The sequence below is a fragment of the Giraffa tippelskirchi genome, chromosome X (assembly GCF_054371585.1).
Source record: "Giraffa tippelskirchi isolate mGirTip1 chromosome X, T2T-mGirTip1v1.2.pri, whole genome shotgun sequence".
NCBI lineage: Eukaryota > Metazoa > Chordata > Mammalia > Artiodactyla > Giraffidae > Giraffa > Giraffa tippelskirchi.
The window spans coordinates 49,817,880-50,367,143 of NC_137289.1; the positions used below are offsets into that span (position 1 = coordinate 49,817,880).

Consider the following 549,264-nt stretch of genomic DNA (forward strand, 5'->3'; position numbering starts at 1 on the left):
TTTTTCAGAGACATGTAAGGCAGGGAATTAAACAACTTTAGTGCAATTTTCCTTAACACTAACATGAATGCTTAATTGGAAATATTTGTATGTTGTTAATGGAAGTTGAATTGGTCTCCCAAATAAAGTAGACTTGAATGTTACTTTGGTAATTCTGATATATCGATTTTTTAAAGCACCAACAGGCCCAGAAAATACTTTATGTGAACTCCTTGGAAGAATTCTTCAGAACAGTTGTTATTTTAGACCCTAGAATTTACCACTTTACAGTCTTTTGGGGCTTTGGACCTGTTTCAAGCGGGCCCACTTATCCTTAGGTTCCACTCAAGTAAGGGTAGGTTTATAACTCCAGAAACTACCACTACCACCACCACCCCCAAGAGCTTAGTGTACAATCAATTAGAGTAACTGGTATGCATTTGAGCAAGTGTGCAAGGACACTTTAGGGCCCATTTGTCTCTGTGGGAATTGTATGCCTTAATCTGTGTATGTGTAACAGTTTTTAGTGGTTTAAGGAAGTGTCTTAGTGCATAGGTCTGTGGGCCTGTGGAGATGCGTGGGAATGTTATGGGTGGAGGTGCCTGAAAGTGGGAAAGACGACCGGCTGCCCAAGGTAGGGGGATGATTGACAGCAGGCAGCCCCGCCCCCTTCCCCTCCATTCCTTCCTCTCCTGGTGCATGGAACTATCCCTTGAGTGCGGCAAGTTGTAGCGGGCACCGCTGATCGTGTTTCCCTTTGGGGCACCTTTTATCTAGAAGCTGAGTTCAGTTTCTTCCGAAGTGAGCCACTCCGCCCCCCTACCCCATCCTCTTGAATAAGGAAGCAGCCGCCAAGCATCAGCGGAGCCCTGATGAGCCGGGGCCGCGGAACCGCTTAGCAGTCTCCCGGGACCCAGCTCTGGAGGAGCCGCGAGCATGCACCCTGGGTGAGCTGTTGCTATCCCAAGCTCCCCTCCTCTTTCTTACTTTGGGCTACTTTGCCGGACCTGCACTATGCTTGTACTTCTGTCACTGCAGAAAAAGCGGCGGTAGTCAGCAAAAAGGGGTCAGGGGTCTATGGACAGACACAGAATCCCGGAGAAAACCCATGTTATTCACCCTCCCTCCCGTTTCAGGTTGTGGCTGCTTCTGGTTACTTTGTGCCTGACCGAGGAACTGGCAGGAGCGGTGAGTCTTTTCTGTCGACCCCCTTCCCTCCTTCTCCTTTGACCCCCTCCACATCCCAACTCTTGTGTTTGTGTTAGGGGGCTGCACTGAAACGGAGTTCACATCACTCTCATTTCTTTTGGGAGTTACTGGGGTTCTTAGAGAGGAATAGCACAGTGTCAGGCTAATGCCTTTGGGACTCAGGCATCGTTCTGTCCCAAAACTTCGTAAGGGGTTGGGAAAATAAAAGTAGAAGACATAAAAGGCACACATTTCTGAGGGTCTTCCTGGACGACTTGATATGACTGACATCTGATGCCGTTCTCTATATCGATCTCCAAGGCGAGAGAAATGTGTTTTCCCCTGGTCTGCAGGAACATGAATTGGCACACAAGTTTGAAAGTGGGAGGAGTACACAAGAAATGGGACTTGGAAGTACCACGAATGCTATAGAAGTTAAACTTAAGTATTTTCTTCGGAGTCCTTTGACAGTACCAGGTGACAACATCTGGGCTCTTTAACCAGCTAAACTGCACTGATACTACTAGATGATGTTCAGTTTCTGCCTTATGTTTCCTTTTACTGGCTTACTCTGTCATCGGAAAGTTAAAAGTTAAAGTGGTTTGAAAAGAAAAAAAATTCTAAAACTTAACATTTCATAGGCTGTTTAGATATTATCCATCAAATCGGCAAGGGACTGCAGGCAAAGGAATTTCTGTAGACATTTGGTCAAGAAAAGTTTAATGGATCCCAGAAAGGAATAATTCCAATGAAATTACTAGGATAAGTTACAAAGGTGGAGAGACCTTAATAATCAGAGATGCTGCAGTTTTCCAAACTCAATAGCAACTTATGCCCACAGAAATAAACTGTTGAGTTCAAATATGAAGTTGTTCAACTATTGAGTACTATTTCACTGCTCCATTTTTTTTAAATTCTTAATAATAGCCAAAGTCATGCATGTACTCTAAATATATATGAGTGTATATATGACAGATAAATATATATTCCAAATCTTTACTTTCTGAGTTTTGACAAATTTAACTGATTGGCTCTATTTTTAATACTTTAAATATTTAAAAATACTATTTAGAAAGCCATACTTAAGTCAACCCAATAAAATCCTCTAATTCTTTTATGGGAAAAAAATGGATTACTTGTCCTGGTATATGTCTTTAAGAAAATTTCAGAATAAAGTGAAATGACTTCCCTTATGAAAAGAGGATGATGACAGAAATCTTGACTTTTAACATTTTGTGACCCTTTAACTCAGAACATCAGCTTTTATTGTAAGTGAATTCTATACTTTGTAAGCAGAAGTATTGATCTAGGTTTCTGCACTCTTTTTTTTCTGATTCCTCCAGTATACAAGTTTAGTTATGTGTTACCTTGGGGCTCAACACTACATTTATTGAAAATGCCAGGTTTTGATTAGTTAACAATTTGTCTGGGAATCTTGCCACTTATAAAAATATCATGCATGGGCAGGATACCCTCCAGCAAAACCTTTATTTCAGACTCTGGCTGATGGTATTCAATGTACTTTTGGGAAAAGCATTAACAAATCATTCTATATAGCTGGAGACTTCCCAAACATGGGATCCCATCACTTGAAATCTTTAAAAGTCACTAGAGGATGTTGCCTTCATTTCTCAGAAATATTAAAGCATGTCTCCAAACTCAAGCACTACTTTGGTGTGTGGATTTTAGGCTCTGTCCCATTGTTTTACAATGTCACCTGCTCTGTCGGTGTGACTGACCCTGGAAAGACTAAAATAAACCTTGAGATACACTGACAATACTTTATATTTTGCTTTAAGTTCATAATTGCTTCACTGACCTATTGTTTACTTCGGCATAATATCATTGACATTGTAAAGCTATTTTTTTTTTAATTTTTGGAAAAATGGCAAAGAGAAAGAGGAGAGTTAACAGGGTGAGTTCTCAGAAGGTGACTTTTCTGAGGGGAAGTTCTTTTTCTTTGTACTCTTTGTACTGGATTCTTATCCATATTGGCTGGATGAGAATAGTCAATTTTACTCTCAATTCCAGTTCATCCTCTGGGTTTGTAATGTTTTTCACTTTTCAGATGGTTTTAAATATTTGAATTCTCCGTACCTTTCTGACTTACATTAATGAAAAAGAACATACATAGATTGATAAGAACTATTTTATGCTTCAGTATGAGAAAGTCTCTTCACTGTGAGAGTTACATTGTCTATAATGGAGTATTGTTGAGCATTGGAGATAGGGCCATTTACATGCTTTTGAGTTCTTTCTTTGTCAGACTTTATTAAGCACTGTTTTCGAAGGGATGGAAAGCAAAATGTTAAAACCCAGGATTAAATAATGAATTTTCATTAAATTTCTTTTAAAACAGTGCTGATCTTTATTTATGTGAAATATTTTCACAATTTATCTGAGTGAGACAGAGCGTAGAAATTCAGAATATCCATAATCATTTTTGGTTATTAAGTTCCTAAGACACAACACACAAAGATTTACTTAAAAATTGTCTCTAACTCTGTAGGAGTTCACTTTCTCACGCAATGGTAATCATTATGTTCCTTAAAGGATAGGATTATTGTAGTTATTGTTTAATCTTAAGTCATGTCCGACTCTTTTGTGACCTCATGGGTTGTAGCCTGCCAGGTTCTTCTGTCCATGGGATTTTCCAGGCAAGAATACTGGACCAGGTTGCCATTTCCTTCTCCAAGGTATCTTACTGACTTAGGGATCAAACCCACATTTCCTGCATTGGCAGGCTGATTCTTTACCACTGAACCATCATGGAAGCCCTTTGGGATAGGATACTTGATAAATTATTGTCTGCATCTTATTAGAGAAGAAACTAAAAAACTCCGTGTCTCACCATAAGCTGATATGTTTAAGAGTTAAAATATATCCCAAATTAGTCAGGATCCTTAAGTTTTCTTCCCACTTTGCCCCAAATCTGCTTTCACAAAACACTCCAATACAACCAAGTATATTTAAAAGTCAAAGCACAGTGGGAGAATTATTTGAGTGGTGAAGGGGTAAAGGGGAGAAAACACCTCTGTCTATTATCAACTCTGCCTAGAGCACAGGTAAGGCACCTTTAGCCATGTTCAAATCACAGTCTGATTGAAATACAAACTTCTTAAAGTTGTAGTAACTTGCTCAAGTTGGTCCCTTACAAATTTGGTTTTCAGCCATAATCACAGTCATCAAAGTATGAATGGAGTGTTAAGGTTTTTCAGATGAAGAAAATCCCTTCCTAACTAGGGATCAAGAGGAGTATTTGCCTTGTTTGGGGCTGTCTCTCACATTTCTTTTGCTTTTTCTTTTATAAAACAGATTTATTGAGATGTAATTTAAATACTATAAATTCACTCATTTATGTATATCATTCAATGAATTTTAGTAAATTTGCCAAGTTTTACAACCATCACTATATCCAGTTTTAGAATATTTTCATCGCCCTCAATGCTGCTACTGCTGCTGCTATGTTGCTTCAGTCGTGTCCGACTCTGTGCGATCCCATAGACGTTAGCCCACCAGGCTCCCTCGTCCCTCAGATTTTCCAGGCAAGAACACTGAAGTGGGTTGCCATTTCCTTCTCCAATGCATGAAAGTGAAAAGTGAAAGTGAAGTCACTCAGTCGTGTCCGACTCTTCTCGACCCCATGGACTGCAGCCTACCAGGCTCCTCTGTCCATGGGATTTTCCAGGCAAGAGTACTGGAGTGGGTTGCCATTGCCTTCACATCACCCCCAATAAGATCCTTCATATCCGTTGAATTAATCCCTGCTCCTACCTGCAAGCCCAGGTAAGCATGGATCTCTTTTCTGTCTCTATAGATTTGTCTTTTCTGGACATTTCATATAAATAGTACCATATTATATATAATCTTTTGTGTTTGGCATTTTTCACTTAGCATTAATATTTTAAAAATTCATTAATGTTGTAGCATGTATCAGTATTTTACTCTTATTTTTTAGTATTGGTATTGGTATTTGGTATTGGTATTCCACTATGGGGGGCTTCCTAGGTGGTACCAGTGGTAAACATGCCTGCCAATGCAGGAGACATAAGAGATGCAAGTTTGACCCCTGGGTCAGGAAGATCCCCTGGAGGAAGACATGGCAACCTACTCCAGTATTCTTGCTTGGAGAATCCAGTGGACAGAGGAGCCTGGTGGGCTATAGTCCATGGGGTTGCAGAGACTCAGACACAGCTGAAGCAACCATCAAAGGACTACATATATAGGTAACAATAGATGGTGATGTAGTTACATTATGGACAGGTCAAAAGAAACATTTCCAATAGGCTACTGCTGCTGCTGCTAAGTCTCTTCAGTCGTGTCCGACTCTGTGTGACCCCATAGACGGCAGCCCTCCAGGCTCCCCCGTCCCTGGGATTCTCCAGGCAAGAACACTAGAGTGGGTTGCCATTTCCTTCTCCAATGCAGGAAAGTGAAAAGTGAAAGTGAAGTCGCTCAGTCATGTCCGACTCTTAGCGACCCCATGGACTGCAGCCTACCAGGCTCCTCCATCCATGGGATTTTCATAGATATTTAATGTGTAACTAAAGAGACCAGGCTTCCTTGATGGCTCAGCGGTAAATAATCTACCTGCCAATTCAGGAGACCCAGGTTTGATTCCTGGGTCAGAAAGATCCCCTGGAGAGGGAAATGGCAACCCACTACAGTATTCTTGCCTGGGAAATCCCATGGACAGAGGAGCCTGGCAGGCTACAGTCCATGAGATCACAAAGAGTTGAACACAATGTAGTGACTGAACAACAACTAAAGAAACAGATAGATATGTTACTCTATCTCAAATTTGTTTGATTATATGTTTTGATTATATTTCAGTATAATTGGTTTCTATTGTAATCCCATGTATTTTATTGACTATGTTTAAGAATATTATTCTGAGAGGGAGTCAGTAGATAGGCTTCACTTGACTGCCAGAGTAATTCATGGTATTGAAAAAGAACCCCTCTAGTTATGCAATTGGTTTTTACAATAAACAATTTGTGACTAACCCTGGGTCAGGAAGATCCCCTGGAGTAAGAAATTAAAACCCACTCCAGTATTTCTGCCTGGAAAATTCCATGCACAGAGGAGCCTAGTGGGCTACAGTTCATGGGATTGCAAAGACTGCATGACTGAGCACGAGCATGAAGGCATCTTCTGATGTGAGGGCATTTGTATTGACTACAAGTACCTTTTAGACTCTAGGCGTATTATAGTATTTCTAGTAAATATGCCCCTCTATTTTATAAGATCATAGTCAAGCAGGAGCAAAGTGTGCCCTTCCGCTAATTACTTCATTAATATAATATTGAAACAAATAGATTGACCTCAGTTATCAATACATATTGGGTTTTGCTTTCTTCGATTTATGCATAATTCCGTGATTTCACCACAATGCTTGGAGTATAGACTTGTCCTATCCTGTGTAAATAACAAGACATACACATATAGAAGAAGATATTAGGAAAACACCATGCTGTATTAAACTATGATGTCCTTTTAAGCTGACCAAATATCCCAGTGGGGCATATCATAGGGCTCTAACTTGTTTTAAAGTCTAGCTAAATATAAATACAGACAAATAAGCTTGCCCAAGAGACTACAGTGATGGGGAAATTAACAAAGAACAATATCCACTTTTTTTTTACTATCTATAATTTATCCCTCTCCTAGGAATTTTTTTTTTCTTCTACAAACAATATTGAAGTCTCTTCCATTATAAAAACAAATAAAAATTTTAAATCCATGGCTTTATTTTCCTCTGTAACTCTAACCCCCCCAATCACATTACTGCCAAATTCCTGGTCACTGTCTACTCTTCTTCAACAACCATTTACCCTTAAGCATATTACAGTCTGGAATGAGGCCATTCTACCAAAATTGCCCTCTTTTGAGTTGTTAATGGATATCTAACTGCCTAGCCCAAAGATTTCATTGTAGTCTCCATTCTATCTGGCTTGTTTAATGTAGTGCTTGGCATTTTCCAATCATTTTCAAACAACCTTTCTCCTTTTGTCTTCTGAGTCATGATGCTTCATTGTTTCTCATTACATTTCTCTGTTTTTTTGGTGAGGGGAGGGGGACACTGTGCCACTGGGTTGTGGGACCAGGGATTGAACTCTCGCCATTGACACTGAAAGTGCAAAGTCGTATCCACTGGACTACCAGGAAATTCCCTCTGATATTTTTATTTTATTCATTCAACATATATTTATTGAGCAGCCACTGTATTCCAACTAGTATTCCATGCTCTGGTGACACAGTGGTTAACAAGTCAGGCATGATCTTTGCCATCATGAAACTCATAATTTTCATCACTCCCTGCTCATAAAATGGTGGTTTTACTCAGTATTTTTATCCTTTCTTTCTTCTTGCTGCAACAGTTCTAACTATACCTTCTATACATTGATGGCTATCAAATTTGAATTTTCAGTCCAGATGTCTTTTTGTAGCTCCGAACTTTTATTTCCAATTACCTACTAAGTCCTTGTGAGCTTCCCTGGTGGCTCAATGGTAAAGAATTCCCCTGCCAATTCAGGAGACACAGGAGACATGGGTTTGATCCCTGGGTCAGGAAGATCCCCTGGAGAAGGAAATGGCAACCCACTCCAGTATTCTTCCCTGGGAAATCCCATGGACAGAGGAGCCTGGAGGGTTGCAGTCCATAGGATTGCAAAAGAGTCGGACATGACTGAGTGACTAAACAACAACTAAGCCCTTGTACCTATATCTCATTTAGTGGATATGTACAAAGCACTTAAAATGGTGCCTAGAGCTTAGTATAAGCACTCAACCAATGCCAGTTCTAACTGTGTTGTATTACCCCAAAACACGGTATATCCAAAAATGAAATTATTTTATAGTCCTTATCATGGCACTCCAACCTGCTATCTTTTTTGTATTTGTTCAGTGTCATCACGATCCACTCAGTTTCAAGTGAGAAACTGTCGAATCAGGCACCAGCCCTCATTATCTCCATCTCTATCAAGTTCCATTAATTTTACCAAAAACCTGCATCATCTAGTTTCCTATTCATATCCTAGTGCTCCAAATCTCATCATATATAAATAACCTCGTAACTAGTTTTTCTACCTCCTGACTCCATTCTAATCTCTACCCTGCCACCAGAGTTACTTTATTAACAACAAACCCAATTATGTTATTTCCGGATTTAAGTTTTGTTTGTTTCTGTTTTCTTCCAGGATTAATATGCATACTCCTTGACTTGCACATTAAAGGCCTTCATTCTCTGGCCCCAACTACTTTTCCAGCTTCATGTCTACGTGTTTTTTTCCTGCCATCTCTCCTTCTCAAACTCATAGTATACATTACACTTCATTGAGACTGAACTTGTCTCCATTTGCAAGCCACTTTTTGTTCTTTCACATTTTATTGCTTTTGCTTATGCCATTGCCTCCACATGGAATGGCTTTCTCCACAATTTACACATTCTCTTCCTAGTAAACTCCTGCTCAACCTTTAAAACCAAGATAAAATGTCATTTTCTCTGTAAAACAGTTCCAGACCTCTTCAGAAAGAATTTATTCTTCCTTGCCCTCTGCTTCCAAAGCTCTTCAGGCCCCTTTGGTGACATCTACCATGTGGTTGTCAAATTCCTGTGCTTATATGTCATGTTCCCCGAATGGCACTGAAGCATGTAAATTATCATATGTGAAAGGAATCACCAGTCCAGGTTTGATGCATGATACAGAGCGCTCAGGGCCAGTGCACCAGGATGACCCGGAGGGATGGGATGGGGAGGGAGGTGGGAGGGGGGTTCTGGAAGGGGAAAACATGTACACCCATGGTGGATTCATGGCAATGTATGGCAAAACAAATACAATATTGTAAAGTTAAAAAATAGATAAATAAACTAATTTAAAAAAAATTATAATGTCCAGGATACTGCCAAGAATATAGGAAATGAAGGACAGATGCCTTTCAAGTGAGTAAACAGATCTACTCCTAATGGCCTGTAACAACTACTGTGTCTTTGTCTATCTTAAAGAATTATGAATGTTGACTCTAATAACAATGCTCTGATGGAAAAATAAGAACTTTGTTCAGTGGGATAATGTTTAAGAGAAAGAACTCTGGAGTCAGACTTATGTTTGAATACTGCCTCTGCCCTCTGTGATTTAGGGCAACTCATTTTACCTCTCTGAGACTCAATTTTCTCATCAGTACAAAAGGGATAATAATACCTTCTGCCTTAGAAGGTTGAGTGATTAAAAGAGAGAATTTATGTGCAAGTTATACCATTCACAAGGTGCTAAATCCTCACTCTATCCCCCTACAAGTATTCTCTATTTCTTTCAATGCTGAGGAAAAATTTGTAAGTGTTTCCCAGTTTTGACAACTGATTCATGACAAGATGAGAAAAAGGGAGATGTCAGAGAAGAGTCTCACTTTGTAGATTTTCTGTCTAAAGATGATAATATTTCTCAATTGTCCCTCTCAGCTCTTTTTCTCCTCTTCTGTGTATGTACTAAGTTGCTTCATTCGTGTCCGACTCTGCGACCCTATGGACTATAGCCAAAGAGGGTTCTCTGTCCATGGGATTCTCCAGGCAACAATACTGGAGTGGGTTGCCATGCCCTCCTCCAGGAGATCTTCCCCACCCAGGGTTCGAACCTGCATCTCTTACATGTCTCCTGCATTGGCAGGCGGGTTCTTTACCACTGGTACCACCTGGGAAGTGGCTTTTCCCTCTTCTACCACTTTAATCATAACATGTAATTACTAGCACTTTCTCAATATTATTTTATTAGCAACTCAGGACTACTCTGAGAAATATTGGGTTAGCCAAAAAGTTCATTCGGGTTTTTCTATACCATCTTACAGAAAAACCCAAATGAACTTTTTGGCCAACCCAATATATAAGGCGAATACTCAGCTCAGAGAGATTAACTGATTTATCTAAGATCACAAATCCAGCAAATGGCAGATTTGGGGTTGAAACCCACTCTACTGGGCTGTCTATCTAACTCAGGCATTTTATCATCTCTTATCTAGACTCCAAAACAGACCTGACTGTCCTTCTGGTTTCAGTCTTCCCCTGCCTCCCACCCCCTCTCTCCTGATCTCCACCCTCTCTGCAAGCAAGGGGCCTGTTCTAAAACACAGATCTGATCATGCCACCCCAAGCTCCCCACACCCATCAGCATCTGGCCCTGCCTACTCATCTAACTCTGTCTCCTGTTATTGTCCTCATACTGATGTTTAGACCACATTATGCTGTTAATATTGGCTCAACATGCCATGCGTAGTCACCCCTACTCTTCCTTCTGCCTGAATCACCCTTTTTTTCTCATCCTCTTCCTTCCTCCTGTCTCTGCAGATAGACTTAGCATCCTTCCCTTAAGGCCCACTTTAGTGAATATTTTCCAGAAGTCCCCCCTTCTTTCTAGCCTTCTGTCTCCCACTCTGTTTTTCCCTCTTTCCTTCCTTCAACAAATATTTATTTAGTGCCTTCTATGTGTCAAACACTGTGGCCGTCCTGGTGTTTGAAGGACTATGGCAAGTATCAAGTCAGTGTGGCTGGAACACGGAGGGGGAAGCACAGGGAAGGAGTCAGAACACCATGTGAGATGAGGCTGAAGGAACAAGAAAGGACCAGACATGTCCTGCACTCTTACTGTCTCATGATTCCTTAGAGCATTTATCTAATGCCTGCACTAAAGGTGTGGGCTGCTTCCCTGGTGGCTCAGTGGTAAAGGATCTGCCTGCCAATGTAGGAGACATAGGTTTGATCACTGGATTAGGAAGATCCCCTGGAGAAGGAAATGGCTACCCAGTACAATTCTTGCCTGGGAAATCCCATGAACAGAGAGAAGAGCCTGGCAGGCTACAGTCAGTCCATGGGGTCTCAAAAGAGTCAGGCATGACTTAGCAACTAAACAACAAATACACGCATGCATATACACACAACTTGGCTATTGTGAAAAATGCTGCTGTTAACATAAGAGAACATGTGTCTCTTCAAAATAATTATTTTATTTCCTTTAGGCACAACTGAGCATGAGCACAGGATACACAAGGTGTATTTCTCTGGATGGAGTGTAGTAGATGTTGTAAGTTACTGCTGGTCACCTACTCTGTGTCTTTGTTCCTCCTTATGCTCAGAGGGGTCACTCCTGTGGCACATATCTATCCCTTCCAGATTTATAAAACTTAGGCGACTACTGTATAGTTCAGGGAACTCTAATCAGTGCTCTGTGGTGATCTAAATAGGAAGGAAATCCAAAAAAGATGGGATATGTGAATACGTTACAGGCTTCCCAGGTGGCACAGTGGTAAAGGACCTTCCTGCCACTGCCAGAGACATGGGTTTCATCCCTGGGTCGGGAAGATCCCCTGGAGGAGAAAATGGGAACCCACTCTGGTATTCTTGCCTGAAAATTCCATGAACAGAGGAGCATGGTGGGCTACAGTCCGTGGAGTCCCAAAGAGTCAGACACGACTGAGCGACATTACAACACCAATGTATATATGTTAGTTGCTTCACTTTACTGTACAGCAGAAACTAACACAACATTGTAAAGCAACCCTTTCCCTTCTCCAGGGGATCTTCCCAACACAGGGATTGAACCCAGGTCTCCCAGATTGCAGGCAAATTCTTTACCAGCTGAGCCACAAGGGAAGCCCTGTAAAGCAACTGGCTTACAATAAAAATTAATTTAAAAAGTAAAATAAATAAAATTTAGGGAGGCCATGAAGTATGTGTCTTCTCCAGCTTTTTGGGGATTCCATGTTTTATGTCTGGAGCTCTATTTCCTGGTAGTGTGGTTAAAAAAATACAGAGCTCCATGTGCATGTGTGCTAAGTCACTTTTGTTGTGTCCAACTCTGTGCAATCCTATGGGCAATAGGCAGCCAGGCTCCTCTGTCCATGGCGATTCTCCAGGCAAGAATACTGGAGTGGGTTGACTACACTCCAGTGTGGCCCTCCTCCAGGGGATCTTCCCGACCCAGGGATTGAACCTGCATCTCTTATGTGTCCTGCATTGGCAGTCAAGTTCTTTACTACTAGCGCCACCTGGGAAACCTCCATATTTGGAGCCAGATGTTCCTCGGTTCTGATACAGACACCATCATTAACTGTGGCCTGAGGACAAATCACTGACTGTATTATTAGCTGTAAAATGATTACTGTTGTTGTTATTCTGTTCCCATCACTCACTGTGACTGCCTGTGTACTAAAAATGAGTGGTGAGCCTATTTGGGGATGTTTTAGAGAAAATTGCTTAATTATGTGTTGAGTTTGTATTTCAAGCATCCTAGAGGGAGAAAAAGCATTAGGATTGTGATTTTTGTTCCAGTTGCTCCACAGCCACTTCTATCTCTGCTGCCCTACCTTTGTGACATCCTGTAGAGATCATGGTATCCACTAAAGATTGAGTCTGAAGATACCTCTTCAGGCATCTTTGAAGTCCCAGTTCCCCTTAGTCTAACAACAATAGGGCTAGTTCACCATTATCTTTCAATCTGGTTGCTCTTACTGAGGGGGAGTTGGTACTCTTCAGTGGAAATTTCCCTGGCCCTAAAATTCTAACTGTATTTACCTCAGAGAGAGCAGGCTTTCCCATAAATGTCTGGGACTTCTGGCCAACAGGCTGTCAGTCCTTTGGGAGACAGATTTTCTCTAGGGGACAGAAGCAAAGTTAAGTGGTATTTCTCCTCTGCTCTGTAAAGCTTTGTGACTGTTTTCCCTTACCCGAGGGAAGAGGGTTGGCAAAGAAAATCTAAAATGCCTAGAATCTCTAAATTCTGTTTGTGAGTGTAGCAAATCCCTTGAGGATGGGAATCAACTTGAGATTTATAAGATTTATGTGACCTTGCCTTGGCGATAAGATTAAATTGCATAAATACTTACCAGCTTGTATATACCTAGAGCATGCTCATAGATAAGTGTTGGTGTAGATGCTGATAATGATGACAAAGATTAGAGCTCTTTTCAAAATTTACAGATGTAGACCCTTTTCTCGCCAAACAAAATCTTTTATGACCCCTCCAACACAAAAGCCAGACCAAAGTGAGTGTTTTGCTAATAAGTCAAAGTTTTTAATATTTATTTATTTGTAAAGTCAGTAAGAAGGAAGAGAATGAAAAAAATATAAAATCTGAAATTGAGGACTATGGCAGTCTTAGTTTCCAGTTTATTCCTGCCTGGATAAAAGTCTAATGTACTGAAATAAGTAGTGGTTTTTTGCTTAATTGTTTGGCTTGTCAACTCAGGATGCTCTTCAGTTAAAAAGACAAGGCAGTAAAATCTATATTTCTAGGTATACATATACTACCCTCTCCTCTCACTTTCATTCTCTCTTTCTTACCTAAATACACATTGTTAACTTGGCAGCACACATCAGCACAATTAGTGGTGGTTTCTGATGTGTGAATGTTAGGTGTGGAATCCATTTGAATGGGGCATGCTGTGTTTTATTACAGTCTTAAAATAGTTTAACATATATTTTTAACTGAAATTAAAATCAGATGTGGAACTGTTGAAATACTACCACTATTTAAAAACACTGGATTATAGGATAATCCAGCATTAAACATCATAGATCAGAATGAAGTGTTCTAGAAGGTGAAAGAAGGAAGAGGTCAATAAGGACTGTAGTTTGAGAAACTTTCACAGAAGCAAAACTTGTGCTAGGCCTTGAAGGACTCAAAATAAATTATAAATGTGGAGATTTATTTATTTATTTAAAATATTCTAGATTTTTCCAGGACATCACTGAGATTTCAAGTTTTTGTCTCTAGGACTCTATAAATATACTTGTATTTATCAAGACAGATCATTTTATCTTTGATTTTTTCTTTTTGGTCACACTGTGCAATATATGGGATCTTAGTTCCTCAACCAGGGATTAAACCTGTACCCCATGCATTCAGAGTGTGAAGTCTTAACCACTAGGCCCCCAGCAAAGTCCCTATCTTTGATTTTTAAATGTAGTCCTACTAAATATCAAGAGAGGCGAGCTGATCAGAGCATGAACAAAAACATAGAGGAGGTATTAACATTCAGCATCCTTGAGGAAATTTGAAAAAAGGCACACTTTCCTCCAGGCAGTGAGAGCTCCTTGCTGTGACTCACTCCTTGGTGAGCAGCAAGCAGTATGGATTTCAACTCCCACGTGGCCCCTCAGTCAATTTCCTTTTGTAGTGAACCCTATGAGCAGTTATACACTGCAGCCCTAGCGAGAGTGAATATGACTGAATGGAAGAAGACATTCCTGGCTAAAGCACAAGAGTAGAAGGAAATGATTATGTAAAGTTGGAGCAGGGTTAGGTTATGGAGGTCTTAAAAGCAAAGCAGAGAGAATTTGGCTACAAAGCACTGTTATTGGTTGTTATTTGAGGGAAATACTGACATGATCAGTGGGTCTTTTGCCTACTCTTCTTATGTCAGACAAGTGCCCATGCATAAAACTCCCTACATCCTATACATCAAACATAAATACACATACACATACCAAGAGTATAACTGGGAGTCAGTTGATGGAGAAAATCAAGACCAGCAGACCAAGAGTCTGCTCTTTCTATTGGTCTCTTTTTTATTGTAAAAACTAACACTCTAGCTTTAACCCCAGACTTTGCCTTTACTTTCTTGCCTTCTATTTTATTGTTGTTCAGTCGCCAAGTCATGTCTGACTCTTTGCGACCCCATGGACTGCAGCACACCAGGCCTTCCTGTCCCTCACTATCTTCTCCTAAATCACCACTTTTTCCTTCCCCTGCTCAACTAGTTGTAGCATCACCCAGATGCCTATTCCATTAAAAGTGGAGTTGTACTTCTCCCTCTACCCACAAGTCTCTCCCTACTAGACTACCTGAAGAATTGGAGGCACAATGGTCAAGTTGTAAGAGATCTGTAAGCTTTCTCTGGCTTAATGTCCAGCACCTCTCTTGAGCCCTCAGCCTGTGCTTTCCAGTCTTGAAGCCCTGAGACTAGCTTGCGACTCCCACTTTCCCTAATGACTGTGATAATCAGAGGTGTTCAGAGAGATGGCTGCTTCTCCGTCAACTGAGTCCCAGTTTTACTCTCCCGGTCAGAGTATAAGTCAGCAAGGAAAAGAGGGCTCTGACATAAAACATTGTGCTTTAGATGCAAATTGATAGCACTTCCTTTGTCTGTTTTAAAGGATGTCCCTATGCATTTCTGTGTGTACATTTCTCTCTAAGTTTGGTTATGCCCTTCCATATAGCTGTGAGAATATATATTCATTTAACATTTTTTGTTAGTCATTTTTTTCTTTTTTGTGCTGTGTCTTTTACTATCTTTTTCAGTTTTTGAAACAAGTTCAAAATTACAGAAAGCTTCAAGTATGCTACAAAATTTTTTTCTTCAACCATTTGAGGACCAAGTTGCCCATCTGATACCACATCACTCCCAAATACTTTAATGTATATTTCCTACAAACAAAGATGTTCTGTTATATACTCATTTTTACCTCTTTAAAAAAATTATTATGAAATATTTAAGGCAACAGAAATGTGATACCGGGTTGGCCAAAAAGTCTGTTCAGGTTTGGGGAAGTCTGAACAGACTTCTTGGCCAATCCAATATATATATATATATTCAAATAATATAATAAACATATATAATAATGTAATAAACATAATGAATATATGACCATCACCCAGCTTAAGAAATAAAATACTACTAATGCAGTTGAAACCACCTGTGTATCACTTCCAGTCCCATCTCCGCGATCTTGAATTTGATATATATCATTCATTCCTAAGATGGAGTTTCTTTTTTTTTTTTTTAATAAATTCATTTATTTTAGTTGGGGGCTAATTACTTTACAATATTGTAATAGTTTTTGCCATACACTGACATGAATCAGCCATGGGTTTACATGTGCTCCCCTTCCTGGACCCCCCTCCCACCTCCCTCCCCATCCCATCCCTCTGGGTCATCCCATTGCCCCGGCCCTGAGCATTTGTCTCATGCATCGAACCTGGAATGGTGTTCTGTTTCACATATGATAATATACATGTTTCAATGCTATTCTCCCAGAACGTCCCACCCTCACCTTCTCCCTCAGAGTCCATAAGACTGTTCTATGCATCTGTGTCTCTTATTCTGTCTCGCACATAAGATGGAGTTTCTAAATGGGTTTCAGGTGGGTCTATAAGTGCCCGGAAATTGTGTGTAAAATTAGGTATGCATATGTATTTTTCTGGGGAAAAGATCCATAGCTTTGATGAGATTTACATGCATAAAAGTAAGTTATATGTGAAGTACCAGAGTTTATGAAAAAAATAGTCTACAATTAATGCATATCTTTTTCTGCCACCCATTTATTGTTCAGCTCTTGGTCTTCTGGCTTTTTCCCCAACAAATTCACTGAGGCTGATTTCTTAAAGGTCACTTGCTAATCACCAAATTCAATTGCTTCTTCTCAGTCCCTATCCTCATTGAATTACCAGTAGCATCTTACCTGATGCACTTCTCCTTCTAGACTCTTTCCCTCACCTTGGCTTCTGCACTCTCTTAACATTCTTCACTCTCTTCGTCCAAAAAGTATAATACTTACCTCATCTGATGATGAGGGTTAGCTGTAATGTTCATAAAGTACCTGATTGTTGTATGTGCTCAGTAAATTGTAGCTATTGGCAGAAGATGTTCAATCCCTTGGTTGGGAAGACCCCCTGGAGAAGGAAATGGCAACCCACTCCAGAGTTCTTCCCTGGGAAATCCCATGGACGGAGGAGCCTGGCAGTCTACAGTCCATGGGTCGCAAAAGAGTCAGACATGACTTAGCAACTAAAACGACAACAATTCTCATACCACTGTGGTGCATCCCCAGCCCCCCGTTTAAGGTGTTGTGAATGGACAGAAACAATTACTGCCTCAGCTTTCTATAATGCTGTTCATTAGCCTAGTAGTAGCTCTATACCTATAAGTAGTTCTGGTTAGGGCAGAATCAGTGATCCTAAGAGTCTCTAGGAAAAAATAATTTAGGTGAAGTCTAGGTAGCCTTAAATTACATAGGGATATAGTTTTAAAATTCATCCCCTAAAGTTTGTAACACTGTTCTCAGCCTGGTCTCCTTTAAGAACCTCAGGTGGTAAAAGGATAGTTCTCCTTTCTTTGTTTGTTCAGCTTTTTACCACTCTGCTACTAAATAGACTAAAAGTTGTAGGTGCCAACTGTATTACGAAGGGCACCTGCTGGCTTCAAACTGGACTAGGGCCAGTTATCCTGGACAGGCCATTGAAGAGCCTTATGACTTTCAGTCACTATTTACTTGGAACAGAATGAGAGGAAGGATTTATATCAAGTTACCAGTCCCCTGAGTCTGCTCTGTCCTGAACTGTCCTCTTTATTTTTCACATCCTCTGTTAGCTGCCAGTAACAGTGACATACTTTTGTTCATATGCATAACAGAACCTTATAATATCTGAGGGCACAAACCTCTGAGTAGGGCCAAGGCCCTTACTGAGGCCCATCAGTCAAGTTATTTTTGCCCTCTATTTAGTAGAGTGCTTGACCTCATAACTCCCATCTCTTCAGTCAGCATAGGATAAGTTATGTTGCTATAGCAAACAACTCCCAACATCTCAGTGGCTTAAAATAACAAAAGTTTATTTTTTGTTCATACTGTAAGTCCATCATGGGTCATCTGTGGGACATTGTGTGGTACTCAATCTAGGACCCAGAGGGAACAGCTACCATCTGGGACACTACTGATCATTGTGGCAGAGAGAAAGAAAGCAAGCTCTGGGGGTCTCACATTGGGCTACCAATTAAATCTTATTTTTGAGTATGACACATGTCACTTTTTTCATATACCATTGATCAACCTTGATCAGAGACCAGTTGGAAGCAAAGAAGGGCAATCCTACCATGTGCCCTGAAGGTGGAGAGCTAGAAATATTCAGTCACACTGTTATTTAATGTTCCCTGTAGAAGGACATCACTCGTGTCTCTAGCTCTGTCCCTTCCCTTGGGACATCTTGCTAAGTCACTTCCCTTCAGTTTCATTCATTCTGGTTTATTTGATTCTGCAAAAACCAAGCTACTACTTATCAGTTTGATAATTATTATGTGTAGCATAGAAAGCTGTATTGTTTAATGCAAGGATTTTTCCCCCTTGATTTGAATTCCTTCAGCCTCATTGGTATTCCTGCAGTTGTACACTGCTGTGATATACAGAGGTATTAACTTGGAATAGCTTTGTTTCAGTAAAATGCTATCTTTTGGACTCATCCTCACTGCCTGCTGTTTACAGTTGTAAGTAACAGAATCACTTAATTCTGTAATCCTCTAACCATAAAGATGGGATTAAATGACTGAGTCCAAACTAGAACTCAGGTTTTCTGACTCACAGTCTGTTTTCTTTTTATTACACCAGGCCCTATTATAAAGAAAGTTGTCTAACTGGCAACTCTGTAATTTACTACCAGAGATGACTGGTAACTTCAGGTTCTTGTCTTTAATCTTGAACAGAAGGAATTTTCCATTTCAGTGTCTCCTTTTGAGTCTTTTGATGAATTCCATGTCATAAAATCAGATTCCTGGGATTCTGATGCCAATAAGTTTGTGTTCTTTCTTGAAGCAAATAAACAACTGGCCCTGAATGAATCAAACACATGATCCTGACTATCTGTAAGTCCCAAACAAATGACTTGCACCTTATCTCAATCTAGAATAAGGCATTGCATGTATTGTGTTGTTGCAGATTTGTTTCTCACTAGTATTTAGAATGCAAGATGATGCTCAAGTCTTCAAATTACAAATGGTATCCATATCTCTTGGTGAAAGCATTACTGCACAAACTATGTCAACCTATTTAAATTTGGAGTTAGTTTTTGTGTGAACTACTGTGGGCTTTTCTCAGGTATAGTTTACTCTTAAGCTCTTCAATGGCACTTCTTGTGTTAACCAAATTTACTGTTGCTAGTGGTTTAATAAAAAAGCCCTAATCAATGAGACTGTCACTAAAAGTCATAAATAATAAAGGAGGCATCTCTAATACAAAGACAAGACCTAACACCCAGGCACAGAATTCCTGATAAGATATGAACAAATATGAGATAGATGGTCCAGAGTATCTGCAGGTAACATGAACCTTTGCCTAGGCTTAACAGAAGAATACATCATTTTATATACATTCAATAATATAAATTGTAGCTTAGGAAGAAGTAACCTTTTTAAAGAGTGTCACACAGTACTCATTAGAACAATATTCTGAATTGTTCCAATAATTTGCCCTCTGGCATCAAGTGATCTTGATTACTCTTTGAACACCAAAACCCAGCATTATTGTCATATAATAGAAGCACAAGGCTAGCTATCTGAGGACACTGGCTGTTAGTGCAAGGTCAAAGCCAATTTCCTTTATGTTCTATCAGTGGTGATATAATATCTCCCATAATATTTTTTCACAGAGTCCCTTGCCATAGTCATTTAGCTACTAGGTCATTTTTTTTTCTCATGGAAAATGTTATACATGAATAAAACAGAGAGAACAGGATCATATGCCCTCATGTTCATATCACCCAATTTCAATAACTGTTGTATCAATTTATGGCCAATTTGCTATGAGATCTTTATGAGGATAATCATAATCATTTGCATTTCATGCCTATTAACTGGTTTTTAATGCCTTTTCACTTTTTTATGGCATTTGCGCATGTGTGCTTAGTCATGTTCGACTCTTTGCGACCCCATGGACTCTCCTCCATCCTTGGAATTTTCCAGGCAAGAATACTGGAGCAGGTTGCCATGCCCTCTATCAGGGGATCTTTCCAACCCAGAGATTGAACCCACATCTCTTACATCTCCTGCATTGGCAGGTGGGTTCTTTACTGCTAGGGCCACCTGGGAAGCCCTTTTTATGGCAACTGTAAGTGTAAATATTAGACTTTTACATAAAGAAAGAGGATTTATTCGCATCACTAGAAATATAGTGTTCAAAATATTTATGTCAACTGCAGATGTTATCAACCAACTTCCTAAGAAATTCTTAAAGTCAAGGGAGCCAGAATCCTTCCATTAGGATCTAATACATTGTATCAAATCACTGAAAAGCTAGAAAAGCACCACTGCTTCTCATATTGTGGTCTATCAACATTTGAGAATCAGTAAATGTATTCCTCAGTTCAGTTCAGTCATTCAGTCGTGTCCAACTCTTTGTGACCCCATGGACTGCAGCACACCAAGCTTCCCAGTCCATCACCAGCTCCCGGAGCTTGCTCAAACTCATGTCCATCAAGTCAGTGATGCCATCCAACCATCTCATCCTCTGTCGTCCCATTCTCCTTCCGTCTTCAATCTTTCCCAGCATCAGGGTCTTTTCCAATGAATCAGTTCTTTGCATCAGGTAGCCAAGGTACTGGTTTCAGTTTCACCATCAGTCCTTCCAATCAATATTCAGGACTGATTTCCTTTAGGATGGACTGGTTGGATCTCCTTGCAGTCCAAGGGACTCTCAAGAGTCTTCTCCAACACCAAATGTGGCAACATATGGCAACACCAAATGTATTCCTAGGAATCTATAAATTCTTAAGTTTAAGAAACATTTTCCTGTATCAAACTGGTAATAATCCTTCTGAATATTCACTCTTATACTCATGTTGAATTCTTTTGCCAGTGCTTATCTTTTAAAATGGCAGTGCATATGATATTTGTCTTTGTCTGACTCACTCCACTTTAGTATGATAATCTCCAGATCCATCCATATTGCTCCAAATGGCACTATTTCATTCTTTTTATGGCTGAGTAATATTCCATTGTATATCATATTATATCACTTATATGGGGAATCTAAAATAAATGATACAAGTGAATTTAACTACAAAACAGAAACAGACTCACAGACTTAGAAAATGAATTTATGGTTAGCAGTAGGAAAGGATATGGGAGAAGAGATAGACTGGAAGTTTGGAATGGACGTGTACACACTGGTATATTTACAATAGATAATCAGCAAGGACCTACTGTATAGCATAGGGAACTCTGCTCAATATTCTGTAATAACCTAAATGGAAAGAGAATTTGAAAAAGAATAGAAAAAAATCTTTTAATAATTGTTTGAAAACTAAATAAAAAATAAATTCAAACTCCCAAAAACGGCAATGCATTATCAGAAGGCATTTTTATAAAATAAGATTTCACTTTCTTATGTTGGTGTTTCTCAGATAGATTCATGAATCCATTCTAGAGTTCTTTAGAGTTCTGAAGGATGTGAGATACCACTCTGAATTAAAAACACAAGAAAATCTGAGAGTTTAATCACATAAGTCACCATTGAAACAAATAGATAGGCCCTGAGAGTTACACTAGTTGTGCCCTCAGTGAATAATATGTGGACATCCTGATGGAGAAAAAACCTTTCTGAAGAATATTAGGATAAAAAGTTAGTAGTGGAAAATGACATTATAAATGTATATTGGAACTGGATTATTTAAGTTAAAACATAATACCTGACTGTAAGGTTAAGAAGTCTGCACTTTTATTGTTTTTGTCAGTATAAATTTACTTTATGTGAGGTTAGGAATGTTGTCTTCTGTAAATGTGGATTCTATAAATTTTGCAGGCTCAGTAGGAGAATATTTTAGAAGGAATTTTCTGCTCTCATATGCATTGTATTAGCCTATCTCCAAATCAAGGTAGGATTTTATACTGGATTTTATTATTATGTTAGGCAAAACAATATTCTCTCTACATTCATCTCCGTTAATAAGCATTGAAACTGACAGCAGTGAAGTTTTTAGTCCTTTTTGTTGTGTAGAACTGAACATTATTTTAATTTCATACCTATAGTACATGTAACAATCAGCTGCTAGGGGGAGGACTCTGCTGAAATACAGGTTACTTAATGGCTTTGGAGAATTCTTACAGGTTACTTAGCAGGCTTTGGGATGAAAATTTACTAGTGCTTTCATTTCTCACTCCAGAGCTCTGAAAGGCATGACCATAGCTTAAGCTCTTATATGTAAATTATTTCCTACTAGCACCAATAACACGATAACAATAGCAAAAGAGAATGATAATGCCATCTGCCAGTCTTGGTACTAAGGATCTTAATAACAATTTTATTTCATCCTCACAACAACCCAAGGATAGTAGGGTGAGAGGATCTTCCTTCCTTGTTTGCTCAAGGTACTGTTGATATCAGGTAGTGCATTTTGGTGTAAGGCCCTAGAGCTCATCTGTTTTATTCCTCTGGGTAGTTTCTCCATATTGCAGTGGATTGTGTCGACTGAAAAAAATGCACAACCTAAAAATTGAGAATTATGTGTTTTTTTTGGCAAAATTTCTGAGGACTAAAACCTGGAAAGCAGCCTCTCAGATAGCTTTGAGGAATTGCTCTAAAGAGGTAAGGGAGGAACCAGCATATATAGGAATTTTGCAACAAAAAGATTACTGTCAAAAGATTGCTGTTAATTAAAGAAAACCAGATACTTCAAGTTAATGAATTTAGCGCTTTTCTATCCATGGGAAGATGCAAGAGTCTGGGCTGAGTGAAATCATCCTTTTAATATGCACCTCAGCTATCTAGGGCGGGTATACTGTTCTTTCCCATCCTGAGTCCCCTCAGGGTGCACTCTTGGGGGTGGCTGCCTTGACTGATGGCATCCTTTGTTTGCTAATATGACAGGCCACATTTTTCATCCACAGTTGCTTCTGCTGTAACAGTCGTTTTCCCATCATAGTATGAGAACTTCATCAGTATCTAATATTTGCTCGCAGTTAACAAAATCTCTTTTATGTGTACTATCTCATTTGATTCTAGCAGGAACACTATGAAATAGGAAGGAAACATGTTGTACAATATTGCACTCATTGAGGATGAAAAATGGAGGCTCACATACTTCTTACTTGATCAAGGTATAATACTTCTTCACATCACCTTCTGCTACTGTAGTATTCTTGAACAGTTGAAAGTGTGTATGTATATATACACAACAGGCTTCCCTGGTGGCTCTTGAACAGTTGAAGGTGTGTGTGTGTGTGTGTGTGTGTGTATACACACAGGCTTCCCTGGTGGCTATGGTAAAGTGGTAAAGAATCCGCCTGCAATGCAGGAGGCACAGGAGATGTGGGTTCAATCCTAGGGTCGGGAAGATCCCCTGAAGGAGGGCATGGCAACCCACTCCAGTATTCTTACCTGGAGAATCCCATGGGCAGAGGAGCCTGGCAGGCTACAGTCCATAGGGTTGCAAAGAGTTGGACAGAACTGAAGCAACTTGGCATGCACACACATATACATATATTGCTTAAAAAGGAGACAGAAACTAATCCTCAGTTACTGTATATCTTTCACCTAACATGATATCAGGCACACAATAGGCACCTGATAAATGCCTGTTGACTTGGATTGTTAAGAGTTTACACTTAAATAGAGGAAGAGGTAGGAAAATAAAATGAATTTTAGATGAGACTTGCTTTTAGTATATGGCTGTTCATTAAGCTATATAATCTTCTAAACTTTCCTAAGAACTTCCTGCTACAGAAGGGCCTAAATGTTTTACTTGCCATTTATCACATACTGTATAAAATTAAACTCCTGTAGATCCATTCCCTTGGCCATTGATACTCTTAGACATTATCCTTAATTACATATATCTCTAGAAAGTGCAAGTCATTTACACATTAGTGTAAAATTTTTTTAAATATCTTTGCTGAGGGTTTGGCCAGGGTAAAGAGGTAAAGGGTTTGGCCTTTGAAAGAGGTAAAGGATCATTTTGGAGCATGGATCACTACTAGAGAGACTCTGTGCCTTAATTTCTATTATCTTCCCATTTTACAAATGAGATATCTGAGACTCAGAAAAGCAAATGGCAAAACTGGGATTTAAACTAAGGTCTGACTAAACTCAAGTCTCCCATTCTTAACCATTAACTTGCACTACCCAGTCAGTGGGAGTAAGGAATGGAAGGGAAGAAAAATGAAAAATAATGTGTAAATGGTTGCTAGGAAGATGCCCAAGCCAAACATTTACTTAAGTCACAATGAAGACTTCAAATCTGTGGGCTCATAGTTCTATGACAAGTATTTTGGCCTGGATTCCCCTGGATAGTCACCTTCCTTTCATTCAGCATTACTGGCTATTTTGCCTTTACTTGCATTTATTTGCTTACTCTCTTCAGTCTTCATTTATTTCTCAAGAGGTGCCTGAACAATATAGTCAGATATTCTTTATATAAATCTTATCTCCCATGTGCAGCTCAAAATGTGTTCCTTATAAATTCTTGTCATGCAAGACTACTAAGAATAATGAATAATATGTAATGAGAGTAGCTTTTTACAACTCCTAAATAGAAAGATTGATCATTCTTCCAGAGTGAACTTTAAGCAACCCATTCTCACAGGCTGGATTGATGAATAATAATGACGACATTACTTTTACACTTGTGTTTAAGGCTCTCGTATGTTATCTGAGTTGAGCTACTCAGCAGTTGTATGGCACTAGTGGCAAAGAACCTGCTTGCCAATGCAGGGACATAAGAGACTTGGGTTCGATACCTGGATCGGGAAAATCCCCTGGAGAAGGAAATGGCAATGCACTCCAGTATTCCTGCCGAGAGAATCCCCATGGACAGAGGAGCCTGGCGGGTTACAGTCCATAGGATCGCAGAGTTGGACACGACTGAGCGACTTCACTTTCACTTTTCACTTTCATGCACTGGAGAAGGAAATGGCAACCCACTCCAGTATTCTTGCCTGGAGAATCCCAGGGACAGAGGAGCCTGGTGGGCTGCCGTCTATGGGGTCGCACAGAGTTGGACACGACTGACGCAACTTAGCAGCAGCAGCAGCAGCAGCAGCAGCAGCAGCAGCAGCAGCAGCAGTTAATATGAGAGAGGTAGGAATTATTATATCCATTTTATATATGAAAGGGACTGAAGCTAACCGATTTTAAGTGGTCACCTGGCTCATAAGTAGAAAACTCATTCACACAGCTACAACCTGAATTCAGCAGTCTTCCAACAATCCCACGTTATTTGTTTTTCTGTCCATCCTGTGACTTGATATATCCCATCTTAAGAAGAGATCTGCTATTTTATTGCAAGTCTCTTCTGTGAACCAAATAAATGGTACAGACATTAAGTCCTAGAGTAGTCAGTTGGGGTGGTTGAGGGGAGAGCCCATTTGGGAAGAAGATAATCAGGAAAGTTTCCTTATAAATTTGAGTTGCAAGATGGTGAATCAATTTCCCTCCTTCTTTGATAAATATCATAGGTGGGAAAAAGGATATGTTTTCCTGATTCTAAATTGATGGGGGTATAGATATGTGTGGATAGACAGTGGTGAATGTGTGAGGAGGGGTGTTGTTTGTAGACCTTTCAAAAGTATGTTTACATGAAACAAAATAGTTAGAAGAAGAGAAATCCTACTCACCTGCCAAGGTCCATTCAAACTGTACTACTTCTGCAAAGCATGCTTTTGCCATTCTGGCCTCCATTAATCTCCCTTTTCTCTAAAATCCTCTAATAATTACAGTCTAGACTAGAGGTTACAAACTGGTGACCCATGGTCCAAATCTGGCTCAAAGATGTGTTTTGTTTTCATCATGCTGTATGCTAGAGGTAGGACTTTATTGGCTTTCTTAGAGAAGAGGGCAGAACTTTGAGCCCCCGGGCTTGCCACAACCCCTCAACAAGGCCCTCCAGATGCTCTGGTGTGATGAAATACAACTATACTGGGAGAGTCAGCTTTCAGCAGTTCGTAGCTAAGGATATGTGTGGTTCATTGAGCAAGATGGCCCTCTTCTTCCTCAGCACTGATGTAGAATACACTTAGGAATGGTCTCAGCTAATGCATCTCCCCAGTTGGAAAGAAAAGAAAAAGTGGCACTGAGCCTTCTGAGAGATTAGGTCAGTGCCCTATTATATTTCTTTCTGCCTCAGAGCATTTTCCACTGAAATTGATTAAAGTCTTGTAGTTAACAGGCAGATTGAATATAATCTTTTCCTCCACAACCTATTAGTCACTGACTACTGAGCATAACTCTGAGAGGTTTGATTAGAGAGTTCCATTAAAAATCGTCATACACTGCATTTTCCATGTCTCTATGAATTTCTCTTTGCTCAGTGCACTGGCCATAGATTTAACCCTCAACCCATGCATTTTGTAACACATGAGATAGGGAGGGAATGAAACCTTTAATTAGTGTCTCTTGAGGATGTAATGGTTGTGAACAGCTTTGCATAGTAAGAACCATTAGATATTATCCACATGGTCCCTGAAAACCAGTAGTAATAGATGTTTAACTCCTACCTTGCCTTCATTCTCTGTGAACCTCCATGAGTGTATGGATCTAGGCTGGGAAACTAGTTTTGAATAAACTGTCTAGAAGCCAGGCAAAACCAGTACATCCTGTTTCCAGCAAAGCAGTGGGAATTGCCTGAATGCTGCTAGAAGTATGGTGTGGTTATCTTTTCCCTTTGGGGTCCTGAATCAGCTCAAATGCGCTAGACTGACCCTAGCCCCCAGTGTTATGATTAACTTTGTAAGCTAGGCACTCCACTGACTCAGTTCTAGCCTATGAAAAAGTGAGTGTTAGTTGCTTTAGTCATGTCCAACTCTTTGCAACCCCATGGGCTGTAGCCCACTAGGCTCCTCTGTTCATGGGGTTTCTCCAGACAGAAATACTGGAGTGGGTAGCCATTCCCTTCTCCAGGAGATCTTCCCGACCCAGGGATCGAACCCAGGTCTCCTACAATGCAGGCAGATTCTTTTACTGTCTAAGCCACCAAGGAAGCATCGCATAGCCTATTTCTTTTCTTTTAAAATGTGTGAACGTTAACTCTATCATCTTTTTACACTCAAATTTTAACATTAGTACTTTCATTTGGAGATTCGCATCTTTACACAATTTTGTGTGGGACTATGGTGCCAATTCCCTAACATGATGATCCCAAATTGTCTTTTTACTTCATATTACTTTAACTGAGGTAGCAATCCTCCTGTATGCCATCAATACTACTGAACATTCAGGGTATATAACCTACTCTTACAAATTCCACAAGAAGGTATTCCCAACCTTCAGTTTCCCCAAACAACAGCAGATGTGTCAAATGATATACTGCTACTGCTACTGCTAAGTCGCTTCAGTCGTGTCCGACTCTGTGCGACCCTATAGACGGCAGCCCACCAGGCTCCGCCGTCCCTAGGATTCTCCAGGCAAGAATACTGGAGTGGGTTGCCATTTCCTTCTCCAGTGCATGAAAGGGAAAAGTTAAAGTGAAGTCGCTCAGTCGTGTCCGACTCTTAGCGACCCCATGGACTGTAGCCTACCAGGCTCCTCCGTCCATGGGATTTTCCAGGCAAGAGTACTGGAGTGGGGTGCCATTGCCTTCTCCCTGCCCAGCAAAGACTAAGAAGACCTTTCAAAAGAAAGTCACTTCCCTAGCTTTGATTATTTGGCACGCATATACCAAGTCAATTTCGCAGTACTCCAGGCGGTGCAAACTGATTGTGCCAGAATTCTGTTGAATTAGCTGAACATGAAATTCAATGTTTTGTTTCCTGGATCAGGGAAATGCCTTTGTTCAGCTAACAGGTGTGTACCCACTGGAATCATTATACGCTGGCTGTCAGAATCCCGGTACCTTTCCTATGTCAACTGGGCACCCTTACCATTCAGTGTAGTTGGGTGCCAAAAGGTCACAGGAGAGGCAAAGGCAGTTTAGTGTTTTTATCACATTAGTGGAGTGTCGACCAAAAAGAAAATTGCACAACCTGAAAGTTGAGAATTATGTTTCCTTGGCTTACTGCCTGAGGACTCAAGCTGGGGAGGCAGCCTCTTGGATAGCTCTGAGGAACTGCTCCAAAAAGGTAAGGGAGGAGCCAGAATATATAGGAGTTTTGGCTGGAAAGACTTGGTAGTTGGAACATCAAAAGATTATCACAGCTAATTAAAGAAAACCAGATATTTCAAGTTAATGGATTTAGTGCTTTTCTTTGTATGGGAAAATGCAAGAGTCTGGGTTCACTGAAATCATTCCTTTGATATGCACCTTAGCTATCTAGGGGCCAGTATCCTGTTCTTTCCCATCCTGAATGCCCTCAAGGTGCACCACTGGGGATGGTACAGTGGCTGAGGGCTTGGCAGCCCCTTTGTTTTCATCCTGAGTTCCCTCAGGCCCACTTTCAGGGCAAGTCATGACTGACAGTTTGATGGCCACAGCATCTTTTGTTTGATGGTATGGCAGCCACATTTTTCATTCACAGGGGCCAGGGATAGGATGGTGAGATCCCTCCACAGATCTCCTACACACATAAAATGGCCTCTCATGGCACATTATGATAATGATGCACCCTTATCCCTCACCTCTGCTTCCCCATCCTTTCTGAATTTATGACAGTGGATTAAGCAGGATGCTCCTTCATGCAGTAGGCTTAAGACATGTTTAGCAGCAAGAGACTACCTCTGTTCTCAAGCTTCTTGGGAGAGGGATATATTAACAGAAACTATAGCCAGTGTACTGTCCTGCACCTGATATTTCTGAGAGAATATAAATCTTTGTTTGTCCTCAGTTGTGCCAGATCGTCTAACTAATATAATTAGAGTGAGTAGTAATAAACCAGTATTTACATGCAATGCTTGTTTGGGGAAAGCTAGATAAGCCTACAAATATACTGACACCATTTATCACTCCTTATACAGGGCAGGCCTTTTGGATGGGTCCCAAAACACATTTCCTGCTTTTCTATTAAAACAAACATTAATGTTATTCCTGTGAGGTTTTTTTTTCCCTGATAAGGCTTATCTCATGCTCCTCTTCATTAAGACCTAGGTGTGCTCTTGTGAAAATGCCTACTTTAGCATGTGAAATGCAGCCCCCAGCACAACAGGCACCACTATGGCCTCCCTTGCATGCGTGCCTGTGTGCTGTCATGTCTGACCCTTTGCATCCCCACGGGCTGTAGTCTGCCAGACTCCTCTGTCTATAGAATTTCACAGACAAGAATATTGGAGTGATTGACATTTCCTTCTCCAGGAGATCTTCCTGACCCAGTGGTCAAACCCGAGTCTTCTGTCTCCTGCATTGGCACGCAGATTCTTTACCACCTAGCCACCTGGGAAACCCCTCACATTCGTGGTCTCCAAAAATCCCTCTTCTTCCCTCTGATCCCACCCCTGCCCTCAACATTGAGCATCACCTCCCTCCCAGTAGCAGTGGAGGGAAAAAATGCAACTAAAGAGATGCACTTGAAATGCCTGCAGGTTTTAAAATAAAGCTTAATGTTCTGAAGGATCAACGCTGGCATGCACAGGTGCCCTGTATTTACAGGTCTCAGGTACTTACAGTTCTAAGGCAATTGAAGTACATCTCTGTTCTGCCATTAGATTAGAATATCCTAGATAAATTATATTCATATAATTTTTTTTTAAATTCGTAGATAACCTAGTACTTTTATCTAACCTTTGTTTGTTTCAAAGGGATGGGAGTAGTGGAAACTCTTTGGGTACCAACTGGAGGGCTTCTGGCCCTACCACTGTGGCCTTCGGCATTTCACTTCAGTTCTTCCTGAATTTCTTCACTTGCAAAATGGTGATAACAGTATCTGCCCTGTACACCTCACAAGGTTGTAGCAAATTTCTCATGTAATAGTGAATGTTTACACAAGGCCCCACAGAACGTGAACATTATATTATCTCAGACACCTTCCTTCCCTATCACAGAGGTGCCAAAACTACTTACCACTTCCTATCAATTGGCAGCCAGAGGAAATTGCAACATGAACTTACTATCATTGTCAATCTTTTCTGTAGTTTTGTTATATTTTTAAGACATTGTCCACTTACCAAGTGAAAGGTACCTTCTCCAAAAGACTTGATGATCCTGTATGTAATTACGATTTACTGGCAAGATTTTTAAGAAAAGATATTTACTGTGCCTGGCTTAGCCCACCTCCGTGCTTATCTTTCTTGTGCATTAATCACTGTTTGAAGTGCAGTTTATTTACTTTTTAATCCACCTCTACTGTACCCAAATTCTTCATCTTTGCAGATGTTGATTGTTTTACCCTTTGACAGCTTTCTCTGCTTTTCTAGTATGAGTTGATGTCTAGACAGATAACAGTTATTCAAAGTTTGGGAAATATTGTCCTAGGTGGCCCAGTGTAGAGTTTGTTTAGGAGAAAACATTCTCTGTCTACGCTTAAAAAAATACACGCACAACTCATTTGTCTTTCATGCAAGATGGAAATTGAGTTATTCATGCAAATGTCACCAAGAAAATGGAAATATGCAGTAGTAAAGTAACATGAATTTTGGGACTTCTGTTAGGGATAGTGCAAAGTAAGTCTTATTGACCATGATATTGTGATAATCAGTCATTGAAGAGATATTTATTGCTGAATTATATTAATTATGTATGCATGCAGAACCTTCACAAAACATACTGATCAATTTCCAAACACCCTCAGAGCTGATGCTTGACAGCCACTGAGAAACTCTTTCCTTATTCTTAATTTCTCACCTTCCCCAAGGATCTTTCTCTTGGATGATAGGAGGAGGATCCTGGAGAAGACTTCAGGGGACAAGCCTGGAATGAACCGCTTGAGATACACAGAAGTGTTGATCATGCTCAGTTCAGGGGAAACATTGTTGGGGGCTGTCTCATTAGCTATTCAATGGAAAAATGAAGACCATCCTCTGCCTTTGACCATACAGTGCTGCTATTGAGCTTAAGGGTCATAGCTTTCAGCACGAGATTTGGTATCTAACCCCCTTCTTTGCCTGATGCTTTGCCATCCTTTCCTACTACTTTTTTTTTTAGTTTTTTGAATGTTGAGGTTTTTTTTTTAATTTGTTTATTTTAATTGGAGGCTAATTACTTTACAATATTGTAGTGGTTTTGGCCATACACTGACATGAATCAGCCATGGGTGTACATGTGTTCCCCATCCTGAACCCCCCTCCCACCTCCCTCCCCATCCCATAAAGAGAGCAGCAGAATGGAGTTTTTACAGAGCCAACTGGGGGCAGCAGGGTTTGTCATAGTTGTGAAAACACAGGAGGTAGTATTAAGTACACCTCAGTTCAATTCCAGCTCTTCTACTTCCTAGCAGTGGGAACTTGTTGAAGTAATTTAACCCCTTCACATTTACTCAAGCCCGAATTTTTGCACTGGTAAAATAGGAATAGTAGTACCCGTATATTAGTATTGTTTTGAGGAATAAATGAAATAGTAATAATAATAAATGTGCCAGGTAGCACAATGGTAAAGAATCCACCTGCCAGTGCAGGAGATGCAGGTTCAATCCCCCAGTTGGGAAGATCCCCTAGAGAAGGAAGTGGCAACCCACTCTAGAATTCTTGTCTGGAAAATTCCATGGACACAGAAGCCTGGCAGGCTACAGTCCATGGGGTCACCAAGAGTTGGACACGACTGAAGCTACTTAGCATGTGCACAGCATAGTAATCACTTGATTGCTGGTTGTTGTTCCCAATGTCATAGTTTTGTTATAATTATTATAATAATAAATAGCAACTTCCTGTCTTTCTGGCCATTATAATAGGTCTCTGGAAAGCTCTGTGGGCCGCAGCTCAGGAACAAGAGTTTGCTAAATTCTTCTCCTTACAAACTCAGACCAAGTTCCTTCTACCTAAGGTGATTATGCCTTCTGTGAATATAGACTGCTTAAAAAGATAGGTATTGCAACCACTTGGTTCCCAGTTATAGAGACCAAAGATTGTGAATATTTCAGTTAGGCTGTATCTCTTCTTAATTCCCAAAGGGCAGTCCTCAAATGCTCTAGAACAGTGGTTTTTAAAACTTGTTGAACAGCAACTTACCTCTTTTTCACCCACATGAAATCATACAAAGAGCCATAATATGGAAAACATACAAAATAAATAAAGGTTTTATTAGTTTGAAAATTTTGTATGTTCATGTATATAATATTCATATATATATGTTCAGTGCAAAAAATCAAACTAGGTGTTAAGGATGACGGTTGTAGTCTTTTGTCAATGTAATCCAATTTGTTTTGTGTTTTGTTTTCCACACGATTAAAAAAAGTAAAGTTCACATAGATATAGTAATCAAAAATAGTTGCAGAGTTTGTCTTAATAACTAATCTAGCACTTAAAAGATTATTAATAGAAAAAATTTGCATGGACTTGTATAAGCTGCTTAACTTTTCTGAACCTTGGTTTCCCAGTTTGTATAATAGTACCTAGCTCAAAAGTTTATGAGCAAACGTAAGATATTGTATGTAAAGATCTTTGCAGAATTTTGCAGACTTTTCAGAATGCCTGGAACATAGCAATCAATTAGTATATACTAACTAGCACTGTTGTGATCACCACCAGCAGCAGCATCTGCTTGAATTCCTTAAATCATATAGTGATAGAATTATTCAATATATTCCTTAGGTCCTTGTATCTTCTCTATTTGGTAGGAAACACCTTTTCCAATGTATCTTACAATATCATAAAATGCTTCATTTTAAATGTCCATCTCTGTCAAATACTCACTCTAGGTTCTATAGTAGAGTGGTCCCCAACGTTTTTGGCACCAAGGACTAGTTTCATGGAAGACAATTTTTCCACAGATAGGGGTGGGAGGGTAGGGATGATTCAAGCACATTGCATTTATTATGCACTTTATTTCCATCATTATTACATTGTACCATATAATGAAATAATTATACAACACACCATAATGCTTGATTAGATCATCAGGCTTTAGATTCTCATGAGAAGCATGCAACCTAGATCCCTTGCATGCACAGTTCACAGTAGGGTTCATGCTCCTATGAGAATCTAATGCTATTGCTGATCCTGACAGGAGGCAGCACTCAGGCTGAAATGTGAGTGATTGAGAGCGATTATAAATACAGATGAAGCTTCACTAGCTTGGCCGCTGCTCACCTCCTGCTGTGCGGCCTGGTTCCTAACATGCCATGATCTGGTACCAGTCTATGGCCCTGGGTTTGGGGACCCATGCTATAGTACACAATTTGGAAAGCACTGGTCTAGACATCTGATTAGGTTTCTGTAAAGTCTTGCCTGGCAGATTATGAGCTCTTCAAAAACAGAGGCTATAGATAGATAGATACTTTTTTGGCCACACTGCACAGTATGCAGGATCTTAGTTCCCTGACCAGGGATTGAACCTACACCACTTCCATTGGAAGTGCAGAGTCCCAACCACTGGATCACCAGGGAAGTCCCCAGAGGCTATATTTTATTTATCTGTGTATTCTTTATAGTGCCTAGGACAGCAAATGTTCAAAAACTATTTCTTGTATTATATTTAAATTCACTTCACTGGACTTGAAAGAACATCCCATCACCCCTAAACCCCTTCCCACATAAAATTAAATTTTCTTCTTGGTCTTCCACTCAATTTTATCCAACATTGGTATTCTTTTATTATCTCCTTAATTGAGGGTCCCAACTTTTACATAGGTAAGGAGATCCTCAGCTTCTCAGTTAGAACCTTCAGATTTTGAAGGACTTAATATCCACTAAAGAAGGAAAGCAAGTTACTCCTGTTCAACAGTCACTAAGAGGTCACTGGCCCTCCTTCTCAAACCACAGTTTGGGGCCCTTCCAAGAGCCTGCATTTTAGCATTGATCTCTCATAGGAGAGGCAAGAAAGATTTGATTTTAGGCTTGACAGTTTCTGGTTATAAAAATTACTTTTAGCAGCCATCTAAAAGCCATTAGCAGACATAGCATAGTCAAAGCCATTTGATTACATATAATTCACTGCTGAAATTGAGGTTTCTGGTACTAAAATCACAGATGCCATAAACCCTTGATTGTTGTTGTTGTTCAGTCGCTAAGTCATGTCCGAATTGTTGTGACCCCATGAACTGCAGCATGCCAGGCTTCTGTGTCCTTCACTGCCTCCCAGAGTTTGCTCAAACTCATGTACATTGGGAGAAGGCCATGGCACCCCACTCCAGTACTCTTGCCTGGAAAATCCCATGGACGGAGGAATCTGGTGGGCTGCAGTCCATGGGGTCGCGAAGAGTTGGACATGACTGAGCGACTTCACTTTCACTTTTCACTTTCATGCATTGGAGAATGAAATGGCAACCCACTCCAGTGTTCTTGCCTGGAGAATCCCAGGGACAGCAGAGCCTGGTGGGCTGCCGTCTATGGGGTCGCACAGAGTCGGACACGACTGAAGCGACTTAGCAGCAGCAGCAGCATGTCCATTGAGTCGGTAATGCCATCCAACTGTCTCATCCTCTGTCACCCCTTTCTCCTCCTACCCCCAGTCTTTCCAAGCATCAGGGTCTTTTTCCAGTGAGTCAGCTCTTCACATCAGGTGGCCAAAGTATTGGAGCTTCAGTATCAGTTGTTCCAATGAATATTCAGAGTTGACTTCCTTTAGGACTGACTGGTTTGATCTCCTTGCTGTCCAAGGGACTCGCAAGAGTCTTCTCCAGCACCACAATTTAAAGCATCAATTCCTGTGGTACATATACACAATGGAATATTACTCAGCCATTAAAAAAAATACATTTGAACCGGTTCTACTGAGATGGATGAAACTGGAGCCCATTATACAGAGTGAAGTAAGCCAGAAAGAAAAACAACAATACAGTATACTAATGCATATATATGGAATCTGAAAGATGGTAACGATAACCCTATATGCGGGACAGAATGAGAGACACAGATGCATGGAACAATTTTATGGACTCTGAGGGAGAAGGTGAGGGTGGGTCGTTCTGGGAGAATGGCATTGAGACATGTGTATTGTCATATGTGAAACAGAGCACCATTCCATGTTCGATGCATGTGACAAGGGCTCGGGGCCGGGGCAGTGGGATGATCCAGAGGGATGGGAGGGGGAGGGAGGTGGGTGGGGGGTTCGGGAAGGGGAACACATGTAAACCCATGGCTGATTCTTGTCAATGTATGGCAAAAACTATTACAATATTGTAAAGTAATTAGCCCCCAAGTAAAATAAATAAATTTATAAAAAAAAAAAAAAATAAAGCATCAATTCCCCCCAACTAAAATAAATAAATTTATTAAAAAAATTGAGAAATCAACTTTAAAATGCAAATAAATAAATAAATAAAATAATAAAAAATAAAGCATCAATTCTTCAGCGCTTAACATTCTTTATGGTCCAACTCTCACATCTGTACATGACTACTAGCTATATATTAATACCACCTGTAGTTAAAAATCCAGCAGGCAAATTTAGGCTGCCATTCCTTACAGAGATGACTCTTGCCTTCCTTTCTTCCACAATACCCTGTAACCACAATCATTACCACCACCACAATCAGTCCTTGCCCTCAAGGAGTTAAATATCTAGCAGGGGAAACAGACACACAAACAGATTTCCATCGCATCTATTGCATAGCATTCTACTTGGGCTTCCCTGGTGGCTCAGATGGTAAAGAATCTGCCTACAATGCAGGAAACCTGGGTTCGATCCCTGAGTTGGGAAGATCCCCTGGAGAAGGGAATGCTACCCACTCCAGTATTCTGGCCTGGAAAATTCCATGAACTCTATGGTCCATGGGGTCACAAAGAGTCAGACACGATAGAGCAAATTTCACTATTTGAAATATGCAATGAATATTATGAAAGCAAAGAGGAGGGAAGCACTTAATTAAGTCTCCATAGGACATCCTAAAAGATAGAAAGGAGTTTTCCAGGGAAAAAGGTGAAGATGGAAATAAAGACTAAAGCAGAAGTTGCTGCACTGAGCATAGAACCAAGGCAAAAGCCAGCCTGGTGTGTTTGGAAATCTCCAAACAGTTCAGTGTTAGAAAAGCACCATGTGCCAGGTAGAAATCAATGAAAAACAAACCCAGGATAGGCAAGTGCCAGATCAAGAAGGATCTTGCATAACATAGGAAGCCTGAAATGTATCATCTAAGTGATAATGAGCTGCTTGAAAATTCTAGCATAAAGGTGGATACTAGGTACCTAGTAGAATGATTGGGTGATATTTTTTCTGAGTTGTACAGTAAGTAAGAAGTGATAAGGGCAGGAACCAGGGCAAGAGTTGTAGAAGTGGAGTGGATTCACAAGAGATATTTAGGAGATAAAACTGATAGTATTTTTTATTTGGTGCACATGGGATGAGAAAAAGATGAATTACTCAGGAAACCTCACATCTTAGGTGTCTAGTGATGGCAATGATTGATTCAATACATGAAGAGGAAGAGATTTAGGAGGAATTAGACTTGACATCAGTTTTGGATGTTTTAAGTTTGAGATGCTCAATGTCCCTTGATCCGTGCAAGTGGAGATAACCATGAGACAGTTGGATGTACTAGTTCTTGGTAGAGGTTTGATGCTTGAGATATGCAGAGGACGAGATGGTTAGATAGCATCACCAACTCAATGGACATGAATCTGAGAAAACTCGAGGAGATAGTGAAGGACAGGGAACCTGGTGTGCTACAGTCCATGGGATTGCAAAGAGTCTGACACAACTTAATGACTGAACGAAAAACAATATGTACACATATATATGTAAATAACGGATATACTGATGGTAGTTCAACCTATGAGAATGGATGAGCTTACTCAAGGAAAACATATAGAATAAAAAGAACAGATCTGAGAATAGAACACTGGTACAACATTAATATTTAACAAATGTTTCCTGTCCATGCTAAATATAAGAGGGCCCTGATCTCAAGCACTTTACAACATGCTTAAAGATAATACTGGATTTCAAACTGTTCCTCAAAGTTCCAGGGTTCTGAGAAGCTCTATTGAGACTGCTGCAAGGAAGAGGCTGTGCAGCCACTTCACTCATGCTAGGATATGCTTCACTAGGTGCATGCTTAGCTAGAGCACCGTCATTTCTACTCTGTGTGGGGGTGAATGATTTGGGTAGGGGTGAGTGAGGACCTTAGTGTTAAAAAAAAGAGCATTTGGCAAACACTTCTCTAAAGGACTGATTTAAATATAATCAAAAACCAAAATATGTGGGATTAATTTAATGGCTTAAACTCTACTTTTGGTGAATACAAGGAATGAGATCAGTGTTGAAAAATTGGTAATGATATATGGCCAGTGTTCAGTTCTGTGTCATTCAATTCAACATCATTAAATCATCACATATTGCTAAGCATGAGCCAATACATGGTAAATTGGAATTTATATTTGTTAGGAAATGCCTGCCAGATGAGGTATTGGGCACTGAGACAAGGCTAAATAATGAGATGAGGCTAAATAAAAGATTCTTAAATAGTGTGCCCTTGAGTTTGGATATGATCAAATGAGCAATTAGAAGCCATTGTTCTTCAGTGGGCTTCTGCCATTCAACCTTTTCACTCATCACATATGACACATGAGGTGAATTGATAATCACCATTACTCAGTGATGAAATTTCTACAAACTAAAACTTTTGGTAGTTTCTTGGTCAATGTTTCTTCTGAAAGCCTGGGAAAAGGATAATCTACATATGAGGGTGATAGCTTCTGTCTCACCTCCATCCCATGCCAATAATTAAGCACTAAACTTATATCAGGTTTATGAGTTATCAGCAAAGGAAGTAAATTCCTGGAAGTCAAGCATATAAAGATGATTAATGTTATAGTTCTGATTGGAATGGATTAATAATGTTTATACATTTAAAAAGTTAAAAATGAAGTGGTTCTGCAAATCATTATTTTTCTTTATTAAAATAAGGTATAACTGGTCTATTAAAAATAAAATAACTGTGCTTAGTTATTGAATTATTACCCTGAAAGCTCCCAGATTCCTCTCCGTTGGTGGAAATCCTGTATTCTAGTCAATTAAATAGAACTTATTTATTAGAAATGAGCAATGTATTTATTGAAATAAGAAATGCAGTGACTGGTTAAAATAATACCTCAAGCCACAAGTGAAGAAAGAATTGATAAACTAGAAGAAAATCTAGAAGAATTACCTACAATAGAGACAGAAATACAAGGAGATAGAACATATTTTTAAAAATAGAGATGGATATAATATTGTAAATCAGCTATGTGCATGCTCAGTCATGTCCAACTCTTTGTGATCCTGTGGATTGTAGCTCATCAGAGTCTTCCATCCATGGAATTTTCCAGACAAAAAAACTGGTGTGAGTTGCCATTACCTACTCCAGGAGATCTTCCTGAGACTCAGGGATCAAACCTGAGACTCCTGTGTCTCCTACACCGGCAGGCAGACTCTTTACAATTTGAGCACCTGGGAAGCCCCACGTCAGTTATACCTCAATTAAAAAAAAAAAAAAGGCAAGACTCCTGTAAGCTAATATAACCTGTGAAAAAGTCATGAACAATGCTATGTAACATCTTTTTCTCCTTGAATAAAAAAAAATCACTAAAGACCAAGGAAAAAAAAATAGAGATGGAGTACAGAATGTGAACACTTGAGTTATATCTAATTAGTGCCTCGGAAGGAAAGGTAGGGCGAATTGAAGAGAAGCACTATCTGTAGATATAATCACTGAGAATGTTCCAGAATTGCTGAAATACATGAATCAGCATATTCAGGAAGCACAACATATACCAAACAGGATGAGGGAAAAAGAGACAGAGATAGAAAGATGGGATTAGAAAGAGAAGGAGAGTGAGAGAGAATCCTAACCTAGGCAAATGTAGTGAAACTTCTAGGACCCCATCAACAAAAAGATCTTAAAAGCAGAAAGATCACTTACAAAGGAACTGCAGTTAAACTGGTAGCAGGTCACTTACCACTCACAATGGAATGCAAAGTTTAATACTAATGCAAGAAGAAATTAACAAATCTGTCATCTTACAGGGAAATTTCAAAGCACCGCCCTCAATTATTGATATTATACTTAAAGCGGCTTCCCTTGTGGCTCAGCTGGTAAAGGATCCACCTGCAATGCAAGAGACCTGGCTTCAATCCCTGGGTTGGGAAGATCCCCCGGAGAAGGGAAAGGCTACCCACTCCAGTATTTTGGCCTGGAGAATTCCATAGACTGTATAGTCCATGGGGTCGCAGAGTCGGACATGACTGAGCGACTTTCACTTTCACTATACTTAAAGCAGATAAAAAATTAGAAAAGCTATAGAATATTTGAACAACCTAATTAACAACCTTGATATAATGAATGTATTAATATATAGAACACTGTACCCAACAATTAGAGAATATACATTCTTCTCAAACACACATGAAACATACATGATAGTTGACCACGTCTTGAGCCCTAAAGCAAATTACAACATAATTCAAAGAAGTCTATGTCTACAGAGCATGTCTTCTAACCACATTGAAATTAAGTTAATCAATAACAAAAAGAAAAATTTCTAATCCTCCTGCATTTAGACATTAAAATCACACATTAAAAAATAAATCATAAGTGCAAATTAAATGTTAAAACTGAATTATTAAAATTCCACATATCAAAACTGTGGGATATAGTAAAAGGTATATAGAGAAGAAAACATACAGTGTTCAATGCTTATAATAACAATGAAAGGCTGAAAATTGATTGTATAAGCCCTTAAAAGAAGTTATAAAAAATAGAATAAATCTAAAATGTTGAAGAAAATTAAAATATGAGCAGAAATTAATGATATAGAAAATAAAGATGCAGTGGAAAAGATCGTTAAAATCAAAAGTTGATTCTTTGAAAAGAATAATAAAACTGAAAACCTCTGACAGAAGAAGAAGGTCATAATCAAATAATCAGTATGAGTAACTTTTTGAAAAATAGGATAAAAATACAGATGTAATAGATATCAAAAATACAATAACGAGGCTTCTCTGGTGGCTCAGTGGTAAAGAATCTACCTGCCAATGCAGGAGACACAGGTTTGATGCCTGTTACGGGAAGATCCCACATGCCATAGAGCAACTAAGCCCGTGCACCACAACTACTGAGCCTATGCTCTAGAGCCCAGGAGCCGCAGCTACTGAGCCCACATGCCACAACTACTGAAGCCCATGTGCCCTATAGCCCATGCTCTGCAACAAGAGAAGCCACTGCAATGAGAAGCCCGTACACTGCAATGAAGAGTAGGCCCTCCTCACTGCAGCTGGAGAAAAGCCCATGCAGCAACAAAGACCCAGCACAGCAAAAATAAATAAATACAATTATTTTAAAAATATATAAGGATGTTATGCACAGTTCAGTTCAGTCGCTCAGTCGTGTCTGACTCTTTGCGACCCCATGAACCGCAGCACGCCAGGCCTCCCTGTCCATCACCAACTCCCGGAGTTCACCCAAACCCATGTCCATCAAGTCAGTGATGCCATCCAACCATCTCATCCTCTGTCATCCCCTTCTCCTCCTGCCCCCAATCCTTCCCAGCATTAGGGTCTTTTCCAATGAGTCAACTCTTCGCATGAGGTGGCCAAAGTATTGGAGTTTCAGCTTCAACATCAGTCCTTCCAAGGAACACCCAGGGCTGATTTCCTTTAGGATGGACTGATTGGATCTCCTTGCAGTCCAAGGGACTCTCAAGAGTCTTCTCCAACACCACAGTTCAAAAGCATCAACTTTATGGCAATAAATTTTGATAGTGGACAATTATCTAGAAGGATGATTATATTTTTTCTTTTTAATTTATTTTTTATTGAAGGATAATTGCTTAACAGAATTTTGTTGTTTTCTGTCAAACTGCAACATAAATCAGCCATAGGTATATATATATCCCCTCCCTTTTGAACCTCCCTCCCATCTCCCCTCCCCATCCCACCCCTCTAGGTTGATACAGAGCAGCTGTTTGAGTTTCTTGAGCCATACAGCAAATTCCCATTGGCAATTTATTTTACATATGGTAATGAAAGTTTCCATGTTACTCTTTCCATACATCTCACCCTCTCCTCCCCTCTCCCTATGTCCATAAGTCTATTCTCTATGTCTGTTTCTCCATTGCTGCCCTGTAAATAAATTCTTCAGTACCACTTTACTAGATTCCATATATGTGCATTAGAATATGATATTTATCTTTCTCTTTCTGACTCACTTCACTCTGTACAATAGGTTCTAGGTTCATCCACCTCGTCAGAACTGACTCAAATACATTCCTTTTTATGGATGAGTAATATTCCATTGTGTATATATACCACAACTTCTTTATCCATTCATCTGTCGATGGACATCTAGGTTGCTTCCATGTTCTAGCTATTGTAAATAGTGCTGCAATGAACAATGGGATACATGTGTCTTTTTCAATTTTGGTTTCCTCAGGGTATATGCCTAGGAGTGGGATTGCTGGGTCATATGTTGGTTTTATTCCTAGTTTTTTAAGGAATCTCCATGCCGTCTTCCATAGTGGCTCTATCAATTTACATTCCCACCAGCAGTGCAAGAGTGTTCCCTTTTCTCTACTCCCTCTCCAGCATTTATTGTTTGTAGACTTTTTGGTGATGGCCATTCTGACTGGTGTGAGGTGATATCTCATTGTGGTTTTGATTTGCATTTCTCTAATAATGAGCGATGTTGAGCATCTTTTCATGTGTTTGTTAGCCATCTATATGTCTTCTTTGGAGAAATGTCTGTTTAGGTCTTTTTCCCACTTTTTGATTGGGAAATTTGTTTTTCTGGCATTGAGTTGTATGAGCTGCTTGTATATTTTGGAAATGAATCCTTTGTCAGTTGTTTCATTTGCTATTATTTTCTCCCATTCTGAAAGTTGTCTTTGCACTTTGCTTGTAGTTTCCTTTGCTGTGCAAAAGCTTTTAAGTTTAATCAGGTCCCTCTTGTTTACTTTTGTTTTAATTTCCATTTCTCTGGGAGGTGGGTCATAGAGGATCTTGCTTTGATCTATGTCATCGAGTGTTCTGCCTATGTTTTCCTCTAAGAGTTTTATAGTTTCTGCTCTTACATTTAGGTCTTTAATCCATTTTGAATTTATCTTTGTGTATGGTGTTAGGAAGTGTTCTAATTTCATTCTTTTATATGTAGCTGTCCAGTTTTCCTCAGCACCATTTATTGAAGAGTCTGTCTTTGCCCCATTGTATATTCTTGCCTCCTTTGTCAAAAATAAGGTACCCATAAGTGGGTGGGTTTATTTCTGGGCTTTCTATCATGTTCCAATGGTCTATACTCCTGTTTTTGTCCCACTACCATACTGTCTTGATGACTATAGCTTTGTAGTATAATCTGAAGTCAGGAACGTTGATTCCTCCAGCTCCATTCTTCTTTCTCAAAACTGCTTTGGCTATTCGGGGTCTTTTGTGTTTCCATATGAATTATAAAATTTATTGTTCTAGTTCTATGAAAAATGCCATTGGTAATTTTATAGGGATCACACTGAATCTGTAGACTGCATTTGGTAGTATAGTCATTTTCATAATATTGATTCTTTCTACCCATGAACATGGAATATCTCCCCATCTGTTTATGTTGTCTTTGATTTCTTTCATCAGTATCTTATAATTTTCTGTGTACAGTTCTTTTGTCTCCTTAGGTTAGTTTATTCCTAGATATTTAATTATTTTTGTTGCAATGGTGAATGGGTTGATTCCTTAATTTCTCTTTCTGATTTTGCATTGTTAGTATGTAGAAATGCAAGTGATTTCTGTGTATTGAATTTGTATCCTGAAACTTTGCTAACTTCACTGTTTAGCTCTAGTAATTTTCTGATACTGTCTTTAGGGTTTTCTATGTACAGTATCATGTCATCTGCAAAGAGTGAGAGTTTTACTTATTTTCTGATCTGGATTCCTTTTATTTTTTTTTTCTTCTCTGATTGCTGTAGCTAGGACTTCCAGAACTATGCTGAATAATAGTGATGAAAGTGGACACCCTTGTCTTCTTCCTGATCTTAGGGGGAATGCTTTTGGTTTTTCACCATTGAGAATAATGTTTGCTGTAGGCTTATCATATATGGCCTTTACTATGTTGAGGTAGATTCCTTCTACGCCCATTTTTGAAGAGTTTTCATCATAAATGGGTGCTGAATTTTGTCAAAGGCTTTTTCTGCATCTGTTGAGATTATCATATGGTTTTTATCTTTCAATTTGTTAATATGGTGTATCACATTGATTGATTTGCGTATACTGAAGAATCCGTGCATTCCTGGAATAAACCCAACTTGATCATGGTGTATGAGCTTTTTGATGGTTTGCTGAATTCTGTTTGCTAAAATTTTGTTGAGGATTTTTGCATCTATGTTTATCAGTGATATTGGCCTGTAGTTTTCTTTTTTTGTGTTGTCTTTGTTTGGTTTTGGTATCAGGGTGATGGTGGCCTCATAGAATGAGCTTGGAAGTGTTCCTTCCTCTGCAATTTTTTGAAAGAGTTTTAGAAGGATAGGCATTAGCTTTTCTCTAAATGTTTGATAGAATTCTCCTGTGAAGCCATCTGGTCCTGGGCTTTTTTTGGGGGGGAGATTTTTGATCACAGCTTCAATTGGTTGTTCATAATTTCTATTTCTTCCTGGTTCAGTCTTGGAAGATTGAACTTTTCTAAGAATCTTTCAATTTCTTCCAGGTTATCCATTTTATTGCCATATAGTTGTTCATAATAATCTCTTATAATCCTTTGTATTTCTGCATTGTCTGTTGTAACCTTTCCTTTTTCATTTCTAATTTTGTTGATTTGATTTTTCTCTCTTTTTTTTCTTGATGAGTCTGGCTAAAGGTTTGTCCATTTTGTTTATCTTCTCAAAGGACCAGCTTTTAGTTTTATTAATCTTTACTATTGTTTCTTTCATTTATTTTTCATTTATTTCTGCTCAGATCTTTATGATTTCTTTCCTTCTACTAATTTTTTGTTGTTCTTCTTTTTCCAGTTGTTTAGGTGTAAAGTTAGGTTGTCTATTTGATGTTTTCCTTGTTTTCTGAGGCAAGATTGTATTGCTATAAACTTCCCTCTTAGGATTGCTTTTGATGCATCCCATAGGTTTTACCAACAAAGTTCCACCTAGTCAAAGCTATGGTTTTACCAGTAGTCATGTATGGATGTGAGAGTTGGACTATAAAGAAAGCTGAGCACTGAAGATTTGATGCTTTTGAACTGTAGTTTTGGAGAAGACTCTTAAGAGTCCTTTGGACTGCAAGGAGATCCAACCAGTCCATCCTAAAGGAAATCAGTCTTGAATATTCTTTGGAAGGACTGATGCTGAAGCTGAAACTCCAATACTTTGGCCACTTGATGCAAAGAACTGACTCACTGGAAAAGACCCTGATGTGGGAAAGATTGAAGGCAGGAGGAGAAGGGGATGACAAAGGATGAGATGGTTGGATGATATCACCAATGCTATGGACATGAGTTTAAGTAAGCTCCCGGAGTTAGTGATGGACAGGGAAGCCTGGCGTACTGCAGTCCATGGGGTCACAAAGAGGCGGACATGACTGAGTGACTGAACTGATACATTTTGAGTTGTGTTTTCATTGTCATTTGTTTCTATAAATTTTTTGATTTCCCTTTTGATTTCTTCAGTAACCTGTTGGTTATTTGGAAACATGCTGTCTAATCTCTATGTGTTTGTGTTTCTTACAGTTTTTTTCTTGTAATTGATATCTAGTCTCATAGCATTGTGGTCGGAGAAGATGCTTAATACAATTTCAATTTTCTTAAAGTTACTGAGGTTTAATTTGTGACCCAGGATGTGGTCTATCCTGAAAAATGTTTCATGTGCACTTAAGAAGAAGGTGTATTCTTCTTCATTTGGATGGAATGCCCTGAAGATATAAATGAGATCCATCTCATCTAATGTATCATTTAAGACTTCTGTTTCCTCATTAATTTTATATTTTGATGATCTGTCCATTGGCATGAGTGGGGTGTTAAAGTCTCCTACTATTATTGTGTTACTATCAATTGCTCCTTTTATGTATGTTAGTGTTTGTCTTATGTATTGAGGTGCTCCTATGTTGGATGCATAGATATTTGCAATTGTTATGTCTTCCTCTTGGATTTATCCCTTGATCATTACGTAGTGTCCTTCCTTATCTCTTGTAATCTTCTTTATTTTAAGGTCTGTTTTGTCTCATATGAGGATTGCTACTCCAGCTTTCTTTTGCTTCCCATTTGCATGGAATATATTTTTCCATCCTCTCACTTTCAGTCTACACATTTCTTGAGGTCTGAACTGGGTTTCTTGTAGACAGAATATATATGGGTCTTGTTTTTGTATCCATTTAGTCAGTATGTGTCTTTTGGTTGGAGCATTTAAGCAATTAACATTTAAAGTAATTATTGATGTATATGTTCCTATTGCCATTTTCTTAATTGTTTGGGGTTGATTTTGTAGATCTTTTTTCTTCTCTTGTATTTCTTGACTATATAAGTCCCTTTAACATTTGTAGTAAAGCTGGTTTGGTGGTACTGAATTCTCTTAACTTTTTCTTGTCTGGAAAGCTTTTTATTTCTCCATCAATTTTGAATGAGATCCTTGCTGGGTATAGTAATCTTGGTTGTAGATTTTTCCCTTTCAGTACTTTAAATATATCCTGCCATTCCCTTCTGGCCTGCAGAGTTTCTGCTGAAAGATCAGCTGTTAAGCATATTGGGTTTCCCTGGTATTTTACTTGTTGTTTCTCCCTTGCTGCTTTTAATATTCTTTCTTTGTGTTTCATCTTTGTTAGTTTAATTAGTATGTGTCTTGGTGTGTTTCTCCTTGGGTTTATCCTGTATGGGACTCTTTGTGCCTCTTGAAGTTGATTGACTATTTCCTTTTCCATGTTGGGGAAATTTTCAACTATAATCTCTTCAAAAATGTTCTCAGACCCTTTCTTTTTCTCTTCGTCTTCTGGGACCCCCTATCATTCGAATGTTGGTGCATTTGATATTGTCCCAGAGGTCTCTGAGACTATCCTCAGTTCTTTTCATTTTTTTTACTATATTGTGCTCTTCAGAAGTTATTTCCACCATTTTATCTTCCAGCTCACTGATTCATTCTTCTGCTTCAGATATTCTACTATTGATTCCTTCTAGAGTATTTTTAATTTCAGTAATTGTGTTGTTTGTCTCTGCATGTTTATTCTTTAATTCATCTAGGTCTTTGTTAATTGATTCTTGCATTTTCTCCATTTTGTTTTCAAGGTTTTTATCATCTTTACTATCATTATTCTGAATTCTTTTTCAGGTAGTTTGCCTATTTCCTCTTCATTTATTTGGACTTCTGTGTTTCTAGTTTGTTCCTTCATTTGTGTAGAATTTCTCTGCCTTTTCATTAATTTTTTTTAAAGTTATTGTGTTTGAGGTCTCCTTTTCCCAGGCTTCAAGGTTGAATTCTTTCTTCCTTTTGGTTTATGCCCTCCTAAGGTTGGTCCAGTGGTCTATGTAAGGTTTGTATAGGGTGAGATTTGTGCTGAGTTTTTGTTTGCTTGTTTGTTTTTGTTCTGATGGGCAAGGTTGAGTGAGGTGGCAATCCTGTTTGCTGATGACTGGGTTCGTATTTTTGTTTTGTTTGTTCTTTAGATGAGGTGTCCTGCACAAGGTGCTACTGGTGGTTGAGTGATGCTGGGTCTTGTATTCCAGTGTTTTCCTTTGTGTGAGTTCTTACTATTTGATACCCCCTAGGGTTAGTTCCCTGGTAGTCTAGGGTCTTGGAGTCAGTGCTCTCACTCCAGAGGCTCAGGGCTTGATCTCTGGTCAGGAACAAAGATTCCACAAGTGGTTTGTTATGGCATTAAATGAGATTAAAACAAATATCCAAAAACAAGAAACCAAAGATGAATGCCAGACAAATGGCAGTTACAAAATCAGGCAAATAGTAATTAAAGTAATGGAATATACACATATGCATATACACCCACGAGCAAAGTAAAAACAGTCCAACAAAAATAAAGTACAGTAAATCGACCTGGCGAACAAAGGAAATCAAAAATTATATTTACCAGTTAAGAACAAAACTAACTAAAGCACAAACTGGAAAACAAAACCAACAAAGGTACCAATTGGGTAATAAAGCAATGAAAACAAAACTAACATATATGTTGAGAGGAAAGGAAAGAAAGAAAAGAAAGAAAGAATAGATATGCAAAGTTAAATAGAGGTAGATGAATAAGATTTATATATATTAAAGATTAACTGCAAGGGGAAAAGAACAGTGGGAAAGGCAAACAAAGGAATAAATGTAGAAAAAATATAATAGGTTTAAAAAAATTAAAAGTTAATATTATAAAAAAGAGAAAAGAAAAAAATGGAAGAAAAAGAAAAAGGGAAAAAATGAAACTCCACAGAACTGCAAAATCCCAATGTAGATGCAGAGGTTTATAACAACAATAAAATGTGTGACTATTCAGTATACACATATACATATACACCCATAAGCAAAATCAAAACAGTCCAACAAAAGTAAAGTACAATAGATTGACCTGGCGAACAAAGGAAACCAAAAATTTTATCTACCAGAACAAAACCAACTAAAGCACAAACTGGAAAACAAAACTGAAGCAAGGTGCTAATTGGGGAATAAAGCATTGCAGATAAAACTAACAAATATGTTGAGAGGAAAGGAAAGAAAAAATAGATATGCAAAGTTACAGAGAAGTAGATAAAGAAGATTTATATATATTGCCATCTCCAGGGGAACTTTCCAACCCAGGAACTGAACCCAAGTCTCCTGTATTGCGGGCAGATGCTTTACCAACTGAGCTATACAATAAAGAAAGCTGAGTGCCGAAGAATTCATGCTTTTGAACTGTGGTGTTGGAGAAGACTCTTGAGAGTCCCTTGGACTGCAAAGAGATCCAAGCAGTCCATCCTAAAAGAAATCAGTACTGAATATTCATTGGAAGGAGTGATGTTGAAGCTGAAACTTCAATACTTTGGCCACCTGATGCAAAGAACTGATTCGTTGGAAAAGACCCTGATGCTGGGAAGGATAGAAGGTGGGAGGAGAAGGGGACAACAGAGGATGAGATGGTTGGATGGCATCACTGACGTGATGGACATGAGTTTGAGTAGGCTCCGGGAGTTGGTGATGGACAGGGAAGCCTGGCGTGCTGTAGTCCATGGGGTTTCAAAGAGTTGGACACAACTGAGCCACTGAACTGAACTGATATATATATTAAAGATTATCTGCAAGGGGAAAAGGACAGTAGGAAAAGCAAACAAAGGAGTAAATGTAGAAAAAATAATAGGTTTCAAAAATTAAAAATAGAGAAAAGAAAAAAAAAAAAAAGGAAAACTCCCCAGAACTGCAAAGCCCAACATAGAGGCAGAGGTTTATAACAACAATAAAAAATGTGACTGAGAAGAAAAAGCAAAAAACCTCAAAAGCTTAATTAGATTTCATAGTGCCAATAAAATCGACAACTACAATGGCGGGGGCGGGGGGGGAAGGATAAAAAGAAAAGAAAAAATCCAAAAGAATATGCAAAATAAGTCAAAACATAAGAATAATAAATGTTTTTCTTGAGTCACTGCTGTCAGAGTCCTTTCCCTCGCTGGGAGTCACAGTCCACCTCACCTCCTTAGGATGCCCTCTAACACTGTGCTGGTCTTTGGACCTGCTGTGGGGGGAGCTCAGATTCTAATCTGGCCCCACTCCTCCTTGTTCTTGCCTCCAATGTCCACAGCTATCAGAACTAGAGTGTTTTCCTTTGTGAGAGCTCTCAGTGACCTTTTTTATATTCCATAGACACAGAGTCTGCTAGTTGATCATGTGGATTTAATCTGCAGCTGGTACAGCTGGTGGGAAGGTTTTGGGTCTTCTTCCTTAGCCACACTGCCCCTGGGTTTCAATTGTGGTTTTATTTCCACCTCTGCATGTGGATCATCCACTGGGGTTGGCTCCTGCGGCTGCCCTGGAGGACTTGGGTTTGCCCCTGTGAGGGCCAGGTGTGGAGGTGGTGCAGCTTTTTGGGTCACCAGGGTTCTGGCAGTACCAGGTACTCAGGGGGGTTGGCGGCTAGGGCAGCAGGAAATATAGCGTTCTAGAAGGGTATGGTAACTAGTCTTGGCCAATACGCTCCAGTATTCTTACCTGGAGAACCCCCCTCCCTGACAGAGAAGCCTGGCAGGCCACAGTCTACAGGGTCGGAAAGAGTTGGACACTGCCAAAGTGACCTGTGAGCATAGGTGCAAGACTTTTTTTGCCTGTTGCAGCTCTGCCCCAGTGAGAGTTGAGCATGAAGGTGGCACAGCTGCTGCCCTTGTGGATACCCTGGTGGTGCCAAGTGTGCAGGGTCATGGACTGCTCCACTACAGGAGTTATGGCCCTATCAGAGTCTTTTTTTGAGCCTCTTGTAGTTGGTGGTGATCAGAAGGCCTCTTTGGCCAGTCTTTCTCTGTAGCTCCACCCATTCAGGCCCTTAGAGGGCTTCCTTGCCTGGGGTCTTTCTCTGTTGTTCAATGTGTCAGGCATATAGAGGGCCCCCCCTGGCTGGGGTCCTACTCTGTAGATTGGTGTGTCAAGCACTTAAAGGGGCACCCTGGGTGGGGTCCTCCTCTATAGTTCAGTGCATCAGATGTTTGATGGCCCAGCCTCTCTATTGTTCAGCTGCCAATGCTGGCATGTGCAGGGAGAGAGGCTATGGCCATGGCTCCACCCCCTACGTGTGACTCAGCAGTATCACCTTTCTTCCATGGCTGCCCTGCTTTCCTCCACAGGCATTTCCCACCACAGTCTCCACCCTCACATCCCCTTGATCCGTCTCTCCACAGTTAACAGCAGCCCTCCCCCGGGGATTGCTCCACCATCCCTAAACTCCAGCTCCCAGCCCCTACGCCTTCCAGGGGATCTGTGTCCCTGTCTGGGGTATGTATGGCTGGGGCAAGGACTGTCTGATTCTCATTCTATTTAGGCTGCCACAGATCAGGTGTTTTACTCTCAGCCTTAAATGTTTCTCTTCTGACTCAGATAATTGCCTGGATGTGGGGATCAGACCCCTGCTTCAGTTCCCCCACCTGCCAAGGGCAGGTCCAGTCCTACTAACACTCCCGTTTTTGCCCCTAGTTCCTTTGTCCTATCAAGTTTTGCATGGGTCTATTTATTCTTTTCCACTGGTCAGGGACTCCTGTCCGCTGTCAGCTGGTGTTCTGCATGTCTGAAGGTGTATTCCTGATGTATCCATGGAGACAGATGTACTCCACATCCACCTACTCCTCTGCCATCTTGTTCTTTCCTAGAAGGATAATTATTAAATAAGTTAATTCTGTAGTTAAAAGTTTACCAAAACTTCATAAAGCATATTATCACAATCTTAAATTCTTCCAGAGAGTAGAAAAACTGGGTGTATTCCCCCAACCCACAGGACTTATTTTTTGAAATAGAGATAACTTTTAAAAATAAAATGACAAAAAAATTAATTGATAGTTTCTTTTGAATATATAGACATTAAAAGCCTAAACAAAATATTAGAGAAATAAATCCATCAGGATATATAAAAGGAAAATCTATCATGACATGTTGGGTTAATTCCAGGAATGCAACTCTAGGACATATGCAGGCATACCTTGTTTTATTGTGCTTCACTTTGTTGCATTTTTTTACAAATTGATTGTGGCAATCCTGCATCATTCAAGTCTACAAGCACTATTTTTCCAACAGCATTTGCTCACTTCATGTTTCTGTGTAACATTGTGTAATTCTCACAGTATTTCAAATTTTTTCATGATTATTATATTTTATGGTAATATGTGATTAGTGATCTTTGATGTTACTACTGTAATTATTTTGGCATTGTAAAGCAATATAAGTTGTTTTGGTTTTTTTTTGGTGCTGTGCTGGGTTTTTGTTGCTGTGCATGGACTCTTTCGGAGAAGGCAATGGCACCCCACTCCAGTACTCTTGCCTGGAGAATCCCAGGGACGGGGGAGCCTTGTGGGCTGCCGTCTATGGGGTCGCACAGAGTCAGACACGACTAAAGCGACTTAGCAGCAGCAGCAGCATGGACTCTTTGTTGGGGCACACAGCCTTCTCTGGTTGTGGTTCATGGGCCTCTCTAGCTGTGATGCTAGGGCTCATTAGTTGTGGTGTGCAGGCTCTCTAGTTGTGGAGTGTGGGCTCAGGAGTTGCAGCCCACAGGCTTCTCTAGTTGTGGCAAGCAGGCTTGGTTACCGCACAGCATATGGGATGTTAGTTCCCTGACCAGGGATCAAACCCATGTTCTGTGCATTGGAAGCCAGATTCTTTTACCACTGGACCTGCAGTTAAGTATTTTTGAATTAAGGTATGTACAAACACAGGGAATATGGTCAATATTTCATAATAACTAACAATAAATGAAATATAACCTTTAAAACTAGCAAATTGCTATATTGTATACCTGAAACTTACATAAATTGTGCATCAATTGTACCTCAATAAAAAATACAATAAAGGAAAAAAATTAAGGAATGTACATTTTTTAAGACATAATGCTATTGCACACTTGGGGCTTCCCAGGTGGTGCTAGCGGTAAAGAACATGCCTGCCAATATGGGTCCAATCCCTGGGTCAGGAAGATCCCCTGGAGGCAGACATGGCAACCCACTTCAGTATTCTTGCCTGGAGAATCCCATGGATAGAAGATCCTGGTGGCCTACAGTCTATAGGGTCATACAGAGTCAGACATGACTGAATGCAAGTACCCACGCATTATTGCACGCTTAATAGACTTCAATAAAAAAATAGACTATAGTATAGTGCAAACATAACTTCTTTTTTTAGCCATGCCACAGAGCATGCAGGATCCTAGTTTCTTGATGAGGGATCAAAACCCCATACCTCCTGCAGTGGACATGCAGAGTCCCAACCATTGGCCCATCAGTAAAGTCCCCAAACATAATATTTATATGCACTGGGAAACCAAAAAATTTGTGTGATTCACTCTGTTGAGATATTCACTTTATTTTATTGTTCTGGAAACAAGCCTGCAAGGTAAATCTGTATAAATGTAATTTACCATATTAATAGATTCAAGGAAAAGAAAAACTTATGCTCCTCTCAGTAAGGAGCTTTTCACAGAATAGTACATCAATAACTCTCTGACAATTAATTTAATCTCCATAGGGTCTGAAACATTTTTAAATAAATAATCAATAAATTTTACGTCTCATATTTCAGTTTGGTTCAGTTCAGTTCAGTAGCTCAGTCATGTCAAAATATTTGCAACCCCATGGACTACAGCATGCCAGGCCTCCCTGTCCATCACCAACTCCCGGAGTTTACTCAGACTCATGTTCATTGAGTCAGTGATGCCATCAAGCCATCTCATCCTCTGTTGTCCCCTTCTCCTCCCGCCTTCAATCTTTCCCAGCATCAGGGTCTTTTCAAATGAGTCAGTTCTTGGCATCAAGTGTCCAAAGTATTGGAGTTTTGGCTTCAGCATCAGTCTTTCCAAAGAATATTCAGGACTGATTTCCTTTAGGATGGACTGGTTGGATCTTCTTGCAGTCCAAGGGACTCTCAAGAGTCTTCTCCAACACCACAGTTCAAAAACATCAATTCTTTGGCGCTCAGCTTTCTTCACAGCCCAACTCTCACATCCATACATGACTACTGAAAAAACCATAGCCTTGACTAGACAGTCCTTTGTTGGCAAAGTAATGTCTCTGCTTTTTAATATGCTGTCTAGGTTGGTCATAACTTTTCTTCCAAGGAGCAAGTGTCTTTTAATTTCATGGCTGCAGTCACCATCTGCAGTGATTTTGGAGCCCAGAAAAATAAGTCTGCCACTGTTTCCACTGTTTCCCCATCTATTTGCCCTGAAGTGATGGGACTGGATGCCATGACTTTATTTTTTTGAATGTTGAGTTTTAAGCCAGCTTTTCCCCTCTCCTCTTTCACATTCATCAAGAGGCTCTTGAGTTCCTCTTCACTTTCTGCCATAAGGGTGGTGTCATCTGCATATCTGAAGTTGTTGACTTTCTCCCTGCAATCTTGATTCCAGCTTGTGCTTCATCCAGCCCAGCATTTCACATGATGTACTCTGCATATAAGGTAATTAAGCAAGGTGACAGTATACAGTCTTGATGTACTCCTTTCCCAATTTGGAATTAGTCCATTGTTCCATGTCCAGTTCTAACTGTTGCTTCTTGACCTGCATACAGATTTCTCAGGAGGCAGGTAAGGTGGTTTGGTATTCCCATCTCTTGAAAAATATTCCGCAGTTTCTTGTGATCCACACAGTCAAAGGCTTTAGCATAGTCAATGAAGCTAATGTAGATGTTTTTCTGGAATTCTCTTGCTTTTTCTGTGATCCAGCGGATGTTGGCAATGTGATCTCTGGTTCCTCTGCCTTTTCTAAATCCAGCTTGAACATCTGGAAGGTCTTGGTTCACGTAATGTTGAAGCCTAGCTTGGAGAATTTTGATCATTACTTTGCTAGCATGTAAGATGAGTGCAATTGTGCAGAAGTTTGAACATTCTTTGTTATTGCCCTTCTTTGGGATTGGCATGAAAACTGACCTTTTCCAGTCCTGTGGCCACTGCTGAGTTTTTCAAATTTGCTGGCATATTGAGTGCAGCACTTTTACAACATCATCTTTTAGGATTTGAAATAGATCACCTGGAATTCCATCATTTCCACTAGCTTTATTCGTAGTGATGCTTCCTAAGGCCCATTTGACTTCACATTCCAGGATGTGTGGCTCTAAGTGAATGATCACACCATTGTGGTTACCTTGGTCATTAAAATCTTTCTTGCATAGTTCTTCTGTGTGTTCTTGTCACCTCTTCTTACTATCTTCTGCTTCTGTTAGGTCCATACCATTTCTGTCCTTTATTGTGCCCATCTTTGTATGAAATGTTCCCTTGGTATCTCTAATTTTCTTGAAGAGATCTCTAGTCTTTTCCATTCTATTGTTTTCCTCTATTTCTTCACCCTGTTCACTGAGAAAGACTTTCTTATTATCTCCTTGCTATTCTTTGGAACTCTGAATTCAGATGGATATATCTTTCCTTTTCTCCTTTGCCTTTCACTTCTCTTCTTTTCTCAGCTATTTGTATGGCCTCCTCAGACAACCATTTTGCCTTTTTGCATTTCTTTTTCATGGGAACGTTTTTGACCACTGCCTCCTGTCCAATGTCATGAATCTCTGTCCATAGTTCTTCAGGTTCTTTGTCTATCAGACCTAATCCCTTGAATCTATTTCTCACTTCCACTGTATAGTCATAAGGGATTTGATTTAGGTCATACCTGAATGGTCTAGTGGTTTTCCCTACTTTCTTTAGTTTAAGTCTGAATTTGACAATAAGGAGCTCATGATCTGAGCCACAGTCAGCTCCCGGTCTTGTTTTTGCTGATTGTATAGAGCTTCTCCATCTTTGACTGCAAATAATATAATCAATCTGATTTCGGTATTGACCATCTGGTGATGTCCATGTGTAGAGTCGTCTCTTGTGTTGTTGGAAGAGGGTGTTTGCTATGACCAGTGCGTTCTCTTGGCAAAACTCTGCTAGTCTTTGTCCTGCTTCATTTTGTACTCTAAGGCCAAATTTGTCTGTTACTCCAGTTATCTCTTGACTTCCTACTTTTGTATTCCAGTCCCCTATATTGAAAAGGACATCCTTTTTTTCTGATGTTACTTCTAGAAAGTCTTGTAGGTCTTCATAGAACTGTTCATCTTCAGTTTCTTCGGCATTAGTGGTTGGGGCATGGACTTGGATTACTATGATATTGAATGGTTTGCCTTGGAAACAATCAGAGATTGTTCTGTCATTTTTGAGATTGCATCCAAGTACTGCATTTCAGACTGTCTTGTTGACTATGAGGCCTACTCCATTTCTTCTAAGGGATTCTTGCCCACAGTAGTAGATAGAATGGTTATCTGAATTAAATTCACCCATTCAGGTCCATTTTAGTTCACTGATTCCTAAAATATCAATATTCACTCTTGCCATCTCCTGTTTGACCACTTCCAATTTACCTTGATTCATGAACCTAACATTCCAGGTTCCTATGCAATATTTTTCTTTACAGCATCAGATTTTACTTACATCACCAGTCAAATCCACTTCTGGGTATTGTTTGCACTTTGGCTCAGCATCTTCATTCTTTCTAAAGCTATTTCTCTACTCTTTTCTGTAGCATATTGGGCACCTACCAACCTGGGGAGTTCATCTGTCAGTGTCATATCTTTTTTCCCTTTTCATACTGTTCATGCCTTTTCATTCCATCCTGTTAATATGCAGATATTATGAATTTAATTTTATTTAGCATTAAGACTGATAATTTCCTTATTAAAAATTATATATACATATATCTTCATCATAGAAAGTAGAAAAATACAGAAAAGCACAAAGAAGAACATTATCCATAATTCTACAACCCCTAACATTTTTGTGCATATCCTTCCAATAGTTTTGTATGTGTGTGTATTTATGTAATTTACATGAATGTGATTATACTGTGCACTCTACTCTTTTGTAACCTCTTATTTGCATTTATCAATCATAAATATTTATCATGACACTTCCCTAACAACTCTATACATTATCATTTAGTGGCTGTATTGAATTTTACCAAATGACTATTGTAGTTCAGGGGACATGAGATAGCAATTTCACCCTGCTATAGTTGGAGCCCAGATAGAAGGCATATTCCTTCCATCATGCCTCTGAGATGCAGCTCTAGTCTTGAGCTAAGGGAAGAAAATAAGAGGGCTATGAAAATCTGGGAATGACTATCAACAGGCTGATAATTTAAGCAACTTATTCCAAGGTTTTGAAATGATTTAATGAGACAGTACCACCTGTATGTGATTTGTATGACTAAAGCCTTTATACCATGCTGTGCTCAGTTGCATCTGACTTTTTGTGACCGCATGGAAGCCCACCAGGCTCTTCTGTCTATGGGATTTGCTCAGCAAGAATTCTAGAGTGGATTGCCATGCCCTCCTCCAGGGGATCTTCCCACCCCAGGGATTGAACCCTGGGTCTCCTGTGTCTCCTGCATTGCAGGCAGATTCTTTACCACTGAGCTACTCGGGAAGCCCATTGTAATAAAGAAATCTTATAGTTTAAGACCCTCTGGAGTTGAGAGGAGAGGAAAAGAGAAGAGATAAGAGAAAGAGAGAAGGCAGAATCAAACTATAAACCTAGGGATTTTTGTTTCCTAGACATAGTAAGGGCTAAATATTAGCCCAGCAGTAATTGTGGTAGAGAACTCATTTCATGCAGAATTGTCATAGATACATTTTCCTAGCAAATACTAATCTTTACTAACCTTTACCTCACAATAAACAAGTTTAGTGTTGGTCTTCAGAAAAGAAAGATTTTATTGGCAGCCATGTAGTCTGGATAGAATGTCTTATAGAAATCATAAAGCATGCCTTGACTAGTAGTCATGATGACAAACATAGAATAGCTCTCAGGCATTGAAAGGAACACAGTAAACTCCCTAAAATTAGCCATCTCCATTTTCTTCTTCAATGTGAAACTGATTTTCCACAACTTACAATTCAGTGTGACCTCTATGTTAGACAATTAGAAAAACAGAATGGGCTGAGAAGTTGGAAGTTTCTCCATTATCTGTGTTTATATACTTGGATGGACTTTTCCATGGTTCTTTTTCATTATCAAACTTTCAAAATGGTTAATAATGAAAGATGTTAGAGTGAATCATTGGGCTATTCAATGGCTATTAAAATCTGCTGTGTTCCCTGGGTGTCTCTTCCAGCCCTAGCATTTTGTGTGTTGAAAAGAACATTGCCTGAAGGGGAAACACTTGGACAAATAGTACACTTGGAACCAATCCAACTAAAAACTTTGAGGCATGTTCCTGACCCAAATAGGAACATATCCTATTGTCTTTTTGCCCCAGTTTTGCTTGATTTGTAATATCTGAAGTGTTGCAGTTTTGAATAAATTGCAGTCTAATTTAAACCAACCTAGACTGTAAATGTACTTTGGCAGTTTATAAATTAGACAGGTCTAGTATTTACAAGACATAAAACAGAGAATCTTAGAGAATATTTAAAACCATCAACCAGGGCAGACTCTAACATAGTACATTGAACCTAGTAGGCATTTAGTAAATGCTTGTTAAATTGAACTGAATGGTTTCATAAAACAGTGTTCTCTCTTACTGTTTAGCTAAAACTATCTTCAGTGGCTTTCTATTAGTGAGGAATCCTAGTTCAAAATCTTCTTCCCATTCTGTACCCACCAGTAGTCACCAGCTGTATTTCATCCTACCTATTTTCATTTCTCCTTCACAATGGCCAAATAGATAAAAGGCCTCCCACGCTCTTGACTACCCATACTACAAGAGGAATGCTCTCGTTTCAACTTAACCAAACAGTTCACACCCTTCCATTTACAGTCTGTGTTCCACATCCTCAAATTATTCTGCCCTGACACTACCTCCAAAGTACTTGTTCCCACTTTTCTTTTTTGACTTCCCCTCTAGTTTGGCTTATCAAGTATACTTATCAGTTTCTTCATATTTCAAGTTTGTCTTTTTTTCATCAACTAGATGTTTAACTCCTAGAAATGTCTCAAATCTCTTTGTATACCCTTCCTTTATTTCTGGATTATTAACCTAAGGAATGGATCCCTTAAGAATCAGTGGATAGAACTGTATTTCAATGTAATAGATTTCTTTGTAATCCTACATGCTTATTTATTTAAAAAATTTTCTCATTGAAATAGAACATATATCCAGAAAAGTACACAAATCATAGGGTACAGCTCAATGAATTTTTACAACGTGAACAGAACTGTATAATTAGCACCCAAAATAGGGAGCAAACAGATTACATGCACTCCAGAAGGGCCCCTCAGGCCCCCTTCCAATCAGAACCTCCAAGGGTAACACTGTCAGGACTCGGACACCCTAGGTTAGTTTTACTTGTTCTTAAACTTTAAATGACAAACCTAGACAGTGTATTAAAAAGTAGACACATCACTTTTCTGACAAAAGTCTGTATAGTCAAAGCTATGGTTTTTCCAGTAGTCATGTATGGATATGAGGGTTGGATCATAAATAAGGCTGAGCACCAAACAATTGATTCTTTCAAATTACGGTGCTGGAGAAGATCTTGAGAGTTCCTCAGACCACAAGGAGATCAAACCAATCAATGTCAATCCTAAAGGAAATCAATCCTGAATATTCATTGGAAGGACTGATGCTGAAGCTGAAGTGCCAGTACTTTGGCCACCTGATGCAAAAAGCTGACTCATTGGGAAAGACCCTGATGCTGGGAAAGATTGAAGTCAAAAGGAGAAGGGAGTGGCAGAGGATGAGATGGTTGAATGACATCACCATCTCAGTGGACATGAATCTGAGCAAACTCTGGGAGATAGTGAAGGACAGGGTAGCCTGGTGGAGTACAGTCCATGGGGTTGCAAAGAGTCGGACATGACTTAACAACTGAAAAGCAACAACAAACTTTAAAACTGTACAAATTCACTGTTATGTGTTTTAGATTATGCATTTAAAGACTTTATTCTGTCTCCAAAGCCTTCACCAGACTGGTGAAATGTCCATGGCACCCCCTCCCTCACCCATATACACAAACACAAAAAGTGCAAACCCCCTGGACAACTCCTTCACTCTTTTCAGCTCTGGCATTTCTAAGAGTCTGATTCTTTACATAAAATGAGGAAAAATGTGCAAAACTAATAGCAAGAGTAAAATGATTCAGAATCTGATAATGCCTAAAATAGATGGGCAGTGCCAAAGGTTTGCAGAGATTGATTCATCATTAGTCAGTTCTTGCTGCAAGGGCAGGGTGGGGAGAGTACTTTTTGACTGAACAAAATGAGCTTTATTTAACTATTTTATCATATATTGCTCATGGCATTGTGTTCTGCTTTTTCGAAATAAGTTCCAGGGTAGTCACCTGCTTTGTGAACTGAACTCTCACATCATCTAACACAGGGTCCTGCATGTAAAAAGAGCTCAGTAAACATCTGATTCCTTATTTTGTGCTTCAGTTGGCCATCTTGAAACAAAATGTCAGCTAATTAAGTCTTTCAAAAAGGTACATCTTTTCTACTTGGCAGTTTTTAAACAAGCTTCAGTGCAATTTGTTTGCTTGGTGTCTGTTGTAGGGAGATATGTTTGCACTGAAGGTGAACAATGCTACACAGCCCTCCAAGTATAGACAGAGGCTGATCTACCCCTAATTATGTTTTTTCACCTAGCATTTTATTGTTCTGAATCTCTTCTGTTCATTTGATGTCATTTTTGAGAGCTTACTATGCACACAGCACTGCTTTCAAAGGCTGTGGCAGATGAAACAGAAATATAATACAGTGATCCCAATCATTCCATAATTTAATAACTAGTTTGAGAAACAAGATATAATAGTAAGAAAGCTAAAAAGATGCAAGGCTGACTATATTTAAGTAACCATTGTAAATGGTAAAGACAATACAAATGATTGAATGTAACTTCTCTTTGGAGACTTTCTTGGAGAAAGTCTCAAAAACAGATTGTCACCATTATGTTTGGTTCAGAATTTCTGTAGAGGAGAGGCTTAGGGGATGGCAATCTGATTAAAAAGGAGGGCTGAAGGACTTATCTGGAAGTTATATTTACATTAGAAAACACATAACTCCACTGTAGACTGTATGTCTATTTGTGTTAGATCTTAAAGAATTGATGGGGTCTGGCTTGGTGAAGAAGAGGAGGTCTTCTTGGTTGAAGATTAAGAATCTCTTCTGTGTCTAACTGCCTAAGGACATAAGGTGTAACACAAGGTACCTATTCTCAAGAAAGTTGCAACCTACATAGAGAGGAATGATTTACATGCATAGAAATAATAGAAATACAAATTTCATTACAAAGAGAAATATTTTTCAAATAAGTGTCCAGTTCAGGCAATGAGTGATCAGAAGAGAGAGTGCTCAGCGTTTGCCTTGGTGTTCAGGAAAAGCATCCTGAATCAGGTGGAACTTGAGTTAGACATTGAAAGTCAAAATTGAATAGGCACAAAAGAAGAGGAAAGAGGGAACCCATGTAGAATGACAATGATTTGTCTTCCCTGACTTCCTGGTCGCATGGAACTCTCTTCCTGTGACTTACCCATGAGTGGCATCATTTTATAAATCTTAAGTGAACAGTACTTTGAATTGTTTCTGAATTGTAAGCCTATTTCCCCAACCAGCCAGTTAAATGGTTACTTAGCATTGTGAGGTGGTGCTGTCCTGAAATAGTTAACAGAGCTTCTATAGGTATCTCACTGCCAGGAGTTCAGGCACTGGGCCACAGACTTTAGATAAGAGAATGTCTTTGTGCTGGAGTGCACTTAACTAGAGACAGCGCCTCTGTCCCGACACATTTGATGAATTCACTCAATTTGGGAAAACCCAAGCCAGTGCACAGACGTTAAGATGAGTAAAGAAAAAGCTCCATGCACCTTCTTCATTCCAAGGTTGTGAATTCATTCTTGTGAGGCCTTGAGAAGGGAGAGTGGAAAAAGGAGGAGGAGGAGTGGAGGTGGGGGATACAGAGTTTCTGACCTGAATTCCTCAACAGAGGAATGTGTGAACAGTGAGAGGCACAGGTACAGGCTAGTGCTCTCACATACCTGGGGAAAGCAATTTTTATCCAACCCCCATTCCTCCATAGACAGTTGACAGAATTAACATTAAATGGAGATTAATGTTGGAGAATTAACCTTACTATTAATATTTTCTGCTTTTCTTCAGAGTTTGGGGAATGAGAGAGGGACAGCATGGAAAAGGAGGAGAGACAATTAACATTTTAAAACACTTACAAAGATATCCAGAATGACAGCATGAATGGTTTAATGCTGGTGAAAACTGTCCTGGATCAACCATGTTTAAATGAGGAATACAAGGAATACGAACTGAGTTTGTTCTGATGCATCATAAAACTGCAAGATGACCAAGTGTTAGTCGCTCAGTTGTGCCCAACTCTTTGCGACCCCATGGACTGTAGCCCACCAGGCTCCTCTGCCATGAGATTTTCCAGGCAAGAATACTGGAGTGGGTTGCCATTTCCTTTTCCAGGGGATCTTCCCAATCCAGGGATCGAACCCGGGTCTCCTGCACTGCAGGCAGATTCTTTACCGACTGAGCAAATAACTAGGAGAAAAAATGTGTTCAGCCCCCTCTTATTATGGAATCTTTTGGAAAAGCTAGTTAAATGTATTTTGGACTGCCTTAGTGAGAGACTCTTTGAATAGAAGTTCATAAAATGCACAGCATATACTGGCACAAGGGGCTTCCCTGGTGGCTCAGACAGTAAAGAATCTGCCTGCAATGCAGGAGACCTGGGTTCAATCCCTGGTTTGGGAAGATCCCCTGGAGAAGGGAATGGCTCCCCATTCCAGTATTTTTGTCTGGAGAATTCCATGGACAAAGGTGCCTGGTGGACTACAGTCCATAGGGTCACAAAGACTGAGCAACTAACACACATACATACACACATACATACTGTCATAAGCATAGTGCATTTGTTCAAATTGTTATATAAACTCTAAGGGCAAATACCAAATATAATTCAGGGCATCTAAAAAGGTGAAGGGAATGTGGATCGTGCTTAATCAGATTAACAGGATAAACCAAAGTAAAGTCCATTCTGTTTTATCAGATTTAATGCACTCTAGATACAGAGTTAAGGAAAAATCTTAGATACCTATAGTTATAGTTTACACTCATGATTTTTCTTTCTATCATACTTTTCCTTTGAGATTGATGAATACTGTCAGGGGGCATTTGTTCCTTACCTAAAGAATCATCCTCTTATTGAGGGGGCACATTTCATAGTGCACACAGAATCTACTGTCATGGAGGATACTCTCCCTCAGTCCTCAAACTGATAAGTTCTTCCCATTTTAAATATTGAATCAGAATCTAATGTTCCAGACATAGCATGTGGAAAGCCATGCAGTAACACACATTTAGCCTTTGCTGAGGAGCTGTTTATAAACTTTGCAGGAAAGGGTATTCTTTTCCTTATTTTTAGTTTTATTTTTCTGTAATGCATGAAGAGACAAAGGCAAACTGTGGTAAATTGGCTGAGGTTGGGATGGGATGGTGACAATATTAATACAAAAACAACTCCACTCTTCCACTGCAGGGGGCATGAGTTCCATCCCTTGTAGGGTAACTAAGACCCTGTATGATGTGTGGCACGGCCAAGAAAAACATATATATATTTATATATGAATATATATTTTTATATATTATATATCAGAACAAATGTCACTAAAAAAGCTACATAAATATACCTTCCTAAAAAAAGTGATAAATGGCAGCATTGAACCCCAGAATCTCTATTCATATATGTATCATTTCAGTGTCAGTTCTTTATTGAGTAGTAATACACATTCGATAAAATACACAAATGAACCTTAGCTGTTCAGTTCAATGTATAAAACAACCTCCTAGATGAAGATATAGAACATTTCCAGAATTGCATCAGACTCCTTTCTATCTAACTTCTGTCACCATTGATTAGTTTTAACAGTTTTTGAACTTCATAAAAATGGAATCATACAGTGTATATATTCTTTTATGTCTAGCTTTTTTGTCTCATCAGATCTATGATATTCATTCATGTTGTTGCAAGCACCACTTACGATTAGTGAACAGTTCAGTAATTCTTCAAGTAGATAATGAATGCCTTTCATATTACCAGGCAATGTGCTAGGTGCTAGGAATCCATAGCCCAGTTATATGTGGTTCTTGCCTTCAGGGGACATTAGAAGGTAAGATGGACAGATTAAAAATAATAATATAGCCACACCCACTTTCTTGTGACTAATGTTTGTAAGGGTTATCTTTCTCATTATTTTGCTTTTAACCTGTCTGTGTCTTTATAGTTATTTGGTAACATTAAGTTCATTTAAAGTGTGCACTTCAATAATATTTAGTATATTCACAGATATGTACAAATCATCACTGCAATTTTAGAATATTTTCACCATTTCAAAAAGAAACCCTATACCCATAAACAGTCACCACCCCCCATAACCTCATCTGCCTAAATCTCAAGTAAACATTTATTTTCTCTAGAAATTTGCCAATTTTGGACATTTTATATAAATAGAATCATATAGTATGTGGTGTTTTGTGACTGGCTTCTTTCACTTAGGATAGTTTCAAGGTTTGTTAATTTGTAGCAGGTAGCTGCACTTCATTTTTTATGGTTGAATAATATTCCATTGTATGGATATACCACTTTGGTTATCCATTCATCAGTTTAAGGACATTTGGATTTTTTCCACTTTTTTACTATTAGGAATATTGTTGCTAAGAACATTCATGCACAAGTTTTTTGTGTAGATATGTTTTTATTTCTCTAGGGTATATACCTAGGAGTGGAATCAATGGATCAAATTATAACTCTATATAAACTTTTTAAGTAACTGCCAGACTGTTTTCCAAAGTGGCTTTACCATTTTACATTCCCACAATCAGTGTATGAAGGTTCTAACTTCTCACATCCTCGTCAGCTCTTGTTATTGTCTTTTTGATTATAGGCATCCTAGCAGGTGTGAGATAGTATCTCAATGTGGTTTTTATTTCTTTTCCTTAATAGCTAATAATGTTGAGCATCTTTTCATGTGCTTATTGGCCATTTGCATATTTTTGATGGAGAAGTGTCTATTCAGATCATTTGTCCATTTTTAATTGGTTGTCTTTTTATTACTGAATTGTTGTTGTTCAGTTGTTATGTCATGTTCAACTTCATGGACTGCAGCATGCCAAGCTTCCCTGTCCTTCACTATCCCCTGGAGTTTTCTTAAACTTGTGTCCATTGAGTCAGTGATGCAATTCAACCATGAGTTCTTTAAATATTCTAGATACAATTTTTTATTAGATATATGAATGTCTCTATTGTCCTTTCAATTTCTTGATAATGTCCTTTGAACACAAAAGTTTTTAATTTTGATAAAGTCTACTATTTTTTTCCCTGTGTTGCCCATTCTTTTGAAGTTATAAGAATCCATTGGGTTTCTCAGGTGGCAAGGTGGTAAAGAATCTGCCTGGCAAAACAGGAGACATGGGCTCAATCCCTGGGATGGGAAGATTCCCCTGGAGAAGAAAATGGCTACCCACTCCAGTATTCTTGCCTAGAGAATTCCATGGACAGAGAGCTTGGTGGGCTACAGTCCATGTGGTTGCAAAGAGTCAGACCCAACTTAGCAACTGAGCACCATAAGAATCCATTGCCAAATCCAAAGATTTATCCCTGTTTCCTTCTAAGAGTTTTGGACTTTTAGCTCTTACATTGAGAACTTTGATTCATTTTGAGTTAATTTTTGTATATGATGCAAGGTAAGGATCCAACTTCATTCTTTTGCATGTGGATATCTAGTTGTCCTAGCATTATTTGTTGAAAAGACTTCCTTTCCCTTGACCTATGTTGGCACCCTTGTAAAATATCAGTTGATCAAGAGGTGTAGGCTTATTTTGCAATAGTCTTGATTTTATTTTCTTGATATAAGTATCTATCTTTACACCAATATTACAGTGTCTTAATTACTGTTGTTTGTAGCAAGTTTTGAAATCAGGAAGTGTGAATCCTCCACCTTTGATCTTATTTTTCAAAACTGTTTTGGCTATTCTTGGATTCTTGAATTTTCTTTAGATTTTAGAAATAACTTGCAATTTTTACAAAGAGGTCAGCTGGGATTCTTTTTTTTTTTTTAAGTTTTTTATTTTGTATTGTGGTATGGCAGAAAGTGAAGAAGAACTAAAGAGCCTCTTATGAAAGTGAAAGAGGAGAGTGAAAAAGTTGGCTTAAAGCTCAACATTCAGAAAACTGAGATCATGGCATCTGGTCCCATCACTTCATGGCAAATAGATGAGGAAACAGTGGCTGACTTTATTTTTGGGGGTTCCAAAATCACTGCAGATGGTGATTACAGCCATGAAATTAAAAGACACTTACTCCCTGGAAGGAAAGTTATGACCAACCTAGACAGCATATTAAAAAGCAGAGACATTACTTTGTCAACAAAGGTCCGTCTAGTCAAGGCTATGGTTTTTCCAGTAGTCATGTATGGATGTGAGAGTTGGACTATTAAGAAAGTTGAGTGCCGAAGAATTGATGCTTTTGAACTGTGGTGTTGGAGAACTCTTGAGAGTCCCTTGGACTGCAAGAAGATCCAACCAGTCCATCCTAAAGGAGATCAGTCCTGGGTATGCATTGGAAGGACTGATGTTGAAGCTGAAACTCCAATACTTTGGCCACCTGATGTGAAGAGCTGACTCATTTGAAAAGACCCTGATTCTGGGAAAGATTGAAGGCAGGAGAAGGGGATGGCAGGGGATGAGATGGTTGGATGGCATCACCAACTCAATGGACATGAGTTTGGGTAAACTCCAGGAGTTGGTGATGGACAGGGAGGCCTGGCGCGCTGCGGTTTATGGGGTCACAAAGAGTCAGACACGACTGAGTGACTGAACTGAACTGAACTGAACTGATAGCCTATTAACAAATGATATCGTGATAGTTTCAGGTGAACAGCTAAGGGATTCAGTCGTACATATACATGTGTCCATTCTCCCCCAAATTCCCCACCCATCCGGGCTGCCACATAACATTGTCAGATGAGATTCTGTTGAGAATTGCATTGAATATGTTGACCTATTTAGGGAGTATTGCCACTTAAAATATTATCTTCTGATGAATGAATATGGATGTTTTCCCACTAATTTAGATTTTCTTTAACTTCTTTCCAAAATGTTTTATGTTTCAGAGTGTAAATTTTGTACTTCTTTTAGTAAATGCTTACACATGTTATTGTTTTTAATGCTATTGCAGATAGAATTGCTTTCTTAATTTTATTTTCAAATTGTTTGTTGCCAGTGTATAGAAATGTAATTGATTTTCATATATAGATCTTGTATCCTGCAACTTTGCTGAACTCTTTTCCTAGTTCCAATAGTTTCTCTTTTGCTAATTCTGATGGATTATTTAGGATTTTTTGTATAAAGGATTGTATCATCTGCAAATATAGTGTTTAATTTGTCTCTTTTTTACAATTTGGATGACTTCTATTTCTTTTTCATGCCTAACTGCTCTGGCTAGAATTTTCAGTACAGTGCTGAATAAAAGTGGTAAGAACAGACATATTTGTTTTATTCCTTTTCTTAGGGTGAAAGCTTTCAATCTTTCACCACTAAGTATGATTGTTAGCTGTGGATTTTTTGAAGAGGTCCTTTATCAGGTTTCGGAAATTACCTTTTATTCCTAGTTTGTTGAATTTTTTTTTATCATAAGGGGTGTTTGATTTTGTCAGTTTTTTTCTTTGCCTATAGACATGGACGTGTGAATTAGGGCACTATATTAATTTATTTTGCTTAGTTGGTCTTCCTTTTCCAACTCCTTCAAATGTAAAGTTAGGTTTTCATATATCTTTCTTCTTTCTTAATATTGGCATTTATAGGTATAATTTCTCTTAAACCAATGCTTAAGCTGCATCTCCTAAGTTTTGATATGCTTTGTCTTCATTTTTATTTATCTCAGAGTATTTTCTGATTTCACTTTGATTTCTTCTTTGACCCTTTGATTACTTAGTTTAATCTGCACATACTTGTGATTTTCCCCAGATATTTCCCATCTATTGATTTCTAATTTCATTCCATTGTGGTTGGAGAAATAGTTTGTATTATTTCTATTATTTTTAACTTATTCAAGTTTCTTTTACGGTCTGTCCTGGGAAATGTTTCATGTGCACTTGAAACTAAGATGTTCTTTGAACCTGGATCTCAGAGATCAATGTAAGGGTTAACAAAAGCAATTAATCAGACTAGAGTGATCATAATATTTCCATCTATCAATTGCTTATTATATGCCAGGCACTGTGGTGACTGCTTAATACACATTAAACTAAATCATTTAATCCTCACAACCACCTAATGGAGTAGATATGATAAAACCAAGACTCAGTAACTTTCCAAAGGTCACATACCAAGTAAGAAGCAGATCTAGAATTAAAACCCTGGCAGACATAGTGGAGGTGAAAGGGAAATTATATATTATTGTTGGAGTACATTTGAAGACCTCTGAGGAGAGGTAAGATGTGAGCAGACTTGTATTTTAGCAAAATAACTCTGGCTGCTGTATTGGAAATGGATTGGAGGGTACAAAAAATGAGGGCTGAGAAACCAATAGACGCTATTGTTACAACTTAGGTGAGAAATGATGACTGTCTAAATTAGACAGTAATTCTGGAGGTGGAAATTCAAATTCAAGAGAAAAAGAGAAATGTATATACTAGAATCAATATAACCTGATACATTAGTCATAAGGAGAGAGAAAAAGGGGGGAAATCAAGAATTGAAAAGTCCCTACCCTAACTTATGCGTCTATTGCTGTGTGAAACTGAGGGAGAAAGAATAAGTAATCATATCAGTTATTAATAACAATATCATCAATTGCAAATGACATATGTATGTTAGACTGTATACTAATGCTGTTGTCATTAATAACATTAGTGTTGTTGTTTTTAATGATACCCTTGTTACCAATAACCTTTTAAATGAATATGATAACGGTTTACATTTGCTAGTGCTACCTAAGTGCTCCTGACTCATTGGAAAAGACCCTGATGATGGGAAAGATTGAGGGCAGGAGGAGAAGGGGGCGACAGAGGATGAGATGGTTGGATGGCATCACCAAATCAATGAACATGAGTTTGAGCAAACTCTGGGAGATAGTGAAGGACAGGGAAGCCTGGCATGCTGCAGTCCATGGGGTCACAAGGAGTCAGACACGACTGAGAGACTAAACAACCCAAGTGCTCAGAACTGTTGTAATTATTTTCTTTACATACATTACATCAATTAACCCCCATAATAGCCTATGCATGTAGGCTCAGTTGCTCAGTCCTGTCAGAACTCTTTGCAACCCCAGAGATAGTAGCCCACCAGGCTCCTCTGTCCATGGGATTATCCCAGCAGGAATACTAGAGTGAGTTGCCATTTCATTCTCCAGGGCATCTTCCTGACCCAGGGATTGAAACCACATCTCTTGTGTCTCCTGCATTGGCAAGTGGATTCTTTACCACTGAGTCACCTGGGAAGTCCAATTGCCTATGAATTAGGTACTATTTTTCTCATTTTGCAGCTATGGAAGCTAGGGTACAAGGAGGTTAAGTAACTGTCCAAAGTCACACAACCTAGCCAGTAGTGCAGCCCTATCTACTCTGAAGGTGTAACTATCTTTTGCTTGTTCTGTACAACTTTTTAAAAATTAATTTGTTTTCAACATGTAAAGAGCAAGACAATTCATATTTTAAATAGATATAGATTTTTCAGCTTCATTTAAAATATATGCTAAAATCTAGCTACATTTGGCATGTTTTCCCCACATGGCAGTATTCAGCTGGACTTAATGAGTTTCTGCTTTAGACAGGCCATAGGCTCTCTTGGACCTCAATGCCTACCCAGTCTGCTTAACTCTTTTGTGTTATCTGAATGTACTTGTAGGGATATGAGTCCTAGTCCTTAAGGTGTGAGACATCCCTACAGTTCTCAGGGAATTTTGGAGGGAGACAAACATAGATATAACAGTAAATATTACAACTTATAACTTAATAATACACCTACAATTGAAGGCACATTTTAAAGATATAGGTAATAACTGGGCATTCTTACAGCAGATGACTTATTTTGAAGAGTGGGTAAAAATAGAATCATAGGTGGGGTTGATCTACTTTGTTGAAAATAATACTCCAATAATAGTGTTCACTATGTCCTAGGCATCGAGTAAATATTTTATGTGAGTGTATCTCTTTGAATCTTTTCAAGAACCCTATGAAGTAGATGACTATTATCCTCTTTTTATAGATGAAGAAACTGACACCCCTACTAGTTTTGTGATTTGCTTAAGGACCCACAGCTACTCAGTGACTCAAGAACACTGAGCTCTTGATTTCTGGCTCAGTATCCTTTATACACACCTTCAGAAAGAGCTGAAAATCTGAGCAGTTTCTCCATTCTCTAAGGAGAGTTTGTAAACCGAGTAGGTCAGGTGGCTTAGTGGTAAAGAATCCATCGCCCGCCAGTGCAGGAGACACAGGAGACGTGGATTCAATCCCTGGGTCGGGAAGATCCCCTGGAGAAGGAAATGGCACCCACTCTAGTATTCTTGCCTGGGAAATCCCATGGACAGAGGAGCCTGGCAGGCTACAGTCCATGGGGTCACAAAGAGGCAGACATGACTGAGTGACTAAACAACAAAAATAGTTCTTTATAGAGTAGTTTCAGAAAGAGCTGAAAATCTGGGCAGTTTCCCCATTCTTTGAGGACAGTTTGTAAACTGAGGAGGTAATGATGTTGCAAAGAATTTGTAAGTAGGATTCACAGTTGCCTCTAAAGGTCCTTCAGGGAGCTATTGAATAAAAGATGAGACAGATCAGTAGTGGTAAAAGAGATCCCAAAAGTTAATCAATATCACAGAGTATTCTGGATTGAAATTGATGTTATTGCCTGTGGAAAAACTCCTAAATTCAAAGTGTATCCAATCCCCTGTCTATTATGAAGCTCAGTAAATAACCTGTGGGTCAATAGAGACCTCACTGTTCACTCTGGCCAGGGCATGATCTATGTCTCCAGCCCTGAAGAAATCCAGTTTCTAGGAGCCCATTATACAGAGTGAAGTAAGCCAGAAAGAAAAACAACAATACAGTATACTAATGCATATATATGGAATCTGAAAGATGGTAACGATAACCCTATATGCGGGACAGAATGAGAGACACAGATGCATGGAACAATTTTATGGACTCTGAGGGAGAAGGTGAGGGTGGGCCGTTCTGGGAGAATGGCATTGAGACATGTGTATTGTCATATGTGAAACAGAGCACCATTCCATGTTCGATGCATGTGACAAGGGCTCGGGGCCGGGGCAGTGGGATGATCCAGAGGGATGGGAGGGGGAGGGAGGTGGGTGGGGGGTTCGGGAAGGGGAACACATGTAAACCCATGGCTGATTCTTGTCAATGTATGGCAAAAACTATTACAATATTGTAAAGTAATTAGCCCCCAAGTAAAATAAATAAATTTATAAAAAAAAAATAAATAAATAAATAAAATCAAAAAAAAAAAAAAAAAAAAAAGAAATCCAGTTTCTAAAAAGTGATTCAGTTAAAATTTTTTAATGGCAATTCAGCTATTTATGAACTACTTTATGGAGATAATCCCCTTAAGCTGTAGCTGCTGCTGCTGCTGCTAAGTTGCTTTAGTCGTGTCCAACTCTGTGAGACCCCATAGACAGCAGCCCACCAGGCTCTGCCGTCCCTGGGATTCTCCAGGCAAGAACACTGGAGTGGGTTGCTATTTACGTCTCCAATGCATGAAAGTGAAAAGTGAAAGTGAAGTCACTCAGTCGTGTCCGACTCTTCGCGACCCCATGGACTGCAGCCTACCAGGCTCCTCTGTCCATGGGATTTTCCAGGCAAGAGTACTGGAGTGGGTTGCCATTGCCTTCTCCTTAAGCTTTAGAGAGCAATTTATATAGGAAAGAATATTAACAACATTCTTGATTCACAGAAGGAAAAAAATAGCCTTCTTAAATTTAATCCATATTAATTAATTATATTAACATCTCCATTAGCTTGTGTTCTTAAAACAGTGGATTGACAGCATTACCTGGTTAACTGAGTGGTAAGCACAAACTTCCCTGCTGAAAAATCTCAATTATGCATAAACCCAGGAGATTCCATGCTGAGTTCCTAGTGTGCTGTGTTAGTTAGTGGGTGGGTTCTTGGGATCATTATCAATTACTGAGAGCAGAGAGATTTATAAGACAGAGAACCAGGTTCACCTCTTCTAAGGACCTCTGAAGACCTCTGGTTGTTGGCAACCAGGAGGTGAGCAGACACCAAGGGAAGCAGAGGTTAGAGCAAATAGTGCCAAATCCTTGGAGGATATTGTTTCTGTACCATCCAGCCTTGATAGCTTTTTAAAAATATTAATTTGTTTTAAATGTGATGTGGAGACAAACCTAGTGTTTTTTCTCCATATGTCCTGTAACACTACTCCTGTGTCTCCACCAGCTATGAAGTGCACAAGTATATATTAACAATAACATACTAAAGTTTGTGGATTTCTTAATATAAATAAAGCAGACTTGAGGTTATTTCTTGTATCAGTCATGATCTCAGCAAAAAGCTTATGGCACATTCAAAAGACTAATGCGATACAATTTAATAAAGTGGCTATTCACAAAAGTGTAAGTGTTCTCCCTGGGTATAAAACAGAGTAGAAAAAGGTGGACAGTCGATCTGGAGGAGCAAGCAGAATGTCTAGCACATCCCCTAACAATGTGTGCTCGATCGCTTCAGTCATGTCTGACTCTTTGTGACTCCATGGAATGGGCCCACCAGGCTCCTCTGCCCATGGAATTTTCCAGGCAAGTATACTGGAGCGGGTTCCCATTTCCTCCTCCACGGGATCTTCCTAACCGGGGATCAAACCTACATTGGCAGGCAGGTTCTTTACCACTAGCGCCACTCCCCTAACAATATGTTAGGCCACAAATTTCAAGGGCTTAACATAATCAAGGACCGAGGTTCCTTCCATAAGTAGCCTAAGGCAGAGGTCAGCAAAAATTTCTGTAAATAGCCACGTAGTAAATACTTCAGGCTTGTGGGCCATACAGTCTCTGTCACAACTACAACTATCATAGCACAAGAGCAACTGAGGATAATATTTAAATGAACAAGTATAGCTGTATTCCAAAAAAACAATTATTTACAAAAAATAGGTAGCTGGATTTGGCCATTGGACCATAGTTTGCCACCCCTGGTCTAAGGCATCGCAGTCTTTCTTAGAATCCTCTGCATCTGAGGGAAAATAAGAGAAGAGAAAGTATGTGGAGGATTGTGTGGGTGGCTTATTACTTCCAGCTTTGCTGTAAACTATTGTTTCCCAAAGGCTATTCCATGTATGTAACACATGTACTGGAGACTCTCTTAGGGGGAAAAATGAGGCCATATTCCCAATTTATATGAGGCCAGGTAATTGGGAAATATGTTTTGTAGATTCCCCCTATGCACTGAGATTTATAATGGATATTAGTATATCAAAGGCTCTGAAAAATCCTTTAGTATATAAAATTAAAAAATAAAGCTTTCGTAAATGCTGCTTTATAATGAAGTCACTGATACTCACTTGCATTCTGAGTGGGAGATGAAGGAAGCAGGGTTACAGGTAATGCTGGTGGTATTATTTTCAGTCCCAGAGGTGCCCATGGGAATTCCTCATGCATAAAAACTTTAAAAAAATTAATTGTAAAGTCAATAGATGCATATAGTTAAAAATAAAAGTAAAATTCCTTTTGATCTTTCTCTACCACCTATACCAATTACTTGCTTACTTCAATTTCTGTATATTATGTTTGTAGGCCTATTTCTACCCACTGCCTCATGCCTCTGGCATGCTGTCCATCAGGCCACCTTCACCTTCAGCTTTAATTTTGATTCCAAATACATTTTTCTTTTCTATCCCTCACTGTAGTATCTCCAATGCCTAAAATACTATTTGACACATAGTGCGTGCTCGATAGGTCTTCCAGGTGACACAATGGTAAAGGATCCGTCTACTAATGCAGGAGACACAGAAGACGTGGGTTCCATCCCTGGGTCAGGAAGATCCCCTGGAGCAGGAAATGGTTCCAGTATTTTTGCCTGGAGAATCCCATGGGCAGAGGAGCCTGGCAGGCTGTAGTCCATGGGGGTTGCAAAGAGTCAGACATGACTGAGCAACGGAGCACATACAGGAATGGGTGCTCAATAAATGCTGCATAAATGAAATCTTGTACTGTCTGGTAGAGTAGATTTCCTCTTAGTACCTACAGCTATCTATAGTAAGTCCCCCTACCTACTAATAAGTTTTGTTTTGAGAGCACATTCATAAGTCCAATTTGTTCATAAGTCCAACAAAGTTAGCCTAGGTATCCAACTAACACAATCAGCTGTATAGTACTATGCTGTTAATAGGTTTATAATACTTTTCACACCAGTGGCTCAGATGGTAAAAAATCTGCCTGCAATGGAGAAGACACAGGTTTCATCCCTGGGTCAGGAAGATCCTCTGGAGAAGGGAATGGCTACCCACTCCAGTATTCTTATCTGGAGAATTCCATGGGCAGAAGAGCCTGGCAGTCTGCAATCCATGGGGTTGCAAAGAGTCAGACATGGCTGAGCAACTAACACTTTCACTTTCAATACAGAAAAAACAAACACATAAAAGTAAACATTTTTAATCTTACAGTATAGTACCTTAAAAAGTACAGTGGTACAGTACAACAGCTGGCATACAGGGGCTGGCATTGAATGAACAGGGAAGAAGAGCTACTTACTGGAGGAGGGAGAGGAGGTGGGAGATGGTAGAGCTGAGAATCATGAGCAATGGGAGATTGAGGGCAAGCTGCAATTTCACTCACGCCTGATATTGATGTTCACATCTTGGAAAGTTTGCAAGTTGAAGGTTTGTATGTAGGGGACTTAGTGTATTCTCTCTCTATATATATATCCCTATGTATATCTCCATCCAATAGTCTATTCCAGTTTCAAGCACCCTCAAGTTAGAACAGGTCATTTAGGGTATCAAACACAGCCTCCCTTTTGATTTAGAGAAGTGATTCACAAACCTAGATGGTTATAAAAATCACCCAGGAAACTTTTAGGAGAATGTAGATTTCCAGCTTTCTAGAAATAGAATTTCTAAGGATGGGATCAGGGAATCTGGAACTTTGAAAAACTCAGTTCTTATACCTTCAGAATGGAGAAGGCAATGGAACCCCACTCCAGTACTCTTGCCTGGAAAATCCCATGGATGGAGGAGCCTGGTAGGCTGCAGTCCATGGGGTCGCTAAGAGTCGGACACGACTGAGTGACTTCACTTTCACTTTTCGCTTTCATGCATTGGAGAAGGAAATGGCAGCCCACTCCAGTGTTCTTGCCTGGAGAATCCCAGGGACAGCAGAGCCTGCTGGGCTGCCATCTATGGGGTCACACAGAGTCGGACACGACTGAGGTGACTTAGCAGTATACCTTCAGAAACATAAATATTTAATGAAAGGTTGTTGAGAACCAACCAGGAACAAAATAGACCTTTATTTCATGGAGCTTGTGTTCTAGTAGGGGAACCAGCAAGTAAAATAGTTAACAAATAAATATATAAGATGTCATTATATATTGAGCATTATAGGTGGCTCAGTGGTAAAGAATCCACCTGCCAATTCAGGAGCCACAGGAGACGCAGATTCAATCCTTGGGTTGGGAAGATCCCCTGGAGGAGGAAATGGCAACCCACTCCAGTATTCTTGCCTGGAATATTCCATGGACAGAGGAGCCTCCCAGTGGGCTACAGTCCATGGGGTCACAAAGAGTTGGGCTTGACTGAGCTACTGAGCACCCACATATGCACACAGGTATCATTAGGTCCTAGGGACAAAAAGAAATAAAACAGAGTAGTGGGGCACAGAATGTGAGGAATGCATCTAATAATTTAACTAGGCTGGTCAATGAAGGGGGCTGTTTTTTCTCTAATGCTATGATCTTAGTTTTCTGAATGTTGAGCTTTAAAAGCCAACTTTTTCACTCTCCTCTTTCACTTTCATCAAGAGGCTCTTTAGTTCCTCTTCACTTTCTTCCATAAGGGTGGTGTCACCTGCATATCTGAGGTTATTGATAGTTCTCTCGGCAATCTTGATTCCAGCTTGTGCTTCTTCCAGCCCAGCGTTTCTCATGATGTACTCTGCATATAAGTTAAATAAGCAGGGTGACAATATACAGTCTTGACATACTCCTTTTCCTATTTGGAACCAGTCTGTTGTTCCATGTCCAGTTCTAACTGTTGCTTCCTGACATGCATACAGGTTTCTCAAGAGGCAGGTCAGGTGGTCTGGTATTCCCATCTCTTTCAGAATTTTCCACAGTTTATTGTGATCCACACAGTCAAAGGCTTTGGCATAGTCAATAAAGCAGAAATAGATGTTTTTCTGGAACTCTCTTGCTTTTTCAATGATCCAGTGGATGTTGGCAATTTGATCTCTGGTTCCTCTGCCTTTTCTAAAACCAACTTGAACATCTGGAAGTTCACAGTTCACGTATTGATGAAGCCTGGCTTGGAGAATTTTGAGCATTACTTTAGTAGCATGTGAGATGAGTGCAATTGTGCAGTAGTTTGAGCATTCCTTGGTATCACCTTTCTTTGGAATTGGAATGAAAACTGACCTTTTCCAGTCTTGTGGCCACTGCTGAGGTTTCCAAATTTGCTGGCATATTGAGTGCAGCACTTTCACAGCATCATCTTTTAGGATTTGCAATAGCTCAAATGGAATTCCATCACCTCCACTAGCTTTGTTCATAGTGATGCTTTCTAAGGCCCACTTGACTTCACATTCCAGGATGTCTGGCTCTAGGTGAGTGATCACACCATCATGATTATCTGGGTCATGAAGATCTTTTTTGTATAGTTCTTCTGTGTATTCTTGCCACCTCTTCTTAATATCTTCTGCTTCTGTTAGGTCCATACCATTTGTGTCCTTTATCGAGCCTATCTTTGCATGAAATGTTCCCTTGGTATCTCTAATTTTCTTGAAGAGATCTCTAGTCTTTCCCATTCTGTTGTTTTCCTCTATTTCTTTGCATTGACCGCTGTGTGTGTGTATATATATACATATATATATATATATATATACCTGGAATATATACATATCTAGAATATATATACACATATCTGGAGTATACATGCATATCCAGGATATATATATATATATATATTTAGAATATACACATATATCCACAAAAATATATATATATATATATCCAGAATATATATACATATGCAGAATATATATGTGTATCAGAATATACATACATATCAGAATATATATACATACATATCCAAAACATATATACACATATCCAGAATATATATACATAGCAATTATATATATATATATATATATATATATATATATATATATATATATATATATCCCAGAGCATGGCTGCAATCCTACAGATAGGTTACTGGGCTAAGTAAACTAGGAAACTCAGGCAACATGAACAATCCAGGAAAGGATAGAGGAATCCAGTTTCTATTATTAACAAGCATATGAGGTGGTGGGAGAAGGCAATGGCACCCCACTCCAGTACTCTTGCCTGGAGAATCCCATGGATGGAGGAGCCTGGTAGGCTGCAGTCCATGGGGTCGCTAGGAGTTGTACACGACTGAGCGACTTCACTTTCAATTTTCACTTTCATGCATTGGAGAAGGAAATGGCAACCCACTCCAGTATTCTTGCCTGGAGAATCCCAGGGACGGGGGAGCCTGGTGGGCTGCTGTCTGTGGGTTCTCACAGAGTCAGACACGACTGAAGCGACTTAGCAGCAGCAGCAGCAGCAGCGGTGGCGGCATATGAGGTGGTGACCAGTTATCTTTTAGATTCTCATGGCACCCTAGCTCTGAAAAAGAAAAATTCTATGATATTTTTTTTTTTTTTTTTTTTTTATAAATTTATTTATTTTACTTGGGGGCTAATTACTTTACAATATTGTAATAGTTTTTGCCATACATTGACAAGAATCGAAAAATTCTATGATATTTTAAGATTTCACATCTGAAACCTAAGTTGAGCTATCTCCAAGGCCTAACTAGAGTACCTGGCACATAATAGATGCTTATTGAAGCTTGCTGGAGTGAACCTAATAGCAAAGTCATCAAATTGTAAGAACTGAGATACAAAATTAGGGCCATACTGGCAATGACAGTGATGCTGTAATGACTATAGACTAAGCAGTTGAGTTAGTGCTCTTTAAATGCTCCTTCTTTCTCAACTATTATTTAGATTAATCCTAGGGTTTGGAGCCTGGCTGAGGCTGCAGGTGATAAGTAAATGGCCACAAAAGGGAAAACTGCAAAGGCTGGAAACCAGGGAGAGGCCTGACTGGTATAGTAAGATACGTGAAGAAAAGATAGTGTTGGAATAAGTAATGGCAACTACTCTATACCAGAATACAAATAAGGGTGTTAAAAGCAAGAATTTTCCAAGAATCTCAGATAGCATGTTAAGTTTATCACTGATTCTGATGATAAAAATTCTCTTCCCCAGACAGCTGAGAAAAAAATCTTTGGGGATACTACTCTTTTCTTACATTTTCCAGTCAAATTAGTCCACATTCTTGTGATCAGCAATTTGTAGCCCTTAAAATGTTAAGGAAAAGCATACCAGGCATCACAGATTAGTAACGTTCCCCAACGAAGTAGATTGTTACACCTGCCCATACAGGTCAGCGTTTTTCATTACATGCCAAATTTGGGGGAAATTTTCCCCTAATTCCTGAGACAAGCACCGTCAAAATGATTGAAAATTCTACAGTCTAAATCATTCACGTCTAGAGATGCTCTTCTCTTTCAACCTAACTGAGTGAAGAAGGCAGTTCCCTGGAGATGGCAATTAGATTAAAAAGCCCAAGCCTTTCCCTTGATTACTTAAAATGATACTAAGTCCTTGAGCTAACTTAGATGGATGGTAATGGTTTCCAGGGGACAGACAACTTCGAAAAGACAACTTCATTGCACTTTCTTTCCAGTTTACTTACTTAACACATTGAAAATACTTTTGGAAATTTTATTAAAGAGGCGTGAGCCTTTTTAAAATGGATCAGAGAACTCTCTCCTGATTTCAAATAGCTGAATGAAATTCTGCCAAGTGCTGATAATAACAATCCTTCTGTGTCATGGTTGGTCAACCCTTACTCCCACCCTAGAGCAAGCATGAGGTTCTAATCAGTATAATGAATAAAGTAGTTATTAACATTTCGGAAAAAACACCCGAAATTGCTGCTCTTTTGTGAATTATACTGGTAGATTGTAGCTCTTTTTCTTTGGTCAGACTGTTCATCCAAGGACTTTGTGATTAAAAAGGCAGGAGGTTATTTACCAAAAGAATAAATGAGGGGGCTGTTTAGTAAAGAATTCACTCACCACTGGGAACCTTCTCTCTGTATTGAAAATAGTATTTGGTTTATACTCCTTGACAATTACTTTCCAGACTGAAATGTCAAGGACACCTGTATGTTAGGGACCATCCTATTAGTGATTTATGAACAGTACACAGATGTGTAGAATATCCTTGCTGGGTATATATTCGTCAGCTAAGGTTAGCACCGCCCCCCTGCCCCTCGCCCCTCAAGTCGCTTAACCTGGATGTCTCAGTTTTCCAGTTGTTCAAGTGGAATAATAATACTTTCCTACCTCAGAAAGGTCTTTTGAGAATGATGCAGTTAGTGAGCTGCTTCAAAAATGAACTGCCTTGTTTTCACAATTTCTTTGCTTCTAGTCTGGCTTACTCGCTACAGCAGTTAAATATATGTGGTAAACACGTTATGTTTGGTTTTCACGTAACCATACACTCTTGAAAACAAAATTTGCTTGAAATATTTTCCCACTTCTCTGCCTTTAGTCTGTGTGGGATCTGAGGTTAATTAGCATCCACAGGCTCTTATCTACACCTTTTTGAAGGACTAATTAGTGTATATTTTGTCAAATTCTAATGAGAAATGATAAGGAGTCTTTTTACCCGGTTTTCTTTTCTCTCAGGGAGAGATATATTATTTTAGCCAACATTTGTTTTTTCCAAGGAGACAATATTTGTTGATTTAACCGATGTTTACTAAGCACTTTTAAGGCCTATGGGGATATGGAAGGATACAAAAGAGCATTTTTAAAAAGAGCTAATGGATCTGAGAAGGTTAAGCTAGTTTTAAAAAAAAAAATTTGAAAGCCGCAAACATTATGCATATGTGAGAAGGGACTCTCCAGTAAATGAGCAGTGAATGGGCACAAGGTGACAGGTTTGACTGATGTAGAGGTCTTGCTTTGGATGGTAATGAGCAAGAGGAAATGTGTAGGATGGACTTCAGAGGGACATGTAATGGGCTTTATCATGGAAGGAGAGCTTAATCAAGGAAGAGGGTAGGGAAATGAGGAGAAGGAGACTGTAGGGAAAAGAGTTATGGACTGGGATTCAGTAAAACTGGGTTTAGTCCTGATGCTAACTTTATTCTGCATTCAGAATTTTAGGTCACCCCTCCACGTTGCAAGGTTTGGGACCACATGCGTATGCTCAGTCATTCAGTCTTGTCTGACTCTCTGTGACCCCATGGACTGTATGTAGCCCGCCAGGCTCCTCTATCCATGGGATTTCCCTGGCAAGAACACTAGAACAGGTTGCCATTTCCTTCTCCAGGGAATCTTCCCAACCGAGGGATCTAACCTGTGTCTCCAGCATTGGCAGTTGGATTCTTTACCGTTGCGCCATGTGGGAAGCCCTTGGGACCACATAAGGGACTTCCAAGCACAGCACTCTAGGATTTAAAAGCTTCCTCAGAGATGGGAGTTTAAAAATTTAAATCCAGTCAGGTTCTCAAGTTCTCAATAGGTCTCATGGCTGAAGAAAGAAAGATTACAGGGCAGAGGAATGTACATCATGAAGGCACCTCCGTTATAATGGCCAGGACCGGTGACTTCCCTGGTGGTCCTGTGGCTAAGACTCTGCACTCCTAATGCATGGGGTCCACGTGTGATCTCTGGTCTGGGAACCAAGTCCTACATGTGGAAACTAAAGGTCTTGCATGTTGAAACTAAGACCTAGCACAGCCAAATAAATATTTTTAAAAATAACTCAGGACCAGAAAAAGGCAAACCAGTCATGGAGAGAAAATACATGAGAGAAAATTCTGTATCAAATCAACTAAATTTAAGGGGAGGTGGTATTATGTAGTAGAAGGGACATAAGCTTTGCAATTGACTATACCTGGCCAGGGTTTGAATCCCAGTTTATCCACTTGGTTGTGGTTTCAGGCAAGTTTTATAACCTCTGAGCAAAACTTTCTAACTCAAACTGGAATCATAATACTATATTTTTAAATAGACTTGTTTTGAAAACCAATGAGTTAATCTGAGCAAAGCACATTGTACCCACCTGGCTTGCCATAAACACTCAATAAATGGTGGTCATTTATAGCTCCCAATTACTGAAGCCCTGATTTCTCTTGACTGTTTTGCTAGACAAGTTAGATTACACAAAGGGGCCTCTTTAGCTCCTCCTTAGAGACTGAGCTTTTATCATCTTTAAATTGAGGGCCTCCGTGTCAGCTTACACAACAGCCCCTACCCCAATAAGGCTTCCTCAGCTCCCCGGAAGACAGGTTTTGAAGCATCTCTGCTATTTTCAATTTGTCAGTATCTGGATCTGCCTGGTCCTCCTAGTCAATCTAAATGGAGAGAGTTGGACCGTATCCTTGTCCTTCAAATGCCTGTGGGTATAACTGATTTAATTTGCCAGTATAAAGAGTTTTCAGAGGATACTGAAGAAGCCATTTCCCATAGCCAGGCAGCCCTGACCACCCTTCTTCCTCTTGCTCACAGGGGCTTACTAGGGGCCTCTGCTCTGGTAAAGACTTTGGCTCTGTTACTCAGATATGTTAGGCAAAGATCTGTTTGGTGATTCATTTGATTAGATAGGTGTTCCACGCAAAAGGGGGCTTGTGCATTTATTGTAGTTACTGAGATTAAGGGAGCCAGGTACTGCTGTGGGAAGCTGCCTCATTGAAAAGAGAGGCCATTCTTTGATATTTGGAGAACCAGCCTTCCTCAATGAGAAAAATAACTATTAGTTTCCTTGATTTTGCAAATCACTTGAAAAGCGCATTAACCAACCCTTGTCTTGTATAATGCTTGTTTGAGGGTGGGGGTTTCAGTCTATGCAGAGGAAGCAAAGAGGAGATTACATTTTTTACTTGTTTCCCATGATCTCAGTGGCAGCTCAACTGATTCCCCACCCCTCCAACCCCAGCTTTTGTTCTTTTTCTTTTTTTCATCTTTTACACTTAGTTACACACTCTTCTTCCTCGCCTCCCATGCTGGTCTTTTTTCCAAATAGCACCTCTGTCATGGTCCACATTGATCTAACCCATAGCTCTCTATGCTACTCACCCATTTTATTTTTAATTTTTTTGACACATGAAACCTCTATCACTGTATATACCCCTTGCATGCAAGTTTTTCTTCTCAGTAACTAATATACTTAGTTATTTGCATGATTGGAAATTATATAATTTATATATAATCCTGAAGAGCATAGGTTTGTATTTGGGATCTGCATTGTGCTTAATATCAGAATAGGAGTATGTCTTTTCTTGAAACAGCCACGAAAATAAATTCAGAGGATATACTATGAGGAAGACCTAAACATATGAAAACCTGAGAAGCAGTTCACTTTCGGTGCTCTCTGTTTTGCGTGTCCCCCTACTCTGTAGTGACGCTGGACAGTATCAGCCCTCAAACTGATTCTAAAAGACAAGCTTAAGCTAAGCAGAGTAGCTCCCTTCCTCTCCCATCCTGTTCTTCTTCTTTTCCCTGTCTTTCATCTCATCATGTATGGAACATACTTGGCGCTGGGTCGGGCATAATATTAAATAGATGATAACTTAACCAACCCCTGTACTTCTCTGGTAGCTCAGATGGTAAAGAATCTGCCTGCAATGCAGGAGACCCAGGTTCGATCCCTGGGTTGGGAAGAGCCCCTGGAGGAGGAAATGGTAACCCACTCCAGTATTCTTGCCTGGAGAATCCCATGGACAGAGGAGCCTGGAGGGCTATAGTCCATGGGGTCGCAAAGGGTCAGACACGACTGAGCAACTAACACTTAACCAACCCCTGATAATCCTTATGCCCTTCCCCTACTTTACTTTGTAATACTAGTCACTATCTGCCAAACTATATATTTTAGTTAGTTTCTTTGTTGTATCCTTTCCATGCCCCCTAACCCCCAGGTCCTCCCCTTACAAATACAATGTAGGCTCCACAGAGGCAGGAGCTTGGGGTGTTCAATGCTGCACCACTTGCCTGGTACTTGGTAGTTGCTCAATACGTATGTGTTGAATAAAATAAGCAGCTTCTGTCTGTCTGTTCTTCTCTGGGCCATTGGATTATGTGGACACTCTACTGAAGATCCCAATGAACTCACTCCTCTCAAGTGAGGAACCACATTTGCTATCTCACTCTCATTATCAACCAGACCTATGGGAAGATGAAAAATCACCCACCTCCACACCAAGGAGACATCAGTGCCAATGACAGCTCAAAGCTAATAAGTCACCTAAAAGCGCCTTGCTCTCAAGTGCGGGTTTTTGTTATCTAGATGTCCAGAGCAATGGCTAAAATGAGACAGCATTTTTCTAGAGAAGATAGATCTTTTCCCAGAAGATGCCTGACTGGGGGCAGATTTGTGGGCTGGCTGAAACAATGGTCCAGAAATCTGAGAAAGCAATCAGCTAAGCAAGGTTAGGAGAGGGGGGAGAGAGCTGAACTCTTGCTTCAAATCTGAGTGATTCAGCTGCTCCTGAAGAAAAAGGGAGTGTTTTTCTTGCATAAAATCTCCAACCCCGCATCTGGCCTTATTGTCTGTCTTGCTGTGCTTTGGCTCACAGATGCTGCTTTGAAGAGAAAACTTTCTCCTTGAATGGCTTTACTTGTATACTTCTAATTTGCTAGAGCCAATTAGTGGTTGAAATTTCACAGGAAGTCAGAATATTTCAAGGTTGAAAGTTTGAGAGGGCATTTAGTGCAGCGATTCCCAAACTGTACTTCATGAATGGAAGTTAGGTACAATCACTTTCTTTGGCAATTAAAACATTGGTTATTGCCAAGTGTTGGCAAGAGTGTGGGAAAATGGTAGATCTCAGACCTTGCTGGTAGGAGTGAGAATTGATGCAGCCTTTTTGTGGGGAAATTTAGCAACACATGTCCAAAATTTAAATTCGTGTACTCACTGACCATCAATTCCACTTCTTGGAGACTATTCCACAAATATACCATATTTCATCAATTCTAAATTTGCACACTTATATATGTGCATTTTGTGTACATTTTAATATTTGTGCGATTGGGATGCACCTTTGACTCAATGGAATATGGTACTTCCCCCCATCACAAGAATCTACCATATGGATTTTTATTGCAGCGTCACTTATAAAAGCAAGATCAGGGAAAACCTGCATGCCCATAGGTAGAATACTGATTAGCTAACTTACATTCATCCCAAATAATATCACATATAGCTACTTTAAAAATGAGGTTGATCTATATGTGATGATTTGAAAAAAAAATTCTGAGGTACATAATTAAGGGGGAAAGTTAAGGTATATAATATTGTGTTTAGAAAACTTTTGTGAAAAAACATTTCAATTATATATATATATATATATATATATATGTATATATATATATATGTTTCCCAGGTGGTGCAGTGGTAAAGAATCCACCTGCCAATGCAGGAGACACAAGACACGGGTTCAATCCCTGGGCCAGGAAGATCCATCCCCTGGAGAGGGAAATGGCAACCTGCTTCAGTATTCTTGCCTGGAAAATTCGATGGAGAGAGGAGCCTGGCGGGTAGAGCCCCTGGAGTCACAGAGTCGGACATGACTGAGCACACACACACAAACACATACACATATATATACACATACATACATACATGCATATATATATTCTGACATATACGTACAAATGTATTTTTGGTAGGCTATGTAAACAGTTGTTATTAAAGAATTCTTTTAGGGTGAGGGTTGGGTACTGGAAGAGTTTTACTTGTCATTTTGTACCTTTTTTGTACAGTTTGCATTTTCCAAGTTTGTTCCCATATTGCTCGATTTTCTTAAAAACCAAAAGAGGTTTCTGAGAGATGAATTATGATTCTTTGCCCCTTTTTTATACTTTTCTGTATCAAAACACACAATAGATGTTATTTTTAAAAGGAAACCAATAAGACAATCCCTGTCTCAGTGGAGTTCTTAATGTGATAAAGCAGAGAACAAATGCTTTACTAGGTCCAATAATAGAGATCTGAACAAAGTGCTGAATGGGAGAAGATGAAGGGAATCTGATTCAGTGTCTCCAGATGTGTCAGGAAAGTGTCCCAGAAGAGGAGACATTTGAGCTGAGGGTTGGTAGAGCAGAGGATATGTGGTGGGAAGCATTTCAAGAAGAATAGACAGCTTGTGTAAAGGCACAGTGATCTGGATTACCAGTTGTAGGAGTGTTCGAAGGTTCCATGTGGTTGGAGACTGTGTCTGTGGATGAGGGAGCATGATGAGTAATGAGAACAGATGAGTGTATACTGTGTGCTGGACACTGGTCTAGATGTTTTGAGTTTTTCACCGTCAATCCTTAGAAGGGTATTAAAGAATAAATACTTTGCCAACAAAGGTCCATATAGTCAAGGTTATGGTCTTTCCAGTAGGCATTACGGATATGAGAGCTGGACCATAAAGAAGGCAGAGCACCAAAGAATTGATGCTTTTGAACTGTGGTGCTGGAGAAGACTCTTGAGAGTCCCTTGGAAAGCAAGGAGATCAAAGCAGTCAATCTTAAAGGGAATCAATTCTGAATACTCTTTGGAAGGACTGATGCTGAAGCTGAAGCTCCAATACTTTGGCCACCTGATGAGAAGAACTGACTCACTGCAAAAGACCCTGAAGCTGGGAAAGATTGAAGGCAGGAGGAGAAGGGGACGACAGAGGATGAGATGGTTGGATGGCATCACCAATTCACTGGACGTGAACTTGGGCAAAAACCAGGAGATGGTGAGGGACAGAGAAGCCTGGAGTGCTGCAGCCCATGGGGTCACAAAGAGTCGGATACGACTTGGTGACTAAACGATGACAAAAGAATAAATGGCCTTGAGGACTTCAAATGTGGTAAAGACAACCCAGGGTTTCAACATGAACCAAGCTGAGTTTCAATCCAAGCAGTTTAGTCTATCTGAGCCTTTCTTAAAGAGTTGTGAAGAGGTTTTTAAAAATACTTTTTTATTTATCTGGCTACTCTAGATCTTAATTGCGGCATGCGGGATGTTTTAGTTGCGGCATATGAACTCTTAGTTGCAGTGTGTGGGATCTAGTTCCCTGACCAGGGATCAAACCTAGGCCCCCTGCATTGGGAGCGCAGAGTCTTAGCCACTAGACAATCAGGGAAATCCCTTGATGAGGTTTTAATGAAGCTGTATATAATGCCCTTGACATATAGTCAGAACCTAGACAAATTAACTGGTATTAATATTCTCATTCTCATCATTCCTCCCTTCCCAAGCCTACCAGAGTACTATGTATACAGTAGGAACTCAGTGAATCTCAGCTATTGAATGATTTGTGAGAATTGGGCAAGGTGTATGGTAGGACATGATGTGACAGAGCCCTCGTCTCCTAATTTCCCATCCAGCCCTTTAATACCATATAAGTCAGAATTTTTGCCTTAGAGAACCTAGTATATGCTCTCTCTGAAAACGTGAAGAGGCAGAACTCCAGGCACCTAAAAAAATAGAAGGAGTTGTAAAATCTTTCTATGAAGCTGGTCACTCCCAAGGATTTTAGACTACATGGATGATATAATAAAAAATAAAGATGAAAAACTGGGCTTTCCTGGTGGCTCAGTGGTAAAGAACCCCCCTACCAATGCAGGAGACCCGAGTTCAATCCCTGGGTCAGGGAGATCCCCTGGAGAAGGAAATGGCAACCACACTCTAGTATTCTTGCCTTGGAAATCCCATGAACAGAGGAGCTTGGCAGGCTACAGGCCATAGGATTGCAAAAGTCAGACATGACTCAGCGACTAAACAACAACAAAGATGCAAAGCCACCAATGCAAATCAAATTTAAGGCAAAGTCTGTTAGCTTCAATAAACAAAGCAATATAGGACCAACACCAGGATTGAAGCAGACAGACCCTAAAACATGGCTGCGATGTCATGAGAATTGAAGTTGAAAAAGTCCCCACTTTGTCCTTTATTAGTGGTGTGGCCTTAAACAAGCCATTTCCCTATGGAGAAATAGCCCCTCTCTCTTCTCACCTATAGAATATGACAGTTGAGTTAGTTAAGGTCAGCAAACTGCAGCCAAATGTAGTCTGCCACCTATTTTTTGTAAGTAAAATTATGTTGGAACACAGCTATGCCTATTCATGTAGTATTGTCTATGGTCTGTTTTGCACTTACAATGGCACAGTTAAGTAGTTGTGACAGAGACCGTATGGCATACAAAGCTGAAGGCATTTACCATTTGACCATTTGTAAAAAGCAAAAAGTTAGCTGACTGCTGGTAGATGTGTAACATCTCTTCCACCTCTGACATTCTGTGATATCTGGACTGCTAAAGGCTTAATGCATGAGACCATTGGCAGTCACTAGGTTCATCTTGGAAAACTTTCATAAAATTTGGAAATTTTCCAGAGGCCTCATCTATAAATTTTTTACTAATGCAACAACACTTTTTAAAGCATCTTCTGTTTGCCATGGACTCTACTGGTTCTGGGGTGCAATAGGGAGCAAAATCAGACATGATCCTGGCACTCATGGAGTTTACAGTCTACTAGAAGAGACAATTTTTAACAGAACCTCATCACATCTTTCACTTTGGAAAGTAAAGCCAACTAATTATTTCATAGTAGTTTAATAACTGACTAGGTTTACATGTGGATTTATGAATATCTTCATTCATTCATTCATTCGCTTATTTATTAGTTTGCTCATTCATTCATTAATTCAGCACATATTTATAGAGTTCTTACTATGTGCCAGGTGCTGGACTGGGTTAGATACTGAAATGTACTAACGAAAAAGATGGACAAAGTTGCTGTCCTTATGGACCTTATATTCTGTTGTGGATTAAATATAATAAAAACAAATCACTAATATACAGTTTTCAACTGTAGTGAGTGCTCTAGGAACATGATCCTACAGCAGCATATAACAAAGGAGCATGCTCTAGACTGGAGAGGTCGAGAATGATTTCTAAGGAAGCATTTCAGCTAAAATTTGAAGGATGAGTAAGATTGATGATCTAGTTAGTGGAAACTGTTTCTTTCTGGGTTGTTGGTTTGGGTGCATTTAAATCAGTATTTTTAAAACTAAAGTTTGAATGAAACCCCTTCTGTTTTGTTTTGGTTTTGATCAATTGTATGGATCCTGACCAACATTTGTTTCCTAATACAATACAGTGGAAAGGGTAAGAGGAGTAGGATGAGTGAAACTTTCATATTGCATTACTGGAAATAATTGTTCTGTGAAACTACATAAAATGTGTTTCTTACTATGAGTCAGTCCAGAAAGTAGGAGTCACTGGTCAAAAGGATCTGCTTTGGCTCTTTAAAGTTGCAGTTTATCAGATAACAGCTCTGTTCTTTAGCTGCCTGCCTTTAAAGTCAGAGGGATGTGTTCTTCAGGTCTGTTTCTTTTCATGTTCTTTTTAGAGAAAGCATGACAGTGAGTAAAAGAGCATGAGCCATCATTTACTGAGTTCCTACTTTGGTGCCAGTCAGTGCTTTGTGTAAATTATACCATTTAATCCTCACAGCTATCCTACGAGATAGGCACAATTCATTATTGCCTTTTCAGATAATGATGCTTGAGGCTCAGAGAGGTTAAGAGACTAGCCCATGGCCACACAGCCAGTAAAATTGTCTTGCCTAAATAGCTAGGAACAAAATGAACAGAAATGAGTTTAATTTGGTACTGCCTGAACATTTAACTGATAAGTTAGAAATTAGTCAAATTTGAAATGCTGGTTAAGAACCTCCTGGGCTTCTTTTTTAAAAAAGTTTTTATTTTGTACGGGTGTATAGCCGATTAACAATATTGTGGTAGTTCCAGGTGAACAGTGAAGGGACTCAGTCATACATATATATGTATCCATTCTCTGCCAAACCCCCTCCCATCCAGGCTGCCATATAACGTTGAGCAGAGTTCCATGTGCTTTACAGTAGGTCCTTGCTGGTTATCCCAAATTCCCTAACTATCCCTTCCCCCCCACCCCCAACAACCATAAGTTCAAGAACCTCCTAGGTTTCTATCACCTGTTTGATGATACAAGTTCTGTAGACCTTTCAGTTGAGTCCATCTCTCTCTCTCTTCTTCCTAGAAAAAGTGCCTCTTAATTCCTGAGTTGCTTAGATGGAATTTGGACCCATTTAATTCCAACGTGGCAAAACTCATTTTTTACAACTGAAAAGAAAACATCAGAAAAGATGACACTGATGTCACAGCATCAGTCCCCTAGCCCTACAAGTCTCAAAACAAGTCACTAAAGAAGGGAAATTTGGGAACAATAGACTCCTGTAAGGTCACAATAAGCAACAACAGAGGGATCAAGTCTCCAGGCTGTGAGATACAAACAAAAGATGCATGGCAAGTGAAAGTACAAAAGAAGGCCTCTGGGAGGAGACTCTGATGCTATCATTAAGAGATTCCCACTGGTTCCATTTAATTTTCTCAGACAAAATAGATTAGCAGAGGCTTCCCCATATTCTTCCTCCAGTAATTTCATTCTTCTTTAACATACAATGAGAATGGAGGGGGCAGGGAGAAATCCTTCAGTTACTAAATAGAAGGAAATTAATAGCCTTTTGGGTCAGAGAATTATACTTCTAAAGGCAGATTTTCCTTAGCCAGATAATGAGCTGCAGTTAAAGAGAAGATTGAAATAATGTGAAGATAATTTCATAAGTGCCCCTTTTCAAGACCCTCTGTTTTAAAGTGGCAATCTACAACATGGTGTGATGAAAAATTACTTTGGAGTTTGGCTACTGCCTCTAATCCAAGTTTGGATAAACTTTGAAAAGTAACCACTTCTGTAAGCCTCAGTTTCCTTGGCCTGTAAAATAGCAATGAAAACAAAACCCCTGACCTAACTCCCCGTGTTGTTGTGAGGATCAGATGACCTTAATGTGTAAGAAATGTGTTTTATAAACCAAACATTTCTATAATTATATAAGGTGTGAAGATGATACACCAGATTCTTAAGAATTTACAATGGCAAGTCCAGAATCCTCAAAAGAGGCTTTAATGCAGCTAATAATGTGGTCCGACCTCAATCTCTCTAGCCTTCTCACTCATTCCTTACTTTCTTATAAGAATGCTCTGCTCTATTTACCTGGTTCCATTTACTTCTCTGCTAATTAAACTTGATCTTTCCTGCTTCTGTTACTTGGCTTATATTGTTCTTCCTGCCTTTTGCTCCTCCCGTTGCACCTAGCATAAGAAGTCCGTCCTTCAAGAAGGCTTTCTACATCTACACTGCTACTCCAAGTATGGTGCCCACACAGCAGGATCAGCATTGCTTAGAAGTCTATTAGAAATGCTAATTTAGGGGCACCTCCCAGACTCAGTTCAGTTCAGTTGCTCAGTCATGTCTGACTTTTTGAGACTCCATGGACTGCAGCACGCCAGGCTTCCCTGTCCGTCACCAACTTCCAGAGCTTGCTCAAACTCATGTCCATTGAGTCAGTGATGCCATCCAACCATCTCATCCTCTGTTGTCCCCTTCTCCTCCTGCCCTCAATCTTTCCCAGCATCAGGGTCTTTTCAAATGAGTCAGCTCTTCCCATCAGGTGGCCAAAGTATTGGAGTTTCAGCTTCAACATCAGTCCTTCCAATGAAGACCCAGGACTGATCTCCTTTAGGATGGACTGGCTGGATCTCCTTGCAGTCCAAGGGACTCTCAAGAGTCTTCTCCAACACCACAGTTCAAAAGCATTAATTCTTCGGTGCTCAGACTACTGAACCTCCCAGACTACTCAACTAGTTTATGATCAGGCCATTTAAGATGGCTCTTTTCTTGCTCTCTGTACATCCCCTGCTCCACCAGTGCCTGCTCTGCCCTACTCACATGACTGACCTTCCCTCTTAATCATAAAGTCTAATCAGTACACGCCTACCTACTTGCCTCAGGCCCCAGCTAGTGATTGTTCTAACCTTTAGCTCCACCAGGAGAGCTTATCAAAGGCACAGTGCCCCTCTGCTGGTTTCCCTGGTAACTTGACATCAATTCCATTATAGCCAGTAATCTCACACACACACCCCTTTGGTAGTGAAGACTACTGCCATGTCCTGTCCACTGTCAGTCCCACACAGTGAGGTGTTGCTCCAGGACCTTTCTTCAGATGTGTGAAAATTCCATCCATTAAACCACTGATGCCTGTGTCACTGACTCTGGGGCCTTTCTTCAGCCATGGAGCTGGGCAAGTACAGGGCTTGCAGGCCTGTGGAGTGCAGCCCAACAGTCAGCTTCCTCACTGCACATCACAGCTTGAGAAATGCTTTCCTACACAGATCCAGCCGTCACTCACTTCTCCCTTCTCTGAACTTCTAGAGCACTTGGAGTTGGTTGTCTGTTTTCCTTCCCAATTAAACTATTCTACTTTTAGGCTGTAAGCACTTGGAGCATAGCTATTTATTTAGTGATTTTGTATTTAAGAATATTTTTTTTTACCTGCTTTCAATTTCACAGAGGTCTCCTGTGTATAGGGCTTCCCTAGTGTCTCAGTGGTAAAGAATCTGCCTGCAATGCAGGAGATGCAAGAGATGTGGGTTCGATCCCAGGGTCGGGAAGATCTCCTGGAGGAGGAAATGGCAACCCACTCCAGTATTCTTGCCTGGAGAATCTCATGGACAGAGGAGCCTAGTGGGCTATAGTCCATAGATTGCAAAGAGTTGGACACAACTGAAGCGACTTAGCACACACACATGGACGCTCCTGTGTACAAGCCATTGTGGGTACAAAAATGAGTAAGATGTAGTACCTACCCTACCCTGAAGGAGCTCAAGGTCTAGTAAAGGGAGGAATTCCTCCCTTCCTCCCTTCTTTCCTTCCTTCTTTCCATCCCTCAACATTTTCCACATACTGCTGTGTTCCAGACACTGTGCTGGTTGTGGGAATATAGGATAGTCAAGACAAAGCCTCTGCGTTTGAGTCTAGTGGGATTACAGATGACTGTAAGCAAGTATCTTTTTTTTAAAATTTATTTTATTGAAATATAGTTGATTTACAATTTTGCATTCGTTTCAGGTGTACTTCACAGTGACTGAGTTACATATGAAAGTGAAAGTGAAGTCGCTCAGTCATGTCTGACTCTTTGCAACCCCATGGACTGTAGCCCACCAGGCTCCTCCGTCCATGGGATTTTTCAGGCAAGAATACTGGAGTGAGTTGCCATTTCCTTCTCCAGGGGATCTTCCTGACCCAGGGATTGAACCTGGGTCTCCTGCATTGCAGGCAGACTCTTTACCATCTGAGCCCCAAGGAAGCCCTGAGTTATATATATATATGTATATACATATATATATATATATACATATATATATATATATATATACACACACATTCTTTTTCATATTCTTTTCCATTATGATTTATCACAGGATATGAATACAGTTCCTCGTGCTATACAGTAGGGCCCTGTTGTTTATCCATTCTATATATAATAGTTTGCATCTGCTATTCCCAAACTCCCACTTCATCCTTCCCCCTCCCACCTGCTCCTTGGCACCCACAAGTCCATTCGCCACGTAAGCACTTATCTCTAATAAATGTCTCAATGCTCTAGTAGTATTGCCTTGAGAATAGATCTGAGTGATTGATTAACTGATTTGGGAACTGAGGAGGCAGGAAAGGCTTCAGGTAGAAAGTTGGGTAAAATTTGGAAGTTGACTTTGAACCCCCAGGTAGACTGAAGTTTCCCACACAAAGGGAACAGCATGAGCACACTTGCACACATGCATGCACGTGTGTGCACACACACACACACACAACACAATATATTTAGAGAAGAGCAAACAGTCAGGTGTGCCTATATCATGTGGGCTCATGTGTGCCTCCTGAGGTGGATGAGGGCAGAGGAGGCTGAATAGCTGGAAATAAGGCTCAAAATTAGGCTGGAAGTCACAATACTAAAGATCCTATATAACGTGTAACACTGAGAAACTTGTGGGGTTTTTTTCCTTTCATTTTACAATGGGGAGTTCTTAGTGATTTTCAGATATTATCACCTCATAGCAAGTGCTCAATAAAACTTCCTTGAATTGATTGTGGAAGGAGAGAGAGGAGTCTCTTCAAGAGTTAGGCAAAATGACCTTTTATTTGCTCTGGATTCTGCAGTCTTGATTAGGATTGTCAAGAGGCTCCCGTGGTGGGGGAGGAAAATGTGCCTGACTGAAGAGAGCTTCCGATCAGAACAGTCAAGTTAAAGCACAACTTAAAGGCTCAGAACAAATTGATCTGAATAAAATGTGGGTTATTATGTCATTGAAACCCATACAGAATAGCTGATGTGAAGAGCACTTGAAAGCCCTCTTTTTACATATTCTTTTCCATTATAGGTTATTACAAGATATTGAATATAGTTTCCTGTCCCTTACAGTAGGACCTTGTTGTTTACCTATTTTATATGTAGTCATTGGTATCTGTTAATCCCAAACTCCTAATTTATTTCTCCTCTCTTCCCTTTTCCCTTTGGTAATTACAAACAAATTTGTTTTCTATGTCTGTGAGTCTGTTTCTGTTTTGTAAATAAGTTCATTTGTATGATTTTTTTAGATTTCATATATAATCAATATCAAATGATATTTGTCTTTATCTGACTTACTTCACTTAGTATGATAACCTCTAGGTCCATCCATGTTGCTGCAAATGGCGTTATTTTGTTCTTTTGTGGCTGAGTACTATTCCATTGCTCTCAGTCACTGCAGTGATTCCAACATAGGCTGGATGTTTTTCAAAAGCAGGGAAGATGTTGTAGAGGACATTTCAGCGTTAGATCAGGAGGTCAGTCCTTTCGGCTCCCTTGGTGAACCCTGAGATGCTCTCAAATAAGCCTGATTCTCCAAGGAGTCATTGTAAAATCACTGGACTAAGTGACATTTACTGTCTAGTTTATTCCCATGTTCAAACATCAGTGTTTTAACATCTATACATTTTACCCATTTGTTGAAGTTCTACAGTCTTGTAATCTGCTTCTCTTTAAATTTTTTTTCTTAAACTTTTATGTAAGGAGCTCTGTGCTTCCTAGTAAATTGTGTTTCTCAGGTTTCCAAAGGGGGCTTCACCCAAATGACCTGTGGCCACTCCATGCAGGCAGGAAAATGAGTTATTAGAATTCTGTAATATGTATTCATTCCCTCTCTCTCTCTCCTCCCTCTCTTCCTCCCCCTCCCTCCCCTTCTCTCTCTCTCTCTCACACATACACACACACAACTAGTTTGATGAAATTGAAATCCAGAGATGCCAAATGACTTGTCCAAGATCACATGGCTACTTACGTTACATCAGGGAATGGAACCATAAAAACATATACTTTATTATTAATGGTGTGGCTTGAATTTCTGAAGAGGTAGTAAGCCCTTCTCTAATATCCTCCACCAAATATTTTATTTTATTAATTTATTGAAAAGTGTGTGTTAGTAAGGTAAATCTATGGTTTCACAATATAAAACAGTATCTCGTGGTATTTGTCACTGCGTTTATCTCAAATCAGTGAAGTTTTACTAGCCTCTGAACCTGCTGTGATCTTAACACACGAGACTTAAGATGACTATGGGCATGCCTGTTGCTCTTAGGAGCTCTCCTGTGGAAAGATTCTGGGGTGTTCTTTATGCATGCTCTCCAGGTTTTATGACTTGGAAGTTCCTCCTGCTTCCTTTAAAATCCCTTGGCTACAATCGAGTGCTGTCCCAGGAATGACTTAGTGCACTGGGCCTGGGAGAGAGGGCTTCCTTTCTTGGATGGCTGAGTAGCTCCTTTAATCTATTTACTGCAAGTGTTCATTGCTCTGGGGCTCTGGGATTCTTCAGGATGAAAGCCCTCTATAAATATTTGTTATTGTTATGATAACCAGTATGGCTTCCTGAGTGAGATAAATTTGTCTTCTGGCTTCTGCTTCTCATAGCTTCCTTCCCTATCCTTTTATTTCTCTCTCCAGATAATTTTTTGTATTAGAGAATCAATCTATTTGTGCAGTTAATTAAACTGAACGCAGTGTGATGGACATTAGCAACTTTTCAGGTTGTGACTGCTAAGGGATAAAGGCATTGAAGCTGAGAGTTCATACCATAAATATATTATTTTCATCAACCAGAGGGGAAAATATCCTCAAAAACAGAATTAAAAGTGACAGCAGAAAAATGATTAAATACTGCATGGAGAGGTCATGGGGACTGGTTTCCACAAAATTAAAAATAGTAAAGCAATGTTTGAAAATCCCGGAGACTCATCCTGATAACCCTGACTTTTCAGGTTCCTATAGGGTGAGAGTCAGATCATTGACCAGGAATACAAGACCTCCCTGATCTGGCCCCGGACTAGTTTTCCAGATTCATCCATTCCTTCTCTCTCCCATGAATCATTCTCATCCCTCCTCACTTATAAAGTCCTCCTCCTTCCTCAATCACAACCCACTGATCCTTCCAGAGTTCAGGTGACAACTCCAATTTGAAACAGCCCTGACTCTATTTACCCCCAAACATCGATCTTTCTGTTTCCTCTTCTGAAATCTTACACACCTGTCTGCATTCTCATTTGGCATGTCATCCTTTAGGGCAGTAAATTCAAATAGTCTTCTCATGTGAGTCATTCTTGTCTCCCATATATTAGTAGTTTGTAAGCTCCTGAGAGACAGGGCCTTACATGATGTATCATTGTGTTCCCAACAGCACCATGTGCAGAGGAGATAGTCAATGAATAAGTTGAGAACTTCATATTGAGGAGAGTTGTAGTTAAGCAGAGTAGAAAAATGAGACTCACAGTTGGCAGGAATGAAAGGATATTGGGACACAAGCAGTTGAAATGAAAACAGGATAGATCTCTAGAATTTGGGATTATTTAACAGTTGGGAAGGGGTACTTTATGGTAGCCACCACACAGACCAAAACATCTGGTTGCCTCCAGATATGATTGGCACAGCTGGTTAGGGTGCTCAGAAATACTTTGCTCTTGAAGTTTAGTGGCTTTTGTCCAGCTGTGTCGAGGATTCTAGCAGCTGCTCAGAATATAGCACTTCTGGATCACATCTGTTGATGACACAAGGAAGATATGAACATGGGGATTCTTTTATTTCCTTAACTCCAAACATGCAGGTAGTATTTCCCTGAAACTTGTACTTCCCAGAGGCAAATGATGACAGCCTCTGTCATTTAATTTTCCTGAACATGTGTGTGTTTGAAATAAATAATATGCATTGGCTCATTCATACCTACTCCCCACCATCTTGCATTTCATATTGATACACTGCTCCCACTTCAAGCTATGAACTTGTATTGAGTTCTGAAACAGAACGGGCACCTAGTAGGCACTTAATACCAGGTTTGGCTGATTTAATTAGAGATCTGCTAACTGGCTCAGATCGTAAAGAATCTGCCTGCAATGCAGGCAACCCAGTTTCAATCCCTGGGTCGAGAAGATCCCCTGAAGAAGGGAATGACAACCCACTCCAATATTCTTGTCTGGAGAATCCCATGGACAGAAGAGCCTGGGGGGCTACGGCCCATGGGGTCCCAAAGAGTCGGACACAACTGAGTGACTAAGCACAGCACAAATAGAGTCTAAAGGCTAAACCGTCTGTGTTTAATTTTAAGAAATAATTGAGGAGAGACATGATCATGAATCTCCTGGTACAAGATAAGACTGTTACATGGATAGTGTGGACAGTTTTCCTCCATGACCTGGAAAGGCAGGATAATAAGAAAAACACCTGCAACTGCAGCTTGCTTGAGTTAGACAAGAAGGCAATATTGGCAGAGTGGTTTAAAACAAGGACTTTGATGTCAGACAGATTTGGATTAGAATTCTGGATTTGGTCACTTACTAGCTGTGTGGCCTTGGATAATTCATTCCCTGGCTCTCAATTTTCTCATTTCTCAAACAAGGATGATGATATTGCGTACTGCATGGGGTTGGTTTGAGAATCAAATGAAATGATGCAGGACACCTGGGCATTTTGTGGGGAGGGAGCCATTAAGGAATGAGAAATTGATACAAAAAGGGGAGGAGTCACTAACTAGAAAGGACTTGGAGATAGTATCTTTCGAATGCTGTGGATAGATTTGCTTCCAGAATGGTTTAGGTTTCTGTTTTGTCTTGCTGCTGCTGCTGCTAAGTCGCTTCAGTCGTGTCCGACTCTGTGCGACCCCATAGATGGCAACCCACCAGGCTCCGCCGTCCCTGGGATTCTCCAGGCAAGAACACTGGAGTGGGTTGCCATTTCCTTCTCCAATGCATGAAAGTGAAAAGTGAAAGTGAAGTCGCTCAGTCGTGTCCGTGTCCTGGTAGTCGGAGCCTACCAGGCTCCTCCGTCCATGGGATTTTCCAGGCAAGAGTACTGGAGTGGGGTGCCGTTGCCTTCTCTGGTTTTGTCTTGAACCATGTTCAAAGTCTCTATCTCTAGTGTAGATCCAAGCTCTAGCATTCTGAAGTTCTCTTCAGAACTGAACTTCAGATCTGGACTCCTAACTTTCCATTTTAGCCACTTTATTCTACCCGTACTTTAACTTATGCTGTATTGTCAGCTCATCGAATTCAAAGGAAAGCATTGCTGAAGAAAGCCTTCTGTTCTGTTACATCTACAGCCTCCCAAGTCAAAGAGCGTGTCGATTGAGTTCTATGATAACCAAAAGGCTTCCCAGGTGGTGCAGTGGTAAAGAATCTGCCTGCCAGGGCAGGAGATGCGGTTTCGATCCCTGGGTCAGGAAGATCCCTGGAGAAAGAAATGACAACCCACTCCAATATTCTTTCCTGGAACATTCCATGGGCATAGGAGCACGACAGGCTACAGTTCATGGGGTCACAAACAGTCATATACAACTAAGTGACTGAGCAGGCACACAGGTATGCTAACCAATAGAATGAGAAGATGAGACAATCTTTTCAAAGTCGTTATCCATTGAGCTTAGGTATGCTCAGATGTCATAGGTGAAACAGAGTGAATTCTTACTGTTTTCTTACATACTTTTCAATATTCATGCTCCCATTCATCAAATGCCTATGCCGTGCCACATGCAGTCCCCAGCACTGGAAATACAAAAATGAATAATATGTTCTCCCAGCTCTTGAGTAACTAATAGTCTAGTAAGGAAGATAGATAAGAAAACTGATGGTTCCAAGAAAGAGTTCTAAGTGCTATACATAGGGGTATTGTAAGAATCTGGGGCACACGAAATTGTGTGGGAGATATCAGGCAAGACTTCTTGGGGAACCTGAGTGCTATTATGTATAGGAATAACCTGGAATCTGCTTCAATAATTTGCAACCTTTGGTATTTTAACAACTATTTGTAACAAATTATTTAGCCTACTACTGATTTTGGGTTTCCCTGGTGGCTCAGACAGTAAAGCATCTGTCTGCAATGCAGGAGACCCAGGTTCGATCCCTGGTTGGGAAGATCCCCTGGAGAAGAAGGAAATGGCAACCCACTCCGATTTTAACAGGTCGATGTGTTATGACAGAAGTCTATAACATACCTTCTTAACTGGAGACTTTCCCAGTTCCTAGCTAACCCTATTCTGGGCCATTGTATGCTTAACGGCCAGATTTACTCTTCTAAAAGTTCCCAAAGATGAGTTGGTGAATTGGAATTATCCAGGAGAAGGGGGAGATGGAGGAGCAAAGAGAGGAAGAAGGGGTGGCATTGCAAGGAGGAACTAATAGTGTATGCAAAAGGAAGGGGATGAAAGGGGAATTTTTAGAGAAAAAGGAGGTTGGTGGAAATAACAAGAGAAGGTGGGAGAAGCAGACAGAGAGGGCCTTGTATGCCATAGGAAGGGAGTTAGACTTCACCCTGTGAGGTAATGAGAAACTGCAAAAGCTAGTGTATGGAAGAGTGAGAGTCACTCCATATGCTGGCATTGATCTATCTCAGTGGTTGTCAGGGAGGGAAACTGAGGTGAGTGGTGCAAGTAGAATTTTCCCAAATCAAGTTGGAATGACATTTGAGGGCCAAAACCAGCACGGAGTGAAATCAGTCTATCAGGCCTTTATTGAGAAGTCACCCAGCTCCAGGCTACAGACTGTGAAATAGCCAGTAGAGGAGCCTTAGCCTATTTGGATCTTATATAATCTAGTTCCCAGGGTGTGCAATGATAAAAGTACCAGATGTCTTCCAGCTCCAACATTCCTTTTACTCTTGTCCCAGTCCTGTGTATTTTCAAGCTCTCTGCCTGTTATTGTAAGCATTCACTGAATGAATTATTGAGACTTGTCTGTTTGTATAGATGTACATTTAGAAGATAATACTAAAAAGCACGATACAACTGAAAAGGAATAAAGGACAGTCTAGTATGAGGTGATGTGGACAAAAGTATTTAGACTTCAAAACTCTTCTTTTAAGAGGGAGGGGATTTGGTATACTTATGGCTGATTCACATTGTTGTATGGCAGAAACCAACACAACATGGTAAAGCAATTTTCTTCCAATTAAAAATAAATTTAAAAGAAAACTTTTTTTTTTCCTAAAGGAATTGAAAAGACTTTTCTATACCTTGTTATTATATCATGAAGACAGTAAGTTCATGTTTGCAGGCATTTTTGAGTTTTTTCAGACAAAAAGTGCTACTTCTGCTCTTACTATTTTAATAGATAAGTATTGCAGATGAAAAATTCCAGGGAAATGAAGAATGACGGTTACACCTCTGAACTGACTGTCTGCACTGATGACATGTTGCCAGCTTCTTCACACTTATCTCATTTAATCAGGCTGTTTTTCTTGGAGAGCTCTTCAACCAGGTGATAGGAGCTTGGGTTTATGGTTGTTGTTTATGAAGAGGGTTAATATTCTTATACTCTGGCATTTCCTGCCCTTTTCCTGATACTTCTGAATGTTTTAGAAAAGTTTAAGTCTGGGTGCTGAGGCACAACTCCATAGATGAACACTGCATGTTTTAAATCTGATTCACTATAAAGTGAGTTATTTTGTGGTTCAAACATACCTATTTTTTAGGATCCCACTTACTTGGGCTAGCCCCATAACTTACTAGCTTGCTTTGTAAGACTTTTCAGCATGTGTTAATGCAAATTTCAACTCTTAAGGATAGATTCTTATATTGCTTGCGCATATTCCGCCCCCCCCACCGTCCCCCTGGCGTATGGTTTAGATACAGGCTATGGAGCAGGATTGCCTAGATTTCAATCCTAGTCATGTCATTTAATAGGTACTGACTTTTTAAAAGCTTTTATTTTATGGAAGTATAGTTGATTTGTTGTTGTTTAGTCACTAAGTCATGTTGGACTCTTTTGTGACCCTGTGGACTATAGCCTCCCAGGCTCCTCTGCCCATGGGATTTCCCTGTCAAGAATACTGGAGCAAGTTACCATTTCCTTCACCAGGGGATCTTCCCAACCCAGGGATCGAACCCGCATCTCCTACATTGGCAGGCAGATTCTGGTGGCTCAGTGGTAAAGAACATACCTGTCAATGCAGGAGACGCAAGTTCGATCCCTGGGTCAGGAAGATCCCCTGGTGAAGGAAATGGCAACTCGCTCCAGTATTCTTGCCTGGTAAATCCCATGGGCAGAAGAGCCTGGCAGGCTACAGTTTATAGGGTTGCAAAGAGTTGGACACAACTTAGCGACTGAGCATACACACATATAGTTGATTTACAATGTTGTGTTAATTTATGCTGTACAACAAAGTGATTGTTATCCATACATACATTCTTTTCACACTCTTTTCCATTATGGTTTATCACAGGATATTGAGTATAGTTCCCTGTGCTATATGCTATAGGACCTTATTGTTTATTCATTCTATATATGATAGTGTTAGGTAGTTAGAATAGGAAAAAGGAGTCCAGAATTGTGGTGGCTAAAAGACAAGGGAGGGAAAAGCCTGCAAAAATTGAACAAAGGAAGGTCCAAGGACCAGAGTGAGGACCTCAGGTAGAACAAACAGCACTACTGGCTAGCCCAGTTTACATAGGGAGGCCCAGGAGGAGGAAAAAAACATATAAAAAGAGGAGCCAAAGGGCCGGGGCTCTCTTCTCTTTGCGTCTTTTGGGTCGGCATGCTCTCACGCCTCAAGGATGTATTTTCCTTTTATTTTCTAAATAAAACTGAGCTGTAACACAGAGCTGTAACACTGATCTGTCCGAGAGCTATAATATGGTCTATCCGAGAGCTGGGACACGTTCTGTCTGAGGGCTTTAATGTCTGTCACTTCAAATTTTTGTTGTGACGAGACAGAACCAAGGAATTACACACTCCCCTGACAATAGTTTGCAAAATCTGCTAACCGCAAACTCCCAACCCAACCGTCCCCTATAATAGCTATTGACTTTAAGCTAGTCTTGCAACCTCTCTTTGTCTTCATTTCCATCTCTGAAAACTGGGGTTATTCATAGTAATCACCTCAGGGTGTTCTGGTGAGAATTAAATGATTTCAACAGGTAAAGCATTTAAACAGTGCCAGTCCCAGAGTTAATATTATTATTTGCCTCTGAAACTGTGTATTTGCTATTTCCTGTCTCTATAACTTTCTTTCCTACATGATATTCATGGCTGACTCATTACAGCATGCAGATGTTCATTCTAATGTCATCCCTGACGGATACCTCCCCTGTCCACCTACTCTATAGTAGGTCTCTCCCTGCCATGCTCTATTATATCACAATGTGATTCCCTTCACTGTCAATATTCACTCTCTGAAACCATCTGTTTTCCATGTTTACATATTATCTGAATATTCTCACTAGAACATAAGCTCCATGAGGCCAGGGTCCTTATCTGCCCTGTTCACCACTCTGTCTGTCTGGTAGTGCATAGCACATTCAGTTCAGTTCAGTTGCTCAGTCGTGTCCAACTCTTTGTGACCCCATGGACTTCAGCACGCCAGGCCTCCCTGTCCATCATCAACCCCCGGAATTTACTCAAACTCATGTCCATTGAGTCAGTGATGCCATCCAACCATCTCATCCTCTGACATCCCTTTCTCCTCCTGCCTTCAATCTTTCCCAGCATCAGGGGCTTTTCAAATGAGTCAGTTCTTTGTATCAGGTGGCATAGCACAAGGCAGAGTTCAATTAATATGTGTTGAATGAATAAACAAATACAGTTATTCTATTTTCAGGCAATCTTTTCTTTCAAAGAACCTTTATGTGCTTCAAGGTAAAAGGAACAGTAGCAAGATACACTTTGGATCCTAAAATACTGAAATGTTTTGCACATTTTCAATGGTTTAGGTGGGAATAGAAGAGAGAATCTCATTAGCACTGGCTTGGAAAATCAAAGCATATGATCTCTGCAATGCCAGTGTCTCCTACAGGGGTCTTTGCCAAATGAGTACCTGATAATGTTGGTCACTGCCTCCTGCTCCCCTCTCTGGACAGGTCTTGACGTCTCAATGGGTATGACCTTGCCATTTTTATAATAGTATCTGAGAGCATTTAGCACATGATTTGCACATAGCAGGTGCTCAATAATTATCCACTATATGAATGAACTTACTCTTTTTTTAGCATCAAAACTTTATATGTCAATGAGATGTGGAAAGAAAAGAGACCACTTGCATAGCAATTTCAAGAGTTAGGGCTTATACTTGTGGGTTTGAGAAGTGCATACACTAACAAGAGCCAAACTCTTAATAGAGATTTTCTAACTCAGGCCCTTGGAGACTTCTCAAAGAGACCATTGTTTGGTTATTTTAAGGTGGGCTCCCTCTCAAACTTTCAGGTTGCCATAGAGATGGCATGTTTTTCTTCCTGAATGATATTTGCTTGTAACCTCAGAAGCCTGGTCAGCAAATTAGCACAGGTGATTTAAGAGTGGAGAGGGGTGGCTATGGCAGCTTCGAGGTCTTGCTACCCTATAAAGGTCTAGTTTGTTAAATGAAGTGAGGAAAGAAAATCTAAAGATCATCCTTAAAAAAAACAAGGCTACTGTTGGAAAGTCTTTCTTTTCCTCTCTGATGAATAAGGATGTGTTAATATGAGGAAAGAAAGAAGGGTTCCAGGTTGCAAGATTCAAAAGTCAGGACTGGCTGATTCATGTTGATGTTTGGCAGAAACCAACACAATACTGTAAGGCAATTATCCTTCAATTAAAAATAAATAAATTTAAATATTTTAAAAATGTCAGAGCTGCAATGTGCTTGTAATAGTTGTTGTTACAGAATAACATTTGTGGGGGCGAAATGTGTGTTCAGAAGTTGTCAGTGTTCTACAATAAAGCACTTATATGGTAGAAGTGAACTGAGTAGCATGGAATTGTTTCATGGTGTTTGTTAGTTTCAGTTTATCTGGGTATATGCTTCTTGAGTGAAGAAACCCTATCTTAACATTCCTTTTGAATCCTGTATAGCACGCTGCCCTGTCTCATCTGAGAAAATGGGGTTTCTCTCATTTTCCCACTCTCTTGTATTAATGTTTCTAAACCACCTCTCTGATAGCATTGCTTTCTGTCCAAACCTTCCTTGCCAGTCAAACCCTTAAGCCTGACACTAAAATCCTTTCAAGATCTATCTTTTAGTTTGCTTTCCCACCCATTCGAAAATATACCCTAATCTCAGACATCCTGGAGTACTTATCTTGCATTTCCTGGTTATTCCCTGTGCTTTTTTGGTTCAATCTTTCCCACCAACCCTTCCCCCACCAAATGTTTGCTTATGCTGTTCCTTCCCTCTGGAATGCCTCTCCCTCACCCTAGAATCTCTAGCTAATGAAATTCTTCCTAGCCTTTAAAACCCATTGAAAGTCCACCTCAGTGGGAAGTGATCTCTTGGTGTTGCAAATTCCATTAGCCTTTTTTCCTAATCTTCTTTTCATCCTCCTAAGGCTCAACACAAAGCCTCCATACAGGTATTCAAATATTTGGAGACTCATAAATGAACTATAGGTTGATTCACATATATCCCAGGGCCATAGAGGCAGAAGTGGCCACCATCTAGCAAGGCTGGCCAGGGGGTATTCTATATACTAAAGCCTGTTTTCATTGTCTTCCTTAATAAAAAGAGAAGATGAATTGGGGGCTTGTTTGGGAAGTGATAATCAGGCAAACAGAAGGAGGCTTACTTGATTACAACTGAGAACGAATTTCTCAGGAGACTTGACTTGTCGCTGCCCTGAGGAGTACAACACAAGCCTTAGAGGGAAGGGCGTTGGGATCTAGAAACACTGAGGACTGTGGGCTTGTCTGGTCTTTCCTACTTCTTGCCACCGCTACACTGTGCAGCTCAACAAGCCTGTCAGAAAACTCATCACCTCTTCAATCAGTGGCCATCACTCTGATGCCAAGGAAACTATATAATGGGATTCCACAGGGAAGGTATAGATAACAGGAAAGCAAACCATACATATTCCCTTCAGTAAGACATTCTCACAAGGAACCCAAGTTCTAGCAAATCACATAAAATGAGAGACAAAAATTGCCTTGTTTAGAAGCAGTATGGCAGAATCTGATGCCAACAGCAGATATTAGTAAGCATATATTCCTTAGGGACCATGGCATGGTGGCCCAAAGTACTTCCCATAAGTTTGATGCTTATGCTTTAAACACAGACCTGCTTTGTAATCTCATCCATAATGTAACTGTGTTTGTATTTAAAATAATGGTTGTAGTTAAAGTCACCTCTCCAAAGATGTGTACCAAGTTTATGCTGCTGGGGCTTTGAGGGACTACCTGGCATACCACTGAACATTCCAGACTATTCTCAACCCAGATTGGAATAGTGAGGATTCAATGAGATAATATATAGAAAGTATGTAGCCCAATGCCAGACAGATAGTAAGTGCTCTACATATGGGACCTGTTCATAGTTAAATCCTCTAGGAATATGTTGTTTTGGCCATTAGGAGATTACCATCTTCCTCAAAGCTTTGTCATGAGGATTCTGTGAGGCATGGATACAAAGCAAATTGACTCCTTGCTTCCTGGCCAAGTAAAAGTTCACTGTTGAGGGTAGCATTTTACTATTCACATCTTCCAGAGTAAAATGTTGAATTGCATTCACATTAACACATTTTAGAATTTGTTTCTTATGGGTGAAGTATGTCCCTCCCTTTCTATCCAGAGATAGAGGAAAGAAGACAGGAGCGACAGCCGCAAAAGAAGCATGCATGCATGTATGCAGGCAGACATGCACATGTGCACACATGCTCACATGCAGTCCATGACAGCCTTATAAATACTCCTCCTAATGCCTGTGCTCACCTAAGTGCAAAGCAAGGACTACAGGCCAGAGGGTTCTGACCACGATTCCTATGTACCAAAAACAGTTCCACCTTGATCAAGGAAGAAGAGGTCTTGTAATATGATGGCAATTATCCAGGCAATTTGCAAAGTATATTTTACCTGCCATGTGCTCTCTGGCAGAAATGATCTCTGATTATAAGCCTTGTGCAGTAAATATATAGATATCTTGTCTCTCTTGCTTCTGTGTGTGTGTGTGTGTGTGCTCAGTCGCTCAGTAGTGTCTGACTCTTTGCAACCCTATGGACTGCATAGCTTACAGGATCTTAGTTCCCAGATCAGGGATCGAACCTGGGCTCTCAGCAGTGAAAGCACCAAGTGGTAAGCACTGGACCACTAGGGAATTCCTGAATACTGCTTATTTTTATGTTTAAACCTCAAATTTAAAAATTAAATTATACTTGTTACAAAATATTTTTAAATCAAAAAATGCAGGTAAATATAAAAAAGAAAAGACCATCCCTCTCCCCACCAAATAGCCACTGTTAACATTGTTTGTTTGTTTTTGGCCATGCTCCATGGCATATGGGATCTTAATTTTCCAACCATTGATGGAACCCAGGCTGCCTGCATTGGAAGGGCACAGTCATAGCCACTGGACTATCCCCTGCCACTGTTGACATCTCTAACAGTGGTTATTATATCTTTCCAGAACAAAGATTCATTTAATTTCACCTTTGTAACAAATAATAAACTGTCAATAGGGCACAATTCTTTGGGGGATGACAGTCATGAGAGTTGAAGCAAGGTCAAGGTGCTAGAATGTGCACCTGAGAACTTATGGGTGCCCTGAGGCTAACCTTGGCTGCAGCAAAATTCCTTGTGGAGGAAATGGAGAATTAAGTGTCAGAACAGAAGCCATTTCAGAGGGATTGACTGTCCCTGCTAAGGCTCTGTAATGTAAGCAAAACTTTCCCAGCTCATTGCTGGTGAAAACCTTGAGGTCTAGCTCTTGAAAAGGCGGGGTTTGTTTTGACAGTCAACTGTAGGTGCTCTTCACCTTCTCATGGCCCCCAGAGTAGAAACAAAGTCAATACTGAGTACCAGGGTCCTTTGGACATCACTTATTTTCAGAAACCACTCCTTCAAAAAAATCTATTATAGGTGCTTTTGGGGAGAGTGGGATGTGTGGCAGAAAGATATGAAGCTCTGCTGCTGCTAAGTCGTGTCCGACTCTGTGCGACCCCATAGACAGCAGCCTACCAGGCTCCACCGTCCCTGGGATTCTCCAGGCAAAAATATTGGAGTGGGTTGCCATTTCCTTCTCCAGTGCATGAAAGGGAAAAGTGAAAGTGAAGTCGCTCAGTCGTGTCCGACTCTTAGCGACCCCATGGACTGCAGCCTACCAGGCTCCTCCGTCCATGGGATTTTCTAGGCAAGAGTATTGGAGTGGGGTGCCATTGCCTTCTCCATATGAAGCTCAGTGTTCAGCAAAATTTAGTTGTTACTGTAGAACAATGAGTGATTTAAATCTTTCTTGAAGCTGTAGCACTTTAAAGACATTGTCACCACCCATAATGTGTCAGGGCAATATATTTATATGTAAAGATTTCTTGAGACATTTTAATTGTTTTTCATTCTTTCCACCTACACCTACAGCTCTGGTTCTCAGATTGTATATGCCTCAGAAACACTTTGAACATGGGAGAACTGAGGAGAAGGGGGTTTGCTCCCAAGTTTGGGGGCCTGAGAATTTGCATTTTCCACAAGTTTTTAGGTGATGCTGATGCTGCTGGTTTAAGGTCCAGATTCTGAGAACCACTGCCCTACTAGAAATGTATAGGAATGATCCTATCCCAAAATACTTAGGGAAAAAATGAAACTGCAAATTACCCAAAATACTATTCTTGATTTAGGAGATTTTAAATTTTTATTATATTTATTTTTCTGGCCTCGCCATGTGGCTCATGAGATCTTAGTTTCCCAACCAGGGATTGAACCTGGGCCCTGGCATTGAAAGCATGGAATCCTAACCACTGGACCACAAGGAAAGTCCCTAGGCAATGTTTTAGAAAAATTATTGGCATTAGCTACCACCACACTTCACCAGTTCATACATATTGCAGATTTTATTTTTCAGATCTATGACAGTATTTGTGTTTCAGAGTTCCTTTTTATCTACCCCTGTACCTTCTAATCAACAGAATTGCTCTGATATTTATGTTTCTGAAAAAATATAGTCTTCCAGCACCTTCAGGTGATATCTGGGTTATTTGTCTTTGGGAGAGGATTTCTGGCTCTGCCAATTATTAACTGTAGATCCTTGAGCAAGTTATCTAACATCTCTGAACTTCAGTATAGGTGGAGCGATGATAAAGAATCTGCCTGCCAATGCAGGAGATTCAGGAGATGTGAGTTTGATCCCTGGCTCAGGAAGATCCCCTGGGGTAGGAAACGGCAACCCACTCCAGTATTCTTGCCTGGAAAATTCCATGGACAGAGGAGCCTGGCAGGCTACAGTCCCTGGGGTCGCAAAGAGTCAGACATGACTGAGTGACTAAGCATGCATGCATGCATCCACGTCTGTAGAAAGGAAAAAACCCCAAACAGAAAAACACCTGGTTTGCCCAGGGAGTGTGAGCATTAGACAAGATAAAGCATGTATGAAAGGCCTAGCATGGGGCCAATAAATATTAGGCCTCCATCTCCCATTTATTATCTACATTATTACTTCAAGTGATGCTCTACCACTATTTCCAGTACTGATTGCTTTGTAATAGATTATAATATCTGATGGAGCCTGGGCACCATCTCACAGATATCTTAGCAATCCCTATAGTTCCAAGGCATTTTGTGTCAGGGCCAAGTGGGAACAGGTTTAATAATAATAGTTAGAATTTATTGGTGCCCACTATTAGGACAGCTGAGAATGATCTCATCTAATCCTAACAGCAGCCCTATAACGAAGGTATTATTATTATCATCATTATTTTTCAGATGGGGAAATGGAGACTCAGAGAGGTTAGGTAACTCGCCTGAGGTCACACAGATGCTAGTGAAGGCAGAGCCAAGATTTAAACTGAGGGTTGTCATTCAATAAAAAAGAAAATAGAGAAAAATAAACCCAGGGCTGTCTTCTCTCCACTGTGAACCTCTAGCCACTACCTCTTCAGCTTAGAATTACAAGCTGTCCCTGTTTAGAAGAGACCTTAGACATCATGGTCTGGTCCTCCCACAGTAGAGATGAAAGAATGGAGGTACAGGAAGGGGAGTGAGATGCTCCAGCTCACTAATGGCAGATCCAAGAGCTCAACTTGAGTTGAACTCAGCTTCTGCAGCTTTTACAGCAGTGTAGTTTTGCTTTCATACACATAAAAGTTTTCATTCCCAGTTCAATCACTGGACAAACAATGGTTCTGTTGAATTAGGAGGGGAGGTTAGATATTCCTATGTTTAACTACAACCAGCTCTCTATGGAAGGAGGGGAAAGCCCTATTTCATAGCATTTGCCAATTTCCACAATATAAATACTCCCACCAAAGCTGATTTCAAGTTCTCAATGTGATGTCACTAAATGCAGAGTTCAGAAGAGATACATACAATCCAGAATCTTGAGCTGGCTCTTGCATGCCACTGCCTCCCTCTTTGTAGAGGACGACAAACCAAACCCTGGGTATTGTTCCAAGGTAAGATTCCAATAGTCAAGAAAAAAAAGTGAATGTTTCGTATATGCCAGGATTCTAAAATTCAATAGAATTGGTATTCTGGCCAACTCTTCTTTTAGAGTTTAGGACTGGCTCTATTAGTGATATTGAGTCCCTGCCAAAGGGTGTCTTGTGATTTATTTATAGAATCTTTTTCCCCCAAAAGGATACAGGAATATATTGTGTCATGCTCTATCTTTAGACATGCAAATCCCTTTTCTCAAATGATATCTTAGAGGACAAATTAAGACACTCCTAAGTTGTTTGTTTGTTTTTATTTTTGGTAAAAAAAAATCTACGATAGCCAAAAACTCTTTGAAATTTTAGAAAATAGCCTAAGGAATACATGTTTATTTTTAGGAAATTTAGAAAATACAGCAAGCAAAAGAAAATATGTTAAAAACTCATCTCTTCTTCCAAGAGCCAGAGATAAACATGGCTAACATTTGAGTGTGCCTACTGCTAATATTTTTCTCTTATATGCAGATAGATTTTTTTTTAATGGCTGTGCTGCAAAAGAAATCCATTTCCAAAATGAAAAGATATCACAGATTATTATCCTCCAGGTACAGGTCCTGCCACTCTATTTGTATGCACGGAAATGGTATGTTAGCTATATTTATGCTGATGTTCTACACACATTTGAAGATAATATTACTAATGGGGATTGTTATCTGTGAGCACAGATGGGGCTCAAAAGACCAGGATGACAACATCAGCCCTTTCCAGTCCGTGGACCACTGTACACACAAAGACTGTTTTTGAGTCACAATTGCAGCTGTGCCGATAGTGTGGTTGATTGGGACTCTGCCTCTGAGACCTGAGGTCATCCTGGAGCTCAGAAAACAACCCCCTCCAGCACTCCCTTATTGCTTTAGCCAGCCAGGCCTGCCTGCTGTTTGTTTCCTGCTGCCTGCAGCTCGGGCCCCATTGTTTGAAGTGGGGCTTTAGAGCCGCTTTAATGGGTTTTCTTCTGCTGTCCCTGCTTGGGGTTGCCTCACTGCAACTCACCATACAACAATCTGATCTGGCATCCTGGGGCCATCCTTCACACATGTCCAGCCCAGTGGGGCGCTGTTAGAAATTGAATTTGTTCATTCCCTCTACTTCAGCCTTGATTTTCGGGACACAATACCCTAGAAAAATTTACCAGTCATTGTAACAATGCAAGATCACTGACTCTAGGAAACGAATGTTTCTTTCTGCAATAGATGCTCATTATTAAGTTTGGGACTGGGAGCCAGTCAGAGTTGCCAAAAGGTAAGGGAACGTAACCGACCTCTCTAGAATCTTGGCTTTCAGCTCTTCGTCTCAAATGTGGATTTTCTTGACAGATACTCTTCTACCATGTTTCCCGAGTTTGGTTCCCTACCCGAAGGCCACAGTTGAAAGATGGATAACTGCAAAATGTTTGGGAAAATGTAACTCGTGACGAGGAGTTGCTTAAAGTTGTAATAAATTGCATATATAGACATGGGTGATATTTGGTGGATTTATGCTGACATTTTTGTTCTAATGCATCATTATTGATGAGGGTAGACTGTTGGGCTCCCTTCAGAGAGAAGAAACCTTTTTAGCTAGGAGAACAATGTGACCGAAGAGAACCCAGGCCCCTGGACAATATATGAAACACCAAGTATTTTTTTAGTTTCAGAAGAGTGAACAGTAGTAGCTGGGTGACCTTAGGAAAATCACTTCATCTGTCTGTGCCTCAGTATCCTCCTCAGTAAAAGGCAATAACTAATAGATACCTCATAGGGATGTCACAAGGATTAAATTAGACAGAGCACATGAAGAGCTTTATTTTACACACAATGCCTGGCACAAAGTATCAGTAAATGCCCATTCAATGTTGACTGTTTTTTCTAAAGGGAAGCCAGTGTCCTCATAGCCCTAGTTGTAAGGTAGCAATCCCAAGGCAGGAAGCCAACTGACCTTCCAGTTAAACGTTAGTGTCATGGAAGGTGGGAGGTGGGGGGGCTTCCCCTTTCCCCTTATTATGTTGCTTTGAATTCTTGTAAATCACAACATTTAGACCTGTAGTTCTCAACCTCAGCTGCACATTGGAATGACCTGCAGACCTTTAAAAAATACAGATGTCTGGGCCCCGCATCCAGAAATACTGATTTCATTTGTCTGTGGCGGCACCTGGGCAATGGGAAATTTCACAGCTCCCCAAGCGGTTCTAATGTGTGTGGAGGTGAGAACCACTTGATTTTAGGCAGATGCTGCACATCTGTGATAAAGATGATGAATATCAGCATCAAGCCATGGAAAGGAGCAGAGCGCCACTACAGCCACTGCTGCCTTGATCATGTATTCCTCCCAAATCTTTTGACTCAGGGCAATAATCACCAATCCACAAAATTTGCATTGGCCCCACTTGTATTTACCTGATATCATCCCCCTTCTTCCTTTAATATGTCCAATGTGCATAAGGGAGGATCAAAAAAGCTCACACCTGGCTTTGTGTTTAAGTTGAGTAAAGGTAGTCTAAGAGTTAATCTCGTTAAAGCTGATCTCCTATGTTTAGGCTGTTAGCTATTGCTCAGCATCTATTAATTTAGGCTTCAACATGTATCTGCCTTGTCCACAGTTCCAGGTGGTGCTATAACTCATGCCCTTCTGTCGGTTCCAGAAAATGACTGCATGGGTTTTATTTAGATAAACTGTAATTATGCCGACTTGCAACTCTTTTGGTAATTTTGGCCCATTTGTGGATAAGTAGTAAAATCCACTCTTCCTTATTACATACTAAAAATCATCTGAAAACAGATTTGTTTGGTTAATGAAGTCTTATGGGATGGGAGAGACAAGGAAAGGAACATAGTGCTTGAGGTTTTCTTTCAGCATGGATTACAAACAAGTAGGACAACTTCTGTTTGCTTAGAGGGCTCACAGCCAGGCAACAAAAACTTACCTTGAGAGGGCAGCAGTTAGGAACATGTCTCCACCCTATGTGACTGTGCTGTATTCTAGCTTGGTGTAGACACTTAATCCAGGGTGGGGCCTATTAGTAATATAGGCACAATCATCCCCCCCTTACCCTCTATGGTTACTGTTCAGCTGGGTAACAAGCTCAGTTTGCAGTTAATGTCTATGTAAAATGGAAATATAAATCATCACTCAAATACTTGCTTTTATGCCTGGATTCTTTCTTATAAAAATCTCATTGCTCTTGATGGAGGAAAATGGATATGGTTTTTACACAGGGACGTGATTTATGAATTCCTTGTCTGAACCCCCCAAAAACCAGTTGCAAATAAATTTATCAGTTTGAAATCAGAAACAAATGATGGTTACTGAGTTTGGGATAGACATGTACACACTGCTATATTTTAAATGCTTAACCAACAAGGACCTATTGTATAGCACAGGGCACCCTGCTCAAAATTATGTAACAGCCTACATGGGAAAAGAATTTGAAAAATAATAGATATATGGATATGTATAACTGAATCACCTTGATGTACACCTGAAATTTTCAGAACATTGTTAATCAACTATACTAAAATATAAAATAAAAAGTTTAAATAGAAACAAATGATGGTTGATCATATAATATTGTATGAATTTAAAGCATTCTTTGAGAAAGAACATTCACTGGAAATGAATTATTGATAATACAGTTTTTAATGTGTGACTTAAATTGCTGTAGAAAAGTTTGAAGTTTCTTACTGAAATGTTAAAATAAAAACTGCCTTCTGGAAGGGACTTAGTGCTAAGCCTCAGCAAAATTTAAGTTTTATCTTACGCACAAATCTTTTATTTTCCAAAATCTTCCCCCAAACTCTGATATTCTGCCAAGTAGGATGAAGAAAGCAGAAGGGGAGGATAGTTGGGTTTGTTTTCTTTATAAAGCTGTTCCTCTTTCTTGTTTATTCGCTGTGGCTGGGAGAGAGGTCCTGGGCTGCTTTGTTCTTCAGCTGGGATCACTACTTTACCGAATGAAGGGTTTTGAAATCTTTAGTCTGCTCCCTCGAAGTGAAAAGCAGAGGCAACATTTGTTGTCTCTAAGTACATTCTAAGTAGAAACTAATGTTTTGGGTGTTTCAAGGGGCTGACTTCAGACACAGAGTTTTATCCTGCAACTTTTAATCCAGATCTGAGCCTTCCAGAAATAGTACTTTTTGAAATGGAGTTGTTTTTATTATTGGAGTTTAATTAAATGGATATAGTACATACCAGCTACAGTCGGTAAAGTTGGTCTTTATAGACAAAACATTTATGAAAAAGAAAGCAAAATCAAGTTATTATATTTTATTCCTGCCATTTGATTATAGACAGGTTGTCTAATCAATTTCACTATGGTGTTTGATCGGACCACTTTTGGTTAATGGCTAGATATGTTTAAATGACGGCAACTGAACTCTGGCCTGTCCTTGCCCTCCCCCCACCCCACCCCAGCATTTTTTGGCTTTTGGTCTTTGCAGCCCAAAATAACTAGTAAATTATGTTCATTTTCATCCTAATTTGGAATGGAAGGATAAAAACATAGTTTTACTGCAATCTTTTTGGTGCCTCAGTCACTTTTGGCATCCAGTCACTCTAAACTTTTATTGAGTGTCTGGATAATGAAGGCCCTGTATTCTACTTAAACTAAGAGTTAGTTCAACAGTGAAATCAAATCTCAAAGTCAAGGTCCCTCCCAATGCCGAAATCCTGTTTATTGCAAACCTATATACTGCTATGGCTGGGAATATTTATTGTTAGATAGTCCCTTTGTTAGGGTTTTGTTTTTCTTGAAAGACTTCAGTTCAGTTCAGTTGCTCAGTCGTGCCCGACTATTTGTGACCCCATGGACCGCAGCACGCCAGGACTCCTTGCCCATCACCAACTCCCAGAGCTTACTCAAACTCATGTCTTTTGAGTTGGTGATGCCATCCAAGCATGTCATCCTCTGTCATCCCCTTCCCCTCCCACCTTCAATCTTTCCCAGCATCAGGGTCTTATCAAATGAGTCAGTTCTTCACATCAGGTGGCCAAAGTATTGGAGTTTCAGCTTCAGCATCAGTCCTGCCAATGAATATTCAGGACTGATTTCCTTTAGGATGGACTGGTTGGATCTCCTTGCAGTCCAAGGGACTCTCAAGAGTCTTCTCCAACACCACAGTTCAAAAGCATCAATTCTTCTGTGCTCAGCTTTCTTTATAGACCTCCTCTCACAGCCATACATGACTACTGGAAAAACCATAGCCTTGACTAGACGGACCTTTGTTGGCAAAGTAATATCTCTGCTTTTTTAATATGCTATCTAGGTTGGTCATAACTTTTCTTCCAAGGAGCAAGTGTCTTTTAATTTCATGGCTGCAGTCACCATCTGCAGTGATTTTGGAGCCCCAAAAAATAAAGTCTGTCACTGTTTCCATTGTTTCCGCATCTATTTTCCATGAAGTGATGGGACCAGATGCCATGATCTTAGTTTTCTGAATGCTGAGTTTTAAGCCAACTTTTTCACTCTCCTCTTTCACTTTCATCAAGAGGCTCTTTAGTTCCTCTTCGCTTTCTGCCATAAGGGTGGTATCATCTGCATATCTGAGGTTATTTACATTTTTCCTGGCAATTTTGATTGCAACTTGTCCTTCATCCAGCCCAGGATTTCACATGATGAACTCTGCATATAAGTTAAATAAGCAGGGTGATGATACACAGCCTTGACATATTCCTTTCTCTATTTGGAACCAGTCTGTTGCTCCATGTCCAGTTCTAACTGTTCCTTCTTGACCCACATACAGATTTCTCAGGAGGCAGGTCAAGTGGTTGGTATTCCCATCTCTTTAATTTTCTGCAGTTGTGATCCACACAGTCAAAGGCTTTGGCATAGTCAATAAAGCAGAAGTAGATGTTTTTCTGGAACTCTCTTGCTTTTTTGATGATCCAACAGATGTTGGCAATTTGGTATCTGGTTCCTCTACCTTTTCTAAATCCATCTTGAACATTTGGAAGTTCACGGTGCACATAGTATTGAAGCCTATCTTGGAGAATTTTGAGCATTACTTTACTAGCGTGTGAGATGAGTGCAATTGTGTGGTAATTTGAACATTCTTAGGCATTGCTTTTCTTTGGGATTGGAATGAAAACTGACCTTTTCCAGTCCTGTGGCAACTGCTGAGGTTTCCAAATTTGCTGGCATATTGAGTGCAGCACTTTCACAGCATCATCTTTTAGGATTTTCAACAGCTCAACTGGAATTCCATCACCTCCACTAGCTTCGTTCGTAGTGATGCTTCCTAAAGCACACTTGACTTCGAATTCCAGGATATCTGGCTCTAGGTGAGTGATCACACCATCGTGGTTATCTGAGTCATGAAGATCTTTTTTTGCATAGTTCTGCGTATTCTTGCCACCTCTTCTTAATATCTTCTGCTTCTGTTGGGTCTATACCATATCTGTCCTTTATTGTGCCCATCTTTGCATGAAATGTTCCCTTGGTATCTCTATTTTTCTTGAAGAGATCTCTAGTCTTTCCCATTCTATTGTTTTCCTCTATTTCTTTTCATTGATCACTGAGAAAGGCTTTCTTAACTCTCCTTGCTATTCTTTGGAACTCTGCATTCAAATGGGTATATCTTTCTTTTCTCTTCTTTTCACAGCTATTTGTAAGACCTCCTCAGACAACCATTTTGCCTTTTTGCATTTCTTTTTCTTGGGATGGTCTTGATCACTGCCTCCTGTACAATGTCACGAACCTCCGTCCATAGTTCTTCAGGCACTCTATCAGATCTTATCCCTTGAATCTGTCACTTCCACTGTATAATCGTAAGGGATTTGATTTAGGTCATACCTGAATGTTCTAGTGGTTTTCCCTACTTTCTTCAATTTAAGTCTGAATTTGGCAATAAGGAGTTCATGATCTGAGCCACAGTCAGCTCCCAGTCTTGATTTTGCTGACTGTATAGAACTTCTCCATCTTTAGTTGCAAAGAATATAATCAATCTGATTTCAGTATTGATCATGGTGATGTCCGTGTGTAGAGTCATCTTTTGTGTTGTTGGAAGAGGGTGTTTGCTATAACCAGTGTGTTCTCTTGGCAAAACTCTACTAGCCTTTGCCCTGCTTCATTCTGTACTCCAAGGCCAAATTTGCCAGTTACTCCAGGTGTTTCTTGGCTTCCTACTTTTGAATTCCAGTCCCCTATAATGAAAAGGACATCTTTTTTAGGTGTTAGTTCTAGAAGATATTGTACGTCTTCGTAGAACCTTTCAACTTCAGTTTCTTCAGCATTACTGGTCGGGACATAGACTTGGATTACTGTGATATTGAATGGTTTGCCTTAGAAATGAACAGAGACCATTCTGTCATTTTTGAGATTGCATCCAAGTGCCTCATTTCAGACTCTTTTGTTGACTATGATGGCTACTCCATTTCTTCTAAGGGATTCTTGAGAGAGACTGTTATTTATGTAATAACTTTCATTGTATAATTAGACATCCTATCCAACCAAAAATGAACCTTAAGAACCTCAATCACTTTTTTTTGCTGCCCTAGATTGTTATGTATGTTACGTTGCTTCCCAGATCTTGCCATACTGCTGTCACCGTGGTTTATTAATATATGTTGTGAAGTCAGGGGCCGTATGTTACTGGCTTACACATAGCCGATGTTTGCTGAGTGTACCTTGTAGCTTATGCGTACATTGACAACCCCTCAACTTCTGTACATATATAGTATGTATCTTAATAAATCTTAATATATTCTACACATATTAATAAATCTTGGGGAATTGAGTTCATAGTGTGTGTTTGAATTGGAAAAGGGTAGGAATTAGAGTAGGAATTGGAGAATTTCCTTGCTTAGACTATAATTTGTAAATAAGCATGTGTGTTTATGATGTGTCAATGGGGCCATATATACTTTGCTAGAAAACCAGATTCTTGCTAAAGTATTCATATTCCTAAAATTGTAAAGTTTGTTACAATTTAAATAAAAATGTTCGATACCTTTAAAAAATTTATCCATAAATATTTCAGTGTGCATCTCTAAAGAAAGTGAAAGTGTTACTCACTCAGTCATGTCCGACTCTTTGTGACCTCATGGACTGTAGCCCACTGGGCTCCTCTGTCCATGGGATTCTCCAGGCAAGAATACTGGAGTGGGTTGTCATGCCCTGCTCCAAGGGATCTCCCCAGGGATCAAACCTGAGTCTCCTGCATTGTAGGTAGGTTCTTTATCATCTGAGCCACCAGGGAAGCCCCTACTCTCTAAAAGATAAGGAGTACTTTAATACAACCATAGTACAATTATCACAATTGCAAAAACAACCAGCCATACATTTTAAAAGTTAAATGTTCTTAACTATCACCCAAAGTTCCCAACTTCTACCTACTGAGCACATCTTGCTGCTCTCCTAGTCCACCTTTATTTTGCTTCTTCTACTCTGTTCTTTTCCTTCCTCAGAAAAGAGAGCCTCATGTGGTTTTTGATGGAGTAAGACCAATTCTTCTGAATCACCCATTGCGACATCCTGGGCTTGGATATTTTTCAGTTAGACTTCTTGGGGAGGGGGAATATGAGCTTTTTTATGTGTGAATACTGGGGCAGGCACATGAGTTGCTGTTCTTTAATCATTACAATAACCCTGCCAATGCAGATTTTATCAAAACTACCTGACAGTTGAGTTTTCTAAGTCCCTTTTGGACATTAGATATGAGTCTATATAGGTGACCTGGACAAGGCAGAAAGAATAATAAAGGAAGCCAATGACCATTTATTAATTACTTGCTATGAACCAGGCACTGTATGAGAGGCCTTTTTTTAATCTTTTGACCTTGCCACACAGCATGTGGGGTCTTTGTTCCCTGATCAGGGATCGAACCCACACCCCCTGCATTGGTGGCACAGAGTCTTAACCGCCTGACCACCAAGGAAGTCTCTGCTAGAGGATTTTTAAATTCTCAAATCTCTCTAGTGAGTAATCGTTCTAATCCCCAGTTTATAGGTAAAAAATAAAATTCAGCATTATTAAATATTTTGCTTATTTTTCAGACATTTAGTTAAAAAAATCTGAAGATTCTAAAGACATGAGATATGTGTGGAGTTAGTTGTCTAGAATGAGAAAGGAACTGAATGTTCTATGCCTGTCCTGCATGATTTAAAACATCTCACCAAAACTCTATAAGATATGTAGCATTTATCCTCAATTTAAAGATTAGGCTCAACAAAGTTACTTACCCAAGGCCCATAGGTAATCAAGTAACATAAAGGGAACTTGGATCCAGACAAACCCTAAAACTTGTGATTGTCCCCTTACCCTGTGCTATTTCTCTGATTACTGTTAAGTCTCAAGACACAGAGTTGTCTCTGTACCTTACTTATGGCAATGTGTTACTGTGTATTCTGATATATGTATACAGTTTGCTGTATTTTCAACTGAATGTAAACTCCATGAGGCCAGGGATCTGTCTTTTGGTATGTTTTTGGTGGGTTTTTTTGGTTTGTTTGTTTTGCTGTTCGATGTGGCATGCGGGATCTTAGTTCCCCAATCAGGGATCAACCCTGTGACCCCTGCAGTGGAAGAGCAGCAGGGATCTGTCTTTTTGGTTCACTGATCTGTTGCCAAGGCCTCAAACAATGCTTGATACACCGTAGATATTAAATAGGTAATTGGTGAGTGAATATGTATGATTTTTGCTCCACTGAGATAAACACTTCTTGAGGGTAAGTGAGTCTTGGTCATCTAAGACAAGGCCTAGCACAGTGCCATGCCCCTAATAAATGGCCAGTAATAATGCCTTTAAATTGGGCTTTATATTTACCAAATTATTATCATGTATGTTAACTTTAGTGTTAATATAAATTGAAGAACCAAGGCCAAGATTTCTAGGAGGCGTAAGGGGGTGGAGAGAGATGGTCCCCAGAAGAGTGATAGAAACCTATCATGTGCTCAGTCATTTCAGTAGTGTCCGACTCTGTGTGACCCTATGAACTGTAGCACCGCACCCCTCCAGGCTCCTCTGTCCATGGGGATTCTCCAGGCAAGAATACTAGAGTGGGTTGTCATGCCCTCCTCCACAGGATCTTCCTGACCTAGTGATTGAACCCACATCTCTTATGTCTCCTGCATTGGCAGGTGGGTTCTTTACCACTAGCACCGCCTGGGAAGCCCCAACTGCATGACTACATACATACAAAACTACCGCTTAGTACTTTTCTACTTGCATATCACTTGAAACAATTCTGTGAGTCACGTTCCATGAAGGCAAGAGCCATGTCTGTCTTATTTTCCACCTTATCTTCAATATATAATACAATGTCTAATATATATCAGGCACTCTAGAATATTTGAATAAATGGAGACAAAATCCCTTTTCTTACCCTTAAACCAACCCCAGACAACTCTCTAATTCCACCATTTAGAGGGCATAGAATCAAAATTTAGTTCATTAAGTACCCACTGGGTACTTACTTAGCCAAGCACTGTGCTGGGTCCTGTTGCACACCCAAAGAATTTCATGAAATATGCCTGCACTTGAAAAGCTTGTGTCTAAATATGGATGGAGAACACACCTATGCAGAAAGATTTCTACCTAAAATTATTCATAGACTGTGCAATTGTTATTCACGGTCATTAAAAAACAGTGTGTTTTGGGTTCAAAAGGGATGATAGATTAGAAGTATTTTCAGGGGAAGGTTACACGGCCCTTTGGATGGCACCTTACTTAGTTCCCCACATTTCTGAGTTTGACTCTAAGCTTTGCCCACTTAGGAGTTTAATTTGTCAGCCTAGGGGGACTGTATAATTTTCTTAGGAAAACCCATTCTAATCAAGTTCACAAGAAGTGGGCACCTAAACCAGAATACTAATTTATTAATTTAGCTTAAGAAAAAATAACTACTGAAAGTAACCAGATGGTCACATGAGTGAGTCTTCAGCCTGTAGGAAAACCCACATGGGAAGCCAAGAGAAAATAGGAAGGTTGGTTGGTGTGTATGGCACCACAACAAGGGGAGTTAGTTGTATAGTCCTAATATTTGCTGGCAGTCAACTCTAATGAGGTGATCTTTCCATCTTCAGGATGGGGATGTGCTGATCTCAATGAAAGGAAAATAGATTTCTTGAGCCAAAGTTTGTTCCTAGCCTTGGATGTTCTACATTTCTAAGGACTTCATTTGAAAAATCCCCTTTATTAATATTTCCTACTGACCTTCCTCCAAATGGACTCTCTTTTATTATGTTTTTATTGAAGTACACTTGATTTACAATGTTGTGTTAGTTTCAGGTGTACGGCAATGTGATTTAGTTATACATATGTATGTTATAAGGTCTTCTCCGGTGGCTCGGTGGGTAAAGAGTCTGCCTGCAATGTGGAGAGCCGTGTTTGATCCCTAAGTTGGGAAGATTCCCTGGAGAAGGAAATGGCAACCCACTCTGGTATTCTTGCCTGGAGAATTCCATGGACAGAGGTGCCTGGTGGGCTACAGTCCATGGGGTCACAAAGAGTTGGACAGGACTGAGTGATTAACATTTTCATATATGTTATATGTTAATATATGTATGTGTACATATGCATAATATATATGTATATATAAATATTAAACTCCTAATTTATCCCTCCCCACATTGTTTCCTTCGGTGACCATAAGTTTGTTTTCTATGTCTGTGAGTCTGTTTCTGCTTTGTAAATAAGTTCATTTGTGTCACAGTTTAGATTCCACATATAAGTGGTATCATATATTTGTCTTTCTCTGACTTATTCCACTTAGTGTGATAGCCTCTAGGTCCATCCATGTTGCTATAAATGGCATTATTTCATTCTTTTTATGGCTGAGTAATATTCCATTGTATATATGTACCACTTCTTCTTTATCCATTCATCTGTTGATGGACATTTAGGTTGCTTCTATATCTTGGCTATTGTAAATACTGCTGCAGTGAACACTGGGGTATATGTATCTTTTCAAATTAGTTTTCTCTAGATATATGCCCAGGAGTGGGATTGCCAGATCATATGGCAACTGAAATTTTAGTTTTTTTAAAGAATCTCCAAACTGTTCTCCATGGTGGTTGCCCCAATTTACACTCTCACCAACAGTATAGGATGGTTCCCTTATCTCCAAACTCTCTCCAGCATTTATTATTTGTAGACTTTTTGATGATGGCCATTCTGACTGGTGTGAGCTGATACTTCATTGCAAAAAAAAAATAAAATGGACTGTCCTTTAGATATAGTAGTAGCATTGATTGGGTTACTGTCTGGACTGACTCTCAGCCTGGAACCTCTACTGTCTCTTTTAAGATGACTTTATATCTCACTGGTCTTATCTAATGTGCTTTCATTTTATTCATCAAATTCCTTGAGTTTGTTGAGTGCATTCTGGGTCCTCTGTGCTGTATAATCTAGTACAGTTCTCAAATGGAAGAGCGAAATGCATTTGTGACCCAAGAGTCACTGTCATTTTGTCAGGTGGAAGAAAGATTATTCAGTGGTACAAGTGATTATTTTGTCATGGGCAGTTTTAAAAGACTTTCTGTAACAAGTGACATTAGAACTGAATATCAAATTAGAAGCTTTGAATGTGGGGTGGAGAATACAGTGATTTTCAAGTAGAGAGAACAGCTTGTACAAATGTCATTGCATACCTGGAAGGCACTGTTCTGTATCAGGGTGAATAAAACACAGCCCACTGGAAGTTTAGGTAAGTCCACCGGTAGAGGACTCAGGTACATCCCCTGTGCATGGCTCTCAACCTGCCTTCCAAACCCTGTGACATAGCAACTACTGACCATTCTCTCTGAATCACTACACACAGGCCAAACCTTGGCACTTGAAATGTCAAAATGTGTTCTAATACATGTGGTATAAGGAATATCACTTATATGTGGAATCTGAAATATGACACACATGAACTTATTTACAAAACAGACTCACAGACTTAGAGAATGAATTTATGGTTACTGGGGGTGACAGTGGCCTTAGGGATAGATTGGAGGTTTGGGATTAATGTGTGTGTGTACTCAGTTGCTCAGTCATGTCCAACTCTTTGCAACCCCATAGACTGTAGTCCACCAGGCTCCTCAGTCCATGGGATTTTCCAGGCAAGAATACTGGAGTGGGTTGTCATGGCCTCCTCCAGAGGATCTTCCCGACCCAGGGATTGAACCCATATCTTGTACCTCCTGCATTAGCAGGTGGGTTCTTTGCCATTGAGCCACCCAGGAAGCCCAGGATTGACATGTACACATTACTGTATTAAAAATGGATAATAAACAAGGACCTGGAATACCAGATCACCTTACCTGCCTCCTGAGAAATCTGTATGCAGGTCAAGAAACAACAATTAGAACCAGACATGGAAAAAGGGACTGGTTCAAAATTGTGAAAGGAATACATCAAGGCTGTTTGGTGTCACCCTGGTTATTTAACTTACATGCAGAGTACATCATGCGAAATGCTGGGCTGGATGAAGCACAAGCTGGAATCAGGATTGCATGGAGAAATATCAATGACCTCAGATATGCAGATGAAACCACCCTTATGGCAGAAAGTTAAGAACTAAAGAGCCTCTTGATGAAGGTGAAAGAGGACAGTGAAAAAGCTGGCTTAAAACTCAACATTCAAAAACTAAGATCATGGCATCTGGTTCCATCACTTCATGGCAAATAGATGGGGAAACAATGGAAACAATGACTGATTTGATTTTCTTGGGCTCCAAAATCACTGCAGATGGTAACTGCCACCATGAAATTAAAAGACGCTTGCTCCTTTGCAAAAAAGCTATGAGAAACCTAGAAAGCATATTAAAAAGCAGAGATATAACTTTACTGACAAAGGTCCGTCTAGTCAGAGCTATAGTTTTTCCAGTAGTCATGTATGGATGTGATAGTTGTACCATAAAGAAGGCTGAGCACTGAAGAATTGATGCTTTTGAACTGTGGTGTTGGAGAAGACTCTTGAAAGTCCCTTGGACTGCAAGGAGATCAAGCCAGTCAATCCTAAAGGAAATCAGTCCTGAATATTCATTGGAAGGACTGATACTGAAGCTCCAGTACTTTGGCCACCTGATGCGAAGAACTGACTCATTTGAAAAGACCCTGATGCTGGGAAAGATCGAAGGCTGGAGGAGAAGGGTACAATGGAGGATGAGATGGTTGGATGGCATCACCGACTCAGTGGACATGAGTTTAAGCAAGCCCTGGGAGTTGGTGACGGACAGGGAAGCCTGGTGTGCTGCAGTCAATGGGGTCGCAAAGAGTCAGACACAACTGAGTGACTGAACTGAACAAGAACCTTCTATATAGCACAGGGAACTCTGCTCAATATTATGAAACAACCTAAATGGGAAAAGAATTTGTAAAAGAATAGACATGTATTTGTATAACTGAATCACTTTGCTATACACCTGAAACTAACATAACATTGTTAATCAGCTAAGCATGCTCAGTTGCTAAGTCACATCCAACTCATTGCCACTCTGTGGACTGTAGCCCTCAAAGATCCTCTGCTCTGCCCATGGGATTTTCCAGGCAAGAATACTGGAGTGGGTTGCCATTTCTTTCTCCAGGGGATCTTCCCGACTCAGGAATTGAATCCATGTCTCCTGTGTCTCCTTCATTGACAGGTGAATTCTTTACCACTGAGCCACCTGGAAAATCTTAATCAACTATACTCCAATATAAAATAAAAAGTTTAAAATTTTATTTTTGCAAATCATCCCATGTATTGACTCTCAAGAAATGGAAAGGAAAACAAACCCCCAAAATGCATATGATCTTCAACACAAGCAAGTCCATCCCTATACATATACACTAGGTCTACACTATTCAGTATGGTAGCCATGAGCCATATGTGGCTGTTTCAATCTTAGTTAATTTAAGTATCAGTTCTTCAGTTGAACTAGTCACCTTTCAGGTGCTTAACAGTCACATGTGACTAGCAGCTGCTAAATTTAACAGCACAAACGTAGAGCATTTCCATCATTGCAGAACGTTCTTTTGAATTCCCCAGTTCTGCCTTGCAGAATGATATATTTGCATATACCCAGTATACCCTGAAAGTAAAAAGCATCTGATATCTATGAAATGAATGAATCTGAACATTTTTCATTACGAGGCTTTATATAGGAAGTGTTGAATGAGTTTCAGGAATAAGAGCTAAACAAGTTTATAAGGGGTGGGATTCGAGCAGAGTTTCTGGGTCCTGTGCATGAGTTCAACCTCCCTGGTGGCTTAGACAGTAAAGAATCTGCCTGCAATGCAGGAGACCCGGGTGCACGAGTTTGGAGGAGAATTGAGCAAGGTGTTTATCCAGGGCAGTGAAGTGTAACATAGCAAGAGAAGGAGTTGGAATCATTATTGTAGAGGAAATCAGATAGCTCAAAAATAGAGAAGCTGTAGCAAGAATAAGATCCAAGGCAAGACTGCAAGTGGGGAAAATGAGTCATGAGGTCAGAAGCCAAGAAGATTAAAAGGAGGCCAAGAAGTAGAGTGCAAGGCAGGTCAGAAAGAGCAATTCAGGACAGAGGCCATGAAAAATGTGAAGATCTCCGAGCACTCCTGCCTTTGAGATCAAAATCTTGTCATTTCCTGAGCAGATCACCCATCACCCACAGGAAGGGAGGCCTGTCTGCTTTTAGCAAAGCTCTGGTTAGGAGAGGGTTTTCTGGAAGAGTGTGGAGGAAGATTGGGATTGGGGTCCCCATCTGTGGGAACTTCCAAATCTGGACATTTGGAAGTGTGAGGGCGGGGCCCGATTAGGCTGCTGAGAACTGCATTCTGAGAGAGGAAATACACTGGAATCAGTAAGTGCCAGGGAAGGAGCAGGTGTGATAAAAGAAAAGCAGATCCCAAAGGAAGGGAAATGAAAAGGGGAAGGGTCAGATGCAGATGGAATACAACAAGAGGGGGCATTATACATGCCTTAATACTGGTTTTCAATTAATTGTAGGGTTCTTTCTATAAATTAAAAAATAAGCACAGGAATGCGGTATGGGATTCAGAAGCCATGGGTCTGATTTAGTCAGAAAGTACACTTCTAGCCCCAGGCTCTTTGAGCTGCTTTGAAGTCCACACCTGGTTTTCCAGAAAGCTTCTTCCCCGTCCCCACCCGAATCCATCAACTTTCCCCAAGTCGGAGGTACTCATGAAAAAATTCTGGTCCCCAACATTTTCAGCAGGGAGGGGACAAAGTGTGTGGACAAAGGGGGAAGTGGACTCCGAGTGGAAAGTAAGAAACAGCAATTTGAAAATGCATGAGTCGAGCAGGGTATCCCATGTCGCCCTCTGAAATCTTGTGAAGCTTAGCTTGACAATAAAAATCCTTTCTCTCCTGCCCACCCCTCATCCTTTCACATGCTATAGATAGTCCAAACTCAGTTCAGATTTCTGTTGTTATTTTGAAAACTCCATCAGATTAGGACCTACCTTCAGAACAGATCAAGGTATAACCTCTAGGACCAGATGAAACAAAGCTCTATTCATTCGCTTGATTACAATATTGCAAGCTCATTTCTAACTATGGCTTTTGAGGACCAAAACTGATGGCAGAAGAGCTAGAGACAGTTCACCCAAAGAGGAAAACCAACCTGGCTGACCTTGAGAGCAGCCAACTGTCTGCCAACAGTGGGTTTGCCATACCAGAAATCTTTCTCAATGGCTTTCTATACGCTCCAGCAATATTGTCAGAGGTTTGGATTCCTGAGAAAGACCAGTCTGAAAGAGCTGTGGTGTGTGCACTGCTAATTCTTTACAAAGATTACAATTCTTTAATTCCCAAGGCTATTTGTTTGTTCCGACTCTTCTTTTTCTTTCCAGCTCATGGAACTTCACTCTTTAGTCTCAAATCCCTGTGCCCAGGCATGAGCCAGTCTACTGAAACGTGGGCAACTGTCTTGGCATGCATGGGCAATCAGATATTTGAAGAAAATTGATGAATAACCATGTGTCCGAGAGACCCATAGGGCTTAGGGAATTAAAAGGCTTATTCTTGTGGTTAAACACTGGGAATGCCATCTCATTCCCGTGCACTGATTTCTCTATTATCAGCTGGTAAGCCACAAGCAGATCCCTTGTTCATCTGCCAGGATGCAAACTAGCCCTTCTTTCAAGCCTCACTTTTGTTCTCAGGCTTAGGAATGCTGCAGTTATTCCAAAAGGAATCTGGCTGGCACAGTTAATTGGACTTATTAGGTCATAATTACAGTATCACAGCATCAGCCTGCATTTTTCTGGATTTGATTACTGAGCCTTCCTAATGTATATCTTTGGGTCCTGGTTCCACATTTAGAACCCAGTGATTGAACTGGTGGAGAGCTAGACCGATTACTTCCCTGAGCCCAAAGACTATAAATAAACTGTGTCCTTAGGAAGGAAGGGGTTTTAGGAAAGCAATCGATAATTATAAATTCTAACAAGTTGAGTACTTGCTATGTGTCTGCCACTATGCTTGCATTATCTCAGACATTTTTTCACCTTGTTTTGAAATATAGTTTATTTACAATGTTGTGTTAGTTTCAGCTGTATAGCAAAGTTTTCAGTTCTATATATATAGAAAGAGAACTTTTTATTTACATTCTCTTCCATTATAGGTTATTACAGAATATTGAGTAAGTTCCCTGTGCTATACAATGGGTCCTTGTTGATTACCTATTTTATCTATGGTAGTGTGTATATTTTAATCCCCAAACTCCTAATTTATCCCTTATTTCCCCCTTTCCCCTTTGGTAAGATAAATTTGTTCTCTATGTCTGTGAGTCTTACTTCTATTTTGTAAATAAGTTCATTTGTATCATTTTTTTGCATGCTTAGTCTCTCAAGTCATGTCTGACTCTCTGCGAACCCATGGACTGTAGCCCAACAAGCTCCTCTGTCCATGGGATTCTCCATTCAAGAATACTAAACTGGGTAGCCGTTCCCTTCTCCAGTGGATCTTCCTGACCCAGGGATCGAACCCGGGTCTCCCGCATTGCAGGCAAATTCTTTCCCGTCTGAGCCACATCAATATGTTTATAACACACAGCATGGGGAGGTACTGTTATTAACATCCCACATTTACAGATGAGCAAACTGAGGCTCAGGGGGATATGGTAACTTACCCAAGATTACACAGCTAGTAAACACAGAATTGGGATTTACTCCCATGTCTGTTTTGATTCAGAACATATGCTTTTAACTAGTAGAGCACATTGTCTCTTCTTGAAAAGCGTCTGTCTGTTCCTTGATTCACTAGTGAGAGCTCATCTGATTTTAATTTGTTAGAAACTAAAATGCAGTAGAATAAACAGATGTTTCCTTCCTGATGAAATGATGGGTTATATTGTTCTATTTTATATGTTAGTGATGGGTTTGAGGCAGATTGTGAAATTTTGTAGGTCACTCATCGAAAGTATTTATTTGGCATCTATTATGTGCCAGCACATGTTGGGTAATTCAAAGATGTGTGAGAAACAGGTATTACCATCAAGAAGTGAGCTTATTACCAGAGACATAAGGCTAACCCACAAGAACCCCACTGAGAACATATACATATATGTGTGTGTAAAATATAATTATGCCCATTCAGGTGATAACTCTTAAGTGCTGTGGGAGACAGTGAGGTATTAATAGAAAGGACACTGGCCTAAGAGCCAAAAGGTGTTGTTTTAGAAACAGTCATATAATGTTAACTTTTACTATTAATTTTAAAATAAAGTGGGCTTACTTGGGTCATTCTGGATTTCTTGATTACAAAACAAGAATAACTGGGGAAGTCTTCATGGAAGGGCGGGTCACATTTGAATTGGTTGGGCTTGGGCAGAGGGTGGAGGCTCCAGGTCTTAGGAAGAATCAAGAAGGGACAGTAGGAGTTATGGCAGAGAGGGAGAAATGAACCCAGAATGTTGAGGAGCCAGCAGAGAAGAGACTTTCAGAGACAAAACTCACAATTAGACAAAGGGAAAACCAGGGACAAATGGTCTGGTTAATTGATTGATTTTTATTGTGGTAAAATGTGTATCTCATAAAATTTACCATTTTAAACATTTTACAGCCTACAGTTCAGTGACATGAGTACATTCACAATGTTGTGCAACTATCACTACTACCTCATATCAGAACTTTTTCACAGTACCAAGTGGGAACCCCATACCGATTAAGCAGTCACTCCCCATTCCCCTCTTTCCTCAGCCCCTAGCAAGAACTAATCTTCCTTTGTACCTATGGATTGGCCTAGTCTGAATATTTCAGGTAAAGGAAATCACATAATTTGTGGCCTTTTTTGTCTATTTGCTTCCACTTAGCATATTTTTAAGGTTCATTCATGTTATAGTATGTATCAGAATTTTGCTCCTTTTTAATGGCTGCATAATGTTCCATTGGGGCTTTCCTGGTAGCTCAGCTGGTAAAGAATCTGCCTGCCATGCAGGAGACCTGGGTTCAATTCCTGGGTCAAGAAGATCCACTGGAGACGGGATAGGCTACCCACTCCAGTATTCATGGGCTTCCCTGGTGGCTCAAATGGTAAAGAATTTGCTTGCAATGTGGGAGACCTGGGTTCAATCCCTGGGTTGGGAAGATCCCCTGGAGGAGGGCATGGCAACCCACTCCAGTATTCTTACCTGGAGAATCCCCACGGACAGAGGAGCCTGGCAGGCTACAGGCCATGGGGTTGCAAAGAGTTAGACATGACTGAGTGACAAAGCATAGCATGGCACAATCCTCCATTGTGTGGTGTGTGTATGTGTGTGTGTGTGTGTGTGTGTGTGTGTGTGTGTGTGTGTGTACACCACAGTTTGTTTATTCATTCATCAGTTGATAGACATTTGGGTTGTTTATACTTTTTGACTATTATGAATATAGCTCTTATGAAGGCTGGTATATAAATTTTTGTTTGAGCACTAATTTTCAATTCTTTGGGGTATAACTCATAGTGGAATTGTTGGGTCACATGGTAAACCTGTGTTTAATTTATTGAGGAAATGACATGCTTTTCATGGAAATCCAGCATAGTGGTTACAAACAAAGGTTCTGAAGTTCGAGTTGAATCCTAGCAGTGCTGCTTACTAGTTGTATGGTTTTCAGCAAGTGATATAACCTCTGAGCTTAAGTTTTCTTATCTACTAAAAGGGGTTGTTTGAGGGATTACTTGGCATTATACTTATAAAGCACTTAGCACAGTGCCTGGCACATAGTAAGCACTAAATACATGGCAACTACTAGGAATATCCTATATAAGTCTCATGCTGAATGTGATGTATAGTCAACATCACAGATAAGTAGAGGCACAGCCCTTTAATTGACTTTGCCACTTACCCTCATGCCCCCTTGTAGAACTCAGCAAGTGATATGAATTTCCAGAGAAATGAGGTACACTGATTTCTTAACCTTTCAATTTTTAATTATTTAAATTGTGTATATGTATAAAAATATGCACACACATACCTACATACACACATGTACATATTAATTTTTCTACTTGTTAAATTTCTTTAAAATGTCAAAAGCCTGTGTTTTTTTTATATAACACACACTTTCTAAGAAGAGACAGTGTACTAGTTAAGAGCATGTGTTCTGAATCAGATGTGGGGGTAAATTCTAATTCCGTGGTTTCTAGCTGTAATATTTTGGGCAAGTTACCTCACCCCTCTGAGCCTCAGTTTCTTCATCTGTAAACATGGGGATATCAGTAATAGTACCTACACTTTTTGGTTTGCTATGAATGTTAGATGAGATCACGCACGCATAATACTCGGTACATGGCAAGTTCTCACAACCCCCCCCCCAATATTTACTTATTATTTGGCTGAGCCAGGTGCTAGTTACAGCAGGTGGGATCTTCAATTTTCATTGCAGTGTGTGAACTCCTAGTTTTGGCATATGGAATCTAGTTCCCTGACCAGGGATCCAACCTGGGTCCACTGCATTGGAAGCATGGAGTCTTCCCAACCCAGGGACTACCAGGGAAGTCCCAACCTTCTGTCTCTTGCTACAGAGATACCCATGACCTTGCCTTTCCATGCTTTCTCACACCCACTAAGCCATCTACGTGGCCCATGGGAATTAAAGAGTCAAGGGACTTTAACATGATTTGAAAGAATATCAAATGATCATAAATATTCTTTCCAAATGAAATTAGACCATAACAAAAGCAGCTCAAGATTCTATAATCTCAAATGTATCTTCTGAGTTGCCTGCTTATGATTAGTCTCTCTGTTGGAAGCTGTATTTTTCTAAGAGGGATTAATGTTCCACCTACACAAAACAGAATCATATCATTTTTGTGCTGCAAGGAGAAGGGGCAATGATAGTAATTAACATCCATTGTATACTGTGCACTCAATTTGTCTTCTTCAATCTGTGTAACAACCCTGGTGTGAGATTATTCCATATTCCCACATTGCTGCTACAGAAATGAGCTCAGTAGTAGCTTACCCAGACTATTAATAGTGTCATAAACCAAGATTTGAACCCATATCTGTCTGAAGGCTTCAATTTACTGTACCACAGTTGTTTTAAAGACTGTCTGAGATCTCATCTTGCTGTTGGTGAAACAGAAACCAAGAGAGGTAAAGTGAGTTGCCCAAGGTCATGTAAGCCATTTAATGGTAAAGAAGGGGCTAGAAACCAGTTCCACGAATGCCAGCTCATGTTACTTTCATAAATCTAAATGAATGAATAATGTAGTGGCTCATCAGTTTTCCAAATTATTAAAAGATTGACCAGAATCTGAAACTAAGTTCTGTCTGTATCTTAATTACTTCCATTTTATGTTTCATGGACTTTATTGAAAAATTGTTTTGTCCAGTTAGGAATGAACCAGTGACCTGTGACCCCTGATATCTGTGTGCCCACTGTATTTGCTACTTGATTTTCATAAGTAGATATGCAAATGTGGGCAGCCCACAGGTGATTTCATTTCTATTTTATAAACATGTATTAACCCTATGGTGGTTAATTTTATATGTCAACTTGTCTGGGCAATGGTGCCCAGATGTTTGCTCAAACACCAGTCTAGATATTGCTATGAAGGTATTTTTTAGATATGACTAACATTTAAATCAATAGATTTTGAGTAAAGCAGATTACCTTACATGATGTGAGTGGGCCTTGTTCAATCAATTGAAGACCTTAGCAGGAAAAGACAGATCTCCTAAGGAGGAAGAAATTCTGCTGCCAGACTGCCTTTGGACTTGACACTAACATTAACTCTTCCCTGGGTCTTCACCCTGACAGCCTGCCCTGAAGATTTCAGACTTTCCAGCCCTCATTGTATGAGCCAGTTCCTTTAAACATGTACAGACATATGTATAGACGCACATACATGCATGAATACATACAATAAACACACACATCCTCTTAGTTCTCTTTTTCTGGAGAACCCTAACTAATACAACCACCTACTAATATACCAGGCACAGTGCTAGGCTCTGGGGATATAGAGAAGAGATCTCTGTACAAAGAGATTTGTACAATGTGGCAAAATACGACAAAGCATATTGACAAAGGTAGGACAAGGTAGGGAAATAAAGCCACAAGAAAAGTACTCAGTAAAACAACTATCCTCCAATTAAAAATAAATTTTAAAAAAGAAAAGAACCCAGGTGTATTTCCTGCTCCCCTTTACACCTACTAATAATGCTAGTGGCACCCAGCCTTTATCTGTAAATGGACAATGTACTTAATTCTGAAGGAGAAATGTTGCCACTAGGCAACAATAGATTCTGCTTCTCTCTTTAGGCTAGTGTTTAAATCTATTGATTGCATGTATTAATTCAATACACATTTATTGAATCTTGGATCTCTACATGGTGTGTAATGGCAAAGGAGTGATGATCTAAGAAGCCTCAGGGTTGCCAGAGCTTCTCTCTAATCTCATCCTAATCACTGGAACACAGGTTAGGGATGGAGAAGTTGCTTCATGTCACTGTGCAGTGAAAACCAGGCACATGGAAGCTCTTGGACAACACACTTGTCTCTCTGGCGACTTGCTTTGAGCCAATTTAGACAGTGCATCGATGGACTAGGACAGTAAACTGTCACCAGCCTCCCACCTCCTCATATTCAGGACTGCCTCTTCAGTGTTCAGGCTCTATCAGTGCCTAACTTGCATGTACCACCCATCAAAAAGGCTGACCTGGTCTTTTAGGGAAGATTTATGTCATTAAAGTTTGCTAAATTCCACTTATTCCCCAAATGCAAGCTCCTCTCTTACTCCCTGCACTGGAGTCACTTACAGGCTTAGGGGAGAAGAGACTAATAAATGCCCATAAAATACTTGGAGAGCCACGCACAAGGCAGTAGATGAATATTTTCAAGTTTGTCTTCTCCCCAGTATCTAAGCCAGTACCAGGCCCATAGAGCTTAATTGAATATGTCTCCTTGGCTAAAGTGTGAGTTCTCCAAATGCAGAGTCTTTATCCGATTCTGCTTTGTGTCCATATAAGTTTGGACCTGACTTCTTCGGCTCAGATCTTTTATTTTTTTGTGTGCTGTATTGTCCAGCATGTGGGATCCTAGTGCCCTGACCAGGAATTGAACCTGAGTCCCCTGCATTGGAAGGCAGATTCTTAACCACTGGACCACCAGGGGAGTCCCCTTTGATTGACTTTTGAATGTTAAACCAACCTATCATTCCTGAGATAAATAGTACTTGGTTATAATGTATCATCATTTAAAATTATTTATTTATTTATTTTTGGCTCTGCTGGGTCTTCGGTGCTGCATGGGCTTTTCTCTAGTTGCTGAGGGTGGGGGCTACTCTCTAGTTGCAGTGCATAGGCTTCTTATTGCAATGGCTTCTCTTGTTGCAGAGCACGAGCTCTAGGTTGTGCAAGCTTCAGTAGCTGCGGCATGTGGGATCAGTAGTTGTGGCTCCTGGGCTCTAGAGCACAGGCTGAATAGTTGTGGCACATGGGCTCAGCTGCTCTGGGGCGTGTGGAATCTTCCCAGATTAGGGATCGAACTTGTGTCTCCTATACTGGCAGGCAGATTCTTTACCACTGAGCCACCAGGGAAGCCCCATCATTTTTATATACTGTTGGGTTCAATTTCCTAAATTTTTGTTCAGAATTTTTGTGTCTATATTCCCAAAAGATATTAGCTTGTAATGGTAATACTTGACTCATAGAATGATTTAGGAGGTAATCCCTCATCTTCAATTTTCTGGCAGAGTTTTACGGGATTGGCATTATTTATTCCTTACATATTTGGTGAAAATCACCAGGGAGGCTTGTCTGGCCTAGGAATTTCCTTTGTGGGAAGGGTTTAACTACAAATTCTACTTTTAAAGTCAATATAGGACTATTCAAATGATCTATTTCTTCTTCAGTGAGTTTTGGTAGGTTATATATTGAAAAGGAATTACCAAAGATGTAGCTGAGGCTTTGCTGTAGATGGGCTTTCTGAAATGAGTTTTACATGTCATTTTGCCTGGAAACAAAAAGTAGATGAGTTTCGAAGTCACAAAAGAGAATCAGAGACAGAAATACTGTCACACTCCTTTGCTTGTGCCTTTTGGCTATGGCCAAAAAATTTGAACTGCAGTTCAACTTTGCTTATGACATGTTTTGATTTTATTTTTTTTTTAGCATGTTGCTTTTTAAAGTCTGTTCCCACCAACCAAGTTGACTACTCAACTAGTTTCTATTTTCTGCATATGAAAAGGGATTAGGGCTGTTTTTCCTAATTTTAGAAATGCAGGCATACGTGACAAGTTGATTTGTTTTGCTCACTCTGCAAGCAAAATTAAAATCAACTTCTGAAAGGATTTACAGCTTAAAATTGCAGCCATAAAATTAGGTAAAAGTAACATGCTGATCTTGGCAAATGAAGACAGAGATCCTAGTCTGCTATTTATTGGGTTCTGTACTTTGGGAAGGGGTTCCCTCTCATTTTCCTTCTAGTCATGTATGAATGTACGTGTGTGCTCAGTCGTGTCCGACTCTTTGCAACACCACAGACTATAGCCTGCCAGGCTTCTCTGTCCATGGGATTTCCCAGGCAAGAATACTGGAGTGCGTTGCCATTTCCTCATCCAGGTGATCTTCCTGACTCACGAATCAAACCCGTGTCTCCAGCATCTCATGTATTGGCAGGCAGATTCTTTAACACTTCATGAGGGATGGATTTTCTATGAACCATGATATTTCCCTGGTTTAGATCCTCTTCCCCAGGTCCTCTTTCCTCATTTAGGAACAAACAAAACATCTGTACTCTTATCTATATCAGTAGACCTTAGAGATTATCTGTATTATGAGCTAAATATATAACTAAAATTATCTTTATGGAAACAACTTGTATTTGTTGCCCATTCTATCTCTTTCTAATAATTGCTACTGCTGGTGAATTCCATATGGACTTGCTATCCATCTCAACTGAGCATTGGTTAAATTCTCTCTTCCAAGTACAAAAGACAAAAATGGCAGTGTCTTTGATCCTTTGGACTCAATAATAGACGAAACAGCCTGTCAGGATATTTTCAGCAAGCTGAATACTCTGTCCTAGAATCGCAATCCTTCCAGTTCCTGTAGATCTAATTCTTAGAGAACTTACCGACTTTTCCATCTTAACTTCAGCTACCAACTAGAAATCCTAAGGGATTTTTGTCAACTTGGAATCATTTCCCTAAAGACATCATATTATAAATAAGCCTTAAGGCTCTGGGCTATGCCACTGAAGTCCATGACACTGTACGCCTGAAGTCTAATAGCAAGAATAGGCTCACAGAAAGTGAGACACACAGCCCCAACAAGCTTTGAGCAGCTGAGGATTCTGACACTCAGCCTGACCACTCAAAACAATCTTATATATTTTTATTAGAAACTGTCACTGTAGCTTCTCTGAAGCAGTCAAAAGGAGAAGCTGTTAGAGTGGGCAATGACTACCATCATGAAACAGAAATAGTGCTATTGTTGGAAAAGTGAAAATGTCAGTCGCTCAGTTGTGTCCGACTCTTTGTGATCCCATGGACTGTGTGGCTTGCCAGGCTCATCTGTCCATGGAATTCTCCAGGCAAGAATTGGCGTGGGTACCCATTCCCTTCTGTAGGGGATCTTCCCAACCCAGGGGTTGAACCCGGGTCTCCCACATTGCAGGCAGATTCTTTACTGTCTGAGCCATCAAGGAAGCCCCATTGTTGGAAAAAAAAGCAAGGTAAAATTTCAGAAAAGAAGTGTGAATGAATGTATTGTATATGAATTATATCTCAATAAAATTGTCACAAAAAAGACAAAGAAAATATGTGACTAGAATTTCCACAGAAATGGATAGGATATGAACAGCATTCCATAAAAATGGAATTGCTGATGAATAGAGCTCTATTAGTAGAATATTGGAGGTGATAGGTTGGTCTACAATGGTGGTTGAGTCTGATTTAAAGAGACTATTAAATCTCATGCTGAATTTTGAAGTTTGAAGATAAGAGAGTCATAAAGGTTTTTGAAAGAAAACAGGACATAATCACATCTAAGTTTTAGAAAGGTATCTCCTTACCTTTTTCAATAATAGTTGTCACTTTTTCTTCATTCGATTATAGTTGGTCTTAGTCTTTAAATTCCTTGCGTGTAATGAAAATTTTCTAAATATTTGTCTTTCTTCCATAGTGCTCAACACAGTGCCTTAACATATAGTGTGTGTGTGTGCTTAGTTGCTAAGTCATGTCCAACTCTTTCGCAACCCCATGGACTGTAGCCCACCAGACTCTTCTGTCCGTGAAATTTTCCAGGCAAGAATACTGGAGTGGGTTGCCATTTCCTACTCCATTAGTACGTAGCAGTTGTGCATTAAAGATTGTCCTCAAATCAGTGAAGTGGACTTGATATGTGAAAGCCTTGTTCTTCTAGTCATATTCCTTTCTGATTGTGTCCCTATATTTAAATATGTCTTAGATTCATTCACTTCTCCCATCCAACCACTGTAACCCTTGTTCAGGCCACGATCTTTTCTCCAACAGTCTCTTAATTGGTCTTCCACCTCACTATTAGCCTCTTCTGTCCATCATCTACACTGCCACTAGAAATTTTTTTCTAAAATATCAATCTGATCATGTTACTCTCCAATTAAAATTATTCAATGACTTCCCGTTACTCTGACAATTAAACCAAACCTCCTTAACATGGCCCACAAGACTCTGCACGAGCAAGTCTTTGCCTGCCTAGACAGTGAAATTTTCTGTCACTCTCCCCTTTTCTTTCCTGTTCAGTCACTCTGGCTTCCTTCAGCTTCTCATGTGTGCCATGCTCTCTCTCACCACAGGGCATGTACATCGATTGTTTCCTCTGCCTAGAAGATTCTCTGCCTCACTCCTATCCCTTGACCTAGTTGATGGTTTCTATTCTTCAGACCTCAGTTTAACTGCACTTTCTTAAAGAAACCTTCTCTGATCCCATCAAGGAGGCCAAGTGTCCCTGTTCTACATTCTTATATCCTTCCATTGGTCTCCTTTGTATCATATAACACAATTAAAATTAAAATATTATTATTTACTCTTTCAACATCTGTCTCCTCTACAAGAACATGGAGCAGAGGAGCAAATTAATTTTATTTAACAGGATACTCACAGGGCATAATCCAGTCCCTGGCATAGAGGAGGCAGTCAATCAATATTTGCTGAATGAAGAAATAATGCTTATGTTTTAATGACTTAAACATTGTAAACTTTCAGAGAACCCTATTTTCCTCCATCACACTTTCAAAATGACTATTTTTCAAATATTTGTGTAAGTGTTTATCTATATCCCATATGAACTCTATAATGGTAGGGATTATACTTACTTTTAAATAAAATTATACTTTACAGACAATAAAATGTGCTGATTATAAATGTATATTTCATAAGTTTTGACAAATGTGTACATTTAAAAACATCTCTCCAAACAAGATACAGAATATGTCCATCATCTCAGGAAGTACCCATACCCCGAGTCAACCTCACCCTAACACACCTGCAGAAGTAAGCACTGATTTTTATCATCAGGAAACCATTCTGATTTCTATCATCATGTATTTGATTTGCCTATTCTAGAGCTTTGTATAAGTGGATTCATACTGAATATGGTCTTACTGTCTAGCTTCTTTCACTTAACATAGTATCTGTGAGATTCATCCATGCAGTTAACATGCATCAATATTTTGTTCCTTTTTTATTCCAGGATAGTATTCCATTGTACAATTGCACCATAGTTTGTTTATCCACTCACCTATTGATGGAAATTTGGGCCCCTCCAACTTTGGGGTTATGAGGAATAAAACTGCTATGAACCTTCATGAAAAAGTCATATTCAATTTTTTTTTTTTATCATGCTATCCCCAGTACCTAGCACAGTACCTGGTACACAGCAGGCACACAATAAATTTGTTGAGTAAATGAATTAATCTAATCCTTCCCATGTTAGTGATAACTATACCTTTCCTTCCTGTTTTGGAAACCAAATTAGAAAGCAAATAAGTAAGAGTGACTCAGTTGCAAAAAAGAAACTTGAATACCCTCTTAATGTTTTTAAAGTAAGTTGCAAAAACTATTACAATATTGTAAAGTAATTAGCCCCCAACTAAAATAAATAAATTTATTAAAAAAAAAAAAAAAGAGAAAAAAAAAAAAAAAGAAAAAAAAAAAAAAATAAAGTAAGTTGCAAAGTTTGTACTTTAAATGTTATTACTGACAATTACTATAGACACTCCACAACTGAACTTGTCACATAAGTGTATCATGATGCTACTTGTAGGATTTCCAAATAAAATACAAGATGCCAAGTTAAATTAAAATTTTATATAAACAACAAATAGATCTTTAGTATAAGTATGTCTCAAATATTGCATGGAACATCTTTATGCTAATTTGGGACATACTTACAAAAATATGCTAATTGGAACATACTTAATGGTTTTTCTGAAATTCAAATTGAACTCTGCATCCTGTATTTTTATTTGTTAAAACTTGCTACCCTAACTACATGTGAACTGTGTGACCTCTTATTCTCAGCCTTAAAGCTCAAAGATTCCTCACTTTCTCCCAGTGTCTTTCTCACTTCTTTTTCTCACATCTCCTCAGAAATTTTGGTATAAGAGCATTATGGACAACATTTAGTTTGTCTATTTGTGTGTCAAGCATTTGGTTGGTGAATGCTCTTTAAGGTCTATGTGGACCGTACATCCCCTCAGGCCCTGGTTCATTCTGGCTGACTAGGCCTTTTCCAAGTGAAACCCAAAATGCCTGTTCCTCTCCCCATCCCCTGACCCCATCAGTTGCATGTGTGTATGTGTGTGAACACAGTTTCACAAATGGATGGAAATACCTTCCTGAACTACTCAGCCATGTCTGGTGTCAGCTTCATCCTTAAAGTGTGGCTGACAAGTCTCACCTGGTAGGGAGCCAGCTCCTAGAGATCTTTTCTTCTCTTCCCAGAGCCATTCATTCATAAACTCATAGAAATGCACATTAAACATAGGACAAGACTAAGCTGACTCATTGGAAAAGACCCTGATGCTGGGAAAGATTGAGGGCAGGAGAAGGGGATGACAGAGGATGAGATGAGATGGTTGGATGTGGACATGAGTTTGAGCAAACCCTGGGAGATGGTGAAGGACAGGGAAGCCTGGCATGCTGCAGTCCATGGGGTCACAAAGAGTCGGACACGACTGAGCAACTGAACAACAAAAACACAACTAAGCTTGGTTTGGTTTAGTGTGTGTGTGTGTGTGTGTGTGTGTGTGTGTGTGTAAATTTCAATGAACAGGTTTTGTTTTAGAATTGCTCAAAGTAAAGCCAGACTTTAAAAATATATATATTTATTTTTAATTGATTGATGGTTGCTTTACAATATTGGTTTGATTTCTGCCATACATCAATATGAATTAGTCATAGGTATACATATGTCCCCTCCCTCTTGAACCCCCCTCCCACCTTCCACCCTTTCTCACCCCTCTAGGTTGTTACAGAGCTCCAGTTTGAGTTCCCTGAGTTATACAGCAGATTTCCATTAAGGCCAGACATTCTGTATTATTATCACCAAGTACAGAAACCTTGGATGAGGCAACTGGAGGCCAGGCTTAGTGGAAGAGCACAAAGATTTTGAGTCAAACCTGGGTTTGAATTTGTGCCACTCCCTAGCTGTATGACCTTGAGTGGGCAAACTAGTAAACCCCTATAAGCTTCAGTTTTCTCAGCTGTGAAATAATGGTGGTAATGGTGCCTTCCACTCAGTGTAGCTGGGACAGTCGTGTGAGATAGCAAATGTGAAGTACTTAGGCAGGCACAGCAGATACCCCATTGGTGGTACCTATTATTATTAATGTGGCCCCAGACTAGTTATGATCCAGCCTAAGAGGCTTCTCTGGGTTTCTGGACTCTGAGGCAACTGGCAGGGATTGAAGGTTATAAAAGGGCACCTCCGCATCTTGTATTATTTTTCTTTTTAAAAGTTTAGCTGTGCACCTGAAAGAGAGGCCCTGCTTTGAATCTTCACTTTGTCAATTAACTACCAAGTGATAACCAAATCCAAGACTCGGGTTTATTTTTTTTTTAATCTGGAAATTTTATATATAATTTTTCCTAGTTTCAAAAGTAGTTGTGAGAATTATATCTATAAGAAGGTTGTTTATAGAAAGTGTACACGCAATGCAAGTTATTGTAAAGTAAATGAACTCATCTTGATTAAAAAAAAGGAATAAAAAGTAATCTTACCAACATTCATCTTTCTTTTCCTGAATTGAATTCCCAGTTTCAAGCTAATTCTTGGAATTGGTAACAGTGGGTTCAGTGGAAGAGAGTGAGGGCTGGTTTCTTATCCCAAGTCTAATAACTAATTTCCTATGGTGAGGAAGTCACTAACAGCTGAGCTGTCATTTCCTCATCTTTAAAATGCAAATTAGTCACCACGTGTTCACCTATGATGTAGGCACCATACTAGGTGTTATAGTTATAAATAATACCAGGTAACATATTGCTATATTGAGCATACTATATGTGCCAAGCACTTTGCTAGGGGCACTATCTCTAACCTCCCAATACCCAGTGAAGTAAAACATTATTATCTATACTTTATAGTTGAGGAAATTGAAGCTTAGAAGGTTCTTTAATTCATTTGCTTTATGATGAGCAAACCAATATCATCTCAGAGGAACTTACTATCTAGGAGTATAGGTGAAGATATAAAGAAAGCATTGTCGTACTGTGTTTGTATGTGTGTTGCTACATATACCTATACATATAAAACACCTATTTCAGATTTGTGGTAGAAAATCAAATGAAATTTGGAGTGACAAGTGTTTTGAGGAAATCTGACATTAAAACAGAATAGTTTTATGTTGTATGAAAGCAGGATTGAGCAGCCATTTCAACAACCATTTACTGAGCTAATTCAGGAACCTGGTACCAGGTAGAGTATTAACAGGCCCTAGCCTCTTTTTTAAAAAATTTGTATTGATGCATGGTTGGGCTTCCCTGATAGCTCAGTTGGTAAAGAATCCACCTGCAATGCAGAAGACCCTGGTTCGATCCCTGAATCAGGAAGATCCCTTGGAGAAGGGATAGGCTACCTACTCCAGTATTTTTGGGTTTCCTTTGTGGCTCAGCTGGTAAAGAATCTGCCTGCAATGCGGGAGACCTGGGTTCGATCCTTGGGTTGGGAAGATCCCCTGGAGAAGGGAAAGGCTACCCACTCCAGTATTCTGGCCTGGAGAATTCCATGGACAGTCCATGGGGTTGCAAAGAGTCGGACACAACTGAGCGACTTTCACTTTCATTGTTGATTTACAATGTTATGCTAGGTTCTGCTAGCATATCAGAGTGAATCAGTTATACATATACATATATCCACTGTTTTTAAGATTCTTTTCCCATATAGGTCATTACAGAATATTGAGTAGAGTTCCCTGTGCTATACAGGTCCTTCTTAGTTATCTATTTTATATATAGTAGTGTATATGTGTCAATCCCAATCTCCCAATTTATCCCTCCCTGCCCTTACTCCCTGGTAATCATAGTTTGTTTTCTACATCTGTAACTCTGCTTCTATTGTGTAGATAAGTTCATTTGTACTGTTTTTTAAGATTCCATATATAAGCAATATCTATATTTGTCTTTCTGCATCTGACTTACTTCATTATGACAATCTTTAGCTTCATCCATGTTGCTGCAAATGGCATTATTGTGTTCTTTTTTATGGCTAATATTCCATTGCATATATGTACCATATCTTCTAGGCCTAGCACCCTCCCCTTTTTTTGGTCGCACTGCACAGCATGTAGGATCTTAGTTCTCTGACCAGGGATTGAACCTGGGTCCCCTGCATTGGAAGCACAAAGTTTTAGCCAGGGAAGTCCCCCTGGCCTCTTCACAGCACCACCTCTTCTTTCTTCTGAGATCTGGTCACAATCATAAAACCTATACATTTCTTCCCAAACCCATTAATGGATCAATCATCCATTAATTCTACTATCTGCATTTTTTTTTTTTTTTTTTTACTGCATCTTACCACCTGTGCTCACTTTCCTCCTTAGGAAGCCTCGATTCCATGGTCCATTATTTCAATGACTTCTTTCTATACACCTTTGAGTCTCTTGCTCCTCTTTTCCTTTATTATTCTCACGTAGCAGAATCCAACCACTGATTACATCCAAGGCTTCTGCTAATCTGCATCTGTGCCCATCTGACTTAACAAGGCTAAAGAAAACCTCACAGTATTGGTAACTGGTATTCCTTGAAGTCCATGATCACCCCCTCAAGGGGGGGCCTTAGAACTGCATCACAGTTCTACCACGTTTCCCTAATTCTCCTCTCTTAAATTGCTCTGATCCAGATCACCACCTTGCTGAAATTGCTCTGGTCCAGATCACATTACTAAATCCATTGGTATGTTCTTATCTCATCCTTACTTGACTTATCAACAATTTGGTACATTGTATCATCCTTTTCTCCTTGAAATACTTTCTTCACTCACCTGCCAGGACCTTTCCCTATGTTGGTTCTCTACCTATCACACTGGTTCCTCCTTATCAGACTCTGTCTCTGGTACCTCCTCATTTTCTCTTAACATTGAAGCGCCTCAGTGCTCAGTCTTCTCTCCCCTTTATCTATGTCCATTCCCTACATGACCTCATCTAGTCTTGTAGCTTTATATAATACCAGTGGTGGCAGAGATGGTGCTCACAAAATAATCCCTGTTTTCTTCTATTTTCCATGCTAGTAGGTTGTCCCAATGTGTTTAGTTTTTTGTTAAGGAAAATATGAGCATGGTCAGGGCAATTAAAAGCAAGATGATGGAGTTGCTTGACAAAAGTAGCTTGGATGTCCGAGTCACCTTTAAAAGAAAGCCACTAAGGAGAGCTGCCTGTACTTCATCGGGTTGTAACATGAGCAAGAAGTGAGCCTTAGTTGTGTTGAACTACTGAGATTTGGGGCTTGTTACCACAACATAGTCGGGTCTATACTAACTAAAGTACCACGTGCATATCTCCAAGCTACCCATCATCCTTGAACTCCAGCCATCTACTTGATTTCTCATTAGATGTCTAATAGACATCTCAACACCAGAATTTCTGATGCCCCCCAAAAGTTTTTTCTCCATCTGAATAAATGATAATTTCATGTTTCTCGTTGCTTAGTTCAAAAACCTTAGAGTCATTTTTTTTTAACTTCTTATTTTGTGTTGGGGTATAGCCGATGAACAATGATGTGATAGTTTCAGGTGAACAGTGAAGGGATTCAGCCATACATATGCATGTAGCCATTCCTTAGAGTCATTTTTGGCTCCTCTCTTTCAGGTATATCCCACATCCAATCCATCAGCCAATCCTAGCTATTCTGCCTTCAAAACATACCCAAAATCCTCCTACTTCTGCCAGTTGTTGCAACTACCCCTCTGATCCAAGCCACCATCATCTACCACAACAGCTTCCTAGGTGGCCTTCCTGTGTCCATCCTTGCCCCACCACAGTTCAGATGCAGCTAGAGTGTCACTCCTATGTTCAGAACCATTCAGTGTTTTTCCAAAGGCAAAAGTTCTTACAGTTGTCTATAAAAATCTTCCATTCTCTGGCCCCTGCTACAGCTCTGGCTTCATCATCTAAGCCATTCGCCTTACCCATTCCTTTCCAGCACTCTGGCCTCATTGCTGCCAACAGGGAAGCCCAAGAATTGGATTTCTAACAGATTTCCAGTGCTGCTGATGCTGGACCAGGAATTGTGCTTTAAGAAGCAAGGTTCTCTGCTCCGAAGTCACCTTTGGGCAAAGCCTTCCCTGACTTTCCTATATACAGTAACAACCTGATGCCAATACTTCCTATCCCTCTTACCCTGCTTTATTTTCTTCCTTAACACATATCATCTGACAAACATGGATATAATATTTATTTGTTTACTCTCTGTGTTCCCCTCTGGATGATAAACCACCGGGAGAGTAAGGATTTGGTTTCCCTTGTGGCTGTACGATGCAGCCTCTTTCTCCCACGTCTAGCACAGTGTCTAGCATATGAAAGAAATGAAAGTAAAGTGTTAGTTGCTTTAGTCGTGTCTGACTCTTTTGTGACCTCATGGACTGTGGCCCACCAGGCTCATCAGTTCATGGAATACTCCAGGCAAGAATACTGGAGTGGGTTGCCATGTCCAGGTGCTAAAGAAATACTTGTGAAGTGAATGGTCAAAAGATAATGCTGCACAGCCAACCTTCTGTGAACTAAGCTTCTGGAGGAATTGCTCACAAGGATAACTCACGTTTGAGTTATCCAACCATTCAATCACTCCAATTAAGCTGCTCTTAGATTCCATCCTGCTTCCTGTGTTACCTTTTGCGTGGTGGTCATCCCTGCCACCACTCATGCCAGAAAACACTGGTGATGCCTCGAAAAGCACATCGGCTTGTGGAAGGAACACTGTGATGTCATTCTTTATTTCAGGAACCCAAAGAGAGAGGGAGGAGCCCAAGTGGACCTGGTCTAACTTGTAATTCAGTTGTTCTGAGAGTAATCATTTCACAGCCCTTACTGAGTATCTGCTGGACAAGGACTATAGAGAAGAATAAAACAGAGTACTATGCCCAGTTTGATTGGCAGAACCAAGAAGATTGAGGCAAATATGGCAACACACCCTTAACAAAGAAGAGGAAGTAAGAACTTCTGCCTGAAATTGCCAAGAGGGAAGAATTTGAGGGTGCATTCAACAAAAAGATGGTGTTTGGGCTAGGCTTTAAGAACGAGTAGAAGTTCGGTCTGTCATGAGTGGGAAAAGGGATAGGGAAGTCATTTTAGACAAAGGAACAAACATCAGCAAAGGGATAGAGGTGTGAGGTAGTAATAACATTAAAAATATTTACACAGACATCATCAAATCCAAATAGATGTTCTAACCAAGCAGAGTAGACATCCATCATAGACAATCTGGTGTGGCCATATCGTTGCATACCCCTTAACTGTCAGCTCCAGAGAAAAACCAAAGTGTTACAGAAATGCTGAATAAAACCATAATTTAAAAAGACACATGACCCACCTCCCAGAATATTGGAAATAAAAGCAAAAATAAACAAATGGGACCAAAAACAAATGGGACAAAAAATAAACAAAATAGAAAGCCCAGAGATAAACCCACGCACCTATGGACACCTTATCTTCAACAAAGGAGGCAAGAATATACAATGGAGAAAAGACAACCTCTTTAACAAGTGGTGCTGGGAAAACTGGTCAACCACTTGTAAAAGAATGAAACTAGAACACTTCCTAACACCATACACAAAAATAAACTCAAAATGGATTAAAGATCTAAACGTAAGACCAGAAACTATAAAACTCCTAGAGGAAAACATAGGCAAAACACTCTCCAACATAAATCACAGCAGGATCCTCCATGACCCACCTCCCAGAATATCGAAAATAAAAGCAAAAATAAACAAATAGGACCTAATTAAAATTAAAAGCTTTTGCACAACAAAGGAAACTATAAGCAAGGTGAAAAGACAGCCTTCAGAATGGGAGAAAATAATAGCAAACGAAGCAACAGACAAACAATTAATCTCAAAAATATACAAGCAACTTCTGCTGCTGAATTCCAGAAAAATAAACGACCCAATCAAAAAATGGGCCAAAGAACTAAACAGACATTTCTCCAAAGAAGACATACAGATGGCTAACAAACACATGGAAAGATGCTCAACATCACTCATTATTAGAGAAATGCAAATCAAAACCACAATGAGGTACCATTTCACACCAGTCAGAATGGCTGCTATCCAAAAGTCTACAAGCAATAAATGCTGGAGAGGGTGTGGAGAAAAGGGAACCCTCTTACACTGTTGCTGGGAATGCAAACTAGTACAGCCACTATGGAGAACAGTGTGGAGATTCCTTAAAAAACTGGGAATAGAACTGCCATATGACCCAGCAATCCCACTGCTGGGCATACACACCGAGGAAACCAGAATTGAAAGAGACGCTTGTACCCCAATGTTCATCGCAGCACTGTTTACAATAGCCAGGACATGGAAGCAACCTAGATGTCCATCAGCAGACAAATGGATAAGGAAGCTGTGGTACATATACACAATGGCATATTACTCAACCATTAAAAAGAATACATTTGAATCAGTTCTATTGAGATGGATGAAACTGGAGCCCATTATACAGAGTGAAGTAAGCCAGAAAGAAAAACACCAATACAGTATACTAATGCATATATATGGAATTTGAAAGATGGTAATGATAACCCTATATGTGAGACAGAATAAGAGACACAGATGCATAGAACAGTCTTAAGGACTCAGAGGGAGAAGGTGAGGGTGGGACGTTCTGGGAGAATAGCATTGAAACATGTATATTGTCATGTGTGAGGCAGAGCACCATTCCATGTTCGATGCATGGGACAGATGCACGGGGCTGGGGCAGTGGAATGACCCGGAGGGATGGGATGGGGAAGGGGGTGTGAGGGGGGTTCAGGGTGGGGAGCACGTGTGGACCCATGGCTGATTCGTGTCGGTGTGTGGAAAAAACCACTACAATATTGTAAAGTAATTAGCCCCCAACTAAAATAAATAAATTTATTAAAAAAAATAAAAAGACACATGTACCTCAGTGTTTAATTGCAGCACTATTTACAATAGCTAGGACATGGAAGCAACCTAAATGTCCATTGACAGATGAATGGATAAAGAAGATGTGGTACATATATATGATAGAATATTGCACAACCATAAAAAGGAATGAAATTGGGTCATTTGTAGAGTTATGGATGGACCTAGAGTGTGTTATACAAAGTGAAGTAAGTGAGAATGTAGCTTCCCAGGTGGCTCTGTGGTAAAGAACCAAATTGCCAAGGAGGAGATATGGGTTTGATCCCTGGGTTGGGAAGATCCCCTGAAGAAGGAAATGGCAACCCACTCCAGTATTCTTGCCTGGGAAATCCCATGGACAGAGGAGCCTGGTGAACTACAGTGCGTGGAGTCACAAAAGAGTCAGACACAACTTAGCGACTAAACAACAACAGCAAAATAGGTTGACTTTTCCCTTATAAGCCTTACTGTTTGGTTGAGGAAACAAGACTCTCAGCCTAAGGAACATTGTAAGGACACTTGCCCAGTGAGTGGGACATGCTGAGTGCATGCTGTATCTTTTCCCTGAACTAGAGTAATCATGAAAGAAATGGAACTTGAAATTGGTCTTGAGAAGTATTGAATAGAGGGAAGAATATGGAATTAGGATCAGAAATGTTACGGTCTACTCTCTAGCAGTGTGACCTGGGCCAAAGTACTTTCCTCTAGTGTTCTCATCTGTACAGTGGGTGATTTGGATTAAACTAATAGTTCTTAATTGAAATATTCTACTCACAGGAGATATTTTGAGAGCAATTTAGGTCAAAATGATTGGGAAATGCTCTTAGGTAGGCACCAAGCATGATAGATGTTCCATACACTGCAAAGAATTGTCCTTCATCCTATGCTACATTTAGAAGACCTCTGGATATTCATGGAGGTGAAAACTCTGAACATAATCACACTTTACTTACTGAAATGGATGTTTATCTTTTTATTATTACTAATGAAAACTACCCAATAAACAAAGATTGAATTTTTTCTCCCCAGAACCTTACCATGAGCTAGTCACCATTTCAGACAATCACTGCACTAATAGCAACTCCAATTGTGGTACTTGAATCAGCAATACCACATTCCAGAATCATTCTGCTTCAGCAGACGGTAACATTCCTGATGATTCTGCATCTAGCTGTCGGCCTCTGATGACTTCATTATGTCTTCTAATAAAGCCATGTATGAACATTTAAATATGAAAATACATATTGTTTCATTATAAATGACTTTTTTGTTGGAGTGCAATTGCTTTACCATGTTGTGTTACTTTCTGCTCAACAAAGTGAATCAGCTATATGTATATGTATATCCCCTCCCTCTTGAGCCTTATAGATGATTTTTGTTTTTTCTTTGCAATATAATTATGGCATAATAGGTGCTTTTCAAATTATTGCTTACATCTTCATTATAACTTATTCCTATGATTTTCTTTCCATGAATTAAGAAAGAATAATAAATACTTATAATAAAAAATGGTATGCTACTATGGAGAACAGTATGGAGATTCCTTAAGAAACTAGGACTAAAACTACCATATGACACAGCAGTTCCACTACTGGGCATAAACCCTGAAGAAATCATAACTGAAAAAGACACATGTACCTCTGTGTTCATTGCAGCACTATTTACAATAGTGAAGACTTGGAAGCAACCTAGATGTGCATCAACAGATGAATGGATAAGGAAGTTGTGGTCCATATGCACAATGGAATATTACTTAGCTACAAAAAGTGACACATTTGAGTCAGTTCTAATGAGGTGGATGAACCTAGAGCCTATTATACAAAGTGAAGTAAGTCAGAAAGAGAAAGACAAATATATATTAATGCATGTATACAGAATCTAGAAAGATAGTACTGATAATCCTACTTGCAGGGCAGCACAGGAGACACAGGCATAAAGAACAGACTTTTGGACTATGTGGGAGAAGGAGAGGGTGTGATAATTTGAGAGAATAGCATTGAAACACATACATTACCATATGGGAAATAGATAGCCAGTGGGAATTTGCTGTATGACACGGGGAACCCAAAGCTAGAGCTCTATAACAACTTAGAGGGGTCGGATGGGGAGGGAGGCGGTTTCAAGAGGGACGAGACCTATGTATACCTATGGCCAATTCATGTTGGTGGATGGCAGAAACCGTCACAATGTTGTAAAATAATTATCCTCTAGTTAAAATTTTAATAATACATAAATAAATAATGATGTGCTAGTCTGATAGAGTTAAGAACCAGTGTATTCAGTGATCTCTCAGGGCCTTTCCAGTTCTAATTTTCTGTGGGTATAAGAAGTGGTTGGATTTTAAGAGAGGGCGAGAGCATTCCACGATGGGAATGACACCAGTGATGTAGCCTGGTTTAGCAGGGGTTAGCGTGTCTGCAGACAAGCCAGAATAGGGCAGAGACTTCCTCTGTGCTTGATCTTGCCATGTTCCCTGGAAACCACTCCTTTTATTCCCTCCACCCCTCAGTGTAACTGAAGACTCCTGAGGGAACTGCCAGGGCCAGCATTACAGGAAATCGCCTTGTGGCCAGTGGGGCTTCTCTGGTTACTTCCCTCAGTGACAGAAGACAGTGATGGCTTCCTGTCTGTTAGCTGGGTGTTTTTGCCTCCTTGTTCTGCCAAGTTCCTAAGAAACCTTAGCTTCTGCTCCTTACATTTTTGTTCAGCTCCTGTTATTGGGATTTTCCCCCACTGTCTTGTCCAGCTCCCTTGCCTCCAGCCTCCTTGCTCCATACTAGAGATCTGAAAACTTTGGATCCTAATAGACAAATGTTATGGGACACCTAAAGGGCAATGTTTGAAATTAGGCCATAGCTACAAACAGATAGCACTTCAACTTTGGCAATGCCTGTTGAGTCCACTCCCTTGAAAGTGATGAATGTATCATCTGGTTACATACTGGTTTTATTTTCTTCTTACTAATTATGTGTGTTCATTGAAGACTACTTGGTAAATACAGAACTATATGGAAAAGCCAATAGAAATGATCCATTATCCCAGGAAATATAGTACTCAACATTAGACAAAGGGAGCACAGCATCAGCGAGGATTCAGTTCAGTGCTGCTGTCTCCCTATTCACTATTCCATCCCAGCCTGCAGCTTATGCCTCCCACAGCACCTCTTGATCTCACCCTTATGAAAACTTGCCTGTCCTGTATACCATAAAGTGGAGGGCAAACTGGAAAGTGTACAATAGCACTTACCATGTCAAAGGCATAAGAGAGAGATAAAATATCTCATATCAGGAAGGTGTTTGGAATCTAAAATAGCAATATTTTGTCATAGCTCTGCCATCACTACCTTATTACTGGGGTGTTGTGGTGATAAAAGGTTGCGGGAATGTCTAAAGAGATAAGAGACCATCTGAGAAATTCATAGTGCTCCCTGGGAAGCAGGAAAAGGCTCACAGTACAAAGAGGCAAGAATGATTAAGTGTGAGGCTGGCTCATAAATATGCCTTTCTCTTTTGAAAAAAAAAATAGCCAACATTAAACAACAAAAAAAAGTTGGATGATACTAAATCCATCCCAGAGATAAAGTTCTTATTACAGATAATAGTTAGAATTTATGTTTTGCTTTTTCCCCAAGGTGGATAGGGTCAGAATGGCAGTTTCCTGATTTTTGGGTCTTTGCATTGAGACAGAAGACTTAGAGAACACTAAGACATAAGGATTAAGATCAAGGCATTGGAGTCAGTCAGACCTGTGTTCAAATTCCAGCTCCATGAGGTCATCAAACATTTGTCACATTGGGAATGCAATGTTGGACAGCACAGATAAGGTCCCTACTTACACCGAGCTTACATTCTAATGGGAGGAGACAGAATGTTTAATGTTGAAAGGTAGCATCGCTTGGGATTGAGTGGCAAGAAAAGGACTCTCTGAGAGCAGACAGTTGAACTGAGACTTGGGTGATAAAAAGTGGCCAGCCATCAAAAACATCTCTGGGAAGAGCATTCCAGGCAGAAGTGGCAGCTGGGGCAAAGGCCCTGAGGCAGGACAGGTGAATAGATTGAATACCAGTGTGACTGAAGCCGAGTGAGCCAGGGCGAGAGCAGAGGAGAAGAAGTCAGAGAGGGTCAGCACCTGGCAGGTCATGTAGTGGGCAGGGGCTTGTAGAAATTCAGCTAGTAACCATTATCATCATAAAGCAAAGAAGGAAAAAGAAAATTGGAGAGTTTGAGGGGATACTGTACAATATCACCTCAGGAACTTGGATCTGACTAACTGGGCCCAGGGGTGTCACTGTAAGGTTTGAATGCTGTGCTGAAAGTGGGGCCTGAAGAAAACAATTCTGAGGGCAGAGTGCAGGGTGGGCATTTTCATCTATCATTACATTGCTGGCAGTTGAATTTCTCTCAAGTTCTCTGCTACAGCCACTGCTTTCTCAATGAGTGCAAGGACAGATGTCCAGTGGGACACAGGGTATGTCTAGAGTCTATTTCCAGCCCCATATAGAGAAATGCTCTTGTATTTTATGACTGGAATGTCTACCGATGAGTGAGTATTTAAGTCACAGTTCCCCAACCAGCTATCAAACTGGCTCTTTAATGAGGTATGTTGTGGTTTGGTTGCTAACTCATGTCTGACTCTTTACAACCCCATGGACTGTAGCCCACCAGGCTCCTCTATCCATGGAATTTTCCAGGCAAGAATACTGGAGTGGGTGGATAACCATCTCCTTCTCCAAGGGATCTTCCCGACCCAGGAATTGAACCCACATCTCCTGCATTGGCAGAAGGATTCTTTACCACTCAGCCATCTGGGAAGCCTTAGTGAGGCTTAGACATGACCTAAAAGGGTGCTTGCTTAAGATGACTTTTTATTTCAGGTGACTCATGACACCATCAAGTGAGACGATTAAGCTGCTCTGATTTATTTGGTTAGTAGGAGTGTGGCCACGGATTATGCTCCCTGGGCAGCATTGCTTCTTGCTTCACATGGTGCACTAACTTTTTTTCTATTTTCTTTTTAATAGGGAGAGAAGAAGCCCTATGGGAAGCCATGTGGTGGCCAAGACTGCAGTGGGGGCTGTAAGTGCTCTCCTGAGAAAGGAACCAGAGTAAGTTGCTGCTTTCATTGTTGAAAGACAAATAGTCACAGGAGCCGATTTCTGAAGTGTGTATGTTTTCTTTAGAATTAAACTGCTTAGAATTTACTCTTGTGACCTCACAGAGCAAGCAAAGTGATGAGGACCAGCTGGAAGGAGCTTTGCGAACTAATGATAGAACTAGATCGGTCAGTCTCTGAGGGACTGGGAAGAGGTTTCTTTCATTGACTCAATGCCAAGGTTTCCTCAAAGTTTCATCTGGAGTGTTTCCAAAAGGCAATTAGGTTGTGCAGATTATGATATGTTTGTAGATACATGTAAATTTCCATAGCTCATTTATATCCACTTGGTACTTCCCTACCACTCTGGGGAACAAGTGGTCTGATTGTTATCTCCAGACTAGGGATGTGATTCATCCAAAATTAAGGGTATAGGGTAGCCATAAAGTCTAAAAATTGAGATGACTATACATAAAGAATGATTTATAGCTATTATGTTAAAGCATGGGACATGTTTCATAACATTATGTGATTTATTCAATACATTGTCCTTTAATAGCCATGCCCAGTTCAAATTGTTGTGCAGATTGCAATGAACACAGTGCCTTGACACAGCATTTCTATCAATCCTCTATGCATATGTGATGTATTGCCCTGGATGACTTGTATTTTTGATTTGCACTGAATAAACCTGCATCTTCAGTATAACTCAGCCAAAGGATTCAAGGGGCTTCAACCTATAAAAACAATAAAATCCAATCTATTAATATGTTTTCTGAATTTATGGCCACCCTGTAGAATTCAGATCTTCCGACTTCCAGCATTGTATCTGCACTCTCATCACACTTAAATAAGCCTAAGAGCTTACATTGTCAAAGAAAGGAAGCATTAATAGGTCAACCAAACCCTCAAAAACAGCTGAACAGAGAACAGAGTGACCGCTCCACCTCCTCTTTCATTATCTTCCATTTGCAGGAAAGTGAAATGTCAAATTCTGCCAGAATTTGAAGGAAAAGTATAAAAAGCCATCTCTAAATCAAAAGGGGCCAGACCTATTGTATATTAAAGGCACAGACTTAGGGAATCATAAAATATCAGAAAGGAAAGATATCTTCATGAGCTTCTCATCTTAACCACAGTTTGTACAGAGGAAATAGACTCTGAGAAGGAAGATGACTTCCCAGGGTCACACAGCAAATTGATGACAGATTCAGACTATTACCTGGGTCTTTTGATTTCTCGCCTATTTACTTTACCCACTGCTGTCTCCCAGGGAAGTCTTGTTCACTCTAGCCACTGAGGCTCATGTTCTTGCCTCTGATCTACAATCAAGGAACACTTTGGGAAAAAATAGTAATTCTACAACAAATATGTGAATACATTCTTAAACAACAGCAAGCAACACAGACAAAGCAAACACCTCCCTTGATGTTCTCGCAGTCCCACAATTGTCTTTCTGGTCTTTCCTGTGTGTGATCAAAGATATGTATGAATATGTATAAAAATATTGGGTTGGCCAAAAAGTTCATTCAAGTTTTCTTATACGATCTTATGGAAAAACTGGAATGAATTTTTTGGCTAACCCAATAGTTTCATTTTCTGTTTTTCTCCAAAATATAATGGTATGTGTATATTCTGTGCCTTTTTTGTTTGTTTGGTCAAATGATATGTCCTTAAGATCTTTTCCCTCTACCCTGCAGTTTAATCTAGCCATTACCCTTTTGGTGAACACTTATTGTTTCCAAATTTCTGCTATTTTAAAAAATGAAAGTGCTGCAGTGGGAATCCATGAACAGGCCTCCTTGTACTCATTTTTAGTCTAGATACAAAGGATCAGAATTACTAGATATAAGGGCAATGGGCATTTTAAATTTTCAAAGCTACAAGTACCGTACAGATTATCTATTCTAATTTATGTACACTCCTATCAGCATTGTTGTTCAAGAGTGCCCAAGTTTCTGCACCCTTGCCAGCACTTGACATTTTTGCTAATATGGGTGAAAATCATTCCAATTCCCAGGCTATATATAAGCTTAAGCATCTTTTCCCATGTTCATTGCATGTTTGTATCTCTTATGTGAATTTCCTGGACATATCCTCTCCCTATTTTCCTAAGGGGTGATTCTTATGGATTTATTTTACCCCTGCAAAGATACAGCAAATAAAAATGGCTCAAGTGGAAGCAGATGAGATTTGAAGTTTGACACAGAAGGGCATTTCCTGATGGATTGTGGGGGGTAGGAAGTTGCTCGGACCCTGAGAAACTGAGAAATAGTTCTGAACTGTTTGTGGGGTTGGGGAGAATTTAAAAGTAGAAATTTTTGTATATATTCTGAACAGAGGTCAGTCCTACACCAGGCGAACATGCTTATGATGACCTCATTGTTTCACCCCTGGCTGAGATTTTGATCTTTGAAGATGGAAGGCAGTGGATTTCCTCTCTGAGGAGCTCTCATCTGGATTCCAAACATCTGGGGCCCTAATCTGGCTTTTCCTTTGAAAACATGAGTGGTTGAAGGGGCATGGGATGGAGAAAAATAGAATATCATCGCATAGATTTTTTTTCCTCAATATTTAAAAAACTCGATATCCACACAGTCAGATATGTTCCTAAAAGTTTATTTGTGAAATCCTGAAGTTTCTTGGAATGTTTGTCGAGGTTAGTGAACCAAACCAAACTGTATTTCTTGAGTCAAGAGCGTGGATGTCCTATTTCCCAAGGAGACCAAGAGGCCAGCGCACGTGGGGCCGATCCAGAACACATGGGTGCTTGAAGCTGCCCGAGCAGCCAGGTCTTTTTACTAATCCTCCCTACCCTCCTGCGTTCTCAGGGCCAAGCAGGATTGTTTAAACTGGCCCCAGAACCATTGACCCTGCAGGGCAGCCCCTCAGTACCCCTTTTGTGCAGATGTCAGAAAGATTTGAGACTGTTTTCCTTAGCCGAGAAGAGGGCCCCATTTGGATTTCAAGCTGTTCCTCTCAAGCTCTGTGGGTTGGGAGTGGAACGGAACGTTGGATCACCCCTTAAATATGCCACAGCCCTTGGCAGGCCTGCCTCCTGCCTTGGGGAGACATTAAGCACATAGCTTGCTGGGCAGTGTGTATTTTTTTCTTAGCCAAAGGCCTCTTGAACTGACTAAGACATTATACAACACCTAGCACTCCTGTGGGACTAGGATCCAACTCTTTGGGGCTTAAGTCATCTCAAACTGATTTCTCGAAGGTATGCCCTACCTATAAAAAGTCCTTGCCCAACGTTGCTGCACCACTTTGTACTTTCCAAAACATCTTTTTCTCAGGGTCTGTATCATAATCTGTATGCAACAAATAAGCTGTTAAGTGACTTGTCCAAGGTCACTAGCCTGTCGGTGGCTAAATCAGCCTATTTTAGGAGAATGGCAACTTTTTTTTCTTTTTGGCTGTGCAGGATCTTAGTTCCCTGACCAAAAATCAAACCCATGCCCCCTGTGGTGGAAGCACAAAGTCTTAACCACTGGACCACCAAGGAGGTCCCGAAAATGGCAAAGTTAAAAATGACATGCCCAGTAATGTTACGTAAAGATGTTCTTCCCATCTCCCCTGGACATTTAAATTTGGATTTAATCTTTGACTTCCAGCTTTCTCTCTTGGGGGTAAGTGTTTTTATCTAGAAGAAACATTCTTTTTTTCCCATATTTTATTTTTTAAAAGCTTTTTATTTTGTATTAGGGTATAGCTGATTAACGGAGAAGGCAATGGCACCCCACTCTAGTACTCTTGCCTGGAAAATCCCATGGATGGAGGAGCCTGGTAGGCTACAGTCCATGGGGTCGCTAAGAGTCGGACACGACTGAGCGACTTCACTTTCACTTTTCCCTTTCATGCGCTGGAGAAGGAAATGGCAACCCACTCCAGTATTCTTGCCTGGAGAATCCCAGGGACGGCGGAGCCTGGTGAGCTGCCGTCTATGGGGTCGCACAGAGTCGGACACGACTGAAGCGACTTAGCAGCAGCAGCAGCAGCAGCATAGCTGATTAACAATGTAGTGATAGTTTCAGGTGGACTGCAAAGGGACTCAGCCATACATATACATGTATCCATTCTTCCCCGAACTCTCCTCCCATCCAGGCTGCCACAGAACATTGAGCAGAGTTTCCTGTGCTATACAGTAAGTCCTTGTTGGTTATCCATTTTAAATGTAGCAGTGTGAACATGTCCATCCCGAACTCCCTAACTACGCCTTCTCCCAAGCAACTGTAAGTTCATTCTGTAAGTCTGTGAGTCTCTTTCTGTTTTGTAAGTTCATTTGTATCATTTCTTTTTAGATTCCACATATAAGGGATGTCATATGATATGAAAGAAACATTCTTTTGACCTGTCCTCCTCCCTAGTATTTTTTTTTTTTCTGCCATTGGATTGATCAAATCATTGTAGGTTGACATTTCCATCCCTTGCCCTTTGTTCCCTCCTGGATTTGAAAGCTGTCCCTGCATTATACTCCATTAGTTTGTTTTCTGAGTTGGGAGCAGGCAGGACTGCTGGTTTTGTTCTGAGCCTACTATTCCTTACTAACATTTCAGAGTTTTCTATTTTAACAGTGTTCTGGTGTTTGCGTACAGCGTGGGGAGCTCCTACTTATCCGTGCCACCTAAGGGTGAATTATTGCAGAAAATCTCAAACTCTGGGAAATGTTTGGATGCCCCCAGATAAGGGCTGTTGGCCCCTCTTTTATGGCCGGGGAAGCTGTGTCCTAGCTAGAGAGCTGATGTGGCTAGCCTGAGTTTCACGTGAAACAGCCCAGGTTTCTTAATTCTTTATCTCTGGCTTGCATCATGCTGCTTCTTTAGCACAAAGTGTATTTCCCATGAATTCCAGAGCTCAGATGCATTCACCACCAGCCCTTAAATTTACTCTCCTCCTGCAAACAGCTGGCGTTCCCTGTGTCAGCTGGCTGGTGCCATGGCTACCGAGAGGCTGTTTCATTTTTTTTTTTTTTTCCTGAATCAGGGCATTGCTGTGCACATCTTTCCCTTCTCTCTGAGTGCCCTCCCCCACACCCATGCCCTGACTCAGTATTACAGCGTGGTCCTTAACCTCTGTGGGTCCAAAGTGACAGCAATTCATGCGCATGACCTCCTGGGGTGGCCAGACCTTGTTCCAGTTACCTGCACTCAGGCATCTTGCCTTTATCGCCCACTGACTCCTCATCCCTGTGCAGGCTGGCCTCACTGCTCACACTGGTCACCACTAACCCGCCTGTTGCCAAAAACAATGGACGTTTTTCATTCTTACCTTCTTTGACTTCTCTGCTGCATGAGACACCTCCTTCTTTCCTGAAACGCTCTGTGCCCTTGGATGTCATCATGCTTTATTCTCCTGGTTCTTCCCTATTCCGACTGGGACTCCCCAGGGTTCTATCCTTATCCTATTTCTCTTCTCACTGTAGCTCTTTCCCAGGAAAAGTGAAAGTGTTACTCACTCAGTCATATCTGATTCTTTGCGACCCCATGGACTGTAGCCCACCAGGCTCCTCTGTCCATGGGGATTCTCTAGGCAAGAATACTGGAATAGGTTGCCATTCCCTTCTCCAGGGATTTCAGCTACTACTCATACAATGATAGATATTCAGTCTCTAGCTCTAGCTCAGACCTTTCTCCATAGCTTCGGGTCAGCACTGTCAGTTTCTTGCTGGATAATTCTGCTTAGAGTTTCACTGGCGCCATAAACATGTATCACACAGAATTCAACCAGTAACCCCCACCAGACGTGTACCTTCCTAAGTCCTACCTATTTCTTCCCCATCTCAGTGCATGGCCCCACCAAGCACTCCATTGCTCAAGCTGGAAATCCCAGAATCATTCTTATCTTCTCTTTTCCCCACTATCACCTCCATTTCATCATCAAATCCCATCTATTTATCTTCCTAATCAAGCTCAAAAAATCCATCCACGTTTCTCCATACCTATTTCTTCAATCCAGAGCTGTATAGTTTCTTGCCTGAATTCCCATAATGGCCTCCAGACTGCTCTCCCATCCTCCAGTCCCACTGTTTCCCATCCATTTGCTACTCTGCTGTCATCATCTTTCCAAAACATAAATATGATCATGAAAATCTTGCTTAAGATCTCTCAATGGCTCCCCATAGATCTCACAATAAAATCTTAACACTAGCAGGCTTATCAAGTCCTCCATGGCAGGCCCTTGACTTCTCTCCAACATTCTCTTTCATCACAAGGAGCCTCCCTCTTCAGAAAAAGAAACAAGACAAAACCATATACAAAAATGGACTATTGACAGTTCACAGTACCTGCTATGTTATTTAATGTGCTCCAGGTTTTATATCTGCTACTCCCTTTACATGTCATTGCACTTTGGATGTGCTTCCACTAGCTCTATCTTTTTTTCTGCTGACTTGCTTCTATCTACCCATCCTTTGAAACTGAACACAGACTTCACCTCCTGAGAAGCTCTCCCTGATAGACGGTTATGTACTTTTCTCATCCTGAACTGCAGCAATCTAATGATTTTTCTGCTCTCCACTGTCTTATGAACTCCTTAAGGGCAAAGACTTGGTGTCCTTAGACTCTACAGGGGCAGTAGGCACTTACAAACTGTTTAACAAAGGTCTGACCAACCAACCAGCCAATTTGGTTGGGTATGGTTCCAGCCTTGCTCATCTGAATTAGCTCTTAAGTTGGTATGAAGAAGATGGGAGTCTCTTCTAGAGAGGAATCCATTTTGCTAAAAGAAGGCAGAGAGCCAGGGCAGTCATTTCCATAGCTCTTCTCAGTCCTGTTCACTGTAAGAATTGCAGCTCTTTCCCACACTCTGGTTCCCATAGCTTGCTTTGGGATTCTGCTCTACCTAACTCCTCTGGGTTTTTGACCTTGACCACTTCTTCTGCCTGATTGCTTCTTTCTCGGTGTCTAGCAATGCCAGAGACTTGGCAAAATGCTGTTGTTTAACTACCAGCAATTCATTGTTTTTCCAAGGTGAGGAACCTCTTCGTGAATAATTGTGAGTAAAAGATAATCACAAACTTTCTTTTTGACATTGCTTTCACCCTTCTCTCCACCAAGCCTTTTGCTTACAGCCTCGTAGCCTTATGCAGTGTTGATGGTCTTAAGTTGCCCTTGCTCTTCCTTGTGGGGGGAACGGGAAAGTGTCTGGGCAAGGAAGTAGCCACTGGGTGTTTAAAGGTAGGGGAGGGAGGTTAAAAAAAAACAACAAAGATCCCTGTGTATTTTAAATATAGTTTTTTAGGTCAAGGATAATTGATGATAATGTTAAAAGTCAGTGTCTCTGCCCTGAGTCAAGATGCAGTCGTAGCCCAGCAGATGTTTGTGGTTATCTTAATCCTCTCTTTGATCACACAGGGACAGTATGGGATTTCTGGAATATATTATCTGTACTAGTGAGGGAGGCTTCTGTTAGAGAGGAGCCAAGGAGCTGGAGGAGATAAATACACAGCTGTGGAGTCAAGGGCACTGCTATAGATACCTAAGACAGTGCCAGGCCTGAGCTCTGCCAACTGGATGACATTAGGCTGGTGCTTCCCCCTCTCAGGGTCCCAGTTTACCCATCAATAAAGTGAGGGGTTTGGGCAGGGTGATCTCAAAGAACCCACCCGCTCTGATGATCCAAGTCAGACCCTGTGTTGCTGTACCATGACAGTTTCTTGCCCCTAAAGTGTCTTATCGCACTTTCTAGTGTTGCAGTGAGATATGGAGGGCCATGTTTGACAGTGTTTTACCGTCTGGAGGGGTGTCTTGGCAGCTGCCTCAGATGGAAATCACTTGCCATGGCTTTTTACTTCCGACACTAGAAGTGCCTAACAGCTGAAATTGCTCCCCTGCAGGAATGCGCTGTGCTCTCCTCCTTGGCCATCTGGCTGGTGTGATATGAAGAGACTCATAGGGATGTCGCCTTGCCACACCCTCATCCCCCCCCCACCGCCAGATATCTTCCCTGCCTGGCCAGCCTGCAATTCTAGCTTTAGAGACCCACTCCTTATGTTAAGCATGGCTGTATCTTTGCATTGCTTGAATCTTTTGCATAGGCTTCTTTGATAAGAGGAGGTAAGCTTATCCTGAATACCTGGGGAGGAGCAGTGTGCACAAATCTTTAGGGACTTCTCAGTTTCCTTGTGCTGCCCTGTTCAGCCATATGTCAGAGACACTGGATATCAAGACATGGGTGAGGATCTCACTCGCCAATGTGTGACATGGTCTCTCCTCCTAGAGTCTGCCTTCCTCTTCCCTCCCCAGCCATATACAGGAAGTCCCCTACACACAAGCAAGTTCCATTCCAAGAGTGTGTTGTAAGTCCAATTTGTTCATAAGTCGAACAGAGTTAGCCTAGGTAGCCAAAGAATACAATTGGCATGTAGTGCTGTACTGTCATAGGTTAATTATACTTTTCACCCAAATAATACATAAAATACAGATAAACATAAAAATAAAGAAAAAATTTTTAATCCTACACTACAGTACCTTGAGAAGTACAGTAGTACAGTACAACAGCTGGCATACAGGGGCTGGCATCGAGTGAACAGGTAAGAAGAGTTACTGACTAGAGGAGGGAGAGGAGGTGGGAGATGGTAGAGCTGAAGGATAGCCAGCAATAGGAGACAGAGGGCAAGCTGCAATTTCACTTATGCCTGATGTTAATGTAACACACATTTGCATTTTTGAAAGTTCACAACATGAAGGTTCATATGTAATGGACCTACTGTAATCCTCTCTCCTCTTCTTGCTGTTTTCTGATCTCTAACTTCCTTCTTTCTCCTTCCTGGCTTCCCTCCCTCTGGCTCTTGCATCACTAGGTCTCCATCACTCATTCTCATTTTCCCCACCATGGCCTCCTCACCTCAGTTACTTCTCTCTGCTTTCAGTTGCCTGGGCTTGCTTCCTGTGTCACCAGTCCCAGTTTTTTCTTCTCTTGGAGCAGGCATGATAGAAGCAGGAGATGGGAAAGAGAGGCTGAGATGTACTTTACAGAGGTGTTGCACTTCTCCAGAGATTCTAAATCTCAAAACATGGATCAGTGGTCTCCAGAATTGGTGGGGGTGAGGGAAGGGGGAGGTTGGCACAGGCAAATCAGTCCACTGTAAAATCAGCATAAAAGAAAATATTATGACTTCTATTTCCATTTAAATTGAAAATGTCCAGAAAGAAATTAAGATTTAGATTTAAATGATTTAATTTATGTAAAGTGCTTAAAACAGTGTGTAGTACACCGAGAGCTGTCTAAGTATTAGCTATTATTATCACTACTATTCAGCCTTTCAAATATGTAATACACATATTGCCACTGGTACCCTCTGTTGCATATGCTTTGTAAGGTATTCTGAGGGAAGAATGGGAGCCCACAGGTGAAAGGGTTGACCCTGGGCCCCTTACGTTTTTTTCCTGAATGTATACCAGAGATATTGCTATCTCCTTGGGTCCAGTTAAACGGATTTCTGGATTATACTGTCTAACTACATTAACCCTCACAAAATGGGCAAGTGGCTTAAGAAGATTCCTGCAAATAAGCCATGTATTGAAGGTAATGCCAATAATGTAAGAACATGAAAATGGCAGCGCTCACATTTCTCTCACTCACTCCTCGAATGAATTTTTCCATCAGCCTCACTGTGAGGGAAAACCCACGACAACAAAATCATATGTGACAAGAAGTCAGCAAAAAAGCAATTCAGGGATAATCAAGAAGACTACATGAAATATGGGTTTATGCTCATTGTCAGTAATGAAAGATCTTGCCCTAAGTGCATATGGTGCCTTGAAATATTAGCCAATAATATAATGAAGCCATCACAATTAATAAGACATTTGACATGCCAAATGCCATTATCTCATTTTCTATTTATTGTGTGTGCTTCATAATATATATGTGTGTACATATATACATATATGCAGAATAGGACATGTATATAATTTATATAATTACTAATAATATAGTGTGTACACATATAAAGCATTCTATGTTTTTTTAACTGCAAAGCATGCAATCAGGAAGACAGCCATACAACCAACTTTAGAGCCTCACCTTAACAACTGTATAGAAAATAAAGAAATGGGGATGTCAGGAGTTGGGAGAAGTGAGACAGCAAAGAAATTTTAAGATCATAAAATCTCAAACCTGGGAGACTGGATCAAAGCCCCAAGTGGCATATCATAGTTTATAAAAGGCTTTCCCAGCATGCATATGAATGCTCTTTCCCTCTCTTTAAATATGAAGACTTTTGGAAGAAGCCATTTCAGAGAGGTGAAGAGATTTTCCCAAGGTCCCTTGCGAGTAGCATAGCAGAGATTTGAATCAATTATTCTATACTCCCTGCTTGGTGTTCTTTCTACCATGTCAAATGTCCTCTTAATTTCATGGCCGTAATCAGCTGAGCTCATCATGGTCAGATTGTTATGAATGGTAGAATACTTGTAGTGGAGAAAATCTGCCAAAGAGATGTAGACCTGATATCAACAAATCTATCATCCTGCCCCCACCTCGTGAGGAATAACCCCTGACCACATGTATAGCATCTGTTTATATCCTTGTCTGAGTTTTAAAATGTTTTCCTAGTATCTCAGTCTTTTAGAAGTTACATGAACTGAAATCCATGCAAAAGGAAAGCCTGGTTTTCATCTGTGATTACAAGTCTTCTGAGGCATTACATCAATTTTTACAGCTCTGATATAGGCCTGTCCATTTATGTAGGCCACTCACTGTATAGAAATTCTCTGCAATGGAGTTAGAAATGTGTATAGATGAAACAACCAACTATATGTCAAGGAAATAATATGGTGTCCGTTCTGAGAAAACTTGCATTAATGGAAGTCTTCCAAGAATGTTTAACAAAATTAATTGCATGGCATCTCTCCTAAGCTATAGAATTCGATGGGAAAAAATGTGCATTGCTTTGCAGAAATTTGCCTCGCTGCCATCTTTTCAAAAGAGCTTTTATTTTAACAAATAAAGCAGATGGCCAATTATTTCATGACCACCTTTACTTACAGAGGTAGAGGTCCTAGACTATGTTCTATGTTTTATTTTTCTTATTGTGTTGCATCAGGTTCAAGCCCATTAGGCAAACATTTAAGGAAACACTCTGGAGAATATAGACATATTACAAGCACCAGACTTAAGGAGACCACACACACACACACACACACACACACACACACACACACACACACACACCAGCTAGCAACAGCAACAGCCCTTAATTACACAGCACTGCACCATCTGATTGAAAGTCTGAATGGCAGAACACAAGTCCTCAGAAGGAGGTATTGGTATGGACTGGAATGAATTTAAGCAAACTCTTTTTTTAAATTATCATGACAAAAATGTTTCTTTAGGAAGACGAATGTGGTGGGGGCTGTGCAGAATGGCTTAGAGTGAGAGACATGATAGGCAGATAGAATGCTGTCTATTTTTAGAGCTTATGAGGCATTTCGCAAATCCCCTAGCACAATAGAATGGAAACTTTGCATTTTCTGCTGCTCAGATCCTTTCTTTAAATGATTCTCTGCAACATTGAATACACACACAGAGACACATACACATTCAAGGAGTGATTTGATGACAATGGCTTGTCTTCATTTTAGGTGAAGGTATCACTTTCACCTTTGGGGCTTCCCAGGTAGGGCACAGCAACCCACTCCAGTACTCTTGCCCAGAGAATCCCATGGACTGAGGAACCTGTGGGCTACAGTCCATGGGGTCGCAAAGAGTCAGACATGGTTGAAGCGACTTAGCACACGCACACACATGCATCACCTTTTTATCTTTTTAATTAACTGAAAGATGGTACTAGTTCCTTTCCACCACATTCATCTAACTCCTTGGAAACCAGTATCTCCATTGAGTAGTCCCTGCTATTCCCAGCTGAGAAAAACTCATCCCTAAACCAAGTGGAATCAGCAGCACTGAAATGACCCTATTTTGATTACAGAAACGACTGTATGATGCTTCTCTTCATCAGATGCTAAAAGCTCCAACAGTTACTATGATGCCCAGCAAGAAAGACCAGCTCGGTGGGTTCTGAAAGAGCTTCTGTTTCCTACTTGATACATTTCATTGTGGGAGTTATGAGTGAATGGTAGAGTTTGAGGAATCATGAAAGAAAGAAGTCATTGGTTCATAGAAGACAGATCTTAAAGCTTTGGTCAGCAGAGAAATCTACAGAATGCCTTAGAATGGTGTCCTTATCCTGAATTACCAGTGGGACATTAGCAGGTTCTGTGAACTTAGCACTTGATTTTGCTTATAGTCAAATGACAGCTTTTACAGTTTTTGGACGGATAAGTTTTACTCCTTAATTTTTGAAAAGCCAAAGGAAAAAATGCTCATTCCTTTAGACCCCAGGAAGATTAATGTATATGTTTGGTTATGAGCCATATCAAAGAAACCATGGTCTCTGTCCCTGTACATGTCTTTGCTAGTTCAAGTAATTGGAGCGACTTGGCATTCCACTGCTTTAGTTGGGTTCCTCTTGGATCTGACACCAGTCAGTGGTTGCAGCCCCCTTCATATGTTGCTGGGGGAATGCCAGTAAAGCTATGAGTAAACCAGGGAGCTGGGGAGAAACAGGCTGTGGGGCCCAGAATGGAATGAGGGGTAACCAGGGTTCAGGAGCCAGATTTCCCCAGAGAGAGACAAAAAGAAAGCAAACAAAAGGAAGAGACAGGTCTAAACAGGCACCCCAGACAGGGCCCCTGTGCTGTAAGAACAGAGCCTTAAACTTCACAAAGCTCAGGAAGGGAAGGGAGCCAGGGGTTAAACACAGCCTTTGCAATTCACTTGAAGAATGATTAACTGAACACACATAGAAAAGCCACACATGTTCATATAGAGCAACATTTATTATTCTTAAAACCCACTTAGACACTCCATGAATTTAGAAATCTACCTAAACCTGTAGATCCACATAGATATTAATATTGATCCTCAGAAACCCCGAGGGTACACACCCTTAGAAACACAGACTCAGAGAGGCTCAGCAGCACAAAAATACCGGGAGTCCCACCATGCCTAACAGTGGGCTGGTTTTTGAGGCATGCGACAGAGTTTAATGAACTCATAAAATCCAGTACTGGCACCTGGGCCCAAGCCTTCAGTAACTGGCATCAGCGTAAGAGAAATGAAACTCTCTTTGAATTTTACCTACCAAATCAAGTCCAAACCTAGCTCTAGCTCTAAGAGCAGGATGGAAGCCTGTCTCCATCTCATCCTGTGTGAGATGAGGAGCCAGGCTTGAAGGGCTCCCAGGTCCCTTGGAGGAAGCAGGGCGTGCACTGTGGCCCCCTCCTTCCCCCCAGGCTCATCTACAGCCTAATGACAAACAGCCTCCAGACCCACACTTTGACCAGCCCCCACGGGATCTCCCTCATGCCCAGCTATCCCAGGAGAACTTGATATCCTGGGGTTTGGCATCGGCTCTTCACACGGTCCCCAGAAGTTCCTGCTCCTCGGGGCTCTCCCAGCCCATCACCCACTCCCACACCCAGCCAGCCCCAGCGGCCTGGTGGCTGGGTCTCCAGGGGACATCTGGGGTCAGTTCACAAGGCTGCCTCCAAGGGGAGGAGGCTGGCCTGGCCTGGAAGAGACGGCGTCTCTAGCAGGAGACACAGAACTGCCTCCGCAGCCAGAAAGGGCGGCCTGGGACAGCCTTGAACCACTGACCTGCCACCCCACCGCATTCACGGCCCAAATCCAGTGGCCTCCAGCGTTTAGCAATGGGAGAAGCCAGTTGGGAAGAAGCAAACAGGAAAACAAACACAACCTGGGAACTTTGGACCAGCTTCCAAACTGAAAGTCCTCAAATATCCCTTGTCTTCCCCCTCACAAAAAAAAAGACCCTCTCATGAAAAAAATGGAGGACCCTTAGATTCCAGGATGGCAGAACCAAAAGCACCTCAGGAATCCTGTAGTCCAACCATTTAATATTACGTATGGGGGTCCAGAGTGAGGAAGAGACACAAATTCTAGGGAGTTTTCCTTGATTATGAAGGCCAGGTGTGTGTGTGTGTGTGTGTGTGTGTGTGTGTGTGTGTGTGAGAGAGAGAGAGAGAGAGAGAGAGAGAGAGAGAGAGAGAGAGAGAGAGAGAGAGACTATCTGAGCTGGAATCCTGAACCATGGAACTTGTGAGCAGGAATGCCTTCACTCCAGTGACCAGAAATTTTTCCCACTGCCCAGGGATCCACAGGTACTCAGGACAGGGTTGGGGAAATTTTCCATCTTGGTAGTACAAGAAATTACAGTGGTTGAGAGCACAGGTTTTAGAGCCAGATCTTTTAAAAGCCCATCTTTTAAGATCTGGCTCTATTATTTACTAGATATGTAAGCTTTACCTAGTGGTTCTCAACCAGGGGAAGTCTTACCAACCAAGGAACATTTGGCCAGGTATGGAAACATTTTGGGTTGCCATAATTGGTGGGGTGCTACTGGCATTGTTGATAGAGAACAGAGAAGCTGGTAAACATCCTATATTGCACAGGACAGCCCCCTACGACATGGAATTATCTGACCCAACATGTCAATAGTGTCAAAGTTAAGAAACCCTGTGTTAAGCAAGTAATCATCCTGAGCTTCAGTTTCTTTATCTGTGACCTGGAGTAATAGTAACTATACCATAGAGTTGTTATAATAATTAAATAGACTAAAATATATAAAAACAATTAGTGTAGTGCCTGGCGCAAAGTGTTCTACTAATTATTAGCTATTAGTTCCTCAAACGCTCCCTTAACTCCACTTTCTCTTATAGTTACCGGTGCGTATCTCTAGTCCCCTTACAGCATAACTCATTGAAATAGTTGTTTATACTCAAAATCTCCACTTTTCACATTCTCTCTCAAATCCACTCTAGTCAGGCTTCATTGCCTTTGCTCCTATCTTATAAAGGTCACCAATGACATCCACTTTGCTAATTCCAACAATCATCTCTCAGTCTTTGTCTTACTTGACCTGCCACCAGCATTTGAAATGGCTTTTCACTCTTTCTTTCTTGAAAAACTTTCTTTGCTTGGCTTCCAAGATAGCACTCCTTTGATTGTCCACCTACCTCGATGTAGAAAGCTTTGCTCCAAGAGGAGAGGGACTTGGTCTGATTTGTTTTGTTTTGTTGAATGAATGAATTAACGAATACTATTTATTGTAAGGATTAAATGAGATCATGTATATAAACCACTTAGCACACATCAAGCACTTAATAAATGGCCCCTGTTACCAGTACTACTGCAACTATTACCACTGATTTTTTTTGCTATTATTATCATTTTCCCCTCCTGGGCTATGAGCCTTGTGAGCATGGATTAACATTTAGCTTATCTTGATCTTCTCTTATATGGAGCTTTATTCAATAGAAGAGTATATATCCAAACTTGGATATATATATATCCAGAAAACAGTTTGCTATGGATGAGAGTAGCTGATGAAGGCATGAGCCTAGAGCAGGGCCTTAGAGGAGAAATACTTTTGGAAGAGCTTGATTGGGGGTGGGGTGGATGGCTAGAGTCTCATAGGCATCTGAAGGGAGTCACACTTAAGCCATGTCTACTCCCCTCTTCATAAATGATGGGATCATAAAAGGTAGGGAGTAGCAGTTCTCACCCATTAATCATCTCAATTCCTTCCCTCCCAGGTATGGGGGAGAAGCAGGACTGTAGCCAAATGTTAGCATGAACAGGGCTTATCTGTTGGGTTTGACAGAGTAAGCAAAATAAATTCACTTGACTCACAGTACTGGTTGAACTTCATTTTCAGTCTTCTTGAACTTTGAGCAACTTTGTACACTGATCAACTCCTATTAGCATCTGTACAAATTTGCAAGTGGCATTTATATTAGTCTGAGAATTTGGACGCTTAGGGATCACCGTTCGAAAAAGTACACAATCCAAATTGTATTAGAAAACTTGTGAATACTCAAAACATCTATTAGGTGTTACTGATCATTCTAATAACATAATTTGGCAGCATTTTGAGTGAAAATGAGATAATAACCAAATAGTCTATTTGAACCAAGATTCTTTTTTCCATTAAAAATAGAATGTCTAGTTTTTATAATATTCATGCTATTAACTACTGCCAATTGTGGCAGTAAATAATGGCTAGCTCTTCCTTCCTATCCTTTACCATCTACTCCAAACAAAATGCCCACAGATAGGACCCTAAGAGATACTATTAAATAAAACCCGTATGTTTTCAGTCCCTGACCATCCAAAACCTACACTCCTGCTCACTTGCATTATAGCTCATATGCAGTAACCAATGTGCTTTACAGATTGGTCAGCCTATCTGAAACTTTCCAGATGGGACCTGCCCAGGTGCAGAGAAAAATTGTAACCTGGTTTACATCAACTGACCAGAGATTTTTTTTAATCCACAAAACCCAAACCTTTGAATTCAAAAGGAATTATGTTAATACAACTTTATTTTCAAATCAGCATTTATTTTCTTTGAGTTTGAACTTGCCATCAACTCAAAGATCTTCTAAAAATTAACTGTTTCAAAATTTTCTAAACTTTTTGAACAGTCTTGTTTTTTAAGGGTTCCTACAGGCACTTAATAAATACACAAGTGACATAAAGGCCACCATGATTTTCCAACTGACTGGCTGTTGGCGACTTTCAGCAGTTCTACTATTATTTGTCAAAGATTCTCCAATATCCATCTGGGCCCACAAATAGCCAAGCTCCTGAAAGAAGTGTTGAATAGAGCCCACGGAGGGGATGGGAGGGGTTGTAATTCACTCTGGAAAGATGACCCAGCTGCCCTGAGTCCCCTGAGTCTCCTATAGATGCCAAATAAGCTCTTAGCCTAGTAATCCCATCTGTGATCTACATGTATCCAGAAACCACCGACTCATCTCCTCATCCTGACTAATATGCTCACAGAGACGTATTTTTCCTACTAAGATATAGGAACTACTATCAGAACTATCAGAGAAAATGATTGTCATCTTTTTAATCATTGTCATCACGAAAATAACACATAACAATGAGATAATAGTAGTTATTACCATTTAAAATGTGTTTACTCTGTGCCAGGCATTGTGCTAGGTGTTTTATATATGTCATCTCATTTAATATTTTCAATGAGTTATAAATATCATGGATGGTTCCCCAACCATCACCACTCTCTAATTCCATTTACATTTCATCATCCTGTCTCAGTTCATTTTCACAGTAGCCTTGGGGAGTAGGTATCTCTTTTAAACCCCATTTTACAGATAGGAAAACAAAGATTTAGAGAGGTTAAGTTTTTTGCCAAGTTCCCACAGCATGTGAGTGGTGGAGCTGAGAGTCAAAGGCTGATCTCTCTGGGCCACAAACCCATACCTCTTTCTATCCCCTTGCTGGTCCTTTATTTGTACCATAGTCCATTACAGGCTCCACTAACAGGGACACCAAAGGGAAAAATTGTAACTTTCTTGTTTCTCTCTTGCACTTCTTGCCCTCCTCTCCTTTATCTCTCAAGGAATTGATGGCTTTGGTATCCCTAGCAACCACCTTCCTCCCCCAACACTGCCTTCATATACATCCAAATATACAACACACAGTTCCCCTGTCAAAATCTCTTCTCAACTAGTGATCTGAATTTGCATTGAAGGTCTTAAAGACTTATAAAACTAACTTGTTTTACCCACTTACCCCCACCCTCCCCACGCCACACAACATGTGGGATCTTAGTTCCCCAACCAGGAATGGAACCCGTGCCTCCTGCTTTGGAAGCACAGAGTCTTAACCACTGGACCTCCAGAGAAGTCTCTGTTATGCCCTCTTAGGCCTACTTTTGTTTAACAGGATTTCCTAGGTGTCTCGGTGGTAAATAATCAGCCTGCCAAATCAAGAGACTCAAGAGACGTGGGTTCAATCCCTGAGTCAAGAAGATCCCCTGGAGGAGGAAATGGCAACATATTCCAGTATTCTTGCCTGGAAATCCTATAGACAGAAGATCTTGACAGGCTACAGTCCATGGGGTCACAATGAGTTGGACCTGACTGAATGATTGGGCACACAAACACAAGCCATCATTTAGGACAGCGATATAAACATAACTTTTGGCATCAAGCTTGGATTTTAAGTTCTGGTTTGGTTTCCCCATGCTAAATATGTTACTCTGGGCAGTTCAACCCTGTGAGCCCCAGTTTCCTCAGCTATAAAATGCAAATAATAATAGTACACTCAGGACTTCCCCAGTGGTTAAGACTCCGATCTTCCAATGCAGGGGGCATGGGTTTGATCCCTGGTCAGGGAGCTAAGATCCCACATGCTACGTGGCATGGACAAAAAAAATAATAGTAGTACACACATCACAAGACTGCTATGCAAACTGAATGATGTATACATGCCAAATGTACAATGCAATGCCTTGAAACAGAGTGCATGCATGCTAAGTCGCTTCAGGAGTATCTGACTCTTTGCAACCTTATGGGCTATAATCCGCCAGGCTCCTCTGTCCATGGGATTCTCCAGGCAAGAATACTAGAGTGAGTTGCCATGCCCTCCTCCAGGGGACCTTCCCTACCCAGGGATCGAGCCCGTGTCTCTTATGTCTCCAGCATAAGAGAACCTGGTAGCCAAGTTCTTTACCACTAGCGCCACCTGGGAAGCCCTTGAAATAGAGTACATACTCAGTAAATGGTGGTAGTTATTTTGGTGACTTCAGTGAATGGGTAGAATAGGGAATTATAGAGCACCCATCAAGATATATGGCCTGGATTCTCTTTAATCTCTCTTTTTTTAAAGCATTTATTATGCAAGGAAATGAATAATAGTTTGCCAGGCAGTATACCAATCAAGTTAAATAGTTCCTGCAAATTCTTGCCAGTTTAATCAACTAAAAGCATAAAGATCCCTTTTGGCATTAAATCTCTGCTTTCCTCACAGCAGTCATAGCATTTCCCTGTTTAAGAAACTACACTGATTCCCTATTGTCATAGAAAAGCAAAACTTGACTTAACTTGAAGATGTTGAGCATAGCCAGATATTGAGCATACAGCATCTGGTTGGGTCCAACATGCCTGAGACATCAAGTAGTCCTGGCAGACCCCATGTGGTGGGATAGAGGTCAAAGGCCCAAATATAGTTGAGAGTATAATCTATGGACTATTTTAGAATTAGTGGGTTAAGATGAGAATCTGGACTATAGATTTTAAGCCAGGTTAGCAGGTTAGGGTTTAGGTAACTTCCAACATACAATCCAAACAGGAGCAGGGGAGCAGTCAGCAGAGATCCAAACAGCAGGATGCCCTGACACAATCTAAGAATAAATGCCAGAGACCCGAGCTTGACTCATGATCATGGTAGCCACTGTTTATATACCATATAACAGGCACTGTGCTAAGGGTTTTACTGTGCATTCATTATCTCATTTAATTCTTACAACCATCTTATAAGGGTAAGTAGCATTATCTTCCCTGTTTTAAAAATTAAGGAAACCAAGGATCATAGCACTGAAAAGTGGTGAAGCCAGGAGTGAATCCTATACTGTCCAACATACATGCCCTCAATCACTGTGTTATATTAATGCCTCCCCAAATATCAGAGTACTGATGGTAACCACAGGCCACACACCTGGAGACTTTATTGTTGTTCAGTCACTAAATCATGTCCAATTCTTTGCAACCCCATGGACTGCAGCACACTAGCTTCCCTGTCCTTCACCATCTCCCAGAATTTGCTCAAATTCATGTTCAACATTTTAGGAATGTCATTGATGCCATCCAACTGTCTCATCCTCTGTTGTCCCCTTCTCCTCCTGCCCTAAATCCTTCCCAGCATCAGGGTCTTTTCCAATGAGTTGGCTCTTTGCATCAGGTGGATAAGTAGTGGAGATTCAGCTTCTGTATCAATCCTTCTGATGAATATTCAGGGTTGATTTCCTTTAGGATTGACGGGTTTGATCTCTTTGCAGTCCAAGGGACTCTCAAGAGTCTTCTCCAGCACCACAGTTTGAGAGTATCAATTCTTCGGCATTCAGCCTTATTTATGGTCCAACTCTCACATCCACACATGACTACTGGAAAAACTATAGCTTTGACTATACAGACCTTTGTTGGCAAAGTGATGTCTCTGTTTAATACACTGTCTAGCTTTGTCATAGCTTTCCTTTCACGGAGCAAACGTCTTTAATTTCAGGAGATGGCAAGAATAAATGTCGACATTTTAGAATCAGTGAACTAAAATGGACTGGAATGGGTGAATTTAATTCAGATGACCATTATTTCTACTACTGTGGGCAAGAATCCCTTAGAAGAAATGGAGTAGCCCTCATAGTCAACAAGAGTCTGAAATGCAGTACTTCGGTGCAGTCTCAAAAACGACAAAATGATCTCATTTCATTTTCAAAGCAAATCATTCAATATCACAGTAATCCAAGTCTATGTCCCAACCACTAATGCTGAAGAAGCTGAAGTTGAACAGTTCTATGAAGACCTACAAGACCTTCTAGAACTAACACCAAAAAAAAAAAAGATGTACTTTTCATTATAGGGGATTGAAATACAAAAGTAGGAAGTCAAGGGATACCTGGAGTAACAGGAAAAGTTTGGCCTTAGAGTACAAAATTAACCAGGGTAAAGGCTAACAGAGCTTGCCAAGATAAGACACTGATCATAACAAACACCCTCTTACAACAACACAAGAGATGACTCTACATATGAATATCACCAGATGGTCAACACTGAAATCAGATTAATTATATTCTTTGCAGCTGAAGATGGAGAAGCTCTATACAGTCAGCAAAATCAACATCTGGAGCTGACCATGGCTCTGATCATCAGCAAAATTCAGGATGAAATTGGAAAAAGTAGGGGAAACCACTAGGTCATTGAGGTATAACTTAAATCAAATCTCTTATGATTATACAGTGGAGATGGAGACTTAGGCACAAGGATTAAATGATCCCAACAAAAAAGCTGATTTTTCTGCTTAGCCAGAGAATTACTGAAGTGAGGGGTCATGTTTTTTCCTACTTTTTAATGGGAGTAGTATGTTGAGAGTCTGAGGTGGGGCTGAGAATATCAGGGAAGGGCTATGGCAGAGTCTGGGTTGAACCGGGGTGGGCTACTGAAATGATTTTTTCAGGCTTTTGCTTTACCTGCTGCTGTACACAAGTTCACTTTGTCTTACAGATGTGCCCTGGAAATTTTGTCTTGATTGCCTCATATATTTTAATTTTCAGTGGTCACAAATAGAATAATAGCTCTGATCACTCTACCTTTAAATTTCTTATCTGTTTCCCTTGATCTATGAAGAAAATACAACAAGCAGGAGAAAATGCTTGGATGGAGTCTGGGTGCTCAGAAATAGCTTCAGCAGGAAAGAGCTGAAGAGAGTGGTAAATGCCTCTATCGGAAGTATTTATTGGAGCCTCTATTGGAAATCACCTTGGTCTTCTTGGAAGTGGAGATAGGCTGTGAGCTACCTCTTATTGTTTTCTCCCCTCTAGTGGTCAGTGGAAGGAGGAAAGAATGGTGGTATAAGTGCTGCCCACTTTTTACTATAAATGCAATCCTGGAAATAACGTCCAAAGAAGATTGCTTCCTTAAAAACAGTGTTATCGATACCAGAGAGGAAGGAGAGGGTGGGATGAATTGAGAGACTAACCTTGAAACATATACATTACCATTTGTAAAACAGATAGCTAGTGGGAAGTTGCCGTATAGCACAGGGAGCTCAACCTGATGCTCTGTGACAACCTAGAGGGGTAAGATGAAGTGGAAGGTGGGGCAGAGGTTCAGGGAGGGGATATATGTATACTTATGGCTGATTTACATTATTGTATGGCAGAAACCAACATAACATTGTAAAGCAATTATCCTCCAATCAAAAATAAATTTTAAAAAAGAACAATGTTATGATTGGAGCTATATTTCAAACCAAGGACACAGTATCCAATAAATTTAAAATATGACCAACAATTTGTCATATTAGCACAGGTACACTTAAAATAAGACTATGATAATTCTAAATAATAAAATTAATTTGTGCACCTTATAATGGACACAGATACTGTCTACATAATTATTATAAAAGGGAGCCATGCTGCATACCGTACTATCTTTTTCATCTAATTATAAAATGCCAACTAAAATAAACAATACAATATGCATTGACTAGACATTTTATTAACAATTTTTTCACCTTCTTAGATGTTAACTTGAAAGTGCTTTCCAAAGTAATCTAAGTTCTCTCCACAGAGCCATTTATAAAATGAAGTTCCACAATCACCAGGATACTGTTCAAACAATTTCCAAATGTGTTTCTAAAATTAATACTGTGAATTACCCTTCCCAGTTAATCCTCTCTGTATTTTGGCAATGTGTATCAATAGCCTTAAAAATGTTCACAGCCTTTGACACAGTAATTCCACTCTTATAAAGCAAAGCAGTACAGAAAGATTTATGAATGAAGATATTCATTAGAGCCCTGTTTGTAACAGTAAAAAGTGGAAAAGCCTAAATTTCATACAATAGGGAAATGGTTAAATAAAGAAATATGGTATATCCCTTGCAGTGGAGTATTGTACAGTCATTGATATGATGTTTCTTTGAAGAAGGTTTAATGACTTGGAAAAATGCTTATGATATAACATTAAGTGGGAATTATGGGAAACGAGTATTTATACAATATGATCACAAGTTTGTAATGATAATAATTATAATATATATCCAACTGTGAAAAAAATACTGAAAGAACATATACAAAAAGTTAGCAGTGGTTATCATCAGGAAGTAGAATTGTGAGGGAAATTTTGGACAGGCAGAGAAACAAGAACCCACCAAAAAGACTGAGAAAGTATTCCTAAATATGATGCTAATGAGATCTGAAGGAATGAGGTGATGAATGAGTAGCAAAGCCCAGTAAGTTTTCTTGGGAAGAGGCCTGGGTCTATTCTGTGAATCAGAGGGCAGAGTCAAGTAGGATGACAAATCATCCTGGTTAATCCAAGAATAAGGGGTTTCCCAAGAGTGGGAGTTGAAGCATTAAACCAGGAAATTTCTGTGCACACTGGGATGCATTAGTCACCCCAGACTCAAGCCAGCTGAGACTGGGAGATGGGTAGTGTCATGACTAAAGTCACATAGGAAGCAGAGCACTGGGCTGGGAATTCAAAAGGCTTAATTCTACTTGCTATTCTGGTGCCTCTTAGCAAGGTACTTAATTTCAGTCTTAGTTAAGGCTATAAACACTTGCCTTTGTTTGTTTACTTGTTCCACAGACTAAATTCAATTATTCTCAAATACAAGGGATTGTCAGTAAAATAAACATGTAGTAGACACACAATACACCACTTTGAGGCACTGTTCTAAGATTAGGGGAGTCTTAATAATTCCCAACATATAGAAGTTTGAAGTCTGAGATTATATTTCTAAATAAATTAATACAATGTTTATCTTGTGAGAGTTGGACTATAAAGAGTGCTGAGCATCGAAGAATCGATGCTTTTGAACTGTGGTGTTGGAGAAGACTCTTGAGTGTCCCTTGGACTGCAAGGAGATCCAACCAGTCCATCCTAAAGGAGACCAGTCCTGGATGTTCACTGGAAGGACTGATGTTGAAGCTGAAACTCCAATATTTTTGCCACCTGATGTGAAGAGCTGACTCATTTCAAAAGACCCTGATGCTGCGAAAGATTGAGGGCAGGAGGAGAAGGGGATGACAGAGGATGAGAAAGTTGGATGGCATCATCGACTCGATGGACATGGGTTTGAGTGGACTCCAGGAATTGGGTGATGGATAGGGAGGCCTGGCATGCTGCAGTTCATGAGGTCACAAAGAGTCGGACATGACTGTGTGACTGAACTGAACTGAAACACTCATTAAACATTTGCTCTGATGATACTATGTGACTGATTATATGTCTCAATTTGAACAGACAGATATGGGAATCCCCTGAAAGCAACCCTATGAGATTCTACTATAGTCCTGCCATTTTATAGATGAGAAAATTGTGGGTCTTAGAGGTTAATTGCCTTGCCTAAGTGTATACAGTCAGTAAGTGACAGGACTCAAAGCACTGCACTCAGTACGCCAGCAAATTTGAAAAACTCAGCAGTGGCCACAGGACTGCAAAAGGTCAGTTTTCATTCCAATCCCAAAGAAAGGCAAGGCCAAAGAATGTTCACACTACTGTACAATTGCACTCATCTCACACACTAGCAAAGTAATGCTCAAAATTCTCCAAGCCAGGCTTCAACAGTACATGAACCATGAAATTCCAGATATTCAAGCTGGGTTTAGAAAAGGCAGAGGAACCAGAGATCAAGTTGCCAACATCCGTTGGATCATTGAAAAAGCAAGAGAGTTCCAGAAAAACATCTACTCCTGGTTTATTGACTATGCCAATGCCTTTGACTGTGTGGATCACAACAAACTGTGGAAAATTCTTCAAGAGATGGGAATACCAGACCACCTGACCTGCCTCTTGAGAAATCTGTATGCAGGTCAAGAAGCAACAGTTAGAACTGGACATGGAACAACAGACTGGTTTCAAATCAGGAAAGGAGCCTGTCAAGGCTGTATATTGTCACCCTGCTTATTTAACTTATATGCAGAGTACATCATGTGAAATGCCGGGCTGGATAAAGCACAAGCTGGAATCAGGATTGCTGGGAGAAATATCAATCAACTCAGATATGCAGATGACACCACCCTTATGGCAGAAAGTGAAGAAGAACTAAAGAGCCTTTTGATGAAAGTGAAAGAGGAGAGTGAAAAGTGGCTTAAAACTCAACATTCAAAAAACTAAGATCATGACATCTGGTCCCATCACTTCATGGCAAATAGATGGGGAAACAATAGAAACAGTGACAGACTTTATTTTTCTGGGCTCCACAATCACTGCAGATGGTGACTGCAGCCATGAAATTAAAAGATGCTTGCTCCTTGGAAGAAAAGTTATGAACAACCTAGACAGCATATTGAAAAGCAGAGACATTACTTTGCCAACAAAAGTCATCTAGTCAAAGCTATGGTTTTTCCAGTAGTCATGTATGGCTGTGAGAAATGTACTATAAAGAAAACTGAGTGCTAAAGAATTGATGCTTTTGAACTGTGGTGTTGGAGAAGACTCTTGAGTGTCCCTTGGACTGCAAGGAGATCCAACCAGTCCATCCTAAAGGAGGTCAGTCCTGAATATTCATTGGAAGGACTGATGCTGAAGCTGAAACTCCAGTACTTTGGTCACCTGATGCAAAGAACTGACTCATTGGAAAAGACCCTGATGCTGGGAAAGATTGAAGGCAGGAGGAGAAGGGGACCACAGAGGATGAGATGGCTGGATAGCATCACTGATTCAATGGACATGAGTTTGAGTGGTGATGGACAGGGAAGCCTGGCATGCTGCAGTTCATGGGGTTGCAAAGAGTCGGGCACGATTGAGCAACTGAACTGAACTGAACTGAAAGTGGTAGGACCATTTGTCCCCTAGTCCAGCACTCTTTGTTCTTCTCTGCAATGCAAGAGACCCTGGTTCAATTCCTGGGTCTGGAAGATCCGCTGGAGAAGGGATGAGCTACCCACTCCAGTATTCTTGGGCTTCCCTTGTGGCTCACCTGGTAAAGAATCCTCCTGCAACACGGGAGACCAGGGTTCGATCCTTGGATTGGGAGGATCCCCTGGAGAAGGAAAGGTTACCCAGTCCAGTATTCTGTCCTAGAGAATTCCATGGACTGTATAGTCCATGGGATCACAAAAAGTCGGACATGACTCAGCAACTTTCACTTTCTTTCCAGCACTCTTTGGGCTTCCCAGATGGCTCAATAGTAAAGAATCTGCCTGCCAATGCAGGAGACATTGCTGGTTCTATCCTTGGGTCGGGAAGATCCCCTAGTGTAGGAAATGGTAACCCACTCCAGTATTCTTGCCTGGGAAATCCCACGGACAGAGGAACCTGGCAGGCTACAGTCCATGGGGTTGTGAAGAGTCAGACACAGCTGAGTGACTGAGCACCAGCACTCTTTTCCACTTTCATTAAACTGCCACCCAGTGAAAATCTTTTTGGCCTATTTTGAGAACACTGACAACAGTTTTTTTTTTTTTTTTTTTCTTTTTACTGTAGACAACCTTCTTACCTACATCTTCAGTTTAGTCAAAGTACTCTTAGACCAAATAGAGGCCACCAAGGAAGATTCTATGGGATATTTGTTTGCAAGCCTCAGAGAACTTCAGGATTCTTTGGAAGGGCTGTAAACCAATTACAAGGTCTGCAGGAGACTTCTCACAGTGTAAGGATGAAAGTCAGTAGTGTTATGGTAAATGTTCAACCACTGGCTCTGAGAGAAAGGGTAGAGGGATCCTGATTTGTAGCATGTGCAGACATCACATCATAAATATTTCCACCAGGGTTGATTTCAAGCTACCGTTGTGATTGGCTTCTGTGAACCAGTGCTAGCCAGTATGAAGTAGTGCAGGCCAGTTCCAACACATTACTAGAAGCAGAATACTAACTTTGAATCAGTAGCATTCCTGATTTTATATAAACTCAGTGAGAATTCAAGTATGGGCACTATTCAAGGAGCTTGCTTTTAGTATGTGAAAAAGGGAGAAGGAAGGGAATACAAGGTAATGGGTTATGATACTCCAGCTAGTGGGATAATTTAAAGGATGGTCCAGGGGAACAGAGAAGCTTCTGGTTACTTCTTGCAGGTCCAGATCTGGCCACTCATGAAACCTCTCAGTAAAGCCAAGCACCTGTCTGAGCCACCAGGGAAAGGCTTATGAACTATTTGAGAGGTATTTGTAGATGTCTTGACTCTTCACCTCTGCAATACTTGAGTAAGAGTCTCCTAAAAACAAGGGCACTATCCTATGTAACTACAGTATAGTCATCACACTCAGGAAATACAACACTGATACAACAGACAGGTATAAAGTCTATAGGGCTTCCCAGGTGGCGCTAGGGGTAAAGAACCCACCTGCCAATGCAGGAGACATGAGTGATGTGGGTTCGATCCCTGGTTCAGGAAGATCCCCTGGAGGAGGGCATGGCAACTCACTCCATATTCTTGCCTGGGAAATCCCGTGGACAGAGGAGCCTGGAGGGCTACAGTCCATAGAGTTGCAAAAGGGTCAGACACGATTGAAACAACTTAGCACACACACATTCACAAAGTTTATTTTCACACTTCCCCTATTGTCTCAATAATATTCTTATAGTTTTTTTTTGGTGCAATAAAATATTACGAATTGCATTTAGTTTTCAGTATCTTGGGTTTCCTTTAATCTGGAATCCTACACTCCACTTTTTTCCTTTTGTCTTTTATGACATCAGCAATTTTTTTAAGAGTCCAGGCCAGATGTTTTGTGGAATGTCTCTCAGTTTGCTTCCTCTGATTATTTCTCGGGCTTCCCTGGTGGCTCAGATGGTAAGGAATCTGTCTACAATGCAGGAGACTGGGTTTGATCCCTGGGTTGGGAAGATCCCCTGGAGGAGGAAATGGCAACCCACTCCAGTATTCTTGCCTGGAGAATCCCCATGGACACAGGAGCTTGACAGGCTACAGTCCATGGGGTCACAAAGAGTCGGACATGACTGAGTGACTAATGAATACATTAAGCTTAATTTTTTTTTCCATAATGTTATATCCTTCTTAGTGCCTCAAAACAAAGGAACGTGTCATTTTGGCCATTATTGATAATGTTAAACTCAATCATTGGGCTAGGGTGGTATCAAACTGGTGATATCAGTCCAATTTCTCCATTGCACTGATATTAGTCAAGTTTTGAGTTTGTGTGAATATCCTGTTCAAGGAGAAGCTTCTTTATGCCACAAATATAAATTACCTTATTACTGAAGGTATAAATTACATAGTTCACTGCAGAACCATTGGTTGAAAAGGCATTTTCCCTAATTAAAAGGAAAAAATAGAAGATGAGATTTATTTTTTAAAAAATGGCACTAAACCTCTTAGCCAAATTTATGAGCTATTCACATGACGAGGGATCTTATCTAAATAAGGGGTTCCTTATCTAAATTGTGAACTGCTGGTGGAGGCTTATGTTCCAATTTATACATATATGTATTCCTAGAATGTAGTCTAGTGCCTAGGCAACCATAGGTGTTCAGGGAAAGTTTATGGAATAAATATCTCTCCACTGTACTGTCTCCATGAACAAGAAATTAATCACACTAAGCAAAAAAAAAAAAAAATGTACCTTATTTCTTCAACTGGCAGAAGCTGGAATTGATTTGGCTACTTAAGCACCACTCTCCTCATGGGAAATGACAGAGCTTTCAATTTCATCCAGGTATTTGACCTTACTCAGGCACTATTCAAGACTCTGGTTATTCTAAAAATCTTAGCTTCTCTATATTAAAGTCAAAAGCTACTCTAAATAAATCAAGGATCAGCCCTGTATTTGTTAGGATTAGACTTGGCTACAAATGACAGAAAACCCCAAATAACAGTGGGTTAAACAATACAGTCATTTATTTCTCTCTGATGTAAAAGTCCGTAGTTCTGGCCAAGATGGAGTAACAAGGACTGGATTTACTCTCCTGCCCGAAACAAGTGAAAAACCAGACAAAATGAAAACAATGGTCTTCAGACATGGGACATCAGGCAACAAAGAACAGTGATCTCTGAGAGACAGGAAACAAACAAGGTGAGCCCTATGATTCCCCCAGATTACTGCCTGGAGAGAGCTTCCAGGCAGCAGTACAGGGAGATGGAACCCAGGCAGGGCCAGGTAGATGAGGATATGGAGCTGGGAATTGGAAAAACTAGGGCAGCTAGAATTTGAAAGACAAGATACCAGAGAAGAGAAAACTGTATACAAAGAGAACTTTGGAGACTTGCAGAGTCCCCCCTGATTTGTCAACTGAATTCTGATCAACACATGTATATGAGGCTAGGGAAAGAACCACCTGAAGAAGAAACAATCCTCAGATACCATCACACAGGACTGTAAATAGTGCCTGTTCCTTCCAGCTAGAATGGAAAATCTCATAATTCAGAGTATCAGAGTTCTCAAAAGGGTCTTGCCTCAATAATGGTGCCAAGTTAGCCCTAGACTCAAGGCTGCTCTAGAACTGTCTAATGAAGTTTTTAAAAGAGCCTTGAAAGGATCAAACTGTTTCCAAGTAATTTAACTGTATTCCAGAACAAAGCCCAAGACTATTTATAGAAATACAAAATATCCAGCAAGATAAAAGTCACATCTGACATCCAATCAAAAACTTCTAGGTATCCAAAAGAAGGAAAATATAACCCATAATAAGGAGAGAAATAAATTAATCAAAACTGACTCAGAAATAACACAGATAATGGGACTGGTATACAAAGTCTTTTAAACAGTTATTATGACTACTTTCCATATGTTCAAGAAGCTACATGAATAATTGAACATGTTAAATAAAGACATGGGAGACATTTAAAAGACCAGAATGGAACTTCAAATTCAGTGTCTGAGATGATATAAAAGTCCATATAGGTAGTTGAGGACTTATATGGGATCTCCATGATCCTAAGGGATGCAGGTTCCTTCTGTGTTGATGTTCTCCCATTCTCAATATATTGTTTCCAATTTATAATCCAAAATGACTACTCTAGCTCCAGCCATCATATCTGCATTCCAACCAGTTGGTTTGCAGACTAGGGGGAAATAGTATGCCCCTCCATTTAAAGATGCTTAGAAATCACGTGACATCACTTTCCCTTACATCCAGTTAGTCAGAATTGAGTCGCAGAAAGTGAGACTCAAGTGAGTATTGAGACCCACTTGAGACTCTGCAAGTGAGATCAGGAATTATAGTTTTTATTCTGGGTAACTATGTGCCCAGTTAAAATGTCAGAGTTTTACCACTTAGTGAAGAATGGGAGGACCAAAATAGCGGGACAACTAGCCACCACTTTTCAAGTTCAGACTCCTATCAATGCAGGAGAAGTCCTGATCCAGTTTTAAGAACATTATGATTCTTGGCTTTAAAACAATCCAAATAAAACCACACCTCAAAAATTAAAAATCTGATTAATTTGGTTTGAGATTGTTTGACTTCCAGCCCCCATACCTCCATACAATTTTGAGCTTATCTCAAACAAACTGCCAGAGTTGTTACATTTCCCCAATCAGTGACACCAAGCTAGAGATGGAGTTTAACATTTTGTTTGACTTATGCCAGCATTTGTCCCGGCCAAGAAAGCAGGGTCATTCAATGTGTTTATGCCCTAGTCCTGAAACAGCTCACTTTCTTTCTTTCCTAATAAAATCACTAACACCTGTAGCTGAAATTAACTTTCACAAGGGCATCCATATTGCACGCCCTAGAACCCCAAGGCCTTCTTCCTGATGGAGAAAGTTTTAGCACACGATATATACAATCTATCTTCCACAAGAGATGGTAGGTGGACATGCAATTGATCTGTTTTTGTCAGGCAAGAAACTATTGCTGAAAAATGGCAGTTCTTTCAAGGTACCATACAAACCAAGTGTATATCTGGTTCACTGAGACTTCTCACAGAACATTTTGCACTAGCTAAGTGTGCTTTCTTGAGCAATACAGATTAAAAAATCTGCAAGAAGTCAGGCCTGGGTGCTATCCAGTTTGTAATGTTTAAAACCTTCTACTCAGACATTGCAGTGTAATATTTCCACTTTCTCCCCATGTAAGCTCTCTCCTCTTATAATCACACCACTGCTCTATTATTAGCATCATTATTATTTACACTAAACAGTAGTGATTTTTGAAGTATAACATGCATAAGGTTTGCATATAGCAAACTAACAGCCCAAAGAAATGCTTTGGTGGAAGGGGTTGAGATGAACTTACAGTGCTGATTTGGACTCCAGATTGTGACCCTCAGGGGAAGACTCTTTCCTTGTTACAGAACTAAATTTGGATCCACTCTCCTGTGTGCAGTAAAGCCCAATCTACTGTCACCAAATTGCGGTGACAGAAAGTACAGCATTTATTGCAGGGCACCAAGCAAGAAGAATGGGCAGCTCATGCTTAAAAGACCCAAATTCCCCGAGGGCTTTCAGGAAAGAATTGTAAAAGGCAGTGTGAGTGCGGGGGGCTGCAGGGTATGTGATCAGCTTGTGTACAATTCTCAGGTAGGTTGGCATCAAGGTGAAATTTTTTTGCATCATCAATCTTCTGGTTTCAACCAGTCTGGAGTCTATGTGCTTGCGGTCAGCAGTTTTCTACTGGTGGAGGTCTGCTTCCTGTAAAAACAACTTAGGAATGTGTGTCAGACCTTTATCTATATCTTTCAGGGAACTGAGAGTTCAGTGATTCTTCTATGTGGCGGATTTATAGTCTAAATTGTTACCAGTTTCCTGGCTCAACAAGTATTCTTTGTTTATACATCTTCATATTTCCTAATCATTAACTCTTGAGCCAGCCTTTTGAGACTCAAAGGAGGCCTGGGAGACTAAAGCAAAAGCCTTTTACTTCAAAGGACAGAGATACTGGGGCTTGTATATGTTTCAATATCCCCTTTTCTTTGATATTCCTGAATCTTGAGGGAAACAAGTTCGGGACAAGAAAGAGACTACAATTTTGGACAGAGACATTAATCATAAACTCGGTAGAGGAACTCAGCTTTAGGGAAACTCGGTTGAAATCTTCACTCCTGTTTCAACCTTCCCCAAATCTTTGAGAGAATGGGGCAACAACCACTTTGGCTACTCCTGGACTCTCTCACTGTGAACCTGTCCACAAGAGGTCACAATGGAGTATATTCAGTAAACACAGTCTTGCTGCACCCTATCTAATTTGGTTTCCCATTGGGCATCCACTAGACTCAGAGCATACCATTTGGGTCACCTGGGAAAGAGCTGATGGTTTCTGACTTAACAAAATGTTTTTTGCCAGGTACAATTTTGTTTTCAGTAAGACCTTCATATTTGGATAAAATGAAGGGTGGAGATGGAGAGTTAATGTAAAGGGGATAACTCATGAGACTGGGTGTGTGTTTTCACCCAATAAGAAATGGATACTGACAGGTTAAGTTGTCTTCCAGGTGAAGGTGAAAAGGAAACCTTTGTTAGGCTTGGAGGTGTATTTGAAGCTTGATGTTTTATGAGCTCCAAAAACTAGAACTTTGTTCCACTTATTCTAACTAAGCCTTCATTGACTGTACTATCAAAAGATTGGGGTGAATACTTGAACTGTCGATGACTATTAGCACTGTATAAATTGCAAACATTTGCTAGCTGAGTACCTATTTTTCTGACCCCTCTGTTTTATTGATTTGGAAAACATTCTTTAAACAGGTTAGCTCCAGATCTGTGAAGTGTTTTAGATCCAAATAGTGAATTGCCACAAATGAGGCAAATCAAAGAGGTTTTTTGTGGTCTTTGAAAAAATATCTTGTTGAGAGTTTCACCCAATAATATACAAAAGGACAATTCAGCTTTAGGTCTTTGTATGTTTCTTTTCAGTGGATTAAACCTAAAGCACAAGAGCTCTCTCTCCTCTACCATTCAGGTGGGGCAATAGAGTAGTATTAGCAAATCAATAAATATAACACTAAACCTATTGAATGTGTTATAATTCTGTCTGTATTTTGGGCTTCTTCATCTTGTTCACATTTCTCAAGTGTGGCCCTTCTTCAGATGTTGTCTTATATAACCAGAATATCTTTTCAAACAGTAAATTAGTACCCAACAATCTTCCTCCCCCAGCACCCTCTATTAAAGAGGCTCTACCTTCCTCCCAAGACCTCTTTTTTCTTGAGATCCCATATCTAATACATTCTTGTCACTTTTATGCCCTTGTCATGGCAGATTTTAAAGGATTTTAAAAGTGCTCCAGTTATAAAGCACTGTGTCCTGCCATTACCTGTAATCAAGGATGTCAGATCCCACAATTGTCAGTTACAGCTACTGAATAGAATAAGAATGAGAGACTCATACCCTCAAAAGAGAGCCTCATTTGAGGCTCACTTCCCCCCAAAACTTCAGAGAGCTACCCTATGGACAAAAGAGATTGTTCATCTTAAGGTAAAGACACTCCAGTGCAAACATTCTCTTTGAACCAACAGGCACATAGCAAGTGTTACTGAGCATCTATTCTGTGTACTAGACAGACATTTCTCCAAAGAAGACATACAGATGGCTAATAAACACATGAAAAGACGCTCAACATTGCTCATTATTAGAGAAATGCAAATCAAAACCACAATGAGATATCACCTCACACCGGTCAGAATGGCCCTCATCAAAAAGTCTACAAACAATAAATGCTGGAGAGGGTGTGGAGAAAAGGGAACCCTCTTGCATGGTTTGTGGGAATGTAAATTGATACAACCACTATGGAAGATGGCATGGAGATGCCTTAAAAAACTAGAAATAAAACCACCAGATGACCCAGCAATCCCACTCCTAGGCATATATCCTGAGGAAACCCAAGTTGAAAGAGACACATGTATCCCATTGTTCATTGCAGCACTATTTACAATAGCTAGAACATGGAAGCAACCTAGATGTCCATGGACAGATGAATGGATAAAGATGTTGTGGTACATATATACAATGGAATATTACTCAGTCATAAAAAGGAATGCATCTGAGTCAGTTATAATGAGGTGGATGAACCTAGAACCTATTATACAGAGTGAAGTGAGTCAGAAAGAGAAAGATAAATACCATATTCTAATACATATATACAGAATTTAGAAAAATGGTACTGAAGAATTTATTTACAGGGCAGCAATGGAGAAACAGACATAGAGAATAAACTTATGGACATGGGGAGAGGGGAGAAGAGGGTGAGATGTATGGAAAGAGTAATGTGGAAACTTACATTACCATATGTAAAATAGATAGCCAATGGGAATTTGCTTTATGGCTCAGGAAACTCAAACAGGGGTTCTGTATCAACCTAAAGGGGTGGGATGGGGAGGGAGATGGGAGGGAGTTTCAAGAGGGAAGGGATATATTATATATACCTATGGCTGATTCATGTTGAGGTTTGACAGAAAACAGCAAAATTCTGTAAAGCAATTATACTTCAATAAAAAATAAATATTTTTTAATGGTTAAAAAAAATTAAAGTGATATCTTTCAGTGATGTGGCTCCCAATTATTACATAGGCAAAGAAAATGAGGATTTGTGAACCAGAATCCAAGTCTATGCTGAGTTAAATTGGTTTCCTAGATGGATGCCAATTTCATATATTATTTATTGGAGTCAAGGCACATCCTTCTCTTCTCAGGGAATGTGGCAGGGATTGGCAATCCTAGTGTGCCCAACTGTGCCAGGACAGAGAACTAAATAGAGGGTGTGGTACTAGGTTTCTTTAAAGCACAGGTCTGGAAAATAGTATTCGTAGCTTTGCCTCTCATAATTGGACTGGCATAAATAGAGAAGAAAATTGTCAAAAAGGATGGTTGTTTTTCTTGGATGAAATCAATTCTCAAAAAAAAATCACAATGAAGGGATTTCCTCACTTGCAGTTAACATACTCATACATCACTGCAAAGAGACCTAAATGGGAAGAACCCTCTGTTTTGGAGACATAGCCTGGGAAGCATCATTGATAGCATTGCCTGTGGTTTCCTGGAGCATTTGCTTCCTGTTTAGTTTATGTGACTTTGGCTGGGGAATTTTCCAAGGCGAAGGTTACATTTTGGACTTGAACTTCAAAGCTCCACTCATTGGAACCCCCAGAGTTGATTTCCTTCTGAAGACATATGTGGTTTCCTTTGAGTTGCTGACTTTGATATTTCAATTCCAGTGTTCCCACTCTGCTAGTTCTCCTTGGATTGTGGATAAAAGCCCCTCTTCCCCTGCTTGCCTTATCTCTTCTGAGCAGTGGTCCTAACTTATTAATGGTTAAGCAATTTACCCTAGATTTCTTGGCTAGAAAGTAGCAAGAGCCAGGAGTAGAATATAGGCAATATGACCTTAGAATTTAGGAGCTTAACCCTTACAGTCTATTGCTCAGGGATTCCAAAATCAAGAGGAAGCACCTCATGCCTGGTAGAGTCAAGGGTGAGTTTGCAGAGCAAACAGCCATGGGCCTTGAGGGACAGATTTTGACAGAAACAAAATAGTGAAATTATATAAGTGTACCACACAGCTAGAAAAGCAGATGGTAAAATAAGGGCCAAGGTAGGGTAGTTTGGCTAAATTATGGGGCCATTTGATGGGGGTATTGGAAGATGATTCCTTAAGCAGAAGTGGGATTATGGTATGGGGAACCTGTTTTGACAGGACGAATTTATGTTTATTTCAGTAAACAACTGGGGGTTATTTCCTTATTCCTCTTTGCCTTCCTTGCTTCCAAAGTACTATCAGTTCAGTTCAGTTCAGTTCAGTCGCACAGTCGTGTCTGACTCTTTGCGACCGAATGGACTGCATCATGCCAGGCCTCCTTGTCCATCACCAACACCCAGAATTTACTTAAACTCATGTCCATTGAGTCGGTGATGCCATCAAACCATCTCATCTTCTGTCATCCCCTTCACCTTCTGCCTTCAATCTTTCCTAGCATCAGGGTCTTTTCAAATGAGTCGGTTGTTCGCATCAGGTGGCCAAAGGATTATTGGAGTTTCAGCTCCAGCATCAGTCCTTCCAATGAATATTCAGGACTGATTTCCCTTAGGATGGACTGGTTGGATCTCCTTGCAGTCCCAGGGACTCTCAAGAGTCTTCTCCAATACCACAGTTCAAAAGCATCAATTCTTCGGCACTCAGCTTCCTTGATACTCCAACTCTCACATCAATACATGACTACTGGAAAAACCATAGCTTTGACTAGATGGACCATTGTTGGCAAAGTAATGTCTCTGCTTTTTAATATGCTGTCTAGGTTGGTCATAACTTTTCTTCCAAGGAGAAAGCGTCTTAATTTCATAGCTGCAGTCACCATCTGCAGTGATTTTGGAGCCCCCCAAAATAAAGTCTGTCATTGTTTCCATTGCTTCCCCATCTATTTCCCATGAAGTGATGGGACCAGATGCCATGATCTTAGTTTTTTGAATGTTGAGTTTTAAGCCAACTTTTTCACTCTCCTCTTTCACTTTCATCAAAAGGCTCTTTAGTTCTTCTTCACTTTCTGCCATAAGGGTGGTGTCATCTGCATAACTGATGTTATTGATATTTCTCCCAGCAATCTTGATTCCAGCTTGTGCTTCATCCAGCCCACTGTTTATCATGATGTACTCTGCATAAAAGTTAAATAAGCAGGGTGACAACATACAGCTTTGACATGCTCCTTTCCCGATTTGGAACCAGTCTATTGTTCCATGTCTGGTTCTAACTGTGGCTTCCTAACCTGCATAAAGATTTCTCAGGAGGCAGGTCAGGTGGTCTGGTATTCCCATCTCTTGAAGAATTTTCCACAGTTTTTTGTGATCCACACAGTCAAAGTCTTTGGCACAGTTAATAAAGCAGAAGTAGATGTTTTTCTGGAACTCTCTTGCTTTTTCAATGATGCAAAGGATGTTGGCAATTTGATCTTTGGTTCCTCTGCCTTTCTTAAAATCCAGCTTGAACATCTGGAAGTTCATGGTTCATGTACTGTTGAAGCCTGGCTTGGAGAATTTTGAGCATTACTTTGCTACTGTATGAGATGAGTGCTGTTGTGTGGTAGGTTTAGCATTCTTTGGCATTTCCCTTCTTTGGGATTGGAATGAAAACTGACCTTTTCCAGTCCTGGGACCACTGCTGAGTTTTCCAAATTTGCTGGCATATTGAGTGCAGCACTTTCACAGCATCATCTTTTAGGATTTTCAACAGCTCAACTGGAATTCCATCACCTCCACTAGCTTTGTTCGTAGTGATGCTTCCTAAGGCCCACTTGACTTCACATTCCAGGATGACTGGCTCTACCTGAGTGATCACACCATCGTGGTTCTCTGAGTCATGAGTATCTTTTTTGTATAGTTCTTCTGTGTATTCTTGCCACCACTTCTTAATATCTTCTGCTTCTGTTAGGTCCATACCATTTCTGTCCTTTATTGTGCCCATCTTTGCATGAAATGTTCCCTTGGTATCTCCAATTTTCTTGAAGAGATCTCTAGTCTTTCCCATTCTATTGTTTTCCTCTCTTCTTTGCAGTGATCACTGAGGAAGGCTTTCTTATTTCTCCTTGCTGTTCTTTGGAGCCCTGCATTCAAATGGATATACCTTTCCTCTTGTCCCTTGCCTTTCATGTCTCTTCTTTTCACAGCTATTTGTAAGGCCTCCTCAGACAGCCATTTTGCCTTTTTGCATTTCTTTTTCTTGGGGATGGTCTTGATCACTGCCTTCTGTACAATGTCACGAACCTCTGTCCATAGTTCTTCAGGCACTCTGTCTATCAGGTCTAGTTCCTTAAATCTATTTCTCACTTCCACTGTATAGTCGTAAGGGATTTGATTAAGGTCATACCTGAATGGTCTAGTGGTTTTCCCTACTTTCTTCAACTTAAGTCTGAATTTGGCAATAAGGTGTTCATGATCTGAGCCACAGTCAGCTCCTGGTCTTGTTTTTGCTGACTGTATAGAGCTTCTCCATCTTTGGCTGCAAAGAATATAATCAATCTGATTTCAGTATTGACCATCGGGTGATGTCCACGTGTAGAGTCTTCTCTTGTGTTTTTGGAATAGAGTGTTTCTTTTTATCACCAGTGCATTGTCTTGGGAAAACTCTACTAGCCTTTGCCCTGCTTCATTCTGTACTCCAAGGCCAAATTTTCCTGTTACTCTAGGTGTTTCTCGACTTCCTACCTTTGCATGCTGCTGCTGCTGCTGCTGCTAAGTCGCTTCAGTCGTGTCCTACTCTGTGCGACCCCATAGACGGCAGCCCACCAGGCTCCGCCGTCCCTGGGATTCTCCAGACAAGAATACTGGAGTGGGTTGCCATTTCCTTCTCCAGTGCATGAAAGGAAAAAGTGAAAGTGAAGTTGCTCAGTCGTGTCCGACTCTTAGCAACCCCATGGACTGTAGCCTACCAGGCTCCTCCATCCATGGGATTTTCCAGGCAAGAGTACTGGAGTGGGGTGCCATTGCCTTATACCTTTGCATTCCAGTCCCCTAAAATGAAAAGGACATCTTTTTTGGGTGTTAGTTCTTGAAGATTTTGTAGGTCTTCATAGAATGGTTCAACTTCAACTTCTTCAGCACTAGTGGTCAGGGCATAGACTTGTGTTACTGTGATATTGCATGGTTTGCCTTGGAAACAAACAAAGATCATTCTGTCATTTTTGAGATTACATCCAAATATTGCATTTTGGACTCTTTAATTGACTATGATGGGTACTCCATTTCTTCTAAGGGATTCTTGCCCACAGTAGTAGATATAATGGTCATCTGAATTAAATTCACCCGTTCCAGTCCATTTTAGTTCACTGATTCCTAAAATGTCGATGTGCACTCTTGCCATCTCCTCTTTGACTACTTCCAACTTATCTTGATTCATGGACCTAACATTCCAGGTTCCTATGCAATACTGCTCTTCACAGCATCAAAGTTTACTTCCATCACGAGTCACATCCACAGCTGGATGTTGTTGCTTTGGCTCCGTCTCTTCCAGGCTCCTCTATCCATGGGATTCTCCAGGCAAGAATACTGGAGTGGGTTGCCATGCCCTCCTTCAGGGGATGTTCCTGACCTAAGGATTGAACCTGCGTCTCTTATGTCTCCTGCATTAACAGGCAGGTTCTTTACCACTAGCGCCACCTGGGAAGCCCCAAGAGAGACTCTTAGCCACAGTTAAACCATGCTCAGAGGCCTGGCTCATGGAAATTGTGACTTAATAAATTTGTTTTGTTTTAAACTGCTAAGTTTGTGGAAATTTGTTATGCAGCAATAAAAACTAAGATACACATAAAATTGAGATTTAAACATACTATATTCTTCTCTAACCTGTATTGTTTCATTTACTATAGCATATATGTTTGCATATATATATAGATAAATAGAAATAGATATATAGATATTCCATTAGAAAGCTTCCTAGATGGCACTAGTGGTAAAGAACCTGCCTGCCAATGCAGGAGATGCAAGAGACACGGATTCAATCCCTGGGTCAGGAATCGATGAACAGGGAATGATGGACCGGGAAGCTTGGCATGCTGCGGTCCATGGAGTCGCAAAGAGTTGGACACGACTGAGCGACTGAACTGAACCGAACAGTGTTATTAGGACAGTTTTCATGGGAAGATAGAAACTGGAGGCTGCTTATGCATACATGGAGTGGCAGGAATGTTGAGGAGGTCTCAAGGAGCATTCCAGCCAAAAGAAATGTTATGAGCAGTTTCAAAGGAGGGGATTAGGGTTACAGGTATGAGCCTGAAGTTGGTGGTTGATGCAATGAGTGAAGTTAGAGCAACAGGGTTGTCACACAGAGGTTTTGATGATGTAAGAAATTGGGAGTCATTCTTGTTCCATGAAAAAAAAGAGAATGAACTGATTTTTCAAAATGATAGCTGGGGAAGATGACCAGAGTGCAACATAAAGAAAAGTCAGAGAAAACCTAAAAGCCACGGATCTCATAGGCTGTTACAGTAAGCAAAGCATGGGGAATGGAGCCTTTTATAGGGCAGAGCAATGGAAGGGGAGTGTAGCAGGACAAATCCAGAGATGAAACTGAATAAAAGGCAAATTGGAAAGACGTGTTGGATGCAGGTTGCCAAGCTTTGGGCTTGGTAAGATGGTAATAAGGAATTTGGTCAAAGCGTATCTATTTTGGCATTGTGGTTAAAGGCAGGGTAAACTGATTAACTGGTTCAGCTGGTAAAGAATCTGCCTGCAATGTGGGGGACCTGGGTTTGATCCCTGAGTTGAGAAGATCCTCTGGAGAAGGGAAAGGCTATCCAGTCCAGTATTCTAGCCTGGATAATTCCATGGACTGTGTAGTCCATGGGGTCGCAAAGTCAGACACGCAAAGTGACTTTCACTTTCATTTTCAAACTGATTAATTAGATTTCAAGTATTCTCCTATATCCCTGAAGGTGGCTGGATACTAAGGGAATTCATCCACTGTAGGCTTTCCCTGGATCAGAGTGAATGGGTGACAGATCGATTTCACAAGGGAAATACGGTAGAAATGAAGTGGTTTGACATAATTCGCATTTTCACATGCTCTATAAAGGAGAAAGCTCCCTTTGGACAGTTGCATAAAGTGAGAACCACCAATCCCCGCTGCCAATAAAGAGAGCACACAATTTTTTTCCCCTTTACAGACCCCCAAGGTGGCACTTTCTAAGGCTGTGTCTGGTTGTAATTTATATTTTTGGCTCTGATTCAAGGCTTGGCCTGTGACATGTGAGCTAGTCACTTGTAGCTGGAGCAGCAGATGGTCGTTCCTCCTTCCCTTAAATGGCTCAGTCTGCCCTGAATCTTTAGGAGTGTAAATAATTTACTCTCTAGTCCACTGATCTCAGTTAATATTACTTCTCAAAATACCCCTGCCTGTGCTCTTATATTTACTTATACTTTTCTTGCCAAGGTCTTCTAAATATCCCTTCTGATATTTATTTTATGGGTAGAAATACTGGCCTGACCCAAACTCTGAAGTAAATTGTGAAGGATGGGAGCATCTTTAGTCAGCCCAGTGGGATTTTTAAGTACAACTGTCCCCCTCCCTTGGGGGAGTTTTTTTTTACCAGAAACAACCGTGTGAGATCCTGCTTTCCATCAAGGGTTTATTGGTTAATGAGGCCTGTGGCTGGTGTGGTTTTCCTGTGTTTAACTTTTGGAACTCTCAGAGACAGTTGCTTGGAATAGAGAGCTGACAGAATTACTGCCCAGCAAGCCTGCTGGCCACAGCCCACAATACTCCACCAACATCGATGAATTTTATGGCCATTTCAGTGAACAGAGCAAGTATTTGAAGAGGCACATTGGAGAGCTGTTGGCATCCTGTTCTGCTATCTGAAGAAGTCTGCAAGGCTTCTCATTAAGCCATCCTTTTTCTATCTCCTTTTACTCTAGGCTTTGTTGTTCTTCCTCAACTGCCTGACCAGGGACTCATGGGCAGCAACGACTTCAGGATGAGGTCGCTGGGGTGGAACCTTGGGACTTAGCTCTGCCTCGTTTACTTGTGGCAAAGGGCACTCTTTCAATTAACAACCGCAGTAACAGAGCATGACAAAATTCCACATTATCCTAGCATTCCGGCCTTCAAGCTACTACCACTCTTAAAATAGTCCCTTGCATTTGTGTAAACCTTGGAGATTTTGTACTCTCATGTATTATCACATTTGAGACTCATATCACCTCTACAAATTAACATATTAAATAACTGTCACTATGTAACAAACCATCCCAAAACCCAGTGGCTTAAAAGTTTTCACACCAGGCTGCAGGTTTCTTGGGCATAAGCCAGTCTTAGTTGGGCTCGGTCATGATTCTGTGGCAAGCCCAGGAGTTACCTGGTTTAGGCTAGGAGTGGCTGTGTTTCACGTGTTCCTCATCCTCCTCCTAGAACCACAGGCTAACCTGAGCTTGTTATTTTCGTGGTGAAGCAGAAATGCAAGAATGGGTAGAAACAGTAATGCCTCTTAAGGCCTGGCCTCATAATTGTCTTACTGTTATTTCCACATTGTCCAATTTGCCAAAGCAAGTTCCCATGATCAAACCCAGAGTCAATGGATGGGAGATGGCAGGGGCAAAGAATTAGGGGTCAATAATGCAATTTTTCTTGTTCTGGGTGTTAGTTCTAGAAGGTTTTGTAGGTCTTCATAGAACCGTTCAACTTCAGCTTCTTCGGCGTTACTGGTCGGGGCATAGACTTGGATTACCATGATATTGAATGGTTTGCCTTGGAAACGAACAGAGATCATTCTATCGTTTTTGAGATTGCATCCAAGTACTGCATTTTGGACTCTTTTGTTGACCATGATGGCTACTCCATTTCTTCTAAGGGATTCTTGCCCACAGTAGTAGATATAATGGTCATCTGAGTTAAATTCACCCATTCCAGTCCATCTTAGTTCGCTGATTCCTAGAATGTCGGCATTCACTCTTGCCATCTCCTGTTTGGCCACTTCCAATTTGCCTTGATTCATGGACCTAACATTCCAGGTTCCTGTGCAATATTGCTCTTTACAGCGTCGGACTTTGCGTCTATCACCAGTCACATCCACAGTTGGGTATCGTTTTTGCTTTGGCTCCATCCCATCATTCTTTCTGGAGTTATTTCTCCACTGATCTCCATTAGCATATTGGGCACCTACTGACCTGGGGAGTTCATCTTTCAGTGTCCTATCTTTTTGCCTTTTCATACTGTACATGGGGTTCTCAAGGCAAGAATACTGAAGTGGTTTGCCATGTCCTTCTCCAGTGGACCACATTCTGTCAGACCTTTCCACCATGACCCATCCGTCTTGGGTGGCCCCACATGGCATGGCTTAGTTTCATTGAGATAGACAAGGCTGTGGTCCGTGTGATCAGATTAGCCAGTTTTCTGTAATTTTAGTTTCAGTGTGTCTGCCCTCTGATGCCCTCTCGCAACACTTACCATCTTACTTGGGTTTCTCTTACCTTGGGCCTTGGGTAATTCCTCTCAACCTAGATAGCATATTTAAAAGCAGAGACATTATTTTGCCAACAAAAGTCTGTCTAGTCAAGGCTATGGTTTTTCCAGTGGTCATGTATGGATGTGAGAGTTGGATGGTGAAGAAAGCTGAGCACAAAAGAATTGATGCTTTTGAACTGTGGTGTTGGAGAAGACTCTTGAGAGTCCCTTGGACTGCAAGGAGATCCAATCAATCCATCCTAAAAGAGATCAATCTTGGGTGTTCATTGGAAGGTCTGATGTTGAAGCTGAAACTCCAATACTTTGGCCACCTCATGCGAAGGGTTGACTCATTGGAAAAGACCCTAATGCTGGGTAGGATTGGGGGCAGGAGGAGAAGGGGACGACAGAGGATGAGATGGTTGGATGGCATCACCGACTCGATGGACATGGGTTTGGGTAGACTCCAGGAGTTGGTGATGGACAGAGAGGCGTGGCGTGCTGCAATTCATGGGGTTCCAAAGAGTCAGACATGACTGAGCAACTGAACTGAACTGAACTGAATGCAATTTTTCACAGGTAACTAGGGCATGTATAACTGCTCTCATTTTATAGATGAGAAACCTGTGACCCAGAGAACTGAAATGATTTGCCCAAGGTCACATAGAAAATTCTACTCCTCTCTGTTTTTTTGGCAAGCTAAATTCCATGATCCCATAACGTATTTGGCTAGGTAAAGGTCCATGGTTCTTTTCTCATCAAGGAGGAATCCTTATGGTCTACTCCTTTTCTCTTCTCTCTTATGCCCCTGGAATTTGCCTCCTTCACAGTCATCACCATCTACTCTTCCATTTGGCCTGTTTGGGGGTGAAGGATGGATGAAGTTCCTCTATTGAAATACATAGACATGATTTCTCCCATCCCTGAAACAGACATACCAATCTCTCCACTTTTAATAAAAATACTAAAAATTAATAAAAAATATTAGATCTTTAAACTAAATATCCCATGTTAGTTGAACCAGAGTGACCTCAAAACTCAACATACCATGGTTCTTTGAAGAATGGGAGGATTATAATTGTCTGAAAACTGTCAACATGGTTTTTGCTGACTCTGAGCTTCACTTAGATATTAACGGGTTCAGGCTAGTGTTCTCCTAGCCCTTACCTGACTGCCTTTGTAGAGTTTTTGGTTGCCCTCAAATCATGACTCTGCCCCATCCTGCCCAATCTGGTCTGGGTAGAATTTTCATCTGAGCTGCTCAGAGCTAGCCTAAAGAGATGTGAGCTGGTATCTTTGATAGAGCCTGCAAGATTTTTTCAGGTGTGAGTCTCCATGGCAACCCTGTGTCTCTGGCTTCTGATACACTTGCACTGCTAACTATGTCTTCTGGCATACTAAAGGTAGAAGGTACCCTCTGACAAATTCTCCTCCTCGGGGTTTCTGGCCAACATGCACTGGCAATGTGTTTGCCTTATATGAACCTTCTAGACAGAGGTCTCCATGACTCCAGTCTCTGAAAGCCTCTTCCTTTTCCTTAGCATGGTTCTCTTTTTATCTTTTTTTTTTTTTAAATCTGCAGCTTAACTTCCACAGCTGGTTGATATGGCTGTCTGGCTATACCATTCAGTGAGGCTCCATCTAATCTCTTTTGATTCTAAGGGCTAACATGCCTTAGCCAGAGCAACGAGACAGAGTCCTGATCTCTTTTCCCATACTTCCATGGAAGACTGGAAGACAGATTACTTGCAGTAATTTCCGGAGGCAGAAGGAAAGTGAGTAGCTTCTATAGTGGTAGAACCAAGAGGGAATGATGGTTGTCCTTGAGCCTTCAGAGATGATAGCTAAACCCAGAGAAGTAAATAAGGACAAGTTTGTAAAAAAAAAAAAAAAAAAAAAGCTACTCATAAAGAAACTCAGTACATATCCCCTGTGGTCCCTGTTTATCTTGCTGGGTCAGTGCTAGGGAGATAAAGAAGCAAAGAAGTCTGGTTAGGAGCATTGCCATAGATACATATTTTTAATTAATTAATTTTTATTTATTGGCTCTGCTGGGTCTTCATTGTTGTGTGCAGGCTTTTCTCTAGTTGCAATGAATGGGGGCTACTCTCTAGTTGCAGTATACAGGCTTCTCATTGTTGTGGCTTCTTTTGTTGTGGAGCATGGGCTCCAGGGTGTGTGGGCTTCAGTAGTCCTGGCATAGGGGCTTGGTTGCTCCATAGCATGCGGGATCTTAGTTCCCAAACCAGGGATCAAACCCGTGTCTCCTGCCTTGTCTAATGGATACTTAACCACTGGACCACCAGGGAAGTCCTGCCATAGATATTTTGCCTCCCTCTTTGGTACGGTCCACCACTGGAATATGAAGAGAAAGCAAGAGGTAGCTGGTAGGGTGGCACCACATATTATGCTTCCTGACTGGCTTGTCTAATTGTTGACCACAGGGTATAATATTAGTAAGTGTGGGATCTTGAGCCAGACTGCTTGGGCTTGAATGTCTTCTGATGAGTGACATTTAGCGAGTTTCTTAATTCTTAGTTATCTCATCTATAAAATGGGCATAATGCAGCCTACTTCATATGGTTGTCATGAGGATTAAATAAAATAATGTTTCTAAAGCTCTTGGCACCATTATAAGCACTAAATAAATACTAACCATTGTTAACACTAGCTGATGCACATTTTGGGTGGGGGCATTTTCAAGAAGGAATTGAGTACAAGAGTATATTGAGACTGTGATATATCTCTTGAGTGTTTCTTTTTCTTTTCATTTTTTTTTTTGGCCATGCCACACAGCTTGTGGAATTTTAGTTTCCTGACCAGGGATTAAACTCATGCTTTCAGTACTGAAAGCACAGAGTCCTAACCACTGGACCACCAGGGAACCCCCAAGTGTTCCTTTTTTAGTAAACTCTTAAATATAGTAAAAGCTCCCATCACTAACATCTACTTAACTGATATGGTAGATTGAGTTGATGCTTTTCCTTTCTACGGAAATATATACTGACCAATGCTCAGAGCACAAAGAAAGATTATGGGCAGTAAGTCCTCCTTCAATTGACCCATACACTTCTGCTCCCATGTGTCAAGTTGATGCTTACCAAGTTGTTTTCATTATCAGCTGGCACTGTTCATGGAACATACTGCCCTATAGCCAGTGAATTAAATATCATTTCTGCCATATAAGGTCACAAATATATTTAGCTTGATCTGAAAAAAAAGAATTAGTTGTTTTGTTGCCAAACCTATTTTTGCCAGTTGTACTTGCTAATATAATTAGATAACTTAATGTAAATTTATGAACTATGAATACAAAAGGAAGGCCACTATTTCCACGTAAATGAAGTTCAATTCTTTGGAAAGACTTGATAAAGAAAAGTTACTTTTAAAAACTGCTCTATTGTTAGGGTAAAAAGAAACCATGAAGCTGGAAAGCAAATGGGATGTATTAGGGATGTAGTTTATGCAAGAGTCAGAAATTTCAGCCAGAGGAACCACGCTCAGAAAAAGGGCCTTGTTTACGTCACATTGCCAGATTGCTGAATGAATATGCATTTGTGTGTTTTAGGTTGAAATAAAGTTCTAAGGACCATAAGTATAATTTTGTATGATTCTTCACTCTAATCAATCAAGTCCTTGTTATGCAAGAGATTGTTATATATACAAGAGAGCTTCTACTGTATGGCCAATGTACTGTGTTAAGTAGGGCTTCCTGGGTAGCTCATTGGTGACGAATCCACCTGCCAATGCAGGAGATGAGATGTGATCCTTGGGTTGAGAAGATCCCCTGGAGAAGGAAATGTCAACCCACTCCAGTATTCTTGCCTAGAGAATCCCACGGACAGAGGAGCCTGGTGGGCTACATTCCATGGGGTTGCAAAAGAGTCAGACACGACTTAGCAACTAAACAACAATTGTGTTAACAATTTATATGCTCTCGGCTTGAAAGAAAGCCCAGTAGAGTCCATTTACCAGCTTTATTGGTGCAAGTTTGTAGTAGGCAGAATAATGCCTCCCCCTCCCAAAGATGTCCACATCCTAATCCCTGGAACATGTGAACATGCTATGTTATATGCCAGGGGGAAATGAAGGTTGCAGATGGTAGTAATGTTGCTCATCAGTTGCCCTTGAGATAGGAAGATTATCCTGGATTCCCTGGGATGTAATCACAAAGGTCCTTACAAGTGGAAGGAGGGAGACTGAAGGGAGAGTGTCAGAGTGATGTGAGGTAAGGAAGACTTGACCAAGTTGCTGGCTTTAAAGATAGAAGGAAGGGGCCACAAACAAAGGAATGCAGGCAGCATCTAGAATCTAGAAAGGCAAAGGAATGGATTTTACCCCAGAGCCTCCAGAAAGGAATGTCATTCTGCCAATACTGATTTTAGCCCAGTGAGACCTTTTCAGGCTTCTGACCCAGAATAATAAACTTGTGTTGATAAGCTACTAGGATTGTGGTAATTTCTTACAGCAGTAATAAGAAACCATTGTAGACATTGAGCCAAGTTGAAGACAAACAACAAATTGTATCCCCTAACCGTCACCACCACCACCACCACCACCCCTCCCTGTCCTGCAACTGTGCTTATAGGTAACCTAGTCCTTTCATAATTTCAAGTACCATAGACACAGAATTTATACTTAATATCTGTCTCTGGCCTTAGAAGCACTTTTTTTTTTTTTAACACTTCACAAATTTACATGTCATCCTTGCTTGGAGGCCATGCTAATCTTATCTGTATCATTCCAAATACAGTATATGTACTACTGTAGTGAGCACAGAAGCACTGTATTTACTAAGTTCCTACCATTTGCCAGGCAGTATGCTAAATTCTGGGCTTTCCTGTGGCTCAGCAGTAAAGAATCTGCCTACAATGCTGGAGATGAAGGAGACATGGGTTTGATCTATGGGTTGGGAAGATCCCCTGGAGGAGGGCATGACAACCTACCCCAGTATTCTTGCCTGGAGAATCTCATGGAGAGAAGAGCCTGGTGGGCTATAGTCCATGGGGTTGCAAAGAGTCAGACATGACTGAGCACACACGTATGCATGCTAAATGCTAAGGCCTCCTTTGTAAAAATTATTTTTTAATTTATTTGGCGATGCTGGGTCTTCATTGCAGCATGCAAGATCTTAGTTGCAGCATGTGGGATCTAGTTCCCTGACTAGGGATTGAACCCAGGTCCCCTGCATTGGGAACAAAGAGTCTTGGCCACCACATCACCAGGGAAGTCCCCACTAAGGCCTCTTTGATGGACAGTATAAATAAACGATCTGTCTTTGTGGAGCTCTCAGGCTATTTTCATTGTGTCTTCCCATTTCAAAACCTATACTTAACAGGAAGGTGGTTCTCAACATCTTCCTGTTTCTTGACTGAGGAATACCTAGTTTTCTGTTCATTTGTAAAACAGAGTGTTTGGGCCATTACAAACTCCACTCTTCCTCTAATCCTTTTTTTCAGATTGCTTTGGATTTGGAAGCCCAAGATCTCTTCTTTCACTCATTCACCCATCCTACAAAGTGACTTTCCAGTATTCTATTGTTACAGTCTTCTAACATAAAAATATCTGCAACAAAACAGTTATTTCCACCAAGGAAAGAGGATGACTCCTTCATGCTCCATCTTCCCACATGACCATGTTCATTGTAAGCTTTCCACTCCATTCAGGTGTTTTCCTCCATCCAAAATGGGGGACCTTATGAACCCCAAGTCTCTCCTATACATAAGGTCCAGCTCATGCCTACTTTCAACAATACCTTCCCCAGCCATAGCAGTTCACCTTTGCCTCTATAGTATGCAGTTCTGAGTCATGCCCTTGTGCCCCAAATTATTGGTCATTTTGTCCTCTATTACATGTAGCATCTGTGTTTTATTGCCTTCCTTATTGGACACCCCTTCAATGGTTTCCACTGTCCTAAGAATAAAGTCCAAACTCTTCATCATATGGAGAAGGCAATGGCACCCCACTCCAGTACTCTTGCCTAGAAAATCCCATGGACGGAGGAGCCTGGTAAGCTACAGTCCGTGGGATTGCTAAGAGTCGGACACGACTGAGCAACTTCACTCTCACTTTTCACTTTCACGCATTGGAGAAGGAAATGGCAACCCACTCCAGTGTTCTTGCCTGGAGAATCCCAGGGACAGGGGAGCCTGGTGGGCTGCCATCTATGGGGTCGCACAGAGTCGGACATGACTGAAGCGACTTAGCAGCAGCAGCAGCAGCTTCATCATATAGCACTGTGAGTCATCATGATCTGATGGCCCTGTCTTCCTCTTCACATTCCAGTGCCATTCTCCACCCTTCACCATCTGTCTTAGTCTTTTAAAGCTGCTAAGGGCTTTCCTGGTAGCTTACATGATAAAGGGCTTCCCTTGTGGCTCAGCTGGTAAAAGAATCTCCCTGCAATGCAGGAGACCTGGGTTCGATCCCTGGGTTGGGAAGATCCTCTGGAAAAGGGAAAGGCTACCCACTCCAGTATTATGGCCTGGAAAATTCCATCGACTGTACAGTCCATGGGGTCACAAAGTGTCAGAATGACTGAGAAACTGAACTGAACTGAATCCCACTCATGAGGGCTCTGTCTTCATGCCCAAATCATCTCCCAAAGGCCTCACCTCCAAATAACATCACACTGAGAAAGTAAGCTTCAACATATTAATTTGGCAAGTACACAAACACTCAGTTTATAGCACTATCCTCAGCAACCATTCTGATATTTTCAATTCCTGCTAGATAGTAGTTATAATGATTGTTGTTGTTGTTTAGTTGCTCAGTTGTGTCTGGCTGTTTGCAACCCCATGGACGGTAGCCTGTCAGACTCCTCTGTCCATGGGATTCTCCAAGCAAGAATACTGGAGTGAGTTGCCATTGCCTTCTCCAGGGGATTTTCCCAACCTGTGTCTCCTGCATTGCAGGTGGATTCTTTACCATCTGAGCCACCAGGGAAGCCCTACAGTACACACACACACACACACACACACACACACACACACACTAATTAAAAACAATGTTGGCATCTTTGTAGAGTCCAGTCAAAACATACCTTTGTTAAGTCTTAGGCCACTTATATATGAAGGAAGCAATGATGACAGAGAATGTGCCCTGTGTTTGGGGATTTCCCCTGAACCTGGAATCCTGAAATTCACTCCCATTTCCTTTCCTATCATTTAAATGGTGTTAGTTAATACCATTTAGAAATTTTGAAGTGTTGTTTGTCTCAAGTACTACATAATTTTCTCCATATGAATTAATTGGATATTTTGTGAGATAAACAAGCCAGATATAATTGGCCCTACAATGGATAGATCATGCTGTATGTGCTAAGTTGTTTCAGTGGTCTCCAACTCGGTGACACTATGGACTGTAGCCCACCAGGCTCCTCTGTCCATGGGATTCTCCAGGCAAGAATACTGGAGTGGGTTGCCATGTCCTTTTTCAGGGGATCTTCCCAACCCAGGGATCAAACTCAGATCTCATGCATTGCAGGCAGATTCCTTACCATCTGAGCTGCCAGAGAAGCCCTCATGTACCATAGCCTGGGACAGAAGTTCAGCATGCTGTGTATGAGTCCTGTGATAAGACAACCATCAAAGGGTAGAATGTTTATGAAAAGTGGATCGGGATGTACAAACAAGAACTCTAATTTGGATTTGAGATAAATACTGAGTGAACTCCCTTTATATTGGCCTTTCCTGTACACTTGATATTAGGAGGTAATACAAAGTCCCTCCATGAGCTCAATATGATAAATTCCTCTGCTGAAGGCTTTCTACTTACAGCAGAAGCTGAGGTTGAATGTGCTTCACTTGGTAGTAGAGGTAGCTAGATGAGGGATCTGTCTATTGCACCCACCTCTGGCTTCTACCTTCTCTTACTTCAGAAAAGTATCCTGGTAAACAGCAATCTGGACCCTTAAGTATGATACTAGAAGCAGAAGCTTGAAGGGTTCTCCATCGGTTATTTTATTTCTACCAGGCAGGAACTAAGGTAAAGATGGCAAACAGTAGTTTCATGCCCATTCCATGTGTTAGAGTAGCTGCCTAGAACAATATAGTGAATAGAATTATGTGGCCACTGTTGGGTTCTGCAGGAAAGAATGCCAGAATTGATTAGTGATGTCTGCCATGGACATGGAAGTTTGCCAGCAAATGATCTACTTTTTTGGCTTGGAGCTATTAGCTCCTTAACCTGATTGCACACAAATCGCAGGAAACTTTTTTAAAAATACTGGCACCTGGAGACCACCTCAGATTAATTAAATTAGATTTCTCTGGAGGTAAGATTCAGCTGTCCAAGCATCCAAGGTTGAGGACCACTGCTCTGTACCATCGCAGATATACAGAAGACCTAACTCAGTAGTTCTCAAGTGTACTTTCTCCAACAAGGACCTGCCAGGCTGGTTGCATAAGAATTGTCTGAGTAACTTGTTAAATTGGAGGTTCCTGGGACCAAATCCTCAGACTTTGAATTTGGAAGTATGGGGATAGGTCTCAAGAATTTGTATTTTTAAAAACTTCATGGGAGGAAGCTGATATGCAGCCAGGTTTGGAAACCACTGTCCTAAGCTCTTCTTTTATTTATTATTACTTATTTATTTTAATTGGAAGATAATTACTTTATAATATGGTGATGTTTTTACCACACGTCAATATGAATCGGGCATACATATACATGTGTCCCCCTCCATTCTGAACTCCCCTCCCACCTCCCCCCAACCTCATCCCTCCAAGTTGTCACAGAGCACTGGTTTTGGGTGCCCTGAGTCATACATCAAACTCCCACTGGCTATCTATTTTTACATATGGTAATGTATATGTTTCAATGCTATTCTCTCAAATCACCCCACCCTTTCCTTCTCCCACTGATTCCAAAAATCTATTCTTGATGTCTGTGTCTCCATTGCATGCTCTTCTTAATGCCTCGAATGAATGACAGCTCTGAGGAGAACCATGTACTCTGGGACAGTGGCTTTCAACCCTGACTGCACATCAGCATTTCCTGGGCAACTTCTTAAGAATAAGAACAGTTGTTTTTGTTGTTGTTTAGTCACTAAGTCATGTCCGACTCTGCGATCCTCTGGACTGTAGCCCACCAGACTCCTCTGTCCATAGGATTCTCCAGGCAAGAATACTGGAGTAGGTGGCCATGCCCTCTTCCAGGGGATCTCCACCACTCAGGGATCGAACCTGGGTCTCCTGCTTGGCAGGCAGATTCTTTACCACTGAGCCACCTTGGAAACCCTAGGAATACCAGTGCTTGAGTCTAACTCCAGATCAATTAAATCAGACTCTCTAGAGTAGAACCTGGATGGTTCTAATATGTAGCTAACACCCTAAGAATAGTGCTTTAAGAAGTAGGATGCAGGAACCTCATTTGGGAAGTTCATCGGGTAGATTTCATTTCTCTTTTGCTATGGATTTTGTCCCTGACTTAGTCTATTGCTTTGATTTGATGTTAGGTGGTAGAATCCCTTCTGTTTCTCAAACCTTGTTTACCCACTAGAATCTATCATTTATTATGGTTATGTTGGTCTTATGGGTCTTCCTGGACTAAGTAAACATTGGCTGCAGTGGCTTACTCATTTTTTTACACAAATAGCTACTGTGTGTATCTGGGTGTTTATAAAATGTAGATTCCAATATCTTCTACCTCCATAAAGAAAGGCTTATAAGGATCATTTTTTTTTAAATTTTTATTTAGATAATCAAATGAAAATTAGGGCAATTGATGCTTTTAAGAGATAGAGTCATCGTAAAGACAAAGTTGTATTTCAAGTGAGAGGCCTTCGAGGGCCCTCACTGTGAATTAGTAGGAGCAAAAAAATCAGCTTAACTTACCCATCCATGACTGGCTCTAGTAGGGGAGAAAAAAGTTTTCCTTGACCCTCTTAGCGTCCTTGGCTGGGTCTAAATTACACTGACAGAGACAGAGCAGCAGGGGAAAAGCATACAAATTAATTTAAGTTTTACATGATATGAGATTCTTCAGAGGGAACCGGAGACACCAAGGAGCAGTTACACTTATTTTAGGCTAGGTTTGATGAAGAGTGGGCAGTTGTATAGAAATATGATAGGTTAAGAAGTATGAGGTAAGTGTAATAAACTGGGGAACACTTAGCAAGGCCTGTTTGTTCAGAGTCTTCTTGGCGTCTTTTTGTCTTTGAAGACAAGGATGATCCTTTCATCTGGGAATGGGGAGATCATCTCTCACACGAGGGTTTTATGACCTGTTTCAGGGGAGAAGGGCGGGGGAAGGTCAGAGTGACCTTCCTACATCTGCTGTTGTCTCAGATTCCTTCAGCTTAAAATATTAATTATGCCGAGGTTCCATATTTGGGGGGGAGCATGCCCTGTACCCCATCACCCGGTTGGTCCTTTCTGAAGCAAATGGAAGCTCTCTGATTTCTTTTTTTAGAAGCTAGAAAACCACAGATAGAGCCAGCCTGGCAGGGATGATCATACCAGACTTGGTAAGCTTTTCAGAATACAGTAGGACTCCTCTTATTCCTCAAAATGCATTTTTGAAAAATTCCATCTATTGCCTCACTTAGGCTTGACTTTCCATCATTAGTGATTAATATACTTGGTTTAAACATGAGTCCTTCAAAGAGACGATTGGGCCCTTACCCCTTAAGAATAAGGGTATAGAGTCTTTCCAGGGGTGGGGGCATGGGGAATGAGACAGGCCTGGGACCTGGGACCCTTGGCTGTAGTGCTGCAATGCTTGCAACTGGACACACATTTCCTCCAGCAACAAAATACAAGGAAACTATGTTGTTGTTTGTGTGTTGTTTAGTCCCTAAGTTGTGTCTGACTCTTTGCAACCCCAGGAGCCCAGTGGGCTCCTCTGTCCATGGGATTTCTCAGGCAAGAATACTGGGATCTTCCCTACCCAAGGGTCAAACCCATGTCTCCTGCATCTGCATTGGCAGGAGGATTCTTTACCATTGAGCCACCAGGGAAGCCCACAAAGAAACTAAATGAGAGTAAAAATAACTGCATGTATGCACAGTTAGGGCAAATTCTGGACAAAACATAGAAAGAGACCAGAAAAACCCAACTGCCACTTTTGAGGAGCCTGGGGTCCTCAAGGACCCCAGCAAGGGGTCAAGAGCAAAAGCAGGTTACTGCGCATGCCCCCTGCACACAACACCAGCTAAGGAGTGAGCAAATCATCTAAGTCATCCTTCCAGCCTGACGCTTGAACATACACCTACCCTCATCCCATATAAGGAACAAGCTTTCCTCCCATCCTCAGGGAGCAAGCAAGCAAGAGAACCTGCTATTTCTTCAGAATCCCCTCCTGCTGCAGCAGGGGCCCAATAAAACCTTGCCTGATAAAAAAAAACCGACATGAGTCCTTTGAGAAACAGTGTACTGGGACTCAGCCATCTCTGTAGCCCCAGCACCTGGTTCAGGGTAGTTGAGTGAATGGCAGCCAATGAAAATGTACCATCGCAGAGCTACCATGGGAGGTTTTGGATCCAGCCTTGGACCCAGCCAAATGAGTCCCAGCAGTCAAATTTCTGGAGGACAGCCTAATAGTCCTTGTAAACAAGACCATTTCCTTTCGCCCCTGCCCATGGAAAACAGGACCCAATAAACCCCTTGCTGGTGCAGTATCCCCATCCATGTGCTCAGAGAATAGACCGTTGTATTTTCGCCAAGAGCTGGCTATCCAGTGAATAATTTCTTCCTATACATTTACACTCAGTGTGGAGTATCCTAGGACATGTTTATACTCAAGAAAGGTTAGTATTAACATTGTGTCAAGGGATTAATCTGTTTTAATTGCAAATGTCAAGAATAAACCCCCTTCTTTGGGGCCTAGATGTATGACTTTGGTTAAATATTTATAGATCACTTGGAATGTTTACTCTTCATTCTGTAGCTAGGTATTTACTTGCATAATTGCATACTCTTCCCCCACCTCCTACCCCATTCAGTGTTCTCCTGATGTTTTCTCTCTATAAAGAGCAATAGGGAGATAATGGGCATATCTGGCTACCGGAATAGAGCTACTGATATTGGGGGGTGCTGACCCCAAGTTAGTAGAGTAACCAGGAAAATACTCTAGGTATATTACCAGAATCATGGAATGAGGAGGGGCCTCAGAATCAGGAATCCTGGATTCTAGTCCCCAGTCTGCTATCAATTAGCTGTGTGATCTTCGCTGGGCCTCAGTTTGCCTCATCAAGAAAATAAAAGAGATGAATTTAAATTTTTAAAATTTCTTCCAGCTCTGAATCCTCATGGAAATGCTCTCGAAGCCATTTTGAAAGCCCTACCAACTTCAGGTGTGATACTCAGGCCCTCTGGAGCAGAGTCATTCTATAGAACTTTCTGCCATGATGGAAATGCGATGTCTAATAAGGTAGCCTCTTCAGTTCAGTTCAGTTCAGTTCAATCGCTCAGTCGTGTCCAACTCTATGCGACCCCATGGACTGCAGCACGCCAGACTTCCCTGTCCACCACCAACTTCCGGAGTTTACACAAACTCATGTCTATTGAGTCAGTGATACCATCCAATCATCTCATCCTCTGTCCTTGCCTCCTCCTGCCCTCAATTCTTTCCCAGCATCCAGGTCTTTTCAAATGAATCAGCTCTTCATATCAGGTGGCCAAAGTACTGGAGTTTCAGCTTCAGCATCAGTCCTTCCAGTGAACACCCAGGACTGATCTCCTTTAGGATGGACTGGTTGGACCTCCTTACAGTCAAAGGACTCTCAAACATCTTCTCCAACACCACAGTCCAACTCTCACATCCATACATGACTACTGGAAAACCATAGCCTTGACTAGATGGACCGTTGTTGGCAAAGTAATGTCTCTGCTTTTTAATATGCTGTCTAGGTTGGTCATAACTTTTCTTCCAAGAAGCAAGCATCTTTTAATTTCATAGCTGCAGTCACCATCTGAAGTGATTTTGGAGCCCCCCCAAAATAAAGTCAGCCACTGTTTCCCCTATTTGCCATGAAGTGATGGGACCAGATGCCATGATCTTAGTTTTCTGAATGTTGACTTTTAAGCCAACTTTTTCACTCTCCTCTTTCACTTTCATCAAGAGGCTCTTTAGTTCTTCTTCACTTTCTGCCATAAGGGTGGTGTCATCTGCATATCTGAGGTTATTGATATTTCTCCCGGCAATCTTAATTCCAGCTTGTGCTTCCTCCAGCACAGTATTTCTCATGATGTACTCTGCATATAAGTTAAATCAGCAGGGTGACAATATACAGCCTTGACATACTCCTTTTTCTGTTTGGAACCAGTCTGTTGTTCCATGTCCAGTTCTAACTGTTGCTTCCTGACCAGCATACAGATTTCTCAAGAGGCAGGTCAGGTGGTCTGGTATTCCCATCTCTTTCAGAATTTTCCACAGTTTGTTGTGATCCACACAGTCAAAGGCTTTGGCATAGTCAGTAAAGCAGAAATAGATGTTTTTCTGGAATTCTCTTGCTTTTTCGATGATCCAGCAGATGTTGGCAATTTGATCTCTGGTTCCTCTGCCTTTCTAAAACCAGCTTGAACATCTGGAAGTTCACAGTTCACATATTGCTGAAGCCTGACTTGGTGAATTTTGAGCATTACTTTGCTAGCATGTGAGATGAGTGCAGTTGTGTGGTAGTTTTAGCATTCTTTGGCATTGCCTTTCTTTGAGATTGGAATGAAAACTGACTTTTTCTAGTCCTGTGGGCACTGCTGAGTTTTGCAAATTTGCTGACATATTAAGTGCAGCACTTTCACAGCATCATCTTTGAGGATTTGAAATAGCTCAACTGGAATTCCATCACCTCCACTAACTTTGTTTGTAGTGATGCTTCCTAAGGCCCACTTGACTTCACATTCCAGGATGACTGGCTCTAGGTGAGTGATCACACCATTGTGGTTATCTGAGTCATGAATATCTTTTTTGTATAGTTCTTCTGTGTATTTTTGCCACCTCTTTTTAATATCTTCTGCTTCTGTTAGGTCCATACCATTTCTGTCCTTTATTGAGCCCATCTTTGCATGAAATGTTTCCTTGCTGTCTCTAATTTTCTTGAAGAGATCTCTAGTCTTTCCCAATCTGTTGTTTTCCTCTATTTCTTTGCGCTGATCGCTGAGGAAGGCTTTCTTATCTCTCCTTGCTATTCTTTGGAACTCTGCATTCAAATGGGTATATCTTTCCTTTTCTCCTTTGCTTTTTGCTTCTCTTCTTTTCACAGCTATTTGTAAGGCCTCCTCAGACAGCCAATTTGCCTTTTTGCATTTCTTTTTCATGGGGATGATCTTGCTCCCTGTCTCCTGTACAATGTCATGAACCTCCATACATAGTTCATCAGGCACTCTGTCTATCAGATCTAGTCCCTTAAATCTATTTCTCACTTCCACTGTATAGTTGTAAGGGATTTGATTTAGGTCATGCCTGAATGGTCTAGTGGTTTTCCCTACTTTCTTCAGTTTAAGTCTGAATTTTGCAATAAGGAGTTCATGATCTGAGCCACAGTCAGCTCCCGGTCTTGTTTTTGCTGACTGTATAGAGCTTCTCCATCTTTGGCTGCAAAGAATATAATGAATTTGATTTTGGTGTTGAGCATCTGGTGATGTGTAGAGTCTTCTCTTGTGTAAGAGAAACCCCAGCAAGACAGTAGGCATTGAGAGAGGGCATCAGAGGGCAGACTGACTGAAACCACAGTCACAGAAAACTAGCCAATCTGATCACATTGACCACAGCCTGGTCTTACTCAATGAATCTAACTCAATGAAAGGTAGCCTCTAGCTACATGTAACTATGGAGCATTTGAAATGTGTCTACTGTGGCTGAGGGACTGAGTTTTAAATCTTATTTTATGAATTGAAATGTAATAGCCACATGTGATTAGTAGCTACCAGATAGGGCAGCAGAATGCCAGATGATTAGTAGTGGTATTGGCTTGCTCCTTACAGAAGGCCATTATCTGCACTAATGATGGCTTCTAATTTTGAGAAGATTAAAGAAGTGGTTGGTAAACACTGCTCAGTCGGAATGCTCTTTCTTTGATGTAGAAGGTGGGATACAATCAAATATCCTTAGATGTGTTGAGGTTTTCAAAATGTACAACTCCTGAGTTCTTATTAGTTCCACTAAAAAGTGGCAAGCCATTGAACTAATTTCCTCTTTTTTTCTGTCTAAAATGTTAATATGCTTTTAGCTGCACTTTGTTAAGCTGGGGAAACAATATGAGTGGAGGGCATTCTGAGACATCACAGCAGACTGCCCAGAATCAACTTTCATCATTTCACATTAAACATTTTTTATACCAAAAAAGCACTTGCTTACTTAATTCACAAAGTGTTTCTTTGCCATTTAATAGTTTACTGATCTATATTTCATAGCCTTTACTACAGACAGTTAGTCATCTGTCTGAATTAAAAACAGTGGCAGCTCTGCATTGTACAACTCATCAAGTTGAAAACCAGCTATGGCTGTTCCTGGACTTGTCTTTCATGCTTCCAAATTTACAATATTTGTCTCTATACAGTAAATAATATCAAGTATTATTATTAGTTATTGCTAAAACTACTATTAGGAGTAGTAATAACTAAGTAATAATAAGTGTTAATAAGAAAGTCAAAATTTACTCTCATTGTTCTTATAGAGCGAATAGCATTCATGATAAGTCTTGGGGATATTTGAAAAAACACTAAACTTCAGTTCCATGAACTTGTTACGTCTAACAAAGACGATCCAATTGTCCAAGTGGTATTATCTGTGCTGGGGTTGGTAAATCCATGGCCTGAAAGCTATCATTTCCCACCTCTGTCTTTGTCTTTCTTTCCTGCTGAACTTGGATCTAGTCTCAGAATTCTTCTCAACAGTGTTCTAGGCAGCCAATATCAAACAATCAAGGTAATTAGCTGGCAACATTTAAGATGAAACTTATTTTCCCTCTCTAGTTTTTGCCATGTGGACATGATCAATTTGTAAGAAACAAAATACAGTAAAATACACACTTGAGAGCTGAAAGGATCCCTAAAGAGCATGCCATCTAATCCCTTGATTTTGTAGATGAGAAGACTGAGGCTGAAAGAGGTGAGGGGTGGTAAATAAGGTTAACAAAGTCAGGTGGTGGCAAAAATGGGACTAGGTCCCAGCCTCCTGACTCAGACAGAGTCAACAAGACGTGGCCTCCAGCCTACCATGTGGTAATTGTACTTTGGATGTTTACAGGATTATCATCATTTTTGAGTTTACTAGAAGTGATGTCTACTTCCCTGGACATGTGAGACTGGAGAGGCCTGCCTATTAAAGTGGGCCCATCCATTGGTTTGTGTGGTGGCCACATCTAGATTATTTGGTTTATTTTCCCATGAGTCAGACTTACATGTTTTCCAGACATCTGTGTCCAGTGTCACCTGTTTGCAAGAAAGAGATAGTAGCCCATTAATTGAAATGACCAACCCTAGCTTAGCAAAACCTGTGGGCCTGTTTAGTTCTGATTAACAAATACAATATTTATTTCTTTTTATTTTTTTAATTAGTTTATTTATCTATTTTTTAACTTTACAATATTGTATGAAACTGGAGCCTATTATACAGAGTGAAGTGAGCCAGAAAGAAGAATACCAATACAGTATACTAACACATATATATGGAATTTAGTAAATAGGTAAAGATAACTCTGTATGCGAGACAGCAAAAGAGACACAGGTAAATAGAACAGTATTATGGACTCTATGGGAGAGGGCAAGGGCGGGATGATATGGGAGAATGGCATTGAAGCATGTAAATTATCATATGTGAAATGAATCGCCAATCTTGATTTTTATCATGAGCAAATTCCTGGATATTTGCCTTTGTTAATGTGTTGCTCTCCACCTAATAGTTTGCTCCTCTTACTTATAGCCTGTGTCCTCAGTAGGTGTTGTTCCTATGCCAAAACTGTGTTCATTAAGGGTTTTTTTTTTTTGGCCTAATATATATTTTTTTAAATTCTTTTATTTATCTATTTTTTAACTTTACAATATTGTATTTGTTTTGCCATACATTCACATGAATCCACCATGGGTGTACATGTTTTCCCCTTCCAGAACCCCCCTTCTACCTCCCTCCCCATCCCACCCCTCTGGGTCATCCTGGTGCACCAGCCCCGAACACCCTGTATCATGCATTGAACCTAGACTGGCAAGTCGTTTCACATATGATAATTTACATGCTTCCATGCCATTCTCCCATATCATCCCACCCTCACCCTCTGCCATAGACTCCATAATACTGTTCTATTTATCTGTGTCTCTTTTGATGTCTCACACACAGGGTTATCTTTACCGATTGACTAAATACCATATATACGTGTTAGTATACTGTATTGGTGTTTTTCTTTCTGACTTACTTCACTCTGTATAATAGGCTCCAGTTTCATCCACCTCATTAGAACAGATTTGAATGTATTCTTTTTAATGGCTGAGTAATATTCCATTGTGTATATGTACCACAGCTTCCTTATCCATTCATCTGCTAATGGGCATCTAGGCTGCTTCCATGTCCTGGCTATTATAAACAGTGCTGCGATGAACATTAAGTTTTAATAACATTGATATCATTGTTAGGCTGTGTCGAAGAGTTGAACTCTCACATTTTAAATAGAAAGGAGTGAAACCTGCTATTCTAATCAGAGGCAGTAGCAGGAATCCAGGAGTCTTGGTTATTCATTCTTTATTATTTTTATTTCATTGAAGTGCAGTTAATGTACAATATTGTGTTAGTTTTGGGTATATAGCAAAGGGGTTCAGCTATATATTCATATACATATGTATATATGCACATATATGTATACATGTATATTCTATTCCAGATTCTTTTTCATTACAGGTTATTATAAGACACTGAATATAGTTCCCTGTGTTATACAGTAAATACTTATTGTTTATCTATTTTATATATAGTGGTGTATATCTGTTAATCCCATACTCCTAATTTATCCCTCCCCCTTTTCCCTTTAACTCTCCTGCTTCTGTTAGGTCCTTGCTGTTTCTGTCCTTTATTGTGCCCATCTTTGCATGAAATGTTCCCTTGGTATCTCTAATTTTCTTGAAGAGATCTCTAGTCTTTCTCATTCTATTGTTTTCCTCCATTTCTTCACATTATTCAATTAAGAAGGCTTTCTTATCTCTCTTTGCTCTTCTTTGGAACTCTGCATTCAGTTGGGTATATCTTTCCCTTTCTCCTTTGCTTTTTGCTTCTCTTCTTAATGACCCAGATAACCAAGGTCTTGATCACCCAGATAACTGCAATGGTGGCGTCACTCATCTAGAGCCAGACATCCTAGAGTGTGAAGTCAAGTGGCCTTTAGGAAGCGTTAGTAGGAACAAAGCTAGTGGAGGTGATGGAATTCCAGCTAAGCTACTTAAAACCCTAAAAATGATGCTGTTAAAGTGTTGCACTCAATATGCCTGCAAATTTGGAAAACTCAGCAGTGGCCACAGAAAAGGAAAAGGTCAGTTTTCATTCCAGTCCCAAAGAAGGGCAATGCCAAAGAATATTCATTCACACTACTGTACAACTGCACTCATTTCACATACTAGTAAGGTAATGCTCAAAATCCTTCAAGCTAGGCTTCAACAGTAAGTGAACCAAGAACTTCCACATGTACAATCTGGATTTAGAAAAGGCAATGGAACCAGAGATCAAATCACCAACATCTGTTGAATCATAGAAAAAGCAAGGGAATTCCAGAAAAACCTCTACTTCTGCTTCATTGGCTACACTAAAGCCTTTGACTGTGTGGGTCACAACAAACTGTGGAAAATTCTTCAAGAGATGGGAATACCAGACCACCTTACCTGCCTCCTGAAAAACCTGAATGCAGGTCAAGAAGCAACAGTTGGAACCAGACATGGAACAATGGACTAGTTCCTAATTGGGAAAGGAGTATGTCAATGCTGTATATTGTCACCCTGCTTGTTTAATTTATATGCAGAGTACACCATGCATAATGCTGGGCTGGACAAAACACAAGCTGGAATCAAGATTGCCAGGAAAAACATCAATAACCTCAGATATGCAGATGATACCACACTAATGGCAGAAAGTGAAGAGGAACTAAAGAGCCTCTTGATGAAGGTGAAAGAGGAGAGTGAAAAAGCTGGCTTAAAACTAAACATTCATAAAACTAAGATCATGACATCCAATCCCATCACTTCATGGCAAGTAGATGAGGAAAAAATGGAAACAGTGACAAACTTATTTTCTTGGTCTCCAGAATCACTGCAGATAGTGACTGCAACCATGAATTTAAAAGACACTTGCTCCTTGGAAGAAAAGCTATGAGAAAACTTGACAGCATATTAAAAAGCAGAGGCATCACTTTGTCGACAAATGTCTATCTTGTCAAAGCTATGGTTTTCCCAGTAGTCATGTACGGATCGGAGAAGGCAGTGGAAACCCATTCCAGTACTCTTGCCTGGAAAATCCCAGGGATGGTGGAGCCTGGTGGGCTGTCATCTACGGGGTCGCACAGAGTCAGACACGACTGAAGTGACGCAGCAGCAGCAGCAGCAGCATGTATGGATGGGAGAGTTGGACCATAAGGAAAGGCTGAGTGCCAAAGAATTGATGCATTTGAATTATGGTGCTGGAGAAGACTCTTAAGAGTCCCTTGGACAGCAAAGATATCAAACCAGTCAATCCTAAAGGAAATCAACCCTCAATATTCATTGAAAGGACTGATGCTGAAACCGAACCTCCAATACTTTGGCCACCTGATGTGAAGAGCTGACTTATTGGAAAAGACCCTGATGCTGGGAAAAATTGAGGGCAGGAAGAGAAGGGGGTGACAAAGGATGAGATGGTTGGATGGCATCAGTGACTCAATGGACATGGGTTTGAGCATACTCTGGGAGACAGTGAAGGACAGGGAATCCTGGTGTGCTGCAGTCCATGGGGTCACAGAGAGTTGGACAAAACATAGTGAATGAACAGCAGCAACAACCCTTTCCCCTCTGGAGTTACCCCTTCTTTAGATTGTCTTTATGATCTAAATGATTCTTTAAATTGGCAATGTTAAATGATTTGCAAAGTGAGAATCACATTTATTATTTAGTATAATGACTATAAATGAACAATAAGGAGAAGGGTATAATTGTGGTTAATGGCATTATCGTTTAACTGCCAGGTGCATCTGTTTCTAAACAAATATTCGGTGCCTCTGTGTAGAAGGTGTGTTTATATCCTAAAGTTTCTCCTGCTATTGAACATTCCCACTAAACCACGTTGTATCAGAGAGTTTACTCTCTTTCCTTTTTTTTTAACACTTTGTTGTGTCTTAAAGATCCCATTCTTGTTTTTGCAATTAGTTGCTTATTATCCTTTCAATTAGTTGTTTTTCAGTTAGTTGATTATAATCCTTATAATCCTCTCAGTCAAGTAAATTTCAGTGTGTCTGAAGCTTCTCAGCTCTTCTGAAGGCACAAGTAAGAGAGGCCTGATCCGCAGCTTCTACAGGAAGACACACTTCAACCAGTAACTTATAATTTTCTTTACAGGATTGGCTTGTGGTACTTCCCTGGTGGTCCAATGGTTAACACTTGGTGCTGCCAATGCAGGGGGCATGGGTTCAATCCCTGGTTGTGGAACTAAGATCCCACACACTATGTGGTACAGCCAAAAAAAAAAAAAAAAAAAGATTGGTTTGGCTTGGTTCCTGCCATACCCTGGGTCTAGGGGAAAACAGGCCAGACACTCAGGCTTTCTTGGCAGAGAAGAATGTCAGTGTCCTCTACAACAGTGCAAAGGTGGGAAAGGGAAAGTTGTAAAAATTTCGACCTTTTTCATTTATTTCAAGTCCTCTTTCAGTGAGACCCCATAGCTCACTCCTAATGAGCTCTATTCCAACCGTACCACAGACTATCTCTTCTGAGATGTTGACTCCTAAGATGTTACTTCTCCCAGGGATATTTAGCCTCAAAGAGGTCCCTCCCAAAGAGTATATGTAGTAGAAGTCTACACTCTTAAAAAATGAAAGTCTCACTGCCAACATTACCTCCTTCAGCTTTTGCCGGATCATTCTTCTTTCTCTTCTTACTGTCACCACCAGCCTCATTTTCACCTGGAATCAGATACCTTCCAATCAATAAAGAGGGAAGTTATCTCACATGCTTTAGACTTGTCTGGTGGCTCAGATGGTAAAGAGTCTGCCTGCAACATGGGAGACCCGGGTTTGATCCCTGGGTCAGGAAGATCCCCTGGAGAAGGGCGTGGCAACCCACTCCAGTGTTCGTGCCTAGAGAATCCCACAGACAGAGGAGCCTGGTGGGCTATAGTCCATGAGTTCACAAAGAGTCGGGCACAACTGAGCAAATAATACACCTCATCACACATCAGGATGCACCCATTCTACTCAGATCATTGACTCCTTGCACATTACTCAAGGCCTGGTATCAGAGCTTTTCCTGTGGAATTCACATAGAGAACAAAACCTGTGTAATGGTGAGCTTTCCAATTATAATTTATAAAACCCTGACATTCATCTCTATGTTACTGATGGAATTTGAATGAAGCAGGTCCCCTGTTGTAAAGGTCTGGGGTTAAGTTTATCACAATCTCTACTTCTACTTCCCTTTACCTCCTTAGAGTGTGAGTTACTCTCAGCCTCAAACCATTCAACCCTGAGATATCTGCAGAGTCCACATCTTTGCTCATATAGCAAATCATAGTTGGGGAAGAATCCTTTGTTAGCTTAGGACCTCTGTAAAGCCGACTCCAATATGACATTAGAAATTCTCCAGGTTGGGCTTCCCAGGTGGCATAGTGGTAACAAATCCACCTGCCAATGCAGGAGATGTAAGACACGTGCCTTCAATCCCTGGGATGGGAAGATCCCCTGGAGAAGGAAACAGCAACCCACTCAAGTATTTTTGCCTGGAAAATTCCATGGACAGAGGAGCCTGGTGGGTTACAGTCCATGGGTTTGCAAAGAGTCGGACACAACTGAACGACTGAGCACACACACATGCAAGAGGTTTATTGAGTTGGGTGCCCATGAGGAAAAAAGGAAAGGGACCCAAAGAAAGTAGGGGCTGTCAGATCACAGTGCAGGGCTGACCCTTGTGAAAGAGAGAGGGAAGGAAAGAGGATTGGCCCAGTAGAGTCTCAGACTACAGGACAGTTCTGAGAGTGTTTCATCCAAGTCAATAGGGAGTTTTCAAGCCAAAGCTGCCCATCGGAAAGGAGTCCTCTGTCTCATAGGAAGTGTGTGCTCAGTCAAAGAGTTGTGTCCAACTCTTTGTGACTCTATGAACTGTAATCCGCTGGGCTTCTCTGTCCATAAAAGCTTACAGGCAAGGATACTGGAGTGGGTTGCCATTTCCTCCTCCATTTCCCAACCCAAGGATCGAACCTGCGTCTCTTGTGTCTCCTTCATTGGCAGGCAGATTCTTTACCACTATGACACCTGGGAAGCCCATCTCACAGGAAGGGGCCCACCTTGGTATTCTTGCCATGCTCAGCCACTGTCTGGGAACTGTCTGATGGAAGCATGACCTCGGCTCAAATGCGGTGATGGATTCAGCGATCAGCAGCTACAGCCATCTGTCAATTATGCTCCCCAAAGCAAGAGACCTGAGTGGCACATTTTCATGGCTGCCACAAAAACCAATAATCACTGGGCTTGGTTCATTGGAAAATCTTCATCTCCAGCTGCTACTATGACCTAAACATTGTGAGTAAAGATTAGTTCACCCATGTCAGTGGCTCACAGGAGTTTGTTTGAATCAGTCATCTCTTGCCTCAAAAGCTGGTCAGTCCCCCTGCACCATCACTAAAACCTATTAATCTTTTTTGGGTTTTTTTTGTCATATGAGCAAAAAATCGAAAGCATCGGTTTCTTCCCGGGGTCCATTTCTGTCATTTCCAGTACTCAAGAGATAGCCATCCTCATTGTCCTTTGTGACCCCAAGCTGCTCTGCTTTCTTCCTCTTCTCCTCTGTTTCCATAATCCATCCATATTTGGACCCCTTCCCTTCTGCTATCACATATGTCCAGGCTTCTCTAATCTTGTATCAACCTTCACTCTACCTCAGTTTGCCATCGAAATTACTTTCCCATCATCCTACACTTGCTGCCATTGGTTCAGGCTAGTGCATTACAGTGTGGTACACACTCCAGTGTGAGTTTGCGTGTCAGAGTTACCTGCACAGCTTGTTAAAACACAATTATTGAACCTCCCTCCCAGAGGTTCTGATTCAGTAGGTCCGGGGTAGGGATCTGATCATTTGAGTTTCTAGCAAGTTCTCAAGTGATGTGGATGCTGCTGGTCCAGGAACCACACTTTGAGAAGTGCTGATGTAGACTGTGGCTTCTGGATCCAATCTGCCTGAGTTCAAATTCTGGCTCTCTTAAGTTGTGTAGCATTAGGCAAGTTCATAGTCCCTCAGTTTCCTCATTTGTAAAATAGAGATAATAATAATAATGCCTACCTCATAAGGTTGCTGTGGAGATTATGTGATTTCATATATATAATTCTTAGTACATTGGCACATGCCTGGCACATAATAAATGCTGTAAGTTGTTAGTTATCATTGTTTAAGTAAGTAAATAAGTAAGTGTTAGTTGCTCAGTCATGCCCGACTCTTTGTGACCTCATGGACTGCAGCCCACCAGGCTCCTCTGTCCATGAGATTTTTCCGGGGAAGGATACTAGAGTGGGTTGCCATTTCCTTCTCCAGGGGATCTTCCCAACCCAGGGATCAAACCCAGGTCTCCTGCACTGCAGGCGGATTCTTTACCGACTGAGCTGCAAGGGAAGCCCTATTATTGTTTAATTGGCCCCAAATGCTAGAACCAGTAAGACTAATCTAGCCCATCCCTCACTAAATCCAAGTTTGCATAATACCTTTATTCTTGCTGTATGTAGTGTTTATTATTTTACTAAATGCTGTTCTTTAGGTTGGTTCATGATTTTATCTGGCTAAATTTTTTTTTAAATGAAATTAAAAATGGAAAACTAATGTTTTCCAAATTTAGGATAGAATATATGCTTAACTATTAGAATAAAATAAACGTATCTATGTACCACCTTAAGCCACCAGCAGTTTGGAGATCCCTCTTTAAAAGAAGACTAATGTCACTCATAAGCCTTCTTTTTAAATACAGGAACTGATGGTAGAGCTGAGACCAAGTCTCCTAACTCCTTGGCTAGGACACTGTCTTTACTACCTCTTGGAAGAAATGCCCCACTACCCTCTCCTCCTGTCTTAGGATGACTTTATAGCAACTGTCTCTCTAATACTTTCTATCAAGGTTTTGTCATTTAACCTGATTTCATAGGTCTGTGACAGCATCTGTTGTTATATCATAGGAGTTTTGGCTGTGGTTGATTGTTGTCCTAAGAGCTTAGAGTTGGAAGAGAAGTCTAATGTGCTGGCTGCCAGATAATTAGGAGGAAGTGTGAAAAATGAACATGGGCAAGAAAAAGAGTCAGGGCTTTTTAACGGGGTGAGGTTGGCAGACCACCGACAAGAGAGAACTAAAAAACAGATTCAGGGAACATACAGAACTTGGATCTTAACAAAGTTAGACACTAGAGGAGAAAAGGGCAAGTAAGAGAAGAAGCTCCAAATGCTGTGCTGTTTGGTAGGCCATAGGCTGGCAAGGGAGAAGTATATTTATGGATGAGTCTCTTTATTGAACCATCAGTCTTGGGCCTTCCCTGGTGGTACAGTGATTAAGAATCTGCACTTCCACTGCAAGGAGCACAGGTTTGATCCCTGGTCAGGGAAGTAAGATCCCACATGCTGGGCAGTGTGGCCAAAAAAAAAAAAAAAACTGTATTGAACCATCAGTCCTTTCTCAAGTCCTTTCAATCCCCAAGGGCATCCTAGCCCTCACTTTGTGAAATGTTGTTTTACATTTTTGAGTGGAGCACTAACACAGACTTTTCTAGGTAACATAGACCCTCTCCTTGGGCCAATTCAAATAGCAGGCCATCAGAGCTGAACTTTGCATGCAGCTCTCTTGAGGAAGTAGGCCCCCACCATTCTGAGGCACCCTTCCTTTTTTCTTCTTCCCTGTGAAGCTCAAAGTGGCTTGAGCAATCAGCAGAACCAACAGTGGGGATTCTGTTTAAGTGCTCTCAAGAGGGATAGAGCCTTCTCAAGCCATCCAATTTTTGGAAAGCTTCCGTGGCAGATCTAGGGAAAGGTTTATACAAAACTTGGTCAGGGTTTGCTTTTTTCCTGAGGCACCATTTTCCATTGTTGTTTTTCCATCACTGGAGTTTAAAAGTTCAGGATTTGCCTGGATAAGGTAAAGTAAACGGAATCTCTAAGCATAACTTCCCGTCTCTCCACCAACTACCATCTTTCCACCTCAGTCCCATGATCCTGATATATTCTCATCTCTGACTCCTCTTCCAATCAACTCGGTTCTCCAAGACAAGCAATACTCATACAGGTAGCTATATGCAGAGTACCCACAGGTGTTACCACATCTATTTTTTTAATCAGACCTTCTTTTAGGAAATATTTGTATTTCTTTAACGTGTCAGAATAATTTGGGTTTTTTAAACTTTTTATTTTACATGGGAGCATGGCCGATTAGGGCTTCCCTGCTGGCTCAGATGGTAAAGAATCTGCCTGTGATGCAGGATACCCGGGTTCAATCCCTGGGTCAGGAAGATCCCCTGGAGAAGGGCATGGCAACCCACTCCAGTATTCTTGCCTGGGAAATCCCATGGACAGAGGAGCCTGGCAGGGGTCACAAAGGGTCAGACATGACTGAGCAACTAACACTTTCACTTTTTCTTTTCATAACCGATTAACAATGTTGTGATAGTTTCAGGTGAACAGCAAAGCGACATACATGTATCCATTCTCCCCCGAATTCCCCTCCCATCCAGGCTTCCACATAACATTGAGCAAGATGTAGAGAAGTGTGTGAGCTGTGTAAAATGGACATTCCAGCCTCAAATCAATGGGCATTTAACATGTACAGTTGATTGATCTCACCTTTTTTTCTTCCCTAGACAGGAATTAATTATTTCCCTTGCATGTTAGCAAACCAAAGTGTCACATTCTTTGGGACTCGGAGTGTGTTCATTTAAACCAAATGACAAAAGGCCCCTGATATCAACTACAACTGTCTAGGAGGATTTTTGTTGAATCCCTACTGCATCCATCTTAGGGTAGAAAATGATAGAGTAAAAATCATTTCCCTTAAATGAGGTATGCCCACTGAAGTGCTCAGTAAAATCTTAACAGGCCAGAATCTCTGCTATCTGGGATATTTGTGGTATTCCTCTTTTAGGAAGAATCACATATAAATTAAAATGACCTGAGAAGTCAGGGATATAACCCAGAAAAGAAAGGAGCCTCCAGGTAGTATCCTGGGACCCCTACTTGTTTAGTCTATGTCCTACACCTCCAAAAATTAGTCTCAAACAATGGAAAATGATCTACTGGAGAATAACTCAGAAGCCACTGAGTCCTCAAACAGCAAAGAAAGATTTTTCATCATCTCCAAGTCACTCTGTCGTATGAGACAGAAAGGTTGCCTCTGACAATCTAGAGAGATTTGCATCAATAAGGATTTTCCCCTTAGGCCTCAATGAACCTTACAATTCTGTAAATTTGCACAGTGCATACTCTAAGAGTCCTCATTACATAAAAGATTTACTGTAAGCTCTAATAAATGCACTAATAAATTGAGTTCTCTAGAAAATAGGGCTCACAAGAACCCACAAATCCTAGAATAAAATTTCCAAGGGCTTGTGAATCAGACAAGGACTTCTCCAGCTTAGGAAAGAAGTGGGGATTCTAGTTCTGTTCTAGCTTAACCTGGACTTCACAGAAATAAATGCATTCTCTCTCTTTTTTTTTAAATAATGTAATTTCTCTTTATTTTGAAAATTTTAAAGAAACACAGAAAACTATGAAATGTAAACCTACCATCCAGAAATAACAAGTGTTAATATTTTGTCATATATGTTTTGCATTTTTTGAAATAAATTTGAATCTGTAAGTATTTGTAGTAACAGTTACATTCTATACACATATATGGAATCTAATTTAATCCATAAGCATAAGCTAGACCCATGCAGTGCATTCCATATTTTTGCTTGGGCTTCCCTGATGGCTCAGCAGTAAAGAATCTACCTGCCAATGGAGGAGATGTGGGTTTGATCCCCTGGGTCGGGAACATCCCCTGGAGAAGGAAATGGCAACCCACTCCAGTATTCTTGCCTGGGAAATCCCATGGACACAGGAGCTTTACAGGCTAGAGTCCATGGGGTCACAAAAGAGTCAAACACAACTTAGTGACTAAACAACAACGACAACTGTTTTTACTTGGTTCCTGGGCTATGTAAAATCATTCAGTGGTCTCAGTACCTATGACATGATCCAGGACTCTCATTTCAACAAATATTTCATGGCCATGTGGCTAGGTTCTAGGGAAATGAATATGAATAAGACATAGACTCTGCCCTCAAGCACCTCATTACCTGGTGGCAGAAGAGACCAAGAGATTAACAATCACAATTCAGAAGAGTAAATGTTATTATAGAGGTATAAACATAATGCAAAGTGAGCACTTTTTGTTATTTAACAGATAGTAGATATAGCTATAAGGATGATTATTTCCTTTGCTTATGTGATCACTTTGTTACCATAGGTTAAGATCAGATTTATTTGAACTAGAAAAAAAAAGAAAAAACATACTTAGTTCATTCCTGTACACTATAAGGATTTATGTTGACCAGTATAAAAATTTTCAAAAATGTTTTTGCATGCCAATTCATGTTTGGACCTTTATTTTCTTCCCTGATGACTCAGATGGTAAAGAATCTGCCTAAGATGCAGGAGACCGGGTTTGATTCCTGGTTTGGGAAGATCCCCTGGAGAAGGGAATGGCAACCTACTCCAGTATTCTTGCCTGGAGAATTCCATGGACAGAGGAGCCTGGCGGGCTACCGTCCATGGGTTGCAAAGAGTGGGACACAACTGAGTGACTAACACTTATATACCTACATTACTTAGTATATAACACAACATTACTTTTGTATCTCTAACTCCCTTCTATGTCAGCTACATGAGGGCAGAGATTTTTGCCTGTTGTATCTGCAGAGCCTAGAACTGAGCCAGTAAATGTGTCATAAATATTGGTTGAAGAGATGAGTAAATTGAATATAGATAATTAAAAATGATAAGTGCAATGAAAGCAAATTAACATGTGTGGTTAGAGGCTATAATAAGGGGATCTGATGTAGATTAGGGCATTATGATGGGTCTTTCTGAACTAGAGACATTTGAACAGAGACATGAAGAGTTAGCCAACACAAGAGTGTCACCCTTCAGACAACAAATAACTCCTATTTGGCATCCAAACACACCTGGTCACCTGAAGATATTTGTGTTTTAAGTGACTCACATTTGTAGGCTACTCAGCTGACATGTTAAGGAATGGGTTTGAAGTAGCAGTCTGTGGGCAGGGGCACTGGTTGATTATCTCAGTCTCCCAGTTCTACCTAAGTCATTGGGTTGAAAACCAAGGCAATAAGAGTTCATAGCCAAGTTTCCCTCCTGCCTCAGTCCCCGTGTGGGATTCTGGATAGACTTAGCTCCATGAATTCAGCCTCTTGGAACGTCTCTGTGACCTCTTTGGAGCTGGCACCACTACTCAGGATGCTCTTCTTCCTTGGTTGCCTTGGCAAGACACAGGTCTGCCATCTGGAGTCAAAAAAACCTCCTACCAGCCACTGAACTGTTCGGCCTGGGCCCCGGACAATGAGAATCAGGCAATAGCCAATTCCTTGTCTGCAATTTGCTGATTATCACACCCCAGGGTGTGGGATTGTACAGCCAGGACCGCTTTGCTCTGCCTCTCATCAAGGCAGAATGAACACAGATCCTGACAGGTCAAATCTTCCCCCAGACCTCAGAGGTTGCTGTACAAAGGACCAGGCTTAATCTCTGGCCAAGTGTATAATTCATTTATCTGCCCGGTCATGAATTCTGGGCTCTCAGGGCAGGAAGCGTGGGGCATTGTGACTGGTTCTACAGGCCCAGGGAGTCACTTAAGCCCTGATTGTATTGTGGAGGGAGGGATTTTGGAGACAAAGGCCTCTGTCCTCCAGAGATTGAGCAGACTGGCAGGGGAGCCCATGCACACAAAGGAATGGCGCTGTAGGGAGAGGTTGACAGCCTTGTTATCAGTGCCCGTGAACTTCTCTAGATCACGTAAGTGATAACGAGGGGGCTGGAATTAATTATTTCATAGACTTTAGCCAAGAAGAATTGAGATAGGTAAAGAGTTCATCTCAGGATGTTTGCCCACTACACATCCGCCACTTTGTAGTGGAGGGCTATTTTTTTTCATTTGTCCACTTCTCAGGGAGTTGTTGGGGGTCATTTTGGCCTCCAGCTGTCAGAGCACCTTTACCACCACCCCCAAAGACTTGAAGTAAAAGGCAGTGCTCTATAGAGAGCAGATACTTTAAAGCTAATTGGAAATTGGTTGGAAATTTATAGTTTCCTGGCTTGGCCAGCTGGCGCTCTCTCTCAGATCCTCCGGACTTCCTGCTGAACAGAGATGGGAATGGGATGGCATTCTGTACTCCTGGAGTTTCATTCACACAGTTCCACAGCCTGGGGGTAGTTGACCCACTGCAGTAAACATAGCCTCGAATTTAGAGTTATTTGTATTTGAAGTATTGATACCTCAAGTGCCATGTTTTTCATGTCACCACAAGCTACATTGAACTGTGCAGTGGAGGGCATTTTAATCATAAACTGTATGTTATATACATACTGCAGGCTCCAGAAAGGGAGGAGGTGGAGTGTCATGGAAGGCAGAAAGCACTGCACGGGAAGGCAAAGAACAGGACGCTAGTGCCTACTGTGACCTTGTGCACGTCACCTCTGTGTGGTGAAAAATCCTGATGCCCCAATTTTTACTTTTTGCCCTATTCATTTTTGGGGTGTGAGGTGAACGACATGATGAAATACCAAGACTAGATCTCCCTAACCAATTCTGTTAGTACCTACACTGACAATCCCTCACCTCTCCATTGAAGGGTCTCTAAGTGCAGCCATTATCTGAGATGGGATCAGGCATTAAATACATTATCAGTCATTAATATTTTCCCCTCAAATGCATTTATCAAATTAGTCTCAAGAGAAAACTGGGACCCCCTGGTGATATGGACTGAAAGTATGAAGCTCTCTAGGGTGACTGGAGAGGATTTTGTTTGCTTGGGCTTTTTACCTTTTGATAGCTGGTTCCTAGATCATCATCAGGAAGCACTAAAGATGCCCTGCTTTGTATGAGTTCACTTATCTGCCAACCAATAGCTTTACAACTGGTAAAATCATCAGAGGACTCTATATCCCAGTGCATCTCAAGCAGTTTGTTACTCTTTTCAGCAAATCTGTATTAAGCACTAGTTCTAGCACTGTGCTAGGTCATGGAGGAGGGGTCCCGAACCTCCAGGCCATGGACCTGTACCTCCTGGCAGATCAGCGGTGGCATTAGATTAGAAATAAAGTGTACAATAAATGTAACATGCTTGAATCATCCTGAAACCATCCCCTGTCCCTGGGTCCATGGAACAGTTGTCTTCCATGAAACCGGTCCCTGGTGACAAAAAAGTTGGGGACACTGCAACAGTATGGAAAGCATTTCCATAGTCTTCCTTTAATGAGCTTGCTTTCTGAGTGTTTGAGATAAGTCAATAAAGTCTGCAATGTATACATTTAAGAACCATGTACTAAGTGACATAATTAGTGCTCCAGATAGAGTTTTGCAGTGATGTAGCAGATGGATTAGTCAGGAGAGGCTTCTTGATGGAGGTGAGACTTTTCCTGGGCCTTGAAGAAAGGTATATAATTTTAATATGAAGAGAAGAAGGGAGAGGGCCATCTGTGCAAAGAGAATTACATGAATCAAGGTCCAGAGGTGGGAATGAGCTTATCAATGCATGTGGAGGGGTTTCATGAAAGAGATAAGGAAAGTAAAAACAGCTTCAGACCAGAGAGCAAAGAGCAGAGGAATCTTGATTTGTTCCTTTACAGCAATATCTTCAAAACCTTTTTGATCATACATTCCTCTCAGAGAAATACCTTAGCATATCCCTAATATATACATATATATGTGTGTGTGTGTGTGTGTGTGTGTGTGTGTGTGTGTGTGTGTGTATGTGCATGCTAAGTCACTTCAGCAGTGTCTGGCTCTTTGCGACCCTATGGACTGTAGCCTACCAGGATTCTCTGTCATATGTATATTTATTTATAAAGTGTATACATACACTGATGCACTTTTGTTGTTTAGTCGCTAAGTCGTGTCCAACTCTGCAACCCCATGGACTGTAGCCCGCCAGGCTCCTCTGTCCATGGTGATTCTCAGGTAAGAATACTGCAGTAGGTTGTCATTTCCTTCTCCAGGGGATCTTCCCGACCCAGAGATCGAACACACATCTCCTGCATTAGCAGGAGAGCCACCACTGAGCCAGCTGGGAAGCCCCACACGAATGCACTAGCTCTTTATAAAGCATAAAGAAAATTATAAAGGATGATGTAATAGAATTTTAAAAGTTCTAATATGTCCTTTCCATACCCCAAAGAATCATCTTGAGTTCCCCCTGGGGTGCTGCCAGTGCCCCCACTCTGGATACCACTGCCTTAGAGCATCAGTTAAACATTTTGGGACCACAGAGCCTTTTAAGACTCTGATGGAAGCTACATATCTTCTTTCCTCAGAAATCCATGTACAGATGCTTAAGCTTTTTCTATGGTTAATTTCAAGAAGGGTGGGGCAGGTGATGGACACTCTGAAGTCCATTCTTAGACCCCAGTTAAAGAATCCCTTCCATGGGTGGAGAAAGGTACTGAAGACTTTTGAGTAGTATAACAACAGCTTGTAGACTTTAATCTTGTCATTGAATTTGTTCAGCATGCATAAGGTGAGGGCATCCCTGGTGGCTCAACAGTAAAGAATCCGCCCACAATGCAGGAGATATAAGAGACTCGAGTTTGGGTTGGGAAGATCCCCTGGAGGATGGCATGGCAACCCATTCCAGTATTCTGGCCTGGAGAATCCCATGGACAGAGGAGCCTGGCAGCCTACAATCAGTGGGGTCGCATAGAGTCAGACACAACTGAAATGACTTAGCATGCTCGCATGCACACTTAAGATGAATTAGCTGCAGCCAGGATGACATGGGGGGAAGGCAGATGATATTAACAGAAGCAGGGAGGCAATATAAAAGGCTATTTCAAAACCTTAGGCCTAGGGTACAAATATAATGACAATGGAAAAGAGAACAGACTCAAATGACATTTCAAAGGAAGCATGGGCAAGTCTCAGTGATCAATAGCCGATGAAGGGGAGGGAGGGGAATCAGTGGCGACTCTGAGGCCTCAAGTTAGGGGTAGTAGAGGAAGGGCAATGATTCTTGGGAACTGTAAACTGGCTCAGATGACAGCCCAGCATCCCAACAGAAATCAGCTGAGGACAGTGAGAAATGTGGGGATGAAGCTGGGCAACAATCAGACAGGAGACACAGACTGGGGAGTTGGAAGAATGGGAGTAAAGCAGCTATGAGAACAGACAGAATAACAATCCTAAACATTTTTATACCAGGCACTGTCCTAAGCTTCTGAGGTGGCACTATTGGTAAAAAAAAAATCCACCTGCCAATGCAAGAGACTCAGGACACCTGGGTTCGATCCCTGGGTCGGGAAGATCTCGTGAAGAAAGAAATGGCAATCCATTCAAGTATTCCTGCCTGGGAAATCCCATGGACAGAGGAGCCTGGCAATCTACAGTCCATGGGGTCATAAAGAGTCAGACACGACTGGGCACATGCACAAACAAAGCACTTTCTAAGCACTTTACACATGTTGACTCAGTTAATCTTTATGACAGCCTCCATGAGGCAAGGGTTATTACTATCTTCATTCCATTTTATAAGTAGGAAACTGAAATAAAGCAGCTTGCCCCAAAGTCACACAACTAGGAGGTATCAATAAGCATACAAACTCCAGCGGTCTCCAGAATCTCTCCCGCTGAGCACTAGTCTGTGAGTCCTCTCAAGAGTGAGGGTTAGGGAGTGAGTGATGGGAAAGTTCACAAGGGAGAAGAGAAGAGGAAAGGACTAACACATACAGAGTACCCCCATGGATCAGACATTGTGTCAGTGCTCTAATAACGATAAAAGCAGCAGCAACAGCAGCATAGCAAATACCACCAAGAGCTTTCAACATGCAAGGCACTGCACCAAACACTTTATGGGGCATAGTGAATATGTCACTTTAAAAATCACTCGGCACCCATATTTAAAATGGATAACCAACAAGGACCTACTGTATAGCACATGGAACTCTGCTCAATGTTATGTGGCAGCCTGGATGGGAGGAGAGTTTGGGGGGGAAATGGATACATGTATGGCTGAGTCGCTTTGCTCTTCACCTGAAACTATCAAAACATTGTTAATCAGCTATACCTCAATACAAAGTAAAAAGTTAAAAATTAATTAGGCAAAAGATAAAAAAAAAAAGTCACTCAGCAGCCAAATGCCATTTCTAGCTGGAAAGAATTCCCCATTGCATGAGTCTTGTTGTAGAGCAGGGCTTTATCCCTTACTGTTGAAGCCAAAAGAGACCAGATACTTTCTTTACCTGTTCTGGGTAGCTAGGAGATGGGCACAAGACTTATGCCAGGCGAATAGGCTGCTTTCCCTGAAACTTTCAGTCTGGAGCAACTGAAGCCAAGATGAAGAGACAGAATTCAACCACAATGGTAGTCCATGGCTGTGGCTATGGTACCTTGATCAGACTGTTCCTGCTACTGGGGTTCCAAAGTCTTGTCCACCCTTCCATCTATCCCAGAAGTCTCTATATCACAGATTGTCAAACTACAAATCTGGCCCATTACCTTTTTTTTTTTTTTCCAAATAAAGTTTTACTGGCACACAGCCGTGCACATGTATTTACTTGCTGCTTTGGCTGCTCTGGGGCTACAGTGGCAGGGTTGAAGAGCCGCAACACCATAAAGCCCATAAAGCCTAAAATATTTACTACTTGGCCCTTTACAGAAAATTTGCCATCTCCTACTTTGGAAATCCTTCCAGTAAATCACCTGCCCCCACCTTTTTTGTGTGTGTTTTTTTTTTTTTTTTTCGCTTAGTAAACACAAACTTGACTTCTACTGCTCGAAGCCAAGAACTTTAACTGTTTTAAATAGATTATCTCATCTAATCCTTGCAACAACCCAGACAAGTAGGTTCTATCATTAACCTCAATTCAAAGAGAAGTAAGACACTGGGAGGTTATCTGCCCGGGATCACACAGATAATAGGTGCTAGAAAGTGACACAGCTGAAATTCCAGCCCAGTTCTATCTGACTCAATCATACATGAAAGAAATGAAAACGGAGATGAAACAGTTAGCAGTCCCAGACCTCTTTTGAGATAGCAAACTAAGGTAAATTCTTTCCCCGTGTTGTTCAGAAGCACCAAAGTGATCAGCACCATGGAAACAGAGAGGAGCAACGAATAGTGATAGCAGCAGCTTGGGTTTGACATGTTTATCTCCCTCTTGGCTGATTCTATGCAGTCTATTAAAATGTTGGTTTGAGTCTCTGTTGAAAGATTACACTGACCTCTCAGTTCTAACATCTTCAGCCAGCCCTTTGCTTGCTGAGAAATGTAGAATACATTTGAGTTGCAGCCCAGAACTTTACTAGTCTGTGGACTTTGAATTCCCTCTTCAGGTCACTGGGACCAGTGCTGGGTCCAGGTGACAGAAGTCGAGGTACCCTTGGCTAAAATCTTTGCCTTTTGAGGACAGTGTGTTGGGCTGCACCCCACAGGCCTGTAAGCCTTATAGTTGTCCAGCCTCAAGACCAAAGAAAGAGCCTGGAGACAGCAACAGAAACGTCAATGGCTTGTTGGGTAAGGGACCTTGCATGTCCTCAGCAAAAGGGCCTGGAGTGACACGCCCACTATGGATGGCAAGCAAGACACAGCAACCATCTTCGCTCCTGGGGGAGAAGTCAGCTACCATTTATAGGGGGAGTTATGTCAGATTGGCTTCCCAGGTGGCGCAGTGGTAAAGAATCTGCTTGCCAATGCAAGAGACACAAGAGACATGGGTATGATCCCTGGGTCAGGAAGATCCCCTGGAGTAGGAAATAGCAACCCACTCCAGTATTCTTGCCTGGAAAATTCCATGGACAGAGGAGCCTGGAGGGCTACAGAGTCAGACACAACTGAGCATGCGTGCATGTATATCAGGTTGGCTCATCAGTTACCAGGGAAATCAGCAGCCGGGGCACAGCCCCAGGTTAACAATCATCACAAGGTTGTTATGTTTCCCCTTAATAAAATAGCAGGTGCCTTTTAAGCCTAAGAATTAGAACAGTCACTAGCTGGGCAGGGGGCAAGCATGTTCCTGTGAGTAGGGTGTGGGTGAAGCAGGAACTGGTCGAGCAGGAGATGTACAGAGAGCAAGAGAACAGCCATCTTGAGTGGTCTGACCATATGGGTGCAAGGCTTGCTCACTAATACCATCTACATATTGAAATATGTATCCAGTGCCCTCTTTTGAGATGGCTCATGTGCAGATGACCACAAAAGCTAATTTAACAGACAGCCCTCTGTCCTCTCTGTTTGACTAGGGCAGATAGTCACTTTCACCCTGAGCTCAGCAGTCTGGAGCGTTTTGCTTTGTTAAATGCAGAAGACAATGGCCACTAAGCCACAGCTTTTCGGGGTTGGGTGGGAGAAGGTTCTGGCATTTACAGCTTTTCATTCTCATCCACTGGGCCTGGAGTTCCTTCTGTTGGGCTCCTGTGAATGCTTACAATAACAGGATGTTCCCTTTGCTCAGTACACCATTTAATTAAGCTAATTAATGGCAAGGAAACATCTCACAGCAGTGAGCCTTCTGTTTAAAGAGTCTGGAGGTAGGGAAGAGCAAAATACAGACTGGCGTAGGTTTTTTGGACCGAGGCTTTTGGAGTGTTATTGGACTGACCTGTTCATGTATGCACACAGGCACACACACACACTTGCACACGTCTGGGCACACCCTGAAAATAATATTCTTTGAAGCTAGTTGGGAAAGTTTGTGAGTTTCCTTATCGTCTTGTCACATGTACCTGATGGAGTGATTTTACCCCCTGCAAGCTTCTCTCTCTGATCATTTAAAGAAGAAAACCCTACTTCCAAGTAGGTTGGGAGAAAATTTATGAGGGTCTTGTATTTTGCAGCATGTGATGGTCACCAGGAATGTCTTTTTCTTTAACTCTGCTAATGTGCCCAAAGGGACACCCAAAAAGATGTCTAAACAGAAAACAGATGTCTCTTTTGCTGTGGGTCAAAACCCAACTCCATGGCCATCTGAGCTGGCTCTTTTTTGGATGGGTGCTTGGAGTGAACAAGCAAAAGGGTGAACCCAGGGAAGCCATTAGGAACTTTCATTATTATTTCTTGATGATCTGCATGTTAGAAAGGAGTGGAGTTGAACCAGCCTGCAGTTTACTCATCCCAAGCACTTCAGCAAACACATTTATGTGAACTAATCACCATGGTCTGATCATAGTCACCTAGTACTGAATCCTTCTTCAAAGCACTTCCCCACTGAAGATTCTCATTAAACCCTCAGAACAATCCAGTGCAAGTTACATGTTTAGGGACTGCCCTATAGATCAGTTGGTCAACAGCTGTGCCATTCAGTAGATCCTGCAGGCACTTAGGTGTGTGTTTCCAGGTGCCCTGGGCCTGGCACTTGGGAACTGTGGCATTCTGGGAGGCTCAAAGAGAAGCAGAGCCCAAGCAACTGAACTCACCGTAGCATGCACTTTTTAATATTTATTTTTATGTATTTACTTATTGGCTGCACCGGGTCTTAGTTGTGCCATATGGGATCTAGTTCCCTGATCAAGGATCGAACCTGGGCCCCCTGCATTGGAAGGGAGGAGTCTTAGCCACTGGGCCATGAGGGAAGTCCCCAGTTGCATGTTTTTTTATGATCAGTGGCCAATGATGCACAGAGAGATGACCACCGAGAGATTTTGAGCCTCTCGACCCTTTAATTTTGCTGTAAAATTCTTTTGAATTAAATCTTTGCTGACCAAATTCAATGTTGATAACTCTGAGATGGTTGCTTAAAAGCAAACACTGCATAACACATTGCAGCAACGGAGCCTTGTTTGTGTAATCAGAGAAGAGAGTTTGATAGCTCATCTTTCATTTTCCCGTGAAGGAAGCAAAAAATGTTGATGAACACATCTGAAGAGCCCATTCTTCACAGGGCTTTACCTATGCCCACTCAGGCCAGGGGATCGTATGTCTTAGTTAAGTCCACAAACAGAAAATACAGATCATAACATTGTCTACAGCCTTTCTGAAGTTAACCAAAAGAGAAATGCAACAGCTGTCATTTCATTAAATGTTGCATAAGCTGCCCCAACTTTGGGGGAGGACTGTCAAGTCTTTGATGGATAGGACTAAGTTGTTTGAGCAGGAAGGACACTCCTGTCTATCCTGCAATGAAGCAGTGATGCAGGTTAATGTTTCTTCAAACACATGAGGTAGCTTTTGTGTTCACACTGGTACAAGGGTGATGCAACTTTGACGCTGCATTCACTTCAACTACTATGTAAAGCAGAGGCTCCCAGCTTTGGCTGCACATTAGAATCACATGGAGAGCTTTTTAAACTCCCAGTGCCCAAGCCACACCCTGCCTAGCATAGGCTATCATAACAAAATATACTGGGTGGTTTTGGCAACAAAAATTTATTTGATTACAGTTTTAGAGGCTGGAAGTCCAAGATCATGGTCAAATTTTGGCGAGAGCTCTCACCCTGGCTTGCAGATGGCCACCTTCTCAGTGTGTCTCACGTGGTGGAAAGAGAACGCTGGTGTCTCCTGATAAGGGCGCAGGTTCTTTCTGATCAGGGCTCCACCCTTATGGCCTCGTTTAACCTTAATCACCTCTTTAAGACTCGTTCTTCAATTTGGTCATGGTGGCGGGGGCAGTAAGCTTCATTATAAATTTTTGTTCAATCATCACTCAGTCATGTCCCACTCTTTGCAACCCCATGGGCTGCAACACGCCAGGATTCCCTGTCCTTCACTATCTCCCTGAGTTTGCTTAAACTCATGTCCATTGAGTCGATGATGTCATCCAACCATCTCATCTTCCATCGCCCCCTTCTGTTGCCCTCAATCTTTCCCAGCATCAGGGTCTTTTCCAATGAGTCAGCTCTTTCGCATCAGGTGGCCAAAGTATTGCAGCTTCAATTTCAGCATCAGTCCTTCCAAAGAATATTTTGCTGCTGCTGCTGCTGCTGAGTCGCTTCAGTCGTGTCTGACTCTGTGCAACCCCATAGACAGCAGCCCACCAGGCTCCCCCGTCCCTGGGATTCTCCAGGCAAGAACACTGGAGTGGGTTGCCATTTCCTTCTGCAATGCATGAAAGTGAAAAGTGAGAGTGAAGTCACTCAGTCATGTCCGACTCTTAGCAACCCCATGGACTGCAGCCTACCAGGCTCCTCCGTCCATGGGATTTTGCAGGCAAGAGTACTGGAGTGGGTTGCCATTGCCTTCTCCGAAAGAATATTTTAGGCGAATGCAATTCAGTCCACTGGAAACCCTAAACCAGTTAATTAGATCAGACTCTCTGGGAATGAGACCCAGACATCAGTAGTTGGTAAAGCTCTCCAGGTGATTCCAGGATGTAGCAAAGCTGAGAACTACTAATTTAGAGCCTCACTACTCAAACTGCAGCCCACAGATTAGCAACCTCAGTATCACCTGGGAGTTCGTTAGAAAACAAACGTCTCCGGTCTCATCCCTGACTTCCAGAACTGCTGCTGCTGCTGCTGCTGCTAGATCGCGTCAGTCGTGTCCGACTCTGTGCGACCCCATAGACGGCAGCCCACCAGGCTCCCCCATCCCTGGGATTCTCCAGGCAAGAACACTGGAGTGGGTTGCCATTTCCTTCTCCAATGTATGAAAGTGAAAAGGGAAAGTGAAGTCATTCAGTTGTTTCCAACTCTTAGCGACCCCATGGACTGTAGCCTACCAGGCTCCTCCATCCATCGGATTTTCCAGGCAAGAGTACTGGAGTGGGGTGCCATTGCCTTCTCCTGACCTCCAGAACTAGAACCTGAATTTTAACAGGATGCTCAGGTAATCCATATGCATGGTACATTTTGAGAAGCTCTGACTGTGGGTGTCTAATGCTTTTTTACTCTAGAGAATCTTCCTCCTTCCTTATGTAGTCAGATTATTGCAACAATAACTATGTGAGCCCTATATGAACTATAGGATCATCCCCGATACCATGTGCTTGACTGGGCAGTCTTCTGACGATTGCTCTGCCAGGGTTGTTTGCCAGGGGTCTGACCACTCAGGTGCCATGTGTGTTGTTGGGTAACTGCCAATAATGTGAGTGAAGTGACTGGTTTTTAGGTTCTCTTCTGAAAACAGAGGAGGGTGCGTGGTCCCCTTTTTCTTCCTGGTGATGTTTTTGCTTGTGAATCAGTTTCACAAAATTATCTTTTCTCAAAATCCTTTGCAGTCTTTATTTTCAGGCTGTGAATTTCATCCAAATGGCTTCCTTAGCTTATTATCACGCAAGTTTTTGTTTATTAAGAGGGCTTATCACTAACCCAATCTAAATGTTTCCTATACATACTGCTCATACTTAGCTATTTCCATGGTTTCTATATAAATCAACCACTTTGCCTGGTCTTGTTACAACCTATTTGTTAATTGCATGGTGATAAGTGTTCTTCTTTGGTGCCAGCTACTCTGGGCTACAGGTTTTCTTTGTTGTTGTAAAAACTGTGTTTTACTGGTTTCAGTGGGGGAAGATGAAAAAGTTCTAGAAATGGATGGTTGTGATGTTGGCACAGCAATATGAATGTACTTAATGCCACAGGACTGAACACAAAATTGGTTGAAATGTCATGCATTTTACCACAATTTAAAAAGATAATGCATTTTACTAAATGCAGTGATGCATCTTGGTTTGGATCCTAGAACAGAAAAAGGGCCTAGGATAAAAAGTGATGAAATCCATATTAAGTATGGAGATGCAAATGACTCATACCAATGTTAATTTTTTTGGTTTTGATAAATATACAATAGTTATGTAAGATCTGAATGTTAGGGGACATCAGGTGTTGGGGGTATGGAGTATATGAGAACTCTCTGCTACCCTGGCAACTTCTCTATAAATCTAAGATATTCCCCCCAAAAAAGGTTATTAAAAATGAAACGTTGATTCTAGTCTAACCCATCATTTTGGAAAGGATGTAGGAAAGACCAGTAGGACAGTATGACAGAAGACAAGAAGGGCTAGAACCCTTTTCTCCAGAGCTTTCAGGTGAAGCCCCTTAGAAATGATGGCACCCCTCACCATGATACTGCCCTCTGCAGATGACTTGGTCAGGAGGTGTTTTCCTTTAGGACTCTAAGCGGTAAAAAGTTAATCCATTACATCTAGGTATCTCACAGGGCTCTTCGTAGTACTGTTTACTGAGTATCAGTTCAACATAGTATTAATAGTTAAGAGGGCGGAAGCTTGAATTTGAATAGGGCTTCTCCACTTTCCAACTGTATGATTGTGGCCAGTTATTTAACCTCTCTTTGCCTCATCTTCCTTATATACAGAGTGTGGATGATAATAGGACCTCCTTCTTATGACTTTTCTGAGCATTAAATGAGACCATCCTTATGAAGTACTTAGCACAGGCCTGACATACAATGAATTCTGGGTGTTTTTATTTACGTGCAAATACTATATTGTGTTTTACATGCATTTATATTACATGTGGATTTCCTATCGTGTCTCATTTTTATTTTTTACAGCTTTTAAATTACATATACTACAACAAACTTTTAAATTACACATAACTTACAGTGTAGCCAAATCATAAGTATACAGCACAAAGAATTTTTACAGAGTTAACATACCCACGTTAACAATCAGATCAAGATATAAAACATCATCACCCCAGAAGTCTCCTATATATCCCTCCCAGTTATTACCCACACAACTGCTCATTTGTTTTTGTTTCTATTCAATTTCAGAGATCCTTCCCCCTCCATCTTTAATAATTTAATATAATTTGTGTGTGCTCAGTTGCTCAGTCCTCTCTGACTCTTGGCCCCCGTTGACTGTAGCCCACTAGTCTCCTCTGTCCATGGGATTTTGCAGACAAGAATACTGGAGTGGGTTGTCATTTCCTCCTCCAGGGGATCTTCCCCACCCAGGGGTCAAACCTGGGTCTCTTGCATCTCCTGCATTGGCAGGTGGATTCTTTACCACTGTGCCACCTGGAAGCCCATATGCAAAACATTAACATGGTTCAAAAGCCAAAATTGTACAATGGTTAGTAATTCTTTTTTCCTCCTTCCCTTTGTTTCCTCCAATATCTAATTTGAAGTAAGATGACTGTTTATTTTTAAATGAGAATCACATGGCATTTTTGTCAGAAAATTATGTGGATAGTAATTTCCAAAACATTATGAAGTACTTCACAGACCCCTCAATTCAGTTCAACCAATGTTAAGTGAGCACCTTCCATGGCAAAGCACAGTAGTGGAAAGAGAGATGAAGCATAGGCCCATCTTTAGATGCTCCAAACCCCGGTTAGGGAAACAGACCCTCATACATAGAATTCTATTAATAGTTCAACGCACACTCCAAATATACAATAGAGGTGCAAATTTCTGTATGGAAAATTACCATTCACAGTAACAACAACAAAAAAGAAAACCTGTAGCATCTTTTTGTTAGTAATTTACCTAATGAAAGTATATTGAACATTTTCAGATGAAAATTTTTTAGATTCCATTATTAGACATAATGATCTGAATAAATGGTGGTATATACCATGTTGGCAGATGGATGACTTATCATTGTAAAGATGTCAATTTTCCCTGAATCTGTCAATTCAATGCCATATCATGCTGGCCTCAAAATACCAGCAGGATATCTTAGGGAACTTGAAAAAACTTATTCTAAAGTGTATATAGAAGAATAAATGTCTATGAACATCTAAGTCAATTCTGAAAAAGAATAGATAAGAGACTTGCCCTTCTACACTTTGAGACATGGTTCAAAGACATTATCATCATCATCATAAACTATAGGACTGATACAGTAGAAGGCAAATAAAGCATAAGACTAGAACATAGAGCACAGAAACAGATGATAATAAGTTCAATGCAATTTCATGGCAAGGAAAGAATGGACTGTTTGGTATTGGAAGAGTGGCTCACCATGTGGCAAAACTTCCCAATTGGGTGTCATTCTGAGGGAAGCTACAAATGGATTATAGGGGTGTAGAGCTAAAGGGGCCAGGGCTCTAGCGGCCTCCACCTCTGGCTATGAGCAGCTCCATCTGTTTACAACATTATGTTGAGCACATACTATTATATTCTCTCTATGCCATGACATAGGAAAGATTGAGAAGCACTTTTTTATAGGCAGAAAAATCAAGTTGTATCACTACTGTATATCACTGACCAAGGTGACTTCCAGGTGGATTCAAAGCCTAAATGTGAAAAGTAAAACTATAAACATAGAATTTCTTTATAGTTTGAAATGATGTAAGACTTCATAAATAAGACCACAAAGTCCAAAACATAAGGTAAAAAAAGTCATAGCTTCTACTACATCAAACCCAAGACTATCAGTTCCAATGAAATGATACCATAGACAAAGTCAACAGACAGATGATAGACTTGAAGATATTTGCAGTGTCTAAAACTGGCAAAGCATTGATATCTAGAATGTCCAGGGGACTCTCTAAGTTAACAGGAAAAAGGTGGAAAACACAATAGATAAAATGCACAAAGTATATTCACAGAATGGACAGCTCACAGAAGGGAAAACTAGAGTGGCTAATAGGCATATAAAGAGATGATTGACCTCACTAATATTCAGAGAAATTCAAATTAAACTAACAGTGAGAGATCAAAATATACTCATCCAATTGACAGAAATTAAAAAGTCAGATAACACCAAGTGTTTGTGAGCATGAGGGGGAAAAGAGGAATTCCTGTGTATTGTTCGTGGGAGTGTAAACTGGAATGATTTTTTGAAGAGCAATGTGATGACGTCTTTTGATAGTAACTACATATATATTCCTACAACCCAGCAATCTCACCCCTGAGTATATATCCTGGGGAACCTCTCCATAGTTCTAAAATGAAACCCTTATAAAGATATTTATCATAGAATCATTTGTTTTTCACAAAATCAATTGTGTAAGAGATTGGAGGCAATTTATGTTTTCGAACTGTGGGGCTAGAGAAGACTCGTGAGAGTTCCTTGGACAGCAAGAAGATCAAACCAGTCAATCCTAAAGGAAATCAACCCTCAATATTCATTGGAAGGACTGATACCGAAGCTCCAATACTTTGGCCACCTGATGTGAAGAGCCGACTCATTGGAAAAGACCCTGATGCTGGGAAAGATTGAGGGCAGGAGGAGAAGGGGGCGACAGAGAATGAGATGATTGGATGGCATAACCAACTCAATGGACATGAGTTTGAGCAAACTCAGAGAGACAGTGAAGGACAGGGAAGCCTGGCGTGCTGCAGTCCATGGGGTTACTAAGAGCTGGACACGACTTAGTGACTGAACAACAACAACAAGGTTGTCCATCAGTGAGGGAATATACCTATAAAGCCAGGCAAAATTAACTATATATAGTCCAATATAAAACAAAAATTTTTTAAAGCAAGGCAAATGCATTCTATGTATACTAACAAGGTTTAGGAACAGTAAAGCAGTTGTGCAATTTCTATTATAGATCTTGAAAGCATTCTCATGAAAAAAATAAGAAATGAAAATCTATAACCCAATAATATTTGCATCAATTTAAATACCCACACACCAACAATACAAGATAGACATAGATCTTAATGTAGATATAGATATACACATAGGTGTAGGTATTGTCGTTCAGTTGTTAAATCATGACTGACTCTTTACAACTCCGTGCACTGTAGCCCACCAGGCTCCTCTGTCTGTAGGATTCTTCAGGTAAGAATACTGGAGTGGGTTGCCATTTCCTTGAAATAGATATCCTGGACAGACATCAAATACCTTAGAGAGGGTACTTGTGAAGGGACAAGAATGAGAATGGAGATTTGAAGGAAGGAAAATTGAAAAGTAAAAGGAAGGGCCTTATATGGGCTAATGATGTGATTTTTGCCATGAACTGAGGGGTATGATTAATTCAACTATCTATAGCTAAATTCTAAAACAAAACTTTTAAATTTTTTTTTTAAAGGAAGACATGACCTCAATCAAGAGAAACATGAGAAGTCTTTTTGGAAGAGGTCAGATTTGAGTTGAGCTTTGAAGGATGTATACAACCTTAGTAGAGAGTTCTGGAGGAGAAGGGTATTTTTGGCGAGGAAAACACATGGTTGGAAGCCTAGTGGAGAGAGGGCACAGCATGGATTTAAGCATCAGCTTAGAGTCTAGGGCAGGTAAGGGTGTTTAGTGGGAAAATAAGCCTGCAAAAACAGGTGGGAGCTGAAAGGTGAAGGGCTGTCAACGCCTGGTTAAGAAGTAAGGGCTTCATTGCGAAAGTAATGAGGAGTGATTTACAGCTTTGAGCAGAGAAGCAATAGCATCAGACTTAGGAAGATTACTATCCAGCGTGTTAGAGAGATTGCAGCAACATCTGACTGGACTCAGAACTCCAGAGGCTATTGCCATTATCCAGGGGAGAGCTAATGAGGGACTGAGACAAGCTTTGGTTATTGGTCCCTAAGGGGACCAATAATAGTGCTGTGGACATGACTTAGAAAATTGACAGGACCTGAGAAATAAATTAGAATAATGCCTCATCTTTATAGAGGAGGTGGTAGGAGCTGTAGGTGGTGGATGAAATCACCAAGGGACAGGCAAGAGCCTTTGGGAAGAATGGAAGGAGCCAATGAAGAAGATGGTGAGATGATAAAAGACTCACCAGAGTATAGAGCATTGAAAGCCAAGGAGAAGTTTTCAGAAGGTGAAAGTGTGTTTAGAAATGACAAGAGCTGCAGAGGAGGCCTATGGATTAGAATTTAGCAGGAATCGCTGGTTACTTTCCAGAGGGGACTTTCAAGACAGAAGACTTGGGGGACTTCCCTGGTAGGCCAGTGGCTAAAACTCCATGCTCCCAATATGGGGACCCCGGGTTCAATCCCTGGTCAGGAAACTAGATCCCACATGCTGCAACTAAGGGTTCAGAGGCCTCAACTAAAGATCCTGTGTGTGGCAGCTAATACCCGGCAGAGCCAAATAAATATATATATATATATATATATATATATATATATATATATATATTTTTTTTTTTTGTAAAAAAGAGAGAGTTGGCCAGCCCAGATGGCCCGGGGGTGAGGAAGTGGTAGGACAGGAAGTGGAGGTAATGAGTGATGTCTGTTAAGAAGTTTGTTCTGGAAGGGTGGTGGAGAGATGGAGTGGTGAGAGCAGCAGAGGAAGGATTTTTGTTTATTTTTTCAGCATCAGGCAGATCAGAGCACGTTTTGAAGAAACCAAAGGAAAGCAGCTAGAAGCTAGAAGGGAAAGAGAGGGTAGTCACAGGAGTAGTCTTTCAAAGAACAAGAGAATTCCTCTGAGCCTTGGAGGACTTCCCCGGTGACTCAGTGGTAAAGAACCCACCTGCCAATGCAGGAGACACAGGACACATGGGTTCAATCCCTGGATTGGGAAGATCTCCTGGAGGAGGAAATGGCAACCCACTCCAGTATTCTAGCCTAGAGAATCCCATGGACAGAGGAGCCTGGTGGGCTATGGTCCAATGGGGTCCGAGTCAGATATGACTGAGCACACACTCTGAGCCCTGGAGCAGCTTCCGCGGCCATCCTCTTTGAAAGCGCCCTGGCTGTACCTCCCACCTTTCCCCTAATCACACTTCATTTTGCGTTTGGGAGAGCTTCCCTCTCCCAGACAGACTTACTAGAGCTTTTTCGCGTCCCCCTTTGACACCTCCTCATTTTTTTTTTCCTTCTCCTGGGTTCCAGAGACTAGTTGAAACTAGACTAACAAAGAAACCTCTCTCTGTCAGTCAGCAAGTCAAGAGAAGTGATTAGCTGCTAGGTTCTTTGGCCAAAGGACCTGCAGCACTCAAAGCCTTGAAGGGGAAAGCACTTGAAGGTTTGTTTACCACTCAGCTTTAGGGGACAATTGTTGGTACTCTTGGCTACAGGCTTCACTGGGGACTTGATTGCTGCAGAATTCTCTGTTCACTTTCTCTGAAAGATTGCCAGTACCAGATCTAGAAGCTTTTAAAAGCCTCATAAAACCAGAGAACAAAAACAGTAGTGATGGATGGAGAGGTAAGGGGGGCCACAGTGCCTCTTGCCCAGATGACCTCCCCATGGCAGGCCCCTGGACAGGCCAGCTCCCTTTTTATATCTTTTTGCCTCCTCAGGTCCTAAGGTTTAGCTCCTTTTGATTTCTTATATAGCTGCCACTCCCTCCTGCCCTCATTTCCTACCTGGACTCCTCTCAAAGTCATCTCCTAATTTATCCCTAGCTGTGCTTTCTCTGGGAACCAGATCACTGTTTTTTAAGCTGTTTTAAGTGTATTCATTGCTCCTACCTCTAAGGGAATTGTTGGGCTGAGTGTTGTTGTTGTTCAGTTGCTAAGTTGTGTCTGACTCTTTGCGACCCCATGGACTGCAGCATGCCAGGCTTCCCTGTCCTTCACTATCTCCCAGAGTCTGCCCAAACTCATGTCCATTGAGTCCGTGATGTTGTCCAACCATCTCATCCTCTGCTGCCCGCTTCTCCTCCTGCCCTCAATTTTTCCAGCATCAAGGACTTTTCCCATGAGTTGGCTCTTTGCATCAGGTGGCCAAAGTATTGCAGGTTCAGCTTCAGCATCAGACCTTCCAATGAATAGTCAGGGTTGGCATAGTGAGATATAACAAAAACATAAATGACATTGTGGCAGTGGGAAGGTATAGAGAACCAAGAACTGGAACAAAATATGTCCTCAGGGAATTACGAACAGGGGAGTTACCTGGTTGCCCCCATACCCATGCCAGTAACTCTGCCCTGGGCGTGGGCACCATTATCTCTGCATCAGCCTAGTCCATCTCTGTTTGAGTTGGATGCTATGTGTTCCCAACACATGGCACCATGGCTGGCGCACAGTAGGCACTCCACAAATGTTTTCTCAATTGATGCGTTATGAGGCAACCAAGTAGGTTGAGTTCTCTGTCCTTTGTGCATCTACTTAATTGGTTAATAAGGGTGACACTGGGCAGCAAGAAGGATGAAGGGAAAGTCTAAAGGATTCAATAAGCTCCAGATCCAGGGTTTTGTGTGGAGTTACATTTTTTGTGGGAATTTTAGACCCAGAATTGACCAGTCTCTTAAAAAAGAAAGAGAGATAAAGTAGCAGAAAGAGCACCAGACTGGGACTAAGGTTTCTCAGGTGGCTCAGTGGTAAAGAATCATCTGCAATCCTGGAGATGCAGGTTCAATCCCTGGGTAGGGATCCCCTGGAGAAGGAAATGACTACCCACTCCAGTATTCTAGCCTGCAGAATCCCATGGACAGAGGAGCCTGGCGGGCTACAATCCATAGGGTCAAAAATAGTCAGGCACAACTGAAGCGGCTTGGCTCACAGACACACACTAGAGCTTCTATTTGTCACCTACGCCACACCATCCTCCACCTCCATCAGCCCATCTTTCTTGTTGCATACAGAGATTGATTTCATCTCAGCTTCCCATTGTCCATTACATAAAAGGAAAAGAGATCAGAAATGTGCAGCCCTCTACCTCTAGACCCCCTTTTGGCCTGTGCATGTCTGGGCTTGTTCACAAGAACTATTGCATACAGCTGGCAGGGGGAGCTGTAAGACATTGCATCTTCTTGAATTCAAATCCATGACTGACTGAGAGGTGCAGGGTAGGCTATGCCAGAGTACCAGCAAGTCCTACCATTTTAGCAGACTCCTGTGCCTGTGGGCATGTGTACTGGGGTTGGAACACCTTTTTATCTGCATGCGTGTAGAAATGAATGCTCCTCTGGTTCTAAATGAATGCAGGGGTGTGGGCTCACAGGAAAGCAGCATGGAGACTGTGTGGGTAAGCTGTTCCTCTCCCTCCCCTGCCCTCTCCTCCCCTTTCTGAGCTCCCTGAGTTCTTTGGCAAGGGGGTCTTAGCAGGAGATTCCTTTGATCCTATCCTCCATTTTCTCCTTCTGTTTAAGGAGCTGTCATTGGTTCCTCCCTGTTACCGTTTGCTCCCAAAACTTGATGACTTCTCACTATAGGCTTGGGGAAACCAACATTGATCCAGAAGCAGTCCGCTCATACCAGCTCAGTATTGGACCAAAGGTTGTACAGTATATCAATGATGGATAATTTACTATGTCAGAGAAAAATGCCACAAGTATCCCTTTTCTAATGGACTAGATACACTACAGAAAAATTGCTATAAAGTGAATTTCTGGCAAGGCCTGTTTCACTTTGATTTTTTAATTATAAAACCATGGCTATGTTTTGCTAGAAAAAAAAAAAGAAAAAGATTAGCTCCAGGTTGTAATTAAACCATGTCTTTTAAAACAAACCACATATTTTTCAACTACAATAATAGGATAATAGGGTAGGTTCACATCCTTTCTACACTATAATGACAGCCCTGTGCTGGACAGTCATTTTGCTCCTACCTTTCACAGCTTTACATTCTGCTCCTTGTTTCATTCTACTTTTTTCCTACTGAAATCTCCTCCTTGTGAGCTTTTATTTCTTTAAGAGCTTACTGCACTATGAGCCCAGCAAACAGGGATTTTTGAAAACTGGGAGTCTGGTTACTAGGGTTTTTTTCCCCCAAAACAAAGCTTAGTCAATGGAATGAACCCTCAGCCAATTTTCACATACATTGTGTCAACTGATGCTCAAAGCAATTCAAGAAATAGGTAGGGCAAATAATAGGCCCATTTTGCTGATGAGAAAACTAAGGCTGAGAGATGAATTGACTTTCTCAAGGTCATACAGTTAGAAAGTGAGAGCAGGGAATAAAACCTTAATCTTATGATTATGCTTTAAGTAGCTGAATTTTCTGTTTACTAGAAGGCTTTCTTAAGAGACTTGTGCCATCAAATCATACACAAGTTGCCCTTCAATTTCTAAGAAGGAAAACTAAATTATGCTTAATTAAGTATTTCAGATTTTTCCAACACAGGTACTAGTTTTAGGTTAAATTCATCCTAAGTAGATAGAGCTGTATCTATTTTCTCATGCGGTCTGAAAACTCAACACATACTTTATCATACGGTAGGGCTCTTTGTATAATCTGCATGTATATTTGAAGGGTTATGGGGGCTCATTCAACCATTTGTAATGGTTACAGAGGTGTTTGGTTGTTTTTTTTAATTTTTGTGGCCAACTGTTGGTCATATTTCCATTGGATTTGGGGGTTCTTGACCATCCCAATTATATTATTATCACAAAAGAAAAGCGTTCTCTGGTTTCTGATGTGGCTTTAGGAATATGTTATAGAGAAAGGGGAGACCTGAAACTTTTTCATCAACTTATTTGCCTCTCTCTAGCAGACATCTCTGCTTCATCCTATTTTAACAATTATTAGCATTCTACAAGGGCAAGGAAAAATACAACATGTTTAAAGCAAAATCACCAATTTCTGCTCACCACAATGATCAAATTAGTATACTCTGCCTGTATTTCCCTGTCCATGCCTAACTGAATAAGCTAGCATTAGGGACTCATAGCACATCAGAATTTGTCTACAAGAACCTAGAAAAATCTCCATTGTCGACAGACCAATCAACAAGGCCACTTCAATTGTGAAACAAGAGATAATCTTCCATCTTTTTAAGGTGTAAGGTGTGCTATTCCTTAAAGTGCATTTTATCACCTAATTTATTAATTCTGTTGAGTTTCTATTAAATAGTACCTGTTCCAGTGAAAAGACTGGGCAAATTGAGATAACTTGTCCCAGTACCAATGAAAAGAGAAATATTTTCTGCCCAGAGTAGCTCTTACTGCCCCTCTTCAAGTGGGTTTGTGTTTCTACTTTCAGAGCTTTATTCTATTCAGAGAGGCAATATAAGCTAGGTAGCAGCAGCAGAGGATTTGATATCACCAAAATTGGTTTCACTAGTTGCTTACTGGGTGCTCTCAAGCAAATTCCTTACCCTTTCTGAATTTCAGTTTCCTCATCTGTAAGAGGCAGCTAATATCTGCCTGTTAGAGCTATTAAGAGGATTAAAGGAGGCAGGTTAAATGAGAGGGCACTTAGTATGTGCCTGGTTAAAAGAAGATTTTTATCTTTTAGAAGAGAAATGTGAATAAACAGATAGAAGGGAGGGATGCAGAATATTGCCCAGCAAGAGTTAACTTTAGTGCTCTGGGAGGTGTCTTTCCAAAAATTTCAACATGCTGACAGCAGCCAATGAGATGGGTGTGTGTGTCTTTGCAAACAAAACATGTAGATGCATGTCTTCATGCCTGGGCTGGCTGCTTCAAACACCTCAGAGGTAGAAAGTAAATGTGTTTTCATCTGGGTGTTGAGGGTGAGACTCTGATACTGCTTCTCAGCTAGGCAGAACACTGAGAATTTGGGGAGTTCATTCTTTGGTAGACACCAAGCACCTTTTTTTTTTTTTTTTGGAAGATGGGAAGGGTCACTGCTCATGCTAGCAAAGTGTAGATGATGCTAATATTATCAAGCTGAACCAGGGCTTCCTGGGTCATCAAATGGATATCTGTATATGTCTTTATCTGCGATACTTTAGATCTATTCTTCACCTACTGGTGTTTTTTCTCCCTCATTTACTTCTGCAGACAACACTAGCCCATTAGTCCTGCTGTGCTGTATGCTGTGCTTATTGACTCAGTCGTGTCCAACTCTTGAGACCCCATGGACTGCAGCCCACCAGGCACCTCAGTCCATGGGGATTCTCCAGGCAAGAATGCTGGAGTGGGTTGCCATGCCCTCATCCAGGGGATCTTCCCAACCCAGGGATTGAACCCAGGTCTCCCGCATTGCAGGTGGATTCTTTACCATCTGAGCCACCAGGGAAGCCCAAGAATACTGGAGTGGGTAGCCTATCCCTTCTCTGGAGGAAATTCCCAACCCAGGATTTGAACCAGGGTCTCCTGCATTGCAGGTGGATTCTTTACCAGCTGAGCTACCAGGGAAGCCCCATTAGTGCTGTTACTCAAAGAGTGGACTTTGGGGCTCTCTGGGTGGCTATTTCTGTTTGTTGCAATAGAATGAGCATAGAGTTGATGGGGAGGCCCTGATATTCCCTCTGCTACTGCATAGCTGTGTGAACTTAGCAAGCCTCATTGACTAATTGCTTTTCCAGCTTGGTGCCTGCCACCTCTGTCACAGGTGTATTGTGATGCTCCAAAGGAATGGTGAAAGGAAGCATGTTCTGAAGGTTCTTAAGTAATCTGCTTTTGGGGGATATCATCGATGGTTTCCTTCTTACCACATATTTTGTGGCTAGGAAGGAGAGTCCATCTCCTTAGGCCAGAGTCTGTTAAGTTCTTGCACCCCCTCTGCCCTGGCCTCGTAGCTGACATGGGAATTCCAGTTGAAACATAAGGAAAAGTTGTAGAATTCAAGCCACATGGTCCCTAGGCTGGAGGTCAGGAATTTCTGCTACCCTTTTCCCAAAGGCCACCAGGGATTTTGGAGGTTGGCAGCAAAGTCTTTTAATCTCATTTTGCTCCTAATAAGACTTGGAAGTGGCCTTCTCAAAGATTCCCAAGTGAACATTTAATTCTTTATTTTCATTCATTCCACAGTTGTGCTTTTTCCACACAATTATGTTTTGAGGGTCTACTGTATACCAGACACTGAATCTCCCAGAGATACCAGGACAAAGATACCTCTCGGCCCTTCCAGTTTAGAGGCAGAAGTAAGTTCTGAACATCTCCTGAGACAGTCCCTAGGTATCTTAATCCTCACCTCTCCAAATGTGAATGCCTCATCTTCCATCCAAAACAGGCCACCTAGTCCATTCTGTGGAGGAAGGGTAATCATGGTAGGTTCCTTGGAAAAGCTAATGTCTCGATTGGAGCCTGAATGATAAATAGGAGCTAACCAGGAGAACAAAGATATGTACAAAGACCCTGAGGCAGAATTCCAGGAGAGAATAAAGTTAGATTAGAAGATGGCAGACCAATTGGGAGGCTGTAACAACACTCTAGGGGAGAGATGAGGAAGTCCTGAACTAAGACCATCAAAGCAGACAAAAATGAACAGATTTCACTTATATTTTAGAGATGGAATTGACAGTCCTTGCCAGTGAATTGGATGTAGAAGATAAGGGAGAGAGGTCATGGGGGGCCCTTGGGTTTCTAGCTTTATCAACTTTGTAGATGGGCTGCCATTTACAGAGTTAGTTCCATTAACTCAGGAGGAAGGAGCTGTTTTGGGGAATGAAGTTGGGAAAAGATGATGGGTTCAGCTTTAGTCATGTTGAATTTGAGTTGGAATATCCAGGTGGACAAGTCTGGTAAGTCATTGGCTATAAGGATCTGGCACATTGAGAAGAGAACTCTGGTCTGGAGGTTCAGGTTGGGGAGTCATTAGCTTGTGGATGAGGTCTACAAGGAGAATGAGCAGACATTGAAGACCTGAGTGCCCAAGAGAACCAGGTCATCAGTACTAAGAGGGGAAATATTCTCCCAGATATGGAGTGCCCATTCATTCCTGGAACACATTTCTGTCCCACAGAGAGTTTCTAAATAATGTCAGTGCATCTCCCACTTATACTTAAGAGAAAGAGTTTTAAGAACCCAATTATAACATCTCCTTTTGCCATAAACATGCCTTAAAGAAGAAAGGAAATGGACACGTTCATATGTTCACACTATCTACCACATGTGTTACATTCACTGACTCACATGCTCCCCATAACCCTACACTAGAGCTTGGAGCCCTTAGGGACTCAGAGTGGTTAAATCACTTGCCCAAGGTCACAGAGCTATTAAATGGCAGTAAGATCTGACTCCAGGTCTGTCTGACACCAGAGCCTGAACCATGATACCACCTAACAGCTCTGCACCCCTTCCAGCAGTATAGCCGGAGCCTTAAGAAAGCATGTGCATACCCCCTTTCCCTTCTGTGCTTCATAAATATAATTTGTATCCCCTAGCTTAACGCTTTGCTCTCCATTAAAATACAAAACCCCTGAGGAGAAGTAAAGCTCTAAGTTGTTGTCAGTCATTTATGCCTCCGTGGGAATGCGTTTCAGATTCTTCCTTAGGAACAAATTTTAATTTTATGGGAGAAGGACACTAGAACCTTGAGGGAGAGATGAAAAGGCAGAAATGGGCCTTGGAATGAAAAGTCACCCTCCTCTTAGTTTTACAGTTCCACCTGGCCAGAGGCATGTGCTTGTAATGTTCCAAGATGCTATTTCTGCACGTGTGTACCTCTTTATATGCAAACCCATTTGGGGGTCAGCTACCCCAGTTATCTAGGGCTGGGGCTTGGGTGTGGTCTGATCAAAGGTGAAATTAAACTACCCACTGACCCCAACCCACTGTGATCAGCAGGAGGAAGCCAGCCCCGAGCTGTAGTTCCTTGCCTTACGCACAAGTCCCAGGCCACTCTCTTGAGAATTTGCCCCTGATGTGCTTATTTAAAATCCGGAGCAGATGGAGGCAAGAGAGCTGGTTGGAAAGACTTGGAAGAGTCCCTTCTGCCATGTCTGGGTCTATCTGCCAAAATATATGACATGTATCAGGGCAAGGCATTGGTCCAAGCCCATTGAAATTCTGCTAGCAATCCAAACAGTGATGGTATTTCAGATTGGTTCTGTGAAATGATCAGTTAGGAAGAGAGAAATGAGGTGTGAGCATCTGGCTACTGCAGCCTAGTGATTGGGATAGTCCCAGGGGCGGGCTCGGGGTTAGGGGGGCAGCCTCAACGACCCCCCCCAGGACATCTGCCACTGGAAAACAGGAAGAGAGCCACACACTGGCAGCAGGTGGTCTAGTTTGAGTCCCATGCCGTTTCTCACTAGCTACGTGACCTAAACAACTCCTTCCCATTCTCTCAGCCTCCTTTTTCCCCCATGTATAAAATAGACCCTGGATGAAATGGTCTCTAAAGGGCCCTTCCTGCTTGAATATTCTGTGACTTCTCTGACACTGGTATGATTTCTTTTTCTCTGTGGTGGGAGAGGTCTACACATCCACCTGTTTATCTGAAGCCTCTATGTTCTCACACTGCCCTCTGCTGGCCATTGTGAAAAGTGCCACCGATAGCTTCTTTGGAGTAAGGCAAACCAACCAAAAAACCCATCATTGATTTAGTATTAAGCATCAGCAGTACACTGGGCATGGTGACAGAAAGCCTAAACACTGGAGACAAGGGAAAGATCATACATCTATACTCACAGAGTAAGCATAGCTACAGATGGCTGACAAAACGGCCCACGTAAGACATGTCTTCATTTTTCTTTTTCTTTGCCATCTTCCTCTGTTCATGGTGCTCTGTGCCACTGTATGAAAGAAAGGACCTCAGTGGATGGTAAGGCTCTTTGTCTCATATCCTTAGAACTTCAGGCTCCAGGGGCCCTGGCACCACCCTAAAGAGGCAGTTCTGGGCCAGCAGCGCCTCAGAGGTGTCAAGTCATCCCCCAGGCCCTGCTTCCATCTGAGAGTTTCTGAAACTCAGGACCAGCTCAGAAATACACCTTCCATACCATTTCAAATGCCCCTTTTGAAAAAAATTCAAACTCAAAGAATCCATGAGCCCTTTAAGAGCCCCACTTTAAGCTCTCTGGCTGGAACGGAGGAGTCAGCTATGTGACTGTGGTAGATTCAACACACACACTGCCAGCCAAGAGAAAGGGAGCGGGCCATGGAACCCAGCCTTTTCTGGATGGAATCAGATTTCCTGTTAAGTCCAGCCCGAGAATTGCCTCACTCTTATGTCTCTTTGCTTATTCTCGCTGAGCGTGCACTCACCAAGGCAAGGGACCAGGGCTGGCATGTGCTAGCCTATGTGTGCACAACCAGGCACCGCTTGGGCTCTAGTGCCATGAGCAAGATGGGAATTGGGCCATGCCACAGTCTGCTCTCTTGGTAGCAGCTCAACAGTTTATCAGGCTCTCACCTCCTATCCCTTGATGAGTGAAAGCTTTGGGCAGGGCTCAGATTTGGGTCAAGCATTCAGTACCCTGATTGCATGCATCTCCTTTGCTAGTAATAACATGGTCTCGGTAAGCCTGTCTTGCCCCTCACCCTCCCACCAACCAGTCCTTTCTTCCCCCAACAGCTGGTTCTTATCTGTCCTTGTTCCAGCCTCAGGCAGACTGCCCTGGCTTCATGCTCTCTCTCTCTCTCTCTCACACACACACACACACACGTTCTCCTAAACACTCATTGATGAGTTTCAACACTGAAACTGCCTTCCTCCCACCCACCCCCTCCCCAAACCTCTAAGGGTTCCCTATTTCCTGTCACATCAAGTCTTCCACTTCCCTGCCTTGCTTTCCAGGCCTACTTCAGTTGGGGCCCACTCAGCCTTTCCAGTGGGGCCAGTGACTGCCCCCACCCCCCCCACCCCATCATGGACAGAATGTAAGCATTCCACAAACCCTCCATGGTCAACCCTGCCTTTGTGTTCTTGCAGCACTTACGCTGCATTCCGGACTTGAACTGTTTGCTATAGTTTTGTGTACATTAGTCTTGAAAGCTAGGCCCACATTTTAGACTTTGTTAATCCTCAACAGAAACCCAGCACTATTTTTTAAAGTGTTCTATTACTTTTTAGTTGTATATGTGTAGTGAAAAATTTTAAGAGTAATAAGAGAACCACCATAAACAAAAGTTCAGCAGCAGGAGGTAAGAGTATAGAAAGTAAAAGTTCAACTCCCATCCCATCATTTCCAGAAATAAGCCCAAGTTAAGTGCTCTGCAGCCTGGCATCCTGGCATCCTCTGTAGGTTTGTGTTGGAAAGATTGCGTGGTAGGTGGTACACCCAGAGAATTACATCGCCTGGGGAAGAGCATCTTTTACTTCTTACCAAGAGTCCCAGGTCTTTGTCGGCCTGATAGACTTTGGAAATTTTAGTCCAAAGTCTGCACACAGCTGGCGGCCACTTGTGTGACCAGTACGTGACTCTAATCACTGCATAAAGCTTCTGTCCTCTTTCAGCCCTTTCAAAAGTAAACCTTTCAAAAGTAAAGAGCACATTTAATGGACTTTTCTCAGTTTTTCACAGGACTGTAGGAAATTGCAGACAGTAAGTAAAGGGGCTGAGGGGCGGAGATGGGAAGCATTTATGAAAATGGGCTTTCTACCTGATATGATGTTGTTTTCTCTCAGAGTTAATGCATATTACTAATGGTTTTCATTTTTATGCCAAGAAAATTCAGTCCCTGCTGGGATTTGTTCTAAATGGTAGCCTAGCCCACCACCTGTGTTGCACCCACTGGGGTTAATTCTGCATCTCAATCAGCTTGAAAATGTCAGCCTGCACTCTCAGACTCAATTGTTACAGACGCTTTATAAGTAGGGCATTCAAAATCCTCAGGCTGCTCCCTCTTGGTATCATAATTGATACTTAATGGATATTCTCAGCCTTCTTTGATTTTACACATTCAACACTGTACAGATGGCAGGGGTAGTAAAGGGAAGAAGAGAGACACAGAGGGGACAGATAAACAATGTGTGTGTTCGCTGTGGGTGTCTGTTTCCAGTTGCAGTCCTGGAGTTCTGGGAACGGCTGACAAAGGTGAGCTGGCAGGTTGGTCAGCCGGGGGTTTCTGGGTTCTCTTCGCTGGCCCCCCCAAGGCAGTGTTCTATGGGCACAGCCATATCTGAACTTCAGCTCAAGCATGTTGGCCATTTGGATGTGAGTTCGAAAACGTCCCAATGCTCTCCAGAGTTCTGTTCATTTGCTCTTTTGACAGTCTGATGGATGACCTGGCATTAACTAGGAAGAGGACAATATTATCCAGCCTGAATAACTAATCTCCTAAGAAGTACAAAGTTGAAGGATCTTGGTGCACATGAATCTTATTAAATGTGCTTATAAAATATGTTCTATCCAAATAAGCTTAGCAACCCCTAAAATAGCCTTTTCTGATCCGTGTCTGGAACTTTGGCATGCTTCATAGGCCTCTAAGCCAAAATTATTCAGTGAAGTGATGACAGTGTTCTTTGTGCATGGGAAAATGGGAAGTGGGGATGGTAACTCCTCTGTTGACTAATTGTACCCCTTCTGTCCATCTCAGGGGAGACCAGGACCAACTGGAATTCAAGGTCCAACAGGTCCTCAAGGACTTCCTGGCCTTAGTGGTTTATCAGGGTTGAAAGGAGAAAGGGGCTCCCCGGGCCCGCTGGGACCATATGGACCAAAAGGCGATAAGGTAAGAGCACCAAACCTGGAGTTTTCCTTTGACTCATGGGCTATGGGTGTGAAGGTGAAACGTTCTAAACCTCAGCTCTGTTTATTCATGAAAAGAAGACTAATTGCACATACTTTGGTGCCAGGCTACAAACTTTAATAATAGGCAAGCACGGTGATATGCTCCCATTTCTGGAGGGAATCCCATAGCCAGCAAGTCAGAAAGTCCAGGTATCAGCTATTTGCTAGACAAGTGGGATGACCGTGGTGGAAAAGTCCAGAGGGTTTTAGCTGGAGGTGGGTCAGAAGGCCAATCAACAGGGCAGCAGAGGAATCCAAACAAGGGGAATGGGACGCCAGGGGTCAGAATGCTTGGAAACCAGCTGGGCCACAAATATAGGGAAAGTGATGCAAGAAAGGAGATTGGTCATGTCATGGCAGCTGGCTGTCTGAGGTTAGCAGTTAATCACCTCCTATTTACTGCATTGCTGAGAGCAGGATTCCTACCCTAGGGTTCTGCAGATGGCCAAGCATGCAACACCTGGCACAGGACAGAAGAGATCAACAATATGTTTATAAGTCACATACACTCACAGCACAGTGAAAGAGGACATCACACACCGTGCAGGGCCACACAGTGCTTGCGCTCTGGTACAAAATAAACCAGAAGGGATGTGGGAGGCAAACTCTGCCATGTCAAGAGGATGAGTGTCCCTAGGTTCCTGAAGGACGATATGACTGGCTTGTTTGAATAATTCATTGGGCCAGCAGGGAACTGCAACCTACAACTCAGAACAAGCAGGAACTGTGCCTGGTATATTTGATAAGGAGAGTTTCTTGCCTGAGAGATCTCGTCAGGAGCAAAATGCCATTTGAGGCACTCCCAGTTTTCCCAGGGCTTCCCAGGTGGCACTAGTGGTGAAGAACCTCCCTGCCAATGTAGGAGACATAGAGACATGGGTTTGATCCCTGTGTCGGGAAGATCCCCTGGAGGAGGGAATGACAACGCACTCCAGTGTTCTTGCCTGGAGAATCCCATGGACAGAGGAACTTGGCAGGCGAGGGTTGCAAAGACTTAGGAAGCCTGCATGCAGCCTTCCCAGATGTCAAGGCACCATGTAATACTGAGCCTTATTTTTAGGTCTGACACCACATGGTCTAAGACAAGAACTTCCCGAGACCTTAGGTAAAGGCTAGTGAACACTTGGAAGTGTAGTAGAGAGCAAGGTGATGTGATGTGTGTGTGTGGGGGGAGGATACAAAACACTTCTTAACAACTTAGGTCATTAACTACATGAACAAACCTACCTCATCTAATGGAGATCAGTTGGACCATCTCTTACATTCCTACTCCTTTTTTTTTAGGGTCCCATGGGTGTTCCTGGCTTTCTTGGCATCAATGGAATTCCGGTGAGTGTGTTCATAGAAGCATTTTGAAATTTTATTTTATTGAAGTAGATTTGATTTACAAGATTGTGTTCACTTCTGCTACACAGCAGAGTGACTCGGTTATACATGTGTATATATTCTTTTTCATGTTCTTTTCCATGATGGCTTATCACAAAATATAGAATATAGTTCCCCTGGGCTATACCTTGTTGTTTATCCATTCCACAGAGGCAAGTTTAATACAACTTCTAGTTTCTGCCTCATAGCTCAAGTACTTCGGTCTTAACCACATCCTGTCTCAGGCGTGCATGCTCAGGGCTAAGTGTTGAGATGTGCGTGGTAAGGTTTGAAGAGCAGTGCTCACCCACACTTTCCTCGGGATTCTGTTATGAGGAGCGCTAAATCATATAGTTGGGGATGCAGAGATATGTGCAGGCATAAACAACCATCAATATCTTATACAAAAGGAGTTGGGTCTTCTAGGTTGAGGGCAGGTTTCACTGGGGATGAGGGACTGGTTCTGAAGTGTGAAGACAGTGCCACATGAGAACACATATATCCTCATTATCAGAAAATTGAGAAGGTACATGAAATTAAATAGAAAAATACTTACTGATACCTTAATACATTTAATTTCAATAATTTGTTCTCTTCAGCCTTATTCCCAAGTGAATTTCCCTTTAGATTTTTGGACTTCTAAGTACAAATTTTAAATGTTGCTTTCCCTTTGTAGTTATTACAAAATACCGGTTATATTCCCCAGGTTGTATGATATGTCCGCAAGCCTATCTGACACCCAATAGTTTGTACCTCCCACCCTCCCAACCCCTAAAAAATAGTGCCCCTCCCCACACACTAATAACCACTAGTTGTTCTCTATGTCTGAGAATCTACTGCTTTTTCTGTTATATTCACTAGTTTGTTGTATTTTTTAGATTCCACATATGATTGACATCATAGAGTATTTTGCTTTCTCTTTCTGACTTATTTCACTTAGCATAATGACCTCCAAGTCCATCCATGTTGCTGCAAATGGCAAAATTTCAGTCTTTTGTATAGCTGAGTAGTGTTCCTTTTATATATATAGATCTCTCTCACATCTTCTTTATCCATTTATCCAATACTCAGGTTGCTTCTATACCTTGAGAATTGTAAATAATGCTGCTATGAACATTGGGGTATGTATATCTGTTTGAATTGGTGGTTTTTTCATATATATACCCAGGAATGGAATTGCTGAATCATATGGTAGTTCTATTTTTATTTTTTTGAGAAACTTTCATACTTTTTTCACCAGTGACTGCATCACTTTACATTCCTACTAACAGTGCAGGAGGGTTCCCTTTTCTCCACATCCTTGCCAACATTTGTTATTTGTGTTCCTTTTGAGAATAGCCATTCTGATAGGTGTGAGGTCATACCTCAATGTGGTTTTTATTTGCATTTCTTGATGATTAGTGATGCTGAGCATATTTTCATGTGCCTGCTGGCCATCTTCATTTCTTCTTTAGAAAAGTATCTATTCAGTTCTTCTGCCCATCTTTTTTTTTGTATGCATTATATGTTTTTTAAATTAATTTATTTATTTTAGTTGGAGGCTAATTACTTTACAGTATTGTAGTGGTTTTTGCCATACATTGATATGAATCAGCCATGGGTTTACATGTGTTCCCTATACTGAACCCCGCTCCCACCTCCCTCCCCATCTCATCCCTCTGGGTCATCCCATTGCTTCCCATCTTTTAATTGGGTTGTTTGTTTCTTTCATATTGAGTTTTATGACCTATTTATATGTGTTGGATATTAACCCCCTATCAGTCATATTTTTTGCAAATATCTTCTCCCATTCAGTAGGTTGTCTTTTCATTTTGCTGATGGTTTTTACAAACTGGCTACTCCAAAGATCACTTGGAGACAACCTCTTCCCTTCATCCTGAGGACCTGGTTTTTCTGGAGATAAGTGGGGAGTCTGGAGCTTGGAGACATGTCCTTTTCCCATTCCATCCAGCCCAATCCTCCCCCTTTTTTATTGAGTTTCTCCATTTTTACTCAATATCCCTACTTATCCTGCCACTGGATATTGCATGGTAACATTTCTCCAGCTTTTAAAATACAGTATTTGGAACTTGGTACTATCACTTTTTAGTTATACTCTTCAGTGCTTCTCTATATATTTAATCTTTAACCTGGACTGTATTTGCCTCTAGTAGTGGTTTTCAACCTTAAGAACCAAATCTTGTGGGGAAGCTCAGCATGTAGCACACAAAAAAAATGAGGAGCTCCTCCATTTGAGGAAAGTCCTAGAGCCTGCTTTTATCTTTCTAACAGCCTCTAAGGGGTTCTTTTGAATCATATCAAAACAGTTTAGTTAAGTCTTGACTTAACAGCTTCTTGTGTTATACTACATAGTCATCTAATATCAGGTAAGGAAGTTCAAATTCCTTTGTGCCAATCTACAGGCATTTTTCTTGAGTACCTGCAATGTGGTAGCACTCTACTATGGGAATACAAAAAAAGGCATCTGACTCTGCCCTCGGAGATATTATCATCTGATTCATTTTTATCCCCAGATCTAGTGTACATTTGTGGCTTTGGCAAATAGAAGACTCACTTGCCCTGTATTTGTTACACATATCAACAAATCAGCCATCAGATTTTGGCCTTTTATTCAACTGCAGAGTCTGCAAAATCCCAGAAATAGGCCATTGGAGAAGTAAGAAGTAGATGGGGTTGGTTACCCTCTTATGACTTCCCCTGGTATTTTCTCATGGCTATGTTCTAAGACCACATCAACCAGCATCTCCACTCAGTGTATGTATCTTGAGGGAACCAATGGGTGATTGTTGTTATCGTTCAGTTGTTCCATCGTGTTTGACTCTAGGAGACTCCATGGACTGCTGCACGCCTGGCTTCCATGGTGTTGACCATCTCCTGGAGTTTGTTCAACTCATGTACACTGAGTTGGTGATTCCATCCAACCATCTCATCCTGTCATCCCCTTCTCCTGCCTTCTATCTTTCCCAGCAACAGGGTCTTTTCCAATAAGTCAGTTCTTTGCATCAGGTAGCCAAAATATTGGAGCTTCAGCTTCAGTGTCAGTCCTTCTAATGAATATTCAGGAAATATTGATTTCCTTTAGGATTGACTGGTTTGATCTCCTTGCTGTCCAAGAGACTCTTGAGAGTCTTCTCTGGCACTACAGTTTGAAAGGATGGAAACTAGCATTTATCCTCTGGATCCAGCCTCACCAGATATGAGTGGAGGATTTGAAACTCACAACAGTACTACACCCTTCCTCCTGCAATCTCTTTTTAATGGGGACTGGAAGGAAATGAATCCTGTGAAGCAGAGGCTGATTCCCATTCTCAGCTGGAACCCACCCCAGAGTCCAGCTGGACACTTCTGCGTCCAACCGTCCAACTTGTGGCCAAGAGAGCCTAAGGGTTTCTAGAAATTGATCACTTGTTTTGGGGTCCATTGTTGCTTGGGAGAATGAGTCCAGATTCCTCCAAATGAATCTGCTGATTCCAGTAGAAGTCCCCATCCCTTTGGCCCTCTTCTTGCCCCATCCCCTTGAACCCTTGACCTAAGGTTGTACATATATTTTTTGACTTTCAATCTCTTTAGCTTCAGGATTCAAGCCTCACATACTCCAAGAAATTTTATCCCCTGTTCCCTTCCCTCTCTTCCAGCTATTCATGTTGTATTAAGGAGCACCTTCTGTTGACAGCTTACTTCTCTTTTCCATCTCTAATCTCCCAAGAGTCCTTGGGGTCTGTACCACAAACTCTAGCTCCTTACTGCATATAGTGCATGGTCTTGTATGTTAGTCTTATCTACTTTTGCATTCCAGTCCCCTATAATGAAAAGGACATCTTTTGGGGGTGTTAGTTCTAGAAGGTCCTGTAGGTCTTCACAGAATCGTTCAAATTCAGCTTCTTCAGCATTATTGGTCAGAGCATAGACTTAGATTATTGTGATATTGAATGGTTTGCTTTGGAATGCAAAAGTAGGAAGTCAAGAAATACCTGAAGTAACAGGCAAATTTAACCTTGGAGTACAGAATGAGGCAGGGCAAAGGCTAACAGAGTTTTGCCAAGAGAATGCACTGGTCATAGCAAACACCCTCTTCCAACAACACAAGAGATGACTCTACACATGGACATCATCAGATGGTCAATACCAAAATCAGATTGATTATATTATTTGCAGTCAAAGATAGAGAAGCTCTATACAATCAGCAAAAACAAGACCGGGAGCTGACTGTGGCTCAGATCATGAACTCCTTATTGCCAAATTCAGACTTAAACTGAAGAAAGTAGGGAAAACCACTAGACCATTCAGGTATGACCTAAATCAAACCCCTTATGACTATACAGTGGAAGTGAGAAATAGATTTAAGGGACTAGATCTCATAGACAGAGTACCTGTTGAACTATGGACGGAGGTTTGTGACATTGTACAGGAGACAGGGATCAAGACCATCTTCAAGAAAAAGAAATGCAAAAAGGCAAAGTGGTTTTCTGAGGAGGCCTTACAAATAGCTGTGAAAAGAGGAGAAGTGAAAGGCAAAGGAGAAAAGGAAAGATAAACCCATTTGAATGCAGAGTTCCAAAGAGTAGCAAGGAGAGATAAGAAAGCCTTCCTCAATGATCACTGCAAAGAAAGAGAGGAAAACAATAGAATGGAAGAGACTAGAGATCTCTTCAAGAAAATTAGAGATACCAAGGGAACTTATCATGCAAAGATGGGCACAATAAAGGACAAAAATGGTATGGACCTAACAGAAACAGAAGATATTAAGAAGAGGTGGAAAGAATACACAGAAGTATACAAAAAAAGATCTTCACAACCCAGATGATCACGATGGTGTGGTCACTCACCTAGAGCCAGACATCCTGGAATGTGAAGTCAAGTGGGCCTTAGGAAGCATCACTATGAACAAAGCTAGTGGAGTTGATAGAATTCCAGTTGAGCTATTTCAAATCCTAAAATATGATGCTGTGAAAGTGCTGCACTCAATATGCCAGCAAATTTGGAAAATTCATCAGTGGCCACAGGACTGGAAAAGGTCAGTTTTCATTCTAATCCCAAAGAAGGACAATGCCAAAGAATGCTAAAACTACTGCACAATTGCATTCATCTCACACACTAGCAAAGTAATGTTCAAAATTCTCCAAGACAGGCTTCAACAGTATGTGAACTGTGAACTCCCAGATGCTCAAGATGGATTTAGAAAAGGCAGAAGAACCAGGGATCAAATTGCCAACATCTGTTGGATCATTGAAAAAGCAAGAGAGTTCCAGAAAAACATCTACTTCTGCTTTATTGACTACGCTAAAGCCTTTGACTATGTGAATCACAACAAACTGTGGAAAATTCTTCAAAAGATGGGTATATCAGACCTGTGTCCTTAGAAATCTGAATACAGGTCAAGAAGCAACAAGAAGAACTGGACATGGAACAACAGACTGCTTCCAAATAGGGGAAGGAGTACATCAAGCTGTATATTGTCACCCTGCTTATTTAACTTATATGCAGAGTACAGCATTTCTCATGATGTAACACAAGCTGGAATCAAGATTACTGGGAGAAATATCAATAACCTCAACTATGCAGATAACACCACCCTTATGGCAGAAAGTGAAGAAGAATTAAAGAGCCTCTTGATGAAAGTGGAAGAGGAGAGTGGAAAAGGTGGCTTAAAACTCAACATTCAGAAAACTAAGATCGTGGCATCTAGTCCCATCACTTCATGGCAAATAGATGGGGAAACAATGGAAACAGTGAGAGACTTTATTTTTGGGGCCTCCAAAATCACTGCGGATGGTGACTGAAGCCATGAAATTAAAAGACACTTGCTCCTTGGAAGAAAAGTTATGACCAACCTAGACAGCATATTAAAGTGAAACGAATCTCCAGTCCAGGTTCGATGCATGATACAGGGTGCTCAGGGCTGGTGCACCAGGATGACCCAGAGGGATGGGATGGGGAGGGAGGTGGGAGGGGGGTTCTGGAAGGGGAAAACATGTACACCCATGGTGGATTCATGTCAGTGTATGGCAAAACAAATACAATATTGTAAAGTTAAAAAATAGATAAATAAACTAATTTAAAAAATAAAAAGCAGAGACATTATTTTGGCAACAAAGGTCCATCTAGTCAAAGCTATGGTTTTTCCAGTAGTCATATATGGATTTGAGAATTGAACTATCAAGAAAACTGAGTGCCAAAGAATTGATGCTTTTGAACTGTGGTGTTGGAAAAGACTCTTGAGAGTCCTTTGGATTGCAAGGAGATCCAACCAGTCCCTCCTAAAGGAAATCAGTCCTGAATATTCATTGGAAAGACTGATGCTGAAGCTGAAACTCCAATACTTTGGCCATCTGATGTGAAAAACTGACTGATTTGAAAAGACCTTGATGCTGGGAAAGATTGAATGGAGGAGGAGAAGGGGATGACAGAGGATGAGATGGTTGGATAGCATCACCGACTCAATGGACATGAGTTTGAGTAAACTCCAGGAGTTGGTGATGGACAGGGAGGCCTGGTGTGCTGCAGTCCATGGGATCGCAAAGAGTCAGACATGACTGAGCAACTGAACTGAACTGAGTCTTATCTAGCTCTTTGAAAGCAGAGTTTTGTCTTCTGTTCCTCTCAGAGGCCTCAGAGACCCCAGGGCTAAATTTAGCACAGAATAGGAACTCTAGAAATCCAACCTCTAGTACCTCATTGCTCTAGTAGTAGCTACAAGAGGCTTCCCTAGTAGGTCAGTCAATAAAGAATCCACCTTCAATGCAGGACACCCAGGTTTCATTCCTGGGTTAGAAAGATCCCCTGGAGAAGAAAATGGCAACCCACTTCAGTATTCTTCCCTGGGAAAACCCATGGACAGAGGAGCCTGTTGGGCTACAGTCTATGGGGTCGCAAGAGGCAGGCACGACAGAGCGACTAAACCACCACAGTACCTATAAAAGCAGCAGTTCTCAGACTTACAGGGCTCCCTCAGACAGAGGAGAACACAGAGACCCTAGGATCAGTCGGACTAATTATTTTACCCAACTTTCAGCAGCACTTATTAAGCAATTTGGCTAAAACCAACACATCTTACTAAACTGGATCACTGCACAAATCTGCTTCCCCTCTTAATATTGGCTGATTGCTCACATCTGTGTCACTGGTTTTGGTCCCAGAACTCAATTTTTGCTGTCATGTAGACGATTTCCACGTGAATGAGCAAGATCATCCAAGTCTGTGCACGCAGGGGCACAGTCACCAGTTGAGAGTGAACAAACAAGCAGTCGTCAAGATATTCAACATTAAAATAACATAGACAAGGGCCGATAGGACTGTGGCTTTTAATGATATTACAGATATGAGTTGAGCTGTTGGCACCCCCAAAAAATGCAGGTTGATCCAATGTTTTCAGTTCAAATAAGTTGGAAGCAGAAGTTTTCAAGTAGTCCTTTGTGATTTATGTTGAGCTTTTCCCACGGAGTCAATCTCAAACATTTCCCCGCCTAGAGACTCATAAATGAACACACCAGATTTATATCTTCAAAGTGACCATGTACCATTCACCAAATGGAAACATTTCCTTTCCAATCTGGGTTCTATGGAACATCTGTTGTTGTTGTTCAGTCACTAAGTCATGTCCAACTCTTTGTGACCCCATGGACTGTAGCACACACACCAGGCTTCCCTGTCCTTCACTAGTACCAGAGTTTGCTCAAATGCATGTCCACTGAGTTGATGATGCCATCCAACCATCTCATCCTCTGTCACCCCCTTCTCCTCCTGCCCCCAATCTTTCCCAGCATCAGGGTCTTTTCCAATGAGTTGGCTCTTCACATTAGGTAGCCAAAGTATTGAAGCTTCAGCTTCAGCATCAGTCCTTCTGATGAACATTCAGGGTTTATTTCCTTTAGAATTGATTGATTTGATCTCCTTGCAGTCTAAGGGACTGTCAAGAATCTTCTCCAGTACCACAGTTTGAAAGCATCAATTCTTTGATACTCAGCCTTCTTTATGGTCCAACTCTCACATCTGTACATAACTATTAGAAAAACCATAGCTTTGACTAGATGGGCCTTTGTTGGCAAAGTGATGTCTCTCCTTTATAATATGCTGTCTAGGTTTGTTATAGCTTTTCTTCCAAAGAGCAAGCATCTTTTAATTTCACAGCTGCAGTCACCGTCTGCAGTGATTTGGGGGCCCAAGAAGATAAAATCTGTCACTGTTTCCATTTTTCCCGATCTATTTGCCATAAAGTGGGGAACATGAACTGGGGAACACTGCTTTTCTGTAATACAGCACATCCACCTATCCTGTGTGTTTAGTCCCTTGTGGTTTTATAGAACCATGGTTTTCTCTTTCAAAGAGCTATATTCTCTTGGAGAGCTGGCACACACATATGTGAAGTCATTCATTATCTCTACCCAGAAAGGGCATAACCAAGGTCCCAGGACTAAGTAAGATCCCTGCACTGAGCCAGCGTGTTGTCTTAACTCATCTCTGTTACTCAATTGGAGATAACCCCTAGCAAATTTGGCTGGGACATTTTGTAATGATGATTAGGACCCCAGGAATAAATAGACACTCCACCTGAAGGAACTGACTGAATAGACTTAAGTGAAGGGTATATTTAAAGCAGGCATCCCCAACCTCTGGGAGCTAATGTGTGATGATCCAAGGTGGAACTGATGTAATAATAGTAGAAATAAACTATACAATAAATGTAATGTGTTTCATCCCCTTTACTTCTGGTCCATGGCAAAATGTCTTCGTGAAACCAGTCCCTGGTGCCAAAAAGGTTGGGGACTGCTAATTTAAAGGATGCAAGCAGGATTAAAGGAAACAGCAGTGGATGCAGAAGTAACCAACACAAAGCTGTTACCACACCTAGTCCCAAATGGGGAAAGGAGGAATAGTAATGCTGGAACTCTGTAAGTCTGGGAGCCATGGAATAGCACTTGTCCAGTGAGAACTAATATTGTAGAGAAATGTGGCCATGGCCACAAATACTGACAGGGAGGAAGAATATAGGAGAAATAAACAGCCTGAGTTCTTCCTCATCCTGGTCTCCCATCTCCCGCTTGTGCCTCCCAGTGACCACATACAACTGGAAGACAGAGGGAAAGGGGGCCTAGGCATACCACGTGTAAAGGTCAGCCTCCCAAAGCACAGATATGGGGAAGGTAGAGTGTAGATCTTCAGGGCCAATAGGGATAGCCATCTCATTTGGTAAAATGTTGATGACTCTAGTGATGTGCTGTGCTGCGCTAAGTTGCTTCAGTCATGTCCGACTCTTGCAAACCCATGGACTGTAGCCCTCCAGACTCCTCTGTCTATGGGATTTTCCAGGCAAGAATACTGGAGTGGGTTGCCATTCCCTTCTCCAGGGGATCTTCCCGACCCAGAGGTCAACTCCACATCTCTTATGTCTCCTGCATTGGCAGGTGGGTTCTTTACCACTAGCGCCACTCTGATGACTCTAGTAAGCTGTCTCAATTTCCCCAGTTCAACTAAGACTCATCATCTGAGTCTGGAGGGCATAACTTGCAATAAACAGCAAGTTTATTGCAAAGGCAAATTTATTGATCACTCCTCTGGACTCTGCGTTCCGTGAGTCCAGCAGTCTACACTCACAATGGACCATCTATCTCCTACAAGTAGAATAATAATAATAAAAACAAAACAGAATTCTCCAGAGCATTCTCATAATAAGCACTTGTCAAAAGATTGTTTCCTCTAATAATTTGAAAAGTTGATTTTTGAACACATGACATGTTTTCTTCAAATCAGTAAATATATATTATATATATGTATGTATATTTAACCAAATACATATATATATATAACCAAATACATATCATATATGTATATGTATTTATATACATACAGGTATTTGGCTTTAATACATACATATAATATATATTTGGCTTAAAAAGTGTATGGGTAAATGGGAGACTACCTTTTGTTGATCTGCTTAGAGTTTTGGTCTTTTAGGTCATCTCTTTGTGCCATACCCAACACACACCTGCTTTTGATTTCCTACACATAGGTAAGAAATATACCAAGTACACTTCCTATACACCAAGGAAGCACAGAATTATTGAATTCAGACACCAACTCTATATGAATGATTACTGATTCCCCAGAAAAACAACTGCTTCAGTAGTGAGTATGGAGAAAAGGAAAAGATGTAGTTCCCTGGATGAAGAAATAGCATGACATGAGATAATGACAAAATAAAGTTCCAAGTGTGATTCTTGCTTGTATTGTTTGTTTTTGAGCAAGCAGTATTCAGGAGAGGTGGTCCTATGGAAACTCCTTCTGCTCTGTTAATCAAAATCCAGCATTATTTCCCATACAGAGCTTCTAATACAGAGAGCCAGGCCAGGCTGCCCAGGTTCCAGTCCATTGTGAAGAATCCCAAGGCCTGGCATATTCCCTGTTGGTAGCAATTCAGCTGCCAGGGAGCTAAGACCCATCTTAGTGCATCTTTCTCCTAAAGGAAGGTAAAGTCACAGCACTCTTTGTAGCCCATCTCTTCATGCTTGATCTCTTTGGTTTCAGCTTGTAAACCATCAATCCTTTGGGCAGGGGAAACACTGAGCTGTCATCAGCCACCTACACCTGAGTACAATGAACAGAGATGGGAGCAGAGGTGATGAGGCAAAGGGAGTGGACAAGGAGCCAGAATTTGGGAGCATCCTTGGCTTCTCTCACTGTGGAACTTGTTGGATTAGCTGAGAGTCCTGTGACTGACTCGATCGCTTCTTTTCTCTTTCAACAGGGCCACCCCGGACAGCCAGGACCCAGAGGCCCACCTGGCCTGGATGGCTGTAATGGAACTCAAGGAGCTGTTGGATTTCCAGGCCCTGATGGCTATCCTGGGCTTCCTGGACTACCTGTAAGCTGCCACATCTTTGTACATTATTCCAAATGGTTTTGCTTGCCTCCAAGTGTGCCCTCTCTTCTGCTTCTCTGGAGATCTTGTTAAATATCCATGGGGCAATCACTGAAGCCCCTTGTCCAATGCAGCACCACAATTTCAAAAGTATAAAGAAGAATACCAGCTTCAGGGGAGTGTACACATGCTACACTAGTTAGGTTGTTTTTTTGTTTTTTTTAATGATGCTTTTAGAGTTGGCAAGATTGTTAAAAAGACTGTAGTAAATTTTAGAGCAAAGTACATGTTTGGGCTATTTGACATTTTCCCACATTAGACAATATTGGGAAATGCAGTACTTGGAAGGCTTACATGGGATCATGGAAGCACTAACAGTGACTCAAAGGGCTTGGCAGGCTTGGTCTCTACCAGTCATTCTTAACCAGTGGTGATTCTGCATCCTTCCCGAGGACATTTGACATTTATTATTGACACTTTTGGACTTCCCTGGTGGCTCAGCTAGTAAAGAATCTGCCTGCAATGCAGGAGACCCCAGTTCGATTCCTGGGTTGGGAAGATCCACTGGAGAAGGGATAGGCTACCCACTCCAGTATTCTTGGGCTCCTCTGGTGGCTCAGCTGGTAAAGAATCCGCCTCCAATGCAGGAGACTCTGGTTCAATTCCTGGGTCAGAAAGATCTGCTGGAGAAGGGAATGGCTACCCACTCCATATTCTGGCCTGGAGAATTCCATGGCCTATACAGTCCATGGACTGTGTATTCCATGGACTATACTGTCCATGGGGTTGCAAAGTATTGGACATGACTGAGCAACTTTCACATCCCATAATGTAACTACATATACATATGTAATATTGACACTTTTGGGCTTCCCTGGTGACACAGCTGATAAAGAATCCACCTGCAATGTGGGAGACCTCGGTTCGAAGCCTAGGTTGAGAAGATCCCCTGGAGAAGGAAACATACTGGAACCCACTCCAGTATTCTATCCTGGAAAATTTCATGGAATGTATAGTCCTTGGGGTCGAAAGAGTCGGACACAACTGAGCGACTTTCACTTTCACTTTCATTGACCCTTTCGGTCCTCACAATTGGGAGCATGCTACTGGTACAGGACAGCCCCCACTATAACATCAAGTTATCATCTGTCCCAAAGTGTCAATAGTCAGAAATAATTGAGAAATCCTACTCTACACTGACAGTTTTCCCTTTGCCATCTTCTCCCCACATCATAACTCTTGGTTCTGGAATTGATAAGGCATTTATTGGATATTGGTGTCATCACTTTTGCTTCATTCCATTCATCCAGATAGAGCTCAAATATTTGGATCTAAAAGATCTCTAATAGATGCCATGCCCTTACAAGGCTGCTTTTGTGAGTGGCTGGAAAGAGAAAAATAATATATTTCAAACCCATTCTCAACCTCCTTTGAATTAATCTAAGTGAATAAGAGTACTGATGTGATATGTTTAAATAGAAATTGCACTATCTATTAGACCAGTATCATAGCTACATGAATGACTTGGCATTTTACTGGAAGAGCATTGCTTTCAGTGACCAAGTTGTGGATGTGAATGTACATGTAAGAAGGTGGGACAGACAAAGCACAAGCCCCAAATTGGCATAAGGGACCTTCACAACTAAGGACCAAACCAATATATAGCAGAGAGTCGGGGAGAAAGATGTATTACCAACATAGTATGAGCTATTTGAGTCACAAAGGCCTCCAAACACTGCCACGGTAATAGGGCAAGAGAAAAAATCACATCTGTGTTAAAACAATGGAAATCTGGAAAAGTAAGGAATCCCAGCCCCCAAGAGGGAGAAAAGAAATCTTGAAGTAATAAACAGCCCCTGACAGCCAAAGGACCAGGGTAAAACCCAATCCTGTCCCTATACCTTCCTTTAAGCCTAAATAGGAACTTGGTTGTGGATTTTTACTAAGCTGAACCTTACTAACCCTACTGAACACTGAACAGATAGCCTTTGAAGTTTCTTTGATGAAAGTAGTGGCCACAAGCATAAGGGGAAATAGGAAATGTTAGGAAAGAAACTGGTTTTTGCTTTTGGAACCACATGGTACTTTTATTATAGCTATGGACCTTGAACTCAGGAATCCATCATTCAATCAATGCTTCTGTCCCCAAAGCTTAAGCCTACCCCCAACACTAATCCCAACTTCCATTTAGGTATCAGGACATTGATTTTCCCCAGGAGGTCAACATCTAGCAGATATTAGCTGGTGTCTGCCACTGAGACACTAAAAACTCTGGCTAGAGTTTGATTAGGCAGGTTGATTAGACAGGTTGGACATACTTTGAACAGTTTTCCATATTGACAGTGAGACACACCTGCCACTTAGATGTCAAAGCTGAAGTTGTATGGTAAAAGCATAAGATGGAGATGGTTATGTAATTATCTCTTAGACCAGGGATCTGTAAACTGGCCCACATAACCTTTGTCCTGCGGCTTGTTTTTCCATTTTTTAAAAGATTGTGAAGAAAAACAATACAGGACAGAGCTCAGATATGACTCCCACAGCATATATTATTTACTAGCTGGCTCTCTACAGAAAAAGTCCACTAACCTCCATCCTAGACAAAGTTCCCATCAGTGACTTATACCTGTGACATATGGAGCAGGTGAGCTGTAGGCTTATAAGAGACATGTGTATTTTGTGTGGATGTTCTCTGAATAGATTCAAAATCTATGTTCTAATTCCTTAACAAACTTCTGACTTGGAGGCTGGGGAACAGGCATGGAGACACAGCACCTGTTCAGGGGCTGTACTTTGTATGCCTATCGGGGCTGTAGAATAAGCCACATGGTTTCAGGCTTTTGCTTTTCCATCTTCTATCTGATCAGATCATACTATTAACAATACCGTGTGTGTGTGCGTGTGTGTGTGCATGCGTGCACGTGCACATTTCTTAACAAATTTTTCTTCTTTTACTCAGGGGCTTCCTGGTCAGAAAGGCTCTAAAGGTGAACCTGTCCTTGCCCAAGGTAGTTTCAAAGGAATGAAGGTAAGAGCCTTTAAGGCAGACAGCTGAGTAGGCTATGAGCTGAGTTCCCCCAGGATGGAGCACCACATCCAATGAAAACATTTTTGGAACTAGCATCTACATCTCTATTTAAGGAACAGACCAAGCTGGATTTAAAAAGGATCTGGAACTTTTTGTGGTGGAAACATTGACAGAAATGTTTGTAAAACCATATTGTCAGAGAGATTTGCTTTGTCAGAGCAAGACCAAAACCAGGGGACAGATGAGCAAACAAACAGTGTGCATGGGTGTCATTTTCCTTGACAGGCCGAGATATTTCCTGAAGGTAGAGACCTTTGGTCTACTCCAGAATCCTTGATGTCTGCATACCTTGGTTTGAAGCCACGTGTGTCTCTACCCATCTTAGCATGGCCACCAGTCCAGGATCATAGCTCTGCCCTTTTCTCCATCTGCATACCAGCCTATCACCCTTGCTGGGCCCCTGGCTGTCTGCAAAAATTGTTCATCAACTCTGTAGCTGGCTGGAAACTTTTATCTCTTTCTAGAATTGACAAGAACCTTCTGTATTCTTGTGGCTGTATTCTTGGTGTAGGCTGCCTAGTATCCTGTGGGCCTTCAGTAAATTCTGGCGCCAGAGGATTGACCCTAATCCCTTGCAGAGTAGGATAGCAGCCCATCATTTCCCTGGGAGCAGACAGCCTGTTGTGTCCAACATGGGAGGGGAAGATATACCCAAGCTCACTTAGCTGGAGATGGTACCTTTCTGCCCTCTACCCATGCACAGATACTGGAAATCTTCCAGTATCTCCAGCTCTTTAGAAAGCAGTGATTGGTGTACATAACTGGGAAATGGAGAATGTACAGGGTTTGGGTTTTTGATGATAGTGGGAATGGCATGTTAGACTTGGAAAGGACTTTACTTTTTTTTATAAAGAAAAACTTTCTTTTCATCATAAGAAGCACATAGAGCATATACAGTACACACCAACAGAAGTTTAAAAAGTGCATTATGCATCTTTGACTGCCAATTCATAGTACAAAAGATACTGCATTTTAAATATATAATATTAAAAAAAACAAGAATAAAAAATATAATAAAAATCATTGATTTAATAATGCAGCACACTGGAACCTACCTGCACTTCTGAAAACCAAAGGGCAGCCCATCTTTGGAAGCTCCTGATTGGGAGAGGGATGACCCGTACCTGCATTTTGTTGCAAAGAGCTCAGGACACCAAAAGAGGAAAACAGGGTGGCCTAGGTGGTAATAAAAGCTCTACTGAACAGGAGAACAATTGTGTGATGGGGGAATAGGAGAGGGACTGGGCTGCGGTCCAGAGAGGAACTCATGATTCTTGAATTCATGTGGCTCATTTTACAGATAGAAAAACTGAGGTGTCCAGCTTGCTCACAGGCATAAGCCAGCTTCCCAAAGAGCTAAAACTCAGGCAGTGCTGTTCCCAGGTTGCAGAGAGCCAATATTTTACTGTAAGCCAAGTGGGGTAAGACTAGCAGGTGTCCACATATGGCCGTTGTTGTAGCAAACATTGATTAAGTGGTTTTGCCAAAAATCAAAGAGAACCTGGACCCAGTGGAACACAGTAATTTCCACAGGATGGTTATATTACAGATTCATATGGTGACTTAAGATGCTGAAAAGTAATTAAAACATAATCAGAGACTATATGCTCTGTTGATTCTCCCTTGAAATGTCTGATTTGCATTGTATACATATGGCCACAGATTCTCTGGGGATGAAGGCACACAGCAAGGTAATGGCAAGGCTTTCTTCCAAAAAGAGCAGGAAAATCACCAGCCCACAGAAGCAGTTTCTAATTGATAAGTTCCTAGCAAAGGTGGAAATTAATTAATTCAAGTAAAAAATGAAATCCTATTCAATCAAGGTTATAATATTTTTCTTCTAGAGTCCAGATTTTTCTTAGAAAAAAAAGGAAATGGTTGAATGTGTCTGATGCATGCATTATTTAAAACACAAGACCTTGACAGAGGAGGCTCAAGCTTCAGCCATGCATTTTTATGCCCGTGCATCTTAGGTCAGTTATGTGTAAAATACCACAAGCTTAATTTATTCATCTCTTCAATGTCCTGCCTTTGTTACTCAGGGGGAGCCTGGGCTGCCCGGACTGGATGGAATCACTGTAAGTTGTCACCTACGTGTTGAGCTCTCAGTGTTTCTGGTTAATAGTTACTGATAGCACCTTTTCATTCCTCTCCATGGTGTTTGAAGGTCTTCGTAAACCTTCAAGGAAAATCCAGAGGGTTGGAGTAAAACCGATCACTCTATTGACATTTTCAAAATAAGAATGTACTGAAGGGATAGACTATCCACCTCCAGTGACACAGCAGCAGGCTTTCAGACCTCTCGGCCAGGGACCTGCATCTCACCCAGGGATTTATCAGGAAAGAATCTTACCTTTCACTGCACAAGCATTTATTAAGTTTTCTGTGTGTTCAGAGGGCTACAGGTAAAACAAAAGAAGTGAAACACTCTTCTTTTAAAAGATATTCCATAGAGAAATTCCTTTTAAGGATTCAATAATAGTGAGTCCATGAAAGACCATGAGTTGCAGTAATAAGAGCTTTGTTTTACCTTGACTTTATACATTGTCACCACTTGCCTTTGAAGTAGCTTAAAAAAGGCCCCTTTTCTCTTCCTTTTTTCCTGTATCAGGCTTCCTTCCTTTCTTCTTCCATTCCAGAACAGATATTGAGCTCCTATCATCAGCAAAGGGCCATGAGTGGTCTCTGAGACAATGCAGACACGGTCTCTGCACACACACACACACAGAGCCACCTCCCACCCCCAGGATGTGAAAAACTAGTAGGAGTGTGGTGTAAAAATTCCACAATAGCATCAAAGAAAGGGATGCTGTCCACCTAAGGCTACATCACTAAGAGAAGGTAGCCTCTAAGAAATGTGAGTGATATTTAGGCTGGCTGGCAATGGGAGGAAGCTTTCTAAACAGGGAGAGTTTGTGAGAAAAGGTGGGCAATAAGCAAGATCTGTGCAGGCACACCTATAAATAGAGGTGAATGAGGACCAAGAGCATAGAGGTCTCCTAAAGTGGAACAGCATTGCCTTAGATCGTGGGTTATCTACATTTGTGGAAGAACATCCAGTATATTTGCTCCATAACTTCTCCTGGAGATGCATTTCCCTGCCCTCAAAGATACAGTGTTTGTCTGCATATCCAGACATGATAAATAAACTGCTTAGCTTTAGGGAGGGAGGGTTCATGGCTGGATAAGAGATCTGTGGTCAGTAAGGAGACCACAGATTATTAGTTATTGTCGGAGCAATGTTCTACTCTCATATATTCCTGGGGAACCTGTGAATCCCTACTCTCTCTCCCTCCTAAGTCTTGATTTCACTTAATCTCTCCATCCTTCACCTAAGCACAATCACCTTATCACTTATCATTAAACTTATCACTTATCATTAAAACTAGGGAGCATACCATCTTTCCCCATACCATCTTTCTCTTCAGATTTCATTCTCTCACTTTTAATATTGTCATCATACAGTTCAAAATATTTTCTAGTTTTACTTCTGATTTTTTTTTTGACCCATGGGGATTCATGGTGGTCAATTTCCAAATATTTGGTGACTTTCCAGATATCTTTATGTTATTGGTTTCTGGTCTGATTTTATTGCAATTAGAGGGAACCTTCTGGATAGTTCCATGCTTTTAAATTTGTTGAGGTTTATTTTATGGCCCCACTTATGGAACTATCTTGGTGAATGTTCCATATGTACTTGAAAAGAGTATGTATTGAGCTAGTTGAGGGTATAGCGATCTAAAAAAATATGCATTACGTCAAAGTAGTTAATAATGTGGTTTGGATCTTCTTTTTCCTCACTTTTTTGTTCAGTTGTTCTATTAATTACTGAAGGAGGGATGTTCAAATCTCCATCTAGAATCATGAACTTATCTATTTCTCCTTACAGTTCCATCAGTCTTTGCTTTGTATATTTTGAAGTTCGGCTATTAGGTGTATGCACATCTAAGATTTTTATGTCTTCTTGATGAATTGAACTATGTTACTGTTACAAAGCGCCCCCTCTTTATCCCTAGTAATATTCTTTGTCTCGAAGTCTACTTTATCTGATAGTGATATAGCTGTTTTTTTCATTTTTAAGTTTTTGGCTTTTTCATAACTTTAATATGAAAATTTTCAAATACAGAGCAAAGTTGAACCACGTTGTCAGTGAATAGCTGTACCATCAGTACTTTACCTGCTTTATCACACTTCCATCCATCAATCCATCTTAGTTTTGCTGCATTTCAAAGTTAACTGCAGACAATAATACTCCTACCCCTAAATACTACAGCATGGCTATCATTAGCTAGACTTCAAAATTTGTTTACAGCTTTTCCTTTCCTGTAAAATTTACATATAATGAAATACACAAATCTTAAACGTGCATTTGCTGCATTTTGACAAATGAACATTTCTGTGTAATTCAACCCCTCCTAAGGTGTAGACCATTCCCGTCACCTCAGAAAGTTCTCACCTGGGAACTTGCCTGGTGGTCCAGTCATTTAGACTCCACCTTGCAATGCAGGGGGTGTGGGTTTAATCTCTGGTCGAGGAGCTAAGATCCCATATACCCCATGGCCAAAACACCAAAACATAAAACAGAAGCAATATTGGAACAAATTCAATAAAGACTTTAAAAATGGTCCATGTCAAAAAAAAATCTTGAAAAAAAAGAGAAAGTTCTCTCCTGCTCCTTCCCAGTCAACCCACAGCAAAGGCAATCACTGTTCTGATTTTTTTCTATCATAGATTTCCTATTCTAGAACTTCATACAAAGGGAATAATATATATGTAGGCTTTGGGGTCTGGCTTCTTTCACTTAGAACAGAACTTTTGAGATTCATTCTCTTTGTTTCATATATCAATAATTTGTTACTTTCTATTGTTGAGTACTTATTCCACTATATAGATGTATTGGGTTTTTTAATCAGTTTTTCTATCACTGGACACCTGGGACATTTCCAATTTTTAAAGCAATTTTATTGAAGTATAGTTGATTTATAAGGTTGTATTAATTTCTGCTGTATAGCAAAGTGACTCAGATATATATATATATGTATATATATATGTATATATATATGTATACATATATATATACATATATATTCTTTTTCATATTTCTTTTCCATTATGGTTTGTCACAAGATGTTGAATATAGTTCCCAATGCTATACAGTAGGACCTTGTTGTTTACCCATCCTGTATATAACACTCTGCATCTCCTAATCCCAAACTCCAAGTCCATCCCTCCCTTACCCCCTCCTCCTTGGCAACCACAAGTTTTTTCTCTATATCTGTAAGTGTGTTTTTGTTTTGTAGATGTGTTGATTTTTGTTGTGTTTTAGATTCCACATATAAGTGATATCATATGGTATTTGTCTTCCTCTGTCTGACTTACTTCACTTAGTATGATAATCTCTAGGTCCATCCATGTTGCTGCAAACGGCATTATTTCATTTTTATGGCTGAGTAATATTCCATGATATTAATATACCAGAACTTCTTTATCCATTCATCTGACATTTCCACTTTTTAAGTATTATGACTAAAGCTGCTATGAACATTCTTGTGTGATTCTTATGGGTATATTTTTCCTGAGAAACTGTCTTACTTCTTTGACTTTGGTAAAAACTTTCCTCTCTAGGGCCCACAAGGAACACCCGGATCTCCAGGAGCTGTAGGACCCATAGGACCACCAGGATTGCAAGTAAGACTGGCCTAAATCTACCATGTAATCACAGCATTTGCATGAATGCTTTCCCCTGGATTAAAAGCCTATGTAAATGTAGGCCTTCCTAGTGGAGAAAGGCAGTTTCCATTCTTGGAGGTTTAAGTGAAGCATGCTCTTATAAGGAGCTATTTGTAACCTTTATTTATCATAATCTCTGACCATCTACTCTGGGCCTCCAAAGCCTCCTAGTTAGCTCAACCTAAAGTATAGCCCAAGGATGGCTAATACCCAGCACATCTATTGTGACCTTCCATTCCCCTCATCCACGATAGACATTGCTAATTAATCATACCACCAGTACCATCACCCACTCTGAGCACAGAAGCAACCTCAAAATCTTTCTCAACACTTCACCTTGGAGAGCTCTTCCCACCTACCTATTTGTCATAACTGGTTCTAGGAAGAACATAGCCAGTTATCTGTGTGGTACCCAGAAAGCCTCTCTCCAGTATGTGAAAATCCACCCCTGATTAGTGTGATTTACTTTCACCAAAAGTCATCATTTAAAATTGTCGGGCCTAATGGGGAGAATGACACATGAAGTCTTCATTACCTTAGCATGACTGTGGTTATCAGGTCAATTGGGGAAATTTCAAAGGAGATTTAAAAAAAAAAAAGGAACTCTGGGGAGAAGGAGCTAGAATCTGCTACACCAAAGCGGGGCCACACCACGCAGGTAGGGGACTTACCCTCAGTGACTCTCAACATGCCTAGGTTCTTTGGGGCTGAAACTAACAAGAGCTAACTCTTTCTTTCCTCTTTTAATCCAGGGTCCTCCTGGCCCCCCTGGTTTCCCTGGTCCTGATGTAAGTATACTTTGTCTTGGGGCATTTGACCTCGTACCACTACGTACGCTAATTTCCCCAGAGATATTTCTTGTCTGGTTAAACATACTTCTAGTTAAAAAAAAAGACTGCATTCCAATTTAAGTTCCTGGAGCTTATTTAGTAATTGATTTTGTTTTTCTTCCATGCATCCCTGTGCCCCAGGGGAATATGGGGTTAGGTTTCCAAGGAGAGAAAGGAGTCAAGGTAAATAGATTTTGGAACATACACTGCTTTCCATGTGCTTCAAGAAATGTCTCTAGTTGCACATGTGTGCCTGCTTGTGTTGGGGGCTTTGGATCTTTGTCTTGGAAAGTGAGCATTTCCCATCCCTCATGAGTCCTCTTGTGGGTCTCCTTGAGGGTTGCATGTGCACACATAGGCTCTTGTGGTCTTTTTCCTTCAAAATATTGTAGTCTTCCTGCTTCCTACTGTGAAGTGTACATGTCTGATGAACGTACTCTCTTGAAATATATTTTATCTTCCTTCCACATGGGTATTTCCCTACTGATTTGTATTATATTGTGTCATTTTCTCTTTCCTTTTCTCTGCTTCTCTTCTCTCCATCCTTCCTCCTTCTATTCCTTCTCCCCCTCCATCTCCCCCCTCTCTCCTTCTTAACCCTCTCTCATCATTCCCTTTTATTTTCCTTCCCTCATTCTCCCACTAATATTTCCCTCTATAGAAACTGTAAAGTCATTTAGGAGCCTCAAGGGAGACTGGGAGCTTGCCCTCCCCTTCCTTGGTGGCTGCCTCTTATAGACTGCACTGTCTTCAAGGAGCAAATCCAGTCTTCAGTGTTCCAACACAGACTTCACTGCCTCTGCTTGTGCTGTTGGCAAAGACTGGACCAATTAGAGTCTGATCATTGTTGCCAAGAGTTTGCCATTCACCTTGCTCAAACCCCTTTTTGGCTTTCTTCTAAACACCCTTTCATGCATGACCATGGAAACCGTGAACCTGCTGTTTCCTTTCATCCATCTTGCTTCCTCCCTCTCCAGTGCTGGTACAGAATGCATTTGGTCAGGCTTATAATTCCTTTCACCTCTTGGGACTGATAGTTTTAGTTCCTCATTGCTGCAAGGGTAAGGGTGAAGAGGCTAAAGTCATGGACAGTTTATTTGTGAATTATATCTGGAGGACAAACCTACCCTCTGGAGAAATGGTCTGTGTGGTGTCTGCTTTGCTTAATGTTTCGTTTGATCTTACAGGGAGATGTTGGCCTGCCTGGTCCTGCAGGACCTCCACCATCTACTGGAGAACTGGAATTCATGGGATTTCCCAAAGGGAAGAAAGGATCCAAGGTAGTGAACATTTAGGAACAAGTTAATAAGTCTGTCTCTATTAATACTAGAGTTCAACTCTAATAACCAGACTATACTAAGATAAAAGGTTCTGGATAATGGATTTTTGTTTGGAAGTGAAGATAAAACCTTCTTTGTTCTGTCCCTTGTGAAGGTTTTATAAAGTCTGTTTTCTGGTATATGGTTATGAGTGTGCCTGGGTTTCTGAATAATCATTCAGGTGCTATTCTCTGTGTTTCAGTTTTGTAGATTCAGTTATCAAGATGCTGAATAATTTAAAACAAACATTAAATAGTTGAGTTTTTTTTCCTCCTAACTACCAACCCTCTCAATACTGATGTTGTCCCCAAAGGGCTGTCACAGAACAATAGGGGATAATGGTTGCTCTTGAGTTATCCTTTTAAAGAAGATATTTGCCCTCAGAACTTGGCCCTGCAAACTGTCACCAAGTGGCAGTAGATGCCCTACTTCACCTGATCTGAACTACCAAGGCTGAACCCGTTTAAGTGAGATATTTTATAATCTGTATTTTGATATGCATGTAGACCTGGTTGTATTTGAATGGCTGTTTCCTGTTAATCTGTGCAGATATCTTTTAGTAACCTGCATTCCATTCCTTCCTGGGAATGCCTTTAGTTTTGTGATCAATCCTGTACCAGTGGTCAAGGGAGGTGTTTAGTCCCATTTCTTTGTGGAAGCAACAGCTCCAGGCATTCTCCAGGTTTATAGGAAGTAATCATTGTTTTGGGAACAGTTTGGGAGCATATGAAAAATTTCCTGCCTTCCTAACTATTCCCAAACCTTAAGGAGCCCCTTCAGGGTACTAATTGGTAAATTAGCATATCAAGGAAAGACAGATTAGAGTATTATGTAGCACTTTCCAAACTGTAATCATTACTCTTTTCCCAAAACCATTGATGTCTTTGCAGCCAGTAATTTGCTAGAGGAAATCGTACTTAACAGCTTCTTCCACTGGAAAGAAAACAGATGATCATCTTTTCTGCCTCCCAATTAACCTGGGCATTTGAGATTCTGTTTTGGATAGTTTTTTTTTTTTTCCCCCCCCGCCATGGACTTTGGTCCTTTCCACACTACAAAAGGCTTCCTAAATTTAGACATCCTGGTGTAGTTACTAGTTGTGGAGCCTGGGCAATCTGCATCAGCATCTGGCATCCCAAACATGATACCCTATGGTTCCCCACTGCCCAGCCCAAGTAACTCGGAGCCATCTCCTTTAAATGTTCACTGCTGCCTGCTGCTACTCACTGAGCTTTGGTTGATTTTCCAGGGTGAACCAGGGCCTCAGGGCTTCCCAGGAATAAGTGGTCCACCCGGTTTGCCGGTAAGTCTCCCTATTTGGTCAACATGTATTTGAGGATCTGATTGGACAACAGCTATACCAATAAAAAGCAAACAGAAATACTTTCCTCCTATGGTTACTGTAGAGAATTTAACTGTCTTCATTGTTAGAAGGCGTTTAAGGACACGTTCTTGTTTTTCAAATCCATGGGGACATTAGGTTCTTCATGTGACTATATAGCTTAGAGGATATCATCTCAAGCTCTAGAGTTGAAACAGACCTATAGGCTTGACTTCTGATTTCACCAGTTTCTAACTATGTGACCTTGGACAAGTTTCTTAACTTTTCTAAGCCTCAGTTTCCTAACCTACCAAAAAAGGGGGGGGCAATAATGGGGTGGTTATGAGGATTAAAGGAGATAATATGCATGAAAAGGACTTAATAAATGCCTGGCACTTATCAATTGTTCAGTAAATGGTAATGTTAGTGATCCTATTTTCACTTTCCTAAATGCACTTGTATCTTAGATTTTTTTTACCCAACAAATACTTTTTGAGGGTCCCTATATGCCAGGCCTTCTGCTGGACTCTGAAGCTGAAACAGTACATAACAATCAGATATGTACAAGTCCCCGACCTTGAGGAAAGTACATTCAAAGGGCAGAGGGGTAAGAGAGGGGAGAGAATTAACAAGTAAACAAATGAATGGAGAACAAGTTCCTATCGTGGTAAGATGATAAAAAGGGGTCAAAGTGATGCAGTGTGGATGGGGAATGAAACTGGTTACTTTGGACAGAGTGGTCAAGAAGGGCCTGTCTGAGGAGGTGCTTATTATAAGGGAGCAAGTCATGTGAAAGTTTGGGAAGAGTATCTCTGGCCAAGAGAACCACAGTGCCAAGACCCTGAGGAACAGCAAGAAGTAGGTGGGTAGAGAAGAGTGAGCAAGGCTAATAACCAGAAAAAGAGGCAGGAGCCAGATCATGGAGACTTTTGTAGGTCAAATGTGGCTTTTATGTTAAATATGATGGGAAGCCATTGGAAGGCTCTGACTTGTGTTTTTAAGAAGATCTCTCTTTGTGATAGTGGGAGATGGAGGGGGGGGTTAATGGAAGATGGGGGCAAGGAGTAGGGGGTCAGCAAACAGAGGCTACTGCGACAGTACAGGTGAGAAATGGTGGTGCCTTGGACTAGGGTGATAAAAATGGGAATGGAGAGAAGTACATGAATTCAAAACGTAAAAAGTTGAAATTTCTTGTTCTGGAACATTTCAAACATATACAAAGTGAAGAGAATGGCATAATGATCCCCCTGTGTCCCTATCACCTGGCTTCAATAATTAGCAACTCAAGGCCAATCTGAAGCCAGTAACAGACATAACACTTCACTGCAAACACCTCAGTATTTCTAAGAGATAAGGACTTTTTAAAGACATCATGATGATTTCATCATCATTAATTAATTATCAGTAATGACTTAACATTCATTATCAGAATTCATATTCATGATTTTCTCATAAATATATTTTTTAATAATTACCTTGTTTGGAATCAGAATTGAAACGAGGCCAACATACTACATTTGCTCGATATATCTATTAAACCACAAGATGAGTTCTTGAAGGAGCTGATGAAATTTCCATGGATTGAGTGTCAGGATTGGGAGGGAAATGGATAAATCAAAAATGACTAGGCCTGTCCAGGCTGGCTGGGAAAGTGAGAACAGAGGACTCCAGAGCTTCCCTTCAGTTCTTTGAAACACTTTGGGTCTCTCCTGGTGGCCAGAAAACCCAGCCAGTGGAGCCAGTGGCACAGGTGGCTTTCATGATGATGGCTACTACTCCATAGAGACACAGGGGCACAGAGAACCATCTGTTCGATGGCTTTGATTTTAATCAACTCAGAATCTGATGATTCAGAAAGGGAAAGAATCCTGATGTTGGAGACAGGATACCTAGACTTCAGCCCCAACCTCAGGTCTGGGACTTTAAGTCTCTGAACCTTTCTGTATATATGTCACATGGCAATGGTCATCTCTCCTGTTTTGAGACCAACTCATGATGTACATCAGGTTTCTTTGCAAAGTATAAAGCTGTGCTGTGCTGTCCAATATAATAACCACCAGCCACAAACACATACCAGTCCCTTGAAACATGGCTAGTCTGAAACGAGTTGTGCTGTAAGTATAAAACACACAACAGATTTCCAAACCTAGGTGTGACGAAAATAATAGAGAATATCTCATTTTTTAAACAAGTTTTACTTCAGTGTTGAAACAACAATATTTATGATGTGCTGTGCTATGCTGTGGTAAGTTGCTTCGGTCATGTCCAACTCTTTGCGACCCTGTGGACCGTAGCCCACCTGGCTCCTCTGTCTGTGGGATTCTCCAGGCAAGAATACTGGAGTGGGTTGCTGTGCCCTCCTCCAGGGGATATTCTCGATCCAGGGATGGAACCTGCATCTCTTACATCTCCTGCATTGGCAGGTGGTTTCTTTACCACTAGCGCCACCTGGGAAGCCCAATATTTATGACATATTTGATTAAATAAAACGTTGTTAAATTAATGTCACCTATTTGTTTTACTTTTTAATGAAACTACTAAATAATTGAAAATAACATAGTAGCTCATATTATCTTTTTATTGGACCATACAGATATAGAGAACTTTGCAAGTGGGGTGGGGGATCAAGTCTGTACCTTTCTTTGTGAGCATTTCACATAGATTCTAGTCACACATCATCTCTGTGATGTAAGCAAGATGGGCTGAGCTTATATCCCTGTACTGATGAGGAAACCATGGCCTGAAGAAGCAAAGAGTCTTGTTCAGAGTTATACAGCAAGTTATTAGCAGAACTGAGACTGAAATTCAGTTCTCTTGAATACTAGCCAGTTCCAGGCTTTTTCCTCATACCACACTGCCCCCTACAGTTCAGTTGGTTCTTGTCATGGTGGTGGTGGATTGTGTGATCTCTGCGGCTCTGCCGTTCACTGGCTCCCTCCTTCCCATCCCCTTCCCTGTTCTACCTCAGAGGAATTCCCCTTCTGCAATTTCACCCCATTCCCTTTTGCCCTGTAAAAGAAAGACAGACTGACAGCAATGAACAGTGATAAATTGCAATGCCTTTTCAAGCTCAGCATTTCCAGTGTTTCACAGTGTGATCTGGCAAATAGAAACCCTAGTTGACTGTAAAGACATCCAAGCTGGAAAAATACCTTTCTTTATATGGTACAGTGTATTTTCAGAGAGTGGGAATCAAGAAACCAGAGTTATCAGCCCACTTTGGCATGGATTCCACGTGCAACTCTGGTCAAATCCTGTAACTCCTTTGCTCCTAATATCTCTATCTGGTTAGTAGGGACATTCATAGGTATCTTCTTGCCTTCTGTCAGAAAAGTTGTAAGAAGAAAGGTGGTAACATGTTTCAGATACTCTGAACTTTTCAAAAGGAACACACTTCTGAAAGCCAGAACTCTAACAGTGTCTTTCAATTATCCACACTCACTGAGAAACAAGACAGCACTGAGGGTAGAAATCTCTAAAGAATCCGAAATGTTCCCTTCAACCATTTGTTTTCTTTCCATTCTAGCCCAGATCTTTGCAGGAGCTGACAAGTGGCCAACCTGACTGGTTTAGGCCTCCCCTTCTTTCCCTTGCCCCTTCTGCAGTGACCCAACATCTCTGCTTTTGTGGCTCAGCCCCAGCTTCACACATTTCACCACATTGTCCCAGCAGCACACTCACACGTAGGCCACAGGTGCTCCTGTGGAGACTCTCAGTCATTTACCTCTGTGCCCTCCAAGGTGCCAGCAAACACAGGGTAAGGCAACATGGCAGATGGGGGAGAGAGAGAAGAAAACAAAATGGTGAATCCTGAGATGATTTTTGGGTGGAGTTGAGGCAACTACTGGGCAGGTGGGAGTTCTCCTTCAGCCGAGCCCCAGGCTTTCCAGGCATTTCAGGTAGGTCTTTTGGAGGCGCAGCCCCAACTTGACAGACTTAAGCTAGGCCCCAGGCTCTGGTGCCCTGAGGGGGCAGTAGCAGCAGTGTGACAAGATCAGAGCTGAGGAAGACTGACTTGTCTAATCTCTCAAGTTTCATATCTCAACTCCCCCTGCAGTGCCAAGCTGAAATAATTCCTGTGGTTTAGCCTCCCAAAAATGACCCCCAAATATGATCACTCCCTGCCCTTCCCCTGTGGCCTCAGCCCCTCTTTTCAGACTTCAGCCTCCCTCTTGCCTTCCTGCCCTGGTTGTGCAGATGGGCCTCACCCTTCTCCATGGCCCTTATGGGGGCTGGGAGAGGAGCCTGGGCAGAGGGTGACCACCCTGGCAGCCTGCCTCTTGGGCCAGCAGGTCTCTGAGGACCCAGGGCCAAAGTGTCTTTCACTCCACAGTGGGGCCTGACACCCCCTGGTTGCAGCCTAGTGTTTGCAGCTCACCTTTTTCTCACACCACACTCCTCATCCTGCCGGCTGGGAGAGGAGCCTGGGCAGAGGGTGACCACCCTGGCAGCCTGCCTCTTGGGCCAGCAGGTCTCTGAGGACCCAGGGCCAAAGTGTCTTTCACTCCACAGTGGGGCCTGACACCCCCTGGTTGCAGCCTAGTGTTTGCAGCTCACCTTTTTCTCACACCACACTCCTCATCCTGCCGACCCCCCTCAACTCCTGGCCATGTGATTGAAGCTGAGTTTTTACAGAGCCACTAATATCCTTGAACCAAAAATACCAGGAGACCAAGGCCCTAGAGAGCAGACCTGTAAACAGCTAAGCTAGTTCTCTAATGAGGCATTCTTGGCCATGGCTGAGAAAGGGTGTGGGAGCAGTGGGTGCAAGTCAGGTCATGACAAGCACTGACTGGGACAGGGCCGGGGCCCAGGTCATCTTACTAGAACAGCTTGTTCAGCAGGGCCTTGTATGGGACCTCCATGTGCTGAGAGACAAGCTGAGTCTACAGCCCAATATCTTGCCAAGTCATCTATGTTTTATTGGCTTTAACCCCCCCAAACACAAATTGCTTTATAATTTTTTTTTCCTTTTTAAACACTGTGTGTATTTATTTTTGTTCACATTGTAGCTCATGTTCTCAGACCCTCTCTCTGAGAAAGCAAGAGTCCAGAGGCTCCTTCTGCTTTATGAAGAAGGACAAGGCCCCTTTGTCTTTACAACTGTGGACAAGATAGGTGGGGGCTGTGAGATGGTTCCTGGAAATTCTTCCTCTCACCCTTTTGAACACTTTTGTTCCCTGGGTCACTGTTCCATTTAATTCAACAAATATGTATTGGACCACCTTGTGTGTGTTCAGCCTACAGTAACATGCCTTGGAGGAGACAGAAGTGAATGTGATATAGACCTTTTGCTCATAGACTTTCATCCAGAACCCATTTTAGTGCTTGAAGAGTTTGGGGGCAGCTTGGGCTGCCAGGGGCTTCCCTGGTGGTGCAGAGGGTAAAGCATCTGCCTGCAATGTGGGACACCTGGGTTCTATCCCTGGGTCGGGAAGATCCCCTGGAGAAGGAAATGGCAACCCACTCCAGTACTCTTGCCTGGAAAATTCCAGGCTGCCATAGCTTCCTTCCATAGGCCAGGGAAGGCTCCATGAAGCATTTGACTTCAGACGCCGCTAGATACATGCCACCGGGGGGCAGCATGCCTTGGTGTCCAATTTGAGCTGCAGACCTAAGATTTCAAAGAAGTTTGCATTCAGTTTGACCCACAAGCCATTCAAATAGAAATTCTATTCAGCGTGAGGGCTGAGCTATTTGACTCCTAACTGTAGATGTAGAAAAGAGAAAAGATAAGTAGGAACCACAGCCTGCTTTGAATTGGATCCTTAACAGACATACACTCCTCACCTCAACAACCACAACAACAACAAGAAAAACAACTCACATTAGAAAAAAAAAGAACAAACTTGGGCCTAGAAAGCTAAGGGCTATCCAAGCAACTGTATCCATGGGAACGCTGTGAGTATGAAAGAAGAAGGAAAAAAAACTATTCTACAAATGGGTTTGGAGCAGTGCTTTTTACAACCAGCTGAGCCGGATCACATCAAGAGGACAACAGGACATGTGCCATAACATTTAGTGTCTTTCACAAGCTTCCTTGTGAGAAGATTTCACTGCCTTCTTTACTCTCTTAATAGGCCTAAATGCTATTTGCCAAAATTTATGCTCCAGAAAGTCCAATTTTAAACACTGACAGCAAAGTAACTCAATTACGTTTGTAATTGAAAGACTTTATCCACTTTAGCAATAAATTCTTCCATATCTCGGGAATATGATTGCCCTGGACCCAGAGGTGAGGAAGTGCTCTCATTCACTCTGCTTTTGGGATTTCTGCTTGTCCCTAGAAGATCCTCAAGTCATGTCCATGGCTGCATGCCCTCACCTCCTGTGAGCAGGGCAGGTGGGGTTGGTGACCATCATGCAGTCCCTCTGGGAGTGTTCCTAAGGCCTGCAAGGTTCTAGACCATGCCTAGATAGAAATGAGCTTCCCAGGTGGCTCAGTGGTAAGGAATCCACCTGTCAATGCAGGAGACGTGGGTTCAATCCCTGGGTCGGGAAGATCCCCTGGAGGAGGAAATGGCAACCCACTCCAGTATTCTTGCCTGGAGAATCCCCATGGACAGAGGAGCCTGGCGGGCTACAGTCCATGGGGTCACAAAGAGTCGGACATGACTGAGTGACTAACACTTTCACTTTGGACGGAGCCAGGAGACCTATGAGGAAATCAATGTAATAATTTGTGGTTTCTTTTTTCCTTTAGGGATTTGGAATTGCTGGAGAAAAAGGAGAAAAGGGAATTCCTGGTTTGCCGGGACCTAGGGTATGAATGTGGAATATTGCTTACCTGGATCTGTGAAGTCAGCTGGTCCATTTTCTTTCTTGTTTGCATCTTTCTATTGTATAACCTCATAGACTCCTAAGCTTCTCTTATTTCTCATTCTCAACCTTCAGTCAGGTCCCTTAGTCATCTTCCTCTTCTCTGCCCCACTCCCTTGACTTAGTGGTTCCTTTGAATAAGGAATGATGTACCTTCTACACCAGGGGCTCCTCAGCCCATTTACTCTCTTTTTGTCCTCATGTGTAATTATCTTCTGGGCTAAAGAATGATGTGAATGTTTTCTTACTTTCATTCCATCCTATCCTGGGAGGGGGCAATTTGCAAGAATGCAAGAGAGAGGCCCAAGTGCAATTTTTATAGAACAGAAACAAGCCTGGGAAGTTCTAGAACATAGTGAATTTGAAGTCAATAGTTTCCAATAATAATCTCACTTCAAGTGGAGAGCTAACTGTTAGCCTCTCTGATTCCTAGCTTCAGGCACTTGGGTCTTAGCTTGTAAACAACTGGCCAACCTTCACCTTAAAGAAGCAACATTTCAGAGAATTAATTCATTGTGTTTTTAGCTTGGTCATGAAGCTTGTTAAGAGTCTTGAGTATTCAGCAATGTTCATCCATTAGGCTGCCATTTCTTTCTCCACTCTCCTCTACTCCCTTGTCTTGAAAACATATAATCGCCAACAAAGAATGCATTTGGGGTGAGAGACAAGAGACCCTCCCACAATCTATTTAAAAATCTCATGACTTGGAACTAATGCAGACTAACTATAATACCACCCAGCCCTTCTACCAAATTCCACCTACTACTTAAAATGTTTCCATTTATTTAGCTCTTTAAAAATTCCCTGTGCTTCTATTCAGCCTGATGGATTAGTGCATAGAAAGAAGTCATTAAGCCAAGTCTAGGAACATTCTCTTACCTGATTTTAGGGGCTGCTAAATCCTGAACTCAGTTGGAGAGCTTTGTTATGTAAGTCTAGTGGCTTTGTCTACTGTGGGCTATTAATCTTTCTAAGGTACCTCTATTCTTTTTACAGGGTCCCATGGGTTTAGAAGGAGTCCAAGGCCCTCCAGGGAGTCAGGTATTTTGGCTAATATCATTAAAGTCTCAGTGTATAAAATCCTGACCAGAAGGCCCTCCTACTTTACTTAACATGACCATCCATCCAAAGGGAAACACTGCTTATAATGCAAATTGTCTGCCTCTCTTGGGTTGATAGAATCTCAGCCACTCACTTCTTTGGTTTTTACCCAAGAAGATGAGTGTGCAGTAAGTTCGGTGCCATAATGCAGTCATACTTCTTTAACATGATATCAGGGCCTAGCCAGGCCAGCCTGCTTATATTCATCTCTAGCCTTGTGGTCTTTGTACCCCCTAACATGCAAGTTGGCTACCTAGCACCATATTGCTTCCTGGAATATTTTATGGCTTCCAGAGTCAGGTACAATCTATGCATGTTCTGGAATGCCAGCCAAAATCCCTGTGCCATTTGTCCTGGCCTAATCCAAAAACCAACCTCTCTTATGCTCTTAGACACTCAATTTAGTTGTAACTATGTTTCTTTCACAGGGCAGGAAGGGATCTTCAGGTTTCCCCGGGCTTAATGGATTCCCAGGAATTAAGGTAACGCTGGTGGGAAGTGAAAATCCAGGATTGGGAAGATGGAAGGGTAAGGAATTAGTATAAATGCTATTTTGTCCATTTGGGCTGCTATAACAAAATATCACAGACTGGGTGACTTATAAACAAGAGAAATTTATTCCTCATAGTTCTGGAGGCTGGAAATCTGACATCAGAGTGCCAGTATGGTTGAGTTCTGGTGACGATCCTCTTCTGGCTTGCAAACTGCCTACTTGTAACAGTGTCCTCAAGGTGGAAGGGACAAGCTAGCTCCTAATGGTGGGAGTTCTGCCCTCATGACCTAGTCACCTCCCAAAGGCCTCACCACCTAATATCATCACCTTGGGCATTCGGTTTTCAACATGAATTTTCAGGGGACACAAACATTTAGATCATAGCAAATGCCTACGTAATGAGATGGGGTATTTTTTAGTGTTTTGATATTTTAGATGTCACCCTTTTTACCCCAAATGCATGCAAGCTACTTTGAACACACAAAGCTGATGACCATTCCTTAGACACGACTTGATCAGTGGTAGACTAAAAAGTGGCGGTCAGGGTGTGGGAGCAAATCCATCCCTACAAGGAGAAATATTCTATTCTTGATATCATTTAGAATCAGCAACTTTGGGGTTTTGTTATCATTCTTAAATTCTTTCAGACAATACACCCCCCCCCTTGTTGCCTGAACCTGGGGCAAGTGGCTCCTGCCACCCCACCCTGGATATGCCACTCTATCTGATTTTGGTACCTGAGTCCCTCTTTTGAGAAAAGAAGGACTCTTTTGACTTCCTCAGCTTGAAGTCATCCAATAACAAGGGCAGTGACAGTAGCAGAGTTTCAAGCCTGCCAAACATGGGAAAGAAAGTTAAAACTCTGTTCCCTCCTCAGCACCTCTTGAATATAGCCATATTGTCTCTGCCTGCAATATGTTTCCCAGGTCCAGAAGCAGATTGTCCTGGAGTCAGGTTGCAACATAAATCAGGACCCCTTGTCCTCGAGAGATTTGCAGTTGAGTGTCAGGCCTCTGGCCTGCCTTGTGTCACCTTCAGCTTAAATTTATTGGACTTTGAAATTAGCCTATGGACAATTTGGCCCTCAAAATAAGGGGTTACAGAAAGAGGAATCTTTCATTGTCTCGGGGAATGGTTTTGAGGGAACGTGATCTTAGGTGATGAGGTCACAGAAATATTTGTGTTTAATGTATTTAATCTTTGCAGGGTGAAAAAGGTGGCATTGGCTTGCCAGGCCCAGATATTTTCATCGATACAGATGGTGCTGTGATCTCAGGTGCAACTTTTCATTGAGTTGAGTGGGGAAAAACAGAAAGTTGAATTCTATATCCCCTGTAATTATTTAAAGGATACTGTGTCAGCCACTGGATTGCTGTTAAACCCAACACTCACAAGGGCCATTCATGGATCCTGAACTTGGGAAATAAATTGAACTCCAGTGTTTTAGGCAAACAAGCCAATCCCCCATTAATCCGTGTTTGTGTTAGGTCACCAATCTGGAATTTGCATTGGCCTGGGTCTCGATTAGCTAAAAATGGTTCTCCTAGTGATGCTTAGGAAAGGATTCATATCCTCTCAGCTAGGGTAACTTCAGCCTGATGCAATGGGACACACAGAGTCTCATGTATGTGATCCCATGCATGCTTGAGCTTGACAATTTCACAGGAAGTGAGAAAGTATCTTTGGCTAAGGGAACAAGTGGTCAACAATGCTCAGTAGTATGACACTTTGGAAGTTTGTCTTTATCTCTCCTTGTTGTCGTTACTATATGTGTCCAATTCTTCCTTTTGGCTTCTCCAGAGATCCAGATGCTCAACCAAAGGCTTCTGCTATAGTACCTGTCCACTCAGATCTCCTAACTAATCCCTCTCCTCACATCCTCTCAGGCCCATGCCCTGTCTGGTAAACTCATTAAAGCTGAGGTGTTGGTGGTTGACAGTGGCTTCCTGTGTTCCATGACCAAGAAACCTGTGTATAACTTGAAGGGTACACCTCAACACCTTAACCCAAATGGTAGACATTTGAGGCATGACAGAAGATTACTAGTGGTAGGAGAACTTTCCTAGTACTTATCAGATCTTACCATGGAAGGCAAGCCCTAACCAGTCCAATTCTGAACATTAGGAGAGCCTTAGCTCAAATAGGCCCATCATCACATGAGCACATTAGCATCTGGGAGACCTGTGAAGGGCAAGAAAGGCACTTCCAACCTGAGAACATCTCCTTGCAACTCTTTTGAGGCATTTTGTGACATTTGTGGGCCTCCTTTGGTTTGCTTACTGCTTTTTTTTTCCTTTGCAATGCCAGGTTATCCTGGAGACCCTGGTATGCCAGGCCTCCCAGGCCTTAAAGGAGATGAAGGCATACAGGGCCTACCTGGCCCTCCTGGCGCCCCTGGATTACCAGCTTTACCAGGTGAAACAAACCAACCCACCCCCTGCACAGATTAGTCCTCTATCCACTCTGGCACTCAGCATCCCCTGCTATACCTCTAGTCTGGGGACTTAGTTAACCAAAGTCAAAAGAAAGGTAGACCTAGTCAGTAAGCTCCCCACTATGAGTGCAAGGCCAAATGTACATAAGAAAAGGGCCTGGGTAAGCAGCATTCCTTTGGCCTCAATAATGTACCATAGATAGGCAGGCCATCAGTGAGGCCTAGGACCATCAATGAGGGGGCCGGGGTTAGACTGCTGAAGCCCTGTCGCTCTTCTGTGGATGTGTCATTGCAGCTGATGCTTGCCAGAAGGAGCTAACAAAAGCCTGGAGGAAAGTTTGTACCCAGACCTTCACTGTGTGCTTAACCCAGGCAGTAAATGGCCCCAGGATCCTGTGGATGATGCCCTTGAAACAGTCATTAGAGGCACACACCCATAGGTCACTCTATTAGCAGTAAAAAGAGAAAGGGCATACCAGAGTCTGGGAGGCACTGATGTCCCAAATATAAAGCCAGACATTCCTTGTAAAAACAGCAGTTCCTAAATTCCTCAGAGATGGGCCTCTGTAAGGATACCTATGCTTTTAAAACAGCCCCTTGAGGGACTTCCTGGCAGTCCAGTGGTTAAGACTCCATGCTTCCAATGCAGGGGGCACAGGTTTGATCCCTGGTTGGGGAACTAAGATCCCACATGCCATATGGCACAGCCAAAAAATTAAAATTAAAAAAAAAAACTAGCCCCTTGGAGGAGGTACAGCTGATCCCAGCACCAAGGTGGAAAAAAATCTAGAAATGGGGGGCTGGAGACCCAGTTTTCTCTCTCATGTTTGCCACTGAGAAGTTCTAGGCCATTGACCATGTTTCTGTACATCTTTGGGCCTCTGTTTCCCAGGAGGTTAGGCTAGATGATTCCTAGGGACCCTTTTAACTTAGCTGCAGGAGACAGGCAAATGCTTTCCCAAACTCTTCCTTGGAGTTAGTGTCTAACATATGGCACCAATTGGACTCCCCTGAAGAGGAGGCTGATGTGATTAACATTTTTGTGTGGGCTTATCCTTCCAGGTGGCCCCGGTGCTCTGGGGCCCCAGGGAGATTTAGGCCTGAAGGGGGAACAAGGAAACCCCGGCCGCACCACAACGGGGGCAGCTGGTCTCCCTGGCAGAGATGGTTTGCCAGGCCTGCCAGGCCTACCTGGCCCACCTGGTAAGTTGTTTCTCCCTTTGGTCTTGAGATTCACGTGTGATCCAGACTGTAGAACAGTCCTTATTTTTGAGGGAGGGAGCATTTCACAGGTTAGGGACCACAGCAGTCAGAGTGTTCATCAAGGCAGACAAGCGAGGTCCATCTCAATGACCAGACACTCCCTAATGCCTTCCGACTTCTGTAGTCATTTCATTTCACCCCTCACTGTTCTCAGCCCCTAAGCCTGTGGACTGGTAGCTCTCGAAGGAGCAGAATCTGCTCTTTTAAGCTTTCCCTGGTCCTCAGGGCTCCAGCGGGATGGGCTGAAAGCTCGAGAAATTAGAAACCAAGCCTGGATCTTCATGTCTCTGTGTGCTAAGTTGTGTCCAACTGTTTGCGACCCCATGGACTGGGGCCCACCAGGCTCCTCTGTCCATGGGATTTCCCAGGCAAGAATACTGGAGTGGGTTGTCATTTCCTCCTCCAGGGGATCTTCATAGATGGCTGCTGAAAGCTTCCACAGGGCTTATTCTTCTTAGATCACCTACCTGAGGATGAGACTCTAGATTCTAAGAAAAAAGGCTAGAAATACACCCTGCATGTTTCTTTGTAACCTACATCCCCTGACCGCTGCAGCTCGCCCCCATCTCCTCTTTTGTCCTAAGAGGACTTCCTGGGATAGACACAGGGATGAAGCTGCCTTGCTTATTTTCATGTCCCCGCTATCTAGTCCAGTGCCTGGAACATAGAGAATGTCCTGTAACTAGTAGAAGTAGAGTGAATTGAGCCAATAGAGTTGGGAAATTGCTACAGACTTGGGTCCCTGTCTTGAGTTTTTTGGGGGGAGGGTATCTCTGTTTTGATAATTGATGCTCCCAGATTCTTGGTGACTGAGCTGCTGTGCTAAGGCGCATGAGCCCAGGTTCTTGTAAGTTGCCAAGCTTTTATGTTCCTTCTTCCTGAAGGTGCAGCATCTGAGGCAGGAACCCTACAGAGCACAGAACCAGGATTGCCGGGACTCCGAGGAGAACGCGGTCCAAAAGGACACCCAGGCTTCAAAGGAATTAAAGGTGATCTTTGTCTGCTTAGGTTTCCTTGTTTCCCAAACTCCTTGGAGAAGGCCCCCTGGGAAGGAGCCAACCAACAGCCTTGGGAACCCAAACAGGAGCAACTTTGGATCTTGATGTGATTATAAGATTGTCGAAAGTGCTATGTTTGGAGCTCTAAGACTGAGATTGGCGATTGAGGTTGCATAGGACAAAGTGGCCCCCAGGCCATTCTTCCTGCCCCTCCACCTGTAGAAGCTATTCTGCATATCCTGTAACCCCTCTTGGTTTGCAAGGCCAAGGCAGCTTGGCCAAGGCAGGAAGTCACTTATCATTACCTTCAGCCTGCAGGAAAGGCCAAGACCTGAACCTCTGAAAAAGCCAGCTGGCTCCAAGAAAACAACTCCAATCCCCACTGATGCTGAAGGACTGACTCATTGCCCCAGCCTTCAGCTGTCCTGCGCACTCCATCTTCCTGCTGTCTTTCGGCCATTCCTCTGTTTCAACTCTAAGGGGCAGATGCTAAAGTGTAAATAAATCAGTTTATAATAGTTGCAGCCCAGGTCAAGGTGGAGGAAGAGGTGAAAGTGTCAACAGTTGCTGAAGAGAGGTTTGGAGATGACCTGGGGGATTCAGGTGCCAAGATCTCTTCTCAAAGGAATTTACAGCTCTCCTCAACTTCAGATAGGTTTTCACTCACTCCTCTCCGTTCTCATTGCCCTATCATAAAATGGCACTACCTAAGTATAGGAGCTCATTCAGACATTTTTGAAAGCTCCATCTCTACTTTTTAGACACAGGGAAGACTGCTGGGGGCAAAGGATATTAAATTGCAAGTCTTGACCTGGGGTGCCAATTTTGGTTTTTCCCTGACTTACTGCAGAGCTAGTGTGCTTCTTGATACCATTCTCATACTTAAAAACAGGGCCAATTCTAATGCCGCTCTTTCTATATTCCCATGGTGCCAGAAGGTTTTCTTTCTCTCTCTAAGTCTGGAATGATGATAGTGATTCTCAGCTGATTCACTAGACATGAGAATCACCATGGGGAGATGACTACAAATTAGATTCTTGGATCTGGCCACCTGAGAGTCTGATTGATTAGTCTTAGGGTGAGGCCCAGCAAGCTGTCTTGTAAACAAGCATCCCAGGTGACTCAAACTCAGGCAGGAGGTCCATGGATGACACTTGAAAAACGATTATTTGGAGAAGAGATGGTCCTTTCAGAGTTTCAGTGACTATCAAGTGATTATCAATTTTCTAAAAGTAGGAAGAGGCCCTTTGGGATCTTAGGGAAACTCAGAGTCACCTATGTTGGCCCAAAGTCTCTTTTCTTAGACCGTAAGCACAGAAGGTCTAGGTGGCTGGGCTACAGACCTAGTGACTCCGTGCTATCTATTCAAAGATGCTTTGCTGAACTCTCTATCATTAATTTCTTTGGCATTGTCTCTGTGTACAAAAGACATTTTGGTGAATAGAACTTTCAAGTAGCTTGGATTCCAGACTCTCAGCTGATTAGTATAGGTCAGTGGTTCTCAACTCTGACAGCACAGTAGACTGGGCTCTACCCTAGATGAATGAAATCCAAATCACTAACACAGATGTATTTTGATGGAGAGTGAAGCTAGTTCATTCGTGTCTGTTCTCTGCAGGCCTTCTGATTCCCTCCATGGAGTTGTTCAAGTCACAAATTACAACTGGTGGGTCTTCCTTCTTCTTTAAAGATGGCCCACTTAGTTTAATGTTGTCTTTTTTTATTTTTCCTCCAGGGGACCCAGGTTTTTGTGCTTGTGATGGTGGTGTCCCCAACATGGGGCCACCTGGGGAGCCAGGCCTGCCTGGGCCACCAGGACTCCTGGGCCTTCCAGGTCTTAAAGGAACCAAAGGTGATCCAGGCTCTGGGGGTGCACAGGGCCCATCAGGGGATCCAGTAAGTCTTACCAAACTTGGCCCTGAGGAAGCAAATGGGAGTTTGTCAAATGTCCCTCACTCCTCAACAAGCACTTTCTTAAAACATATAAAAGAAAGAAGGGGATAAAGCAAAGCTTCAGGGTTTTGATGTGTAATGTGAAGAAGTCTGCTTAGCTATCTTGAAAGTCCCTTTCTGCTTTAACCTACCTGTGTTCCCTCCCTTCCTCTCTCCCTTCCTTCCACAAAATAACTTACATTTGCCTCATACTGTGTCAGGCCTTGAAAATAAAATTTGAATTAAGGCAACGTTCCCATCCTCAAAGATTTCAAAACTTAGAAAGGGTAAGAAAATAAATGGGCAATGATAATCCAAGGTGGTGACACAATCCAGTGTCCATTTTTTATGCCAAAATGTACCCAAAGACGTGTTTTAGGTCAAATCTATGCCAGGTAATAAAATTCCATGAAGTCGGTATCTCCTGATCATTCCCTTCTCTTTTTGTCAGGGTGTATTTGGGCCTCGAGGTCCAACAGGCCCTAAAGGAAAGAAAGGGGACCCAACTCTCAGCACAGGATCAGGGATGCCAGGAGAGCAAGGTGATCCTGGCCCCCAGGGGCTCCCTGGTGAGACAGGAGCCCCAGGCAAGGATGGAATACCAGGTTTACCAGGGCTGCCAGGCCTTCTGGTAAGTTGATTCTTCTTGGGTGACTAGTGCTATAAATCCTCACACTTGACTTGGCGGTGGAAGGAGGCTGATGGCAGCTTCCTACCTCTGCCACTAATACTGTGCTTTTCCTTTCTGCAAAATGGGACTCTTTTTCTCAGAATGGGTCATTGGCTCACTTGATAAATGCTAGTGACAATTGACCATTATCACTTAAAATGCTTCAGTTTCTTAGGAGATTTCCCTTGCAGGCAATCCAGCTGCTTTCTGTGACCAACCCCTGCCCCGCCTCCAGGGTTGTTATCTCTGCCCCTCCTCACCTGGAACCTTTTGCATTATCAGATCACGCAGGGTTGACAAGCTTCATTCCCGTTACCTCAACTCAGACTTCCCTGGTGGCTCAGACGGTAAAGCGTCTGTCTACAATGCGGGAGACCCAGGTTCAATCCCTGGGTGGGGAAGATCTCCTGGAGAAGGAAATGGCAACCCACTCCAGTATTCTTGCCTGGAAAATCCCAGCTTGGTAGGCGACAGTCCATGGGGTCACAAAGAGTTGGACATGACCAAGCGACTTCACTCACTCACTCAACTCAGAGGAACTGATTGAAAAACTAGAGTGATAAGGAATTTTAACTGAAAAAAAAAAAATAAGCCTTGCTCCCACTGGTTATGTGTCTCTTTCCTACGGTCAGAGGGCTCTGTAGATGTGTCTTTAAGTCACACTTTCATCCTTTCCTATGTGTTGTCTAGGGTGATGGTGCACAGGGCTTCCCCGGTGAAAAGGGATTACCAGGACTTCCTGGTGAAAAAGGCCACACTGGTCCAACTGGCCCCCCAGGAATTGGGCTACCAGGGGCTCCTGGACCTCATGGACTTCCTGGAGATAAAGGAGTAGATGGTTTACCAGGGCAACCAGGCCCCCGTGGAGTTCCAGGTGAGTCAGTGAATCCAATGGCTTTGGGCTTGGAAAACTGACTCCTTGAGTATAGATATGACCTAGATGCATGAAATGTGTCATAAGAAGACTAATTGTAATCACTGCTTTCAATCCTCTAGAGAGTTTTCATGTGGAAAAGGGATCGTAGTTGCACTGTGGTACAGGTACACAGAACAATAGAGATTTCAGCTGTACTTAGTGAAAAACTTCCTAGTAGAACAGTCCAAAAGTCCAAAAGAGTTGCTTTGGGAGGTTATGAGCCCATCATCTCTGGAACATTTCAGACAGAAGCTGGATGACCATTTATTACAAGTGTCATGAAAGAAATAAGTGGAAATTGGACAATAAAGGTATCCTCTAAGTTGTATGGTAATATCAGCAGGGAAGAACCTTTCCTTAATTCATAAGATCTCAGATTGAGAAAAGACCCTAGTTCTATCTAGTCTGATTTCCATTTCATACTTTAAATCCCTCCTATTTACATCACTTCTTTTTCTACTTGAATTTCAGGAATTATAGAATGATAGTTCTGCTTATAGATTGTTAAAGTGCTATGCTAATAATTTCCCTTCTTGCACACAGCTAGAGCAGCTCTTCATCCCAACTTCTGTGTTTCCACAACTTCTATGTTCCCATTAGTGGTACCACACTTCTTATCGTCATCTGAAGTTGCAAAACTTAAAATTTGTCTCGTATCCTTCATTTGCAATGCCTCTTATAATCTTCCCTTCCTCTTCTCGGTATTAAGCTCTTGTTATCTCATGTCTAGCTTATCAAATACCTATATGCTTGTTGGGATGGATGGATGGATGAATGAATGACAATTTCCTAAGTAGTTTTATATCTCCTACTTCTGGACTTCCCCCACTCAAATCCACTAGGAACAATGCTACCAATTTTATATCTGTAAAGTGCCGATTCCCTCACGTTACTCCCCTAGGCCAAAGCCACAAATGGTTTCTACTGAACAGAGAAACACTCTACTGAAACTCCTTAGGCTGAAATTCAAAAGTCTCCAGACATGGACACAACCAACCTCTCTAACCTGGCCTTATTTCATACTCTTCATAATTAAAACCAAACACTAAAACAACAGTTTCTCTCACTGTCGCCACAAAAAGTATATTCATTTCCATCTCCAACATTTTGCCCATGTTGCCTTTTTTCTGGGATACTCTTCTTTTGTCTATGTACTCACATCCCATCCAACTTTCAGTGTTCAACATAAGCCCTAATTCTTCCACTAAGCTTTCTCTTGACTCTTACGGTATGTCATTGCCAGTTAGATTATATATTTCCTTCCATTAATATTTTTACTGTTTCTAACTCATTATAAGCCTCTGGATACTAAGGAAAGAGAATAATCATTTTTAGTGTTTCTCAATCTGCCTAGTATAGTGTAGTATTCCACAAGAGACTAATATACACACTCGCAGACAAAAGGGCCTTCCCCATAACCAAGAGGCTTTTTCTTAGATATATGTCTCCTCTTTCCACCTTGTCACCTTGAAGAATTACAAAAAAGAAGACCGATACCAGGTCTTGTAAAAATGTATTTGTTTTAAAATGTACTTTTGTGAATTGATATAATAGTACAAGTTAGAAACTGATGATTTAAGACTCTTAAAGCCAAGTCAGTATTTCAGTCCAAGTCAGTATTCCTCTTAAGGTTGTGAAGAATTTTTTTTCAACCTTTTATTTTGTATTAGGATATATCCAATTAACAAACAATGTTATGATAGTTTCAGGTGAACAGCGAAGGGACTCAGCCGTTCATATACATGTATCCATTCTCCCCTAAACTCCCCTCCCATCCAGGCCGCCGCATAATATTGAGCAGAGATCCCTGTGCTATACAGTAGGTCCTTGTTGGTTTTCCATTTTAAATATAACAGTGTGTACATGTCCATCCCAAACTCCCTATCCCTTCCCCTCATCTTTCCCTACAGCAAGATTGTGAGGAATTTTATCAAACAAAATATGCTTCCTTTAGGAAGTCCTGGTGTCAGCTACAATTTTGCTTCCACCTTTGTTCCCAGAGACATTACTCATGGTCATTTCACTGCCCCTCTGCCAACTGGATCTTCACTCTAGGTCAACCCATTTGGCAGGCAACTAGGTTTTAAACTGAGTTATATTAACATGGTACCTATAAACTTAGATACACTCAAATTTGGATATTATCAACATTCAAACTGCTTGAAAACAGGCTGAGTCAACAGAAGGAAGCCGACGGGACCATTTCTGTTCCAAACTTCACTATCTCTGGGCCTAGAAAGTTCTCAAGAATCTAGTGATCTAAATAAGCTATATAGCCTGGGAGATGCCTTATGCAGAAAATATTCTTGTTGCAGTACCAAGACATTCCAAAAAGTGACTTCAATTAAGAGCATTAGCCTTCTTTTTCTCTCTATGGCCACCAAATATAACTCCTCGAACCAAGCTTTCTTTCCACACAGATTTAAAAACACTTCACCTGTGGGCCCTAAACATTTACAATTGTGGCCATAACTGTTGCCATGAAAGATGAAGATGCTGTTCCTAAATGTACTCACTCCAGCCAATTGTGGCTCAGGCTAGGATACATTGCCAGGAAAGGGAATGTAGTCACTGAAGCTTTTCAACCTAATAGTGTGAATTATTACAAAACCTGGGCAAAGAGACAACTAGCTGTTTCCAGAGAGGCTCTGATCCAGATGCTCATAGTAATCAATCACCCAGGTTATCACTGCAGTGGCTACTGTGTCCTTGATCCTATGTGGATGCCAGTTTTCTCCACTCTATCCAGACAATTTGATCAGTGGGCTACAGACAAGACTTTCCTTGGGCCTCAAAGAACTTCCATCTCAGTTTAATTTTCTTCTTTACTTCATTGGTCTAGGTGACTGCTGCTGCAGGGAGGAGGTTGGGAAAAGAGACTTAGACATAGAGGGAGGTGAGACCTAGCTAGGTCTAGAGGTTCTCAAATGCCAATGGTGGCACATTCCCTTCCTTTTTGTTCACTTTATCTCAGATATTCACAATGGCTTGAGCACCACACTGGAGGCCTGAGTTGGGGAGGGGTGATCCTAAGGCTGGGGTACAAAGGCTCATGCTGACACTGCTTCAAAGGCTCCTTAGCACACCTCTTCTGGGAGGGTGGACAGAGGAAGTGGGCACGCAATCTCTGCAAGTGGCTGGTCACCTTCATCATGCATGTTGATGGCTTCGCTAATCTCTGCCTTGAGCATCTTCATTTACGAACTTAACTGAGGCCATGACTTGCCTTGGGAGTTACCTAAAAGGATCCACACATCTGATATTTATTCATTTGACCCAGAATCAACTGAGCTGTTAGGATCTTGATAACCAGAACTGCTTTTTGATTCTGAAGATGAGTTTTGGCATTAATGGGGAAATTCTGAATAATGATGTCATTTGTTGCACTTGTAAAATAGAACATGGGTAGAGCTGGTTTCTGCTTTGTTGGGGAGAAGGCTCTGAATTGATGTAAAGTAAGAGAGCCAGATGTATGACTTGAAGTCTTTACCTTCTTGCCATTTTGACCCTCTGCTTGCAATACACAAATGTGGTGTGTTGTACGGGACTGGTCTGAGGCAAAAGGGAAGTATGCCCTTGATTCCTTCTGGTATCTCATCTTCCATTTTTTTCACTATTTTTCCTTCCCTGGAACCCTTCCAGATGCCTGTCCTCAGCCCCATCCTCTAAAGGTTCTGTTTTCCTCTGGTAATCACAAGTGAAAAGAATCTATAAAACTGATATGATAAATTGAGGATAGGTGGCTTCATGTTTGGACCCGGCCCAGAGATATTTATCTTTTGCCCAGTTTGCTTTTTTAAGCCATAAAGCAATGGAACTACAATGTTTGATACATTAAAGTCAATGAGCTATTGAAATAGTTGGGGCAGGAGAGTTTTCTCCAGGGTCCCTCTCAGAATGCCACGTAGGGAGGCAGTTCTTCAGCCTAGTCCAAAGCTGAGAGCAGGACTGGTAGCCCTCTCCCCATGAAGCATCTCATCCATCATGAGATGCTTGCTTATAGAGCATCTTTCTGCAGTAGGGAAATAGCCCTCTGAAAGAGCTCCATCATTTCAGCACCTGGCAGGATGGAGATGGGTATGGAAGCTGTGGAGGAAGATCAGGCTTGTGGCTATCTTTCCACCTGTGAAAATGTAACTATAGGAGCTTGAAGTCTAGAAGGCAGAAAGCTGCTGCCAAGGCTACAAAGTATGTCACTAACCTAAATGAGGTAGAATCTAGGGGATGGCCTCGAGGGAGCTCTTCTGAATACTCCTCCTTAAGTAAGATACTAAAAAACTAGTATTCATGGAGCACATACCAGGGTGCCCAGCACTGTGCTAACTGCTATTAGCACTATTCCATATAATCCTCACAAGTACCATATAAGATAAGTAGCTCCAATTTTACACATGAGGCTCAGAGAGGTTGAGTATCTTGCTCATACAACTAGTTGGTAGCAGAACTATAATACAAGCTCAGCTCTGTCTGGCTTCAGAGCCCAACGTGTTAACCAATAAATTATACTGTTGAATGCCAAGTATTGATTTAGGACTTAGAACAGGTGGGCTAAAAAATGCCATCAAGCTTTTGTATGGAAAATGAAAGCAAGACTCGGGGAGGAATGCCAGCCAGTTGAATAAGCTGTCTGAATCATAGGTTGTATACATATCTTTAAGAGATGTAATTTGTGATTTATTTTAAGTACAGGCAAAAGCTATAGCAGTTTCTTAGAACTGTGGGCTCTGTGACTTAAAGTAGATCTCTGGGGATTGTTTTAATGAATAAGCAAGGCTAATTTTAATTAGCAATTGTTTATAAATGGCCTCTGAAGGAGCCAACTAACAATTCATTCACTGGTATTTTATTAAACCTCCCCTCTGTGATCTTAGACTTTTTATTTGCACTGTGAGTGAGTAAGGAAGAATTTGCTAGGGGAAGGGCTATGCACATCGATTTCAATGTCTTAAAAACTGAAATTGACGACCCCTTCTCCCAGTAGCAGAGTCGACAGTTTCAAATGAGGAGCTGAGCAAAGGGTCACCGTCTGTCATGACCAAGAAAGTGGACTTCAGTATTTGCTTGGTACAGACATATGGGTCCATCTGACCAAGGATAATAGATAGGTTTCAGTAGATCCTAAATGACGTGTGTCAAAAGAACCCAATGGTTTGGGGAAAGCCTCATTCCAAGAAAAGAGCAGTCATGTGAACTTGAGGGGTCTTGTTTTCAAACCCTCCAATCTAGTCATGTGGACATAATAATAACTAACCCTAAGCATGCATTCTAGGGAGGGGCTCCACCTGAGGGCAGGATGAATAGGCAACTGCTGTTTGCTGCTGTTCCTACACAACAGGAGACTTTGTTAGAATGTGATGTCCCGGCACTAGGACACTAGGGGCATTCTTATCCATGAGAAATTGCACTAGGAGTAACTCCCAAGAGCTTCTGAAGCCAAGATTTTTCTGCATGGGCTCCCAGCTTCTGGGTGGAAAGAATAACTTAGCTGTTGCATTCAATGGAATGGAAGTAAAGGAGCATGCTAGGGGGAAGTCATCCCTGACTCGATTGGTTCAGCTGCTTACATGTTACCATTTACAGGTATCACCTTGCCTTGTATTATTCCTGGACCTTATGGTCCATCAGGACTCCCAGGATCTCCCGGATTCCCAGGTATGGAATGAGGCCAGAAAAAGCCACTGAGCACACGTGTTAGGGCCATGTACCAAAGTAAGCCAAGGATAGCCCAGTAGCACTGGGGGATCCACGTTCCTCCTGAGAGGGCAGCCTTGAGAATTGAGGAAATAGAATGGCTGCTAGAGAGGGCTGTGTGGGGAGGGGAGAATAAGAGAAGCCTTCCAAGAGATTAGGTTTTTTTTCTTTTTTGACTGCACTGCATGGCTTGTGGGATCCTAGTTCCCCAACCAGGGAACAAACTTGCACCCTTGGCATGAAAGCACGGAGTCATAACCAATGGATTCCAGGAAATTCCTAGACTAGGATTCTTGAGTGGACATCACAAATCATAGCCACACCAACGTTCCTTTCCCCTTACCACTCACATTTGGGTTTTCAGGCCCTAAAGGGGCCCGTGGCCTCCCTGGGGCTCCAGGCCAACCTGGATTGCGTGGAAATAAAGGGAACCCCGGAAGTCCAGGATTGGTTCACCTGCCTGAACTGCCAGGTAAGAAAATGAGCTTCTCCCCCTGCCCCCCGCCTCTCCTGTTGTGTGAGTATGTGTTTGGATTGTGGTAGCCATCCACCCACTGTAGGAAGTTAGGTTTGTGTTCTGGTGGAAGTGGGATGGTTTTGATTTCATACTCAGACAAGACAGAGCTTAGAGCTATAGAAGGACAGCGTCTCAGAACAATAAGGGCCATTTGTGATGAGCTGAACCAACCCCTTCAGGTTCAGAGGAGGAAACTGTGGCGCATATGGAAAGTGACTTGCCTGAGATCACAAAGTCACTAGTGACAGGGCTAGGACTCTGCCAGGTGGTCTGACTGCATGTTCTGGCAGTTCCCTGGATCAACTCCTGAAAGGTCAGAGAAAGAGATTCAGATAAGGGAGAGGGAAGTTGTCATATTTCAGACCCTTGGCTGACACCCTGTTGTTCCAACCTGAGCTTCATTGTGCTACACTGCACCAGCAGTTCTCAAACTGTGTTCCCTCAGCCAGCAGCATCAGCATCACCTCGGAACTTCTTAGTAATGCAGTTCCTTGGCCCCTTGGCAGAGTTACTAATCAGAAGCTTTGTGGTGGGGTGGGGGTGTGGGCCCGGCAATCTGAGTTTTCCCAAGCACCCCTGCCCCAGCGGATTCTGATGCATGCTCAGTCTGAGAACCACCACTGCTCAGCAGCAGAGGGCTCATCTCAGACCACGTTTCCTCAGGTTTGTTGGTGTCTCAAGTTCCTCCACCATCCAGAAAGAAGGAGGCATGAGGGCGGGAGTTAGAACACTCCAGAAGAGACCAGGCCTTTGACAGGAAGTCCTGGCTCTAACCTGTGTTCTCCAGCCCCTGTAGGAGCCTCAGGAGTGGGTTGCTGAGCTCTGCACAAGGCCCGGCCTCATTGAGCTAGAACCTCCTCTGGGTCGCACAGTGCAGTCCCTGCCACTGGGCAAGTCTTCCCAGGACCAGAGACCTTTAAGGAAAGCCACACACATTACTAATGTGACAACTTTTGTAGTAGGAAATAAAATCTGTGTCAGAGTCCTCTAACCAAACCTATGACTTCTAAACCTCCATGGCCTTTTATTTTTGACTCTTCACATTTAGGGTTTCCTGGACCTCATGGGGAGAAGGGCTTGCCTGGGTTTCCTGGGCTCCCTGGAAAAGATGGCTTGCCTGGGAAAGTTGGCAGCCCCGGCTTACCGGGTCCCAAGGGAGCCCCTGGTGACATCCTTGGTGCTGAAAATGGTGCTCCGGGGGAGCAAGGCCTACAGGGACTGCCTGGGGACAGAGGATTTCCTGGAGACTCTGGCCTTCCAGGACTCAAGGGTAACTCTCTTTTCCCCACCTATTTGACAGTCTGCAGAAAGCCTTTCAGTACCTGGTGTACCTGCATGAATAACTGCATGAATCTGGGGTGATGGATGAACTAGGGGCTTGAAATGAAAAGTCATTGTGTTCTCTCCCTGCCTTTCTTAAATCACCTGAGTCCATTCTCCTGTCTCAGTAATTCCAGAAGTATATAGAATCCATAGTCAGATTTCTTGCAAAGCCCGTGATTAGCAGCAAGGCTGGAGCTGATGAGACAGTGGCATGTTGGAGGCATCCCGGGGCTGGGCTCTTCTGCTGGAAGGTGGTTTGATGAGCGGTCCCTGCTATCAGTCCAGGCTGTGATCATCTGCCTATTCCTTTCCTTAGGTTTGCTTGGGAAGTCGGGCTTGCTCGGCCCCAAAGGTGAGCGGGGCAGCCCTGGAATACCAGGCCGTGTGGGTCAGCCAGGCCCACCAGGCCCTAGTGGTCTATTTGGCATCAAGGGCAAACCCGGGCTCCGCGGACCCCCAGGCTTTCCAGGCATTTCAGGTAGGTCCTTCGGAGGAGCAGCCCCAACTTGACAGACTTAAGCTGGGCCCTGGGGCCCTGGCACCCTGAGGGGCAGTAACAGCAGTGTGACAGGGTCAGAGCAGAAAAGGAGACTGTTATCTTACCTGAGTTTCACATCTCAAGCCCCCCACGGTGCCAGGTTGAAGGAGTTTAGCCTCCAAAAAGTGACCCTCAAATATGAGCACTCCCCGCCCCTCTCCCATGGCCTCTGCCCACCCACCTACACCCCACCCCCGACCCTGGCAGCCTGCCTCTTGGGCTAGCAGGTCTCTGAGGACCCAGAGCCAAAGTGTCTTTCACTCCACAGTGGGGCATGACATCCCCTGGTTCCAGCCTAGTGTTTGCAGCTTGCCTTTTTCTCACACCACCCTTTTTACCCCTGACTCCTGGCCACGTGACTGAAGTTGAGTTTGTATACAACTATTAATATCTTTTTTAATCCTCTTTGTGGTTGTGTGTTTCTGGGGTCTTCACATAGGCTGTCCAGGTGAGAAAACAGCACACAAGCTCACAGACTAACAACCCCGCCAGCTTGGCCTCTCAGGGAATTATCTTACTATACGTTACAACCTGGTAAGGCCAGGGGTCCCTGAACTCATACTGTGGGGTTGGCCCCCATTGAATTTCCTTCCCTTGTTGTGGAATCCCCTTCACAGCCTCCCATTAGAATCCTGGGGCTCCCAGCTACATGATGCTTTTCAATCCATAGAAAGCCAAGCCAGCCATTCATTCAGGTCCTTGGGGGCCCAAATACCTCTGTCATCACTGATTTGATCCTTTGATTTTTTAATTTCCTTGCTTTGTACCTGAACATTCCACTTTGGCAGCAGCTCAAGGGGTTAATCCCATTGAGCAACTGAAAGCCTGGTGAAAGAAGTCTCAGAATACCTAGGAGACCAGATGGGCCTTGGGAATTTCTACAGTACTTGGCACTAGGGGGTCTTTCAACTCTAATGCCAAGGAACTGGCTGACTTAACTGCTTGCATGAGGGATTAAAAGGGCAGCCCTGATCCATGACTCCCTGGGGGGCTGAAACAATTGTTGGGCTTTAACCTCTACTTCACTGGTTGGCTCAGGAAACAGCCATTGTGGACTGATTCATGCTGGAAGTACCAGGAAACTAGAGTCCACTTGCCACCCTGGCTTCCTAGAGCTCCATTCAGAGGCTAAAGTATGAACCACATTCACAAAGGGAGAAGAGTTGTCATCAGAAGGGGTTTGCTCATTCGCCCTGCCAGCTACAGTGCCATGCTGGTAAAGGTAGCCACTGGTGGGGCACCCTGGGTGATAAGTGCTCATGCGTCAGCCAACTAAAAACAACTCTGCCTGTTAGTAGCCTGCACAGCCCATTGTTCAAAGGCCGTTTACAAACCCCAACAAGTCAACCAACCAGAAGCCAGGCAGTGGCCCAGATCTGGATAGTCTCACTTGACAGCCATTTGTATTCTCTCCTGTGCTGATTCAGGACATCCTGGAAAGAAAGGTCCAAGAGGCGAGATAGGTCTCCCTGCGTCAGCTGGAAAGAGAGGCCTGCCTGGGCTGAAAGGGCTTCCAGGAGTGCCAGGGCCAATCGGCTTCCTGGGGAACTCAGGCTTGCCAGGGGCCACTGGGTTGCCAGGCCTGCCAGGTCCGAAGGGTAAGTAAAATGATCAGGAAGGCACCAGTGGGTGCCCAACTTGCCTCCTCCCTCCTCTCTGCCTAGGAAAGGGGAATGGGGAGGGAGGTGAGCAGGGCTTCCCTGGTGGCTCAGATGGTAAAGAATCTGCCTGCCAATGCAGGAGGCCCCAGTTCGATCCCTGGGTCATGAAGAGCCCCTGGAGGAGGGCATGGCAACCCACTCCAGTATTCTTCCTGGAGAATCCTAGGGACAGAGGAGCCTGGTGGGCTACAGTCCATGGAATCGCAGAGTCAGACACTGAGCAACTAACACTTTCACAGTAGGAGAAGACAAGAGCTAAAGGAGGACCCCCACCCACAGCAAGTCACTTTCCCTGCCTGCTGGGTGGAACACTGGGCTGAATAGCTTGAACAGGAAAGCCCAGGACAGGAACAGCCATACCAGGTTTACTCATTTGCATGAACCCTGCGTACAGCCTGATGGCCCTCACTTCCTGTGATTATTCTACTAGACACCAGGAGTTGGGCAGGAAGGGAAGTAACTGGTCCAAGGTCACACAATTGGTTAGCAACAGCACCAGGCTAGAGCTCATCTCTGCCTCCTGGGCCTAAGTTTATTTATTTATTTTCTCTGTGCTACACATGAGCTCTAACCTGACAAACCCAGCTCTTCTTTCCTTCCTGGTACTTAGTTCCATGTCCCTGTTCAGGGAAGTAGCATAATATGTACTAAGAGCTTGGGGTTTGGAGTTAGAGAAACTTGGGTTTGAATCTCTCCTCTGCAACTTTCTAGCTGTGTGACTTTGGGTGAGTTAATTAACCTCTCTGAACTTCCATTTTCTTGTATGTGAAACAAGGATAATAATAGAATTTCTTGTTTCTCGACAGGTGAGAAGGGGTCTGTTGGACTGACAGGTTTTCCAGGGATTCCAGGTCTCCCTGGTATTCCTGGAGCAAGTGGATTAAAGGGAATTCCTGGGTCGACAGGAAGAGTGGGGCCATCTGGATGGGCTGGTAGCCCTGGTGAAAAAGGTGAGCTGGGGAATCCAGTTCTGGAATTGCCACCCATGCTTCCCAAGGTACATTTTATTTATCCACTTTGTCATTCAGGTGGCTTGTACCAACCTCGGGTTAGATAGTAAGATTTGATGTTTCTCAATGAAATCCTTTTAAACCCAGAGACCTCAATCACTCTGCATTACCACAAGCATGTTAGGGGCCTTGACACACATTCCCAGATGCTTAGTGGAGAAGGGTTTTGAGTAAGGTTTAAAGTTGTAGGATCTTGGGCTTGTCCAAGAAGAGGGCGTGCCCGTTAACGCAAAGTTGGGGAAACAGGGGCAGGAAAGAAGCTGGAAGAACCCAGAAAGGGCCCTGGAGTGTGGGAAGAGCTGATATGAAAGAGCTGATATGAGATGCTTACCCTGTGTCTAAGCCCCCCTCACGCAGCCTCATGACCTCCATCCCTGCAGGAGACAGAGGTGACCCAGGCCCCTTTGGGATACCCAGTCATCGACCTCCAACGCTGAAGCTCCGCTTCAAAGGAGACAAAGGTTCTCAGGGCTCACCTGGAGCTGTCGGATTTCCCGGACCCAGAGGTACTGGGGCAGGGAATGGGAAAGAGAAATACCCAAGACAGTTTTCATGACCAAACTCGACTTCTTTACTGAAAAAAGTCCCCACAGTAGAAGAACCCTCAGAGCAGCAGTGTGGGAGGCAGTGGTTGGGGCGGGGGGCACGGAGGCCGCCTTTCCTGGGCCTGAGGAGTATCTGGACTGTGAGACTGCCAGTTCGCACTGCCCCTGTGGAACCCTGTGGTTTTTGAACCACAGATGGCTGTACCCCTGGAGGGGCCAGGCAGATAGTGGGAGGTGGGCACTGAGCGGCTTTCCCACTGACGAAGCTGGGGTGGCCCTGGCTGGTGTCCTGTAAGGCCAAATGCACCTCCTCCTACCCCCACCCTGCCCCAAGCTAACTGTCCCCAAGCTTTCCCTTTGCCTGCCTGTGATGCAGGGCACCTGCCGCTTAGGGAACAGATTTTCTCTTGCTCAGAGTGTTTCCCCAAGACTTTTGCCTCTTTCCCAGGTGACAAAGGAGAGGCTGGCCGCCCCGGGCCACCAGGCTTGCCTGGAGCTCCTGGCTTCCCCAGCCTCATCAAGGGACTTAGTGGGAGACCAGGCCCCCCTGGCTCCACAGGACTATGGGGCCTACCCGGCCTGAAGGGGTCCCCTGGAATCACAGGTTTCCCAGGAATTCCAGGAGAAAGTGTAAGTGGGCCCAGATCTTTGTCTCCCCACCAAGGAACAGCCTTGATAGCAGGGGGATGGGCCCCTACTGCTCACCTTTCTGATCTCAGCCCACTTCCCATGCCCTCCCTGAGCTAACCCCAACAAGGGACCTCCTTGAGTTGGCCAGGTCTTCTCACTTGTTCCCGAACATCCCCTCTTCCGGGCCTTTGTTCACACTATCTCCCTCACATGGCAGAGCATCCTCCTTGCAATTGCTGACGACCCGCTGGTCCTTCAGGCCCCAGTCCAGGCACCCACCACTCCAGGAGTCCCTGACCTCCCACCCTGCTGGCACCCTACATCTCACACTGCTTCCACTGATCCTGGTTGGTTCTGCCTGGGTCTGATTTCCTCAATGAGATTGTTAGGACTTGAGAGCAAGCCTTGCTTGCTTTTTTGTCTGCATCCTACTGCCAGCATCCCATGTTGAGTTTGGCACACCAGAAGAATTTGGTACAGACTATGTAATGTTTTGATTTCAGAAAGGTCTTTGTTGCCTCTAGGCAACAACTGGCAAAGAATCAAAGTCAGTTTTATTTTTCTGGATTTTTAAAAAAGCTGGGTGGTAGGGTAGTTAGCAATGAGACAGACATAGGCTTGATTCTCCACTCCATCACTCATTAGCTCTGTAATTTTGGGCATATCACTCCACTTGTTGGAGCCTTGCTTTTCTCATCTGTTCAAAGTGGGAATAGTATTCAAACCTTCTTCAGCCCATAGTGAAGGTTAAGGGAGCAGGTATGTATAAAGCAGGTAGCATTGTATTTGGTACATGGCAGACTCTGAATAAATAGTAGCAATAATAGTACTGAAGGGACTAAATAAATTGGATCACAGGACACCTGTGTTCCCTGCAGGCACAATCCCAGTCCTTTAAAAGTGTCAGTCTAGCTGATGGAGAGAAAACACACACATACACACACACACCTGAAGCAACTGCAAAAGAAACAACTCTCAACCTGCTACTTACACACTAGGAAGGATGCAATCAAAGTGGGAGGGCATTCTGGGAGGGGTCCCAGCATAAGCAGGGGCTCTGAATGAGTAGATATGGTGATGCACAGAAGACACCAGGTGAATGGGGGTGTCGTGGTCACGGTCCAGGGAGCTAAGTGACCCAAATCAGACTGCCACCCAAGGTCCTGGGTAGCATGTGTCCTTACTGGGTACATCTCAAACCCAAACCATACCAGATGCCAGGGGAGGAACTGGGCCAACATGCCTGTTTCTCAGATTCAGTATGTTGGACATTAGCCAGTGAAGACAGTTTTTCTTGTGAAAATCATGGGAATATCAGACCAAATTCAGACTCCAGTACCTGCCTACATATAGCCTGCTACCTAGTGGCAGAAAGACTCCACATTCCTTCCAGAACCTGTGGTAGAGGCCTACCTCCACATGGCAAGGCCACACTTGTTCTTGTCCATCATGGCTTTGGCATGGGTGGTGATAGCCACCTGTATGTACAGAAAATCAAGTTCCTGGCCTGACTGTTAGGTTCTGTATTTTCTAAGAGATTTGCTAGAATAGCCACACCTTGATTTCCCGTGATACCACTTTCGTTAGGCACTGGGAAGTTATAAATGACAAGACCAGGGTTAATCTGCAGCTCAAACTCTTCCCCTATTACCATAAATATCCATTTCTCTCCTTGCATATCACTTTCCCCTCTGCAGGATGCCCCCCTCCTCTCCACCCCTGCCACAGAGTATGCAATGGACAGGTCTCAAGCAGTGGCTCAGGGAAGGGAGGGGGAAAAGATGGTGGGAGGTCCTGCGTGCTAAGCAGAAATACTGATTTCTGTATTGCTTTGAAGGGTTCACAGGGTCTCAGTGGAGCTCCTGGGTTCCCAGGAGCATCTGGTCTCCCAGGTTTAAAAGGTAAGGAACTTACTTCACTCTGTATAACTGGCTCTGGGTTCATCTACCTCACTACAACTGACTCAAATTCATTCCTTTGTATGGCTGAGTAATATTCCATTGTCTATATGTACCACATCTTCTTTATCCATTTATCTGTCAATGGATGTCTAGGTTGCTTCCACATCCTGACTATTGAAAATAGTGCTGCAATGAACATAGGGGCACATGTGTCTTTTTCAATTATGGTTTTCTCAGGGTATATGCCCAGTATATTAATGCATATATATGGAATCTAGGAAGATGGTATTGATTAACCTATTTGCAGGGTGGGGATAGAGACACAGACGTAGAGAATGGACTTGTGGAGACAGCAGGGGAAGGAGAGGGTGGGACGAATTGAGAGAGTAGCAATGAAACATATATATTACTATATGTAAAATAGGTAGCTAGTGGGAAGTTGCTGTATAACACATGGAGCTCAACCCGGTGCTCTGTGACAACCTAGAGGGGAGGGATAAGGAGGTGGGTGGGAGGGAGATTCAAGAAGGAGGGGATATATGTTATACTTACGATTGATTCACATTATTGTATGGCAGAAACCAACACAACATTGTAAAGCAAATTATCCTCCAATTAAAAATAAATTTTAAAAATTCTTTCATTAAAAAGAGATAAGGAATATTTCCCCTTTTACTATGTTTTTCCAGAGCAAGGTGGATTTCTAACAGGCCCAGGGCTCTCCTTGGGGGAGACTTTGTGTTTACAGGAAAATGAACCAATTTACACTTCTGCTTTGGCAAACCCCCTTTGCAATCTTTGTTAGTCAAAGATAGGCGACAAGCAGTGGTTTGACCCACCTGCCTTCCAGACTCAGCAGCAGAGGACACCCTCAGCTCTAAACAGTCTCCTCTTCTGGTGATATTTTAGGGCTCCTCCTATCATCTTCTCTGCCCATACTGAGCCTAGTGATGTGTTTCCCAGTGGAGATATGCTGCATATAGCAGCATTTCATACCAATAGCCTGGTAGTACCCCAGCCCTGCATTGCAGCATAAAAGCATAACATTTTACCCAATGGGTAATTGTGTCAAGGAGTTTCTCTGACCATGATTTTTCCTTCAAAAGATCTTTTTGCTATACCCCAATACAAAAACGTTTGTTTCTTTAAAAAAAATCCATTTGCTACAAATTGAGCTATACCTTCTCCTGACAACTTAAACAATATCTTGATATCCCCAGGAGATCAAGGCCAGACACTTGGAATTTCTGGTAGCCCAGGACCCAAGGGACAACCTGGGGAGTCTGGTTTCAAAGGTAAGGCTGTTGTACTTTTGTCTCCTATGTTTCACAGACTCCTCAAAACTGAGCATTGGAAGGAATTTTGGAGGCCAAACCTAAGTTCTGCAACTTCTGTCCAGTGCAGAAAAATTCCTACCTGACATATATCCACTCAGAGGCAGTCAACAGTTTCCCTAAGCAAACCAGCCTACTTTTTCTTCAAGACTCACAGAATTATGGGATAGTCTAACACCTTTAAGATAATGGTGTCCACCCCCTTATTTTATAGTTATCCAAATTACTTCTTGAACCTTTCCACCCATCACTCCTACTTCTGGGAACACTCATAACAAATTTACTTACTTTTTCAGTTGGGTGTGTGTGCATGCTAAGTCGCTTCAGTCATGTCTGACTCTGTGTGACTCCACCAGGCTTCTCTGTCAATGGGATTCTCCAGGCAAGAATACTAGAGTAGGTTGCCATGCCCTTTCAGTTGGGCGGCACCTTTCAAGTATGAAGACAGCTGCCACAATACCTTTCAGAGTTTCTTCAATGGATCCAGCTGCCATGGTGGCTCAAAATGGCTTCACCTTCCTGCCCCCACCCCTACCTCCTGTGGAGGAACATACTCCCTGAACTGTACCCTGATCACTCAGCATTTTTCTTGATTTTGTAGGCGTGAAAGGAAAAGATGGACCAGTTGGTGATGTGGGTTTCCCAGGAAACAAAGGTGAAGATGGGAAAGTTGGTATTTCTGGAGATATTGGCCTTCCTGGCTCCCTAGGTACCATGACACATGACAACTTTATTCTGAAAAAGTTCAGATCAGCGTCAAGTCAAGACTCCTTCTGAATTTCTGCCTTTTTTTTTTTCACTTTTAGGACTCCCCGGAGTTACAGGCATGAGAGGAAATCCAGGGCTTCCAGGTTCTCCAGGCCACCCAGGGGCAACTGGGCCCCCGGGGGCCCCTGGCCTAATAGGAACCAAAGGTATGTGTATTAGGGACTGGCAGTGGGGAAAAGGGTCCTTTCCTCAAAAAAGGATAGTAACTACTTTTTATTAGGAGACCCTAGCTGGGGTTAAGCCATATCCAGGGGAGTCACTGACTGAGCTGCATGAGAGATAATGGGAAGGGAGGAAGAAAGGAAGGCGGGCATGAGTGGAAACAGGAGGACATGGGGTCCATGGAGGGCAGAGTTAGGAAGGAAGGTCATTGCCCTGGCATAGGTAGCCTTTCCCTGACTGAGAGATCGGGCAGCAAGTCTCTGGGAACTGGCAACTCAAGGTCTTGGCATTGCCACTCTGAGTTCTTCTTGAAGTTACATAATCATCTACCACCCTGGATGAGGGCATGGCTACCCACTCCAGTATTGTTGCCTGGAGAATTCCATGGACAGAGGAGCCTGGCGGGCTACAGTCCATAGGGTCGCAAAGAGTCGGACACGACTAAAGTGACTTAGCACAGCACAGCACTGCTCTTAAAGCTATGTGTGCATGCGTGTTCAATCGCTCAGTCAAGTCCGACTCTTTGCAACCCCTTGGACTGTAGCCCGCCAGGCTCCTCTGTCCATGGGATTCTCCAGGCAAGAATACTGGAGTGGGTTGCCGTGCCCTCCTTCAGAGGATCTTCCCAAACCAAGGATTAAACCCTTGTCTCTAACATCTCCTGAATTGGCAGGCAGGATCTTTGCTACTAGCACCACCTGGGAGGCCCTCTTCAAGCTATACTGGTCTCTAATGAGAGGCAGAAACACTTAGGGTGGAAGGTGGAGACTAGGGGTGGTCCAGTCTCCCTTAGGGCATTAATTAATGCTTCAAAAATGCCCAGGGCCTTTGAAATGAGGACTTTGCAGTGCCCTTGGGGGCAGGACCTTTTGCTGACCCTTCATGATTCAGAGTCACTGGAACCATTTCTGATCTTCTCTCCCCTCAGGTTTCCCTGGACTTCCAGGTTTACATGGATTGAATGGGCTTCCAGGAACCAAGGGGACCCAAGGAACTCCAGGTAAGCAAGACCCTGGAAGGCAAGGAGGAGAACACCAACTCTTCCAGAAGCCTGATGAGGCTGATCTTGAGTTCTAGGCCACCATGTATCCCATATCCTTAGACTCCTAGATGTCCTTAGTGTGAGTGAGTGAAAGTCGCTCAGTCGTGTCTCTTTGCGACCCCATGGACTCATACAGTTCATGGAAGTCTCCAGGCCAGAATACTGGAGTGGGTAGCCTTTCCCTTATCCAGAGGATCTTCCCAACCCTGGGATCGAACCCAGGTCTCCTGCATTGCAAATGGAGTCTTTACCAGCTGAGCCACAAGGGAAGCCCAAAACAGTGGTTAGAGGTGGCTGGATTAGAGTTTTATATAAATTTGGTTAACACTGTTGAGCATTGTGCTAAATATTATACCTGAATTACCTTATTTACTGGAGTGGGTAGCCTTTCCCTTCTCCAGGGGATCTTCCCAACCCAGGTCCGCCACATTGCAGGCAGATTCTTACCAGCTGAGCCACAAGGGAAGCCCAAGAATACTGGAGTGGGTAGCCTATCCCTTCTCCAGGAGTCAAACCAGGGTCTCCTGCATTGCAGGCAGATTCTTTACCAACTGAACTATCAGGGAAGCCCTCTAGATGTCCTTGCCAGCCCCCAGTTGGGGATGCCTTGATGTGTGTGTGTGGGGGCGGGTAGGAAGGTGAATGGGGTTTGTCCTTCTGCCTGCATCAGCTCTCCTCCCTATCATTTCAGCCCTCAGCCTCTGGTGTCTGTGAGGCAGACTCCCTGCAAGTGAGCTGGGCACAAGGGCCTCACCCCCACTGAGTTGTGTCCCCGCATCTCTCTGCATCTCCTCTAGGACCTAGTATAACCGGTGTGCCTGGGCCAGCTGGCTTGCCTGGTCCCAAAGGGGGAAAAGGTTCTCCAGGAATTGGCATCGGAGCCCCAGGAAAGCCAGGTATAAGAGGACCCAAAGGTAGCCAAGGTAAGTGAGCCCAAGTCACACTTGGCTGGGCAGCCAGGGTTGGGGTTCCTTGGGGTCATGCGGCTCCCAGGGATGAGTTATGCATGTCTTTACATCTCTGGGGATCTCAGAACCCAACTACTGAAAAAAAGAGGGTAGGCTCCACCTCAGGCTTTCCCAGGAAGGGGTGTCAGAGAACAGTTCAATGAGTCCTCTCTAGCCTCCAGCTTCCCTTCAGCTCTCCCTTATTAACCACAGGGCCTCTCTTTCTCACTTTGTCAGAGTCTGGTTTTAATGGTCCCGAGGGACTGGGCTTGTCCACTTAGCAAGAGGTTTACTGGAAATCCCTTGGTGTCCAGGGCAGTTGGCAGTCACGGGGCCCTGAGAAGACAGTGTGGCTGCTGGGAGGAGCCCAAGAATAAGAGGATAAATATCTCCCTAGGACAGGCACACAGCAAACAGTTGATTAGGATTTACTGGGTTTACTAGAAATCAGATTTCACCTTAATCTCCGCCCGTGACTCATCACACAGTCTGAAGTCCCTTTCTGAGTCTCCCTTCCCCTACTTCTCGGGCTTCCCTGGTGGCTCAGACAGTAAAGAATCTGCCTCCAATGAAGGAGACCTGGGATCAAGCCCTGGGTCAGGAAGATCCCCTGGAGATGGGCATAGCTACCCACTCCAGTATTCCTACCTGGAGAATTCCATGGACAGAGGAGCCTGGTGGGCTACAGTCCATGGATCACAGAGAATCAGACACAACCGAGTGACTTTCACTTTCACTTTTTTTCACTTCCCCCACCTCTCAAATAATGAGAATGAATTCTGATTATTTAACTCTCCTTAGAAATGTTCTAGAGATGCAATACCTCCCACTCAATGTAGAACAAGACATGCATTTCATGTAGCATCATAGCTAAGAGCAGGGGCTCTGAAGTCAGACTACTGGATTCAAATCCCAGCTCTCCCTCTCACTAGCTACATGACCTTGAACAAGGAGGTTACTCACCCCTCCATCCCAAAGGAATCCATAGGTTTCCTTTTCTATAAAATGTGAATAAGAGAATCTACCCTATATATTTGGTGAAACATCAATGAGGAGTGAGGTAATACATATGGAAGCACCTAGCACAGTGCATGGCAGCTTCCCTGGTGGCTCAGGTGGTAAAGAATCTGCCTGCAATGCAGGAGTCCTGGGTTCGATCCCTGGGTTGGGAAGATCCTCTGGAGAAGGAAATGGCAACCCACTTCAGTACTCTTGCTTGGGAAATCCCATGACAGAGGAGCCTGGCAGGTTTCAGTCCATGGGGTCACAAAAGAGTCAGACATGACTGAGTGACTAAGCACCTTATACCTTAGCATGGCACATAGTAGTTGGTCAAGAAACATTGGCCATTCTACCATCACATGTTACCTGGGGAAATCATGTTTGCAAAATGTTCTGTTCCTCATAGTTCTGGGGCCTGATGTCCCACCACATCATTTTATGCATTTATGTGCATGTTTGTATAATGTGTGTAGGTTTTCCAGGAACTATATTCATGCATTAATTCATTTCCAGCTGCATTTTATGTTGGGACATCTGCTGTCTCTGTGATTACTCTTTCCTTTGTCTGGACCGACCTGTACTTTTCTGAAAGCCAACAGTTTCTCCAGAAGTGAGGGCTTAGGAAGGGAGGCTTTGTGGCTTCTTTGGCAGGAGATAGAGAAAGGTCTGGGTCCTGGGTGGAAGAACAGGCATGATGCCTTTTCTGTTTTTAAATCTTGAGTATGAATTCCTGGTCATTACATTATTCATTGCCTTTGGCTATCTGAGGTAATAAAATAACAAATACAAATGCAGTAAACAGCACATATCAAGATGGATACATTTCAGGCGCATAATGTTGAAGGGGGAGACAGGGGAAGTTGCAGAGGAATATGTTTAGTGTGATTCCAACCAATATGTTGTTTAGGGATGCAAATATGCACGGACAAATTGTGATGAAAAGGGAATGATGAACACAAACCTCAGGACTGGTTGCCTCTGGGAGGGAGGGAAGATGGTGAAACCTGTAAAGGGTGTGAAAAGAACAACCTAGAGGGGTGTGATGGGGTGGGAGGGAGGTTCAAGAGGGAAGGGACTTATGTATACCTATGCCTGATTCATGTTATGTACGGCAGATACCAACACAACATTATAAAGCAATTATCCTCCAATTAAAAATAAATAAACTTAAAACAAAATTCCAGGAAAGAAAAAGAAATTCAAAGATATTGCTATCTTCTTTTCCTTAAATTGGGTGGTTGGAACACAGATGTTCATTCTATCTAGATGATTTTTGACATATGATTTATAAATATTCTTTTCTTCTCAATATCTAATTAAAAGATTTTTTTAAAAACATATATATCAAATATCATATCCCCCAACAGGAAATGAATCTCTAATTTGATTATAGAAATCAACACATAATGAAGGTTTACCCCTTAGCAAATTTCCCAGGAGCAAACCCTGTCCCTACAATACATTTATCTAAATAACATTAAATTATGCCATTTATTTCCATATTTGCAGTATATACTGAGAGGCCACATTAGGATATTTTGGGTTTTTTTTTTAGGGCTGTGATGATGGAATAAGTTGGGAAAATATGCCATCTTGCATTTTTATCATGTGATCAGTGAAAGTATCTCATTCTTAAAGAAACACTTGAGCTTTTTTTTAACTATTTGAGGTCAGTAGTACCTTTATTTCAGGTTTAATAATATATTAGTAATTATAAAATCAAGAAACAGTTCGAAAAGAGGATTCGGCTGCAAAAATTGCCATGGAAACAAACTTTATAATCTGTGCCTAGCCCACACTTACTCTACTATATGTGGCGTCTTGTTTATTTGTTTTGCATAATTTCAGCCCATATATATGTATAGATATATGAAGATATATTTTCAGGACAAAAATATAGTATGTCTTTCTTTTCAGATTTTTACCTTTGTGACAATGAAAACTACTTCAAAGACTCATCAAGACATAATTAAAAGTAGTACCATGTGGTTCTATGACTAGTTTTGCTTTTTGTTTTTACTTTGTTTCTTTTCCAGACTTCTAATAATTGGAGACTTATTGAAATTTATTTTTTCCTCCTTTATATTTCGTCAGTATTCAATTAATCAATGAGCTGTTAATGATGCCCAATTAACCAATCTGCCATCTTCCCTTACAAGTTTTCATGGATTTTCTATTTCTTAGCAAAATACGAGAAATTCTACATTAATATTTTCAGCTTTTTGGTCAGAACAATCAAATGCAACATTAATATTTTGGTATTTTCTTGTCACAAACAAGAATCTCAACCAGCAAAACAGTTTATCAATCAATTTGAATTAATTCCTCTTCATCTAAATATCTTATAGAATATACCAAAGTAACAAATACACTTCTTCCATGTTACAAGAATAAAATAGACTTATGCATTTGTATATGTGGCTTTGATATGTTTTTCCAACAAGATTATCATCTATGTTTTTGATGTATGCATATTACATACATCTTCTGTAATCTGTTGAAATTTTTTTGGTTTTGAACCTAATAGAAATCATCCAACAAACAGAAATTTGAGCAAATATTATGTACATAGGGCAGTAAATGGCTATTTTCCTTGGCCAAACGGCAAAAGGATTTAGGCAATTAAGAAAGCAGTTAACTAATATGAATCACCTATAAAACTGGTTTCCAGCTTGCCTGGAAGACCCAGAAATTAGCCAGATAAGACACCAGGGGTCTCAGCGCCCTTCCCACCTCCATTCTGCTGAAGCAGGTGAGGTTCTCTTCTGACTGGTTAGGGGCTACACCCTACCTCCATCTATAACCTTCTCTGAGCAGCAGCAGACAAGACTGGCTAACTGAATGAAACATTACACAATAGGGACAGTAGGTTTAAAAACACCTCAGGAAACTTCAGTTCCAGGTGTTACAGTTATACCTTCTTTTCTTCCTGATTTGGCGGAAATCTGTTTAACATATTTCCATTACTAGTGAGGTTGGAGAGCTAGAACTTTCTGAGGCTCTATTCATCCCAATTCAATGCCAGTGGGGACTCTCTGAGCCCCTGTCAGCTGTTTGGGGTCGCTGGCTGCCAAGGGAGGAGCAAGGGACAAGAGCCCTCTGCTGGCCTCGGTTGCTCTGGCTGCTACCTAATGGCTTCCATTTTCTCTGTATGAACTTCCATTTTCTTTGAGAGAGCCTGGCCCTCTCTTAGGTACACAAAGCCCCTGCAGCCCCTTTTATTTATTCTTTGCAGGTTTTCCAGGTCTCCAGGGTGCCGCTGGTCTCCCTGGTGCACTGGGCCTCTCCTTGCCTTCAGTCATAGAAGGACAGCCTGGTGACCCTGGGCGACCAGGCCTAGATGGAGAACGAGGTAAAGCCAGGAAGCCCAAAGAAGGCTGGCCATCACCTTCTGTCCAGAGTTTGGGGAGAGCTTGTCTACAGTCCAGCCTCACATCCCTCCCCCTGCAGGGACACGGGGGACTGGAACAGGCTACATTTTGCTAAAAGGGTTTGGGAAGGTCTGAGCACTGGGGCCCCACAGAAGGCAAGGGAACATTATCTGCCTTGGGAATGGGCTTTGGCTTCCTATAAATGTCGAGGCCTTCCACAGTGGACACTTCCTCTGCCCTCTGCCCTCATCCCTCTTCCTATCTTATCCCTAGGCCGCCCAGGCCCCCCTGGGCCCCCAGGCCCCCCTGGGCCATCCTCAGATCAAGGCGACCCTGGAGACCCTGGCTTCCCTGGAATTCCTGGCCCTCAAGGGCCCAAAGGAGACCAAGGAATTCCAGGTTTCTCTGGCCTCCCTGGAGAGCTAGGATTGAAAGGTATGACTGCATGGCTGGCAACTGGGCCCTTTCCCACTCCACAGTTGGAGATGGCCCCTTCCTGCCACCCTGTGAACAGAGACCAGCTGATGATGCCCTTCCGGCCCTTGTCTCTGCTTAATCTCAAGCCCCCTTCCCCCACCAGCACCACCGTGCCAGGCCCTGACTTGCTTTCCTTTGGGCTTTGCCAGGCATGAGAGGTGAGCCAGGCTTCATGGGGACTCCAGGCAAGGTTGGACCACCTGGAGACCCAGGACTTCCTGGGATGAAGGGGAAGGCGGGGCCAAGAGGTGAGTTGAGAGCATGTGCCGGCTGCCCCTGAGCTTGAGGGAGGGGTTGGAGTAACATTCTTTCAGGAGTCATTTATCACTGTGACAGAAACAGAGGGAGTTTGTCCACCTTGGGGATACCTCTGCCACCATCAGCTCCCAGGACTGAAGGCCACTGCTGCTTTGCCACCATGGATCCTGCCACTGACCTCCTCTCTCTGCATCATTTCTGCATTAGTGTGTACTGGGTTGGCACTCAGTCACCACTCATCCATTTGCTGAATCCAGAAATGAAGCCTGTCTTTTACACCACTCCCCCCAATCACACACATCCAATCCCATTAGCAACTCCTGGGGGCTGTGTTTCCTGAATGGGCCTTGCATCCGCTCCCCTCTTATCACCTCCACTGATACCTCTCAGATCCAAGCCACCAACATTTCTCATGTGAATCACTGTGGTGACCTGCTGACTGGTCTCCGTGCTTTCGTTATGCACCTCCCCCAACAATCATTTCTCCAGACAGTAGTGGGAGAGGTCTTATAAAAACAGAAGTCATCCATTGGTATCTCATGGCATCCCTCATCACCAGCTTTTATCCTTTGCTGCTCACTGTGCTTTTCTCACACTGGCCTCTTTCTGTTATCCAAAAACATCACACCCTGGCTGGCCACAGGGCCTTTGCACATGCTAGTTCTACTTCCTGGAATACTCTCCCCTACCTCCAGCCCCTTCTAATGCTTTAATAATCTCAGCTTAAGGGTCACTGATTGTAAGAGGCCACTTATCACTAAAGCAGGTTCTCCACCCTGTAGCCCTCTCCGCTCCATCCCACAGTCTCCTCACTCTCCATTTCCTTTGTAGCACTTTTCACAATTTGCAGTAAGACTATGGTTTTTGTCAGGTTATGCATATTTCATCTTTATCAACAGACCATCATCTCATAAAGGTCTTACTCACTACTCTATCCCCTCATCTACCAGGGACTAGAACTCAGTAGGCACTCAAGCAAATGACTTACTTGGCTTCTATCAGAAAGCCAGCTGGTTGAGTTTGAGGTCCTAGGCTGTGATGCAAACTGAACCTCCAGGGGCCTTCCCTAGCCACCTCCTCTGCCTCTGCCTGACATTTCCATTTCTCCCACCCACCCACAGGCTTATCCGGCCCTCGAGGTGCTCCTGGACACACACCCATTGCAGAAGCCATCCAGGCTCCCCCTGGACTCATGGGTCTTCCAGGCATTGATGGCATCCCTGGCCTCATGGGAGACCCCGGGGTCCAAGGACCTGTGGGCCTACAAGGTAAGTAGGGTGCCAGGGAAAGGGAGCTTAGTGGGGAGCTGAGATGGCTTTGATTGGGAGGCTAAAGCAATTGGCTGGGAACCCCCAGCTTCAAGGGGGTAGCTTCATCAAGCATTTCCTTGGCTTCCTCACAAAGCTCCCAAGCTTCTTGCCAGGAAGGAGGGCCCCCAGGGCCAGCAATTGTACTTGGTTTCAGAGAACGTGTACAGAGCACAATAGCTAATCCAGACAGCTTGTTCTTCACTAATGTGCTGCTGCAGGAAGGAGGGGGTGTGGTGGGCAATAAAGAGAAAGAGAGAAAGCCCAGAGTTGGGGGACAGAAAATCTAGCTTCTAATTCCAGTTTTGCCCCAACTGGAGTAAGCTAGCAGTCTCTCTGGGCCTCAGTTCAGTTCAGTCGCTCAGTCGTGTCCGACTCTTTGCAACCCCATGAACCGCAGCATGCCAGGCCTTCCTGTCCATTACCAACTCCCGGAGTTCACCCAAACCCATGTCCATTGAGTCGGTGATGCCATCCAACCATCTCATCCTCTGTCATCTCCTTCTCCTCCTGCCCTCAATCTTTCCCAGCATCAAGGTCTTTTCAAATGAGTCAGCTCTTCGCATCAGGTGGCCAAAGTATTGGAGTTTCAGCTTCAACATCAGTCCTTCCAATGAACACCCAGGACTGATCTCCTTTAGGATGGACTGGTTGGATCTCCTTGCAGTCCAAGGGACTCTCAAGAGTCTTCTCCAACACCACTGTTCAAAAGCATCAATTCTTCGGTGCTCAGCTTTCTTTATAGTCCAACTCTCACATTCATTCATGACCACTGGAAAAACCATAGCCTTGACTAGACGGACCTTTGTTGGCAAAGTAATGTCTCTGCTTTTTAATATTCTGTCTAGGTTGGTGATAACTTTCATTCCAAGGAGTAAGTGTATTTTAATTTCATGGCTGCAATCACCATCTGCAGTGATTTTGGAGCCCAGAAAAATAAAGGACACTCTGGGCCTCAGTGTCCTCATTTCTGACTTGAGACCCCAGCAGTTGCCCTGCATCCTTCCCAGAGTTGCTGGGCGGATGAGAGGAAGTGAGGACAGGTGTGTGAAGGGGCTCAGAAAGGCTAAGTTCAGAGTGGGGTCCCAGGGCCGAGCTACCCAGACGTGAACTAAGGACTAGCCTAGGAGGCTCAGCCCTGTGCTCAGCCTGCACTCCCAGATGATGGCCAAATCTGCCCTCTTCTGGTGAGTCCTAGGCATGACACACAAGTCCCCTTTCTCCAGGGAAGACCTGGAGAAGTCCCTCTTCCTCCACATTGAGTACCCCGCTGTGAGCCTTCTCTCCTTGCAGGATCTAAAGGTTTACCTGGCATCCCTGGCAAAGATGGCGCCAATGGACTCCCTGGCCCACCTGGGGCTCTTGGTGATCCTGGTCTCCCTGGACTACAAGGCCCTCCAGGATTTGAAGGTCTGGCAATGTCAGCACTAGCAGGCAGAGGGCTTCTATAAGGGTTTGAGGCTTGGTAGTGAGTCAAAATCTCAAATCTTGGAATTAGGAAACCTGGCAGTAAAGCTTGACACTACTAGAAGGCTGGAAAACTGGGCTCTCATCCATTCACGCCCACTCCATTCTAAGCTGTGACGAATTAGAGCCCTACATTCCAGAAGGTGAAAAACTGTTCCAAATAGTACTCTGGATTCTCTTCCAGCTCTTAAGAGCTATGACTCCCCTACCCTGCACCAACCCCCTTCTACCCAGGGATTCTGACGTGGACAGAAGGGGGTTTGGTTCAAGGGAGAAGAAAATCTGAGGTAAGAGATGGCTGTTCTGCTACTTACCTCCTTTTATATCAGAAATGGCAAATCGACATTCCTGAGGCTCACAGGAAAAGTGCTGTGATTGTCAGCTATGCCTGACAGGAAAGGAGGGTGTGGTTTTGCCTTGCTAACCCCAGCTCTGCCTTCGCTGCCTTTGATTCAGTGGGTCCTCAGTTATCTCCTATGAAAGCCTACAAGGCCAGCCCAAGAAGTAGCTCCCTCTGCTCCTTCATCCCATCCCAGAGAACCCAAGGTTGGGTGACTGTGGAAGAGAAACCAGATCATGTGCTTTTCAAAATGAGGACTCTCTAGCCAGATACATCTGAGTTGGCATTCTAGTTCTACCACTTACTAGCTGTAGGTGGTGAACCTCAGTTTCATTATCCACAAATTGGAGTGATAAGGTTGTTGTAAGGATTGAGTGAGCTAATGCTTGTACATAATGGCCCCTGCTCAACACTTGCCACTAAATGAGTACCTGCTGTTATTATTGGCTGTACCTGGTTCACCCCTTTTCTGCTCTCTCCATCTCAGGAGCTCCAGGGAAGCCAGGCCCCTTCGGGAGGGCTGGAGTGCCTGGGCAAAGCCTGAGAGTGGGCTACACGTTGGTGAAGCACAGCCAGTCAGAACAGGTGCCCCTGTGCCCCAGTGGGATGAGCCAGCTCTGGGTGGGTTACAGCCTGCTGTTCGTGGAGGGGCAGGAGAAAGCCCACAACCAGGACCTGGGTAAGTACCAGCTCCCACAACCACCCCTGGCCATCTGTCCCCACAAGGACCACTCCTTGTTCCTCCCAACCATTGGTGGGCCCATGTTGGGTAGTGGGTTATAAGTACCAGGTCTAGAGTCATTCATGCAGATCTGGGTTCAAACCCTGGCTCTGCCACTTACTCTGGCCATGTTATTCAACCTATTTTACCTTCTGCCTCCTTCTCAATGGAACAAGGCTAATTCAAGTACCTGTCTCATAGGCTGGAGTGAGGATTACAGAAATCACCCATGTAAAATGTTTAGAACAATGTTTTACATATATTTGTTATTGTTGAGTTGCTAAGTCATGTCTGACTCTTTGCGACCCTATGGACTGCAGCACACCAGGCTCCTCTGTCCTACACTATCTCCTGGAGTTTGTGCAAATTTATGTCCATTGAGTCAGTGATGCCATCTAACCATCTCATCCTCTGTCGCCCCTTCTCTTTTTGCCTTCAGTCTTTCTCAGCATCAGGGTCTTTTCCATTGAGTCAGCACTTTGCATCAGATGGCCAAAGTATTGGAGCTTCAGCATCAATCCTTCCAATGAATATTTAGGGTTGATTTCCTTTAGGATTGACTGGTTTGCTTGCAGTCCAAAGGAGTCTCAAGAATCTTCTCCATTACAAAAAGCATTAACCATCCATTAAACATTAATGATTAGTGCTAAGGTGCTTAGTCGCTCAGTTGTGTCTGACTCTTTGCAACCCCATGGATTGTAGCCCATCAGGTTCTTCCATCCATGGGATTTCCAGACAAGAATACTGGAGTGGGTTGCCATTCCCTTCTCCAGGATCTTCCCGACCCAGGTATTGAACCCAGGTCTCTTGCATTGCAGGCAGATTCTTTACCATCTGAGGCACCAGGGAAGCAATTAGTAGTAGTAATAATAATAATATGATCTGTGAGTACCAATGATTACCCAAGAATTAACTGAATTGTCTTCAGGTGTGCTGACTCTGAAACATAGACTCACTCTGTTAAATGTTGGTTTTACAAAATGGGTTGATTTAGGGGGTCTTCATTCAGTTTCTAAAAAGATTCTTTTCATTATCCAATCTCTCTGGTGCATAGAAAGTAGGATTTGATCAGCAGACATCAGGGTGTGTACAGTAGTCCAGGACCAGAAGAAGAGGCAACCATGCTCTGGAACAAGCAGTTGGATATGAATCCAAACCACCATCTAGTCCAGTCATAGTGGCTCCGAGGACAATCCCAGCCCGGTCCCTCAGCCAGACCTTACCTGCCCCTGCCTATCTTCTCTCCTTCCAGGGTTTGCTGGCTCCTGCCTGCCCCGCTTCAGCACCATGCCATTCATCTACTGCAACATCAACGAAGTGTGCCACTATGCCCGACGGAACGATAAGTCCTACTGGCTCTCCACCACCGCCCCCATCCCTATGATGCCCGTCGGCCAGACACAGATCCCCCAGTACATCAGCCGCTGCTCTGTGTGTGAGGCGCCCTCGCAAGCCATTGCTGTGCACAGCCAGGACATCACCATCCCACAGTGCCCCTTGGGCTGGCGCAGCCTGTGGATTGGGTACTCCTTCCTCATGGTGAGGCCCCGCACTGCCCCTTCCCCCAGGGTAAAGGCCAAGGGTAGGGAGTGCTAGGAGGGAAATCTTGAAATCGAGTGCTGAGGCAGCTGGATGACGTGAGGGCCGGGACATTAGGCCAAATATGAGGCCCACTTGTACTCGACAGGTGACAAACACTAAATGTTCCCTCAAGGGTGTGGTACAGATTGCAAATAAGAGTTCCAATGAAGGTGACTTCAGAGTAAGAGCTGTTAATAGATCCACGAGGGGATGGGCCCATGGTCTAACCACCTGGTAGACTATTCCATGCTCTCTCCCTTCTCTGGAAAACACCACCATGGGCTTGGAGCAAAGGGTTCTGAGGAGAACTGTATTCTGAATCCCACTGAATTTTCCTTAATTCAGCCTTTCTCAGATTTCTTCGTCAGTAGAAATCTGCCAGGGGAACTAGCACACCTGGGACTCAGAGGGCATCAGCAGTCTGAGAGAAGCTGGCTAGGATGTAGCCACAGCCCAGGAGCTGTGGGCTAGGAGGGCACTCGGGAGCTCAGAGGGGGCACTCCTGGCCCTGAGGCAGTTACAAGGGTCCAAAACACAGTGCTTGGTTTATTTGCCTGACACGGGGGCTGAACCAAGGGACCAGAGCTCAGGGCTGGAGAAGCAGAGCCTGTTGCCTCCCGGGTGACCAGCTCACGGCCACTCTGTCTGTTTCAGCACACAGCCGCTGGTGCAGAAGGCGGGGGCCAGTCCCTGGTCTCTCCTGGATCCTGCCTAGAGGATTTCCGGGCTACTCCTTTCATCGAGTGCAGTGGTGCCCGGGGCACCTGCCACTACTTTGCCAACAAATATAGTTTCTGGCTGACAACAGTGGAAGAGAGGCAGCAGTTTAGGGAGGAGCCCATATCTGAGACACTGAAAGCCGGACAGCTCCACACCCGGGTCAGCCGCTGCCAGGTGTGTATGAAAAGCGTGTAGGGTGGCACCTGCCACTCTGCCCCTTGCCCTCCCCTCCTGCACACAACGGTCACCTCAGAAACCTGAATGGTCTGAAGAAGGAAGGCCTAAGCCCTTTTGCCCATCTGTCAAGTTGTACCTTGGAGTCTCATTTGGGCTGGACTACTGGACCCTGGTCACCCCCACCCTCAGGCCCCCTGGGTGAGCCCACCCTGCTGAGGTCTGCTGTCCCATTTCAGTCAACCTGGTGCTACAATTCGGTTTGGATGTTTGTGTGATTCTTCATGGCTACCTCAGAAAGACCACTGGGCCGCCACTTTCTTAGAATGCTCGCTTTCCTCACCGTCTTGATCAGGACGTTCTTCATGATAGCTAAGGAGTCATTTCTCAATGTCCAGAGGTCACCACACATTATTTGGCTTAAACTAGAACCCAGTGTTTCCACACAAAAAAAAATTTTCTCTGGCTCAACATTATGGATGGATGGTGCCTGCGCAGGCTAAACTCTCACTCTTCACAGAGACAGAATGAGGTGCTAGCCAATAGCCTGGGGTGAGCTTTGACTCTTTTGACAGTAAGTACGACTGGGCTGGAAGGCCAGCTGCCAAGAGGGGCTCATCAACTTCATATGGTCATAGACAAATCACTTCCTCCTTGTCAGCTCCCTCCCCAGCCACAGGCAGCAGACTTGGCCTGATTCAGAGTAGAGCAGAGGATGTACCAAATGGGGTCAGACCCATAAAGGGAAATGCAAACTGCTGCCCATTCTCCTGGGCTGGGGGTAGAGAGGAAGATGGGTAAGGAGGTGTGAATTTTGCTTTTGACTCCAGGAACAAAAAGGTAAATCCCTTGTCCCAATTTCTCAGAAGCCCTTGTTTATTCCAAATGCCATCCAGATGTGTGCAATGTGGCAAATCAACACTGCAGTGCTGGTTGCTTTGCATTTTGAGGCTGTGAGAGACTTGCCATTAAAATTTCCATCCAATTGCTCTTTCATAGGTAACCTGTTAAACCATTTTGATGTTTTTTTAAGCCTCATAAAAATCTAGCACACTGCTTTAACAGCAGACCCCAAAGCAAGCCTGGACAGATTATAAACTATATCGTATTCTGTTTAGGGGGATTATTTTAACCATTTCCTTTAATTATCAGTTTCCCAGAACACTTAGATATGTTGACATGAGGCAATTCCTTCCAGGTGATTCTGTTTCCTTAAATATTATATAATCTGTGCCAACACACACAAAGCATAATCAGTATAATCCAAACTATTGTTACCTTCACCTCTTGAGTAATAAGCATGGTGTCAGCTTTGTACATTGCAAATAAAAGGAATTCAATATGAACATTTGACTCTTTGACATTCTTTGATGAAAATTTTTCTAAAGCCCATGTCACTGAAATTCCTAAGTCCCCCTCAGAGCCTTGGGGGTTCTTGTTACTGCAAGTTGAGCTTTACAACATAACAGTGAGGCACAGGAAAATACAACGAAAGTCATAACAGTGAGGCACAGGAAAATACAACGAAAGTCAAGGGCTGAAAATGTCTTCCAACAGGCAACAAATCTACAAGTTGTTTCAAGATAAGCTTACTACTGAAAACAGTAGTAAGAAAAAAGCCCCATCACATGCTTGAGTTCAAGAAAGGGCTTTCCATACTTCTGGGTTCTCAGGATCATTTGCAGATTAATCAAAAGGAGAGAAATTTTAAAGTCATTAAAATGAAATCCAAGATATATGTGCATGTATTTGTAGATGCATAAAATATAGCCTCTGGAAGGATAAACAAGAAATTAATAACATTGGGAAGGTTCAAGGAACAGAACTGACTTGTGGGAGGGAAAGACATTTCACTGAATACCATTTTGCATCTTTCAAATTCTGAATTCACTGGAATATATTACCTACTGGGTAAAATAAGAATATAGAATCTAAGGAAATGAGTATTCAAATATTCCTAACTATACCAAAAAAACCCCACCTTAGTTTGGTTTATTTCCTTTATTTGCTAGTTTTCATGTTGCAGTTGCTGGCCTTCCTGGGGCCTGCTGGGCACTTTGTTGAACATGGAGGTGAAATGCATACAAGTTGAAAAAGACAAAGAGTGGAAAATGGGAAAATACCACTGGGATGTGAGGTACATCCACACAGGAGAATGGTTAGCAAAACCAATTTGATGAATATGTGCTTTAAAACTTCATATGTTGCCAGTCTTGAAATTAAGGGCTTCCCAGATGGCTCAGTGGTAAAGAATCTGCCTGCCAGTGCAGGAGATGTGGGTTTGATCTCTGAATTGCAAAGATCCCCTGGAGGAGGAAATGGCAACCCACTCCAATATTCTTGCCTGGGAAATCCCATGAACAGAGGATTTCAGTCCTCGGGCAGGCTACAGTCCATGAGGTCACAAAGAGTTGGACATGACTTAGCAACTGCACAATAACAACAGTCCCCAAATAGTATTTGATGCACAGATTAAATGTCATCACATGAATAATTATCTTTCCAATTATGACTGTAAAGCAAAAGGGAGTCAAATTCAACCACAATTTTTAATTTCCCAAACAAAAATCAATAATTTAACTCAGTGATCACCACCCATCAAACTACAGCCTGGGGCTAAATCCAGCCCTTCCCCTTTTTTTTTGTAAATAAAGTTCTATTGCATTACAGCCAGACTCATGTGCATGCACACTGTCTAGGGCTGTTTAGGTGCTTCACCAGCAGAGATGAGTAGCTGTGACAGATGCTTCATGGCCTTTAGAGCCTAAAACATTTCCTCTCTGGCCCTTGACAGAAAGTTTGCAGACCCCTGAATTAAGTGACAAATTATTTAAGGACAGGGTGACATGTGACAAAAGTATCGGTTAAGACAGGGACGATGACCCATCCAATAGTAAGGTTCTCTCAAATAGGAAGATCAATAAATATACATTTGATGTAATGTCTTTGACATACTTTTTGAGATCAATTATGATTATTTAAATACATATTCAAATACTTTAACAAGAACTTTTGTGTTCTTGTTACAATTGTTCTGATACAATGATTAACACTTTATTATTAGAGCAAGGGAACAGATTGCTTCTTAGTATTTAGCCCAAAGAGGTCAAACCTGAAGGGGTAAAGAAGCACAGGGTAACCATCTCTCATCTGCTGGTGCTGAAAGCAAGGTGGGAGTTGCTGGCTGTCCTCCACACATCCACCTCCTCATTCCAGCAGCTGAAGATTTGCTGTGGCCATGTAAGAAGCTGGGAAGCAAGAGACGGCTCCTAATCTTTCTGCTCATAGATTCCATGATTGTTTTAGTTCCTTCTGGGGAAGGGGTATATTGTTCATTCTCTCTCTCTTTTTTTTTTGTTTTTTTGCTGAGAAATGGTGCTTGGCTCAGTCATGATTTCTATCAAGTTTGTATGCTGTTGGCATATTAGGCACTTGCTGACTAAAAACGTTTTACATGATGAGTTCATGTTCTTCTGGTGCCAGATGGAAGACAGATCTCCAAGGTGAGTTCCCACTATCCTATATGCTCAGAATCTCGAAATCTTCCTCCAGGTCAAACTCCTCTAGTTGTTCAGTAGAGTCAATGAACTCTATCAGAATACAGAAATGAGGGGGAGAAAAGCTTGAAAACCTTTGGTTCAACAGGTCAATATGTTACTCAGTAGTTAAGACCATACATTTTTTAATTGCTTTGCTACACAAAAGCTAGTGTAGAGGAGACTTACAGGTGGGACCACTGCCAAGTGTTAGCAATTCTCCATAAAGAATCAAAATAGTTTTAGGGGCCCAAGATGTTAGAGTAGAAAGATCCTGAGCTCACCTCCTCTTACAAGCACAACAAAACCAAAACTATCTGCAGAACAACCACTGATGAAAACAACTGGAACCTACCAGAAGAGATCTTCTACAACTAAAGTCATAAAGAAGAATTCACAGCAATATGGGTAGAAGCAGCAGACTCATGATATGATCAAATCCCATACCCACAGGCGGGCAACCCACAAAATGGAGAATAATATCGTAGAAGTTCTCCCACAGGAGTAAGAGTTCTGAGCCCCATGTCAGGCTCCTCAGACTGAGGGTCTGGCATTTGAGGGAGGAGCCCCCCAGAGTATTTGACTTTGAAGGCCAGCAGGGGTTTATTGAAAGAGCCCCACAGGACTGGGGGAAATACAGACTCTACTCTTCAAGGGCCCACACAAAAATTTCATTTGTACTGGGACCCAGGGCAAAAGGAATAATTTGATAGGAGCCTAGACCAGCAAATTTGGAAAACTCATCAGTGGCCACAGGACTGGAAAAGGTCAGTTTTCATTCCAATCCCTAAGAAAGGCAATGCCAAAGAATTTTCAAACTACTGCACAATTGCACACCAGTAATGCCGAAGAAGCTGAAGTTGAATGATTCTATGAAGACCTACAAGACCTTTTAGAACTAACACCCAAAAAAGATGTCCTTTTCATTATAGGGGACTGGAATGCAAAAGTAGGAAGTCAAGAAACACCTGGTGTAACAGGCAAGTTTGGCCTTGGAGTACAGAATGAAGCAGGGCAAAGGCTAATAGAGTTTTGCCACAAGAACGCACTGGTAATAGCAAACACCCTATTCCAACAACACAAGAGAAGACTCTACACGTGGACATCACCAGATGGTCAACACCAAAATCAGATTGATTATATTCTTTGCAGCCAAAGATGGAGAAGCTCTATACAGTCAGCAAAAACAAGACCGGGAGCAGACTGTGGCTCGGATCATGAACTGCTTATTGCCAAATTCAGACTTAAATTGAAGAAAGTAGGGAAAACCACTAGACCATTCAGGTATGACTTAGATCAAATCCCTTATGAGTATACCGTGGAAGTGACAAATAGATTTAAGGGTCTAGACCTGATAGACAGAGTGCCTGATGAACTATGGACAGAGGTTCGTGACATTGTACAGGAGACAGGGATCAAGAAAATCCCCATGGAAAAGAAATGCAAAAAAGCAAAATGGCTGTCTGAGGAGGCCTTACAGATAGCTTGGAAGAGAAGAGAAGCGAATAGCAAAAGAGAAAAGGAAAGATATTCCCATCTGAATGCAGAGTTCCAAAGAATAGCAAGGAGAGATAAGAAAGCCTTCCTCAGCGATCAGTGCAAAGAAATAGAGGAAAACAACAGATTGGGAAAGACTAGAGATCTCTTCAAGAAAATTAGAGATACCAAAGGAACATTTCATGCAAAGATAGGCTCAATAAAGGACAGAAATGGTATGGACCTAACAAAAGCAGAAGATATTAAGAAGAGGTGGCAAGAATACACAGAAGAACTGTACAAAAAAGATCTTCACGACCCAGATAATCACGATGGTGTGATCACTCACCTAGAGCCAGACATCCTGGAATGTGAAGTCAAGTGGGCCTTAGAAAGCATCACTACGAACAAAGCTAGTGGAGGTGATGGAATTCCAGGTGAGCTATTTCAAATCCTCAAAGGTGATGCTGTGAAAGTGCTGCACTCAATATGCTAGCAAATCTGGAAAACTCAGCAGTGGCCACAGGACTGGAAGAGGTCAGTCTTCGTTCCAATTCCAAAGAAAGGCAATGCCAAAGAATGCTCAAACTACCGCACAATTGCACTCATCTCACATGCTAGTAAAGTAATGCTCAAAATTCTCCAAGCCAGGCTTCAGCAATATGTGAACCGTGAACTTCCAGATGTTCAAGCTGGTTTTAGAAAAGGCAGAGGAACCAGAGATCAAATTGCCAATAACCGCTGGATCATCGAGAAAGCAAGAGAGTTCCAGAAAAACATCTGTTTCTGCTTTATTGACGATGCCAAAGCCTTTGACTGTGTGGATCACAATAAACTGGAAAATTCTGAAAGAGACAGGAATACCAGACCATCTGACCTGTCTCTTGAGAAACCTGTATGCAGGTCAGGAAGCAACAGTTAGAACTGGACATGCAACAACAGACTGGTTCCAAATAGGAAAAGGAGTACGTCAAGGCTGTATATTGTCACCCTGCTTATTTAACTTATATGCAGAGTACATCATGAGAAACGCTGGGCTGGAAGAAACACAAGCTGGAATCAAGATTGCCAGGAGAAATATCAATAACCTCAGATACGCGGATGACACCACCCTTATGGCAGAAAGTGAAGAAGAACTAAAGAGCCTCTTGATGAAGGTGAAAGAGGAGAGTGAAAAAGTTGGCTTAAAGCTCAACGTTCAGAAAACTAAGATCATGGCATCTGGTCCCATCACTTCATGGGAAATATATGGGGAAACAGTGGAAACAGTGTCAGACTTTATTTTTTGGGGCTCCAAAATCACTGTTGATGGTGATTGCAGCCATGAAATTAAAAGACGCTTACTCCTTGGAAGGAAGGTTATGGCCAACCTAGATAGCATATTTAAAAGCAGAGACATTACTTTGCCAACAAAAGTCCGTCTAGTCAAGGCTATGGTTTTTCCAGTGGTCATGTATGGATGTGAGAGTTGGATGGTGAAGAAAGCTGAGCACCGAAGAATTGATGCTTTTGAACTGTGGTGTTGGAGAAGACTCTTGAGAGTCCCTTGGACTGCAAGGAGATCCAATCAATCCATCCTAAAAGAGATCAATCCTGGGTGTTCATTGGAAGGTCTGATGTTGAAGCTAAAACTCCAATACTTTGGACACCTCATGTGAAGGGTTGACTCATTGGAAAAGACCCTAATGCTGGGTAGGATTGGGGGCAGGAGGAGAAGGGGACGACAGAGGATGAGATGGTTGGATGGCATCACCGACTCGATGGGCATGGGTTTGGGTAGACTCCGGGAGTTGGTGATGGACAGAGAGGCCTGGCGTGCTGCAATTCATGGGGTCGCAAGGAGTTGGACACGACTGAGCAACTGAACTGAACTGCACAATTGCACTCATCTCACACGCTAGCAAAGTAATGCTCAAAATTCTCCAAGCCAGGCTTCAACCGTATTTGAGCCATGAACTTCCAGATGTTCAAGCTGGATTTAGAAAAGGCAGCAAATTGCCAACATCCGTTGGATCATCAAAAAAGTAAGAGAGTTCCAGAAAAACATCTACTTCTGATTTATTGATTATGCCAAAACCTTTGACTATCTGGATTACAACAAACTGTGGAAAATTCTTCAAGAGATGGGAATACCAGACCACCTGACCTGCCTCCTGAGACATCTGTATGCAAGCCAAGCAACAGTTAGGACTGGGCATGCCACAACAAACTGGTTCCAAATCGGGAAAGGAGTATGTCAAGGCTATATATTGTCACCCTGCTTATTTATATGCAGAGTACATCATGTGAAATGTCGGGCTGGATGAAGCACAAGCTGGAATCAAGATGGCAGGGAGAAATATCAATAATCTCAGATATGCAGATGACACCACCCTTACGGCAGAAAGCGAAGAACCAAAGAGCCTCTTGATGAAAGTAAAAGAGTGAAAAAGTTGGCTTAAAACTCAACATTCAAAAAACTAAGATCATGGCATCTAGTCCCATCACTTCATGACAAATAGATGGGGAAACAATGGAAACAGTGAGAGACTTTAATTTTGGAGGCTCCAACATCACTGCAGATGGTGACTGCAGCCATGAAATTAAAAGACACTTGTTCCTTGGAGGAAAAGCTATGACCAACCTAGACAGCATATTAAACAGCAGAAACATTACTTTGCCAACAAAGGCCCATCTAGTCAAAGCTATGGTTTTTCCAGTAGTCATGTATGGATGTGAGTTGGACCATGAAGAAAGCTGAGTGCTTAAGAATTGATGCTTTTGAACTGTGGTGTTGGAGAAGACTCTTGAGTGTCCCTTGGACTGCAAGGAGATCCAACCAGTTAATCCTAAAGGAAATTAGTCCCGAATATTCATTGGAAGCGGAGAAGGAAATGGCAACCCACTCCAGTACTCTTGCCTGGAAAATCCCATGGACGGAGGAACCTAGTAGACTGCAGTCCATGGGGTCGCTAAGAGTCAGACGCCACTGAGCGACTTCACTTTCACGCATTGGAGAAGGAAATGGCAACCCACTCCAGTGTTCTTGCCTGGAGAATCTCAGGGACTGGGGAGCCTGGTGGGCTGATGTCTATGGGGTTGCACAGAGTTGGACATGACTGAAGCAACTTAGCAGCAGCAGCAGCATTCATTGGAAGGACAGATGCTGAAGCTGAAACTCCAATACTTCGGCCACCTGATGCAAAGAACTGACTCATCGGAAAAGACCCTGCTGCTAGGAAAGATTGAAGGCAGAAGGAGAAGGGGACGACAGAGGATGAGATGGTTGGATGGCATCACTGACTCAATGGACACGAGTTTGAGCAAGCCCCAGGAGTTGGTGATGGACAGGGAAGCCTGGCGTGCTGCAGTCCATGGGGTCACAAAGAGTCAGACACGACTGAGTGACTGAACTGACTGAGTGACAGGCCAGACCTACCTGCTGGTCTTAGAGACTCTCCTGGAGAGGTGTGGGTAGGCTGGAGCTCACTATGGGGACATAGACACTGATGGCAGTCATATTTGGGAATATTCTACCACATGAACACTCCTGGTAGCTGACATGTTGGATCACTAGTGCCAAAACCTGGCCCCACCCAACAGCCTTTAGGTGCCAGTGCTGGGACACCTCAGGCCAAACAACTAACTGGGCAGGGCTTCCTTGGTGGCTCAGTGGTAAAGAATCCGCCTGTGATGCAGGAGATCCAGGTTCGATTCCTGGGTCGGGAAGATCCCCTGGAGAAGGGAATGGATACCCACTCTAGTACTCTTGCCTATAGAATTCCATGGACAGAGGAGCCTGGCGAGCTACAGTCCATGGGGTCCCAAAGAGTCAGAAATGAATGAAAGACTAACATTTCCACTTTTCGTAGCCCGATGCATCAACAGACAAGCTTCCTGAAGAAGTCAAAAGCCCATAGCCTCTAGACATGCCGTTAGATATGGCCCTGCCCATCTGAGGGCCAAGTCCCAGCTCCACCCACCAGTGGACAGGCCCTGGCCCCTCCCACCAGGCAGCCTGAACAAGACTCTAGACCTGCCTCATCCACCAGGGGGCAGACACTAGGAGCAAGAAAACTACATCCTGCAACACAGACCAGATCGGACCCTGGGATCACCTCAGGCCTGGCCCTGCCCACAGCAGGTCAATGAAACCTTTGGGACACCCCAGACCTCATACCCAACTGTATTAGGAACTTGCCCCCACTTATCAATGATCTGAAACATGCTCTGGGATCCCTGGGCCCAGCAGCCACACTACAGGAACTAGCTCTGCCTGCCAGTAATCCAGCACTAACCTCTGCCATTAGTTGGGCACAGCCCCAGAGTCTTCAGGACCCTGACTCCAGCCACCAGTGAGCCAGCACTAGCCCTTGGGCCCCCTTGGATTCTGCAACCAGCCACCTCATGACCAGGCCCCACTAAACAGCGACTAGCAGAATGTGCACAAGGCAGGGCCTGGAAACCAACTAGACTTGATGCCAACTAAGCTAGTAGATGGCCCATAGAGTCAGCCCACCACAACAGAAAGAACCACGCAGCCCTCATAGGGGGAACACCTAGAGCACATAGCTTGGGTGACGAGAGAGGAGTGTACTTCTGGGACACATAGGATGTTTCCTACAGAGGGCCACTTCTCCAAAGTTGAGAAATGTAACTAACCTACCACAGACATAAAAATACAAATGGCAACTTAGGCAAAATGAGGCAGCAGATGAATATATTCCAGACACAGGAACAAGATAAAACTCCAGAAGAACCAAGTGAAGAGGAGATAGGCAATCTACTCAAGAAAGAGTTCAGAGTAACGATTATAAAGATGATCAAAGAACTTGAGAAGAGAAGGGATGCAAAGAGTGAGAAATTGGTTTTTAACAAAGAGGACATATAAAGAACAACCAAACTGAGATGACAAATACAATAACAGAAATGAAAAATATACTAGAAGATGTATACCTATGGCTGATTCATGTTGAGGTTTGACAGAAAACAACAAAATTCTGTAAAGCAATTATCCTTCAATAAAAAATAAGTTAATTTAAAAACGAAATGCAAAACATATATACTAGAAGGAGCCAATAGTAGACTAAATGATACAGAAGAATGGACCAGTGTGCAGGAAGACAGAGCAGTGGAAATCACTACAGCTGAACAGAAAAAAAAAACAAACAGAAAAAGAATGAAAAGAAATGACAGTTTAAGAGATCTCTGGGACAGCATCAAATGCACCAATATTTGCATTATAGGGGTTCCAGAAGAAGAGAGAGATAAAAGACCTGAGAAAATATTTGAGTAGATAACAGCTAAAAACTTTCTATCCTGGGAAAGGAAACAGGCATCCAAGTCCAGGAAGTGCAGAGAGTCCCATACAAGATGAACACAAAGAGGAACACATCAAGACATGATGTAATGAAAATTATAAAAATTAAAGATAAAGAGAGAATACTAAAAGCAGCAAGAGAAAACAAATAACATACAAGGGAACTCCCATAAGGCTATTAGTAGCTGATTTTTCAGCAGAAATTCTGCAGACCAGAAGGGAGTGACACAATATATTTAAAGTGATGAAAGGGGAAAACCTACAACCAAGAATACTCTACCCAGCAAGATTCTCATTCAGATTTGATGGAGAAATCAAAAGCTTTACAGACAAAGGAAAGCTAAAAGTATTCAGCACCACCAAACCAGTTTTACAATAAATATTAAAGGAATTTCTCTGGGTGAAAAAAAGAAAGATCACAAATAGGAACAAGAAAATTACAAAATGAAAAAGCTCACTGGTAAAAAGCAAACATAGTAAAGGTAGAAAATCATTCAGACAAAACTAGTAAGGAGGTTAAAAGACAAAACTTGTAAAGTCACCTGTATCTACAATAAGCAGATAAAGGATTCAAAAAACAATTAGATGTAAAACATGATATCAAAAACAGTAATCATGAGGGGAGGAGAGTACAAATGCATGATATTTAAGATACATTTGAAATTAAGAGATCAGCAACTTAAAACAATCACATTTATTTATTTATTTATTTATTTATTTTAACAATCACATTTATATACAGACTTATACAAAAACCACAAACCAAAAATCTATAATAGATATACACGCAAAAAAGAAGGAATCCAAACATAACACTAAAGGTAGTTATCAAATCACAAGAGAACAAAAGAAGAAAAAGGGGGGAAAAGACCTATGAAAACAAATCCAAAACCCTTAACAAAATTGCAATAAGAAGACACATATCAACAATTACTTTAAATAAAAATGGACTAAATTTCTCCAACCAAAAGACAAACACTGGCTGAATGCATACAAAAACAAGACCTGTATATATGCTGCCTACAACATATTCACTTCAGATCCAGAGACATATACAGACTGAAAGTAGGGGACAGAAAAAGGTATTCCATGCAAATGGAAATCAGAAGAAAGCAAGAGTAGCAATACTCATATCAGGTAAAATAAACTTTAAAATAAAGACTGTGACAAGAGACAAAGAAGGACACTACAAGGGATGAATCAAGGGATTCAAGGGATGCATCCAAAAAGAAGATATAAAAATTGTAAATATATATGCATCCAACATAGGAGCACCTTAATATGTAAGGCAAATAATAACAGCTATAAAAGGAGAAATTGATAGTGACACAATAATAGTAGGAAACTTTAACACTCTAGTTACATCAATGGACAGATCATCAAGACAGAAAATCAATAAGGAAACACAGGTATTAAAATAACACGAGACCAAATGGACTTAATTGGTATTTATATAGCATTCCATCAAAAACCAGCAGAACATTCTTTTCAAGTGCATATGGAACATTCTCCTGGCCACAAAATGAGCCTTGGTAAATCTAAGAAAACTAAAATCATATGGAAGCATCTTTTCCAACCAGAACTCTATGAGATTAGAAATCAACTACCAGAAAAAACTTCAAAAAACCACAAACATGTTGAGGTTAAACAATATGATACCAAACAACCAATGGATCACTGAAGAAATCAAAGAGGAAATTTAAAAGTACCCAGGGACAAATGAAAATGAATACACGGTGATCCAAAACTTATGGGTTGCAGCAAAAGCACTTCTAAGAGGGAAATTTATGCAATATAAGTTGACCTCAGGAAATAAGAAGAATCTCAAACAACCTAAACTGACACCTAAAACAACTAGAGAAAGAAGAACAAACAGGACCCAAAGTTACGGAAGGAAATAAATCATTAAGATCAGAGCAGAAATGGAGACTAAAAAAAAAAAAAAATAGAAGTGATCAATGAAACCAAAAGCTGGTTCTTTGAACAGATAAAAAAAATGGATAAACCTTTAGCCAGACTCATCAAGAAAAAAAGGGAGAGAACCCAAATCAATAAAATCAGAAGTGAAAAAAGAGAAGTTACAATTGACACCACAGAAATACAAAAGATCATAAGAGACTGAGCAACTACACAGCAATAAAATAAACAGCCTAGAAGAAACGGACAAATTCTTAGAAAGGTACAATCTCCCAAGACTGAACCAGGAAGAAACAGAAACTATGAATAAACCAATTACCAGTACAGAAATTGAATCAGAAATTTAAAAATTCCCAACAAACAAAAGTCCAAGACTGGATGGTATCACAGGAGAATTCTACCAAACATTTAAAGAAGAGTTAACAGCTATCCTCAAACTATTCTAAAAAGTTGCAGAGGTAGAAACACTTCTGAACTCATTCTATGAGTCCACTAACACCCAGACACCAAACCAAACAAAGATATCACACACAAAAAAGAAAATTACAGGTCAATATCACTGATGAACATAGATGCAAAAATCCTCAACACAATACTAGCCAGCTGACTCCAACAATACATTGAAAGGATCACACACCACGACCAAGTGGGATTTATCCCAGGGATGCAAGGATTTTTCAATATCTGTAGATCAATGTGATACATCACATGAAGAAATTAAAGAATGAAAACCATATGATCATCTCAATAGATGCAGAAAAGCTTCTGATTAAATTCAATATCCATCTATGATAAAAACTCTCCAGAAAGTAGACATAGAAGGAACATACCTCAACATAATAAAGGTCATATATGACAAACACACAGCTAAACATCATATTCAATGGCAAGAAGCTGAAAGCATTCCCTCTAAGATCAGGAACAAGACAAGGATGCCCATTCTTGCCACTTTTATTCAATATAGTTTTGTAAATCCAGGCCACAGCAATCAGAGAAGAAAATGAAATAAAAGTAATCCAAATTGGAAAGAAAGAAGTAAAACTGTCACTGTTTGCAGATGACATGATACTATACATAGAAAATGCTAAAGATGCCACCAGAAAACTACTAGAGCTTATCAACAAATTTGGTAAAGTTGCAAGGTACAAGATTAACATACAAAAATCTGTTGCATTTCTGTACACTAACAATGAACTATCAGAAAAAGAAATTAAGAAAATAATCCCTCTTACTATCACATTAAAAAGAATAAAATACCTAGGAATAAATCTACATAAGGAGGCAAAACACCTGTACTCCCAAAACTATAAGATGCTGATGAAAGAAACTAAAGATGATACAAACAGATGAAAAGATATACCATGTTCTTGTATTGGAAGAATATTGTTAAAAACACCATACTACCCAACACAATCTACAGATTGAATGCAATCCCTAACAAATTACCAATGGCATTTTTCACAAAACTAGAACAAAAAACTTTCCAATTTGTGTGAAAACAGAAAACACCTCAAATAGACAAAACAATCTTGAGAAAGAAGAACAGAGCTGAAGGAATCATGCTCCCTGACTTCATACTATACTACAAAGCTACAGTCATCAAAACAGTCTGGTACTGGCACAAAAACAGAAGCATAGATCAATGGACAGGACAGAAAGCCCAGAAATAAACCCATGCACTTATGGTTAATTAATCTACAACAAGTGAAAGTTACTCAGTCATGTCTGACTCTTCGCGATCCCATGGACTATACAGTCCATGGAATTCTCCAGGCCAGAATACTGGAATGGGTAGCTGTTCCCTTCTCCAGGGGATATTCGCAACCCCGGGATCGAACCCAGGTCTTCTGCATTGCAGGTAGATTCTTTACTACCTGAGCCACCAGGGAAGCCTAAGAATACTGGAGTGGGTAGCCTATCCCTTTCCAGTGGACCTTCCCTGCCCAGGAATCGAATCAGGGTCTCCTGCATTGCAGGTGGATTCTTTACCAGCTGAGCTATCAGGGAAGCCCAATCTACAACAATGGAGGCAAGAATACACCATGGAGAAAAGACAGTTCCCTCAATAAGTGGTCCTGGGAAAATTGGACAGTTACATGAAAAAGAATGAAATCAGAATATTCTCTAATACCATATACAAAAAAATAAACTCAAAATGAATTAAACACCTCAATGTAGGACTGGATACTATAAAACTCCTAGAGGAAGACATAGGCAGAATACTCTGACATAAATTTCAGCAATATTTTTTTTGGATCTGTCTCCTAGAGTAATGGAAACAAAAGTAAAAATAAACAGATGGGACCTAATTAAACTTAAAAACATTTGCACAGCAAAGGAAATTATAAACAAAATGAAAAGATTACCTATGGACTGGGAGAAAATATTTGCAAATGATGTGACTGCAAGGGATTAACTTTCAAACACACAAACAGCTCATATAGCTCAGTATCAAAAAACAAACAGCCCAATCAAAAAATAAACAGAAGACTTAAATAGATATTTCTCCAAAGAAGCCATACAAATGGCCAACAGGCACATGAAAAGATGCTCAATATCACTTAGCATTAGAGAAATGCAAATTAAAACTACAATGAGGTATCACCTCACACCGCTCAGAATGGCCATCATCAAAAAGTCTACAAATAATAAATGCTGGAGAGGGTATGGAGAAAACGGATCCCTCTTATACTGTTGCTGGGAACGTAAATTGATGTGGCCACTATGGAGGACAGTGTGGAGGTTTCTTAAAAAACTAAAAATAGAGTTACCATATGATCCAGCAGTCACACTCCTGGGCATACATCCAGAAAAGATGAAAAATCTAATTCAAAAAGAGACATGCACCCCAATGGTCACAGCAGCACTATTTACAATAGTGAAGACATGGAAGCAACCTAAATGCCCATCTACAGGTGAATGGATAAATAAGATGGGGTGTGTATATATAATATATGTATAACACACATGCATGTGTATATAATGGAATATTACTCAGCCATAAAGAAGAATGAAATAATGCCATTTGCAGCAACATGGATGGACCTAAAGATTATCACACTAAATAAACTAAGTCAGAAAGAGAAAGGTAAATACCAAATGATATCACTTACATGTGGAATCTAAAAAATGATACAAATGACCGTATTTATAAAACAGAAATAGACTCACAGACATTGAAAACAAATTTATGGTTACCAGAAGGGAAAGGGGGGGGCTATAAATTAGAAGTTTGGGATTAACAAATATATACTACTATACATAAAATAAATAAATAAGAACCTACTGTATAGCACAAGGAACTATATTTAATATAATAACCAATAAAGGAAAAGAAACTGAAAAACTATATATATATATATGTATGTATGTATGTATGAAACTGACACAACATTGTAAATCAATTATACATCGATTTAAAAAATAAATGAGCTGGACTTGTCACACAGTCCTATTCATAGTGATGAAGATGAGGCTCTGTAAGATCTTTGAGGAACCTTTTGAGTTACCCATGTCCTCTGATTTGTTTTCTAAACCAGACCATGAAGAAAAAAGAAATTCTACTCATTTTGATTTTCCATGGAGCTCATTTTCTTTTAGTATTATTCTTTGAAATTGCTAAGTATCAGTTCATCAGAAGAAATACCATTCCTTGATCAGTCCAACTGAGTAGAAATTTTCATTCCACAGAAAGCATGACCCACAATTGCTTCTGTCTAATAAAACAACTGCTATCCAAGGGTCTGCTAGCCAGAGAGCTTCTGAACAACAGCTTACCTGCCCCTGTGGTTGTTACTTCCGGCTTGGCTGGAGGAACAAAGGGAGGCCAATGTGATGGATGTTTCTCAACTAATTCAAACATCCTTAAATTTTCCTTTAGAATTTCCTGAGGAGACATAGAATCAGTTGTAAACACTGCAGAGTCACTACATTTCTGTCCGATTGGCAATATATGACTCCAAACCCCAAGAGAGTGATCTGGTTATTGAAAGGTGAAAGCACAGGCTCAACAAATATACCCATCCTGTACCAGACCCATCTGAAGACCCAGCCCTCTTCAATTCTACATACTGTTGGCCAGGAAAGGAAGGATACTGGTGGGAGGATCTGATGGAAGGCCAGTACCCACTGCCCATGCTCCTTCATAAGGTTTAGGTCATTTGCCAGTTGCACGGGACCAACTCAATTTAGGGATGAGATGTTCCTGAAGTGTTGGCTCCAAAGAAATGTGAGTTAATTAAATTAAATCTTCCCCCAAAGAACATCAGTACATGTTGGCATGGTTTCAGTTTTAGTACAAGACATATGGCATATGTCCTAATTTAAAGACCTTGGTCTTGTCAAAAATTTTTCTTTCTAATGTTAAATGTGATATACAGTTTTGTTGCATTCTGAACTAATTTTAGAAAATAATGCTCCATGATGTCTCAGTCAATTATTAACTGGGATTTCAGATTCAGCTGGGGACTTTGGAATTAATTATTTGTTTACCTGTGAAGAAAAATCTTCCTTCCTTACACTTAGGAGAGGCTCTGGGATCCCATCTCTCCAACCCCTCTGTTTTGCAGTAAGAGAACATTATGTCTCCTGCCACCCCACCCAGGGCTCCTTAAACTGCTCCCTATGATCTCCTTTCATTGTTTCAATAACCATTGATCAGTGTCTCCCACATAACTGGCATGTGTTAGAAGCGAAGGATGAGGGAGGCAGATACAAAGATTAGGAGCCAGCAAAACAATAAATACCTTTTGACATAAAATGTCCAAGAAAAAAAATAGCTTGCTTTCATATTTACACAGATTTCTGCAAACTGTGTTTCCTTTTAAGTGGCAGTGTGTCTATATTTTATCAATATATAAATAAAACAGTTACTAGAAAGGTAAGCCCCTTAAACCATAATGGAATACACTAAACTGTAAATGGACCATGAAACAAATAGAAAAGTAGTTTGGTTTCTCCAACCACCTCAATGTTATAATCAAAGTATAGAAGAATTTAGGCTGCCCTATATGAAGGTGAAATTTTTAGGTTAAAATGATAATTAGTTGAAGATTTCATTGACTCATAACCTCAATGAGATGGAACATTCAGTAGCTAAAAATATTGCTCATCTGACAAAGTAAGCATATTTCAAACCAAAGTTTTCCTTTGGTTTCCCCAAAGTTCTGTATAATTCCCCATATCTTAGTTTCTTTCTCTTGCAATAAAGTCATATCAGGCTGAATTTGTTACTATGAAAAACCATCTTGGAAAGGAATTATGTTGAAAAACATTTGGTTTTTTAAGACTGAGAAAAACATATATCTTTACCTTCTGAACAAGGCTACACCAGCTATCAAAGTCTTTTTCTTCTTTGCAGAAAAACCCCTTGGGGAAAAGCAAAAGAAGACAACTTAGAACTGTTCATGACATATATACACTACCCATCTCATATCTCCAGTTCCCTATTGGCCATTTATATATGAATGTCCCTTCTCTAATTTGTTATTTATCCAAAATTATCTTGCCTCAAAAAAATGCCCTCCTATGTAGAGAACGGACATGTGGACACAGTGGGGGAGCAGGTGAGGGTGGGATGAATTTGGAGATTAGGATTGACGTGTACACACATATGTACACCACCATGTGTAAAACAGATAGCTAGTGGGAAGCAGCTGTATAGCACAGGGAGCTCAGCTCGGTGCTCTGTGATGACCTAAAGGGGTGGGATGTGGTGGAGGGCGGGAGGGAGGTTCAAGAAGGAGGGGATATATGTATCCATATAGCTGCTTCACATTGTTGTACAGCAGAAACTAATACAACATTGTAAAGCAATTATATTCCAATTTAAAAAAAAGAACTGGTCAGGGGTACCAAGGCAGGCCTTATGTATTGCAAGATGGAGCCGTTGGCCCAGAGTTGTGACACAGCATGTGGGCCACTTCCTTTGGATGTATCCTCCCAGCAATAAGGAGGAAGATTGAGTTTATCACTCTCCCAGATCAGTGCCTCAACAGGACACACACATGCTCATTCATATTTTCTCTCTCTCTGCTTTTCGCTCTTATTCTGTCCCTTTCCCTTTTACACTATCCCTTTTCCTCCGTCTCTCCCACTTCACACTATGAGATATACTAACATGAAGACCAGTCTCCAAAGCACAGGGTTAATTCCATTACATTCAGTGCCCAAATATACCTACCTAGAAAAAAACAATGTAGTAAAACCAGCAAACAAAAGCCAAATAGTACTTTTAACTAGAGGCATTAATTAATAAGGTGGTTTTGACCTTAAGGAAATTATCTGTTAGAATAAAGAGAACCATGGGGCTCTTTATCCATCCTCAGAACATCCTATAGTACTAAAAGAGTGGTCCAAAACAAGAGGAGGACTCTGTCAGCTCTCTATCACTGGCGCTCTTACAATCAAGTTTAACTGGAGGAGAGGATTCAGACAGGCCTCAGAACCACTGGCTAGTTCCCAGGCAGCTGCCCCTTCCATGTGTTGACAGTAGACATACTTCTGGGGGTGGGCGGGGGGGAACTCTGCAACTTCCTGGATTGTGTGCCCAGAGGAATGGACATTTTCCACCCAGGAGGTCTTGCCCCCTTATCCCTCCCTATGTCTCACCTTATTCCCTGTGCCTGGGTGGCAATATTTAGGGGGCAAGAAGGAAAAGGGAGAAAGATGGTAACAGTAATAATAACCAACATTTCTAGAATGCTTACAACATGCCGGGCACTGTGCTAAGTACCTTCCTTACACATAGCATACCTCACACAAGCCTACAAGGAAGGCGCTACTGTTTTGCCCATGGGAGGCATGAGAAGGCCAAAGCTCAGAAAAGTTAAGGAGGGACTCCCCCTCAGTCCATGGCTGTTAAGTGGCTTGGATCCTAACTCGAGCAACTTGACTTCAGGGCCCATTCCTTCCCCACTACACTACACGACACTACCTCTCATAGGCATGGGAAGCAAATATTCTCTTGCCATCCCATCTAGCAACCTGGATAGCTACCAGGGAACCAAACTGTGATAGGGCAGCGGTGTGTCTCTTGGCCCACTCAACTTTCAGATACCAACCAATGCTACGGAAGGATCCAAGTTCAGAATGTTCATCCGCTGCGGGGGTTGCAGACAATGGAAAGTCTGGTCGTCAACCGTTCCATTCTCTTCAGTGTCAACAAAGGTCTGGGTTGTGTGAGGGTCCAGGAAAATGAGCTCATTACCTGTTTTGAATGAGACCTGATTAGCCTTTGAAGAATCACCCGCCCTGGCCCCACTGCTGTCCTTGGAAGGGTCACTCTGGTTGTCCTAACCCCTCCCTTGGTGACAATGGGAATGAGATAACAGAAAGCCTGAAGGAAAGTGAACATGTTCGAAGGAAGCCACCCACCCCCAAAGCCAATCATTCCATGTGAAGATTTGCCCTAGCATTTACATCTCCTCAAAGTCCAAGTACAAAAATGGAAAGGGACAGGTTTGGGGACAAGGGAGGAATGAGCGACCACAGATGACATGGCAGACTCAGTGAGCAGCAGTAGCCAAGAGGTGGTAAGTTGGAATCACCAGGCCATGAGTCCAGGTGCCATTAGGGAAGCTTCCTGACTCTTTCAACACTGGAAAACATCTTGCTCTAGACCACAGGTTCTTAGACCTATGGTCAAAGAGCACATCTGGGCAAGAAAAAGGCCTTGGCTTCCCAAAGAAATGGGAATGCTGACTGTGCCACAGACGAGACACCAGGGAGGTGACTTCTGGTCTTAATTCACTAGCAAGTTAGTCAGTGTTAGAAAGTCAGTAATTCCTGTCAGAAAGCACTGCCTTGGTCACATGAGTATCAGCACAGATACACCTCACTGGGAAAACTCAGTTTGAGATGACCAGCTGTTACAAATGGGAGAAAAAACAGTGTTTCATCAAATGGAAAATGTCTAGCCCAATAATGATTTGGGGGGGATTTGGGATAATAAAATCTCTACTTTTATCTGATATTCAAAGGGTTGAGAGTACCACTAAAGATCATGAGCTGATGTACCTAAGGGGACACCCCAACCTCACTGTCCAGGCCTGAGAACCAACTGGGCCTCTGTGTTCTAGACTGGGTTGGGGAAGCAAAGAGAGATCTGCCTGAGGCAGGGGGATGGGGTAGGGAGGGACACCCCAAAGGTCTCTGGAATGGCATTCAGGATTGTGTCAGGTACATCTAAGTGCTTCTGTTGGCAAAGAGTGTTTCTGACGTCTGATGCCAAGTTTAATCTGTCTCTATCACAGACCTAAGACAAACCACTCCACTCTGTCTTAATTTTCTTGTTTTTAAACTGAGGTCACTGGGCCTGTTCCAGTTAGTTCACAGAGTATTATCAGAATGGGAAGATCTCACTTCTGTGAACTGCTTGAAATACAATACAAATGCAGGAAGTATCTTGCTCAGACTCTTTGCAACCCCACGGTATGTAGCCTGCCAGGCTCCTCCATCCATGGGATTTTCCAGGAAAGAATACTGGAATGGGTTGCCATTTCCTTCTCCAGGGGATCTTCCTGACCCAGGGATCGAACCCAGGTCTCCCACATTGTGGGCAGACTCTTTCTGTCTGAGCCAGCAGGGAATCCTCTTAAATGATCTGAGTGAATTGACTCTTCTGTAAAACAGCCTTATTAGGTGATTTTTTTGCATGGGTTCATGCTCATTTGGGCTTCCTTGGTGGCTCAGACGGTAAAGAATCCACCTGCAATGTGGGAGACCTGGGTTCAATCCCTGAGTTGGGAAGATCCCCTAGAGGAGGGCATGGCAACCCACTTCAGTATTCTTGCCTGGAGAATCCCCATGGACAGAGGAGCCTGTCAGGCTATACAGTCCATGGGGTCGCAAACATGGGGTCAGTCAGACATGACTGAATGACTAAGCACACCCACATGCTCATTCAAAAATTGCGCAGCCATGTGTCTGGCTTGGTTAGGACTTGGTCAATAGATGTGGATCACAGACTTACAGAAACAAAGTAACTTACTGACTAGCCCAAGTTTTTAGTTCAAACCAGTGGTCAATCTTTGACAGGAAAGGAAGCATTTCTTCCTCCAGAGGATCCTGTGTCTTCTGCATTGGCAGGAAGATTCTTTTAGTGCTGAGCCACCAGCGAAGCCTTTGGTTTAAGGTACTGGGAATAATAACAGTGTCCTCTCTGAGTCTGGCCCTTTTCCGTGTGTGTGTGTATATCTGTATGTGTATATATGTATGAGTGTGTAGTAGAGCTCTGTGGGCTGACCTATTTCTGACAGTGCTTAAAAGAGATACAATAGATTGAAAAAGTCCTAGAAAAGTCCTCCAGTGAGGCCCGAGAAGAAGGAGCAGGCAGGTCCACCATCTGAAGACACCCAGTTCATGTGACAGAGTTCCAGGTGGCGCCCTCTACCAAACTACAGGAGACAAACATCTCTAAGCCGAAAAAAATCGCCCAGCCAGGTTCTCACCCTGGCCACAGTCTTGTACACCAGCAGCATCTCCCAGCTTCCTACTGGGCAAGAGAGCACTAGGGAAGCAAGGGGGTGTGTTAGCACAGACAGTCAAATTGGGGTCAAATTCTGGCTTTGATACTTTTGAGCTCAGTGACCTTGAGGAAATGACCCCTCTAAGTTTTCCACTAGGTATAAATGGAAATAATGATCTCTACCCCTCAGGGTTAACCCTATCTATCTATTTATCTACAGCTGGATACATCTCTGTATTCTTGTTGCTTAGTCGCTAAGCTGTGTCCGACTCTTTTGCGACTCCATGGACTGTAGCCTGCCGGGCTCCTCTGTCCATGGGACTTCCCAGGCAAGAATACTGGAGGGGATTGCCATTTCATTCTCCAGGGCATCTTCGTGGATCAGGGATTGAACCTGTTATCTCCTGCATTGCAGGCAGACTCTTTACCACTGAGCCACCAGGGAACCCCCATCTCTATATAACTACTGATACTAAGAGTCGGACACGACTGAGCGACTGAACTGAACTGAACTGATATTTCAATATATTATATAAATATATATTTATATATCATAAACAATATAATGATGAGTATGTGTGCTCAGTCGTGCTCGACTCTTTGTGATCTCATGTACTGTAGCCCACCAGGCTCCTGTGTCCATGGAATTCTCCAGGCAAGAATACTGGAGTGGGTTGCCATTTTCTCCTCCAGGGGATCTTCCTGACCCAGGAGTCGAACCACATCTCCTGTATCTACTGCATTTCAGGCAGATTATTTACCTGCTGAGCCATTGGGGAAGCCATTATAATGATAAATTATATATATACACATACATGGAGAGAGAAAGGGGGATGGAGAGAGAGAGAGTACCCTCTGTAGAGTTCCTGGTTCAGAAAACGGAAACTCTCATCTGTCCCCTCCCTTCAGACGTTCTGTCAATCTGGTCCCCCACCCCAAACCTAATACAGTAATGAGGTGAGTCAGAAAAGAGGAGTTGAGCTGACTTTGGAGCCTCAAGTAAAGGTTAAACAAAAGATTTATGAAATTAATGGGCAAATGGACACTATGTAAACCTCTGTTTTGGGAACTGGGGATTCTCATACCTCTTTCATAAGCAGTCCAACTCCAACAAAGTCTCCCCAGCCCAGAGGCCCACAAGCGAAGGAGGACTATGGCAACTTGGCAAATTCTCTCTGGGTAACCTGGGATAAGGAGGCCAGGGTGCCCAGGAATTCACTGAGATCCCTCCACAATTATTCTCCAATCTGTTTTCAGTTTGTCTTCAAGCACAGACAACAGGAAATAGATTTTTGCAACAGTTTCTTTGACAGGAACCCAGAAGCTTAGAAACAGAGAACATCTAAATGTATAAAACTCCAAATACTGGGTTTTGAACTTAAGAAAGTAAAAGCCTCCACTTTTCAAATGTTCCATCAAGCTGTAGTTCTTAAGCTCGACCAGGAGGTGGCAGCATTCGAGAGGGAGCCCAGCAACTGCAGAGAAACCCCACCTTAAGAAGAGAAGAGTAAGCAGCTGAAAGAAGCATCGGGGTCAGGCTGGCTCTTTACTGAGTGCTTTACTGTGAGGTGACAACATGGTGAGCTGGGGGTCACCCTATTTTCCATAAAGGAAACCTGAGACTGAAAGAGTTGACTCTCTTTTCCTACTGTCACACACCAAGCCAGCGGGAGGCAGGCCACATACAGGAGCCAGGTCTGTCTGTTCCCACTCACCTCACCTCCCTGAATCTCTGAGGAAGAGATGGGTTGGGAGGGTGGCCGAGCTCATCTCACCGTGTCCTCTGCACATCCCTCACACCATTCATCCCCCATGCCTGCTCTGGCTCTCCTTTGTACCCTAAACTCGTTAAGTTCCTCAAAGCCCACTCCTGCCAGAGGTAGCAGTATTCCGCTTCCCTGGCCACATCGCTCCCTTACTCTGCGGCACTAACCAGGTATCAAGGCCTTTGGTACCCAAAGTGTGGCACCAGCAGCACCTGCCCTACGTAGTGAGAAATGCAGGCTCTCAGGCCCCACCCCAGACCTGCTGAACCTGCATGTTAACCTCAAGGTGATTCGTGTGCACATAAAAGTTTGAGAAGAGCCAGGCTACTCCTTTTGTATGCCAAGGGCCTTCAATGTCTCTGGTCACAGCTGGTGAGGAAGATGGTTTCCAGAGGTGTCCACTGAGGCAGGAATGTCGGGCTGCTCATCAGGATCCACATTGGGTTAGTTGTTTTAAGGCTGAGCCTCCATTATCAGAAAAGGGATACCTCTGTCTTCACCTCCTCTAATTCCCACCCAGTCAAGCCTCTGAACAATAAGCCAGCTGTGTGGTCCTGGGAAGTCAGAGGATGGCTCCTGGCCCGAATGCCCGAGCTCCAGTAAGAAGGGGACTGGCAAGGCCAGAGAAGTGAAGCCCTGCCGCCCTGGGTCCCAGAGGCAAAAAGAGGTGCTGAAGCAATGCTGTGACCTTGGGGTCATCCAGTGCAAACACAGCCATGGAACCATCATATCGAGAGGCAAAGAGACGGAGACACTGGTCTCTGTGAGGCACAGGTAGGTGTTACTCTCCAGACTAGAGGCAGAATGAGCTGCCTACAGGCCACAGCATCTCCAAGGCTAGGCCAGGGCCTCCTAACTGGAATTGCCTGGTCTTCCACGCAGACCTTGTTGTGCCCGCCCTCCCCTAGCCCACGGTGACTTACTTGTGATTACTCTTTTCTTACCTAAGAATCCTATGAAATAATAGGCGTTATTTGGTTTTCCTCCTAATGCCCCTAAAGACTGTGGCATCTTAAAACACTCCTGGAGGGAAAGAGAACGCAAGATTCTCAGCTCACTTGCGGACTGCTGCTCACGGATCTCCGTGCTCACGATGGTGGTGGGATGGGCGGGCTGCAGGCAGCTTGGGGAAAGGTGTGACTTACTTTGAAGGCGTCGACATAGACGGGGTTGATTTGGTTTATGCCTAGGCGGAGGGGCACAATGAGCAGCAAGGGTTTCCAGGCCGTGCAGCAGGCTGAGGGGCCCTTACTCTGGGTGGAAGCAGTCAGAGACTCCAGGGGCCTCTCAGCAGGTGTGTCAGCACTCAAGGACAGGGTGTGGCACATTTTTTCTAGAAACAGAAGACAGGGCTAGGTAAAGAAGAGGTACCCAGCCCTAAGAGATGGGCAAGACTAAGGGAGACCTGACATGACAGCCCCCACCTGGAAGGCCCTTCCTGCTGCCACCCAGGCCCTGCTGCCCTACTTGCTACAAGAAGCCCAGGGTACTCGTCCAGCCCTTACTTCTCTTCCTTCTGGCAGCTGAACACTCCTGTGTCTCCTCAGATATCATGGGCTCATTGGGAGAATCTCATTTGTCAACTAGGCTACAAGGGCCTTGGAAACAGGGACTGTATCTGTTGGTCTCTCTAGCCCCATATTGAGGAGTACAGTGAGGTGGGGGAGGCCAGAGAAAACCCATGGGTGGTTTAACTGATTATCTGCACTTGAGGTATCCTGCAGGGAAAGAATCTGGTACTTCACTGAGGGGCACCAAAGATCCTCTCATTTTTTCCCCTTTTAGAAAGCTGAAAGGGAAGAGAAAAAAGGGCACAAGGAATGATTAACCAGAGCCCTGTGCTCCCCTGTCTTGCTAGAGGGGCAGGCCAGAGAGAAAGTGTGTGTTTATTCTTTCTTTCTCTCTCTCTCACTTTCTTTCTCTCTCTCTTCCCCCTACATGTTCTGAATGGTAAGAAGAACCTCCATACCCAACCACCCTAGAAGGTAAACCAGCCAAGGACTCACTGATATCTTCGATGACCACGGTGTTATCCATTGAAACATAAACAGCCAAGGAATTCCATTCATCAAATAAAGCAAGTTTTCTGCAAAGCAACATACAATGAAGTCACAATTGGGGAAGATGGACATCTCAGCAGAAAATAGTACCACCTATGTATGTCTAGTGTTCCAGAAGTTACTGAATGCTGAGCCACAGATAAGTTGTTCTCTCTGTAGGATTCAGATCAGGTCTGGCTCCTTTGACCGAGCTCTGGAATATTGCATGTCCAGGGACTTTGAAAATGCCAGAGTCACGGTTTCTGAACCTCAGAAAGAAGGCCTTGCTTTATAAAATGGAACAGGCTGCCTTGCAAAATGATGTTACTCCTACTGGGCAAGAGAGGACCAGTACACCTGCTCCTAAGAGATTTTGTTTTCTTTTCTTAAATGTGAGACATTCTGACTTACTGCTTAAAAAAAAACTTTTACTTAAAAAAATATGTATATATATATGGGCTTCCCTATTGGCTCAGCAGGTAAAGAATCTGCCTGCAATGCAGGAGATGCAGGAGACCCAGTTTCAATCCCTGGGTTGAGAAGATCCCCTAGAGGAGGGCATGGCAACCCACTCCAGTATTCTTGCCTGGAAATGCCCATGGACAGAAGAGCCTGGCGGGCTACAGTCCATGGGGTTACAAAGAGTCAGACACAACTGAAGCGACTTAGCATGAATACACACACACGTGTGTGTGTGTGTGTGTGTGTGTGTGTATTTGTTTAGAAGCGTACATAATACAAAGAATAAGCCCCAGGGAAATCTAGAGAGAGAGAGAAACAGAGAGAGGAGATGATGTCTTCTGTCCCTCCCCAAGTGCAGTAAGAATGTTGTCCCAGGAGACTTGCTGGGCCTTGTTGGTCAAGAACTGAAGACATACGGCCATAGAGCGTGCTGAATTGCATGACTGCAGAGGCTTCCCTGGTGGATCAGCTGGTAAAGAATCCACCTGCAATGCAGGAGACCCCAGTTCGATTGCTGGGTTGGGAAGATCCCCTGGAGGAGTGCATGGCAACCCATTCCAGTCTTCTGGCCTGGAAAATTCCATGGACTGTATAGTTCATGGAGTGGCAAAGAGCTGGCCACAACTGAGTGACTTTCACTTTCACTTTCAGAGGAGATAAGAAAGAAAACCTGTTTAAAAGCGAGATTATCTGAGTAAAATATGTTGTATATTTCTCCCTTATTTTCTTCTCTTGCCAGTTTGAAGAAGACATTTTTAACCTGGCTACTGTGGGATTCTGGGGTAAAGCCCAGTCTCAACGACCAACAAAATGAAACAAAAACACATTCTCTCCCAAACTAAAGTAGCTCCCAATAAGAGGTTAGTTATCATTATATTTTCATTTCATTCATTTTATCTTTCCCCAAAATAATCATAACATAATCATTATCATCACATACTGCTGTTCCTGATAATAACATTCATGATGAGTAAGAACCCACCTAAATTCTTTTTAAAATGTATGTTTCCATTTACTTGTTGTTGGGAAGTTCAAATTTTAGAAGAAAGAAGCAAATTCTGAGGGATGTCATTTATAAACCAACCATATCAAACTAGGCTTTGGGATCAGCACAACCGTTCTAATTTTTTATACTTTCTACCCTGGCTTCTTGCAGTGGTTCCTGAAATACCACCAGATCCTCACTCACGTGACCAACAATGCCCCAAAGGGCACTACAGACTAAAGTAAGAAAGTGGTCTCAGAGAAGTTGCACTGTTAGCAAAGGGTGATTCCAAGATACAGGTTTCACTTGGGTCCCCAAGAAATCCAGACTACTCCCCTCACAAGCACATTTCCAAAACATTCTAGTTCACTGAAGGTTAGCTAATAACTGAAACAGTGCCCCATTTGTATTTTGCAAATCATCATGCTCCAGAGAGCCCAAGAATTAAAGTAGCTACCAAAGAAGGCTAGATGGTTTCAATTTTCTGATGCCTAAATCAGCACCAAATTCTGGCTGCCATTTGCATTCACTAATTCATCAGATATTTATTGAGCACTTACAGGTACCAGGCAGTTTCATGTGCTAATGTTATAGGAGTGAACAAGGAAAACACAATTTCTGCCCTCATGGAGTTTCCATTTGGTGATAGGCTGTCAGGAAGGAGAGTGACAACAGGTGAGTTGGCCTGTGGGTGTAAGTGCCAATGCCACTTACCCCATTCATTTCCAAAACATTGGTCCTGGCCTCTCCACATTGCCTCTTGCTGTGGGAGGTGAATTCTGGGACTTAATAGGACAATGGCAAAAGGACCATGCTGGGGTACCCTGAGTTTACTAAAATATGACAAACTGATTTCAAGACTCCCTCAGGGTTTGTGTCTTCCAACAGGTGGTGAGTTTCTTGAAGCAAGAACTATACCTAGTTTATTTGTATACACCCAATACTTAGCATAGTAGAGGTGCCCAATAAATGTTGAATGAATCAATGAAGATTTTTTAAAATATCATACAAGGTGGGAGTCTGTGCCTTCCCTAGGCTGGTTCAGGCTTCCCCCTCCTCCTTAGTACAAATCCTTTGGCTTCAAAGTGACCCTCAGGCTGATGGTTGAGTGTCTGAGCACCAATCTATCGAGGGGATATGGAATGAGTCCTGAGGGGCCTCTACCTGGACTGGTACTCATGACTACAACTCTGATAAACAAAGACAGTTGTCTACACACATTACACACTTCAAAGAAGTATCTGAGCAAAATGGTACAGATGTTTGGTGGCTCAGTGGGATGGCAAGAACTGCTTGGTTGATGGGATACTGAGTTGGTAGAGGCAGGCATAGGAGACAGTAGAATAAGGCTCATGCCCAACCTTTTTACTTACTTCAATACCTGTGCAACTGTATTTGGTCCAAACCATTCGCCAATTGATTTCCCTTCTCCTACGCCCATCTGTGCTGTTTTCATGTGGAAAAGATAAACATGTTAGCGAAAGGTCTTCCAACAAACTACAAACTCCTAATTTTTTGCATAAATAATTAAGTAGATAGATGACTTAGTGGAGCCACATATAAAGCAGGGGACAAGAAAAGCAAATACAGGGATTTTCTTGGTGCTCCAGGGGCCGAGACTCCGAGTTTCCAATGCAGGGGATGTGAGTTCAATCCCTAGTCGGGGAACTGAGGCAACTAAGTTCACATGCCACAACTAAAAGATTCCGTGTGCCAAAACTAAAGATCCCACATAAAATAAAATATTTTAAATTAAAAAAAAAAGAAAAGCAAGTACAGGCAAAGTAAGCTGAATTTCACAGTGTTTCTTTCCTCTTAATTGGACTATGCAACAGAGAGACAGTCTTTAAACTACTCATGTGACCTTACCCATTTGATGGATAGAGTAGCAACAGTCTTTTCTATCTAAGAAGCACTGTAGGATTCGTTGGTATTCTTTGGGTTGTTCTTTCTGTTTCTCCCAGTTCCAGTCTTTTTAGGGGAAAAAAAAAGAGTTAAAATCATGTTTATAACCATTTGTTATCTCTTCAGTCTTACTCTGACTACAAGGTTAGAAGGAAAACAAAGGCATTATGTCTAGAAAGTGGGAATGATTGGGTCAGAACATTCCCAGGTATCTTTAATATTGATGACCAAGACATCTGGAAACGGATTTCTTTCAGAAACTCAGTGGGTGTAAAGTAAAAGCAAGATAAGAAATTGACCAAGAAATTGACTTTGCCCATGAGCTGGAGTTGGATAAATATTACTTGAAAACAGTGTCACAAGGCCTTTCTGGTCAGCTACTCAGTGACCAGGACATCACTTCAAAACCCAGCAGTATATCCATGTCTCACTCAGACATTGTAGTGTCTCACGTCCACACAAACACTAATGGCTTTGGTTCGTATATTTCGGCAGCACTGACAAGAGTCTCACGGGGGATGAGGGACAGTGCTATCCTGACACACTAGTATTTCCAGGGGAATAAACACAATTTGCAACTAAGAAGGTTTTTTAAAGAAATGCACACTGTCATTTTTTACATAGCCTTTTTAAAAGGCCACACTGAGCTTTGGAAAAACAAATACCTTTGCTATCAGGTGTTGAAGGTTTCCTTATGACCAAAACTAAAATAATTACACTTGTAGAGATCTGATCTGTGCCTCAGGCACAGCCCCCTAATTCTACAGGGGCTGCTTATGACTTGCTGAGGACAACTCTGAAAAAACTCTCATCATCACCTCAGTGGACAGGACACACTGCTCCCATTTCCTCAGCTCTAGGAACTCTGTCTAATGGGACAGATTTCTGAGACTTAGTTGGCTTCCAAGACAGAAATTTCTCTCCTGAGGTTTTAGAAAGTGTTTGAATTCACAAGTGAAATCTACTGGAAGGCAAAGGCCATTATCTCCAGAGTCTTTAGTTTTCTTTGCTTTTGTATTTCTGAAACCAAATGTTTAAACTTTATATATCCAGCAGTCTTCAGAGGGTGAACAGCATCCAACTGTTTTTCACCAGCTATTGAACTGACTCTGGGGGAAATCCTGATTAGCTGGCTGCTATGTACCACTAAATATTTACTGATGACAGTTATAAGTCAACTAATAACCACACCTCAACTGCAAAATAACCAAAAAGGAAATGCTCCAAAATACTTTATAAAATCACATCTTCTCATTTGAATACCTTAGCTATGAGATCTATTTCCACATGCTTCCTGCTACTTGCTTTTACATTAAAACAATTGAGACTGCTGATTGCGGGGAAAACTCCCCAGTTTGCTCTCCATAAAATTCATTTCCAGAAGAATCATCTTGAAGAGTTTCATAAATGAGAAAGTAAAAACAGTAAGAATGGATCTGTTCCAAGAAGTATGTGTACAGTAGAGAAATCACTGGACAAGGAGACAGAAGACCTGCATTCTGCTCCCAAATCGATGACTCTTGCTGTTCAGCCTGGTGCAAGTCACCTTATTTCCTGAGCCTCAATTTCCTCATCTGTTAAACAGAAATTATGATACTACCCAGGGGATGCAGGCACGGGACATTCTAAACTCTGAAAAAAAGGCATGAAGCCCTAAAATCTCCCCAGACTCTTCTCCAGTCTTCTCTGGTAACCGCAGGAGGATGTGTGAAGTTTTACAGGCAGGGAAAGGGAGTCGGTTGTTGTACCTCTGAATCTCAAGGAGTAACAGCTGAAGATTTCAGCAGCCCAATCTCATCCAAGGCGGCCTTTCACTCCCTCATCCCCAAGGCAAACCAGATTTTCACCCAACTTCCTGAACTGGCATCTAACCAAGGTCAGCCAACAGGGAAGCATGCACATGTCTTAAGAAAGCAAGACTCAAGTGTTCCAACAATGATTACTGGAAGGTTCTAATTTTAAGATAGTGTGTACTTTTTATTATTTAAAAAAAATTTGCAAGCTTTATTGAAGTATGACTGACAAATAAAAATTGAATATATTTAGCTTAAACAGCATGATTTTTAAAAGGATATACAATGTGATAATTTAATAAACCTATACATTGTGAAATGATTATCATAATCTACTTAATTAATACATCTATCACTTCACATAGTTACTTTTCCTTTTTTTAAACTTTATTCTTATTTTTTAAATTAATTTTATTGGAGTATAGTTGCTTTACAATGTTGTGTTGGAAAGTTCTTAATAAAGCAGCCTCCTGAGAAAGCTAATTTAAGGATTCCTTCATTATCAAGTGGACCTCATCAGTGAACCCAAACCAAAATAGCACTGGCTCCCTCATTAGGCACTTCCTTTAGGTCACTAACATCTTTTGCCAGGCAAGTATTTTAAATGAGGTCAAAAGACAGACTCACCACCACACCCTTCTTCCTGCTCCTTTTGTTATCTGACCTGTTTAAGAACTCACGTGAACAATAGTGAAGATGGAAACTCTATGATACACTTGACTCGATGTTCAGTTCTGTCCCAGGAAGATAACTCTCTGGCTTAGTGAGTCACAAGGAAATGCCAGCTGTTTCCTTCTCATGAGAGGGTTTGTTGACTTGTCAGCCCCACCACTTGGGCTTACAGAGAGCACTTCAGGACCTGCAGCTCTGTTCCCTTTAGCACCAAGGCTAAACCATCAGCAGTAAATGCGACTGCAGAGGTCTCTGAGACAGAACAAATTTAGCTCACCCCTTCCCAAGTGTCTGCAGATAAGGGCTTGAGCCAGCATCATCTGTCCACAGCGTAGCATACATCCCCAGCCAGCATCTGATGAAGGGCCTGTTCCCCCTGTTGGCAAAATGGATGAGAATGAACATGAGTTCATTAAATTGCCCTTTCCTGAAACATTAGCATATTGGAGAATCATACAATATAGACAGGCACACATACTCAGAATAGAGAGGCAAGAGATAAAGCCAGATATCAAACAAGGTTTGTTACAGGGTGGAACTTGCAAAGATAATGCTGAGTTAACCAAAATGGATTCTATGGCCTAAGGCAAAACAAACAAATGAACAAAACCTGCCCTGTATGTTTTCTGCTTAGAGACATCCAGGTATGCATTCAATTTTGGTAGATGACTGACTACCATGTATGACTACTAACACTTAATCCATGCCATGTCATCATCTGCCTGACCAAATCTGGCTTTTCACAGCTCACTTCCAGAGGAGGGCAATCTTATCTGAGTTAAGGAATAAATGCTACCAAAGTTGATCATCAGTATGGTCAAGGAAATCTGGAAGGCTCTTAACCATTCTAAATATACATTATGAAGCTCTGAATGGTAAGAAGGAGAATGTAAAATCGAGGAAAGAGTCCTAAGTTAAGGCATCAGAAGACCAGTCTCTAGTTACCTAATCTAAGTCTCATCTGTAAACTGGAGATCATAGCATATACCTTGCCTACTTTCAGTGGACACTATAAGAATTAAATGAGAGAGTATCTATAAAAGTGTTCTACCACTCATTCAAGATGATGTAAATGTTTGGTATGATGAGTATGGTCATAATGTTGTTGTTTAGTCACTAAGTGGACTCTCTGCAACCCCATGGACTGGGGCCCACCAGGCTTCTCTGTCCACAGGATTATCCTGGCAAGAATACTGGAGTGAGCAGCCATTTCCCCCTCCAGGAGATCCTCCTGACCCAGGAATTGAACCCATGTCTCCTGCACTGGCAGGTGGATTCTTTACCACTGCCATCAGGGAAGCCCTAATATAAAATACTATTAATAAATTAGAAATACACTATAGTTTAAAAAGGCACAAAACCAGTTAATAAGACAACAGGTTTCATTTGAAGAACACTTGATGTAACAAAAATCCTATACACTTGGCCGGGGGGGGGGGCACTCAATATCATTTTTCAAAGTACTTTGAAGTGAGGCGACTTGGATGGCAGAGGAGACATTATGCTTTCATTGCTTCCTGTCCCAACACAGAAGTGGAAAAGTATGTTATAAGCATGGTCTCACAAGACTAACTGTAAACAACATCATCAACCATGTAAGACAAGTGGGCCAAGATGACTGCTCCTTTCCTTTTGTTGTGGGGACTGAAGGAGAGTTGCTACAGCAAGATGAGGAGAGTTGAGCCAACTTGTCAGCTGGAAGTGGAGTCTGTTGGCTCTTGCTAATGGTGGGATTATAGGCCAGATTAGTATGGAAATATGCAGTGAAGCCCACATAAAGAAGGGATCATCTCTTTCAAAACATTGTCAGAGTTGAATTGCAAATGTTTTCAAATCTTGCAAAGATCTCTTCATCCAGAAAAAGTTAACAGTTTAGAATTACTGAGTAGTAAAGATTGTTCTTTCGTGTATTTTGCTCAGGTACTTCCTATAGAGAGCAAAAAAAAAAAAAAAAAGTCTGTGTGAAGTTCATTTTTCACACTTATCAGAAAGATAGATTTCACTCCAGTTATTAGGTCCAGTTCCAAAACAAAATCAGTCAGACAGGTTTCCTCTAGGGGAATAGCTTTCACCAACTGAGTTTGGTGATCCTTTTCTATAGGACCACAAGACTAGAAAAAGGTAACCCTGTTTGCAAACATTTTACAAATTTTCTCTGGAGGGATCCTATTCACTTAGCTCATTAAACTGTCCTTTTTTCTAGACAGCAGCTGGTACTCTTAACTGCCTAGAATTAGTTCCAAGGATATCCACTATAATTCATTTCCCACTGGCAAAGTGTTTTCATATCATAGGAAGAAAAAAAAAGCAAGAGAATTATTTTCTTTCCTTCAAGGTACAGTCATCTTTAATAATCAAATAACTCCATAAAGCAGTGGATTGTATCAAGTTAAAAGTTTAACTGTTTTGTTGCTCTTAGACTTAAAACAATATCTCTAGTGCCCAAACACTTGGAGGTGGGCTCAAAAGTAAACTGGCATTACACATTAACACCATGGAACCATACATGCTGAGGCACATTGGCAACGAAACTTTTGTATGAAGCATAAGACTTAATCAACTACTCCCCCAAACTAAATTCTTCACCATAGTGAGTTGTTAATTCTGAGGTTTCCATGATATCACTGATAACCTCAGGAAAGCTATCTACAAGGAAGAAAGCACAGTATAACAAATGATATACCTACCAATTGGTGAAAATTTCCTCCTGTATGTAAACCATAGACGAGCACTTATATCAGACAACAGCTTAGATTTTTCTGTAATTAAATGTGAAATTAAAATTAAATCACCGTATCCCATCTAAAGATATCTGTCTTTGATTTGTGAGCCAAGGGCAAACTCAATTTCAAATAACCAGTCATTTCCTTTGTTATGAGGCTAAGGGAAATTCACAGGAAGCCTAATCTCATTTTAGCCAAATAATTTCAGTATTTCCTCCCACCTATATTTTGACCAGAGCTACTAGCTACAATGATGCTGAGTGGCTCCTGTCTCCTCACTGAGCTCCATAGCCCCAGCAGGTACTTAACACTGAGATCCCATGGCCAAAAGACAAGGACTAGGAAAAGCAAGGATCCTGGGTAACCTATTGACAAGGCAGTCAGCCCCTGCCTGATGGTTGGCTGGATCTCTCATCAGCATCCACGGTCTGTTACCTAAAACAAGGGATAGGTTGTTGGCACGTGTGTGTGCACATAAATCTTTAACTAAACTGATGTTCCTGCTAAGCAAATTAAGTGGGAATTTATCAATATTACCTAGTGCACTGGCATTTGTAATCTAAATGGAGATATAACAACACAAATGCTTTTGTAATTTTTTTCAAAGCATGCTTTCCTGTATATATTTTACAGCGTATATTTACTTCAGTGGCCACAAATATGGCTTCCACATGTCCATCTGTACTTAGATGTGCTTCTGTCTTTCTTAGTCTTCTTTTCTCTCCCCCTTCTCAACAACACATCCATATTTGTAATTCTGTACAGAATTTATAGTCATTGCACTTTAAAAGAAGAAAAGGAAATTCAGTGTCAACCAATAGTCTCTATTTTCTCTTCTGCCTTTCCTTTGAACAAATCAGAAAGCTCAGCTGTCCGGATTTTTCTTCCCCTTCATGTCACCAGTGCCTAGCACAGTATGGGAAGCAGATGTAAAATGGTCAACAGTAAGACTTCTGGAGTCATGCTCTACCTGGGTTTGAGCCCTGATTCTGCTACTTACCAACTGTGTGGCCTTGTTACTTAACTTCTCTGAGCTTCAGTTTCCTCATCTGTACAATGGGGAGAATAATTGCACCTACTTCACAGAGATAGGAGTATTCAACAAGATAATACTACTTGAAAGGCAGTAGCTTACATGGTACAGTACACAGTAAACCTGAGGTAAATGTTAGCTATTATTTTATCCCCTTGTCTCAAATGCTCCTGCCCCTCACTCCTTCCTCTGATATTCTCTATGTCTTCTGGCTTGCCTATATGCTAGAAAGGCTGGGGAAAGCTGTATACACATTTTTTTAAGATTTACTTATTTATTGGCTATGGTGGGTCTTCGATGCTCTGTGTAGGCTCTCTCTAGCTGTGGCAAGTGGGGGCCACTCCTCGTTGTCATGTGTGGGCTTCTCACTGCAATGGCTTCTCTTGTTGTGAAGCACAGGCTTTAAGCACATGAGCTCAGTAATTGTGGCATGTGAGCTCTAGAGCACAGGTGCATGGGCTTAGCTGCTCTGTGGCATGTGGGATCTTCCTGGACCAGGGGTGAAACCTGTGTCCCCTGCATTGGCAGGCAGATTCTTAACCACTGGACCACCAGGGAAGCCCTAGACTTTAATAAGAGTTTCACCTTGAAAGGGCTTTTCCAACTTAACATTTGAAACCGGGTATATTTGGCAACTTGGGGATCCCTGTTATCAGGGAATACACAACTAGAAGAGATCACCTGCAGTCCCTCTGTTAATTACTGGCAAAAGGAGTTAAGATCCAGAAAGTGACTTACCCGAGGTAGAAGAGTCTGAATACAAAAGGTCTCCTAATTGCTAGCACTAGGTACTTTCCACTATTCAGGATTCTCCAATCAAAAGGATGAAGCCAGACTCAAATGGAGTTAGAAGATGCTAACTTCTTCTCTTGCCTTTTATTTATTTATTTATTTATCTATTTTTGGCTGTGCTGGGTCTTTGTTGCTGCGTGGGCTTTTCTCTAGTTGCAGTGAGCAGGGGCTACTCTCTAGTTGCAGTGTACAGGCTCTTTTGTTGCAGAGCACAGGCTCCACAGCACACTGGCTTCAGTAGTTGTGGCATGTGGGCTCAGTAGTTGTGCTTCCAGGCTGTAGAGCACAGGCTCAATAGTTGGGGTGCGCAAGCTTAGTTGCTCTGCGGCATGTGGGATCTTCCCGGATCACGGATCGAACCCATATCTCCTACATTGGCAGGTGGATTCTCTACCACTGAGCCACCAGGGAAGCCCCCTCTCTTGCCTTTTGGTCAGCTTCTTCCTGTCCCTCCCTCCATGCCAGGGCCTCCAAAGAGGATCTCTTTTCAGACACAAAACTCAGAGCTGCCTCTTTCCAAGTTTAGGTGTTATCTATGTGCGAGGTTGTTAGCACTTTCAAGTTAAAAGGTCTTTCTCAATCTATAAGAATGTAATGGTAAGGAAGAGAAAGCCAAGCCTCCTTTCCATCGAGCTGCAGTGGCTAAAAGTTGTGTACAAAATCAGAATAAACTGAGATAGTACCACAGTCAGCAAAAGCTCTAAAACTATAAGACTTCTCAGTGTCTCAGACTGTTTCAGACAACCATGGGCTGTTTAGAAGTCCCTTGGGTGGCAGTGTTTTTCATCTAGACAGAAAAGGACATGAGAGGAATGAGAAGTATGTAGTCATCAAAGACTAGATACGGGTTAGTAATACCCGGAGCCGGTCCATGTTTTCTGAAACCCGAGGCTTATAGAATTGGGGGGTTCTCCTTTAAGAAAAAAAATATGACTTTTTCAAATTGTACAAATAGCTATGATCACGTGAACACACTGCTAGGGCCTCAGTAGGGTCCTTGCATGCAAGAAAGGGGCCAGAGGCTTAAACTCCTCTGGCTGTAAAGTAAATCTGCCTAGCAGTAGCATTAACTCCTTATCAACCCAAGAAGGAAAACAGGGTAGGACTTCAACCTCGGGCACCCACCTCTTTTGGGTTCTCACAGACAAATGCAACCAAACCTTACCGGTTTTAAGAAGATGCTGTTTTCCCAAGATCCATACCAGCTCATCTGTATCTGGAAACTCTTCTAGGTAGTCAGCAAAAATAGTAATCTGGTTTTCATACTTGGATAAAACTGAAAAGGAAAGAAACTTAAGCAAAATGTAATAGAGGGGACTTGCTTCTATGATTTATTAATTATTACCTTTGTCCTGAAGATAAAAATTAGATTTTTTTTTAGATTCACCACTGGAATCTAATGGAAGCAAACCCTCCTGCTTGAGAAACAAAGACACTTATGGGGCCTCAAAATCTTTTAAGAGAGGGATTTCCTTTTGACCACCTGTTTAGATCTTCCTTTTCTCATGGTCCCATTTGGCACCATCTCTGAATGATGTTTTGGTCACAATCACATCAAACCTTTTTTTCCAATGGGGCTTTCTTTGTAAATAGCCACTTTCTAGCTTGTCCTAGTGTGTGTGTAGTACAAGGTGACACAATAGTACCTGCATACCTGATCCCTTTCATGTCTAATCAGACCCCAGGGACTAATGTGAGGTTTCTAGCAGCCAGTGGCTTAGAAGGGGGCTATGACAAGCCTGAAACACTATATATACAACTCTGAAAATTAATATTTTAGCTGGAAGCCCAGATGTTTTATCAGTAATTTAGTGTTTTATTCACTTACAACTTCTCCAAAGAAGAATCTTGAAGCAACTGATAAATAGAACTTGTTCTTGGGATTCACAAATGACTATGGTTATCTCTCAACAGAAAGGAACTGAACAAAATACAATTAAATCGCATAAGTTCATAGGTCACACTCTCAGAACTTATGTCCAGGTAATGTAGGATGAGTTAAAATTCACTTTTGTACCACCTGCGGGGAAAGGATCTGCTAAAAGACTCAAGACTGACTTGTGAAGGAAGGGTCTTATCACAAAAGTTTCCTTTAAGTACTGAGTTAGCCAAAAAGCTCATTCAGATTTTTCCATATGATGTTACGGGAAAACCTGAACAAACTTTTTGGCCAAGCCAGTAATCTTCTGAAAGAATATCATAGGTGGTAAATAAGTTTCCAAGCCAGCCCTGAAAAATCTATCTTAACCTATAAGCAGAAAAATAAAATTGTTAGTATATTTCATAGTTTATGGTGCTGTTTCAATGACAAATCATATTTCAAGTTCAAAGCTGAGACAACCAAGCACACATCTTATCCTCTCAGCAACTGGAGGCTCCCAGACCCTACAGGGAGGGGAGCTCAGAGCCAGTAGGGGCCATTTTGTGCAGCTACTAGTAGCTGCAAGGGCTCTCCCAGACCAGCCCCTAAGAGCGCCAAGGGAATAGTTTCCTATAAAAAATATCATTGCAGGATGTGTTTAGCTCACTTGAAAGGACAAATTGCTTTCTTCTGGCTTTGTTTTCTAAGGCAGGAGCATGCTGTTTTCATAGAAATAAATGGTCTTTCACAGAAATAAATAAATGAGTCTTATCTGATCATGAAAACAGACTACTCGGTTGGTGGCTGATGTTATACTTTGTATAATTTGTATACATTGAAGTCATAATTTGTTTGAAGTTATAATTTTAGAAACACAGCTACCCAGGAATACTGCCCTTCTTGAAATATGTGACAGAAGTCCAATCTCTCAGGGATTTTGGTAGCCTTTCTCCTCAGGATGTTTTCATCATTAGGGTCACAGCCATGGCGGTATTTCCAATGTACAGAAGTTAGAAATGAGACAGCCATTTCATTCCCCAGTGAAAACTCATCACTGCCAAATCTGCCATGGAGCTTGTGTCACAGTCTTAGCCTTTCTGCCCCTGGCTGCAGCCCCTGGCCCATGCTCAGGAAATAGCAGGCTAAAAATGATCATCCAGGTCAGGCCATCCCCAGGAGGTGGTGGACAGAGGTGGCGTAAATCACACTGTGTACCTTCCCACTCTATTCTCCACCCCTCACAGGCAAGAGAAATCAGGTTAAAACAAACATCCAGTGAAGACTAGAAAAGGGGGGTAGAGGGGAGGAGTGAGTCAGAAAATGAGCAATTTGAGAGAAGTGTGGGAAAGGGGCAACCTCTCTGGCATTCCCCTGGTAGGGATGAGGAAGGTGGTATTGGATGAATGTACAGCATGTATGCATATAAGCCTTGGGTCTTTTTTTAGTACTGGCTGGAAAAAAAATTCTCTATCGCCAACCCTGTCTCAGTGAGTCATTGCCCAGTTATCTGGTCAAATTAGTACAGCCCCTTGCAGCCTGTGAGAACTGCACTGCTTCATTTGAGATGGCTCTGTCCAAAATGATGGCCAAAGAATTTTCCTCTTGCTCTTACACCCCTCACCCCCAGGCCAGGAAAAAAGGGCAATTACAGTCTTTATTCTTCCAGATTCTCCTCTTAGAAAATAGACTTCAAGAACGCAGTGTGTCAGCCCATAACCAGCCTGAGTTGAAAGCTACAAGGATGAAACAAAAGAAAGCCAGACCAGAAGATGAGATTAACAGAAGTACAGAGCGATAACATGAGGAGAGTGTATAAAAGGGAGTCTGGGGAGGAAAGAGGACTTGGTCTTCCACAAGAACTCAGAAAGATGAAGAAGCCAACTGGGTTCTGGTTGAGGTGCAGAAGTGAAATGGCATTTCCAAACAAATCACTTCTCACTAACAGCAATCCTTCTGAAAAAAATTTTCATAAACTACTTTTGTCTTACCTTAAAATTAACAAGACATCAGACTTATATGAGCTCCTTGCCCTTTCAACCTGTTTAAAGACATAGGAACTATACAGGCAGAGCTACAAATATTGCAGCTTGGTGGACCAATAATCAGCTTCTAGAAGGTCTGATGGGCAACAGGCTTTACTCTTTTCCATTCTACTTTAATAATCATTAAAAAGACTGAAGTCTCTGCTGGGTTAGCTTAGTAGTCAAATAATAACTGAAAAAAAGATTTCCATAAGCTCCTGGAACCAAAAAGTCTCCCAGGCTTGGCCAAGACGCTCTGTGTACATGCTAGGGCATGCCTTCAACACTCAGCCAGGCAGTTGATTAACTCTGCCTTAGTCTTCCCTTTCTGCTTATACAGGGCTTAAGGTCAGCCAGAGTGAGAGCTGAGGGCCTTCTCAGGTCTTTCCTGAGCATGCACATAGCCTTGGGACTGCACACATCCCTGAGCAGGCATGTGGTCCTCTAGGTTCCCAAGAATATGCCTGAACTTTTCAAAGTCCCAACAAATATATTACTCTTCAGCTTTACCTGTCAAACTTTTTGGTTATCTACTCCTCAAATAGCTGTGAAGTTAATTAATTTCCTCTAACAGTTTTCCGTAAAAGCCCCCCCAGTCCAGAGAGGGGGAGGCTATCTGCACCTCCAAGTCAAGACAAATAAAGTTTTACATGTGGGGTTTTCTGGGGAATCGCCAGACAGATCAAATAATGACAGCTCTCTAGAAATGAGGATTTATAGGAGTTTCAAACCTGTTCTGCATCCTCCAGGGGTTACCAGGTTGCTGGCTTTCCCTATGGTTGCAAGCTGTGAATTCTCAAGGCCACTGCAAAGCTGGAGAGCAAAGGATGGGCATAGCACAAGTGAAAATGCCACAAAGCTATTATGAGGCAGTCATTTTGCATGAATAAATGAATATTCCACAGATTGGTGCAAATCTTTGGTTAATTTCCAGAGTGCTGCAAAAATTGGTTCTGATCGTTTTTGCCAATTCTTTTCATTTATATTATGGGTAGAATTTTCAGAAATCTTCACTCTGCCATTTTTGCTGATGACTTACTTGAATAATTTGCTTTCCAGTGATTGACTATATTTGTAAGGGTTATTTTGTAAAACAGCAAGTAAATGAAAAAAATCACTTTAAATAACAGATTTTCTGATAGCACTTAACAAATCTCGTACATCAAGTCTCCTAGATTCTGTGGGGTTTGTTCCCCACAAACAATAAAAAGACTCTATAGGAAATCAAAAGGTCACAGCATCTCAGGGCCAGAAAAAGCCTGAGACACCAGAGTATCTTGCTTGTGAAAAAAAGTGAAAGTGTTAGTTGCTCAGGCATGTCCAACTCTTTGTGACTCCATGGACTGTAGCCCACCAGGCTCCTCTGTCCCTGAGATTCTCCAGCAAGAATACTGGAGTGGGTTGCTATTTCCTCCTCCAGGGGATCTTCCCTATCCAGGGATCGAACCTGGGTCTCCTGCATTGCAGGCAGGTTGTTTACCATCTGATCCACCAGGGAATCCCATACTATTTATAGTTATTGTAAAATATTGACTATGTTCCCTTTTCTGTACTATATGTACTTGTAGCTTATTACAAAGTACTTTGTGCCTCTTAACCCATTACCCTTATCTTCCCCTTCCCACATCTCTCTCCCCACTAGTAACCACTAGCTTTTTCTCTGTCAGTCTGTTTCCTTTTTGGTATATTCACTAGTTTAATACACACATTCAACATATTTTCAGGTCACACCTTCAAAATCATAAGAAAATGGTCACAGGAGACAGGTATGGTAAGGGCTGAATATACATTAATATACTCATTCCATAAACTTTTACAGAGTACCTACTATGTGCTAAGGGGGCTTCCCAGGTGGTGCTAGTGGTAAAGAACCCACTTGCCAATGCAAGAGACCTAAGAGATGTGGGTTCGATCCTTGGGTTGGGAAGATCCCCTGGAGGAAGGCATGGCAACCCACTCCAGTATTCTAGCCTGGAGAATCCCATGGACAGAGGAGCCTGGTGGGCACAGGGTTGCAAAGAGTCAGACACGACTGAAGCAACTTAGCACACACATACGCACTATATGTTAAGCACAATGGAAAAGACATCACTGAGATGTAGCCTCCATCATCCAAAGCATTTAATCTAGTAGAGAGGGTAGGTCTGCAAACAAACAACAATAAGTACTATAAGAAAGGAAAGTGAGAGAGAAGAGATCAAGATGGTGGAGTAAGAAGAAGTAGAGCCTACCCCCCACTACAAATGCATCAAAAATACATCTACAAGTGGAACAATTCTCACTGAAACTAACTGGAAACTGGCAGAAGCACTCCTGTACAACCAAGGTTGTAAGAACAATCCACACACAATCCAGTAGGAAGGGAAGAAAAGTAATCAGGTCAAGACCTGTGCCCCTGGGAGGGGAATCAGAAGAAAAGGGAGGTTGCATAGGTGGGGAGCGATCAGGTCAAGCCACAGACTGGGTGTCCCAGACCTGGGGTCCTATGTAGAGGAGACAAGCCACCTTGGCTGGCCAGAGGACTGGACTCCACTCATGAGGAGGGCATGCACTGGCTGTCTTCGAGGCAGAGCAGAGAAAGATCTGCCCTGAGCCTGCTGGGTTTCCAACAACCAGCTAGCCACGCACCCCAGCCCAAAGTACCGACCAACACTCCCAACCTGTCCATTCCGTGTCATGGCACAGCAATTGGATCTGGGGAAGCCATGACCAGGGAAAAGACTTGACCATGGGACACAGAGGTGACCAGGTCCCAGGGTAATGCCTGAGTGGGGAGGCAATGGCCATTGTTGACACCTACTCAAACAGCAACCCCCAGAAGTTGCCCAGATCTCAGATGGCAGCCACCCCACCACAGCTCGCCCCCTACCTTGATACACACAGAGTGATCACAAGGGCCCCGCCCGCTGTATGGAGCAGTTTCACAACAGGGCAGGAACAGCTGAGGCTGGGGACAGTGATCAGCTGTGAGAGACAAAGGAGAACTGCCCCTGAGGCAAGGCAGAGAGAGGTCTTCCCTAGCAGCTCTGGGTTTCCTGGGACCACTTTGCCATGCCCGCTAGCCTGAGATCAGTGAATACTCTGGTCCTGCTCAACACATGCCATAGCGCTGAACTAGATCTGGGGTGCCCACAACAGAGGAAAAGATTCAACCATAGGACACAGAGGTCTGAGTGGAACTTTCTTAGCTCTTACTGAAGCAGTGCCTCAGAACCCCCCAGATGTCTGACAGCGGCCACTGCACCACAGCTGACCTCCCAATAGATGTAGAGGGTTCACATAGGCACCATCTTTCCCATAGAGAGGTTCCATAACAGGATAGGGGTGGTGAAGGCTGTGAGGGACAAAGGAGATCTGCACCTGAAGCTATATCTGAGTGAAGCCGTGGACATCTATACAGCACATGGGGCCCCACTTGCTTTAGCATTCCCCTTCTCTGGGGCAAAGGTCCTACGGTGAGGAGAAGAGAAAAACATATACTTAAAGAGAACAGAGTCATCTCAGGCCCCACCCCTGAGAGGGTGGTAACAGCCACTGTGCAGAGAGGAAGTCTCATCTCACACTCACCATAAGCTCTAGCCACTCTGTCTCCAGCCACACCCATTACCAAGGGGATAGTGGCCAGGGCACTGAGGAAAGATGTGACTTGTGTTCACATCAAATCCAGCTCTCCCACCAAAGGCACTGACCACACACAGTCTGTATAGAGATGGTTCCACCAAAAATGACTTGTGTTCACATCAAATCTAGCTTTCACACCAAACACACTGGGCACACACAGTGTAGAGACAGTTCCACTGAAAAATACACTTTCAAGACTGCAATAGACAACTGTTTCACCTAAACTCATAGAGGCAAGAAAGTCAAGCAAAATGAAAAGGCAGAGCAACTACTCTCAATTGAAAGAGCAAGAGAAAATCCCTGAAAAATAAGGAAAGAGAAATAAAAGAGATTAAAAACAAACAGAAATAAAAAAATTTATGAGATAAAGAATTCAAAACATTGGTAATAAAAACATTAACTGAATTAGGGAAAACGATTGATGTAATCAGAGAATATTTCAGCAAGGAACTAGAAAATATAAAAAAAGACCCAGTCAGAAATGAATAATTCAATAGCTGAAATAAAAGACACACTAGAAGAAACGAATAGCAGACAAAGTACTACAGAGGAACATGTAAGTGATCTAGATGTCAGAAAAATGGAAACCACCCAATCAGAACAGCAGAAAGAAAAGCAAATTAAAAAAAAATTAAAGCAACTGAAGATATTCCTGGGACATTAAGCATCTAAACATTTGCATTATATGGGTTCCAGAAGGAGAGGAGAGAGAAAGGAGGATCAAAAATGTATTTGAAGAAATTATGCCTGAAAACTCCCAAACCTGAAGAAGGAAACAGATATACAGGTATAGCAATCACACAGGATCCCAAATAAGATAAACTCAAACAGACCCACACCAACACGTATCATAATTAAAATGGCAAAAGTGAATGATAAAGACAGGATTCTAAAGGCAGCAGGAGAAAAACAAGAGTCATTTCCAAGGCAACCCCCATAAGGCTGTCAGCTGATTTCTCTGCAGAAACCTTGCAGGCCAGAAAGGAGTGACATGATATATTTAAAGTGCTAAAAGGTAAAAACTTGCAACCTAGGACAATCTACTCAGCAAAATTATCATTTAGAAGGAGAAATAAAGAACTTCTCAGATAAACAAAAATTAAAAGAGTTCCTCAATACTAAACATACCATAAAAGAAAAGCTGAAGGGTCTTCTCTAAATGGAAAAGTAGTAAGAATCTATAGTAAAGGGGAAATCCCACTAGGAAAGGCAAATATGTAGTAAGGACTGGGGTCAAACACTTAAATAAGCCATATGTAAATTAAAAGACAAAAAATTGTATAAGCAATTATAACTACAATAAACAGTAAAGGGATAATATTGAAGATGTAGACTATGATATGACATCAAAACCACAAAATGACTAAAAAATGGTAAAAACTGATTTTAAATGACTTACAAATGAGCAGACCGGAATAGACTTTTTTCCAAAGAAGACATACAGATGGCTGACAGCTATATGAAAAGATACTCAACATCACTAATTATCAGAGAAATGCAAATCAAAGTAACAAGGAGATATGATCTCACACCTGTCAGAATGGCTATCATCAAAAAGCCTACAAATAACAAATGTTGGAAACAATGTGAAGAAAAGATAACCTGTGTACACTGCTGGTGGGAAGGTAAATTTGTGCAGCCACTATGGAGAACAGTATGGAGGTTCCTCAATAAATTAAAAACAGAACTACCACATGATCCAGCAATTCTCCTCCTGATAATATACTCAGAAAAAGTGAAAACACTAATTCAAAAAGATACATATACCCCAAAATTCATAGCAGCACTATGTACAATAGCCAAGATATGGAAGCAACCCAATAGCCCGTCAACAGCTGTATAGATAAAGAAGATGTGGTATATATATACAACGGAATACTACTTGGTCATAAAAAGGATGAAATACTGCCATTTGCAGCAACATGGATAGACCTAGAAAATATTATGTTGAGTGAAATAGGTGAGATCAATACAAATGCAGTATGATATCACTTATATGTGCAATATAAAAAATAATAATGCAAATATATATGTAAAACAGAAAAAGACTTACAGATAAAGAAAACAAATTAATGGTTACCAAAGGGGAGAAAGAAGAGGAGAAGGGCAAATTAGGGGTATGGGATTAAGAGATAAAAACTACTATGTATAAGATAGAAAAGCAACAAGTATATATTGCATATAGCAAAGGAAGTTATAGCTATCATCTTGTAGTAACTTTTAATAGAGTATAAGCTGTAAAAATATTGAATCACAGTGCTATATACCTGAAACTAATATTATAAATCGACTACATTTCAATTTAAAAAAGGAAAGTGATGTGGAAGGCAACAAATGATTAATTTGGGGATGAAAGGACCTTCAACAACCTTGAAAAGGTAGCATCAAAGCTGAGCCTCAGGACTTCCCTGGCAGTCCACTGGTTAAGACTCTGTGCTTCACAGCCAGTGGGAATTTGCTATATGATGCAGAGAGCTCAAGCCCAGTGCTCTATGACAACCTAGAGGGGTGGGATGGAGTGGGAGGCAGGAGGGAAGTTCAAGAGGGAGGAGACACATGTATACCTATGACTGATTCATGTTGATGTATGGCATAAATCAATACAATATTGTAAAGCAATTGTCCTCCAACTAAAAATGAATAAATTTAAAAAATAAAAATAAAAAAATATAAAAAAAGACTCCATGCTCCCACCGCAGGGAGCACAGGTTCGGTGCCTAGTCAGAGAACTAACATCCTACATGCCGAGCAGTGTGGCCAAAAAAAAAAAAAAGCTGAACCTTAGTGAAAAAAAGTTATAAGTGGGATAGGGGAATGGAAGAAACTCCTGGTTGGGGGAACACCAAAAGTATTTGGCAAGCATGTGGGATGGGCCCAGGGAAAGTGAGACAGAGAGTAAAAAATAACTTGCATTTTCTAAGTGTGGGTGTTGAAATGGTAGCAGAAAAACATAGTGGTGGGGGGTAGGGGGATAATAATCTTGATCCAGCCAGAACATGTTGGATTCATGGATTTGTTTGACAAAGGAATGAGAGGTTATAAAAAATGCAGAGGAAAATCAACCTGCACAGGGGTCATGTAGAGGTGCCTGGTAGATGGCATGTTGATTAGCAGAGCTGAGGAAGGCAGGAGGAGCCCAGAAGAATAAAACTCAGCCTAAAATGTACCTTCATCCCCTTCCTCTTGGGTCCATGCAGTGTCCTGGTCTTCCCAGCCTCTGCTCCTCTGTGCATAGGCCCTGCCCCCGTTTTCATTTCTCTTCCTCCCAGTGCCGTGCTTTTCTGACAACCAAGAATTTTGAAAATAAAGAACTAGATAGCAATTCTTAGCATTTCAAAGCGGATTTTCACATTCAAAACTGCAAGTTTCCTTGAATTTATTTAGCGAGTCACACCTTAGTGATGCTGGGTTGTCAAAGAATGCCAAAGACATGAATGATTTCTCTACAGACCAGTGTAAACTCTGACACCCTAAGAAAAGAATCTTGCCATTTTGAGACTTAGGCTAGAAAATCTTAGCCAAAGACTTATCATTCAGCTAAAGTTCATGACTTTTTGAGATTCTATTGAACTGACTAGTATTGGTGGTGGAGCAAGACAGGAATCTGCACCTGACAGATTTCAGGACAAGTTGGCAAAGAGATAACCAGTCCAGTTGTCAATGGAACCATTGCTAAGTGATAAGACCCTTTGGTTTTCAGCTAGGAAAAGCAATTGGGTCATAGAAACTTGGCCCCTCAGAATACATTTCTTAAAGATTTCAGTCAGTTCATCCTATTGTCAACAATGGTAGAATCAAATGCAATTAAAAAATGGACTCTTTCTGGTTTTCTTTCAAGTGACAAGTTTGAAAAGCTTATCGTCTTGTAAAGTATATTTTGTTTGTTTTTTACACTTAGGGACAAATTATTGCCTGCTATTTGCTACCTGAAATGCCTTTAGATACACCCATGAGGAAATGGGATTCCATGTACAAATGGGTCAGGAATGTACTTAACACAGAGACTACTGAATCTCTAGATGGCTGCCTCTTTCTGCTTTTGATAAGGTAACTCTGATCTTCTTGAACAGATGCATTTTTCAGAAGAATAAAAAGATGCCACTTTTATAATGGTTATCTTTGTTGATAAGGCATATAAAGAGGGTAGCACACTGGAGGGAGGGGGAGGGAAGGAGGAAAAGTATTTGGTCACTTTATAATTCAAGACTGGAGGCAAATTCCACAAACTGAGGTGAGAACCACCTTGATTCTTCATCAGTGGGTTTTGTTGTTCTTAAGAATCAACCTGTTTTTATGGAAAGCATGGTTGTATTCCCAAGGAAGCCCATTTCACATTAGTGCCAGTGTCACATCATGCAGTGGGTCCACAGCAAGCCCCCATTGTATGTATCTTTGATTTTGGACAGTATCCAAACCAAAAAGCAGCAATACTGAAATACAGGGCTCATGTTTCGTGTAGGAAGCAAGACAATATGACAATATTTAGTCAGAATAAGTGTGTCGAATGGTTTTTCTCTAACATTAAAAAGAAAAACACTGGGGGTGGCTTTTATTTTGTCATGGTGAAGAAAAGGTGGAGTCACTCCTCACCCCTCCTGAAAATAGCTCTAGCTTAAGAATCCTAAAATGTAAGTTCTAGTCCCGCTCTGCCACTATCTATGTGACCTTGGAAAACTTACTGCACTTCTTTGGGCCTCGGATTCTCCATCTATAAAATGACAAGCGTATGTTTTCAAACAGCACATCATAATTCATCAGTTGGTTGTGTGTATATAAATTGGATTGCAATATAAAATTTATTTCTCATTGTATTCTTGGATTAAAAAAATTGGAATATCACTGGTCTAGACCTATGCTATCCAATACAGTAACCACGTGCAGCTGTCTACATTTAAATTAATTCAAGTTAAATACAACTAAAAATTAAGTTAGTTGCATTAGCCACATTTCAAGCACTCAACAGCCACATGTACTAGTGGCTACCATACTGGACAGCACAGTTGTAGAATAGTTTTGTCATCACGGTTCTATTGCACAGTCCTATTCTAACAGTGTTTCTATGATTTTACTGGAGGTGACGGTAGGGTGGGTTGTTAGGAGGGGTACTCCAAGCTCTTAGAAAAGAAGATAGGTTCACTTGTCTCTTTCTTAAGAGATTCTGTGTGAATTTCTAAATAAATGAGCCAGGAATTGTTTATTAAGTTCCATACTTGGTTCTGTGAGAAATACAGAGGAAACCTCCTCATACACATTCACTAAATGTTAAATGAACAAGTGAAGGCATCATAAAGTCTTAATCTAGTTAAATACATGAACCTTAGGTAAAAGGAAAGAGCTAAAAATAAAAGGCAATGTACATAGGCAAGTGTTGATAATAACTAAGTACTGTCAAAATTCAGAAAAGGGGGAAGTCCATGAGCATTAGAGTCATCAGGGAGGATTTCAAGGGGGGTGTAGGATGTGAACTGGTCCCTAAATTACTGCTTGGATATGGATGAGCAGAGATGAGTGGGGAGAATATTCCAGATGAGGGGAACACCTCACGTGTGTGTCAGAGATGGGGACAGGTTCCAGAGAATACTGAGCGATGAGATTAAATAGGTGACTTGGGACTGGACTGTGGAGAGTGAAAAGCAAGCAGTTGCGTCCACGTCTCAGTAAAGCCATTAACAGTGTTCAGAGTGCTATCATATGATCCTGTGACAGCCCCTTGAGACAGCCATGGCAAGGGTCATTACTTTCATGACCTTCTGTTGAGTCTCAGATGATATGACTTGCCCAGGGTTATATAGTTAATGAACAGTATAACCAGGGTTCAAACTGAGTTAATCTTATTCTCCATTCAGTATTCTTCCCACTATACCTTGCTGTTATGATAAAAGCTGGATGTGAGGCACTAGAGAGAGGGAGACCAAGGAGAAAGTTGTAATAATCCAGGCATGAAGTGTTGAAGGCCTGGCCTAAGGTGGCAAGAAACCAGATATTCTGATTATATAACATCCTATAAAGCAGACTGACAATGCAATACCCACTGTTTATAGGGGAGACTAAGAGTAGACAGTCTGAGGTTCGAACAGTGTAGTTATTTTTAACTGCAAATGATCTAAACTGCCCCCAAAGGAATAAATATTAGCAATATAATTCATATACTGTGTCTGGATTTTTCCAGACAGCTGGAGGCAATGTTTTGGATACGGTTGCTAAGCAAACAACACTTTATGTGTCTATGCATTTTTATGAGCCATTTCTGACTTGATAGTGTTTCTCTCCCTTGTCAATTTTAATGTTCATTTCTCAGAACTAATCAGTCATATGATTTCTTACCTCATCTACATTTCCAGTGAGAAAGGACTAGTGCAGAAAGGTCAAGGAGCTACAGGCCTTGGAGTTTTTCACACTATTTAAGCTAACTAATTATTAGCTTAGCAATTAATTACCTAATAATGATTTACTAAGAAAACACTAAAGTACACCTTTGCTAGACTAATCTTAAAGGATTTCTCCACCCATGTCACTAAGCTGCTCAGAAACTTCCATGGACTTCTAACATTCTCCAATGGATAGGAATCAAATACAAATTTATCGACCTGGCATTTGAGACCCTCTCCAATACAGCCACGTCCTCCGTTTCCAATTGTTCCCCACTGCTCATTACTCCTTCATGAGATCTACTCTTTTCAGACAATATAAACCACACGATACACGGGAGACTCTTTGCTCATTCATGTCCTACTTGCACTTAATTCCTACCTCAAATACAGGTGGCTTCCCAGGTGACTCAGTGGTAAAGAATCCACCTACCAATGCAGGAAATTCAGGAGACACAGGTTCGATTCCTGGTTCAGGAAGATCCCCTGGAGAAGATCCCCATTCCAATATTCTTGCCTGGGAAATCCTATGGACAGAGCAGCCTGGCGGGCTGCAGTCCATGGGGTCACAAGGAGTTGGACATGACTTAGCAACTGAGCATGCATGCCTACCTCAAATACTACCTTCTCTATGAACATTTCTTCCTCAATCTTCCCACCAAAAGAAGCACTTGCTCCTTCCTCTAAGCCTCTATATATAGTCCTTTATTTATATCTCCTTTATGGCACTGGGCACTTTGTACTTTAGGTTATTGTTATTTGCAGGCATGTCATCTCTCTGCTATTGGAATGCACTCCCATCTCAGCCCATGTAGTGTTCATCTCTGTATCCCCTATAGCTCTGATCATAATGCCCTGCAGTAAGTTTTCCCCTAAGGGCCTTCAAATGTTTATTGAAAGAATGGGGACACTGACTAAAGTCCAAAAACTGGTTTATATGTCCATATAAACGTTGATTTAATAATCCTTTACTGAGTGCCCTTCATATGACCAGAACTGGGCTAGGCCCTGGGGACAGTGACATATTTTAAGCAACATCAAGTCTAATGGAAAGAGAAAGAAAAGGAGAGTTCATTTTGACACAGTATGGTCAGTGTCTGCACATGGGGCTAGGGCAGAACAGCCGAGGGTCGTGCAAGTCAGTCTAGGGTCCAGAGAAGGCTTTGGAGAGAAAGGTGATGGCAGGACTTAGCCTTAAAGGATGAAAGTTAAGCATATTGGGCAGAGGAAGGATGTTCCAGGTCGAAGAGAAACGTGTACCAAATCACTGACGGCTGAGAGACTGGAATAGTGATGCCACACGGAGACCATCAAAGGTTGAGGTTAATGGGGCACACAGGGCTGGAAGATACCAGCCTTAGAAACCTTGGTAAAAATTCTGGATTTAACCCAGGCTTCATGGAGCCCCTGAAGGGTTTCAAAGACATCCAAGAGGAAGTCTAGGTATTTCACTATTTGCAGAATACAAGCAGTGCAGCAAATAATTGCCTGTAATGTAGGGTTTGTTTTTTTTAAAACATTCATTATCAAATTAAATTTGGTTAAAAAACAATATTACAATATTGTAAAGTAATTAGCCCCCAACTAAAATAAATAAATTTATAAAAAAAAATGAAATAGAAAGGCTCAAAAACCTGAAGAAACAGAAAGGCTCAAAAACCTTTGTCAAGAAAGGGGTTAAGGTGAGTCTCTGTCTTACCACACGTTCAGTGGTACAGCACAACTGGAAAAACTCTGAATTCTTCCCAGAAACAGTACTCTTCATTTGGAGCACTTTTCCAGTTTTCTCCTCTGTTTACAGCCATCTCACTCGCTTCCCAGACCACAGGAATTTTCCCCACACCCTTTCAACATCACACTTCATTAGTAAATGCTGCTAGCAGACATATGATGTTTAAAAATTCTTTACCTTCAAGGTAATGTAAAATTATACTGCCAGACTGAAGTTTTTTGGATTACATAAAATTATATGTGTACCTTCACTTTCAAAACAAAAGCTGTACCCCAAGTTCATCCTAAGACAAATTTCTGTAAAGTGAACTTGATTTTTCAACGTTATTCTCTGATGATTTGAGCTGCATTACCCAAGAAAAGACAATCTGACCCCATCCAAAAAAGATACAACTTGTATTTAAATGGTTCTTTAGCCCTTATGTGCACTCTATGTACCAACACCAGACACCAGAAAAATAAATATCTATCTACCCACAAGCATGAAAGACTCAACCTATCAACCACAGCGAAAATACTTTCTAACATCTTGACGTGCTAAACAACACAGGTCCATTTTTAATCCCTAAAAGTGGCTCTTCACAGTGACTTTTCTTATTCTCAGCCATCAGTTCTTTCATTAATACTAAGTTAAATTATTCTAAGTTAAATTAATTCAAAGTTAAAATGTCCTTTTATTGCATCTACCCTAGCAATTACACTCTTATGTTTATAGCCAAGAAAAATGAGTACTCATGTTCCCTGGTAGCTCAGCTGGTAAAGAAGACTGCAATGCAGGAGACCCCAGCTTGATTCCTGGGTCAGGAAGATTCCCTGGAGAAGGGATAGATTACCCATTCCAGTGTTCTTGGGCTTCCACGGTGCTTCAGACGGTAAAGAATCCGCCTGCAACGTGGGAGACCTGGATTCGATCCCTGGGTTGGGAAGATCCCCTGGAGAAGGGAAAGGCTCCAGTATTCTTGCCTGGAGAATTCCATGGACAGAGGAGCTGGCAGGCTACAGTCCGTGGGGTTTCAAAGAGTTGGACATGACTGAGCAACTTTCACTTTCATGTCCACCAAGAGATATGGTCAAAAACATTCATAGCAGCTTTATTAATAATATCCAAAACCTAAAAACAACCCAAATGCCTTATGACACAGGTGCGATAGACTGAATGCTTGTGCCCACCCAAAAATTGTATGTTGAAGCCCTAATCCCCAATGTGATGGTACAAGAGGTGGAGTCTTCAGGAGGTAACTAGGTTATGTGGGTGGAGCCCTCATGAATGGTATTAGTGTCCTTTATAAAAAGAGACATCTAAGAGATGACCTCTCTCCATCATATGAGGACACAGTAAGATGGAGGCCGTCTGCAGACAAGGAAGAGGGACCTCATCAGACACCTAATCTGCTGGTGCCATGATCTAGAGCTTCCCAGCCTCCAGAACTGTTAGGAAAGAAAATGTCTGTTGCTTAATTCACCCAGTCTATGGAATTTTGTTATAGCAGCCTGAATTGACTAAGACAAGGAGAATGGATAAATTTTCGTAAATCACACATGGAAATGGTACACAGCAACAAAAAAGAGTTAACTAGTACTATACGCAAAACATGGATAGATCTGACATACACTATGTTAAACAAAAAGAAAGCAGACACAAAACAGTACATACAATACAATTCTATTTATATAAAGTTTGAAATCAGGAAAGGTTAATCTATGGTAATATCAGTCAGAGTAGTTGTTGCCCTTTGGAAAAGATGCTGACTAAAAGGAGGCAAGAGAGAACCTTCTAGGGGACCAGAAATATTCTGTCTTGATACGGGTGGTGGTTACTCATATGAAAATTTCATTGAGTTGTACACTTAAGATTTGGGTACTTTATTGTCTGTAAGGAATACTTCAATTCAAGAAAAAAGAAAAAGATAAATTCTTACAGTGGATATTTCTGGTACAGATTGGCAATGCAAATCAAAAGTATGCTAACAATAAAATATTATTTTGTTATCAGGAGATATAGTTATGAATTTATCCTTGCACACACACACAGATCAAATCCAACTGCAAGTAGTTGGGGGCTTCAGATATTATTTAGATTTAAGGCTAATTTGATTGGATTTTTCAATTTATAGCATTTCAAAATGCTATCTATTTTTACAGGCTCATTTTGATTTGAAGCTCACTTCATCTGAGAAATATTTTTAATTTGTTCCCTAAATCTTAATGAAATAAAACATAGTAGACTGAAGAGAACACTAACCTATGAAGTAGACGAGCTAGGTTCTACTTCTGCTCTTCAACTAGCCAAGTCACCTTGGGCCAATCTTCAACCTAAGATTGCCTATCCTTATCCATAAAATGGTGATAATATTTTCCTGTCTACAGAGCTGTAGTGAGGTTCAAATGACAGAATGGATGTGAAAGTCCTTTGTAAAATTTAAAGAAGTATTAATATCCCCAAAGCTGTGTTTAATTATAACTTGTGTAGCCAATAGAAAATATGCTTAAATTTCAAAGCTTGTATTTCAGTTTCACATATCTTTCACTTCACCAGAGTCAGGATTAGCAAGTACACTCAAATTCTAAGATCTTTGAAAAGTTGAAATAATTCTATTGAAAATAGATATGTTCAGGGAAGTAGAGTTAATAACTGTCTTCCTTGTTTTTTCCTAATTATGACTTCTAGATGTAGCTCTAGCAGTGTAATATACATTATACTCAGTTCTCGCTTCTAGAACTTCGAACTGTTTCTGCAACACACACACCATAGTTCCCCTCTCCATTATGAACGTCACAGTATCTGACCCTGAAGGCTGCTCCCATTTCTACCCTCTACTATCCACTGTGACCACTATAGAAAAATTCTAAAATGCTCTGAAGTTCTTGTTAGAGCCCTGACTACTCCTTGTCAGAGAGCCCCCAGTGGAAGTTCTTTTGGGTCACCTTTGAAAGTTTGTTTCTCTGATGAGAGGAAGTGATATAGGCCAGAGTAGCCTCAAAATTCCTCCTGTCACCAACTATTCTTTCCAGCATATCCAGCAAGAAACTCCTGACTGGAGAGCCATGCAGTGTGAGAGGAACTTGACAGAGGATAAATTATGGTGATTTGGCTTGAAGGCCTCCAATGGTTCCTATTCCTGGAGGTTTTGTTCTTAGCTAAGCTAAGAACAGCTAAGCTCCCCAAACTAGAAGAGCCTGCAGATAAACAAAACAGACTAGAGAAGGTAAATCCTGAGCCTCTCAAGACCCTTGAGAAACATTCCCTTTAGGCATTAAGCCCTAGTTAAGAAGTCTTTGCTGAGCCTACTAAGCTATGGGATGGGGATGAATTTTACAAAAGTATATCAACAGCAGCCAGAAAGGCTAGCTGACAAGGAAAGAGACAGAAAACCATGAAAAACTAATATGGATTCACACACACACACACACACACTAAATGGCCTATGACCAGTTATGCCATGTTGCAAGGGCAAACATTAAATTACATTTCAATAGGCCTTAGGATGGGCTTCCAGGTGGCTCAGTAGTAAAGCATCTGCCTGCCAACACAGGAAATGAGGGTTTGATCCCTGGGTCAGGAAGATCCTTTGGATGAGAAAATTACAACCCATTCCAGTACTCTTGACTGGAAAATCCCATGGACAGAGGAGCCTGGCAGGCTACAGTCCTCGGGATTGCAAACAGTCAGACACAACTGAGCACACACATGCATATAAGCCTTAGAATACCACTATATTATAATAACTGACACTACTCAACGACTGACAGTCATAATAATGATCCTTATCCAAAAGGATTAAATTATGTACATCAACACTGTATAAGAAGCCAGAGGAGTAGACTTTGTTTGGAGTTTTTTGGTTTGTTGTTTGTTGGAAAATTCCTTTCAGGGTGGTTAAAATGTTTTCTAAAACACACATGACGCTTAGAGAAATCACGAGCCATTTGAAAAACCTAGTTATTAAAAATGTCTTTTCTCCAGAAAGAGCCACGTAACAGAGCTTTTATTTTAATTGGTAAGACAAGATGAATGTTGGGTTGTACAGTAGAAGCAAGTGTTAGAGGAGATCTGAAAAAGGAGATGAATATGGGACAGCTTGGCTTTCCTAATAGCTTGGTTGGTAAAGAATCCACCTGTACTTCAGGAGACCCCAGTTTGATTACTGGGTCGGGGAGATCCACTGGAGAAGGGATAGGCTACCCACTCCAGTATTCTTGGGCTTCCCATGTGGCTCAGCTGGTAAAGAATCAGCCTACAATGCGGGAGGCCTGGGTTCGATCCCTGGGTTGGGAAGATCCCCGGGAGAAGGGAAAGGCTACCCACTCCAGTACTCTGACCTGGAGAATTCCATAAAGTCCATGGGGGTCACAAAGAGTCGGACATGACTGAGCGATTTGCACTTTCACAGGACAGCTTAGTCAGAGAAGGCTTCATGGAGGAGGCAGGGCTAGGGTTGGATTTAGTTTGAAGTCTCTCTGCATTCAAAGTCTGGTTCTGCCTTTTTTGATTTCTACCCTTAAGCAGACCTGCCAGTGCCTCAGGCTGAAAGTCACTAAAGGAGACTAGTCTTAAGAGAAATATAATGATAATGAATAAAGAGAAAGACAGGATGAAGACCCTAGTCCCACTCTTGTACCACAAAGGAGCTAGGTTAGGCATCAATGCCTGAATAAGTAACACCTCTTGTGTGGGCAGCAACTGTGCTAAACAGCAAAGAATCTGTAGGAATAATGAATGGTATCCCATCATCCATAGTTCTTTACTCCGGAAAAGCAAGGTTTAGCAAAGAATTTTTACTTGACAGTCAACTTTTACTAAGTATACAGAAGTACACCAGGCTCCCCTGGTGATCCAGTGGTTTGGAATCCATCTGCCAATGCAAGGGACATGGGTTCGAGCCCTGGTCTGGGAAGATTTCTCATGCTGTGGGGCAGCTGGGGCCATGTACCACAACTACTGAAGCCTGCGCTCCCTAGAGCCCGTGCTCTGTAACAGGAAAGGCCACCACAATGAGATGCCTGCACACTGCAACTGGAGAGTAGCTCCCACTCACCACAACTGGAGAAGGCCTGTGCACAGCAATGAAGCCCCAGCACAGCCAAAAATATGCTATGCACATACAATGAAATATTATTCACCGTTAAAAAGGAAGAGAATCCTGTCACATGCTATAACATGGATGAACCTTGAAAAAATGATGCTAGGTTAAATGTCAGTCACAGAGGGACAAATGCGGTATCATTCTATTTATATGAGATGTCTAAACTAGTCAAATTCATAGAAACAGAAAGTAGAATGGTGGTTACCAGGAACTAGGGAAAAGGTTACTTGTTTAATGAGTACAGAGCTTCGGATTTAAAAGATAAAAAAAAGTTCTAGAGATCTATTTTACAATAATGTGAATATATTTAACATTCCTGAACTGTACACTTAAAATCAGTTAAGATGAAAATCAGTTAAGATGGGGTTTTTTGTTATGTGCTTTTTACCACAGTAAAAAAAAAAAAAAAAAAAATTCCTAAAAAAGAAGTATACCAATGCAGGTAGGGGTCAGAGCAATTCTACCTATTCTTATCCAGATTTTTACTGGACAAAGGCTATAGCTAATATAGCATCCACGTTTTTAAGTAACCACTTATGTAATTTCTGGTTCTAAGAAAAAATAGAACAGATACATTTCTTTATTCTTCCCAATAAGTGCAGCTAAAAACATTGGACATTATATTATACATAATAATAATAACAATATTTTAATATATATAATAAGAAGCATATTAATATAATGATATAATAATATTAATATAGCTTGCACACACAGACACACACACATACACATATATATGAACTTTGAAAGGTAGAGAGAAGACAGTTTGGCTAGGGATCTCAAGACCCAAGCAATGACCTGACAATGAGTTTCCTAGGTTTTGTCTGTAAGTAATATATCTCTTAGACCTCGTGATGGAGAAGCCAGCAATGCAGAAATGCCAATGGATGCAGACAAAAATGTCCTCCCAAAAGTTTTAGCCAAAAGAATAGGAAAGTGGTAGCCTAGCAAGCGGGGAAGGCAATGGCAGCCCACTCCAGTACTCTTGCCTGGAAAATCCCATGGACGGAGGAGACTGGTAGGCTGCAGTCCATGGGGTCGCAAGGGGTCGGACACGACTGAGCGACTTCACTTTCACTTTTCACTTTCATGCATTGGAGAGGCAATGGCAACCCACTCCAGTGTTCTTGCCTAGAGAATCCCAGGAATGGTGGAGCCTGGTGGGCTGCTGTCTATGGGGTCGCACAGAGTCGGACACGACTGAAGTGACTTAGCAGCAGCAGCAGCAGCAGCAGCCTAGCAAGATAAGAGAAAGCACCAGAGAAAAAACTGGCCTCATCCCACAGGCATCAGCAAAGATCAAGTGGGGAGATAGGCTTCTATATTCATCTGGCTGTAAAGAGCCACCCACACCCTTCCCCCACTCCCTGAGGTGGTTTCAAAAAAGGCTAAATGGGGATCTGGGACATTCATCTCTTTCAGGCAGTAATGAAGCCCCTAGAGCATGATGGTAGAAGTGGCCTCAAGCAATAATAAGCCAAGGTGGTGTTAGCAGAGGTTGAGAGGGAAACATGAAATTTCACCCTTGCCCAGTAATAATGAGAGACCCCTAGTCCTACCTCAGTATCAGTGGATTATGAGTGGGAACACTTGACTCCCATCCACACCTGGCAGTAATGAGGCCATGCCTCCATTCCTGCACCTGAGCAATCTCAGAGCTGACCCACTAAAAGAAAAGATTGATAAAAGATACAGGGTCTAATGATACCCAAAATGTCCAGGATACAACAGAAAATCACTCATCATACAAAGAACCATGAATATCTTAAGTTGAGTAAGAGAACACAATCAATAGAAACCAATATGGAGATAACATATATACTGGAATTATCCAAGAAAGATTTTAAAGCAGCCATTATAAAAATGCTTCAACAAGAGGGAAGGAGAGGAGTACAATGTGCACCAGCACTTTGGCCTTTTAGGTGAGCTGCCCAAGGGACTGGTATCTGTCTCACCAGAACTGGGGTGGTGATAGAGAGGTGGCATACGTTGGATGCCTGGTGGTGTCACTGAGAAGAAAAGAGAGTGGAGCAGCCTGCTGCTACAGAGCCAGATAACATGCATCAGCACAGACAGGCACCAGTGGGAACAAGGATTTACAAGCTCCTGAAAGACAAACTGGCTAGTCTAACAGAGAAATTGCATGTATAGGACCAGAGAAGACATATTCCCCTATAAAAGGTTTCGGAAACCCCAGAATCTGTAGCCATGCTGATTGGTGAAGGTCTTTCACTGTACCAAGTTGGTCCATGAAAAATGGGAGAAGTGGCTATTTTCTCAAATACACAGACCCCAACCCAAAGTGAGATGACACACAAAGGAACAGGCAAACATGACCAAAAAAGAAGAGAACAAAATAAATCTCCAGAAACCAACCCTACAGAAACAGAGATACATAAATTGCCTAACAAAGAATTTAAAATAAACACCATGGGGGCTTCCCTGGTGGCTCAGTGGTAAAGATTCTGCCTGCCAGTGCAGGAGACATGGGTTCAATCCATGGTCTGGAAAGATCCTGCATGCTAGAGAGCAACTAAGCACATGCACCACAACTACTGAGCCTGTGCTCTAGAGCCTAGGAGCCACCACTACTGAGCCCACGTGCTGCAACTACTGAAGCCCACACACCTAGAGCCCATGCTCTACAACAAGAGAAACCACTGCAATGAGAAGCCTGTGCACTGCAACTAGAGAGTAGCTCCCACTCACCACAATTAGAGAAAAGCCCATACAGCAACGAAGACACAGCACAGCTAAAAATAAATAAATAAATTTCAAAAAATAGATAAAACAACCATCATGGATGAACTACAAGCTCAAGAAAATAGTGTATGAACAAAACAAGAATATCAACAAAGCGATAGAAAATATTTTTAAGAGCACCACACAGAAAATTACAGCAGAAAAATATAATAACTAAAAAACTCACTGGAAAGGTTCAACAGCAGATTTGAGTAAGCAGTGTAACCAGTGACTCACAGACAGGTCATTTGAAATTATCCAGTCAGTGGAACAAAAAGAAAAAAGAATAAAAAAGAGTGAAGAAAGTCTAAGAGACTTAAAGGATACAATCAAATTTTATAAATGCATTTTGGGAGTCCCAGAAGGAGAAGAGAGAGAAAGGGACAGGCAATTTACTTTAAGAAATAATGACTGAAAACTTTCCAAATTTAGGGAAGAAAATGAACATGCATATTCAGAGGTCCAATGGACTCCAATGAGAACCCAAAGAATCTGACATTAAGACATTTTGTAATAAAACTGTCAAAATTTAAAGACAAAGAGAATTATTAAATCAGCAAGAAAAAAGCTACTCCTCATGACAAGGGAACCACTATAAGACTCTGAATTTCTCATAAGAAACATAGAAGACGAGAAGGGAATGGGATGATACTTCAAAATGCTAAAAGAAAAAAATAATGCCAACCAAGAACATTATATCCAAGAAAATTATTCTTTGAAAATGAAGGAGAAATAGACATGCCCAGATAAGCAAAAGCTGAGGCAGTTCATTACTCCTAGATCTGACCTACAAGAAATCCTGAAGCGAGTCCTTCTAGTTGAAACAAAAAGAAACATGAACTCATATAAAAGTATAAAAATCATTAATAAAAGTAAATATATAGACAAATACAGTACAGTGAGAGGTTAAAAGACAAAAGTATAAAAAATGACTTCAACTATAAAAATAGGTTAGTGGATGCACAATATAAAAAGATGTTAATTCATGACACTGATAATATAAGGTGTGGTAGGAGAAAAAGTAAAAGTGTAAAGTATTTGTATGTAATTGAAGCTGTTGTAACCAGTTTAAAAAATGATTATAACTATGTTTTATATAGTTCAGTTCAGTTCAGTCACTCAGTTGTGTCCGACTCCTTGCGACCCCATGCACCGTAGCATGCCAGGCCTCCCTGTCCATCACCAACTGCCGGAGTTTACCCAAACTCATGTCCATCGAGTTGGTGATGCCATCCAACCATCTCATCCTCTGTCGTCCCCTTCTCCTCCTGCCCCCAATCCTTCCCAGCATCAGGGTCTTTTCCAGTGAGTCACTTCTTTGCATCAGGTGGCCAAAGTATTGGCATTTCAGCTTCAACATCAGTCCTTCCAATGAACACTCAGGACTGATCTCCTTTAGGATGGACTTATTGGATCTCCTTGCAGTCCAAGGGACTCTCAAGAGTCTTCTCCAACACCACAGTTCAAAAGCATAAATTCTTCGGCACTCAGCTTTCTTCCAGAGAAGGCAGTGACAGCCCACTCCAGTACTCTTGCCTGGAAAATCCCATGGACGGAGGAGCCTGGTGGGCTGCAGTTCATGGGGTCGCTACAGGTCGGACACGACTGAGCGACTTCACTTTCACTTTTCACTTTCATGCATTGGAGAAGGCAATGGCAACCCACTACAGTGTTCTTGCCTGGAGAATCCCAGGGACGGGGGAGCCTGGTAGGCTGCCGTCTATGGGGTCACACAGAGTCGGACACGACTGAGGTGACTCAGCAGCAGCAGCAGCTTTCTTCACAGTCCAACTCTATAAGCTCCATAGTAACCACAAAGAAAATGCTTATAGAATATACACAAAAGAAAATGAGAAAGAAATCAAGCATGTTACTAAAAATATCAGTGAAGGAAGGGAAGAGAGCAATGCAGTTAAAAAGGGACCAAAAAAAGGTACAAGATACACAGAAAATAATAAAATGGCAATGGTAGTTCCTTCCATATCAATAATTAATTTACATGAAAATGAATTAAATTCCCCAATCAGAAGACATAGAGTGGTTGATGGATAAATAAAATCCAACTACAAGTTGCCTGCAACAGACTCACTTTAGATTTAAGAACACACATAAGCTTCATTTGAAACGATGGAAAAAGATATTCCATGCAAAATGCAACCAAAAGAGAGGGGGTGTGGCTATACTTATATTACACAAAAACAACTTTAGGTTTTAAAAAAAAGACTCAAGAAAGGCATTATAGAATGATAAAAAGTCAATTCACCAGTAAGTTATAAAAATTATAAATATAAATATGAGGACTCAAACATATGAACATACTGACAAAACTGAAGGGAGATATAGACAGCAACATAATTAATAGTAGATGGTTTCAACATGTCACTCTCAATAATGGACAGAACATTCAACCATGAAATCAATAAGAAAACAAAAGACTTGAGCAATGCTATATGAACCTAACAGACATATATAGAACATCCCACCAAATAGCAGCAAAATAAACATTCTTCTCAAGTGCACACAGAACATTCTCTAAGATAGATCACATTAGGTAACAAAATAAGTCAATAAATTTTTAAAGATTGAAGATCATACCAACTATATTTTCCAACCACAATGAAATGGAACTGGAAATTAATGGCAGGAGGAAAACTGGAAGATTCACAAATATGTGGAAGTTTAAAAACACAATCTTGAATAACCAATAAATCACAGAAGAAATCAAAAGGGAAATTGGAAAATACATTGAGACCAATGAAAATGAAAGCACAACATACTAAAACTTATGGAATGCAGCAATAGCAGTAATAAGATGGAAGTTTGTAGTGATAATTGCCTATACTAAGAAAAAAGAAAGTTTTCAAATGAACAATCTAACATTACATTTCAATAAACTAGAAAAAGGAACATATTAAGTCCAAAGTTAAAAGAAGGGAGTAATTAAGAACAGAAATAAACAAAACGGAGAATAGAAAGAAACTGATGATACTGTTGGGTTTTTTAAATAGATCACCAAAATTAACAAACCTTTAACTAAGTTAGTTTAAAAAACACTCAGATAAATAAAATAAAAAATAAAAGAGGAAAAAAAATTTAAGTGAAAAAAGACATATTGTCATGAATGCCATAGAAATTAAAAGGATTACAAGAAACTACTATGAATGATTATAAGCTCCAATACTTTGGCCACCTGATGCAAAGAGCCAACTCATTGGAAAAGACCCTGATGCTGGGAAAGGTTGAGGGCAAGAGAAGGGGACGGCAGAGGATGAGATGGTTAGATGGCATCACTGACTCAATGGACATAAGTTTGAGCAAACTCCAGGAGATAGTGAAGGACAGAGAAGCCTGATGTGCTGCAGTTCATGGGGTTGCAAAGAGTCAGACATGACTTACTAACTGAACAATAACAACAATGAACAGTTAAACACCAACAAACTGGATAGCCTAGCAGAAATGGATAAATTCCTAGAAATATACAACTTATCAAGACTGAATCATGAATAAACAGAAAAAGCTGAACAGAACTGTAACTAACAAGGAGATTGACTCAGTAATCAAAAACCTTCTAACAACTAAAAAGCCCAGGAGCAGATGGTGAATTCTATAAAACATTTAAAGAAAAATTAACTTCTTTTAAAGAATTTTAAATTCATATCTAAGTTAATTCTTAAAGAATTAGCTTTAATCCTTTTTAAAAAGTTTCAGAAGCCACTCTCAACCTCTTTCAAATAGCTGAAAAGGAGGGGGCCCTTCCCAGTTTACTTTGTGAGACCAGCACTATCCTGATGCAAAACCAGAAAAAAAGATATTACAAGAAAACTATAGACCAATATCCTTGATGAATATAGATGCAAAATTTAAAATAAAATGCTGGCAAACCAAATTCAACAGCACATAAAAATATCATACACCATGATCAAATGGACTATATCCCTGGAATGCAAGGATAACTCAACATATGCAAAGCAATCAATGTGATACACCACATTAACAGAATGAAGGGAGGAAGAAAATCACATGATCATCTCAATAAATGCAGAAAAAGCATTTGACAAAATTCAACACTTTTTCATGTTGAAAGTTGAGTTTTCTAAACTCAACAAACTAGGAATAAAAGGAAACTACCTCAACATGATAAAGGCCATAAATACAAAATCCACAGTTAACATCATACTCTATTGTGAAAGATTTCCTAATTCAGAAACAAGACAAAGATGCCACTCTCACAACTTCTATTCAACATAGTACTGGAAGTTCTAGCCAGAGCAATTAGGTAAGAAAAGAAACAAAAACTCAAATTAGAAAGGAAGACGTAAAATTAGCTCCGTTTGTATATATATATGACCTTATATGTAGAAAACTCTAAAGACTCCACAGAAATTGTTAGAACTAATAAATTAATTGAGCACATGTTTGAATTATTAAGTCTTTACAGGATACAAAATCAATATACAAAAATCAGTTATATTTCTATATGTTAACAATGAACCATGTGAGCAAGAAATTTAGAAACCATTTCCATTTAAATTCATCAAAAAGAATAAAATTCTTAGGAACGAACTTAACCAAACTGGCAAAATTCTTGTACACTGAAAATTGCAAAATATTGCTGGTAGGAATTTAAAGGTACAAATAAATAGAAAGATATCCCATATTGATTGATTAGAAGACAATATTGTCCAAATGTCCACATTATTCAAGTGAATCTACACATTCAATATAATCCCTATCAAAATCCCAATGGCATTTTTATAGAAATAGAAGAAACAATCCTAAAATTCATGTAGAACCACAAAGAACTCCAAATAGCCAAAATAATCTTGAGAAAGAAGAAAGCTAAAAACCTCATCCGTCCTAATTTCAAAACATATTACAAAGTTACAGTAATCAAAATGGAATGGCACTGGCATAAAGACAGACATATGGGCCAATGGAATAGAACAGAGCACCCAGAAATAAACCCACATATATATGGTGAAATGATATTTAACAAGGATGCCAAGAGTATACAAGGGGGAAAAAGACAGTCACTTCAACAAATAGTGTGGGGCAAACTGGATATCCACATGCAAAAGAACGAAATTGGACCCTTATCTTACACCACACACAAAAATCAACTCAAAATTAATATCTTCAACAGAAGACTCAAAACTATAAAACACCTAGAAGAAAACCTAGGGAAAAAACTTCAAGATATTGGTGTTGGCAATGACTTCTTGAATATGACACCAAAAGCACAGGCAACCAAAGCAAAAACAGACAGATAGGACTACATCAAACTAAAAAGCTTCTGCATAGACAAGGAAACAATCAACAGAATGAAAAGGCAACTGACAGTATAGGAGGAAATATCTGTAAAGCATATTTTTGATAAGGGGTTTATATTCAAAATATATAAGGAACTCCCACAACTCAAAAGCAAATAATAATAATAGCAACAACAACAACTTTGAAATGGGCAAAGAACCCTTCAAAGAAGACATCCAAATAGCCAACCGCTATACGGAAAAAAGTGCTCACCATCGCTAATCATCAGGGAAATGGAAATTAAGACCACAAGTAGACATCATCTCACTCCTGTTAGAATGGCTATTTTAAAAAAAACAAAAAGATAAGTGTCGCCAAGAATGTAGAGAAATGGAACCCTTCTACACTTCTGGTGGGAAAACAGAATGATAAAGCTATTATGGAAAATAGTATAAAGGCTTCTCAAGAAATTAATAATAGAACTACTATATAATCTAGCAATACCATTTCTGGATATTTATCCAAAAGAATTAAAATCAGGATTTGTAAGAGATATTTGCACTCCCATGTTCATTGTGGTATTATTCACAACAGCCAAGAAGTAGAAATAACCCAAATGTCCATCAATGATGAAAATGTGGTATATGTGGTATATACATACAACAGAATATTAGTCTGTCATATAAAAAGGAAATCCCGTCATATACTACAAGTTGAGGAACATTGTGCTAAGTGAAATAAGCCAGTCAGAGAAGATCAAATACTGCATCATTCCACTTAAAAGAGGTGTCTAAAGTAGTCAAACTCATAGAAACTGAAAGTAGAATGGTGGTTGCCAGGGACTACTGGGAGAACAAAATGGGGAGTTGCTATTCAATGGGCATAGAGTTTCAGTCATGCAAGGTGAAAACAACATTGTGCCTACTGTTAAAAATATTGCGTAATGTACACTTAACATTTTAAGAGGGTAGATTTCATATTACATATTTTTTACCACAATAAAAAATATGTGTGATATGCAGCTAAACCACTGATGAGTGGGAAATTTATAGCTCTAAATGCTTACCTCAGAAAAGAGGAGAAGTCAAATTTAAAAGTGTAATTTTCCACCTTAAAAAGAAAGAAAACTAGAAAAAGAGTAAAATAAACTGAATGCAAGGAAGAAAATAATCAATTTGAAAGCAAAAATCAATAAGACTGAAAACTGAAAATTAATAGAGAAAAATCAATGACATAAAGAGTTGGTTCTTTGAAAAGATCAACAAAATAGACAAATCTCTAGTGAGACCACCAAATTTAAAAAAGAGAGAACACACAAAGTATTAGTATCAAAACAAGACAGGGGATATCACTTGAAACTCTGCAAACACCAAAAAGATAAAGGAAATACTACAAACAAATCTACACAAATTTTACAATTTTTATAAACTGGACAATTCCTTGAAAAACACAAACACACACAAGCACCCAATATGAAATAGATCATTTGAACAGTCCTATAACTATTAAGGAAATTGAATCATACTTTTAAAACTCTAAAATAAGAAATCTCCTGGCCCAGTTGGTTACACTAGAGAATTCTGCCAACCGCTTAAAGGAAAATTAATACTATCATCACATAACCTCTTCCAGAAAATAAAAGGGGAGGAAATATTTCCCAATTCTCATTAGAAGGCCAATATTTCATTGATATCAAAATCAAAGGCAGTACCCCAAAATTAAATAAAAAGCCAATACCATTCATGAATAGAGACACAAAAATCCTTAACAAAATGTTAGCAAACAGAATTCAGCAATATATAGACAAGTTTATATACTATGACCAAGTGTGTTTGTTTTAGGCATGCAAGGTGAGTTCACTATTTGAAAATTAATCAGTGTAGTAAGAAAAAATCACATGACCATATCAATGAAAAAGCTGTTTGACAAAATTCAACATTTATTGATGATGAAATCCTCAGAAAACTAGGAATTAGGGAGGAACTGCCTCAATTTTAAAAAGTATATACCCCCCCAAAACTACAACTAACATCACAGTTAATGCTGAAAGACTGACTGCTTTCCCCCTAGGATTGAAAACAAAGCAAGGGTTCAGCTCTTACTACAGTTAACTGGAATTCTGAACCAGAACAATACAGGAAGAAAAAAATAAAAGGCATAACAAGTGGAGTGAAAGAAACACCATTCTCTCTGTCCCACCATCCCTATGACAAGATGGTCTATAAAAAAAAAAAAAGCCAAGAAACCAACAACAGAAAAAAATCTCCTAGAACTTAATCAGTATTCAGCAACATTGCAGGGTACAAGATCATCATACAAAAACCAACTGTATAACTATGTACTAGCAATAAACATATGGAAACCAAAATTTAAAATATGATACCATTAATGGTCACTCAAAAAAATGAAGCAAAATTCTAACAAAACACGTACAAGACTTGTATGCTGAGAACTACACAATGCTAACAAAAGAAAGGATGTGAATAAATGGAAAGATATGCCAGAGATCAAATCAGTCAATCCTAAAGGAAATCAGTCCTGAATATTCATTGGAAGGACTGATGCTGAAGCTAAAGCTCCAATACTTCGGCCACCTGATGCAAAGAACTGACTCTTTGGAAAAGACCCTGATGCTGGGAAAGATTGAAGGCAGGAGAAGGGGATGATAGAGGATGAGATGGTTGGATGGCATCACCAACTCAATGGATATGAGTTTGAGCAAGCTCCAGGAGTTGGTGATGGACAGGGAAGCCTGGCATGCTGCAGTCCATGGGGTCGCAAAGAGTCAGACACAACTGAGCGACTAAACTGAACTGCCCTGTTCATGAATCAGACGATTCAACATAGTAAAGATTTTAATTCTCCTCAGATTGATGTACAGGCCTTATACAACTCCTATCAATATTCTAGCAATTTTTTAGACACTGGCAAGTTTATCCCTGGTGGCTTGGCTGTAAAGAATCCACCTGCCAATGCAGGAGTTTGATCCCTGGGTTGGGAAGATCCCCTGGAGAAGGAAATGGCACCCCACTCCAGTGTTCTTGCCTGGAAAATTCCATGGACAGAGGAGCCTGGAAGGCTACAGTCTGAGGGGTCATAAGAGTTGGTCACAACTTAGCAATTAAACCACCACCATTCTGAAATGTACAGGTAAAGTCAAACAAACAATATTGCAAAAAATAATAAAGTAGGAGGTATCACTACAACCAATTTTAAAACATTGTAGAGCTATAGCAAAACTGTACGATATGGCAAAGAGACAGATACAAGGATCATTCAGTCAGAACAGAGAACCCCGAAACAGGTCTACACAAGTACAGCATACTCATTTTCTATTCCAGTTCAAAAACAGTTCAATGGAGCTGAAGCAATGGGATATCCATAGTTTAAAAAATTAACCTCATCCTAAACCTCACACTAAATACAAAAATTACCTCAAAATGGATCATGGACTGAATGTAAAATATAACTAAAAAACTTTGGGAGAACATCTTTGAGACCCAGGGCTTAAGAGTCAATTAGACATAAGAACAAAAGCACAATCCAAAGAATTAAAAAAAGAATGAATTGGACATCATCAAAATCAAAAGCTCTTGCTCTATGAAAAATCCTATTAATAAGATGAAAAGACAAGCCAAAGACTGGTAGAAAAATATTTGCAAACTACATATGTGACAAAGAACTTGGATCGAGAATATATAAAGAACTCTCAAAATTCTGCAGGTAAAAAACATAAAACCCCAAACAATGCAATTATAAAATGGGCAAAGGATTTGCAACAACATGGATGGAATTTGAGGGTATTATGCTAAATTAAATAAGTCAGATGGAGAAAGACAAACACTGCATGATTTCACTTATATGTGAAACATATAAACAAACAAAATAAATGAACAGGGACTTCCCTGGTGGTCCAGTGGTTAAGAATCTGGTCTTCCACTGCAGAGGGCATGGGTGTGATCCTTGGTCAGGGAACTAAGATCCCTCATGTCATGTGTTTCAGCAAAAAAAGAACAAATGAAACTATAAACAAACACACAGAAACAGAAAACAGAGTAGCGGTTACAAGAAGGGAAGGGGTGGAGGGAGGGCAAAATGGGTAAAGGGGGTCAACTGCATGGTCATAGAAGCGAGATTTTGGGGGGTGAGCATGCTACTGTATATGTAGAAATAAAATGTTGTACATGGGAAACATACAATGTTATGAACCAATGTTACCTCAATAATCTTTTTAATTTTAAAGAAAATGGGAAAAGGACACGAGGAGACATTTCACTGAAAAAGACACAGGGATGGAAAATAAACACATAAAAAGATAATGACCATCATTAGCTATTAGAGAAATGCAAATAAAACCACAATAAGATAATGCTGCAGTGAAAAGGAAAAAAAGAGGAATGAGTTTTTTCTTTTCCTTTCCTGAAAACAAAGAAGATAAAGGGAACAATGAGCGAGCCTAGTCATTCCTAGTTTTTACTTTAACTGTTCCTAATCTGTAGTCTGTAACAAATTTGTTTTTCTGCCTCTAACTCTGCATGAGCTATATTTTGCACCTATTATCCTTTGACTCTGTGCTAATTACATCATGTATCTGGTCATGATTTACAGCACTCTCTTCACAGACCACCCCTGGTAGTTTTTCTCTTTTTGCATTACAGAAAGAAGGCCGCAGGGCTACAGAACTGCCTGACTCAATTACTGGGCTATCTGACACCAGCCTATGACTCTTTTTGAAACGATGCAAGAGGAAGAATACAAGAGCCTTATACCTTTGTTCCTCATTGCTGACCCCTGACTGCAAGCCTTCATCTTATATAAGCCCCTAGACTCCTCATGGAAGGAGCATGGCACAGTTCTTAAGGCATGAGCCTGCTGTATCTCCCCTCTGCCAGGTGAGGATTAAAGTCGTCTTTCTATTTCCTCCAAACTCTCCATATTATTTTATTTGGCTTTGGTTGGCAGAGAAAACCAAGATTTTGACTGCAACAATATCACTATGCAAGAATGGATAAAATAAAAAAACAATGACAAAAATGGCAAGGATGCAAAGAAACCAGATCTCTCACATACTGATGGAAGTGTAAAATGTGATACAGCCACTCTGGAAAATTCTCTTTAAAAACTAAACATACACTTGCCACATGCGTGCATGCTATGTCACTTCGGTCATATCGGACTCTTTGCAACACTATGGACTGTAGCCCTCAAGGCTCCTCTGTCCATGGGGATTCTCCAGGCAAGATTACTGGAGTGGGTTGCCTTGCCCTTCTCTAGGGGATTTTCCCAACCCAGAGATCAAACCTGCATCTACTGCGGCTCCTGCACTGTAGGTAGATTCTTTACCACTGAGCCACTAAGTATGCCCACACTTACCATATGACCCAGAAACGACTTTCCTGGGCATATATCTCAGACAAATGAAACTTGTGCTCAGTTGCTCAGTGGTGTCTGACTCTTTGCAACTCCGTGGACTATAGCCTGCCAGGTTCCTCTGTCCATGGGATTATCCAGGCAAGAATTCTGGAAAGTTGTGCATGCTAAAGTCACTTCAGTTGTGTTGCACTCTTTGAGACCCTATGAACTGTAGCCTGCCAGGCTCCTCTGTCCAGGGAATTCTCCAGGCAAGAACACTGGAATGGGTTATTGTGTCCTCTTCCAGGGGATCTTCCCAACCCAGGGATCATACCAGAGTCTCCTGCATTACAGGTGAATTCTTTACCGCTGAAACTCCGGGGAAGCCCACTGGAAAGTTATGTCTACGCAAATTCTATACTCAGATGTTTATAATAGTTTTATCTGTAACAGCCCCAAATTGGAAATAACCAAAATGTCCCTAATTAGGTGAATGGTTAAACAAACTGTAGTATATCCATAGCATGAAATACTCCTCACCAACAAAAAAGAACAGACTATTGATACATGTGTCAACTTGGATATATCACAAGGTCATTGAACAAAGCAGAAAAAATTGGAAAAAATCACATTCTTTATGACTTCATTTACATAAAATTCTCAAAAGGACAAAATTATAGAGTAGGAAAACAAATTCATATTTGGCAGAGGTTATGGATGATGGGGGTGTTAGGTGTGCCTATGAAGGGGTAGCTTTCAAGTGAAGGAATATTTCTACATCTTGGTTGCAATCATGGTTGCACAAATCTACACAAGTGATAAAATAACATAGACCTGTACATACACAACATTCCAGTGTCAGTTTCCTAGTTTTTTTATATTGTAGTATAATTATGTAAAATGTAATGATTGGGCTAAACAGGATGAAGAATATGTGGAGCATTTCTGTACTGTTTTTGCAACTTCTTGGGAATCCTTCATTATGGATCATAAGTTAAAAAATAAACCACTTATAAAGCAAATAACTCAGAAAACAAGAGTGTGGAAGCTAAAACCAAGGAGCAAGTAAATAAAATGTTTTCTAATAATAGCCTATAACAACATGCAGTTTTATGAAGAGAGATTTTAAATGGGGAAGATTTGCATAGGCCAGTGACATACAATACCAAGATCATTTTATCTGTAGGATTAAAACATGTGCTAAAAAATATTAGAGCCACAGATTAAAATGTCTCATCTTAAACTAGCCAACTGGCTATTATGAATTGCTTGCAATTAGTCACATAAACAAATAATGAAAAAATTCTGCAAACAATGAAAAAATCATTTGCAAAGTGTCTTCAGGCTAGTTGTTCAAACTTCATCTAGTAAGCGGTGGGAATGAAGAACTTTCATAATGGATAAGCCAGAACCTATTCCTATGACTGTCATACAGTTACTTGATTTGTGTATGCCCTGTGTAGGATGTCCTCAAGTTTGTTTCACTACATAATATATTCATTTCCAGCTGTGCTAGGGAAAGAACGTTTGCACTGGGTGAAATGTTCAGTGATAATTAGAAAGGAGCAAATGGGGAAAACTGCCTCTCCCTCCTTGGACACAAAATGATAACCACTAGCCATATGAAGCTATTTAAATTTTTAACAATTAAAATCAAATTTAAAATGTAGTTCCCAGATACATTTCAAGTGTTCAGTGTGACTAATGGCTACCATATCAGAACAGCTTAGATATAGAACTTTTCCATCATCACAAAAACTTCTGTTGGACAGTGTTGCTCTAGAGCATGAAAAACATGTCATTTCCCCACAATCATAGGTAGTGTTACAGCCCAAAGAGCTCTGACAGGAATTAGTATTGCATTATCTGAGGTTTTCATTTACACATAATTTTATCTTCAGCAATACTGAGCAGTATGTTGCAGTGGTTAAGCGCTAGGGTTTTAGGGTAGAATAGCACTGGATTACCATTTTAGCTCCAACCTTTGCCAAGCTGTATGACTTCAAGCATGCTATTTTGCTTCTCTGTGCCTGTATTCTCCTTTTTTTTTTTTTTAAAGGTGGGGACTTGGGGATAATGGAAACTCCCTCAAAGGGTTGTTGTGCAAGACTAAATGAGAAAAGCGCAATACCTGACACATGTGATCTGTAAATGTTATTCCTGAAGTCCAGACGATGGATTTGGCTTGTTCTAGGACCTAGACTCTAGATGACCAGTAGAAAAGGGAACATTCAACTGTATAAGCAGCAAGGGAGTCCATTCCTAACAGGGCCCCCCTTTGACTCTTGATAAATAAACAGTAACCACACTGTTCCTCCATTCTTGGGGACAGTAACAAAAGAGAAGACATCTTCTCCCTTAGAAATCTATTTGTCTTGCAGCTTTCAAAAAGTGAAAGAATAGCTTACCCTTGTCCTTAAGGGATTCAGAATTGAAAGCTAACCACCCAGTCATATCAAACAATTTAAAAGCACAACATATCATCTATAAAAGGTAACCCAAACAACTCACTCAGTAGTAGGGGCACTTGGAGTTTGTCTCCAGCTGTTTCTGGCAATCAAATCTAATTTCTTGATGTATTATTATAGTAAAATGTTACTATACCCAATCCTTTATGAGTACCACACAACAGGCCTGCTGTACCTCTGAAATCAACTGGATATTTATTGAACACCTACTAAACACAGGACACTTTCACTATACACCAGCCATTAGCAAGCTACATCTGGCAAGTCAAATCAGGTCCACTTTGTATTTTCCTTATGGTAAGGAAGGTATGAATGACTTTTACAACTTTTTCACCTGTTGGAAGAACTGCCTTCACCCACTAATACCAAACACCAAATGGACATTAGCTTTTGCTCCAGACTTGATAATGTTTCTTAATTAATTCAACCTAAAATTACAAGGCAAAAGAGCACTTATATGTGAAACTTATACAGTAGGAAAGTCATTTCAACAGCTAACACTATTTGAATCATAAGTGATGCCAACATGCTTTATACACTTCCCACGCTGTTACAAATCAAAACAAAACCACAATGAGATACCACTTTGCACCCACTAGAATGGCTATAATAAAAAAAATAGACATTAACAAGTGTTGGTAAAGATTTGGAGGAGAATATACATTGCTAATGGGAGGGGAAAATCTACAGCCACTTTGGTAAATTCTGGCAGTTCCTCACAAATTTAAACATAGAATTCCATATGGCCCAGCAGTTCTACTCCTAGATAGGTACCAAGAGAAATGAAAGCATATATCTGCACAGAAACATGTACATGAATGTTTATAGCAGCATTATTCATAATAACCAAAAGGCAGACGCCAACCAACTGACGAATAGATAAGTGAAATATGGAAAGTCATACAACGGAATATTATTTAGCCATTAAAATGAAGTATTGATACATACTACAACTTGGAAAAACTTCAGAAACCTTATGCTAAGTGAAAGAAGCCAAACACAAAAGCTTTTTGTATGATTCATACACATTGTATGATTCTATTTATATGAAATCCCCCCAAATGAAAATCCATAGAGACAAAAAATTAATTAGTGGTTGCCCAGGCCTGTGAATGGATATGAGGTGTAAGTGAAAGAGGCGCGAGGTTTCTTTCTGGGGTAATGGAAATGTTTCAAATAATACTGTGGTGATGGTAACACACCTCTAAAATACTAATAACAATAAATTGTAGAGTTTTTAAAAGTGTACAGCACCAAAAGCACATCTCATAAAAGAAAAAAAAAAGGATAAATTAGATCTCATCAAAATTTTAATTTTTTGCACTTCAAAAGACATCATTAAGAAAATGAAAAGACAAGTAACAGAGTGGCACAAAATATCCACATATCATGTATCTACAGAGACTTGTATCCACAATGTACAAATAATTCTTACAATTCAACAATAAAAAGTCAGTAAAGACAATAATTCAATTTAAAAATGGAAAAGAGGTATGTATGTTTTAATAAGTAAATGAAAACATGCTCATCATCATTAGTGTTTAAGGAAGTACAAATTGTAACCACAAAGACATATCATTTCACATCTACTCAGAATGGCTATAACAAAAAAACAGACAATAACAAATGTAGGTGAGGAAGTGGAGAAACAGAAACCCTCATACATTGCTAGCAGAAATGCAAAACAGTGCTGCTGCTTTGGAAAATAGTTTTGTAGTTTCTTATAAAGTTAAAGATAAATTTGCCATATGATCCAGTCATTCCACCCTTATGTTCCTATCAAAGAAAATGAAAACATTTGTCCACACAGACTTGCACATCAGTGTCCTTAGTGGTATTATTCATAATAGCCAAAAACTGGAAACAACCTACATGTCTAGTAAGTAGACAGACAGAATGTTGTTATAGCCATATAATGGAATACTATTAGGCAATAAAAATTAATGAAGTACTGGTACATGCTACAATACGGAGGAACCTCAAAAATATGCTAAGTGAAAGAAGCCAGGCACAAAAGACCACTTCTTACTCGATTTAATTCATATGAAATGTCCAGAATATGCAAATTTATAGAGACAGAAAATAGATCAGTGGTTACCTGGAGTTGGGAGTGGGAATGAGGATTAATTGTAAATAAATGAGTATGAGGGATTTAGGGGGGAAGTGAAAATGTTCTAAAACATTATGATTATGGTTACATCATTCAGTAAAGTTACTAAAAATATTGAACTATACACTTGAAATGGGTGAACTTTATGATATGAAAAATATATCCTAATAAAGTTATTAAAAATAGGAAAGGAAGATCAGGGGAAAGTGGGTAAGGGGTACACAGGAATTCTGCATTATCTTTCCAACTTTTCCATAAACCTCAAACTATTCTGAAATTTAACTAAAAAATAACAAGAATATGTTTGTGCATTCATACCTATCTGCGTGAAAAGACATTTATAAAGATGAAATGTGTAAAATCTCATTATAGATGAGCATTAACATGAACATTTGAAACTATTTCAATAACAGAGTATACTATTAGCCCCAAATAAACAAAATGTTATCCCCCAAAAAGAATTCCATTATTCTCATGAGTTGTCCTGTATTACCTAAAATAAATGCTCAATTATTACTTTGAATTTTATCAATAAACATTTGCTGAAATTTGTTTTCTCCTTTGTCATATAAGTACCTACACATTATCCTCGATTTTGTTTTTTGGCCCACAGAGCCTAAAATATTTACTATCTGGTTCTTTACAGAACCCTGTTCTACACTATTACAGGATAAATATAATCAGTCTCCTTCTTGAGTGTATTGTTATCATTACCTAGTTTTGGCATAATTCCCTTAGTATATTAGTCGCTCAGTCCTGTCCAACTCTTTGTAACCCCATGTCCATGGAACTCTGGAGGCAAAAATACTGGAATGGGTAGCCACTCCCTTCTCCACGGGATCTTCCTGACCCAGGGATCTAGCCACGGTCTCCTGCATTGCAGGCAGATTCTTTACCATCTGAGCCACCAGGGAAGCCCATCCTTAGTATAGATCCTATAATTTTGCCTTTTGACTCACAAAGTCTAAAGATATTTACTATGTAGCTCTTCACAGAAAAGTTGCTAAGCCCTGTACTACACGGTAACAGGATAAATATAATCAGTCTCTTTCTTGAGTGTATTCTTATCATAACTTAGCTGTGGTATGATGCCAGTCTGGATATCCCCTATAAAGGATAAGCCGTGCATCTCTTCTGCTGTGGCACTAGTTAGGATTCCCATAAATAGAAACATTATTAGCTTAATAGTCTAGCAAAACTTTGATGTCACCTTTATTATCGTGATATTGAAGAGTCAACACTATAGACAGTGTCAAGATGACCCTCAAGTTGTTATGTCACCACGCCATGGACTCCCTGAGATCTCTTAGATATCAAGTGGCTCCTATGGCATCACACCCTGCCTTTGGCATCACCCTGGCACATCACCTTAGTGTCATATGCTATCACTGTTGTGGCATAATTCTGCCTTAATGCCACTCCACCGAAATGTCAGCATAATTAACCCCTACTTCCTTCCAATCCTTTAGCAGCGGCAGGAGCGATGGGGAGGGTGGACACAGGCACTGGTTCGAGCTCAGGAGGTAATGCTCAGCTGCTACCGTTTTCCCTTCCGCTTACCACTGCAGGTCAGGGCCCCCGGGACAAGACTTTCTGGTTTCCGCAACTCTCTTGCCATGACCCCGCACCCATTTCGCGTCACCGACTTAGTGCCCCAACAGCGACCACCCACCCCGGTTCTACACGAAGCCGCTCCCCATACCTGACTCCATTCTCCAGCTGTCATCCTGGGCCGATTCCACCGGCCGCTTGACTACGGCGGCCGCAAGGGACCCTGGGACTCGTAGTTCCGCGCCGCTAGAGGCAGAGTCGGGGAGAGTGGCGAAGGCGCCTCTCTGCCCGGAACTGCGCTCAGACTGCAACTCCCAGAGGCGCCCTGCGATGGGAAAAGCAAAGGAAGAAGAGCGGATGGTGATTGGTGGAGCTCTATGGGCTCTTTTGATTGGCACTCGGAGCCTGCGGAGTGAGGAGGTGGTGGATCTGGCTGCCCCGAGATCCTGGGAAAGCGAAATGGAGGGGTGTGTGTCTAACCTAATGGTCTGCAACCTGGCCTACAGCGGGAAACTGGAGGAGTTAAAGGAGAGGATCCTGGCGGATAAGTCCCTGGCCACTAGGACTGACCAGGTAAAGCAGCGCTGGACCCTCTCCTCAGGCGGCGGCGGCGGCGGAGACAACGTGGCTGCTCAGCCCTGCCCAGTCTAGGGGGAGGCCGGTTCCGAGAGGGCGGGATCCCCGCCCCCGCCTCCCCATCCTTACCCCTGGGTCACCTCAGGACTCGGGATAGAGCGGCCGGATCTAGCCCCGCTAACCGCCAATGTTCCCCCCCTCCTCCTTTGGCCCGGTACTTAGCACGCTGTATTTTGGATATTTCTAGAACGTTTAGCTCATTTCTCAGAAATGCTCAATCTTTGAGGCATCTGTGAGAAGGAAAGTTTTTGGATTTTTGAAATGGATTTCTTTGCTTTTATTAGTGATTTTATTCGAGGCAACATGTGTAACTGAACTCCTCTTCTGTGTCAGGCAGTTACTGGAAGGAACAGACGTGGATAAAATAATCACAAATCATATGTCCGATTCTAATTGTGGTATTCTTCGGGAGAGAAGTTGACGTGGTGCTTTCAGAACATATCATAGAAGGACCTGATTTAATCTGGCTTAGGAAAGCCGAATATTGTAACCGTAAAGACTTTGCAAAGGAGGGAAGATTGGCTGTATCTTGAAGGATGAGTGAGGTTTCCCTGGAAGATGAATGGGCAGTTTAGGCAGAAGCGAAACAAAAGCGAGTGGACCTTGGGAAATGTTTCTTTCTGCTCTCCTACTTAAAGAACCCTCACACTTTCACCCTGAGTTTCTAGAAAGATTCATGGTGCCCTCAGTAAGCCAACAAACATTTATAGATTGCTTTCTGTTTGACAGGCACCGTGCTAAGCACTAGCAAGACAGTGTCCCATAATTAAAATTCTCCATTTTGTGTCTTTGGGAAGAGAATTAGAAGTCCGGAGACTTCTCTGGAACTTTCCTTTGTTGCTCATCCTGAAAAATCCCTTTGCCTAGTTTGCCTTTAGTTTGGTCTGGTAATGTTTAATACTTTAGATTTAATTTAACAAAATTAAATTAAGATTTAATAATACTTCTAACCATTCTTCATCCAGTCAATGGCATAAAAAAGGGAGAGACTATTCAGGATCAAAAGACTTAAACAACTGTTGCAACTTGTGGACCTTGTATGGATCCTGATTGAAAACAAGCTAACTGCAAAAAGACATTTGGGGTACTGTTGGGGAAATCTGAATACAGACTGGGTATTTCATGTTATAAAGGAGTTAGAGTTAATTTTAATCAGTGTAATAGCTATGTAGTAAAGTATTTTTTTGGAGAAGGAAATGGCAACCCAGTATTCTTGCCTGGGAAATCCCACAGACAAAGGAGCCTGGCAGGCTACAGTCCATGGGGTCACAAAAGAGTTGGACAGGACTTACCGACTAAACAACAGCAAAGTGTTTTTTAGACACTCAAATATTTAGGGATGAAAAGTCATGATATTTAAGATTTGTTTTTTAAAATCTCTTTAAGGAAAAAAAAACAGATGAAGCAAATATTAGAAAACATTTGTACAATGTAGATGATTGGCCTATTTTTATATGATTTTGAAATTTTTGTAATAAAGCTTATAATACTGTTTTCTTTTACACAGAGCTAAGAAATACAGCAGTCACTGCAGGAAAAAATAAGAGCAAAAAATTCTTTTTGAGAAACATGACTAACTCCTTTCTAGCTTATTTTTTTTAAATAATGTTGCTTTCTAATTCTGTGTCTGGTATGTTTTTAAAATGGCTATATAGGGAATCTCAACTAGTTTTATGAACATTTCCTTTCCATAAGATTCATTTGTTCTTTCTAGAGCATCTACAAAATTCAGGCTTGTGTCCTAACTTCACCATTTACTATCTATGTGACCTTGGACAAGCTTGAGGAATCTTAGTTCCCTAATCTGTAAAATGGGGATAATATATACTATATAGGATCATGGGGATTACAGGAGATGATAGACGTAAAATTCTTAGCACAGTGCTTGACATAAAAATATGTACATAGGCAAAGCTCTGTTTCTACCAAAGCACTGGAGTAAGTTTTTGCTCTATTGCTTTCATGGGTCTATTCTACCCAGAATTACCTACATTCATCAATGTATTCTCCCCATGGTACTGAAACCTTAGGCTCTCTTACATAAGTAATATAGTTTAAGGTTACATACCTGAGGATCCAGTCCTCTCCATTTCTTGTTTCCAAACTGTATGTTTACTGGCTCAGGATTAATATGTTCTGCTTTCTTGTCTTAGTTCTTCTATTTCTTTTCAAGAATGTTGATCTTACTGCTTCTGTTTCCCGTGTAGGACAGCAGAACAGCGTTGCATTGGGCATGCTCAGCTGGACATACAGAAATTGTTGAATTCTTGCTGCAACTTGGAGTGCCAGTGAATGATAAAGATGATGTGAGTACTAGGCGGAGTTGATAAATTCCCTGTTATCTTTAGAGTCCAGACTGGTGTTTACTGAAGCCCGAGAATTAAAGTCACAAACAAATTTTAACCTTTATGACTAGGAAGTTACAGCATGGCACCAGTGACCAAATACACGACTGGTGGTTGCATTATTTTAGAATATTCATTTTGCCACTCATAGCCTGTAATTTAAGGTAAACATGCAGATCAAGTCTTATTGCAATGACCTCTAAGAGACTACAAACCCTTTTTTATTATGTTAAAAACTTTTTGATGAATAGTGCCTAGATATTAGAATTAGGGCCTAGAACCTTTTTTGTTATATAGAGATTTAGTGCAATGGTACTGATTATATTAAGGTAAGACTTCTTACAGGAGACCCCGGTTCAATTCCTGGGTTGGGAAGATCTGCTGGAGAAGGGATAGGCTACCTACTCCAGTATTCTTGGGCTTCCCTTGTGGCTCAGCTGATAAAGAATCTGCCTGCAATGTGTGGAGACCTGGATTCGATGCCTGGGTTGGGAAAATCCCCTGGAGAAGGGAATGGCTACCCACTCCAGTATTCTGGCCTGGAGAATTCCATAGACTGTATAGTCCATGGGGTCACAAAGAGTCGGACTCAGCTGAGTGACTTTCACTTTCACTTTCTGAAGAATAAGGGTGAAAACTTTTTGTAAGCAGGTTCCTTTTCGAGGATGCTTGAGGAAGTAATATTCATAATGGCAAAAAAGAAAAATAATGGAGGAACAGTTGAGTACAGTATGTATATCCACATAATAGTATGCAGCCAATAAAGTTATGATGCCAAAGAATGACAGAAAAATTCCTACAACATGATGATAAGTGGAAATTGTGGAAAATACAACTCAACAGAGCTTGATATCCTATGATCCCTATTTAAAAACACATTAGTGTTAGACTTAGGTAGTCTCCATGTTACAGAATTATGGATGCTTTTCTTTTGTATGTATCTGATTTCCAAATATCCTGCAGTGCTTAATGAAGGAAAGAGAATAAATATATTTTTTTAAAACCATTCATACACAGCTCTGTAAACCCTGTCTTAATGTTAGCATTAATCTCTGTGACTTTTCTGCCTGGTTTGTGTTCTGTCCACCTCTTTTACAGGCAGGTTGGTCTCCTCTTCATATTGCTGCTTCCGCTGGCCGAGATGAGATTGTCAAAGCCCTTCTGGGAAAAGGTGCTCAAGTGAATGCTGTCAATCAAAATGGCTGTACTCCCCTACATTATGCAGCTTCCAAAAACAGGCATGAGGTAGGGTTCCATTCCTAGGCTTCTTCTTTTGAGTTCTAAACCTCTACGCAAACACAAATATTAACAGATATCTGCATTGTTTTCTTTTCTCTCTTCCCAGATTGCTGTCATGTTACTGGAAGGCGGAGCTAATCCAGACGCTAAGGACCATTATGAGGCCACAGCAATGCACCGGGCAGCAGCCAAGGGTAACTTGAAGATGATTCATATTCTTCTGTACTACAAAGCTTCCACAAACATCCAAGACACTGAGGGTAACACTCCTCTGTAAGTGATGAGTAGCAGTCATTTGTATTCTACCTGACATTAGCCCTCTTGCACTAATTCTTACACATCATTTTTTTTAAATTCTGCTTATAAATATAATAAATGTTTATGGCCAAAAATAATTGAAAATACACAAAAGTATAAAGGTAAAAATTCAAAGTGCCTATCATCTTGCCACCCAGAAATAACCACTGATAACATTTTAATGTATTTCCTCCCTATCTTTTATATGTAAATATGCATACTTTACATACGCTTTTTTTTTTGTAAAATTGGAACCATATTGTGTATGTAGTTTCATATCTTGTGCTTTTCACCTCATACTGTAAGCATTTTGCAATGTTAATAAATATTTCTAAAATGATTTTGAATGCCTATACATAATGCTATTTTATGGATGTGCCAGAATTTAATAATTCCTCTATTACTGTATGTTTAAGCTTTTTTGAGTTTTCCACTATTATAAATAATGCTACATTGATCAAACTTTATATGAAAACCTTTGGCCATATTGCTGATTAGTATCTTAGTGTAGAACTAGAATTGCTGGGTCAACAGATATACATTTTAAAACGGTTGCTGTATATTCCCAGATTACTTCCAGAGGAGTTGTATTATTGCCTCCTCCCAACAGCAGTTTGAGAGTGCCTATTACCCCTTTCCAACACGAAAAATATCCTTTTCTTATAGGAAAAGTGGTGTTTCAGAGTTGTAACTTGCATTTTCTTACTATCAAGGAAGCTAAACATTTTTAGTGCCTATGACTATATTTTTCTCTAAATTATATCTTTCTATATCCCTTTCTCTGTTTTCTTTTGGAAAATTCATTTATTTTTACTGATTCGTTTGCATACCCTTGACATAGTACAAATATTAACCTTTTTCCATGCCAGTTGAAAATATTTTTCCCAGTTTGTCTTTAAATTTTGTTTATTTTTTTGAAATAACAGAAGTTTTCAATTTCTATATAGTCAGATCTATTAATCTTCCCTCATAGCTAGAAAGTACTTCCTCACCCTGAAGTTAGATAAATATTCACCTGTATTTTGGGGCTTCCTGGTGGCCTAGATGGTAAAGAATCTGCCTGCAATGCAGGAGACCCAGGTTCAATCCCTGGGTCAGGAAGATCCCCTAGAGAAGGCTACCCACTCCAGTATTCTTGCCTGGAGAATTCCATGGACAGAGGAGCCTGGCAGGCTACAGTCCATGGGATCACAGAGTCGGACATGACACAGCAACTAATATACTTTCACACACTGCAATCAAGAACTCGGGCATTTTCATTGCAGATCTAGTCTCTTTATATTTATTGGGCTTCCCTGGTGGCACAAACGGTAAAGAATCTGCCTACAATGCAGGAGACCCAGGTTTGATCCCTAAGTCAGGAAGATCCCCTGGAGAAGGAAATGACTACTCACTCCAGTATTCTTGCCTGGGAAATCCCATGGACAGAGGAGCATGGCTGGCTATAGTCCATGGAGCCACAAAGAGTCAGACACAACTGAGCAACTAACACTTATTATACTATGTACACTTAAGTCACCTGTATTGTATTGCTGTTTTACAAAAAAAAACATTGCATTGGTTTGGTTTAGTTACTGTTTCTCATTTAACTCAAATGCATCTGGAATTGATTATGTATGACCTGAAGCCATCCTCTACCTTGATAGTTTTTGTACAGTACTTGGCCACTTTTATTCCTTATTATATGGTGACTTTTTTGAACCAGAAATTCTATGAGTCTTCTTTTTAGTCCAGAGTAAGATTCAGTTTTCTTAAAAGTATTGTTTTCTTAACTCTTTGTTTTAAATTTTTTCTCTGTAGTACTGAGTGGCTTTATTTAGAAAAACATGCAGGTTCTAGCCCTTTTCTCCAAATAAGAAAGGGAGGGTGGCCTGGAGGAAATTTAGGAGTCACAGGCAGTGTTGGGTCCTGGGAAGAGCCAAAGATTAAGGAATAGTTAGATGCTATTTGCCCTATCCAAACTCGGCCACTTAACAGCTATATTAAATACTTGTATTAAATAACTTGGAGAAGTTACTTAACTTTCCTGGGTCTAATTTTCTTATCTGTAATATAAGGATAGTAATTCCTTCCTCCCTAAGGTTAAATAAAATAACGTGTTAAGTGTATAGTACTCTACCCAGTAAACTGTTAAGTGCCTCACAAGGTCCCCACCCCCACCCCCGCCCAACTCACTGCTCAGCCATGTCATCATCATATACGAAGACTTTAATGTCTGTCACAATTTCAACTGTAAAATGGTGATAATAATACCTTGCTAACCTACAAAGTGTCTATAACAATCAGATGATACAAAAATTTTTATAAACTACTTTTCCAATATTTAAACCACACAAGTTGCTATTAGCAGATTATGTATAGAGGCTTTTCTAAATTCTAACTCAGAATTATTGTATGTATTTGGTGTAACCTACTAATCTCCATAAAATGAGGGCATTGTTCCTTAAGCTGGCATTTAGATCAGTTTTGTTGTAGTAGGGTCAGAATTGTTATTTATGATCTGGGATTATAAGCTATATTCCACTGAATTTTAACTTATAAACACTCTTCTCCATGGAAATATATTTTCCTTTCAAGATTGAATAACTTTCCAACATCACACAACCATATGCAGTTTAGACTACCTGTCAGGAACTCCTAACCATTACATAGAATTGGAAATGATTAATCAATCTCTGTGGTCCTTGATTTCAGACACTTAGCCTGTGATGAAGAGAGAGTGGAAGAAGCAAAATTGCTGGTGTCCCACGGAGCAAGCATTTACATTGAGAATAAAGAAGAAAAAACACCCCTGCAAGTGGCCAAAGGTGGGCTGGGTTTAATACTCAAGAGAATGGTGGAAAGCTAAGTGGCTTGGATTTAGTCTTACTTTGTTTGTTTTGTGGCTGTCCCCTAATGTACTGGTAACTAATGTACTTGTGCACAAGACATCATCTACGAATGATGAAGTTTTTTCATCTCCCAAGTCTTATAAACATGTTTACTATTGTTCCTGCTGAGTTATTTGTTCTTAGCTTACAACTTGCTTTCCAGGCATTGAATAACTGTTGACATTGTTCTACTCTTTTATATTATTCTGTATTAAATTTTGGTTAACTCTGTGCAAATGATTCTGTGGCTGTTGTGAGTCTTAAGCACCCTATCACGCACCCTCTATCCCCCTTTGTGGCAGAACAACCCCAGTAGCACCGGCCAATTGTTTTGCCAAATGTTTCTAGGTAGATTCTAGAATGTTCCTCCATACAGTTGAAACACATCATAACTCATTTTTCAAGATCACTCAGAAGCCTATGCCACATATTTCTGTTTTTTCCAACAGTATGGTTTAACTTGTTTTCCTTATTGGAGAAATACTTATAGCTTGTGAGGACCAAGTTTTCAGTTCAGGGATGCTGTCCAAGTTTGGCATTCATGAACACTAAAATATTGAAATATAATCACTTGGGTACCAGTGTCTTTTTTAATGAGCTGTTTCCCTCCAAAGTAAAATGTGTTGTTTTTAAAAAGAAAATTTTAAAGTACCTATATTAAATCACACCATATTGAAAAGAATGTCGTTTGTTACTATGATGTGTAACAAAAATGAATTTTGATTTGTATTTCAGCAGCTAAAAAAATAAAATGCTGAATCTCCTGATTCTTCTTTCAAATCAGTTAGATACTCACTTAAGCCTTTAAAGGCTTTATAAAGATACTTTCTTAATTTTTGGTAGCTCTAAAGTCAGTAAAATTAGTGAAGGTTGAACTGTAGCTAAAATATGTAAAAACATCTTCTGAATTGCTAATTAAATTGGAGCAAAAGAAAATAAGTATAAACTTGATCTCAATTTAGGGAAACATTTTAAATGATTACTAGCCATAAAATCTAATGAATTCCAAGTGACTCTTCTAATTATTTTTTATTTGAATTTTATGCTGCAAATATTGCTTGAAATAAGTAATCCAAGTGAGTCCACAACCTTCAATTAATTTGGGGTCAGAAACTTAATGACTGGTATCTAAAATGAGTTTTGTAAACACAAATGTGTTGTTGATATGCAAACCCTTTTACATAAGTATTTTGAGTGCTGAGCTTTACAATTATTAATCAGGGAAGCATATTCTTATAGAACTAGACTTTGTTTATTGAATGTGACAGATAGAATTGATGTTGGGAAATAATTTCTTTCTAATGTTTTTTAGCGTTATCAGAGAGTAAAGTTGTATCTAATAGAGCCTGTTAGGACTGAAGGTATTCATAAGCGCTGAGTCTTTTTGTCTGAGGTAGTAGGTTTTATGAATGTAGGAGAAAACTCATCTTAATTCTTTAATAAACAATACAGATAGAACCAAGCCTCATGTAATTTGTAGGCCTTTGGCATTTTATTCCATTTTATTTTTTTGCCTGCATCATGTGACACGTGAGACCTTAGTTCCCTGATCAGGGATCGAACCTGCATCCCCTGCATTGGAACTGTGGAGTCTTAACCATTGGACCACCAGGAACTCCCTATTGGCATTTTAAATGAAGTGGCTTAACATTTCAATCACTAAAACTGAGGATATTGATGGCCTCAGATATTGATCAGATTGTTTCATGCTCCTTATAGGAAACCCAATAGAGATGAAGCTGATTCAAGTTCAGCAGGTTTTACAGTTATGTTCAAAATGAACTCGGGAAAGATGACAATTTTAATTGTAGAGCTTAACTGAGAATATAATATGGAAACAACAGGTAAACAAAAGAGTGGGAAAAATTACGTTCCTATTTCTTGGAGGGAGTCTGCAATATCAGTGTGGTTCTTTGAGATTCAAGATAATTGTGCATTTTACTTCATAATCTCTGACTTAACAATTTAGTTTGACCCTAGTGTTTTGATTTCCCAATATAACTATACCAACTACACTGAATTCATTACATGGCAATGTCTTCTGCTTTTTGTTTCCATATCCTTTTACACTATCAAGCCCCCAGATTCTTCTGTTAGCAAGTTTGATACAGTTTGGGAGCTCCTCACTTTGATATATATGACTATAACTTCACAGTTGTACTGACTGCCTTAAATTGAATGCAGAAATTTTTATGTGCATTTTTCTGGCAAGAGGGTTCTCTAGCTTTCATCAGATTCTCAAAGGGATGTATGACTTCTAAAAAGGTTAAGAATACCTGGTTGAGGGGAAGGAGGGGAAGAAGGGATAATTAGGGAGTTTGGGATGGACACTGCTTCCTCGATGGCTCAAAAGAATCCGCCTGCAGTGCAGCAGATGTGGGTTCAATCCCTGGGTTGGGAAGATCCCCTGGAGAAGGGCACGGTAACCCCACTCCAGTATTCTTGCCTGGAGAATCCCATGGGGAGAGGAGCCTAGCAGGCTGCAGTTCATGGAGTTGCGAAAAAGTCGGACATGGCTGAGTGACTGGAAATGCACACATATACACACTGCTATATTTTAAATGGATAACCAACAAGGACCTACTGTATAGGACAGGGAACTCCACCCAATGTTATGTGGCAGCCTGGATGGGAAGGGAGTTTGGGGGAGAATGGATACGTGTATATGTCTGGCTGAGTCCCTTTGCTGTCAATCTGAAACTATCACTACATTGTTCATTAGCTAAATTCCAATACAAAATAGAAAGTTTAATTAAAAGGAATCCCCAGTTGAGAGAAAAAAAATACTGAATCAATTATCAGCAGACACAGGTTCTCCAAAAGTAGAATACCACACTTTATAAATTTTTACATCCATTCTCCATTGTAGCCATTAAGAGGGCAGAAATCATCTCCATTTTACAGATGATCAAACACCAAGAGCTAGAACTACAACCAACACTAAATTTCTTGGATTCTGATCCTGAAAGAAAATGACTCATTTTCTTTCCGCCTCTACTCAAAAAACAGTGGGCCAAATGGAAGGTACTGTGACATTTTGACAATAATCCATTACTTGTAATACCCACCCACTGAAGCTGAAGCTCCAATACTTTGACCACCTGGTGCGAAGGGCCGACTCACTGGAAAAGACCCTGATGCTGGGAAAGACTGAGGGCAGGAGGAAAAGGGGGTGACAGAGGATGAGATGGTTGGGTGGCATCATCAACATAATGGACACAAATTTGAACAAACTCTGGAAGACAGTGGAGGACAGGGAAACCTGGCATGCTGCAGTCCGTGGGGTCACAAAGAGTCGGACACGACTTAGCAACTGAACATAAACACACACACACACCAAACCCTGTGCTTTTCTTTACATTGGTGGACGGGTGGGGTGATTTATTTTCTGGTTTCCCAGAACCTTCATTATCATCTCTGAATTATTTTTTGTTTTTAAACCAAAGCTTCAAAGATAAATGGGATTATTGACTCTTCAGATTGGTTTGAACCTTTTATGAGACCCCGTAACCTGTTTTACAGGCTTCCCTGGTAGCTCAGCTGGTGAAGAATCTGCCTGCTCTGCAGGAGGCCTGGGTTCAATCCCTAGGTCAGGAAGATCCCCTGGAGAAGGGATAGGCAACCCACTCCAGTATTCTTGGGCTTCCCTGGAGCCTCAGATGGTAAAGAATCCACCTGCAATGCGGGAGACCCCTTGGAGGAGGGCACAGCAACCCAGTCCAGTATTCTGGCCTGGAGAATCCCATGGACAGAGGAGCCTGGTGGGCTACCGTCCACGGGGTCACAAAGTCGGACATGACTGAGCAACTAAGCACAGCACAAGCACAAGCTGTTTTATAGCATGTAGACATTATAAAACCACCTTTTATTACTAAAACTTGGATTTGTTTCATTGCAGTTGAAGGGACATGACATTGGAAATCAGATTGGGTGGGGTTCTATAGGAATGACCCAGCTTTTTAAAAAAATATTTTTGTTTATTTATTTGGCTTCACCTGGTCCTAGTTGATGCATGCAGGATCTGCCATCTTTGTTGCAGCATGCAGGATCTTTGGCTGTGGCATGTGTGATCCAGTTCCCTGATCAGAGATAGAACCTGGGCCCCCAACATTGGGAGCATAGAGTCTTAGCCACTGGACCACCAGAGAAGTCCCAGAATGACCCAGGTTCTTAAACAGCATTCATCTCTTCCTATCTCTCCCACCAAGATTATAATTCTGCATGATCTCCTACTTCCACCCCATCATTGTCAGGAGTGGGCCATTATGTGCATTACTATCCTTAGGTGCACTGAGTTTGAAAAAGCTTGAGCCTATTAATCTCAAAGCTCCTTTCTAGCTCTTCTTACTGGAAGTTCAGGGTAAAAGCTACAAATGTTAACTTCCCAGCATACAATACTGGGGGGAACATTCGCTTGGTACTCCAAAGAACATAAGAGATCTCAAATATTAATACATAGCTTCTGGGTTGTTGGTCAAGAATTACTATGTTTTATTCGTTTTTTAAAAAAAATCATAGATCGCTATTACTTGGAGGCCCTCTGCCTGCCATACAAATTCCAGCCTTCTTGCCCTTCAGTCAGTGCACTACTGTTGATGACATGTAAGAACTTGTCACAGTTAGTAAAGCTGTATATTATTAATACATGAAGACAACTCCTAACTCTGATTCTGCTCAGCACTGTATCACCAGCCACAGTACCTGGTTCATAGTAGCTATTCAGTAAATATCCAATGGTATCTGAATAAACAGATGAATTTGGGGACAATAAGGACCTACAGCTACAAAGCTGTTCCATTGACTTTATCATATCCTACTTGCTAAATGCAGAAACAAAGAGGTGAGAAAAGTTACTGGAAATCTTTTTGGGCAGTGAGAAGTGAATGGTTAAGAAGTCAAGGCTGGTTGGGGATTTGGTTGGGATGACCCACCTAACTTTTAACTACCTGTAGCAAAATAAATCAGGTTGTACCCTATCTGAATGAGAATTATGCTGAAAGAATTTGGTTGAAGCTTAACCCATCTTCTAGAATATTTGGGTAATGACCTATCCACTACTTATCTTCTGATCCACTGATGAATAAGCAGGGGGAAAAAACTTTATTTCATTTCCTTATTGGGAATATCTTTAACATAGGAGCCCATTTTCCTACCCAAGTAAGATTTAGTGAACATAATTTTGCTATGAATCTGTAAAATGTCTCAGGATTCATCACAGACATAAATACATGGTATATTATGGATGTATTGATACTAATAGAAGATGAACAGCCTGGGATGAAACTTGCACTGACCCGGAGCGGCCTTACAAGTAGATGGAGTAGATAGATGGTAACCCACATGGTTTGATATGAGAGGGGCTGAGAAAGCTTCTTTTGCCAGGAATACTTCCCCTCTGGATTGTCCCAGTACTTGAAACTCCACCATTATTAATATCTTTGGACCAAAGAATTATTTTCAAGAGTCCTGTTAAAAGATAATTATTTCTAAGAGGGCTAGCTCCTTATCAGCTTGAATGACATCACTGGTTGATGAAAGATCATATTCACTGGACAGGAACAGGCCACAGAACAGCTACATTTGGAAAGGGTGGCAAGGAGAGAGATAGGTTGAGTAATAAATCCTGCCGGAGGGACGCAGACCTGAATGGGTCACAGAACCAGCAGGCACATGACAATTCCGGGTGTCTGGAAAATAAGATGCCAGAAGGCCAAGGGCACTGAAAACAGAGATCCAAAGATATCACTTCCGATTAACCTTACCTACTTCCCAACCTTGCCCAGCTAGGGTTTCTGCATGGGCAACATGTACTCTTATATCCTTAAAGCAGGACCATACCCTCCATTCCTGGCAAACTCACTATGTTGATTTCAAGTCAGCTCCCAGACTATCAAGATAATTTTGAGTCATACAGCAGAGTATCTATGCACCCCAGGATACATGATTTTATTAAATGTGCCTTCTGTGTTTTTATATAAATCACTAGTTTTTTTTTTTTTTTTACTTACTGATGTGATATCTTACATTGCATTTTTATTTATTTATTGCCAGCATTACTTAGCATTTGGGACCTCAGTTCCCTGACCAGGGATTGAACCCGCGTCCCCTGCATTGGAAGGGCAGAGTCTTAACCACTGGACCACCAGGGAAGTCCCAAATCACTAGTTCTTATTCTTAGATTCTGGGCATCTGCAATTTATCTAAAACTGGACATGACACTGTGTGTGTATAAGCATTTTTCTAAGGAGAGGGGTCCAGAGTTTTCAGCGTATTCTCAAAGTGATCCATAGCCTAGAAAAAGGTAAAAAACTACTAATCTAACTATCAACATTTTGATCAGAAGTAAAGTCGCTCAGTCGTGTCTGACTGTTTGAGACCCTATGGACTGTGGCCTGCCAGGCTCTTCTGTCCATGGAATTCTCCAGGCAAGAATACTGGAGTGGGTTGCCATGCCGTTCTCCAGGGGATCCTCCCATTTTGATCAGAGCAATACTAATAAGAACAGAACTCTAGGAAGTAGCTGAAATAGCTCAGTTGGGAGAGTATTAGACTGAAGAACAGAACTCTGTAAGACCACCAAGAGTCTCTGCCTTCCTGCTCAGCACCAATTCATCAAAAATTTGGGAGCAGTGTTGTTAACTATTATATACTATAAGTCTCTTGTAATTTGTCTCTATCATAAAAGTGGAAGGGAAGGTGAATTTCAGCTACTTTGGTATTCTGGTCATTAAAATTTTTACACTGCTGGTATTTGGTTTTTAAGCTCTAAATATTAGGTCATTCTAAAGACCTTCATCATTTTGCTTCCTGAACCCATCAGACACTATATGTCATAATATTATATTTAGTATGAACAGAATTACAGAATCTTCAAAAATCCCTGTGATTGGTTGAAAATTAACATATCAAAGAAAATACATAAGCAAAAACTTTTTATCTCTTCTCTCCATGACTCTGGACAAGTGTAATGTTAATTTCAATGTCTGTCTACCCTAAAACCTTCTGAGACTCTACCTCCATTAGTGTATAGGTATGATCTATATACAAAGAGTTTCTCAGTTTCCTCTACATGAAAACCTAGATGTCATAAGTTAAATATTCATTTCTTTATTTAAAAAGGCTTCACTTAGAAGGAAGTAAGACACACAAAAAAGTACACACCGTATGGTCCTTTTTTATATGAAGGTCAAGAGAAGACAAAGCTAATCTCTAATGATGAAAAACAAATCAATGGTTGCCTGGGTCCAGGATGATCGTGAGAGTGCACAAAGGGGCATAGAAAACATTTTGGGATGATGGAAATGCTCTGTTTAGATTACCATGGTGCTTTCATGAGTGTACTGCTGGCTCAGTGGCAAAGAACCTGCCTGCAATGCAGAAGCCACAGGAGTCACAGGTTTGATTCCTGGGCCGGGAAGATCCCCTGGAGGAGGAAATGGCAACCCACTCCAGTATTCTTGCCTGGGAAATCCCATGGACAGAGGAGCCTGGCTCTGTTCAGGGGGTGGCAAAGAATCAGACATGACTGAAGCAACTGAGCATGTATGCAGGCATTCGTGGGTGTACACATATGTCAAAACACATTGAAACACTTGAAATAGGTGCAGTTTATTATGCATAAGTTAAAAGTGATAAAATTATTCATAAAAGATTTATCTTAGGCTCATTAAAGTAAGATTTTTATTGAGTATTACTTAAAAGATTTAAAATCTGATTACACAAATGAAAAAGTCTACCTGTAAATTTATTCAAAGTGGGGTGTGGATAAATATAATCAATAGAAAAGCTTTTTAGCAGATGAAGAGGTGATATGAATGCATTTTAGTTAATAGCATTTACACAAGAATGATATCTCTTTGTTAATGTGAAATATCCCAACAGTAAAACAGTTAATGTGTTCAGATTATCTAAGATAGATCTTAAGTGTTCATTTAGTTTGGCCCTTCCAAAGTAGAGATAGCATCAGACAGTGCGACAACGTAATAGCTCATTCAAAGTTAAATTGTACATTACCTGTGATATCAACATTTTGTATTCATCGAAGGAAAGTTGTATTTGGAATTGTTTGCCTGTACATTATTTTGCATTTAAAAAGTTGATTTACTTTAAAATTTTGCTGTGCTCAGATATTGGATAGCAGAGTGGTTCCCTGGGAAATCTAATACGATAGATGAAGCATTAATTTTAAGACCTAGTTTTAAATGCTATGTACCAATTAACATGTACCCTTTCTTCTCTGGAATTTTAAGGAATTTTTTTCCCAATCTATGAGATAATGCTGGCGAATTCTTAATGATCAATGTGAAAATGAATAGGGAAGCTCTGATAACAGCAAATCCAAGAAATAATATTGAATCCAGTTAATGGCACCTTGTCATGTGTGCATGTGGAATGCCAAAGAGTAGTTAAAAATAGAGAAATAAGATTTCTGAAATAAGACACAGGTGTTGTGGCAAAACATCTTCAACTGAGTTCAAAATCACTTGTCATTAATTGTGTTTACAGGTTAGTAAAATTAAGTACTCTAGACTGGTAATACAGGAACCCTTGCATTTATTTAGTAGTTATCTTGATCTGTCTATTCTGGATTGATGGTAAGAGCTCCATGTTAGAAGAGGGTTGGCCAGAATGGAGGCAGGTAGTGGGAAATTACTTAGGTCAACTCAATTCCACATGCTACTGATGGGTTCCTTGGTGATGAACACTGTACTCAGGCCACTGGCCTATGGCTTAATCACCCCCTTCTCCTCATCACAAAGTGGCTCATTGACAGGCAAGGGCTTGGGCTCCTGCTGGGGCGCAGGCTCTGGCTCCAGGTGGATCTCGAGCTCAGATATGGGGACAAGCTCAGGCCCAGGGCGTGGCTCCACGGTAGGCTGCAAGGCAGGCTCAGGCTCAGGGTTAGGCTCATGATCTGGCCCCAGGGTGGTATCAGGCTCAGTCTCATGGGTGGAAGACGGAAAGGTGGCTTCGAGTTGGATGACATCTTCATGTGGCATTGTCTCACCCTCCGTTCTTTGGTTTATCTTTGTCATCGGTCTGTGGGAAGAAGGCCCAGGCAAGAACAAGTTAGGGTCTGATATCTCATGTGGAACCATAGGCTGTGTAGCCTCAGTGACCATAGGTCCCAAACCTCTGTGATTTCTGATAGTCTGACTCACTGTCAGACCATGGGTCTCCATTTAGGGTACAGAAAGGTTAGGTCTCAACAGTATAGTATACTGTCAAGAGAAATAAATCAGTGTTTAAGAGGCAGGAAAACTGATGTCAGGAGAAAAGTGTATAAAGATCTAACAGGATCATTGGGGGCCAAATCCACGGCTCCAGTGCCTCTCTAGCACCCACTCCATCTAGCACAATACTTAGCATTTGGTTGGTACCCAATACATAGTTGTGGGAGCACAGAAATGGAGGGAAGAACAAATGAACATGTGTGGTATACATTTGATGAGGAAGAATAGAGTGGCCAAGAACCTGGGCCGTCAGCAGTTTTGTGTCTATTGACCCCTTGTTCCATAAAAAATAATATTAAAAATTATATTTTATTTGCTGTTCATAGAAAGACAAGTAGATGAATATATTAAAACATTTTCTTAGCCCTAAAAGGACTGTTGTCACAGGTACAGGTAAATGAGTTGATATACATAAAATTGCTTAGAACAGAGTCTGGCACACAGTACCCAGTATGTGATAGCCATCACCATTCTTTCATGAAAGCATTGAGAGCGAGCAGAGAGATGGCCCTCTATCTTATGCTAAAAGGTGTGCTTAGGAAGAGTTGACTGAGAGAGATATCCCTGAGACATGTCTATTCAAGGAAAGACAGCAGAAGTAGGGTCTTACTCAAGTTCTGTGGTGGTTTTAGAATTCCTCTTCCTTTCCTTCCCCTTCGCCTTTACCTTACTCCTCACGAACCACACCACAGAGATGATAATGATGACACCTATCAGGGTCCCCACAAAGGCCCCAACAATGATTCCAATTCCTGGATCTGGAGGATACAAGCAGCTGGTTAGTAAAATGGAGCACAGTGTCTGTCCCCTCCCGTGCATCTGTGACCAGTGGGGAATATTCAGGGCATTCATATAGTGGGATAGTGCCTTGTATAGGCTGGGACCATGGAAAGCCTTAGAACTCTACATATATGAAGTATTATGTAAGCATTAGATATTAGGATGGTTGTCCATCATATCATTCTATAAATAAAGCACCAAAATCCCCACAGTCAGGAAGGGCTAACCAAGAATTCTAAGTAAGTGACTTGATTGGCAGGCACAGGATACTTAAGGATAAACTGTTAAAGTTATATGATCCACTTACATGGAGTAGTTAGGTCAATTTCACAGGAACTATTGCCAAGGATGTTAATAGCAGTACACTGGTAATAACCTTGTTCAAAACTGGTCAGGTTTCCAATAAACAAAATCCCGGTGGCTGGGTCTGTCAATATTAGGAAATAGTGTTTTGAAATCTTGTATGTGGGTACAGATCATGTGAATGGAGCAGACCATCCAATGCCCACCCACTTCCTCAGATTGGCCTCCCTTTCTGGAGACGGATCAACTAGACCCCTGAAGACTCCCATCTGGGACCATGCCTATTTTCTCCATACCCTCCACCTCCAAGCCAAAAATGGTCTTGACTTCTAGAAGTTGGGGAGAAGACCAGAGGACAATCATTTTGATGAAAGGCTGACATTCTTTGTACATTTCCCTCCCAGAAAAACAGAGGGCTGAGCTCTAAGGACGAGCAGCCAGTCATATATACATGCTGTCAACCAAGCCCACACACCAGGCCTTGCCAGGCTCAGCAAAGATATATACTTACTGAAGTTTTCTTTCACTGGGACGATGTTTCTTCCTTCAAGTTTATACCAGTAGTACACAGGGGAAGGTGTTCCAAGCACCGAAAGGCAAGTAAGAGATATAGGATGGCCAGTTTCTGGTATTCCTTGGATGCTGCAGAAGGGCTTAGAAGGTTTGACTGTAAGGGCGATGACAAAGAGTAAGAAATCACGCATGATGAATGGTAGTCTGTACCACTTCCTCACTCTCATTTTGGAGACTATGTACACTTTTTTTAATGTTAAAAAAAAAAACTTGTTTTGACAGTTTTCTAGTTGTACCACCAGATGGGAGTAGAGCACTTCAGGTGCAAAGACCTCTCTCGTCACTGGGCCATTAATAGTCTAGTAGCATCTCTTCCATCTGACTCTTCCCCAGATTCATAACCATGAATTTCCACATTGTGCCTTAAAATATACCATTATTAAAACAGTCAAATGTAAGCAAACATTAAACTAGGAACAGAGGTTATATTTTGGAAGCATGGTTTTAAAGGAAGAGAACATTAAACACTTTGAGATAGCCACTTTTTCCCCCCCAAAATTGTCTTATTAATGCCATATTTTTCTTTTCCTTTGTGAGTTATTTTTTGGCATTAATTCTCCTGGTGGTGACACACAATGGAAGGTTTGAATTTGCCCGTGTCCCTCACTGGGAGAGGAAACCCATTGCGAGGGAGGGGTGTGCCACAAGGCACTGAAATCTTGTTTCATCCTTCATGCCACAAGCATTTACTTGAGTGCCTCCTGTGTGCCCAGCACTGAACTAGGCACCAGAAATTCAAAAGTGCCTCTGACACAGTTTTGAAATGGGGTGAGGGGAGTGGTAAGAGATTAGGCTAGAGAGCAATGGAGACCAGAGCTTCAGAGGCTTTGTGTTTCACGTATTTTGTACTGAGAGCAGCAGGTCCACAGAAGGAATTTAAGTAGGTGTGGGGAAGCACAATGATCATTCTAACTGAACTGCTCTGACTCCGGGAGTGTATGAGGCAAAGGAGAGGAGGAAACAGAGTCCTCCTGTTTGTGGCAGGAGGAAGAGGGTGGGCTCAGTGATGACTCCCAGGTTTCTGATTTGGACAGCTGGGTGCACCATCTTGCCACCCCCTGAGATAAATCAAGGAGAGGAACAGGTGTTTGGGGAAGGAGTGAGGAGGAGAAAGGGGCAAAGATGAGGTCAGTTTGGGATAGGCTGAGTTTCTATGCTTACAGTTATGTTCCTGTGGCAAGCTGAAAATCTGATTCTTGCCACTCGTCTTACTGCTCACAGCTTGACATGCAGATAAGGATCTGAATCGATACTTTCCCATTCACCTGCCTTATATTAATTTGGATATAAGACACTCCAAAGGCATAGATTCTCTCCCTTAGGCTTAGGCTGTAAGTGCTCCGGAATGCCCAGCTCTCTGACTCTTACTTGGGAGGCAGCAGTTAAGAGCACAGATCTGAGTCCACACTGAACACTGGGTCTGCAGCTTTACACCAGATGTATTTAGGCAAGTAACCTAACATAGCCAAGCCTCAGTTAATTCATCTGTAAAATGTGCACAAGAAATTATCTGACCTCCAGCTAATCCAAATATATTGTGTTTATACAAATAAAATCATGTATATAGTATCTTACACGTGGAATTGCTATTGCCCACAGGCAGGAGTAAACACTGCTGCCACATTTCTGACCTTGCAACTGACAACCTTCCAGTCTCGGACACTAACCCACTATACATATGAGCAGAAAAACAGATACAGCTATAGCTGTTTGAAAACTTCACCATCCCGTCTTTTTTAAAGTTATAGTATACTTGATTTCCAATATTGTGTTATAGTTTTGGGTACACAACATAGTAATTCAGTACTTTTGCAGATTTTTATTTCATTATAGGTTATTACAACATAATGAGTATAAATTCCCTCTGTTATACAGTATATCCCTATTGCATATCTATTTTATATATAGTATTTTGAAGCTGTTAATCCAGTACCCCTAATCTGTCCCTCCCCCTTCACTCTTCCCTTTGATAGCCACTAGTTTGTTTTCTATGTCTGTGAGTCTGTTTTGCATATATATTCATTTGTACTATTTTTCAGATTCCATGTATAAGTGAGATACAGTATTTGTCTTTCTCTGTTGGACTTATTTCACTAAGCATAATATCCTCTAGGTCTGTCCACATTGCTGGAACCAGCAGTATTTCACTCTTTTATGGCTCAGTAATATTCCATTGTATATATGTACCATATCTTCTTAAACCAATTGCCTGTTGTACAATCCCTTCTTTTAAACAGGTATCTTTTAATTAAAAGGAGTATTTTTCTGTTTAGCTCTTTATTCTCTCTTTCCTGGTATTGATTCATCAGCTGGGGACAACTCTTTGGATTTGCCTACCCTAAATAAACTAGGCTATTTAACCAGAAATCCAACTATCACTAGATTTAGATACTGCCTTTTTAAAAACATGGTGAATTTTATAGCTTTTACAGTGGAACAGAATAATTTGAACAGAAAATTAAATGGGGGTGTTTCATCACAAAGCCAGACCCCAGGACTTGAACTAATTATGGACCAAAACCTGGAATGACTTGCATTCATTTCTTGAGCCCAGAATCAAACCCAGATATTTTTCTGAACACATTTTTCTCCTTTCATTTTTATTAACCAAACACTCAGTGAATCACTTTGAACCAAATCCCAAACCCATACACTTTCTAAAACTACTGATTCAGGATTGAATTGACATTTCATCCAGTTAGTCCCCGACAGAACTTGGATTTTTACTGGCAAAGCCACGGATCTACCATTTAGCTTTATTGCTTTCAACAGAATTGTGGTGGGAAGAAGAGGCTCACCTCAGAAAATAAATGAAAATGCTTCAGTGTGTTCTCAAACCTTCCTAAATTCATCATTTTCTTTTTACGTGCCAAATTGCAGAAGGAAGATGATGTTCATTCCAAATGCATACAAAATAATTATTCAAATTTCTGCTGGGTATTTTTCAGAGATTCATTTTCCAAGGCTGTCATACCTAATGGAAGTCTTTCAGATGAATGATCATGCAAACCACCTTGTCCTTTGCACATTGCTGCGTCCTTCACCTAAACCGCACCCTGCTACCTCAGCCCCTCTTCTGCCTGACATGCTCTTACATATCCTTCAACATTCACTGCAGAAGTCACTTTCTCCAGGAAGCCTTCTCCAGTCCCCCCTGTGATCTCCCAGCTCACCTCTCCTCCCTCCACTATAAGCTTATGTGATACATCTGCCTCCACCACTATATACTTAGAACTTTAGGAGGGCTCGGAGCCTATCTTTTACATCTTTCCATCTCCACTGCCTACCACAGTGACTGAACATCTGTTCAGTGTGTGCCAAATGAATATATTCATGAATGAGTGAGTGCATGGGGTTTGTGTCTACAACTGGGTTACGAAAGTTTCTGAAAGATGCATTGCTAAGAAGAGCAATATTTAAGGAAATGTCAATACCTCTCTCTTTTGGTCTCCCTTACATGCTTGCCGGGGCTTCCCAGGTGGTACTAGTGGTAAAGAACATGCCTGCTAATGCAGGAGATGTAAGAGTTGTGGGTTTGTTCCCTGGCTTGGGAAGATCCCCTGGAGGAGAGCAGCATAACCCACTCCAGTATTCTTGTCTGGAGAATCCCATGGAGAGGAGCCTGGTGAGCTACAGGCCATAGGGTCACAAAGAATCAGACATGACTGAAGTGACTTAGCATGCACACGCTTGCCCCCACCATGCCCCACCCCTCAGTCAGGGCAGACAGAACAGGCACTCATATGCAATAGAATTTGAGAACTGACAACAGCCTCTGCAATTTTTAGAGAAAATTATCTATCTCAAAATTTCCAGAAAGCATAAATTTGTAGAACATCTTTGCTCTTAGCCTAATTAATTAAAGTGGAATTTTGAGAATTCCCAAACAAATCCAGTCTTCCATCTCTTACCTTGCCTGGATACTGGAGGCTTAAGGAAAAGTCATGACTCTTGGGAAAGAAAAACTTAGAGGGGAAATGACCCTGAACTTCTTATGGAAGTTCATTAGGAATTCTCTGAACTTTAAGAATATTAACCACCCTGTCTACCTTTACCTCAGGGCTAATTCCAAACTCAGAAAAAAGAGGCTTGGCTTCTTTAGGTTGTTTCTGGTCAGAAGGACAACCCAGAGCCAGGGAGTAACAAAAACAGTAGAGGACTAATCCCTTAAATTCTTTGAACACTGAATCTCCAATATATCATTTGATTCTCATAATAATATGACGGGGCAGGAATTACAACCCCATCTCAAAATGGCCAGAGAGAGGTGAACAGACTAGCACTGAGGTCAGTGAGTAGCAAAGTAAGAGCTAAAACCCAAGCTGATGGGCTAGCATCTATTCCACATCATTTAGTTCCCATGTATATGGCTAGTCTTCCAACCTGGAACATCAACTCTCCCAGGAAAGGGTTTATGTATACGTGTCTTGTTGTCCCCTGTACCCCCAAAGCCTAGCACAGGATGCTGCAAAAATAAGAACATGATGGAGTTACCTTGCTCCTATAAATCCGATCTTGATTACCTTTTCCTCTTTTCCAGGTGGGTAGATGCAGTAGCAAGCCTCACAGTAAAGAGTTGGTTCTTTGTTGGCATCACTTGGGCAGCAAGCTCAGACAATACTGGACAGTCCTCCTCCGTGTGCACCTTGTTACCAATTGAGGCTTTTCCAAGCTACTCAATTATTGTCATTGGTTTGATCTAGTTCCTTTTTTTCCCGGGATGGATGTACATAGCTCAAGAGCAGCCATGGCTAGACCAGTTCCACTTGAGGTTACTTAGAAGTGGGAGAGCCCTTAGCTCAACTGGTTAATGGGTGAAGGTTGACAGCCCTTGCCTCCCTCCCGTCCATACATGTGAAGGCCTGCAGACAGGACTCGCTAAGCAATACAGACAGGGGCAAAACTCCCACTGTCCTCTCAGACAGAGATTAGAAGGAGCCCTAAAAATCACCAATATTGTGAACTTCCCCAAAGAGCACAAACCATGCCTCTATCATGGCTCCTGACCCGAAGCAGGCACTTAATAAACACTGCATAAATGAACCACTCCAAATTCATTTGAAGAGCGGATATGACTTGCTCCATGTCACATAATGAATATTTGTGTATAAACAAATGAATCAACTCTAGTCCTCTTTCCAAATAGCATTAATATTTTAGAAAAGGACCTTTCTGCCTTTATTTCAAAGAATAATTTAACAGTGGGAATTGTGGCTGGCTTAGGAGAGGTCACAAGTTGACAGCTGTCTCCCCCAAGTAGGACTGGCTTCAATTGGAGGTTCTCACTGAAAGAGTTGCTAGTGATCATTTAGTGAGACTGTGGGTTGTCCTGTCTGTTCTCACTGCATCCTTCAGAGATAGGGACCCAGGAGGTTTGGTCATCTATTGCTATCTGTCATGGTGGCAGCTCTGTTTGGTTTGACAACTGTTTCAACATGTTTTGTGAGTGATTTTTCAGTGTTACTCTATGAGTTGGATTGGTTGTGTGTCTCTTGTTTTCCTGGTAATAAAAGAAGTAGGGAGGATATTCACCCCTGGGACTTAATTGGCACCATAAGTCACTCAATGTCCTCATTCAATGTCCTAAATTGAGAACAAGAAGAGAAAAAGCAGAAAATAAAATGTCCATACCTAACACGCTGACGCTGATGGTGCCTTGATTTTTGCCGAAAAAGTCAGGGGGGTTGTTAACATCACAGACGTAGATGCCACTGTCTTCTGGCTGCATATGCGAGATGGTGATGGATGCGTTACCTGAAGTGTTGGACCCTACGATGCGATCTTTAAATTTTCCGATGGCTGTAGCTTGTCCACCTTCAGAATAGTAAATCTAGGACAGAAAATGACATAAATGAGAACTGGACAATGTCTGAGGCTAGGATAAACTACTTAGAAGTTGTCTCTATCCAATGTTTCCTTCTTTGATGATCACTAGAGTCCCCCCACCCCTCCCAGCCCTGGTAAGACCCCTGTGGCAAAGATTTCTCAGTGGGACACTGTAGGTGTCTCTCAAGGCTGTACACAGTTGTGGCCTCATTTGTGCTCAAAGCAGTTCTATGATATCATCAGAGTACAAAGGTATGCCTGTCTTGTAGACAGTAGGCAGCCAGAGCTGACAGGATTCAACTCCTAAGCTTAGGCTAGGAGACCAAGATACTCCCCTGATGAGTCTACCTGAAAGAAACTCATTGTTTAGGACACAAATGTCTGATGCAGAAACGAAACCATCATTTTATTCTACTTTATAAACTTTCTTTGCCTTGAGTTAATCCAGTGGGCTTATCTAGAATATCTGATTCCTCTAAAAGAATATTCATGCTCCTTTTGAACATGCATATTCTTTTGGATAAGCAAAACTGAGTTCATTCTGTTTGCTAGAAGAATAACATTTCAGAGCAGAGAAGCTCCTGAGAAACCACGTGGCCCCATCCCCGCACAGTGGTGGTATGAGGATGAAGCAAAGTCACTTAGTCAAGGGCCTAGGAAGTGCTTGGCCAACAGTAGCTACTACCTTTCTTCTCACATGGCAGGAGGAAGAACTGGAATTATTAATGCTTTCAGATAAAGGCAGGCACTCAAGTACAGAGACTAATGACCCACCCAAAGTCATAAAGATTTATATATTATTATTGTAATTAACTAGATTTAAGAAATATCTTGATTCTAGTCCCATCTGTATTATAGAACATGGATATTAAATCATAATGGTAACCATGGGAGCAGCAAAGCATGATGTAAAAAGCCCTGGTCTAGGAGTAAGAAGACCTGGGCTTTAGCCACACTGGGTCTCTGATTATGACATGGGAGAAGTAGCCTCTGGTCAAGTCTCCATGGCAACCTGCTTTGCAGTAAGAAAAAAAGTCATTTAATCTCTTCAACCTTTAGTTTCCATATCTGAACAAAGAACCAGAGCAGTGTTCTCTAAAGTATGATATGTATTCTCCTAGTATAAGCACATAAGTTGATTTTAGGTGGTAAATAATTGAAAACTTAAAAATCTAATGTGTATTAGAGACATATCTAACACATCAAATCTGTGAATTCATGGATGTTATTACTTACAGTGAAACTAAGGCAGATGTTTTTAAGACTTTTAAAAACCAAGTCAGGGAATTATTTGGCAGTCCAGTGGTTAGAACTCAGTACTTTTAACTGCTGAGTGGCCCAGGATCAATTCCTGGTCAGGGAACTAAGATCTTGCAAACTTCACAGTGTGGCCCCCCCCAAAATGTCAATATAGGAAACATTAAACAGTTACTAGTGCTGGTAATACACAAATATGACAAAAAATCATGAAGATGAGACATGAATAGACTAAAGCTTAGGAATTACTGGACTAGGTGATCCTGGAGGTCCCTTCATAATACACAGTCTATGTACACACTTTGTTAGTTTGATATAAATGTCTGTAATTCCAGTGATTGTTTTGCATTATTCAATAAGCTGGGATCGCCCTAGTCCACTGGCACTTAATATTTAATAAAATCTACTAGAAGAGACTTATGGTTCATTTAATTCACTCTTCTCACTTTATAGAAGAGATTGAAGCCTAGAGAGGTTTAAAAAAAGACACACAAAGTTAACAGCTGAGTCGGGTCTAGAACCCAGTTCTTCAATTTCCTTGTCCAGCATTCTTTACATTAACAGGCTAATGAGACAGGGAAGGCAATCAGCAAACCAAAAGATATTGTCTACATAAATTCAAATGTATTCTCTTTCAGGGAAAAAGCCAGTAAGTTTTTAAACTAAAGCAGAAAGGGAGAGTCTAATGGAAAATTCAAAGAAAAGAGTATCTTTAAGGAGAAAGCAACTTGTCTCTCTCCTGTGGTTCTCTAACATCAACTAGGTTTCTTTCGTGCCCTAAAAGAGCCATTTATAAATCAATTCGTCCATTCATACCTACTGAAATCATAAACTTTTGCCCCAGAGGGGTCTTGTTTGACTTACAAACTGGTAAGCCAGTGTAACCTAAGGTATTCAAGTGGGGCAGGAGGAAGTTCAACTTGTCAAAGGTCTATTTCCTTTAAGTGAGTTGACATACAAGATATCCGGCTTTCCATTTTACTGGTCAGCCTGGCCTTATTTACTTTCTAATTAACAATCTGTGGCCCTGTAGACTCTTACCTGGAATGCAGCCTGTGGTCTATCAAGGAAGCCCTTTGCAGCTTAGGTACCTGCCCCTTTCCCCTCCTCCCAGGAAGACTGGGGGGTTGGTCAGCCTGTTTTATATTGAGGCTTGATGACATCACAATGAGAAACATCAGTCCCGCCTACAGCCTGCAGTAAGTCCCAGAAGATCTAGGGGAAAGGACTTTATTTCTACAGAGAATAGGGGGCCAAGAGAGTGTGTTTTAGGTCAAGACTAGGACATGAAAAGAAGCCACACTGTAAAAGTTTCATGGTTGGCCATGTATCAATGAGTAAATAAGTCATGAGGCCCTAGACTTGTAACTTCCCTGAAAAAAAGGACCTTCACCAACCCTTCGATCCTAGCTCCTCATGCTGTAGCCTAATATATTCTGCCCTCCCACAAATAATACTGAAGCTGTCTGGAATGGAAGCAGAGGTAAAGAGGTGTAACAATGGACACCTAAAAGGGAAAGGCCCTGGCCTCAGGGTGCTGTGTGAGAAGGAAAGTCTCCAGGGCTAGCCAGTGGCCAGACACATAGGTGAAGGGGCTTTCTGTTAGGGGAAGTCCACACTGTCATATCATCCTTGTGAAGAAAGAAAATGAAATGCTTTCCTGAAACCACTTATCTAATTACCCAGGAAGGAACCACGACTTGGTTCCATTTTCCACAAAAGAATAATTCTTTTAAAAATCAAAGTTGAACGATGGCCAAAGCCTGGCTCATGATCCTGTGAGGCTTGTACACTTTTCAAGGAAAGTATATTGTCAACTTAGAGATCAAACAAATTGAGGTCCAGGAAAAGCCATGGCTGTTCAACAGGCCACATCCTTTGGGGGTGATGATGGGGGGTGGCAAATCTGCCCTAAGAAAACCCATCCATGCGTTCCCTTAAGTGGCACTTGTTCATTTTTTGTCCACTTGCCTTTTGTGGCTGTGTTCACGGGAGAATGCCCTACTTTCCCCCCAGGGTCCTCTCTGCCTGCCCCATGGTGATTGTTAGAGGTTGATTATGGAGACATAACAGCACATTAGTTATCAGACTCTCAAAGAGATAACTCAGCTCATGGTTGCCAAGGCAGAGGAGCTTTAAGGAACCAGCTGGATACTGGAAATATGGGAACTAGCTGGGAGGGGCTGGTCGGTAGTGGTAAGATCATGGAGGATAGTAGGGACTGTGGTGAACTGCAGAGCCAAAAACAAGGCTTTCAAACTGCGCAAATAAACAAAATACTGGGCTGGCCAACCAACATCCATCCACTGGCCAAATAGGGCCCAGAGGCTGCTAGTCTGCAACCTCTGATTCATCCTCTTCTACTACAGGAAAGGACACAGAGGCCCCATAAGAGGAAGTGATCATCCCAATGTCACACACTTGGTAGTCAGACCTAGAATCCAGACCTCCCAAGTCCCTTGAATCCATGAACATGGCACTCACACGCCTGCCTTGGACCAGGAAGATGACTTCCAGGCCACCCTACCCTCTTGGGGCCATTCCATCGCCTTCTCCAGCCCAAGCCTTCTCCTTCCAGTCGCTGCTTTTCATTGGCATGACGTTTCCCATGCCGAGTGGGTTCACCACATGATGCCTTCAATGGATGCCAGTTGCAATAACAGCCTTTCTCTTCCTCCTGTGCCAAGTTCCTATTCACATAAGGCTGTGCAGCTGGGAGCCAGATTTGTCCAAAAAGATTTTTCCCCTCAGCTTTGTGACACTGCTCTCTAACTAGAAGATGGAATATGAACAAGAAGGATTGAAAGAATTCAGTCTGTTTTCTGTTTGAGTCTGAGTCTGAGCTAATAAATGCCTTTAGCCTCCAGAGCTGCTTTTGTGGGTTCCTTTTGGAAATGTGCAAGTCCATAGCAAACGACCCATTCTTTCCCTTCCAGCTTTTTCCTTTCCTGCTCTGCTCATAAAGGCACTAGCCATGGGAGAAGAGGAATGTAGAGTAATGATGGTCTCAAGCCTAGAATTTTCTCTAGACTATTTAAGGAGGCTGGGATTGCTCCTGGAAGGAATATAACACCAAAAGGAAGGCTTGCCTGTTCCAAACCACTCCCTTCCCAGCCTTCCATGTGCCTGAGACACCCACCAATTGAACTGTTTCTGTAAGTCACAGAAGGTTTCTGCTTAAATGGTGTTTTGTGAGAGAGAACAAAGTAAACGGTCACCAGTCCTTAACACCTTAGCATTACATTAATTTATCAGATTTAGCAAGACTAAACATCTGAAGAAATGGGACACTGAAAAGAAAAAATTTGATTGGGAGGGGTCCTGGGAAGGGAAGAAGCTGGAGTATTTCTCAATGGGAGCCACCCTGGCATTTGGGGCAGACAATTCTTTCCTGTGTGGGTCTCACCTACATATCGCAAGACATTAAGCCCCTCTAGACACCATCCACTCTGCTCTTGTTGCCACTGGCTTACCATTCCCTCTTCACACGCTGACCCCAACAGTTTATGTCAGAACTATTGAAGGGGAATAGTTCATGGGGAAAAAGTTCTTACAGAAACTGGCTGTGACTCCTCCTTATGGAAGAATGTCCACTGAATGGAGAGCTTGTTCACTGAGGCCACAGTGGTGGTGTAGGTGCAGATGAGAGTGACATCAGAGCCAACAGTCACATTCACAAAACTGTCTGGGATGGTCACTTGCACTCCATTAACTTGACCTGAAAAGATAATCATCAAAAAACAATGGTACACCTTCACATTCTAGTGACATTTTTTCATTACAAAGCACTTTCAATGACATCTTATTTGAGGAATCCAAGGTGAGGAGGAGAATGTAGGATGAACCATGTTGAAAGTCAAGCAAGCAACTGGCATGGGGTAGGAGAATTTCTAACAAATTACAGTGTGAAGATCTTCAACTTCTATGTGGTGGTGAGTTAACAATACTGAACTAAGAATTTCTTCTGTGTGAGTATGGCCTGACCCGGAAGTTCTTAAAGTGTTGTCCAGGGACCCAAAAAGTCCATGACTATTGAGAACAACCAATTCAGTTGGCCCAGGGCTGAGGAAGTTCCTTGGATGTGGCACATTCAGGTTTAAAACCAGGTAAGTCTTGAGCAAGTGATGCTGGTTTTGCTAGGATTTTCAGTGCTTAAACCAGGAAAGTCCCAAGAAAACTAAATGAGTTGGTTATCCTAGCCCTAAGACCATTTTAGGGAGGCTACAAGATCCGCAGTGGTAAAGAATCCGCTTGCCAATGCAGGAGATGCAGGTTTGACCCCTGGGTTGGGAAGATCCCCTGAAGGAGGAAATGACAACCCACTACACTGTTTCTTCCTGGAAAATTCCATGGACAGAGAAGTCTGGCAGGCTACAGTCCATGGGGTCGCAAAGTCAGACACAAATGAGGAACTTAGCACAGACACAAGATCAAAATTATGTTCATAATATTTTTGTACTGTCTTTGTCTGGTTTTTGTATCAGGTTAATACTAGTCTCAAAAACAAGTTTGAAATGTTCCCTCCTCTTCTTCTATTCTTTGGCAAAAATTGTATAAAATTGTTAATTATGTTTTAAACATTTGGTAGAATTATACAGTGAAAGTATCTAAGCATGGAGATTTATTTTTCAGAAGGTATTTAAATTATGAATTCAATTTCCTTAATGATTATACAGATAGTCAGACAATACATCTTATATTGGGTGAGTTTTAGTACTTTGATGTTTTTGAGGAATTGATCCATTTCTTCTAAGTCATCAAATATGTGAATGAAGTTGTTCATAGTATTCCCTTATTGTATTTTTAATGACTGCAGGATATATAGTGATATCCCATATTTCATTTCTGATATTGACAATTTGTGTCTTATCTCTTTTTATTTTTACCAATCTTGTTAGAGGTTTATCAACTTTTTTCAAAAAAATAGACTTTATTTCATTTAATTTTCTCTATAGTTTTCCTATTTAAATTCCATTGATTTCAGCTCTTGATTGTTTCCTTCCTTCTGCTTGTTTTAGGTTTATTTTATTCTTTTTTTTTCTAGTTCCTTGATGTAAAATTTTCAATCATTCACTTGAGACTTTTCTTCATTTCAAATCTAAGCATTTAATGTTATAAACTTCTCTCTCAGCACTGCTTTAGCTGCATGTTACATTTGTCTGTGTGTTAGATTTCAATTTTCACTCAGTTCTGTATATATTTTAAAAATTTCCTTTGAGACTTTCTCATTGATCCACAGATTATTTAGAAGTGTGCTGTATAATTTTCAAGTATTTAGAGACTGTCCTGTTGTCTTTCTGTTCCTGGTTTGTAGTTTGTTTCCACTGCACTCAGAAAATAAACTGTTTAATTTCAAATTTTTTTAAGTTGCTAAGGTCTGTTATATGGCCATACCTATGGTCAATCTTGCTAAATGTTCTGTGGGTGCTTGGGTAAAAAAGTGCATTCTGCTCTTTTGGGGTAGAGTGTTGTATACAAAGAGTGTGTGTGCATGAGTGCCAAGTCACTTCAATTGTGTCTGACTCTTTGAGATCCTGTGGACTGTAGCCCACCAGGCTCCCCTGTCCATGGGATTCTCCAGGCAAGAAGAGTGGAGTGGGTTGCCATGCCATCCTCCAGGGGATCTTCCCTACCCAGGGATCAAACCCACATCTCTTATGTCTCCTGTTCTGGCAAGTGGGTTCTTTACCACAAGCACCGCCTGGGAAGCCCATCTATACAAAGAGATGTACTTTGAGAATAGCATTGAAACAATACATGTATATTACCATATGTAAGATAGATGACCAGTGCACATTCTATGCATGAAGCAGGGTACCCAAAGCTGGTGCTCTGGGACAATCTGGAGGGATGGGGTGGGCAGGGAGGAGGGAGGGGGATTCAGGATGGTGGGAACACATGTACACCCATGGCTGATTCATGTAGATGTATGGCAAAAGCCACCACAATATTGTAAAGTAATTAGCCTCCAATTAAAATTAATTAATTAATTTAAAAAATCACTATGAATACTCACCAAGACAGACCACATTCTGGGCCATAAAGCAAACCTTAACAATTTTAAAAGAACAGAAATCAAACACTGTCTGCTCTCAGACCACAATGAAAATGAAGTAGAAATCAATAACAGAAAAGATTACTTGAAAGTCCCAAAATACCAGGAGATTAAACAACATGCTTCTAAATAACATATGGGTCAAAGAAGAAATCACAGGAGAAGTTTTAAAATATTTTTAACTAGATGAAAATTAAAATACAACTTATCAAAATTTATGGTATTCCGCCAAAACAGTGCTTAGAGGAAGATTTACAACACTGAATGTGAAAGCTCTAAAATCAATCATCTGAGCTTGTTCCTTAGGAAACTAGAAAAAGAAGAGTAAACAATAAGGTCCTACTGTATAGCACTAGAGCTATACCAGTGATACTGGTTTATCACTCAGTATCCAGTGATAAACCATAATGGAAAAGAATATGAAAAAGAATATATATTCTAATTGAATAACTTTGCTGTACAGCAGAAATTAATGCATTGTAAATCAACTATATTTCCATAAAATCAAAAAAAATTAAGAGTATATTAAATTTAAAGTAAGCAGAAGAAAAGAAATAATGAAAATTAGAGTAGAAATCAATGAAACTGAAAACAGGAAATAAATAGACAAAACCAATGAAACCAAAACTGGTTATCTGAAAAGATAAAGAAAATTGATAAGGCTCTAGTTAGGCTAACTAAGAAAAAAATACAAAGGATATAATTACTAATAAAAAAGGGGCCATCACTGCAAATACCATGGACATTAAAAGGGTAATAAAAGAACACCAGGAACAAATCTATGCCCACAAATTTGATAACCTAGATGAAATGGACCAATTTTGAAAGACACAATCTGCCAAAACTCACACAAAAAGTAGACAATTGGAACAGGCCTATGTCTATTCTATATCTATGAAAGAAATTGAATTAATAATTAAAAACCTTTCAAAATAGAAAGCACCAGGTTCAGATGGGTTCACTGGTGAATTCTATCAAATATTTAAGGAAGAAACTATATCAACTGTCTACAATCTCCCTTAGAAAACAGAACAAAGGGAATGCTTCCTAACTCATCCTAAGATGCCAACATCACCCTAATACTAAAACCAGAAAAAGATATTACAAGAAAACTATAGACCAATATGTCTTATGAATACAGATGCAAAAATCCTCAACAAAATATTAGCAAATCAAGTCCAACAATGAGTAAAAAGGATTTCTATACCAAGACCAAGTGTGATTTATCCCAAGCATGCAAGTCCGGTTCAACACTTGAAAATCAATTCATTATCACAGCAATAGGCTAAAGAAAAAAAATCACATGATGATATCAATATATGCAGAGAAAGCATTTGACAAGGTCTAACATGTATTCATGATAAAGACTTCAATAAATTAAGAATAGAGAACTTCTTCAATTTGATGTAGAACAGCTACAAAATTCCCACAGCTAATATCATACATAATGGTGAAAAACTAGAAGCTTTCCTACTAAGATCAGGAACAAGGCAAGGATATCCCCTCTCATCACTCCTTTTCAGTCTTATACTGGAAGTCCTAGCTGATGCAATAAGACACAAAAAGGAAATAAAAGGTATATGGATTGTGAGAAATGACAGATGACATGCTGCCTATGCAGAAAATCCAAAAGAATCAGCAAAAAACTCCTGGAACTAGTAAGTGATTATAAGAAAGCTTCAACATACGAGGTTAATGTACAAAACTTTATTGCTTTCCTGTATACTAGCAATGAACAAGTAGAATTTGAAATTAAAAACACAACGGGATAAATCAGGAGCTTGGGATGAACATACACACACTACTGTACATAAGACAGGTAACCAACAAGGACCTTCTGTATAGCACAGGGAACTCTACTCAATATTCTGGGATAATCTATATGAGAAAATAATCTGAAAACAGAATGAATATATGTGTATTTGTAACTGAATCACTTTGCCATACACCTGAAACTAACACAACATTGTAAATCAACTGTGCTCCAATAAAATTAAAATAAAAGAACACACAACCATTTATATAAAATACACAAAATTTAAATGAAATACTTAAGTCTAACAAAATATGTACAAGATCTACATGAAGAAAACTAAAAAACTCTGATGGAAGAAATGAAAGAAGAATTAATAAATAGAGAGGTATTTCAGGTCTAAGGATAGGAAGACAATATTGTCAAAATGTCAGTTCTTCCCAACTTGATCTATAGACTCAGTGTAATCCCAATCAAAATTCCAGCAAGTTATCATGTGGACATCAACTAAGTTACTCCAAAGTTTATATGGTGAGACAAAAGACCCAGAATAATTAACACAAAATACTAAAGGAGAAGAACAAAGTTGGAGGACTGATATTACCAACTTAAAGACTTCAGCTACAGTAATCAAGACCATGTAGTACTGATGAAGGAATAGACAAATAGATCAATGGACTGGAATAGAGAGGCTAGAAACAGACTCACATAAATATAGTCAACTGATCTTTGATAAAGGAGCAAAAGAAATACAATGGAGGAAAGAAAATCTCAACAAATGGTGCTGGAACAATGGATGTCCATGGGCAAAATAATAATAATCTATACATAGATCTTACACATTTCACAAAATTATCTCAAAACAGATCACAGATCTAAATGTAAAAAGCAAAACTAAAAAACTCCTCAAACATAGACAGCATTGGAGAAAATCTAGATGACCTTGGGTTTGATGACGACTTTAGATACAACACCAAAGGCATGATCCATGAAAGAAAAAGTTGACAAACTGAACTTCATTAAACTGAAACTGCTCTGTGAAAGACACTGTCAAGAGAACTCTTAAAACTCAGTAATAAGCAGACAACTGGATTTTAAAAATGGACTAAGTACCATCAAGAGACATCTCACCAAAGGTAATATATAGATGACATATGAAAAGATGTTCCACATTGTATGTCATCAGGGAAATGCTAATTAAAACAACACTACAGGGGGTACGTCCCTGGCAGTCCAGTGGTTAAGACTCCAGGAGTGTAATGCATGGGGTGCAGGTTGGATCCTTGGTCAGGGAACTAAGATCCCACATGCCACATGGCACAGCCAAAAAAAAATTTTTTTTTAAATTTAAAAAATTCACAACACACAATGCTGATGAGGATGTGGAGCAACAGAAACTCTCATTTGTTGCTGGTGGAAAGGCAAAATGGTACAGCCACTTTGAGACAGTTTGGTGATTTCTTACAAAACTAAACATACTCTGACCATACTATCCAGCAATTGTGTTCCTAGATATTTAACCAAAGAAGTTGAAAACATATGTCCACACAAAAAATCTGCACAGAGATGTTTACAGAAGATTTATTTATAACTGCTATAACTTGGAAGCAACCAAGATATCCTTCAGTAGGTGAATGGATTAAAAAACTGTGGTACATCCAGACAATGCAATGTTACTCAGTGCTGAAAATCAATGAGTTATCAAGCCATGAAAAGACATGGAGAAATCTTAAATGCATATTCTTAAGCTAAAGAAGTCAATCTGAAAAGGCTACACACTGTGTGATTCCAACTTAAATGACATTCTGGAAAAGCCAAAACTATGGAGACAGTAAACAGATCAATGGTTGTAAGGTGCTGGTATAGAGGAAGGCATCAACAGGTAGAGCAAAAGGGATTTTTAGGACAGTGAAAATACTCTGTACAATAATATAATGGTGAATATATGTGATTATACATTAGTCAAAACCTATAGACATTTTGTCTATTATGTTAGGAAACTCCTATTTTAAATCTTTCATTTTAGCAGACAGTCCATTTTATTTATGTTTTGTACACAGGTCTCAGCCTACTTTGTGGGCTGCATTTATACTGCTAGTTTAATTTTCGGTCTTTGTGGTATTGTTTTGGTCTGTTTGGTTATCTGGAGTCAGCAGGGCTTCTGTACATTGCTGACCCTGTTGCCTGAGTGGGTGGAAGCATTTCCCCAGGTCAGGCTGCTGGGTGTCTCTCGGTGGGGGATAGGTACGGCAAGACACTCCTACTGGAACCCCCCAGCTGCTCTGGTGTCTCTGTTTGGGGGAGGAGAGACAAAGAGCCTTCTAGAACCAGGTACTTACTGTGACTTCATCCCTCTTTTCTGTTCCACCCTCCCACCTCAGTATCGCTAGGTGAAAGTAGGGACTCTCAGGCCCAGTGAGGAAGAAGATCACTTCTTTTGTCTACTGTTGTTGGCGGGACTCCTGATGATTCCCCCTTGCCAGTGTGTTTAGCTCATCTGATATCAGAGGGACTCCCAGTCATTCTGGGTTCCCTTCCTCCTTTGGGTAAAGAGACATAAGACACCCTGCCTCTTTGTTGTTTCCAGGGTCCCAAGGGACCTTGCACAGGTTGAGTGCAAGCCAGTTTGCTTTCTTTATTCTTTTTAAAAAATTTTTATTTATTCATTTATTTTTGGCTGCTGGGTCTTTGTTGCTGTGCAGGTTTTTCTATAGCTGGGGAGAAAGGGAGCTATTCTGTAGCTGCAGTGCGCAGGCTTCTTCATTGTGGTGGCTTCTCTTGTTGTGGGGCAAGGGCTCTAGAGCACAGGCTCAATAGTTGTGGCACACGGGCTTAGCTGCTCAGCGGCATGCGGGATCTTCCCAGGTCAGGGGTCAAACCCACATCTCCTGCATTGGCAGGCTGAGTCTTCATCACTAAGCCACCAGGGAAAGCCCTACTTTCTTAATATCTTTCTGAGTTCTCCTTTGGTCGTCTCTTGCATTATTTCCAGGGAGGGTTTATACTTATGCTTAGCAGGGAGAAGCAAGGAGAAACAGATCTGTGTCATTTTGTCCAAACCAGAAATCTCCTGCAAGATTTAAGATTGTAAAAAGGCCCTGAGACCATGATGTTTGAGAACTGTTGGCCTTACAAAAGGATCTGCTGCCCATACGATTTGGAGGAACACCAAAGAGCCTCCTACTCCAAAATTCAGCCTACCACTGTACTTGAAATCCTTAGTACTATACAAGCATTTTCCCAAGGGATGTTACAGGCGATGTTACTTTGGATAACACTATAAAGGCATAGTATCTTCCCTGGTGGATCAAATGGTAAAGCATCTGCCTACAATGCAGGAGACCTAGGTTTGATCCCTGGGTTGGGAAGATCCTCTGGAGAAGGAAATGGCAACCCACTCCAGTACTCTTGCCTGGAAAATCCCAAGGATGGAGGAGCATGGTAGGCTACAGTCCATGGGGTCACAAAGAGTTGGACACGACTGAGCGGCTTCACTTTCACTTTATAGAGGCATTAGCTCATTTGAATAACTGGTTATTATCCATTGCAAAGTCAAAGTACAGAATATAGAAGCTCTCCAGGGTGGAACATGACTGTCAGGCAGGTGTTAAAAAATGGTCAAGTTTAAAAGATGCTCTCTATGCTGCAGGGGGGCTAGAATGAGAACGCTACCTACCCTCAGGGTTGGGACAGGATGAACATACAAAGATGACAGGAAGATCAGAGGACAGAAAGACAAATTCCTGGCCCCCTTCCCAAAGATGACTTTAATTTTGTTTTTTCTTAGTGACAGTGGTCAGGCAAAAGGAACTCAGGGATTTAACAAACATTTTGAAAATTTTAAAGAAAAAGCAAACTATTGTACTGATTACTCCTAGTTTCCTGTACTCAATAGCCGTGTTCTCTGTCACAGCCAAGTCATCTGGTCCAGTTGCTTCTCTCCCAGAGTTGGCTGTTTACATCAGTGTTTTGATGAATTGAGAGAAGTATTTTAGGGTAGGCACTAATGCAGCATCTTCTAACTCCATGCAGTTTTCCCTCTCCCAATGTTCTCCTTCCTATGCATTCCTGGTTCCTATAACACCTCCCCCGAAAACAAAGTTGGAGTGCAGAAAGCAGCTACTCTTTTTGATGGAAAATTCACTGGAGATTGCTAAGTGACTCTCCTGCCCTCAAAAGCCCATTTCTTTTCTCCTGGAAGTTAGGCACATCCATCTCTGGCTATGCGCAAATAGTGACTTCCAAATGTCTTTAAAACATCCAAAATTAAAAGGATAGAATGAGGATTTGGTGGCCATTAAAGTTACCATAAACTTTTCTCTAAAAAAGAGATTTTGAAGGTATTATTTGGCCATCATTTTTGTCCTCTAGTTTACATCCCAAAATCTACTATAGGATTGAAGTGAAGTGAAGTGAAAGTCCCTCAGTCGTGTCCGACTCTTTGCGACCCCATATACTATACAGTCCACGAAATTCTCCAGGCCAGAATACTGGAGTGGGTAGCCTTTCCCTTCTCCAGGGGATCTTCCCAACCCAGGGATCGAACCCAGGTCTCCCACATTGCAGATCAATTTGCAAAACAAAATCATTTTTAGAGTCAACATCCTAATATTGGTAGACCCAGGAGAGATCACTAATTCAGAAAAATCCCTTGGTTAGTTTTTTCAGATACCAGATATACTTTGAATCTCTTCTTACGATAAATTAGGTCCATGGTAGATTCAATATGATTGTTTATCCAAGAAATGTCTTTGCGACCCCATGGACTATACAGTCCATGAAATTCTCCAGGCCAGAATACTGGAGTGGGTAGCCTTTCCCTTCTCCAGGGGATCTTCCCAACCCAGGGATCGAACCCAGGTCTCCCGCATTGCAGGTCGATTCCTTGCCACAAGGGAAGCCCATTATGGGATTGGGTAATGGTAATAATTTTTGATAGGTAAAGTAAAAAATACAAAACAAAACAAAACAAAAAAGCCTGTAAGGGCTGCTCTCAACAAAAGTGCCTGAAGGCAGAGTAAACACCATTCTCACACAAAGCAGGCCATGGAAAAAGTTGTGATGCCTATCAACTAATATCTGCTGAGCACCTATTTTATGCCATGAACAGCACTAACACTAGGGAAATAATAATGAACAAGACAGACACAATCTCTGCCTGCCATGTCAATGCACCACAAACCATTTATATAGCACAGACCAGAATGGAGGCAAATGAAAATCAAGGAGTTGGTAACAATCTGATTTAAATATTTTCAACATATTTTTAATAGAAGCCATATAAATATGGTGCTAGTGGTAAAGAACCCACCTGCCAATGCAGGAGACGTAAGAGTCATGGGTTCGATCCCTGGGTCTGGAAGATCCCCTGGAGGAGGGCACAGCAATGCACTCCAATACTCTTGCCTGGAGAATCCTGGCAGACAGAGAAGCCTGGCAGGCTACAGTCCATAGGGACGCACAGAGTCGGACACAACTGAAGCACTTTAGCACATATAAATATGTACATTGAGATGTATAAAAGCTCAACAATATCACCTCAAAATAAGTATAGTAACCTCCAAATCTACTGTGAGACAAAATATTTTTGAGGACACATGTTGTTCTATAAATAGGTAACAATTGGCAAGGCAATATTTCCAGACCAGTTTTATTGCCCTGATTCCCAATACTCAGCACCATAATCAATCCTTAAATTCTGAAGAAAAAAGACAGTTTTCAGAAACTGTCCATCTCTAATATAATGACAATGCACTTCAGAGCTAAGAGTTATATATTTCCAGATGAACTTTTTAAAAATGTCACATCATTCTATTAGTGAACATTACTTAAGCCCCTGAGATCACTGTCTAGTCCAGCACTGTCCAATAGAATTTTCCGTGATGAAAGTAGCCATTGAAAGTGAAAAAGTAAAAGTGTTAGTTGCTCAGTTGTTGTGTCCAACTCTTTGTGACCCCAGCAGTTAGGACTTCATGCTTTCACTGCTGAAGGCGTGAAAGTGTTAGTCTGCCAGTCTCCTTTGTCTATGGGATTTCCCAGGCATGAATACTGGAGTGGGTTACCATTTCCTTCTTCGGGGGATCTTTCCAACCCAGGGACCGAACCTAAGTCTCCTGAATTGCAAGCAAATTATTTACTGTCTGAGCCACCCCCTGGGGAAGCCCATTACCCACATGCAGTTATGGAGCACCTGAAATGTTGCTACTGCAACTGAAGAACTGAATTTCTTATTTTATTTAATTCGAATTAAGTTATATGTGAATAGCCACATGTGGATAGTGAAAAGTAAAATTTAGTCTTAAACTGAAAGTGATTCTGCGTGTGTCAGGGAAAAAAATGTTCCCTTCCTTTGGATTCATTTAGTCTAAATTGAGAAATTATTTAAAAATTGAAGAAGGAAAAAAAAACTATACATTTTCAAGACTCTGACTGTACAGAAAAATAAAGATTAGTACTTGATTTAAACAAAAGTGAGGACTGCAATTTCACTCACTGACCTGGCTGAATTAAAAAAAACACAACCCCACAAAGAACACATACGTGGCTGAAATATGTGTGACTGCTTTTAAAAATAAGTGCATACTATTAAAGAAAAATAATCCAAGGTGTATACACTTGAGTTAATCAACACTCTAAACAGATTTGAAATGCCTCATGTTTTGGTAATGATTGTTCATTCATCTATTTAATGCCTACAATGTGACAGGCTCTTTGCTTAGGGGGATTATTATTCTAACATACTAAACAGGCATATTTGACCTGATGCATTTGAAGTGATTTAATTTCAAGCAACTTCATGTAAAATTGCTTCATTTTTGAGTTAGGCAATAATCAAGTGATCACTAACTTTATGGATCTGACTAGAGTTCAGATATATTACTGCATTAAAATGCACAGCATGTACCTTGTGAAACTGGAAACAACATTAACATATCTTTCCAACAGGTGACTCTACTACAAGCATATAAAATGATATGCTTGAACTTTTTGAAGATGTTTTTGAATAAAATTATTTTCCTGAAGTGGAATATACCTGACTTCCTTAGAAGTCAGTAGAAAGGTTTTCATTAAAATAAAATCTGTCTTGCTTAGTTGTCCAAAAAATTCATTTTATATATGCATGTGAAAATCATTTCTGAATGTTTGGGGTTTGAGAAGGTAACTCACTCTTTTGTTTTTCTACCTTTATTCAGATATAATTTACATATAACATTGTATAAGTTTAAGCTGTACAAAGTGTTGATTTGACATATATTGCAAAATGATTACCACCAAAGCATTAACACTTTCATCACATCACATAATTACCATTTCTTTTTTGTGGTGACAATATTTAAGATCTACTCTCTAAATAACTTTCAAGTATACAGTATTGTTAATTATAGTTATCATGCTGTACATTAGATCCCTAGTACTTACTCATTTTCTAACTGGAAGTTTGTACCATTTGATCAACATCACCCCCATTATCTCACAACCACCATCCCTGGTAACCACCACTATACTCTCTGTTTCTATGAGTTCAGGTTGTTGTTTTTTCAGATTCTACATATGAGTGAGATCATACAGTGTTTGTCTTTATCTGACTTATTACACTTAGCATAATGTCCTTAAGGTCCATCCATGTCACAAATGGCAGGATTTCAGAAGGTAATTAATTTTCAGTAAACATTTCCTATGTGCCCACTATGTGCCAAGCACCATGCTTGACACCAAAAATGTGACATTCTTCCTGAGCAGGAAACAAGTTCAGATAGCACATCAAATTGCACTTTGATGGAAACACTACCAGCTACCTCACAGCCATTTCTGGATCAACTGATGGACACTACTAATACCAGGCATAGCTTACTGAATTTTTTCTTTCTCTGACTTCCATACATATGTAAGCACTGCAAACAACAATATATTGTACCATATTTCCATTCTATTTGCTAGACTGACACTACCATATTTTGTTGGGCCAGCTAGATTATATATGTACACTATACATTAACAAAATCAGTTGAACAGTAACTTAAAGGCTCTGAAGTATTTATTGGTCACTCTGGGCTTTGTTCAGAAAGTCACAATCAAGTAAGATCCTGAGATCATCTAAGTAAGTTTTTAGACAATAAAAAAAATTGCAGACAAGATATAAACTCAATTCTGTAATATACTATTTACTTGCAAGAGAAAAAAAATAAGAAATTCACCCGAATCTCTGATAAGATTTCTGGTGACTTTTATTTTCTTAGTTATATTGTTTTCATATTTCCAACTGTCTACAAAGACCATACATTACATTTATAATCAGTAAAAATTGTATCCACATTAGTTATAGTAGAAACCACTCTCGTAACTGTTCCAAAATGGGTATCTAATATAGGCCAGAGTTAGGCCTCAGAGAGGGAAGCAGGTGTTGACTACAGGTGTGATTTTAGAGGCTGCTGCAGAAGGCCCATGGTGACCCAATTAGCTAATGACTGAAATCTCTTTAAAAGGGACAAAGACTTGCACTGTCTAAAGTTAAGGTTTAAAATGAATATTCCTGGAGGAAAGGGAAAATAGGAACATATGTTCCCACCAGGATGGAAACTGAGAAAGGCAGCTTTTTCCAGCTCTAAGTCCTGGCTAGATCACTGGATAAATGCAGTATTGCCTTCTGGTAACTCCACAGAACATGTCTGCTTAAACATTTAGCAATGAACATTTAGAGAATCATTACTAAATATCATATAGTTTTGAAAAGTAACATTTCTGATTATAAAAATAGTGTAATACAGTATTCTTTGTAGAAACCATAGAAAATATGAAAAGGCTGGGGAATAAGATTAAAATCATCTATAATCCCATTAGCCATGAACAGTTTCTAAGAATTTATTCTAGGCATGTGGGTATATCCTGCTTTGCACTTAGTATTTTATCTTGAGCATTTTTTATGTTGTTAATATGCTTAGTAAACCTCATTCTAATAACTGCCTAATATTACTTAGGGCTTCCCTTGTGGCTCAGCTGGGAGCCACAATGTGGGAATCCGCCTGCAATGTGGGAGACCTGGGTTCGATTCCTGGGTTGGGAAGATCCCTTGGAGAAGGGAAAGGCTACCCACTCCAGTATTCTGGCCTAGAGAATTCCATGGACTGTATAGTCCATGGGGTCGCAAAGACATTTCTTGGATACACAATCATATTGAATCTACCATGGACCTAACTTATCATAAGAAGAGATTCAAACTATATCTGGTATCTGAAAAAATTAACCAAGGGATTTTTCTGAATTAGTGATCTCTCCTGGGTCTACCAATATTAGGATTTTGACTCTAAAAATGATTTTGTTTTGCTCAAACCCCTAAAAACACCCATATTGTGCGCAACGATAAATTACTCACATATTTTCCTAAATACCATCTTATGCTTTGAAAAGTACAACTCTTAGGAAATGTTAGATAGTTAAGCATGACAGGCGCTCCCAGCCAGGTTTAGCAAGTCGATCAAAGTGAGTTTGAAGGAAACAGTCAAGTAAAACAGAGGGAAGAAAAGTATCCTTGGCACAAACTTCAGCTTCTGAGTAAATTCATCTGTTCAACTTTCAAGCTAAAAAAAGAAAGATACTGCAATTTGGGGGGGGGGATTCTAATTCAGAAGCTACATAAAACTATTCTATTTACAGCCTGGATTCCCAAAATATCAGCATAGCACATATTTGCTAAGCAAGCTTTCTGAAAATTACTTTACTCAGCATACTAATATAGTTCCTTTTAAGCACAGGAGGGGAATATTCTATGTAAAAAAAAATTGCAATTTCAGTTTAAAAGGAAACTTCATTCCCAATGATCTTCGGTGGGCTGGAGATCTGCCCCCCTTACCTGCAAGGCAGTTGAGAATCAGAAACACCTTCCAAAATGTTAATCCCATTGTGCTGAGGTTCGCTGAGCGCAGTCAACGTCCAGTAGCTTGCCTGGGCTAGGCTGAGTCTCAAACTGGCTTCTTCAATCACACCGAGGTTTGCCAGGCTTATCTGCCGGCATCACCAAGCAAACAAGCTTCTTGGGGCTTACTTATTGGTTACAGACCTTTCTCAGAGCAGATGTGTGTTTCTTTGAAATGTTTTTCATGGGGCGTGTTTCCTTGATATATTTGCTACTGTGTTAATGATAAACCCACGCATTTAAATTCTTAAAGTTCTTTGTACACAGATTCCTAAGTTTTATTGTTTAAAATTAATCTTATTAAAAAGTTATACTTGAGGGGAAAAGATATAATTGGAAGAGAACCTATATAAATAAAAGTTGACAAGGTTAATTAATTTCAAATATTTTCATCAATGCCTTATGGCATTGATTCACTAACCTTTTACAAATTAAGTTAGCAAATTAATGTTCTAAGATTTTCTCAGGAGACAGGGTTCACAGGAAGGGCACAGGGGACATGAAGCAAGAAAGCATCCAGTTTCTATGTGAACAAACTCTGGACACATCACACTTTTTTGAAGCCCTAGTAGTGCAGTGAATTGCATGCTTTTGTCTTCCAAGTTAGAAACCCTGTAGCATTTATTCATTCACCTAATTTTGCAAACTGGTTGGGCTTCCCCGATGGCACAGCAGGTAAAGAATCTGCCTGCAGTGCAGGAGATGCAAGTTCGATCCCTGGGTCGGGAAGATCCACTGGAGGAGGAAATGGTAACCCACTCCAGTACTCTTACCTGGAAAATGGATAGAGGAGCCTTGAGGGCTACAGTCCATGGGGTTGCAGAGTCAGACACAACTGAGCACACACGAGCAATTTTCCAAAATGAGGTGAGTAAATAAATGAGCTAAGACTTCCACTGGATGAGTCTGAATTTTTGCAGAATTAGGATACTGAATAGGTGCCACAGGGTTAACTTAGAAAGGGGATTCACTAGAAGGGAAGGCAGCCTGAAGGAGTGAGAAGCCTTCAACAGAACATGAACGTTTAACGAAGTTGCTCTCATGCTTAACTAACCCTGAGATACATACGGGCCTCCTTTGGCTCTTCCCTTGCAATCTCTAAGTCCTGGTGTTTCCATCTCTACTATGGTTCTCAGATTTGTCCCTTCCATCCTGGTCCAGGTACTCAGGTCTCCACCCCTGGCCTACTGTGGCAGCTTCCTAAATGGGCCCCCTGACTCCTTTCTCCTTCAGTCTCTGTACCAGCCACATGTCAGTGTTCCAACCCTGATCAAGCATCTTCAATGACACCATAAGGGACTCTTTCATCAAGTCCAAAGTCCTTAATTTGGATTCCCAACATTCTAAGATCTTGCCCACGCCTCACCTGAATTTAAGTCATGTTAAATCATCCACTTGAAAAATGTTGTCAAAAGTTATTGCCTCAAAGAGTGTTCAATCACATGAAATATGTGCAAATTGCAGTGATACGTTTTATGAACTTTAAGTTACAGAAAGCACTTGACACCATCTCATCTCAGCCAAGCGAACTTCCCACCACTCCTCAGAAAGCCGTTTGCTCTCATCAGATATGATACCTTCTCGAAGCATTCCCTGTCCATGCTCGTGTCTGAAGCCAAACCTTGGCTTCCAGTGAACTCGATCCCTACTTAGAACTTTCTCCTCCTTCCTCTTGCTATCTAAGCATATTCTTAGCACAGATCAGTCATACTGTCCTATGTGAAAATTTAGAAGAGCCCAAAAACCACCTCTCTCTGGGCTCCCTCTTGGATAAATCTGTATTATACTTAGAGCCAATACCCTCAGTTGGTACTGGATTATTCTTCAGTAGTCTATGTATTAATGAGGTTTCCCCTAAATCGACTGGCTATGAGCCCCTCCAGGATGGAGATCAGGTCTTATACAGGCAGTTCCCAACTTAAGAAGGAGCGTGTCCCAAAATGTATTGGCTAGCCCATTGTTTGAATCCAAGAGTACACATTTCCTGCTAAAGCAATGCTTAAATGAAGGCTTGTTTCCAAACCCACACAGAGCATAGTCTAGCACTGGCTTGAATTCTGGGTGTTGGGCAATACAGGGTAGGGGAGAAGAAGAAAGAGCTGCAGGTGGCAGAGAAAAAACATTCCTTTCCTTTCCCAAGACACAGGTTGAAGCTTTTTTTTCCCAAATAACTATTACATGTCTTTGTCACCCACCTTCCCTTCTGCCCCCCACCCAGCCACCGCCCACATGATCTACTGGCCCTTTGGCTACCTAGGCTTCCCTAAGGGAGGGTCTTGTGCTGTGCTATGCTTAGTTGCTCAGTCATATCTGACTCTTTGCAACGCCATGGATTGTAGCCTGCCAGGCTCCTCTGTCCATGGGATTCTCCAGTCAAGAACACTGGAGTGGGTTGCCATTTTCTTCTCCAATTACATAGGACAGATAGTATAAATCATGACAGTCCCAGGAAAACCTGAACATCTGGCCTCCCACCCACAGGGGAGCACTAAGCATAAAGCAGGTGCTAAGAAGACCCTGTTAATTAATTCAGTATATACAAGATGGTTGACCCTGAGATGGGGAGAGGAGGGGTTGGCTTAAAGCTGTTGCTAAAACCCAGCAGCATCAGACAGAATCTCTCATACAAACACAAAACACTCTAGAGGATTTAAGTAAAATGCCTGCACTGCTGCTATGTGTGACCTAACTTGGACAGGTAGAGCTCTGTGAAAATAAACTCTAAGAGATAAAGTTTCCACTTCGGACTGAATTTGGTATCACTGACTATTGCTCAGAAGAAGCAAGTCATTAACTGGGACATGAAATATTATCAAATATCCTGCACAGTTTTACAGAGCTTCACAATTTTTAAAACTGTTTTTCCATTTTATCTTCACAAGTAACAGTAAAATAGATAGGGCAGGTATTATCTACATTCTCAATATAAGAAAATGGAGGCTCAGAAATGTGTCTTTCTCAAGGCCACATAACACGCATTTGATGCCGTCCCTCCCATCACGTTTCACAGTGGCCCAGTGTGAATATATAGTAACAAGTATGCTACTGCCTCCAGGGTTCTTCCTTGGGAACGTTCAGAAACTGGCAGTATCTGATTTTTCCCTCGTTTTTATACTTAAAAATTACAAAAGTAATACATTTTGCTTGTGAAGGGATATCAAAGAACAAAGAAGCATACAGAGACTAAAAAGAAAGCCCCATTCTCTCACCCACGTGTGTAATCGCATGCCATGTTCACAAGCAAGGGGAGTTTTGCATTTTTCTCAGCCTTTCTATGAATTTACATATAGGCATATGAGGTGGGTTTTTTAAAGGAAAGGTAATCATAATATAGATTGTTCTGTAAGCTGCTTTCCCCACCCCACCCCCGGAAGCATTTTTGTTCTCTGTTTATGTTACCATGCACAACTACATCTATAGAGCTACTTTATCTGTTTTAAAGCCATATGATATTTCATAGTATGAATGTACCACAACTTATTTTAACATTCTCCTAATGGGGAATTCTTAGGTCATTTCCAGTCTTTAAAACAAAGGTCTTATAAACAATGGTGAAATGAACTTCCTTTTGCTTGTATCTCTGCCCACTTATGTGATGATTTCTCTAGATTAGGTACCTAGAAATGAAATTGCTGGATGATCAAAGGGTATGAACATTTTAATTTTTGGCATATTATGAAAAATTGCTCACCAGAAATTCTTTACAAATCTACACCTCTGTCAAAAGAGTGTATGAGAGTGCCTGTTTCTCCATGGCCTTGTCAACAGTGAGATTTATCAGTCTTTCAATTTTATTAATATCACAGCTGAAAACTGGTATTGCATTGTTATTTAAATTTGTATTTCTCTAATTAGATTGAGCCTCTTTTCATAGATTTGTTGGCCTAACTGGTGTACTTTTTCTTGTAAATTGCTTGTTTTATGACCTTATACCATTTTCCCACTTGAGTTTTCTTTTCATATTGCAGAAGTACTCTTTACAGTTATAAATTTTAACCTGAGTTTGGTATATACATTATAAATATTTTCTTCCAGTCTATCACTTTTTTAAAAAAAATTGTCTTTTACTATAAAGACTTTTGCATTTTGCAGTAGTTAAATCTAGCAATTTTTTCTTTGTAGCTTCCGAGTTTCATGTCTTCTTTAAGAAATCTGTTTCCAATCTAAGATTATAGAAATATTATTATATATTATTATGTTAATAATAAAATATTATATTTTATTCTAATGCTTCTATAATTTTGTCCCATAATTCAGTTATGGGAATCCGCTCCTTCCTCTTCCTCAGGCCAACAGCCTTTGTGTTATCCTTGACTCCTCTCCTTCCCTCACATACATCTAATTCATCAGCAAATTCTTTTTGGGTCCATGTCCAAAACATTCCCAGGCTCCGACCACTTTCCCCACTTTAACTGTTACCATCTGAGTCTGAGTCACCAGCATCAATTACCTGGCTCACTGCAATTGCCCCTAAATGGTCTACCTGCTTTTGCCTCGTCCCCATTGTCTATTCCGGAGAAGGCAATGGCACCCCACTCCAGTACTCTTGCCTGGAAAATCCCATGGACGGAGGAGCCTGGTAGGCTACAGTCCATGGGGTCACTAAGAGTCGGACACGACTGAGCGACTTCACTTTCACTTTTCCCTTTTCCCTTTCATGCACTGGAGAAGGAACTGGCAACCCACTCCAGTATTCTTGCCTGGAGAATCCCAGGGACGACGGAGCCTGGTGGGCTGCCGTCTATGGGGTCGCACAGAGTCAGACACGACTGAAGCGACTTAGCAGCAGCAGCAGCAGCATTGTCTATTCTCACAGCAACTGGAGTGATTCTTTTCTACGCAAGTCAGATCACATCTCACTTTTGCTCAAGATCCTCCAGTAGTTTCCAATTTCTCTCAGAATAAAAGTCAAAGTCTTTAAAACAACAATAACTTTGTTGTTGTTCAGTTGCTAAGTCTTGTCCAACTCTTTGTGACCCCATGGATTACAGCACACCAGGCTTCCCTGTCCTTCACTATCTCCTAGAGTTTGCTCAAATTCATGTCTATTGAGTCGGTGATGCTGTCTTGCCATCTCATCCTCTGCCAACCTTATCTCCTACCATTCTTCCCTCTCTCATTCTGCTCCAGCCACCTGCTCTTTTTTTTTAAAGACATTAATTATTACTATTTAATTTTTTTGGCTAAGGTGGATATGGGATCTTAGTTCCCCAACCAGGGATCAAACCCATGCCCCCTACAGTAAGAGTGCAGAGGCCTAACCACTGGACCACCTGGGAAGCCCCTAACTGCTCTTCTTGTTGACCATCCAATCCAGCTAGGTATGCTCCCACTTTTTAGGGCATTTTCACTGGCAGTTGCCTCTGTCTCTGACACTCTAGCCCCAGATATCAACAAGGCAAACTCCTTCATCTTCAAGTCTTTGCTCAAATGTCAGTTTTCAACATCTCCCTTGTTCACACAATTTAAAACTGTAGCTTACCCTACTCCAGCCTTTCCAACCCCTACTAGCTTTTCCTTTTTTCACAGCATTCATTAATGTCCAACATACTATACAGCTTACTTACTGTTTACTTTTTCACCTAATCAGAAAGTAAGTTTCAAGAGGGCAGGGATTTCTGTCTATTCATTTTTTGTTAAATGAACAAACTTGTCACCTGGGTTCAATCCCTTGGTTGGGCAGATCCCCTGGAGAAGGGAAAGGCTACCCACGCCAGTATTCTGGCTTGGAGAATCCCATGGACTATATAGTCCATGGGGTTGCAAAGAATCGGGCACAAATGAGTGACTTTCACTCACTAACTCACTTGTGAAACTGGATTTAATCCATTTGGAATTTATCTTTGTGTATTGTGTGAGATAGGGTAAATTTTTTTTTCAATGCCCTCACGTCCTAAATAACAGCAAATCCTTACTCTTTAAGGGAGTTTTCTCTGAAACAGGCTAGATCATTTGAGGCTGCTAAGTCACGTCAGTCGTGTCCGACTCTGTGTGACCCCATAGACGGCAGCCCACCAGGCTCCTCCGTCCCTGGGATTCTCTGGGCAAGAACGCTGGAGTGGGTTGCCATTTCCTTCTCCAATGCATGTAAGTGAAAAGGGAAAGTGAAGTCGCTCAGTCGTCTCCGACTCTTAGTGACCCCATGGACTTCAGCCTACCAGGCTCCTCTGTCCTTGGGATTTTCCAGGCAAGAGTATTGGAGTGGGTTGCCAGTGCCTTTCTAATCAATTAAATAGGTGATCAAGTTCAGTAATGCTGTTCTGTGGTCACGAAATGAGGCATAATTATAAGGTGATGAGCCTGCTGTCTTTGTGTGGCTTGGGACCTGGCTCAGAAGTCAATCTCAGGTTTCCAAAAGATAGACCAAGGCCATTCTTAGGGCACCATTATGAGAGAGAGACAAACAGAGAGATTTGGGAGTAAAGCTTTTCATATATATTTTTGATGGTTGAAATGTCTGATTTTCGAGGGAAAAATCAGAATTTATTGGACTTCCTTATGCACATTTTATGGTTTTGTATGATTTTTTACAATGTTGAATTATGTACAGAAGGGCACAATCTAGTCAGTGCTTTGAGTCTAAAGATTCTCATTCATTCCTGTTGGAATGGTTCCGAAGAACCTGTTTCAAAAACTCCTTGTGCAATCACCGTGCCATTGAAGCTTCAGTGCTTTTTCCAACTGCCTGTCACGTGGCCCTGCTTATATGCCCCACTAGTGCTTCAAATTTTACCTCACACAAGTCACCCTCTGTTGCCAAACCTGTGCCACTCCCCAGTCACTGTTGCTGGTGCTCCCATGCATTGACTTCTACTTTTAGTCACTCTGTCTATGCTCCAGTACCAAATCCTACTGAGAACATCTTTGTAGTTCATCTTCTTTCCATCTCCTGTCATCCTTCAGCGCAGTCACTGTCATCTGTCATTTAGATGGCTGCAGTAGCCTCCGAGCTCATCTCCTAGACTCAAATCTTCTCAAATCCATCTTCTGTAACCCTGTCAGATAAGCTTTCTGAAAGTCCAATGTAATCGTGTCATTCTTATCATCAAAAATCTGCTGTGACACCCCATCACCTTTTTGCCAAGACATAAATGTTTTTGTCTGGCATCCTCAACCTACCTCTCCTGTCTATTTTCTGCTATTTGTAACACCAAAGAGTGTCAGAACTAGCCAAAGTCTTACAAGTAGTTTCCAAACAAAATTACTCTATTTCCTGAACCTGTACCTCACTTTCCCACCCCTGCACCCTTACAAAGCTACTCCCTCCTTTAGATCACCCACCCCATCAAGTTTAATTGTCAAATACCTACTTATACCCTGAGCCTAACCTTCCATATATTGTCTCCTGATTCCCATATGATGTGACCTCATCTTTACAGCACTAGTGAATACCATTTGCCCAGCACTTAGAGGATAGGGCAGCAATTCATGTACTGGTCCTCTGCATGCTTCTAAGAATGCAAGCTCTGAAGGAGGATAGGGACAGTGTTTAGGTGATTTCTCCCTCCCTCCTCCTCCCCCCACCCCCCACACACTGAGCTTGTTATGGGCCAGACATTATGCTAAGTTCTTTATATTCATTATATCACAATCTTCTTCAAAGTCTTATGATGTAGGCAGTTTTATGATGCTTATTTTATAGGGGAAGAAACAGAAGCACAGGGAAATGAAGCAATTTGCACAAACCTCATATATAGCAACACATAGCCTCAGGACTCATATTCTCATCCTCTCAACTGGCCTCGAATATTCCTGTTACTATATATAGCCTGCATCCTACTCTGCACACTTAAGTGGTCTTCTGCTCTCTTTAGAGGGCAATACCTACTGGCTCCTGCTCCCCCTCCCCATCCTTTACTGCGCACATCTACTGAGCAGCCATATTTATCTTGCTTTACCAGCTCTCTGTTGTGAAATGGCTGTCAGTCATCCTCCTCAGAAGGAAAACTGCTGGTGGTCAAAACCTCAGTTCCAATAACCACCTTATTGCTGAAAATGAGGCTCAGAGAGAATTTTTCCAAACATCACATAAATGCCAGAGTCAGGACCTCAGCCCAAGATACCTGGTTCTCGGACACATGCTATTAGCTTATGGTTTTGTTGTTGTTGTTTAGTTAATTAGTCTTAGTCACTAAGTCATGTCCAACTCTTTTGCGACCACATGGACTGTGGCCTGCCAAGTTCCTCTGTCCTTGGGATTTCCCAGGCAAGAATACTGGAGTGGGTCACCATTTCCTTCTCCAGGGGATCTTCCTGACCCAGGGATCGAACCCACGTCTCCTGCATTGCAGGCGGATTCTTTGCCACTGAGCCACCTTTAGAAGTACACTAACTTATGGTAGACTGTGATTTAAAGGAACTGACCTAGTAATGTTTGGTGAATTCACTTTTCCAAATTCTTGGTATATCAAAGTGAATATTTAAAAGGTGGAATTTATTGGGGTGTGCATGATCTGGTATATTTGTTAATAAACAAATCTAGAGTAATATCAGTATCATCAACAACAACAAACTTCCTCATTCCAAGTTAACACTGAGTTGCCTTGAAAATGATAAAAAAAGAAGTGGCACGTAATTTTGCAATTCTCCATACAAGGAGGCTGGGAGTTCCAAACTAGGGGTTCCAGAAAGAAAATCTGTCAAGTGAATTCTGTGATGGTGTTATTCAGTGAAAGAGTCCCTCTTCTCCCTCCCATCCCTGCGTTGTAAGGACTGGAATTTCCCACGGCAATCAACCTGGTGTGAACTCACACCCCCTAAATATGCTCTCTGGAAACCTTGTTGAGAGTCTTCCAGCAGCCTTCAGTAAAGCTGTGAATCAAAGGCACTATGGGAATATATTTAGGTAGAGCTATGGAGGTTGCTGTCCTGTTGATTTGGGGAATCTTTGTTTCCTGTCCTGGAAGGAAGAAGCATCCAAAAAGTTCTCCTTTGGTAAGCTGTGTTTTAACGAAAAGTATGAGTCAGCTTGTGTCAAGTAGCATGGGATTGCTTACCTAGTGATAGTAGGGAGGCTGGAAAGGGTTAGTACCAGGAACCCAGTGTTAACTGATAGTGTGACTCAACCCACTGTGTACATTCATGTGTTTGGGGAAGCCTACTCCTAGGCAGTTTGTGTTGACGCACTGTACAAACACATGTCATAGGCTCTGCTTCAAAAAATACATATGTGTAGGTGCAAGCACATGCAAATGTGCCCACATACAGGGACACATCTACATCTGTTCAACCCAAAGTGGTCCCAGACCCTCCCATTCCTTCCAACTGGGAGAGATCATGTTTGATTTAAATCCTGAAAAAATCACATTCTAATTGTATAATTGCACGGCCCTGCTTTGGTTTTTGTTTAGTTGGTTGGTGGGTTGGTTTAGTTGTTCAACTAGTCCTATTCAACACTTCCTAAAATTGCCATACCTGAGTGAAGTTAACCCTAAAAATCAGAGATTTTTTTGGAGCCAAGAGATTGAGGAGTTTCACAGCTTCATGAGATGATTAATGGCACTGTGACATAGTAATAAAAGCTGCCAAATGCTGAAGGCTTACTAGCTGATAGGCCCTGGGTTAAGCATTTCATACGCATTGTGTCTCACACTAATCTTGTGAAGGAGGTATTAGGTATGCTCCTCGTTTTCCAAGTGAGGGAAATGAAGTTAAGAGGGGTAAAATGAATTTTCATTGGTCACTGAATTTGTAAGCGGCAGAGCGAGGCCTTGGGCCCAAGTGTGACAGCTCCAACTCCCATCCCCTTGCCAATTAAGTGATGTGACCTCCTAGCTCTGAACAAGGGACAGTAGAATACACAGTTAACACAGCCCCTGCTTACATGGCTCACACTCTTGTTGGGAAGACAAGACAAATACATACTAAATACACACTTAGGGACTGATGCTAAGAAGTATACAATTGTGAAAGGCCACAATATGAAACACAGAGAACAAATAAACACAAGTACAGAAAGAGGTGTGTGGGCTATTGAAAGGGATGGCTGCAAACCCCCAAATCTTGTTTGCAGAATGAATTCCATGGGATCCACCTGGCAAGAAAGAGGGATTCCGGGAGGATGTGAGTAGGATTTTTGAAGGTAAAAATCTAGAATGAACAATGAAAACAGAGAGGTAGAATGACAATAAGGCAAAGAGGCCAGGTTGCTTTATGGACAGGCTGGGGAAAGAACGTTGGGAATATCTAAAAAAGAGTTGTTAAGATGGAGATCAGGCATGAAGGAGCTTACAAAGAAGACATTACAAAAGCAGGAGAAAACAGAAAAGGTGTCAAATTCTGTTGGATTTGGTTTAAAGCATATGAAAAGCCTGTTTTTGTGCTTACTTGTCTGCTTGGTTTTTGTCCTGCATGGTGTTTTGTTTTTGCTGTTTATATAAGGTTTGCTTGTTTGCTAGTTTTAGTGAGGCAGCCTAACAAAGTGACAAAGAGCATGGTCTACAGAGTCAGGCTGCTTGGCTTTAAGCCCACGCTTTGCCACTTACCAGCTGAGGAATTGTGGGTAAGTTACTTCAATTCTTTGTGCCTCACTTTCCTCACCCACAAAATGAGATAAAAGAAGACTGACCTCATGAGATTGTGATTACTGTAAGAATTATATATCTTATTATTTGCAAAGTGCTTAGAACAGTGCCTACATATAGGAAGTGCTATAGATGAGATTGTTGTATCAATACAAATGTAATTCTTTATCAACATTGAAATATGTGGGAAATTTCTAAAATCACTTTGTAAAGATCTTTCTCCTAAAACCACTGATAGATCAGGCCATGCTGGCAGACTGCAGTGTGGCACCAACTGCGGACATCTGAGGAATGGCTACTGCCTTTATGTGGGGCTTGTAAGCCTCCAGTGCTCACAGTCCCTACAACCCTCAACTGCTTATACCAGGCCCACCTCATATGATTTGCAACTTCCGGTTTAAAGTGACAGGAACACTGTGGCTCATAATACACCCCTATATTTACAGAGCTTATAAAGGATGAAATTTGGGCCAGGAGCCCAGGCCCAGCTAAGCTCACAGGATGCTTTAACCCTAGAGTCTAAAGGAAGTATCTGTCCTCCTCCCCAACCTGGTGTCCCTCCTTGGCCCTAGGTGTTGGGCCACTGGTAGGCACCAGCACCCCCACCTCCAAAGCCTCCTCCACTGACTCAAGTCTTCCTGGGCAGTTCAGCACTTCTGATGTGAAGGAAGATTTAGGGTTCTCATAATCCTTGACCGCAGCAGCAACTCTGGGGGAAGCACGAAACTGATATCAGCAAAGCAGGAGTAGGGAGGCTTCCTGTGAGTGACCAGATCTTGATAAGTTGTATTCTTCTCCTACACTCATCTAGGAGATTAAACTGTGCCTCCAGGTCTGAAAGCTCCATGACTCAGCAATAAATTACAGAATAGCTAGCCCGAAATCACACTACAAGTTCAGTCACATTTTCCTTCAGAGCCACAATCCATTACAGCACTCCCAGGGAGTCAGCTTCTAGTGGTCCCTGGCACTTCGTGTGCTGGAGCTGCTCAGGGCCACTCAGCAGAGACCTTGGCCTGAGCCTCCCCCACTGGTTTTTCTGACAGTCTGGAAGCCTGTGTGTCTCTCACTCAAAGGAGATGTTCTGTCTTTCTGCCTTTCAGGAGCTTGATTGAGTCTTGCTTGGGTAGGGTGGGTGTTCAGGCCTGCTGGATCCCAGGTGTTACCCCCAGAGATAGCCTCTCACCTTTACTTGTGAGGGATGATTAATGGCAGGAATGTCAGGGCATGCAGGAGAAGAGAAGCTGTGGGAGGCAATGTTTGGGAAAAGAGATCTTGGGGTTTCAGTCAAACTCTGCCACCACCACTGTTTTTGAATAAGCTGCACAGTTATGCTTACAACTGCATGAAGCTACATGAAGAGGCCCACAGGAGGCCCACTTCCAGGGTGAGAAATCAGGTGGCCTGTCATGCAGGAAGAGTTAAGACACAGACATGATGTGACAGCTCTAGACCATCGGGTCCAAATCCTTCATTTCATGGAGCATCCAACTTGCCCTGGGTCTCAAGTTTGAAGATTTCTTGGGAGAGGAAAGCTCCCTCTTCCTGGGAGAGGAAAAGGTGTAGAAGTGGGAAACTTGAGACTTGTACTAAGCATCCACATATCTGATGAATAACAGCTCCGGAGCCCTTTCCAACTGGGCGGAGGTGTGCAGCCTGGTTCCAGCCCCAACCAGCAGGAAATAACTGACCAATCTCCACCACTTCATGACCCTCCCAAGGCAAACAGCGCCTGGTCTCAGGTGGGACCTGCATCTTGAGAGCCTTGCAGTAAAGACTCTGGATAGTAAGGGAATTAAGGGAAGCATGTATCTGTAAGAAAAGCCATTTTTGACTCATATGTATCTCCCTGGCACTACTACCACACAACCCAGCAAGGCTGAAATTCCTTACCCCATTTTTCAGCTAAGGCTTTGTGGTCTATGGGTGGTTGAGGAGGGTGGTGATAATATGGTCTAGCCCTCCATTGCCTCTTTGATCTCCCACCCCTCTCCCCTTTGCTCACTCCTCGGTAGCCACCCTGGCCTCCTTGCTATTCCTTAAACATGCCAACCATGCTCCTGCTCCAGGGCCTTTGCACTTAAGTGTTCTCCTCCAGCTATCTGTATGGTTTGCTCTCACCCTTCCTGCAAATCTTTTCTCATGTCACCTTTCCAGAGATCCCTTCCCCAACTACCCTATCTAAAAGTGCACCTGTCACCTCCTAAGGCTTCACCAGCTTTTTATATTCTCCTTGTGGCATTTATTACCACCTCAAATTGTAGTATATATTTTGTTTAGTGTCTTCCCACACTAAAATATGAGCTATGTGAAGATAAGGACTTTGCCTGGCATGCTCATTCCTGAATCTCCATCACCTAGAATAGTCCCTGGCATATAATTGGTGCTCAATAAATATCTACTAGATAAATGGATGAGTGGATAGAAATGGGGCTTCATATTTTTCTTGGTGCATGGTTACATATAGCAAGTGACCTTGTAAACACACATTCATTCCATTTTTTCATTTATGAAATAAATACTCATTGCATGTCCTTATGTCCCAGGCACAGTATACTCAGACTAGTGGAAAAGAAATATGAACAGACAGGGAATGACAACACAGTGCAGTTAAGTAAGTACTAACCAGGGTTTTGGGAAGAACAGAGGAGGAGCTGGTGAAGGCTTGCTTCTTAAAGGCAGATAGCTCTTAAAGAGATGTTAGAAAAAGAAAGTTGAGGTGGGGATGTGGAGAAGGACATTTCAACTACATATGCATGAACACAGAGGATCATGTGGGGAACAACTTTACTGTGTTGGGCCACAGAGCAGCAAGGAAGGAGAGATATAGACAGAATCAAGGCTGGGATGAAGCAGAGGTGTTGGCTAAAGGGCTCTGCCTGCTGTACCAAGTACAGAGTTAAGCCTTCAAGTCAGAGGGGACAAACTTGTCAACCATGGAGAGAGTCAGCCACAGATGTATATAGTTTGACCTACAAACTTATTCTTTGAAATGAAGCAGCCTATACTTTAAAAATTAAAAAAAATTTCACATAAAAATCTAGAATTTTAGCTTTTTTTGAACTATCAGAGTATCACTCCCAACTAGCCCACATAGCTATGACTGTCAGCATCTGAGATGTTATCCCCATTAAACAGGGATTTTGTTCTCCAATCTGTCAGTCTCCACTCTGCCTGCTTCACCGATTAGGTTATAGCTGATTCTCCATCCCCTATGGCTAGGAAGTGGCAAGGCTTGGGATTTGAGTCTTTGTCCTCAAAATCCATACTCTTAGTCAGTATACGATTAGCACCTAGCACCAAGAAGGCTCTCCACAATACTTTATTTGAAGAATGAACGAATTCATACTATTATCTCTTACTGGAAAGTCTTTCCTACCATCTCAGCTTAAGCAGATCCTGCCCCATCTCTCAAGGCCCCAGCTCAGATACAGCCTCCTCCATGAAGTCCTCCCTGATTTCATGCTCCTTACCCAACAGAGGTGACCTGTCCTGTGGCTTTGGGGTGGAGTTTATGAAGGCAACAAACCTGGGGTGCAAAGATATCTTGTAGGGAGCATTGGGATGGTTCGAGCTGTGTAGTACAGGAAAGGAAAATCTGACGTTTGAACTTGAGAATCTGAGTACCTGAGTGGAGAGTGTGTAAATGGTGGAAGCTGAGAGACAACTGTAAAAGAAGTAAAATATGGAGTCTGTTGTGATCTCTCCATTTTCATTTCTAATTTTGTTGATCTGATTCTTCTCCCTTTGTTTCTTGATGAGTCTGGCTAATGGCTTATCAATTTTGTTTATCTTCTCGAAAAACCAGCTTTTAGTTTTGTTGATTTTTGCTATGGTCTCTTTTGTTTCTTTTGCATTTATTTCTGCCCTAATTTTTAAGATTTCTTTCCTTCTACTGACCCTGGGGTTTTTCATTTCTTCCTTCTCTAGTTGCTTTAGGTGTAGAGTTAGTTGATTTATTTGATTTTTTTCTTGTTTCTTGAGGTACGCCTGTATTGCTATGAACCTTCCCCTTAGTATTGCTTTTACAGTGTCCCATAGGTTTTGGGTTGTTGTGTTTTCATTTTCATTCGTTTCTATGCATAATTTTATTTCTTTTTTGATTTCTTCTGTGATTTGTTGGTTATTCAGAAGCGTGTTGTTTAGCCTCCATATGTTGGAACTTTTAATAGTTTTTTTCCTGTAATTGAGGTCTAATCTTACTGCATTGTGGTCAGAGAAGACAATCTCTTTAACAAGTGGTGCTGGGAAAACTGGTCAACCACTTGTAAAAGAATGAAACTAGAACACTTCCTAACACCGTACACAAAAATAAACTCAAAATGGATTAAAGATCTAAACGTAAGACCAGAAACAATAAAACTCCTAGAGGAAAACATAGGCAAAACACTCTCCGACATAAATCACAGCAGGATCCTCCATGACCCACCTCCCAGAATATTGGAAATAAAAGCAAAAATAAACAAATGGGACCTAATTAAAATTAAAAGCTTTTGCACAACAAAGGAAACTATAAACAAGGTGAAAAGACAGCCTTCAGAATGGGAGAAAATAATAGCAAATGAAGCAACAGACAAACAATTAATCTCAAAAATATACAAGCAACTTCTGCAGCTGAATTCCCGAAAAATAAACGACCCAATCAAAAAATGGGCCAAAGAACTAAACAGACATTTCTCCAAAGAAGACATACAGATGGCTAACAAACACATGAAAAGATGCTCAACATCACTCATTATTAGAGAAATGCAAATCAAAACCACAATGAGGTATCATTTCACACCAGTCAGAATGGCTGCTATCCAAAAGTCTACAAGCAATAAATGCTGGAGAGGGTGTGGAGAAAAGGGAACCCTCTTACACTGTTGGTGGGAATGCAAACTAGTACAGCCACTATGGAGAAGAGTGTGGAGATTCCTTGAAAAACTGGGAATAGAACTGCCATATGACCCAGCAATCCCACTGCTGGGCATATACACCGAGGAAACCAGAATTGAAAGAGACGCGTGTACCCCAATGTTCATCGCAGCACTGTTTACAATAGCCAGGACATGGAAGCAACCTAGATGTCCATCAGCAGATGAATGGATAAGGAAGCTGTGGTACATATACACAATGGAATATTACTCAGCCATTAAAAAAAATACATTTGAACCGGTTCTACTGAGATGGATGAAACTGGAGCCCATTATACAGAGTGAAGTAAGCCAGAAAGAAAAACAACAATACAGTATACTAATGCATATATATGGAATCTGAAAGATGGTAACGATAACCCTATATGCGAGACAGAATAAGAGACACAGATGCATGGAACAATTTTATGGACTCTGAGGGAGAAGGTGAGGGTGGGACGTTCTGGGAGAATGGCATTGAGACATGTGTATTGTCATATGTGAAACAGAGCACCATTCCATGTTCGATGCATGTGACAAGGGCTCAGGGCCGGGGCAATGGGATGATCCAGAAGGATGAGAGGGGGAGGGAGGTGGGTGGGGGGTTCGGGAAGGGGAACACATGTAAACCCATGGCTGATTCTTGTCAATGTATTTCAAAAACTATTACAATATTGTAAAGTAATTAGTCCCCAACTAAAATAAATAAATTTATAAAAAAAAATAAAAATAAAAATAAAGAGAACTCAAAAAAAAAAAAAAAAGAAGTAAAATATATCCCAGTTTTTTTCTTGCTTGAAATATCTCTTTTTATTTTTCTTATTTTTCTCCCTGTCCCCTGTACCTTAACTGGCATTCAAGAGTTAACAGACGACCCATAGGCTCAAAAAAGTCAGCTTTCCAAAGAACTGTTCTGTGAGCAGCCAAAATGAGATTGCCCAGAGAGTTGCCATAAACCAGAACAATCTCCAACCATTCCAACCACAAGGTGTACAGCACTAACAGTTAAAGAAAACTGCAACCTGGGACATGACAACAGTCCTATAACCCTCTCTTCTCCTCATCCTATAAGACTCCCAATCCTGGGACTTCCCTGGTGGCCCTGTGGTATAGAATCCACCTTACAATGCAAGGGACACAGGTTTGATCCCTGGTCAGAGAACTAAGATCCCACAAGCTGCGAAGCAACTAAGCCTGCATGCTGCAACTACTGAAGCTCACGCACTCTGAAGCCCATACACATAACTAGAGTCTGTGTGCCACATGGAAAGATCTCACATGATGCAACTAAGACCCGACACAGCCAAATAAATAAATAAACCCATCCTGCTTTGGCTCAGGGAGAGACCTAATGTCGAGATGCTCCCGGATGCGAATCACCTGAATAAAGTCTGTAACCTCAGATTGGGTCTGGATAACCCTCGGGCCTACTGAGATTAAGCTATGGATAGAGCATACTGGGGAACCTCTTGCTCCCTTCTTGGAGGCCCCTGTTGGGTCAAATGGTGAGTACCATTCCTGCTCGTGTGCTCCAGTTCTTTTTTGTTGCGCACAAGTTGCAGGCTTTGATTCTTTGAAAAGGTGAACCCATTGTCTGACTGCCTCTATTTTGATTCTAAGTCTGAGTGAGGTCTTTCTCTCTTCTTCTATGTTGATCTCTTTTATTATGGGCTGAATGGAGTGACTTTGAGGAAGACAATTTTGTTTCTTCTAAATTTAATTTTTATTTTATATTGGGGTATAGTTGATTTACAATGTTGTATTACTTTCAAGTGTACAGCACAGTGGTTCAATTATACATACACATATATGCATTCTTTTTCAGATCCTTTTCTCATATAGATTGTTATAGAAGATTGAGTAGAGTTTCCTGTGCTATACAGTAGGTCCTTGTTGATTGTCTGTTTTATATATAGTAGTGTGTGGGCTTCCCCAGTGGCTCAGCAGAAGAACTCGCCTGAAATGCAGGAGACGTAGGAGACTCGGGTTCAATCCCTGGGTTGGGAAGATCCCCTGGAGGAAGGCATGGCAGCCCATTCCAGTATTCTTGCCTGGAGAATCTCATGGACAGAGGAGCATGTTGGGCTACAGTCCATAGTGTTGCAAAGAGTCAGACACAATGGAAGCAACTCAGCACACACGCATGCACATAGTAGTGTGTATATGTCAATCCCAACCTCCTAATTTATCCTGGCCCTGCACTTTTCCTCTTTGGTAACCATGTTTGTTTTCGAAGTCTGTGAGTCTGTTTCTGTTTTGTAAATAAGTTCATTCAAATCATCTTTTAGATTCCACATATAAGTGATATGGATGTGAGAGTTGGACGGTGAAGAAAGCTGAGCACCAAAGAATTGATGCCTTTGAACTGTGGTGTTGGAGAAGACTCTTGAGAGTCCCTTGGACTGCAAGGAGATCCAACCAGTCCATCCTAAAGGAGATCAGTTCTGGGTGTTCATTGGAAGGACTGATGTTGAAGCTGAAACTCCAATACTTTGGCCACCTCATGCGAAGAGTTGACTCATTGGAAAAGACCCTAATGCTGGGAAGGATTGGGGGCAGGAGGAGAAGGGGACGACAGAGGATGAGATGGCTGGATGGCATCACCGACTCAATGGACATGGGTTTGGGTAGACTCCAGGAGTTGGTGATGGACAGGAAGGCCTGGCATGCTGCGATTCATGGGGTCGCAAAGAGTTGGACACGACTGAGCGACTGAACTGAACTGATAAGTGATATCATATGATATCTGTCTTTGACTTATTTCACTTAGTCTGATAATCTCTAGGTCCATCCATGTTGCTGCAAATGGCATTATTTCATTCTTTTTTTATGACTGAGTAATATTCTATTGTATATATGTACCAAATCTTCTTTATCCATTTCTCTGTTGATGGACATTTAGGTTGTTTCCACGTCCTAACTATTGTAAATATTCTTGCAATGAACATTGGGGAGCATGTATCTTTTTGAATTATGGTTTTCTCCAGATATATGGCCAGGAGTTGGATTGCAGATCATATGCTAACTCTATTTTTAGCTTTTTAAGGAACCTCCATACTGTTCTCGACAGCGGCTGCACCAATTTACATTCCCACCAACAGTGGAGGAAGGTTCCCTTTTCTCCACATCCTCTCCAGCATTTATTGTTTGTAGACTTTTAGATGATGGCCATTCTGACCTGTGTGAGATGATACCTCATTGTAGTTTTGATTTGCATTTCTCTAATAATTAGCGATGCTGAGCATCTTTTTGTGTGCTTTTTGGTCATCTATGTGTTGAGGAAGACAATTTTGAACTGCAGTGGTCAATTTGGGACTCTTGGGGCCCGTTGAAGTGTGTACCTTAGAATAAAAGGAAATAAGATGGCTAACAATGGACAGCTTTAACTGGTAATGAGAAGCTGAGAAAATAACCAGTTCAGAACAATTACAATTTATTGAGTTCTCTCTTAAGATAATCTCAGCCTTCTCTCTTCCCAAAGATCTTCTCCTTTCTAACTCTGTGCTGCCTCTTATAAACTAATTCCCTCCTGGCATTCCTCCTCTCCTGCTCTCTGTCTTTTGCTCTGCCCTCTTTCTCTCCTCTTTCCCTTTCTTAGCTTCCTCTCATCTTCAGACCCCTACCTTCAGAACTCTCCAGATATGCAAAAATCATAGAGATAGGAGAAAGTCTTTTCAAGGCAATCCCTGAAGGTTTTCCCTCTTCTGTTGACTAAGGAATAATCCAAACCTGTCAACAAGAGCATGATCAATCTGTCTCTTAATTGTAGGGACCAACAGAAACCCCTTCTAAAGAATATTCAGGGTTGGGTATTAATGCTAACACCCCTACAGCAATCTTCACATTCTTTGTTAAAGGCTTTAAGCCTGAAATATTGGAAGGATAAAACAGGCTGGCAGACTATACCCATTCATGAGTTCCACTTGGTGTCCAGCGCTTTTTGTTCATCATTTTGTGGAGAGCATAATAAACAAACAGAAAACCACACACCACAAATTTATGTAGTAATGAGTTGAACAGCTTGAAGGAAGTAAAAGGCCCTCCACAAATATAACATGGATAGGCTTGAATACCTGCAGATATTGCAGAGAAAATGACACTGGGCCTGTGACTGTCCCACTTTGGCCAACTAGGGTTGCCAGATTGAGCAAAATAAAATACAAGAATTTTTTTTTAATTTTCAGATAAACAACAAGTAATATCTTAGCATGAGTATGTCTCATGAAACATCTGGGACACACATACACTAAAAAACGACTTGATCCATATCCAACATTCAAATTTAATTCCTGTATTTTACCTGGCAACCCTACACAGATTGCTCAATAAGAAACAAAGCAATTCCTCCCCTACAAGAAAGACATCCTAGAGTATCCCTAATTATTGCCTTTGGATCAGCAAAGAGAAATAATTCTGTTTATTCATAAATGCTGTCCCTTGGACAGCAAGGAGATCAAATCAGTCAATCCTAAAGGAAATTAACCCTGAATATTCATTGGAAGGACTGATGCTGAAGCTCAGTATCAATACTTTGGCCACCTGATGTGAAGAACCAACTCATTAGAAAAGACCCTGATGCTGAGAAAGATTGAAGGCAGGAGGAGAAGGGGATGACAGAGGATAAGATGGTTAGATGGCATCACTGACTCAATGGGTGTGAGTTTGAGCAAGCTCTGGGAGATGGTGAGGGACAGGGAAACCTAGTGTGCTGCAGTCCACGGGGTTGGAAAGAGTCGGACACCACTGAGCAACTGAACAACAATTCATAAATGGTCATTCAATCTCATTTTTAGTAGACACTGGAGCCACACTCTCTACCATTAACTCCTTCTAGTTGCCTACCACCCTCCCTTAAGATAATAAAAAAATCTCCATGGTGGGATTTACCAATTGAACAAACTCTCTCTGTCTTGCTTAGCCCTTTGCCTATCTTAAACTCTAACTTTGCCTAACTAGCCCTGAGAAGCTTAACTTCTCAACATACCTTTCTCTTCAGTCCTTCCACCTCCTCTAACCAATTCAGATAGGACCTTTTGGCTCAATGGGAAACTACTATTAGGTGTACACTCAAAGGACTTTTTCTTGATCTCTTAAACTCTGATAGCACATCTTATGTTGGCTTTGCTTGAATACCTAAGTAGTATCTGAGGACTACTCTTGAGTCCTCCATTCACTTTTTCCCTAAAATTACCTCAGTTTTCTGATTTAATTTCTTCATTACCCAATATCCTTGGGACCCCCTTATCTACAGATACAGGAAAAATAAAGGCTATATAACCCTTACAAGTCAATAGTGACCTTACAATGTCTCTGCCTAAATGGGCCTAAAACTCAAAGCACAAGAAGGAGTATAACCCACTGTAACAGATTTCATAGTTAAAGGTTTAATCATTCCTTGTTCCAGTGTCTGCAACACTCTTATCCATCCACTAAAAACATCCTAATGGACATAAGTACCTCTTTGTACAAGATTTAAGGGTACAAACTATATAGTATCCCATGATGTATGGGTACAAACTGTGTAGTATCCCACATTTCTCTATGGTTCCCAATCCCACATTGTCTTGGTTTCTATACCTCCAAAGTCAACGTACTTCATAGTAGAAGATGTCTGTTCAGCCTTCCTTAGTGATGCCTTATATCCTTATTTCCAATACCTTTTCACTTTAACATAGAAAAACCAACAGTACACCTTGACTGTGATGCGACAAGGCCTCCCTGAAGCCCCTTCATATTCATCTTGTGTTCTAAATCATGATCTCCAAGCATTACAATTTCTCTGTTCCTCTACTTTGATCTAATACACAGGTGAGATGCTCTTATATTCACCTTATATCACCTCTTCTCAAGAGGGCTCTCTTTATCTCTTAGAAATGTTGGCTATAAAAGGACATACATTTTTTTAAGAATAAACTACAATTTTGTTACATTCAGATTCACTACCTAAGCCATGGTATATCCTAGGGAGGCAAATCCCTCTGACTAGATAGAAGTATAGCCATTCAAAGTTGCCCTCACCTTATTACCAAAAGGCTTAACTAAGCGGATTTAGAGGATATTGCAGTTCGTGGATTCCTGACTTTTCTGAATCAGTTGCCATCTTCTGTTACAGACTAAAAACGGCACCTCTGAACCTCTGCCTTCAGAGGGCACTACAGAGTCAGTTTTGGACCAACTCAAGGCTACTATCTACAACCCTACCATTCTGGGTCACCCTCAAATTTTACAAAGGCCTTTTTTTTTTCTGTTTAAACATAAAAGGGGCTTCCCTGATGGCTCAAATGGTAAAGAATCTGCCTGCAGTGCAGGAGACCCAGGTTCGATCCCTGGGTCAGGAAGATCCCCTGGAGGAGGAATGGCTACCCACTCCAGTATTCTTGCCTGGAGAATTCCATGGACAGAGGAGCCTGGCAGGCTACAGTCCATGGAATCACAAAAGAGTCGGAAACCACTGAGCAACTAACACTTTCACTTTTACATCCAAACGTTAAAGGGATGGTCATGTTCTTGGAGTTTCATCTCAGAAACATAACGGAAATCAGAAACTCATTTGGTATTACAATCTTTCTCCGTACCCAGTAGTTAAACATACCCCTCTTCTCTAAGAGCAATAACTGCAGCTGCATTTGATCTTGGGGGTCACCTTTCCACCTAATGGTACCTCATGCAGTTCAAATGCTTCGCCAAAAGCACTCAACATTTTTCTACTTTCAGACTCACTTCCCATGAACTGCTGCTTCTGTCCTCAGCTCATATTATCTTCTACAGAAGTAATACTCATTTTTAAAATTAAGATATAATTTATATACAATAAATCCCCTACATACAAACAAGTTCCCTTCTGAGAGCACGTTTGTAAGTCCAATTTGTTTGTAAGTCCAACAAAGTTAGCCTAGGTACTCAACTAACACAATTGGCTATATAGTACTGTACTGTAATAGGTTTCTAATACTTTTCACAGAAATAATACATAAAAAACAAACACAAAAAATAAAGAAAACATTTTTAATCCATTCATATATCTTTTTGTCACGATCTCAATCCAGCTATCTTACTCCCTCCTCCAGAGAAGTGAGAATCTCATGACTGTTTAAACTAAGAACTCCATCTGTCTCTTTCTTAGCTCCTTGAAACGTCTGCACAAAACACAAACTTAGGGCTTCCCTGGTGGCTCAGTGGCAGAGAATCTGCCTGCCAATGCAGGAGACACAGTTCCCCGATCCAGGAAGATCCCACATGCGGAGAAGCAACTAAGCCGGTGCACCACAACTATTGAACCTCTGCTCTACAGCCCAGAAGCTACAACTAATGACCCCATGTGCTGCAACTACTGAAGCTCATGTGCCCTAGAGCCTATGCTCCACAACAAGAGAGGCCACCATAATGAGGAGTCTGCACACCACAACTAGAAAGTAACCCCCAATCACTACAACTAGAGAAAAGCCTGTGCAGCAATGAAGACCCAGCACAGCCAAAAATAAATAAATAAATAAAATTAAAAAAAAATGAATCCTTTAAAACAAATCTAGACTTTTTTTGTAGACAAGTTACACCTTGAGACTGAACAAGTATCTACTCAAGTTAGTTATGCTATTACTACTTTACAAGAGCTTACTGAACTTAATTATTTTCCTGAAGTCCACTTACTATGACTAGCTGAACTTATACCCTATCAGTCAGCAAAGAATGAAAGGGCTAACATATATACCAGAGAAGGCAATGGCACCCCATTCCAGTACTCTTTTGCCTGGAAAATACCATGGACGGAGGAGCCTGGTAGGCTACAGTCCATGGGGTCACTAAGAGTCAGACATGACTGAGCGACTTCACTTTCACTTTTCCCTTTCATGCACTGGAGAAGGAAATGGCAACCCACTCCAGTATTCTTGCCTGGAGAATCCCAGGGACGGCGGAGCCTGGTGGGCTGCTGTCTATGGGGTCACACAGAGTCGGACACGACTGAAGCGACTTAGCAGCAGCTGCAGCAGCAACATATATACAGAAATGCCTTTGGTGTGGTTTATTATTTTGGTATACTAATGAAACAAGAGAACTTCCTAATAGCTGCTGGTACTTACAATAAGCAGTGTGATCACATTCAAGTTTTACTAGATATCATGCTCCTCTCCAAGAAAGTGACTATAACTAAAGTCCATGCTCACACTAAAGAACAAACCCCATGAGGTGGAAGAAAATGCCTTGGCTGACCAGTATGATAAACAGAGTGCCTCTCACCCAAGTTCAATTGACTCAACAAATCAAAGACTTGATCTGAATACTCCAGATTACTTCTTTGAAACCTTGAGAAAACTTCAATTAAAGCATCAGACTCTGAAAAAATAAAGGATATTGGGATAAATCTGGATGCTACCTTCATTAAACAGGCTATGGAGACACCAAGACTGTCCCTTGGTCTCTCCAGTCTCTCTGGAATAAAGTTGATGGAAAATTTGCAGGCTATGATCTGTCATGGTAAAATAACTCGGAAACTGCCCTGGGACTACATTGTTGAGAAAATTTTAATCAGATAATAGCTGTAGTCTCCAGTCAATGTTTCATTTGCCAGATTCATAACCTTCGAAAAACTCTTAAGGTAGGATCTGTACAGAAACCATAGCCTTGGGGACACGTTGAACATTTACAAATGAACTTTGTGTAACTCCCTACATCATAAAAATTTGAATATGTATTTACTATCATCTGCCTTCACTCTGGATAGCTAGGAGTTTTTCCTGGTCTTTGATTATTACAGATTAGAATGTTAATTGTGACCCCCAGAGCAACCACTAAGAAAATAACTTGAAAATGTATATTTTAAAAAATGACTAGAGAATTACAATGGTACACTATAAAACATCTATTGAACACAAAAGAATTTAGTAACGAAGGAACTGAGGAACAACAACAACAAAAAATGAAATGAGACATATAGAAAACATAGCAAAATGGCAGAAGGATGTTCTTCCTTACCAGTAATTACATCACATGTAAATCAATCAAAGGCTTCTCAGGTGCCTCAGTCGTAAAGAATCCGTCTGCCAATGCAGAAGACATGGGAGATGTGGGTTCAATCCCTGGGTTGGGAAGATTTCCTGGAGAAGGAAATGTCAACCCACTTCAGTATTCTTGCAGGGATAACCCCAAGGACAGAGGAGCCTGGAGGGATACAGTCCATGGGGTCGCAGAGACTCGACACGACTGAGGAACTAAGCATGCATGCATGCAAATGGGTTAAATTCTGAATTAAAAGTCAAAGAACAACAGAACGGAAAAAAAAATATAATTCAGGTATATGCTGTCTTTAAGAGATTAATTTATTCAGTTTAGTCGCTCAGTCGTGTCCATCAATTTGCAACCCCATGAATTGCAACTGAGACCTAGCACAGCCAAATAAATAAATATTTTTTAAAAAGAAAAATGTCCAAGAGGGAGGGGACATACATATACCTATGGCTGATTCATGTTGATGTTTGGTAGAAACCAACACAATTCTGTAAAGCAATCATCCTTCAGTTTAAAAAAATTCATTTTAAAAAATGCTCTGTAAAACTGGAAAAAAGGAAGGTGGCTGGCTATCTTTGCTGTGCCCCTCACTACCTCAGCCCTTTGTTCTCAATAAAATCTCCATTCTTAAAAAAGGAAAAGAAAAAAAAAAAAAAAACAGGAAAAGAACAGAAAAATGGCTCCTGCCATATTAGCAAACAAAGGATGCCCTCAACCACAGCAGCTGCCCCAACTGTGAGCCCTGAGGGGACTCAGGATGGGAAAGAAAGGATACTGGCCCTAGATAGCTAAGGTGCATATCAAAGGAATGATTTCAATGAGTCTAGACTCTTGCATCTTCCCACACAGGAAATTCCTGGAGTAGGAAATGTCCGTCCACTCCAGTATTCTTCCTTGCAAAATTCCATGGACAGAGGAGCCTGGCAGGTTGTAGTCCATGGGGTCGCACAGAGTCAGACACGACTAAGCATGCACACATAGACACAGGAAAAGCACTAAATTCATTAACTTGAGATGTCTGGGTTTTCTTTAAATAATGGTGATAACCTTTTGATGTTCCAACTATCTGGTCTTTGTTGCAAAACTACTATATATCCTAGTTCCTCCCATAGCTCTTCAGAACCATCCCTTAGAGCTACCTGAGAGTCTGCCTCCCAGGCTTAAGTTCTCAGAAAGTCCCTTGAATAAATTATAAATCTCAACTTTTAGGTTGTGCGGTATTTTTTTTCATCCAACAGAGCCTAGGTCCCACTGACTCCAAAGTCCACGCCCTTCTTCACCTTGCTCTTAGAGCCTGACACGTAGGAGATACCAATAAACATCATTTGAATAAGTAAATTTACACCAGGGCCTTTCTGAAAAATTCCTTCCCTCCATCTCTGATAAAATCCCTCCCAATCTCTCAAGGCCCAGCTGAAATGTAGCCTCTTCCATGTAGCCTCGGGTAATTTTGTGTCCCCTCTCAACCCAGCAGATGTGGTTGCTCCTGTGGCCATGGAGTGAGTAAGGGGGAGATAGAGAGAGGCATCCATGCTGGAGTGCAGAGGAGTGTTGGGTCCTTTGGGATGGGACAGAGCTGGACTAGCAGGAAAATTCTGAGTTTTGCAAATGGAGATTTTTGGCTCTTGAGTTTGTCTATTGGAGTTAAGGTTGAGACAGGAGATTTTTCCTGATTAAATCCATGATTTAGTAACCCATCCTGAATCCTACTGTTAGGTAGTTAGAATAGGAAAAAGGAGTCCAGAATGGCGGTGGCTAAAAGACAAAGAAGGGGAAAACCTGCAAATATAGAACAAAGAAAGGTCTGACTGGAGTGAGAACCTTAGGTAAAACGGCCCTCCTGGCTAGCCCAATTTACATAGGGCAGGCTCAGTTCAGTTCAGTTCAGATGCTCAGTCATGTCCGACTCGTTGCGACCCCATGAATTGCAGCACGCCAGGCCTCCCTGTCCATCACCAACTCCCGGAGTCTACCCAAACCCATGTCCATCGAGTCAGTGATGCCATCCAACCATCTCATCCTCTGTCGTCCCCTTCTCCTGCCCCCAATCCTACCCAGCATTAGGGTCTTTTCCAATGAGTCAACTCTTCGCATGAGGTGGCCAAAGTATTGGAGTTTCAGCTTCAACATCAGTCCTTCCAATGAACACCCAGGATTGATCTCCCCCAGGATGGATTGATTGGATCTCCTTGCAGTCCAAGGGACTCTCAAGAGTCTTCTCCAACACCACAGTTCAAAAGCATCAATTCTTCGGTGCTCAGCTTTCTTCACCATCCAACTCTCACATCCATACATGACTACTGGAAAAACCATAGCCTTGACTAGATGGACCTTTTTTGGCAATGCCTCTACTTTTAAATATGCTATCTAGGTTGGTCATAACCTTCCTTCCAAGGAGTAAGCGTCTTTTAATTTCATGGCTGCAGTCACCATCTGCAGTGATTTTGGAGCCCAAAAAATTAAAGTCTGACACTGCTTCCACTGTTTGCCCATCTATTTGCCATGAAGTGATGGGACCATATGCCATGATCTTTGTTTTCTGAATGTTGAGTTTTAAGCCAACTTTTTCACTCTCCTTTTCCACTTTCATCAAGAGGCTCTTTAGTTCTTCTTCGCTTTCTGCCATAAGGGTGGTGTCATCTGCATATGTGAGGATTTTGATATTTCTCCCGGCAATCTTGATTCCACCTTGTGTTTCTTCCAGCCCAGCGTTTCTCATGATGTACTCTGCATAGAAGTTAAATAAGCAGGGTGACAATATACAGCCTTGACGTACTCCTTTTCCTACTTGGAACCAGTCTGTTGTTGCATGTCCAGTTCTAACTGTTGCTTCCTGACCTGCATACAGGTTTCTCAAGAGACAGGTCAGGTGGTCTGGTATTCCCATCTCTTTAAGAATTTTCCACAGTTTATTGTGATCCACACAGTCAAAGGCTTTGGCATAGTCAATAAAGCAGAAATAGATGTTTTTTTCTGAAACTCTCTTGCTTTTTCGATGATCCAGCAGATATTGGCAATTTGATCTCTGGTTCCTCTGCCTTTTCTAAAACCAGCTTGAACATCTGGATTAATTTATAACTCAAACCAAAAACAGGTTGAAAATGAAAGGATGGAAAAATATGTTCCATGCAAACAAACCAGAAGAGAACTAGAGTGGCTATACCAATATCGAGAAAAATAGACTTTAAAATAAAAATTGGTATAAGCAAGAAAGAAGGACAATAAGTAATTTAAAAAAGGGTCAAACACTCAAGAATATAGAGCAATTATAAACATAAGTTCCCCAAAAAAATTAAGCCTCAAAATACATGAAGAAAAAATCGACAGAACTGAAGTGAGAAATACAGTTCCACAATAATAATGGGAGATTTCAATACTCCACTATCAATAATGCATTGAATAAATACAGAATAAATAGAGAGAAGACTATCAAGGAAATAGAAGACTTGAGTAATTCTATAAACCCACTAGATCTAATAGACATCTAGAGAATACTCCACCCAGCAACAGTAGAATATACATTCTTCTCAAATGCATATGGAACATTCTCCAAAGGAGACCATATATTAAGCCACGAAATGAGTTTCAGTAAATTTTAAAAGTGAAATCATATAAGATATGCTGTCTTGTCACAATGGAATGAAATTAGTAGTCAACAGAATGAAATTTGGTAAATTTATAAATAAGAGGAAACTAAACGCCACACTCCTAAATAGCCAATGAGTTAAAGAAGTCACATAGCATTTAGAAAATATTTCGAGATGAATGAAAATGAAAATGCAACATATCAAAATATATGGGATGCAGCAAAAGCAGTGCTCAGAGGGAAGCCTGTAGCAGTAAAATACCTACATTAAAAGAGAAGAAAGATCTCCAAGTTTTTTAAGGAATCTCCATACTGTTTTCCATAATGGCTGTATCAGTTTATACTCCCACCAACAGTGCAGGAGGGTTTCCTATTGCACTGGTTCCACATCCTTTCCAGCATTTATTGTTTGTAGATTTTCTGATAATGGCCATCCCAACTAGTGTGAGGTGATATCTCATTGTACTTTTGATTTGCATTTCAAGAGAAAAACATGTATATTAACACATATATATGGAATCCAGAAAAAATGGTACTAATGAACCTAGTAGAGAACGGACTTGTGGACACAGTGAGGGAAGGTGAGGGTAGGATGAATTGAGAAAGTAGCATTGACTATCATGTGTAGAACAGACAGTGGGAAGTTGCTATATAACACAGGGATGGAGAAGGAAATGGCAACACACTCCAGTATTCTTGCCTGGAAAAGTCCATAGACAGAAGAGCCTGGCGGGCTGCAGTCCATGGTGTTACACATGTATGAGGTGGGTGGAGGGAGATGGGTTGGTAGCAATAAACTGGTAGAACTAAAAAAATAAAATAAAATAAAACACAGGGAGTCCAGCCTGGTGCTCTGTGATGACCTAGAGGGGTGGAGTGGCGAGAGGGGAGGGAGGCTCAAGAGGGAGGGAATATATATATATACATATATATATGTATATATATGTAATTATGACTGATTCATGTTGTTGTACAGCAGAAACCAACACAACATTATAAAGCAATTTTCCACCAATTAAAAAATAAACTAAAAAAAATCTCAAAACACTATCCAAATGTCCACCTTAAGTAACTAGAAAAACAAGAAGAAACTAACCCTAAGGCAAGCAGAAGAAAAGGAATAACAAAGATTAGGGAATAAATAAATGAATTGGGGAAACGAAAATAATAAAGAAAATCAATTAATCATTCTTTGGGAGGGGGAAAAAAAAAACAGCAAAACTGAAAAAAACTTTATCTAGACTGACCAAGAAAAAAGTCTCAAATTACTAAGATCACAAATCAAACTGAGGACATTACTGCTGACCTTAGAGTAATTTTTTTAAAAAGGATTATAAAGAATACAACAAGCAAATGTATGCCAACAAATTAGATAATATAGATGGAACTAACTCCTAGAAACACACAAACTATCAAGAAGAAACTAGACTCAGAAGAAACTAGAAAGTCTGAATGAACAACAGGTAAAGTGGGTCAGTGTTCAAAATGAGTTTTCTTAGAACCTGTATCTGTCTCTGGCATCTACTAATTACAGGGCCAAACTAATGGCCAAATTTGTTTACACTGTCCCTGTACTCCAGAGCCCATACTTTGAGCCATCTCCTTATCTAACTCTCATATACCAAGCCAATATTTCCCCTGAACTAAGGCAACCTAGGCCAGATATCAGACAATTAGAGAGAGCCTCCCTACGACAGAGTTATTTAAGGACAGGAACATAAAGGCCACAACAGATGAGACGGTCAAGTCTGTGTGGCAGATGACAGGCTGCGAGCACCAGTTTGTCCCTGGGCCTCTGTGTGTCCAGCCTGAGATGCTGAGCCTGCTGGGCTGTGAGCCCCGTGAAGGCAGCTGTGTCATCACGGCCTGCACTGTGGTGATGGGTGGGGACAGTGGGGCCAGACTATGTGAGTCTGCCATCCCAGCTCCAGCCCCTGCCACCTGTAAGGCCTTGTGTCACAGGGTCTTGACCTCCTTGGCCAAAGCTGAAACCCCTTCTCATCAGGTTTGCTTTGGAAATTAGAAACTCTCAGATCTTAGGAAGCTGTTGCCTATCCCTCCTTACAGGGCAGTTTTCTTCTGGCCTACCAGAGTGAGCACTGGGATACACACACACGCACACTCACACTGACATTTAATAAGGACTGTGGAATGAGATCCAGAGAAGGCAATGGCAACCCACTCCAGTACTCTTGCCTGGAAAATCCCATGGATGGAGGAGCCTGGTAGGCTATAGTCCATGGGGTCACAAAGAGTCAGACACGACTGTGCGACTTCACTTTCACTTTCCCTACACCCCAAGGCCCACTAGAATTATTCAGACTAGCCAATCCTAAACTATTTACCCTGCTCTGCCTTGATTTCCTGGAAACCCCAATAAAGACTCTGGCCTACGCTTTCCATTTACTCCTTCTTGCCTATTAACTGACATTGGTGCTTCCCCATGTGGCCTTGCGTGGTATGGCATACTCCCTCCTCTTGGAAAATGTAAGGGATAAAAACCTTCTTTCAACAGCTTTCAATTAACTTCTCCATGTTGACATTTAGTCACTCTTCAAATTAAAATACCTTGGGTATAATCATTGACACAGCAGGGGAAAAAATGAAACAAACAAAAGAAAGTTCAAGACCAGATGATCTCACTGGTGAATTCTATAAAACAATTAGAGAATTAAAACCAATATTTCTCAAACCCTTCCAAAAAGTAGAAAAAGAGGGAACACATCCCAACTAATTCTATAAGGCCAACATTATCAAAGCCAGTCAAAGACATCACAAGAAAAAAAAAAAAACAACTGCAGACCAATATCCCTTATGAATCTAGATACAAAATACTAGAAAGTCAAATACATCAGCATGTTAAAGAATTATATGACATGATTAGGGATTCCCTGTGGCTCATTGGTAAAAAATCTGCCTGCCAATGCAGGAGACACAGGTTCGATCCCTGGGTTGGGAAGATCCCCTGGAAAAGGAAATTGCAACCCTCTCCAGTATTCTGTGGACAGAGGAGCCTGGCAGGCTACATACAGTCCATGGCATTGCAAAAGAGTCAGACACCACTTAGCGACTAAACAACAACAAATGACATGACTATGTGGGGTTTACTCTTAGAGCGCAAGATTAGTTCAACATATGAACGCCAATAAATATACCATATCAATAGACTAACTAGGGAAAACATATAATTATCTCAATAAACACAAGAAAGCATGTGACAAAAATCCAACACCCTTTCATGATTAAAAAACTCAAAATACTAGGAATAGAAGGGAACTTTTAAAGATGATAAAGGGTATCTATGACACACACACATAGGTAACATAATGGTGAAAAAAGGATGTTTTCTCCTAAGATCAGGAACAGGGCAAGGATGTCTGCTCTTGACACTTCTATTTAACATTGTATGGGAGCTTCTAGTCAGGGCAATTAAGAAAGAAAAATAAATGGCATCCATATAGTAAAGGAAGACTTGAAAGTACCACTGATCACTTGATCTTATATATAAAAAACCCTAAAGTACTCACAAATAAACTACTATAGCTAATACATGAGGTTCAGCAAAGTTACAGGATATAGATCAACATACAAAAAAATCAGTATTATTTCTACACACTAGCAGTAAAAAATCCAAAACAAGCACACTATTTAATTTACAATAGCATTGAAAAGAATGAAATAAGAAGAATATTAACCGAGAAAGTGCAAGACCTGTACACTCTAAACTGCAAAATTTATAGAAAAATATTTTAAAGAATAACTAAATAAATGGAAAGGTATCCTGTGTTCATGGATTGGAAGACAATACTATTAAGATGGCAATATTTGCCAAATTAATCTAGAGACCCAAAGCAGTCCTTATCAAAATTCCAACTGCTTTCTTTGGTGAAACTGACAAGCTGTTCCTAAAATTTATATGGAATTGCATGGCACCCAGAATAGCAAAAACTATTTTGAAAAAGGAGAGCTAAGCTGGGATCTAACACTTTCCAATTTCAAAACTTACTACAAACCTAGATTAATCAAAATAGTGGGGGTATTATCATAAGGACAGACATATAGATCAATGTAATAGAACTGACAGTCCGAAAAGAAATTTACACACCTATAGTCAATTGATTTTTGATAAGGGTGCTAAGGCCATTTAATGGAAAAAAAAGATAGTTTTTTTTTTCTCAAAAAACAGTGCAGGGACAAATGGATATCCACTTGCAAAATAATAATAATTTGGAACCTTACCTCACACAATATGGAAAAATATACTCAAAGTAAATGAAAGACACAAATGTAATAGCTAATAGTATAAAACTCTTAGAAGATGGGTAATAAATACTTGTACCTTATGTTAGTGGAGAAGGAAATGGCAACCCACTCCAGTATTCTTGCCTGGAGAATCCCATGGACAGAAGAGTCTGGAGGGTTCATGGGGTTGCAAAGAGTTGGACACGACTTAGTGACTACATCACCACCACCACTACCACCTTGTGTTAGGCAGTGGTTTCTTAAACATAATACCAAAAGGACAAGTAACTGATGAAAAAAAATAAATCGGATTTCATCAAAACTAAAACTTTTACACGTCAAAAGACAGTACCAAGAAAGTGAAAAGCAACCCATGGGATTAGAGAAGATATTTGCAAATGAATATAGCTGATAGTCTAGTATATAGAATACATTAGATGCTTAAAACTTTATAAACTCAGTAAAAAGACAAAGAACCCAATTTAAAAATGGGCAATGGATTTGAATAGACATTTCTCCAAAGAAAATATACAAATGGCACAAACACATGACAACATCATTAGTTATTTGGAAAGTGCAAATCAAAGTCACAGTGAGAGACACTAATTGGGATGGCTATAATTGAGGAAATGGAAAATAATACTGTGTCAGTGAGGATTTGGAGAAATTGGAACCCTCATACACTGTTGTTGTGAATATAAATGGTGCTGTCTCTGTGGGAATAAGCTTGGCAGTTCTTAAAAAAGTTAGACATAGAGTTTCCATGTGTGTATGCTAAGTTGCTTCAGTTGTATCTGACTCTTTGTGAACCTATGGACCATAGCCTGCCAGCCTCCCTGTCCATGGGATTCTCCAGGCAAGAATACTGGGGTGAGTTGACATGCCCTCATCCAGGGGATCTTGCATCTCTTACGTCTCCTGCATTGGAAGGTGGGTTCTTTACTACTATCACCACCGGGTAAGCCCAGAGTTATCATACAACCTTGCAATTCTACACCTAGGTATATACTTAGGTGTGAGAAGTGAAAACCTATGTTCAAACAAAAACCTATGCCCAAATGTTCACAGCAGCATTATTCATTATAGTCATTATTCAAAAACTAGATACAATCCAACTGCCCATCAACTGATGAATGGATACACAAACATGGTATATTTATACAATGGAATATTATGCAGCCGTTAAAAAGGAATGAAGTCTCTCGACCTTAGCACCATCTTCCGAGAAACCTCCATGCCATGACAAGTGAAGTGGGGGAAGAAGCAAATGTGCAGGCTGAAGCACAAAAGAAGAAATATGAGGTAGAGGTCCAAGTAAACCTGTACACCCATGGGAGCCACAGGAATAGAAACAAGGGAAGCCAGAGGTCAGGGACACTGGTGCAAATTGCTGGACTGCATGTCTACGTCTAGAACTTACTTCAAAGGATCTTGAACATCTATGGCCATTCTGATCACCTCGACTACCTTTGGGAGACCCAACTTGCTCATATTAAAATGGTCTCTTTTGTTCTTTTAGAGCTTCCCTTGTGGATCAGACAGTAAAGTATCTGCCTACAATGCAGGAGACCCAGGTTCAATTCCTGGGTCGGGAAGATCCCACGGAGAAGGAAATGGCTACTCACTCCAGTAGTCTTGCCTGGAGAATCCCATGGACAGAGGTGCCTGTTGAGCTACAGTCCACGGGGTCGCAAAGAGTCAGGCATGACTGAGTGACTAACACTTTCACTTTTGGTCCTTTGCCCTGGATCTCTGACATTCTGGACTAATTTTGTTCTCAGCTGTCACTGAGTGTAATATATGCACAACAAATAATCTCCTTTGCTGTCTTAGTTGAAGAAAAAAAGGAATGAAGTGCTGATACATACTACAACATAGACGACCCTTGAAAACATTATGGAAAGTGAAACAAGCCAAACACAAAACAGCATATATTGTCTGATTTCATTTATATGAAATATCCAGAGTAGGAAAGTCCACAGAGACAGGAAACAAATTAGCAATTAACAGGTGGAGAATGGGAAACAACCACTTAAAGGGTACAGAGCTTATCTTTGGGTTAATGAAAATGCTCTAGAATTAGTGGTGATGGTTGCACAACATTGTGAATATATGAAAAACCACCTAGTACAGCCACTATGGAGAACAGTGTGGAGATTCCTTAAAAAACTGGGAATAGAACTGCCACATGACCCAGCAATCCCACTGCTGGGCATATACACCGAGGAAACCAGAATTGAAAGAGACACGTGTACCCCAATGTTCATCGCAGCACTGTTTACAATAGCCAGGACACGGAAGCAACCAAGATGTCCATCAGCAGACGAGTGGATAAGGAAGCTGTGGTACATATACACAATGGAATATTACTCAGCCATTAAAAAAAATACATTTGAATCGGTTCTACTGAGATGGATGAAACTGGAGCCCATTATACTGAGTGAAGTAAGCCAGAAAGAAAAACAACAATACAGTATACTAATGCATATATATGGAATTTGAAAGATGGTAACGATAACCCTATATGCGAGACAGAATAAGAGACACAGATGCATGGAACAATTTTATGGACTCTGAGGGAGAAGGTGAGGGTGGGACGTTCTGGGAGAATAGCATTGAAACATGTATATTATCGTATGTGAAACAGAACACCATTCCATGTTCGATGCAGGAGACAAGGGCTCAGGGCCGGGGCAATGGGATGACCCAGAGGGATGGGATGGGGAGGGAGGTGGATGGGGGGTCCAGGAAGGGGAACACATGTAAACCCATGGCTGATTCATGTCAATGTATGGCAAAAACTATTACAATATTGTAAAGTAATTAGCCCCCAACTAAAATAAATAAATTTATTAAAAGAAAAAAAAAAAAAAAGAAAAACCACCAAACTGTACACTTTCACGTGGTTAAAATAGCAAAATTTACCTCAGAAAAACTTAATTCTTGAAAAGAGAAAAAAATGGGGCCTTACTTCTAGACAGCCTATGACAGCAAAAAAAAAAAAGTTTTCTTTTAAAAGGTTTGGGGGAAAGTCAAGAACAGCCTTTTCAATTACTGTATATACAGGGGACTTCAAACAAGGGACAGAAAGTCTTCCCTGGGTGTTTCTATTGACCAAATGCGGTATGCTGTCTTACTTTTTCTTTTTTTCCATTATTGTGGTCTGGTAGAATGGAGACCACCCATTGGTCACTAACCCCACTCCACCCCCACTTATCTTTTTTCAGGATTCCAGCAGGTTTCTGCTCTGTCAAAGCCTTTGTTTATTGTTGCCAGGACCCAGTAGCATCTCATCCAACTGGGAAGAGCGGTCACACCAGATCCCCAGAACTGTGTGGTTCCATGGTCTGAAGTTGAAATGGCCTAGCTGACACCCACACTGATCCCCCTTCCCCGGTCCTCAAGGCTCTTCACAGTCCATCTAGCATCTGGGCTGTCACCATTATTCTTGCCCCACCAAGCTCATTTCCCAAAGGTGCCACATCCTTGGTGACCTGGCCAGGGTGGACTGGGAGAGCATCAGCTGCAGGGATAGTCAGGACCCAGGAAAGGCAGTACAGCCTTTGGGTCACAGTGGGTGAGGTCATCACTCTCTCAGGGCCAGGACTGGACTAGTTCCAGTGGCAAGGGTTCCAGGTCACTGAACTAACAAAGCCACTGTACACCATCCCCTTCCAGCTCACAGCCCAGCCTGGCTAGGAGGTCTCCAGGGATGGATCTCCAATCTCACCTTGCTTTCTGCTGGAACTGACTACTTGAGCTAATGGGGTTTCAAAATCAAAGCTACCTAAACTTTCTGAATACTTACACCTACATTAGCCTAAGGGCCCTAAGGGGCCCTTTCCTTCTGGCAGACACTGATTGTCACTTGATGACTATATCACAGACAGACTAGTGGAGACTGGGCGTTACACCCCAATTTTCCACTCCACTGTGCTGTAAGCAGATACGATCCAGTACTTCAAAAGACTAATGTGACAGACTCAGGCTTTTTACCAAGAGGTTCAAACTGCCTTTCTGGGCCAGAACCATTTCTTTCTACCCCTGATTTTGTTCCCTGGTATTTATAAGGGTATAAAAAGAGTGACCATAGTTCACTGCTGGCCTCAGGAAGTTCTGGGACTTACCTCCCTGCGACGAAAGTCTTACCATAGTGAAAGTCTTGTCACAGTGTATAAAGACTTGTAGCACCGTTTTTTACAGCCTGGCTTGGGACCATGAAGTATAAGGCCACTAAACCTTCTTGCACTAATACTATGGGTTCCGGCAGAAACCCTCACAAACACATCCATTCAGCCCCTGGGGACCACACAACTACCCGCACAGGACCAGCAAAGGGGAGACAACATGGCTGCCACAGCCCCCTGCACACGTGCACAGAAGCATGGGGTTGTGGGAGGGGTGGACAAGGGACCTGGTGGAGCAGTGTCTGCAAACAGGGTCTGGGGGGCTTTTCTTAACCTGAGGCTGGAGATGAGGGAGTTGGAGTTTTGCGCCTGAGTTTGCAATACTTTTAGTTAAAGTTGCTGCAGATAAATTTAAAAATCACCAAAATGGGCCTCTGATGCATCAGGACAGAATTCCAGCTGCCTAGGAAGCATATTTGGGCAGCAGGAATTGTATGGAAAATGGATGAGAGTTAGACGGCTGCATTTGAGCAGTGAGGGCGCCCTGGGAGCTGCTTCTAGGACCCAAGGAGAAGAGAAGGCTGCTATAGGCAGTGAGGCCAACGTGGTGGATGAGGGCAAAACCAGGTATTTGGGACTGTGAATGAAAAATGTTGCCTACGACTTCCCCAGTGATCCAGTGGCTGAGACTCTGCACTCCCAATGCAGGGGGCCCAAGTTTGATCCCTGGTGGGGGAACTAAATCCCATATGCCACAGTTAAAGATCTGCATACCACAATCGAAGATCTCATGTGCTGCAACTGAGACCTAGCACAGCCAAATAAATAAATATTTAAAAAAAAAATGTCCAAGAGGGAGGGGACATACATATACTTATGGCTGATTCATGTTGATGTTTGGTAGAAACCAACACAATTCTGTAAAGCAATCATCCTGCAGTTTAAAAAAATTCATTTTAAAAAATGCTCTGTAAAACTGGAAAAAAGGAAGGTGGCTGGCTATCTTTGCTGTGCCCCTCACTACCTCAGCCCTTTGTTCTCAATAAAATCTCCATTCTTAAAAAAGGAAAAGAAAAAAAAAAAAAAAACAGGAAAAGAACAGAAAAATGGCTCCTGCCATATTAGCAAACAAAGGATGCCCTCAACCACAGCAGCTGCCCCAACTGTGAGCCCTGAGGGGACTCAGGATGGGAAAGAAAGGATACTGGCCCTAGATAGCTAAGGTGCATATCAAAGGAATGATTTCAATGAGTCTAGACTCTTGCATCTTCCCACACAGGAAATTCCTGGAGTAGGAAATGTCCATCCACTCCAGTATTCTTCCTTGCAAAATTCCATGGACAGAGGAGCCTGGCAGGTTGTAGTCCATGGGGTCGCACAGAGTCAGACACGATTGAGCATGCACACATAGACACAGGAAAAGCACTAAATTCATTAACTTGAGATGTCTGGGTTTTCTTTAAATAATGGTGATAACCTTTTGATGTTCCAACTATCTGATCTTTGTTGCAAAACTACTGTATATCCCAGTTCCTCCCATAGCTCTTCAGAACCTTCCCTTAGAGCTACCTGAGAGTCTGCCTCCCAGGCTTAAGTTCTCAGAAAGTCCCTTGAATAAATTATAAATCTCAACTTTAAGGTTGTGCAGTTTTGTTTTGTTTTTTTTTTCATTCAACAGAGCCTAGGTCCCACTGACTCCAAAGTCCGCACCCTTCTTCACCTCGCTCTTAGAGCCTGACACGTAGGAGATACCAATAAACATCATTTGAATAAGTAAATTTACACCATGGCCTTTCTGAAAAAATCCTTCCCTCCATCTCTGATAAAATCCCTCCCAGTCTCTCAAGGCCCAGCTGAAATGTAGCCTCTTCCATGTAGCCTCGGGTAATTTTGTGTCCCCTCTCAACCCAGCAGATGTGGTTGCTCCTGTGGCCATGGAGTGAGTAAGGGGGAGATAGAGAGAGGCATCCATGCTGGAGTGCAGAGGAGTGTTGGGTCCTTTGGGATGGGACAGAGCTGGACTAGCAGGAAAATTCTGAGTTTTGCAAATGGAGATTTTTGGTTCTTGAGTTTGCCTATTGGAGTTAAGGTTGCTACAGGAGATTTTACCTGATTAAATCCGTGACTTAATAACCCATCCTGAATCCTACTGTTAGGTAGTTAGAATAGGAAAAAGGAGTCCAGAATGGCGGTGGCTAAAAGACAAAGAAGGGAAAAACCCGCAAATATAGAACAAAGAAAGGTCTGACTGGAGTGAGAACCTTAGGTAAAACGGCCCTCCTGGCTAGCCCAATTTACATAGGGCAGGTTCAGTTCAGTTCAGTTCAGACGCTCAGTCATGTCTGACTCTTTGCGACCCCATGAATTGCAGCACGCCAGGCCTCCCTGTCCATCACCAACTCCCGGAGTCTACCCAAACCCATGTCCATCGAGTCAGTGATGCCATCCAACCATCTCATCCTCTGTCGTCCCCTTCTCCTCCTGCCCCCAATCCTACCCAGCATTAGGGTCTTTTCCAATGAGTCAACTCTTCGCATGACGTGGCCAAAGTATTGGGAGTTTCAGCTTCAACATCAGTCCTTCCAATGAACACCCAGGATTGATCTCCCCCAGGATGGATTGATTGGATCTCCTTGCAGTCCAAGGTACTATCCTGTGCTACCACTTGCCATGTGCCAATAACTATGTCAAGTGCTTCACAAGCATTGTCTAATCTAATCCTGAATAGAAAATTTTGAAGTAGGGATTATCATCCCCATTTTCCTGAGAAAGAAGCAGGCCCAGAGACACTAAGGAAGCCTGCACAAATGTACACTGTTAGTCAGTGGCAGAGGCAGGATTCAAACCCAGATTTGTCTGCCTTTTCAGTTCAAACCTTTCTTGCCAGCAAACCTAGGAAAGAGTGTGGTCCTGGGATCCAAGGAATGAAGGAATATAAAAAAAGAACAGAGGGATCCATAGTATCAAATCCAGCCCCACAATGTAGGAAGGTCAGAGAAGTACACAAAAGTGTAGCAGTTGAGCAACAAGGATGCCATATGTGACCTTGGTGACAATGATTTCAGTAGGTGCTGGGAAGTCAGACTGGATCTCAAACAACTGAGGAGAAATTTGGGAGGAAAAAAGTGGGAAATCAAATGGAGATTTCAGAACATTTAGATTTGAAAGAAATAAGAGAGATAAGGTAGTTACTATAGAGAGAGATTTTTTTTTTTAATTACAAAAGTTACATGTTTAATGTAGATTTAGAAGACACTGGTCAATCAATGGTATCCCACAAACCAGAAAAAAATAAGGAGTAACATTTTGACATTTATCTTTCTGGCCCATTATTGTCTTATATGTGCACACACACATTTTTAGAAAAATGTTATCAAACCATTCATAGTCTTTTGTAACTTGTTTTTTAGTTAAAATACATTGTAAGCATTTTGCCATGACAATAATTGTGCTGTGTAAGCATCATTCTATTATTTGCTTGCTATTCCCACAGACCATATTGAAACATCATTTCTCTCACTGTCAGCATCCTTCCCTTTCATTCCCTTTCCTTTTCTTCTAGTTTCTTCCATTCTTTACCCTCCCACTCCCTACCTACACCCCCAAACACAAGTTATCAAGCAGGGGAAATGTAATTAATTCAAATAGACTTAATTTTGAAAAAAAATCACAGAAAGACTTGTTTGAAATGAGAATTTGGGTTTTTTAAGCTGAATGATAGTTGGGCATATTTACACCTTGCAGTGTGTGTGTGAGAGAGAGAGAGATCAAACCCAGGTCTCCTTCACTGCAGGCAGATTCTGTACAAACTGAGCCACCAGGGAAGCCCCCAAAAGAGGAGCTGTGGTGGTTTAGTCACTAAGTTGTGTCCAACTCTTGTGACCCCATGGACTGTAGCCTGCCAGGCTCCTCTGTCCACGGGATTCTCCAGGCAAGGATACTGGAGTGGGTTGACATTTCCTTCTCCAGAGGATCTTCCTGACACAGGAATTGAACTCTCAGTTCAGTTCGGTTCAGTCACTCAGTCGTGTCCAACTCTTTGCAACCCTATGGACTGCAGCACGCCAGGCTTCCATCACCAACTCCCAAACCTTACTCAAATTCATGTCCATCGAGTCAGTGATGCCATCCAACCATCTCATCTTCTGTCGTCCCCTTCTCCTCCCACCTTCAATCTTTCCCAGCATCAGGATCTTTTCAACTAAGTCAGTTCTTTGCATCAGGTGGCCAAAGTATTGGAGTTTCCGCTTCAACATCAATCCTTCCAATGAATATTCAGGACTGATTTCCTTTAGGATGGACTGCTTGGAACTCCTTGCAGTCAAGGGACTCTCAAGAGTCTTCTCCAGCACCACAATTCAGAAGCATCAAGTCTTTGGCACTCAGCTTTCTTTATAGTCCAACTCTCCATCCATACATGACTACTGGAAAAACCATAGCTTTGACTACATGGATTTTGTTGGCAAAAGTAATGTCTCTGCTTCTTAATATGCTGTTTAGATTGGTCATAGCTTTCCTTCTAAAGAGCAATTGTCTTTTAGTTTCGTGGTTGCAGTCACCATCTGCAGTGATTTTGGAGCCCCCCAAAATAAAGTCTTTCACTGCTTCTGTTTCCATTGTTTCCCAGTTTTTTTGCCATGAAGTGATGGGACAGGATGCCACAATCTTAGTTTTCTGAATGTTGAGTTTTAAGCCAACTTTTTCATTTTCCTCTTTCACTTTCATCAAGAGGCTCTTTAGTTCTTCTTCACTTTGTGCCATAAGAGTGGTGTCATCTGCATATCGGAGGTTATTGATATTTCTCCCGGCAATCTTGATTGCAGCTTGTGCTTCATCCAGCCCGGTATTTTGCATGATGTACTCTACATAGAAGTTAAATAAGCAGGGTGACAATATATAGCCTTGATGTACTCCTTTCCCGATTTGGAAGCAGTCTGTTGTTCCATGTCCAGTTCTAACTATTGCTTCTTGACCTGCATACAGATTTCTCAGGAGGCAGGTAAGGTGGTCTGGTATTCCCATCTCTTGAAGAATTTTCCATAGTTTGCTGTGATCCACACAGTCAAAGGCTTTGGCATAGTCAGTAAAGCAGAGGTAGATGTTTTCCTGAAACTCTCGTGCTTTTTCTATGATCCAACAGATGTTGGCAATTTGATCTCTGGTTCCTCTGCCTTTTCTAAATCCAGCTTGAACATTTGGAAATTCACAGTTCACATACTGTTGAAGCCTGGCTTGGAGAATTTTGAGCATTACTTTGCTAGCATGTGAGATGAGTGCAATTGTGTGGTAGTTTGAACACTCTTTGGCATTGCCTTTCTTTGGGATTGGAATGAAAACTGGCCTTTTCCAGTCTTGGGGTCACTGCTGAGTTTTCCAGATTTGCTGGCATATTGAGTGCAGCACTCTCACAGTATCATCATTTAGCATTTGAAATAGTTCAACTGGAATTCCATCAAGTCCACTAGCTTTGTTTGTAGTGATGATTTCTAAGGCCCACTTGACTTCACATTGCAGGATGTCTGGCTCTAGGTGAGTGATCACACCATCGTGATCATCTGGGTCATGAAGATCTTTTTTGTGCAGTTCTTCTGTGTATTCTTGCCACTTCTTAATATCTTCTGCTTCTGTTAGGTCTATACCATTTCTGGCCTTTATCGAGCCCATCTTTGCATGAAATGTTCCCTTGGTATCTCTACTTTTCTTGAAGAGATCTCTAGTCTTTCCCATTCTATTGTTTTCCTCTATTTCTTTGCATTGATCACTGAGGAAGGCTTTCTTATCTCTCCTTGCTTTTCTTTCGAACTCTGCATTCAGATGGGTATATCTTTCCTTTTCTCCTTTGCCTTTCGCTTCTCTTCTTTTCTCAGCTATTTGTAAGGCTCCTCAGGCAACCATTTTGCCTTTTTGCATTTCTTTTTCTTGGGGATTCACTGCCTCTTGTACAATGTCACGAACCTCTGTCCATAGTTCTTCAGGTATTCTGTCTGTCAGATCTAAATCTTGAATCTGTTTGTCATTTCCATAAGGGATTTGATTTAGGTCATACTTGAATGGTCTAGTGGTTTTCCCTACCTTCTTCAATTTAACTCTGAATTTGGCAATGAGGAGTTCACGATCTGAGCCACAGTCAGCTCCCAGTCTTGTTTTTGCTGACTGTAGAGAGCTTCTCCATCTTTGGCTGCAAAGAATATAATCAATCTGATTTTGGTATTGACCATCTGGTGATGTCCATGTGTAGCGTCTTCTCTTGTGTTGTTGGAAGAGAGTGTTTGCTATGACCAGTGCGTTCTCTTGGCAAAACTCTGTTAGCCTTTGACCTGCTTCATTTGTACTCCAAGGCCAAATTTGCCTGTTATCCCAGGTATTTCTTGACTTCCTACTTTTGCATTCCAGTCCCCTATAATGAAAAGGACATCTTTTTTGGGTGTTAGTTTTAGAAGGTCTTGTAGGTCTTCATAGAACCATTCAACTTCAGCTTCTTCAGCATTATTGGTCAGGGCATAGACTTGGATTAGTGTAATATTGAATGGTTTCCCTTCAATATTATGAGCTATGAAGGAAGCCCCATGGAAGAGAAGCTAGCAGAGAGAAAAAGGTTGAAGATACAGTTGAGAGGCAGGAAGGGAGGATTGTCAAACAATGAATCAAAATCCCAAAGAAAGAAGGAGGTATACAGGGCTTAGATGCCCTGTGTGTGTGTGTGAGTCACGCAGTTGTGTACAACTCTTTGCCACCCCATGGACTGAAGTCCTCCAGGCTCTTTTGTCCATGGAATTCTCCAGGCAGGAACACTGGAGTGGGTTGTCATTTCCTTCTCCAGGGGATCCTCTCGACCCAGGGATGCCATGATTAATGTTAAATAAATGGCTTTAAGTCTGTGAGGGGTGTATCAGGTTGGGTACCAGGAAGTTGAGGTTATTTCTGGCTTCTGTAATTCTGGGAAAGTAGGAGTCCAGGTTATCCCCCCAGACAGGGGGAAGGGGGCTTAGGAAAACTGGTGAAGAACTGAACTGGCTTCTTGGGTGAATGGGAGAGAATGCTGATGAAGGCACACAAAGGATCCATGGCAGTGTGGAAAGCCCAGTTGAGACTGAAACCAATCCCCATCCATAAAAGGTAAACATCTTGGTTTAATCTAGGTTTGGGGTTCTGCTACTCTGCAAGTACAATGGATCAGCCAACGTCAAGCAGTTTGAAAATATTGGTAAGTTGTCTGGGATGGAAATAAAAAAGAGAGGGCTAATAGATTGCTTGGGAAATACTGGAGGAGTCAGAGGACTAGAGAGTTACATTACTTGGATGAATAACTCTAGTGACAATAAAGACTAGAGAAATAGAGTGTTTGGGTTACAAAAGTGGAACTCTAGCCACCAGAGGTGCCACAACTCTAGGCCACAAGGATTGAGCCTGAAGCTACCCCTTCTGGGACTGATGGCACTCCAGGCTATGCCAGAACAGAAATTATAACCTCTGGGTCCACCATGATGTTACCCCAAACAAGCAGAGACTACAGATGCTGGGATATAAAAACTCTGGCCATGAGGCCTGGTTTCTACTCTCCTCTAAGATCTACTGAGACTAAATCCACCAGGCTCTCACCCTGTTTGTCATCACTTCTCCAGCCACAATATCTTATTCCAAGTTTTTCAACTAGTCCTATGAAAATTTCTCAGTTGCTAAAGTCCATGGATCCCTCTACTTCCTCTCAACCTATCAGGACTCTATCTCCCATTACTTAGCTTAAATGCCATGGTTTATCATTTCAGAACTATTTTTGCCAGTTCTAAGCTCCCTTGCCTTGCACTTGTTTTGTAAAACCCCTACCCTGCTAAACCCAACTCTGCCTTCTCTGTACCTGCACATAAACACTGCTAGAGAAATTCACACAGGTATTCCAAACCTTCTCTGTCTTCTTAAACCCAAGTTCTCCTTCACATTCCTCCCTCTTCCTTTCATATCCACCTCCACTCTCAGCAGCTCTTCCAGTTTCCCAAATAAAATCCTCTGCTTCCATCTTCATCTTGTTCTCGTCTATTACATTGGCAAAAAGGCGTTACTTCTCTCCACTGAAAATTACTCTGTGTATACTTTTGATCCAATTGTCTATCTTTCAAGAGTCTTATACTATTAATGATACCTTATCTTTACTATTTATTTAAATATTTTCTCTCCATTGGATCCTTCCCAAAAAGTTTAAACATGTTGATGTATATTAAAAGCAAAATGAAACAAATGAACAAACCCTTCTTTAACCTCACGCTTCACTCAAGCTACCACCTTCCACTTCCAGCCAAACTTCTCATGGTCTTTCTTATTGTCATTGTTTCCTTGCCTCCTGTCTACACCTCCGTCCACTTCCATCTAATTTCCGGCCTTTTACTATAGCAAAACTGCTCCTGTAACAATAGCTTCAGTAATGGGCATTTTTTCATTTCTCACCTTGCTAGACTTCTTGGCAGCCTTTGACCAGTTAATCACTTCCAACTTCTTGAAATGCTCACCTCCTTGGCTTTTTAAAAAGGTAAGCTTTTTGACCATCATCTGCTCGCAGCACTGCCTCCTGCTCCTCCCACCCACACCCTGAGTCACTGCCTGCACAGTTTCAGCTGCCTGGCTACCCACGCTAGCCACCAATATTTGGTGTTTGTACAACATGGCAGACATCGACAACAAAGAACAGTCTGAACTTGATCAAGATTTAGATGATGTTGAAGAGTTAGAAGCAGAAGGAACAAAAATCAAAGCACGTCAGCTGACTGTTCAGATGATGGAAAATCATCAGATTCTTGCAACCCTTCAAGAAAGACTTGATGGTCTGGTGGAAACACCAACAAGATACATTGAAAGCTTGCTTAGGGTAGTAAAAAGATGAATGAATGTTCTCAAAAACTTTCAAGTTAGATGTAGACAGATAGAAGCCAAGTTCTATGAGGAAGCTCATGATCTTCAAAGAAAGTATGCTGTTATTTGTCAGCTTCTATTTGACAAGTGATTTGAGATCATTAATGCCATTTATGAACCTGGGCTCCAAAATCACTGCAGATGGTGATTGCAGCCATGAAATTAAAAGATGCTTACTCCTTGGAAGGAAAGTTATGACCAACATAGATAGCATATTAAAAGGCAGAGACATTACTTTGCCAACAAAGGTCTGTCTAGTCAAGGCTATGGTTTTTCCAGTGGTCATGTATGGATGTGAGAGTTGGACTATAAAGAAAGCTGAGTGCCAAAGAATTGATGCTTATGAACTGTGGTGTTGGAGAAGTCCCTTGGACTGCAAGGAGATCCAACCAGTCCATCCTAAAGGAGATCAGTCCTGGGTGTTCATTGGAAGGACGGATGTTGAAGCTGAAACTCCAAAACTTTGGCCACCTCATGCGAAGAGCTGACTCATTTGAAAAGACCCTAATGCTGGGAAAGATTGAGGGCAGGAGGAGAAGGGGACAACAGAGGATGAGATGGTTGGATGGCATCACCGACTCAATGGACATGAGTTTGAGTAAACTCTGGGGGCTGGTGATGGACAGCGAGACCTGGTGTGCTGCAGTCCATGAGATTGCAAAGAGTCGGACATGACTGGGCAACTGAACTGAACTCCTGCATCATAGGCGGATTCTTTATCGACTGAGCTAAGAGGGAAGCCTAAGGTGAAAGTCATTCAGTCATGTCCAACTCTTTGCAACCCCCTGGACTATACAGTCCATAGAATTCTCCAGGCCAGAATACTGAAGTGGGTAGCCTTTCCCTTCTCCAGGGGATCTTCCCAACCCATGGATCAAACTCAGGTGTCCCACATTGTGGGTGGATTCTGAGCCACAAGGGAAGCCCAAGAATACCGGAGTGGATTGCCATGCCTTCCTCCAGGGGATCTTCCCGACCCAGAAATTGAACCTGTGTCTCCTGCATCTCCTGCATTGCAGGCAGATTCTTTACCAACTGAGTTATGAGGGAAGCCCTCAGGATTTTTGGAATCCTAAAATCAGCACTGGCTTCAGCTTAAAGCCACCAGCTACATTAGCCCCTAATAGGAGTTAGCCTGTTCTTGAAGATTTGAAGCCAGGTATTGACTTCTCCTTTCTAGCTATGAAAATCCTAGATGGTGTCTTCTATCAATAGAAGGCTGTTTCATCTACAGTGAAAATCTATTGTCTGGTATAGCCAGTTTCATTAATTTTTGTAGCTAGGTTATCTGGATAACTTGCTGCAGGTTCTATATCAGGCCTTGTAGCAGCATCTTGCACTTTGATGTTATGGAAACAGCTTCTTTCCCTAAACTTTATGAACCAACCTCTGATAGCTTGAAACTCTTCTTCTGCAGCTTCCTCACCTCTCTCAGCCTTCACAGAGTTGAAGAGAGTTAGGGCCTTGCTGTAGATTAGACTTTGGCTTAAGGAAATATCGTGGCTGTTTTGATCTTCTATCTAGACCACAAAAACTTTCTCCACATCAGTAGTAGAGCTGTTTTACTTTCTTATCATTCATGTGTGCATTGGAGTAGCACTTTCGATTCTCTCCAAGAATATTTCCTTTGCATTCGCAACTTGGCTAACTGTTTGGTGCAAGAGGCTGAGCTTTCAGTCTTTCTCAGCTTTTGACATGCCTCCCTCACTATGCTTAACTGTTTCTAGCTTTTGATTTAAAGTGAAAGGCATGCAACTCTTCCTTTCACTTGTACACTTAGAGGACATTGTTGAGTTATTAATTGGCCTAATTTCAAAATTGTTGTGTCTCAGTGAATAGAGAAGCTCGAGGAGAGGAAGAGAGGAAGAGAGATGGGGAAATGGCTGGGCAGTGGAGCAGTCAGAACACATATAACGTTTATTGGTTAACTTTGACGTCTTACATGGGCACAGTTCATGGCACCTCAAAACAATTACAGTAGTAACATCAAAGATCACTGATCACAGATCACCATAACAAATATAATAATACTGGAAAAATATGAAATACTGTGAGAATTACCAAAATGTGACATAAAGACACAAAGTGAACAAATGTACAAAGACACAAAGTTAGCAAAATGACACCAACAGAAGACTCAACACAGGGTCTCCATAAAGTTTCCATTTGTAAAAAATGCAATATCTGAGAAGTGCAATAAAATGAAGTATGACTGTATGAGAACATGAGATATGATTGCAGTAAAGCTGCTCTCCCAAACTGCTGAGGTGGTGACAGAGCTGGCCTCTTGGGAAGTTTCTGTTGTCCTGATTATGAACTCTATAATATTTAGCTTTTGAACTTTTATTTTGCAGGAAAGTGACTTTCTCTAAACCTGCAATGTATATTAAACTTTGTATAAAAGTTAATATTTTGTGTAATAATTTTTTATTGTGGTAAATTACACATAGCATAAAGTGTAACATTTTATTTGAAAGTGTAAAATCTTGTGGTGCTGAGCACAATCATAATGAATGAATGGTTTTAAACAAAAAAACGCTGGTGGGGCATATTTGTGGTGGTGGCCAATGATAACTCTGGTGGTCTTCACTGTTCTCAAGGTTCCAAATGCAAAATATAGTGTCAAAGTGCTTCAGACCAGGTACTAGATCTTGAAGCATCTGGTGGCTTCAGTGTACGTTCTGAGGCGGGTGTAGATACCTTTGTGCTCAGTCGCTCAGTCATGTCCAACTCTTCAACCCCATGGACTGTGGCTCACCAGGCTCCTCTGTGCATGGGATTCTCCGGGAAAGAATGCTGGAGTGGGTTGCCATTTCCTACTCCAGGGGATTTTCCCAACCCAGGGATCGAACTCAAGTCTCTTACATCTCCTGTATTGGCAAGTGGGTTCTTTACCATTAGCACTACCTGGGAAACCCAGTATTATTATTATTATCTATTTTTTTCAGAAAAGGGGGCATGTCTCCTCCTGCCCACCATTCTGATGGGGATTAAGGAGTGGCTTGGTGAGAGAGAGTGCGATACATTCACACTAGGGAATGAACTTTTTTGGGTGGAGGTGGCTAACCATGCAGCTTACAGAATCTTAATTCCCCAGCCTGGGATTGAACCCACAGCCATGGCAGTGAAAGCACTGAGTCTTAACCACTGGACCTCCAGAGAAGTCCTGGGAACGGGACTTTTTCAAGGAAGATTTCCTGAAGCAAGAAAGAGACAAGTGAGCAAGAGAAACTGAAACAACCATAAACAAAACTGAGAAATGGGTGACATTTGTTTGTGGTGACCCCTTTCAAGCCCAAGTCATTACTTCTCTCTCTAATTTAGGTTTTTACTGATACACAGGCATCCATATTGTCTGCCAGTGCTCTAGAACCTTCCCCTCTCCTGTTCTCATCACCAAAACTCACTTGTTCTATATGTTCTAGACTCTTGGAAACCAATCAGGCACTAATTTACTAACCTGGGGCGAGATGTTAACAGGCTGCTAATAGTTTCTTGTTTTCTCCCTGCACAGTACTTTTGTGCAACTTAACTTACAAGAGAGGCTGGCTTGTAAAAACTACAGGTCTGGGTGGTAGGGAGGGGGCAGAAGCGGGAAAGTGTTTTGGCAGGGAAAACTTTCCCATCTTGCACAGGCTACTGCCTACTTAGCCCTTGGATGGAGTGAATCTTGAACAGAAGAAAAGGAAAATGAAGTCAAATAGGCAGGTCCTTCCCAATAAACAACTTTGATGCCCTCAAAGTGCTAGTGAAAGTGAAAGTGTTTGTGGCTCAGTGAGTCCAACTCTTTGCGACCCCATGGACTGTAGCCCACCAGGCTCCTCTGTCCATGGGATTTCCCAGGCAAGAATACTGGAGTCGGTCACCATTCCCTTCTCCAGGAGATCTTCCTGACCCAGGGGCTGAACCTGTATGTCTTGCTTTGCAGGTAGATTCTTCATTCTCTGCACCACCACAACCACAATATACACCTTGAAGTTGCAGCCATCTCTTTTCCAATTCACACTCATTATTACTCTCACTGACATTACCTTTTCTGACCCTCTCTATCTTTTTAGGCTTTCCCAACTCCTGCTTGGGCCTCCCAGGTAGCTCAGCTTGTAAAGAATGTGCCCGCAATGCGAGAGACCTGGGTTCAGTCCCTGGGTTGGGAAGATCCCCTGGAGGAGGGCATGGCAAGCCACTCCAGTATTCCTGCCTGGAGAATTCCCATGGACAGAGGAGCCTGGTGGGCTACAGTCCATGGGGTCACAAAGAGTCAGACATGACTGAGTGACTAAGAACAGCACAGCAGCAACCCCTGCTTGCCTCAGGTCCAGAGTCTGTTGCCACCTGCATTTGCCACCTACTTGTTCTTAGATAAAAGAACTGCTCACTGTTTATCTAGCGTGACGTTAGGTACTGATGGGTTGCCTTCCAGGCCAGCCTTAAATGAATGGGAGGGAAAGTGGTGTGCTAAGGCAGCAATGTGTTGGTAAAGTTTTAACTGATGGCTTAGATGGTCAAGAATCCACCTGCAATGCAGGAGACCCAGGTTTGATACCTGGGTTGGGAAAATCCCCTGGAGAAGAAATGGCTACCCACTCCAGTATTCTTGCCTGGAGAATTCCATGGACAGAGGTGCCTGGCAGGCTACAGTCCATGGGGTCCCACAGAATCAGACATGACTGAGCGACTAATGCTCTAAAGCTTTAACAATCAGCTCTCTGAGGGAGGAGGAGGAGAGGAGGGCAATCCCTAATTTGTAGCATTTGCCAATTTCTGTGTTGTATACACTACCCACTATGACCAATTTTAAGTTACTAAGGGGATGCAGAGCAGAACACCATTATTTAACATATCCACTATACAAATACAACAGATATGAATTATCTCAAGAGCACAGATGATGATGTGCTAAAAATAATTAGTAAGTCATGTTCTACAATATTTCTTATCTTTATTAAAATTTATTTACTTGCAGCTTTATATCACGTGGTTTTTAAATAATGGCTTTAACAACTGACTTGCAAAATTCCTGAAAATGTATCCATCAAATTTCACCAGTCAGTATGAGCCAATTCTGACACATTACTGAAAGAATCCTAAAAGTCACTCCTTTTCATTCATGCACATGTCTCTTTCCCACTCGTCTACCACAAAAGACTGGAAACAAACCATTTGCAAGGTACTCCTTTGATCTGAACTCTGCCTTTAGTGTACTAAGATGAGCAAGACCAGGAATAAGGACACAAGTTCTAATCCCAGTCTTAACATGAATTGGCTGTGACCTTGACCTCTTTGGATTCCAAGCTCCTTATCCATAGAATAAGGGGCTTAGACAATTGGTGTTCTTAAATGACTCTTTCAGACACATTTGTGTGTGTGTGTGTGTGTGTACAACTCTACTGAGGTGCAATTCACATACAATAAACTAGATATATTTTAAAGAGGATAATTTGATGAGGTTTGTCTGAAATAATCACCACAAATAAGATAAAGAGAACATCCATCACACCCAAATGTTCTCTTGTGCACCCTTATGTATCCCTGCCTCTCAACTGTCACTAGGTACCAATAATCTTTGGTCACTGTAGAATACTTTGAATTTTCTATAATTTTATAAAAATGGAATCATACAGTATATATGTATTATGCTCTTTATTTTCTTTTTTTCTGCTTACTTTGGATTAAATTTGACCTTCTTTTTCTAGTTTTTTATTACAGAACCTGAGGTTATTGATTTAAGAGCTTTTCTAAAATAATTGTTCAGTGCTATAAATTTCCTTCTAAGTACTGCATTAGCTATATCCCACAAATTTGTATGTTTTCATTTTCATTCTTTTTAAAACACTAACTTCCCTTGAGACTCACTCACTCTTGAGCCATGGATTATTTACAAGTGTGTAAATTTTTCCAAATATTTGGAAGATTTTCCATCTATCTTGCTTTTACTGATTTTTAATTTAACTCCATTGTGGTCAGAGAATATACTTTGTATGACTTAAATCCTTTAACTTAATATTGAGACTTGTTATATGGTCCAGATATGGTAAATATTCAATGTGCACTTATAATGTTTTCTATTGCTGTTGGGTTGAGTGTTGTACAGGTGTCAATGAAGTCAAATATATTGCTATTCAAATTTTCTATATTCTTATTTTCTTTTTGGTCTATCCATTATTGATAAAATTGTGGATTTGTCTCTCCTTGTTAAGTCAGTTTTTTTTCACATATTTTGAATTTGTTATTAAAATGCACACATATTTAGGGTTGTTATGTCCTTATGATCAATTAGCCACTTTATTATGAAATAGCCCTCTTTATCTCTCTTCCTATTCTTTTCTTTGCAATCTACATTCTCTGATAATAAGCCACTCTAGCTTTTTAAAAATTAGAGTTAACATAGTGTATCTTTCCCTAGCTTGTATGTTTAACCTATTTGTGTTTTTATATTTAAAGTGGACTATCCATAAGCAGCATATGGCTGAGTCTTTAAATTTTTTTTTTTTCCATTCTACCAGTCTCGGCCTTTAAGTTGGGTTGCTATAAGACCACTGACTTTAATATGACTCCTGATAGAGTTCTGTTCAAAACTGCCATCTTGCTACTTTTTATTTGTCCCAACTCTGCCTGTTATCCAATGTGTGGAAACTGTTGTTTCCCATAATTTGCCCACTTTTGGAGTTGTTCATGTGAGAGGGCAAATCCACTCATTGTTACTTCATCATTGCTGGAAGTCAAAATCCTCTATGTTCATACTGATTTGTTATTTATATTTGGGTATTTTTTAATATATATGGATATTAGTCTTATCTTTATACATGTGCCAAATATGTTCCTCCAGCTTATCAATATTCTTTTAACTTTCTTTATGGTGATTTTTTCATGAAGCAATTTTTAATTTTGATATTGTCAAATATTTATCTTCCTTTGGGGTTTTATGTCATGTTTATAAATGTCCTATATTTTCTTCTAAATCGTCATGGTTTAAAAGAAGAAAAACAACTTCTCAGTATGAATGAGTTTTATTTTTAACATCAAGTTTAGTAATTATAAAAGTAATACAGGCACAAGGCAAAAATCTAGTAAAACAGACTACTAAAGATGAAAATGAAAAGTTCCTTTCCTGTTCTCCCAATGCCCCTGTTTGCCAACTTCCTCTTGCGGGAAGTAACTTTTATTAGCAATTTCTCATATATATCCTTCCTTACACATTCTGGACACATACATACACATGCATATTTACCCTTTTGTATACAAACAGGATACACCCATGTGAATGCATGTGCACACACACAGAATTGTGCAAATTTTTCATTTAACATTATATTTTTGAGTTCTTAATGTGACTGAGTTTTATCAGATATTCACCAGACTGACAGAGGGACCAGGGCAGTCAAAGAACATGGTAGGGAAAGTGCATGGCAAAAGGCATATTCATCTCTGTAAAGCCAACACTTAGCAAAAAAAAAAGGGGGGGCACATAATAAATCCTCAATAAATGTATTAAACAACTAAAAGGAAAGAAGGACTTGACAAAACTGGAAACAAATTGCTATACTGACCATTCTCAGGCCAGATCGGATCTCCTAACTGAGAGTTACCACCTCCGAGGGCAGCAGGGAACAGTACCCAATAATAGATGAGGACATGGAGCAGCTGGACCTCTTGCCTGCAATAACTTTCCACTATGTCTCTTTCCCCACTATATTTACCGCATCCAGCACACACATTTAGTTCAAATGCACAGTTCACACTAACTACACAGCAAGAAAATCTGGGAGCTCAAAGACTACACATATCAGCTATATTACAGGTAATGCACTCATACAAACAGCTACCATTAATCAGTACCTACTGCGGGGTAGGCACCAGGCTGGAAACAACAGCCCTGCAAGGTTAATGTCAATCTACTCCCATTTTATAGATTAGAAAACTAAGGCTCCAAGAATCCCAGTGACTTATTCAGGGTCACACAGCTAGCAAGCAGCCTCCAGAGACAGCTCTACACCTTAATCAGGTAAGCCTACTTTTCTGTTGGTCTCACAGACTCTGTGCTATTTTCCTTGCCTGGCATTCCCTTTCTCCATTTGCCTCATCTGGTGTTTTGTGGAAGCCAGGCAGAGACAGAAACATGTGGTTGTGGATCCATCCTAGGATATGCAATACGTTGTAAGGGATGAGAAGTGTCAGTCATAAGAGTCCATGAAGAAGAACACACACATTGGGTAGGTCTTAAAAGTTCAGAAGGGGAATGGAACCTGGGTACTGGAGAACACCTTCAGAAGCCTAGGATATGAATATCATGGAAGCTCAAGAAACTCTAACACAAATATTCCCCTCTCCCTAAGTGATTTTGGTGAGCTGCTCACGAACATGGCCCTTTTGTCTGCAGTCTCACAGCTGCTTGCCAGTATATCTCCCCACATCTTAATCCTTTCATTCTCAAGGCCCACATTAAATCTTACCTCCATGAAGCCTTTCCCTATTAATCCACTCATTCCTCTTACTTTCTTTTGTGAATTACAGTTTTACTTAAAATCAGCACCGTAATATACAACATGTGTTTGTTTGTACACCCTCTTGTCCTTTAATCATTTCAGGTATTTTCTCTCTTTAAGTGGACTCCTTCAGGTTTTTTTTTCTATTGTTTCCCTGTCTGGTCTAAGTTTTGGGAAACCTAGTTGGAGGCTAGTCCCAACTCTCCACTAATGAGCTGTGTGACTTGGAGCTCGTCACACCTTCTCTGAGCCTTATTTTACCACCTGAGGTTTTTGTAAAAACAGTAAACACTGTAACACAATATATTAATGTAAGGAATTATTGCTGAAGACATTTCAACTAAGGTGCTTCCTTTCATCTTTTACATTCTATTTAGTGATGGTTCTATATAAGAAATAGCAATCACTGCTGCTTATTTCACACTAGCATCCTCAGCAAAGGTTTAGAACAAGAATACTGCACAACTGTTAGAGACAGTGCCAGAGAGAGAGGAGGTCTGTATACAGCTGATTCAGGGACTCTCCTTGGAAACTACCAGGTGATTCCAGACTTGCTTATTTTTAGAGCTTCTACTTTTCTGAATGTTTCTTTGTGTAAATGATCTGTGTCAGTGCTATGAAAAATGAAAAGAATCTTGTGTCAAGTCAAGCCAACAGATGCCTTCAGTATCTTTCCTAGATTTTTAAGGGTAAGATTCCCATTCACACTCTTGTGCCACATCACCACTCAGCTACTTCACCCACCCTGGTATCTACCTCCTTTTCTTAGATCTGAGAAGAGAAAATTCTTAACTTCCTCCTGAATTCTCACTTCTATCCCTCGCTTGCCTTTGCTGAAGGTCCTGTATCTGTAACCTCTCCCTCTCTATGAGCTCCTTTCTCTCAGCCTACAAATTGGCCTATCCTACAAAAAAACAAGGCAAAAACAAAAGAGAACAACTCCACCCTCCACCAGCAGCTACGACCCCACATTTCTTCTATTCACAAAGATCTTGAAAATGTAGTCTCCACTCCTTCTCTACTTCCTTATCTCCCATCTTCTCAAGTCACTTCGAGCTGATTTCCAACCCCATTACACCACTAAAATAGCCATTAACAAGGTCATCTATGGCCTCTTAATTGCTAAATCCAAAGGACACTTTTCAGTACTCATCATTTTGGAATGCTCTGCTGCATTTGATACTGCTGAGCAGTTCTTCCTTGAAACTCACTTTTACCATAGCTTCCAGGACACCTTTCTCTCTTGGTTTTCTCTATGGGTTTTCCTTTCCATGTGGTGGTTGCTTAGTCACTAAGTCATGCCCAATTCTTTCAACCCTATGGACTGTTTCCTTTCCATACTCACCTCTTAAAATTTGGTACTATCCAGGGCTAATTCCCCAGGGATGTTTCTCAGGGATGCTTCTCTTCTCAATCTCCCTAGAGGAATCTCATCCACTGCCATGGCTTCAGCTGTCACCTCCAGGGAACAATCCTACACCCAACTGCCTACCTACTAGAAAACTTCCCATGATGTCCTACAGGCAATTCAAACTCCACAGGTGTATCCCTGATTAAAACCTACTGACTACAAAAGAAGGCACAAACTCTTTCAAGTGTGTAGTGAGGTACAGATTTTAGTTTTTAATGGATGGAAGCTAATTTTTTCTAGCAAAGGCAAAGGAGTAGCTCTGCTAGTTATGCAATTGTAGGGTAAGTAAACATTTAATGCCATGGAAGTGTAACAAGACCTTTAGAATTTTTTGAATGACTTAGCAAAAGCTGTCTTACCTCCTGACGTGTACAACTCACTGCTGGAGGAGAGGTAGATCAATATGCTTAGGAAGCCTGGAGGTCTCCTGGGACTAATGAGACCACCTACTCTGAACCTCTTATTTCCAAATTTAGAATTAGGAACATGTGTCAGGGTGATTTGGGGGGCCTTTATCCAAGGCCCAGTGCCTGGGAAAGGCACCAAGACACCAAAAATAAAATATCTTGAAGAAAGAAGAGGGCTTAAGTGGGGCTCCTGCCTCAACTCATGGGCTTACATTTTTGTGGGCAAGGACTGGTTTCACACATATATACCTGTGGCTGATGCAAGGAGCTCTTCTAGACCCAGACCTTCTGACACATACGGTACTTTAGAAAACAATGATTGCACATTTGGGTAAGGACTAAAATATATGTAAGCTGGGAGTCCAGATATAATGGCACTGAAGGGCTGGGAGGGATCCACATCAGTCAGAGCATCACTGTCCAGTCACCAAGCTTCTGTGGGACTGGGAAGGATCAATCCTCAAGATGAGCCCCACGTGGCAGTAAGAAAGAGCACCAGCAGGGGATTGATTTTCCAACCAGCTTTGGAAGCAAAAGTGGCTCCATTTTCGGGACCAGTTTTGGAAAGGTGAGGGAAGGCCCTCAAATGTATTATACTCAGATATGTGAGAGAGAAGAGTGACAGCTGAATCTGTATCCAGAATCTTGTAAACACATCTTACTAATCACACACGGAATACAAAGCCTTGCTTACACCCTCAGTTTCATTTCCTGACACATTCCGCTTTGCACTTTATGTTCCCATAATAGCAAACTTCCTAGAGGTTTCCCACCTGTATTCCTACCAAGTACTATAAAATATGCTGTTTACTGTCTACCTTTGTTCATGCTAGCTCCTGAGTATGGACTTACCTTTCTCCATAGTTACCCCCAATTCCCTGGCTATAGTCCTGAGCCTCCTGAGCTGGGTGAGTTGTCCCCTGCCACGGTTCCCTTAAGATCTCGTAATTATAAACCTGTGCCTGGGATTACATGTTTATTGGCAGGTTGTCTCTGGGTGGGCTTAATGAATGATCAAGTTTTCGGACCCAAAAGAAAAGTTGAACCAGATTTATAGAAGTTTTTGAGCAAAGCTGGCACATATTTTAGGGTTTTCCTGACAAACTTAAAAATTGAGTGTGGAATGATAAAGTTGTGAAGATATTCTTACATAGTGGTTAAGAGAACTGGTCTTGGCAGCAAAGAGATTCTGCTTGAATCTTGGCTGTGCCACTTGCAGTGAAAATTTGGGAAATCACTTCTTTTCTTTGAGCCTTAGTTTCCTCATGTCTAAAATGAGAATGGCAAGAATACACTCACGGACTTCCATGGCAATTCAGTAGTTATTAATAAGACTTTGCCTTCCAATGCACGGGGTGTGAGTTTGATCCTTGGTTGGGGCGCTAAGATCCCATGTGCCTCATGACCCAAAAATCCAAAACGTAAAACAGAAGCAGTAGTGTTGAAGGAGGAAACAGAACAGGCTCTATCTTGAAAGCAGGACTCCATCTTGGGCCGGACTGTGGACTTTGAGCTATATGCCCAGTATCTATGGAAACAACACACCAACTGGAAAACCAGGCCCCCCGGAAAGGAAGAGCCCCAGGGTTCTTCCTTCACTAAAAGAACACCCTAATTATCTGTGTAACCGATTAGAATCATACATTCTATTATGCTTACTGGGGTTTGACCACAGGCCTATTGATAATTGTCCACTGTTAACTACCTAGCCTTAAGGCATATGAGTGGGTGAACTTTGATTGCATCTTTCTTTTTCCTTTGTTCAGACTAGTTTCAGGGAATTCGGGGAGGTGGGTTTGGGCATGTACACTTAGGGTATATAAGGTTTTCATAAAAATTGGTCTGGGGTCCTTGGCTAAGAGGAGACTCTGCCTTGGGCCTACTGGTGTAATAAACTACACTCCACTAAAAAAAAAAAAAAAAGATCTCATAATTACCCTATTGCATTCATCAGTTCATGTGTCTGTCTCTACCGCTAAGTCTGTGCTCCCAGAAGAGTACAAATCAAGTCTCATGTTAGTCATTCTTGTCTCCTAGCACCTGGCACATTTGCCTAGCACATAGTAGATATTCAGCAAATGCTTGCAGAATGAGTGAAGGTAAGCATGGTAACTCTGAGGCTACAACCTCTTTTTTCCCCCTCGATCTTCTGAATGTCTAGACACCTAGTCTATATTGAACACATCATTAACTGTCTCCTTGCCTTGCCCTCAGATGCTCAAAATTAATAACTGGCTTCCTATATGTATTTACAAAATGCAAAGCACTAAGCTAAAAAAGTTTACAGGGGAAAATACAATGAGAAATAAATTCAGACCTTGCACTCAAACAGTTCTTAGAAAGCAAATTTCTTCATTCAGCCTTTACAATTTCCAGACAGGACTCCCCTTTTAGGAGGCTCTCCTGGACTTATCCCCTATCTAGCCTACCATATTAAATGATCAACAGTTTCCTCTCACCTTATTTGGGTAAGTATATATTTCTTCTGATTTCAGTGTTGTCTGTCTATATACACTCTAATGTTTAAAATTTGAGGTCAGTGTGTGGTGTCTATTCTGTGAACGTGTGTCCTTTATTCTGTATTTTCAGCTATTACTGCACACTGCTATCAACTTATAATAGATTGACAAGTTATAAGGGTTTGAAGGTTGGCCTGAAAACACAGTGTAAGTAGATTGGTTATGACAAAGGGTGAGAGAGACAGGAAACAGTGCAACAATTTACAATAAAAAATAAATAATAGCATATACCATCTCAAAATAATTTATCCATGACATCATTTAGGACCTTTGCTGAAGCTTACATACTATAGAGTGCTACCACATTAAATTACTTTAAAGAAACATTAGGATTGATTGTTGAGTTTATTTCAAATTGCTGACAATACAGACTCCAGTCACCTTTTTCTGAGAAAGACACTAGGGAGGTCCCTAAACCCCTGCGGTTTATTATGTTGCAAATAATTCCCTCTTCCTAGTCAGTAATCACTACACTCTGGAGTCAAACAGACTTCACTTTGCTAGTAGAGAACTAGCTTCTGTTTCAGCCAGACTTGTAATCAGGCCTTTATGCTGTTTTCATTTATGTTTCAATCCATCAAATTGGCTTTGGAATGTGGAATTTTTGCACTCAGCCATTATTTTCCATTATGTGTTCCAGTTCTGAATGACAGAAATAAATGGCCATTTGGCCAATGGTTAGCTGCCAAAAGAGCATAGCTATATCCTAATTAAGAATTACTTTGTGTGTTATGCCAGCCTGTTGAGCTGGCAGATGGACACTGACCTGAAAGAGTGATGACCTCCAGTTTCTATAATTATAATTCTGTAATAGCTTCATCCCCGTGCATCTTAAAGGCTCTCAAAATGTAAACCACAAGCCCTCTATCAGGTATTGGAAGAAGGGAAAGGGTCTAATATTTATGGAGTACCTCCTATGTGCCAGAGTTGCACATTCATAATTAATGTCTTGCTTCATGCAATCTCCATGCTAAAACCAGGTAGTCAGGTACTACTCATGTTGGCCCCATTTTATAGATAAGGATGCTGAAGTTCAGGAAGGTAAAGTAAGCATGGTCACATAGCTAGTAGATGCCAGATCTAGTACATAAGCCAGACCTAGCAGAATGTGGAGTTGGTGCTCTTTTTCCTATATCCTGTTTCTTTTCTTAGCAATGACATCCAGGACTATCTGTTCTCTACCTCTCTCCTTGCCTGTGTCCAAGGAAGAGGCCTATTTCACTTACCTTGATATTTTGCCTAGGCATGGTCTGTCCTCAGTTCTTCTCTTTTCTCACTGCAATGTCTATGACCAAACCAGCATGCCTGTCCTGACCCCCTTCCTCCCACTTCCCCCACCACTGTAACTTACTAGAATGTTTGTAGTTTACATATGGGATGAAGCAGTGCATCACATAGCATTTGAACTCCAAAATCCTTAAGGTGATTTCCACTTAAGTCTAGCAATGCTAGGTTCTCATTTCTGCTGAGGACAGAGGTGAGGGCTCCACAGCATGCATCTGTGAAATGACATTCTGCTAGCCTATGGGGTATTGGGGATTCAAGAAAGAAATCGGTTTACCCAAAGCTCCATAATGACCTTCCATTTCATATACACAGCTAGAACAAGAGCCCAGTGGACAAAGAGTCTCTGTGAACTTACCACAATGTCTGTAGCTTGCAGGAGGGATGTTTCAGCCCTTCACAGAGCACCTGCATGCCCTCATGCCCTAAAGCACTGTCACTGAGTTCAAGGACTCTCAGGTGCTCATTGGTGTACAGTGCATTGCATAAATCCTGACAACACTCTCCAGTTAGGTGACAAGTCCACAGTCTGCCAGGAAGTAAGATAGATAAGGCTGGCATCATTTCATCAGGATTGGGTCACTTTAGATATTGGGTTTACCCACTAGAAAAATACATTAGAAAATCAGTTTGTCGTGTAAAAAAATCCCTTGGGCCAGGGCCAAGCAGAGATTGTGGAGAGAGGAAGATTTATTCCCCCTAAATTATCGAGTCGTCACATGTTGCCTGGAGAATCCCAGGGATGGCGGAGCCTGTGGGTTGCTGTCTATGGGGTCGCACAGAGTCGGACACGACTGAAGCGACTTAGCAGCAGCAGCAGCAGCAGTAGCAGCATATGTTTCCTTGGAGATTGTATCACCAGGCCAGAAAAAATCATTTAATTTGGGGACCTGCTCAAACATCAAGGAACTCTGCCTGTGGCTATTGCCCACGATACTTACACCAGACCCTTTAACTGACAGCCAGGCTGTTTTAATCCTTCACACAGCAATTTCAATCCCAAATCTTCAACTTTTTTTATTAATTAGAAGCAGCCTTGTCAGGGTCCGGGTAGGACTTAGAACTTGGGCAAGGGACTCACAACAAGCTGGAGAGAGGGAACATTGGGAAAGCCTGCAGGTATGGGGACACCAATGTTGTTGTTAACCATGGCAGCAGGAGTCCCACTGAACCTCAAATGCCAATGCCCATGAGAAGGACAAGGATGAGCAGACACTTACACAAGATTCTTGATTATACCACTCACATGCCACAGACCTTCACAGAGACGCTGTACTCCTGTGTCCCCCAGGGCACTGGCAAACACAAACAGCTCTTTTAAAGTCTGACTCACTTGCAAGAAAGAAGAGAGATCCACACAGGTTGCATCTGTCAGGTAACATGTGTTCAAGCTACCCAGAGACAAAGAAGAAAAATCAGCCACTGCTGTCATTGAACTTCCTGGGAATGTTCTCCCAGCCTCCTTATTTAGCTAAGTCCTAGCCATCCTTCAAGCTCTAGCTCCTGGCTCACCACCTACACAGTCTCCTCCTGAGGTCTCCAGCCCACAGTGACCTCCTCTCTTTCCCTGGGCTCATCTGACATTTCTGAATGATTCTATAGTGTTAGGCACTTGATTATACATTCAACTGTGTTGCTCTCTGTTTCATATCTATGTGTCTTTAAGGGCAGCCTTGTCACTTGCTATCCTCTTGATAACTCCATTCACATCTAGCCCAGTGTTGGACACATAGTAGTATTCTTTATAGAGTTAATATTTAATTAGCATTACTCCTGTAAACACACAGGATGGAAAGAGCATGGGATATGGATAAGATAGATTTTGGAGTCACATCTTGATTATACCACTTTTTAAAATTTTATTTATTTATTTTTGGCTGTGCTGGGTCTTTGTTGCTGCATGAGGGCTTTCTCTAGTTGCAGACAGTAGGGGGCTACTCTCTAGTTGCAGTGCATGGGCTTCTCATTGTAGTAACCTCTCTTGTTGTGGAGCATGGGCTCCAGAGCGCTCAGGTTTCAGTAGCTCTGGCATGCAGGCTTAGTTTCCCACAGTATGTGGGATCTTCCCGGACCAGGGATAGAACCTTTGTCCCTGCATTGCAAGGTGGATTCTTAACCACTGGACCAACCGAGGACGTCCCTGACTATACTACTTTTTAGTGGCGTGACGTTGGACAGACAAGTCACTTTCCCCCCAATCCTCAAAGTTTCCTCATCTGTACAATGGAGCTAAGAAAACCCACCCTATATAGTTATTTCAAGGAATGAATTATGTGAAATAACTTCTGGAAAGCACCAAGCATAGATCCTGCTGCAGAGCAGGCATTCAACAATTTCAGTAGTTGTAAGATGATGGCAGATAGTTCTAAAAACTTACTCTTGCTTCTCCATCTTACAGTTCGAATGTCTGAGAGCCTCACAGAGATACTTCACCCCTGTGTCCCCCAGGGGATTTTCACTCAGGTCCAGCTCAGTGAGGTTTGGATTGCAAATGAGAACAGAGGCAAGATATCTGCCAATAGTCTCTGAGCTTCCAGGAAGAAAACTAGCAGACAACCTGGAAAAAAATAAAGACACAGAACTGGCCACTCATTCTCTACCTGCAAAACATCATGAGAAAAGAAAATAAGGCCCACCCATATGAGAACCCCAACCTTGAATATGTCACAGCCCCCTTTTACCTATGATGGGGATTTGTACATTGTCGCCACAACACTGTATGCCCCAGTGAGAACTCAATGAATGTTGACTGCCACCAAAAAGAAAAGAATTGAAAGGAAATATCAAATGACCTAATCTCACTTTAATTCCCAGCATGAATTTTATCACTCTCATATCTTCTTTCAAATTACAGGGGAAAATGCTATAATCATCCTTAATACAATCAAAAGATCTTTCCTTTCCTCTTATATATATAAGTTCATTACTAATTAATAATTTGCCATTCTTAGAGAGACCTAGCCCATCACCATCATCCATATAATATTTCTTCTTGAGCACAAAAAGTGGTTTTTACTGACCTTTCTGTCTTCTCGATCTTTGTCTCTCCATATTAAGCAGTCCAATTCCTTCAACTGTTTCCCATCAACTTTCTCTGCCATCACTTTCAAGAATTTCTATGATATACAATACAACATCTGAGTCCTCAATTTTTCTCTTGAACCAGGCTCCAAACTCAATCTTGAAGAGGGCGCATAAAGACATCATGTATATATATTTTCCCAATTTAGAAATTTTAAATAGAGGTATTTTAAATAGAAAATTAATTTCAAAGTAGATTTAGAAAGCTTTAATGCTTAAGAGCTTTTACTATAGAAAACTCCAAATATACATTGTGATTGTTAATTTTATGTATTAAGTTGCCTATGTCAAGGTACCCAGATTTTTGGTCAAACATTATTCTAAAAGTTTCTGTGAAGGTACTTTTTCAATGAGATTAACATTTAAATCAGCACACTTTGAGTAAAGGAATTTACCCTCCATAATGTGGGTGAGGCTCATCCAATCAGCTGAAAGTTTAATAGAAAAAACTGACCTCCAAGGAAGAAAGAATTCTGCCAGCAGACTGCCTTTTGACTTGCAATACAGCACTAGCTCTCCTGTGTCTCCAGTCTGCTGGCCTACCCTGCAGATACTGAACCTGCCAGCTGCCATAATCTGAGAGAGCACCAATTCCTTAAAAGAAATCTCTCTATATGTTTATACACATTTTACCTCTCTGTTTCTCTGAAGAACCCTAATTATTCAGAGTTCTTCAGAAAAGAAGATATATATAGAGAGATATAAATATATATATGTATATGTATATGTATATATATATATATATATATATGGTAAATCTTTTATCGAAGTCATTACATGGACTTTGGGCTTCCCAGGTGGCACTAGTGGTAAAGAATGTGCTTGCCAATGCAGGAGATGTAAGACCTGGGTTTGATCCCTGGATTGAGAAGATCCCCTGGAGAAGGTCATGGCAACCCACTCTAGTATTCTTGCCTGGAGAATCCCACAAACAGAGGAGCTTGGTGGACTACAGTCCATAGGGTTGCAAAGAGTTGGACATGATGGAAGTGATTTACCACACATGTATGTGGACTGTGAGGTCAGACACATCTGGGTTTCTTATTGTGTCTCTGTCATATTATTTAGCCTTATAATATTGGGTTTCTATTTTCTCATCTGCTAAAATGGGGACAGTAATCTGAATCTTGCAAAGCTGCTGTACACATTAAAGGAAATCAAAGCACTCAGCACAATGCTTAGCACAAAGTAATTGCTCAGTAAGTGTGAGTTTTCATTATTGACATTAATGTTATTGCTACTTTCACTGTTCTTCCTCTCCATGACTCCTTGAAATGTGTTTTGATTGTACAACATCCAGCTTGAGCTGCATATTTACAAATTTTTTCTTGCAGTATGAAAACTAATAGTGACAACTTACTTGAGCTTCTGTACTTTGTAATTTGGATCTTTTAAGCTGTCACAGAGCAATTTCAAAGCTGAAGCTTCCAGTTTTGTTTCACTAAATTCCAGCTCAGTGAACCACTGATTGGTGCTGAGAACAGTTGCTAGTGCACCACAAGACGCAGGAGAGATAAGGCATCAGTACAACCTTTAGAGAACAGAAGAACGACCTCATTACTTTATTCATGCTCTCCCCCAAAACAAAAGAAACTGACCAAAAAAATTACATGAACACAAACAACAAATTCTCCTGCTCTCAGTTACCTCAATGTCTATAAGATACAGTTTGGCTGTTTTAATCCTTCACACAGAAGCTTCATTCCAGAATCTTCCAGAGTGTTTTTCACAAATCCCAAAATCTGTCAGATACTGGTTGGTTTCAAATACTAAGGCAAGGTCTCTGCCATAAGAGGCTGTGAGGTGGCGGAAAATCAGTCTGTGTGGAGAAAAAAACATTTCAGAGGAGACAATAGAACTCTCTATAAAGGTACTTGTTTGCCTCATTACTGATATAATCAATTATTTCAATTCATTCAGAAATTAATTTATTAGGTGCTAACCACTGTGCAAGATGTGAAAACACAGAAATAATTAAGACCCAGCCCAGATTCTGCCCTCAAGGAATCCCCAGTTAATGGGGAAAAATTTAGAAAATCATAGATTATAATACAGTGTGGAAAATACTGCAAGTGGTATGCACAAGGCACCATGCAGACACAGAAAAGTGGCACGATCCAGCCTAGCCTGTGGGAGGAGGTTGGAGGATCAAGAAATACTTATAAGAGGAGCAAATACTTTAGTTCTGCTTGAAAGGGTAATAAAAATGAACAGGAATTAGGTGGATGAGGAGAATGGGAGTGGGAAGAGCAGGAAGCGCTGAGGAACAACCTGTTCATGAAGCAGCCTGTGCAAAACCCAGGAGGCAAGAGAGGGGAGACTTCAGTTGAGAAACTGTCAATTACTTGCTATGGGCTACTTTATAACACTGGAAGATACATATCAAACTGTTAACAATGGCTATCTTCCATGTAGGAGGGAAAGGTTGGATTATAAGGAGACATTCACTTTCTAGCATTTAAATGATCAGAAATTATCAGAAAAAATTAGTTTAAGAAATTTGAAAAACATAATACATTTTGTTATAAATAATTTTTACAGTAGAGAAAAATATAAAGAATAAATTTTTTTGAGGAAGTACTGTATCCTTACCACCCAAAGATAACCACTGTTAAAACTTTGGTATGTAACTTTCCAGATTTCAAATGCATGCATACTTATATTATAAGATACTTGCTCCTCAGAAGAAAGGCTATGGCCAACCTAGACAGCATATTAAAAAGCAGAGACATTACTTTGCCAACAAAGGTCCATCTAGCCAAATCTGTGGTTTTTCCAGAAGTCATGTATGGATGTGAGAGGTGGACTATAAAGAAAACTGAGAACCCCAAGAACTGATGCTTTTCAATTATGGTGCTGGAGAAGACTCTTGAGCGAGTCCGTTGGAATGCAAGGAGATCCAACCAGTCCATCCTAAAGGCAATCAGTCCTGAATATTCATTGGAAGGATTGATGCTGAAGCTGAAGCTCCAATATTTTGCCCACCTGATGTGAAGAACTGACTCACTGGAAAAGACCCTGATGCTGGGAAAGACTGAAGGCAGAAGGAGAAGGGGACGACAGAGGATGAGATGGTGGATGGCATCACCTACTCAATGGATGTGACTTTGAGCAGACCCCGGGAGTTGGTGATGGACAGGGAAGCCTGGCGTATTGCAGTCCATGGGGCCACAAAGAGTAGGACACAACTGAGTGACTGAACTGAATACTTATATTAATAGCATTATATCTTCCCTGTAACAAATGGAATCACAGAAAGATTTAAACGAAATGAAAAAGTTTTCTCAACTTCCCCTCCAACTCCAACTCCCAGAGATACCCAGCATTAAGAGTGTGGTATATACGCTCCCACTCCTTTCTCCAAGATCATAGAAACATATGGATGTGCGTGGGCGTGCACGCATGTGCATGGGTGCGCGCGCGCGCGCACACACACACACACACACAGACACACAAAGGATTTGCACATTTTACAAAAATTAAGTGAGGTCGCTCTGTTGTGTCTGACTCTTTGCAACCCCACGTACTGTAGCCTACCAGGCTCCTCCGTCTATGGGATTTTCCAGGCAAGAGTACTGGAATGGGTTGCCATTTCCTTCTCCAGAGGATCTTCCCGACCCAGGGATCATACCTGGGTCTCCCGCATTGTAGGCAGATGCTTTACCATCTGAGCCACCAGGGAAGTACGTATTTACAAAAATGAGACCATAGAAAACATTACTACTTTACATGCATTTTGTCATTCAGTCCTCATCTTAGGCCCATAGATAAAAACTGAGACAGTCTCAGCACATCATATAATAAGTGGTAAAGTAGTACTCAACCTGAGAGCTGTCCGTTTATCTTGTAGGAAATACCATCAGAAGTTTAAAGAGACAGAGTCAGATCCTTCTTATGACAGGGTGGGGTAAGAGACAAACCTGGCGCACAACGGCTGCGGCAGGGCGGGGGGAGGGGGTGGGGCAACGGTGGTGGTGGCAGAGGTGGTAAGCGCTGGAGGTAAACAAATTCAAGACACGAGCATGTTTTGGGGGTGGATATGGCCAGGATTTATGACCATTTGCGGTGATGGGTGATGAGGCGGTAGTCTGGTTCCACCTCCTGCCTCCAGGGCTAGGCGAGGCCATTGAGAGATGGGGGCTGTTTCCTGTTCCAGAATATTCCCTCTCTAGGAGGGTCCAGCTCTTGAGTGGGACAAACCATTATGGTGGAGGAGGGGGGGGGGTTGAGAATTTTGGTGTTTGATTACAAGCGCTTCATGTTCTTGGTTCTGAGTCTTCTCTGACCACTCCTCTTTGTTCCCACCTTCGAAGACTTGCAACACTGTAGGAGGTTCCCTTATGTCCTGGGAGAGGGGAGAAAATCTTCTTCATGCACCCCTCCTACCCTCGCGGTTTCTCAAAGTTGGAACATTCCCAAGGTAAAAACCTCGAAGGGGAGGCCGGAGCTTTTCTTTCCTTGGCGCTCTCTGGGAGAGAGACGTACCTTTTGGGTGTGGTAGGTGGTTTTGTTTGGCCTGTACGCTTACCGGCCAGGAGGTGAGGCTTGGTGGGAGGTGTCCTGGGGCAGAACAAAGGGTCTTTAGTAGGGGGTGAGGTTGCGGGGGGAGGAAAGCGGAGAAGAGGAGATTCATGGGGTGGGGGAGGGGAGGAGGACTGATTGATTCATCCCCACAGAGCCAACCAAGCCCCAAAGGCCCTCAGTCGTCATGGCCTTGGAACCTGAGGACCTCAGTAGTGGGTTCCGGCATGCCAAAGTGATGGCTTTCATCAGCAAGAGGATGTCCAGGCATGCGAAAGGCCCTGAGTTCTACGTTGAGAATCTATCTCTGTCCTGGGAGCAGGTGGAGGACAAGCTCAGTGCCATCTTGGAGGACCGTCTGGTGACCAGCCGGGCGAAAGAGGCTTGTGCCTGGAGTAGCCTGGCCCTGGGCGTGCGCTTCGCCCACAGACAGAGCCAGTTACACAGGCACAGGGTGCAGTGGCTGCACGATTTCGGCGGGCTGCACAGGTCAGCCGTGCAGGAGTTGGCCTCAGACCTGAAGTTGCTTGCAGCACAGCACGAGGTGGAACGCAACGACGTAGCTTTCCGCCTGCAGCTGGCCCGGACCAACCTGGCGGAAGTGCATAAAGAGCTGGACCACCTCAAGTGCAAGCTCCTCAAGGCCGTAAGATTACCGTAACCTCCGCCCCGCCCCGCCCCGCCCCGCCCATTCAGTCCTGCTGCCCTGCCCCGCCCCCATGTCAGGGCAGGTCGCAACTCTGCTCACTTCTTTTCAGGAGCTGCGGGCTGCCCAGGTGCCAGTCGCAAAGGGGCCACGCCTGGCCACTGCCAGTGGGGCTGGAACAGAAGGAACAAGTGAAGAGGAGGAGGCGGCAGGGGCCACTGCTACTACTGCTGCGGCTTCTGAAGCCACAGGAGGAGGAAGACAGGAGGATGCCGAGGGCGCGGAAGGTGCCGAGGGCGCGGAAGGTGCCGAGGGCGCGGAAGGTGCCGAGGGCGCGGAAGGTGCCGAGGGCGCGGAAGGTGCCGAGGGCGCGGAGGCTGCCGAGGGGGCGGAGGCTGCCGAGGGGGCGGAGGCTGCCGAGGGGGCGGAAGACCTGAGTGTAGTAGACCTTATGCAGCTTCTTGGAGTTGTAGATCAGAAAAATTATACTTCTGGCAGGCGGAGTGAGGGATATTTCAGGTCACTGGAAACAGCCATGTATTCTTTCTCTGGGATGCTCAAGCCCAAGGCAACAATCTCACCTGAATCCCTTCCTGTCCAGCTCCCTGCCTCATTCACATACTCATTACGCTTATCCCCCTTTCCGGACGCACCAACACCATCCCCATCCCCATCTCCACCACTGTTAACAGCAGGAACTTCATCTCAGACATCTCCCCACTGGGGATCCTCTGATTTTAGCTTGTGGTCTGATGGAGGGATCCAGGGAATAGACCCTCAAGGAGACAGGAACGACTCTGATCCCCTTCAGCAGATAAGACTTCCACTATATTGCATGCCTGGGAGATGGGACTGCCCTTGGTGTAAATCTGTGAATTTTTCACTGAGGGGAAGTTGTTTCCACTGTGGAAAGTGTATCTGACTGCAGAGCCCTCAAGTGAATTAAGAAATGTGAAACAACAAAAATATATCCAGAGGGGGGAAAGGTGGGGGAGGGGGCTGGGTGGTGTGGAGTCAGGGAAAGAGTGGGAGAATGAGGTTAGGGGAGGAGGGTGGGAGTTGGGGAGGGTGTAGACTGTTAAGTCCCACCCCATCTCCCACCCTCGTTGACCCCCTTTGTGTTCCAGGGGCTTCCCTGGCAGTGCAGACAGGAAGGAATCTGCCTGCAATGCAAGGGACCCTGGATCAATCCCCTGGGTCAGGAATATCCTCTGGAGAAGGAAATGGCAATCCACTCCAGTATTCTTGCCTAGAGAATTCCCTGGACAGAGGAGTCTGGCAGGCTACAGCCCATAGAGTCGCAAAAAAGTTGCACACAACTGAGGGAGTATCCACACCCCAGAACTGCTGCAGCTTCTGTTGATATTTCTTTTCCCAACCCGAGTATCTGTTGGATCTGGGCAGCCAGTATATAACACTCCCACTCCCTATCCCCGCCCCCACACTAAGCTGTAGCTGATTGGACCAGGAATGGACATTTGACCTATCCTGAGGCAAACATTGGAGAAGGCAATGGCACCCCACTCCAGTACTCTTGCCTGGAAAATCCCATGAACAGAGGAGCCTGGCGGGCTGCAGTCCATGGGGTCACTTGAGTCGGACACAACTGAGCGACTCCACTTTCACTTTTCACTTTCATGCCCTGGAGAAGGAAATGGCAACCCAATCCAGTACTCTTGCCTGGAGAATCCCAGGGACGGGGGAGCCTGGTGGGCTGCCGTCTATGGGGTCGCACAGAGTCGGACACGACTGACGCGACTTAGCAGCAGCAGCAGAGGCAAACATTCTCACATGGGACATGTGACCCATCCTGAGCCAAATATTCCAAGAATCTGAACAGAGACAGATTTCATAGTCCAGGTGGTGTTGGGAAGTGAAGCAGTGGGTCACTGGGAGTCGGGGTCAAGGTCAGAGTCATGAACACCGAGGCCACAGCTGAAACCTGGCCCTGGCTGTGGGGGAACAGAACTGTGTGCTTTACAGAGGCCAGTGTCTTTTAGAGAATGACACTATGCGGGCCCAGGGGGGCAGAGAGGCATAGAGAAGCAGAGAAGAGTTGATCCTGTGACCTCAGAGATGGAGAGTGACAGCCTGACCACTTTTCCACTTGCTACAATTTTGCTGAGTGAAAATCCACAGCAATCCTCTTTTCTTTAAGCTAACTTGAGCAAGTTCTTGTTCTGGGCAACCACATTTTTGCCAAACCAGAAATTTATACCAGAAAAGTTGCAAACTGTAAACCATCAAAGATGTTGGAACTGACTGGTGAGGTGCATCAGGGAGTGATGGGTAGTAGGGATTCCTGCATCCCAAGGCTCCAGGAATGAACTGGACAAGAAGCTCATTCTTGTTCTGAGCAAGTTTAATGAGAAACAATTAAAGCAGGCCTGAAGTTAACCCTGAGCTTACAATAGGGCAGAGATTTACCACCCCTAAGGGAATCCCTCAGGGCTTTGTACAGAGGACGCCAGCACCAGCTGCAGACAAGGACTGCTATCATTGTTCAGCCTCACAAGAGGAGACTCCTCCCCAGTCCCCACCTCCCCACCTCCAACTGGGGACGGGCAGATCTGAACAGGGCACTTGTGCCACTTCCAAGGTGAGTCAGCAACTGATAGTGCCTGGAGGGTTTGATGGTCTAGACCACTGACCAAAGGGTGATGCCATCCTGAGATTTTCCCCCATCACCAGATTACAGTGGGAGGGGAGTCTGGCTACAAAGCTAGTAAATTCAGAAATGCATAATAGAACATACCCTGATGGGAAATCAATTTCCAGAGGGAGGGGTAGAAGGGGAGGGATGGTGTGCATCTCCCCATCTGATGCCTATAAGATGTGTTGAGGGGAGCTAAATGTATGTATGTTTTAGCCCACAGATGGAAGGATGGATCAGACTGAGACAGAAGCCCTGGACATCACCTGGGGACTGTGGAACTAGATACTGAAGCTGTCATAACCTGGGACACCTCTGCAGTAACTGGATGTGACTTTGGGCTATATCCTGTTAGAGCACATGTTAACAGTCATCAAGATTAGGGGCAAGATCTTTATCCTCCACTTGTCAGAAATTTCTTTGGGCTTGTTTATATCCTTGTTTATATCTTAGGCACTGTTTCCAAACATCAGAACTCTTTGACATTTGAAGTTAGATAATTCTTTGTTTCAAGATGCTGTCCAATATACTAGGATGTTTGGCACAATCCCTGGCCTCCACCCACTGGATGCCAGTAGCAGCCTCCCCCCACCAAAACAACTCGTGACAACCAAAAATACTTTATATGTTGCCACATGTCCACTGGAGGGCAAAACTGCACTGATTGGGAACCATGGAGGCAAGGGAATACTTAGGAGTAGTTTAAACGGGGAAGAGAGTTGCAAGGGGTGGGACACTAAGAGAGGAAAAGTGTTCATTGGGTCTGGCCACGGCTGATCTTTAAGCCAATCTGGGTGGGGGGTGGGGAGAAGCCCAATTGCAAGGACTGAGGAGTGAGCAGAAGTGAGGAAGTACAGTTACTGAGAGGGGGGCTCTTCTTCAAGGACCCTTGACTGTGAGGTAGATACTGCATACTGTACTGGAGGCATGTCCACTGTACTCTTGAGTGAAAAAAATATGTCATTGTTTTTTTGTGTGTGAAATAAAACTTTCAAGTTCTCTGTGTGTGTATGCTATGTATATTACAGATTTATGTGTGCCTTATGCTATAGATTTATATTTGAATATGCAAAAGAAAGATGTCTGGGAAGACATTTAGCAAACAAGCTATTAACTAGGGAGGGTGGTGGGATCAGGATTAGAGGATAGGAAACAAGTAGGTATATGGGGTTGGGTGGGGTATGGGGCAGTAGGGTGAAGAGCCTTTATATCTTTATATACTTTTGTGTTGTATGAAGTAAAATAAATGCTCACAAAAGTACAAAAAATAAAAACAAGTGAATTGACTGGCTTGGGTGGGTACAGAAAGGCCACCTCTTCCTCTGGGACAAGAGGGAAGGAAAGCAGACACTAATCTGTGTGGGGAGGAGGTGGGGAACCAAGGCGGCTCCTATTTGTGTGTTTATGATGTGGACAGACTAGACAATTCATGAAGGCACGGTAGCCAAGGTCTTTCATAATTCCAAGTCCAGGTAACTTCTACCCCTTCCTTTCTGGTCCCATACACAAACTCTTGTTGCACCTCCCTGCCCCCCTCACTTCCCACAAACACACATACCCCATGCTCAATTCCATCTCTATGCTACTGCCCACTGAGGAACTAACAATTACCAGAGAAAAGACAGGTTAACTCATTTTCCAAGTTGAGCCTTCTGCCCACTGTCATCCTTCTCAAGGTCTCCTACCCTTCACCTGACCCCACAACTAAAAGAGAGGCGCTATCCATATTAACCTGAGTATTGAAAACAGACTGGCCAATAGCATTTTTCTTGAGTCAGTCAGTAGAGATGTACTTTGCAGTATACAGAGTACATATTGTGCAAGTGGTTTACCTAAGCCTCTTTGAACTCCAGCCCTCAACTCTCCACATAGGTGTCAGTTTGGTAGAAAGAACTCAGGCTTCATAGCAATATACACAGGAGTGCTTTATAGCAATATATACAGAGTAAGCTCTGTCCCTTACCAACCTGGAGCTCTTTGAGGCCTCAGTGATGAAATATACGTAGAGAAGAGTGAGGACCAATTCAACTTTAAGTTTACAAGCTTTTCCAAAATAGTCATCAACACCAAAACAGCAGAGTACTCAATGATAATCTTAATGATTTATACGCTCACAACCTTTTATAATTATACAACACCTTCACAAAGAGACAGTGAAGACTAATAGGCACACACTTACAGTGGCTAGCACAGTGCCTGGCATGTAGGAAGTGCTCAAAAATGTTAGCTTTCCCTCAGTGTCTGCCTAGGCCAGTGTTCAATATGTGATACTCAATAAATCCTTATTGTGTTGACTGATACACAATATGAAAAGCAAAGATAATTCATGTTTTTTATTGACAATACTAGAAATGATCATGTGCCTGAATACTTGAAATAAACAAGAAGGCCGATCATTTCTGTAGGCCAAGACACTGGTGAAAAGACATTAATATACTCACTGATTAAGTGTCAACTTTGGTGGCATGAACGCTGAGGCTCAACCTTCCTCCTCAAATCCAAGTAGGTGCTGACACTTCAGATACACTGACAGGTGACTATGACTGCTTTTCACACAGAATGACATTGCCAGAATAGCCATTTTTGTATACATAGGTTGAAGCAATATAACTGACCCTAAATCATTAATTATCCTTTTGGCATATTCTTCTTCTTGATTCTCATACAAACAGTGAAACAAGTCCATCGGCTCAATCTGTAACCTATAAGATTTATCCTTTATTTCTTTCTCAGTCCACTTCAGTAACTCTTCTCAAAGTCCTGGAGATACTTTTCTCCCAAAAGCTGTTTGCACAGCCTTTTCCTTTCCTTTATATAAGAGGCCAAATAAGAACTGTATTGTTAATGATGAACCCTTTTCCATACTGTTGGAAGATTTCTTGCCATGTTTTCCCCACTTGATCAAAAAACATCCAGCTGCTGTCATTCTTCAGGGTGTAGAACACAGCAGTCAGGAACTCTTGGAAACTGAAGTGAAGGAAAGTGTACACACTGACAACTCCTTCAACTTTTTTCCAAAAGTGATTGAGAAAAGTGCAGTTGGTACCATATACTCCTATCCCATGTCTTCTGGAGTCACTGACTTCAAATAGGACCCGCTGGTTCTGTAGTCCTTCTGCACCCAAAGAGCAAAGGCCCCACAGGCAAATTTGTCCCTTCCACACCGAGATACCTGTAAGGGTGTTGAGACACCTGGAAAAGTAAAACAAGATACGTATCAGTCATGGTATGATGTGACCTCGTAAGAGTCCTGCCTCCATCTTCCTGTGACTGCAGGACTCTACAGATCATCCAGAAGATGATGGGAAGAGAAGACATAATGTCAAGGCTTTGATTTTCTCGCAGATCATAAAGGACTCTCGTTGCTGCATTAGCACCTGAAAACTGACTCAAGAAATACGCTTTTTTCAACATCTGTAAACCACAGGATCTCTGTTTGGATAGGTTGCTTTAACAGAGAGTGAAGCTTCTTCATGGTCATAGGCCAGGCAGTTATCAGGAGGGAGGATTCAGGGAACAGTTTTTTCCTCACGAAACTGTGTAAGAGAGTCTCTACTGGCTTCCTTTCCAGGGGATTGGTACTAAGATCCTTTTCCTGGTCACTGACAGAGTACTGAAGCTCAGGAAATCCATCAAGAATGAACAGAAGCTTCTCTGGATATACAAGAATAATGTCCATGATTGGTCCACCTGTATCTTGAAAAGTGTTATTGATCAGGTCAGCACCACTAAGGTTAGCAAAACAGCCATCTCTCTGCAGTTGACATAGATGAGATAGTCAAATCTGCCTGGAGTAACCACTCCTGCTGCCCAAACATGAACTCATGTACCACAGCTGTTTTCCCAGTCCCAGCACATCCCTGAAGCACTACAGTTTGGGATGAGATAGAACCCTCTTCATCAGGTTCAAACACATGTTCCGTCTCAATAAACTTATCTTACTGAGGAATTCCACACGGTGGCTTTTCTGATTCACAGTGTTTTTTTACAACAAGCAGTCGCATCTCTATATGCTTGCCACAATGATAACATCTATCCACTCCTATTTTTAGGTATTTTTCTTTTAGATGTTTTCTAAATACTTCCTCATAATCTAATAAGGTGACACCAAGAGTTAGTAATCACAGAATCCTAGACAACAATACAAATAACAACTATAACTAATACTACCGTCACCTCCATCTCCACTCAGATGTTTCAAAAGCTCCTCAAACTTCATGCATCCGAGCTCTTGATTTCTATTCCACTTCCCACTACCCCTTCCCCCGAAAAAAAAAAAAAAACCCTCCTCAGACATGTCATCTTGGTTAAATGGTGCCACCCATTTTCCCACAAAAATGTCAGGAGTCATTATTTCTTTTTCCCCCTTGAATCCTCCATATCCAATAAGCAAGACCCAGCATTCATATCTCCAAAACAAGCCTACAACCCATTTATTTATCACCGCATCCTCAAATACCACCCAAGTACAAGGCACAATATCAACTCTTTTCTAAACCAGTGAAACAGCCTCCTACTCATCTACTCTTACCATCAATAGCCCTTCTCTACACAAGCAGCCAACATGATCTAAAAATATCAATCACATCACGTCATTGCCCTGGCCCAAAACTTTTTAAGAGCTTTTCATTGCACTTGATATTAAATCCAAAATCCTTACCTTATACTACAACCTGGGCCCTATCTATCTTTGCTCCCTAGCCTTGTTTTATATCACTCTTGTTTCTCAGTTCCTATACTAAAGCCATACTGGCTTACTTTTAGTTTCTCACAAATGCCATGTTCTTTCCCACTTCAGGGCCTTTCCACCAGTTATTCTCTCTGCCTGGAAAATACTTTTTTCTACTGTTCCCATAGAGATCCCCTTCTCATCCTTCAGATCTTAAACATTACTTGCTAGGAGAGGACTTCTCTGACTACCCAATTTAAAGCAGATCCTCTCTACCATACCCTTTCCCAGGACTCTGTTTTCCCTTTGTAGCACTTATCACAATTACAATTGTTTTGTTTCCTTTTTTTTTTCATTATCTGTCCTTCCCACTAATCTACATGAAAACAGGGATCTCATCTGTCTTCTTCATCATAGTATCCTAAGTACCTAGCTGGTGCCTGGAACATGGTTGCTGCTAAGTCGCTTCAGTCGTGTCCGACTCTGTGCGACCCCATAGACGGCAGCCCACCAGGCTCCCCTGTCCCTGGGATTCTCTAGGCAAGAACACTGGAGTGGGTTGCCATTGCCTTCTCCAATGCATGAAAGTGAAAAGGGAAAGTGAAGTCGCTCAGTTGTGTCTGACTCTTAGCGACCCCATGGACTGCAGCCTACCAGGCTCCTCCGTTCATGGGATTTTCCAGGCAAGAGTACTGGAGTGGGGTGCCATTGCCTTCTCCGTGGACGTGGAACATGGTAGACACTAAATAAATATTTATTGAAAATGGCTATAAATGCTTGCTTTTGAATTACAAAACAAGCCATTTATTATGACTATTCTGTGTCAGATACTGCACTAGGCCCTTTACATATATTATAAATTTAATTATCATAATAATCCCATGAAGTAGATATTATCCACACTTTACAGTTAAGGAAACTGAAAACTTATAACCAGGGTTATACATCCATGGGTGTGCAATCTGTGCTTAGCCCTTGTGCTCAGAGGATCCACACTTTCTGTAATGCACTGCTGTTACTATCTTGAAATTTTTAATAATTTTTGAACAAGGAATCCTGCCTTTTCATTTTGCACCATACCCCACAAATATGTATCCAGTTTTGCTTATAGCACTGGGTAACTTGTCCAAGATTCATAAGCAAATAAATGGCAGAGACTTAAATTAAGACTCAGGTTTGTCTGAGGCCATGGTCTATGTGCTTAAATACTATACCACAAAGCTTTTAACTTTCTGCAACTAAAATAAATAACCCAAGGAGTCAGTTATCAAGCTCAAACTTCTATTAAGTGAATAGCCAAGCTAGCATTTTCTAAATAAGTTTTTCATGGAACATTTGCAAGATATTAATAGGAGAGCTATGAAAAGTTGTCCCGTGGTCAAATAAGGTAAGGCAAATGCACCTTCTATTCCATTTTTTAGTTTCTCAATGCATGTTAGCACATGAAAGGCTCTGAGCAAATCAATGGTTAAAAAAAGCAGGCTGTTTAACTTTTGTTTAATCCATATTTTCTAGACTTCAATGACCGATGTTGAAGCTGAAACTCCAACACTTTGGCCACCTGATGCGAAGAGCTGACTCATTTGAAAAGACCCTGATGCTGGGAAAGATTGAAGGCTGGAGGAGAAGGGGACGACAGAGGATGTGATGGTTGGATGGCATCACAGACTCAATGGACATGGGTTTGAGTGGACTCCAGGAGTTGGTGATGGACAGGGAGGCCTGGCGTGCTGCGGTTCATGGGGTCGCAAAGAGTCGGACACTACTGGGCAACTGAACTGAACTGACTGAAATAACTATGGAACCCTTTTTTAAAAGCAAAATTATTAACTTCTGGAGAATAGTGTTCTGTAAAATTCAAGTTGGGGAATGCTGATCTAAAGTGTTCTCAAACTTTTCCTATAAAATTTCATAAATAGATTAGGCTTTTAGGTCTCTGCTGCAATTATAAGCATACCTTGGAGATATTGTGGGTTTAGTTCCAGAACACTGCAGTAAAGTACATATTGCAATAAAGCAAGTCATACAAATTTTTTGGTTTCCCAGTGCATATAAAAGTTATACAAACTATACTGTAGTCTATTAGGTGTGCAATAGCATTATATCTGAAAAACAATGTACATACCTTAATTAAAAAATACCTTATTGCAAAAAAAATGCTAATCATCATCTGACAATACAAGGTTGCCACAAATCTTCCATTTGTAAAGAACCATAATATCTGTGAAGTACAATAAAGTGAAATGAAATAAAACAAAGTATGCCTTTATTCAACTCTGGCATCCCAGTATGAAAGCAGCCATAGACAATATGTAAAATGAATGAGCATGGCTGGTTCCAGTAAAACCTTACTTATAAAAATAGGCAGCTAGCTGGATTTGGCCCACTAGCTGTAATTTGTTGACTCTATCTAGATCATTCCAGAAGCAGACTGGTTTATTCTATCCATAAAGTCCTGTATGTCTGTTGCTTTGACCGTCATCAGAGGGCCTCCTAAGATCTGAATACTTATTCTAAAGGATATAAAAGTCTTATTTGTTATAAGTTTGGGACTTATTTGTTGGCAGTTTGGGACTTCATGAACATTATCAAAAAAAAAAAAAAACTATTGTTTGTTGCCCAGTGAATATGGGGGAAAATATGGGGAAGAAGTGAGGATGAGTGGGGTTCACAGGAGGCACTAGTCCCAAAACAGAAAAAAGTAAAACAGAATAGACATCTACCTGTAAGCTTCTACCATGAAAATGAAGCCAGAGAACTTGCTTGAAGCAGCTGTGGGGAAGAAGAGTTGGGGTTAACAGTATCCCAAATACACCTTCATACCAAAACATGAAATACACACAAATTTAGCCACACTGTTATAGCCATTCATGTTGTTCCCCAACTAGAAATACAACAAAGAAAGCCACCTCACGTCTATTCTAATTGATTAAAAAGGTATTTTATAGCTAATGTCCAACATAAAGTAAACCTAAGATCTTTCCACACAATTATGAATATACTTAGGGTGTAAACAATTCTATTTATATGATAAACAAGGAAATTTTTAGGCGTGAACTTAAAGAGGCATTCATTATTTGAAGCGACTGTTTCTGGTGTTTTGTTTTCCATTGAACATTAACTTATTGCTTCTGTTGAGCTCCTGTTGAGCTTCACTTGTTAACAAGAAAGAATAAGGCATTGCTGATATTAGTTTGACAGAAATATACAATAATCTACATTCAAATGCATACACACACACACATGCACACACATCCACATTCCTACAGGCTTTTAGTATTTGCACACCTTTGTAGGTAAGAGTGAGACATAGATGGGAGGTGTGACTAGGTGGGTGGGAGGAAGCAGAGTCTGGAGAGGCAGATATTAGAATGTCACAGAAGTGGGCAGCAAGTGAGTGGTCTGTTGAAGATAACCAGTTTTTATTCCCCATAACTAAACATTTCTTGGAGTTCAGGAATCTGCCACAAGGGGAAGGACTTCATCAATCTTCCCTCTTTACTCTTTTGTGTTGTCCGATGTGAAAATCGGTGGTTACAGTAAAAGGAGAGACTTAGGAGAGTCTTTTATGATTATAAATGCTTTGGGGACTATGGGAAACGGTATAAACAACAAAAAGTTTCTGGTTTTTTTCCCCTCATTTTGGGAAACACAAAAATTGCAGAGAGATTATAATGGGTAAATTCTGTATCCATGTAATACCTTAAATACACATACCTATACACATACAATACAATTTTAAAGATTCAGAAAAATTCCAAGGTCCATGAGAAGAAGTAGGGGGAAGAGAATGAAGATTATACCCTCTCTTACTTCATTCAGTTACTCACCTTTCTGTTCATACAATAAACTCCAGGTGCAAGCAGGTCCCATATCTTTTTGTTTCTTTAAATCTTGGCAAATCAAGAAAACTGTAACCCAAAACAGAAATGATGACTGTAAGGCCTGGTGGAAGCCCAGAGTACGAAAGTAACTCAAGAAAGACTACTCAAAGCATTACAGAGCTGTGGAAATGAGAAGGCCTAATAACCAAGTAGAGAGCTAGGGTGGCATTAGGAGATCACATGAAGACAGACCAAAATTAACAGTCTTCAATTTGAAGACAAAAAAAAACTAAACAAAAGACCGCGGGGGGCCCCCCGGCGCCGCCGGCCAGGCCCGGGGCTGGCAGGCGGGTGGGTGGAGGGGCTGGGGTCGGCGGCGGGAGCCTGCTGGCGTGCACGCCTTCCTTCTCTCCTCGGCTCTCGTGCGTCCTGGAAGCAGTGACCGCGGCGGCTGCACTCGCGGCCGTGCACGCCCAGCCGCCGCCAGCGGAACGGCCGGCCGACCTCTGCGGAGGGGGAGAAGCGCCTCGCGGCTGCCAGGTCCTCCCCCGGCCCTCCGAGGAAGCCGCGACTTCAGCAAGATTGGACCCGGGCGCCGAGTGGCACTGCACCCTCTAGCCTTCGTCCTGGGGAGCCTGGAGGGGAGAGGACGCAGGTCGTAGGGGGTTCCCCCCCACCCCTCCAACCAGGGGAGAGGAAGAGACGCTCTTGCGAGCTTCCACGTACCAGCTTATACTCCGGGGAGGAGGCCAAGAGCCAACGGCCGCCAGCACCCGACCATCCTCGCCCCCTCCCCCGCCCCGGGCCCGGAGTTTCCAGCCTGGGTCAGCGACACCAGGAAGAAGGCGCCAGAGCTCACCTCGCGACGAGACAGCCGCAGTAGGAGGAGATGGAGGCGAGGAGCCGGGCTGCACTCGTCCGCTGCCCGGGCGGTGGAGCCCCTGGCGGCCAGGCACTGCGCCGGCGGTGGACATTCGCGCTCGCTCCAGGCCCTTGGGTAGAACTTTCTCGCCCTCCCACCCCCCGCTTCCTCCCCCCACTGCCCTTCTCCTGCCCCAGCCGGCCGGCCCTCCAGGAGGAGCAGGCGCCACAGAGACAGCCCGGCCGTGGGAGGGTGCCTCCCTTCCCCAGGGCCGGCATCATGTCGGCGGCGCAGGTGTCCTCGTCTCGGAGACAGTCTTGCTACCTGTGCGACCTGCCCCGCATTCCCTGGGCCATGATCTGGGACTTCTCGGAACCCGTATGCCGCGGCTGCGTCAACTACGAGGGTGCCGATCGCATCGAGTTTGTGATTGAGACAGCGCGCCAGCTGAAACGGGCGCACGGCTGCTTCCAGGACGGCGGCTCCCCCGGGCCGCCGCCGCCCGTCGGGGTCAAGACGGTGGCCCTGTCGGCTAAGGAGGCGGCAGCGGCAGCAGCAGCGGCTGCGGCCGCCGCGCAGCAACAGCAGCAACAACAGCAGCAGCAGCAGCTCAACCACGTCGATGGTTCCAGCAAGCCTGCGGTGCTGGCGGCCCCGTCCGGCCTGGAGCGCTACGGCCTGAGCGCGGCCGCCGCGGCCGCGGTGGAACAGCGCAGCCGTTTCGAGTACCCGCTACCGCCTGTGAGCCTGGGGAGCAGCAGCCACGCCGCGCGGCTGCCCAACGGCCTGGGGGGCCCCAACGGCTTCCCCAAGCCCACCCCGGAGGAGGGACCCCCGGAGCTGAACCGCCAGAGCCCCAACTCTTCTTCGCCAGCGGCATCGGTGGCGTCTCGGCGTGGGACGCACGGCGGGCTAGTGACTGGGCTGCCCAACCCGGGGGGTGGCTGCCCCGCCGCCGCCTCACGCCCTGGGCAGCCGTGGACCCCCGACGCCTGCGCCCCCGGGGGCCCCCGGGGGGCCCGCTTGCCTCGGGGGTGCCCCCGGTGTTTCGACCGCCTAGTCCTCCGCGGCGTCCTCGACCTCGTCGTCGGTGGCCGAGGTGGGCGTGGGTGCTGGCGGCAAGAGGCCTGGCTCGGTGTCGAGCACCGACCAGGAGCGCGAGCTGAAGGAGAAGCAACGGAATGCCGAGGCCCTGGCGGAGCTGAGCGAGAGCTTGCGCAACCGCGCGGAGGAGTCGGCCAACAAGCCCAAAATGGTCCGCGACACGCTGCTCACACTGGCAGGCTGCACGCCCTATGAGGTGCGCTTCAAGAAGGACCACTCGCTGCTGGGCCGCCTCTTCGCCTTCGATGCCGACTCCAAGCCCGGCATGGACTACGAGTTGAAGCTGTTCATCGAGTACCTCACGGGCTCGGGAAACGTACTCCAGCGCCTCCGGGGTGGCCAAGCAGATGTACCAGGACTGTATGAAGGACTTCGGCCGGGGCCTCTCCTCCAGCTTCAAGTATTTGGAGTATGAGAAGAAGCACGGATCCGGGGACTGGCGCCTCCTTGGAGACCTGCTACCCGAGGCCGTGCGCTTTTTAAGGAGGGCGTGCCGGGCGCCGACATGCTGCACCAGCCTTACCTGGATGCCAGCTGCCCCATGCTGCCCACGGCCCTGGTGAGTCTAAGCCGCGCCCCCAGCGCACCCCCGGGGACCGGGACCCTGCCGCCCGCCACCCCTTCGGGCCGAGGCGCAGCTGCCAGCCTGCTCAAGAGGGAGGCATCTCCAGAGCCCCCGGACTCCGCCGAGGGCGCGCTGAAGCTGGGCGAGGAGCAGCAGAGGCAGCAGTGGATGGCGAACCAGAGCGAGGCTCTCAAGCTCACCGTGTCGGCCGTGGGCTTCGCGGCTCGGGGGCACGCGTCAGGGGGGCCGCCCCCGCCGCCCCCACCCCTGGGACCCCATTCCAACCGGACCACCCCGCCCGAGTCAGCCCCTCAGAACGGTCCGTCGCCCATGGCCGCCCTCTTGTCGGTGGCAGACACTCTGGGCACGGCCCACTCGCCCAAGGACGGCAGTTCGGTGCACTCCACCACGGCCTCCGCGCGGCGCAACAGCAGCAGCCCGGTGTCACCGGCCTCCGTACCCGGGCAGCGCCGCCTGATGTCGCGGAACGGGGACCTGAATTTACAGGTGGCGCCCCCGCCGCCTAGCACCCACCCGGGCATGGACCAAGTGCATCCCCAAAACATTACAGATTCCCCTATGGCCAACAGCGGGCCCCTGTGCTGTACCATTTGCCACGAACGTTTGGAGGACACGCATTTCGTCCAGTGCCCCTCCGTCCCCAGCCACAAATTCTGCTTCCCTTGCTCTATAGAGAGTATCAAGGCCCAGGGGGCTACCAGCGAGGTGTACTGCCCCAGCGGAGAGAAATGCCCCCTAGTTGGGTCGAATGTACCTTGGGCCTTCATGCAGGGCGAAATTGCGACGATCTTAGCTGGGGATGTTAAAGTGAAAAAGGAGAGAGACCCTTGAACCAGGAGATAATCACCCCTTTTGCCCCAGACCAGCTCCTCTCCTATCCAGAGGGCCCCTTCCCCAACCCCATTGACTGCCCCCCCACCCCGTCCCTTCACGCGCAAGATGTAGAATTGTGAATATAACAAACTGCAAAAAGTTAGTCTTATGTATAGACATTATTTTCGTCGTATGTTTCTATATTTTGAAACAAAGGTATATTAACTTCTTCATTTGAAGGATAAGCTGGTTTGTGTTAAGTATAATAATTGGTTGGGTCATTTGCATCGTATTCGTTAGCATTTATTGGTGGCAGAGTGTTTGCCTAGGTACAGAAGTAGCCCTTAGCAACGACTGCTGCTGGTGTGTATTTTTGTAAATGTTATGCACTCACCGAAAGGAAAAAAAAACACACAAAAGAAAATGACTTTTTTTTGCCAAGGCTAGTGTTGCTGCCTAAAAAAAATGAGGGTGAGGGTGGGACGTTCTGGGAGAATAGCATTGAAACATGTATATTATCATATGTGAAACAGAACACCATTCCATGTTCGATGCATGAGACAAAGGCTCAGGGCCGGGGCAATGGGATGACCCAGAGGGATGGGATGGGGAGGGAGGTGGGTGGGGGGTCCAGGAAGGGGAACACATGTAAACCCATGGCTGATTCATGTCAATGTATGGCAAAAACTATTACAATATTGTCAAGTAATTAGCCCCCAACTAAAATAAATAAATTTATAAAAAAAAAATGATGCTATAAAATGGTGAGAGCTTCTTTCTGAACACCCCCAAGTGTTGAAGTCTTCACTTTATTTTGTTCAGTTTTGTTCTGGTTTTTTTTTTTCTGTTTCCTTTGCAAAATGGTAAAGGGGGTGTTGGGGGGGTGTTTTTTGTTGCAAGTTGGTGAGAGAAAATGTTTTTTGGTTTGTTTCTACTGACCTGAATGTGTTGGATCTTCACGTGTTGTTTTGTTTCTGCTTTATTGATGCACGGATACTTTTGAACGGTAGAGCGAAATGCTAGACATGGAGAATCGGCTCTGTTTGTCCTTTATACATTTCTGTAGTTAATAGAGCACTGTAATGTGCCTTGGAGCTTAGTAACTTGTAATAAATTCAATTGATATTAAAAAAAAACTAAACAGAAGATAGACTGTTTACACACTTTTGAAGAGTACAAATATGAGGAATGTCAAATTGAGCTCTAAAATACATTACCAAGGGAAGGATAGGGTTTAGGAAATATACCTCTGATGTCTGTGGTCAAGATAAGAATGACTGTTTCCTTCTACAACACAGCCAACTTGGTACCATTGGTAAAGGGAGAATTCTAAGACCACAGATTAGAATACTGTGATATAAGAGAAACATTCTAGAGAGTTAGGAGATCCAAACCCACCCTAGTTCCATTTCTATAACTATCTATCTCTATGGACCTTACAATTTTTCTACTTTCTGAATCTGTTTTATTATTTTCAATATGGTGGTGAGAATGTTAGCCCAGGTTTCTTTCCAGGTTGAACATTGCAAGATCAGTCGTCTAAACGCCAGTTGCACATTAGAATTACCTTCACACCACCTTCCTGAAATTTTTTGTTGCAATGTTACTTACCCATTTCTAATTCACTTGATGATTTTCTCATGTATTAGGCTTATTGTTCATTTACAGTCTTTCCCCCCTTTAATTGAATTATTGGCCCCAATTCTCAGCCTTTGCCATGAATTTGGCAGGTCCACACAAAAGAAGTGAAACATTTTCTCACCTCTTATCTTTGAGCTCAGCTCTGAAACTTGCTTTGGGTAATAGCTTGTACACAGATGTGACTCAAGTAGGGGCTTAGAATATGCTTGCACAGCTGTACAGGCTCTCTCTTGTGATTCTGCCACTGGCGTGACACGAGCCATGAGAGAAACAAACCACTGGTCTAAGAATGAGAAATACATGCAGTACAGCCACCCCAGTTTACTCACAGTCCTGCAGCAAGAAAGACAGTCACCTCAGCCCAAATCAGAGATGCCCAACAGAACTCTGCCTAATCAGCTAAATTCCAGCTGACCTCCAGAACGGTAAGAATAAATGCTTAATAAATTCTTAACTTTTCATGCCACTGAGATTTTGTGGTTGTTGTTATATATTGTTGTGGCAATCGCTGACTGATACATCTTGTTAGAAAATAAATGCCTAGAAAGTGTTTGGCGTACAGAAGACATCCATTACATGTTTATTGAATAAAAGATTTTTTAAAATCTTTTTTTTAAAAAACAAGCACACAGGTAGTGTGCTTACCTGATCAATTAAATCAGAATCTTTGATGGTGAGGTTTGGCATCGATTTTTTTAAGTTCCCAAGGTGATTCTAACACATAGCCATGGAAGAGAGCCACTGTTCTAAGATTTAGTTATTTTTGATAGTGTATTGGTGAAACACACAGGCTTTGGAATCAAATAGATGTGTTCAGGCCCTGACTCTACCACCTACTATGTGACAACCATGGAATTAACATTTCTAAATCCCAGATTCCTCAACTATTAAACAGGGATAATGACAGTTTATAGCAACAGGTGATCACAACCTTTCTTAAAAGGCTATTATGAGGATTAAATGAAGTTTGTATATGAAGTATTCAGTACACGACATGGTACATAGTAAGAGCTCAATAATCCTAAACTATAGCTAATGATGGTATTGCTGTATCATTTGATAGAGAGTAAAAATGTCTGAATTCTGATAGACTTTACTTAGATTCCATTTTCACTGCTTTCTAGCAACATGACTTTGAGTAAAATTACTTAAACGCCTGAGACTACAGTAACCTATCTGTAAAATGGTGGTGGTTTAGTCACTAAGTTGTGTCTGAATCTTGTGACCCCATGGACTGTAGCCTGCCAGGCTCCTCTGTCCGTGGGATTTTCCAGGCAAGAATACTGGAGTGGGTTGCCATTACTTTCTCCCAAGGGATCTTCCCAACCCAGGGATCGAACCCAGGTCTCCTGTGCTGCAGGTGGTCTTCTGCATGTCAGGCAGATTCTTTACTGATTGAGCCACCAGGGAAGCCATCTGTAAAATATGGTGATAATAATAACTACTTCATTGTTTTGTTGTGAGAATTAAATAAAGCGACACAATACTCTTAGAACAGGACCAAGTGCAACATAAATAATAAATGTTAGAGAAAGATAAGTTGGCATTTATTATAACTGACATAAAGAAGTTACATTCTATTAAAATCTCCACATAACTACTTCTTATGAGACAGAATGTTCCCAGCACAGTGTTACATTCCCACATTCTGGATTCAGTTCCCAGTCACTGGGAACACCATGTCCTCTAAAAAGCATAAAAAAATTCTCTGGTTAAAATTACTCCAGTAAGCACCCCTGCCCTCAGATAATGGAGCTGGAGAGGTACATGGTCACTCACTTTCATTCTAGGCAATCTCTAAGATGCCCATGACTTCAATTATCCTTACGACTCCTAATTCGTTTATCCCAGTCCAGTTCTCTTCTCTCAGATCCATATTTATTCATTTTTAAAGGCCTAATCAAGCCACTTGGATGTTGACATCTCTCTTTTTCTTACCTCTTTTGGTAACTACTGCTTGGTTTGTCCAGCATTCTTTCACTGACCTTGGTTTTGAAAAGATATCCCATATCTCTTAATGGAATAATCAGATTCTCTGTGCCTGAATTTTAGAACCTGAGTGGGGATTATACAGATTGAGTTTCCGCTACCCAAATGCCCCAAGCTTCCTCAGTTCCTGACACCCCTGAGGCATCATTTTTGAGCACTTCATGCAGTTTGAAGCAACTCCAGTATCCTTCCAAAAATCCCTATTTTTGCTCAAGTTAAGTAATTCAGAATCAATTTCTGTTGCTTACAAATAAAGAACTCTGACATAGAAATTATACCAGAGACACAAACAACAAACGATCAGAGAGAGAAATTAAGAAAACAATCCTATTCACAGTCACATCAAAAAGAATAAAATGCCTGGGAATGAGTCTACCTAAGGACAGAAAAGACCTGTATTCAGAAAATTATATACACTAATGAAAGAAACTGAAAATGACACAAAGAGATGGAAAGATACACTGTGCTCACTGATTGGAAGAATTTATATTGTTAAAATGACCATATTATCCAAGGCAATCTACAGATTCAGTGCAATCTCTATCACCAATGGCATTTTCACAGAAAAAAATTCTAAAATTTGTATGGAAACACAAAAGATCCAAAATAACTGAAATAATCTTGAGAAAGGAGAACAAAACATAAAACAGCATTCTCCTTGATCTCAAACTATACTACAAAGCCACAGTAATCAAAATGATATAATACTGGCACAAAAACAGATATATACATCAATGGAAGAATAGAGGGTACCTAGAAATGAACCCACATTTATATGGGCAATTAATCTACAACAAAAGGAGCCAAGAATATACAACGGGTCACTGATAAATGGTGTTGGGATAACTGGACAACTAATGCAAAAGAATCAAACTGGACTATTTCCTCACACCATATTAAAAAACACCTCAAAATGGACTGAAGACTTAAATGTAAGACCTGAAACCATAAAATTTCTAGAAGAAAACATAGGCAGTATGTTGACATCAGTCTGCATCAATCTTAGCAATATTTTTGACATCAGTCTTAGCAACATTTTTTTGGATATGTCTAGCCATCACTTCATGGCAAATAGATAGGGAAACAGTGGAAACAGTGGCTGACTTTATATTCGGGGGCTCCAAAATCACTGCAGATGGTGATTGCAGCCATGAAATTAAAAGACGCTTACTCCTTGGAAGGAAAGTTATGACCAACTTAGACAGCATATTGAAAAGCAGAGACATTACTTTGTCAACAAAGGTCCATCTAGTCAAGGCTATGGTTTTTCCAGTACTCATGTATGGATGAGAGAGTTGGACTATAAAGAAAGCTGAGTGCCGAAGAATTGATACTTTTGAACTGTGGTGTTGGAGAAGACTCTTGAGAGTCCCTTGGACTGCAAGGAGATCCAACCAGTCCATCCTAAAGGAGATCAGTCCTGGGTGTTCATTGGAAGGACTCATGTTGAAGCTGAAACTCCAATACTTTGGCCACCTCATGCGAAGAGTTGATTCATTGGAAAAGACCCTAATGCTGGGAAGGATTGGGGGCAGGAGGAGGAGGGGACGACAGAGGATGAGATGGTTAGGTGGCATCACCGACTCAATGGACATGAGTTTGGGTAAACTTCGAGAGTTGGTGATGGACAGGGAGGCCTAGCGTGCTGCGGTTCATGGGGTCACAAAGAGTCGGACACAACTAAGCGACTGAACTGAACTGAACTGAGTTAGTCTTAGCAATATTTTTTTGGCTATGTCCTCAGTGATCAATGCAAAGAAATAGAGGAAAACAACAGAATGGGAAAGACTAGAGATCTCTTCAAGAAAATTAGAGATACCAAGGGAACATTTTATGCAAAGATGGGCTCGATAAAGGACAGAAATGGTATGGACCTAACAGAAGCAGAAGATATTAAGAAGAGGTGGCAAGAATACACAGAACTGTACAAAAAAGATCTTCATGACCCAGATAATCACGATGGTGTGATCACTCACCTAGAGCCAGACATCCTGGAATGTGAAGTCAAGTGGGCCTTAGAAAGCATCACTACGAACAAAGCTAGTGGAGGTGATGGAATTCCAGTTGAGCTATTTCAAATCCTGAAAGATGATGCTGTGAAAGTGCTGCACTCAATATGCCAGCAAATCTGGAAAACTCAGCAGTGGCCATAGGACTGGAAAAGGTCAGTTTTCATCCCAATCCCAAAGAAAGGCAATGCCAAAGAATGCTCAAACTACCACACAATTGCACTCATCTCACACACTAGTAAAGTAATGCTCAAAATTATCCAAGCCAGGCTTCAGCAATACGTGAACTGTGAATTTTCAGATGTTCAAGCTGGTTTTAGAAGAGGCAGAGGAACAAGAGATCAAATTGCCAACATCCGATGGATCATTGAAAAAGCAAGAGAGTTCCAGAAAAACATCTATTTCTGCTTTATTGACTATGCCAAAGCCTTTGACTGTGTGGATCACAATAAACTGTGGAAAATTCTGAAAGAGATGGGAATACCAGACCATCTGACCTGTCTCTTGAGAAACCTGTATGCAGGTCAGGAAGCAACAGTTAGAACTGGACATAGAACAACAGACTGGTTCCGAGTAGGAAAAGGAGTACGTCAAGGCTGTATATTGTCACCCTGCTTATTTAACTTATATGCAGAGTACATCATGAGAAACGCTGGGCTGGAAGAAACACAAGCTGGAATCAAGATTGCTGGGAGAAATATCAATAACCTCCGATATGCAGATGACACCACCCTTATGGCAGAAAGTGAAGAGGAACTAAAGAGCCTCTTGATGAAGGTGAAAGAGAAGAGTGAAAAAGTTGGCTTAAAACTCAACATTCAGAAAACTAAGATCATGGCATCTGGTCCCATCACTTCATGGGAAATAGATGGGGAAACAGTGAAAGATTTTATTTTGGGGGGCTCCAAAATCACTGCTGATGGTGATTGCAGCCATGAAATTAAAAGACGCTTACTCCTTGGAAGGAAGGTTATGACCAACCTAGATAGCATATTTAAAAGCAGAGACATTACTTTGCCAACAAAGGTCCGTCTAGTCAAGGCTATGGTTTTTCCAGTGGTCATGTATGGATGTGAGAGTTGGATGGTGAAGAGAGCTGAGCGCCAAAGAATTGATGCTTATGAACTGTGGTGTTGGAGAAGACTCTTGAGAGTCCCTTGGACTGCAAGGAGATCCAACCAGTCCATCCTAAAGGAGATCAATCCTGAGTGTTCATTGGAAGGTCTGATGTTGAAGCTGAAACTCCAATACTTTGGCCACCTCATGCGAAGAGTTGATTCATTGGAAAAGACCCTAATGCTGCGAAGGATTGGGGGCAGGAGGAGAAGGGGATGACAGAGGATGAGATGGTTGGATGGCATCACTGACTCGATGGACATGGGTTTGGGTAAACTCCCGGAGTTGGTGATGGACAGGGAGGCCTGGCGTGCTGCAGTCCATGGGGTTGCAAAGAGTCGGACACAACTGAGCTACTGAACTGAACTGAGTCAGACAAAAGAAATAATAGCAAGAATAAACAAATGGGACTGAAAAAAGTCCAAAAGTGAAGTCACTCAGTCGTGTCCAACTCTTTGTGACCCGATGGACTGTAGCCTACCATGCTCCTCTGTCCATGGGATTTTCCAGGCAAGAATACTGGAGTGTGTTGCCATTTCCTTCTCCAGGGGATCGTCCCAACCCAGGGATGGAACTCAGGCCTCCTGCATTGTAGGCAGACGCTTTTACCATTTGAGCCACCAGGGAAGTCTCAAATGGGACTGCTGCTACTGCTGCTAAGTCGCTTCAGTCACGTCCGACTCTGTGCGATCCCATAGACGGCAGCCCACCAGGCTCCACCGTCTGTGAGATTCTCCAGGCAAGAACACTGGAGTGGGTTGCTGTTTCCTTCTCCAATGCATGAAAGTGAAAAGTGAAAGTGAAGTCGCTCAGTCGTGTCTGACTCTTGGTGACCCCCTGGACTGCAGCCTACCAGGCTCCTCCGTCCATGGGATTTTCCAGGCAAGAGTACTGGAGTGGGTTGCCATTGCCTTCTCCCAAATGGGACTACATCAAACTAAAAAGTTTTTGCACAGCAAAGGATGCTATCAAGAAAAAGAAAAGGCCACTTGATGAATGGGAGAATTTATTTGCAAATGATATATCTTATAGGGGGTTAATATTCAAAATATACAAAGAACTCATAAAATTCAACATCAAAAAACAAAATCCCAATTAAAAAATGGGCAGAAGACCTGAATAAACATTTTTCCAAAGAAGACATATGGATGGCCAATAGGAACGTGAAAAGATGCTCAGCATTGCTAATCATAAGAGAAATGCAAATAAAAGCCACAATGAGATATCACCTCACACCTGTCAGAATCGCTATTATCAAAAAGACAGGAACAAGTGTTGGCAAGAATATGAAGAAAAGGGAAATGTATAGAAACATCAAATCACTCTGTTGTATACAAGGAATTAATATAGTGTTGTAGGTTAATTATATTTCAAAGACAAACAAACTCCTAGAAAAGAGATCAGATTTGTGACCCGATTTGTGGGGAGAGGGTATTAGATGAAGGCAGTCAAAATGTACAAACTCCCAGTTATAAATTAAGGACTAGGCATGTAATATACAGCATGGTGAAGAGAATTAATACTGCTGTATGAAAGTTGTTAAGAGTAAATCCTAAGAGTTCTCATTACCAACAAAATTTTTTTTTCTATTTCTTTTATGTTGTACTGATATGAGACAATGTATTCATTTCATGATGTATGTAAGTCAAATCACTATGATATGTCAATTATATCACAATAAAACTGGGAAAAACAAAATTGAAAAAAAAAAGAAATTATACCAGAGAGTGAGTTACAGTCAACAGTTCTATAGGGAACTATGGGAATGTTTTATAACTGGTTATTAGATTCAGTTAGAGTAAAAGGCTGTGAGATGGCCCAAATCCTATGATCAGTGGAATGGAATGGAAAGTAGTATCCATTGTACTAGGAGCTCCACAAGAATATATGGAATCTTTATTCCAAGTACCAAAAGGTGCCCTCTTCAAGAAGATAAATCAAAGTAAGATGTCTCCTTCAGGCAACTGAACTACAAAATGGTAAAATGGTGCTGCTTCCTTTGAGCTGGAGGAGCACCAAGCTAGGGAACAAAATTTAGACGCAGGGTATGGACTAATTTCAGTCCCCCACCACACCCTTGGCTGTCTGCCTTTTCAGTCAACAAACTAAAGCTTTTCATGGTGATTTGACATGTTATGCATGCTGCCAAAAATAGGGGAAAGAAATGCTACAACCTTAAATCTCATCTCCAGCCCTAAAATGAGTCTCTGGTTTTCTTTTATTGAGATAGAATTCATATATCATAAAATTCACCCTTTTAAAGTGTACAACTCAATGCTTTGCAGTATATTCACAAAGTTTTGCAACCAACACCACTATCCAATTCCAGAACATTTTCATGACCCCCAAAAGAAATGCTATACCCATTAAGCAGACACTTCCCATTCTCCCCTCTCCCTACCCCTGGCAATCACAATTCTATTTTATGTCTCTAAGGATTTGCCTATGATGGACATTTCATATAAATGGAATCATACAATACATGACCTTTTGTGTCTGACTTCTCTTACTTAGCATGTTTTCAAGGTTCATCCATGTTGCAACATGTATCAGTCCTTCATTCTTTTTTTTATGACTGAATAATAATCTATTTCACATCCACTGGAATGGCTGTACTTAAAAAAAATGAAAAATGGCAAGGATGTGGAAAAAATTAGAACCCTCTTACATTGCCAGTGGGAATATAAAATGGTGCAGCCACTATGGAAAAGTTCAGCAGTTCCCCAATAAGTTAAAGATAGCATTACCATATGACCCAGCAATTCTACTCCTGTGTGTACTAAGTTGCTTCAGTCATGTCTGACTCTTTGTGATCCTACGGACCATAGCCTGCCAGGCTTCTCTGTCCATGGAATTCTCCAGGCAAGAATACTGGAACGGGTTGTCATGCCCACCTCCAGGGGATCTTCCTGACCCAGGGATCAAACCCACATCTCTTATGTCTCCTGCACTGGCAGGCAGATTCCTTAGTACTAGCACCACCTGGGAATTAATACATAACCAAAACAATTGAAAACAGGTATTTAAACAAAAATTTCTACAAGAATATTCACAACACCACTATACATAATAGCAAAAAGATGGAAACAACACCAATGCCCGTCAACTGATGAGCTGAATAAACAAAATGTGATATATACTTACAATGGAATACTATCCAGTCATAAAAAGGAACAAAGTACTGATATGTGCTACAACATGGATGAGTTTTGAAAACATCTCGCTATGTGAAGGAAGTCAGACACAAAATGCCGCATATTTCATGACGCCATTTATAAGAAATGTACATAATAGGCAAATTCATAAAGACAAAGCAAATTAGTGGTTGCCAAGGGTTCAGGGAAAAGGGAAAGTGGTAAGGGTTAGGAATTTCTGTCTGAGGTGTTGGAAACATTCTGCAATTAGATAGTGGTGATGGTTACAGAACTTTGTGAGTATACTGAAAATAACTAAATTGTACACTTTAAATTAAAAGAGTGGATTTTATGATATGTGAATAAAATCAATCAATATCAATTAATAAAATCAATAAACTAAACATGTGGTAATCATTTTTCAATAAGTCAGTATGTTGTACACCTAAAACTAAAACAGTGTTATATGTCAATTATATCTCAATTAAAATAGAAAAAACCAATTGTAAAAGTAGGAAAAGTCATTTAAAAATGCAATTATAGAAGAAAAATGAGAAAGTAGAAACAACACAAATGTCCATCAAAGGATGAGTGGATAAACAAAATGTGACATATACATACAATAGATTATTCAGCCTTTAAAGGGAAAGAAATTCTGAAACATGCTACATGAATAAAACCTGAATACATTATGCAAAGTGAAATAAGCCACACACAAAAGAGAAAATATTGTATGATTCTATTTATATATGAGGCACATAGAACAGTCAAATTCATAGAGTCAGAAAGTATAATAGTGGTTACCAGGGTCTGAGGGGAGAGGGAATGGGGAGTTATTTTTTAATGGGTATAGAGTTTCAGTTTAGGAAGATGCAAAAAATTTGAAGATGGCTAGTGGTGATGATTGGATAACAATGTAATGTACTTAATGCCACTGAACTGCACTTAAAAGTGACTAAAGTGACAAATTTTATGTTATGCATATTTTACCACAATAAAAAAAGAAAATGGGCAAAATATTTAAACAGAGCTTTCACAAAGGAAGATATAAAAATGATCAATAGCACATGAAAAGATGCTCAACATCATTAGTCACTAAGGAAATATAAATAAAAACTATAATGAGGTACCACTTCATGCTCACTATAACGGTTAATATTTAAAAAACTGACACTACCAAATGCTACTGAGGATGTTGGTAGGAGAGTAAAATGGTACAAACAAATGGCAGTTTCACATAAAACAAAACATATCCCTATTTTCAGTCATAAAAAAACATGAAATCTTGCCATTTGTGACAACACACATGGACCTTGAGGGCATTATGTTGACTGAAATAAGTCAGACAGAGAAAGACAAATACCATATGACTCATTTATACACAGAGTCTTGAAAAAGAAAACCAACTCAAAGACACAGAGAACAGATGGGTGGTTTCCAGAGGCTGGAGGTGGGGAGTGGGCAAAGTGGGTGAAGGGAGTGAAAAGGTACAAACTGCTAGTTATAAAACAGCTAAGTCATGGGAGTCATGGAAAGGTAATAACAGCATGGTGACTATAGTTAGTATTATATGTTTAAAAGTTGCTAAGAGAGTAGATCTTAAAAGTTCTCATCACAAGAAAAAAAATTCTGTAACCATGTAGGGTGATGGATATTAACTAGACTTATTGTGATAATCATTTAACAATATACACAAATATCAAACAGTTACTTTGTATGTCTGAAACTAATATAATATTGTATATCAGTTATACTGCAATTTAAAAATCAATAATTATTGAAACAGAAAGCAAATAATAAAACATAGAGTAGATCAATAAAAGGAAATGATAGTTTTATGAAAAAAACAAGAGTGAACAAATTTTTAGCAAGTGTGATTTCAAAAAGAAAGCCATTATAAATTAACATAAAAAATGAAAGGGAACCAAACTACAGAAACGAGAGATTAAAAAATTATCCAAAAAAGTACTATGTATAACCTTTATAGCCATTCTAAAAATCTAGGTGAAATGGATAATTTACAGGAAAATAAACAACCAAAATTGGCCTAAGAAATAGAAAACTTAAAAAGGCCAATTGCTCATGGAAGAATGTGAAATGATAATACTCTACCTCAAAAGTCACTGGCTCCAAAAAGTTTTGTGAGAGAGTTTGACCACACCAGCCAGGAATAGATTAATGAAACTTTATACAAAATTTTCCATAGCCAAGTAAAAGAAGGGAAATGACACCATACAGCTATAGACTAGTGTAATCTTGATACCAAAACTGACAAGTTAAGGGAAAGAAATTATAGGCCCATCTCACTTATGAACCTAGATATACAAATGTATAACCTTAATACCATAATCAAACACAGTAAAACTATAGGTCATTATTTTTCACGGAGATGCTGATGGCATTTTTGGTGGAACAATTCTTCATTTAGTATCCCTGATCCCTATCAACTAAATGCCAGCAGGACTCCTTCCACACACACATCAATAAACTGTAAAAACCACAAGCACTTCTAGGCATTTCCAAATGTCCCCTAGAGCGGTGGTTCAGCTTCAGGCTGAGGATCAATACTATAGGCAATCTCACTTATGAACACAGATACAAAACCGCTAATAAAAGATTAGTCCCTCAAATCCCACAGTACATTAAAAATAAAAAGTACACACACACACATCATGCTCTCATCTGATAAGTTAGTATTAGGAAAGCAGGAAGTTTAACCTTTATAGATATGTCATTGTGGAACAGGACACCAACTCCTTACTTGGAAAATTGGCAATTACAGGGAGAGTTAAGCATTTATCTTGTCTTTCATATAGGAACTGTATTTTAGGCTCACCAAATAGCCCCAGTAGAGAAGGGATAGTTCTTCTTACAGAGGTATACTAGCTAATACATTCAGAAAGAATAATAGAAAAAGAAAATCATTATTATGAAATCTTTAACAAAATAATTGACTTAGATAGCAGTTATCAAATGGATGGTAAAACCATTAGGTAAAAGGATGATGGAAACTTTACAAAGACAAGATCAGATTAACACCACTTCAATTTACTTTTAGTAGCACTAAGAGTGAGACCGGAAAAGGCAACAGCACCCCACTCCAGTACTCTTGCCTGGAAAATCCCATGGATGGAGGAGCCTGGTGGGCTGCAGTCCATGGGGTCGCGAAGGGTCGGACACGACTGAGCGACTTCACTTTCACTTTTCACTTTCATGCATTGGAGAAGGAAATGGCAACCCACTCCAGTGTTCTTGCCTGAAGAATCCCAGGGACGGCGGAGCCTGGTGGGCTGCCGTCTATGGGGTTGCATGGAGTCGGACATGACTGAAGTGACTTAGCAGCAGCAGCAGCAGCAGCAAGAGTGAGACAGGGCTTCCTGGGTGTCACTAGTAGTAAAGAACCCATCTGCTAATGCAGGAGACATGGGTTTGATCTCTGGGTGGGGAAGATCCCCTGGAGTAGTAAATGGCAACCCACTCCAGTATTCTTGCCTGGAGAATCCCATGAACAGAGGAGCCTGGTGGGCTACAGTCCATAGCGTCAAAGAGAGTCAGACACTAATGAAGTGAAACAAGCAAGCAAGCAAGAGTGAGACAAGCAAACACTCTGGAAAAGAAAGTACATAGTATAAACCACGAAATAGTCTTTAACAAATAATAAGAACCTGAATCTAATCAAACATTTAGATCCACCTTTCAGTCTATAGGAAATACAGAAACAAGTAAAATAGCAACTCACAGAAGTAATCAGGCAAATCCAGAATGTAGGTGAGTCCACAGAACAAATGTCAGGTTTCTTCAACAAAAATATGCCATGAAAATGAAAGAGAGGATGTGTTGTTTTGTCTTAGCTTTTGGAACTGGTAAAAACATTTTTAGAAAACTGGAAAAATCTGAAGATGAGTATTAGTATGAAAATGGCATTATGATTATATTAGATATTCTTTCTGCTTTGATTTCTTTGGTGAGGCATACTGAAATATTTAGGAGTTAAATCATATGATAGTCATGATTAGCCTAAAATATCCCAGCACAAAAGAGGGGAGGGGAATAGCTGAAACAAGTATGGCAAAATGTTGATGGCTATTAAAGCTCAGTTATTGGTACATGGAGGTTTATTGTGCTCTCTACTGTCATTTACGTTTGGAATTTATCATGACAGTTTTTTTAAAACTATCAATGCAATTCAATGCATTAACTAATAAGTTAAAGGGGAAAAACCTCTATCTCCAACTTACAGATGAAAACGCAACTAATAACATTTCAAACCTATTCTTGCTTTTTAAAAGCCTCAAAAAATAGGAATTATTAATAAAGAAAACTTATTGAATTAATAAAGGGCAACTGCCAGAAACTCACACTAAGGATCATACTTGATGAAATTTTAGAAGCATTCCCATTAAAAGGAAGGATGAGATAAGGATGTCTGATATCACTGTTGCTACTCAATCGTATTACTGGAAGTCTTAGCCAATGCATTCAGATGAGAAAAATACAGGTGGTATACAGATTGAAGCCAGAGAGAAAGCTATCAATGTTTGCACATAATCTGTTTGCCAACCTAGAAAATCCAACAGACTCAATGAACAAACTATTAGAGAAAAGACGACTTTAGTAAAGTTGTTGGACACAATTTCAAACATAAAACAATAGTTATCTCAAGTGAGTAAAGTGAAGCCGCTCAGTTGTGTCCGACTCTTTGCAATCTCATGGACTGTAGCCTATCATGCTCCTCTGTCTGGAATTTTCCAGGCAAGAACACCGGAGTGGGTTGCTATTTCCTTCTCCAGAGGATCTTCCCAACCCAGGGATTGAACATGGGTCTCCCTCATTGTAGGTCGATGCTTTACTGTCCGAGTTATCTTATATACTCTTAATTAGCTCAGCAGTGAAGAATCTGCCTGCAATGCAGGAGACTCAGGTTCGATCCCTGGATTGGGAAGATCCCCTGGAGGAGGGCATGGCAACCCACTCCAGTATTCTTGCCTTGAGAATTCCCTGAACAGAGGAGCCTAGCGGGCTGTAGTCCATAGGATCACACAGAGTCAGACACAACTGAAGCGACTTAGCACAGCACACATACCCTTAATTACAAAATGAAAGAAGAAAATTCTATTAATAGTAGTAACAAAAGCTATAAAGTATCTAGAAATAGCACAGACAAGATATGTTCAAGACATTTATGGAGAAAATGATACGTTATTAAAGGATTTAAAAATCTGAATAAACGGAGAGCCATGCCATATTTATTCATATCTCATTAATGTAAAGATGCCAGTTCTCCCCAGCTAAAGCTGGAAATTCAACAAAATGCCAATAAAATTCTTTATGGAAATGATAATCTAACTCTAAAACTCATATTAAAAAGTAAATATGCAAGAATAACACAAAATTGGAGAACAAAGGTGACTTTCCATGTCAGACGTCAAACATTATAAAACTACAGACATTTAAAATGTGACATGAACGCAAGTATAAATAATGGATCAGCAGAATCAAATAAAGAATCCTGAAAGAAACCTAAATATGCATAAGAATCTCGTATTGATTAAAGGTAGCATTTAGAAGTAAGTTGAGAAAGAAAAGAGGGAGGCATGTGGAAGGATATAGATTGCAGCACATTTTGTATCAGCACAAAACTTGGAAATAAGCATGTCAATGGGGAAATGGCTACACGAATTATAGCATATCTATTCTGCAGAATACTCTGCAACTGTAAAAAAAAAAAGTTAGATTTACATGTACTAAAATGAAAAGTTCTCACACATAATGTTGGGTGAAAAATAGCAAGTAGCAGAACAATACATATAAGCATGATATAATTTATATTTTTAAATAATAACACTAAATAATACTATATATTATCTGCATGTGTGTGTGTGTGTGTGTGTGTGTGTGTATGTGTGTGTCTGTGGCGGAGAGACAGAAAAAGAAGTCTGGAAGAAGTTAAGTCAAACAGTGAGTAGGGAGAGGGAGAATCAGGGAGGAAATCAAAGATGACCAAAGGAGGCTTTAGCTTTCCCTGTAACATTCTAATCTTCTAAACGAAAAAATGTGTTTGTGTGTTGTGTAATTAAGTCAATAAATAAGAGATTTAAAAGCTATATAATGATATCAATGAATTATATATGGTATAAGGACTTATTTATTCATATAATTGCATGCTGCTAAGTCGCTTCAGTTGTGTCCGACTCTGTGCGACCCCAGAGACGGCAGCCTACCGGACTCCTCCGTCCCTGGGATTCTCCAGGCAAGAACACTGGAGTGGGTTGCCATTTCCTTCTCCAATACATTTAAGTGAAAAGTGAAAGTGAAGTCGCTCAGTCGAGTCTGACTCTTCGCGAGCCCATGGACTGAAGCCTACCAGGCTCCTCCGTCCATGGGATTTTCCAGCCAAGAGTACTGGAGTGGGATGCCATTGCCTTCTCGGTATAATTGCATAGAAAGGTGATTGTAAGGATACTCACCAAACCGTTGACAGTTTTTTCTTTGTTTCATTTTTTATGGGGGGTGTGAAACTATAAAGGGAGCAGAAAAAGCAAGTTTCAAGATTTACTATCTCTATAGTTGTGTACTGTTTTAATCTTTTACCTTGAAAACAAATATTATTGAGTAATTAAAAAATAAAGACATGGAAAAAATCAAAGACACACTGTTAAGGGGAAAAGCTAATTGCTATATCATATATATATATATAATTTTATATACGGAATAATATATACTTCTATTGTATTATATATGTATATATGTGTGCTAAGTCAATTCTTTGCAACCCTATGGACTGTAGCTCACCAGGCTCCTCTGCCCGTGGGATTCTCCGGGCAAGAATACTGGATTGGGTTGCCATGCCCTCCTCCAGGGGATCTTCCCGATCTAGGGATGAAATCCATATCTCTTATGTCTCCCGCACTGGAAGGTGGGTTCTCTACCTTCACACCACTGGCAAGCCCATATATGTGTACCTATATATTCTAATGCACAAAAACACAAATTGCACTTTCACAATTTATATAGTTGTGCTGTTTATTTTATTACAATGAGCACATAGTCATGCATTATTTAAGAAACACTATGGCAATAATTTCTCAAAATATACATATATCAAATTAATATGTTGTACATCTTAAACTGTACAATGTTATGTATCAATTATATCTCAGTAAAACTGAGGGGCGGAAGAAACAGAAATATAGATAAATCTAACCGTGCCATTAACCTAATCAAAACCCTTTAAGTAGGAGTATTCCCACTGTTCCTAGGATAAAGCTCAAAATAATTAAGGGAGCCTGTCATCCAGCCTCAGTTCCCCATACTCTCCCCCTTGCTTAATATGCTCTAATCACAGGAGACACCTTTCAGTACTTCAAGTCCCTTGTATATGTTCTAGTTTCAGGTCTCTGCACATGTTGTTTCCTCTACGTGGATCATTTCCTCCATTCATCCCTCCTCTATCTCCTTCTACTTTGGCTGGTTCTTTAGTTCTCATCACTTCTTCAGGAGAACCTTCTCTGACAATTACTTATAGAACCCTTCTTTTTCCTTCCTAGCTCTTATCTGAATTTGCAGTTTTCTATTTATAGATGAGATTATTAATGTCAGTTATCACTAGTAGACTGAAGCTCCATGAGAGCAGGACTGTTGTCTGTCTTGTTGCATCCTGACATTTAGTAAGAGCTCAGTAAATATTTGTGAAATAAATGACTCCTCCATGTTAATCAAGGCAGACTTCAGCTTGGCATTAGTTCCATTTTCCTCTCCATTCCAACGTATGTCATCAGATAAGCAACTTCAGTGACTATAGATGACTCACTCAACACCCTGGCCTCACTGTCCATCAATCTCCTCTACTTCTGCAACCTCTGACCACATGCCACTTCATCTGCCATTTCTAGCCATTACTGCCCTAGACCACCTGAAAAACATGGAGCTGCCCCACTTCAGAATTCCTGAACTCCACTAACCCAATCTCTAGCTACAACCTCTTACTCCTGTTACTTCTTGGTTCTCAAAATATTTAGTCCTCGTTCTCATCAAGATCTCCCATCCTTTGACTTCTCCTGATCTTCAGCTCATTACCACTTCATTGCTTAACTCCCTATCCAGTCTAGATGCCATGGTACATCACTTTAAACACTCTTCTTAGCAGCCTCACTGCTCTAATCCATTTTAATCTGCCATTTTCCAAGCTACTGAGTTACTAAGGGCCACTCTACATACATTACTTCTAGAACTTCTCAAAACACCAATATGAGGTAGAGACCACCATTATCCCCTTTTACAGATAAGGAAAGGATTCTTAAAGAAGTGAAGTATTAGTAACTTGTCCAAGGTCACACAAAGTGTCGGGAGCAGGGTGGAGTTGGGATCTGAAGGAGATCTGTCTGACACCAAAGTCTGTGCTCCCAAGCAGTAGGTTCCTCTGTTGCTCAGAAGGAATGATAACTCTGATTGCAACAAGGAGAAAGAACAGGAGGGAAGCAGGCCAAGAGAGAAAGCCCGGAGACCAAGCCAGCAATCCAAGTGAGAGTTCACAGTGGACTAAGGCTTATCTCTCAGAACACAGCAAAGAATTCAAACTAAAGGCCCACTTACTTCAGGCGTGTGACTTTACAGGATGGATCTGGTGGGCTTTGGCTGAAGATGGCACAACTAGATGTGTCTAGAAGAGATGAAAAAGAAAATCAGCAGTTTAATACATTCTTTAAGAATATAATTTCTATTTTAATTTATCGGCTCCAGCCCCAGACGTGCTGGTCAGCTCCCTGGTCTTGCCCAGGTCAGAGCATGGGGCTTAGCAGTGCATCCTTGTCGCATCCTCACACCCCCAGCGGTCTCCATGGCCTGGGTGACCTGTGGGGAGTGTGTCTCTAAGGTTGGCCCTTGGTTGGGTAAGTGACTAGGAGAGCAGCAGATTTGGGTTCTGATTCCATCTTTGAAAGTGAAAGTCGCTCAGTCCTGTCAGACTCTTTGTGACCCCCGCAGTCGATACAGTCCTGGAATTCTCCAGGCCAGAATACTGGAGTGGGTAGCCTTTCCCTTCTCCAGGGGATCTTCCCAACCCAGGGATCGAACCCAGGTCTCCTGCATTGCAGGTGGATTCTTTACCAGCGGAACTACCAGGGAAGCTGTGAATCAATTTCTCTAATCTTTTTGTGCCTTACTCTCCTCATTAGTAAAATGAGAGAGTAGCTCACACCGTGGTTGGAAGTATAAATAATACTGTAACAAATCCCCAGCATTTAAGGTATGATGCCATTCATTAAATGCTTCCGTGTGCTGAGAATTTATTATAGTCGTCTTATTTACACTTCCAACCACGGTGTGAGCTACTCTCCCATTTTACAAATGAGGAAAGTGAAGCACAGAAAGATTACAGAGATTGACTCACAGCCCAGTTAGTTGATGGTAAAGAAGGAATCAGAACCCATATCCGCTGCCCTCCTTGTCATTTATTTAACCAAGGGTCAACCTTAGAGACGCACTCCCCGCAGAACACCCAGGCCGTGGAGACTGCTGGGGGTGTGAGGATGCAACAAGGACACACTACTAAGCCCCACGCTCTAACCTGAGCAAGACCAGGGAGCTGACCAGCACGTCAGCGGCCGGAGCCCGGATCGGGGCTCTCCTGGGGCCGGTTGCGAGGCAGCGTGCACCAGCTGGATAGGGAACACCATGGGCCCCGGAACGGCTGTACCCCAGGAAGTGACCTCCGTCTCATAAACCCACTCTGAGGGTGCCACGTCCCAGAGGCAAGGTGATCTGGCCTCGAAGCCACCCAGCCTAGGCCTGGCCCACAGAGAAAGGAGGCAACAGCTTGGTCACCTATTCCATTGCTCCGTCGCACAATCACAAGCCCCAGTGGTGAATACCTAAGTCACCTATTTGGATTTTCTTCCCACTTTCAGCCATAGTGTGGGGTCTACGGATGACCGTCCGTAGGCCCAGGAAGCACCACGTGCAAAAATTGTTCGTTTTCGTTACTTTTTTCCTTTTGAGGAGAGGGTCAATAATTTTCCTCAGATTTTCAAACGGGTCATGTCCACCATCCCCGCCCCGCCACCCCCAACTCACTTCAAAAAACAAAAAAGAATGCTGGTTGGAAGCTGCCAGCCAGAGCTCCTCTGCCATCTTTTACCTCAGTCCCGCACGCTGGAGGTGTGGCTCTCCACCCCCTGCGTGCCTCCGCACTCCTTTCCTTTCTCCCCGCCTCCCCGCACACGCCCACACGCACGCACCTCCCCCACCCAGGTCCCCCATGCGCTCACCCCCTACACGTGCCTCCCCACGCACGTGCCGCAAGCACGCGTTACGGTTCTCCAAACACACAACCCAAAAAATTGCTACACGCACGCATGTCCCCCCACGTCCCTCTGCGCACAGGCGCGTTCCACTCCTGCGCCTCAGACCCTCGTCTCCACACGCACCACCTAGGGAGCCTCTCCCCTCTCTCCTTTCCAGGGCGGGCCTGGGGGGACTGGCGGCCCGTCCCTCCCCGCTCGTCAGCTTCACGGGCAGCGAGGCCCCTCCCTGGCGCGCTGAGCTCACCCCACCTGAGCACGTGGCCGACCAGTCCGACTGGGCCGTTGTTTCTCTGCTCACATCCCAGGAGATATCAGGCGGGGTGTGGCACCTCCCAAGCTTCGCCACCGGAGCCTTCGGACAGCGGAGAAAGCAGCCGCTCAGTCGAAGGGAACCCCCTCAATTTCCCGTCCTTCCGAACGGAGTGGGCGGTAGCGGGTACTGGGTGCAGCCAGAGGCGTTTCCCGTCCCCACTGAGAAAAATGCTCACTTAGTTCCCAAAGCCAGTTTGCCCTTCTTCTCGTTCCAGCCAGAGGGAAGGGAGAGCCAAGGTCTTTGGGTCGGAACAGGGGAAATGACTCAGAGAGAAGGCGGCTCAGAGGGAGGGGCCGGCCTGGAAAGAAGGGAGCATTGGAGGGCTGGACGGAAAGGGGAGGGGAAAAAAAGGGTAGAAAAACCGCGGTAATGGGTGGTCTTGTTTACCCCGCGCCAAAGGCATCCAGAGCCAAGACCTTTGCTAGCAACTACCGGGCACCACAGAATCTGCTGGTCTGGGCAAGGGCAGAGGTATTAACTCTTCGTGTCTTTCAGAGCCGGTACTAGTCTTTAGCTCATAGTGTTACTGAGAGAATTTAAATTAGTTACTGCCTTTCAAGTGCTTAGAATATTGTCAGGGACACTGTAAGCAATCAGTGATGGCTCCTGTTATTAACAAAGGTGTTCATTTGTTGGTGGTTTGTCTCACCTCTAATTGTAAGCCTCATTAGGGCAAAACCTGTATTTTCTTTATCACTGAACTCCAGCATCTGACACAAAGAAGCTATCAATAAATTATTTCTTGAGTTAATGAATAAATGAGTGATTGAATGATAACTTGGACTAGTGGGTATGCAAAGATCCTCTTCTCTGCCACGCCAGAGGTGCATTTTGGAAGTTTGAGGAAGAAGGGCTATGATTGGGAAAGGTGGCACATAGGACCCCTGTTGATTACTCTATCAAGCGACCTGCTCTGCCCTTGGAAATGGAACTGTCTTTGGCAGTTTCCTACATGGACAACTGAATGACTGTCAGAAAGCTGACCTGAAATTTGAAACAGAGCTGTGCCTTGCTACAGCAGTATTCACATCTCGTACAGTTAGTAAAGAAGGAAGGGGGAGAAGGCCGACATGGAAAGCTCAAAAATAATGGTGTTAAATGTTAAGTGAGCGAGTTTGACAGGGGAGCTCTGAATGAAGTGACAGAGACCCCTCCCTATACTCTATACAGAGTACAAAGCTGATGGTGGTCCTAAAGGAACAGTAATGTTATCCACCTTTCTGTTCTAGTCATAGAGTTCCTGATGATCTGACCTCCTGCCCCAACATTTTTGGGGTAGGTATGCAGATTAGGCTCCTTCACTGCATTCACTAAACTTGCATTTATGGAAATTAATCCTGTTAGAACTAGTGTGCATGCGTGAAGGGACCTTAGACATTACTCATACATTTAACAGTTGAAAAACTAAGAGCCAGAAATAGATAGCAAAGGACTTGGGCTTTGGGATTCTCTAGCCTTGGTACTGAATCTTTCAGGGCCTGTATTTGCTGTGTATCCCATTATTCCTTTAACTCCTCCCCCCATCCCATCCCAAATCCCAAAGAGACTGAATGAAAGGACATAAACTGGAGGTCAGCAGAAAGGAGGGAGAAAGGAAGCTCCTCAACAGACTCTGACTTTACTTCCTTTTGTTCCCACCTGGGAAGGTACCTGAGCCTTCAGCCAACTGCTGTTAGAACAGCTCCACCCTGGAAACTGTTATCCACATAAACCCAGCAAGCAAAGGTTTGAACCACAGTTAATCTGAGTCTCAGCAAAATGCCTGTGATCCTTCCAGAGCATTGGAAGCTTGCAGGAAGATGTTTCAGGGCCATCTCCCACTCACCTCTGTATCTCTTCTCTTCCCTGGAATAATAAGAGACAGTTTTTCATCGCCTATTACCTGCTGAGATCTGATGAAATAAATCTGTCTGACTCATCTCTCTCAGAAGAGAGCTACAGACTATAAAGCAAGTTAGTTGCAGTCTTGAATTTGCTTCCTAGCAAGAGGATATGCAACAGCTACCTGTTGCAGTTCTCTGGCCCCTTTTGTTTCATTGTCTTTCTTTTTGGTGTGTGGGATAAGGACCACCAGGAGCAGGCATCTTTGACTACTTTTTCTTTCACTAGCAAAGTAATAAATGGAATTTAAACATGATTCATTGTAACTTTATCTGCTAAAAATGCCCCAGGTCTTGGACTCCCCTTGTGTACTTGCTACTTGCTGTGAATTTCACAGTTCTGGTATACTACAGCACTCTGCCTTATCACTTAGGAAGTTGAGCTGAACAAAAGCTACATACATCATAATTGCTTTTTCCCACCACTGCCTGAAGAAAATCAGCCCAAATTCCCTTTTTCTGCATCTTCCAGTCTGGTGGGAGTAGTCGCAGATCCTTTTTGCCTTCTGTATGCGAAAAAAGTGGGCATTTGTATTCTGTTATTTAAGACTCTCCTTGGCTCAAAGTATGTTTCCAACAGGCTTGCCAGAGTATTATTGGCTGACCCTTTCCAAACCTGAAAATCTGAAGCTTGCCCCACCCAACTCCCCCCAGGTTAGACAACAAAACATTGCCTCTAGAAGATCCTCATTAACATTTTCTTGTTTTCACAGCAGGAAGGAAGAGGTAGAGTGAGAAGCTGGTAGGGATGTGGGATTTTGCCCATGCCCTTCCATTGGCTAATATATTAAATCTCATTGTTCCCTCTGAAAGAGACTGGCCATAAAGAACAATAGCCTGTTAACCAAGAGGTAGTTGTCCTAGACCAGAGATGGATGCCTGAGGGGTGGTGTGGAGTTCACCTAAGACAAACCACAATGTAGGAGGTGGCCCATTTGTCCCTCTGCTTATCAGGTTCTAATTCTATTCAACCAGCACTTACTAAGTATCTCCTATGTACAAGTCTGGTAAGAGCTTCCACTCTCATACCTGTGTCTCCAGTGAAGGCTTCCTTTTACAGCTACCACTAGTAACTCAAATTCATAGATCAATCATTATTTGGGAAGAATTATTGAGCTGGATGGTCTTCCCAGGTGGTGCTAGTGGTAAACAACCCGCCTGCCAATGTAGGAGACATGAGAGACACGGGTTCAATCCCCAGGTCAGGAAGATCCCCCTTGGAGGTGGGCATGGCAACCCAATCCAATATTCTTGCCTGGAGAACTCCATGGACACAGGAGCCTGGTGGGCTACAGTCCACAGGGTAGCAAAGAATCAGACACGACTGAAGCAATTTAGTGCGTGTGCACACACATGCACACCCACACATGCTAGCCCAGCTCTGGGAGATCTCCTAACTCTCCCAGCTCCTCCTACAGGCCAGATGTTTAACAGCAAGTTGTCTCACATCTGGCCCTATCCTGACCTTAACCACTAGGTTCCAGCCCTGGAGAAGGGAAAGGCTACCCACTCCAGTATTCTGGCCTGGAGAATTCCATGGATACAGTCCATGGGGTTGCAAAGAGTTGGACATGACTGAGCAACTTTCACTTACACTTTAATTTTCAGCACTGGGGTTTTCTTTGTTCTTCCCGAATTCCCGTTCTGGCCCAATCACTGAAACATGAACGTGTCATGTTTCCTTGGGCCTTATACCTTCATTTCTTTAGTCTTTCTGACTGTAACTCGCTCCTGAAACCAAAGTCTTCATGATTGGATCTCAATATCCAGATGTTCCAGATCCTCCCTGCCTGAATCTTTACCCATTAATATGGTAATCAATTTCCCCTGTAATTTCCAGTAATTCTGGACCTTATTCCTTTTAATCTTCCCCCAATTCAAACTTCGGTGAGAGACAATCAAGAACTCATGAATACATATATATTTATTTAATTCATAATATAGCATTTTTGGATGGGCTGGGATATTTTAGAGGGATGAGGCTGTGTAATCCGCAGATGCTCAGGTTTCTGTCACTAGGAGAGACACTATTGGTCCAGAGCTCCCAGGGCAAACAAGCCAGGGATAAAATATTTGATAAAAAATAGTCCAACAATAGTCCAATAAATATTCTAGCCAACAACAACGACATAGCATATGTCTGAAGCTGGCAGACCAGACTGTAGAAGGCAGTTTCACCTGACCTGATGGCAGTCAACCTGGCCAACCTGAAATACACAGCCAAGTACAGCCCAATGGCTGTGAGGCTGAAGTTGGCTTCAGGAATTGAAATAAGTGTGGGAGAGGTTCTCATCTGTCAGCCTCACATTCTCCATTCTGTAGAAGAAATGGTATCAAATATTTGCGCTTATCAAAAAGTCCATCCGTGGATTGCTCCATCCAGGTAGTCATATATAAATATGTAAACCATGGAAGCTTAGAAAATTCACCTAGTGTATTTTAGCTGAGAAGAACATAGACATGATTTTGCTGTGATTTGAAAGTCACTGCATCCAGAGTTTACACAATGGAATCACATGATAAAAACACATACAGATGCAGTCACTCTTACATACAAGTAGCCAGAACTCCAATGTGGCATTAAAATTTCTTTCATATTCTCAAAACATGTTTAACTTCATTGTTGATTATTTTTGTGCTTTTTTCAATAAGACAATATAAAAAGTGAAAATAAGCATAAATTGCAGACAAAAGAATAATTTGCTAGGAGAAAGGATTGTGGGAGAACAGACTGAGGAGAGCAACAATGAAAACTTATGCAGTCACCTTCCTTGAAGATGTTAAATAAAGGTCTTACTTCCTTTGTCCAACTGGGTTTAGCTAGAGGTAGTCAATGACTTCTCTAAGGTACCTGGCATTGCCAGAATTCTATGAAAGTCCTTAAGTTTACTGAAGTATCTGGGATTCACCACATCCCCACCAAATACTTTTGTCACCATTTTTTATGGAACGTACTTTTCATTATTTGGCTCAGAAACTTCATTGCTTACCCCAAACCCAGTTTAATTTCCTACTTTATTCAGCAGGCTTAGCTCTGAGTGATTTTTGGCAATAACCAAAACATAAATCCACGTTCAAAGAACAAAGTTTGAAGAGACTGAAAAATTATTGAAAACAATTGTGCCACATGCTCCAAACAATTCCAAACAATTTCCCAAGAGCTTGTGAGGAAGACAATACTCATTTATATGTATGAGTTCTGGGACATTTGCAAAATAATATCAGTACAGCTCAAATGGAGTAGCCAAGCTTTTCTTCCCAGAAAACAACAAACACCGATATGGATATCAGAATACAACAGGGAAACTTTGATTATTCATTCATACATTCACACAATTAACATTAGCCAGGCAACTACTCTGTTCCACACACTATGTCAGGTGTTAAAAATACCACCACAACAAAAAAGACACAGCCTCTGCCCTCAAGGTATTCACAGTCTAGGAGGGAGGATGATTTTTAAATGTCAAATCTTGGTGAGCATCAGAATTACCTGGGGGAGCTTGTTAAAAATGCTAAATTCCACTTATGTGCCCAGACATTTTAATTAAGTAGATCTAGGTTGGAGTTTAAAAATCAACTGTTTTAACAAACACCAAAAATAATTCTAACAGGTGGTCTGAGGATCACACTTTGAAAAACACTGTTATACAATGTGATTATTGCTGAGAAGGGGGCGTGGTCATGGTGCCATGGGAGCCCAAGAGGCTCCCATGGGTTAGTTACATGTGCTAACCCAGCCTAGGGGTTCAGGAATTAAATCTATTGTGGAGCAGAAGTGGGGAAAGGTAGTCCAGGCTAGAGTCAAAAGTAGGGTGGAGACAATGAAGCTTTGTCCCGGGGCACTACAATATAAAGGCACAAAAAATGAATGGCATTGGAGACCCTAGGTTAACTTAAAGAAAATTGGAACTGGGATGGAGGTGGAGTGTTCTGCATTGACAGCATTTTCACACTATTCCCTTAATTTAAGAACAATTCCTGCTGTTTACTCTGGACATTAAAATAGTTACTAATGTCTCTATTTCAGGCCCAGAGAACAACTTGTGTAAATAGTTAAGCTTGGCTAGAGCAACCAACGTGAGGGGGAAGGTGGCAAAAGATGAAGCTGTGAAAGCAAATAGGGACTTGAAAAGCCAAACTGTAAGTAAATGGGACTTTCTACTGAATGCCAGTGAAATGTTTTATGAAGGGGTTGAAATCATCTGTTTTGTTTAAGAATTTTGGCATAGGCCCTAGAGGAGAGAGAGAGACCCAAAGTTAACTTAGAAATGAAAGACATCCATTTTAAAGCACTGCTACACTGTATTGGGGCTGAGGCTGAGCAAAGGAGAGTAATAATTGTTGCATACTTAGCAAAATGCCATGCTTCATAGTTAAGTATGCCATACTAATGCCATACTTAACTAAATGCCAGGTGCTGTGCTATCCAGTTTACATGTGCTATCTTTTTTCATCTTTGCAAACAGCCTTGTGAGGTAGGTATTACTGTACAGAAGAGGAAACAGCGGCTCAAAGAAGTGAAGAACTTGCCCTGGGTCACATAGCTAGTAAATGGCAGAGGAAATAGATTATTTTAATTCGAAGGCTATGATGAGCTTTCCCACACAGCAAGCTATTTCCCAGCACTGCTGAATCTTACTGAGGTTGCTTGTTTCCTGATTAGCAGTAAGTATGTAGGGGTTTTAAAATCCCAAATACTGACTTTGCCACTAGATAGGTAAGTTTGAGCCTGCCATCTGTATCTGAATCAGTCTTGCTTTCCATGTTAGGTGTACAAACAACACAAAACTGTTATTTAGGGGATTTTTATAGATATTTTGTCTCTCCTGCAGAATAGTAAGTCATTTGACAGCAGGAACTGTGGATTATCAATATGTCAGATCTAGTGTGGTACCTGGCATCTAATAACTTGTTGAATGAATGAATGAATGAATGAATGAATGTCCATCAAGGTGGTGGAAAGGAAGAGGGGGAGAAGTTTTGGCATTGTTTCAAGGTTCCAATCTGAGGGCTTGTTACAACTACCACGTTGTATGACAGTAATATTTTCACAGCTCCCAAGAAGTAGACTCTTTGAAGCCAACTTAGCTCCTGAAAGGAGAAAGCTCTGGTGCTGACACTACCAATTATAGAGGAGGAACTGACAGAAGTGTTGACCATAAAGCTTAATTCCCTTCAATGATTGCGGTAAGGACTGGGTTGAAGTTTACATCTGCATTTGCCATGAAGGGTTGGCTAAGCAAATGAATAGTGTAAACAAGAGCAGGAGAAGAATGATTATTCAACCTGTTTAAGAAAACAGACATTCTCAGGCATTCTTAAGCACTTCAGAAGTGTCTTATCTGAAAATATAAGTCCATTTATATGGAAATAGTTGTTGCATCTACAACATTCCATTCTTACTGATTAAATAGAGAAAGCAGGTTCCTAAAGAACCTCCATTATGCAACTCTTGTTTTTTTAAGCCTCATCTAGTAACTGTATGTTACTTGAGACTAGTAAAACTGTATTTCTTTGAAATATTCTGTGACAGAACTTTTAACAGTTCAGACAAACCTTCTCCATTAGGTAGCACCAATGAAAGTGTGCTACACATAACACAACTACCTGGATCTA

The 549,264-nt window shown here is 41.5% G+C and overlaps 7 protein-coding genes, 1 long non-coding RNA gene and 2 other non-coding genes across 39 annotated transcripts; 4 read left to right on the top strand and 6 right to left on the bottom strand.

Annotated features, from left to right (window-relative positions):
* The first annotated feature begins 673 nt into the window (after window positions 1-673).
* COL4A6 (collagen type IV alpha 6 chain) lies at window positions 674-321,365 on the top strand. Its single transcript, XM_081565867.1, has 46 exons — window positions 674-926; window positions 1,116-1,167; window positions 149,518-149,601; window positions 249,205-249,339; window positions 250,683-250,727; window positions 261,505-261,621; window positions 264,578-264,646; window positions 266,749-266,784; window positions 270,332-270,394; window positions 271,189-271,224; window positions 271,408-271,449; window positions 272,454-272,546; window positions 273,835-273,888; window positions 280,610-280,669; window positions 281,722-281,766; window positions 282,255-282,308; window positions 283,526-283,595; window positions 284,627-284,734; window positions 285,816-285,956; window positions 286,901-287,005; window positions 288,750-288,910; window positions 289,398-289,577; window positions 290,307-290,490; window positions 293,375-293,428; window positions 296,113-296,184; window positions 296,588-296,695; window positions 297,789-298,010; window positions 298,380-298,541; window positions 300,029-300,199; window positions 301,069-301,212; window positions 301,653-301,778; window positions 302,266-302,447; window positions 304,285-304,348; window positions 305,569-305,643; window positions 306,284-306,391; window positions 306,489-306,596; window positions 307,541-307,612; window positions 308,452-308,577; window positions 312,839-312,955; window positions 313,248-313,409; window positions 313,601-313,699; window positions 314,831-314,977; window positions 316,310-316,426; window positions 317,311-317,502; window positions 318,797-319,083; window positions 319,780-321,365. The coding sequence occupies exons 1-46, from the start codon at window positions 916-918 to the stop codon at window positions 320,038-320,040; spliced, it is 5,121 nt and encodes a 1,706-aa protein (XP_081421993.1). The 5' UTR covers window positions 674-915; the 3' UTR covers window positions 320,041-321,365.
* Window positions 196,638-196,744, bottom strand: LOC145537266 (U6 spliceosomal RNA). The gene has a single exon (XR_014076294.1). It is a non-coding gene; the product is annotated as a U6 spliceosomal RNA (small nuclear RNA).
* Window positions 321,366-322,005: 640 nt separating the features above from the next.
* ATG4A (autophagy related 4A cysteine peptidase) lies at window positions 322,006-396,251 on the bottom strand. Of its 5 annotated transcripts, XR_014075862.1 has the most exons (15): window positions 396,197-396,251; window positions 366,554-366,667; window positions 357,049-357,159; window positions 354,023-354,094; window positions 351,613-351,711; window positions 348,835-348,936; window positions 348,339-348,411; window positions 345,486-345,565; window positions 344,625-344,812; window positions 344,424-344,502; window positions 341,697-341,755; window positions 339,309-339,454; window positions 337,558-337,614; window positions 336,025-336,133; window positions 322,006-323,609 (listed from the first exon to the last, which is right to left on the bottom strand). XR_014075862.1 is itself a non-coding variant. In XM_081565872.1 (14 exons), exons 1-14 carry the CDS (start codon window positions 396,204-396,206, stop codon window positions 323,539-323,541), a joined length of 1,311 nt encoding a protein of 436 aa, XP_081421998.1. In that variant the 5' UTR covers window positions 396,207-396,251; the 3' UTR covers window positions 322,006-323,538. The 5 variants fall into 5 exon arrangements, 4 of the variants coding, with proteins under 4 accessions (XP_081421998.1, XP_081421997.1, XP_081421999.1 ...); XM_081565872.1 differs by lacking the exon at window positions 341,697-341,755; XM_081565871.1 differs by lacking the exons at window positions 341,697-341,755; window positions 366,554-366,667.
* A 187-nt stretch (window positions 396,252-396,438) lies between these two features.
* On the top strand, window positions 396,439-403,669 carry PSMD10 (proteasome 26S subunit, non-ATPase 10). Of its 2 annotated transcripts, none has more exons than XM_081565876.1 (5): window positions 396,439-396,618; window positions 398,889-398,987; window positions 400,125-400,271; window positions 400,372-400,538; window positions 403,257-403,669. In XM_081565876.1, the coding sequence occupies exons 1-5, from the start codon at window positions 396,505-396,507 to the stop codon at window positions 403,408-403,410; spliced, it is 681 nt and encodes a 226-aa protein (XP_081422002.1). In that variant the 5' UTR covers window positions 396,439-396,504; the 3' UTR covers window positions 403,411-403,669. The 2 variants fall into 2 exon arrangements, with proteins under 2 accessions (XP_081422002.1, XP_081422003.1); XM_081565877.1 differs by having other exon boundaries at window positions 400,372-400,459.
* Window positions 403,670-409,508: 5,839 nt separating this feature from the next.
* On the bottom strand, window positions 409,509-409,581 carry TRNAG-UCC (transfer RNA glycine (anticodon UCC)). Its single transcript has one exon. It is a non-coding gene; the product is annotated as a tRNA-Gly (tRNA).
* Window positions 409,582-411,019: 1,438 nt separating this feature from the next.
* VSIG1 (V-set and immunoglobulin domain containing 1) lies at window positions 411,020-439,184 on the bottom strand. The gene is made up of 7 exons (XM_081565875.1): window positions 439,060-439,184; window positions 424,959-425,122; window positions 419,953-420,151; window positions 414,260-414,415; window positions 413,753-413,872; window positions 413,276-413,423; window positions 411,020-412,471 (listed from the first exon to the last, which is right to left on the bottom strand). Exons 1-7 carry the CDS (start codon window positions 439,106-439,108, stop codon window positions 412,156-412,158), a joined length of 1,152 nt encoding a protein of 383 aa, XP_081422001.1. The 5' UTR covers window positions 439,109-439,184; the 3' UTR covers window positions 411,020-412,155.
* A 66,296-nt stretch (window positions 439,185-505,480) lies between these two features.
* Window positions 505,481-510,405, top strand: TEX13B (testis expressed 13B). Of its 22 annotated transcripts, none has more exons than XM_081565908.1 (5): window positions 505,481-505,583; window positions 505,898-506,004; window positions 506,261-506,751; window positions 506,864-507,056; window positions 509,621-510,405. In XM_081565908.1, exons 2-5 carry the CDS (start codon window positions 505,956-505,958, stop codon window positions 509,647-509,649), a joined length of 762 nt encoding a protein of 253 aa, XP_081422034.1. In that variant the 5' UTR covers window positions 505,481-505,583; window positions 505,898-505,955; the 3' UTR covers window positions 509,650-510,405. The 22 variants fall into 22 exon arrangements, with proteins under 22 accessions (XP_081422034.1, XP_081422035.1, XP_081422033.1 ...); XM_081565909.1 differs by having other exon boundaries at window positions 505,506-505,583; window positions 506,864-507,038; XM_081565907.1 differs by having other exon boundaries at window positions 505,546-505,583; window positions 506,864-507,074.
* LOC145536517 (NACHT, LRR and PYD domains-containing protein 3-like) lies at window positions 509,096-518,907 on the bottom strand. 4 transcript variants are annotated; one of them, XM_081565912.1, is made up of 5 exons: window positions 518,757-518,907; window positions 517,904-517,984; window positions 516,797-516,845; window positions 512,291-512,596; window positions 509,096-511,732 (listed from the first exon to the last, which is right to left on the bottom strand). In XM_081565912.1, the coding sequence occupies exons 1-5, from the start codon at window positions 518,869-518,871 to the stop codon at window positions 511,729-511,731; spliced, it is 555 nt and encodes a 184-aa protein (XP_081422038.1). In that variant the 5' UTR covers window positions 518,872-518,907; the 3' UTR covers window positions 509,096-511,728. The 4 variants fall into 4 exon arrangements, 2 of the variants coding, with proteins under 2 accessions (XP_081422038.1, XP_081422036.1); XR_014075864.1 differs by having other exon boundaries at window positions 509,096-512,596; window positions 518,624-518,907; XR_014075863.1 differs by lacking the exon at window positions 518,757-518,907 and adding an exon at window positions 518,624-518,748 and having other exon boundaries at window positions 509,096-512,596; window positions 517,904-518,532.
* A 130-nt stretch (window positions 518,908-519,037) lies between these two features.
* On the top strand, window positions 519,038-521,421 carry LOC145536514 (putative E3 ubiquitin-protein ligase IRF2BPL). The gene is given in 4 exon segments (XM_081565878.1): window positions 519,038-519,703; window positions 519,705-520,178; window positions 520,180-520,337; window positions 520,340-521,421. Coding segments are annotated over 4 exon segments (2,238 nt in total). The 5' UTR covers window position 519,038; the 3' UTR covers window positions 521,281-521,421.
* Window positions 521,422-522,225: 804 nt separating this feature from the next.
* On the bottom strand, window positions 522,226-539,812 carry LOC145536518 (uncharacterized). Its single transcript, XR_014075865.1, has 3 exons — window positions 539,744-539,812; window positions 537,619-537,669; window positions 522,226-524,319 (listed from the first exon to the last, which is right to left on the bottom strand). It is a non-coding gene; the product is annotated as an uncharacterized LOC145536518 (long non-coding RNA).
* Between the last annotated feature and the right edge of the window lie 9,452 nt (window positions 539,813-549,264).

Excerpts from the sequence above, each read along its gene's own strand:
- PSMD10 (XM_081565876.1), top strand. The coding sequence starts at position 396,505 with ATGGAGGGGTGTGTGTCTAACCTAATGGTCTGCAACCTGGCCTACAGC. Across the intron at positions 396,619-398,888 it reads TGGCCACTAGGACTGACCAG|GACAGCAGAACAGCGTTGCA; the intron begins GTAAAGCAGCGC and ends TTTCCCGTGTAG. Across the intron at positions 400,539-403,256 it reads ACTGAGGGTAACACTCCTCT|ACACTTAGCCTGTGATGAAG; the intron begins GTAAGTGATGAG and ends CCTTGATTTCAG.
- COL4A6 (XM_081565867.1), top strand. Across the intron at positions 284,735-285,815 it reads TGGATTACCAGCTTTACCAG|GTGGCCCCGGTGCTCTGGGG; the intron begins GTGAAACAAACC and ends TTATCCTTCCAG. Across the intron at positions 319,084-319,779 it reads TTGGGTACTCCTTCCTCATG|CACACAGCCGCTGGTGCAGA; the intron begins GTGAGGCCCCGC and ends TGTCTGTTTCAG.
- LOC145536517 (XM_081565910.1), bottom strand. The coding sequence starts at position 518,871 with ATGTCCACCGCCGGCGCAGTGCCTGGCCGCCAGGGGCTCCACCGCCCG. Across the intron at positions 516,846-517,903 it reads TTTATTGTATGAACAGAAAG|CTGCTTCAAGCAAGTTCTCT; the intron begins GTGAGTAACTGA and ends TCTTCCCCACAG. Across the intron at positions 512,597-516,796 it reads TTCATGGTAGAAGCTTACAG|GTGTCTCAACACCCTTACAG; the intron begins GTAGATGTCTAT and ends TTACTTTTCCAG.
- ATG4A (XM_081565872.1), bottom strand. Across the intron at positions 345,566-348,338 it reads ACAGTTGCACAGGTATTGAA|AAAACTTGCTTTATTTGATG; the intron begins GTAAGTAAAAAG and ends GTTGCTTTGCAG. Across the intron at positions 336,134-337,557 it reads GGTGTAGCCTTGTTCAGAAG|GAAATTCTAAAGGAAAATTT; the intron begins GTAAAGATATAT and ends ATGTCTCCTCAG.
- VSIG1 (XM_081565875.1), bottom strand. The coding sequence starts at position 439,108 with ATGGGATTAACATTTTGGAAGGTGTTTCTGATTCTCAACTGCCTTGCA. Across the intron at positions 414,416-419,952 it reads CATCAGCGTCAGCGTGTTAG|TCAAACCTTCTAAGCCCTTC; the intron begins GTATGGACATTT and ends TCGCCCTTACAG. Across the intron at positions 412,472-413,275 it reads AAAACCACCACAGAACTTGA|ACCGATGACAAAGATAAACC; the intron begins GTAAGACCCTAC and ends TTCTTCCCACAG.
- TEX13B (XM_081565885.1), top strand. The coding sequence starts at position 505,956 with ATGCACCCCTCCTACCCTCGCGGTTTCTCAAAGTTGGAACATTCCCAA. Across the intron at positions 506,005-506,260 it reads AAAGTTGGAACATTCCCAAG|AGCCAACCAAGCCCCAAAGG; the intron begins GTAAAAACCTCG and ends TCATCCCCACAG. Across the intron at positions 506,752-506,863 it reads AGTGCAAGCTCCTCAAGGCC|GAGCTGCGGGCTGCCCAGGT; the intron begins GTAAGATTACCG and ends ACTTCTTTTCAG.